The sequence below is a fragment of the Agelaius tricolor genome, unplaced genomic scaffold (assembly GCF_023055355.1).
Source record: "Agelaius tricolor isolate 1412-34295 unplaced genomic scaffold, bAgeTri1.0.p SCAF_4, whole genome shotgun sequence".
In the NCBI taxonomy this organism is placed as follows: Eukaryota; Metazoa; Chordata; class Aves; order Passeriformes; family Icteridae; genus Agelaius; species Agelaius tricolor.
Window position 1 is genome coordinate 49,899,818 of NW_027269264.1, and position 483,238 is coordinate 50,383,055.

Here is a 483,238-nt window from a genome sequence, read left to right on the forward strand (position 1 = left end):
TCCCCCTGAAGAGAGGGACCCTCATCACACTTCATGAGCTCACAAAGCAAGGAAATACCTCACCCCACAGGAGGAGTGCCTCCCAGACACACAGCCCAAAAAAACCCAAAAAACACCTTCTGGCACACATCCAGTTCAGCTGCTAGCACGGCTGGCGGCCTCAGGAGAGCCTTGGCCAGAGCTGCTCCCAGGTGTCCAGGGGGGCATTGATGGCTTCCTGGGGACAAAGGCTGGACCCAGCAGGGATGTCAGGAGCAGTGGAGAAGGATGGAATGCCAAGGCTTTTCCCAGGGAGAGAGCTAGAAGGAGAAGCAGACGATTGACAAGGGACAACTGCATCCCTCCTGCAGCAGGTATTTAGTGCTCCTGCTCTGCAATAACCCATAATTTGAGCTGTAAAGGGATCCCTGGCACTAACTCAGATCCAATAAACGCCTGGGGGTGATCTGAGGTTCATCAGGCCCAAGAGAGCAGCACGGTGAGGAAACACCGTGAGGAATCACCGCTCAGATCCCTGCCCTACTCCCAGGCACAGAGACCCCATCCCAGTGCTGGGGGGTGCCAGGGGTCCCCAGAACACAGCACAGGGAAGCTCCCACCCCAGCCAGGGGTTGCCTGTTGCTAACTTTGTGATTGTGTGTGTGCTGGGAGTTATTATGCCAGAGCTTTGGCTGCTCACTTGCGTCTCACTCTTTTCAATTACCGCCTGCACGCTGCCTTCCCAATTGCCTGGCGGGCCTTGACTCACCTGCCTGCTGAACATAATTTGTTTTTAATATATGGCTCTGGCAAATTTTCTCTTCTTCCCCCCGCCTTTTTTTTTATTATTATTAAACAGAATTATATTTTTTTGTAACTCATGTTTGTAATTAATTCCTAAACACACAATGTCTCACCACAGCAAGGAGGGCTGAACTGGGTATCCTCAGGGGAGCAGATACTCAGTGCCTACAATTAACCTTGTGTGCACACCCATCCCCAGAGACCAGTGAAACATCCAAGGATGAGCCTCTCCTCAGGATGCTTTCAGCCCTACTATGGCAGAAATACCTGCTGTGGCTGCATAAAGCAGTTCAGCCTGGCTCCAGTAGTCCAGGGCTGCCAAATCTCTGCAGGCAGAGAGAGCTGTCATTCCATCTATGATGGGTTCCTCTAAATACTGCTTCACTCTTCCTTGCCTGGGGCTTGCAGCCCAGCAGGATCTGGGTGCCAGTTTGCTGAACCTTCCTGAACCCTTTCAGCTACTGCAGCAGGTCCCTGTCTCCATCTGTACAGTGGGAACCTGCTCCGGAGGGGCCACTGAGGGTTGGGTTCAGGTCCCAAGAAGGACAGGGAAAGGAAGCATCAGGTGGGCTGGAACACATCCTGGAGTTTGTCACCAACTCCCAAATTTCTGGCAGCAGCAGCTCAGCTCCTTCAGGGCATGAGGGTATTTGTGGGCCCCCATATTTACACTCTTGCATTGGTGGGTGGTAGTTACAGCCACTTCTCTGTCCTCGGGGGCTGAAGTCTCATCTGGAAAATCACAGCTCCTCACTGAGGAAGGAACCTGATCTGGCACAGTGTCCCACCAGGGTTTGACCAAGCAGGATGGGGCTGCCTCACTGCCTCCCAAGCAGCCCCTCACCCCCAAATCCCCAGGTGATGCTCACAGCTGGGCCAGCGCAGAGGAGCCCTTCACACCTTCAGCCCACCCAGCTAAGCAGGCAAAGCTTGGCAACACAAACCCTGCCTTGGAAACTGCCTCTAAATCCCTCAGCACCACGCCTGTGCCTCTGCCCCCACCAGGGGGTCTGTGATGATAAAGATGCTCCATTTGCAGCCAGAACTATTTGAGCACCGGCAGGATCAGCAGCTGATTGATGCAGAAATTACTGCTCAAACCCACTGCTGTGCATGCCAGCCGGGACACAGCGGGGCTATGCTGACCTCCCCCCTTACACCCACCAAAACTTTTATGTTTTCAAGTGGGTGTGATAGCCAGAGACCCCCAAAATACCTTCACACAGTTTCCCAGAGGGGCAGGAGAAAAAATGTCAACACAAATTCCCTTCAAAAAGCAAGTCAAGGAGGGAAACAGCTGCTCCTAATGACCTGATCCATCAAGCGAGCACTGGCCCCCGTCATTTGCTTCCTAAAAGCTCCTGATCATCAGCGATTATCAACGCTGGCCATGTGCATTTTGATCAGGCACAATCAAAGCTGAGTGCAGCTGAAAGAGCCATAAAAGCCTGTGCAGAGCAATTGGTATGGAGCCCTGGCTGGAGGTCAGGCTGAGAGCTGGCTGCCCATGGGCTGAGTTCCTGCACTTACCAGCCAGCTTGCTTTGGAGCTGAATGTAAAAGAGGAGAAATTATGTGGGTATCCGTGGTGTTTCATTGAAAAGACACTTAGAAGAGTCTTGGGAAATGGCCTCGGGCACCAGGCTTCCCTAAAGCACTGGGATATGTGACCTGCAGGAGGGGATAAAATGCATCCCCCAGGTGACAGGACAGACCCCACATTACACACACAAACTGTGGCAGGAGAGGCTCAGAAATGCTTTCTCATAAGCCATCACCACACTGCAGGCAGTCCCATTTTGCCTGGCCTGAACTGCAGTGTTTTTCTTCCAGTTGTTCTCTTTCTGGTGAAAATGTTTAGTTTTCCAGTCAGAAAGTTTTGGCTGCAGAAATGTGGGTCCAACTTTTACTCTAAATTTGCTGGTGCTTTTTGTGAGTGCTAGAGTTGGTGCACCTGTGGGGAGATCCCCAGGGCAGCCGCTGAGAAAATATCCCACCCTCTCAATTGCAGTTGCTGCCAGGAGAGTATGGGCTGGAAAACAGTCCATGAAACATGGCCTGTTTTGGTCACTGGATTATTTGAGGCTAATGAGTTAATTTGTTCCATGTTTAAAGCCTTGTCTGTAAAGCCAAGTTAATGCAAGGAATAAAATTCGCTTGGAAAAGGAGATCTGCATCCACAGCTCAGTAAGAGACCTGGCAAGTAATGTGGCAGAACGAGCCTGATGCTGCCTGGGCATCTATTCAGTGCAAACACAAATAAGATCATAGTAATTATAGATTCATAAAGAGATGAATATTGGGCAATTAAATAGGTAGTTTGAGGCGTGCTGGTTGAAATGAGGTCTGCGTGGTGATTGTGGATTAGAGGCTGCCCAGGAGGTGGGTGTCTGGCTGCAGCAAGGAGACACCCGGGCACAGTTGCTGCTTTGAAGCACAATTTGCTATTCCTGGTTTTGTGCCCTCAGTTTTGAGAGCCAGATTAGCCCTGCTTCTGCTGAGAGAAAGGTTGGGTTTGAAATGGAAACCTGCACTGGTACTGATGCAGGACTGAGACCATGTAAGAAAATTGACATAGATTTGCTGCTTCTTAGGGAGGGCTCCCTGCATTTCAGGAGGTGTTTGGTGCAGCTCAGAGGTCTGATTTCCAGCATTCAATCTCCTCTTGTTAGAGCTTCCAGTTGTGCTAAAGACTGTCCTGTTATTTCAAGATTCTCCACATCTGCTGCATTGCTGAGTGCTGAGAGGAGACAAGCAGAGCTGAAATGGGCAGGCAGAAGAGAAATGCCAGCAGGATTGGAGCTTTTCGTGCATTTTCACCGCATGGACACGCAGTGCCATGTTGGATCAGAGCACTGCAGCTCTGGCTCTCAGCCTCCCCTCTGCCCCATGCCAGGCTTTGGCCGAGCACTGTCCTCCCTGCAAGGAGGAAAATAATTGTCGCCCAAGGTCATGGAATGAGTCAACAGGGAGGTTATTTCAGGAATATTAACACATCCTTTAATTAGTGCACTGTGCATGTGCCCAGGAAGCTGCGAGTTCCCTCGAGTGAGGAAGAAGAGAGGTGCTGGCGATGGGAGGTGAGGCCAGCAGGTCCTGCCCGGGGCTGTCACATCCCCTTCACAGTGCCAGGCTCCCTGTCTTGGTGCCGAGCCCGGTGATGGGGGCACGGAGTGCCTGCGGGGTTAGCAGCGCCTGTAATTAGCAGTTAATGCGTTTGACTTTCCTCCTCCGGGCTTGATTATTTCAGTGTGATTAACAGGACCTGTAGGATGCCACTGCAGACACAACATCAGCTTTTCCCTGCCTGCTCCGAGGCGTGGATACCGAGGCAGGGCTGTCTCCTCTGTGTTTTGTGGAGGTCACCACGCTGTGAGTGGTCGTGGGCAGCCACAGCCCCACGCTCCTGCCTGAGCTGAGCCCAGCACTGCCCAACAAGGTACGGGGCTGGTGAGACCTGCTGCCTTCTGCTGGCACCTGATTCCTGTGCCGTGATGCCCATATAACTGGGAAATGTCCCCCAATGTCTTACCTAAACCTTCCCTGCTGAGAGCCTGCAGTTGGTTTTGCCTGTGCTCAGTGGAGCTGATCTCTGCTTATTCCAGTCCCCTCTGCAGCTCCTCTCTGTGTGTCTGGACACATTTATCCTCTCCCCTCTGCCTCCTCCTGGAGGCTCTGGATTAAGCTGTCTTTATTTTTGCAAATTTTGCTTGAGTCGTGGATCCCCAAATAAGACTTCTGCTCGATGCAAAGAGCTGTAACAGGAAATGTGCAGGAGGGGGCTGAGAAGATGACTTCCAGCCAGGACAATCTCTCCATCTCTTCAGATGTCCCCAGGATGCTGTGCTGAGCAGAAAGGGTGCCAGGACACCTAAGAGTGGAGTCTAACTTTTGGAATCCTCTTATTTGCAGTAAATGCTCAGAGCTCAGCTGTTGATCCAGAGCCATTGTGAAATGTTAGAACTGTCATTAACATGATTACAGCTCTAACAAAATGAGACAGAATGAGTGGATCTGGTCAGCATGTTGCCCGAGGCACCTGGTGATATGTAAAGAGCTTTACACCTCTTCTGAAAGAAACAAATCTTTTCCTTTCTCTATACATAGATCTGGCCCCAGGAGGAAGCTGGAACAAACTGAAATTTCAATCCTAGATGCATTTACCTCCACTTAGAGCTTCCCAAAGAACCTGTGTCTTATTGGATAATGGCTGCATTTTTCATGTTGGGTTCCTGTTTTTATCTGTGGAGATAGGTTATCTCCTGTCCAATGATATTAAAGTCACAGCAGCACAGTAACATCCCCATAGGGGTCTCTAATGTGCCTTGTCTGGCTCCCACCATTGCTCCTTGACTCGATGTGTTGGTGATGACTTAAAGGGCAGGTGAATGTGGGCAGCCATTCGTGTCATATGGCCCAAAGCTGTGGTGCCACTCCTCTGTGGTGCTTCAAACTTTTCATGGGGAAATGTAGGTCAGTATTTTTCCTGCGTGTTTTCCTGTTGAGAAACATAAGGGCAGCTTGAGGGACCCACAGGAGCAGCCATGGCAATGGTCAGTGGGTTTTAATGCACCAGAAATCTGATGGAAAATCTGCTAGAAAATTTGTAAAGGTCCCCAGAATAAACTGGTTCGAAATGCGGGGTTTTTTCAGGCTGTGTGGGAAATAAATGATTTGAATCTGGCCAGGCTGGCTAACAGCAGCAGCAGGACGTGAGCCGCAAGCTTAGAGAGACAAGCCCTGGGAGGGCAATTCCAGCAGAACCTGGTGCTCCCAGGGGTACCCAGGCCCTGGTTGGCCTGCTGTCCCATCTCCTCTGCCCAGCACCCACCACACAGGCTTGGAAATGGTGGATCCATGGATGCTGCAGAGCAGCTGGATGTGGGCAGTGCCTGCGGCCGTGCAGGGCAGCGATTCCTCCCGCGGGGCAGAGGCTGTGGGGAGAAACGTGCTCTGTGTGCTGCACCACCACCAGAGCCCTGGCCCAGCTGCCCAACAGCCTGTCCTGGTGCACACAGCCTCGCAAACACCCACGGACTCCTGCCAGCACGAGCCAAAATTAAATTTGGCTTTAAGGAAATTTGTCTGTTGGCATGGCTTGAGCTAGTCCCAGCAGTGGCACAGAGGAGAGGTGAGCTCTGGTACAGGCTAATAAGACCTCCAGAGAGACAAGACCTCTGCCTCTGCAAGCTGGGATATCCACTGGTGTCCCCAGCCAGGGGATGTCTGGCTGGAGAGTCCCAAACACACCTGACCTGTGAGGAGAGAAAAGAGCCCATGACCCCACACCCCCTCTTCTATGCCTACACAGAGCAATCTGGGGCAGACCATCTCCAGTACATTTCCATCCATCTCCAATACATTTCCATTCATTTTGTGCTCCTTGGAAGTGAGCTGGATGTTCCCAAAGCCCACAGCTTAGCAACACATCCCTGTCACTGAAGCTTTAATGCTGCCCTGCTTAAGGGCTGACACTCCAAAAAGATGTGGCCACAGAGTGCCAGGCTTTGCAGTTTGACAAGCTGCCATACCTAATTGCTAATTAATTAAGATTTGCATATGCAGTTTAATTCAGCTGGCTGCAGCCCCTCCCTGACAGGACCCAGAGAGCTGAAAAACATCCCTGATGCACAACCAAAACATCTTGGCTCCTCTGCTCAATCAGGTGAAGTTATTTTAGTTCAGCCATTAGCAGGAGGTATTTCAGAAGCACCATGAAACACTGTAAATAAGTAATAAAACTTTGAAAAATCTAATCCATGGAAATATTTGAGATTTCAGGACTATTTTCTGACTTGTGCTGAGACAAAAATTTGAGCTCTTTTGCCTTCTTACTGGTAGTGAGAAGCTGGTAATTCCAAGGAAGAAGGAAGGGAAGAACAGTAGATTGGTTTGATAACTTCCAGTAGTTTCATGCTAGTCTCAATTTACTTGTTTGTCTGTCTAAATTTATTCCAGTGTTGAAATGGGACCATTTGGATTCATCTGCAGCTCTCTGGTTTGGAAATACTTTGGCAGGCAGTTTCATTTTAATAGCCATTGTTGCTTTTGCCCCCAGAAATTTCTGAGCTGGGAAAGTTGGGTTTTTGTGACTGACTTTGTTCTGCAAATAGTTTTGGTTTTGCTGAAGCAGCATTCTGGGCAAATGAAACATTTGAAACTCCAGATATGTGGCGTGTAAGTGTATTTCTGTCTGTGAATACAGACATATTTTTATGTGTTTGCTCAATTGTGTTTATTTTAGGCAAGAAATTGAGGATTTAATATCAACTAGTTGCACATAGCAAGCTGGGAAGTTTCCGTTTTGGATGCTATGGTCTGATGGTGCTGCTAGCATTCCACACTCCCACCACTGTGGCTTAGCCTCTCCCCTGGCTTGCAGTGGTGGCCTGGGAGATGCTGGGGTCCCTGAGCACCTCCAAGGGCTCAGAAGGAGCCCCTTTTCACCAGATGCAGGCCAGTGCCCTGGTCACTTCACCCAAAACATGTCACAACCAGCTTGGGACTCCTGAAGAACAAGCTACTGGGTTGGTCCAAAAAAAAAAAAGGCAAAACAAATGCAGGAAAAGGGCAGGCATCCATACATGATGCAGAGCAACACCTCAGCAGACCCAGAGGGTGGCTGGGCCCTGGAACAGCTCCCCAGGGAAGGGGGCACAGTACCAAGTCTGACAGAGCTAAAGAAGTGTCTGGACAACACTCTCAGGCACGTGGTGGAGTTACTGGGGTTGTCCTGTGCAGGGCTAGGAGTTCTGTTTCAGTGATTCCTTTTGGGTCCCTTCCAACTCAACATATTTTATCATTCTAAACCCACCTGGAGATATTCTTCATCCTGTAGGGGTGTATGGGTGGGAGGTGGCCTGTGGCTACAGAAAAGCATGGTCCACCCCATGTGTCCCATCTGGGTGGTTTGCGCTGCCATACTGACTCTGGTTGTCCCTTGCCTGTGAAGCCCAAGCCTAAATCCAGTTTGATTTCCAGGGCAGTCATGATTTTTGGGAGCTCTGAATTTTACCTCCTTCAGCAGGAACACCCCAAAGGTGACATGCACTCAAAAATGTGTTTTTGCCTGGATGGCTGCCTCTGCCCAGGGAGCAGGTTGCTGCAGCTCGGAGAACATGCTCAGTGATCAGTGTTTGTTCCTGGGCTGGGTGAGCACAGTGGGAAAGGGAACAGCTGGAGGGAATTGCTGCTCCATCTGAGGATTTTGAAATCCTCACAGATTTATGAAATGCAGCAGAGAGCTGAGCTGAGGCTGGGGTCCTTTCTACAGCCTGCTCAGAGTGTTTGGTGAGCTTGGGGCTTGTTGTCTGCTTGGCTTTGCTCTTGTGTTGCAAGACTAAACCACCCAAAAATTCAGCCTGGTGGGGAGAGTCACAGGCTTGACACACAACTACTAGGGAAAATAAAGGCCCCCAGACTTAAGTGTAGAGCACCTCAAGATTTTTACAGTGCTGAGGCAGAAATTTATCTGGATACTGACCTTTCTGCAAAGGCCATTGTGGAGATAAAAGTGAGCTGGGGAAAGGAGGGGAGAACCAAGGTGCAGAGAAAGAGACAGTGATGGCTGAGGCTGGGGTTTGATCTCATCAGGCTGTCCTGGGCTGCAGTCAGTCCTGGGACCAAATGCAGCCCCTGGAGCTGGATGCAGGACTGGCCCTTTCCTCCTTTGTGACACCGCACAGGCAATTCTGTGATGCCCCCAGCCTGCATGACCAAGAGGCAAATAAAACTCTGAAAAAAAACAAAAGCCTTTTATTTTTCTATCATGCTCCATTTCCAGCCTAAAAAGTGGGGAAAAAAAAAAAAAGTGCCTTTTCTCTGGGAATTTTCTGACCGGCTCTAGCTGCCTCCCCCATTCGGCTGCAGCCAGCAACAGGGTTAGAAATACCAGGTTTAATTAAAACAATCTTTTATGTTCTGATGCAAGCCTTATTTTCTCTACCTGGTGAGAAATGGCTCTTGCCTCAATCAGCAATTGAAGTCTGAGATTGCTGTGCTGAGCAGAACAGCAGCCACTTTCTGTTAATTAAAGCTCAGCTTGGGCGCTGCTGCCCGGTCCCAAGAACAGCTCCCAAAGTTTGTCTCCAGCCTCACAGGACCAGCAAAGGGACACAGGTGTCAGCAGGATGCATGAGGAAACCTGCTGGCATCTGTCCCATTCTAGTGATTTACAAACCAAAATATATTTAATTTATTTGGTTGGGGGTTTTCCTCTGATAAGAGAGCTGTTTGGAAAGGCTCTGTGAAAGGGATGGTATTTCTAACTGCTCACTCTGATTTAGCATTGTCAAGTTTTGCTCTCAAGCTGTATTTCTATGCCCCCCAGGACTTCTCCCTGCCCAATTTCTGGTTTCCCACTGGATGCCAGACACTTCTCCTCACTGTGGTGTCTGGGAGGTCCATCTGCTCCAGATGGTTCCTGTGCTGCCCCCAGCTATGTGGGAGCTGTATTTGAGGGAGCAGGGCATTCCCCAGTGTTTGGTACAAGGAGGGGAAGGTAAGAATTTCTTCTGGCTGGCAGATGGCTCCACCATGCCAGCTAGAATTAAGGCTGAAATGATGGGATCACTAAAATGAGATTTACAATAGTGGAATAAAGTTACTGAAACATGAGTACAACTCTATGCATTATTAAGAGTGATTAACAATAAAGATCCTCACTGCATCAGCACCTCATTTAGCTTCTTTCTTCTTCTCACATAAGGCTGCAATCTCTCTCTTTCAATGTAAGACCCAGTTTCTTTCTATAAAACAACTGTTTCTCTTCACCAGTCTCCAGCATGGGAAATTGCAGATGGAAAGAGTCCTTTTGTCTGTGTTGCCCCAGGTGAAAATATCCTTGTCCTACTCTTTTCCCCCAGGAATTTGGCTGCCCGTGCAATGACAGGAGGGTCAACCCTGCTCTCCTGCTCTTCCCAAAGGTCTTTTGCACCCATCTGTGCCAGGTGCCCTTGACAAGGGGCCCTGGCTCCAGCTCATACCCTGCTGCAGCCCCCTGAAAACACTGTTCATTATCACTAGTGATCCAGCTGTGAGGACAACTGAGAGCTTTCAGACCTATTGGTCATCTGCTAACAGGCCCAAGGACCTTCAGCTGAGGAGAGACGGGAGTGCTTATGCAGGCAAACCAAGCAGTATTTCCCTCCAGGTGGTGGGAACCTGGATCAGCATTCATGACACCACTGGCATTTTGGGAGGATTGCAGAAGACTGCAGGGAAACTCTAGTTCAGCACTGAATTTGCTGGGTGGTGGATTTGCCCCTTGGAGGTTAAATCAGACCCAGAGCTGCTCATGCCAGGTAGCTGTGAGTGTTGGTGTGAGTGAGGTGTGAGCACACACCTCATTTTTTAATGACCTCAGGACCTCCTCAGGGGCTCCATTTCCAGTTTCCAGCCCCAGATCAGGGGCTCTGTGCGAGAGAGGTCCAAGGAGATGGGCCAGTGTCCATGGGCACACAAATAACCCAAGCCCAGGTGGTGAGGACTGGCAGAGCTGAGGTCAGTGCTGGCCACAGGGGTCACATCCGTGTGGAGTGCTCTGGTGTCACACTGAGGCCAGAGTTCTCTCTCCTCACAGCCTCATCTATTCTTACTACAAGTGAGCAGGCCATGAAAACTGCAGGAGAAGGGGTGAGGAGCTGTTTTCTAGAAATATTTACAGCATGTGGGATGTCACTCCCCTCCAGCATGAGCAGGGAGCAGCTTCTCCAGTGGACACCCCACCAGCAGGCTTGGATCAGCTGGAGTTTTCCACAGCTGAGGAGCCAACAGGATCCCACATCACCCTCCCAACAGCTCTTTCTGCCCTCTCACCTTTTCCCTCTCCAGCCATGGGTTTGGCAGCTTCATTCTGTTTTCTCCACCCCCAGTGCCCATGTCCAGGTGTGGCTCTGCAAAGCCACTGTCACTGCCTGAGCTCCCCACTTCATCCTGCAAGGCACAGGGCTCCAATAAGCTCCCAGGTGATGCCATCCCACCTTCCTGCTCTCAGGAGAGGGGGGATGACCATGCAGAGTTCTGGGCATGATCTTGCAAGGTCATTCCACCTCAGGGAGCCCCAGCTCTACCGGGATGCTGGATAAGGCAGCACATCCTGCATTTGTCTACCCTGCTCTCTCCCAGAAGAATGGGGAAATTCTCAAGGCTTCTGGTTTTTGTTTCTGAAGAAGGTACACTCATTCAGGGTGTGTTTGGGAAAAGCAGGCAGGAGCAAAGCTTTGCAGCTGCAGAGAGGGAAAGGATTTCGTGCCATGTGCAAGGGCAGGCAGCCCTGTCTCCACTACACAGCCGCCTGTCACTCCTTCAAACCTCCATAATTCACCTTTGGGCTGAATTTGTTTGCTGACCAATTTTTGACCAGCTGGGCCACACTGTTATCCACTCCTCAGCTGTGGTAGTCTCTCAAGTTCCCAAGTGTGTCAGAGTGCAGACACACCTCCATGAAACAGGGGGTAACTCAAGATGCCTCTCTGGTCCTCCACCTCTTCAAGGGTTAGCAGAAGCTTTTTTCCCTTGACAGACCTTTCTCAGCAGAACTTTCCCCACCAGTTTTTCCCAAGCAGAGCCCTGGCAGCAGCAGCAGACACATCCCATTCCCTGGAGCACCTGGGCAGCTCTGCAGTGCAGACCCTGCAGGGAGCCTCAGGGTGGCTCTTCCCAAACCAACTCCATCTGCTCCAGGAGAGCCTGCAGCAGCACCCAGCTGCTGTGCTCCCCCCGCTGCTGCACAACCCAGAACACAGGTACCTCAGGCATATCTGCAAGAAAGGCAACTGCAGAGGCACCTTCCAGCCCCAAATACACCTGGGAGGTTCATGTTTGCCTCTGCATTCTCTGGGAAGTCATTGAAGGGCTTCTCTGTCCCTAAATGTCCCTCAGAGGGCCCCTTGCCGAGCACAGGCCAGGTCTACCCTACTTAGAGAGCTGGAGCTGCTGTCAGAGTTGACACTGAGCAAGATTTACTCCATCTTGCGTGAAAGGAAAGACCAAACCCTCACATCTGAGTTAATGAAACAGTCTGAGGAGACAATAGTTCCTAGCACTGCGAGAGCTTGCATTAGTGAGCTGGGGTTATGGAGAGCTCTGATCAATAAATATGTTGCCACAGCTTTTTGGAGCATCCATCACTTGTCAGGAAATGCATTTAGGCTAATACCTGCAGAGGGCATAAACCAGCCATAGGAATTAAAACCTGCCACATGCCAAATGATAATGCACAATTTAATGATCACAGGATCTGATAAATAAGCAAAACTGTGAAATGAATAAATACACTCTGGCATCAACATCTGCAACCCAACCTGACCACATTTAGAGGCTCAAGATTAACCTGCAAGGTGCTTCTCTGGGCTCATCTGTTTTCAGTACGTAGGCAGAAAAGGCAGCAGCCTGAAACCCTTTCCCAGGAGAGCACAAAGGACTTTCAGAACCAGTGTTTCTTGTCACCTCAAGCAGTGGTGTGAGTAGGAGATGAGCAGGATTCCAGTGGAGGAAAAGCTGTGACAAAAGTCACAGCAATGACCTCTACTCCATGGCTGTGCTGGGCAAAGCCATACAGGAGGGACAAGCTGCAGCAAAGAAAGTTTAAGCTGGACAGCAGGAAAAATAGAGAAACTGCTCATTCCTGTGTCAGAGGTGAGAAGTGAGGGGGATTTTAGGAAGAGGGCAAACTAAGGAGAGGTGATCATGGGACCAAAGGCTTCAGAGAGCCTTTCCAGCTCATCTGCCTCCCTTTGAGGTTTATCCTGTGCCTCTTCCAGCACTACCAGCACAGCCCAAGGCTCTCATGGCATAACCTTGGAGCAGGCAGAATGAGACAGGAGGAAAGGAACAAGTCCTAAGTGAGAAATAACCCTTAAGAGAGCAGACTGAGAGAAAGATATGCTGCTCCTGTCCTGGTTCAGAGACTTTCCAGGGGAGGGCTCAGCAAGGGAAAGGGAGGATAAGCAGCATGAAATTAAGAAAGGGAAATTCTCAGGTCTGTAGCAAGAAAAAAAAAAAACCATCCTGACAGGAAGATTTATGAGGCTGAGGAGAAGCTTTTTCCAAGGAAAGCCTGGGGCATTTGAAACTAGATTAAACGGTGGATCCAGAGATGCAAACAGGGAAAACATTTGTGCTGCAGGAGAGTTGGACTAGAGGGAGCTGAGTAAGGCAGTGCCCATTGCTGATTTATTCCTGATTCTTGCTATCTGTGCACGCTCTCCCACAACACCCATTGTCAGATTCTCCCTGGTCCTTGAGAACATGGAAGGTGGCCTCCCTGGCCAGCATGGATCAGGGATCTTTAAATATCCCTTTCTGCCAGCTTGAAGAGCAGCTCAAGCGTCTCCTTGGGGCATCTTCAATCAGCTCAAGCACAGCCCTGCAATTCCCCTGACAAGGCATGGCATGTGCTGCCATGCCAAGCCCCCTGAGATGGCCAGCAGCATTTCAGCATCTCTTCAACCAGAGCTGTTATGGTGCAAGGAGATGTTGGGAGTAGATTTAGAATAGATATTAGGAAAAAGAAATCTTCACCATGAGGTTGGTAAGGCACTGAAAACTTGCCCAGGGAAGTTGTGGATGCTCCATCCCTGGAAATGCTCAAGGCCAGGTTGGATAGGGCTCTGGGCAATCTGGTGTAGTGGAAAGAGTTCCTGCCCATGGCAGGGGGGTTGGAACAAGATGATCTGCAGGGTCCCTTGCCAACTAAAACCATTCTCTGATCCTATGATTTTATGAGACCACGTCAGCTGCATTTTAGGCAACCCCAGGTCTCTAGGCCAGAGTCAGTGGCAGCAAAGGGCTACAGCAACACACAAACTTCACAGGGAAAAAGGGAAAGGCCACACACCCTTTGGGGCTAGGGCTGGGCACCTGTTCCTCAAAACTGGGCTGAAGTCACCACTTTAGTACAAGCCCCTGGATAGACACTGGAGGCTGTCACCATGATCTGTACCACGTCTTTCTCCTGGGACTCCCCATGTCAGGATCTGTCCTGCAGCTGCCCTGGGCATAGCAGGGGTGGACAAGGCCAGCACATGTGCCAGAGACCTTTTCTGAGCATTTCTCAGCCCACTGCAGGCCCTCACAGGCAGCTCTCACCACAGTCCCACAGCCAGCCTCCGTTCCAGGCTCAGTCAGGAAAGCCCAAGCCCAAGATGTGGGGTGGGGAATCCAAGCCCACATGAGCACGGATGCTTGAGCCACTGGGGACAGTGTAACAGCAGGCTGGGCAGCTCAGGCTCTCTAATACTTGTGCTGCTGCTGGTAACAGCTCCCTCTCAGAGAGAGAGCTCTGGGGGAGCTCCTGGCCTGACTGAGAGCAGCAGCAGCAGCAGGTTTCAGCTTTGGCGCTATTCCCACCCAGTCCTTTCCTGCACCCTTCATCCCCCTCTGCTTGACCCCACGAGTCACACCATGGCACAGTGAGCTGATCCATCTGAAATGAAGCTGGCATGCCCCACACCACCCAAAATAGGTTTTTTGCCAGGTCAGTGCCACTTCTTGGCTTGCCATGCAGTCACAAGAGCACTGGTGATGAAGTATGCAATGGAGTAGAATTGGTTTTGGCAGAAGGGCAGTACCTCACAATCCTTTCTCAGTCTGTGACATTGTCCCATTGCTTCCAACAGCCACAACCCACATGGTCATTCAACAAACCCGTGCCCCCTCACTGTCTCTGTAGGGCACAAAGGAACACAAACCTGCCTTCCCTAAAGAGCCCATGAAAACTAAGGCAGAAAAAATTGGAAGAAACGTCTCAATCCCTGTCCATGGCACATATTTGAGCTGGGTTCTGTTAGCCAGACTCACTGTTACTCCTTGGCCACCTGCTTGCCTTCCCTCAGTGATCACGGGCCATTTTGCAAACAGCCCCCAACACACACACACACACACACACTTTGCAATGTCACCTCCAATTCTCACAGCAGCCTCTCCCTGATTTGATTATATCACTGGCAGTTTGCTCCCTGATTAGCCCTCCTGCTGCCATCCCCAGAACAATCCCGCTGCACAGTTGTGGGTGGTGAGCAGCATCCCAGCCTGATCCCCATCAGGATGCCAGTGTGCTCCATAACAATCCCTACCCAGCCTGGGAGGGCAGGGCAGGAGCAGGCCCTGCCAAGGGACAGTGCCATCAGGATGACAGCCACACTCAGATTTCCGAGGGAGATTTGCTTTTTTCCTTCCAGTTCAACCTAAAATCAATTTTTGGCTCCTGAGGGTGGCCATCTACCTGAGAGATCAGGATGTCCACCCCTTGGCCTCCTCAGCACAGCTGGCTGAGCTGCAAAGACTGCAGCCCCTGTGCATGCCTTACTACCAAGTCCCCTTCCAGACTGTTCCACCTATGTGGAATAATTTGTGAAAGCCTCTTCTGACACCATGTAATCAAGCAGTGATATGTAAGAGGGAGCTCTCATTCCTCACTCCTGTGTCATGACAGGTGACGAATTAGGAAAAATTATAACCCAGCACAGAATCAAATGAGAAAATTGCACCCTGTCTTTCCAGGACCCTCATCACTGCAAACACAGGAATGCTGCCTCCCCTCCCAGCCTCAGCCTGGATCAGCAGAAGGGAAGTGGGTCTGGAAACACCTTCACCAGGCACCGAGGCACATGTACCTGCCACGAGATACAAAGTGGACACTGACCTCGTGCATGCCCAAAGCACATGGCACAGCCACCCCTGATGTGTAGCAGTGAGAGGGGAAGGCAGCAGCCCCAGTTCTCCTGTGGAGCATGAGATGGAAGCAGCCATTCTGCTGCTGTGTTTGTCCTCTGTCAAGCCCACCCTGCTGAGTTACAAGGGTGTGGTGGTGTGTGCACCCTCTCACTGTGCAACCCCCGCGTCCCAGCAGCACAGGAATGAACGAATCTAGGGATGCTAACGTTGTGCACAAATTCAGAACAGATGTTCCAGCAAGAACCAAAAAAAAAAAAAATACATAATTAAGAAATAGATAGAGAAATCCTGTTCCTTTTTACTTTGGGTTTTTTTTTTCCCTGGAAAGTGCTCTCATGAGCCTGAAGGCCACGCCAGTGGCTTCCTGCAATGTCTCATCATGGAACGGGTGAAATATCCCCTTTTGGGATGAGTTATTCAAAACCCGGACTCTTTTACTTGACATCTGCTGCAAGAGAAGCCAATGCAAGGAAAGGAAGAGATCTTCTGTTTCACCATCTTGCAATAATTCAGGACAATTGGAGGGACAAAAACCAGAAAACAACCCCAGAACCCGAAGGAATGAGGGAAGAGAGAGCAACTCACAAGAAGAAAAAGAATCAGCCATTCCTAAACACAGAGCAGTAATGCAGCCAAACCAAACAGTAATGATTCATGGACCTGTCTTCACCCTTCATTTTTCCTATAATGAGCAAAGAAACCACAGAAATGTGAAGCCAAGGTCTCTCTCCACTCCCAAGGAATGGGGATCCATGAGACTACGCTGCCCTTTGAGGGGTTTCATCGTGGCCCAGCTCCTGTGTGCTCAGCCCAGCCCCACCACCAGCCTCTTTGGCCATCTCACCTCATCTCAATTCATCCCTTGTCCTTGCTGGGCTGGGTTTGCTCTCCCCCTGCACCAGGGAGCTGGAAACAGGTACCACAGCCAGGTCTCTGCTCCTGCCTTTGGTGGGGACAGCTGGACAACAAACACATGTTGCTGTATCATCCCCAGCCAGCTCAGCCTGATGTCACTGAAGCCAGCAGGAGCCATCTCCTCTCCAGGCTAGAGCAGGGTTGGCTTGGCAGCTGATGCACACCCCATCTGGGAGCCCCAGCTGTGCACAGACAGGCAGCACCCTCGCCCCAAGGCTAAAGAGACACAGCTGGGGGTCCCCAGGGAGGGATGAGACCAAAGACCCCAGCTCAGCATTTGAACATCACAGAGATCCTGAAAACTATGGACGGACTTGTTCTGTGCAAATAGCTGCAAGAGCTCACAACACTTCTTCCCCCATCCCAAAGGTGCAGGAGCCCTTGTGCTTCCTGCCTGCAGCTCCGCCAGGGAACAGGGGCTGCATCCTCACTCCCTGAGCTGCACCACACTGAGCGTCCTGGGTCTGGCTGAACAGCTTTGAAGGGGCAGCAGAGCACACCCTGAAAAGTAGGATGACTCCTCTGCCAGTCCTTCCTTAACAATGGACAGTGCAGAGCAGCAGCATTTTCATCCTCATCTTCTCCACCCCAGCACAGCCTTGCATTTCCATATGAGCTCCTCCAGTCACCACAGTGGCCACCTACAGCCCAGGGCTTTCAGGAGAGGAGCACCCCCACAGGCTCTGAAATTTTGAAATTTTGCCTTCCTCATTTCACCACTGTGTGGTGGCAGGGGCTGTCTACCATATCCCCACACTGTACTCTGCAGAGGAAGGATGATGCAGATGCCTCTGGGTCCATGCTCACTCTCTGATTTGCTTTGGGAGTGGCTCAGAGCCCTCTTTGAAGCCATGAGGTGCTCCTCTCTTCCTCTCCAAAAGGCCGGCAGCACTCCAGGGCTTACCAGCAGGTGAGCAGCTCAGAGCTGAGTCAAATTCCAGGGCATCCTAAGATAGACATTCAATCCAGGGACAGGAAGGTCTGTCTCCCAACACAGTTTAATCCCAGGGGTGTTACCTGCAGCCCATCAACCCCCACTAGGAGGAATTGCAGCAATGGGGCAGCAGAGAGCTCCTCTCCACAGACACATGTCAGGATATGACTATTCTCTGAGTGTGTTACCAAGGCAGGTTTGCTTTCAGCCTCTATCCTTGCTTCAAATATCTGCTGCAGTCTCCACACAGCAACAGAGAGGTGGCCTTGCCACCCCTTCATTCAGCACTCAGGGCCAGACGCTGCCTGGGTCTCACGAGGACTGGTCCTGCCAACTGGCTAACCATGTCCTCTCCTACTCAAAGCTGCACTCCAGTCACTGTGGCCCTTCAGGGATGCGAAAAAAAATTCAATCAGATCCAGCAGCTCAATAACACTTTGCCTTGGACTTCAGCAGATGAGCGGCAGGGACCGGAGGGAGCAGTAAGAGATGCAGGAGAGCTGAAATGGAGTTTTCCTCCTGGTTATATTTCATTTTCATGCTGTCTCTGCAGCTTCTCATTCAAGTCAGGGAGCAAAGAGACAAATCGCTGAAGACAAGCCACTTTACAAGGGTTTCTATTCCCATTTTGTGGCCCCTGGGGATTCTTCTTGCACTGCCCCCAAGCCTCCTAGAGAACGGCTTGACGTTGTCAAAGATTGCTCACCTCCTCTGAGTGGAAATGCAAGTGTTTGTTCAGCTTCTCAGGGGGCTGGTTATCTTGTTAGATTTGTAAGAGCATTTAACAGGTTGCTTAGCTGCACGCCCTTGAAATATCTAAGGCAGCATTTTTCAAAAGTACCATCAGCGCCACGCTGGGCTCCAGCTAATTAGCCCCATCTCCCAGCTGGGCAATTGGCTCAGTCCAGCACACAGTGCTGACCCAGCCGCAGGACTGCCTCCACAGGCACATCTGGGCCTGCCTGTCTCAAACCTGGGCAGGCACCAGCTGGGCATTCCTGCTCCCCTCCCATTCCTTGCTGTGCCCAGATGTGGGGGTAGCAAGACAACCACTGTGGAGATGGACACCTGTCCAGACCAAGACTTCATGTCTCCTGGTGTTGAGGCTGTAACCCCCCAGGAATAGCCCCACAACATCCCAGGTTTCCAAGGATGTTCCTGGTGTCTCCATGCCATTCCCTCTGCCTAGGACAGAACTGGCATGTCAGAGTCCCTCAGGACCACAAGGGAGCTCAGACTTCCTTGTCTGGCAAGTTCCATCCCACAGGTTTCCCTCGGGCCATCCCACAAAAGTTTTCCTTCCCCTCTTTCCTCCTTTGTGCCCAACTTGGTGCTATCTGCCCCTTCCCCTTAATATCATCCACTGTGGTACTTTCTTACTCCTCATTACATTGATTTTTTTTGTCTGCAAAAGCCACCTCCCTGTACCTGGTATGTATCCTGCCAGGCCTCCTCATCCTTTCCATGCTGAGTTCCCCGTCCCCTAACATCCAACCCTGCTGCTGGTCAAGCAGACCAGAGGATGGCAGAGTGGTCTTGCCAGGCTGGCCACGATAGTCCAGGAGGTGCAAGGAGCCATTGCCAAGCTGGGCTCTGTGCCTTCCCTCCCCACAGGGGACAAGGCCAGCAGACAGCTCTGGCAGGGCCCTCACAGCAGCAGGAGAATCCAGGAGACATTACAACCATGCAGGACAGGAGCAGGTAATGTCCCCGGTGCAAGTCACACATCATTGCACCCTTGTTAGCAAGATCCAGCTCGCTGCACCTCCCGTGCAATTCACAATCACTTAACAAAGCCTCTGATGTCAAATTAGCCAAACATCAGGAAGCAGGGAATGGTCTTCACATTCATCCTCTTAACTGGTGGCTAATTATCTCACTGTGCCTCCCATGTGCTAATTGCAAACTGTTTCCTATGGCCCACCAGTACCATTTAAGCTTTAGGAAGGATCAAGGCAGCAGTTCCTCCAGTGCTTGTCATGCTTCTGTACCTACCCTTGGAGTTCCAGTTGCAGTATCAAGGAGGTGGCTCTTCTCCATTTTTGCTAATGGCACTAGATGTTCAGAGAGGAGTTTGCAGCTATTTAGCTCCATCAGGGGATCAGGGGATGGTGTCAGCACCCCTTTGGACAATTTAGGGGTCTGATGCAAAGCCAGGCTCCAGGGGCTGGTGGCCGAGCTAAGGGGCTCCAGGCTGCAAGCAGCTGCCGAGCAGTGAGTGCAAGCAGCAAGGACCACTTTGCCCAGTGGATTGCAGGTTACTGTGTTTACAGGGCATCTGAACACCCTGCCCTGGGCACAGCTGCTAATCACAAAAACACAGAATGGCCTCAACTGGAAGGACCTTAAAGACCATCTCATTCCTGCCATCCTGCCACAGGCAGGGACATTTTCACTAGACTAGGTTGCTCAGAGCCCCATCCAACCTCATCTTGAACACTCCCAGGGATGGAAATGGCATCCACAGCTTCTCTGGGCAACCTGTGCCAGGGCCTCACCACCCTCACAGCAGCCTGGGGCACAGGGCTGGAAATTAATCTCAGCTCTATTCTGGGTCTGGGAGGTGCTGCAAGGCAAACCCTGAGGGTATTTCACAGGCTGTGCCAAACACCAGGGACAAAGCACTGCAAACACTGCTGGTAGCCAGAGATGTGAAACTTGCCTTCAGGACACTCCAAAATGCAGCTTCAGGCAATGCAGCACAGACCCACAAGAAGGACAATGCTCCACAGCCTGACTTTTCTGCCCCATCTTGCCCTCCCCACCACCTTGTGGTGCCCGTATTGTATCTGATGACTGATGGACACTCCTGGGCTCTTAAAGTCTGGAAGAGTAATTTCCCCACCTGGGCCAAGAGTGAGGGTCTCTCCAGGGTGACACACTGGAAGGAAGAAGCTCTGAGAGAAGGCAAAAAGGGAAGGACTCCTGAGAGCATCCTTGATCACCAAGGATAATTAAGTGGGCTTCCTGCCAGATTCTCCAGATGTCTAATTAATACAGTAAGACCGCTGCTCATCAGGCTGATCCCAGTGCAGAAGGCTCCCCAGCTCAGCCTCAGCTTGCTTTTGTGATGGGATGAAGGCAGCCACGGAGCTGCTGGGCCCACAGCTCTTTCTGCTGGCCTTTCTGCCCTCGCCTGATCTGGGTATCCAGCTGAGGAAGAGTGGGATACAAACCTCACCATGCAGGCCCCAAGGGAGCCACAGCAGAGCCAAACCCAGTCCTTGGGAGGCTCTACCCTCACCTGCTCACTGCACTCACTCTGGTTTCCAAAGGAGCCCTGAGGACCAGCAGCATGCAGGAAACACTGCTGTGAGCAAACCAGTGCTGTCTCACGGAGAAATCTGGTAAATCCTGACAGTCAGCACAGAGCTTGCCATGAAAACATCTCACCTCTCTGCTCTGGGTCTGCTGCAAGTGCACGAGAGCACGAGCAGCGCTGGGGGAAAATCCCTGGCACAGCAGGCTGGTCATGGGGGACTGCCCAGGGCAGGAAAACAGGCTCAAATATTGCAAGCTGCAAAGCTCCTAGAGAAGAAAACTTGGCTGCTGCACAAGCTAAGAGTGTAACAAGAAAATTAAAAGAAGGTCCAATGCACATTTCCTCCACAGGTACCCAGCAATTTCTGCCACCTGGAGTGCCACTTCCCTCCAAAAGATGACGGAGACCTCAGGGATCCAGCTGGATATGATATTCCTGACATTCCTCTTCTGACAGAGCAGCATTGCAAGGCTGATAGGGGTGTCTGCTGCACCCTGCTGCAGTGCAGGACCAGCCAACCCTCACTGCTGTGGGTCCAGGGAGAAAAACAGACCTCTCCTGAGGGAGGCAGTGAGGAATCACAGAATCTTTTAGGTCAGGAATGACCTCCAAGGTCAATGAGTGCAACCTTTGACCAATCCCCACCGTGTCAACTAGAGCACAGCATAAGCACCATGTCCATTGGTTTCTCAGACACCTCCAAGGATGGTAACTCCACCACTTCCCTGGGCAGTCTGTTCAAAGGATTGACAACACTTTCCATGAATAAATTAATGAAAACAACTCTGTTGTCAATTTCTAGAAGAACAGCTCCAGGCTCCCTTCTTACTATGGCTTCAGGAGGTCTCTGAAACCAAATTAGCATTTCTCGACCATTTTCCTGTGTGATGCTGATATGATATTTTTGTTTCTAGGGAGGATTTTGCACAAAGCACTTGGTCTCTGAGCTCACCAAAGAAGCCATGAAACTGCTCTGTCCTCCGAGCCAGCAGTGCCCACAACCCACACGTGAGGTGCCCATCACATACATGTATGGATGGCAAAATCCCCCTTGTCAGTCTTTCCTTGGGAAAAGGGAATGACATTGCCATGAGGACACTCATTAAAAGGAATCAAAACTAGAAAAAGAACCAAGGAGATGAATCCTGTGCAGGAAACATAGGGACTGGATAAAAATAGCCTTTTGGAGGCTCAGCATGGGCACATTCCTCCTCACAGAAAAAGCCTTTTGAAAGGCCAACTGGGTAAAACTGCAGAGCAAGGAAGGAAAGGGGGCAGATTTCACATATTGAAGGCTTGTTCAACTAAGGAATTTTTAAAAAGCACAGCCTCCGGCAGGTTAAATGTAAATACACAATAAGACAGCCAGAAAAGAGTATGAAGATCAATTTGCCATTACCATAAAAATGAACAATCCCTCCTTCAAGGGTGCCTCAGGGTCCCTGTTTCAGGTGCAGCAGAGTCTGCAGGACCATGAGCTCACAGAATCACAGAATTCCGGAATGCTGGAAGGTAGAACAGAGGGGCCACCTGGTCCCACCACCCTGACCATCCTAGAGCACGTGGCACAGGAATGCATCCAGACAGCTCAAGAGTGCCACCAGTGAGGGAGACTCCACATCCTCTCTGGAAAATCTGTTCCAGTGTGTGGTCACCTGCACAGTAAAGAAATTCCTCCTCATGCTCAGATGGAACTTCCTGTGGATCAGTTTCTGCCCGGTACCTCGTGCTCTATTGTGCAAAACCACTGAGCAGAGCCTGGTCCATCCTCTGCCACCCTTCAGACACTTTATGCACTGATGAGGACCCCTCTCAGTCATCTCTCCTCCAGGCTGAACAGGCCCAGCTCCCTCAGCCTTTCCCCATAAGAGAGATGCTCCACATTCCCTCACCGCCCTCTGCTGGGTCCACTCCAGGAGCAGCCTCTCCTCTCCTAAGAAGCCCAGATCTGGACACAGCACTCCAGATGAGTAGAGGGGCAGATTCACCTCCCCAGCCTGCTGCAATTCTCCTCCTAATGCACCCCAGGACACCTTTGGCCCTCCTGGCCACTGCTGGCCCATGGACAGCTTGTTGCCTAGTATGTGGCCCAGGTTCCTTGTCCTTCTGCTTTCCAGCTGGTCAGCCCCCATTCTGTGCTGGTGCAAGGGGTTATTCCTCCCCAGATGCAGGAGATGATGAGCTGAGGACAATCTCACAGCAGAACAAAGCAGAGGACCATTATTATTCAAACACACTGCAAGCAGGTTTGGAAGCGTTCCCATCCCACAAGGTTTTTTATGGCTGATCTCCAAACAAACCTGAAGGCAAGCAGCAAAACAACCCCTAAAGGTGGCAGAAGAGCAGGGAGGTTTTCTCACAGTTAGAAATGGACAAACAGGCTGGGATGCATGGGCAGTCTCTCAGCAGAGGGCACAGCCCTTGAGGCAGGGCGCACAGGCACCTGCCCTGCTCAGTCTGTGCATGAATGAATTAGGGAAGGGTGTGGACACTGAGGTGACATCTTCTGCTAGCACCACGTGTTCAGGGTAATCTGATTTCTAAAAGATGCCAAAAGACCTGCCAAAACTGCTTATCAACGAGATGACAAATGAGATACGGGGTTGATTTACACAATGGAAATAAACTGTTTGGGGCACTGCCAAGCTCATGAGCTAGGTGCTGCTGTGCCAGAGCATGGTACCAGTTGTCAGGAAATAATAGCAAAATACCAACATCACCATGGAACAATGTACATCTGTATACATGGACAGTGTCGGTGCTCCTGCTCACCCAGATCCCCAGATGGAGACAATCCAAGGTCAGGGAAAGCTTCTGGAGGAATTGGTCAAGTGGGACACTGTTGCCTGGAAAAGTGATTTTGTACAGCCAGGGAAAACAGAAGCGCTTTAAAGGCATGGAGAAGGTGCAGAGGGATTACTTAAATTCTTCACTGTCTCTTGGTACAAGAGTGGCCAGCAACTGAAGTTGCCATGCTCCAGCAATCCCAGAGCTTGTGGTAGGCTGAAATATTATTTGGGAGAAGGAGCAGGCTTTACTGGGCATGTGCTAGGCATGTGCTACTGGAGGAGCCCAGGCAGTGTGTTTGTCTTCCCTCCCAGATGGATCTGTGGTCCAGCTTGGCTCTGACGTGTTCAAAAAGGGCCACACTTTAAAAGTGCCTCTCCTTAGCAAAAATAAGTGTACCCTGGAGGGCAGGGCAGGAGGAGTTTGGAGCAGAACTCCAGCAGTCATATCCCTGCCTTCAAAGGAAAGGGATGCCTGATTTTCTCAGAGCTCACAATCCCCCTGCTCGCCCTGGGGCAGACAGAGTGATAATGTGCTGAAAACCCAGAATTCATACCCTTCTCTCCAGGGATTTTACTCCACACATCCCATGGGCATTCAAGAGGCTGCACAAACACCTCCCTGGCTTCATCCCAGCCAAACTGGGATCCCAGCATCCCCGTCCCAGCATCTCCTCTACATCACCCAACACAGTGCAGATGAGACCTGCTGCAGGCACCTGGCAGGTGCCCCATTTTTCCACCCCTGTGAGGTAGGCAAGGCTTTGGATTTTGGAGGCAATGAGCTCACGGTGACAAGCTGAAGCAAGATTTCTGGCTGGTGTAGCTAGCCCAAACACTCAATTAAAATGAATCCACTCTCAGTTCCAGTGCTGGGCAGCTCACAGCAGCATGGTTGGTCATGCCTGTGAAGGAACTTGTGCCAGTTTTGCCTGGACAGTAATGTCTGGATCAAAGGAGCTTGTGAAAGAAATTAAATGCAGTGTAGATAGGTTCTCTGTGCCTGCCTGTTATAAATACACACCAAAAATGTTAGCTTTTAGGCTAAAATTCCACCTTCTAAATGAGCTATTATTTCAGCACAGCCAAGCAGTCAGACTGGATTCTTGCTTTTGTATTTTCATGATTAAAGACAATCTGACATTTTAGATGCTTCTGATGCAGTCCAGAGCTATTTTCTGTACCTAACCAGCCACAGCCCCCATACCTCAGCCCTAATGTGGAGCAGTGAGAGTCCTCAGCTATTGATCAGGGAGCCCATAACCTTTTCTGAAAAGTGGCCACTGTCCTCAGAGAGCAGCTGGGGCTTTGTCAGGACATCTCTGGTGCTGGAGGCATGGAGACCATTCTTCGCAGTGTAGCCAGGAATAGTGCTCATGCACTTTCCAGGCCAGCACATCTCTCTCAAATTAGGGTTCTTCTCTTTCAGATTAGATGTTTAAATTGGTGGAAATGCAGCAGGGACCCCTGAGATGCTGCTTCTCAAAGAAGCAGGGTGATCATGAAGTTTACTCTCTTGGGTCCAGGATGAGGCATTTCTGGGGTGGACCCCACTCTCCTTCCAGGGCAGGGAGCCCTGAGGAGACAGGACTGACAAACTGTCCCCTCCACCAGGCATCATCTGTCCATGCACTGCAGCTCCTGGCCCTGCTGTGCCCCATTGCCAATCTGACGGTGAGGATGATGATGGTGAGGTTCAGCACTGTGCATTGCTGAGCTCCTTCCTGAGTCTCTGCTCAAATACCCTGCGAGCAGATGCCAACTATGACCTGTAGAGAATCACCTGTTTTGGGGAAGGCAATGACAAAATTCAGCCCTGAGGATCCAACCTTGCACATCACTTGAGCTCCAGCTTTCTCATCTTTTTTACCAGGAGCTAAATCCTGCTGTGACACAGACCAGAGATGCAGAATCAGACCCTGACAGCAGGCCATGTCCAAGCAGGGTGTGCAGGAGGATTCATCTGGACACAAGCCCCTGGCCCTGTGCTTCAAGGTCATTGGCAGGGCAAATGTTACTCACCACATCTTTTGGAGTAGAAACACAAGAAGGGTCAGGACAGGTGACAACGGCCCAACTGCTGCAGAAAAACATCCTACAAGCCAGGCCCTGCACACAAGGTGCTGCAGGAGGCTGGTCTGCACCTGCCAACACTGACAGAAAGGGTAAGGTTGAGCAGGGCTCTGGGATCCCACTGGGAAATGGTTTTCCCCAGGAAATTCTGGAGATGAGCTGCACTGGTCCACCCTGGGTCTCTTTGAGTGGCAGCCACTGAAAAGCACCACTGAAAGAAAAGTTGAGCCAAAGGCACACGGGGAGGCTGCAGAAAAACTAAACCTGCCCTGTTTTGAGGTAGACAAAAGAGCAATCAGGAAGGAGAAATATTCCCAGAGCTATTCCAAAGGTGGCAGGCTGTGAATGCATCTGTTACTAATTCATCAAGAGCAAGGTGCCACAAAAAGGGGAAAGCCCCTTTCCTAAAATTTCCAGGGGTCAGGCACTGCAAATAAGTACCTCTCTCCAACTGGAGGGACTGCTGCTTCACTCCAGATACACAGTCCTGGAAACAACAGCAGGATCCAGCCCTGCAGCCCATTTAATATCAAAAAGAAACATCTGTTCCTTTGATTTAAAAAAAAAGGAAAAAAAAAAAGCCAACCAAAAAAACCCCCAAACCAACAAAAAAAGAAACAAGCCTCAGATAACAGCCTGAGTGGCTTCTTGAAGATTTGGATTTCTTTCCCCTTTTTACAAATGGTAATTTCAGGCTGATGAAAGGAGAGTAACGACACATTGACTACACAAGCTGTCTGCACAGAGGGAAAACAGCTGATGCCCAGAAATGTGGGGTGCTGCTCCAAGCCTTCCCCACTTATTGATACCACACCATTGTCCTGGGCCTCAGTTTGCCCCTGTGAAAAAGGATTTTCTTTTCTGAAAAAAACAGCATCACGCAAGAAGGTGGTTTGGCAGCTACTTTTTAATGTCCCTTCAGCTCTCAGAGGACATTTCACAAGGCAAAGCTTCCTTCTTGGCACTTTCTTAGCTTCAGGAAAAGCCTCTAGCCTCACCCCTTGGCAGGGAGATTTCTCCTTTATCCTGCCCTTCAAGTCAGGGAGATGATTTTAGCAGAGACTCTGATCTTTAGGAGTCAGAGTGCAGCCCACCAATTCACTCTGACCACCCCATGGTGCAGGGATTGCCAACAGCCCTCCATCCCCATGTCCCTGTCCTGCTCCCAAGAGACATCCACCCTCTCCTACCAAAACTGAACATCAGAAACGCTGCAGCTTGTTTTCATGTCCTTGGGCTGGTTTGTTTTTCCATGGGATATTTTTATTCTTGCCCTGATCCCAGTCATACTGGGGATTTAAAGTTTCAGCCAAAGCAATAAGAAGTAAACAGCAAAGAAAGTGAATTGAGATCCAGAGCATTTCAATAAACTAAAAGGGAAAAAAAATTAAAGGATAAAAAAAAAAAAGAAGACATAGCCCAGCACAGAGGAAGCAAAGCAATCAGAGCAAAAGCTGTCAGCTTTGCCAGTTCCCCTTTGTTCGCAGATCAAATTCACTGCCTCTCTCGTCCAAAACCAACAACTCCTAAGTCTCCCTCATGCTCCCTGGGGAGGTGTTTTCTATATTGGAAACAAATCTATTTTGACACTCCTGATGCTGTTTTACCCAAATTGCCCTCTGTCAAGCTGCTTCTCTCGTTTCCCATTTGTACCACACCATGCTCCTGGTTCAAGCCCAGTGCCAGGCAGCGCTGGCATCAGTCTGGGCTTGCACTGACCCAGACAGAGGCTACTGCAAGGCTCCCTACCACCAGCTCCCTCTCCTACCCACCTCTCTGCCCTTGGGGAAAATCTGGCCCAAGCCAAAGCTTATTTGGCAACTGAGTCCTGGATTGTGCACAGGGAAGGGTCTTGGTGCTGAATTCCAGCCAGCAATGTCTGCTCAAATGTCCTTTCCCTGCAGCACCCCAGGATTCAGGGAAACCTGACTCTTTCCTGATGGGGATGACCAGACAAAGGAAAGAAATTAAAAGGCTTTACAAGCAAAAGGATGGAATAAATCCTGAAAATTCATGTTGGCTGCAAACACCCTTAGGACAATTTCACAATTAAGTGTCTGACTAATTTTTACAGGAGCCTTCCAGGAGGGAATTTCAGTCCTGCCCTGTGTACCTGAAAGGAATGATCTCCACCCTGGAGGAAAGTCTTGAAGCATCCCTGCTGCAGGAGTGACCTCCCTGTGTCGAGACAAGAGGTTTGCAGGTCATCAGTAGGAATGGTCATGTAGGATTGTCCTCTGCATGCAGTTCAGGGATTTCAGAGATGTTCCTCATGTACTTGAGGTGCCAGTGGTACTGAATTATGCATGCTCTGGGGGCTCAGGTAGGATCATGCCTGGCTAGGCTGTGAGAATTGAGCAAGATAAAGTTTGGCAGATTTTCCTGGCCCAGCTGAGGACACAACAGCAAGAACCCTTGTGATGGAGGCTCCCATCACCACCAGGCACTGACCAACCAACCTGTCCAGCAGACTGATTTCCCCACGCAATGTTTATCCTGTGCCAACCCACATAAATTAATTTGTTGGCTGTTTTTCAGCTGAGTTGCTGTGCAATTTTTGATACACACACCAACAAAGCTTTTCTCCTGCACACAGACCCCCCTACCTCCCCCAGATGGTTGTCTTTCTCAGGTGCTGAACTCATCTCCCAGAACCTTTCAGAAGAATTAGGATTCTTCTGACTTGTTGCAGGCCCAGCCTTGCTGACCCACTGCCCAGCCTGGTTTTCACTGTGTCCCAAAGCTATGGGGTTTTGACCTGGTTCCCCCTGGGCACAGTTTGCATCTGATCTGGTTTCACCAGTGTCCTGCAAGGTGGGGATCACCCCCACCACCTCCTGCGGTCTTCTGTAGGGATCTGCTCAGCGCCAGTAAGGCTGAGGCAGAGACTGTAATGAGGAGAAAATTAAATCATGAAACACTAATAATTATCAGCATCCCAATTAGCTGACAGTGATGGCAGCCAGCCATCAGGAGCTGGGGAAGGAGGGCCAGCATCCCTGCAGCTTCTGTGCCTCAATGGCCACAGAGCTCATCTTCACCCTGCACAGACCCATTCCTCTCTGAGGGCAGCCGTGGGGGCACATGTGAGGATGACTTTCTCTCCTTTTCCTTGCTTTGAGACAGCATTTCGCAGCTGCAATTGCTGGACTGGAGTTTGGAGACCTGCAACGCTTTGTCTGCTTGAGAGCTGTACTCTCCTGGTGAGTTGCTAACAGCTAAGGGATAAGGAGGAGGCAGAGGAGCCAGTTTAATATCATTTTCCTTGTTATTATCTCTCAGCTTTTCCCCAGCAATTTGCTCAAACTTGTGTAAAACTCCTTGCCAAACAAGCCCCTGCCCAAATAGACCTTCATGTCTGCAGGACTCTATTTATAACCGAGATCCCATTTAGCAGATAAGCCAAGGGAATTCAAGCAGGATTTAAGCTAAGCAGTTATCTGTGACCAGCGGCCACAGTGTGCATAGCGTCAGATTTACTGGGGATGTGAAGGGTGGAGGTGCAGGAGAGCAAACAGCCTCTGGAGCAGCCAGGCAGAACCCCCAGGGATGCAATCGCTGCTGGCACGGACACTGCTCACAGAGACTTTGTGAGCAGCCAAAAAACAGTGAGCAAACCCCTTTCCCAGCATCTGGAGAGATTTCTGCACACCCCAGGATCCTGCAGGTATCAGCACCACTTCTCCTCTCCTTCCCCAGCTTCACACCACCTTCCCAGGCGTGTATTGCTGGCAAGGGTTTCACTTGTCTTCCCAGATACATATTACAGCCTAAGATGATGCACTTAACAGGGTTGTGAAATCTGCCATAAAGTTTACTGCCCTACATCAATATAATGCCCTGCAAAGTTAATATGGAGGTACCTATTTTATAACAAGGACAAATAAAAACATATCCCATTAGCCCACGGCATTAGGAGCTGCATTTCTGATGGCCAGATGCTGCAATGAAATGGGTGGAGAATATTAATACGAGTATTATGGAGCTATGCACATGTACATACACACACATATATATACACCTATATAAAAATGAGAAACTATTGAATTTGCTCAGATGTTCTGTAGTATTTGGAGGGCTTCATTTCTGCGCTGCAGGAGAGATTGGCTGCAGATCCAAAGCCATTTCTCTGCTATTACACCATGTCAATTTTTCACCATCTCAGAGGCCCTTGATCATAGAAAAAATGGATAAGTTTAAATTGATCCAAGATCGGAGTTAAACACCTGGACATAAATGTGGCAGAGAGTAAAAAGCAGAGAGGAACCAGTTACTTCCCACGCAAAGCAGTGGCATTGGGGTCAGACATTCAAGGTGGAGAATCTGAGAACACCTCTGGCCTCTCCAGGAAAGTAGGTGGCTCCTAGAATTAAAAATTCCCTCGGTACCTGTGGGTATTTCCATGCAGAAGGGCAGTGAGATGGAGCACTGTGCCCCTTGGCTGTTCTGTACTGATGCCCATGGGGTTCAGCTGGCAGACTGAGCATCCCTGGGATGAAATGGGGCTGCAAACCCAGCAGTGCCAAGCTGGGCCCAGCCCTTGCAGCCCCAGCCCTTGCAGCCCCAGCCCTTCACTGATACCCAGACAGGCTGCAGCCCAGCACAACCAATCTGCACACCCTCAGCTCCCCTCTGCCCCTCCCCTGGCCAAAGATTTTGACAGGCATATTCCTGAATTCTCCACTTCCAGCCCCAGCACGTTCCTCTGGTTCAGCTTGGTTGCAGCTCTTGGGAGAGCATGTGAGTTTTTCCAGGATCTGTCCCAGTGCCTTCCCCAGAGGACAACAGCTGTCCCAACAGCCACCAGGAAGGGACTGAGTGACAACCATGGCACTGTTTCTCACCCCCAGAGAGTGGACAAGAGCACCCCACCTTCCCAGCCCATCAATGTTTCTCTCTGCCCAGGTACACCCACAGCATCATCCCTATCCCAGGCCAATCAGTTCTCTCCCTCCAGACACCATCCCTTCAAATTGTTACAGGTATTATATTGGTTCTAATGTAAAGTGCTGAAAGATGTGAAATAAAAGGTATTAAATGCAGTCAAAGAGTGGAAAGACTGTGTCAACTAGACTTGCAGGAGTGATAAGAGGTTTTGCTTGTTTTCCATCCACATGAAAGTCTGCACATGATGCAGTCTGGAGAGCACAAAAAGGGGAACAAGAACCAAATCCTGACTGTGTCCACCCTGGCAAATATGAAAAGAAAGTCTCATGATGTGGTCAGCCCCCACTGGAAGCCCAAGAGATGGATAACATCAACATGAACCTGAATAAAACATTAAAATCCTCCGATAAGAAAACACTGTGAGGAATTACTTATACATCACCACCACCTGCTGGGTACCTCAGGAAGGAACCTCAGACACTGCCACCCCCCAGGCAAGGTCACCCCAAAAAGTATGAGGGACTCCACAAAAGCAGCTGCTTGCCTCTCTGGCAGGGATCTCAATGCAAGTAGAGCAGTCTCACACTGGCAGTCTGTGAGCACCAGGGGTTTAAAAGCATTTGTGAAGCCAATCTCTTTTGTCAATGCACAAATCGCAGGCAAAATAACAGGCAGCTGGTGGAGGATGGGATTAATAAAGAGTTAAAAAAAGGTAAAATAATTAGGGTCCTGCTCGTGGGGCATATGGAGAATGGGGCTTGTCAGAGCAGCTTGCTCTAATTTTTCATGGAGATTACAAATTTTAGTGGAGAGAGATAATAGCATTGCTGTAACGTACTTAGGCTCTTGTAAGCCATTTGATCTGCCCCTGCCTGACACTCTGATTAATAAACCAGAGCGACAGCGAATCGACATACCGCACAAGATGTGCAGGAAAGCAGCAAATGAGGACAGCCAAAAGGGATTAAAGGAGGGAAACAGCCTCCAAGAGAGTGTCTCCTGGGGCATCCCCAACTGCCATCCCTCTCACATGCACATGGAATGCAGGAGAGGAGACGTAGCCCTCCTGGGAGTGGGCTGCACTGACCATGTGGGTCCCTGGTTGGGGGCAGCAGCTCTGCAGAGTATGTGGGTGCTGCCCCATGGGATGTCCAGCTCATGCAACCCTGCTCAGCTTTTGCATCCCTGGATGTAAGGTAGGACCGTGCCAGCACAGAGGCACGCTGTGTTTCTCCAGCCCCAGGGAATGTGCATTGCCAGGATCTGGGTCTGGGGAACCTGCCAAGGGAGACTCTTCCAGGAAGAGAACTGTGGATCACACCCAGCAGATCCCCATCCCTGCTGTGCCCTCACAAATCCAAATCCTCCTGCCTCGAAACATAACTAGAAGTGGTTGCTAATTGAAGGTTTACACTAAGGCCTCACCAGTGGGCTGCCCTCCTTCCTCGGGAAGTTACACAGAGCATGATAAAAGCATGAGAGATGCTAAAGGGGTGATAAGGACAAACTGGGGAGTGCTGTGCTGGAGGTCTGGGCTGTCCCATCTAAGTTTCCCTTCCCTGCTGCCTTGCACCACTGGAGTCTTCTCACCAGCAGCCCCAGAGAGCCACAACACCACAGCTACCCCCACCACCTCGGTCTTTATGCCCCAGGTTCTGGCACCAAATTTGCCACACCAGTCCAAGCATCCTCCCCAGAACACTGGAGAAATCCCAAAACCAAGCCCTGTCCTTCTGCAGCTCACATGGCCCCTCTGCTCCTGCCCTTTCTTTTGGGAAGGGCCAGGCACTTTGGGCAGAAATGCTTTTTCATCCAGAAAATGCCAGTTCATCAAAACACTTCCTAAGAAAAGGTCACTTCAAACAAATTTCTCTTTCCAAAAACCTTCTGGGGAAAAAAAAAAAAAAAGACATGTAACATTTCAGCTATCCTGTTTCAACAGCTTTAAATGAAAAATAAATATTTTCTCCCTCACCCCACTCAGGTGCCAAATGATTTCATTTGGAAATGCAAGATCATTATCCTCCTTCAAAAAAATCAAATAGAAAAGGGTGAAATCAAAAGAAAACCTCTGGAAAAAGTTAAAATGAAACACTCCACTGAGTCCAATGCAGCAAGTGGGAGTTGGGCTGCATTCTGCCAGGTTCCCTGGTGTGGCTTTCATCCCAGTTCGGGGCAGGACAGCATTCCCAAGCCTTAACAAGAATCCCAGGACAGTGCAGCTGGTTCCCATGACCCACACTAGCACAAGCTTTGCAGGGCACGGTGACACAGCCAAACATCTTCCAACCCACAAGGTTGCCAGGAGCAGAGACCCCACACCTCGTGACACCCCAGAGCAGCAGAGTTCCGGGGGCAAAAATGGCAATGGGGCTGAGGGACCCCAAGGGGCCAGGTGTCTGTGGGATGCAGCACAGCCCCAGTACTGGAATGGGAAGCAGGAGGCTGGTGCTTCCCTTACAGCCTCCCCACACGTGCTTGCAGTGCCCCAACAGCATCCCCAGCCCTCAGCTGTTACAGTTTAGGCTGCATGGGGAGCGGGAATGCCAGCAATCAGGCATCCAGAAGGGAATCCAGGCCCAGTTCAATATTGAAAGAGGAAGGGCTTTGAAAGGAGTACGCTCATTTCCCTGTTTCGTCCTTTGCCAAGAAAACCGGGGGATGGAGGAAGGGGCGAAGGGGTGGGGGGAACAGTGGAAAAAATGTCTTGGCTTGGCCCTCTCTGCCTTTTATCTCATGGGCAGCCTGCCGAGACAGGGTCTTCCCCCTGCTGAGCCCTCTGGCAGATCAAATGATAGGAGAGAAGAGTTATAACCCCCCTGACTGTGGCCTCCTCCCTTCAAGGAAAAGGAGAGGAGGAAAAAGCAAATGGCCCCATGATGCCAACAGTTCACACCCCAGCTGGATGGGAAACATCATGAAAAGTCAGCTCCCCAGCATCCATGGGGGGCCGGGAGACAGTCTCCCCAGCCAGCAAAGGGGAGTCCAGAGAGATCCAGATATGGTTGGAGGGTGGGCCAGATCCCCATGGAGGGGACAGCACTGCTCCATGGCCTGGAACCAAAGGGGAAGGTCACCAGTGGTCCTGACAAGTGTATCCCACAAGGTTCCCACTGTGCCTGTTCCTCCATCATGCCAGACCTTTCAGAGCCAGCTTCAAGCAAATAGCCTAATTAAATGCCTTTATTCCAAGGACTCCCTCTGTGTGTTTGTGTATTTGTGGATTAGCAGTTAATACAGTAAGAGGCTTTATTGTAACTAAATTGATTTCATCTTTTTTTTTTTTCCCCTTCCTTCTGGGGGCTTTTGTCCCCTCTTCCCACTCCCTAGAGTGTTCTCCCTCATCACAGGGTTTCCCATGCTGATCCTCACCTGCACTTCCAGATGGCACTGACAAGGAAGGGTGTGGTGGTGAGGAGATCACAGCAAGAACCCCTCTATCAGGATCTGAGGGACTAATGACATGGAAGGCATTCTTTTTTAGGGTAGACATGTAAGTAAGGGAGCATTGGCTGTGTTATTGTATAGGGCAGAAGGGACCCCTGCTGTTAATGGGGTGTTTGCCTTGACAGCAGGATGGACACAGGCATGATGAACACAGGAAAAAAATCTCCAGCCATCCCCAAACCAAGACCACCACATTTCCCAAGGTAAGGTGGTCACAGATCCCCAGAGGGAAACCTCAACTCCAGCCCCACCTGTAGACCCCTAAGGATTGCTTGACAGGGTCTGTGCAATCCCACCATCTTCTCCTTCCCAGTGCAATTCAACTTCCCTACATTATCATTAAATCATTGACTCCTGTAGCATGTTGGCCCCGTGCATGACTGCAACATACCCATGTGGAATTAGGATCAAGGAATTCCAGACTTTGATAGCCCATCACCCAGTATGTCCAGACTACTCCAAAAGCTCACAGTGTTCACAGATTCTTGCTGTGGTTAATTATAAACACAGTCATTATGCAGTCTGGGACCTGGAGACCCTTCTCAGCTTTCCAGGATGGGCACACACCTAGGGTCCACTTTCCTTCCTTTTTTCCCTTTGCCTCTTCCTCTTCTTTCTTTACAGCCTGTCTGCTCCTTCCTGCTTTCCCTCCTTCTCACTTTCCTCCTTCCCTCCTTTTCTCTACTTTCCCTCCCTCCTTCTTGTCCCACGTTCCCTGTCCTTGCACACACCAGCAGAGCTGCCCTCTTCCCTTCCCCTCCCTGGGCAGCAGGAAGCGAAGCCATACTTAAACTTGGCTGAGAGGAATGTGAATCAAAAGTCTGTTAAAAAAGAAAAGAAGAGAGGGTACCTGTGGGATTACGTGAGCCAGAAAAATGCAAAGCCGGCTTCCAGCCGCCCATAAAATAGATGCCGTCTCCTTTCCCATTGGCAGGGTTTGGCTGAACACAAAAGGCTAAGAAGAGGATTTTTATGGGAGTTATTTATAGCCTGGATGAATAGTGGTGTGTCTGTCAGAGTGTTTCTGCCTCTCAGCATGAGCCCAGGGTGCCAGCCTCGCCCGGTGAAGCCAGTGGGCTTTGGGATGGCACCTGCAAACGGGACACCCCGGCAAACCTTCTTCCAGGGACAGAGGTGACGGCAAAAGAGGATAAACCAGGACAAGAAAGGATGGGAAGCAGAATCTGAGGGCAGATGTTGCTTACCCCCAGCAGCTTCACCTCGGCCAATGTCACATGCACCTGCCTGGTGACAAGCAATGGGCTGTTCCAGCCCACAAGCCACTACTCCAGGTGGATATCCCTGGGACATCCATTGTTCCCCCCTCTCTAACCTCTTCACTTCTAGCCTGGCTGCTTTTCCTCTCCCCTGGTTTGATGGAGATATCTGACAAGCCTTCCCCCCCATTTGCACCAGGTGCCAGCTGAAAGATTCATCTCTTTGTGAACGAGATCAGTTTAAAATCATCCCCAAACTCCATGAAAAGCTCAAAAGTTGGCAGTTCAAGAAGTACATTCATTAAATAAAGAGGGGGAGAATAAGAACAGGCAGAGAGGAGGGGGAAGAAAAAAAAGATTACCTTGCTGAATTAATCAGGCTTCTCTGTAATGTTCAGCCTCAGATTTTATTTCCTGTAATAAGCCCATTAATACGGGTGTCTATAGCAGGGGGCTTTTAGCAGCAGGCACCATTAGTGTAACGAGGAAGGGCTAATAGAGTTTTATTGGAATTTTTACTCCGACATCACAGCCTTTTAAAACAGCTGTCTCAATAGGCATTATTATTCTGATTAACATTTAGACAGCACAAATCATAGTGATGCCCTTGGTGTCCCACAGGTTTTATCATAATCATTCTGAGTTCCTGATGTGTCGGCTAGTCCTTTCCAGGGCGGAGGGAATTTCAGACCCCAGCAGAGGCTGGGGGTCATTCCTTTTCTCCTGTGCCAATGGATCTGCTACTTCTGAAGTGACCTGACGGGCTGTGATGGAGCAGGGTCCTGCTGCTACTGAAGCACATTGGAAGCAGCTGGAACCAGATAGACACTTTTTGAGCATCTCTGATCCCAAGAGGAATTTGAAAGCGGGATGGGAAGGGTTAAAAAGCAAGCTGGCATCCTGGGGACCCATCCTAGCTTTGCTCTCACTCTGTTTCTTTCCCATGTGAGAATTAAGAATTTTATTTAAAAAATTAAATTAAAACTAGGTATTTTTATTGTCTGAAATTAAATATTGAGCCAGCAGTCCGGGTGTGCTAACCCAGGGGTTCGTTGCACAGCGCTGTTTTGGGGCAGCAGCCAGTCCCAGGAATGGGAAACCTTTTTCCTCATATCTGTGCCAGAGGGGACAGAGCCATCCAAGCCAGAGGAACTCAAGGGTGTCACACTGAGGATGTCCCAAGGATCCTACAAAAGCCCCTGCAGGGCTGTCACAGGGGCTCCCACTGCCTGCTCAGCCGATGGGGTCTGGCCTGTGTGCAATTGATCCTGTTTGAGCCATGGTGAAACTGAGGCACAAGAGGGGGAGCAGTGCCTTTTCCACAGGGACAGCACAGGCACCCAGGAGTCCTGTCTCCCTGCCCAAGCACAAAGGCATGAAGGAGTGGAGGACCTGCCCTGATATTGAGATAAATGCAGGCAAAATAAGTGAGGGATTAAACACTAAAAGCTAACAGGCTGCAAATGGACTTTCAGCTTTTATTTGTCGAGCTTTGTTTCACAAGGGCAATTTATGAGGCTATTTTGTGAGATTGAGCCTGTCGTTATGTGTGGGGAGCAGCAGCTGGTTCATCCCTGCTCCAGCCATATCCTGTGGGGCTCAAACCACCTTAGGTACGTTGAAGCAGGTGGTTTGGCTTGGAGCTGGGCAAGGGAGCCCCAGGGGCACCAAGGATTAATTACTCACTTATTAGCATCTAATTATTATCTCTCCACTTCCTCTTCTCTCCCAAGGGCTCTGCTTCTGGCAGGAGTCACCTCATGCCCAGGCACACCCCAGGGGATGATTTTCCACCTCGGATCCATCCTGGCATTGCAATGTCTTGCTGCTCCTGGGGCTTTGTAGCAGATTTTTCAGTATCACTCATGATAATTAGCAAATATATAGAGATTTCTTCTCTGGAACATCAGGATGAAGGCAGATCCCTCCCCACGGGGCAGGCACAGATGTCTGTGAGCTTTCACAGCTGGCTCCAGCAGCAGTGGGTGCCCAATCCCAGCCATGCCAGATCCTGGGTGCTGCAAGGGCTCCAGCCTTCTCCCAGCAGCTGCACTGCTGGTGGATAACTCCCTTTTGCAAAGATCACCTTCCCTTTGGCTGCCCCTATCCCAGAGCAGTCCCCTGCTCTCCCACCCACACCTGCTCCCCTCTGTCCCCAGACAGTTTTGTTTGGGTTGAATCCAGCTGGAATGCTGGATGCTCCTGGTGTTTCTCTTGCTCCAAACAGAGGCTGCTGATTCTGGGATGGGGTCCCAGGATGGGAAAGGCTCAAACCTCATGCAATGACAGGACTCCACTGCCAAAAGCTGAAGCCCCAAGGTACCTCCCCAACACCAGGCATGCAAGAAATTTGGGGGGCCAGTGCTTACTGACCACATGGATGTTGTAATGTGACAGTATTAAATTACCTGTATTATCAGATGATTAACCAACTAAATTCCAGCCTTGGGGCTGCCATCCTGAAGTCCATGCAGAGCTTGCTAGGCAGCATCCAGACATCCCACTGTGTCCACCTGGGACCAACAGCCATCCCACAACTCATGGTGCCCAAGGGCTCTGAAAATGGCTTCCAGGAAGAACTCAGGGACCATCAGCAGAGGAAAACTGCCAGCTGTCTGAAACAGGGGCAAAACACCTCCAAAATTGTTTCCTGCTAGTCTGAACTCCTGCCAAGGGAGCTGCCAAACCCAGGGAAGGTGCACCACGTGGCCCAGGAAAAGTGAGTGCTCTTTGCTGCCCCAGCTGCTCTTGCGTGGCCAGCTAAGACAAGATCTAAAAGGAGTCTGGGTTTTGATTTGCATTCTCCTGGCACACAAAATCTCCCCCCTGCACGGAGCCTGCCTGCTTCAGGGCACCAGAGTGTTTAGCATCTGCTTAAAATTATTAATTGTTTTCATGGTAAGTGCCTGATGATGTCTTTTAAATGGAAATGTGAGGGAGTTAGCTTTCTCTCCCTCCCTGTTTCCCACCCTCCTCTCCTTCCTTTCTCTCTCTTTTCCTCCATTTCTTCCCTTCATCCTTCCTCTCTTCCTCCCTAAAATTTTACTAATTTCTTCTAATTCCATTGCCAAAACCCCCAATCAGTGACAGCAGGAATCCTTGCAACTCAAGTTCTTCTGGAAGTGGGGTTGCAGGCAGCAGCAGACAAGAAGAAACTCAACAATAAGGGCAAATCCAATAGTAAAACTGGAATGAAATGACAGCCATTAACCTGGTATCAGGAAGGACAGTAAAACTGCAGCATGGCAGGAGCCAGCAGGCCTCAACTCGTAACCTTTCCTTCTGATTAAAACACACTGGTCACAGATTACCTTCCTTTGCTCAACATTTTATTGTCTCACCTGCACTGGAAGGCAGGGGGAAGAGATGGAGGGGTGGGTAGGACTCAGGATCTGCAGCTTGTCTGCAGCTCTGCAGCCTCTGGCAGGTGCCAAGGACATGGACACTCAACGAAAGGGCATAAACCCGTCCCCAGCAGTTGCCCTTCACCATGAAGTGCTCGTGCCAAATGGTGTCTGTCCACCAGGTGCCTCCCAGAATGGCACCCCAGGGCTCAACCATGGCCACAGACGGAGTCAGTGTCAGAGCTGGGGGTGCTCTGGGTCTCCCAAACTTGCACAGTGTGGGACACAGCCACTGCTACAACCTGGGCAAGGACATTGGCTCATTTCCGTAGAGACAAAGCTCCAGGAGCTTTGGGGAAGCCACATCCCTTGGCAGATTGACCAATTTCTTTCAGTGACATCCGAAAATTTGACAAAAATGAAAATAAATTCCTGGCCACACCCCGTCAAGTGCCTCTGTATATCTGGATCCCACACTGGGTGTATCCCTTTCTCCTGGCAGAGCACAGCTTGTGCCAGCCTGGCACAGCAGCATTTTGTCCTTTTCCTAATCCCTCACAGGCCCATTAGTGCACCACAGAGGGTGCAAATACCCCTATGGGACCCCAGGGGATTTTAACCCATTAATTCCATGCTTGAGTTCCTCTCACTCTCCCCACCACCTGCCCTGTTCATCCTTTCAGAGCAGCTCAGGGCAGTGATTGCAGAGGACATTTCTGCCCTCATGCTGAGAGATGGAGACTCAGGACAAGGATGACCCAGCCACAGAGATACTTCTCCCAGGATTTCCAGCAGCTCCCCTGGAGAAATGAAACAGCATCAAGGAACATCCTTATGGGGAATCCCAATGGGCCTCAGCTCCCCTTTGATGCTCCTGGGTCAAGAACAACAGCTGGGTACCCCGCAGGCCCTCCACTCCCTCATCCCTCACCAGCTGGACTTTTTTAATCTCCTGCAATAAATCACTTTTTAATTACAAGTGGACTGCAACTACCAAAATATAAAAGGCCTGGGGCTTTACAGCACACCAGCGATAGTTCCTATGAATTGCAATGCCTTTGCACCCCCAGCAGCTCCATTTGCACCACCCCGATGCCTCCCTGTGCCACCGGAAAGGCTCATTGCTCCCTTCCAGCCTTACACACCCCCGTGCACAAGCCAAAAGTATGAGGGCAAGAGGAGGTTGGAGCTGTTGTGAGGAAGTGAGGAGCTCAGCATAACCAGGGTCAAGCTCTCACCCCTGGGTGTACCCCCTCCTCTTCCTCCTCTAACTGCTGCTTTCAGCCTGTTTCAGATTTCAGAGGGGGGGACTTCGTCTTAACTAATAAAACCCCCAAACTAATTCTCAGGCCACCTCTGAGATTTTTTAGCAGCAGATAAACTTGAGCAGCTGGTACCTGCAGCAGAGGGCACCGTGGCACGGGCACCAGCCCCCCTGAGCACACACTGCCTCCCCAGCCTCCATCCTAAATCACAACACAACAAACAGGCTGTTCATTAGGTGCTGTTTAATTAAGCAATATGGATCCTGCCTCGATATTTACAATCCCACTTGCCCTGATTTATTGGAGAGAGTCCCGTTTTCAGAGACGGCGACTGTAAAGTTTAATACTGCTTGACTTAACTGCGAGTTTCATTTACGGCCGCGGGCCGAGGCGCGGCAGCCCGGGGCTGGGAGCCGCCGGGCCATTAAATCACAGCTAACTGCCCGTGCCGGGAGATGACTAGCTTCGTTACAACCGGTTCAGCGGCTAATTACCCCGAGCTGGATTGCCACACTTAAGGCAATTTGTTGCCACTTCCCCAGGACCCTGGAGAATAAGCGGGGAAGTTGGGAAGTTGGAGCAGAGGCACTTGTTGCAATGGAAAAGGCTCATGGTCGAGATGGTGGTGGAGAAAAAACGGACTCTGTTTGTCCCAGGAGGGGAGAAATCAGTTTTGCAAGAGGCCAGACTCCCAGCTGGGCAGCCCTGATGCCCTGGATGCTGCGTACAACGACAGCTCCAAGCTCAAGGGTCAGCCACCAGCTCCTCCCCATAGCCCCGGAGCACCTGGGCACTGCTGAGGTCAGGTGAGGGCATTTGTGGGCTCTGGGATGAGGCAATCTGACACAAAGATAGGACCAGCATGTAGGAGGGCGTCCAGCATCACACAGGCAGGAGGCCCTTCCATCTGTCCTAGCTCCATGGGGAGCAACACATGGATGGGGCACAGGGAACACAGCCCTCCCCATGGACTGTTATCTTGGAGGCAGGAGGAGAACATTTCTCTCTTTGCAAGGTATTTCTAGACCCCAGGAGCACACTCACAGACTGGACAAGGAAAGGGGTTTCATTAGAGAGCTGTGAGAATGGCTCATTAGTGACAAATAAAAACTATTTGTGAAGGTGTGAGGGTTCATAGTGCTTGGCATCCCCCCACATCAGCTGTGGTGGCATCACTGTCTATCACCTACCCCTGAAGAGTCCCAGGGCCTTCCTGGAGGGAAAGGGAAGGGAGCAAAGAGAGAGGTGAATAGAATATCCCCCAGCTCGGCCCAGGGTCCAGGCTGCCACTATCCCGCCCCATGGGTGGGCACAGTGAAGGGGGGAGCAGTACCAGGAAGAGAGCTGGGCTCCCTGGCAGCCCCCAGGTGAGTGATGAACCATCCCCTGGCTGCATCCCAGCAGCCCCTGTACCTGCAGCAGGCAGCATGAGGGCTGCCACCCAGCAGTCCCAGCCAGAGAGGATGAGGAGGAACAGCTCCAGGGCTGAGCTTCTCAGCCAGCAGCCTCCATGCAGCAAGTCTGCCAGGGCTCAGCCCTCTCCCAGCAGCTATCTAGGCCTTGGGCTGCATCCATTCTTCCTCTGTTTCCCACTCCTCCACAAGCCTGCAGCGCTCAGAGACAGACTCAGAGCTCCCCCCAGGGAGGAAGAGGAGGCAGCGCAGAGGCAGGGACACAAGCAACAAGTATTGGGCTGCCAGCACAACCCCTGAGCCCCGTGTTACCCCCCAGCAGCAGCTGGGGTCTTCACCAGAGACCCCAAACCTCCCACCTAGGACTGAGAGCCACGAAAGCACAGGCAGAGTTACTTTGCTTCCAGGTTTTATTGTCCAGGGGGGTTGTGCCCCTCCACGGGGCAGAAGAAATTCCAGCCCCACCAGTGAGACCAGACTGGTAAGGAGGGTAAGTCCTTTAGTGGTGGAAGGAGCATGGGGGCAGACACAGAGCCTGGGATGGTGAAAGAGACAAGAAACACCACCTACACAAGAATGCCACAGGATTAGACCCTGAGTCCCCAAACAGGCAAAACCAGTCCCAAAAACCAGCCAAGCCATGACAGAATCTGGGAGTTCAGAGGGCTCACAACCGACATGAATTCCCAGACTTCAGTTGTCACCACTCCCAGCTGACTCGTGGCCTCACTGAGCACACCAAATGATAAAATCTGAAACCTCTACTCTTAGTGCAGCACTGTGAAGCCCACCACTAAACCATGTCCCTAAGTGCCACATTTACACGTTTGGGTTTTTTTTAATACTTCCAGGCAACAGTGATTCCACCACTTCTGTGGGCAGCCTGTTCCCATGTCTGACCACCCTTTCGGTGAAGAAATATTCCCCAACATCCAATCTAAACCTCCCCTAGCACAACTTCAGGCTGCTCCCTCTGGTCCTATCACTAGTTATCTGGGAGAAAAGACCAACCCCCACATGGCTATGACCTCCTTTCAGGTAGTGATGGGAAGCAATAAGACCCCCTCTCACACTCACATCCAAGGACTGGATGTTCTGCTGCTCCCATCACATCTCCTCAGCCCTCTTCTTGTAGTGCACCTCAGGGAGGCTCCTCAGGCGTTCGGCTGCCTGCAGGGCACAGCACAAGGGACAGCCAGGGGCTGCTTGCAGGAACAGTCCTGGCACACAGCGTCCTGGGTGCCCCAGTCCCCCTGAGCTGCACTCACCTGCTCCGGGGTGAGGTCCCTCTGCGCCTGGGCCAGCATCTCGTACCCCACCATGAACTTGCGGACGGTGGCGGAGCGCAGCAGAGGGGGGTAGTAGTGGGCATGGAGCTGCCAGTGCCTGCAATCCTCCTCCAGGTAGGAGCCTGTGGGGGCTCCTGCAGGGGGTAGATGTTGGAATTCAGGACATCCCTCTGGCTGTCCTGGATTGCCAGGACCCCTGCTAGGGGGCTCAGAGACCCCTCAGAGAGCCCAAGACCTTGATTATGATCCATGGAAAAAGTCAACAACTTTATAGGAGGATCTGCAAGCCACAAAAGTGTAAGTAGAATAATAATCAGTTTGTCACAGGGTGAAAAATAGATTTTTTGGGGTTTTTAGAATGGAAGTTCAGGGGGCAAGATGGAGGAATCTGGGTGTGTCCAGCCTTTCTCCTTTTTCTTCTTGGCCTCCATCTTCTGCTGTGATGTTGGCACTTTTAGATTGGTTTAGAGTAGAAGTTCACTGTCTAACACAGGTGATAGGTATTGGAAAGTAATTGTAAATATTGTACACGTGGTTTTTAGTATAAAAAGATAACACCACCCCGGGGGGAGGCAGAGTGACTCTGACTGTCTTGCTGAGCGGACCTTGGCAGGCCAGAGAAAGAATTTTATAGATAAGAAACAATAAACAACTTTGCGACCTAGAACTGAAGAGTTCTGACTCCTTCTTTGACTGCCTGGCTGGGAAAAGAGACTTTCTAACACATCTTGAGGTCACTCTGACCAGCAGAGGTTCTGAGAGGTAGAGGCACCACATGACCACAGGGAGGAGACAGGGATGTGGATGAGAGGATTGCAGAGCCACGCCACTCACCATGCCAGCCCATGGAGTAGGGGAAGGAGACTTCAAAGAGGTTGTCGTACTTGATGAGCAGCCTCTGCATGATGGAGGCCAGGCCTGCAGGAAAGTGACAGTGATTCACACCCTGAGCTGGCCAGCAGCTTGCCAGGTGTGCAGTGGGGTCACCCGCAGCACCTGTCCCTGGGTGGACATCAGGGACAGGCAGGAGGGATGCACTTGGGAATTCTCACCCCTCCCCACTCACACAGGGAGCCAGAGCAACGCAGCAGGAGAAGCCTCCCACCAAAACAGGGAGCACCACGTGCTTCACCACCCCAAAAAGACACAAGTGCCACAAGAAGTGCTAGTTCTTATCCTAACAACTAGTTCTTATCCTAACATAACAGAGGTGCCATTCCCCTCCCCAGCTACACTCAGCAGCTCCCACCCCAAGGACACAAGCCCTCCAGCACCAGCACGGCTGCCTCATAAAAAAGGTCAAGCCCAAAGGATGTGGGATGGGGTACAACAAAGCTCAGGGCCACTCACTGTCCCTCTCACTGTCACTGAGGTCCTGGAGGCGACAGACATGGCGGCGGGGCAGCAGCAGGGTCTCGTAGGGCCAGGTGGCCCAGTATGGCACCACGACCAGCCAGTCTGCATTATCCACCACCAGCCGTTCCTGCAGGGCACAGAATCACAGAATCAGCCAGGTTGGAAAAGACTTCTGGGATCACCAAGTCCAACCTATGATCTAACACGACCTTATCAATTAAACCATAGCCCTGAATGCCACACCCAGTCTTTTTGACTCCACCACCTCCCTGGGCAGCCCATTCTGACACCCAAACACTCTTTCAGTGAAGAATTTTTTCCTAATGTCTAGCCTAAACTTCCCTGGCACAGATTAAGACTGTGTCATCTTGTCCTGTCACTGCTTGCCTGGCAGAAGACACCAACTCCCACTGACTAAAACCTCCTTTCAGGGAGTAGCAGAGAGTGATAAGGTCTCCCCTAAGCCTCCTTTTATTCCAAGTTAAACATCCAGCTTGCTCAGCTTCTTCATAGGGCTTGTTCCAGATCTTTCACCAGCCTTGCTGCCTTTGACCAGATGAATTTGAGCATCAAAACATCCTTCCTAAACTGGGGACCCAAAACTAGACACAGCATTTAAGGTGGAGCCTCACCAGAGCCAAGTACAGGGAAAGAATTCCAGCTTCCCTTGTCCTGCTGGCCACACTATTCCTGATATGGGCCAGGAGCCATTGGCCTTCTTGGCCACCTGGCACACTACAGGCTCATGTTTAGTCAGCTGCCAACCAGCACCCCCACATCCCCTTCTGCCTGGCCACTGTCCAGCCACTCTGTCCCCAGCCTGGGGGGTGTTACACGCGGTGCTTGATGGGGACACACAAAATCCCACCTCCCTAGGGCACTCCTAGGGTCCATCTCCTGAGGGCTGGGGAGCCCAGCCCAGCACACAGCCAGCTCCCAGGGAGGGGATACAGAAAACATCCATGCCTTCACCTTTCGGCGAGCCTCCTGCTCAGCATACTCCAGCAGCATGGGCACGCCGTGCTGGCTCAGATGCTGGCGCTGGCTCCGGTCCTCCAGGCTCGCCTCGTTTGGAAGGAAGCTGCTGGCCCACACCTGGGAGAGACATTGGGGCACAGGACTGAGGTGCTCCTACTCCTCATTTGCAGGGGTATCCCCAGTCATGCTGCTCATCTGGAGGTCCCTACTGCCACCAGGTGGAGAGTCTGGCATGCGACAGCCACAGGGGACAGTCCCCAGAGGGAGGGTGACAGGACAGACACAGGGGTATCCTCACTGTAAAAAGCTTCGGGACCAGGGCAGAGCGACTGCCGTTCATATGTGCCCTCAGGGTTTGTTGTAGGGTCACCACAGGGACTTGTAGTTTAGCCAGGCCAGAGGTGGGACAGCCTCACCTGGCAGTGGGGATGCGGGTTGGAGCAGCCCATCATGGCTCCCTTGTTCTCGAAGATCTGTGAGAAGAGGAAGAGGTACAGCCAGCAGGCCCCAGCCACAGGGCCCCCGCTGCAGGCTGTCGTGGTGTCCCCAGCACAGCAGGGAAGCAACCTGCAGGAGGACAGAGCCTCACACTCAAGGGTGTGGAAAGGCTCAGCAGGACTCAAAGGGCACAAAGGACACAAAGCACAACTAGGATGCTCCCAACCCCAAGTACTGCCAGAGTACCCAGTGCTGGCCTCCCACCTTCACCCACAAAAGAGCAGCCCCCGGCAGCCCCACACCTGCACCCAGGGGTAGGAAGCACCCAGCTCCGTCGCCAGCTCTGCCCACGCATCGATGACAGCCCGGATCTCTGGCAGGGACATGAGGGGCAGCGTCAGGTCCGACCAGGGGTGGAAACACATCACCTTGCTGTAGGGGAAACACGCTTAGCTGTGACTGCAGGTGTCTCCAGAGACCCTCACAGCTTTGCTGGGTGCAGTGGGATGTGGGACAAGGGACAGGGCCAAAACCCCCAGAATGACCCCAAAACTGAGCAGGTGCGTACAGTACAGGCACTTCATGAGGGGAGCAGACCCAGCCCAGCACCATTCCACAGGTTTTTGACAAATTGTGTCCCAAACCCGCTGGAGCCATGTAGGTACTTACCACACACCCTGGGCTGGGGCAGCTCGAAACAAGGGGTGATCATTGTCATCTGGGGAAGGACAGAGAGGGGACAGGGAGAAGGCACTGAGGCAGAACCCAAGCCTCTCCAGGCCGCCTTGCAGCAGCCCTAGGCCCCAAGTCGGGGGGTCCCCAGCAGCCTGCTCTGCTCCCCAAAGTTACCAGGCTCTGGAGCATCGGGCTGCAGTGCAGGGAAGTCATTTGGGAAGACAAAAGTACCCTCGTACTTGGGGTTCACCTGCCGGGGTGAGAGATGGCATGAAGGCAGGAGGGGGTGGCAGGGGCAGCCCGGGTCCCTGTGCCCCTGGTGGTACCTCGCCGTTGGCCCGGGTGGCCCCAGGGCAGAGGGGGTTCTTGGGGTCCCAGCGGGGCACATCCTCGGGGGGCGGCTTCTCAAGCTGACCCTGCCAAGGGCGCTTTACCCGGTGGGCCGATACCAGCACCCAGTCGTCCCGCAGCGGGTTGTACCGAACGTGCTGGTGCTCTGTGGGCAGGGAGAGCAGTGGCAGACCCCCTGCAATGGGGGTACACGCACCCCACCCGCCAGGCCCCCTCACGGGGCAAGCAGGACGTTCTGCCTTATACACGCCACTTGATGCCCTCCCTCAGCTTCACCCCTCCCTCAGCTTCACCCCTTCCTCCCAGCCCGGGAGCCCCGCGGCTCTGGGCAGGGAAGGTCCCCGCAGCTCCTGCTTCCCGGGGTCGTGCTGGGCCCCGCTGGGGGTCTGAGGGGAAGGACGGAGGAAGGCAACCCCATCCGTACCGCTGGCGCGGAAGCGGTCGCCCTCCTCCACCGCCCCTGCCAGCGATGGCTCCATGCCTCCCCACTCCCGGAAACTCGGCGGGCTCGGCCCCCTCAGGCTCCCGCCCCGCCCCGCCGCGCCGGCGCAGCCGCCCGGGCCGTGCGTGGCGTGGCCGCGGCCGGGGGCGGTCCCGGCCCGGGTCCCGCTCCCGGTGCCGGGGGCGGCGGAGCGCGGCATGGGCGCGGTGTGGGGGCGGCGGGCGCTGCGGGCCGGGCTGGCGCTGGGCGCGCTGGCGCTGGTGCTGCAGGGGCTGCGCGGGTGGCTGGCGGCCAAGCGGTACGAGTTCAGCTCCGCCGAGATCGCACAGCTCGCCCGGCACCACGCGGGTACGCGCCGCCCGTGGGGACGCGGAGGGGCGGCGGGGAGCGGGGCCGAGGAGGGATGGCGGTGGGGATGGGGACAGGCAAGGGGTTGGGGATGGAGAGAGGAGCCGGGGACGTAGCAGGGAGCGGCGGCCTGGGCTGGAGGGGGGAGGCGTAGCGGGGACGAAGGACCGAGGAAAATTCGGTACAGGGGGGCCGGGATCATGGGGGGAATGGGGCTAGGGTCAGGGAGAGGCAGGGAGCTGGACCTGGGCAGGGAGACTCGGAGAGGGAAGGGATCGGTACCGGGGAATAGCAATAGGGAACGCGGGGAAAGCGGGGTGGAAAATGGGATTGGAGCAAAGGGGACCGGGGTAGCGGCATCATCCAACCTGATTGGGGCTGAAGCCCCAGGTGGGTCAGGCCCGGAGCTTCAGAAGAGGGCTGTCCCCATAGGGCACAGGGAGTTTGGTCAGGGCTGCATTTCACCAGGACAGGGGCACTGTCAAGTTATTTAGATCTTCCATATTGCCCAGCACCTGGGATGGGCTGTAGGACTGGAGCACTCGGCGCTGCTTATCCTCCATCACCATCCAGGCAGGCGGTGGAGCTGGGTCAGCGGGAGCTGAGGGCTGGAGAGAGGAGATATCTTCCCTAGGCAGACCTCTCCAAGGGTGCACTGAAACCCTGTGGCTATGCAGGGGATTCGGGGGGGTTGGTTGGCTGAGCTTTTTCTGTGCCAGGGACTTACAGTGACCGTGGGTGCTGCAGGGCTGGACCATGAGCTGGCTTTCTCCAAGATCATTGTGGAGCTGCGAAAGAAGCACCCAGGCCACATCCTGCCAGACGAGGACCTGCAGTGGGTGTTTGTGAATGCAGGCGGGTGGATGGGCTCCATGTGCCTGCTCCATGCCTCGCTCACCGAGTATGTGCTGCTCTTCGGGACAGCTGTTGACACCGGGGGACACTCAGGTGAGCAGGGGGACCAGGCTGCTGGTAGAGGAGTTCTCCAAGCTATTTCTACTCCATTCTTCAGGTGCAGCTGGCCATGATGTGCCCAGCTCAGGGAGCCCACTGCTTCACTACTTGTATGGGGTGAATGATGCTGGCCAAACCCTCCCTGCAAGGGGACCAGCCCCCATGGTGTCCTGCAGCATTTGCCCGTGCCACATGCTGTGTGGCCAGGACTCTCTGCATCCAGCTGGCAGGCGACAGCAGACATCTCATCTCCCAGTGCTTCAGGAGGCAGCAAATGCCAAAGAAGTTTGAAATAATGGGGCTTAAGGATACTGAGCAGCCCTGGCTGGTGGTATATGGCTCTTCATACAGACAGTGAGGGTACCAGAGCTATTGGCACTTCTTGGTGTATTGAGGCAGTGGGGTTGCCATGCTGACCCTCCTGCTCCACGATTCAGACCTGGGCTCCTGTGCTGTCCCTGGCAGGGAGACACTGAGGCAGTGTTGTCTGTCCTCCCACAGGTCGCTACTGGGCAGATATTTCTGACACTGTCATCTCGGGGACATTCCGGCAATGGAAGGAGGGGACCACCAGAAGTGAGATCTACTATCCAGGTAAGTGCAGCACTATGGTGACCTGTGGGCTGCATCCACCTGTGCTGCTGTCTTTGGGGCACAGCCGCTTGCTGTCACAGAGCTGACAGAAGCCAGGAGCTCAGGGGAGAGCAGTTTGGGTCCCCAGTAGCACGTCCCAGCATCTCCGTGGGTGGCAGTAAGAGAAAAGGGAGCAAGGCTTGGGTGGGTTTGGAAGGCTCAACCCTGCAGGCCCTAATCCCATGTCTCCCATTTGGGTGTGATGTGGGGCAGCACCTGGGAGCTGTGCTGGTTGTGTGTTTTGGCAGGCGACACCATCGTGCACCAGGCGGGAGAGGCCACGTCAGTGCAGTGGAGTGCAGGCACCTGGATGGTGGAGTACGGCCGGGGCTTCATCCCCTCCACACTCGCCTTCGCCCTGGCTGACACCCTCTTCAGCACTCAGGACTTCGTCACCCTCTTCTACACCCTGCGTGTCTACGCAAAGGGGCTGCTCCTGGAAGCAAATGCCTTCTTCAGCACCTTTGGGTGCTGAGCCCGTCTCACCAGGGCACCCTGCTGAGCCCAGTTGGCTCCTTTCCTCCCAGCCATTCTCTCTTCCTCCCCAGGTTCTAGCAGAGGCAGCAGGAGATCCCCCCTGTGCCTTCCCCAAATTGTTCTGTCCTTTCCCCACAGGCTAGCAGGGTGCCAGGACAGAGGGACCTTGGCAGTCACAGCAACACAGAACGTCAGTTCTCTTTACTACCTGCCTGTCCCTCCTTTCTATCGGAGTCACATCCTGCTTTTCCATCCCTCGGGGCTGGAGTGGCCTTGCAGTGTACAAACACCCCTGCGTGCCCTCAGCATGCAGCAGGAGAGAAGCTGGAGCTGGCTGTCCCCGGGCCCCAAAAGATTTCCTCAGCTCCTGAGACATCAGGGGAACGATGCTGCCCTCGGGGCAGGGTGCACAGGGTAGACCAGACCAGAGCACCCATTGCAGAGGTCGGCCAGTGAGTCCCCCCTGTCTCTGGCAGCCTGCCGGACTGCGGGCAGCGCAAAGCGCTGTGTCCAGCTGGCAGCATCTCCCATGGCTCCATCCCTGCTGATGAGGGTTGGCAGCACACAGTGTCACCCTGGCACAGGGCAGGATCTGCACTGAGACCCCCAGCAGTGGGGGGATGCCCAGCTTCTGTGCTGGAGGGCCCCTGCTCCCCTGTGTGTCACTTGCCCTCAGGGGTGGCTGGGGCTGGAAGAGGGTCACTTCCCCACAGCCCAGCTTCTGTGCTGGAGGGCCCCCTGCTCCCCTGTGTGTCACCTGCCCTCGGGGGTGGCTGGGGCTGGAAAAGGGTCACTTCCCCCCAGTGCTCTCCAGGCAGTGCCCCCCAAGGGGGAAACCCACCGTCTGTCGCCTTAATGGAGACCCCATTCTGCGTGGCCTCTCGGCTATGCACACACCTAGTGTCCTCGAGTGCCCAAATGTCTGTACTAGCTCAGGATGGGATCTCGCCCCTCAAAACGCTTCCCCTGGCTGTGAGACCCCCTGGGGACAGCCACTCTGCTCGGCTCCCGGCATGGGATCCCGGCTGCCAAGAGAGTGCTGTAATCCTCCAGCCAAACCCAGATGTGCACCCTGCTTGCACCCCTGTGGTCAGATCCGTGTGAGCTCACTGCTTGGTGGAGGGCTTTCACCTCCATTCTGCTGCCAAACACCTGAGCGTGTTCCTGGCCACCTAGGTCTGTAGCATGTTGATTCTCCTGCTCCCCGGACTGTCCCTGTTCTGCTGACCAGCAGCCCTCCACATGGGCTAGTTCTTAATTTGCTACCTGAAAAGAGATAACAGTAATAAAGTTGTTCATCCCACATACTTGGGTTTCTGGGTGAGTCTCTGCTGAGCCCTGGCACAGTTGCAGCAGGGCAGCTGCAGGCCAGCTGCAGCCTCCACAGCAGTACTGCTGACAGCTGGGTGTCCCCGGGGAAGCTGGTATCATCCCACTCAAGGTCCTGGGAGCTGGGAATATGTCGCTGGGCAGGATCAGCCCTGCCTCAGCTCCCGGGATTGGCAGAAGATGGTGCTGTTACTCCTCTCGCCACTGCAGTCACTGGTGACCAAAGGCCTGGGCTGGTGCCAGGTCCCTGCTTCCATAGGCAATCCCGGAGCTCAGGGAGCTCCATCCTTTTGAGGGATAGTGCTGAGTGGCAGTGCTGAGTGTGGCCCCCTGAGAATGGTTGGACCCACGCACAGCGGGTGGTTTTGAGAGGTTTGCACACATACACACACACACACACAGGTGCACACGTATGCTGTCAGACACATCAGGCATGTGTGTGTTCACAGATTGTGTGTGCATATAGGTAGAACAGTTTTCAGGTGGGGCTGGCACACATTTAAAAATGGCATCACATTTATAAACAGGCATTTATCACACATTTATAAACAGGCATCTGTCCGTACAGAGCAACTGCAGGTGTGTGAGTGCTGGGGCACATGTGGGTAGGACATGTGTGTGCGTGGGTGTAGCCAGAAGAGTTTTGCTCCTCTGTGTGTGCATGCCCATGCCGGTGACACACGTGTGTCACACCTGTGCGTGTGCACAGCCTGCAGTGCACATGGCAGCAGGTGTGCAGCCCTGTGTGCTCATGGACAGGCGGGCTGCGTTTGTGTGTGTGTGTGCACGCATGGGCAGGCTCTCTGTGTAGACATACGTGTGTTCCTGTGGCTACCAGGCTCTCTGGCCCCCACCAGGCTGTTCCCCGGGGTTTGGCAGGGCCCCGTTGGGGCACACGAGCAGTCCCACCCGAGCTGGCCCGCGCGGCAAGGCGCTAACTCAGCAGCTCGTATCAATACCGCTCCACTTACAGCGAAGGCCGCGTAATGAAAATCCAATGGGCACGCTGGTGGGAGTAAATAAGTATGCCATTAAAATAAGAAAATCAAAGCTCTGGACAGGTCTTTTCTCTTGCCCATTGATTTCTTTTATTACGGAAATATTGCTGCTAAATAACATTAGTGTGAACAATCTCAGCAGTGTTTTCTGTAGCGCCCGTGTCAATAACTCCACACTGGGCGGGGGATCCCCCCCAGCCTGGCTGCAGGGCCAGCAGCCCTGTCCATGCAAAAGGCTGCTCTGGGGGTTCCTTCCTCAGCATTCCCAGCTCAGCCAGCATGAAGAAAGAAACCATGACAAGCAGAGAAACCACGTAGCATGGGGTAGCTCAGGCAAATGCCAGCAGGGTGGAGCTGGGCTTAGACCCAGGCACCCTGGCTGCTCTGCTGCAGCAGGAGGAGTTGTCCCCACCCCAGCACGAAGCACTGAGTGCCAGGCATTCATTAAAGGGTCACAGAAAGCATCCCTTTCGTAGTTGCAACCTCTTAATCAGGTAAGTGTCTCCAATGACCAGCAGAGAAGAGATGAGTTCTGGACACATCAAGTTCTGCAGGCAGCTGGTACCTCTGCTTCTTCTTCCTGAGCCTCCTCCAAATCCATGCTGGCCTGACCCAGCTGCCTGCAGCATTTGGTTCTCACGGAGAAATTGAGGAACAGGTTGGAAACTCATCTTCAATCACCCAGCTGCAGCACAGGGCCAGGGCTTGCCCCTTTCCCCCTTAGCTGCCCAGGGACACAGCATCCTTCAAAACGCCCAAAGGCAGCAGGTAGTCCTTGGAGAGACAGATGTGACCAGGACACACAGGAAATACACACCCTCTGGTGTCCAGAGGCCACATGGGACCCCAGGACACCTCAAAGGGCACCAAACCCTTATTGAGTGGCTGGAGATGGGCAAGGAGAGTCAGCCACGGGCACCTGCACCCCAGGTCTGACTCTACCCCTGTCCCAGCTGAAGCAACCATGAGGGGGCATCTCCCCAGAGCTGTCACCAGGACAAATGCAGATCACTGCCCTCCTAACACCTTCCCCCTGCAACTTGCTTTATCTTGCTGTCCCTCCACATGCAGTGGGTATTGATCAGCCCTCAGGATCTATCTCTTGATTCTTCCTGCGGTATCTCTCTGCTCCAAGTATCTCTCACTCTGCTCTGCTGTCTGCTGTGCCCATCTATACCCCCACTATCCATCTGTGCTGCCTCAGCTGCAGCTGTCAATAGCCATTTGGGGAATTTCTCTCCAGCTGGAAGCATCACCCGACCCCATGGGTGCGAAATGCTGAGCAGTGGGGCAAAGAGAACATGGTCCTGCTTGCTTGCCCCAAGGAGAGCCTGACATACTTCATGACACACGTGCAGAACCCCAGAGCTGCTATCACTGTGGAGGTTCTAGAGAGGAGCTGAGTAGGACAGGTGTCTTGGTGGCCATGCCCAAGGCAATGGGACACGCTGCACCCTCTGGAGACCTTGTGCTGCCACTAGCTGGCCTGGGTGCTAAACTGACCCAAGCACCCCAACCCCTCTGCCTTGCAGAGGGGGAGCTTCCCCAAACACTTGGGTTCCTGTTGGGCCATGGAGAAGTCACCATGTCTGTCTCACCCCACCCAGCCCAGCTTTCAGTGTGCAGGGGATAAGGCACAGCCCAGAGCAGAGGGTGCACCACAGTGGGGTGCAAGGCAGCAGCACTGGGAGGGGAAGCTGGAACCATGGGGTCCTGTGCAATGAGTCCTGAGGGTCATCTGGCCCCGTGGATCTGTCTGAAATAGGGCCAGGTCTCATCTTCCCAGTGGCAAGTCAACAAGAGTGCCACACTGACTAGCACTCAGAGGGGCTGGCAAGCACCAGGAGGTCCCTGCCTCTGCCGCAGCGGGATGGGATGGGCCAGTGCAAGCTACAGCTGTCCAGCCCTGAAATAGGATGGCCGACAGCTAATTTATCTCCTGTGCAAAGATAAACAGTGCCTGGGGGCCCTGCAGGGTCGGGAGCTGCCCTGTGCTCCCAGGGAATGGTCTGATTTTTCCAGGACAGCCTCCCTGGTGAGCATGGCGCACTGTGTCACATGCACTGAGGTGCCAGGAGCTGAAGGAGCCCTGAGAATCACCAGAGCCATGGCAGGACATGGGGTAGCTTCTCAGGAGATGTTCATAGGGAAACTGGAGAGCACAGAAGCAGCAGCTTTTCCCCACTGAGGGAAGTGGTGAAAAGGAGAGAGCTGGGTCATGGAGCCTGAGAGCGAAGTCAGCTCCTGCCATCAGCATGGCCACTGGCTGTTTTTCCTCAAGATGCTTCAAGGAAAAGGGAGGATTTGGCTCATGCTGGCTGCCCCTGGCCCCTGGAGCACACAGATGGCCATGGAGGGGACAGAGCCACCAGCCCTTGCCACCCAGCCTCCTGTCATCCCATGCCACCAAAACCCAGTGCAGCAGTGGGAAGTCTCAGTGGCAAACTGCTCTGGCTGTGGGATGGAATCAAAGCCACTGTCCCTTGTGTCCCAGTGTTGTGGGGCAATGCTGCTCCCCAGGCATCCATGTAAATCCTAAGCTGCCCTGGCCAAAAAAAGCCCAAGGAAGAGCGGGTGCTTCCTTTGCCCCCTGGCAAAGCTTCCTCCATAAAGGAGTCAGGAAAATCTGGCAGACAGGCAGGTGGAGGAAACAGTCAGGGGATGCTGCCAGTGGGCAGCAGCCAAGGCAGAGAGGCGCCGTGCTCTCACCTCGTCTTACATCCTTGGCTGGCATCTGCAGACACACTTGATGATACCCTAGTGCCACAGTTTACCCCACTGCAAGCAGGGACACAGGGCAAGCCAGGAGCATTGAGCCACTCCAATGACAGAGACATATGGCCTTGTTCTACCTGTGCCAGAAAGCCTCTTTGGGCATCCAGGCCACATTACAATCTGACCCCTCCAGCCAGGGGCCAGGCACCCACAGCACCTGCCACAAAGATCCCTTCGAAGTCCCAGGCTGGGGGTCATGGATCACACTGCTGTGATACCCCAGCCCTTGAGGATGGAGCTCAGGATTCAGCGTTTGGAGCTTGCCCCAGACACCCCTTTGTGCCTGCACATGGATTGGTAGCATGAGCACACACACCCACCTCCCCCAAAAAGGCACATGTGTGCACTCCTGCCCCTCCTGCCCCTCCCAACAGAGATTGCACACACCAACTGGTGAACACATGAAACACACACCCCCAAGTTCCCCACAAACACATAGAGGGCTTTTATTATTGTCCTATAAGAGCAAACACACGTGTGTGCACACTGCAGGCACTCAGCCCCTCTGACAGTGCACGCTGCTTCTCACATGGGTGTGCATGGTCACTGCTCCAGGTGATGGACACACATCTTCCACACGCACCACCAGGGTGTTCACACCCCTTAAACCGCGGACACACTCCCGTTGGTGTGTGGGGGCTCCCACACGTTTAATGCACTCACTTCTCCCACTGTGCAGAGGCACAGGGGTGCTCGACACCCTGCTTACACACGTGTGGGGGAGGCTCATCCATCCCACTGCAGGCAGGCAATGAGCACACACACACACACACCTTTTCCCAGCACACACAGCTATCCACACACACAGACAGACGCTCTAAAAGGTGCGCGATGGATGCAGCACCCTCCTACACACGTGTGCACAGACCCCTCACACACCCTCCCTCCTTCACACTCCCTTCTCCTCACAAGTCTGTGTGTGCACAGCCTGCACACACCCCCACGCACTCCCCTCGTCCAGCACATGGACACAGACTGGGGGTCTCCCAGCCCGCCGCGCCCCCGGCCCGGGTCCCGCTGCCTCCCGCGGCCGCGGGCCGGCTCTCGGCGGGCCGGTGCGGGGCGATCCCGCGGGGCTGCCGTAAGCCCAGCCCTCCCCGGGTGACTCCCTAGACGTGCGCTAGCAAATGGGAGAGGGGAGGGGTGTTGCTGTCTGACTGCCACTTGTTGCAAAAAAAAAAAAAAAAAAAAAAAAAAAAAAAAAAAAAGAAGAAAGAGAGAAAGAAAGAAAAGAGGGAAAAATCCCACCCACCCTCATCTGCTGCGGAATAAAAGAAATATCGGCGGGCGCGGCGCCATGTGAGCGCCGGGCCGGGGCCGGGACCGGGCGGAGCAGCCGGCCGTGCCCCCCGGGACGGCGGGGCGAGCCCCGGGCGGCGCTCGGAGCCGGCGGCATGGTGGAAAACCCCAGCCTGGCGGCCAAACCCGCCCTGGTGAGGGACGGAGCGGCCGGAGGGGGTCCGGCGACGCGGGGGTGCATGGCGGGAGCGGGGTAGGGACACCGCGTTGGACAGGGAGCGGGATCGGGATCGGCGATCCCGGTGGGAGCGGGAGGAGCGTCCCGAGAGGACAGGGCGCCCGGCGAGACCTTCCGGCGGGATCGGGACAGGGTCCCCGGCGGGGACGGGGCGGTGGGGGTTCTGCAGGAGAGGGTTCCCCGTCGGGGCGGATGTCTCCGTTGGGACCGGGGAGGAAAGGGGTCCTCGGTAGGACGCGGTTCGCAGTGGAACTGGGGCGGGAGTCCCAGCACGACACGGGTGGGATGGAGGAAGGAGACTCCTGGGGTCGGACCCGTGTCCGGCAGGAGCGGGGACGGCGTCGCCCGGAGGAGCGGGGATGTGGCACCGGAGGGCCGGGTCCCCCGCGGGGCAGGGTGCCGGGGGTCCCGGCGGGGGACGAAGTCCCTCCGGCGGCGGGAGCCGCGCCCGGCGCGGCGACGGCTCCGCGGGCAACTTTTGGGCAAGGCCCCCGGGAGTGGCGGGGAGAGCGGGTGGGGTGGGGGATGCTTCCTCCCTTCCCTCCTCCTCCTCCGGCTCCGGAGGCAGCGCTGAGGCCGTGCCCTGTGCCCGCAGCCGGCCGCCCCGCCGCGGGGGCCGGGGCCGGCGGGGGGGCTGCGCTTGGCGGCGGTGATGGAGAGCCTGCAGCGGCAGCAGGCGGCCCGCCTGGCCCGCGGCCCCGACGGCGCTCCCCGACGGCCCCCGGTGGAGCTCGGCCCCGGCCCCGGGCCGCCGCCCGCCGCTCCCCGCCGCCGCCCGGCCTCCGGCCCGCGCCCGCCGCTCGCCGCTGCGGGGGAGGAGGAGGAGGACGAGGAGGAGGAGGAGGAAGAGGAGGAAGAAGGGGAGCCCCGCGACCCACCGCCGCCACCGCACCACGAATGGACCTACGAGGAGCAGTTCAAGCAGGTAAGGAGGCATCGCTGCCCCGGCACCGGCTGCTCCCGGCAGGCATCCCCGGTGTCCCCCCAAACTCGGGTTCAGCTTTCCCTGAGAGGACAACCCTTATGGCCCCCACTGCTCCCAAACCTTGTCTGTATCCCACCCTAAATGAGCAACACCACGCCCCAGCCCAGACCCACCCTGAGTGGACATCCCCCATATTCCCATTAACCCCCAGACATTATTGCAATCCCGCTCCAAATGAAACCCCACCAGTATTCGCCCACTGCCCCCAAACCTCATCCTTTCCTAAATGGGTACCCCCTGAATGCTCCTCACTTCTCCTATCCCTAAGCCCTGTCCCACCCTATAGGCATTGTCATCATCCTATGTGCTCCCCATCTCACTGCTACTAAACCCCATTTCAGCCCTGCTTCATGACCCCACTTCGGTGTCCCCTGTGCCTGTCCTCAGGCCCTGCATCATGATAGGGTGTCCAGTGTCCAGGCATCTCCCTGTGCCCACCCTGATCTGTGCTCCATCCTGCTGCCTTCTATAACGAGTAAAACAGGCTGACCCCTGTCCGCAGGGTTTTGCAGAGATGAAAAAGGGCAAGGGCTCTGGTGTGTGGTCACCCCAAGGAGCTGGCGAGCCATGGAGCTGAGTTCTTGTGTCTCTGCAAGGGCCAGGGTGTATTACAGATGGAGGAAGTAGCACATACACCCTGTCCCCTCATTCCTGGTGGGCGTAGGGGAGACCCTTCTGCAGCTGAGGACATGCGGAAAGGGCTTCAGGAGCTTTAGTAAAGGATGGAAGAAAAGTCCCCCTGTATTTAATGCGTGTGGATCTCATCTGAGCCGTGTTGTGCAAGCTCTGGTTTGCACACAGCATGCAGGGTGCCTCTGCATGCAAGGGTGTGGGCAGAGCGTGCACAGCGCCAGGGCAGGTTTGTGCTCCCCGTGCGCTCAGCTTCCTTGTGGGGGAGAGAGAGGCACAGTGGGTGACAGGGAAGATGTGGTGAGGGGATAGAACAGACAGAAATGTTGTCATACAACTGTTGTGTGGCTTTTTAGGACGGTGCTGCTCAGGAACAGGAGGACGAGGGCACTTTGGTCTCATCCGGTTCTGGCAGGAGAGCAAGGGAACAGCAGCAGGGACCCAACTTTTGGCTGCTTTGGGGGCGTGCTGCTGCCTTTTCTGTTTCAAATTGCTCAACACCTTGTTATTTTGGGGGACCGGGGCTCATCCCCTGCCTACAAGGCAGCAGGCAGAGGTGCAGACAGGGCACGGGCAGCACATTCCCCCCGGCTGTGCCCGGGGATGCTGCCAGAGCCTGGCGCTGCCTTGGAGCCGCCCGGGGAGGGCCGGGGTGGGTGAGCTGCACAGGCCAAACAGCTCGTCCGGGAAGTGTTACATTACACCCCGCTGCACAGAAAAAGGCTGACTGTCCGGTTCCCGGGGTCAGCCGGGAGGTGGGAAGCAGCTCCTCCCTCCCAGGGAGGCTAGGAAAGCATCCCCGGCATTTCTCGTCCTTCAGCCTCCCGCCCTGCCCCTGTCTGGGGCTGCCCGCGCTCCTTGTGCAGGGCAGGAATGTTGTGAACAGTGGGAGAGGGATGACAGGAGAGGTTGGGGTGCAGGATAAATCCTGCCACAGCTTCCCAGGGTGAGACCTGGCTCGTTCCTTGTTTACTCTCTTTGGGTTTTTTCAACCCTGATTGGAAAAGTGATGGACCCCTCATCCAGAGACCCACGCCTGTGTTTCCCACCTTGTGGCATGTCCCAGCCAGCCCAGGGAACAACGGGATGTCCTTCTGCAGTTAGGAGCAGGCTGCGGTGCCAGCTTGCTTTGGGGTCTGCAGGGTGGCTGTCACTCCTGTCCCTCCCCTGGGATCATGCAGGAGGGGACATACCCCTGCCAGGGAGGGACATGTCCCTGCTGGGTCTTCCCCAGGCTGCAGGGCTGTGCCTCACCCAGCCTGGGGAACAGGTTCTCCACTCTCTGCAGGGACTCAGTAGGGAGGGTGGCTGTGCTTCAGCTTTTGGAGGTTTCCCAGGGGTTGGGCTGTGATGCTGTGGGGGAGGTGAGGGGGCAGTGTGTGTCTGTCTGCTGGAAAGCTCTGGGGTAGTGGCAGTGTGGTTGTGAGGGTCCTGCAGGTGGAGAGAGACCCTTGTAGTGGCCAGAACTGTATTTCCCACCAGGACTCTCTGCTTCAAACTGCCCAAACCATCATGCTGTCACCCAGGGTGGGATTCAGGGCTTGTCCCTGCTCTCATCCTCCTGGATGGGGGCACAGCTAAGTGAACAGAGACCACCAAATCCAGGCTGTTTGGCAGAAGGTGGGCAGAGAGACTTCCCCCATCTCTCTGCAGTGGGGCGGATGCCTTGATGGGGATGGGGTGGGAGGTTGGTGCAGGACCAGCCAGGGAAGGGTTTCCACACAGCACAGTGGTGCTAAAAATGGGAGCAGAGGACGAGGTGGTTATGGCAAAACCCACCGGGTTAACAGGCAAATGCTGCTTTGCGCAGAGGAGCTTTTTGGGGAAATATCCCACATGTATGCTGTAGTTTTATGAGCTTCCTGAGGTGCTGGTTTGGGGAGGGGGGGCTGGTGAGACCTTTGCTCTGACTGGGAGGGCTGCTGCAGTGTTAGGAGGCTGAGAGACCCCCTCACCCCTGCCTCTTGCATCAGCCCCCGGCGCCGGTTTATGTACATTGATAAGGACAACATAGGTAGAGACCTGGGCAAAGGTCTGGGAGGTCTCCACACCCAGGGCTGTCAGGCAGACCCAGCCCTGAGGTCGGGGGTACCAAGTGGGGTGTGATTATGCATTAGCCACGAACCCCAGCTTCCCCAAGGGCTGGGGTGCCTCCGGGTTTTGATTCTGTGGTGCTGCATTATGTTTGACTTGGAGGGCACGGGTAAGAGCCTGGTATTTCAGGTGCCAAGTTCAGCTCCATGAATTCAGCTTTCCCCCTAGGGAAACCATGCATATAGACAGGGATGGGTGTGCTGGTTTCCTCCAGTGATAGAAGAACAGCACCAGAACCCAGGGCTTTCTTCTCCATTCCCTGGGGTGGGAGGGACTCAAACATCTGGGCTTTGCATCCAGCTCTCTGTTAGCAGAGTGTTTGCTGGCAGGAGGATGCCCTCCCTGCCAGGGCCCCTCTGGCATGTTCACACCCATCTGTGAGTGGGGGGATCAGGATCCTCTGAAGCTCCTTCCTCCCTTCCCAGGAGCAGCTGCAGGGGTGAGCCCCAGCCAGCCCTTTAGGAACTCCGGAGTGTCTGGTAGCCTCAGTGGTTAATTTGGGGGTGGCTGGTTTTGCCAGCAGCTGTTTGCCATTATCCTCAGCCTAACCCTGGAGTGGCTGTTCCTCCTGCCTTGCCTGTCCCTGATGCCAGGAGTTGCCTCTTGCACCCACCCACCTGTCCTTAACATGCATTTAGGGAAGGCTTGCCAGCTGTGATGTGCACACTCGCATCTCAGAGCATGGAGGTGTGTGTGCCCCTGTAGGCAAAGACCTCCTCGTGACACAGAGGGTCATCCCAAAATGAATGGTGTGCTCCCTCCTATCTCTGTCCCTATTGCTTTCTCCCGTGGTGTTGTCCCTGGGGATGGAGGAAATAGAGTCAGGAATGTTCAGGGAATGGAGGTGGCTGAAGAGGGGGACATTGAGGAGAGGGTAGTGGTCTCCATGCCACAGTCCCCTCCTCACCGTCAGTGCATCTTCAACCTAAGGGCAGGACCAAGGGCTCCCAGGGCTAAATTAGAGGGTCTCTGGTTACACTGCAGAATCAGGGAGGGAAAAGTGGACACATTGCCCCATCCATGTCTGCCTGGAGGCTTTTCTCCAGCAAACCTGTGAGCAGAGCTGTGCCCCTAATCTGGGATCACCTGCAGCGAGGAGGTGGCATCAGCAGCAAGGGTCAGTGTGCCAATCCCTGGAACTCCAACAGCTCTGGCAACCCAGCAGCAGTGGAGGGCATAGGACAGGACAAGGGTGCTGCTGGGGTGTGGCTGGAAGGGCAAACAGAGGTGTTCTGGGGGTTTGTGTGCCCACAGACCAAACTGAGTGTATGCAGCTGTGTAAGTCCACATGTAAGCATGGAGGTACGTGTGTGTATGTGGACCCACCTGCGTGCCCCTGTGTGTAGCAATCCTTGGGAGGCCCAGTGTGTCTGTGTGGATGCACAGGAGCATGCAGAGCTTGTGTGAACCCATGGAAGTGCTGGAATGTGTTTATGGGTCCATATGAGCATGCAGGTGTGCATGGATCCATATGGCTGTGGGGGTGTGTGTGGGTGTGTGTGTGTGTGTGTGTGTGTGTGTGTGTGTGCCCACATGAGTCTGAACACACCCATGTACACCATGTACAGGCACACATGGGGTGTCCCAGTGTGTTTAGGCATCTGCATGCCCGTACCAGTGTCACAATCTTGGAATTGCATGGACCCTTGAGGCAGGGTTTGAGGGCTAAGCCCCCTCCAAGGCCACCTCTTGCCCAGCCCACAGTGCTGAGCAGTGGTGGTGGTGCCAGGCACCTGCTCCCATTGCTGCCCCCCAGGGCACTTCCTGGCCCCACTGGAGCCTATGGTATGCTCAGAGCCTCAGAAGCTGTCACAACACTATCTTCCAGAGGGAGGTCCAAAGGGTTTGGGAATGGGGCTCCAAGGAGGAGGTGTAAAAACTAGCTGAGTGTGTGAGAATACCCTCACTGTATTCTCAGGAGGGGAGAGGAGCACCATCAGGAGCTCACACTGAGGCTACTTCCAGCTCCCTCCCCAGCTGCCTCCCTGTAAGCAGATACCAGTTGAGTCTTTGGGGAGGATGCACGCCCTTATCAACTTGGGCCTCCAATAATCCACTAATTGGGTTAATAATGGAGGTAAATCTCCTGTGCTGCCAGCCGGCTGGGCAGGTCTGCAGCGGGGAGGTCGGATCTCAGGTGGTGGAGTGTGGCCTCAAGGGGATGGATGGATGGATGGATGGATGGATGGATGGATGGATGGATGGATGGATGTGCACAAGGATTGTGTGTGTGAAGAGTGTGTAGGGATGCATAAGCATGGACAGGGTCTGTGCAGAGGGGGAGCACATACAGGGGCTGTGTGAGTGTGCTTGCTGGGGCTGTTTGTCCAGGGTGAGGGTGCACAAGGAGAGCATGCACACGCGTGTGCATCTGCAGAGCAAGCTGCAGTGTGCATGAATGTGCAGAGGCTGAGCAGACTCTATGTGGGGGCTCTGGAAGCCTGTCCCCTGGGCACCCACTGAAGTTGCCTCTGTTGGTGAGGCTGTGTTCTCCATCATGCCTACAGAGCTCCATCATGCTCCAGAGCTTACATCCCATGTCTGTGGGAGGGCATGAGGGAGAACCAGGCCCAGATGCTCTTTCTGCTCAGGCACACAGCTCTTACATAGCTGAGGTGGGGGCTGGTGTTGCTTTCACAAGGTGTGGTTTGAGGTGGGCACCAGCCTTTCCTTCTCCATTGCCCCGTCAAAGAAGTTGCAGGAAGGGGCTGGGACCAGAGGTGCATGGTGGGGAGAGGGATTGAACAGCCCATGCACATCCCAGGCATGCACACAGCCCCCCGTGGGTGCGCCCCATACTCAGACAGCCCCACAGCAGCTGTGTGCGTGCACAGACCTGGTGCTAGAGCATGCCCTATGTGCTCATCCATACAAGTACTATGGGGGTGCCTGTGTGTGTCCCCTGGGGACACCTGGGGTGGTGCTGGTCATGGACAGGGTGCCATGGCTCCAGTCATCTAGTAAGGGATTGAAGGGATTGTAGGGTGAATCATGACTTCAGTCACCCATGGAGGGATCAGGGGTGGGGAGGGGGACAAGAATGGAGGGGGAGGCAGACATGGAGAGGAAAGCAAGGATGGAGGGGGAGGCAGTGGCGGAGCAAGTGCCGATGGGTCAGGGAGGTTAACCCGAACAAATCCGCTCATTGACTCCCTGCCTGCTCAGCCATGAACGAGTAACAAGGGGCTGACCGTGGGGGACAGCCGGGAGCCGGGAGCGGATGGGGCAAGGGGCAGCCCCGGATGGGACAAGGGGCCTTGAACGGTGCCCATGGTGGCTCCACACAACCGTGTGCGTCCTCTGGCTCCAGCCTGTGGGGGAGCCATGCCAGCGCCCCCTGCCTCAGTTTCCCCTCCTGCAGCGTGTGTTAAGCAGAAGGCTTACACAGAGTGCCCCACATCACGCCAGGGCCAGGCTGTGGGTGGGGGGCTCTGTCCCAAGGCCAGCGCTTGCCAGCCGAGCTTGCACGGGGCTGGGTTAATGTTTGCAGCAGGCAGGCAGCCCTCCCGGGAGCGGCTGCAGCGGCGGGAAGGGGGGTTCTAATGACCTGCCGGATCCGCCGCATTATCAGCGCTGATTAAACCTGCCTGCTCTATAAAGCGCCGTTAAATATTAAGCGTGATGACAGGCTTTGAGGGGAGCCACAGTGCTGGGAGAGGTCTCTACACAGAGGTGTCCAGCCACGCTAGTGGGGTGGCTGCTGAGGTTGGTGGGATGTTGGGATGAGTGAGCACCCCGCACTCCTCGGGGCTGTGGCGTCAGGGGAGCAGCGTGCCCCCACGAGCCAGCGCTGCCTGCGAATGCAGCCGGCCGTCCCGGCACAGCCGTCCCGTAACCATTAACTTATTAACAACCGGTGGAAGAGGCGAGTGGTGGCTTGCAAGGTCAGGGGGTGGTTTGTGCCTGGCGGGGAGTGAATTGCCCCCCAGCTCTGGCTATGGGGATGGGGGGAGGGAGCCACAAACCCTTAGTTTGTTGTGTGTGCCCTATGGCAGGGAAGACTCCAACTGTGGATACTGTTGGGATCCCTGAACCCCGGTGTGCTCAGGGCTGTGCCTTGACTGGGAATGATTATCTGCAGGGTAAACTGAGGCATACCAGCAGGGCACAGGGGAGGACACACCAGTGTCTGGGTGCTTAGTTCTGCACCAACCATCCTCCTCGGGAAGGATCTCAGAGGCAGCAGTCGAGCTCTGGAGAGGTGCAGTGACTCCAAAACAGTGCATCAGCAGTCAGCCACCCGTGGTGTGTGGCTGGGGGGTGCAGGGAGGTGAGCATTACCTGGGTGTGCTGCGTGAACAGTGGCCAGATGGAAAAATTAGCAGTGTGGCTAATCAATGTGGTAGATATTAAGCAGCTCAGGGTTGGGGGGTTTGCATGGTGGGGGGGAGCTGAGCAGGGTCTAGGATCGATACAGCTCATATTAAGTGGATTAAATCCTGGCTGCTGATCTGAGCCCTCGCTGCCAGCAGGAGGTGGCAGCTGGGCAGGGACTGTGGGGGTCTCACTGAGATCATTTCTCTTGCCAGCAGGGCCCAGGGTGGGGGGGACTCACCAGGGCAAGCTGAAGTGCTTGGCAGGTGTGTGGGGACTCACACAGGGAAAGCTGAAGTGCCTGGCAGGTGGCTTAGCACCTCATCACATCCTGATGTGATGGTGGATCCTGATCCTCTTGTCTAGTGTGTCAGATAGGCTAAGGGGTCTCAGGGACCCAAGCTTCATCTCTAGAAGCCCTCCTGGCTCCAGGAAAGTCATGTCCTGGGTGAATGAGTGGTGTTAACAATGTTACTTAATCGTGGGGAGGAGGAGGAGGAGGAAGCACAAGGCCTATTCACATCCTGTTAATAAACCATGTTCGACCCACTGACCTTTAACCTGCCTGACAAGCCCCGTTATCCCCATCCCTTAAGGAATATAGATGTCGCCATGGCAATGGGATGACAGGAGGGAGCAGGTCCCAGAGCTACACCCAGCATGGGGTGTGGGATGAGGACACACTGAGCTAGTCCTGCACCAGCGCCCAGGCCAGCAGGGCCAGGTGGAGCTGGGGTGCGGGTGGGGTCCCAAGGCCAGTGGGGTGGCCAAGCATGGATGGGTCCCCGAGGCTGGCAGAGCCTGGCTGCGCTGCACACCGGCGGCATATTGATCCCAGGGCTTGACAGTTTAATACTTCCGTTTATAGAGGAATATAGTTACATCGATGGCGTTAAATGAGTTACTAATTATATCAATACAAACACGATTAAAAGGGTCCTTGCTCATAGGTCACCACAAGCAGGAGCCGCTGCTTGTGTTGCACAACTGCCCCTGGGCAAGGCTCAGACCACTGCTCCAAGGCATGTGGCAGGGGGATGCTCTGGGGCAGCGTGTGCCTTGCAGGGTCAGGGGTGCCCATCCATGTGGAGTGCCTGTCTGGGGTTGTGCAGGCATGTGTGGGACTGTAAATCCCCTTCTGGGGTTCTGTGTTCCTGTTTGGGGCTCCGTGTGCCCATCTGGGGTTGTGGATGCACGTACAGGGTTTGTGTGTGCATATATGGGGTTGTGTGTGTCTGTTTGGGGTTGTGCACGCATGTATGGGGCTCTGTTTGCCCATTTGGGGCTGTGCATGCCCAGCTGGGATTTGTGTGTGCTGTCAGGGTTGTGCATGCCTGTCTAGAGTTGTGTGTTCCGTTCTGGGGTTGTACATTCCCCTCCGGGGTTGTGAGTGCCTGTCCAGAATTGTGCATGTATACATGGGGTTGTGAATGCCTGTCTGGTGTTGTGTGTTCCAGTCTTGGGTTGTGGGTGCACGTACAGCAACGTGCATGTTCCATCTGGGCTGTGCGTGCACATTTGGATTGCGTGCCCATGATGTGTGTATGGGGTTGTGGATGCTCCTGCAGTCTGGAGTGTGCCCATGGAAGTCTGGGCACACACCAGACTGCTGCACCTGCCCGTGGGAGGCTGTGCACTTCCAGACGTGGCTGTGTGTGCCTGTGTAGGGATTTTTGCCCCTGTGGGTTGTGTGTGCATGTGCACCACAGGCTTTTGCACTCTCCTGTGATGTTCTGTGTGTCCCTGAAGGGCTGTGCACACCAATGCAAGGTTGTGCAGGATTGTACATACCCATTCCACCTTCTGTGTGGCACTAGAGGGATCTGTGTCCCTGTAAAGGGTTGTGCTTTTGCTTATGTGGAGCTGTGCAATGCCCACAAGGGGCTGTGCACACTCCTGTGGCATTGTGTGGACCCACACAAGGCTGTGCACACCTGTGGGGTTGTGCAAGCTCAGGTGTTGTTGTGTAGGGTTGTCTATGCTCACATGGGCTTGTGCACCCTCGTGGGATTGTGGCAGCCCATATGGGGTTATGCACACCCAGGTGAGGCATGTGTCCCTGCACAGCAACTGTATGTGACCCAGGAGACCTCTTCTCTAGCCTGGGCATCCCCAAACCCCATGGAACACCCCGTGCATCCCAGGCGTACCCAGGGGCCATGCCAGCTTGTCCCCAGTTACTCAGCTCTGCTCTCATCTCCACTTAAAAGCTGACCTTTGCTCCCCGTTTGATGTAATGTGTTTTTGCATCTCAGTGTCCCACAGATAAAAGGTTAGAGGTTAATAAACAGTGGAAAAATAGAACCTGGCCCTTGGTGGTCACACCTGTTTTGGGGGCTGGAGTCAGTAGCAGCCCGCTCTAGGGGGGATCCCGCCTGCATCCATGGGAGGAAAAACATGAGTGGCACCCAGGGAAGAGGTGTGTGGGTGCTGAAGCCCATGCACTAGGCGACCCTCAGGAAGGCCATGGCTTCACCTTGCAGTGGGATGAGTGGTAGTTGCCAATTCTGGGGGTTTGCCCCTGCCTTGACAAGCCAGATGTCAGGGGATGTCAAAGCACTTGGTGTGGAGGCCTTCCAGAGGCAGGGACAGGCAGAAAAATGCTGGCAAAGCTTGGCTGACACAGCCTTCCTGGGGCAGAAATCAAAGCAGCCTCCTGGAGCTCTGCTCAGAGCCTGACCTAGTTAGTGCAATCAATGGTTCAGGGACCTCCTGGAAAAGAGCAGGCGATAGGGAGTGAGGAAGGGAAGACTGCGGTGAAGAGGGACACAGTACTGGGGTCAGGGCACTCCAAGAGCACCCAGCTGCAAGGAGGGGATAGGTAAGTGGGATCCAGAGAGTGGGGAAGCAGTGCAGAAGGAGCTCCATGGAGCCAGGCAGTCAGCACCTGTGAGCAGGGTGAGAGTCTGGGAGTTGTACCCCTAGACAAGTTAGGGACAGTCAGTTAACACCGCTCTGTCTGACAAGGGACAGGCACCTGAGTTAGACTAGGGACTGAGTTAGGTGTGTCTATTCAGTGGTGGGAACCATGGGGTCTGTAGAAGCATCCTCACGTCCCTGTAGGTCCCCACATTCCCCCATCCCTATATCCTACATCTCCATGTCCTCAAAGTCTCTACACCCCACATCCCTACATTCTCATATCCCCGTATTCATGTTTTCTGATTCCATCCCTGCATCACCCCATCCCCGTGTCCCCTGAATCCCTGCAGATCCACATCCGTACATTCCTGTATCTCTGAATTCATGTGTCCCCGTGGCATCCACCCCCATCCCCACATCCCCGTGTGCCTGCAGCCTGACGACCCTTAAGCGCAGCTCCCTTTATCTGTCTGGTGAATGATGTTCTGTGTGGAGCGGGGGTGTGCTCCCTTTCTATTGTTTTTTAACGGCCTTTCCCAGCACAATTGTTTTTTAAACGACTCTATTTTGTGCCTGACTTTGTTTTCCAGCTTGCATTTCTTTGTATACGTTTTGGAAATCCATTCTGGACTGCTGAGTTTTGTTTCTTTTCAATGGCTTTAAATTCTTGCCGGGCTTGCTGGGAGGAATTGGTGTCTATAGTGTCTTCGATTGGTGCTAATTTTTCCTTCATGTGCTCTGACTTTTACTGCTGGGCCATCGATCTGGCAGGCTCCAATTTGTCATGGTCACTCAGGCGCTGTGCTGGAATCAGGCGAGCCCGGACTTTCACAGGGAGCCAGCACTTGGTGTCCCTGATGTAGGGGCTCCACTCACCTTCCCAGTGCTGTCCCTCAGCTCAGGCTGTGTCCGTGTGTCCAGACCATCCACCATAGTGTCCTCACAGCCACATGTTTGTGTCTGTGCAATCCTGGGCACATGGCGGCCCCGGCACTTGCACCTCTCTTGATTGTACCCAGTGGTATGGTCAAGCCAACTTTTCCTTCCCCAGGATGGGATCATCCCCCACTGTTCAGGTGGGCCTGTGTCCCTGTGGGGAATGAGGATGCTGATCCCATGCTGGGACTTGGGGAACACCAACACTTGGCAGTGCCAGAGCAGAGCTGAGCATCCTGATCCCGGGCTCCTCTCTGGGGCTTGGGGTTTGCTGATGCCTATGGGCTGTGATTCTTGCATGTAAGAGGGTGAGGGGCAGGACAAACTGAGGCACAGACCCAGCATCTCTGCAGCAAAGATTCAGAATAGTCATTGGTCTGTGGGGAGCCCGTGCCAGACCCGAGGCACAGGGAGAGCCCACACCCAGGAAGAGGATGTGTCAGGGGATTCTGTTAGGGGTGCACAGAGAGCCTCTTGTTGCTGGCAGGGCAGGCAGGTGGGGCCAGGGGTGATGCCAGGTTCTGGCACAGGCAGTGCTCAGCCCCAGGCACTGCTCCCCTCTCCATTCTCACCTGCATGTGCTGGAAGCACTGACCCCTCTCTCTCTCCTGCCTCCAGCTCTATGAACTGGATGAGGACCCGAAACGCAAGGAATTCTTGGATGACCTCTTTGGCTTCATGCAGAAGAGAGGTAAAGGTGGGTGGCTGGGGTGGGTGCCACTGCCACCCCTGCCTCGGCTGCTGGTGGGGGGTCATGGTGTGTTGCTCTCTGGCTCTGAGCTGCTCCAGGTCTCTGCAAATCCCTCAGGCAGGTGTTGTGGTGCTCCCCCTGGGCCTCCCCCCGAACCCCAAGCTGGGGCAGCTGTCCCAGATATCCCATTATCGATGCCCAGCAGGGATGCCCGCTGGAAACACCTGGTGGGGGACGTACCCCCTTGGTGACAAGCATTAGCAACACCACTTAATGAAGCCCATTAGCAGTTTTCAGGACGTTTTAGGGATGCCCGGTGGGAATGCCCTTGGCAGTGCCTTTAGGGCTCCCTGTTAGCAGCGCCTGGTGAGGATGCCCACCATCAGCATCTCTCAGCGATGCCTGTGATTTGCCGGTGTGGGGCCGGCACTCCGGGCAGCGCCGGGCACCCAGGGGTTAAGGGCTCGCCAGCCAACCCATCCTCATCGGAAATCTTTGCTATCGGCATGGGGAGCCGAGCCGGCTCCTGGGGACTCGATAAATGCTTTAACCTTCGCCCTCCCTGGCCGGGGCCTGCGACAATTAAAAGTTGCCGAGCGCGGGCGTGTGGCCGGCCGTATTAATTAGAGCCTTTTGCTGGTGTGTGGATTAATGAACAAGCCGCTCGATAGCCAGTAAACCCCAGGCAGAGGTTAATGCCGAGCTAATTAACAGGGAAAGGCTGAGGGGGGTGCAGGAGCTTTGGGGCTGGCTGTGCATGGGGCGAGAGAGGGCAGAGGGGGCAGTCGCCTGCATGCCCTGACCATTGGAAGAGTGGTGAGGGTCCCCACCTGGCTGTGGGGCTGCAGAGATTGACTTCTGGGTTGGGCTGGGACACCACATACTTGTTGCAGTCACGGGTGTGTGGTGAGTGGCTGGCACGGCTGGAGGGCTGCAGCCCCCCAGCCTATGCTGGGGCCTGCTGTAGGCTGTGGGTGGGCTGGGTACTGCCCCATGGGTGCCCCCTGGCCCTGGTGCACAGCTGTGGGGAGTGAGTGGGAGCATCCGCACTACCTCGGCCCTCCAGCATCCATCAGCTACAAGATTCATGGGCTGTTCTGCAGCTTCATTATCTCTCTCTCCAGAGCTAATTAACTCCCTCGCTATTGGGGCCGGGGCTAATTAAGTAAGTGCCTGCTGGTGTGGGGATGAGGGAGGGAGCCTAATGCTTCCCTGACAGTGCTGCTCCACATCCCTCTGCGTCTGGATGTCCCACTCCTGTGCCCTCCATCCCTTCTGTCCTGCCTCCCCCTGAGTGGGTGCCATCCACTCGGAGGGGAGGCAGGGTGTGGGTGCATAGGTGCAGGTGTGCAGGGATTGGTGTCCATGAACCTTTTGGAAGAGACAGGGATTTTGGACTGGGATACCCAAGAGAAAGGGGACAGAAGACTGAGGGGCAAGGACAGCATCCCAGGGGTCATCAAGAGCTGGGTAAGAAGCAGCACCTGAGAACCACTGCAGGTGCAGGTGCAGCTGGGGCACCCAGAGGTGCATGGGCAGGGGACTGTGACACCCAGGCTGTGTCTGCAAGGTCTCCAGGAGGGATTGATGTTCACAGAGTGAGCCCTGCTGAAAGAGACTGCATCCCACCAGCTGTCTGTCAGGACAATATCAGCACTGACATTTGTCAGCAGAGTGGGAGATTTGTAGGGCTGAAGAATGGGTTGGGGGGCAGACCTTCTGAGGCCACCTCATGGCACAAGGGCACAGCTGGCCCTGGTGGCTCATGGAGGCCGTGCCACCACCACCATCAGACACAGGCAGTGGGGCAGCTCATGGCCATGCCCCAATTTCTATGGCATCTCAAAGGCAGTAATCAGGGACAGAAGGGGGCTATTTCTGCATTTGCTTACTGGGGTCTGCCAGCCGCCCCCCATTTCACCACCAAGCTGAGTGCCCTTCTGATAATACGGGGCTATTAATCAGTCAAGGTGCTAATTGCAGCCCCACAATTGCTGCAACACCTCCCTAGGCTTTTGTGCCCTTTGCCCTGGCTGTGGCTAGGGCCATCACTCTGTGGGGATGCAGACAGGTGCCTTTGTCAGTGGGACAGGCATTGGCCGCACGCCCCACACATCCCTGAGATTAATGGTGAGGCACGTTCATAAGCCGCCAAGGCTGGAGATGGGAGAAGAGAGATCTATAGGCCATTGGCTAGGGGCTGAGACCCTGAAAACTCACTGTTTGGGGGTGAGGAAGAGCCCTCAAACTGGCCCCCCGAGGTGATGGGTCTTGTGCCAGCAGCCCCGAGCAGAGCTGGCGAGCTGCTGACAGCAGATGTCAAGTCAATATCTCTGCCTTTCTCCCAAGAGGATAAACTCCTCTCCCCCTTCCCGACCTGGTGAACAACACAGACACACACAAAAAAAAAGTTAAATGAACTCAGTAAAAGAATAAAAAGAGCTCATTTTTCAGGCTTATGTGAAGAAGCCAAGCCAATATCAGGGCCATAAATTAGGGATGCTGGAGGATGGCGGTGAATGACGGCTTCGTTTGAGGGGCAAAGCGCAGTCCTGACAGCCTCCCTCGGCCAAATGGATGGCTTTCCAATACTGCCTGTGCCCCGCCACCTCACAGGAGGAATAAATAGAGGCTGGAATGGCACAGGATGGGACAGGGTGGAACAGGATGTGATGTTTGTCCCTCCTCTGCCCAGCTTCCAGCAAATACCCAGACCATCCTCTGCCCAGCTTCCAGCAAATGCCCAGACCGTCATCCCAAGGAGGCATGGAGCACAGCAAGGCTGTGAGGTTTTCTGGGGGTGCTGAGAAGGTGGGGAGGGGATTTTAGGCAGACTTGGTGGCTGTGGAGACCATGCGGATCTATACTGGGCTCACAGAACCCTGGTGCACCCACGTTCCCTTGCCCCATTGCCTTGTAAAGGAGGGTGATGGTGGTGCACCAGGGGTCAGGGTCTCTGCTGAGAGCAGTTGAAGAGGATTTGGGGTCAGGTTTCTTGAAGCAGGGCACTAAAGTCCTTTAAGCAGAGGAAACTTCTGGGGCAATCTGTAGGGTTAAGAGGTTTTTCAGGAACTCTTTGAAAGAGTCTGGAGCTGGAAGAGAAAACCTCTCCTTAGAGAAATAGTAGGGTGAGTCCTCCCAGAAGGGTTGTGAGGGTCATCCCTCTACAGAAAGGTTACAGGATGGGTCTCTTTTTAAAGTGTAGATGGAGTCTCTCTTTATGGAGCTCTGAAAGAGCATTACAGAGTGAATCATTCTAGGATGCTCTGAGAGATTTCATAGATTGGTGCTGTACAGATAGCTCTGAGAATTGTAGGGAGACAACCTTATCTAAGGGTATCTGGAGGGGGTACTTTGCCCATCCCACTGAGGATCCATATCCCAGAGAGCATACCCAGCTGCACTGACAGCTCCATCAAAGGTGACCCTGTGCCAGCATGCTGGGGTGCCACTCTCCCAGGCACCCTGGAGTCCTACCTGCACCCCAGGTGCCCATGGGTGCTCACCTGGGCATGGAGAGATGCGCTTCCCATTGTGGATACCTGCAGTGGCAGTGGGGAGAGGGTGGGGGCTGTGATCCCAGGTGCAAAGGGCCTTGTGGGCAGCCCCCCACACCCTCTTGTGTCCCCTGTGTGCCTCTGGAAGGAACACCAGTGAACCGCATCCCCATCATGGCCAAGCAAGTGCTGGACCTGTACACACTGTACCAGCTGGTGACAGACAAGGGTGGCCTGGTCGAAGTCATCAACAAGAAGATCTGGCGGGAGATCACCAAGGGTCTCAACCTACCTACCTCCATCACCAGTGCTGCCTTCACCCTCCGCACACAGTGAGTGCCTGGCGGCATGGCAGGTGGGGAACATTGCTCCTGGGACACCTGCTCAGATGTCCCAGAGCCCTGGATGGGGTCGGACATGGAGTACCACAAAGGTGGTTGGAGGGCTCTGCTCTTTCCCAAGGGCTCTTTGCTCAGCACGGGGCTGGCTGGGAGGTGCACAGCTGTGGATCTCCCCCTGGCTCTCTCCCTGTGCAGATACATGAAGTACCTGTATCCCTACGAATGTGAGAAGCGGGCGCTCAGCTCTCCCGGAGAGCTCCAAGCTGCCATCGACAGCAACCGTAGGGAGGGGCGCAGGCAGACTTTTGGCACAGCACTCTTCAACTACTCGCCAGCCAGCACCCCAACCCTGCTGGGCGCCCCCAAAATGCCTCTGCCAGCTCTTAGCATCTCCACTCACAGCTGTGGCCAGCTCAGCCAAGTGCACAGCGTTAAGAAAGGTGGGTGAGGATCCCATCTTCCCAGAGATGGACACTGCTGCAGCAGCAGGGATGTTTCCCTGTCTGCTCTTGACCTTTTTTTGCTGAGGGAAAATAGGAACAATGTTGTTCTTTTAGTCCCTTTCAGAGAGTTGAAACCAGTGTATTTTCCCTGGCTTTGGAGAAGGAGCAAGCTCAGATGTTGGGAGGGGTGGCCTGCCCTGCCCCATTGCTGGTGGGGTGGAGTTGGCACCGCTGGGGATGGTGAGGTGGGGTGGTGATGAGGGACCCACTAAGCTCTCTTGGTCATTGCAGAGGATGGAATGCTGGCAGCATCAGTGCCGGGGCGCATCGCTATCCCGGTGGGACTGGCCAGCCACCATCTCACAGCAGCCCAAGCAGCAGCTGCCTCACAGGCAGTGGTGCTGGAGCAGCTGCGGGAGAAGCTGGAGACAGGGGAGCCCCCAGAGAAGAGAGTGGCCCTGACAGCAGAGGAGCAGCAGCGGCTGGTGCAACATGCACTTCAGCACAACCTCCTGGCCATGGCCTCCCAGTTCCCCATGAACATCAAGATCTCCAACCGAGGTAAAGAGATGCAACAACCCAAGGTGGCAGCAGCAGCATCCACTGGAGAGGAGTGTGGATGCCCATAGGGACTGCGTCCTGGCTTATCTGTCTCGGACAGGTTCTTGTTTCTGTTTCGCTTAACTCTCATATTGGTATTTCCTTTCCCCAGATGACAGACAGGAGACCGCATTGAACCTGTCCACCAACAGCATTAGCAGTATCAACATGTCAATAGAAATAAATGGAGTTGTCTACACAGGTAAATAGAAGGGCCGCTTGGCCCGTGTAATTGCGGCCGGGAAATCCAATAACTTATAGCCACTGCCTGGCCAGCAAGTCCTTCCTTCAATCTGATGTCTTTACTATAAAATCCATCGTAATGAAGTGGCAGGGCTTGGGGAGAGGGGGCAGGAGGAGGAGGGGGTTGACAAGGATGGAAATTGGCCCAAAGCAGGTGCTAGTGATGAAGGGCTAAAGTGGGGGGGTGAATAGATGGACAGATGGACAGACTCTGGCTGAGAAGTGACCCCGCACCTAAGGTCATTCCACACCCCAGGGTCCCAAAGGCAGGGCTTGGATTTGTGGTCAGCCCAAAGCTTTTGTGCCCAGAGGGTCTCTGGCTGGGTGTGGGACTTGGCTGATTGCAGAACATGGTGCAGGGAAAGATGTTGGGGTGTTTTGGTGGAGCAGAGGATCCTTTGTGGTGCACCCCAGATCCCCATCCCATGCTCCCCAGATCCATGCCTGTCCTGCTGAGACACCCCACAATTAAAATCAATGGCTTTGCCTTCAGAACTTAAATATTTAATGAGCAGGAAAGGTCAGGGCTAAGCCTCATGAGGGGCTGCCAGCCAAATGGGCCCTGGGCCATCCCACAGGCTGTCCCACACAGGCAAGGATGACTGGGTTGGGGGAGACACCACAAGTGATGAAAGGGGGCTGAAGCCCCTATGAGTCTTCATCCCGCTCTCCCCAGCCTGGGTGCGTGGAGCCAGGTGAGTCGATTCTCCAACCCTGGGCTGCCCTAACATGCTTGTTCTTGTCCCCCAGGTGTCCTGTTTGCTCGCCGGCCCTCAGCCACCCTGGCACCTGGTGGAGGGAGCACCCAGACCCGTCCAAATCCCATGCCAGCCCCAAACCCCCTGCTCCCAGCCTCCTCTCAAAGCCACACTCCCACTAGCACCTCGCTGTAAGGCAGATGTGCCCCCACCCTGAAAACAGCTGGGAGTGCCCAGAGTCCGGGGGGCTGAGCTGTGGGACCCAGCTGGACCACCAGTGTGGGATGGGGGACCCAAAGGTGTCTCTTGCTGCAATACTGAGCTGTGTCCATGCAAGGCTGTGAACACCCACGCGGACCCTTTCATCCCTTATCCCCACGCGTGCCCTCTGACACACACACACACACACACACACCCCCAGACACCCACCCATATTCCTTCCCAAGGCACCACCCCCAGGTGACCCTCCCATACATCTCCTGCTGCCCTGATGCCTGGGGGACCCCCGGGACCTGCATGCTGCATCCCCTACATCCTGCAGCCCCTAACCCACCTCGCTGCACGCACTGCTGCCCCTGTACACCCCTCAATGCATACACTGTATCCCCTGCACACACCCTTGGTGCCCACGCTGCCTCTCCATACACACCCTCTGTGCAAACACTGCAGGCACGATATGCCCCTATAAATTGTAGCCCCTATACGCTGCAGCCCCGATACACATACTGCACCCCCTACCCACTGCAGACGCCCCTACCCAGTCCTCCTGCGCTGCCTGGGCTTGCTGTCCCTGCCCTGAGACACCCCCAGGGTGGTGGCATCTCAGCCCCCCAGGTCCTCAGCTCAGGGGGATCACCGTGGGGGGGGCAAATAATGGGGATATTGGTGGGAATGGTGGGGGTGAAGCTTATTGGGGTGTGGCTGGGGTTGGGGGTTTATGTCGGGGAGGGCAGGGTTGCCCAGCAGAGCCCCCTCACCACCAAAGAGACTGCCTGGGTGCCAGGGTCCCCGGATGGGTGACAGGGGGAGAAGAGGGCACTCCGAACTACCTCGTTGGGGCTGGGCAGGCGCCTCCTCCTCCTCGTGTGTGCCCCACGGTGCCAAAGCAGGGGAGCGTGGAGTGGTGCTCTCCTCTACCTCAGCACGGGGGCTCGGCGGCGCCGGCTGCTCTCTGTGCTCCCACTGTGGCCGTGACTCCGTCTGTCTATTAAAGGAAACAAACTCCTGAACCAAACCGGTGCTGAGGATTATGTGCAGGGCATGGTGCCACCCACCGAGCTCCAGGGCCCAATTTGGAGGTGCAGGACACCCCAACAGGCTGGGGTAACACCTGTGGTGCCTGAGGTTTCACAGCCCACCTCATGCTTGCCTCCAGCTCAGCTTCTGGGAACTCTCAAGTTGCAAACGGGTGCCCTATGCCCACCAGAGCTCACAGACATGGGCTGGATCAGACAGGGCACCAGCTCCTGGTGTGCCAGCCAGGCTGTGGGGCTTGCCCCCATGAGCCTCCAGTGGCAGCTCACCCATGGGTGGGGATCCTGTTAGGCTGCCCTGTGCCAGGGAAGGAAACATGACACTGGAGCTGCTGAGACCATGTCCATGGGGCTGTCAGGTTGGACCTGGTGAGATGCCAGCAGTAATGCACCAGCCTGGCACCTAAGCAATGCCCACAGAGGACACAGGTGACCATGGTGGAGCTGGGAGGCGCACATACACGTGGGTGGTGGCTTGTGCTCCCTTGTACAAACTCAGTGGCATGTACACTCAGACCGTCACACTCAGGCTCGCACATGGGCTTCCACACGTGTGCAGCCACCTGTACATTTGAAGAGGCACAGGGGACTCCCGTGGGGACAGAAACTCCTGTCTGAGTCCCCCATCACTGAGGCCAGACTCGGACCCCTGGGGACACACAGCTTCCCCGGGGACAGCCGCAGTTCCTCAGGTACAGCCCCAGCTCAGCCCTTCGAGGACAGCCCCCATTCCTCCAGGAACAGCCCCAGCCCCTCAGGAGCACCCACAACCCAGAGTCCCGCCGACATTCCCAGGGCAAGGGGGCACCCCAGCCCGGACCCCGAGCCCACCCGGGGGAGCGGTGTCGCTGTCCAGGGTGCTGCAGCAACGCTGCGCGCCCCGGACCCAGCCTCGGGACACGGGGGTGACGCGGAGGGTGGGGGTGTCACGCTGGGAGGGCATGGGGGTGACACAGAACCCCTGCAGAGGACTGGTGGTCTGGCGGGTCCACCCCTGTCTTCTGGCCACAGGGGATGGAGAAAGGTTCATGAACAACAAGGGGTGTGTGCATGTGTGTGGGGGTTGTTTGTGAGTGTACCAAGCAGAGCTGGAGTGGGATTGATGCAGCCTTAATTGGGGTCTGTTGTCCCTTTGCACTGCTGTGAAATGCTGACCGCGGCTCATTGAGCAGCGCAGCCCCAGGGAGCCGGCAAGGGCACATGCGGGCCCGCGTCCCCACTCATTACCGGGCTCGGAGGGTGATGTGTGCATCCGTGCTCCCTGGGGAGCTCGGGGACACAGCTGCTGTCACCTGAGTAACCAGCCGTGATTGATGCCTGCTTCCCCATGTCCCGCAGGGACTGTAATTGAGCAGGAGAGAGAAGGTGGAGGATGAGGGGACAATCCAGCCCAGCCGATGGAACATTGAATCCAGCTGCAGCACTGGGCCGGGGCCAAGTGGTTGAACCAGTGTGCCCCTGCAGGCTCCAGGGATGGGGATGTGGCCAAAGGCCTGCTCTCATTCCCAAGGAGCAGGGAGCAGGCTCCATGTGCTGGGCTGTGGGCAACCAGTGCTGCAGCTGCAGCCCCCTTCTGTAGCTATGATGTTTTCTGAAAAATCCTCTCCTTAGGATTTCTTTCTCCTGAGAAACTGAGAAGCCTCAAGAACAAAATGTAAACAATGATTATCAGCTGCTGTGGAACGCAACAGGTGCATCTGTGATTGGTCTCATGTAGTCGTTTCTAGTTAACGGCCAATCACAGTCAGCTGGCTCTGACTCTCTGTCCAAGACATAAGCTTTTGTTATCATTCCATTCTTTTTCTATTCTTAGCTGGCCTTCTGATTAAATCCTTTCTTCTATTCCTTTAGTATAGTTTTAATATAATATATACCATAAAATAATAAATCAAGCCTTCTGAAACATAGAGTCATCATTCTTGTCTCTTCCCTCATCCTAAGACCCCTGCAAACACCGTCACACCCTTCCAAGGCTTGCAAACTGGATGGAACTCTGAAGGGTGGATGGGGACAGTCCCAAAGCCCACCTCAGTGCTGTCTGAGTTCCTCAGCTCAGGGTACTGGGTGGTCTGGGACCCTCTAGTAGAGGCATTTGTGTGTTTGGGGCATTGCCCATCACGCTGGGCCCAGTCCATGGTAGGGCTGGTTCATTCTGAGCACAGGCCATGGCTTAGAGAAGCAGAGGCCATGGCTGTGTGCCCAGCCCTGCCCCCCTGCAGCCCCCGGCCCCTGCTGCAGCCCCCGGGCACTCCTGCTAATGAAGCTGTTTCTATTTGTTGCCTTTGTGGAACAAAGCTCAGCTCTTCGCCCTCTGAAGATCCCAGGTATCGATCCCTGGGAAGAAAAGGCAGCGCACACGAAGCCTCAGCCTTCTCCTGCTGCCTGAGTGCTCTGCACAGCTCCTGCAGGGGATCTGGGGGGGCATGAGGGCTGCTGGGGCACTGGGCCACCCCACAGCTCCCTCCTGCATCCTGTACGATGCTCAGTTGGAATGTACCTGTAAGGACAATGATTTTTCAGGGCACAGTGGGTTTAGCTTTCAGCAGAGGGCAATGGGAGGGTTCCCCAAAGCCATGCAGCCCACATTATCAGTGATGTTAGCAAATACCTGCTGTAAGCAGATCGTTTTTATCTAAAGAGTGGCCTGGAACCTTGACGTGGTGTTCCCTGGTGCCTGGGCTATGGCAGTGCAATACCCAGGCCCATGTTCATCCTGGCAATTCTGAGGAAATTTGTACATGATGGGGCTGAGGCCTGGGATACAGAGAATGACAGAACGTGCTTTGAAAATTCATGGAATCACAGAATCATCAGGCCTGGAAGGGACCCCTGGAGATCACCCCCCTGCCAAGGCAGGGTCACCTGGAGCAGGTGACAAAGGAACAAATCCAGATGGTGTTGGAATGTCTCCAGAGAGGAAAACTCTACAACCTCCCTAGGCAGCCATTCCAGTGCCCTAACACCCTCAGGATAATGAAGTCCTTCCTTCTGTTTTAGCTTATGGCCATTGCTCCTCATCCTGTCACAGAGCACCACTGAGAGAGCCTGGCACCATCCCCTCTGACACCAGCCTTTGATATATTTATATGCACTTATGAAATCCCCTCAGTCTTTTCTCCAGACTGAACAGGACCAGCTCCCACAGTCTCTCCTCAGAAGAGAGATGCTCCAGACCCCAAATCATCCTTGTGGCCTCTGCTGGATGCTCTCTGGTATCTCCTTGTTTTCCCTGTCCTGAGAAGCTCAGAAGGGGACAGAGCACTCCCAATGTGCCCCCTTACCAGGGCTGAGTAGAGGGCAGGATCACCTCCCTTGACCTGCTGCCCACAGTCTTCCCTAGGATACTTCTTGCTCTGTGGTTGGGAAAGCCTCTGGACTTTTTCTGTGGCAGATGCTGCTACTATGAATTAGTCTCATCCCTGTCAGAAATCCGTGTAATTGTGAGTGCCAGCTGAAGGCAGTGGCGCGGCTGGGGTTGGCTGCACCATTCATTAGTGCTTCTCTTCTTCGCGAGTGTCACCTGTGGCAGTCGATAAGAGAAAGGTGAACGCGGGCAGACAGAGGCCTGGGGGAAAGCTGGCGGCAGCCTCCCGGATTTCAAAGGGCCCGCATCCACACGGATCGCTACATCAATTCCTTTTAATACATCCCAGCGCCTCTTTCCTGGAGGACCATGCAGGAATGAAGCGGCCATCGACTGCCCTCCCAGGCGGCGGGAGGGCTGCACGCCTCCCTCTGCAGTGCAAATCGCCATCGACCGCGCCGCGTCCTCTGAGAGAGGCTCGCTCCGCCAGACGCGGCCTCCCCTCCCGTCTCCATGGCAACCGCGTTCCTTAGCAACGCGCCGCCATGGCAACCGCCGGGCGCGCCGGAAGTGAGGCGCGGCCGCTTCCGCCCGACACGAAGATGGCGGCGGGCGCTGCGGAGCTGCGGAGGCTGCAGTGGCGGCTGGAGGAGCTGGAGCAGCGCGTCGGCCTCAGCGGCGGGGGCTGCGCGCCGCGAAAGGTGCCAGGGGGAGCTGCGGAGGGCGGCCTGGGGCCGTTTGGTGCGGGTCGGCGCGGCCTGGGGTGCCGCTGCCCGGGGGGGCCTGACACCGTCGTGCCCTCCTCCCTCTGTGCCTCTGCAGGTGGCGGACGAGCTGGTGAAGGTGCAGGTGGCGCTGAACAATATCGCTGGCAAGAGGGAGAGGATCAAAATCCTGTTTAAGAAAAGTGAGCGGCTCTTGCGGAACGGGAAGGATCGCAGAGGGCGGGAGGGGGGAGCTCCAAAGCTTTTCGCTGCTCTAAACAAAAGTACCATCCGCCCATCTGTTTGTTTTGGGCCTTTATCTCAGTTTGTTTGGCACAGAAATAAGTAATTGGGAGAGGTTTTTGTGCTCGCGATCCTGCAGGTCAGCAGTCGGAGGTGGGAAACGGGCGGCTGGTGCCTGTTATTTGGTCAATTTCCATCTGCCCGTGTCAGTGCCAGGATGTGCTCTGCCTGAAGTGCAGCCCCTGAAGGCTCTTGGAGCATGAGCTTTTTAAATGAATTCCTGCACACTTGGAGTTCTTGGGCATGCTGAAGTAGCTCTGCCTTCTGTGTGTCGTGGGAGCAATAAAGTTCACACTCAGTGGGCAGAACTGGGGAGCTGCCTCCAAACTGGGGGGTGCTTTATCCAACATGCAGAGCTGCATGTTGGCCAGGTTTTGCCCTGTTTTGTCACAGGAGGGGCAGAGAGGGTCATTGTGGTCCAAGTCTGCAGTGGCTACTCAGTATGAAAGAATAAACCATGTATTTATGGATGATTTTAAGGACCAAGATGGGGGGCTGTTGGCTGGTTTTGTCCTGAGGGTGGGAGAAAGCAGATTTCACTCACCTTTGATAACTGTTATCCAGACAAAAAGCAAGATTTCCAGTTGTCCCTGAAGCAGTGTTTCTTGGCTTAAGCCATTTGTCATTCTTCATACAGAGCTCCAAAGTCACATAGAAATTAATTAATTTGGGGAAAAAAAAAAAAAAGGTGGTTATGTAAGCAGTGTTTGCAAAGTTATCTGAGGGGAAGCTGCTCTTGTGAATGCCATAACATTTCCCCTACTTTTTGTCTCCAAACCTGTTTATCCCTCCAGTTGAAGATGTAATAAAATACCTTGACCCCCAGTACATTGACAGGATGGCTGTTCCAGACACTATGAAGCTGCAGTTCATCTTGGCAGGTATGGCATGAAACAATGAGGGGAAACAGGAGGCTTTTGTAGCACTGCAAAAAAAGTGTTCTTTACCTAAGATGGGTCAGGATGGATTTCTTTTCTTCAGTTGTAAAGATGTGGCACGGCATGCCCCATGGAGGTGTCAGAGAGAGGTTTGTACAGGGATGTCTGCCACCCTCAGTGCTCCCTTGTGCACAGCCATGTTGTACTTTTATCAGCTCTGATCTCTCCCGTATTGGTCACTCACTGTAGCCCCAAATTAATCAAAGGCCGGTAAGAAAAGCTGGAGCTAGAATGGTTTCCTGACCCCACTTCCAATATTGTCCAGGCTGGGACAAAAACAGAAGACATTTGGGTGTATTCTGACATCCCCTAGCCTTGTCCTCTCTTGACCCAAGGAATTTGATCAATCTGCAATGGTATAATCCGTAAATGGAATTCCATTAGAGTCATGGAATACTTAAGGACCATCCAGTCCCAACCCACCCTGCTGTAGACAGGGACACCTCCCCAGCTATCCCAGGTTGCTCAGGGCCCCATCCAGCCTGGCCCTGAGCACTGCCAGGGATGGAGCATCCACAGCTTCCTGAGCAACTGTGCCAGTGTCTCACCACCCTCACAGTAAAGAATTTCTTCCTAATATCTAGCCTAAATTTCTTCTGTTTCAATTTGTACCCATACTCCTTGTCCTCTCATTAAAACTTGGTGGAGATTCTCCAGCATGAAATTGGTGTGAATCAATACCCAGGGATGAGCAGCAAAAAAGTGTAAATAAAATCATGAACTAGCTCCTTTCTGTAAAGACAGATCAGCTGGAAAAATTACCATTATTTGTGAAAAGCCAGAGCAGTGTTTTGTGTTTACTGATGTTGCTCCTTGTCCCCCCCATCCAGAGGAACAGGCCATTCCTGCCCGTGCAGCCCTTCTGGAGCAGGTGAAGAACCTCCAGCCCATCTTGGACAGCACCAGTATCCAAGGTATGCATGTTTCTCTGCAAACTGGAGCTGCAAATGCCACCTGCTGAGCTGTGGCCTGTCCTGCTTTGTTTCTTTTGTCTTCAACCTGGGACTGGAGAAGAGGACAGCTTAGTGGTGTGAGAGTAAACTGAGTACAAACTTGGTCTGCTCCTGCCTCATGCTGCTCCAGCCTCCCTTGCAGGGTCAAGGAGGTGATAGAGTTTGTGAAGCAGGCTAGGGAGAGCACCATGGCAGAGAGAGTGGAGCCTGGCAGGTCATTCCTTCCCGTGAGCTCTATCACATCCAGCACATCTCTGTTCCTGGCAGGTGGTTTACTCTGATGTAGCTCTTGAGTAGCCGTCACTTTGGCAATCCCTGAGCTCGTGCCATGTGCAGAGTAATTAACTTTTTTTTTTTAAATCCTGTGTGAGTTTTATCTATAGTGTGTGACACTTGCACTCAGTGAGTGGAGTTCTGCCACGCTGTGCTCATGGCGGAGGACTGGGCTGTACTTTGGGAGCTGTTCCCATGTGCTGTAAAACAACCCAAAGTAAATTCTCCTTTGTGTTTCCAGCGGTTCCTGACCATGCAGCCAAACTGCAGCGGCTCTCACAGATCCACATACAGCAGCAGGTACCATCAATATTCCTATCAGTACTGACTAGAAGGGCCTAGGAACCTTTTGCCAGTGCCTGTACTGATACCCCCTGCGTTTGTAATTGCTTGAGTTGCTCATTTATGGAAGTTTTTTGCAATTTGAATTTTCATACCATGGTCTTAAAGAAGTTTAAGTACTCTAAGGGGAAAAGGATTTCTGTGAATTGAGTCCAAGTTGGAAATTTGCCCACCATAACCCCGCTCAAAACAGCTTTCACATAGTAAGTGACACGTAGTAAGTGACAGTGGGTTCAACCATCTTGAATTCCCCCTTTTACAGAGACACTGAGGTGAGGCATTGCTCTCCTCCAGTGTCCTACTCTCTAGAATGTTGTTGACACTGTCACCCTGTCCCTTCACCCTTTCCCTCCCTGTATGAGCACTCTTGGAGCTGGCAGTGAGTAGCCTGGGCAGTTCCTAATGGTCTCTTTCAGCATTTTGCTGTGAGTTTCTGTTCTGGGGCAAGCAAAGCCTGGATACTGAGGAGAGGCAGGCAGCAGTGCAAGCCTGGGGGCTTTGCTGCTTCATGGGACCAGTGTTTGTCACCTCTCTCTTGATTCTGGAAACCTGTCCAGCTGCAGTGAGCACCCACAGTCAGGGCCTGAGCACTGATCTCGGTGCTGGCCTTGGATGAGTCTCCTGCCCTGCTGTCATGGACTGGGAAGGGAGAAATGTCCTTCATGTTATTTATTGCTCATGCACCATGTCTCCCCTCTTCACAGGAGAAGCGTCACGATCTCACTGACAGTGTCAAGACACTCCTTGAGGATTACAACAAAATGGTATCCTTTGAACTCTGGGCTTGGAACACCTGAACTGACCCCTTCCCCTGGCTGATCCTGTTGCATCTCCAGCCTGGGGTTTAACAGCCCTTCTGATGTGGTGACACCTGTGTCCCTGTTCTGGCTGCCTAGGATCCCAGTGCTGAGGCACATCCCAAAGCCACAGTGGGTAGGGAAACTGTGTAGAAAGCCCTTGCATGGCAGTGGTATGTGGTGTTCACAAGTGCCTCCTGGACCTTCTGTGGGTGTTTGGTGCTGTGCAGGTGCTGTGCAGTGAATCCATGTAGGCTTTCAACAGCCTGGTGCCCTGGGCTCTCTGAAGGAATCAGGACTGTAGTGGTGCTGTCAGAATGCTCTGACCTGGGTTTCTTCCTCTCAGTTTCCACATTACTTTCCTTAAGTGTCATGTCCAGACCCTGCTTCTCTCCAAGCAGTTTGTGCAATGGAATGAAATCCTGACACGTCTGGAAGTGGCCAAGCAAGCAAAACCTGTGGCAGAGTGATGGCAGAGCTGGGAGCGCAGAGTGATGGCAGAGCTGGGAGCGCAGCGTGCCCAGGGCTCCTGTGGCACTGCTTGCATCCTGCTGGTCCCAGCTCCTTCCCGCTTGGCACGAGCATGCTGAAGTGACAAGGAAGGATCCTTCCAGCTCCGTACAGAGCCTTGCCAGCCCCCAGTTGAAGCCACACTGCTCCTTAATCTGCCACTGTTTGCAAATCTTGCACTTCTCTGAAATGCATCTCAGTTTTAACATATTTAAAAACCGAAGCTTCCTCCGATTTCTGTGCTTCCTGTGGGCCATAGTAAAGTTCTGAAATGCTAACTGGGTTGTCTGTCTCTCCCTGGATGTGAGGACTATTCCTGGCACAGACTGGGGATTTTTCCCCAGGCAGTGATCTCTTGGCAGCCTCCAGGAGATGGCCAGTGGTTCCTTTCAGCCTTGGGCCAGGGGTGGGTAAATTCCTTCCAGTCCCACACTTTTGTAGACTGTGCCCCACACTCCTTCTGTTCCTGTGAGTTGCCTGTGCCCAGGGGAGTCTGGTCTTATGGAACTTTTCTGCCTTGCTGTTCTCCCATCTCTGTGCCGAGAGAAGGCAGCAGCTTTTGCCTTTATCCTGCCTCTGCTTTCTGAGGCTGCTGCAAGCCAAGGCCCGTGCTGGCTCTTTCCATAGAGGCACAAGCCATGCCTTGCTTGGTCTGGCTTAACATGGAGTTTCTAAGGCCATGCTTTTGCAAGGGTCTCAAACGCTTCAGGTTGGTGAGTGAGACCTAGGAGTCCTGCAGGACCGGGGCAGAATCCCCATAGGAATCCTAGAAGAGCTCGCTGGTCCCTGAACTGTCCCTGATCAGCAACCTTGCTGGTTGTCAAACCACAGTGGGGCTGCAGGCCTGTGGAAAACCCCCGCTCCCTGCAGCTGCCTGGGGAGCTCAGGTAAGGCTGGGAGCTGACACTCGGCCTTCCGTGGGCGCGCACAGGGACACCCGTGTCCGTGCCCGGTGCCGGGAGAGCGGGACGCGCCCGTGGGAGCGGGGATGCCCGGGGACCGCCCAGTGGGCGGGGCCGCCTTTCGCCCCGCCCACTACCGACACACCCCGTCGTGCGACTGGTGGGCGTGGCCCCGATACCGAGCCCCGCCCATCCGCCTCGCGCTTGCGCGCTCCCGGCGTCGGCCGCCATCTTGTGTCGAAGGGCGCGCTGAGGCGGCCGCAGGTGAGCGGGGGTTCCGCACGCCACACCGGGGCATCCCTCACTCCCACCCCGGCATTCCCGCATCCCGCCGCGGCGGCCCGGCTCCCCCCGGGCCCCCCGGCACCGATGGCGGGGGTGGCCGTGTGGGAGTGAGGGCCTCGTGTGCTCCCAGGGTTCGGAGCGGGGTCTCCGCGCTGCCGTGTCCCTGAGGATGGGGTGCGGGTGCAGGGTCTGGGTGCAGTGGGACTCAGGAGCCTGCTGGTAACAAAGTACTGCGACCTTCTGCACCTTGAGCTGTGCTGTGGGGACGTGGAGTGCCTTGCACAGGGTCAAGCAGGCTTAGGTCAGGATGGCATCTGCCTTGGCAGAGACGGCAGCTGTGAGACCTGGCCTTTCTGTCTTGTACTCGAGGAAAGCTTTTTTTATTCCTGCAATCCTTGGCTTGCCATCTCCCTTGTGACATGTAGTGTTTTCCCCTGAGCTGGGCCGGCCAGGTCCCCATGAGCCTGTACACGAGGTGCTGCACGTAAACTGTGCTTGAATTCATCCTGTGCATGTTCTGATGCAGCTGTGGCCAGCACCCCCGAGTTCTTTTCTTAGTCACCCCATCTCACTTGTTTGTTCTGTCTTCTCTTGAGATACAGCAGTGTTTTTCACGTCACCCTGCTTAGCCCACAACACTAGAGCTGTCTTTTTCACAGCCTGCCTGCCAAGGCTCAGGCTGCCCTGTGGTAACATTCGTACTGTAGGTATGTCCTTATGAGGACTGGGACTGGGCTAATCTTTTGGTTGTGCCTTTCCAGGATTCCCAACCCTGACAGTTCAGAGTGCCCTTCAGAGGAAAGGTTGTAGCTAACTGTGGTGAGAGTTTCTTTGTGCAGCAATTACCGTGGGCTGGGTGTTCATGGGTCTCTTTTCCTTTTCAGCATTGCAGAATGGAGAACTATAAGAAGACCAAAATTGTGGAGAAACCTTGTCCTCTTCCTTTCACTGACCTGCCCACTGATATTATTGAAATGAAGGTGAAGGACGGGAGCAAAATTAGGAATCTGATGGGCTATGCCATGAGCAAGATGGAGCAGGACTCTGTGAGGCAGATTCTTTTCACTGGCTCAGGCAAGGCCGTCAGCAAGACCATCACCTGTGTGGAAATCATGAAACGAAGGCTGAAGGAGCTGCACCAGATCACCAAAGTGCTCTTCAGACAGATCGAAGAAATCTGGGAGCCCATTGTGCCTGAGGCAGGCCTCGATGCCTTGACAGTGAAGAGGAACATTCCTGCCATTTGTGTCCTGCTGAGCAAAGATGCCCTGGATCCTCAGGAGCCGGGATACCAGGCCCCGGGATCTTTCGATGCCTTCTGGACTGAGACACTGAAAGCAGAATCGCAGGGCCAGATGAAGAGGAAGCAGGGCGGAGGCCGGGGAGCTGCCAGCACGGGGAAGCACCCTCGCTCCACCGGGGGAGTGCCAGGCGGGCCCTGAGGCGGCAGCTCCGCGCGTGGTTCAGGGGAGCTGCAGAAACCAGCCTGGGGCTGTGGCTGCACAGCTGCCGCTGAACACGGGGCTCACAGAGGTGTGAGGGGAGGGCAGGAGGAGCGGACTGTTACAACTGGGTGTGATCTTGGCTATCTGAAAATGGGTTTTGACAAGTTCCCGTGCCAGAGGCTGCCGGGCTGTACTCCTTAGGGGATCACAGAAGATGGGAATTGCCACTTCTTGAGCAAGAACTGTTGGTGTGCTGCCAGCCCCAGCGAAGGGCTGCTAGCCCTGTGAGGTTTCAGATGCCTGGGCGTGCAGCAGCCCGGGCAGTGGGACAGACACCTGTCTGTGTGCCAGGTGCAGGTTGCTCTGACTAGTGCAAAGGGGAGACAGAACCTGGGGAAGCTGCCAGCGTCACCGCTCATGAGTGTACAGACAGCAGGGCACAGGGCTGGGCCAGCCATTTCTGTGCCTGAAGAGTCCTTCTGCTGAGCCTGTGGGGGGGGTGGAATGTAGGACTGCCAGGATGCAGCTCTGTCTGGCATCATGTGCACGTAGCTCCTTGGTTCAGCAGAACTGGCGGTCATGGTTCTCTCTCCAAACAGGCAGCAGTCGACTCATGTTGTAACCAGCCTGAAATCCTGTGGCTCTGCAGCTGTCCTGGGGTGGTGGTAATGGGAAGCTCCAAAGGATCCTGTTCTTTCCCCTTTCTGCTCCTTGATAATGCACAAAGATGGCTTTAAAATAAAGATTTAACTTCATGTAACTTCAAAATTTGTCATGTCTTACTCATCCCACTGGAGGTCACCCTGTAAGCATTGGTGGTGGGGTTGCGGCTGCTGGCTGAAACTCTGCTCTTCCAGCTCTCCTGCTGCTGTTTCTTCCTTTTGTAGCTGTAAATGGACCCTGATCCAAGAGGACGTTATTATCCAAATGCTAACCTCCTTTCACATCCAAAATAGATCAAGGTTCTGTTTCTTTTCTGTGAATTTTTTTGCTAATTTTTTTTCCCTCCTTTAATAAACTGGCTGGAACTGCAGCCTCAAAAAGACTCATCCTGAACTCTGCTGATTGAGGCAAAGGATGGATCGTCTTCTCTTGTGCAGTAGTTTCTCTCCTGGAGCAGGTCTGATCTCTCTGGGCCGGAGAGAAGGGCTGTTCTGTGACAGGCTGAGCTCTCGCATCGTGAGCTCACACGTGTCCTGAGCACTCCCTGTCCCGGGCCCTTCCTGTGTCGCTGCTTGTGCAGTGATCTCCAGCTGGACCTAGCGCTCTGCACTGTCAGTTTAAGGGTAACAGCACAAGCATCAAAAGAAGAGATTTTACCCAAGTGAGGGGAGCAGGAGAGGTGCAGTGTGTTGCCCGTGCAACCAGACAAGACTCCAGCAGCCTGCCTGGCGCACAGACACCTGCCTCGCATCCAAACGAGCGCCCAGGAGCCAGGACTGTGCCAGGCTTGCACACCTCCTCCCCCCTCTGGAGGGCTCACTGCTTCCTGCCCCACCACCTGCAGGGAGTCAGGGAAACGCTTGGACCTGTCTGCTGTGCTGGCAGATGTGAGTCCCACGGATGGGGCAGAGTTAATCTGTTTTATCTTTGTGCTGTTCCCAGCTGCTGCTCCCTTACTGCTCCTCTGAGGAGGAGACCGCTTTTCTCGACTAATTAGCAGATTAGCCATAAATGCCAAGGAAGATGCTCAAGTGTCTGATCAGATGGCTTCTGACATTTCAACTGGCAATGTGTCTATGTTTACTAAAAACACCCCCTTAGTAGAGAGCCGAGAGCCAGATCCTCAGGCAGCCTGTGTAACCCTCCCTCATGGCTGTGGCACGTTTAAAGCCACCTCATCAAAGCTGCAGTGATTATTGTTTCACTGGAAGTTATCTTCAGCTGACTTGGTGGCTCTCCCTTCAGGACTGAGCTTTACCCAACCGTCAAGCCCGTGGGTTCGGGTCAGCAGAGAGATGTCCCAGCTCCCTTCCAGCTCTGCCCTTCACCCATCCTTTATCCAGCTGCCTCTTCTCCCACAGAGCCGCACCATGTGACACCATGCCTGGCTGCCACAGACCCCGGTGTCACTGCTGTGCATCTGTGTCACCAGGCCTATGTGGTGCTTGGATGTGGTTTTTCAGAGCATTTGCAGGTGCTGATCCCTGCGGGTCTCCAGGGAGCTTCCCAAGGGCCCCTCCAGCCCCTCCTCCTGTCTCCCAGCCATCTCCTTTGGGTGCCATACCTGTGCCCTTCAGGAGGAGTGCCCCCCCTTTGGGGGAAGCCCCACACGAAGGCTTCTTTGGCTCCAATGCCCATGTGAAAGCTGGCAGCTGTGCATGGGGTCAGGCTTCCCTGTACCTCAGTTTCCCCACTGACAGGACAGGGGGAAGCCGGCTGTGCTGGTGAGGCTGATCTTGCTCATATTCCCAGGTAGTGATTTTCCCTTAATGTCTTGTTCCTTCCTCTCCCTGGGCTATTGTGGGGTCTAAGCCCACCCCTGCCTGCCTGTAGCCCCTTGCGACCCAGGAAGGACCCCCAGCCCTGCCCTGGCAAGTCCATCCTCAGCACCCTCAAGCCCCGATGTGTGTGGGACCAGGTGCGTGCGTGCGTGCGTGTGTGTGTGTGTGTGTTTGTATGTTTGTGTCTGCGTGTGTGTGTGTGTTCGTGTGTGTGTGTGTGTGTGCAGGGGCAGGCAGCGGCGCGGAGAGCCAGCCGGTGGCCCCGGGCACGGAGAGCAGGGCAGGCAGGCAGCACATGAGGGCAGTGCAGCGGGACAGAGGCAGGGCTGCGCCAGCAGCTGCGGGAGGGCAGCACCGGTGGCACTAGCGGGGACAGTTGTGCTCTCAGTACTGGGGCAGTACCGCTGGCAGTACCGCTGGCAGTACCGGGGCAGTACTGGGGGCAGGACTGGGGCAGTACTGGGGGCAGTACCGTTAGCAGTACTGGGACAGTACTGGGTTGTACCGCCGGCAGTACCGGGGGCAGTACCACGGACAGTAGTACCGGGGCAGTACTGCTGGCAGTAGCGTTGGCAGTACTGGGGCAGTACCGGGGGCAGGACCGGGACAGTAGCGGGTTGTACCGTCGGCAGTACCCTTGGCAGTACCCGGGCAGTACCGTTGGCAGTACCGGGGCAGTAATGGGGCAGTACCGCTGGTAGTACCGGGTTGTACTGCTGGCAGTACCAGGGCAGTACCGCTGTCAGTACCGGGGCAGTACCGGGTTGTACAGCTGGCAGTACCGGGTTGTACTGCTGGCAGTACCGGGGCAGTACCGGGGCAGTACCGCTGGCAGTAGCGGGGCAGTAGCGGGTTGTACAGCTGTCAGTACCGGGGCAGTAGCGGGGCAGTACCGCGTTGTACAGCTGGCAGTAGCGGGGCAGTAGCGGGGCAGTACCAGGGCAGTACCGCGCCGGGTCCCGGGCCGGGCCGGCAGAGCGCGCGCTACCCGGCGTTCTCCCCCCGCCGCTCACGTGGGAGCCGGGCGAGGGGGCGTGTCCCGAGGGAGGCGTTCGGCCAATGATAGGCGGCGGGCAGAGGAGCTGACCAATGGCAGAGAGGGGGCGGGGCGGCAGCAGGACCCGCCCCCGGTGCCGGCGGGAGGGCGCGGGCGGCGCGCGGGGCTGCGGCACCCACGGGCGGCCGCGGCGGGACCGCGCCGCTCCGAGCGCTCCCGGGGCCGCGCCGGGGCCGCTCCGCGCCGGCACCCCGCGCCGCCAGCCCGCTCCCAGCGGGGCCCCGGCCCCGGCAGCGCCGCCCGCCCTCCCGCCGGCACCGGGGTCCGACCCCGGGGGAGAAGCGGAGGCAGGTGGGTAATGCCGGGGCTCCGCGGCGGGAGGGCGGAGTTGGTGGGACCTGTTGCTGTCCGGTTCCAGGGGCTCTGTGGTTGTCCCGCTCCGCGGCGGGCGGGAGTCAGAGGTCCCAGGGGTCAGAGGCGCAGCCGGGGCTCTGCCCGACCCCGGTAAAGAGCACAACGGGGCTGCCCTGTCCCCCTACCTGCTGCGACCCGGCCCCGGTCTGGATGCGGGACCTGGCAGCGGCGTCCCGCCGGCAGGAAAAGGAGTTGATGGAGGAAAAGGAGGATGGAGAGGGGATCGGAGCGGGGCCAGGGCTGTCCGGAGTTACCCAGGAGTGCGCGGGAAGGAGCGTCTGGGCCGGGATGAGGGCGAAGGATCTCCCGCTGGGGACACCTCCAGCTTGGTGGCCCGTGCGGGGGATGAGGGGCAGAGCCAGGGCTGGAATGGGGTGCTGGAAATGTCCCTCAAAGAGCATCTGACCTGGGAGCCGCTGCAGGTCTCGAACTCCAGCGGAGCCCTGTGGGCCCTGGGGCAGCTGTCCCCTGGCACGCCCCAGCCCAGCCCGAGGGGGTCACAGAGCCTGTCCCTTCCTGACACGGTGACTGTGACTTTCTCTCTTCCAGGTGCTGGAGGCAGAACAGTGATCCCTGTGTCCTCACTGCCCTGCCGGAGGAGGGGAAGCCGAGAGAAAGCTTCCCGGTGGTGTGGTGCAGCCCGGGACACAGCTGTGAGCGGCCGAAGTGACCGGGTGACACTGTCCTGCTGCCGGCCTGGCCCCATCCCCGTCCCACCGCCAGCACCACGGCCGTCCCCCTTGTCCCCTGCCAATGCCAGCAGGTGGAGGCTGCACGCTCCATCACTGCCCTGGCATCCCGAGCGTGAGACCGGGCTGTGGGCGCTGCCGATCCCCGCGGGACCGTGGCCATGGCGGCTGCTCTCTCCACCGGAGCCATCGTGGCAATTTCTTTTAACTGTGTCATTGCGCTGCTCATCCTCATCCTCTTCCTCATCCTCTGCAAAGCCTGCAGGACACCCTCATGTCCCAAGAAGACCCCGGCTTCTGATGTGGACGAGTCAAGGAATGAAGAGAAGTACCTGCTGCAGCCCTGATCTGCTTGGGGACTGGGGTATCCGGCTGGGGTGCCGAAGGAGCTGTGCCAGACTGGATGCCTGTGCTGGGACTTGAGTGCTGGACCAGGCACGATGAAAGCTGAGGGGACACCCAGCTGCTTGCAGGGGCTGTGACAGGGGGCACAGTCCTTTGCCTTTGTGGTTTTGGTGTGTGAAGTTCCTGCGAGTGCCCACAGTGATGATGGGGATAGAGAGACAACTGATGGGGATATGCTGCAGGGACAGCCATGCCTGTCCCAGCAGCCAGTGAGCACACCAGGAGCTCTGCCTTCAAGTGCACCCCTCGTTTGGGAAGAGCTTGTGGGCTCTTCTCTGGTGCTCATGGCCTGGGACAGTGGCAACAACATCACAGACCTGAGCAAAGCGGGCTGGGGGCCTGGAGAGGGGAGGCAGCAGGGCTGGCACAAGTGCAGGCTGGCAGGGTGTGCCCAGGGAAACCTGAGCAGCCCCAGCCCTGCTGGCAGAGCAGGGTGTTACCAGCCCAGATGCTTGGGGGTGGCCCTGGGTGCCATGTGCCCTCAGCCTCAGGTGGGCATTTGGCAGATGTCTGCCCGAGCAGCGGGTTTAATGAGGCACAAGAGGGCCTGCACGCTCTGCCTGATCATCCCCGGCCTGTCTGTCAGTTCCCTCCAGCATCAGCACCAACGCTGCTAGGCAAACCACCCTCCTCCTCCTCGCTGGGTGCGTGTCCCTGCCCTCCCCCTGCCTGCTCCCAGCCGAGGTCAGCCGTGGTACTCACCCTGCCCATGGGCAGCAGACGTGCCCCTGCAGGCATCCCTGATCCCGCTGAGAGCAGCCTGGTGTGGCTTTTTCCTGGGGAGATGAGGGTGCCTGGACAAATAGCTCTGAAGGTTCTTTGACCCTGCCTGTTCCCTGGGGATCACAGTGGCTCTGTGGGGAGGGATGCTGTCATCTGGCTTGTCTGCAAGCCTGACAGCTGCATCCCCCGCCCTGCCAGTGGGTGCTGTGGGTTTTGGAGGGCTCTGCCTTGCCTTTCCTAGAGCCGAGCAATAGCCACAGTCACCGTTGGCATGGCCACTGCAATAAGGGGACAGAAGGGTGGGGTGGGAGGGATGCCAGCCCAGGGTCATGCAGAGGCTTGGCCGGGCCTGGCAGGGCCTGCGGCTCCTCCCTGTGTCAGGTGTAGCAAACACATCCCTTTGCAGCCTTGTTTTTACTAGACTAATAAACCGATTGTAGGACCCACCTTGTGTCTCTGAGCTCTACCCAGTGCCTGGAAAATTTGGGGGGAGGTGGAACATCCTGGAGGGCTGATGAGTGGCTGTCCCAGGGCTGGGGACTGATGTGTCCAGAGGACTGTGGGTGGTTTGCTCAGGGATGGTGATAAGGAAGGGCTCCCATCCACATCAGTCTGTGGCTTTTTAATGCTGGGTGAAACCTGACTGGCTATTTCCTGCCTGGGGCATGTGGGAGCCAGCAGAGAGCATTCCCCAACCTTTGTGCCAGAGGCACGCAGAGTTTCCAAGCTGTGGCCTCACTTTCCAAGGATGTTTGTGGGAGACGGGCCAGCTGAGCATATGGAGGACACCTGCTACCACACCTGTCTGGTGGCTTTGCTCCCCAGGCCTGGGAGCTGTGCACAGAGATCTGGTGGTGACAGCCACTGCTCATCAGCATGCTGTGAGGCCACTGCTGCTCCTGCTGCCACTGCAGCAGCTGATCCTCTGCTGCACACAGAGTGGTGGCAGGCTCTGCAAACCCTACTGCCCAGCAGTTCCATGGGCACCAGCTGGGCAGAGGCACCCCAGCCCCACGCTGAGGCCCCGGGGGAGAGGGGGGCTGTGAGCCTCCCGCAGCTGGGGACTGGCAGTTGCTGCAATGTGCTGTCCGGAGGCATGGAATGTCTCTCCCACAGTCCTGGGGCACCAGGCCCGGTTTCCAGGCACCCTCTGGCTTAGGTTGCCACGCCCCACCCCAAAATCCAGGAGTGCCATTCCATTTGACTTGCACAAATGCCTGGGGGGGGGGGGGGGGGGGGTTTACAGCTCAGAGCTCAGTCTCTCTGGCCACCACTCACACAGTGGGACTGGTTCCCATGAAGCTGCAGCCCTGAAGTTTTCCTAGGCCCCCTCCTGCCCTCCATAGGGCTCTCATCTGGTGCAAGCCCAGTCAAGGCTTGGGAAAGCCAAGGGCCTTGTGGCTCTGAAGGGCCAAGTATGGTGAGATTTGCCCAACCCAGACATGACTGCATACCACAGCTCTCCCAGCACCTCGGTTTATTTGTCCGGGCATAGAGGAAAAGTGTTCCTGCTTTGCAAAAAGTGGGCAGCAGGGGCCCGTGGCTTGCATGCCAAGCAGCCACTGATCAAAGCCGAGCTTGTTTGGTGAGAGGCTGCCCACAGAGTCATCATTCCCCCCTCTCACTGCTCTTCTTTTTTCCCTGGCTGTCTCACCAGGCTAAGCAGCTTCTCCAGTTTTGCTATTTCCTCCTCGGGACCTTTCTTCACCTCCTGGCCTTTCTTCTCCTGCAAAGAGACCAAGCAGGATAGAACTGTGAGCAGGGAGGAAAGCAGGGATGAGGAGGGGGTGTCCAAAGCAGGGAGGGCTGGTGGAGTGCTGTGTGTGAGCTCTCACCCCTCACTGGAGGCTGATCCACAAGGGGATGCACCTGCTTATCCTCATTTTTCAAGCCCAAGGTGCCATGAGATGTGTGAAAGCTCCTATGAGCTGGGAAAGGACAGTAATGAAGTGTTTGGATGGGAATGATAGTGAATCTATTGATCCACAGTGACTCAAAGCCTTTTCTGCCTCTCTCTTCCTAGACCTTCTTAGCCCCACGGGACTGGACCACCCTCCAAGCTGTGCCCCCAAGAGGTGCCAGGTATGCAGGACTGCTACAGCAGTGACAGCAGTGCAGGTTTCCAGATGTCCCAAAACAGCCCCACCATGCCCATCCTGTGCAGGTGCTCCTGGGCAGAGGGAGCCAGAGGAGCAGGGATCATCCCTTTTGCACCCAAATGGCTTCTCCCAGAAGAGCAGCTGGGTGTTGAGAGCCCCTAACCTGGTGGGGAGAAGTGCGTCAGAGCTCCCAGGTGTGCTGTAAACTCCTCACTGAGGCTCTCCTGTGACTGGACACAATTCTGTGCCAACTCTGATGCACACCTCAGGATGGGCAAGGAGGACAAGCACTTCCCACATTCCCCCAGCACCTTTCCCAAGCATCCCAGGGGCTCCCTGCCTGTGTGCTAAAGCAAACTACCAGCATCTTGAGAAAAATCACATAGCACAAGGGAAAGAGCTTGCCCAGTTCAGCCCTCGCTTGTTTGGGTGCAGCAGGAGCTTTCCAGGCCTGGCAGAGGATGATGTCCCTGCTGAAGGCACAAATTCCACTCAGTGCTTTGGGCAGAACATGTTTCTGCTGTGCTGTGGGCTGCAGCATTGCTCTCAACAGAGTTCTGGCACTTTAGGAAAGTGATTAACAGGGCTTAGGCTCTCCGGGTTCACATCACGTAAGACAAAGCTGCAGCAGAGGAATTTTCCAAGCTACACTGAGCCGACCCAGCCCTCCTGCGGCTGAGAATCTATGCCATGGGATTTCTCCAAAACAGCATCTCCACAGTCACCACTTCCATCATGTAGTACTGCCTTTCAGTCACAGCCTTCCCCTTTGCCAGCCTGCTGGATCTTGCCTTGCCTCTGGATTTGGTGGGACACCCCTGCTTTGGGGCTGGGGAGCTCCTCTGTGTGCAGCATGGCTCTGGGCACCCCAGGAGGCAGTTGCCTAGCACAGGTCAGCAGGAGGGCTGGCACAGCCTGGCAGCTGGGCTCAGGAGAGGTGGCAATGGGCCCCAGCACTGCAGCAGAGCAAAGCCAAGGGAACGTCCCTGACCACGCTTGGAGGCAGCCTGCAGGAAGCTGCTGTTCTGGCTCTTCTTGGCATCCCCAAAGCACAGCCTCTGCTCTCCGCGCTCTCACAAGGCCAGAGGGGCAGCACTCAGCACCGGAGGAAGGAGACTGCCGGCTTTCCTCTCTCTCCACTTAAAGCAGATCGATTCTCCAGCCCCGCTAATGGCCGCGGGCGCAGCAATTACAAACACACACCCTCCCTTCAGCGCACAGCACCGGGAAAGTTGTTATCCCGCATGGATCTCACTGCGTGTCTCCAGCAAACGCAGGCACTGCTGAGTGATGACAACGGGGAATGTCCCCGGGGAATCCCTCCCTGTGTCCTCCCTCCTCCCAGCCCAGCGCAACCTCGGTGGAGCAGAGGTTTCCTAAGCTGCCAGAGGACACTGCTGAGATGAAAGCAGTCCTGGGAGGAGGATGGGGACAGGGATATTTGGAAACCCCTCTGCCCCCAAGAAGAGAGCCCCACTGCTGTTCTGAGCACTGGGATGAGCCCAGCTTCTTTTAGTTACAGAGTCCATTGTCTGCATGGTGGGACAGTGCTGGTTTGTGTTAATGCCAACAGGTGAGCAGCACCCTTTGGGGCTCTGGTGTGGGCACTGCGAGAGATGTTTGTAATAATGGCCCACACCACAGCAGAGCATCTCTCTGAGTGAGAGCCTTGGCATAAACACAGCTTCTCGAGGTATTTCAGGACCTAGATATTTCTGCAGAAAAACTGTTTTGCTGTCTGACAGCATTCAAACTCCTCCCTTTGGCACTCTGTCACATACAGCACCACACAAAGGCCCTTGGGACAGGCAAAAGAGGCACCTGCTTTGCTCAAACAGGAAGAGAAGATGCTGAAGCCACTGGCCACCAATCCATCTCCAGCCCAAGCCCTTTGACCTCTCTACTGGCAGGGTCAGGAAGAGACCCTGCCTGACGTCCTGCAGGCCCATGGGAACTGTGTCTAAGCCTTGCTGAATTCACCTGCCTCAGGCAAGGCACAGCTCCTGGTCACCAAACTGTCCCTAAAACTTTGACTTTCACACTGGCTCAGCTCCTTTGGTGCTTGTGAGCACGCTGTAACAAAGCCACACGCAGGCCTGTAATGAGCCGTAACTGAACCAGAGCCCTAATTTAACGCCACATAACCAAGCAAGCAAGATGACACAGGGAATGGAAATTACAATGTCCTTTTGGGGGCACTGGAATGGAAAGTTTCCCTTTATTCTGTCATCTGCTTCTCCCAGGGCACTTGTGCTTGTGAGCTGGCTAGGCCGCTGATGGCACCAGCACAGCACGGTGGGATCTGCTTGGATGCACGTGGCAGCTTCCTGCAAATCCAGGGACTCTGGCTGCATCAGACCTCTGAGGAGCAGTCCTTGGAGCAGAGCTATTGTGATGTCCCAGGGCACACACAAGGTGGGGAAGCGTCACTTCCACGCATGGCTGCCAAGAGGCTCTGCCTCCAGCATCTGCCACAACCAGGTGTGGAGAGGGCACTCGTGGGGCTCTGCCACCATGTGTGCAGCTGAGCCTGTCCTCCACCTACATCCCTGCTTACATCACATCCAGAGGGCTCCTCAGGAGCTGGCAGTGAGCCAGGGCATATCTTCCCCATGAAGCTGCTGGATGCAGAGATTACATGGGAGGTCTGTCCCTGAGCAGCTCATGGGGTGGGTATTGGAGCTGCTCAGAGCAGCATTTGCATTGACTTTACTGTTAACTGCTTCCAACTGGAGAGCAAAGTGTTCCTGTTGAAATGGTGATGAGGGACATGGCAAGAAAGCTCAGGGCAGGGCCAGGAAAGGTGCTGTGTGGGGATGGACTCTGCCCTGCTTACAGAACATGACCTCAGGGAGGAGAGATGGGGAAGAGACCCCCTGTTTGTGTCCATGCTGCTGTATTTGTTGCCAGGTTTCTCATGGCCCTTATGCTCCCTTTACCTCTTGTCTGGGGTCGTCCCTGGCTTGTCAAGCAGGGAAACTGAGGCACAGAGCTCAGACTTACAGGCAGTGTGCAGGACCCTTGATGGTCCTCTCTCAACCCCAGAGTGAGCACTGGCACTGGAAGTGAAGCAGGAGGTGACAGATGACTGAGGTGAAGCCTCAAGGGGAAGGGTGGAATGAGAACTAGGACAAAGATGAGGATGAGGCCTGGCTGCTTGAAGATCCCTTGACCCTTGGGAACCTCAGCCCCACCCATGCCCACACTGGCACATGCTGAACTCTGCATTCCGGTTAAGGGACTCGTTTGAACTGGAGTCTTGGCTAATGCCTTCATTCCCTAGTTGAACAGTATGCCACTGAGTTAATAAAACTCTCATAAAAGCTGTGATGCTGGAACTTCTCAGCTTCCATGTCTTTTTCCCATTGGTGGAATAATCATGAAACATCTGCTCCAAAGTTTTGATTAAACAAGGCCAAACATGTTTATGTTTTAAAGCGGCAAGGAAGTCAACCATGCTGACATGAGCACAGTCAGGAAAGTCTCCACAACTTCCTTGGAAGCAGAGGTGACCCTTTACCCTGCTGAGCTTGGCCAAGGGGCACAGGCCTGTCCCTGCCCTGCTGCTGTCATGACATTGATGTCATTCCTTACACCATGGGACTTCCGGATACAGTTGTGCTGGAACAGGATCTAAACATTTTATAAAGCAGACCAGAGCTAAGAACTGGCCTCCTGTGCACGAGGGTGGTGAGAAGCCTCAAGAAGATACCTAAAACTGGTTATTCTTATTATCCTCAGTGGAAAGGGGCACACAGACTGCCAGCTGTTCAGAGGAGTATTTCTTTGAGAGAAGATCTTTTCTTGTTCCTTCTGCTCAGGTTAAGGTGACAGTTTCAGGGTAAGGGCTCCTCCACTACCAAAACACACTAGTGACTGGCCTGGTGAACTCAACAAATGAAAGCAAAGGTGAAGCTTCCCTGGAGCATTTCTGTCAGGAAGGCCAAGGAAAGCCAAACTCCTTCATGAACACAGAAAAATTTTCCTCATCATCTCCCTGGCCACTAACCAGACATTAATAAGATCAACAGGAATATGATAAGAGCTTCAGCCCTGAAACCTCCCAGATCTACCTCATCATGGTCCTATTGCAACCCAGTGCTGCAAATGAAGCTGGAGTTATGCTGAGCTGGGGATGATGTCTGTGCCAGGACCACTTCTGGGCTCTCCAGAAGTCCATTTACATGAACAGCAACATGCTTTTCAACCACAGAAAGCCTTGAGGTACACTCACAGCCTGATCTGACAGCATCGCTCCTGGCCCATGGAAGGATTAGCTGACAGACTGGAGATAAGGATTTAGGCTTATTCCACTACTGTTTGGAAATAAATGACACAGTAAACATTTTTTGCAGGGAATGAAACCAGCAGAAAAGCCCAGGGGATGGCTGGGTCATTCAGGTGACAGCAGCCACACAGGATCACTGGCCTCAAGGATGCTCTTACCTCCAGCTTCAGGTACAACCTGTGCAGCTCAGGGCAAGCACCTCCACCTTGCTCAAACTCACATCCTAACTCAGAGACTTTCCCTGGAATCTGCACTGGCCCACACCAAAGCACAGCAGGGCACACAGGTCTCAGGGCCCCAGCTGCCTGCCTTTGCTTGTTGGAAGTCACCATTTAAATTAGGTCACAGTGCTGGGACCAGCCTGTGGCTCAGCAGCACACATCTGCCAGGAAAGGCATGGGAGCAAAGGTCAGGACATCCAGCAGGCAGGAAGTGCAAACAAAATTGGATCAGACCTGGAAGCGGATGGGATTGTCACTGGAAATAAACCAGAAGGAATTGGGCAGGGCATGTGGGCTGGGGTCACTTGTCCCCAAATAGTGGGTAGCTTCCCACAGCACACCACAGAGCTGGCCTGTCCACAAACATTCATGGGAAAGGGGAGGCAATGCCTGATGGAATGGATGGGCTCTGCAGCAGCAGCAGCAGGGAGCTAACAGCCTGCTCAGATCCATGGCCATCGGGGAGCACAGCCTGTGCATCCTCACTGCTCTGTGTCTGCCCTGCCAGGGGCTGGCTGGGACTCCACCTCCCTGCTCACCCTCCCTGCAGTGTCCTCTGGCCAAGCAGAAGTTGTGCATACAGCAGGAGCTGTTCCCTGAAGAATGTTCCTTATTCTTGCTAACTCCAGAGCCTCGAGCAATGTCTCTTACAGACCACTAATTTAGGCACCTAAATTTAGCCATAAAAAGACCACATTTAGCATGAAAACTTCAGTGAACAAGGCCAAGCTGAGTGCAGATTTGTCTCATGGCAGTCCCCACAGCTCCTCTGAACTGGGCATTACAATGATTTGTTGCCTCCTTCCGAATTTATCCCTGTACCAGCTGCAGAAACCCACCAAAACCATTTTAAACTCTCTGTCTTCTGTCTTTTCCATTGTCTGACAGAAGTTCAAAAGAGGGATGTTGTCATGACCCACAGTTCATTAATCACCAAATAAATAGCTTTAAAGAGAAAGATAAGTTTTAAAGTCATCTTAATACATTATGGGTCTGAAATGAGCCAATACCATGAACTCTACCCTGCACAGATGCTGTGACTAGGAAACATCAGCAACAGGGTCCCAGGAGGTCACACTGTGTTTTGTCAGCCTTGAGGACAATTTAGCTAAACTCTGACTGTGAGCTCTGGGTGTGTGAGATGAACAACAGCTTTCTTTTGGGTGTCATCAGCCTTAGTCACTGAGATGAGCCAACATCTATAGACTCTACTCAAACAGAGCAGCCTGGTGAGAAAAAAAACTCTTCACAAGGTACATGGAAAAGATTTTCAGTCCTATCACTTAAGTGACTTGTACTAAGCACTGAGAAAAACCATTGTGTGCTCATTGTGCAAGGCAATTATCCTGTCCTGGCACACTGAGACCTCCTGAAGGAGTCAGAGTGGAATAAAACCCCTAAAAGCTTTTTCCTCAAGCCCAGGGAGTCCTGGTGGTGCAAACCATCACTGGGATAAGGACAGAGGGAATGGGATGCCCTTTCCTTCACCTCACTGTGGGGACAGGCAGTGCATCACCCACTCAAACCCTGGATCCAGCCCTACTGGATTCAGATTTTCTGCCGTGCCATTTGGCTCATAAGGATGGGATAAATTATTTCAAGTAGCTTTGAACATTTTGGGAAGCCCCAATACTCAAAGCCTGTCTACATGTCAGGTGTTATAAAGGCATGGGATGCAAAGGCTGGGGGGGCATTAGTGCACAGTGTTTTAGCTGTGGGATCTCTCAGACCCACAGCTGAGAAAGGAAGGGAAGGAGAAGTGGATTTTAATTGATATTGTCCACAAAACCCACTAGACAGGCAATACCTAGTGTTCTAGCTTGACTTCAATTATTGCTGGAATTCCAGTGACACCCGACACCAAACCTCAGTGTAACCTAGACAATCCAAAAGCTCAGCAGGCTTCCCTAACTCCTGCACCTGCCATGAGGGGCCACATCTGCAGCACCTCTTCACTTGGGTTGGCAAACCTGATATGAAAGGCTCGGGCACACAGCACCCACAGGCACGTACAGCAAACCCATCCAGAGGGAAAAAATCAAGGATATGCCCTGCAGAGTGCAGTGACCCCAGCATTCTTAAGCTGCAGCCCTTGATTCCTGCCAGGCAGCACAGTCAGCCACCCAGCAACATTTCCTTATCACTCAGCATCTCCTTTTTTTTTTTTTTTTTTTTTTATTACTTCAGCTTTACTTTAGCATTTTGGCATGCCAGCTCAGTAAGCTGTTATGGATTAGAGTTTAATAAAAGCAATCAAACACAAATGTGAATATGCAGCTCCTGCAACTCTTGGGTGCTGCTTTTATATCATAAAGCACAGCATCTCATGAGACAACATTTGCAGTTGTATGAATAGTATATTTCAAAAAGCTGGAGCTTTTCCAATGCCTTTTTATCTGGCCACAATTGTTAACATATACACATCCACCTTGATCACCTTTTAATTGCCTTAAGAAAGCCCAGTTGCTGTTTTTCTTTTAACACAGCACCCTCTTTAATTTTTTTTAATACAGTTCATAAAAGTATTTGTATAGGAAATATATTCTTGGTTGCTACTTACATGGGAGCATGTGAATATACTTCATTTTGGATAAATACAAGTACACCGGAAACTGGATTTTGTTATTATTAGAAGTAAAAATAAATGTCCTTGCTCAAAGAAGTCTCATATGTAATAACATTAAATGCCAATGGCATGAAAGATGTATTATGACTGATACTCTTCTGCTTATGAAAAAACTCAGTCTGCAATATAATGTCAAGCCACATTCCTCTTTCTCTTTCCCACTCTCCATGACTGAACTCAGGGATGCTTCAGAAATTGCACTAGGTATTTCAGGCATGTGAACAATTTTGTCATCTCAACAATGCATTCTCCTAGTGTATTTTTAATTTAAATCACAGAGTCACCTGGGGCAGAGCTAGGAGGGGCTAGTTCACTAGTGCACTCTTGTCCGTGGTGGGAGCAGCTCCTCTTAAACTGCTTCAGACAGATGCTTGTCCAGTCCTTGGGGTGCCCAGCACAAGAGGCCCCACTCAGTGGATTGTCCCACTCGGCTCCCAACACCTGCACAGCCATTTCTTTGAAAACCCCCCAGGAATGGTGCTGCCAACCCATCTTTTGGAGATGTCTGCCAGCATGTCCCTCTTACCCGCACTGAAACCTTCTCCCTCAGTCTTTTCCTGCTGTCTTGTTACCTCAGAGCACTGCCTTCCTTACCCTGCCAGCCCAGGATCTCTTTGGCAGTGCTCACCTCTCTCATCTCCCTTTTTTCAGCCTCTCAGCTGCTGCTGAACCAGTCCTGGGTTGACTATATGATGCTTTTATCCCCAATCATCTGTTCTGTTTATGTTGAATAATAAGTTTTGCACCTTTAAAACGTGTTCCAGAGAGTGAAGGGGGGAGAGAAGAAGGAGCAGTTTGTTTTCAGGCACTGCACTCACTCCTCCACATTCCTGCTCCTGACTGTGTTGTCTGTGGATGGACAGACAGTGGGACCGAGCTCTCCTTTGCTTTTAGTTAGTTCTAGCTAGCTGATGCAAAGAAGTTCCCTGGACTGTGGTTTTTTCCTTTTTTTTCCCTTTTCTTTGGACCTGTTCAAACCTGCTCTGGCCTGAACACCCAGGGGAGCACCAGCAGCTCCACCTGTGGCCTCCAGGCCGGGCCGGGCCTGGCCTGCGACATTTCCAGCCCTGAGGGACTGACCAGCGACTGAGTGAGCTCAGCTGCAGCCCAGGGAGGGGTTTTCTCAGTTTGTCATCTCTTTTGGAGCAGCAAGGGGTTTTGTTGTTTAATATTGTTTAGGTTTTATTATTAATAAACAGTTTTTTTCCACTTTTCTCCAAGGAGGTATTTTCTCCCGGACTGGTTGAGGGGAGGGGCCGATTGAATCTGCTTTCCTAGAGGAGCCCTTTGGAGGTTCTCTCCCAAATTTGCTCTGAACCAGGACAACTGTCTTTGCTGCTCTCCTGCTCCTCATGTCCCTCAACCCCAGTACTCAGAACTGGAGCAGAGGCCTTTGCAGTGCAAAGCAGTGCAGCAGGATCAGATCATGTTTCCTGCTCACTCCCCTGCTGCCTGTGCTCTCTGCTCAGGCAAGTGAGACCTTTCTCTGTTCACCTTCTCAGCCAGTTATTCCAACCTCCTTTCCCTCTGCTTCCCTCCATCCTCACCGAAGTGCATCCTGTTTACTTCAGACTGAGTCTCCCCATTTGCCTCAGATTAAATGACTTGCACAGCTTCTCTCCACCTGCTGCACAGGAAACCGCCAGGCAAATGATGAATGCCACACAAACACTCCCAGGCCTGGGAAGCAGATACACTGTTAGCCTGGGCAGCGTGGGACGTCACACTAAATCACATCAGCCACGACTGAGTTACACTGCAGCATGCAAATCAGGGCTTAAAAGAGGTCAGCGAGGAGCTGGACGCAGGACAAGCACAGGAAATCCTGCAGCTAGAGCTGTTGTTCTTCCCTGGGATTTCACACAGTTATGGCAGCTGAGAAATCCCTCCCTGCCCCACAGACAGACAGACAGACAAACAGCTGTATCCCACCACAGGGAGCTCCTGAGGGATGCAGGTGTCAGTCCTCTCCTGGAGTGGGCTTGGCATACTGCTGGTCCATGTTTTCTGCTGCCTGTTGAGACATCTGCCCTCTGAGCCCACATATCCTGCAGTGATGCTGGGGTTGTGTTACACACTCCCCATCCATGCTCACTGACCCAGCTGCATTGGACTGTCCATGAGGGTCTGAGCAAGGGCTATGCAGGGAACAGCATTCCTGCTCATCTGACTGGAAGTGCAGGGCCCAAGCACTGCGTATCAGGCAGAAGCAGACAGGATGAAACAGGGCAGGAGAATTCCAGCAACATGCTGGGAAGCAGCTCAGGGAGTGCTCCCCTGGGGCACAGGCACACACAGAAGCACTCATTTCCTTCTGGGAGATACTGCCAGCTGATATGGCCTGACCTGGCCAAAAGCTGCTCGCCAAAAGCTGCTCTGCAGGAAGGAGCCCAGGACAGACCTGGGTTTGGGCTCCCTGGCACACAGTGATGGGGATGGCAGCAGGGCTGGAGGTGGGGATGCATCTGTCCCACCAGCAGACACAGATTACCACATGCACTGGTGATGTGTCCTTGCCCATGCCTCACCCTGACCCTGCCACCCAGCAACAGGGGGTCTTCTGGGTCCTGTCTGGAGACAAAGATGAGGTACACTCTGAATAAAAAGCAAATCTGGATTCTGTGTTCGTGTAAGCTGTTAAAGCAGGAGACAGCCAGTTTTAACCACAATCCAGTCTTAAGACGCTGATCTGGCTCCAGCCCAAGTCTTTGTACTAAGCTCCTTGACATCCTGTTTAGAAAAGCATTATTAAAATCTAATTGCTTCATGCATATATTGCTGTTTTAATTATAACAGAAGGAGGAGAGAGTGATGGGAGCAGTAATCCATCTCTCTGATACTAATACATTTTTGAAGAAGGAACTGGCCATGGGAAAAGCAAATCCAAGATCAGCTGTGGAAACCAGAGGGAGATATTCCTAGTGATTGTCCACACTGCCAACAGCACAATCTCAGCACGGCCAGGAGTGGCCTCCTTAAAGTCCTCTTTGCTTTGAGACACTGACTGGGATGCTGCACCTGAATTAATTTTACATGTTTGCTGCTGTGTCTCTGTTGTACCAAAATGTAATTACTTCAGAGCCATAGACCAGTTAAACCCATCTGCTCAGCTGGCTGCTGAAACTAATGGATATTCTTTGAAACAAAGTATTGCAAAATAGAGGCACGCTGGAAAGAAAATTACGTGGAAGTCATCAAGGTCCTTAAGGCAAGCACTTCCCAAAGTAATCGCTCCACTGCCAAGCGAGTCCTTCAAGTACCAAAGACGGAACAAGGTTAACCAGCAGCTGGCAGTTTCAGCAAAACAGTGGCAAAATAAACTATCTGACAAATAATTTCAGATGTAAGGACTAGAGGGGACCTGTTGACAAAGGCTCACCGACATTGATGCACATCCTTAACACTGAGTGGATAGGTGCACTACAGAAAAATCCTTCACCAAAAAGGCTTGTCAAGCACTGGAGGAGGCTGCCCAGGGAATTTGTGGTGTCACCAGTGCTGGAGGTATTTAAAAGATACACTGACACTCAGGGACATGGTTTAGTGATGGGCTTGGCAGTGCTGGGTGAACAGCTGGAACTATGACACAAAGCTGGTCACCACAGTGTCAGTGAAAGCCTCAAAACACCAGCAAACACGGCCTGATCCTTGCCTCACTCTTTGTATTGCTGGAGCTGGGACAGATGGACATGGCTGGGGCAGTGCTGCCAGGCAAACAGCCACCATTCCTCCTGGGGGCCCATAAAGGGGGGATCCTTAAAGGAGGTATCCTCCTTAAGGGAGGGATCTCCTTGATGGAGATGGCAAAGATCTTGGTACATCTGGGTACCACTTCTGGCTGCAGATTCCAATGGCATAGTCAGATCATCATCTCAGGAGGGGTCACTTCTCCCCAGGCTCTCTGTTTCCATTCTGATCTGAGCCCAGGCACTGACTCTTGGTACCACCCTGGTGTGAGGAAATCCCTGAAAGTCAGATGTGTTGTCAGGCTGCAGGTCTGGGAGGAGCTGGTAAGGACTGAACAAGAACCTGGTGATGTTTTCAGAGTGCTTCAAGGTGACAACCAGAGTTGTTCCTCTCCATAGGCACAAAGGAGATGCCTAAACTTGCTTAGAGGAGTGGTGGAAGCAATTGGTTTGCAGAATAATGTTGCCTCAACCCTCTATATCCCACAGCTTCTCCCACAAAACAGTTAATCCTGTGGATCCTGCATGTAAAGTGCTGGGAGATGCAGGCAGAAATGCCAAGGCATGGTGGTTTCTCCTGGCCCTTTGCTGATCCAACTCTTCCCTCCTCTGTGAGGGAAGAGTCACCATCACTTGAGAGCTGGGTGAGACACAGCCCAGCAGGGGATGAGCCCATTACACTGCTGCATGCCTGGCATCAAGAACAATCCTGGAAAGAGATGTTTTCACAGCTGGCAACCAAGCAGGAAATAAAAGGAAGACAGAAAGGAGGCACTTGTGCTCAGAAAATGAAATCCAAATTACAGTAATTATACTTGCATTAACGGCCTCTTTGCCATAAAGATGCATAACATCCTTAGGTGAGAGCTGTAACTGTCCTGAAGGTGAGAAGAAGGTAACTGGAGAAAGAGTGCCAGCTTCTCCCTAGCTTGTAAAATCCGTAAGAAGTCTGGATCATCATGAATGGTTGTTTGCAATTTAAATTCCCCAGCAACCACCTGTAAATGAGTCAGCAATCCAGCAACAGCAACAGAGAACCTGCAACAGAGCTGATTTATTCCAGCAATCCGTGATTTAACCATAAAGGAAGGCATTGTTTTCTATATGACAATCTGGGGTTTGTATTCTATTGTGGTGTACATAATATGAGACAAATTCTCACCTCACTCCATGAAGTGTCATCCTGTTGGAGGCATGGGATTACTGACTAAACAGGGCTCATTAGCATAATTCTGAGTCTTTGGATCACAGAAACTTGATTCATGTTCTGTACCTATGCAGAATCAAGCACAGTGGAGACCAGCCCTGGCAGATGTTGTTGGTACTTTGGTCTTCACTGAAACCACTTCCTCAATTTCAGTCCATATCCCCATGTGCAGATCTGGTATACCGAGCCTTTCAAAGTCCTTGTGACCTCCATGCTGCCAGGTCCTCCCAAGACTTTATAAGTGAACTCTGCTAGATCAGCTGAGGAATGACTAAGAAGTTTGAAATGCCAGTGAGGACACCAATCCATCCTCCCAAATAAACCTGAGATTTCATCCCAGTTTTTTCATTGAAAACTGCTCTTTTGTGGTGATTTTTCAGCTGGTTACTCTTCCTGTTTCTGGCTTAACTTCTGCACTCTTTGCACTCTCCTGGTTTAGCTCAGACATGCGCTTGCCATTTGGCTTGGCACCAGAACCACAGAAGGCTCCCTCAGGAGGGACAGGTAAAGCCAAGGATGGCTACAGAGGCTGAGGGTGAGAACAACACTCAGCCCCTGTGTAATCCATGGTGTAAGAGCAGCTGTCAGTCTATCAAACAGCCCAAATGTTTGATATTTCCTGTCACACAACAGACAAGAGCTTGTGTGGATTTTCTGCAACACAGGCAGGCAGTTCCAAGCCAGAAGGTGTTAATTAAGAAACGCTAGGTGAGTGTTAATGAAAGAAATTTTGAGAGATGAGAGAAAGCAAAGAAGATGAACCCTTCTCACCTCCTGTCCCTGGTCCTGTGTGCCATGTTCTTAGTCACTGAAAAAAAAGGGAAAGAAGCTTTCTAGGAAGGAAAGAAATAAGGAGATGACAACTGTGCTGGATTGGTGTGTCTGTTCCTTGCCCTGGTGATGAAAAACAGGCTCTGAAAGGTCTTCATTTTCAGGTAATGGTTTCACCTACAGAAAGAGAGGCAGAAGGTAGTTTAAGGGGTGAACAGAGTTGTTGATATTCCAGACTGAGCCCAACAGAGACTACCAAGACTGTTGATGGCTGGAGGATTTGCACTGACCAGATTCTAAGAGTGCTGGGCTTGCTCAGCCCATAGCAGATGTAGTTCTGGGTGACCTAACAGGCACCTGCCTGCACCCAAGTGGAGGATATTAAGAAGACAGAAATGGACTATCTGTAGGAGTGCACAGCAGGAGAATGAGTCACAACAGCCATAAACTGAAACAGGGAAAGATTCAACATGACATAAGAAAGTTTTTCTCCACTCTGACACTTAGTCATTGGAACAAGACTCCAGAGTGGCTGTGAGATCTCCAGCCCTGGATTTTTTCAAGAGAAGTCTAAGCCCTGAGCAACCTTGTCTGATCTCAGGGCTGTATTTGCTCTGAGCTGGAGGCTGGACTAGAGATATCCCAACACCACCTCCAGCTGACAGTGCCTGTGGCTTTGCAATCCCAGGATGTTCTTCATCACCAAATGTGAACTGGAAGATGCTATTATCATTATGTTCTTCATCACCAAGTGTAAAGTGGAAGACGAGTCTTTCAGCTCCACCCTACTCTGCTATCTTATTGCAGACAGCATTTCTAAGCAAATATCCTCTTAAACCTTGTATAGCTCATAATGTCAGGAGCAGTGCAGACCAACACAGCCCTCAATTCCCAGCTCCTGGAGAACACTGACACAGAGGGAACCAGTTCCCCAGCACCCTGCTCCCAGAGTATCTAGATGCTGTGGAAGCTACACACACCAATTTGAATGTTGGTGTCAAAGGGGTAAAGAGAAGAAAAAAGTCCTTCAGTGAAAAATGACAACCAGGAAGCTCTGGAGAAAACCCATGGAGAGCAGAAGCCTGAGGCAGATAGTGACAGGACCAAGGAGGAAGCTGGACTAGGAGTCTGTGAGAGCTGGCACGACAGGGATGACATTGTTTCCCCATGCCTACCCACAAGTTGAAAAGCTGACATAAGACTGGAGTTTATATAATCGCAGACATGTAGGACAGGCATATGTTATCCCATAATGCTTAAACCAGTGGCAGAAAAAATTATAACATGGGTTTAGTGTCAATAAATTCCCACTGTTACTGTAGCACCTTGTTGTTTCTGAGTGCTTGCAGTTTGATTGCTTAACACACAGGCTAAGAACCAAGCCATAATCAACAAAAGTGAGGAGTTCAGGAGTCTGTAAATGCAGCTCTGTGGCCTCTTCTAAGCTGTCATTACCCCTTTGTAAAAGCTGTGAATCTCTCTCTGTAATGCTGCCTGACAATTCCCCTCTCATGTCAGTTAAGATCAAAAAGTGGAAGTAGATTTTATATCTTTTTAAACCCAGAAATAATGATTACAATTCACACAGCTTCAGCCAGTAACCTGAACACAACAATGACGCTTCCTGGAGCTAAAACAGAGCTTTCACTAAAAGACAAGGTGTTTTGACCTGAAGGAGTTTGAGGGATGCAGACAAGCTAGTGCCATGCTAAATAGGTGTGCTCAAGCCCTTGTTTAATTTGGTCAGCTGCCAAATCCCATTATATCTCTGTCTGCTGATTTTAAAGAGCTTTCCCTCATTGCAAATCCTTCCCCATGTAGGTGCCTTTAGGATGAAATCAAATTATATTTTGTTAAAATATATTTAGATATTATATGGTATTGCACTACATACTATATATTACATAATATTTGATACGTGCATACAATATAGAATACAATTGTATTACATGTACAATCTTAAAGTACACATTTTAAGTGATAAGTTATAAAGCTTAATTTACTGGCAATGTCCTCAAAACCTCCTTGAAATTATGTGTCCTAGGCCTTAGGTCAACCATCTTGGTCTTTCAAGACTTATTTTCCATTTCTACTTCCCATCAATCAGTCAATCAATGGGTCAATCAATCAATCAGACAATCCCCTCCACTACAGAGTCAACCCTGGATGTGTGCAGAGACCCCTTCCTAGTTACATTTAAAGTTCTGCTGCTCCCAGCTCTCTTTAACAGAATCCACACAGGTGTTTTGTAGTGCTTCTTATTTTAAGCAGGGTGATTATTTCCAGAGAAAGTCCATGTTCAACCATTCTTTGAGGCACAAGTAGTATCTTGACAAGGGTTTACCACAGGTCTGAGCCAAACACTAATTGTAAGTAAGGCTGAAAGCCCATGGGGTACCATGTGTAAAAGGGAGCGTGGTGGTGTTTAAGAGATCTCATGTTGATAGACAAGTGATTCTTTCTGAAGCAGGGGAAACAGGTCAATTGCAATGTTTAAAGTTTCCCCTGAGTCCTTCACATAATGTGTGGCATTTCTGTAGCTCTTCCCAGCCCAATCCACACAAGCTTTTCAAAAACCTGGGCTTACTCACTCAGGGAGCGGCAGGGGCAAGGTGCACTCAGGGGTTTCACTAAAGCCTGCAGAAAGCCAAAAGCACAGGCTGTGAAGCACAGGCACAAAGGCTGTACCTCTCCAGTGAACCCCTAGAGAGAAGATACGGATTGGAAATACCAATTGCCTTGTCTTGTTAACCCCTGCTCAGCCTGCCACCACCACTGAGGATTTCAGAGATAAGGAAACTGAGGACTGGAGCTCCCTCTGCCAAGCCATATCTCCTTCTTCCATTCCAGGCAGTAGTGCTGTCCCATTTTCTTGCTGCTTTTCTAAGTCAGAGCTCAGACTAACCTTGACTTGAAATGCAGGTCTGATTGCAGAAGGCTTTGCCTATCACACAGGCATCTGAAAAATCATGGCTGGCAGCACATCCCTGGCTATGAGCAGGGTAAAAGCACTCTCAAAAATGAAATTTCCCCACACAGCAAGGCACAAGCAACTTGGAGTTTTCCCTGTCACTGCAGAAGGGATGGCAGATCCTTCTGCAAGTCTTTACACCCCACAGCCAGTCAGGATTTCCATCCCAAGGCACTGCACTTCAGGTCCAAGCTACCCCAGGCTCTCCCGGTTGCAGAAGCAGGACTCACATCCCTCTCTTTTGCTGGTGCTTTAAGCTGGAAAACCCCATGAGGTTGAGCTGAGTGAGACAGCACCTCCACAGCTCTGCCTTTAGCCTCATAGCAGCAGACAAGAAGAGGTTTGTCAGGGTGGGCTTCCATTTCACTTGTGCAGCCTAACTTTCTCAGCCCTCAGGATGCAGGAGTCATTTGGGCTGCAGTGTTTTTACAGCACAGGTTTTAAAGCACAGCTTTTCTTCTTGAGCAGGAAGTTCTAATTGAAACCAAATCCATCAGCTTTTTGCTCAGCTCTGTTATGAACTCAAACCAAGAGGCAAACCCTTGCATGCTCTTGTTGTTGTTGTTGTTATTGACATGAAATAAACAAAACCAATAATTTCCTGCACTCCCACTGAATATCCATTGGTTGGCCAGGCCAGATAAAAGGAGAGCCTTTGAGTTCATTGCCCTGGCTTAGCATGTTGCTTCAATGCAGATCAAAGCAGGAAAACTAATCCTGGAGAGGGATGAGCATCCTCCAGTCTCACAGCTGCATTTGCAAAGTTGTTTCTGGTCAGTCTGGTGTCTAACTGTTTTGGCATCTTACTTCTGACAGCAAGTCTATATAATCATCAAAAAGTCAGATGAGGCAAAAAAATAAGAAAGCAGTAACTGAGCAGTGCTGATATTCATGCCCCCTCCTGTGCTTCTGGGAAGGATCCTTTCCCCTCTCCTCAGGATATAAGAAACAACACCAGTAACCACGTGGGGAGATTTCTGGTCTAGTTGAGCAAGGTTAGCATGTACCCAGACAGCACAGGCTTGCAGGGAAAGGCAATGACTTTTATTAACTCAAATAATACATATCTGGAGAATTAAATACCAGCTTTAGGGCAAAAGCACTTCTCCTTCCTTCCCAGGAATAATTATTTGTGTAATGGAAAGTGCTATCTGTACCCACATACTTAGTTTTGATTACTGTGTTTGAGAGCATCCTGACCACAACAGCCCCAGTCCCCTGGGAAGGGCAGCAGTTACTACACCTGATCAACCTAACAGCCTTAATCTGATGCATTTCCTGGGGGAATTTCAGGAGATGATAGGGATCAGGAAGCTGAAAAAGGTAAATGCAGCAACTATCCAGAAAAGAAAATCATTCCGTTTAATCTCACTTTTCAGAAGGTGAATGGAACAAGTCAACAACCTATAAGTGACTGAAATGCATCATTCCTAATGTGAATTTACCAAAGAAGTCATACTGCACCAATCTGATTTCTTTTTGCAACAGTAGAACGCACCTTGTGGACTGGAAAGGTATGGAAGTCATTAACCATGACCTCGGGAAGACTTTGCTATTGTCTCCCTTGATATTCTGATCCTGAAGTGAGACAATAGATCTACATAAAGTGAGTAGAAACTGGTAAGACCCAGCTGAATATTTGTACCCAGAGCTGTCAGCACTGAGATGTGTGTAACTCTCACAGCTCTGGTGGGGATCTGGTTAGAGTTTCTCTAAGTGCTTGGATAATGGGACAGACGGGAAGGCTGCAGGTGTCCAGGAAGGCAGGACTGGAATTTGAAATTACTTTGCTGGACCAGAAATACGATCTGGAAAACCTGCATGTGAATTAGCAAGGACAGACACAAGATACATGAAGAGAGCAGGGACAATCCCCAGCACAAATACAGTACTGTGGGGATGGAGTGTTCTGCCATCAGGGTTGGAGTTAGAGGGATAATCACCTGGATGGGACCTGGCACTCCTGTGAAACAGTAAAACAGCCAGCTCAGCCACTGCAGAGGAATGGGAGCATCATGGGCAGGCACGTGAAGGGATCTCTTTGTGCTGGGGAGGGCAGCACCCACAGGACATGGTGCAGCAAGGGCACAGCTCATGGAAGGTGCTCTGGGGGATAACAAGATTTCAGCCCAACAAGTGGGAGATTGGAAAACATGACATTATCCTGGCAGAAGAGATCTCTGCACTGACCAGACCCCATGAGGGGGGAGGAGGTCAGGCACACCTTAGATTGAGAGCAGTGGGATTACTGGCAGCTCCCTGGTGAGATATGGGAGTAGAGGTGACCAGGGAATGTTTGCCCTAAGACGGCCTCACATAGTCCTGGCATCCCTTCTCACAAAATCAGTCAGTGAATTGGAGCATAACAGTTTCCCTCCAGGAGAACCTCAGAGCTGCTTTGATTGTAGCCATCACTGCATCTCACACAGCCAGCAGGACTGTAAGTCAGACCCTCTTCTCCTCTGCTTCACAGGACTCTTCCTTTTCTCCACAGGATAAAAATAATCCTCCTGCGTCAGTTCCATCTCTGTGAGCAGTGAGACATTTTATTCATCGGCGATCCCTTCCCTTCTCTCATTTAAACATTTCTGCATTGACCCCATCAAATCAATTTGTGCAAGGGACGTTTATTTGCCCTGCCTGCAGGTGTAGGTGTCTCCGTTTCTTTTCTTTTGGAGAAGGCTGGGAGGTGGCCCAAGCATGAGCTGGGGAGAGGCTCAGGAAGGGCTGGAAGCAGCGCGATGGTTTCGATCAGGGCATGCAGGGGCAGGAAGGGCTTCAGATGGATCCACCCAGAGTCACAAAACCCACAGGTGAAGTCTGCAAGCAAAGGGCTTTTTACAGCAATGCATTTGGGGTGTGTTTTACAATGGCACAGACACAATCTCCCAGGCAGGGAGCTGCCCTCTGTGTCTCCACAGGCAGCCTCAGCCCTTTCCAGCCCAGGCTGGCTGTTTGGGGAAGGCTGTGTCAGGCTCTGGCACAGGCTCAGAAGGAGTTGAAGGAATGTGCCAGATATCAAGCTGTTCCTTTGGCCCTCATAGCTGCATTTCTTCCTATTCCATGTCATGACAAATTTCCTGCATTTGTCACTGTAGCAAATACCACCAGGCTGTGCAAAGAGGAATGCTGTCCCAGAGCTCCCAGTCAATGCCCAGGGACAAGGTATCAGAATCACAGAACCTTAAGGGGTTGGAAAGGACCTCAAAGACCATCCAGTCTCAACCCCCACCCTTCCATGGGCAAGCACACATCCCACTAGATGGGGCTGCTCAAGGCGTTATCCAACCTGGCTTTGAACACTGCCTGGGTTGTGGTACCCACACCCCCCTTGAGCAACCTGTCCTGTGGTCTAACCAATCTCACAGGAAAAGAATTCTTCCTAATTTCCCCTCTCAATTTTATTTATTCTCCTTGTAGAGCTCCAAGAAGAGTAAAAGCCCACCTTCTCCAAGCTCTGGGGCATTACTGGATTCTGTAAGGAAAGGCAAAAACACGATGGGAAAGGGTCTTACAAATGAAGACCAGTGTCCTGTTCTTCATCCCTGCTGAGTGAGTTCCTAGGTGCTCAAAACACTACACAACCATGAGCTGGAGGGAATCAGTTACATTTCTCCACCTTAACTGCATGACCAGTGGACACCACGGTAAACAGAGGCCAAGCCTACACTGTGGAGGTAGAGAGCCAACAAGGAGCTGCTGACCTACATTCCAGGATTTTGTGTGCTTTTTTGGCCAGGTCCCCCATGGGGTGCCTGCTCCTTCCCACTTGTACTATGATCCAGCTTCTCATCCCTTTGCTCATACCACTGCCATCTCTTCCCTCTGCCCCTGGCTCCACTTCCTAATTTTCTTCAGTTTTTCAGTGACCTGGCTGGCTCAGCTTGGAACCTCGGGCTCAACAATCTGTGACATTGTGCAGGAAGATGGCAGGAGAGCCTTCCAGGATCTGGGCCCTGGTGGGACAGGGCTGTCCATCACTGCACCCCAACTGCAGCTCCATTCCTCAGGTATGACTGTATTGGATGTGTCAGCAGGAGGGAAGAGGCTGTAGGAGAGTAGATCCATGGTACCTATGGACAAATGTCACTTGGCTGCTGTGGCTCCAAGGGAGATGGCTGTCCTCATCCTACTCAACATGGAGAGGAGCTGTATCTCATCCAAGGACATACAGAGTCCAGGACCATGGCTGGGTCTCCGAGGCCCCAGGCATTGCTTTGCACCTTGTTCTCATGACAAGCCATCACCTTGTCCTTCAAACACACCCTGGGGCTTAGGGGCTGAGCTAACAAGCTTTCCTCCTTCATTCCCCTGTGCAGAGCCAGTACTCAGGAATAGCTGCACTCCTGAGAGTGGCTTGGGGATCTCTGGCATAAAATCAGATCACCCTCAGATGACCTGGAGGATAAGCACCCGTGTTATATCCTTCATCAGGCCACTCTAATCAGTTCTGGCAGGGGGGCTGAACACTGAACTGTCTCTGCAGAGCAGGTTGATGGCTGGCAGTCCTACACTCACACCCAGCCATTGCTGGAAGAATGAGAGCCTCCCAAAAAGCCTCCACTGCTGGCTCTGCCAAAGCCATGCTTTGAAAACAGCTTGTTCCCCTGGGGGTCCCTCTGCCCTTGTACTGGGGCTGTTATCCAGGCAAAGAACTGGTGATTTCTCAGGATACCCCAATTTCCAGGATGGGATTTAAGTCATCTGCAGAGAAACAAATGCACAGAGGACAAATAAAGAAACAAGAAGAACAGGTGAGCCAAGCAGCTGCTGTGAGGTTGAGCAGTGCCTCACTTGCCATAATATTGGCCTGTGCTTTCTGCCAAGGCACTGAAGAAAGCTGAGGCTCCGGCTCAAAGAGGAACTGTGCAAGCTGAACAGACATATTCAGGCAATTTCAGATCTAACCAAAATGAAAGTCCTTTGAAAACATACGGCAAGGCTCCTTCTCATGCATTAGGCATTTCCCAGGACAGGCAGCATTGGGCTCTTCAGGCGGCAGAGGAGCAAAGTCCAGACTGGTGGGACTTGGGGAGCTCTAGGATGGCAGACACCAAAGAACAGACACAATCTGTGCACAAAGGAAAGGGATACAAAGCCTGCAGATAAAACAGTGCTTGTAGCAACACAACAGCACCAATGGGGAAGGAAATGAAAGGGAAGGTGTAAACAAGGCACAACTAGAAACCAATTTTGCTCAGCCAAATTGAGATCTCAGTTACTAAGGGCAGCAAATCCAAGGACACACACCAGATTTATGCCCAGGCAGTCTTGACTATTACTGATCACAATACCAAATCCCCCTAGTATTTTTCTCCAAACCACTAGTATTGCAAAATGGAGCAGTCTCACATCACTTTCAAACAGGCAACTCTTTTTACTATACAGACCTTCAAAGAAAAAAACTAAAAAGTCAAAGTCAGTCTTCTTGTCTTTGTCAGTATCCCCTTGACAGCACACAGCACCTCACAGAATGAGACTTGCACTTTAGAAATTATTCATAAGTACTATGGATTTTTTGTAAAATGGGACCTTTTCTTGCTTCAGTTGCCAGTGTTTCCATTTAACGTACTAAACACATTTCACCCTGACCACTGGGAATTGACTTAAAATAACTTGTAAATATGCTGATGTTCTCTCTCCAACAACTGCCAAACACAGCAGCCACAGAAAGGGACATTACATAACAAAAAAAGGTTGAAGATGTGGCCAGCAACAGCAAAAGCAAGAAAAATTCCAGCTCTTGACCTTGGGGTTCAACAATGCTTCTGCTACATGGAGCTGTCTTCCCCCTTCACATACATTGATACAATCCAAAAGTTATTGCACCAAAAGCAAAGAAAACAAATTTAATGGGAGTATTCAAGTCCTGTTGAACTACCCCTGCTTGTTTGGGTTAGCTCTCCAAACATGCTGAGTATCTGAGGCTGCCAAACCTCTGTTCAGGATCCAGAACCCTTTGCAACTGTGAGGCAACACTCTTGGACACCTGGATTTGTGCACAGTGACTATGCCCAGGGTGTCCAGGTAAATATCCAAAGGCTTCCATTTTGCCCAGGAGCTGTAGCCTGCTGGCACATGGACCATCTCATTTCCCAAGTAACAGCTTCCCAGGCTTAGACAGTCCCTTCATTTTATCTCAGGCTATGCTAGACTGGGAGGAACCTGATGTGGGACAGTGGAGGGAGAAGAGATCCTATGGGGATGCAAAGGTCCTCCTGCTAATGGCTTTCCTAGCACAGTGTCAGGGCAGGAACTCATGGAGGGCAAGGAGAAGGCAGAAGGGGCACAGGAGCTGTGTTTGCTGTGCTCCCTTTGGAGGCTGCTGATTTACACTTATGAGTCATAGGTCCATGCAGCAAAACAGCCTCAGGCCACAAGCAATGCTGCTCACACCCTGGTGAGCTCCACACCAGTGGCACAGCCTCCTGCTGGGACCTGTAGGCCCCAAATCCAGGGACTGCCACAGCAGCCACCTCCAGACCTTCCTGCTCCAAGGCAGCCTCAGAGCCACCTGTCTGCAGACGTCTCCAACCTCCTCTTCTTGAAGGCCTCAGCACTGGGTTTCCTTCCCACACCAAAGAATAAACACCTGTGCATATATCCCTACATGGCCTACAAAAGTGGCACAGAAAGCTGTGAGCAGTCAGACACAGGGTTTCACAAGTCTCTGGATGCACCCCATGTTCCTCAGCTCTCCCCCTAACAGTACAGAGAGCAGCTACCTGCAACTAGACTAAATAACAGGGGAGGGACTGAAAAGAAACCAAAAAGCATTTTCAAATTTCAGAGTAAGCCATCAAGCTGCAGGTCAGTTTTTATGAGACCCAAGCTCATTTGTAATGCGCTTCCTTATCCGGAGGCCAAACTGGCTCGGGAGGAGGCAATCCTCATGAAGGCAGGGCACAGCAGCACACCAAATTCCTCCAGCACTGCTTGTGCTTTGTGCTTCTGGGTCACTGAGCAATTAGCCAGTTCTGAAGAGACACTGAGAAAATTGGCCATGGCTTGAGCAGCACAGAAGGCATTGAGAGAGAAGTATTTGCATGAAAACAGAGGGACTAAGAATTACACTGCTAGGAGAGCAAAACTTGACCTGTTTGGAGAGGAGAGACAAGTGCTTTTCTCTCAGACAGAATGAGAACTGCTGGGATAGGAAATTTAGGGACAAAAAAATCTTCCCTCAGTACTAAACAGCTCCCCAATCCAGGACTGACGTGACCTTGGAGAATGGATCTAATCCATAGCTTCCTTCCTTAAACACAGTCAGATGTGCAGACAGACTGCACATGTTGCGACAGAAGGAGGGAGCTCAAGTTTGTATTTCTGTATTTACATGCTGGTTGGTTGATCCCTTACACCTCCCACAGCTACAGAAAAACACTAAGGACAGAAAAAATCTCCTGATCCTTTACTCCTTCAAGTTACTCCCTGTCACCCTAGGTAATATAAACAAAAGGCTACAAAGCAGTTCATGATGAAGCACCCCACTCTCTGTTCACAGTGTTCCAGGCTAGAACCTGCTCTGGACATCAGTGGCATCTCAGTGAAACTGGAAACAGGCATGAACCCAGGGTCCCTTCCTGAGACCACTTGTGTGCAGTGGGTGCTTCTGGGGAGTGTGAAGGAGGAAGAAACCTCAGGCCCCAGGAGATTTCTGTGCTGGGATACAGTGCTGGGGAGGGGGACTGAAGAGGTTGAGGAGGAGATTTCAATCACTCTCCTCTTGTCTCCTTTAAAACTTGTGTAAAGACACTTACACTAACTTTCTCCAAATCCCCTTCCCTCTTTCATCTCCTTAAAACCCCAACATCCTCCCATGGTCCATCACAGTTCCCAAATCCCTCCCAGACCCTGCTATCAGCTATGGCCAAAAAGCCACTGTGCTTCAGGAAGCAAAACTCAATGCTCCTTCCTTGGCTGAACAGCCTAGGGCTGGATCTGGCTGAGGGCAAAATTGTCAGGGCTGCAAAGATGCAACAAGTGAGAGTCCAGAGGTGACACTGGCTGGTGTGATAAGGCACAGAGAGAGCAGAGCAGCTGCCCAGCACGTGCACATGGATGTGAAGGCCATCCCCACATTACAAGCTGGTCACAGCCACACAGCATCAGACCCACAGGTGTGTGCCTGCAGCTCCTGAACATGCATAGTCCTGGCACTGTGTCTTGGTGTGGGCAAGCAGCTGTGTTCCCCTTCCCACTCCACTCCCGCCCAGCTAGACCCAGTCAATTAGGATTTACTGCCTGGGAAGAAATTCAGTTGTTACCAAGAAACAGAAAAAGAGATGCTTTGCATGTGAAGAAACCAGTAGCAAGAACAGAGATTAACATCCTAAATAATCCAAGATAAATATCCAAGACAAGCATCAGGCCAAGAAGTTGTCTGCCTCCCTGGCATTCATCCTGGGTACTGGCCAAGAAATTTGCCTTAGCCTCAGCAAATTCTGTATTGCAACTTTTATTTGATCTGCTTTCTCTTCTATTCCTACTCTGCTGTGCCCTCCTAAAATTTCTAAAAAACATTGCACACTGTTTTTTCACTATATTCCGTTTACTTTTGGCATTGGCAGAGGTTAAGCCAGGCTACTTTAGCAGTTTTAAAAAATAAACCAAAGCCTATGAGCATACATTCTTCTGACTGTGATGACAAAATGCTTTAATTTCTTCCAATCCTCGAACGAAACCCGGAAGGCTCACTAATTAAACAGCTCTGCCCCAAACTGATTCTTCTTACAGCAATGCTTCCCTCGGGTGAACTCAACCACCAAGGTCGTTACAAATTAGAAATGATACTTTATTAGTTAAACAATTCCTGCCTGACATCCGCTGCAATATTTAAAGAGCGCTCGGAGTCTAAAAGTGGCTTGGATGACAGCAGAGAGTCACTTGCTCCTACTGCTGCATCTCAAAATACTGCAGGCATTTCTGTCCCCCCACTTCTGAGCAGAAACACCCAAACTAGTTTCACCTCATGGAAATAAATACAGCTTGGGGCAAGGGGATCTCTCTGTCCTGCCCCAGAGACTTCAGTCTGTGGGGATAGGGCGATATCCAGGACTCAGTTCCCCATGGCACAGACACATGGACACCCACGCTGTTTGACATCTCTTGTACACAGGACCCCTGTGCTCGCTGTGTGCCCTTGACACAAATGCCTGATGGGTGGCACAGACTCTGTCCCCAGCTTCCTCTCAACAAGAAATGCACCTTTTCTCATGAACCATTATGAGTTTAGGATGCCAAAACTCACAAGGAATTTTAGACCTTTTTTTAAGATTTTACTATGTGTCTTGATGAAAGTTACTTCTGAAAACACCACCTGAGTGCTTTCGAGAAGTTCCCCCCTTGGCATATTTGTTCTGCCAAGTGTTCATAAATGAGACTGTGCCAATATAGCTGACAGCAAAACTCAGACTATTAAATAACACTTCTTAAAGATCCCCAAGTGTTTTACAAACATGAATTAATTAAGCTGCAGGCCAACCCTGCAAATTATTTAAAGAGATCTTGAACCTTCCTTCCTTGCTCAAGGACATGAAGAGAGGAAGGGACCAAGTTCTGATGAGAACCAAAGCATCCTTATCATTCCCATTTCCACTTATCCACCACATCAGCTTTAACTAACAACCAAAACCCAATAAACTCAGAATGGCTGAAATTTCACCAGGATGACATTAATTCAGTCCCTTTTGTAAGCTCTATCTTGCAATAGCTAAGGAATATGCAGAACATGAAGCAGACTGTGTCTATTTTTAGGGGAAGTTTGGGGTTTGGAATGATGTGGCTAATTAGAGTTCTCCCAAAACAGGTTGATTTGTCTGAGAGTTTTACTTGTCAAAATCAATTGTCCCAGCTGTTTGAGAAGGCAACCCTTGTGGCCTCAGTGTGAAACAGAGGGGTAGTGGGACCTGGATGGGCCCCTGACTGCCCTGTCCCTTTGGCATCCTGGGTTCTGCCAGAACAGCCTGGGACACCCAGGTACTGAGCCAGGCATGGACAAGTTTTTCTATCTGCAAGGAGGCAGCTGGGATGTCAGGACTCCTCTGCACAGTTTTGGACCCTCTTAACTTACAAAAAGCTCTGGAAGTTCTGTGACTGTCAACTCCAGCCTGGGGAATCCCAGAAAAGAGGGAAAAGTTGAGTCATTTTACAGAGGAAAGCTGGTTGCACAGGATAAGGGTGTAAAGAGCACACTGAGCTAATCTTTGGAGGAACCTGGATCAATACTCTGGGAATGTATCTGACTTCCTACCATGAGATTATATTCTTGCAAACACAGCTGAAGGCTTACTGCTAAGGACACAAAGGCTGGTGCTGGCAAAGGAAGGAGATAGGAGCACACACTGGATGGTACAGCCTGTTCTGACAGGGCTTGATGTCCCTCTGCTAAAACATTCTCTTCCATATCTTTCAGGGTGGCTGCAGTCAAGAAACCCCCACACACAACCAGTCATGCCTGAACATCCCTCCTTCCTCTCCACATGTGTGGGGAAGTTTTAGTTCAGTGTTCACTCTATCTCCAAACCTAACCAGGCCAGCAGAAGACAGATGGTTTAATAACATCAGAGCAGCAGAGTCCATTTCCATCCCATTTATACCTTGTGTGGGATGTAGTTACATGTTGGTTTATGGTCAGCAGTAAGCACTGGAGTTACTCCTAAACTCACAGTTTAGATTGCTCTGTCAACAACATGCAATTTGCCTTTAAAGAAGGTCAGCAAAGAGAAATGACAACATCCATAACTGCATGGAGGGCAGCTGCTGGCCACCAGGAGCAGAAGCAGACATTTGAATTCACACCTGAAGGACAGGATGCCATCCAGAGGGACCCAGACAAGCCCAAGAGGTGGCCAATGGGAACAATATAAAGTTCCAGGCCATGTGGAAGCTGCTGCATTTGGGTCAGGGCAGCCCCTGGTACCAGCACAGGCTGGGCATGAACAGCCCCAGAGCAGCCCTGCCCAGAAGGGCTTGGGGGTGCTGGGGGTGAGAGGCTGCACATGGCCCAGCCATGGTACTCACAGCCCAGAGAGCCAAACGTGTCCTGGGCTGCATCCAGAGCCCTGTGGGCAGCAGGGCAGGGAGGGGATTCTGCCCCTCTGCTCTGCTCTGCTGAGAGTTCTCAGAAGTTCTGAGCAACCTGGTCTAGGGGAAGGTATCCCTGCCCAGGGCAGGGGTTTGGAACTAGAGGGTCTTCTAGGTCTCTCCCAGACCAAACCCTTCTGTGACTCTGGCCCACAGTGCAGTGTTGCTGGGGACTGATCAGTCCACAGCTGGGGTGAAGAGGAGAGCAGCCACATTTATGTGTGTGTGACTCCTCTCCTCTGCTCAAGTCCTGTGTGGGCAGGGTCCATGGCAGACACTCTGTTCATCCATGCCCAGGAAGGACTCATAAATCACCAAGGAAACTTATCCTGAGTCAACCTGACGACAAGCCAGAGAGCTTCGACAGTCTCAGTCTGAAGTTTTGCAGGAAATAGAAAAGTGTGAAGCATATGAGAGATTCTTCTCCCCAGCTTCCACACCTCAGCCCCAAACAAAGCGCCATGTTTTCTATGCCCTCTCTGCACAGGGAAGATTCACATTTCCAGCAGCAGCCAGCTGAAGGAACCTTTTAAAAATAATTTTGAAGACTCTGGAGTGACACTAGTGTGATTAGTTCCTGGCCAAAGACCCTGCCTAATACAGCAGACTAGTAGAGTATATAAAACATTTGGGAGTACATAAATAAAAGATGATCATCTTGAGAGATTGCTTTCTTGGATCAGTTCTAAAAAGCCTGAAACTGAAAGACTTCACTTAACACAAGACAACTGGATATGAGAATTGCAAGGGCGTAAAAGGACATTGCATTTACAGCCATTCAACTCATAGCTGGATGAAGACCAGAAAGAAAATCCAGTAATAGATCCATGTAAGAGATGCTATCATCCTTCACAATTGGCCCTCATGGATGGGTGAAAAAACACTTCACCAACCCAGAGAGGCAAATGTATCTCCTTGCTGTCACTTGAGACAAAGACTCCAAGTCTCCTTACATGTTAGATATGCTTGCTCATTTACAGGAAAGTTGACAGGGTGGTCAGGGACAGGCTCTGATGCAGGAGCACAAGAAAACAGGCAGCATGGTTTGTGTGGGAGGACTTGGGCAAGAGTTAGGTTCTCCTTTACTTGATTTCAAGGAGTTTTGCAAATAAAGCCCAAAACTCAGAAAATGTGTGAACTTTGGGAAACAAATGAACATCTGCAGAGCTTCTGGACCAGAGCTTGTCTGGACCATAGTGATGACTGGGGGCAGGAAACCCCCTTCCCACCAGTCCCCACTCCTTACCAGAAGCAAACTGAGTCTTCTTGCTCAAACAGGAACAGACACAAGGATTTAACATCTCAGACATCCTACACAAAAGGCTTGAGGTAATTGTGAGTACCTTGCTAGAGAGAGAAGCTTTGCCAACACCCTTGCACGGAAGGAGAGGGGACAGTGACAAGGCCTGAAGAGACCTTCTGTGGCTGGGGGAATGCAGCTCATCCTTACCTTGGGCTTCTTGCGCAGGTTGGGAGAGAGCTTCAAGCAGGTGATGAGGCCTCGTTCATCTCCAACAATGATTACAGGGTCAGCAGGATTAAACTGCACATGTGTTGTTTTATTTTTCTTCTGGGTCACCACTAGCTGGGAGCAGAGAGGCTCAAGCTTATTAACGTTCAGATCAAACACATGGGCCTGGGGAAAAAAAAGAAACAAAGACCGCAAAAGGGATTAATTAGGCAAGAGCATCTCTCGGTGACAGAATGATGGCTGGAGAAATCAGAAAGAAAAGGTCCTGTTGATAAAACGTCCCAGCCGCAGCACACAATTACCATCTGTGCTCAGGGTCTTCTTTTAAGTAACCAGTGTGCAGAAGTCAGCTGCTGCTTGTGAGAAGTGCCCCTCTCCTGCAGGGGCTCACAGACAAGGACCACTTCCCTGCTGTGGGTGCAAGCCTTGGCAAGTTTCCAGCTGATCTGGGCTGGAGAAGGCTCAGAGCCAGCACTGCTAACCCCACAGACCCTAATCTCCCTTCTCAGTGTGAGTAATGAGACAAACAGGCATTAAATCAGAGTCTAACACAGACTGATGCTCAAAATGGGGAATGCTGTCAGAAATTCTCATTACTGCTTATTACAGAACTCTCTAACATTTTCAGCTCAATAATAACAATGATAAAGACACAAACCAGTAAGTTATGGGGAAGTGATGGGGACAGACAGCCATAGTATGATTAGAGTGTACCCTGGGGTAATGCCAGAGAAGAACAGGACAGCTTGGCAGCTCACTCTAGCCCAGATACTACACCTGCACATATGTCCTTCTCCCACAGCATTAGGAAAAGTGCCAGGAAATTAGCAAACAGGGAAGATGAGGATGGAGGGAGAGAGGCCCCAGGACCCACTCAGGCAGGAGTCCCACTGGCAGGGACTTCAGACCTCTGGCCCAGTGACACAGACCTGCCACATCCCCAGCTGCACAATAATGCATATTTCATTGCGCAGAGGAAAGAGGGGCAGTTACTTGAGAGAATGAATTAACTTTACATTATCTCCCAATAATTGCAATTAGCTCCACTTACTGATACAGGCTGCAGAGGCTAATAAAACATGATGTGCCTCTCTCACCCAGGGCTGAGGTGAGCCATTTCCAGCATCCTGAATTTCCACCTGGTATCCACCATGAAGACTTTCAGCCTTATGCTTTTCTTCCCTTTTCTGTCTTCAGAAAAATTAGGACGAGAATGGTTTATGCTAACAAGTACAGTGGGAATATAGAGGAAATTAGAACTGAACTACTTGAAAACCTCCTTCCAGCTGTGTCTTGTTTACCAGCACTTAAGAGACAAAGGAAACATGTAATTTCAACAGTATGCCATGCTGACAATTTGAATCTAGGAATTATCTGAAATCAGACAATGCTGCTCTATAAAAGCTTATTCCAAAGAGTGTGGAAGGTATCAAATCACTACATGTACTTTCCCATTATGCACCAATGAGTCAGTGAATTTTATCTGAATCCATTTATAGCATAGAGCTGGGCCAAGTGCAAGCACATGTCCCAGGCAGTCTCATGAGCTGCTGTGTCTTCATAGGAGTAAAGTCTAGGAATTTGTGATGTCCTTGGTCTGAGTAGGAGAACAAAAGTCTTACAGATGCAAAAAATAAGAAAAGGAACACTGCTTCCAGACTGAAGTAAAATAAAATGGGAAAGAGCTTGTGTCAAGACATATTTTGAAGAAATCCATGACAGTAGAAGGGAATAAAAAGCATCAGCCACAGACAAGGATTTGCAGTTTGGAGAGCCCTTCCCTAGTCAGCAGAAGCATAGGTGAAAGCACAGCAGCATTTTTATCTGTTCAAATTACTAGATGCCAGCATTACATTGTGAATTTTGACCTGACACTTGAGGTCTCAAAGTCCAGCAAAGGTAACTTCAATTTCCTGCCTCTCAACACAAATCAAGGTGGCTCTTCTGGCTTGTATTTTACACCTGCTGTCTTACTTTCTCAGAAAATAAACAAGCACTCTTTCAAGCATATCAGTATCCCACAAGCCACACTCATTAAAGATCTGATTTCTTGCCTTCATAGAATACATTCTTATTAATTTAGTAATCTAAGAGCCTGGGAAATGCTCACTGATTGAGTAGCACCATTTAATCTAGGGGGGGAAAAAAAAAAAGTGGCAGGGAATTGTGGCTAGGTTTCTTCTTGGCAGCCAGGTCTGCACTGCTCTCTGTAAGGCTGTCAATGTACCCCCCTCACACATCCTGCCCAGCCCTGCACTGGAGAAAGATGGCATGGCCAAAGGCTCAGTGCTGGAGTGCTGAGCAATTTAAATTACTCTGGGTGAGGCTGTTTCTCAAAAATGTCACGAACAGCCCAGACAAGCACAATGCCTGGGACAAGAACTTGAAACCATCAGCAATGTGGAGAAGGTCAAAAGCAAACAAGTTTATGAATGTTCCTACTATAAAGCTCCTCTTTTATGAGCTTCTAAACAAATGGGCTTGTTTTCCTTTGCCAAGGGAATAGTGGAAAAGAACAAACTATTTCAGTTCTTCAGCTGGAAACATCAGCCTCCTATCAGTTGTCAGACACACCAGATGGAGGGGTGGGCCACGGGCACTGAGGAGGACTTCAGAGGCTCTGACTTAAACACTCACAGCTACTCTTAGGAGAAAGGGAAATGGGGTCAGAGCAACACTGCTTTTGACTCTTTGGGAGTAGCCTAAAAGGAGTACAGGGCTTCCCACAGTACTTGAGGCAGGTTAATAGTGCTGCAAAGCAGCAGAGCTGCATGTGGCCAGCACCATCTGTAGAGCTGCCTTTTTGCTCAAAGAATGGAGACTGAAAACCTGCAGCTCTCCCTGAGACTCAGTCCCCTAGCCACAGAGTCCCTAGATCCCTGCTCTGCTGGCTCAGAGATTAAGGACTATGGAGTGGGATCCAGCTGGATCTCCCATCACAGAGAATCACTAACAACACACAGTTTTCTCTCCATCCCACTGCTAGGGTGGCCCCAGCCCCAAGACCACTGCCTGCACACACACAAGGCCTCTCAGCTCTTGCCAGATGAGCCCTCTCAGAGTCTGTGACCCAGAGAAGAGCAACCATGACCCACACAAGTGCTACCAACCCCCGGTGTGACTCAAGTACCAAATTCATGGGGAGCCAGGATGACCAGAGCCAGAACAACATCCAAACCCTCCCTCATGGAGCACAGGTTCCAGGGCAGGTACCCATCCAGCAGCACCCAGACAAGAACTGATACTCAGACACTGTCAGGCAGCCGGTACAAAAGGGCATTTTTATAAAATGTTACTTGTGTCATTATCCTTTCAGAGTTTACAAACCAGTGAGAGTCCTTTTCTGCCAGCTGTGCACGCCTCTTCTCATACTGTTGAGGCTGGTCCCTCACTGCAGGTGCTGAGACCTGGGGCCATCACATTTGCTCACCCACATTTGTTCATCCAGGAGCAATTTAGAAACTAAAGAGTGAAGGTTTCAAACCTCTGGTTTTCAGACCTCAATAATGTTTCCATTTTGGTGTACATCAGCAGGGAAGGAGGCAAAAGCCTCCTGACAAGCTCATTTCAATACCTTCTGCAGACTCTGTAAAACAAGTGAGGAATCTGGAGCACCTGCTGCTTGCAGACCACAGCAGACACCTTATTTTTTTCTGCTAATGAGCTAAAAAAACAGTGAGTAAGGGCATTTCAGTTCTTTTTAACAGATTACTTAGGAACAATATGTGGTCACTTGCTTAAAGGAGCATAAATCAGACTCCAAGAACAAGAAACATGGAAAAAGGCACAAAGAGAGATGTAAAAAAAATCTGAAAATGTCTGAAATAGGAAAGTGCAAGAATTCCCTTCTGTTTCACCCATAACTACAGGAGAATAAAACTCTGGACAGTAACCAATTGCTCTGACAGCAATTTTATTTATGATCCTCGTAAACCTCTGTGCCTGTTCCAGGAAAGCAGAGGAGAAGATGTAGCATCTTCCAAATGAAGCCCAAGCTGCTGAGTTAAGCAGCTCCTTGCAGCATGGGGATTTATGAGCTGGTATCAACCACAATCAAAAGAAACCTAGACCCACAGTACTGAAGTGCTGGACAGGCTGGTAGTAGATAAGCCAGGCAGATGTTCAAAGCAAATTTCTTGATGGAAGGGCAGCAATTCTGCTAATTCCCTGAAAAAAAGCACTGAGCCCATTTTCCTCTGAGGTGGGACCAAGTGAATTCTGCAGTTTCTGATGCTTTTTATCCAATTAGAACAATTTTAAACTGCTATCACAGTAACAACAGAGTTCCTCTTCATGCTTGATGTACAGGCAATAATGGATCTAAGTCTATTGTGTCACTGTTGCAGAAAATGTTTGACATAAACGAGCTGCTTTGATGCTTGACTTCCCAACAGCCAGAGAAGAAATCCAGCTCAGTCTTATCCAGACCAACAGCTCCTCTGTCTATAACTCACGCTAATGAATTCCACTTCCTAAAATCCAGCTGTTCCCCACTGCAACTCCACACAGCTCCTCTGCAAGCATGGCACAGTGCATGTCCAAGGCAAGTACCACAGCTCCAGCACCAAACCATATTCGGAGTTTTGGACTTATTTTCCCCCACCTGCTCTACCAACTGCACTTATAGCTTGAAAGCCAGCCTTGGCTCTCATCTGCTTGGTGCCTCTGGGGTGACTTGGGCCCCTCTGTCCTTACACCCTTTTGCTCCCTGCCCTGAGGCAACAGGAAGGGAAATGCAAGGGGATGTGGGGGGAAGAAGAACCCTTGGCAGAACTTCTCTACCAGCAAAACAAATACTTAATTTTTGTGGCTCATGAAGAAGAGAGCTGAAGGGCTACTTTGACTGACACTGTCTTTATTTTGTCCTCAAACCACTACTGAATCTGCCATGGCTGGAGCCTTTCCTGTATTTTTATTCCAGTCTGTGGTGGTTTGACAGGAAATGTGTTTTTTGGGATGCTGTGTTTTTGGCCAATGGATATTCAGACTTTAATGGGGGCACTGGCATTGTGCCAGTGTTAAACCATGACACAGTCTTACAAGCCTTCCTTCCCCAGCAGTGGGCTAGCATGTTCAAAAACACCCTGATGGCATCCAGAAACAAGACTGGGGGGAAATATATATATATATATATATATGTGTGTGTAAGAACAAGGCAGATATGCCTGGTAACTTGGCAACAAAGAATAAAATCAGTGTAAGAGCAAAAGGTGGGGGATAATTTAATACCATGCTGCCCTTTACCAGTTGACATCTCTTTCAGAGCTTGGCTTTCACTGTCCTTTTGATCGATTTACCTCATTTTCTTGACTGAATCATGATCCCTCATCCATTCGCAAGCTCCACAGATGATTTGTTTCAAACTCTCAGGTAATACATTTAACAAGTGGGCAGGCCACCTCCAGACTCTGTCTAGCACCATGGCAGCTACTGGAGCATGCCAAAGGCACGGGGCAGGCAGGGCAGCCCAGCCTGCTCTGCACTGGAGACCTTAGTTTGCTTGATTTCTATAATGCCACTGTAGCAAGAACAGGTTGCAATACAGTTAATTTTCCCAAACAGGACATTTTTCATTTACAAATGAATGTTGCAAGACAGTTCTTGGTCCCTCTGACACACAGGGCAGTCTGGGTCCTGGCAGGAGTAAAGGAGACCTGACTCAGAAAACATTCGTTGCCTTCTGCAATGACAACACAGGAATCCTGAACCTCAGTGGTCCTGATCATAAAATTCATGAAATTCATAAATTTCACAGCACTTTCATGCTACTGGTGAAAGATCAGGCTCCAGCTCTGTTACAGGTATGTTCAGAGGCAGCTTTCTGCTTGGAGGATGGGCAGGCATGTGTGAAATCCACTTCTTGGGCTGAGCCAGCTGCATGTTCTGAGGTATGGGAGAGGGCTAAGCACATCTCTCTGTCCTGCAGCATCCCAGCCTCATGTGCTTCAGGGCACATGACACAGCATGGAAAAGAATGCCTGTCACCTGACCTAACTGTAGGGCTGCATCTCTTATCTTTTCCTCATTCAGTAAGAACTGGGTCATTCCCAATTTGACATGGTAGGAAAACAGCATCAGCCTTAGGTGATTTGACTCAGCTCCCACAAATCAGTAAGAAATCAAAGCCTCAGCATGTAGAAGAGCTGCTATTCATTCAGACAAGCTGAGGACCATTTGGCCTCTTCTGGAAACCCCAAGACATTGTTTTGCAAGAAAGAGCTTGTTTATCCAAGCTGAATTCCTTGTCAGTCACCAGTTCTGCCAGCCTGGCTCTCCCCTGAATGCCTCAGTGATTAGGATAAAGCAGTGTTCCTGAAGTTAACCTGTAAGCATGGCCTACATCCCCTTCCTCTGACCTACCAGCCCTGTTTCTCTTAAGAACAGCATTTGATTGGTTTTATGTGATACAGCCTTAGTGAAACCTTACTAGACTGCCTGCTCCTTGATCTACCAGCGCTCACAAACAGAACAACCAATGATTTGTCCCAGATCTTTCTGGGTACCTTGTTTAGGCTGGCTAATCTCTTCTGCACTGTCACAGTACTGAATACTGGGCAAAGAGTCTTTCTTTCCACTCCCCTGACACTTCCCTATTCTTACATCCACCACAAATACCTGATAAAGAACAGGGAGATGGTTTCAACCAGTCCTTTAAGTGCCCCAGGGCACATCTCCCAAGGCTGAGCTGCCTGAATACACACCCCAGCCGTGCCAGTCCTCCTGTGCTCTCCCTGCTGTGACCCACAGTCATTCAGTCCCTGATGCCAGGCTGAAGCTTCATCGTTTCTCATGCTGGCAGGGTCCTGGCCATGCCAGAGAGAGTCAGCACTGCAGCCTGGGGCAAGGGCAGGCAGAGGCACAAGAAAGGGCAGCACCACATCTGATGGGAGAGGCACTCACTGGTCTCTGCCACCTGCACCCCATGGCAGGCCAGCAAAGCTGCTCTCAGGGCAGACACTGAACTGCCACGGTTTGGAGACTGGCATTTAAAGTGAACCTGCACAGATTGCAGGTCATTACAAAATGCCAAGGAATAAAGATCAAGGTTCAGGAGCTGCTGTCTCTGTACAGAAGGATTTGACAGACAGCTGGAGGCTCTCAGTGGCCAAAACAACAGAAGTCCAAACTTGCAAATTCAAACCTAAGTGAGGAGCCATTCCTAGCAGTGAATTAATTAATTAATTAAGAGCAGAGAGGGGCAGATTTATAAACTCTTGCAGATTCTCCTGATGGACTCTGAGCCCCCAGTAGGTCTTTATGCAAAGTCTAACAGATTAATCAATACACAAAATCTTTTGAGATGCTGTCGAAGTAATTTTTTTGATTTACACACCCATGAAGCAGAAAAAGGCAAACTTGGATCCTGTGTGCCTGAGTGAACTAGTTAATCTCAGCAGATCAGTTTTGTCAAAATGCCATATTTCATAATCTGAAAGAGCAATGGCTTTAGTAATGAAAAATTGGCCTGTGAGCCTCTCTGCAAAAAAACAATTCCTGTAAAGCCATCAACAAAAGGGGCTTAAATTTGACTTTGTGCTGAAACCAACTACAATGCTGATAAAGTCACCTCACCTGCAATCAGCAGCTAATGGATGTGAGTGAGCAGTAGTGTCCTGAGATGCCTGATGCTCATTTTGAGGCTTGGAGACCACTAGAGCATGCTATGATGGGAGGGGGGCTGCATCAGTATAGAGGTGAGGGCTCAGAGCCTGCCAGAGTAAACCAAAGTCTTCCAGGCCAGTTTTATTCCCTAAAAATAGCTGCTAGTGGAGAGAAATGCTGATGTACAAAGAGTCTGGTGGCAGAGGGAGGAGAATGGGGAACAGTCTAATTGGCACAAAGTGAAGGCAGCATTAATTTTGGGACTCTGACCATCTATCTCATTGAGCACTGACATGCCACCAGCCCTTGTTCTAAAGCTGACTCTCCAGCAGTCCACATCAATCTCAAAGATTCAGCAGGGAATAAAAATGAGCCTTTTAGGTTTTGCAGCAGAAGAAAATGAACAGTTTTACAAGAAACAGCCACTTATGCTGCAAATACAATTTCAAGGCCATTTTAAGAAAGCTCCCACCTGCTTCAGCCTGCTCAAAGGTCCTTTTGGGTGATGGCAAAGAGACTTATGCACATTCAGTGTCTTTACACCCCTGCAATTGCCCTGGTCACGGTGCCAAGAGCCAGGAAAGACCCTGTCCCAGCCCTGCAGAGCTAGTGGTAGCCCCACAAGGTAAGGATAATCCCCCTGGGCTACTGCAGAAGCGGAGGAGGAAAGATTCAAATGCAGCAAGGGCATTTGTAGTTGTGTTCACTGCCCTGACATCTCTGGGCAAAAGTATAAGCAGATGAGAGGCCTGCTGGCACCCCTGATTCATGTCCCACAAGGAGAGGCAGGACTAAGTCAACAATGCCCAGGGAAATATTTGCAAGCCTGAAAGGTTTAACAACCCTCTTGTCTGCAAACCATTCATGCTTTAAAGATAAAGTTTGGCTTTTGCTTCAAGTCCATGTTAAATGGGCAGCAAGTTTCTGCAAATTGCTCTGTGTACACTCACACATGTGCCAGCACTAACAAATGCTTCTCTCTTCACTGAGAAAGGATGGCATCAAGACCAGCTGGCAGAATAACATTGGCATGTTATCCTGCGAGTTAGATTCAACAGAAAGCTGGTCTTCAAGGCTCCACATTCAAAACAGTCGTACAAACAGTATAATAGGTTTATATAAGCAGGAAAGAGCACACTTGCTTCCTGAGCAGCAGCACAAACCATTAACTAACTTCCTGAAGGTTTGGGTTGTTTAAAGTATTTCACATCTTGAAAGGTCAACAGTTTCACTAATGGGGAAAATGGAGCAAATGTCTGACCAGTTTTCTCTGCAGAGTGAACATTGGGAATGGCATTTATCTTGAGGCTATCAATATTTACTACAGATGGTTATAACAGGACCCTCCTCTTGCTGCACTAGTAATGAATAACACAGCCTACAAAAACATGAGAGAGAATGCACTTGTACTGTGTACAAGCCTGTGGTAAAACCCCTGGGATCCTCCTTTTCACACAGGACATTTCATAGGGTCATAGGATTAGAAGGCAATTCAGGTTGAAAGAGACTCACAGAAGTCCCTAACCTTCTGCTTAACGAAGAGTCAAGCCTGAGGACAGATGTGGTTTTAAGGGCTCTGTCCAATCTGATCTTGAAGCCTTCCACAGGCAGAAACAGCACAGCCTCTCTGAGCAAGCTATTTCACTACCTGACTGCCTTGAGAGCTAAAGTTTTTTCCATATATCCAGCCCAAACCCCTCATTTCAACTCACTTGAGCTGTTGTGTGTCATCATCGGTTCATGTGCTGCTGTGAAGATCTTGGCTCAAACATCTCAGTGACCTCCTTGAAAGTACTGGCAGGGCTCCTTCTCCAGGCTGAAAAAGCCCAGCTTGACCACACCATCACACCCATTGCTTAGGGCAGCTATGGCCCACAGCCTGGGATCCAGCCTGGGATCCAGCCAGGGGCACACTTGTGATATGAGTCTTTGGCTTTTTTAAGAGGTGTGACAATTCATGCATGAATTCTGCACACACAGAAGCAGAGGAAATGTCAACATCATTTCCTTCTTTAATGAAAGTAAAGTAAAAGAAGACCAAGACGAGATTTCAGGAATGAATCCCAGTTTTACATGTTTCAATTTTTTTTTTATACTTTAAATGTAAGTTTAAGATGGACCTACAGCAAACTCCCAAAAGCAAATACTTCTAAATGCTGCAGGATTGAATTAAATCCCTTCCATTTCTCTGCCCTCTGTCCTTACAATAAGATGACCAATATCTCCACATTTCCTGTACCCTAAATGGAAATGTCCAGGTATTCAAATCCACCTCCATTTTTTTTATTTCCAAAGTGGGTCTCTCATCCCAGCATTTCTTCCTGACAGGCATTTTAACATCTACAACACAAGGTGCTCTCTTTTATGAATCTCTGTTAATGATCTTTCTGAAATAAAATGATCAGCAAGCAGAGCAGGAAACTAAGGAAATTAACCAGAACATGATGGAGAGCAATAGTAGCAGCTATTATCCACTGCACCAGCAGTGGAATGTGCACACTTGGGTTATTTATGAAGAGCAGTGCTGTCCAAAGCAGATGCCCAGCTGCCAACAAACACATTTTATCATAATGACCCTGATATTTACAGCTTTTATTAAATCCCTACCTCCTGGATTCATGAGGATTAAGAGATTTTTATATACTAAAATGCCCCAATTTCCAAGTCAATCTTAAGGGGCTCATACACGTTTTGGACATACAGTATCAGCTCGAATAAGGAAAAGTGTATTACAAAATGTGCCAGGTATCTCTTGAAGACTGCAATTAGGCCCTGATTTTAAAACCACCTCCAGGCAACCTTCAAATTTTGCAGGCATGATTATGTGCAGATGCCAAGACAGAGGCTGTTCACAAACAGGAGGCCTTTAATGTTTTATTTTCTGGCTTCATGTTCTGTATTTTTCTGTTCTGGAGAATCATAGAACATCCTGTTAATGCAGATTTTTTCCCCGGCATTAATGGAGCCTGCCCTTTGCAAAGCACTGAGTTATTCACAAGTGCACTCTGCTACAAAGTGGAATATGTCCAGAATAGAAAAGGCTGTAAACAACTATTTATTCCACTTCCACTGCAGATCTAGAAGTTTCTGTTCAATCATAGCAACTAAGCTATGTCTCAGACACACCCTCCTGCAGTCAGCATGGTTGGCAGCTAATACAGAGACCCAAGATTCCTGACAGCATCAGCCCTGGCCAGCCTACTGCAGTAGGAAAGCAGCTCCTGCCTGGACCTGTCCTGCTAGCCAGCCCAGTTTTGGGCTGATCCTGGTTGCTGGCCACTCTCCTCAGAGTTTGGGATAGAAGGCATGAAGCAGAATTAGATCCTGTTAAATTAGGTTCTGTTTAGGATTACTGAATTAGATCCAAGGATAGCCAAGTGAGATGCCCTAGTGCAGTGCTGCCAACTCAAACAGGCTTTTGCCTTATCAGCAGCCTCATAGAGACTCCAGGTCCATGGAAGCTATGGCTAATATGGCTAAGACAAGCTGAGAGTGGGATGGGAGGACCCCACAGTGCCAACTCTTGCCAGGACGACAACAGTGTCTCTGCAGTAGGTAAAGCTCTGAGAAAGAGCACAAGTGGCATGAGGCATCTCTAGAGATGAACTCACTGCCAAAACTTGACCACGTAACTATGAGATCCAAGTACACACAGTGTTTACCCTCCATCTGTTCATGCTGCCCAGCATATATCTCTGCCTGCAGACATCTCCATCCTTTTCCCCACAGGCACCAGGACTCAGCTGGGGTACCCACAGCTCTCAGCTCTGCTTACCCTAGCACTCAACCAAAGCTGTGACCGCCAGCAGAACCCCTGCACACACAATGTCACTTGTGGAAAACAAGTCTGAGGATGTGACTGATGCACTGAACACACTCATTGCCTTCATGCAGGCCCTTCATTTGGTGTATGGGAGACTGGGGACAGACAGACTCACAAAAGAAGGACCCAATCCTGACCCTGACTGGGAAGGAAGAGCATCAACATTCCCTAGGCTGTGGCATCCTGAGCTTTCCAGGGAGAACAGGTGACCCAGTGAAGAGATTTCTATTGCTTAGGAAAGACAAATTCACAGCCTGAGCCGGCGTATCAGTGAAATTATTTTCTTGCTATAACATAAAGGTTAAACTACAATAAAGTAGCCAAGGCATCAATTCAATGATAGGGATTCATAAAGGCTATCCTTTTGCTAGAGCAATTCTGGCCAAACTGCACAGTCTTTCTAATTTATAGCAGCTAAACATAAAGCTCATGGTATTAGAGCAATGCACTCTTACAGTATTCAACAAGTATTGATGGATAGCTACATGTCCTGGCTACTTGCCAAGCCCAAATTAACCATCTGAGCTACTGCAAGACATGGCTAGAGGCAAAAATATAACTGCCATCATGCCAGCATTAGGACTGATCTACAGAGTTCATTACCAAACTATTACTCTTAGAGACAGCCTCACATGGTGGAAAAATGCTGATTTTATCTAACTGGAACAAAGTTCTATGGGCTGACCCTGGGCATATTACTATAAATGATTTTTAAATATCAGTGTAAGTATATAACCACTTTATTCTATTGTTGCTCTACACCTTTAAAGCTCAGAATCAATGCCTTGATGTCAGCCTGTATAGGGGAGCTCTGATCTGGAACATTATCTCTCCATCCCCAGGGATGTACTGGGGATTTAATATTGAGGAAATTCAGTGTTTTAGTCATGCATAACCATGTGCAAGCTGCACACCTGCACTCACATGGTTAACAGGAGAGCAGGGAAAGACTTGTATTTGAAAGAATTTGCAACACCCACTTTGAGAAGGACTGAGAGATTAATGCCCAGGGATGTGTGTGCCAAAAGCAGGAAAGCGTAGGAAAGGGTGGGTTTCTGCTGGTGGCTCCCTGATACGCCTGGCCAGGACTGGGCTGGCCCCATCCCATGCTCAGCCCTAATCTCCTTTGACTTCCTCTCAGCTCGAATCAGAGCAGTGCTGCTCCCAGCCTCTCACCTGGCCGTCAATGGTGACTGCAGCAAACACCGTGGAGGAGTAAGGAGACCACGCAACATCCCCTACAGCAGTAGCCAAGTCATAAACAAACAGTGGAGTCCTATAAAAAAAGACACAGAGAGAAGAATTAATATAAACACATGCTACTCTGGAAGTGTAACACTGAGCCATGAACACCCGGCTGTTGCAGAAGCGGGAGATGGGGTATTTCTCTATGTCAGATAAGAGCCAGGGTCTGAGCCAAAGGCAAAGCTGAGCACCAATACAAATGGGTCTGGATTTGACCTGCTGCAATGAGAAGAGAGGTAGCATCTGTAGCATTCTTTCTTTCTTTCTTTCTTTCTTTCTTTCTTTCTTTCTTTCTTTCTTTCTTTCTTTCTTTCTTTCTTTCTTCCTTCCTTCCTTCCTTCCTTCCTTCCTTCCTTCCTTCCTTCCTTCCTTCCTTCCTTCCTTCCTTCCTTTTTCTTTCTTTCTTTCTTTCTTTCTTTCTTTCTTTCTTTCTTTCTTTCTTTCTTTCTTTCTTTCTTTCTTTCTTTCTTTCTTTTTTTCTTTCTTTCTTTCTTTCTTTCTTTCTTTCTTTCTTTCTTTCTTTCTTTCTTTTTCTTTCTTTCTTTCTTTCTTTCTTTCTTTCTTTCTTTCTTTCTTTCTTTCTTTCTTTCTTTCTTTCTTTCTTTCTTTCTTTCTTTCTTTCTTTCTTTCTTTCTTTCTTTCTTTCTTTCTCTTTCTTTCTTTCTTTCTTTCTTTCTTTCTTTCTTTCTTTCTTTCTTTCTTTCTTTCTTTCTTTCTTTCTTTCTCTCTCTCTCTCTCTCTTTCTCTCTTTTTGAAAGCATTTTGAAAATTTCTTCCCAACACACACAGCAAGATGGAGTCTGTCTGGTTAATATTAATAATCATATGGGAAAAAATTATCTGGACTTCGGACAACAACATTGAATATTAGAGGAGTATTGGCAACAGGAAATATGTGACTCTGACTGATTTACAACAAAATCAATTTCCTGATTGAAACCAGACATTCCTTAACCACTAACCCTGAACTTCATTCCATATTTCAAAATGTTCCAAATTTGGTGTTTTTCTTCTCTGGCTCTTAGGAGGTTTCTGGTCCCTGAAGCTAGAAACCACTCCCTGACATTTCTCTGTAGCATTTTTCTGCCACAGTAGGTCCTGCCTGAAGGAAGCCAGATCTGAAGTAAAGCAGTCAGGCTCTGGGTTGACCATGCTGCTTGGCAAGTTACTGGAGCAGCCAATGCTGTATCTTATATCTCATACCTGGGGGGTACAAATCTGAGTACAAAAAATAAAAAAGCAATTAGCATTATCAACACCTGGGAAGGAAACTGAGACTAAAGTATGGACAGAGTCAACGTGTGCTGCTGGCATGTCAGGCTGGACCTCCTCACCCACACCAGGACCCAGCAGGACCTACTTGATGGTGTGATCCCAGATCTTGACTGTCCAGTCAGAGCTGCAGGAAATGAAGACTTTCAGATGGAAGGGATTCCAGCTGACTGTGTCCACAGCCATGTGATGGGCTTCAAACACATCCAGAAACTGGCTTGAATAACTTTTTGAACACTGCAATGGAAAGAACTACTCAGTAATCAGAGCTAGACCTCCTGAAGCTTAAATTCATGTAGGAAGATGCCTCTGATTATTTGTATGGCCTCTCAGGATCTTCTGGGCTGGCTGGGAAGAGGCAGCTGGTACCCAGAGGTGCTACAGAAAATCAATAATTTAGCACATGCTGTTTCACCCCACTTGCAGGCAACATCCTGCTCCCCCCTGCAACACACAGAGATAGGCACTGAAGTTGTCTGTTTGGATTTAAACAGCCAGGCCCCTGAGACCATTCTCCACTGTGGGAGCTATATTGCCTTCCTGCCAGCCTGGGCTCCTGCTGTGCTTCTCCTGCATAGAAGGTTCACAAGAAAGGCAGGGGAGAATGTCCCTGTGCTGCTCAGGAGCACTGTGTGCTCACAGTACTGTGTTCTGCTCAGAAGCACAAATGCCCACAGCGTTGTGTGCATCTGAAGTGTCACAGTTAAAGCCTCCAGGAACAATGCTCTCAGCACAAGAATGTCTTACCAGTCCCTTTGACTCTAAATACTTTGGAAAGATGCTCCAAGTCCTCTCCTGTCACCACCCTGGACAGCCTGCTCAGAGAGCCTGCCCCATTGTACGACTCTGCAGCTCTTTCTGTTGTGCCACTTGAGACTTCCCAGAGCAGTGTGAGAACCACAGAGGCTGTCCAGGACTCAGGCATGTCCCTGACAGGCCAGGGGGCCCCACTGAATAGCAGCCAACAGCAGCCTGTGAGCTGGACAATGCCTACACAGACATGCAAGGGTCAGACCAGCAGCATCACAGCTGTGGGTGCTGCTGAACTGCAAAATGAAGGATGTCTTTAAGAGATGGAAAAGGAAAACATTTGGGACCCTTGGAAAAGTCACTTTGCGTGTGAGCTTATGAAGCAGGGAGAAGTTACAATCTAATTGGCTGCAAGGGGACTTGATCCAGATCCTGTCAGTTCTGTGTACATGGAAATTTTAGGTTATCCTCCCCAAACCTCCTTCCCTCCAAGCACGTTAGAGGCTTCCTTTACTAGCAACAGAGACTCCATCTCAAATGAAATGTCCTTTTGCTTGTGTTCTCACACAAGCTGTATTCATAAAGCAGCTTGGCGTTAGTTTCAGGATTTTCTGTTGGTTTCCCTCACTACTGTCACAGCAATGACTTTTCTTTACTCCCTACTGAATGCAGCACCACATCATCTGCACAAGCAGCAGGATTGCTGAAGTGTTACATGACTTTAACCCTTGCAAAGCAAAGATCTAACTAATCTTAAGGCTAAACTGTTTATCACAAGTGACACTTACTGTCTGGGTACTGTTCACTGATGCAGGCACTGGAATAAGGCTGCTAAACGGTTCCACAGTAGCAGCTCCTACATCCCTGAGAGGCTTGTTGTGAAAGGAAATGGAAACAAGAAAGTGGCTCCTGTCCCATTGAGATTTACTGACAGTATCTATAGCTTGCTAATAGTTTATTGCACTGTGTTGCTTCCCCTGCATTTAATCGTGGGACAGAAATCTCCTTTAATGCCATGTTTCATAACATTACTTCAAAATTCCTAATGTTCAGCCACCAGGAAAATCAGTACTTGGCTTGTTTTGAAAGTCACTTTGCTGGAAACAGACAGGATGGGTCACAAGTAATTAACACAAGAGAGAAGCTGCTTTGTCCATCTGTCCTTTCAAGTGTGTGGATTGAATGTCCCTAATACCTGAGAACTTTGAAGAGTGAGATGTTAACCAGATTTGTCTGCCTCCAACAGAACTGTAATGCTCAGTGCCTTGTTTTCAAAGGCTTGTGGGAGCTAAGCCCTTGATCAGTGCAGCTCTCTGGGCACTGGTGCAGGAGATCCATCATGCTCTGGGATGTGCGGATCTACAGAACTGCCTTTGCAATCTCCATGATATGAAAGGGATCTGAATTTTTTTCTATGAAATCAGCAGCAAAAAGATTTGTGTAGGGCAGACTCCCACCTGTGTCCCTTGTGAGAAATGAACCTTGCATGTGTGCTTTAGCCTAAAGGCATCCACGGTGCTCTGGCAGTGCCTGCGAGCCCCACACCACATTAACCACAACCCTTCTCTGAGTGCAAGACTGGGCTGCTTTCTTCCCAAGATGCATTTTGAAGAAACACCACAAACTCGAGAAAAAGCTCAGAAAAGAAATATGACTTTAACAAATAAAAACAGTTTCTGAGCTAACTAGAACTGCTGGGGAAGTCTTTCCCTACTATTCAGTTAAAGAACCTACAATTATTAGATATGTCAGTATGAAAACAGAGCCATTGGAATATGTGACACCTCAGTCCTGACAGGAGAGCTCTAAAGAGGATGACTAGATTCAGAGAGAAGGAATTTGTGCAGCCTCTCTGATCTTCTAGAGCACTGCTCAAATTTGCTGGGAGTGTTTTTCTCCTACTTAAATGATGGTAGATGTGTTTGAATGGTAAACAGTATTTTTATGATGAGACAGAAATGCAAAAATACGTCTATGGGAATACAGGAAACCAGTCGAAGATGACTCTTGACAAGGCTACAAAACATGGGGGAGGAATACTGTGAGAAAAGGAGAACTCTGAGGACACAAAACTTATGAATAATCTTCATCAACAGCACTTCAGTTTACGCTAGACGTTAGTCTGACACAAAACTCTCCCACATACCTGGTGAATTGGTGGTTATTACTGTCCTTATAAGGCAGAGAGTTTCTTCAGTTCACTAACAGGAACACAGAGAATCTACGCAATGCAGAAATCCAAGAGCAATGTTTTTTCAGAGAAGGTTTGTAGATGGCAAGAGAAAGGCAGTACTGCCCAACACTGGCACTTTCTCAGGACACCCAGATGGTCGTTAGAAACCAGACACAAATGTGTCCCATGTTGTGGTGGACAGGCTGTCACAAGCTACACCAGATGCTCTCCTGGTTTTAGCTCAGTGACTGCTTGTACAGATCTGTAACAGAAATGCTGAGATTTGCAGAAAGTCTCACAAGTAGAAACCAAGGCACATGAACACATAGGGAAGAACAGTAGGAAATGATAAGAGAAATAACCTCTGGTAATTGATGAAAAATTCAGCCAGTCCAGGGACCAGACAACCAGACAAAACACAGACAGAAGCCCCAAAGATAAGGTGGTGAGAAGATGAAGAATAGAAAGAACAGAACTCAAACCATAAAATATTCAGACAATGAAAACAAGTTTGCCTAATACAAAGCAAGGCTGAACACTGAGGCAAATGATCTCTCTATTACTAAAGGGTCACTGGAAGTCAGAGCCTGTCCAGAAAACAGTTTGTCATCCTGTTTTAGGGAAATCTCAAGTGATGTGATAAGGATTCAACAACCACCATCCTTTGTCATCTGTAATAATAATAATAATAATAATAATAATAATAATAATAATAATAATAATAATAATAATCCTGTCCCAAACAGAAAGATACAAATGTTCTGGTACATAGTATAAGAGAATAAGTATGAGTGAAATTAGTTTTCTTTAAAATTAGAATAACCTTTTCTTCTAGTCAGTCTTGCACTAGGTTTTATTATATTCATTTGTTACTCTCAAGAAAACTGCCTAACACTGAAAAAAACCCAAAGCCTTTCTTACATGAGTGTATTCAAATTTCTTCACAATTTTTCTATTGAAGGTCTGTTTATTGGAAGTTATTCTGACCAGAGACTTAGAGTCACAATGTTTCAACACGAATCTCAGAGACCATACTTTTTGATGTCAAGCCGAACAATTCCTAAACAGCAAGAAAGATATGCAAAAAAGCATTCAGAATTGCTTTACAGAATCATATTAATTCAGAAACAGTTTCTCCTCTACAAAAAAGGGCAATAGATTAGTCTGTGTGTAATTTAGATAATGATTTCTTGGCTTCAGAAACACTATTAACGAAGCCTTTTTCAGAACTTCATCATAATTGTTCTGCAGCTAAAGAATTAACATATTATCACACTATTTGTGGGCATGCCTGCTTTCTGGGGAAATAAAAAAAAAGTTTCTCTGGAATTCACTTTCCAATTTATTTAATAAATAATCTAAAATTTAGCCCGTGGGGAGAGCACCCCGTGTTTGATCCCTGACTCAGACAGCACGGGAGCAGTCTGTCCATCTCACTCAAGATGCAAGAGCAGCACAGAGATCTGAGCAGCTCACTCCTGCTCAGTGCAGCCACAGGACCTGAGAGCTGCTCAGGCTGCTGTGGGACTGTCCCTGTTCCCAGTATCCAGGTGGAGCAAGGCTGCAGGAGACAGTCCATGGGCAGCTCCAGTAAGGGGTTCAGATGTGCAGTATTTCAGTAAAGTATGTGATGAAGGTGCGTGGTATTCCTTGAAAAATGTCTGGAGCAGCAGCTGACCCCAAAGCTTTTGAAACTGCTTGTAGCAAGCTCTTGGGGGATGCTAAGGGTGAACTTTCCCCATGTTTTTTGTAGATACTGTGAAAGCCTGTTCATGCTACACACAAGATTTCTCTTCCCTGTGTTGACCCTGACTGTCAGATTGAAGGTAGGCTCTTCCTGCCTGTGGGAACAGCAAGGTTTTATAGGGATGGGTTGCACGATGTGAGAATGGTCACTTTTCACTGAGCTTCACCAATGCAAGAATGTTGCTTAGCAATAACCCTGACAATGAAAGGGAGATGCTATGTATCAGTATCTCTCCACATTTGTCCACACAAGAATGCTAAAATATCTGCATGGCTTCATGGCTGGGATCGCTTCTTATGTTAAAACCCCATGCTAGTTCTAGTTTCACTGAAAATTATCTAAGGCAGAAACACCTACAGCTTTTTCAATGCCAAACTGTCTCCTGACCAGTGCTCCTCCATGAAGAGTTTCCTTTCCTGTGTAAGTCAGCCAGGACACAATTCTGAATATTTCTCCTGATGGCTCTCACACTGACACCCACTGCCACACTGACCTACATCCATCACTCACCCAAACACAGATGAATTTAAAACCTGTGGTTCCTTACTGCCTTTTGATCAGACTAAACACAACAGTACCCATCAATTTAGAGTTCAATACCCAGGGTACCAACTCTTGTGGGTGACCAGACAAGCCAGAACATCTGCCCATGACTGTATGGACATTTTGTGCTATGAAACCAACAAAAAAACAGTGCACCTACCCACTGCCCACTGCCAACAGCTCAGCTGCCCACTCCTCCCACCTCCCTTCTGTACCTATCTTGTCCAAAGCAAGTGAGCACTACTCAGAAATCCTCCCTAGATACTGCCTGGCAGAGGGAGAGATTTCAATCTCCCTCTGCAAGGGATACATATTTGTTAGCATATCTTGCCTAAATGATCAATACTGATTTCAGGATATGATTTCCTTTGGGTCATTATTCTGTTTCAGGTTCATTATGCAGGTGGGATATGTGGGAAGGAGTTCAGATCATCCTCGAGGGATGGCTGGATGCATCTGCTCTGCAGGTCAGCCTCCTGATTGTCCATCCCCCATGATGAGGGCTGGGGCTACAGGCTTAACAGAGCCCCAGAGCCAGCTCAGAGGAATGCTGTACAAATAACACTTGTATTGGAAGGCACTACTGGCTTTATTTTCAAGGCTAAATACAGCAGAACTCAAAACTTCCTATTTTTAACTCAATTTCTCAAGAAAACATGATGCCTGTGTCCTTCTGTGTGCTCATCTCTCTTCACAAACAACTTTTGCCCTCACTGGCATTTTCAGCCAAAGCTGGCAGCATGTGGGATGTGGTAACATTAAGATCTAACACATTCTGTGAAAAGCAATGGCCAGAGAGGACAAAACATCTGGGCAGCGTCCCCAGAGTGGGAAGGGCAAGCCCAGTGTGGCTGCTGCACTCAGCACACGGCTGGAGCTGGCTGGCTGACAGCTCCTGCCTGGCACTGGGAACCAAGGCACCAGGAGGGCACTGCAGGGGAGGTGGCCAGCACTGCCTGCAGGAAACAAGGGTTATAGCTGGAGGTGGGATCACTGAGCTGGGAACAGCGTGGGGCGATCAGGAGGAAGGTTTGGGTACGTAGCAATGGACTGGAGGTTCCTACCAGGAAGAAAGCAAGAAGAAAGTGGGACTGGGAAAGGATCTAGAAAGATCTTAGATGTCTTTTCCATCCTAAATGATTCTATGACTCTATGTGATTGTGGAAGGGAAGGGCTGCAGGATGCTACTCCGTAGGAAATACATCTTCATTAGCCTGACTGCTCACAGGATAACAAGTCTAAAAAGGAAAAGAGCTGATATTTTTCCTGCCATTTCCCCACAGTCATGGGGACAGAGGATCAACGCCTTTTAACTTCTGCTCTGATCCTACTTAGCACTTCACTTGCACAGCTGCAGTCTGCCAAGCATTTTCTGGGATGCAGTTTGCATGAAAAAAATAGGGTCTTAATTGGGTCTGTGCAGAGAGCTCCCTGTGACCCTCTGCAGTGCTGCTCTGGTCTCAGGCTCACCACAGGCATCCCAGGGCAGGACCAGGCTCTGAAGCTGTACTTTGCTGCCACCTGAGCAAACAGTTCAGATGATGAGCCTGAAAGACACACATGGGTCAGGGGATGTAAAACAAAGGATAAAGAAATATTTTTTACCTTATAGATCTTGCCCTCTTCAGTACCAACGAGAAACAAATAGTCTATCTTTTTGTGAAAATCAAAGGATATCCCACTGCCTGTTAACAAAAAAAAAAAAGGTCTGTCACATAGAGAATTGGTTCAGCTGGCCAAAACATGCTTCCTGCCTATGGTAAACACACACTGCCTGTGTTTTCAGAAGTGATTTCTTAGCCAGAAGCTCCCAAAATAAATCAGACACCCCCTCTGCTAAACTTTCCAAGCTGTCCATGTCCCCAAGACCTGCAATTTGAACAGCCACCCCAGAGACATGTAAAAGGGTACTGAAAGAACCAAAAGGTAACCAGAAACCACTTTAGCCTAGGATTCATTTTACTAAGAGTCAAAAATACCTGGTGCAAACATAAATATTGTAAGGATCTGGCCACCTCCTCTTGGGGCAGAACAGATCTTTTCTGTTTGTTTAGTATCCACAAAAATGTAAGTGGTTTCCTATGCATAAAAGAGCCCAGTGAGAAAATACCCAACCATACCTTCCAGTGCTCTTTTTTCCCTTAATTCAGAATCCATTTAGCAGGCTCACTTCAGTAGAGCCAATAACAAAGAATGTGATTTGGGAAGAAATTCTTTGCTAGGGACAGAAGGATCCTGTTAATGTCAAAAGCCCTGAATTGTGCAACATTGTGAACTATGTTTAAAACAGGTGTCAACCACAAACAGGATGTGACTCATTGAAATTTTGTGGCTTCTGCTCCTGAGGCAGATGCATCACCATCCAAGAAAGCCATTTCACATGCTGGTGAAAGAAAATTTCAGCAGGGTTCTTGAATAGAAGATGGGATGTCTGTTGAGGCTGTCCCTACCAGCAGGGATACCCACAGCAACCATCAGATGAGAAACAGGAACGAGCAGACAAGGCTCAGAGGCACACAGTTACAGAAACTTTCTGCACAGGCAGTTGTCTCAAGCATTATGTCTTTAACATTAACAAAATGTAGTTCTCAAAGGAATTGTTAGGGTAATTTCAACTCTCTAATACCATCTGCATTTTTAACATTCAAATAGATTGTTTAATATTCAAGACAAGTCTTTGAAAATCCATTTCCCAGTAACAGTAACAGTAACAAATAATCCCAAAGCCCTGAGAGTTCTGCAGTGTGCTGCTTTAGCTGGTTTCTTGCAACCTATTGTGGCACCGCAAAGCTTCCCACAGCCTGTTCAGCAGTTACTAGCCTAGAAACACAGCAATCCTTAAAAGCAGAGCAAGGCTCTCCTCCAAACAGAGGTCCCATCTTCTCAGCCAAAAGCAGGTGTAGAAGGATGATAAGAGGATTCCTCAAGGACTTGGGCTTAGGACCTCCAGAGCTGACTCATCCCATCCTGTCTCAAGCGCAGGATGATCAGGATGAGAGGATTCAGCCTAGAAGGACTGCACTGACTCCACTTTGTATGGAGGGAGCCTAACATAGTAGCTCAGAATAGACACTGTGTTTTTACAGAGCCCAAACACAATGAGACACATCCCAAAGCTGGCTGGGTGAACTGTGCACCCAGGAAAGGGCAGAGGTTGCTTTTCACCTTGATTTTGCCAGTCCAGATCAATGTCTGACAATAAGAACAAAACTGAGTTTTGACATAAACAGGTATGTGCTTTATCCACAAAGAGATAGCCCAGTAAAATGGACATTTCTTGAATTAATGTTCAATTCATCTTTTTATGTAAGTAAAGGCAAAATGTAACCAGCAAAACTTGACTCAGTGGCCATTGCTCCAGACAGACTTTGCCCTACTGCATGATGAAAGCAAGGAGGCGTAACCCTCCTTTAGCTCCTTTCCATCTCAACACCCTGTTCCAAATTTAATTTCCCAGAATGACTGATTAGAGGCTTTGTGTCAGTAATTAATCAGCATGGCAAGGACTTGGGCTCTTACCAAGCGTTTGCAGCTGCAGCCCCTCTGGCCCCTGCATCGTTGTTTCATCTGCTGACAGCTTGATGACATCCATGTGAACCAGCTCATTCTGCAGGCAGAGGAGATTCCACATGAATAGCATGCTTTGCAGCAACAATACAGAGACATTCAGTACTTTGAAATGGCAAATTTTATGGAGGAATTTTAAAAAGCTGCCCAGAAGTTGCTTAATGTTTCACATTTGGCAGCTTGCCAACATGGTGTTTTCCACAAAACCATCAGGAAACTGATGCTTTGGTGCACTGGAACTGAGAGCCACTGGTACATTACCTTGACATTTGCACTTGACCTGGAAAATTTTGGGTTTCAGGGCCAGTGTTTTTTAGTGAAAGTTGGCACAGTCAGCATAAATGATAGTGTTTAGTTAAATCACCCTGTGTGATTTAAGATGGATATTTCATATTCTCAGGGAGCTAACTAAAGCCCCACATTAATGAATAGTAACTTCTCATCTTTCCAGTTCTGGCTTCTTAACATCTTGTTATCCCCAGAGCAGCCTCAGTTCAAAATACTCTCAATTTCATGGGCTCTGAGATGCCAGCAACATCTAGCAAGCAGTTTGCTCCAAGAGAAAACTGCCCCATGTTTCTGTTCTCAGCAGAGTTTTAAAGAACTATCATGACACTGCTGTGCAAGGTGGTGAACACAGGGCCAAAAGGTTGGGTCCCAAAGAGTTTACAGTCAAGGTGGGAGACAAAAGACAGATGTAAATAGACATAATGTAGGTAAATATAAAGAAACTACCGGAGGGAAAGTTACATTCTCAGACTGGCTTTGGGAGTTGGAATACCACTGCAGAATGGAGTTAGTTGTGACTGTAAGAACACCCTGGGGCTCCAGAGGTCTCTGCAAACCCCCACCATTCTGTGATTCTCTGATTATGTGATAAAAAGAACAAACTACTAATGATTAGTGAGCAGTATGGGCTGTGGACTGGATGGTATAATATGCAAATATCCCACTGAAGCACCACTACTAAGCTCAGTGAATTAAACTGTAGTTGAAGCTTCTCTTAGCCCAGAGCAGAGCTCAGGTGGAAAAAGAATTCTGCCTGGCAGAGTCAACCCCAGGAATTTCCATGTTGGGGAATGTGGCAGAAGATCTTGTTCAGTACTGCAGTTGAGAGAGGACCATGTTCTAGAGGGCATTTCTATCATACTCTGGGGGTACAAAGTTACAGAAGAGTCAGCAAAGGTCAAAACTCCAAAATGTTCTTCCTTCTCACTAATTCTCACTGCTGCACACCCACATGCGCCGGCCTATTGATGGCAGTAAATTTTCCTCCAAGAAAGCAGCAAGAAGCAGGACAGACTCCTGCAGAGTTCCACCTTAGCAGCTCCTACAGCACGTTGGGTTACAAGTCTGATTCAATGGGTAAAGGCAGGAGAGATGCTGAGAGAGAGGCCACACGTGCTGGTGTACATGTGCATGAACTGGAAAGAGCAGTGCCCAGAGGGATCAGGAGCAGAGCATGTTCCACTGCACGCCCAAATAGGAGTGCTGGTGGGTTGTTGGGAGTGCAGATAGGACAAGCTAAGCAGGCACTTGCCTCTGCTCAGGCTCCCAGGTCTGCCTGTTCTCCAGAAAGCATGTGTCCTGTCCTAGACATGAGCCTGGTCTGAAGTGCAGCTTTGGAGCTGCCTGCAGCAGGTCACGTTGATACACCCAGTGCAACAGCTGTGTGATTTGTGCAGGCCCAGAGATGTGCTAGCACACTATCTCTGTGTTCTGGTAGAAGGGCAAACCTCAAGAGACCTTCTTTCTAATCACACAATTTTCTGCAGCCTTCCTCTGAAGGTTTCTCCCAGTACCTTCACCTGGCAGAGGCCCCTGTGGACAATTTCTGCAGCCCCTCTCCTTCACAAAGGACCCTGCTTGTGCAGACTTCCCTGCTGTGCTGGTTTTATCTTGCAGCCAGCTTCACAGCATAAAAAACACTTCTGTTCCTGGGGCTTTTTGTCACCAGAGCCATTCACATATACCTCTGGGTAAACAGCCTGCTGACAATTTGGCCTTCCAGGAATACCAAGCAATAATACGTTGCTTCTGCCTAATAATTGCAGAGCACTTTGTAAGCATTAGTGAATCAGGCCTTACAGCTGCTGCTTTCCCCTTACTTCTTATTAGCCTTAAGTGATGAAGCAGGCCCAGAGCTGTTCAGTAATTTAGCTGTAGGTCACACAGGAGGGGGTGAACTACAACCACTAATCAAACATGGGATTGCTGAGCATCAGACTGAGAAGCAGTACCATGCTGCATCCCAAACAATTCTTTGAAATGGCTGAGACATTTCTCCCTTTTGACAGGCAATGTGTACACCCCAAGGGGGGGCAGAGAATCATCCAGCAGCAGAAGTCCTGCATCCTTCCTTGATGTTTTACACCTTTATGAGGACCCAAAGTCAAGACAGTCTAAGTACACAGAACTCATGTGCTTTTTAATGAAATTTGTCCAAAGTGATGGTGCCCATTTCTAACAGAGACAACCACTATGGTCAAGGCAGATCAACTGTCCCTGGCTAACATTTGACAACTCTTCTATCCAAATCTTGAGTGTGGTTTGCCAAATATTTGTCTGGAAGAAATAAAGAAATTATTCACTTTGTGCTCTCAGCTTTGGAAGTGTCAAACAGCTAACAGTGTTTGAAGGAGCTTTATTTCTGGACTGCCCTCTCAAAAAGATTAACGAAGCACTCTTTCATTTATTCCCTGTTCGCACCATGGTTTTGTAGAATAGAAAACCTCTGGAGTATTTTCAGTTTTACTCCAAATGAAACCCAGAAAAAGCTCTTATGAAACTGGAATTCAAGCAGATTTACCATTTCTCTTTTCTGTATAAAAACCCCACAAATTATAAAAAACCATTATTTTCATCCTGGTTTTTGTTTTCTCTATTGAATATCTGTCCCCCCCAAAAATGTCCAAAGCAGACAGCACCTAAGACATTGCTGTTTTCCACCCCTGCCTACTAAGTAAATACTAGTTCTGGCAATTTCAGAAGTAATTTCATCTAAAAAAACCCAAAACCCCAAGACTTTTCACATGGGTAAGGCAAAGTTCATTACAGTAATGTAAGGAATAAGTAGAAATTACAGTGGGCTAAGTGGATGCATATCTTAGAAGTCATACTAAGGATACAAAGAAGGAAATATCTATGTGCTCAAGGGACAGCAAAACCACAGATTATTATGTGGAAACAGCTATGCACTGGTGAAAAAGACCTTCTGCTGGGTGAGCTGCTATCAGAGTCCGTCTGCAAACACTTAGGTTGTCCCAGTTGTGGCATTTCTATTAAGAGACTTCAGCCAGTGTTCCGTGCCTCCTAAGGGGGCCATGCTGAGCACACTCAGTTACTGGGGCTCAGTTGCTAAGTGTATCCTGCCAGATCACCTCGTCTGGATGTGCCTGTATTGCCCACTTCCACGCAAATCTTTTGGGCATTCCTATTCAGGGGATAACACAGGAGCCGAGTGCTGAGACACTCTTGGTATGTCCCTGTCTAGGGAGCTCTTTTGGGAGAAGGACTTGGGATACATTCGCAGAAGGGATTTTTGATTCTGAAGCTGCATGTATGAACATGGAAAAGTCTATAAAAAATAACTTCATAACCTGCGCCATCTGCCTGTGCTTACACTGTTCATTAGGAGATGGTCCTGTTCCTGAACTGGACATGAGGTTAAGATTTACATGTAATACTAGAAATTAATCCCTGCCATGGCAGCAAGGCCTAAAAATTTCAAAACTGGAAAGCTTTGGTAAAACAGATTGAAAAATGAGCATCCTAGGATGTAAAGAAATTTCTTGTTTTGTTGGGGAATAATGGGACAGCTGCTTCAAACTCATATTTAGGGCAATGCAATTATTTTTTAGCAAGAGATTTGAAATCTTTAAATGTAAAATGAAATAGCCAACAGAAATACCCACACATTGGGATTCAGAGACATGAATCTAAGGGTCATTTGGGGACATTAATTCTAGGTTTCTATCAACATATTTCAACATACTCCAAAAAGAAAAGCCAACAAAGGCAGGGCATGCAAACTAGTTTTAAAAAGTTTTATTGGATGTGTATTGGAGTAGGCAATGTCATGGCAGGGAGAAGCCCTCTGCCTGTCTGATACCATGCTGCCATCCCACTGCAAACGCAAACTTTGTACTACTGACTCTGTCCCACATGGGGAGAAATTTAAATTGACCGTCTCCCAATTCAAATTGCAATCTGTAGGGGAGCATTTGGGGGATGAGAATCTGGAAGCTGTGAAAAAAAGCAGATTATTCTGTTCTGTGTCTAGTTGACCCTTCTGGGACAAAGATAGTGTGAGAACAAAGACCAGGGTTGAATCCCTGCTGCTGCCAAGCAGGAAAATGAGCTCTCATTTTCAGGCCCATGGGGTGCTACAGGTGCAGGCAGGATGAAGGTTAGGTCCTGACAATGAGTAGGCTGACCCTGCTTCATTTCAGTTTAATGTGCAGCCCCAGGTCCAGCTGTGACTGCACCAGCTGCTATTGCGAACATTTCTTTTCAAGCTCATTAGAAATAAAAATAATACTAATGAATCACTGAACTTTTGAGGCAATTTGTTATAATTTCACTGGGAAAAGAAATTGCCACCTACTGTTTACCTTAACTAAAGTCCATGAAACAACCCGCCCATCCGAGGAGACAGAGAAGAAGTTGCGATTGCTGTCCATGTCATCCTTCTGCCACTTGACCTTAAAACAAGAAGAAAGAAGAAGACAGTCCCAGTCAGCACAAGGCATTCAGCATTAGCAGGACAGAGTCCCATGGCCTCAGCAAAGTCTTCTGAAATCCTTCCTAAAGAGCAGCTGGTTTGCACCCTGGAGGCTTGCTGGTGTGAACACTTATCTCCACCAGCAGGTTTAGAACTGTCCTGAGCACTCTGGTCAGTCCCTTTCCTGCAGGATGCTCCTGCACAGGACTAAAGCCCCTTGCTTGTAAGCTCTGCACCCACCCACAGCCACTGGAGCATTGCCATCAAGGACAGGCCTTATGAGGTGTCTGAGCTGTGCAGCAGACCTCTACACCCTGGCACAGCACCATCCCAGAGACCCCTGAGATATCTCCAAACACCACCACTGGTGCCACACCAAGGTCCCCAAGCATTAGCCTTGCCTTTCACATTTGACTAATTACATTACTCATTACATTACTGCAGAGCCATATGGCTGCCCTTTAGCCAGACAACCTCAAACTAGCTTTTTGCCCCTGTGTGGGGTGCAGGCAAGACCTTGCAAGCAACATGTGACAAAGGTCCTTGGGGCACTTCTGTTTCAGGGAGATGAAAACTTCTCCATTAAATCTGAAATCCTCCCTACACCTTCAGAGCATCTGTCTGCCTCGTAAGGAGATTTGCCTTTCGACTGTGACAGCTCAGCAGGAGAGATTAGAACTCAGATAAATGGCTTACAGTTTAGAAGAGACATTTCAGTTAGACCAAAAGCATTAAGAACACTCGATTTTCAGATCTGGGAATTCAATCAGACTGAAGGGAAAAGAATGACTTGTCACTGGGTCTGTCAGCACACACTCCTGTTGGCATCTGTCAGATCAGGATGGGGACAAGCACTTTAGAAGGTTCTGAGAAGCTTTTCAAAGGTGTATCTGTTCCTGTCCAAGCAGTGGAGCAGATAATGTTCCCTAAACATCATCCCATAAACATGATAAATGAGTTTGATCATCCCAGAACTTAACAAATACTCTATCCATGACCACTTATGTAACTCATACCTAGCTCAGAAAACAAACAGCCTTCTCAATACTTTAATTACACAGATTGGGTATTCCTGTGACAGGTCCTTGCGAAAAACTGTTAATTCTCTTTTGTAAAATTGTTTATACTGTGAAGTTCTGTGGAGCATGAAAATTAAGCAAGAGACTCAGCAGAGAGTAGTTAACCCTCCACTGAACGCTTTCTTCCTTTTCTGAGGAAAGAAAAATAGAATGTAAAAGGAATCCATCTGAGAATACCTCAAAAAGCCAGTTTCATACCTATAAGACACAACTGAAGAGCTTTGAGTGGCATACACTTTTGAGTATCCCTGCACAGGTGAAATTGTAAGTCTCTGTGTGGAACTACTTCTGTTATATGGTATTAAAGGAATACCATAATTCAATATGACCCAGAATAAAATGATTAATGATTAAAAAGCAGGTTCAACAGGACAATGATTGCTAAGGCTGACCCATTGTGGACAAAATGTGCTGGGTATATCTATTCCAAGAACATCTCCCTGTGAGCATGAGCTACTGCTGACAGTGATAGTCACCAGCAGCTGCTTCAGATGAAGGAGCTGGTGTAGTGAGAAGTTTTAATTCAAGGTGAGAAATGCAGAACTCAGGGACATTGGTTACAAAGACGTCCAATCTGCCTCACACAGAGCACAGAAAAAAGGTCATATTTTGAATCAAAAGTTTTTTAAATGTCACTCTAAAATGGTCTGACAGTAAGATGTTTTATGTGTATGTCCAACATAGTTCTCCTCTAACTCATGTTCTTTCTGTCCAGCTTGCTGTCCCAAATATTTGGGGAAAACTTTGCAGACCACCAGACCACTGGTAAATGCATGGATGAAGGTTCAGCGGCTGCAGTCCATCCCCACCATTCTGTGCAGACACAACTTCTGAGTCCTGATGTCTACACTAACACAGAGTGTTGCAAGAACCTTGTCCAGAGGTGACCAAACAGCATAAGAGCTGTCATGAGCTCATGGGGGATTTTCCCAAGCTAATTCCTTTCAGCATTCCCAAAGCAAAGAGTTTTTACCCCAGGGTTTGCCTACTCCAAATAACCTCTCTCTGATGGACATCTATTCAAGTTTTCTCCTATTAGTTAGGTGCCACAGCTCTTAATCCATTACCCGGGTAGGTGGGACCACCAGCCCCAAAAATCAAGTAGGCTGAATTGCTTGGGGTACTCTTGCTTCTCTATTCAAAGCAGTCAACAGTACTTGAGTTGGTTCTCTTTGTAGGCAGCTTGAAAAACAGCCTCTCAGGGACACCAGGCTCTGCCCTCAGATGACTATTAGCTGCTTTCAGTGATGGTAGCTTGAATTTCAGAAAACAGAAATTGGCACTTAATCCTTTCAATTTTCATTCAACACCTCTGACACCTTAATCGTGTTTGTGATCCTTTTCCTCCTGATCTCTGAATCCCACAAATGCTTATTAGAGTAATTAGCCCTCATGATACTGCAATCAAATCAGGCATCTGCTCAGAACTGGCCTTTTCCTTGCTCCCAGAGGCTTGTCAACATGGCACAACCTCCCACCATTAGCAGTATCCATGCTGTGAGGGGTGGAGCATTTGAGGAGAAAACCAAGCAACTGTCTGCACGGTGGCTTGAAGTTAATTTTTCCCCTGAAGCATGTGATAATCAGCCAAGGATTTTGGCTGTGTGAAACTATTTAGATCAAAAGTTCAACTATGATACAGTCAGAGTAAAGAAGCACATGAGAAAGAAAAGTGTGTGTAAACAGCAAAGAGGAGACAAGCAAGCAAAAAGCAGCAAGCACTTTCTGTCCCTGATCATGATGAGAACTGTAACAAAAACAAGCAATTTTTTCAGTGATCTTTAACCTGACTATTACTGCAGTGCAAAATTAGTGTGTGAAACTCATTGCTGTAAGAACAGCTTACCACTTTTTCTTTTGATTTCTTCAAGTTCGTTTATTTATAAAGAAGTTGAGACAATTCAAAACCTTATTTAATACACAGAAATATAAATATTAAGAACTCATGTTCATTACTATGTACAGCAGGTTAGCAGGGTGATAATCCATTAATTCTAGCAAGAGAATACTATCATTTTTATCTGTGGCAGCTGGTAATGGCTCCTGTCCAGCAGGAGATTAGACCATTTATCCAATCTGATTTGAAAACGCTCATGTTTCTGATGTCATTCCTATGAAATAAATAATGCTTGATCCGTTTTCATGGGACACAGGCTGTAAGTCACTTGCACTGACACAATACAATTGGTCAAAACCACCCTGGCCCGGAGTCTGGAGTGTGGTGCAGACACCAGCTACTACAAACACAGATCTGGCTAGCTCTTGGCTTGCCAAAACTCAAGAATGGGGTGCCACATCCAACACATGCACATTAACTGATGAGCAATTCTTTCCCTTTCCTTCCCTATAATTATCCTTCAAGGAGGCCTTTGTCAGCATTGCAGTACCACAGCCCTGCTGATACCTGCCTTAAGTGAAATAAGGCAGATTTTTTGTCATTTAGGGCCTGAAAAAAACTAATAAAATCTGCCTCAGCTAGAGAAGAGGAAAGACAAGGGCATTATCAATCCCCCCTGTCCCCCGATTCACCCTTACATGAACTGGCCAAGTAAGACACTCAAATGACTTTGGCATGCAAACATCTCCTTGGGCTGCTGAGGAAAGTTCATGCTATTTTGACCTGAGGAGAAATTCATTCCAGTGCCAACCTGGCTATCAGTAGACTCCTAGGCAAAGCCATCATGGCAATGCAGGGTTTGGAGGGACCCAAAAAGCATATTTATTCTCTTCTGAGGTGAAATCAGACACTCCCCTGACACTGGTAACAATTCACATAGGTTGCTCTCACAAGTCTTCAACAACAGAAACTCAACAACCTCCCTGTAGATACAACTGTGCTTAATTGCCCTTATACAGAAGATTCCCTTCACCATGAGTCAAGCCAATTACCCCTTACCATCTCCCCAGTGGATGCAAAGAACAACAGTTTGTTCCCCTTTCTGTAACAGTCTTCAAAAGGGCAAGAAAAGTTTGTGCCACTGTTCCCTTCCCTTTTAACCTCTCTCCAAATCAAAGCAACTGCCTCAACTGTTGCTTCCAGGTCCTGTCTTCAGGACCCAAGCTTTCACCATTCTTGTTCTTCCTCTTCAGCCTGGCTCTGCTGCTGCAAACACATGGCACAGGACTACCCTGAGTTACAAACCCCTCTCTCTTACATTCTTGCTAATTAATTAGAATGACACATATCTTTATACAAGAGTATTCCATTGCTGATCACTGGTGGTGATCTGCCATGCTTCCCCTTGGGTACCCTGCTGCCTAACCAGCCATCTCCTATTTCGTATCTGTGCATTTAATTTCCCCTCTCTAAATGCAGCATTTGCTCTTGTCTTTATTGAATTTCATCACATTGATTTTGGGCCTTTCTTCCAATTTATCAAGATCATTTTGAACATAATCATGTCCTGCAAAGTACCTTGTCCTCCCAGGGGGGCTTCCCTATTCTGTAATTTGAGTTGTTAATGAAAGTATTGATCAAAAAAAGACCAGAAGTGACAGCTGGAGAGTCTCACTTGTAGCACTTTCAGAGTCTGACAGTGAGCTCTGTATAACTGCTCTTTGAGCACACTGCCTGAGCCACCTGAGCAGCCTCTTTATGGCCATTTTACCTAATTCACATTTCTTTGCTTTGGTTATATGTATGTCACTGTGTAAGCCTGGATCAAAAGCTTTAGTCAGGTCAAGATGGATTGAGATGATAACCTTGATTGCCTCTGCCTTATTCATGAGGCCCATTTCTGTGGAAAAAAAGGAAAAGAAATTGGCTTGATAATCTATTCTGGACAAATCCATGTCAGCTTCTCTAAATCACCTTATTAGCCAGACATTTAACAGTAGTGTTGCCATTTATTCAAGTGCTTTTCCAGTCTTTGAAATTGGTCTGACTGGCCAGTAATTCCCTGGGTCCAATCCTATCATTTTCCTCCAGACATTTTTCCACTCCTTCCGGCCCTTTGAGCACTTTCCTCCTTTCCCTGGCCATGCTGGTGCTACAGGGCACCAGCATGCAGCCTGATGCACTGCTGTGCTATTACCCACACTTTTCAACCCCCTGTGGCTGCCCATGGATGCCTCTAGCTGGGTGAATTGTCCAGACACTGTTTTCTGGGCTCTGGTACTCTGTCTGTGCCACTTCCCCTCCTGCATTTAAGGACAGGCCCTTTGAAGAAAGAACCTGCAGATACCTTTCAGCCAAATATTGGTTCTAGAGCATCACTGAAAAGTGTGTGGGGACTGATGACAGTAGGTTATCGTACTTCAGTCTGCCCATGTCACAGGTACACAAATGAGTGTGAGTCCATATGGGACAGCAGAGACATGCTTCCCCTCATCCATGCTGCAGAGCACATGCCAACCCTGCCTCTGAGTCAAGGTATTCACTCAGCTCACGTGCTGTAAGTGGGCTTGCACATAAACTCCAGCCTCTGCCTAAAATGCAGGACAGATGTAGCCCAAAAACTCTCTGAAATGCATATAATGGCAAGAAATTGGTCTGGTTATTTCTTTAAGTGCTCCAGGGTATGTTTAATCTGATTTTGCTGATGAGCAAGAACTTATCTAAATACTCTTTAATATGCTCTTTCTTTATTCTGACCTGTGCTTTTATCCTCTTGTTACATTAAGCAGACAATCTCAGACACTCACTGTAAGATTAAACAATACGGCATCAAATATTTCATCCTTATTCATAACACTCAGTAGTAGCTGAAAGCCTGCATTAGTAATAAGTCTATTTCTTCATTCCTTTAACTACTTAGATGCTTTCCAAATGCTTCCCTTTTCCTTTTATGACCCAGGATAAAAACAGCTAACTTAACACATTCACTTCTTTTTATTAATTCATGTTTGTGCTTTTCCCCAATACTCAGCTTTAGACATGTCTTTGTTTCTGTGCCTCGAGCATTTCTTTGTAAGTCACTGTTGTGTTGTAGATGCAGATGTAAAGGCCCCTCTCATTCTGCCCAGCCCAGCAGCTCAGGGATTTCACTCATCTGCCTCCTTAGCTGAAGAGAGACACAGACTTGCAGAAGTCCATGTGAGCACCAGAGAAGCACAAGTGCTTCCCAGCCCTGCTGTGCTCTTCCAGCCACCCTCTTTTGCCCACACCTTGGTCACACAAGGTAAGCAGTGGGATAGGACACTTCTCCTTATATTCACACAGGCTAAAGACTTTTACTCCAGGCTTCCCACTGGCAAACATCTGCTCCTTGAGCAAGGGAACCAGCCTCAGTTCTCTCTTGCTGTGCCTGACCTGGCAGCCAAGCACAAACACAAACCCGCTGTCCAAACCACATTTCCTGTGTCAGAATGCACAAGCCTGGGCCAAAGCAAAGTGCCAAAAGAGCTCTGGGGCTCTCTCGAGGTGGACAAGCTGAACATGTGCTGGGATTTAGCAAGAGCACAAACTCTCATGGATGCAGTTTGGCTGCATCTATTTCACAATGGCCCAGCTCACCAGCTGGCAGATGAAAACCTGATGGATTCTTGCAGAGAGAGTCAGACAGACCAAACTCCAACTGGGAATACCCATCTGAACCTGGGCATGCTAGTCCAGTGGGCACCTTTGATCTGTGTAGTGGACACTTTATCCATTTTGGAGCTAGCCTGCCTTTTATTCTGCCTCAGCATCATGCTGAGGGCTCATGCTGAAGTGAGGATCTACAATAAATTGCTCCACAGACCACATCTTCCGAAGTCAGTTTCATTTGCCCTGTGCTCTAGCGCAAATATTCTCCTGGACTACCTTACAGGAGTTTTTGATTTGAACTTAGAAGCAGTTCTATTTCTTCTTGCTGTCACCCTCAAATGTGTTTCTTGTTGGTTCCTGACAGCAACTTTCAGCAAAACAGCTGAAACATCAAGTCATTACCAGCAGAGAAGAAATCTTTCACTTTCTTTTCCTGCCAATGACAAATCACAATTTTTTTGTTTATTCTCCTCTCTGGGTCACTTATCTGTGCTGTTTGCCAAGGGATCTGCTGGTGTGAAAGTCTGCTTCTACACTCAGCTTATCCAGAGTCCACCGACTTTTTGTTTTGCTAAAGCAAATAATTTGTCCTTCCTTGCTGCTGAGACAAAGCAGTGCATCTACAACAAAGTTCCCAAATGTCCTCCATCAAGGACATTGCCAGCTATTCTGCATTTGTCGCTTATCATGTCTGACACAATAAGTGGACCTTAACACGTCCAAGAGGATCCTCTTCCAGTAACCACAAGCAAAGCCAAGGCCAGGCACCCTGAGGAGTGTAAGCAAAATGCAAGGCTGCTCTCCTGCAATCAGTCACAAGAGACACCCCAAAATTAATCACTTGGCCATCTAGAAAGTAGAGTACTTAACTCACAAGCAAAGTAACTCCATCATCAGTTTTTACATATCAAGGCTTAGAGGTGAGGAACAGTGCAGTGTCCAGAGTCCTTCCACAGTGCCAACTTAGACAGCACTATAAGTTATCCTATGTAGAGGTGGGAGGAAGGAAGACAGAAAACTTCATTCCTCACCATGGTTATTTGAGGTAAAAGCAAAAACTGAGCTTAGTCCAGATGACTCATTTTGACTCAAGGCAGTAATGAAGATTTTAAAGGGCTGTGATAACTGAGTGCAGCCTGGTCAAAGGTCAAAGCAGCCCAGTCAGACTCTTTGGCTAAGCCTATATTTGGTGAAGAAAGAGCTCCTGGGTCCTGCTTGCATTTGGAGCATATAATATGACTGTGGAGAAGATTTAGCTGTGCTCTGGTTATCTGTTGGTGTGGAGCTCCTGCCAAAGGTAAATGTGGGCAGGCAGGCAGGAACCTTAGTATGGTTCCAGCTGGTCCTTCATTGAGGGGCACCATGGAATCACCTGCATGCCCATGCTGGAGCCAGCATGTCAGTGTACAGGATAAAGGGCTCCTGTCCTGTGATGCACCCTGAGCAAAAGAGATTGCTGGTCTCTATCTGCACTTCTTGCATTCCTGTCTATTACCTGGGAAACAGACAGCATTTCTGCTGTGGAATGTCTAGTAAAAATGAAAGATCTCAAAAATTTTTTTAAAAAGGTGTGCTTTGGTCAACAATGTCGTAGAAGGTACTACTGCTTGATTTTTTTTTTCCTCAGAAACCCTGCTGTGAAAGCACAGTCCCTGTCCACACCTGCATCCTTGGGCTCTAGAAAAATACTGGTATAAACACAGTGAATCAAGCCACAACAAAAGAGGAGAAACCATCCCAGAGGTGAAGAATCAGGCTTGCCATATGGTGAGAGCTGGGCTGCCACTGTCACACTCAGGAGTCTTTGCACATCCAGGAACTTCACGGTAAAAAGAGTCCCTAAGTTGGGGTCACCCCTCTGCCACTGCCTGAGATATCTCCATGGGGAGGATGCTGGAGACTGTTTTGTGGCAAAAATGACTTTTTAGGCCAGGAGGCTAATGCCTGCATGAGAACAAAATCAGATATCCCAGAAAGGCTCATCTGAGCCTCTCCCTCCTAGAATCCATTCATTGTTTAAAGGAAGGTAGGTCCCACATCGAACTACAGGTAAAACAGAAGGCTGTAAAACTAACTCTAAGGAGCACAGGCAGGTATATCTGACTCTGTAAGGCCTGATGAAATTCCATCTAGGGTACTTAAGGGAGCAGCTGAAGCAATCTCTGAATTTCATAGCAATTAGCTACAAAAACTAGAAGAGAGAAGTCCTGGGGGACAGGAACAGAAAAAAATGCCCCCAGGAAACACAAAACAAACCTGTCTTGAAAGATAGGTTAAAGGACAGTGGATGAGTCAGCCTAATGCTGAACTTTGAGACCTGGAACAATTATTAAGTCATCTGTACATATGTACAGGATAAGAAAATGAGAATCAGTGAATATGGTCTCCTCAAAAAAAGACCTGTCAAAGAGAATTTATTTCCTTCTTTATCAGGGTAACAAGTCTAAAAGAAAGAGTAGATTTGTTATCTTTAATTTTATAAGGCTTTTGGCATACTCCCTGTGATGTCTTCACAGGGAAGAAAGATAAGAAATTACTGCAAAGTGGCTGAGTGCTTGAAAATGAATTCCCAAGAATTTAGACAGCAATGTCTTGACCAGATGGGAGAACGTCTCTAGATGGTTCCCATGAGGGACGATCCTTGTTCCTTTTAACTTTTTTAGCTTTATTCTTTAAACTTTGTCTAGACTCTGTTCTAGAAAACCTCTCCAAGGCATCAGGCTCAGTTTTATACAATATTTTCATTAGTAAGTTGCATACTGAATTGCAAAATACACAGAACATTTACAGATGATGCAGTTGAAAGACAATGAATTCCATTAGGATAAGGACTCCAAGTTATCTTGAAAAGCTGGAGACATAATCTGAATATAATAAGGTGATAAAGACAAGGGCAGAGGGACGCTGACAGGAATAAGAAAGCATTAAAATTGTAGAAATTAGAGAATTTCTGGATAAGCAACTGTAGTGCAGGAAAGCATTAGTGGCTGGTGAGGGAATCAGCAAAGTGATATTGCTGGAGTGGCACAGAAATATTTTCACTTGTATTAAGAAGTATGTACCATGTAAGACACAGGAGGCAATGACTCCAGTCTGTTAGTACTGGTGAAGACAGCTAGACTGCCCTGTGTCATTTTGAAGAAAATACTTCAAGAATGATAACACAATGTCTGTGAAGCCATGACGGGAAGAGGACACTCAAGGCCTCTGCCACTTCTCATTTCTGTCGTTCACAGTTTCCCAGTTCCAGAAAGTTCAGTTTTATTTTAAATTCAGACTCACCTCTCACATGTTTACTGTGTGTCATGTTCAATCACATTGTGACTGTTTTGTTCCCTGCAAAAGATGAGACTGCTTTGTATAGTAAACAAGTCTTTCCAGTGTGAGTAAAAGCTGATGGGGAGAGATAAATGAAAATTACTTGTTACTTAAAAATAAATCCATTGAAAAATGTTTCTATCTTAAAATCTGGGTTTTCTTTTAAATGCAAATGTTTCAGCTATGACAGGAATCTGCAGATAAGGGAGCTGCTAAGCAAAGAAGGGTTTTCAGTGCTGTTTAGTCATTTGTAGAAAAATTTGTTGACATTTTACCATTAAATCATGCAACAAGACAAAATGGATCAGTTCAATTTGCTGAGGAAGTAAACGTGCCTCCATGACAGAAACCATTGAAGAGGTAAGGTCTATAAGGAATAACTCCTTCTGAGGTGAGTCAGTAATATTTAAATATTTGGCTATAGTGTTTGCCTTAGAGAGGAAATGGTTTAGACATCTGATGAATATCAAAGTGTTCAAAGATTCCAGTGTCTCTCAGTCAGTTTGGGCTTTCTGCATTTCTCTTACATCTTTAATGAGCAGCTCTGACCTACAGGACTCCCTGCCATCCTATCTGTAGCAGAGGCAGGGATTTACTCAGATGTCTCCTTACTTTACCCACTGTACGTTTGTGATGATGAACACAGCAGTTAGGAGAGTCAGAGTGGCTGACAGGCTTGGTAACAGTAAATAGGTATTGAAACAAAGTCAGGTGCTTCATCTACAAAGAAATCAGGCAGCAACCAAGGCAGCCAGCTTGGCAGGATCATATGTCACCAAGCAAAGATGCAGGAGGAAGAATTCTTTCAGAATGCCTATGATAATGAAAAGCATCTCAAAACACCCTGGAATAGAAGACACAGCCCAGCACTGCCTCGATGCTCCAGGAGCAGCCGTGGAGCTGCTCCAGCTGTCAGGCCCCCTTGTCATGGGCATGAGGCTGGATGATGACTTTATTTATGGGTACCACCAAATACTGGGCCAATCTGGTGGAATATAGCTGTTCTGGCTACAGGCAATACCAGGAACTTCCCATCTAATAATTTTGCAAATTATTTCTCTCTTTCTAGCAGCATATGGCTTCTTACAAGTTTTACTACAAGCATTCTCAGGGTTTTCTCCTCCAAAGTCCTAGAAAGCTTCCTGATAGCTGAGGGAAAACAACTAGATGAGCTCAACAGCAATGAGGAAACGTCTAAGATAAACTCTCATATCACATTTTGTCCCATAAAAACTGCTCTTTAGAAAAACACTCCTCTCCTACACCTAGATCAAGTGCCCTCCACCTTGATGAGATCTTCCTGGGGTTCAGAGGACCAGGCTCCATCTCTTCAGCACAAGTGAACTCAAGGGTGCAAGGTCAGCCAAGAGGAGCAAGGAATTAGGCCTACTGCATCAGACCATCCACAAATCTGGGGTACAGAAAAAGGGTAGCAAAACCTTTCCTACTAAAGAGCATATGTGGTGGTGGTGGTGGAAGGGACTCAGCAGTAAGCAGAGAGCATGGACATAGGAGTGCCACTGAAGCAGGGCAAAAGCCCAGCCCGAGGCTGAGCATTACTCATGCTTCAGAGACTCAGATTTATCTGAAGGAAGCAGAGCTCAGTTATAAATAGCACTGGATAAGGCTGGCCCTACTTTCAGTTTGTTTTCTTCCTGCTGGGATTTGGATGCTGTGTTTTGTACAGTGTTTCACCAGGAATCTATGTGCTTGTTCCCCTCACAGCACCACCCAGTGAATTTATTAGGCTGGTATGTTAACAGAGGAGGGAGGAACCAGACATTAGACTGTCACCTGTTTGTCCTGTCAGTGGCTGTGTTCCCATGTCAGACACAGCATGCAGCTGAGCAATGCATGCCAGCATGCCAGAGGCCAACAAAGCTCCAGGGCATTTCACCAGCTGCAATTCACAGCTCTTGGTTTCAATTCTGACTGTGCTAATGGTGCAAGATTCCCAGTTTACAAAAGACAAAATATAACGTTTCCCACTCCGTGTGCAGGAAAAGCAGACACACAGGGCTGGCAGATTCACACCCAAACCCCAAGCTGCCTGACGTTGCTACATCAGAGAGAGTGACTGCAATATGCCTGACAGACAGTTCCCATCACCACAGGATCAAGTGGATTGCAGCAGGGATGGGGAGAGACCCTCCTGGGGCCTGCTGGATGCTGAGAGCCCTGACATGACATCAAGCTGTGGCTATCAAGGTGAGAGCAGGGTGGGATTCATGGCCAGCCCCAGCTCCCTGTATCTCACTCTGTATCAATGTGACCTTGCCTGCAGCATCCCTGCCCAACTTGCCTCTTCTAACTCTGCCATTATCATTCCCTTGCTTTTATTTCATCCTTTTCAGAGCAGCATTCTGTTGTTTCACAGGCTGTATAAGAGCCATTAAGACCCATCAGTGTATTTATATCTACACTATAAAGCAGCAGAGCAGAATGCAAAGACCCAAGCAACCAAACAAATGCATTACTACCTCTCTGGTATTTTAAACCTCAGGCTAACATTTTCCAACATCCCAAGGCTTAAAGGGACCTCTAAATTTTATAAGTGAAATTTTATCTACAAATTAGTCCCAGTGCAACTAACAGGCAAAGAAAGTTTCTTGTATGTTGCTTGGAGAGACCAGAAAAGAAATAATCAGCCTGAAAACCTACAGAAGGATGGTTTTGGATCTTAAGTAAAGGGAAGAGGGTAAGAGTAAGAATCTATTTAGCAAGAAACAATGAGAGTAGAAGGTAGAAAATAAGTTCAGCATCTGAATGAAGTACAGAGGGAAATGCAGCATCAAAGCAAAAAGAGCTCATTTTTAGCCAAACATTACATGATCTGCAATGGACACTTTGCTAGACAATTTCTAATCCAAAAGAATCCATGCCCAAGGCGCAATTTAAAAATAACCATGAATAATTTCTGAATCTCCAGAAGACACAGATACCATCTCAAAAAGTACAATGCTAAGTTAAACTATCAGAGATTTTGTTCCTTATTGTCAAAGACATGTAGGAATAAGCATTTGGATGTTTACCTCTCCTAACCTATAGTGACTTAAAAAATGTCCAACAGTTTTGGACAAGGTATAAGCACACAGCAAAAATTTTATCCAGCATTTCTCCCACAGGACTATCTTGCAATTTCCACCACTTCTACCGCACATAAATGACCCCAAAGCTTCCAGATGAATTTCTGTGGCTCAGCACAGCCTTTCCAAAAAGTGGTAGAAGTTAAGTCTGTGGGAGACAGGATTTCCTCCATTAGGGCTGTGCCTATAGTGAGCTCTCACAGCAACTGAGGACAACCAGAAAGCTGCTGATCTTGACCCTGATTTCTACAGCAAGCATATGGCAACAAGCACAGCCCTTCCCCTCCAGCTCCCTCCAGGAGAGGACAGGGACACAACTGATGCTAGTCAGTCACTAAATGCCTCACGGTGCTGCAGTGAGGAGCCCAGTGTCAGGTACTCAGCAGACAGGACAGCTGCTGCTGCAACAGCCTGTTACTGGACACAGAATTCAGTGTAGGCAGCAGGACTGCAGCTAAGGACTGCAGGAGGAGTGAAAATGACTTTCAGCAAGGAAGCCTCGGACAGACTGAGATCTCTGGACCCCAAATGCATGTTCTCTGGTCCATGGATGTTCCTCCTACTGCTTCCTACTTCTGTGCAAGAGCAGAATGAGTGACTTCTCTGGTCTCTTTTACTTCTGGGATGTCAGAAGTTAATCCAACTTTCTGTCATGTTTGCACTGGGCCAGGTATGCAAGGAACAGATGGTGGCACAAAAAATGTAGTAGGAAGCTGGAGCTGAGGAGGAAGGTCCTCAGTGCAAACACTGAACTGACCCAACATGAGAAACACAGTTGTCTTGCATTACTGAAGAGGTTTGATGCTAAATGACCCTCACAATTAGGTTTGTGCTCCATTTTGCTTTCAGGCTACATTCTTCACCCTCTCTTGGGTTCAGATTCCTTGGCTTCAGGTCTCTGTTGCTTTCCTTTCTTCAGATTTCTGTTTCTCCTCTAGAGTTATCCCCTAGCACTATCATCACAGAATTGAATGAGATTTTTTTTCACTGAACTCTCCTCAGGAAACATCTATTTTTTGCTTCTTAGTGAAGGCAACAGGAGGGGTGTTGAGGCTGTTCTGATACAGCTGATCTTTATTCTAAACTTGATAGCAACCCTCTGTCTTATATTTTTCTTGTATTTCCTTTGCATTAAAAAATTTGTGTGCCTGAAGCCAAAGGAACAAAATATTATGTGAAGCAGTAACATCTCAGAGGCAATGCGAGCAGCAAAATCTGTTTGTCTGACTGCCGATGACAGATTTAGGAGAATGCTCACCATCAGAATGAAACAATGTGCTGGTGTGACAGTGGATTATGAACAAAATCCTTTCTTTTTTTTTCTCCTAAGTGCAGAAAGTATGGTCAGCTTCTCATAAAGACCTTTCTTTGTGGAGCTGTGTTTGGAAGCACTGAATGGGATAAAGAACAGCAGGCTATGCTTACTTTAAAGGGATTTTCATTTACTTCTATCAACAAAACAAGAATTCAGTGATGGCTTCACAAACTGCAGAAGTTCAGTGTAGATTTATTTAAGAACTTAGATTGGAACACAGAAAATAGACAAATAGAAGGGATCACACAATTATGTGACAAACTCCAGTGAGCAATTTCAGGTGTGTTTTGTCAGGTTGACACTTGAGATGGGACTTCCACAAGTTCTCCTGGAAAACTATTCTGCAAGCTGACACTCCTTTTAGTTTCCTTTGGCAGTTTGCAGGCTATTACCATCTTGCCTTGACTTCTTTGTCCAAACCATGAGCACCACATCTAACCTGACTGGGATTTGGTGAAGAATTAGCCTGCAATAACCAGCCCTTTCTCTTCCCATGTACAAATATAGGGCAGATAATAATTCCCTCAGGATGCCATCTGAAGCTCCATGGTATCAGCTCCTCAGGGAGGCCAGATCAGCTTCAGTAAATCAACACTGAACAAAGCTGTGTTTCTAACCAGTGAGGTCTCCACAGCAATTCCAAACCACATTGTCCAGACGGGCATGCTTGTGACAGCCAAGATTTGCTTGAAGCACAACTAAAAGAAATGTTCCATTTGCAGATCCTAGGGTCAACACTCTGCAACGGGAATTTCATCAGTAACTCTGATAGTGAGCAAGGAAAATAAAAAATTATTTTCAACCCTCTGCAGCAGGATTGGCTCTGCACTAATCCCAGCAGAAATAACATCCTTTTGGCTTTTTGTGAAAGTAAAATAGAAGCTCACAGTGAAAACAAATCTGTCAAGTAAGATGTGTTTTAGGAAGGAGATTGAACAACAGAAACAAACCCTGACACAGTTTCAGTTTTCAATTCCTGATTCTGAACTACTCGAGCTTCCAAATAGTTGAAACCTAAAATATTTGGTCTATCCCAGTGAAAAAGGTAAGAGAAAAATCACTCTTGTCAGCTGTAAATAAACCCTAAGCATAAACTTTTTAAAAGAAAGGAGAAAGGAAAAAAATTAAAGCTAGAAAAAGGAGAGGCTCTATACTGAGCCCCCCTTCCCAGCCAGGTGTCCCTTCTTCCCAGAGAGCACAGCTCCTGTGGCTGCCAAAGTCTAGCCCAGTAGTTCCACATGGGCCAACCTCATTAGCCTCCAGAGCCAAGCCCTGGGACTGAGCCATTGGTTCAAAAACATACACACTGCTCAGGGACTTGCTTTGTAGGCCTACTCAGAGATGATGGGAGTGTGAGGATTTTGCTGACTGACTGAGAATTGTTTTTATTAAAGAGGAGTTCAGGTTAATGCCACACAGGTTTTTTTCCCCAGCAGAACATGACAGGTTTGACACAGTTTTTTAGGAGGTGACTCCTTTTAAGCTGGTGTTTACATTCAAAGCTAGAGGCCTGAATTCACTGACATGGGAGATAATTTCTAGTTCTATGATCCTGTGACACCTGAGTTTTGATGGTAGTAGCTACAATGCACTGCATGCATATCCATTCGTATGTCTATGTACATGTTTATTCCTCTCTGCTTATTCCCCTCTGAGGATTTGGATTCTCACCAATTAGTAATAAGCAATCAGAAATGTGTAATTTAAAACAGGCTAGAATTTTCCATTATTTACAATGCAGTAGCACTTAATACATGGGAGATAATTGCTAGATCTATAAGAAACCATGGCTATGCTTTTTTTTAAAAATAGGGAGTGGTATAAGGTAGACAAACTCTTTCTTAGGTAACAGAAGTAGAAAATTTGTATTATTTTATTTTGCTCTTAACAATGGGAACATTACATCAGCTTTGTTTTATGAAAACGTACTGAGACATTACTAAGTCAAGGAAAATGAAACAGCACAAGAAAAGATCTGTCAGTCTGCTTTACCCACTTCCCATTTTGTTTCCATTGTGAAAGGGCTGCATTGTTTTAAAAGAAAAAAGCCAGGCAGTCCAGAGAACAAAGGCTCTTAATTGTTCAGGATAACATTGTTACTTTTCTGCTTTGTTCACTTTTCCTACAAAAAGGGGGGATTTTTTTGAGGTCTAGTATCTAGACAAAGACTGGCCCTCAGACTAGTGGGGTGGTGGTGGGGGAGAATAGGGAATCTTTGAGCAAAATATGAGAAAAAAGGCATCACTTTCTAGAATCATTTAATGCTGAATGAGGAATAACAATCCAATGTCTCAACCTAACAGATAGTCCATGCTGCTTTTCATCACACTGAATGGAGTACAAATCTTTTCTAAACCTTTTGGCTGATATTGACAAATTCTTACACTTCAGATCTTTCCAACAGAGGCACAAGCTCTTTGGATTGCTATACAATCACTTAACTACTAACTTTGCTTGCTAGTTTTGTAGAAGTTAAAATTTCTAAAGTTTAGTAAAAATATTGTTACTTTAATCACAGAAGCACAGAATGGTTTGGGATGGAAAGTTGGAACATTGTGTTCCAGCCTCTTTGCCATGGACAGGGACACCTTCCACTAGAACAGGTTGCTCAGAGAAATTTTCTTATTGCCAAAGAAAAGTAACAATTATGATTCTCAGCACTCAACCTGTGGAAATAAAGAAGCAGATACTTCTTTATACATCTATTCATATCCATGGAGTAGTTTCTTTCCTTTTCAGAGCTATCTTCCTAGAGTGTCTAATGATTGTTACCACTGCTGCCAAGTGGTACACGTAAACCTACCCCTACAAACCCCATACCGAATGCCTCCACTGCTGTATGTACCTGCTCCTGGTCTGGGAACAGGCTGCTAATAACACCCCTTCAGCACACAGTCCTTCCCAACATCATCTGGGGCACAAGGGATCTGGGATTTTTGTGTCTCTAATGTAACAGCTGCAACTTCCCATAGCATGCTGCAGCAAGACCATAAAGAAACTTCACATAGGACTTATTATTTTGCCAGGCTTTTTTACTAGAAGCCTAAATGGCAATGGGAAAAGCTCAGAAGTTTTCTTTGTGGGTGTGTGTGGGTGTGTGTGGGTGTGTGTGTGGGTGTGTGTGTGGGTGTGTGTGGGTGTGTGTGTGTGAGTGTGGGTGTGTGGGTGTGGGTGTGTGTGGGTGTGTGTGTGCACGCCCAGGCTACTCTGTTAACCTCTTATAGAAGAGCTATAAATATCTGCTACAGGAAAAGCTTTGGGCAGAGAGGCAGGAAATATAAAATTCATGTCTTCTCTGAAATGTTACATTTGCACAAACTCTCTGTTTCTAGCAAGCAGAGGTCTTGCTCTTTGGCATATTCCACATTCATCTGTAGTCCCATTGGGTTCCCTTGATCTCCTGGAATTTACTGGAAGATGGAGCCATGGCTGGGGGACAATCCATGCAAGGCATGTGCCAAAGTTCAAGGAACACTGGCGTGAGACTAAGTCAGGTGCCAGCCATAGTCACTGCAGCAGCATCTTTAGCCCAGGCCAGCAAACCACAGACATTCCTCTGTCTCAAACAGACCATGCTGAAATTTGTGCTGCCACACTTCCACTGCTAAGGACAAGATCAAAAGCACATGTGCCAGCACTTCAATCTGAGCTCAGCTTACCTTGCAGACACAGATGGTTAGCTGGATGTAGCAACCTATTTACCCTTCACAGCACCACCCATCTGGTGGCTCTTTGTGACAGATGCCAGAGTGGCAGTAGTTTAAGAACATTACCTGCACATCACAGTTCTGAATTCACTAGAGTACTTCAAGGTCAACTAAAAATCAGCTACAAGGTAGCATGTCTTGAATGCTGGTGGCAGCCAGTTCCACAGGCAGCTGCCCCTGAACCTACTGCATCCAACAGAGCTCTCTTTTAGGCTGATATACTTGTTTTACTTGTTTTACTTGTTTTATGCACTGCTCATCCTGTGATGTTCTGTTTGGAACATAAATAGTGTTACATGCTGGTACATACAGAAGATACCAGTTCTTCTCCAAAGAGAAGTCAATTATTATAATGAAAACTAAGGAGAAATAATTGTTTACAGCAAACTTCTGCTCACACGTTCAGTGGGAGGACCAAGGACTCATGCAGTCGCTATGCCTTTGTGCATATTTAAAAATTGAAATACAACTTGAATATTGAAATACAAGCTTGAAATACAACTTAATCAATCACAGGTACTAAAACAGCACCTTTCCCCATGCAGGACTTTTCCTGCTGTGCCCAAGCTCCATGCAACTCAAAGCCCAGTTACAGGACAGGAAAAGCACCCTTACCTGCCACACTGGCTCTGTGTGCTTTCCTGACTTAGCACTGCTCTTGTAGCTGGGCTGGGGGCTTGCCCTCTTCAGGTTGTAGATGGCCACGTTGCCGTCGTAGAAGCCCACTGCCAGGAGGTGGGGGTGGTCACCGTGGAAGTCCAGGCACATGACACCGCTCTCACTGCTGAAGGAGTACTCTGGGAAGGAGGGGTTCTTCAGCGTGTAGAGCACGAGCATCCCGTGGCCCTGCTTCATGAAGTCATCTAAATAAGGAGATGCCAGATCAGTTTCCAGGACCCTCAGAAATGTAGAAACAGACATCTCTCACCTGTGCCTGACACCTACCTGAATGCAAAGTTACCAGCCACAGGACCAAATGGTCATTTTGGTATGCCCACATCTGAACATCCTTGCCACCTCCAGGACATAGGCACAATGTATTTATACAGAAGAGCTACTATTTTTGTGCGCTTTTTCTCCTAGGAGAGAGAGCTGTGAAGCCTTGGAGGAGAAGTGTGGAGGAAAGGAAGAATTTTGTGGACACTTCTTTCCTTGGGCTAGGATTACACTTCTTTCTGTGGGCCAAGACTTCACTACACTGCAGACATAAAGGCTGAACCAAGGATAGCACCATTTCAATTTCTGTATTGGCAATATTTGATATTTCAGTCTCCACTACTTTTTCCAAAAAAACCATTTCATTAATGTATCTGTAAAGCATTTTATCAATTGCCATTACTCATGAATGTAAAAGTCACTACAGCTTTATTTTCTATTTATGTTCAACATCTCCCTGCTTGGCACAGAAGCTCTTTTTTTGCCTAGACTTTCCAATCTTTTTTTCTATTTACTTTCACCTTTTCTTTGTGCTGCCTGAAATTAGTTCTCCCTTTTCTCAGTAGAATCATCTTTCTTTTGTGTTTTTTTGTTATCATGCCCTGACTGTCTCTGCAATTCTTAGGGTATTTCGATCATGTAAAAAAACAATTTCCAAATTCTCTGAAAGGGAAAGAAAAGCTGTTGATGTAGATAAGCTCTCCAGAAACAAAGAAGGAACTTTGCTAATCTATGAAGACAATGCTGCCTCTGAGAGCTTTCTAGCCATCCAGTGCTTTTTATTACTGCCAATGCCTTCAGGCACACAGTATATGGGAAATAAATTTACTGCTTTCTGTGCTTCAAGTACTCACTACACATTCTGTTTCCAGAACAGTCTTCTCCTTTCAAAACTGCCACCTACCTTTCTTAACATTTTGTCCAACCTGCAGGATCAGGTCTTGGTAAATGTGTACTCCAGTGATAACACTAACTTTAGAGAGTTTGTAGCAAACTGATTCCAAGTCAGCATGCAGGTACAGACATTGTGTACTCCATGTTTAGCAGGGCCACATAAAAGCATTCAAAGAACCAGTAAAGAAACACACATTAACAAAACTATTACTGCTGCTTTGTACTAGATTATCAAAATAGAATATTTTCACAGGTCTCTCTGTACTGGGGGTAGAAGAGGAAAATGGCTTCTTTATTTTGCAGAAAGGCGAGATTCCAAAAACTAGCATGAAACATATCTGACCCCAAATAATATTTCTTAATATTTTTAACTTTTTTTTTTTTTTTTTTTTTTTTTTTTTTTTTTTTTATGAAGGGGAACCTTATTCTTAGAATTCTTGCTGAAAAGGAAGTGAACTTATTTTCTCCAGTCGAGATTTTCCAGTTCTTTTAATTCACAGAATTGTCTTTGTTCTTGGCCAAATAATGTCATTGAACTGATATTTAGTTGAGGTCCATGCATGATAAGGATGAATCTGTGCTCTCCTCAGAAGCAAAAACACTTGGGAAGGCTGTGGAAACGACCACCAGGAGTGACTCAGAGCAGAATGAAGTCAAATTGGTTGGATAGCCTTTGAATTTAACCTATTTCATGCTCTTATTTCTCCTGGAGGGGGCTGACCAGCCAGGCATATTCCCAAAAGGTCTGTGGGGTACATTAATTTTCTATGTGTTAGCACTGTGCTGAGGAGCCTCAGAGAGCTGCCCCCATGCTCCTTGCACAGACAGCACAGGAGACACCTCTACATGGGATGATTCAGCCAGAGATCTAAGTGGGGTTTTGGAGGTAGTTCTCTTCCCAGTGACCCGACAGGAACAGTCCACCCACATTCCCCAGTGAGAGGTGATAGGGCAGGCCTTCATCAGGTGAAATGGCTCAGCAGCCTCAGCAATTCCACCTGAGGGTTAGTCTGGCAGGAGGAAAGCAAAGCCTTGGGAAGAAGCTCTGGCAGAGTGAAATGCAGAGTCCAGTTTCCAGCTCATGACACCCAAATGTAGGTCTGTGAATGCTGGCTGTGCTCTTAGAGTCCAAGCTCTGCTACCATCAGTACCAGCAGCACCTTAAAGGGGAGTTTTCTGTGAGTGCTGCTTTAGTCTCTAGGCTCCACTGACTGCAGTGGCTGCTACAGAATGTTAAACCCAGCTTAATCTAAGAGCTGAACCCTACTCATATTGTCTCCTTTATGTTATCAAATACCAGGAATGTGGGTTAAATCACAGATGTGTGAATACTACACGTAAGGCTGAATAATATGATTGCTAAAGTACAGCCTATTCTTGATGAAAGGTAATGTGATGAGAATAACCCACAATTAACACTGAAGCATGACACATAAACCTCAGCAAAACACTAACCTGCTGAGCATAGGCATATCAATCCATTTTAATGTACGGTGAATTCTCATTCAGAGGACTAACCTGGGACATACCAACATATTCTTCAATGAATAGTTTTTTAAAAGGGCTTATTTCATTAGTGATATTCAGTGTTCCAGAATGGCAAGCACAGCACATACCCACAGCAACGCATCTGTGCTATAGCTTTGAAGAGCAGCATTTTCAAGGAAAAGGTTTTTAGGTTTTCAGTAAAAACGAGCAGAGTACTGCACTTTGCTCCAAAACACTGGGGAAACAGGCTCTCAGGATGCAGGGTGAATCAATGCTAGAAGATCACAGAGCACAGCCAAAAGGTGCAAAAGGCACAGACCAAGATCTGGCAATGGTGAACTATTGTTGGAAGTGAAGGCAGCAGCTTCAGACCTGAGACAGATGCTCTGCACCTCATGGATGCAGCAGTATGGAGTGGAAGAATAAAGAATATCTGCCCCATGCGGATCCACTAAGTGCAACGTGGTGGTTTTTGGGTTTTTTTCCTGAGATACAAGGGCTGGAGATATTAGAGATATTGGACAGTTTTTCTGATAATCAGTGCCAGCAGAACTTGTTCTTTACAGGAAGACACAAGGCAGCACACAAGAAGCAGAGAATGAACAGATTCTTGCTGCCATGAGGAGCCCTCAGTGTTCACCTGAGCAGAGGCTAAATTTTAGACCCTGACATGTAACAAGTGTATGTAGGAAGACAAGTTTTGCTAAGGAAAGATGCAGATAGCATGATTACTGGTCTCAACATGGAGAACTGAGCCTGTAAACATCACATGCAAACAGAAATATGTTTCAAACCAACTATGACCACTGTCTAAAATATGCCTCTGAATATGCCTTTAAAGCTGAACAGATTCACCCCAAATCCTTTTCAGAAAAATACTGTAGTGGTAGAAAAGTAACCCAGAATATCATTGTGATATCACCAAATAGCTTATGCAAAGTAATAATCTTAAAAGCATCTGCATCTTTTATTCTGATGCTTACTAAGTATCTGGTTTAACAGATTTTTCACTTATATTATTCCTTAGCTGAATTTAAAAGAATCAGCAAATGTCCAATGTCAGGTCAAAGTCTTTTGCTTGCTGGACAGATTAAAAAAGAAAATATTATTGGTATCTCTCCCTCTTTATTCATGAACAAAGCCATGAGACATACATGGTTTTCTTCCATTTCCTCCAAAATGCTTAGGGCTGAACAACTATGCTCAAAGCAACATCATCCTCAAGGTAGAAAGCACAATGCTTCAGGTAAATCCTGCAGCCACATAATAAACATCAATGTGGGGACCCTCCACAGGCATGAATTAAAGCTGGTATTTTTACTACAGAAGGACCCAGTGCTACAGCTTCTTGTGTGATAAACTGGCAAATTACTTTCTCTTTAAAGGATTTGAAACCCAAAAAAACGTAGCCTTATGTCTTAGATCCTGTGATCCTGTGATGGTTTTCTAAAAATCAAATCTGCAAGCTGTCTCACTGACATGGCTTGGGCCAAGATATCATCATGCTAAAAAGAACTACTGGTACCTAAAATCTGTCTTGTGTCCTCTAAGAACCCATCTGGGAAAGAAAAAAAAAAAGCAAAATTAAGTACATTTGTGAATAGATGATTGTTTCTGAGCATCACAGCTACCCAAGCACTTCTACTCTCCCAGATACACTCATGCTTTGAGCTGGCTAGCTAGGGCTCTATCCTTTAGGGCTGGTTTACTAAGAAGCCAAGGGAAGGGGCTGGCTGTGCTCTGCACTTGGTGAGGTAATCTCCTCTTTGGAGGAGATATCGGTTTCACAAAATTGTTGGTAGCCAAAGATATATCTCAGCTATTTATTTGTCTTTCCAATATTTAAAGTGTAGAGGACAAAAAAAATAAACCAGCAAATTTTCTCTAGGAAACTGGAAATCTTCAAAACCCTGAGCACAATCTAAGAATATTCCTGTGCTTCCATCTGCATGGCATAGACATGATGACTGAGCAAGTCACAAATTACTGAATTTTCAATACAATTTATTTTTTATCACTGAGCAAATCCTGTGCAGCAGAGCACTGAGCACAGGCTAATCTAACCCGCTGTGAAACAAGTTGAATGACCTTGCACTGCTCCAGCAAGACTCTCTCCTGGCTTATTTTAAAAAGCTGTGCCAATTCCACACTTTGCTGCAGTCGCAGAACTGGTGTGCTGTAAGAAAGGAAACAGCTGGCACTTCAGGCTAAACTGTATGCCAGTAGTTCCAAAAAATTGGGAAAGAACAAATCTTTCCAAGAGCTCAGAGAGTTTGGGAATGGGCCGAATGTGTTTTCAAAGCTCTTCAGGAATAACAATAACATCTCAAAGTTTTATAGCACTTGAGAGTGCTTTAAGCTTGTATATGCAGCATTCCTTTTTACAGAATGAGAAAGGGCAGCAGAGGGGACTGCCAAAGACACTACAGCAAGCTAGAACAGGGAACAGAGCTGGGACTTCAGAGGGCTCTGCTCAAGCAGCTGATCATCCCAGGATCCCTGAGAAATTTAAACTAGGATCACTGGTGCTCAATCTGCTCCTATTCCTTCAAATGCTCAGAGCACTTGGGTACACTGTACTTGTGTACAACACAATGCTGTGTTGATATATCCCACATCACTATGCATCAGGCTGTGAACCATATTGCGGGCAATGAAAATATGAGTATTGGACTTTCAAAACAGTCCCTTCCCAGAAAAGAAAATGTTTTGAGAACTCATTACTTTGTAACTCAAGGCCAGAAAGCCTGGCCTCCTCTTTTTCACAGATCCAAAAATGTTACTGGCATATCCTGTTTTGAGCCTGATAACTTGGTTTTGGCAAGTAAATGCATACTTCATATTAAGATCTCAAAAAACAGAGAAACCACTGTTTCCTTTTGCAGTTTGCTTCAACATTTAATCACTTTGAGTGATTAAAAAGCTGCATCTAATTCCTTACTTGACTTACCTGGCTTGCCACTGCTAATTCTTATTATGCCTACCTTGACTGGATAAAGGACTTCTTTCATATCTGGTGCTTCTCTTAATTAAGATACTTTAAAAACTGAACACTAGTCACATTTTAGCATACTTCTGATAACCATCACAGCCTGAACTCAAAAAATCCCATTTATTTATTTGCACAGTGCTGCTTAGCAAAAAGCCAGGAACCAACATTAACTTTGCCACCTCCGGTGAAGGGCACTGCCTCCACAGCTGCAAAGAGAGCCACTTCTCAGCAGACATGGAGAGCAGTAGAATATTAAGAAATTTTCTAGAGACAAGTGGAGGATATCACATGGATAGGATTTGTGCGAGGGCCAGACATAATTCATTTTGAGTCCAAATTTCAACTGGATATTGTTCTCTCTCCATATTTGGGGCATGCTCTCCAACTCTTGAATCAACCTGGGGCTCCTTCTGAACTACCTACAATTTTTCTGCATGCTTTGAAAAATGTTGGCTCTGGAATCAAACATAATATTCCAGTATTAGTCTCACTAATGTTTAAATAATATCTCTACTGCTACTCAGGATTCCCTGTTTGCACACCAGAATCATGTTCAGCCTCCTTGCCAAGCTACCACACTGGGGACTCAAATTTCTCACTTGTACACAGAAGTGGGGTTTTTCTCCTTTTTTTTTTATAAGAGTTGCTGCCTTCCAAAATACAACACTCCTTTTTGTCTAGAGAGGTATTATATTATATTTGATTGCACTAAAATGCATTTGCTTTGAATAATTCTGGTTTACCACAACATTAATCACTCTGTGTGACAGCTCGGTTCCCAGCATGATTTACAACTTCACCTGCTTTCTCAACAGTCACACATTTCATCTGCTGTGAGTTTATATTCCCACCCACAGGACCAATGAAAACAATGCCTAGATCCAGGGCTACTACAGCACCCCCTCTGAGACACTACCTCAGATGATAATTCCACCAGCATTTATTTTCTGAGATTCATCAGTGGAAGTTGGACACTCCTGTTGAGACCACCTGCATTGGCCTGAACTCTGTGAGCACTGCATTTCCTATCACAGGGAAATATGTACCTTCCAATTAGCAGTGTTGGTACTGCAAGATCTGCAAATGCTGAGCAAGTCCACCAGAGCAGAGGAGGCAAGTGATAGATCATTTTGGCTTATGCTGATTTAGATGCTTCAATGTCAAATTTAACATTCTGCTTGACACCTTTCACCAGCTGCTTGACTAATCCCTATTACTCCTGATCCAGTTAACATTTTTAGCTGGGGCTCTTAGGAACTTGCAGTTTGGATAAGAGAGGTACAAAACCAGAATTTCAAAGTCTTCTGGATATTTTAGAGAAGACAAAATTGACAGATGACGAAGCAAGTTGTAATTTATACGTGGCCCAAGGCCTTGTTGCAGTCCTAATATGTGCTGTGGGCTCTGCACATGTCAGAGGCAAGACACACCTCAGAAGCAGAGATGGATAGATAGAGATAGCCTTTCTTACTCTAAAATACAGTCTGGCAGAGTAATACAAGAGAAAACACAGTCAGCCAGGCCAACAAAAATGAGTACTTAGGAACTACTGGAACCATGCACTATTTGTCAGAGCCTGTGAAAGCACAGGCTCAAAAGCAAACAAAAACAGGGGAGAAGGGGATGAAAAGATGTAACAGTTTTCCTGAAAAAAGCAGATCTGGCTTTCATCTGAGCTCCCCTGAGAGTGAGGTGAGCAGGTGAGCAGTGCAAAAAGAGGAATATGTAACTTGGCTGAGTTTGCAATGCTCTATATAAAACCAGAGTTTTCTCATTCTGATCAGACAGGCTTTTTCATCATGGGTCTAGCACACCCTATAATTCTTCCTTAAATTTTCTTTTTTAAATAAATGCTCATAAGGGCATGATTTTACAATGGAAACAATAATGGTGCAGCTGCCTGTATGTTATGAAAGCTAACATCAGGTTGCGGATTCTGGCCCTCTGCTCTGCTGCCATGAGACCCCACCTGGAGTGCTGCATCTAGCGCTGCTGTCCTCAGCACATCAGACCTCAGCCTCTTGGAGCAAGTCCAGAGAAGGCCACCAAGATGATCAAAAGCAGGGAGCACCTCTCCTATGAGGAAAGGCTGAGGCAGCTCTTGTCTCTGCAGAGCACCCTGGAGCTGGGAAGCCAGATGGGTGCTAATCCTCTCCTTACACACCAGGCAGAATTTGCCACCATCACCTCAACTTTTGCTCCTGCCTCTCCTGTTTTCATTGATATAAGCTCCAATTTTTATTGCATTTAACTCTTTAATACCTGAGGCTCTGTTTCCTCTATCCCTGTCCTACGAAACCGGCACATTTGAGAACATTTGCAACCAATTAAATATTTAAGAGTGCCATCAAGTGGCCAAGAGAGGGGCTTCCAGGTGGCACGCAATGATTAGAAATCCCCAGGATCGTGCCACAAATGGATATCTACAAATGTGCTGCCTCTGGATAATCACACCAGCCTGCAAACAAGCTAGGCTGACAGCACTTTAGTATTCCTGACCATAACAGCTCTGAGGGGGATGCATACACTGCAGGAGATGCTTATGTATTCCATAATTAAGAGACAGGAAAGTTACTGTTTTATGGCAGTGCTGTGGTCTCTTGGAAGCAGACAGATGATGCCTGATGAGATGGACATGTGCAGCTCAGGCCATTGAGGAGACAATGAGAAATGATACAGCAGCTCTGAGAACATTTTTGAAGACATTTGGCGGAAGACCCAGATTTGATAGAGGAGCAAGGAAGAAGCAGAGTCATACATATGGGCATGCAGTCAATTTTGCACTAGCATGCACCATGAAAATTAAGAGTAGTCATTACAAATCCAACACCTGCCCCTAACCCATTTTCAGCAGTGGTTAACATCAAATGTTTAGGGAAAAGTATAAAAACAGGACATAAAACCAGTGATATTTCTTCTAGAGGACTGCCTAGGCCCCTACTAATTTGTAGTTAAGCATCTCCCAGGTCCCTAATGGATCTCTTCCCATTTTTCAGTGCAGCCAGCTACTGAACATTAAATTTGGACAATATTTTTCAGCATTCCTCTTTGTATAAGGCTGAGATATAAACCAGATATTCACTTCTTTGACAGAAATTGTGGGGGGTTTTGCTTGCTTTTCTTTTTAGTACATGAAATATTATGTATCTTAGCAGGTATGTTAAGTGTATAATTGGGGGTTAGTATAAAAGAGCTACTAAAAGTAGATTCCAGAGGAAAAAAATAGTAAAAAAAAAAAAAAAGAAAAAAGAAAGAAAACAGAAATACCTAAACATTTGTTAGTCTCAAACAAAATCACAGAATCATGAAATGGCCTGAGTTGGAAGGGACCTAAAAGATCATCTTGTTCCAACTCCCCTGACACAGGCAGGGGCACCTTCCACTAGACCAGCTTCCTTCAAGCCCCATCCAACCTGGCCTAGAACACTTACAAGGACAGGGCATCCACAGCCTCTCTGGTCAACCTGTGTCAGTGCCTCAGCACCTTCAGAGTAAAGAATCTCTTCCCAATATTTATTCTACATCTACGCTCTTTCAGTTTAAAATCATCCACCCTTGTCCTGTCATAATATGTTCTTGTAAATAGTCCTTGTAGGCTCCCTTCAGATACTGGAAGGCCAGAAAAAACTCTGAAGCTCTCTCCTTTCCAGGCTGAACAACCCAAATTATCTCAGCCTTTTTTCATAGGAGAGATCTTCCATCTCCTCTGATTATCTTGGTGGCTCCTCTGGGCTCTCTCCAGCAGGTCCCTGTCCCTCCTGTGCTGGGAGCCCAGGGCTGGATGCAGTGCTCCAGGTGGGTCTCAGCAGAGCAGAGCAGAGGGGCAGAATCCCCTCCCTGCCCTGCTGCCCACGGGGCTCTGGATGCAGCCCAGGACACGTTTGGCTCTCTGGGCTGTGAGTGCCATGGCTGGGCCATGTGCAGCCTCTCACCCACAGCACCCCCAAGCCCTTCTGGGCAGGGCTGCTCTGGGGCTGTTCATGCCCAGCCTGTGCTGGCACCAGGGCTTGTCCCAGCCCAGGTGCAGCACCTGCACTTGGCCTTGAACTTTATGATGTTCCCATGGACCCACTCCTCAAGCTTGTCTCTGGATGGCATCCCATCCTTCAGGTGTGTCAAAGCACCACTCAGCTTGGTGCTGCCATCAAACTTGCTGAGAGTGCACTGGATCCCTCTTCTATGCCCTTAATGAAGATATTAAAGAACTGGGCCCAGTACGGATCCGTGAAGGACTCCACTCGTCCCACCAACCAACCACCTCTGGATGTGATTATCCAACCAACGCCTCACCACCCAACAGTCCGTCCATCAAATCCATCTCCCTCCAATTTAAACAGAAGGATGTTGTGGGGGACCATGTCAAAGGCTGTACTAAAGTCCAGATAAATGACATCTGTAACCCTTTCCTTGTCCACTCCTGCCATCACTGCATCACAGAAGGCCTCTGGTTTGTCAGGTAGGATTTACCCTTGGTAAAGCCATGCTGGTTGCCTCAATTCACCCCCTGTCCTCCACGTGCCTTAGCAGAGTTTCTAGGAGGTAACTAGATCCCATGATCTTCTCAGGCACAGAGGGGAGGCTGGCAGGTCAGTAGTTCCTGGAGTCCTCCTTTCTACCACTTCTCCAGACAGATACAATGGCTTCCCTTTTCCAGTCACCTGGGACTTCATCTAGCTACGATGACTTTTCAAATACCATGGAGAGTGCTTGGCAACCACATAATTTCATTGGCTCCCAAGACTTATGTACATTAAGATCCCTCAGGTGGGGAATCTGACCTTCTCTTTAAGTGGAAAGGACTTTACTCCCCTAGTCCCTATCCTGATGTTTGTCCACTTGAGAGGTGTAGGAAGAGAGGTTGCCATTGAAGACTGAGGGAAAAAAGTTATGGAGTACCTCAGCCTTTTCCTCATTTGTTGTTACCAGTTTTCCACATTTCTTTTATGGGGGGGGGGGGGGGGTTGCACCTCATTTGACCTTCCTTTTCTGGTAATGTATCTATAGAAGCTTTTTTGTGTCCCTTGCCAGGTTTAGTTCCAGATTCACCTTGTCCTTCCTCATCCCCACTTGCCTAAATAACATCAGTTTGCACTGTATACTGCAACAAAGCAATAGCTTTCAATCCTTTGACCAAGTACCAAGGCTGAGGGAAAAATATAGTTGAGGTAAAAGGACAGAGGGTCCTTCAGAGTGAAATTTCCAAAGAACAACAAGCTGCTACTAGGGAATGGAACAGATCCAAAAGTTTCATATAAAGCATCAAGTATCTATGCAAAACACGGGACAAATTTTGGCTTACGCTTATATATGATGGATAAAGGATGAAAAAGAAAGAAAAAAAACCCACAGAACCACAAGATAGCTGAGATTTTAAGGTACCTCTTGTCCAATTCTGCCTTTTTAAAGCAGTGTCAGTCAGAGCACAGTGTCCAGGACTATGCTGTCAGATTTTTTAAATCAGCCTCTCTAGAATGTGGAAATACTGCTCTTCTGCTCAACCACTCCCACAGTAAAAAAGTTCTATTTTACATTTTAAAGGACTTTTTTTCTATCTCATTTCACTTCAATTGACTTTGGCCTTTCATTTGATACCACTGAGAAGAGTCCGTCTCTGTCTTTGTCATTTCCCTCCACCAGGTGTTTATCCACATTAGAAACTTCCACCTTTCTCTAGGGACAGCCAACTTGGTAGAGCTGTAGCTGTGAGAAGTCAACCACTACCTAAACCAGGCTCTGGCCAACACATGGATCTGCTGTGGAAGTTAAAGGGGAAGTTATGTCCCCATTATCTCCCATCTCCACCAGCCAGGCTGCTGTTGGACAATCAGCATCTCTGCAGCATCGGAAGAAGCCTGGGACTCCATAGCATCTAGAAAGCATGTTCTGCTCCATGAAATTCCTCTCCTGTTCAGCAGGAGCCAAGGTGGGGACCAGTATGAACATCTTGAGAATCTGCTGTGCTGGCTACTCTTTTGAGGACTCACCAAACAATACAAGAGCCAATGCAACTGTCTCTCTACGAAGATCTTTTATACAGTAGTGGAAACCACTTCATCACACACTATTTGATGGGAGAAGCTGGAGAATGCCAGTGAATCCCAGCCAGTTCTCTCATACCTGGAGGAATCTGATAAGAATAACTCAGAACTGAAAGATTTTGCAATAGCTCTTGGAGCAATACCTGCTGTCGCCTTTCTTTTATTGCAGGTGAACCTTTTTCCCAGGGGATGCCACTTGCTAAATATCATCAATTATTTAAATCCAGCATTATAATGTTGAAAAATTAAGGATGCATAGATTGTACAGTCAAAGCCTCAAATTCTTCACACAGCAAAGTTGTGTTCTGCTTGTCTCATAGCCAGAAAAACAGAAGTGTAAGGATCAAACAACTCAAATCTACTTACATGATTCACCACTTTGATCCCTCACCGATACAGTTAAGCATCTGTGAATACCTTTTCTTTCTACCTTCCCTAGTTGACTTCATTTTACCCTAAAAAATATTCAGTTTTATCATTTCTCACATACACTACAGCAAAGTGATACCCATGAGAACACAAAATGCAAAATAATTTTTTAAAAAAAACACACACACAAAATTAGTTGTTTTTCACATTGTTCTGATGGTAAGAGATTCCAAAAAAATGCAAATTTGATCTGCCCTTATTTTTCAATGGCCAGAATTTTCAAAGTATTCCTGATAGAATCTTATCCTATTGTACGAATCAGTGGAGGTTAGCATCCAAATATTTCTGGTTATATTCTACACTTTGGCAGATTCATAAGTATTACCAAGCATGAAGAGAAGAACTGAAAAAGTATCATTGAGTTCCCTAAGCATGGACAAACAGAGGAAGATTTTACATTGCAAAAAATGTGGTTTTGCTTTACAGCAGCAAGAAACCAAAGGCAAGCTAAGAAGAGTCTGAACATCTTACAAGTTTCAACTAGTGAAAACATTAAATTAGATAGATTTCCTTCAGGTTTTTACTAATGCATTTTGCTGAAAAATGATCCACACTCATCCTCAGGACAAAAGACAGAAAAGTCTTTGGAGAAAAAGTCTTTAATGGGGCCTTTTACATTTTCTTTGTACCATTCTGCCCTAGGAATAATGACAAGCCATCTAACTTCAGGAGCTTACAAAGTAACTTACATATTGCTAGAATTAATGATGGAATGTGTTCAATGCAGATTTGTAAATTCCAAGACTAAAGAAGATAGTTGTGATGAATAAATCCTTTATTTGTTCCTATGCTTAATCACTTCCACCATTAAAAATTCATTTCCAGCTTTCTGAGATCTCTGAATTCTACTTCCAGTTGCTAGATTCTGTCCTAGATGAAAAAGTAAGATGAAAGAGTTCTTTTCTATAAGATATCTCCTTCCTTTCCCTTCAAGTAATTAATGGACAGCAATCAAATCACTACTTAATCTTCTCCTTAACAAGCCAAGTTGAATTGTTTAAGAATTTAACTGTAAGGCAGAGTTTTCAAACGTAAGTCATAATGTGCTTCATCTCTGAACCTTTTTCAATTTTAACACCCATTTTGAAGACTGAACTAATAATAGCTGGATACAACCTTCCAGGGAAGATCTCATCAGCATCATACACAGAAGTAGCACCTCTTCTCCCTGCTACTCTCAAGTAAGAGAATGCATAGGATATTCCATGTCAGACGCCCTTACACATATTTCTGCAACTGCTTTTCCAGGTATAGCTGGGAGTTTTCTTTCTCAGAGTGGACATCAAGATAGGAAAATATTTTTAAGTCCAGTTTCATGACTGACACAAACCAATCTAACGATGGGCAGCTGCTAAAAATGCTGATCTCTCTTTCCCTCTGCCATTTTTGATTTCCCTCCTCTGTTCTCACCCCAGTGGCCCTGTGGTTGTTGACATGATTGAAAAACAATAATTTTAAATGACACTGCCATCTTCGGGTACTGATAGCGACATTACACTTATGTAACACTCAATCTATATAACTAGCAATTCCTAAAATACATCTAAGAAGTACTAGGTCTTTAAAGCTGCCTGGTGACCCAGCTGTCAGATTGAATGCTAGCCAGCAAAGACAGCTGAGTTGGAAAGCTTCCTGCTCTTCACATGGGATGGTTGGGAAAAGTTAGGGGCTGTCCAGAACAGAATCACAGTGTGATGGCACAGGTCCGGGGAAGTGGCAATCAGGGTTGAATAACATATTTGAAAAAAAGTGCCTCTAGAGTCACTTCCCTTCTATGGGAATTGCTGGAATAGAGCCTGCTGCTCTAGGACTGCTCTACAGGATGTGAGATGAATGCTAATCTGGGTATTTGCTCTTTGCTGTGAGCCCCTTGGCATAGTTTTTTCATCATTAAGAAGTAAAGCAGCATTGCATGACCTCATCTGGAAAGACACAAACTCTCAAGGCAGAAAGGAACCTCAGACATGACAGCAATGAAGACCATGTAAGTAACTAAAACAGACAGGCAGAGATCCTGCCCACTCTGCAATCCCAGGTCACCGTGAAGGAGCTGTCACATCCATTGGCTCCAAAGTCAGTCTAAACAGCAAACAGACAACTGCATCTCCTGGATGGAAGAGAAAGCCAATTAGAAAATAGCTCTGCTGGGAGAAGTGCGATACAAGTTACCCAACACATAAGTATTTCTAGCTTAACCATTCCTGTAAACTATGTTTCCTCTAGAGGAGGGCTGGAGCTTCTCGTTGCTTTCCTTATATCGTGTAACAGCTAGATGCCATAGCTAGAGCAGAAAGGGCTTCATATTAACAGTAGAAAGCTGACCCCTGGTGTTGGGAACAGGGATACTGATAGAAGACAGCAAGGAAGGGAGGCTGCTGTGCTCCTGAGCGCTGCCTCACAGTCTGTGTAGCTCTCCAATAAGATTCATTCACTAGCATTCCTTCAGATGAATGAATAAAACTGGCTGATGAATGAAAGCAACAGGCTACAGTGCTTGGCAGGAGTGTTGCTGTTTTCATTTCTACGCTTTCATATCTGTTCCTCCTCCTCAAAGCATCTAATCAACCAATGCTGTACAGCAGAAAATTAATGGTTTCCTTTAGGGAGCTGCCTCACGATGCCAGAGAGTACAATGGAATTGTTTGTAAATATTTGGTTAGAAAAAGCAAGTAAAAATGGTATGAACACATGCAAGAATTAACACTGTGTGACTATCCAGTGGGATATTTACAGTACAGAGGTGATGCCAGCAACCATTAACACAGGTAGTACTACACCAAACACCTCATGAGTGACTCTGCTCATACAATATCAGGATTCAGACAGATCCAATCTGTAGACAGCTGATCGACAGCAGCTACCACAGTTTTCAAAGGATACACTGGGTGTATCCTTTCTTCTATTCCATCTCTGCACAGCACACAAAAGGGAGAGTGCTGAAGCATCTTCAGAGTCTTTATGTAAACCCTCAGCCCTAATTTTTCCAGTGAAAACAGGGGATAGTTCTCAAGGTCAGAAAGAATCCTCCTTTCTCAATACTCAGCGTCCTTTGAAAATTTCCCAAGGAGTAGCAAAATACTCGATGGGTCATTATCCCACGCATGCTCCTCTGTGGTTATTTTAATGCAACAGAACCCTATTTTGAAGAGGTGTTCCCTTCCAGGACTCTCTCTCCTAATAGAGAGGCATCAGTAGGGCTGTGATGAGCTTCAAGCTGCTGTACATGCACATCCACACAAGGAATTAAAATAACTCTGCAGAAGAGCCACCGGGAAGGAGGTTGTTCTCTAGGAAAATGCATCCTTACTTGCCTTCCTGGCTGGAGTGGGAAATCCCTCATCCAATTCCCAGTCCAGTGTCTGTCCCTGTACTTCTGAATGTCAGCTTTGGAGCTGTAACAAGCCCTCAGGGAAGGTGTGCCAGGTGCACTTGTGCAGGTTTTTGCTCCAGCAAGTGAGTCTGAGAATGCTGAGACAAGTTGCTTAAGAGGAGATGAGGCCCTATCCTCTTAAGCTTTAAGACACCGATTTTAAAAGTGTCACACATTTATCAGAAGCCATTAAGCAGAATTAAGCCTCTCCAGATATAATTAGAGCCCCATATCAGCCTGATCTTATATAATTCTTAAAATTCACATTTACTGTATGAAACCAACACTGCAATAGCCAAAGGCTAAAATCAAACCAACATGCTAATAAAAAGTTATTTTCAACAAACAAGGAGAAATTTTATCTTGTAATGCAGAAGACAGACACCATCAAACACCTTCCAAATGAACAGAAATTAGATACAATTTCATAGCCAGACATTCTAGTAAACCTAGGCATGAAATCAGAATACAATCCGGCAGTATTTTATAAACATTGTCCAAATGACCGCTCCTACTCCAACACAGAAAATGCCAGTAAGAAGTGGTATTACCCTCATCATCCCCTCTGACAGAAAGCTTTCACTGCCCAGTTGTCTCAGACATGTGGTTTTCAGAATTCCTGACCTGCAGCTGTTTGCTGAAACTTCTTTCCACTGCCAAACTTTTTTCCACTTCATCTGGAAGACACATTCTGCCTTTTCTCTTAATCTTGCAGTTATGTAAATATGTGTGCTAAGTAAAAGTCAAACTGCATGATTAATCATGCAAATACCACCCAGTGCATCTTGGAGAAAAGCTGATGATTCAAGAAATTATAGAATTTAAATTGGGAAAACAATAGCTTGTTAAAATATGAATCAACTGCTGCTCAACATAGAACAAGGTTCCAACTGACTGTCATTAGTAAATTAATTGAGATTTCATTTTAGTGGCACCCACCTTGGAAGTCCAGTTGAATGAATTTATACACTGCACCACATATCAAGAAATAGAATTACAGTCTTAATATTCAGGCTGAGACTTCATGCTGTCAGCTGTAACACCATATGCAAGAAATGATAAGAATTTGTTTCGAAGAAGAAAAGGAAATTGCAATTTTCAGAGCATGCTGTGAAGCCTGGAAGGATTAGAGGCTGTCAGAGATCCTGCAGTACAAGGGGTGTTTAGGAAGAAGCTAAACTCTGATGCCTTTAAAATATGGAAGATCTCACTGGGGCTTGGGGTTTCAGTGGAAATCTTGAAAACTCTTCTGCAAATCTGAAATGTATTTCAAACTTGCCTTTGCAAAACTTAATTAACTTTTCTCAGTGGGAATACAAATTTGGAAAATTACATTAAAAGCCATAAATAATTCAGCCACAAGAGCAATTTAATCTCATTACAGACAAACTGAGGTGCTTTAAAAGAAGCAAATGAAAAGCAAGGAGCAACAAAATAGCAAAGGTAGACCAGACCCATGACTTATGGGGGATTTCCTTTTGTACTCTAGGGATCAAAGAGGAGCTGTGAGCTGGTCTCTCAAGATACATGAAATATAAAAGTTGCAAGTTCCCAGCCCACTGGGATTTGCAAAGACCCAAGCCCACTGGGATTTTACTAAGGTCACAGAACCCCATTTTTTTGAGAATCACTGCCTCTACTTTCATGAAGCAACACTGCTTAGAGGGTCACACAAGGAGAGACACAAAAGTTGCAACAGGGCTGCCAATTTCCTGAAATCCAGCATGCTGCAATAGCAGGAAGTTTTCTTTTGAAGTCTCAGCTTTATTATTTAAACAAAGTTCTGCTTCTGCTTTGTTTCAGACCAAAGCACTGCTAGCCCTCATGGCAATAAAGGAAGGTTTTAAAACAAACAGATTCCACCCTGAAGTTATAGAGGGCAAATAAAAGAAATAAAGTCTTTCAATTAATCACTAATCTCATAATGCCATGTCATCTCTGAATGATCAGACCTGGCAATATCATGCCACACTCAGGGAAAAATTTCCTAGCTACCAAACAAAATTTACCTACTCCCTGAGAGACAAACTCCCAATGCTTTTCAGTATTACCTTTTCCACTTGTAGTTCTTCCTGTTTTCTCACTTTCATATGTTAAATAACTCTGCTGAAGACATCATAAATCCTTATGTCATTTGCAAAACAATCTTAAATATATTATTTTTATCATAGACAAGAAGATAGCATTCCATCACTCCCCGTGTCTTTAATTTCTGTCCCAGTGACTGTTTTAAGGGCATCTATGAAAAGAAACAACTAGTAGTTAATTACTTGTAAAGTTACTACATAAAAATATAGAGATATTTTGCCTATAGTGGTTTGTAACAAAAGCTATTTACATACACAGTCTTGCTTTTAAGGGTAGCTAATGTGTCCTGTTTAGCAAGGGGCAGATCAAGGCATATAGAGAAGATGCACAGGGGATATTTTGCATGCTTTATTATATGCGTTCTTATTGATTATTTTCTGCACTATAGCATGACACTGGAGTGTAACTGGCAAAAGTCTTGCTGAAGTCGAGGTAGACAATATTCACTACTCTTCCCTCATCTATTCAGGTAGCTATTTCATCACAAAAGGCAATCAGGTTGATCAAGCATTATTTATCCTTTGTCAATCCATGCTGACCACTTGTGACCACCTTCCTGTCACCCATGTGGTAAGAGATGGCCTCCAGAACGAGGAGCTCCATCATCTTTCCAAGGATTGAGGTGAGACTGACTGGCTGGTAGTTCCCTGGGTCCTCCTTCTTGCCCCTCCTGAAAACTGAGGTGACATTCTAATCCCCAGGCACCTTTCATGATTGCCATGACCTGCCAAAGATGAGGATGAGCAGCCTCACCACAGTGTCCCTCAGTTCCCTCAGTGCTGATGCATTCCATCAGGGCCCAGGGACTTGTGCATGTCAAGGTCACCTAAATGTTCTCTAACATGATCAAAGGAAAGTCTTACTTCCAGCATTCCTTTACACTGATTTTTTGGGTCAGAAATCCCTGAGGGTTCTTCTAGCCAACGAAGACCAATGCGAGAAGGTGTTCAGTAACTTTACCTTGCCTGAATTCTCTCTTACCAACTTCCCCCTCAATTAAATAACAGGCCCATATTATCCTTTGTTTTCCTTTTGTTATTGATGTATTTGAAGAAGACCTTCTTGTTCTTGATATCCTTGGCTAAAATTAATTCCAGATTGGCTTTGACCCTCCTTGTCTCATTTTTACTTGTTCTGTTAACATTTCTATATTCAGTCCAAGTGGCCCATCCCCACTTCCATCTCCTGTGTGTTTCCTTCTTATGCCTGATTAATGGAGCTCTTTAATGATCCACACAGGGCCTCTCATCTGCTTTGCCTGATTTCTTGCTCATCGGGACACACTGTTCCTAAGCCTGAGAAGAAGTGATCTTTGAATATTAACCAACTCTCTCAGACTCATCTTCCCTGCAGGACCTGTTTCCATGTAATTCTTCTAAGAAGACTCCTGAAATCCCCATCCTACTCCCAGAGAACCACTTGCCAAATTGCAGCCACCAAACAGGGATTCACCACTGAAGTACATCCTTAGCTTGAAAGACTCTGAATGCAACTGAACAATGCAGATCACCCAGTCGTATCTAAGCCTGCAACAATAACCTTTTAAAAAATCATAACAGAATTCTGTACAAATTATTTATTTTCAACAGCAATGCTTCACTACAGAGGCTGCACTCCTGTAGTCATGACAGATTAACAATAGTTCTATCTTCTTAACAAGGATTTAAAAACTTTTGAGCTTTAATAGCTGATTAATCACAAGAAAGTATGCATTCACTGATAAATAAACCTTACAGAGCCAACGGCATTTCTTATCTGTGTGGCTGATTTCACAAGCATGGTTGCATCTGACAAACAGAGAAAATGGAGAAGCCTCTCAAGGTCACTGGATCCAGAGCCTTTTCTTGGGAGGCAACCAGAACAAATCCGTAGTGTACCAAACTCTCCCTTAAACTAATGCATCTGCCTACACAAGCCCTAAATAGATCTTATGCCTCCTGGCATTCATCAGCCCTGATTCACTTACGGAGCATTATGGAGGCCAAACTAATCAATTAATTTTGTTTTCCCTTACATGGACTCTCTGAAATTCTTCTGAAGAAAGTGACATACAAATCTGAACTATTGTAAGGAAAAAAAAAATTTAATTATTATTTTTTGTGAATCTACCCAAGTTACCAAACCTCATCCTCAAAGTTCTAATGCAAAGAGTAAAATGAAGGCTGAACCTTTGGTCTTACTACTGTTATCTCTCAGATACAAGTCAAAGCACTCAGATTAAGAAATCTACTTTGTACCTCTATCAAGGTTTCAACTATGAAATATAGAGCAAACAGAAGGAAACCAAGCCCTTTAAAATACAAAGTGAAATGGAAGAATAGTTAAATATCTGGCAGGAGTAAATACATTACAGTTAAGTAACACTGGCTTGTGTTTTATCCAGATTTTGCTTTGCTATTTATTGACCTAAGCATTGGACTATCAGGAAAACAGGTCATGTGTCAGGGTTCCATGCAGGTAAGAGATAGGGAGCTGATACCCAAGCACAATAACACAGCCAGCAGTAGAGGGGCTCTGTGGGAAGTCAGGATTCATCCCACTGTCCTTGAGAAGATATGATAGTGAAGATGGTCAGGACCACTATAGCATCAGGGCCTGGCAAATTTTTTGCTACTTAGACTAGAGTGTGAGAAATAGAATTGATTCAAGAACTTTTGCTACAGAAAAGTCAAGCCGTGGTGAAAATGTAACCTTAGTATTTGGAGGGAATGCAAAATAAAAGCATATAGTTTTATGTGATGGAACACAGACATAACACCACCTGTGTGTGGGGAAACTAATATTTAAAATAAAGAAAACACTGATCCTTTTAAGAAAGAGTGTTTAGAACTGTTTTGCCTGTCCTCAATACCTGTAGATTGTCTTCTCCTAGCGAGTCAAGGGTTGTCTCAATATGGATGGTTAGAAAATCTTTTGGCAGATTTTCATCACAAGACCCTCCCCTTGACATTGACGACAAAGAGAGCTAACCTGTCTATCCTTGAATACTGCTGTCCAAATGCTAAGAAAAGAATTCCCACAATAGCTTAAGTGGAGCCATTTCCAGAGACAAAGCTAAGAAAGGAAAGGGGTCAGACTAGTTTTATTGAACAGATTAAGACTCTACAGTACACAAATTAGTGCATTTTTATCCTGTGAATAAAAATGCACTTATCAAACTAACTAGTCTACACAGAGAGGTAGGTGGGTGGAATTTAATGGCCTGCAATGCACTGGAGACACAACAGGATGTCTCAGCAGCTCCTTTGATCCCCAGGCTCTAGAAAATTTGTTAATATATTTTTTCCCAAACATGCCAATGGAGCTCTTTACCATCTCTAGCATAACAAAATGCTACACCAAAAGTTAATATTGTGAGTTAATTGAAAATTACATGTATTAAAAGGTTAAGGCTCAGGAAAACCAGGCAAAGCTCACAGAAGTTATATTACAAATCAGTAATTAAGTCTCCAAATTAAATTCATCTTTCATATGATACACTTGATGTATTATGGTTATATTTATTAACAGAGTTGATAGTTTAATAGGTCCTTTCTCTCCCTAAATATGTGGTAAACGATATTCAGTATTTGGAAAACAGATTCTAAAGTGTTATTTTCAGTGCAATTATGTTTAATTGACCACAATTGGTTATCTCAATAAACCGGATGTATGATGGCTTAAATTTCTAACACTGATTCCACTAGGGAGATTTTTCAAAGACTGTCAGACCACGGGGGAGGATATAGATGTTTTGCAAATGAACTTTGAAGTTTCAAACGGCAGACAGTACAGAAAGAAGCCCATAAAAGGTTAGAAGAGTGAATAAATCAGACTCCTGAAAAATATAAGATATCAGGGACACAAGATTTCACTACTTTAAATCTTTAAATGAAGAAATCGTATCTTCAACAGACCAAAACTTCAGAGAACAAATATCAAATCTTTAAAATTTCCACATTTTACATTTTCCAGAAGATGGTAATTTACCACGTGCCAAAATTAATTGTTCTCAATTGCTCATCTGCTATTAAGAGCCACACATTGTCTGGCCTGATTCATGCAGCTCCAGCTTTTCTTTGATCTTGTTACATCATTTGTCTGCCAGATTAAAGATCCCTTTGTTACATGATCTCCTTTCCCAATACAGGGAGTTAACAGACCACAATCCAATGACTTAATAAGCTTTTCTCTGACAAGCTGAACAAACCCAATTCCTTAAATTTGTTTCCCAGGTCAGTTGCCCTGCTCTTAGATCATTCTTTCTTTTTTGAACCCTTCCCAATTTGTCACCCTTCTCCTTGGCATGTCACCAGTGATGAGCATGCCTTTCCAGGGTAGTCATTTCAGCATTAAATTAAAGACTGCACTTAAAATTTCTCTCAGCTCCTCAATTCCTTTGCAACTCTTCCTCTCCATAGATCCAAGGAACTCTGATGAAGTTCAGCATGGAGTTTCTACACAAAACTTTTTAAAAATGATTGCCCCTGAAAATACAGCTTCTCTCTGTATGTGTACACAGCTTGAATTTTTTTGAACACCGTAACACAGACTGATGCCTTGTATTCTGCTACAAATGGGATGTATATTGCTCCTTGAATGGTTGTTCCATTTCTTGACACCTCACAGATATTAGTCTCATCAAAACTTTTTGTCAGCAGTGATTTCATGGATAAAATAATAGATTAGCATTAGACCTAGTTACTAATGGCTTTTGATATGCTTGCCTAAGAGGCACCTGATTGCTACATTTTATTTCCTATTTCATTCCCCAGCAGCCTCTTCTAATTAATACAATGTATTAATGGAAAATTCCTTTCAGCTTTTAAAAATCACATAGTACAAACAGCACTCTTAAATTAGTACACAGCAAGCCCAAGTCCTCCAGGGTGTTCCTGTTTGATTGTGGGTATACTCAGTGCCCATACAAATGTTCTACAGCAATTCACAAATAAAACTTACAAATTCCCTCTTAATTCTTCTCTCTCCTTATTCTTTTGATGCTTTTTTTCTGTATTGTAATATACCCCTACAGTAGCAACTTAAATATAGTCAGTTAAAATCACTGGTGACTATACAATCACTATGTTTTATTTCTGTGATTGTATTCTTTTTTTCCTCAACATAATTTCACTGCTGATATTTTGATACCACTAACTCTTGTACCAACTACCATTAATAACTGGCATCACAAGCATTTGAAAAAGGGGACAGTCTTTCAATTTACAGTACAAATACCAAAATATCAATAAAAAATACATTCATAACTGAAAGGAAACTCAGACTCTATGGTGGTACAATGCAGTTCTCAATCCTGTAACCAAAACAGAGAGTGAGCCTCATGGATCTTTTACCACTGAAGATGCATTTATCAACTTGCATGCTGGGAACGTGACTGAATGAAAAAAATTCCAGTTTTTCCAAAGGCTGGAATCTGTTACAGCATACAAATGTATGCCAAAGAGCAAAGAGAATCCAGACTGCAACATGAACTTCTCTCTGAGTGAGATGTGTGGGCCACATGAATCTCTATCAGCCTCTTGTAGCATTTGACTCAGAAAACTTCAATAGCTTCACTGTGGGGTCTAAAAGTCTGACAGTCAGTGCTGTACCTGGTCCAGCACACAGGCCATAATGTGACTGGGGACATGCCAGCCCCTCCTCTCCAGAGCACTCCCCTCATATGAATTGCATGTACACACAGCCTCATACTAGGCAAAGAACTTTATCACAGCAATATAAAATGTTTTTTCTCTGTCTGGCAAGGTCTTAAATCTCTATTCCCAATATGAAAACAAACTATGTAGCTTAGAGAAAGATTAGTAGGGATTTCTGCTCCCAGGAGTCTTCTCTGCCTGTTCTGGGAACATAATTTAAATACATAAACATATTGGAAGAGACTTTCTGAGAGCTGCTTCAAAGATGTGAATTTTTTAGGCAGTATTCAATCCACTTGGTGCTTTTAGTTGAAGCTCTTCGGTCATTCATCAGAAAATACCAAATTTAACTGCAGCTTGTTATGTAAATCCATTCCAGATTCTGCTCCACATTTTGCATCACAACCTTTAAATCTACCACCGCAGAGAAGAAAACACAAGCAAACATCTGGCACATTTTGTAACACTGAGCCTTCTTAAGCCCACAGCCTACACTGTTAAATCAAAGTTTTCAGGCTTTCTAATGTTCTGCTTCTCAAACATACATTTCTGTCCTTGTCACAAGGCTTGCCTGTCATCTACAGGGGTATGCTGTCAATGATGACAGGAATTATAGGGCATACAACCATCATTAGGTGGACTAAGTTGAGACCTCAAACCATGTTTTAAATAAAGTATTATCTTGCATGGAGATAATATATCTAATAACTTTCTAAAATTATTTTCAGTTCTATTTTTTTATGATTTTCTAATGTATCAATGAGCTGGACTCCCTAAATATCCTTTTTGGACAAAATGTCCAGTCTGCAGATAGATAATTACATCATGCAGTAGGTAAACACTGGGTGATGCATAGAACACAAAGGGTTATGGTAAATGGGATTACCTCAGGCTGACAGCTGGTCTGTGGTGGGGTTCTTCATCTTGGGCCCAGTGCTCTTCAGCATCTGCACAAACAACTTATACATAGGTCTCAAAGGACTGTTAAGCAAGTTTGTCCATGATACTAAATTGGAAGGAGCTGATGTTTCCCTCAAAGGCAGAGAGGCTGTGCTGAGAGACCTTGACATATTAGAGAAATGTGCAATCAGCAACTGTATGAAGTTTAACAGAGACAAGTGATGGATTCTGTTACTGGGATGGGGCAACCCTGGTTGTACAGACAGACAGGACAATGAGAGGTGGAAAGCAGTGCCAGGGAAAGGGACCCTGGGGATCCTGGCTGATGAGAAGCTGAGCATGAGTCAGCAGTGCCCTGGCAGCCAGAAGGGACATCCCTGTCCTGGGGACATCGGGCCAGCTGGGCAAGGGAGCAAATTGTCCTGCTCTGCTCTGGGTGCAGTTTTGGGTGCCACAATAAAAGAAGGATATAAAGCTACCAGAGAGCATCCAAAGGAGGGCAACAAGGATGATGAAGGGCCTTGAGAGGAAGCCAAGTGAGGAGGGGCTGAGGTCACCTGGTCTGCTCAGCCTGGAGGAGACTGAGGGCAGACCTCATTGTAGTTACAACTTCCTCATGGGGGGAGAGGAGGGACAGGCACTGATCTCTGCTCTGTGACCAGTGACAGGACCTGAGAGAATGGCCTGAAGTTGTGCCAGGGAGGTTTAGGTTGGATATCAGCAAAAGGTTCTTCCCCCAGAGAGTGGCTGGGCACTGGAATAGGTCACAGCACCAAGCCTGACAGAGTTCAAGAAGGGTTTGGAAACACTCACAAGCACATGGTGGTGTTCTTGGGGATCATCCTGTGTAGACATGAGTTGGGCTGCCATGATCCTTGTGGGTCCCTTCTGTTTCAGGACATTTTATGATTCTGTGGTTCTCAATTTTTATTTCCATAATTTGACTGAGATCTCCTTGAAAACTTGAAGGATTTATCTATATTTCAGGAACAGCTAACAAGTAGTTAACATTAATTAATGATCACAGACCTTATTTGTATGCAGTGGGCTTCTTTCAGTGTAAGACTCCAATCCTGCTGAATTATCTCACCTATTATCTGGATCCCTAGACCTAAGGAGAGGGTAAATGTCTTGTCAAAACTACCATCCCTCTTGTCAGGATGACTGACAGGATAACTGTACTAGCAAAAGTATGAATGCAATCATTCAGCATCCAGTTAAGTATATAATAAGATTTGATTTTAACTTATATGGCATTGAATCAGCAGAGCATACACTAACTGGATTAAAAAGTATCTCACTGCCAGAGCCTAAATCTTGGCTGTTTAAAGCATTAGCATGTGCCACCCTTTGGGAAAAGACTCTCAGAGATCAAGGAGTGAATAAGAGCTGGGAGACATGTAGATACATTTTTCTTAGGGTGCAAGAGCTCTCAATCCTGATACTCAAGAATTTGGGTAAGGGAGCCAAGGCTTAGCCATCATCATCACAATAATCTCTTCAGCCCTTGTCTCCTCAATGTTTAGCACTTTCCATCCCATTTTACACTGCCTGATGATCAACTCTGGAGGCCAAGGAAGACATGGACCTGTTGGAGTGAGTTCAGAGGAGATCACAGGCATGATCAGAGGGCTGGAGCACCCCCACTATGAAGACAGGCTGAGAGAGTTGGGGTTGCTCAACCTGGAGAAAAGAAGGCTCTGGGAAAATCTCACTGTGGCCCTCCAGTACTTAAAGCAGGCTTATAAAAGAGATGGAGATACCTTTTTACATAGGCAGATAGTGACAGAACAAGGGATAACCTCCTTAAACTGAGAGTTTAGATTTGATATTGGGAATAAATTCTTTACTATGAAGAAGGTGAGACAGGGACAGGCTGGAACAGGTTGTCCAGGGAAGCTGTGGATGTCCCATCCCTGGAAGTGTTCAAGGACTGGTTTGATATCCTAAGCAACATGATCTAGTGAGTGGGATTTCTGCCAGTGGCAGGGGGATTTGAATTGAACAATCTTTAATGTTCCTTCCAATCCAAACCACACTATGATTCTATGACACCTTACTTGTGTCCCTCAAATTTGTATTTGGCTGAAAGATATTTTGCTAGAGAACAAAATATTTGGCCTAGAATAAATCTCTGGGGCTTGAAACAGGCTGTGTAGAAACCTAAGTGGTGTAACATGAAGCTCATTTTTGTTTTTATTCAATCTTTTGAGTGAGTAGTGGATTGGGAATTCACTCCTATTTTTTTTTCCACTATTTGTTTTCTAGATAGAGGGAAATGAGGCATCGTGAAGAAAAAGAGGAGGCAAATAGCATATCTCTATGCATATCTCCTCTCAGTCCCTGCAGAATGACTTTTCCCTCTGTGAGTGCACCAGTTTTACTTTTCATTTTCTTGATTCTAATCTCTAATTAAAGTGCCTGATTCTGAAAATGGCTATAAAGGAGAGAGGCAAACAGGAAGAGGCAGTACCTTGCTGTAAAAGCCACTTGATTCATTTTCTCCTCTCGCTATTTCTTCTGAAGCATCCTAAGTATGTCCTATTTGGGAATACCCTTATTGCAGTGACCAACCATTCATCAGCCTCACTCAGTGCAAGGCAGTAAATAAAATAATATCCATGGTCATTGGGCAGTTCATTTGAGAAATGGGAAAATACAAGACTGCCCTACCTCCCTGTATTTACCTGTCTCTATGTTTTAGGAGAGTGCAACCAGAGCTGCTCCATCTTCTGTGTTCCACGATTACTCTTCAGCTTTAGGGAGCCTCAGGACATCTACTAAGAGACAGCTCACCTCCATGAAAGCTCTGGTCTGGATTTGACACCAATTTAGTTTGATCACAAAGTTGCAGCAACTCTTACTTTGGATGCAGTCACATCAGTGCAGAGACCCTGTGCCAGCACTGCTTATGCTGATTTTACACTAGAAAGTTAGAACAGTATATGTATCTTTATGTGCTTTTCTTCTGCCTACATAAAGCCCTACTTCAGACTGAGAAGAACTGAGTAGACATCTTTGCCAAATACCTCAGGTTGCCAGTGGTATTTGAGTCTGTACTCTTCAAACATCCTTGAGTGGAAAGTTACGTCCCTTAAATCCAAAGAAACTGTGGGATAAAATACATTGGCCATGGAGAAAATGTTTTTCCCTACTCAGCTCATGTGCTGACAGTTGGAGCTGCACATAAAAAGCCACCTCTAAAGCCTGTCAGAGGCACAATTGCTTTTGGAACATGAACTGAGGTGATGGCAAAGACCTGAGCTTGTATTCGTAGTGTTCCCATCAGAAAGGCAGAACACAAGCCCAACACCCACTAGTGGCTCTGAACCCTGCACTGCAAGCTGTCAGGGTACCCAGAAACCCAGCAATCCCATTTATACAAAAATAAAAACAGAAAGACAGCACCTCCTCACCGGAATAAAAATTAGTTCCAGCCAGGCAGCATAAACTCTGAATTGCAAATTACGATGACAATATTTCCTTGTTCAGAAGAGCCTGTCTCATGCCAAAGAAACACCGTTAGCATCAGAAACCCCATCCAAATAAATCACTGGAGAAGACTGCAGAAATAGGGTACAAAAGCAAGGGAGAGGATAGGGCCCTCTCTGTAAAGAAAGCACTCACCACTCTGGAGTACTTTTTGAAACTAAAGATCCCATAGTAAACAAGGGATCTTTAGTTTCAAAAAGTACATTTTAGGCAGCAGGACAAATGTGTTACTTGTATTTTGGCAGCGCTCCCAAATGCCTGCTGCTCAGAAGACTGTTGATGTAATTATGGCCACAGCAGACCCAAAGATATCCCAGTCGTTGTATGACTATAGGATCATTTCCTCTGGGCTGGATTTATCTCACCTCACTTTAGTCGTTTAAGAGACAACTAAAGTGGTGAGATGAATCCAGCTAGGTGCTCTGCCTCAGCTCACTCGTCAGGAGGGATCACTCCTTCCAGAGAGCCACTTAGCTCCTCCCTTGAGCATCAGGATGGATGGCCTCTGGATGTGCTGACCTCTCCATGCTGACTAAAGGGGGAGTCGAGAGCAGAAACTCAGCTGTTAGTTGCCTTCAGCAGGTAGAGACAAGCTATGCCCTCTGTCCTCTATAAAAATGGGGTAAGAAGATTTCTGGCTCTCTTGTCACCTACATGGCAAACCACTGAGTTAGAGTCTCCCTCCCTTCACATCTCTGTATTGCCTTTGGCACAGTGGGCCCTGGTAGAACCAACTAACACTTTTGCACAACCCAGAAAGCATACTGGTCTTGCCTAGTGTACAAAGTGTATGAAATTAAACCAATTAAATGAACAGGTTATGGAAGAGGTTAAACAGGGAGATGACCTTCTTTGAGCTTGTATCCCTCCTCTGCCACCTGGCTGGCAGGGCAGTGGGAAGGCATTGCTAAATTCCTGCACTCTCTCAGCACAGAGATTTAAGAACAATAAGATTTTGCTGTGCTGTACAAGGCAAGGACATCCTGAGCACTTCACACCATGCTTTTTTTTCCAAAAGCTGATTTTAATCTGCTTTTCAGAATAGCTGCTGCCTGCTGAATTAAAAAGAGTGTCAGGCCAATTTAAGCATCTTGGCAAACTAACAAGAACATTTCCAGACTCAGATGGAGTGAAAGTCAAAAGAAAAATGTAAATTTAAAAGGAAAATGAAATTTTACAATATTGCAAGCAGAGCACAGTCCTTACCAGTATAAATGAAGACAACCCACCTGGTTCCATTGTCAGAGCACAGAAAAAGACATAAGAATAAAGACATATTTGGGATGATACCAACGGTTCCTGTTGCTAATCTAGTCAAGTATCTTACACCAACATGTAGCAATTGTTTAAATTGAGAAGGTCAGCAAATACAGGTCTGTCCCCTTGTATGTACTCAGCTCCCTGCAACTCACAGCTATCAACTTACTGAATCAGGTGATTTATCCCTCCAACATCAAACTGGTCCTCCATGAATCTATCTAAACTCTTTTGAAATCATGTATATTTCTGTTCTCCAGACCACAAAGGAAAAAAGAATAGTTCAGCAATTCCATTATGTATCACATTATCCTGTTTTAAATTTGGTATAGTCCTACAGTAATTGCTGTCTATGCCTATGTATTTCTGAATGTTCATGTCATGGAATGGAAAGGCCTAATCCCTGTATTGAGTCAAATCTCAATTTATTGCTATGAAATTGAGTTCTTGCTATGAGATGCAATCCATGCCTCAGAGGATTGTCTGAATTGATCTCAGAGCACTTGTTAAATATTTTAAATCTCTCAGTGATTCTTTTGCATTTAATACTTACAAGAACCATACCCCACTGCAAATAGGTCCTTGTACTTTGGATTCCTGTAATGAGAAAACATATATAAGATGGCATTTATTATTAACCATGTAGTTCCACAGCAATACACAGTGTTTCACACATTAACTTCAGAGTTCATTCTCACAGGACTCCACTCAGTCTGAGGGTTCTGCCCTTTGACCATATGCACCAATAAAGTTTGTGAGTAACTCATCCAAACTCATGATGCACAAAAAAGCAGAATGTTAGAAGATCAAAACAGTAGATGAAAAGGATAAAAAGACAGACACGTCAATCTCCAGCATTTCTTGGCCTATCCATTTCATAATCGCAGGAAGTTTACTTTTAAAAATTAGATCTTTGAGGAAAGCAAAAAGGCAGGAATATATAGGTTTCCATCTTTCAGTGGAAAGAATTAAAGGATTTCTAAATCAATAAACTCACTTTCCCTGCCTGTTATTAAATTATGAAAGATGCTTCCAGAGACAGCTATCAGTTCATAAATTCATGATCACAACCACAAATCAGGAAGGGAAATTCCCTTCTGACCCAGCTGGTGAACATCGTATTTCCTGTGGTAAATACTGGCAATGAGCAATTAGCCATCTACTATGTCTTCAAAAGTCCCTTTACTTGAAAAACATCAACTCTCTCTACAACCTCTGCTGTGGGTGGTAGATTGCTGCAGGTAGGATTTCCATGGGACAAAGATCAGTACTGTTGTTTATCCCTGAGCTCACACAGCACAACCAGTGGGGAACAATTCCATGAAATGAACATATGTGGAAATTATCTATGAGTATTTTCTCTGAATTGCTACTGTGAATTGATAAAATAAACCCACTTCTCTTTTAATTTCTCCTTTTTCATTTGGGCTAGTACCTAGGCATCCTAATGCTCTTGTTCTTTTCACTAAATGCATCATCACAGCTAAAAATGAGAGAATAAAAATTGAATTAGAAAAGCTTATTCCATAAAGCAATTTGGAGTAATTTTTCCAATTTCAGAGTCATCTTTCTCTTATCATTTTCTGGAGGCAAATTTAATAGCAGTATAAACTACCTATTAAAGATGCCTTTTCTCCCAATTTTGCTTCCCATTTTTACTGTTATCCGTAATTCTCACACAACTGCATGCGTGATACTCTCTTACATAATACCACAGTGGCTTGAAAGGCAGAAGATGGCAATCCTGCTCTGTCTCTCCACAGATTCTCCTTATCAAGGCACAAACATGCTCACACAAACAAGTAAGAAGAGGCCTAACTGCAGGGGAGCACAGGGCAGGGTCTGACTAGGTATGTCTCATGCTCAGTGCATGAACCAAGCCAGTTCTGAGGAGCATCAGGCGTGTTAAAAAGTGAAAGGACTCATTTGTGCTGGTGATAAGTGGGGTTTTTTTCACAGTAATAACCATAGCAATAATATCACAGAACAAAAGAGAGTAGATTTGCAAGTATCAGTGATCATTTTTGGATTGATCAAAATATGTGAAAGTGGACTGCAGGGCAAATGCCTACTGCAGTGAACTGTGCAAGATCCCAGTACAAAAATACCTGTCTTGTCTGGAGGGGAAGCCCTTGCTTGGGGTGTGGCTCAGGTCACTTGGTCTGCTCAGCCTGGAGAACCCGAGACTGAGGGGAGACCTCACTGCACTCAAAATGTCATTGTGAGGAGGAGGGGCAGACACTGATCTCTTCTCCATGATGAGCAGTGACAGAAGCCAAGGGAATGGCATCAAAAACTGCATCAGGAGAGAGCTACATTCAATCTTATAAAAAGGTTCTTCACCCAGAGGGTGGATGGGCACAAGAACAGGCTCCCCACGGAAGTGGTCACAGCACCAAGTCTGACAGAGCTCAAGAAGTGTTTGGTCAGCACTCAAGTACATAGCTGGATTTTTGGGGCTGTCCTATGCAGGGCGGATTCCTACAGCATACTGTTCAAAGATATGACACATCTATCCCAGCTTTTCCAAGAAAGGACTTTTCTTTGCCCTGTCAACCATGCTCACTTTTCCCCAATGATGCACAGAGTCTCCTCTGCCTTCAGTTTCTGCTGAAGGGCACAAGCCAGTCACATTCAGCCTTACACAATCTTCTCTGCAACCAGAAGCACCGGGCATGTTTCAGTGCTGCCCAAGTAGCTGACTGTAACAAATCAAACCCATGTTCCCAGAGAAATCAGCCCTGCCTCATAAGATCCCTTTACATTCCATTCCACTCCACTCCCCAGTGCAACAGTCGAGATTAAGTTTGGAATGAAGAGACTTACCAGGAGAGGGCAGTAACTGCAAGTTTCTTGGTTTTTTGATACTGGAACTTCCAGAGTGGGAGGAGGGTTCCTTTCTGGCCTCTGTATTCATCTGATGCATCCTCAAAATATTTAAAATCTAAACAAAAAAAATCAAGGAAAGGTCCCAGTACATAAATCAGAAATAAATCAGCACAGTTCAATGTCAGGGAAGCTTTAAAAGACAATCTGTTATCCTCACAGCCTCTGCACAACCAAATTGTCAGTGTAAAATCTGTCTCAGTTCTTAAGTCCTGACTCCAAACCAGCAACTCAGCCCTTTAAAGGCATTTTAACAAGCCCTCTCACACATAGGAAAAATAAAAATCAAACTGATAATCAGCAGACAAAAATTAACAAGAAAATAGAAGCTCTGAGCAAGGTGTGACCTCAGGCCACTCCCAGAGCTGGGCATGGCTCTTCAGGAGGAAGCTGAGCGGATGCAGCAAAATTACTTTTGTAAAATGACATCAAGACTGAGCACATTGCCATGGCTGGTATGTGAGCAGGGATCAGCTCTGCTGTGGCTGCTGTCATAGCACCTGCATCCAGGAGTGAAGTACCTGCTGAGGGAGGGAAGTGCTGCAGGGAGGGCAGTGCTCACCAGACCTGCTGTCCCCAGCCAGCTCAGAGCAGGGCTAATGTGCCATGGTCTTTGCTTGCCCATGGTCTGATGTGCTATTTGCCTTGTGTGAGTCAGCAGGTTCCTAGACCTGCTCGTTTTACTTCTGTTTTTCTACTCTGTTCTGTCCTGTCCGGTCCTTGCTGTGGCTGTAGGTACTTGTCTGCAGGACTGACACTTGAGACTTGAGTTAGAAGCACCTCTCAGTGGGCCATACCTTGTGCAATGTCATCATATGTGTTCAGGTTCACCATCCGTTCCGCTATTTTAGCAGCCTTTGCAACCATGCTTAGAGAATCGATGTGCTGAAGAGAAAAGAAAGGAAAACATATTTCCTGTCTGTTTACAGGTGCCTCAGACCTCATGTGACTGAAAAACCTGAATCCTTTGATCTTGAATACAGATTAATTTGAAATATGTCATACAATAACCTAATGATACAAGCACTTGAAAAAATGTAATTGCTTTATTATAAATTTAGCAAGATACCATCCACAGCTGAGCTGCAGTAACTTCAGTGTTTGTTCCTGATTTAGCTCAATACAGGTAATTACCTCTAAAGGTAGATAAGAGTCTTGTCTTTCAATGTAACTCCTGACAGGATGACCTAAAAGGACACAGATGATTCCTACCCCATCTCACTGTGTAACAGTTCATCAGATTTGGCGATGAAATCAGAGGGGTTTGGCCATGCATGAGCACTCTCTCATCTCTACCTGGAGAGCTCTAAGGTCTCATGCATTAAGGAAATGTCACAGGATTTAGGAGTCCTTCAGTCAATCATAGGGTGATTCCAACCTGATCCATTCACACATCCATGGACAAGTAGAGAAAAGAGAGCCCAGCAGGGGCTGTTTGTCTGTCAGTAGGTGGGTGGTTCATATGCTTATCTCATAGAGCCCTCTGGCTGATCAGCATACCTTACTGAACTCCATTCTCAACTATTTTTTGTGAGTGTGCTCTCTATACTCTGTGTGTATGTGTGACCACTAGTGAAATCCAAACTGGACTAACTAAAAACAAGGACAAGAAGCCTGGGTGCTAGCAGTGGGAAGGACAAAGCTTGGAAGTCCACAGTGCTGAACTATATAACTAAGTCATCACAGCTCTGTGCAATGCCAAGGCATATACAAAGTGCTCTGAGAGCTTGCTGCTCCAAGTACCTGAATCCCCATCCACTACTGCTGCCCCAAAGCCCCACCAGAGTTTCAAAGCCTTTAATCTTCAAGCCCCTGCTATGAAGTGATGGCAGCCAGAACAGTAAGATTTCCTTCATAGTGACAACATTGGGAAGAAACATGCCATCCTTGACACAGCTCAGAGAGTGCCCTGAATATGAAAAGAAAAAGTGAAATGGGTTGGCCAAACTACACCACACAGTCACAGTCAGAACCAGGAACGTGACTTCAGATTTTGCCTGTCCCTCTGCTTCTTTCCTGGGCTCTACAGAGACTCAAGGGAGATTGAGTCTCATTCAAACAGCACAAAATTAATAGGGATACACAGAGATGAGAGGACAAAAGAGAAAAAAGAATTCTATAAACTGTTACATTTTTTATAAATCCATGGTTTGCTTACACCTCCAGTAATGTGTGCAGTCCTCTTTTCCTAGAAAAAAATTAAGTAGAACTTGAAACCAAGTTCAGAGAAAGGCAGCAGATCAAGGCAGGAGATTCTTCCCCTCAGCTCCACTCTGGTGAGACCCACCTGGAGCATCCAGCTCTGGGTTCCCAGCACAGGAATGACATGGAACTGCTGGAGTGAGTCCAGAAGAGGCCATGAATTTGATCAGGGCCTGGAGCCCCACTTCTATGGAGATGGGCTGAGAGAATTGGTGTTGTTCAGCCTGGAGAAGAGAAGGCTCTGGGGAGACCCTAAAGTACCTTCCAGTCCCTAAAAAGAACCTACAGAAAATACAGGGAAGGACTATTCATCAGGAAGTATAGTGACAGGGTGAGGAACACCTGTTTTAAAATGAAAGAGGGTAGATTTGGATCAAATATTAGGAAAAAAATCTCTACTGTGAGTGTGTTGAGGCACTGGCACAGGTTGTCCAGAGAAGCTGTGGATGTCCCAGCCCTGGAAGTGTTCAAGGCCAGATTGGACAGGGCTTTGTGCAACCTGGTCTAGAGGAAGGTGTTCCTGACAGTGGTACAGTGCTCAGAATGAGATGATCTTTAAAGTCCCTTCCAACCCCAAATAATTCTATTAATTTATTATGATTCCACAAATTTTATTTTTGGGGAGTGTCAGCGGAAAGCAGACTAAAAATTAAAAAGAAATAAAACAAAAAACAAAACAACCTTGTAAATGCAGAAACAATATATTATTCAACTGGTTTTTTTTTCTGCAAAGCAGGAAACTCTCATGAAACTCTCAGGAAACTCATGAATCCAAAAAGTTTTAAGTCAGCTTTTCTGTCAGGTAGCTATCCTGTTAACAACACATCTATGACTACATTTTTGACATTATAAGTGGATAAGAGTAAGTTATTTTCTCTTTGTATCCTGTCCTGTTTCAGATTTTATTTATTCTGTATGCTGCTGAAATAAATCTTCAGAGGAAGTCCTAGGCCTAATTTCTCCTTCTTTAAAAAAAAATTCTTTTTGAAACACACTTTTCCACCTTAGGCCAATTCTGAGCTAACTAGCCAAATGCAAGGAGAGCTCATAGGATACCAGGTTTGCTTTGTTTATTTCTGTGCATAACTTATTTTTAGAACAGCAATAATGTTAATTGAATCATATGTAAAATGGATAATGGGCTAATACTTCAGAAAAAAATGTCTGGGTCTTGCTCTGTAATTCCTTATCATAACTGCCTCATACTTGCCTCTCAGCCGCTGGCCAGTTGCAATGTGTGACTCCCATAAACTGAAGCATGAAAAAAAGCTTCTACTGGTGTGTAACTGCATATCCAGGAGGCAAACCTCACCCTGAAATCAGTGCAATATCCACTCATACCTCTAGCAATGTATGTGCTATGACTAGAAGAGCCCCTTGTTTGCAAAGAAAGAAGCACAGTACAGGGCTACTGTCATTGTTGCCCAGCCAACACCTGAATACAAACACCAACTGTAAATCCCAAATAAAGGGCCCCAGCTCAAATCATGTCAAGCAATTATTAATTCCATAAGTGTACTCATCTCTTCATTTTCACTCTTTGCTTTTAATTCTGATAAACTGCAAACAGAAAATTGAAGACAGGGGAGTCGGTAACAACTCTTGCACTCTTCAGGATGACCAGGAACAGGTGAACAATAATGTGAAAGTCAATTGCATTCTAAATTCACCTGTTACATGAAAAATGATAGTAGCCATCATCCAAGAGCTTCCAAGTGATATTTGTGACCCTGTGGGCTGTCTCACCAGGCACATCTCAGACAGGTATAATGCTATTATGAGATAAACAAGTGAGACAGAACCTCACATGATTCAGAAATGCATGTTTCTCCGTTAAATATAAATTTTGTTTGGACTTCTTATGACAATGATCAACCACCTCTCACTGCAGAAAATTCCTGCTTTGATTTCCTATTTTAATTAATTTAATTTATATTTTAATTTTTATTTTTCTAATTGGTTGACATCATCAGTATTTCTGTTGACACTCTCCTCTTCCTTAGTAACCCTCTTTCTCTCTCTGTTATCCAAATCAGAGTCCCTACCTACCTTTGCATTAACAGATAAATATGCTAAAATTTTCTAGTGTTGTGAATTCAAGCTTTCGATTTCTTATGATATTTTACATATCTATGTAGTTTTACAATCATTGAAAAGTGATGATCAAAATCTCATATCCCTGCCTGAAAAGGTATCAGCTCACCTTACATAACATAAATATCTTCTCTACTATTCATCACAGGGTAAATTCTAACAGTGGACTTGTCTCTCATAGACACATTACAGCTCCCCAACCAACATGGAGTTGCTGGAGAAACACACTCCTGTTTGTCTCTGTCATTACAGACTATAAACCTGCTCCTTACCAAAGATTGTTTTGATACTCCAATATGAAGTCTTCCACTCCACCAGTCCCTCTCACAACCTATCTGGTCTATCTAATAATTGCCTAATGGCACTATAGCAATAGTTATGCTATTGCTAAACAGAATTCCAGCTAGATTACCTTTCCTCTACTTTGCATGTTCAAGGAAAACACAACTTGCTTTTCATTAAAGAAAGAGATGAAATTATTTTGACACAGCCTGCCTTTAGTAAATATGTGCTATTTTATTCCATTTCATATTTAATCCCTGTTCTGTATTTTTTTCCTCCTCATTAACTCTGTTGCCTTGTGTGCTGGTAAAGGTCAGACTGATGGTATTGTTTTTACCTCTCTTGCATACATGTCCTTGTTATGGTCTAATCACATTGCTCCACCACTCTTTGCATAGATACATTCAAAATCCTTAATGCCAGACTTGTGTTTTCATACCTTGCCATTTAAGGGTGAGAGGAGCAAGCCTGCACTAATTGCATCAAGCTCTTTGCATTTTGCTTCTCCCTCAAATACTGTCATTTCTAAGTTCATTCAAGAACATAAGGAGGGTTATGGATCGGACCAAGCATCTCTGAGTCAGAACTGTGGAATCACAGAATCATTTGGGTTGAAAAAGACTTTTAAGATCGAGTATCCTCCCTGTAATCAGAGCCATAAACAGATGGTACAGGAACAGAAAGAGCAGGACAGGCAGATACAACACTTCTGTCTAGTTATCTCTGCTTCCAGATATTTTCAGCTCAGAAAATTTAATATCATTCCACTTTGGTATTCTGTGTTATCCATGGAATGTGTACTGCCTTGATTAAATACTGAGGAAAAGTTCCAAAAGTTGTATCACTGCTATTAGAGGTAGCACACCCTTTCCCCTATAGTTCCATTTGAGTGAGAGGCACATGGAGAGATTTCTAGGAGTTCCTCATTACAGCCTCCAGTCAAATATTTTCTATTATTCCAACTTCTATTCCCCCACACATCTTTATAAAATTCTCACCCTCCCTTCTGTTGAAATTCTTGGTTATCTCCCTTCCTTTCCTGTTGGCTGCCTCTATTGTCTGTTTTGCTAAACCATGTCTTTCTTGCTTTTCCTAGCAAGAAAGCTGCAATGCTTAGCTTCATTTTACTTCTCTTCCCCCAGCAAGAAACTTCTGTCAAGAACTGCCAAGGTTCTCCTCTCTTTCCTTCCCCTCCCCTCTTTTCTTCTCTGCTTTTCCAGTCATGCACTCCTTTGACCTCTTATTCAGTACCAGTACTATTTTCTCTCTCTTTTCATTCACTACATTTTTAAATCCTCATCTAACTCCTACCATCATCTCCAGCTGTGGCTCTAGTTCTTGGATCTTCTCTTTCATGGCCTCCTACCATAGCAACAGCTTCCATGAGAGACCCACCTGTGGTAATAGCCAATTTCATCTTCTTCTTTCCCTTGGGTTAAATCTGGTGCTATCTCAGTAGCTATCTGGTTTTTTCTTGCTAATACTTAGCCTGACCAAAACAATGTTAGAAATTAATTGTGGCTTCTAGCCATTGCAGCTTGATCCAGATCAGCCATGTCTCCTGCTTGATGTTCCACAGTTCCCTTCAGCAATGACCAAGCACAGTTTGGCCTTAAAAAGCACTCAGCTGGAAAAGCCCTGCTTTAATTAGCATAGTGTAACATATGTAATGTGTGAGTTAGCAGCTCCACAAATCCTACTTCTCCATTTGCTGACTTGAGGCCAGAAATACAGATTCTGATGCCATCAGCCTTTAATTTCCATACACCTACATCTGAACAGACATATTAACTGGTTTAAGTCTGATTTGAGCCTTGGGAGTTCTTCAGGTTGCATTTTTCCCAGTTAATGAGTGAAGAATTCATCAGGTTTTTCATACACTTCAGGTTGATTGATCAGCCTTACAGAGGACCTCAGTTTGGGTCTGAGGTGCCTTTAGCTCTGCATAAAGAAGCATTTCCTTTCACTTATTCAGTGCATCAACTTTTTGGTTTCCCTTCAAGTCCCCTGGAATGTGTTAAGCGTGAAAAGCAAAACACCAAAGGGACAGATAGCATGAGTGACTGGATTTCAATTTCCCGCTGTTGTCAGCAGAGTGGGCAGCAGGTGCTTTACAATATGGTTTCACTTTATTTTCATTTAGCTTTTAGCAGTCCACCCTTTAAGCCTGTAATTGCAATGTTGACTTGAGGCTTAATTCTCCAAAACATACACAGGTGAAAGGTTTACTGGTTTTCAAAAGGACTGTGAATTTCCAAGGCACAATTCACAGGAAGAAGCCTATCAGAACATGTTCCTGGTCTGTTTATACTGTAAGGTTTATGCTGGCACAGTGCTGCCTTGTGGCTAAACCAGCCAAATCCTCTGCAGTTGTATTGGCCATATGGTAGGAAAGAGCTAAAGCCAGTTTCAGGAGTCAGCTCTTATTAAACACACACACACACACACACACACACACACACACACACACACACACACATATCTATCTATCTATCTATCTATCTATCTATCTATCTATCTATCTATCTATCTATCTATATCTTTATCTTATGTTGATATGTCAACACCTATTCTAGGAGAAAGTTATGAACTGATTTCCATGATTCTGTATTATAATTCTCAGGGTATCTTGCTCCAGTCATTAAAGAAATTATTTCTGTTTGCCTTCTAAATTGTTTACCTTAGACTGGGGAAGAAAGAACCAGCCAATTAAACCATAATAGAAACTTCCTGAACTCCTTGAAAACATTTTGGAACATGAAGAAGATCTTTCAGGGTTGCCATATTGTCCTATACATTGTACACTTGGTGTTTGAAGTGGGATAATATTTTTAAGACAGGGATACTGTCACTTTGATAGAATGAACTGTCGTTCCCACAAGGTACTCCTAGGTTACTCCTGAATCTGGATTAGGAGTCAGTATCACTCTCACAGCAAGGTCACAGCATCAGGTCAGGGCATGGCATGTGTTAGGACACCTGATATTCTGAGAAGCATGCCACTTAGGTATCTATAATTAGAAAATGTATAAATTGTAATTCAATAAAATCATTCAAAATTAAAATTAAAAAAATAGTGAGAAGTGTTTTACTACAGTGCTGTATTTTGAAATATTCATAAATTTCAGTGCCTTTCAGATTGAAACATTGTATGTAAAACCATCATCCCTTACAACTCTTTGAAAAATCACAGGGTGTTTCTACCTATTTCATTCTTTTATCTCTCACATAATAATCAAAAATGTGAAACAAACACAGTGCACAAAAATCAAGGGCTATATATCTCACTTGGAAATCTGGTTTGAAAATAAGATTATGCAAAATCAAAATCCTGTTTTATACAGCACAACAGAAATCCTGTTTTGGGAATTCAATTTCTAGCAAAAACTAACTTTTGCATTTCCTAAAGGTGTTTTTTGCCTCCTAAGACAATAAGCTACATAGCCAACATGATTTACTTTGACCTGACTTGCTCTACAGATGCACCCACCAGCACTTTGAACAACCTTTTCCCCCACATTGTGAAACATACCGGTGGCTCCACAACGGATAACTTTCTTCCAGTTTTCTGATCTTCTTTCTTTACTGCCACAGGTTTTGCTTTTTCTTTCTCTTTTGCCTTTTCCATTCTCTCAAGTTCCTCCATATAGGAATCATAGATAAACCACTGAGGGACAGACAGAGGCAGGATTTACCAAGACCTGATCATATTCCTGAGAACAGCCAACTACACCAACACAAAAAATATGATAGTCATCACAACAGTTCAACTGCTCCTGGAATTAGCTGAACATCTGTCTTCTTACACAAAAAGTGAAGACTGAAGGTCCAGGATTTTTCAAGAATGATGGAGCATGTCTTATTTTAAGAACATTACATCATTCTTAATAATTTTTTTCCTCCAACACTCTACTTGCTTATTTGACTCTGTCTGTACCTTTATTTTTGCAGGACTTTGTGTTTGGCTAATTCACCACTGTTTAACAGGAAACATGCATTAAACATTTGCTTTATGACATTTCTCATGTGGTGTTGGAAAATTAAATCGTAGAAGCTTAACACAATTTAAATTTGGACTCCAACTCTGCAGCATATGATCAAATGGAAACTGAGAGCAGTTTTACATCTTCTGCTATGCCACATGCCACACATGTCTTACTTGAGTAATCCAAAAGTAACTTCTCTTAAGAATTATTCAGTAGTATTGAAATCCTAGTATTGTATCTGAGGCCAGTATTTTTCTTTCAGGACAAAACAAAAGGCAATCTGACATATTAGCTTAGGATAGGGAGTATGATTCAAATATAGACTACAGACTAGAACATTGAAATAAAGATAGCAGAACTCTTTAGGAAAAAAAAAAAAACAAAAACCTGTATTGTGTTGTAAATTTGCAGAAATAAAATGGAAAGATGTTCCAAACATCGGGGAAAGGACAAAGAAGATGAGACAAGTATGAGAAGGGGTAGAACAGAAAAGTTTGGAATATGAGATTGTGAACATAAGGAAGAACATAAAGGAAAAAGAGCTGAGGGGAAAAAAGAGTTTCTATAAAAACACTATTTTAGACCCACTGAAAATTTCAACAATACAAAAAGAAATCAAAGGAAAACCTTTCCTCTAAGCTTTCAAACATTTAATGCAAAATCTTAGTCAGGGGCTAATTATCTTAAAGATCTGTGTTCTAAGTCTCGGGGCATCTCACTATAAGGAAAAAATTGGAAGAAAACTCCAGCTGGAGGGAAGGAAGATCTCAAACCAATTACTCTGTAATTTCAGGCTCAGGAATAGAATAGATTACAGTTTTTAACCTGACAGAGATACTTCCACTCCCTTCCTATCATTTTCCTATACCAGCATTTTTTAAATTGCTGCCATTATGTTACAGTGTCTTCTCCCGTTCCTCTACTCACTGGTACCCAAATGGTGTTTTCAATACCAGTTTGATACACTAGTTTGAAACAATGTTTATATCTGTGACAAACACAATCACATTTCACAAATATCTGAGAATTAATCAGCAGACTTGGCTGATTCCCTTTCCACTGAAAGACACAACATATTTCTTGTGTGAAATTTCATCCAAAATAGTTTATTTTACATTTTTAAGTGATGCAGAAAAAGCTACAGAGCCTTTCATCATGAATAGATAGGCACATTTCTGCTACATAAAGCAGAGTTAAGTCTCTTGCAACAGTCCCTTTTGCTGTAGTTCTCACTTGGTTCAGCTTCAGGCTTTAGAAACCTGCTTTTGCATACGGCTAAACTTAGAGTAAAAACCCAAGTGCTGCATATGCCAAATTCCTAACAATACTCCAAGAGAGAGCTATATCCCTAGAGGAGCCAGCACCCTGCAGGCTGCAGCCCACCTCTTCTTGAATCCAAAACTCTTCTCACCCTGTGGTTTCCTCATTCCCACTCACTTAAGACTGTCTAAAGCAGACAGGTCAGGGTGGCTGGCAAAAAATAAACCAGTGAAAAGCATCTAAACTGAGACATTTAACCTTAGAAATATAAACCATGAGCAAGTTCACCCATTAAGGCAGAAGAGAGCGTCATACTAGTTTGCTGTCAGAGTCAATGGGAGACCAAAGCCACAGTAAAGGAATTCATTCCACTGCAAGGAATGTAAACACAATAATTCAGTTTTAACTGTCTCACACCTCAATTTCCAAAATATAGTCTAAAATAACTTTAAAGATAAAAAGGAGATAGATATAGATATACATTTACCTGGTTAACATTTTCTGAGAAAGTTTCAAAAGGTGCAGGGTCAGTTTGCAATCCTTTTTCCTGAAAAAAGAAAAAGCTTGAAGAAGCATAATCTCAGCATTGAAGCCCTCTGCAGTACCACGGTCTAGTTGTGGAAACAGTCTGTATGAATAACTTGATATCCAAATGACTCCTAGGGCAATGTACAACATTGTTGGTGATTGTGCAACTATAAAAAGATTTTGTTGTGAGCCAATAGAATGTTCACAAGAGCTTTTGATTTTTTCCCACATACTTCAAATATTTCAGCAGTTAATTTTTTAGGAATTCAAATGGGTTTTTTTCACCTCTATAATTTGAAATGTTCTGGTACCAATTCTGGTATCAGTTATGACATCCTACCAAATTTGAGAAGTTTTGTTCTATATATTAAAAAGCCAGTTGGATACAACAATCAGAACAAAAGAATTGAACACAGTCAATTCATCTGATGCTACTGAAATAATATTTTTACCATTCTTACATCAACATTCTGAAATAAATCAATATATTTCTGTGAAACGTTCCATTAAAAGAACAGCATCTTCTTTCAAAAAACTGTTGTATCAGAAAAATTTTAAGAAGCTGCCTGTAGCATTTCAATGACCTCCGAAATTAAGACATCTCAGAGGTGGAAACTGCACATCTAGTACAGCACATACAAGTATTATGCAGCTATTTAAGGTCTATATTCTGCTTTCAAAGCAGAATCCTACAGAGACACACAAGCTTCTTCCAATAAAATCATTGGGAAGAAGAGAATATTCAGATCTGGGAAAAAGAAATAAGAAATTCCACAGCTTCCACTGGGATTTTTGAAAGATGCAGAATCTAAGCTCAAACTTCATAGCAAGCGCCCCACTGCTGGACAAGCTCTCCTGAGATCTGTCTCCAGCAGCACAGTAACTCATATATCTCTCTGAGTCCTTCATATGTAAAGACATCTAACCCTAGGTGTAATGGCTGTAAGACAACAGACAGGCTCTTTGGGGAAATATACACTCCAATTGTAGCAAGGAAAACAAAATAATTTTATCTCTGAAACTTGTATACCTGGTGTAGGAAACTCCTTTTTGAGCACTCTGTCAGGAGCCAACATCACCAGGATTGGCCAGTCAGAAGGCCCCATGAAAACATGCTCACAGGGAATGGCTGTAGGTTCAGCAAAAAGCTTAGGGAAGGAACATAAGGATTTGGGTCTCTACTTATTGGAAAGTGCATGCAGAGTGGGAGGGAGATGTACCATGTACAAAAAGTACAGATTTGTCACACTTACATAAGTTTGTTACTCTAGTACCCATGCTTAATACAAGCCCAAACACATTTGTCCTTGAGATTATATCTTATCTATTATATCTCTGCTCCATTAACAAGAATTAAAGTACAAAACTATACAATATACAGTGACAAACAGAAATTGCTTTCACACATTCCAAGTACTCAGCTGCTACCCTAACATTGCTCCGTACATTTTCAGATGAGAAAATAGACTTGAGAAATATATCCAAGTAGAGGCTTAAGGTTTTACAGTAGCATCAAAACTTTTTGTAGGCTGTTCAAGAGTTCATGAGGCAAGAAATTTTCTGTCACCATTGTCACTACACCAAACGTTTTACAACAGTACAACCACTATACCTTTTTTCCTAATAGTATCGATAGATCACAGGATATGATACAAACACAGGTGATCTACATGCCCTCTCAAAGGAAAGATCCTGCAAGTCACTGAAGGAAACAGCAACATACCCGCAGAGGATAGTGGTATGTAGTTGAACCTCTCTCAATGAAGTTGAACTGGTTTGCAAGCTTTCTTTCTGGTGGTTTTTGGGGAGGAGGCTCTTCCTCTGCTGCCTCAGCTGTTTCAGCTTCTTGTTCCCCTTCTCCCCCTCCTTCTCCTCCTCCCTCTCCCTCTCCCTCTCCTTTAGCCTGCAAGAAAAAACAGCAGTGACTTCACCCTGAGAGAATCAGTCATCTCCTTCCTTCTCAGACTGCTGGTTTCTGCTGCCTAGTGAAGGAGACTGTAACTGAAGATTAAATATTTAAGATGCAAATTAGGAGACTTCCAGCACTCAGATCAATGAGATTCTGAAATTATATCTGAATGGGAAAATATACATTCAGGGACTGAAATTACTTTAAAACCTGACATAAGAGAGATACCTGACATGAGAGAGATAATATAGCACAGTTGCCTTTGGTAAAATGGACTCAGGGACCCCAAGATTTTGTTAGAGTCCCATTACCCTGTGTTTTCACTTCCTTGCTAGACAATGAGTTTCACCTGAAACTCTGACACTGTGGGTTCTGACACCATGTGGATAAGAACAGACATTCACAGGCTACTCCTTTCCTATCAGCCTTTAAATCGAGCCACTACTTCATTCATTCAGTTAAGTCTTAATCACTCTCCAGATTTTTGTTTTTCACCAATGGACATACTGTCCAGGAAGATTCTAGATCCCAGCAGATTATACTTTATTTTTATATAATATCTGGATAAAGACAGATATCTGGTATCATCTCCTTGTTCACCTTCTATATCTGAAAAATGGCAGCAGGACCACAGCGGCCTAGAAGAACATGGAAGTTCTCACCTACAGTACTGACATCTCAGACATAAAATAATCAATCACAGAAGCAAACCCATTTTATAGTAATGTAATTTAAAAGCTAATGCTAAAAATAAAATGGACAGCTCTTAGCTGGCTATAGAGAATTACCTCAGCTTCTTCTGTGGGTTCCTCATCTTTAGTCTCTGCCTCTTCAGTTGGCTCAGCAGCAGCCTCCACAGGAGCCTTTTCCTCCTCAGCAGGAATCTCTTCTGATGACAGAAAGGATAAATGAATGAGCCCAGAATAACAGGACATCTTATCCAATATTCTACAGATCCTCTGTCTTCTGGAGCATAGATGTACGTATGTACCCTTTCCTAATTCTGTATCACTAGACAACACAGTAACAAATCCCCACTTTGGAGAACAATTGTTTGCTCAAAGCCCCAGAAGGTCACAAGGGTATTTCTAGAATTCATCTGCAGTACTCCTGGATTAACTGGAATAAAAAAATAAATGTTTTAACTCAGAGCAAATTTCTGTAACCCTTCTGATCTGAGTAACTCTGTTTCTGGGTATCACTTCAGCACCAGACCTTTCTATCATCCAGAATTTTCTGCAGTTTGTACAACTACTAAGAATGTTTTCAAGGCACACAGAAGTTATAACATCGTTGTTCTTATTTATATGGATAAAAATTAATATACTAGTCTTGTTTGACAACGATGGATATCTACATTCCAATCTTAGCCTTGACTGTGTAGCCATGCTAGCATAGAGCCACTTGAAACTAATTGGTTTGGAATCTATGAAAAGCACTGCCAAAAATCCATGATTTCATGGCATTGAAGATCCCATTAAACACTTTGCCCTACTTCAAATCATCATACATAGTTTGTTAAGTGTAAAATAAAGGAGGCACAGACCTTCAGAAACTCCAAGCAAAAACTATTCTCAGGAGTTTACCCAGTGTTATCATTGTGCCTGCAGTTACCATTTTGACAGAACACTCATTGTGACAGAAATTCTCCCATCACAAACAGCAGAAATACAACAAAATCACTAGCCAGTACATCATTCCCTGCTGAAAATTCAAACCTAGAACTCTTTACTAACAACAGAGCTTTCAGTATCTGGTTAACGCATCTTTTTGTCTGAACACTAAGAGTGTTGATAGTAGCTCAGATCAAAGGTCCAAGTAGTTCAGGGTTTTGTATATCACATTGTCTGAAAGTATATGTCTTGGTGAGAATTGAAGAATTGGTCATGCATGTGATAGTTTCCTGAAAAATCACCCAGATTCCAAACATTTCTGCTTTAATACTTTAAATCATGTCTGAAACTTTCAAAATAGGCTAGGTAGTTTAGACATGTATGTCCAGCTAGTGGTAGTGAAAGATGTTTAAAAGGCACTAAATAACTTGGAAAATTTCAGTGTTAGCATTCAAATGGCTCAAAAAACACACGCTATTTTCTAGACTGCAGCAAACATCTGGCTGATTATTTTTCTAATTTTGATTGCCAACAGGCAGGCAAGCCCAAGTAGGAGCAGTTTAATTCTGTGCTAATGCAGCATGATCATTCCATCGTGTTGAATAAGAGGAACTAGTGCCTATCTGAAAATTATCGTGGTATCAGACAATAAAGCTACCTGCTTCAGTGCATGATCTGATACTCTGGCGTCTGCCTTCATCTGAATCTTTGTGTATCAAATATCCATTCAAAGTGAAGTGAACGGCTGTATGATCCATATCGTCCACTAGCTTGTATGCTCGTTCCTACAAAAGTAAAACCCAACAAAATCATAGAATCATAGAATCCTGGAATGGAATGGAATGGTTTAGGCTGGAAGGAATCTTAAAGAACATCTTGTTGAAACCTCCCTGCCTTGGGAAAGGACACCTTCCCCTAGCCCAGGTTGCTTAAAGCCCCATCCAACCTGGCTTTGAACACTCTCAGGGTTGCAGAATCCATAATTTTTCTGGACAACCTGTTCCAGTGCCTCACTATCTTCACAGTAAAGAACAGCTTAATCTGTATAATTTAGTTTTTAGCTGCACCTAAAAGCAAACAGAAGCCACCAAAGAACACAGATGTTTCAACAGTTCACTTACTTTGATTTGCTTACCATGTGAATCACAGCATACCACTGAGCTCACTTCAGTCATTGTGGAGAATTTGAAGATACGGATTACTGATCACCTGTCTATATACCATAAATAAGGAAAGCTTCAGCTCCAAATGGAAGAGAAGGGCTTTTTTTTATTATTCCACAAGACTGATTTCCTTTCTCTGGAATCTTGCGATGGTTGGTCGAACAAGTACAGTAGCACAGAAGTGAGACAGACATGGGAATATTTTACTTGGTTTTCTCTTCTCTTAGGTGTTGGTTTTGACAGGGATAATATTCTTTACAGTAGCTACTGTACTTTGGGACTGTATTTTGGATTTGTGCTGAAAACAGTGCTGATAACACAGGGATGTTTTGGTTATTGCTAAGCAGCATTTGCACAGTTCTGTTCCCCACCCCATCTCATCACTAACTCACCCATCTGACTCCAAGGATATTCCATACCATATGGAATGCTTAGCATATAAATCTGGGGGAAAAAGAATGCTGGGTGGAAGAATAAGAATGAGGGGAGGGAATGTTTGGATTGACGGTGTGTACCTTACCAAGTAACCATTAAGTGACATGGAGCCCTGCTTTCCTAGAGATTGCTGAACATCTGCTTCAAGTGGTGAACTAATTCCTTGTTTAGCTTTGTACAGCTTTTGCTTTCCCTATTAAACTGTCTCCAACTCAACCCATGAGTTTTCTCACTTCTACTCCTCTGATTCTCTTCTCTGTCCTACCATGGGAGACTGAGTGAATGGTGGGGCTTAGTAGCCAGCTGGGATTAAACCACGACACCCCTCTAAATCTGGGAATAATTCAATGCCAGAGTTAGAGGAGCTGTCTCCATGCCTTTTCATTCTGGGCAAAGCCATCACCCACCCTCCCTATGTCCCTACTGTGTTGGTGGCTGTATATGGTAGCAGCAGAAGGCTGCTACATAGTAACACAGTGTGTGCCCTGCACCTATAAAAGTGAAGGTGAGAGTCTTGGATATTTTCTGGCTGTCTGTTGCTCACTCCTACTCATCATGAATAAAGCTGGTCATTGATTTCACAAAACAAATTTCTGAGCTCTCCTACAATTCAATCTTCAAGTGTGGATACTGAGACATAATTTGTACAGACTGAGAAAAACTTTGCCTTTTGTCCTTTAACCACCAAAGAATGGGAAAAGTAACTACATGAGATTAGGTACAATTATTACCTTTACTGACAGATCTTGTACCGTAATTATGAAATCCTACTTCTAAATAAATGAATCAATGTTTTTAGACTTTTACGCTCTACAAAAACCCTTTAAGAACCATTGGCAGTAAATATGTAATAAGATGTAACTGCATTAAAAGAAAATTTATCTGGTTATAAACCAAAGGAAAACACAAAACCAATTAATTGTGAAAAATTCCGGTTTTATACGTCATGTCACACTTACTTTAAAGTTGAATCTGACAATATCACGTGGAACATGGGGATTATCAGCTGTCAAGGTACGTATAATTTCCTGTTTTAATTCCTTTGGAATGAAACAAAATAGTACTGTAAATAAAACTTCACTACTAATACAATGTACAGCAATAAAATCACCATGTTTATGCTCAGTTCACTGCAGATAACGCATATACAGCTAATGCCATCAAAAGAACAGTGCTTGGGGACAACCTGGCTCACAGTGGAATCCAGAACAGTCATCCTGCTTCCTACTACAGTATTTCAATGGGCTTTCTTGATTTTAATTCTTATCTAAGATACGGTATCACTTGAAAAATGCTAACTACATTCTATAGGGTGAGACAGACAACTCATGTCTTTAAAATTTACATTGTCCAAAAATAAACAATAAGCTCAGTAGCAGTACTTTTAGGATTGACCACTCTGAACAAACAAAAAAAAATATTGCTAACTATTTTTAGTGCCTGAGTTGGAGGACATACATAAAGCTTCCCTGTCACAGTGGTAGTTTAAGGACAGGGAACAATGCTAGAGTTTTATAAGGCAGTGAGCAGAGAGAAACAACTGTAGTTGGAAGGGTGACCAATTACAATACTACTGAACCAACAGAAGAAATAGCAATAAAATTGTAGGACACTTCCCTGTCCTGTGTATTGCACACAGGCACCTGAAAAGCTCAGGGCTGGCTCTGGGTCCTCCTTAACTGAGCAAAGCCCCAGCCCCCTTTTTGTTTTTGGATTACCTCCAGGCAGTTACAGTGCTTTAAGCCCAGAACTGGGTTTCATAGCACATTCTCCCTGTTTTCTTGTTGAAGCCATTTCATATGTTACTGCAGACACTGTACTTCATCAAGTACTGAAGTTTCACTCTTGCAGAATTTCCTCCAAAACTGACGGGTAGGCTTCTGCTTATGGAGTTTCATACACACTTCATGACAAGACAGGCACTGCTTTACTCACAGCTTCAGTCAGCTCCAGCTGATCCGGGGATCTGACTGCAGCCCTTGCTGTCGACCCGTCCTCTCCCGTTTCAGGAAAGTCATCTTCATCCTAGAACAGGAATGACAAGCTCAGAAATGCAACAAGACTCTGACAGTTTTGCTTCTTGCCAAAGCAGCACCTCTTGAAGCACAGAGCAGAGAGATAAAAAGAATATTCTCACACCCATCTTTGCTTTGAGCAGAGCAGAAGAACACAAATGGCAGGCCAAAATCTGAAGATTTTCATATGGCTACACTTGCCAGCAGGAGTTCAGTGAGTTGGAGGAGCTGCACTCTGAAGATAATTCCTGCCCTGGCACAAAACTGGATTAACTCCAATAACAAAACTCAAGTGATTCCACTTCAATCTCGGTTTAAAAGTTGGCAATTCTGTTTCCCTTGCCACATAATACCCATTGGTATTATAGGACTTAAGGACTACTCAAGGGCACAAGACAAGAACCTGCAATTACTCCTGACTTATTATTCTATAGGCTACTCTTAGAATTTAGTTTGAAATACAAAGCTGCAGGGATGTGGCTCCTGAAGGAATGTTAACCAATTTCTTGCAAAGGCCAGCATGTCTCCATTCTCCAAACAACAGACTGCTGCTCTCCCTGGGCTAGCACTGGACTCATGTCATGATATAAGGTCATTAAAAAGAAAATGAATCACTGCAGGAATGAATTTCAATTAATTGTCCTTACAGAAAAAACTGTCAGAACACAAAACTGCTGATTAAAGTGCTTAACTGCTCCAGGCAAAATTTCTCCCTCAGTTCAAATTGTGTAATGAGTTGATTTAAAATAAATCAATCATTCTTGTAAATAAAGTTCTCTCAGGCCTGCTGACTTTACAGCCATACAAAGCTGAGGATGAGTCCAAGGTGTAAGTACAGCTTATGGCTGAAGCTATAGAGGCTGGATCCAGCAATGCTTTGCTACCTGCAGAGTACCACAAAGGTAAAAAGCACAACGCTGTGTTAAAATGTGCACTGGCTGAAAGTAACTGAGAATTTTGCATATTTCAAGAGCCCAGGGAAAGTCACAGTCTGCAGCCTTATTTCTTTCCCCAAAGGGAGCTGAAATGAGGCAAGCTGTAAGGAAGGTCAGGCGCTCTGATGCACAGGAGACTGGCTGCAGAACAGTTGTTTGTGATTTAATGCTCCCCACATGAACACCTGCTTGTAGGACATTTATCATACACAATTGATGCCAGTTAGTTCAGTGGCTGTTTTCCCAAGTGATTCAGATAAGAAGTATTATGGTTTTAACATTTTTATATGTAATTTTAATTTTAACAGCAAATAACTTTCCATTTTTAAATGGTGAAAAGAGGAACATTCAATGAGACTGTGATTTGTCCCAAGAAAGTGAAAAGCTGTTTATCAATATGTCTATTTAAAGGCATGTAGACTGTTCTTCCATCCCTGTCGTGGATCCTCCACCCTTCCAGTGGAGCTAAGTAAGAGGAAGGCAGATTAAATCAAGGTATTCAAATAATTTATTTTCCCAATAGTAAAAACATTATCATGAGTTATTATCAGCTTGTACTTCTTTGTTAAGTGAATATGGACTATACTTTGAATTTTCTAAACTGAGCAGGCAGATTTCTCACTGTCTGAGTCAGCTAGTGTTTTGGAATTCATATCCCAAACATCTTAATTTAAATAAACCTTTTCATATTGCATTTTACCCAAATTATCACTTAACACCAAAAGTATCACCTTTGTTCCAGGTGATACTTTTGTCCTAACTTGCTGGTGTATTTCCCTTCTCAGTGGAAACCTACAGCAACCTCTTACTGCTAAATCAATTGATATTTTACCAACTTCATAAAAAAACACCCCATTGTTCAGACTAAATCTTGTTTGCATGTCATAGCTGAAAAAAGGAAAAAACATTTTTTAAGACTTGAGAATCTTACCCTTTTTTTACCTTTACCAGCTTTTCCTGCCTTTCCTCCTGAAGGTCCACCTTGGCCCTAAAGTAAGAACACATCCAATGTAAACTTTCAAAGAACTTTCTTTCTGGATTTAACAAAATCAGAATAAAAGTTTGATGCTTGCTCCAATGGTATGTTTTAAAAGTTGAGTATGCCAGCAGTCTGTGTATAAATCATTTGAAGGAAAAACAGTCACTTTCACAACACAAGACAGTGATTTTTCAGCATGAAAAAATGCCAGGCTCTGTCCTAGTACAACACTACCAGTCTGTCCTAGTCTGTGATGCACTCCAAATGTCATACACACATTTTAGTGCCTTGGTCAAACACACTAAAAGGCTGACCCTGTTTTAAGTGCTTGCATGGCACAGGGAGCCCAAAGACAATAGATCCACACCCACAAAATCATGAGCATTGAGAAAACATGGAAAACACTGATGAACAGCTGGGAAATGAACCACGGTCAACCCCCCTGCACACATGAAAGCACAGAAAAATTATTATGATAGGCTTTAAGGAAAACAATTAAACAGTTGTTTATAGAGTGCCTTACAGAGGGACACTACCCTACCGAGAGTCAAGGGAAAACAGAAGGGCACCACTGACCAAGATTTGTGAAAATTTAACAGAAAGTAGGAGGGGAAATGAAGAGGATCCTTCTGAGGAGATGCTGAGCAACAGACAGGACCTTGAACTGTGAAGGAAGAGAGAGCACTGGTAAATCAAGCAAAGGAAACAACATTAGAAACCTTGGCAAGAACAGATTCAGGTAGGATCACAACATTTGATGGTATGGATGAAAAAAGCAGAGGAGTTACTCAGAAAAAAAATGTTTGACTTTGTGACAGAAAAGAAGGGGGTACGAGACAAGAGGGAAGGAAAACGAAGGGGTGGGAGAGCAAGCTCCCAAGGGCTGATTGATTTTCTTCAGAAGAACATCAGAGTGTTCCTTTCAACTCAGATCAAAGGTCCACCTAGCTAAGTATCTCTCACCAACACTGTTCAAAAGAAAGTATCTATTCTGTTCTCTCCAGGATGACCTCTTAGCTTGCCACAGGGACTTGAACCAGAAATGCTATCCTTTTTATTCCATATCAGTGAATCTTTTTCTCCACAAATTTATTCTCTGATTTTGGAATCCATGCACATTTTTAGCATGCACAAGTTCCACAGCAAGGACTCCCACAGTACAACTACATGGTAATGCAAAGAACCACAGCTTGCTTTTTAAGTCTGCCATTGTTTCTCTCACCTGGTTTTCCTCCTTCTTCTTCTGGAAAGCCCCACTTTATCACAACATCTATTCTTCCTCTTGTCTTCCATACGTCTTAAGAACATTTTCAGGAACACAAGCCTCCACAGAGATTCGTACACTCCCCTCATGATTCCTCCTCATTATGAAAACTGAATATTCATTTCCACCACCTACTTTCTAGGTATTAAACAATTAAGAAGCCAGAAAGACTTTGACCCAGAATCCCAAAGCATTGCTCATCAAGCCCCATCACTTGTTAAGTCTTGACAATAAGAACTCAGAAAAGAAATATTTTCAGAGGAGAACAAAGTTCAACAAAAATGAGACAGTGTCTCTGTGTTATTTCTCTTTGTACAAGCTAAGACACATAAAACTGCTGTTACTAATGAGGCATTAGGGATTATCTTTATTCCAGAAGATACATATTAAAAGCCATGAAAAATGAGCAGAACAACACATTTCTATGCTTAGAAAATATGCCTCACTTCAAAATACAAATTTTTGTGATGCAGGTGGAGAAGATAAAAGTTATAACATTTCCTTATAGTCCCCCCATGATTGCAGAGCAGAGGCTAAGAGATCCTGTGTCACAACCACTACTGAGATGACTGGATCATGCAGCTGGCCTGTCTCCCCCATGTGATTGCTTGGCAATGGGCAAAAAAGGGCTCTCTCTAACAAGGACCTTGTTATGTGTGAATTGATGTGACTTAAACAGATTTTCAGAGCAGAGTTTTATTCAGATCCAAATCAAAATCAGATTCTTAATTTTAAACATGAAACGAAGTCTACTTACTATTATCCTTTGTAAGTGGGTCTACAAAAACATTTATCCATTAGCAAAGGCATTGCCAAGGCGATCTCTGGATAATTGGTTTTAGCAGTTGCACAGATTTCAATTAACATAACTCAAAGAGCCACCTGTGTATAAATATCTGCAGCAGTATTGAAATCTCAAAGTGAGACTAAAAAAAAGCTACAGCTATGAGTGCATTCTAAGGAAGCAATACAAACCCTGCCCTGCTTCCCCTACCATAAAGAGTTTGTAGAGTAGAACATGAACAGTTTTTCTAATCAACCAGGGACCGGTGGCTAATTGGCTCTATTTCCCTTGTCTTTGTAAACAACTACTATGGTTTTACAACTGGAATTTAATGATGCAGTACAGGCCTGGTATGATAGAGAGACTCTGAGGAGACTCAGGGTACGGCACAGAGGAGTACAGGCAGGGCATAATAAGACATGGAGCACATACTTGGCATCACAGACCCCACAGCTGCAAGCATCTAACCACTGGCCAGTTAGAGAATTGCAGGTCTGCAAACAGGGGAACTGAAGAAAAACTGGTTTAGGTGTAGCAAAGAAGGAAAAAAAAATAGTATCTAGCACACTGAAAAAGCACCATATGTAGTAATATCAGGTGTAATTTGGAGCACCAGACCAATGGAAAAAGGGAAATATATTAGCTAGCATATAAAAGAAACTCCAGCTAAAGAAGAAACTATCAAAATGGACATCTCAATCCTCCCCAAAGAAGGTCTCCAGCTGCTGACAATTTATCATAACATCCCCAACAACACCACCACCAACAGCAAAATCAAAAAAATCAAACTGAACTTTAGGAATCAGAGCACTGGAAGAGCAAATACAAGAAAAGAGGTAGAAACTGGGAAGCTGTTTTTTTTTCCTCAACAACTTCAACAGCAGTATCACAATTAATGATTTATTTTTTGTTTTGCACAGAAGTATTTCTTATTTTCCTTAATGAATACATCTGGACAGACAATAATGTTTAGACTAAAATTTCAGTCACACTGACATGAAATTTTTAGTTTTATAAGTTGTGGCTTCTCTTTGCCCATAAAGAAGATTTCGAGTGCAACAAAGTTTACAAACAATTGCAAAATACAGAACCAGGCTCTGAAAGTCTTAGCTTTGACCCTATGAATGTTTTTAACCTTTATCAAAGCATGGCTGTTTGTGTATGACTGGGAGAGGGTACTCTAGGAGGAGGTTTCAGTGCATCTGTCAGTGAGATATACCAGCCTTCTCCATGCTTCATGCCTGCTTTCCTACCAGCCTCTACTTGCTGACTGTGACAGCTTGCTTTGGGGCTCCCTGGAACTAAGCCAAGTAGTTCCCTACAGCAGGGACCAAACACATGACTGACATGACATAAAATTATTACGTCTGGTATTTTGAACTGAAGAAACTCCAACCACTCCATCCAACCTGAACAGTTATGCTTTAGAACTACTTTGTTATGACACAGATCCTTGGTCAAATGCTGCACTGTATGGACATAGCCCATGCCAAAGACACGATAAACCTGAAGTGGGAGGATGGGAGCCAGAAGACAGAGATCAGTGTGGGTCTGGGGCTTTCTTCCCTGTGTGCTCCACAAAGGTAGGAGAGCCATACCTGGAGCTGTCTAAGAAGGAGTTGGTCCTTAGCTTATTCTGGGGTTGTTCAGCAAAACTCTTGTCTCCTGCCCAGATAAAACATCCCTCACAATGCAGAGGCCTACTTCAACAACAAAAGTTGAATGACTTTTTTGTTGGATATTCTGTACTCTCACAAGTGAAGGCACAGACTCTAGCTCCACTTGACTCAGTACTCTATTGAAGTCAGTATAAAAAGCAAAGACATACTTTGCTCTGCAAGCATCATTCCTGTTACTGCCAGCTATGCTGCAGAAGGTTCATCCCAAAGTATCTCAAACTTTTGGAACCCAGCTGGAAGGTGGCACAAAGATTAAAAAATAAGACGAGGAAAGATGAGTTCCTAGTATTTTGGCAGTATTAGCAGTACGTGAAGGTCATCAAAACTAGTAGATCTGTTTAAAACTATTACAAGAAGCTGGCAAGCAAACACAAGTAAGTCAAAAATACACAATCTTTTACTGTTTCCTAATTCAGATAATAGCACAGACAATACTGCTGTGCTGCTTGATGAAAAGGGCAGTCCTGACATTCCTTTTTATTGGTTATTCGTGTATCTGTGCTTTGTTCTTTTGCTGGCTTTTTTTGCAAGCTCCTGCTCTCTGTAAATCTTTCCAAAGCCAGAACACTTTCCTTTTTAATACCTTTTCTTAAAAGTTCTCTCTGCCACATTGGTTATAAAGAATCCTTAATATCACCTAGGTAGTTTGTGTCCTGTAACCATGGCTTCCCCATTTTTCTTTTTACTGTAACAATGCATTACCCATAAACTATGATTAAAAATGTAATCCTTTTGCTCTGACAGCTACCTAAATATATCACACAGTGTTCATACAATAGGGAAGAATTCACAACCGCATCTGCAATACAAATAAAAAATAAATTATAACTATGAATCAACATAATGATTGTATATTCAATATTCACTAGTAAGATGTTTACTTGCCTTCATATGCATGTTTAAAATTCAGCCACATTTTTGTGTCTCACATTAGCTATAGGGGAAAAAAAAAGTTAGCTATTATTAACATCTCAAAGAGAAGCATTCAGAACTTAGAAAATGTGAGAATTAAGGTTGCTGGGGAAACATTCATTTCATTCCATTGGGCACAGGCATTATGATACACAGCTTAATTCCACAGTCACACACTTTGTTTTTTGTAGGTTTCCTGCCTCACTTCAGTCCTCCCAGGTTATGTTGCTACAGATTATTGGTTCATATTGTTCAGCATCTAGAGTGGTGGGGGGGTTTTGCAATCCAAAGCCTAAATCAGACATCCAAAAAAGAACTAATCAATCCAAATAGTTACATTTTAGCAAATTCTAGATAAACTAAAGATGGTTTTGCTACAGGAAAAAAAAATCAATTGTCTTCCTAAATCTTCCTAATAAATGTGCTCCTATCCCTGCCTTTAATAATAATATTAATTAACGAGAATAAGAGGAGTGTGAATAATCATGAGGAATTTATATTAGGGAAAAAAGAACAGATATGGTTGCTAGGGAACTAAGGAACAGGCAGGAGGCATTAAGGAGTTTCTCACCTCCAGGTCACCATTGTGACTCTGACCACTCCAGGAGATGCTCAAGCGCTCCAGAGAAAAATGCCAGAGTCAGAATTAATGGAGGCTAATAATGTTTACTCTGACGACTATCTTACATTAAATAAATTAACAGATTGCCACACTTCCAACAGCAAAAAGATATTAGAAGCCTGCGACAGTCACCATACTTAGATAAAGACTGCAGAAGACCCAAGTTACTGTTTCTTTCTGGATCTTTCTTCCAGGGCGTATATGATATCAGCACATAGGAATTCTTCCCTCGGCCAGATGTCTACTGCTACAAGACGAATTGACTATAGAATACAGCAAAGATACCATAATCCAGCAGGATAATAAAAATGAAAAGAGGAAACAGATGACAAGTGATGTTTTAAATGCCATTTAATATTCCTTTCCCTTCTCACAGTTCCCTCGATCACAGAGAAGCCACCAAGAGGTACAAATAGCTGCAAAATCCAGTCTTTCAGCAGGGAGTCTTTCTGCTGCTCAGCTATTCAACAAGAACTTCCAATTGTATTTTGGGTAGGATGTCTGGATAATATATATTTAATTTTCTGTAGTCATAAAACAGGAAAACAAAAATGAGAAGAAACTACTGGTGACTTTCTAAAGACCATTGCTGTAAATGAGAAAGTTTTAAAAGAAAGCCCTACCAGGCTGGCATTTCATAAGAGGCATCATATTTCTGCATCCTAAAAGAAAAAGATAGTGAGGGGAACCATCAAAGATGGTTGCAATGTTTAATAGAAGTTTTGCCCTCAACTCCCTAGTAATATTACCTGATTACCCTGCAATGAAGAAAATAAAAAAATCGCACTCAACCACACATTCAGGTCTTGTTCTTCTTGTTTACTGTATCTACATTTTTTTTCACATTGCTCTCCATTTTGCTGGTGACATGACAATCACTAATTGCTGATCTGAGAATCATTAACCGAATTTATACAAAAGAGACAGGACTACCAGTACCTATTGCTATTCTTGACTGAATATCAAAAGCTCTGAAGTTTTTTCAAGTCTGTTTCCTTCTGACTGCTTTTCCTAGAGCCTTGCTTTTCAACTGTTTTATCATCTGCTGCACAAATCCTCTGACTTGTCAGTGGCAATTCTGGTGGTAACTAAATCATCCTGGTGACCTAGGAAGCAGAGATTCACTCTCAAGAGCCAGTGTTCATTTAAAACCAGATTGAATCCTGAATTGGTGAGCATAGAAATCCTCCTGGAAAAATGTGTCTATTCCTCAGGTTCAGTCCCAAGGCCAGCCCTGTCTATCCAAACAGGAGATGCAATGATCGTTCCCACATGTGCTGTGCTGCCATCCAGGATAAGGGTTGTCACTGCAGCCTTTGCTGACTGGTACATATCGCTGGCCAGGGGTCTATGTACAAATCACAAACAGGACAGGACTGCTAGGAACACATCTTGAGCTGTTTTGGTTTCCAGCATCAGTCTCATTACATGGTTATGACAATGGGAAGATGCCATCAGCTCACATCCCAGGCAGCAGACCAAGAACTTTACGTTACCACTTTAAAAGTTTTTTGACCAATCACACAGAGCAAAAGCACATTGACAGTAATTCTATCCACCCACCATAAGTACACATACCTTTGGTTAAAACAAAGCTTGCTTATTTTGAATACAATACCTGCTTGTAAGCTTTAAAACACAATGCACAGAGCTCCATTATTAAGCTTAGAACTTCCTAATGTCTCACTAGAAATACTTTTCTGCAGCTTAGGGAGTTATTCTAGACAAGCATTAACACACAGACCATTGTTCTACTTGTCCTTACTTTTCTACTTCTTACATAACTTTTCTGCTGACTTATCTTATGGCTACTGCTCAGCTCTAATCACAGTTCTGCTGTCTCTGAGGCCTGCCTTTTGCAGCTCTCCCAAAACCCTCTGATTTTAAGGATTCCCACAGTACATCTTTCTCCCATACTGCCAGACTGAACTGCCCCTTTCAGACTAGATCTTGTAATGGGTCACTGTATGGTGAGGAGCCAGACACCACTATTCAGTGACTCCTTGAGGAATGTAAAATTTGTCCTTATGCTTAAAGCATAAGGGTGGACAAGCAGACCTGGACTCACAGATCCAGCCTAAAATACCAGAGAGCTCAGTAGCAGTGATGATGCATGTTGGTCACTCTGACAAGATGAAGTGTCAGTTCATATTAAGGTAATTTTCCAAGAGCTGAAAATTGATTACATATTAATGAAACACTTATTAGGGCAAATGACAAACCTAGACTATATTTTTTAAATATAATTAAAGAGACATTCCTGCAGCCCTTCTGCTCCCCATGCTACTGTCACCATAATACAATCAGGCTACAAGGCTGAGCAATCACAGAACACTCCTGTTAAGTTTAGTTCATCTTCCTGAGCAGAGACAGTAATTTCCACTTCCTCTACAGCACAGCACAGAGATTAACTAGAATTGTGGGGAAAATGTAATGTACTTGTAAGGTAAAATGTAATGCACTTGTTGGATTCTAAAAGAAAGAGGTAGAGACATTATGAGAGCTAAGCCTCGCACTTCTGTAAAACAATTTTGTAAGTTTTATTTATTAGCTTTAGTTAATAAATATTAGCTATTAGTTTTAGCTTTTTATTCCTGTTTTGAATATTAACAAACTCCTTAGTAAACCACCAGCTGGCACAAGGAGCAAGAAATCACAGCATGGAAACAAAGTCACTTGAAGCCTGCCCTGTACCAGATATTTATTTGCACACACTAGGGATGCCAATTTAAGAGCTATTTGCCAATACATTCTCTAATGCTTTCTGAGCAACACTAAATGGAATGTTTGCTTTATACTCCATGGATATTTTAATGCATGTGTAAGAACAAGTAAGCACCTTTAAAAGCCTTCTCAGGGGAAGAAAAAAATATAGAAAATAAGAAAATACAAAAAAGTAAACTGTGTCTCATTGTTTTCTGTATTTGGGGAAGAGGTCTATTTGTTTCTTTTGTGACTTGCTGAACAGCAAAGAAGCTATTTCAATGTCAGTGGGTGGAAGACCACAAGGGTAAAAAGAAATGCCTCTCTGTCCTAATTCAGACCCTTTCTTAGCACTGCTTAAGTGATCTGTTCCTGCAGTGGGGTTAACCCTAACTGGTAAGATTGAACAGTCTGATTTTGTATTTTAAATGCTAAATGTATGCAAGATCTGCTATGGAGCCATAACAAGATCTTGCTTCTCCTTGAGGTGGGTGCAGGCACTGAGGTACACACTAGCACAGGGTGCTCAACACAGCTGACTCAAGGATTTTCCTTGAGCTACACAGCAAAGGCACGGAAATCTGAAACAAACACTTCCAACCTGTCAAACATGTTCAAAATAACATTCTCAAAATCACTGCCCACTTTCTCTCCTCACCCAGGACCACACACAGGACTGACACAAGACCAACAGGGTGCTGTTCCATGCCCTAACACTTTTGGCAAGCCCATGCACATGCCACACATCTCTGCTCTAAGTACCACACCTCTGAGTGTCCTGCTTGCCATGCTCAAGACCTAATTTTTCAGGAAAGCTGAGAATCTGATGCACTCATTCCCTTCAGTCTGATGCAGGAAAGTTGGCTTATGCCTTTCCATAATTCCACATCCCTACAAAAATTGTTGAGCTCAATTGTGCATAACATATTTCATATGAAAGGAATGGTGTTATTGAAGTACAGAACATACATATATGTTATTTCCAAAGCTGTGCATTGGAAGCACAAAGATCCAGACATACAGCACTATTTTAAGACTTTGAACATTGAAAACTAAAGTTTCTCAATAATGTACAGAAATACATGAAAGCCTACAGGCATTTATAAATAAGGCTTGGTCAACTCAAATAATTCATCCAGAACACCACGGACGTTAATTCTTATGATCAGCTCAGCTTTGACATATTTTCACCCATCAGGGGGATGGAGACTGAGCTGGAGGTAGAAATCATCTGGATAAAGAAAAAAAAAGAGTGAAACAAAGCAAGAAACTGATGTTAGAGGAGAATGCAGATCCAAGACAGGCACAGAAGAGCAGACAACCCCGACATATGGAGAAGAAGAAACAAAACAAGAATTTATCACTAAGTATGTGAAGAACATAGAGTCATGAAAGCAGAGGAGGAGCTGGAAGTGATATATGGTAAAAGGGAACATGTGTACAGGTAAGTATCCTAGCTTTGAGAACAATCTCAGGAAGAAAATTTTCAAAGTGAAAGCAGTCAGCAGTGAAAAACTTATAAAGAATAAAGCAATATACAAAAAACAGAGAAAAAAAAGCAGAGGGACAGGGGGAAAGAGCATACTACTACAGAAGAATTCTTGTCAAGAATTGGAATCTAAACCTTGACCCACCAATTAGTTTTACAGTGGCCACTATTGCCAAGTAGATATCAAACATTCATGCTTGTGAATGCACAAAGGCATTCACTCCCCACACTCCCAAAGCCTCTGAGATGTCATCTGTACTCTGAGTCAGGGAAAATGAGGCAAAATTGTGTGGTTGGCTACCTCTGGACTCAGAGGTAGTCAACCACACAATTCCTCCACTGCAAGAATATTCTAGCAGATAAAAGGATGTGAAACAGCAATCAAATTTAACAAGCTCAAGGCAAATATAGGAAATGTAATATAGGACAAGTTAAAATTATGCCTTTTAGGTTATTGTGATGAAAATTATGTGAAAAGCCAAACATCCTCAGAGTTTAAACAGTTTATGATGTTTCAAGAGCTTTAAAAGAAAAGCAATGCCTTTACAGCATACTAAGTTTTTCAAACATGCCAATCAAAGCCTCTCCATTTCAGAGTATTGTGATAATGGCTACTGAAAATTATTGAAAATATTTATGTGGAAATTCTGACAATAAAAGAAACTGAAATTCAGACCAAGAATTTCATTCCCAGTTTAGTTCACATCATGATTAATGGGTTTTTTGCAATTTTAGCATAAACATCTTTATTGTCTAGGACTGGATGTGGTTTTGATTCTGAGTTTGTGCCCTTTGAAAACTTTATAAAGCCCTTTGTATCTTGATACTCATTAGTACTTACTAGGGGACTAGGAATATCAGAGTGATCCTCTCACTCTTGCTTCCATGCCTGCTAACCTTCCTCCCACCAACCCTAACATCAAGTGTGTTGGGATTGATCTAAAAATGTTAACAAAAGGGTTTTATCAGCCAGGCCACCATCCACTTTTAAATTGAACACTTTAATACTCCAGTAGCAGACAAGACCCAGGAATTACTCAAATTAACCTGAGATTTTTATCCTAAAAGAGAATGCATGCAGACATGTCTGCACAGAGACCAAAGGATTACAGTGAGTTCTCACAAACAGGGATCCCACAGCAGTCTAGGTTTAGGGCCAGGAAGGGTAGCAAATGACTCCTCTTCATTGTTGGAGCTGAGCAAAGACCAAATAGCAAAGCAAAAGGAAAGAGACAAAACTCACAGCTGTGTATAACTAAAATAATTTTTTAAAATTTTGTAAGAAAAAGGATTTTATCTTGCCTGCTCAGTGTCTCTGGGAGATCCGTGGGCAGGCTGGAGACACCTTGAGCGCATTAGGACCTGCCTTGGAAGGGGTGCTGCATACTGGAAGTGTGATGAAATTGCCTGACAATCTCTGAGGACTTTGTAGTCTCACAGGGCTGAACAGCAAGGTGACAGAGTGAGGAGTGCTGCAGCTTTGGGACAGGCTGGTTTGAAGAGCTGTGTAATGCCACAGAACTCTCAGGGTGTCACGGGCAGCTGAAGGGACAGCATGACACAGCATGACACAATATGATGCAGCCAGGACTCAAGAAGGCCAAGAGAGGCTGTGCTGATTCCACTGCCACAGCTCTGCGGGGCAACCTAAGCTGTCACTTCAGCCCCTCAGCTCTGCTTAGTAGCACCTGGGTGCATTGGCAGATGATGAGGTGACCATGAGCCCACAGTGTGCCCCTGCTGCCTGTGATATCCTGTGGTACCTCAGGTGGGCAGCAGGTCAAGGGAGGTGACCCTGCCCCCCTACTCAGCCCTGGTGAGGGCACATCGGGAGTGCTCTGTCCCCTTCTGGGCTCGTCAGCACAAGGAACACAAGGAGCTACTGGAGAGGATCCAGCAGAGGCCACAAAGATGATCCGGGGTCTGAAACATCTCTTTTACAAGGAGAGACTGCATGTCCTCATGCACTGCTGGCCCTGTTCAGTCTGGAGAAGACTGAGAGGGGATTTTATTAATGCAAATAAATATATTAAAGGTGGGTGACAAGGGGATGGTGCCAGACTCTTTTCAGTGGTAGCCAGTGACAAGACAAGGAACAGTGTCCATAAACTAAAACACAAGAAGCTCTACCTCAACCTGAGGAAGAACTTCTTTATGCTGAGGGTGGCAGAGCACTGGAACAGCTGTGCAGGGAGGTCACGGAGTCTCCTCTCTGGAGACATCCAAACCCCACCTGATGTGTTCCTGTGTCACCAGCTCCAGGTGGCCCTGCCTTGGCACGAGGGTTGGACTGGGTGATCTCCGGGGGTCCCTTCCAGCCCTGATGGTTCTGTGAACCCGGAGGGAAAGATCTGTGCTGCACGCAGTGACGTCACGGGTGGCGGTTTGGAGAACGGTGACGTCACTGCTGGTGTCACACCACTGATAGAGCTCAGAGGAGGAACCGAGGGCAACAGGGTCACACCGGGGCTACACATCGACCTTCCCGCTGCTGGGCTGCCGCCTCCCGCGAGGCGCCGCTGTGACGCCATGTGGGTGTGACGTCACGGCGCATGGGGTGACGCCACCACGGCGCTGCCACCACATGAGTGCGGCAAGCCCTTACCTGCCGGCGCTTGTCGGCCGCCTTGGGGGGCATGGCTGTCCCTCAGTGCAGCGGACAGCCCTCGCCGCAATCCCGCGCCCGCCGGGCACGCCGGAAGTTGATGGCGGCAGCCATGGCAACGCGCCGGAAGCGGCGGCTGGACCCGGCCATTCCCCCAACTCCCCCCGCTCTCCTCTCGAGGGAGGAAATGGTACATCCCAGCTGCCGCTGCAAACAGCGCCGCGGCCCAGAGAGACTGACAGCAGGCCCCGCCCCTTGATGAATATTCAAATAAGGGCGGTGCCACGGGAAACGGAGCAGCTGGGCCACGACCTGGTGACCGAGCCCCTCCCGCTTTATGAATATTCAATGAGGGGGGCAGGCCTCGGGGAACGGAGTGACCGGGCACAAAACTGGTTATAGTGGTCGCGCCCTCGAATGACTATTCAAAAGAAGGCGGGGCCGCAAGGAGACCACCGTTCGGTCACCAATGACAGCGCTCCCGCCCGTCATGAATATTCATATATGGCGGGGCACTGAAGCCCAGCATCCGGGCCCCGAGCGCGGGACAGTGGCCCCGCCCTTTATGAATATTCAGAAGGGGCGGGGCGGCGGCCGGACCCGGAAGCGGCGCGGCTGAGTCACGGCGGCGGCGGCGGGGATGAGGCAGCCGCAGCCGCGGGCGGTGTCGTTGTCATTGTCGCTGTCGCTGTCCCCTCTCGGCGCCTGAGGAGCCGCCCGCGCCCGCCCGCCCTGCTCCCCGTGCTCCGCCCGCCGCGCTCGGCGCCGCCGCCAAGATGATGGAGGAGATAGACCGGTTCCAGGTGCCCGCCGTGCGCGCCGAGATGCAGCCGCTGGTGAGGGGCGGGCGGGCGGGGCCGCGCTGTGCCCGGGTTGAAATGACCCCGGTGCCGAGGGGGTCGCGCACACGCCCCCGGGTGTCGGCGCTGCGGGCGCGGCCGTGCCGCCGTTATATAACGGGGTGTCCTGGGCGCTGCCGCCATCCTCGCCGGCCCGGGGCCGCTGCTGTGTCATCCCGGGCCATCCTCTTATCCTGCCCCCCGCCCCGTCCTCTTCTTCTCCTCCTCCTCCTCGTCGTCCTCCTCCTCCCCCGGTGTGTCCCCGAGCGCCGCCGGTAGCAGTAGCGGGCGGGGGCAGGCGGGCGGCTCCGCTCCTACCGCGATGGAAACGCCGCTCCTCCCGGGGCATCCCGGGGTATTCTCCCGCCGCCGGGCACGGGAATGGCCCGGGGACGAGGGGGAAGGACCGGGGAGCCCGGTTGTAGGCGCTGAGGACGGTTGGGCTTTTAATTGACTTCTACAAGCTAGGTGAGGTCTGTGGAGAAATCGGGCGGTGTTTGTGCCCAGCCCGGGCTGGGAGCTGCGCGGAGCGATGCTCCCCGGGGATAGCGGAGCTGTACGGGGTCGGTCTGAAGTTACACGCGCTGTGAAGCCGCAGGACCTTCTCCGAGGATGGTTTTACAGCCTGCTCTCGACACCAAGCTGCAGCGAGGAGATGCTCATCTTGTGTAAAGTCCAGGTGTTCTGCAAAGAAACATCAGCTTCTCTGGGCCAACCCAGTTGTTTCGGGATATGATGGTGGATTGGGCAGCAGTGATAGTAAGCTTAGGAAACAGTTTCCTTCAACATGGAACAATTAGAAAGAAACATCGCCGTCAAATTAGCTTTGCTCACATTAAATGATTTGTATAAGGAAAGCAGTCTGTGAGGGTTTGATGCCGTGCCACCGCATGTGTTTTTCATACCAGGATGTTTTTTCACGTCATAGACACAATTATATTCAATTAATGAGCTCTGAAGAGCCTGACATAATGGTTACAATACTACATGGGACCCTGGGGAATCTTTCAGAGAAGGAAGTCTGCAGGCTCAGAGGACTTTGCAGATGTGTAAGTGGGCAGGTAGAGTGGTCCTGGGCTTTTGATAGCTTTTGAAATGGGTTATGAAGGAAGGCCAGCTGGCTGGCAGCCAGGGGAGATGCCAGACCATCATCAAGTAATGCAAGACTTCTATGAGCTTGTAGCTGCATTGCTCCAATGCCACGGGCTTGTTTGTGTATGTGTTGTGCCCCATCTGCCTGCCACAGAACTCTTGAATATGTTTGCCCATTTCTGTTTTCTACCTGGAAAAGGTTCTCTTGTGTGTTCCCCTCCCCTTACTCTCCCATCTTCCTCAGTCTCTGCCATATGAATTGTTGGGAAGGTGGAAAGTAGTTCAATGAAATACTTGCACTGTTCCTTTTGGCAGCAGGTGAGGATAGGTTGTTGCTAGGTTTGTGCCAGCACTGAAGCACTTTTGAGATTTCTAATATATCAAACCATATGTTATTTAGAGTTGGTGTAAACACAACCTCGGTTCCTTGTTGCAGTTAGTGTTTGTAAGAACTTGAGAGCACCATAAGTGTCTTGTGAACAGAAAAGCTCTTCAAGGTCTACAGACTCAAATTATCTCTCAGTGGCAAGAAATACATTTCTCTTATTGTGGGAGTGTTGATAAATTCTGAAAATATGCTTAGTTTGGGTTGCATTCTGGGTTTGGTTGTTTTTGTTTTGTTTTGTTTTTTGTTGCTTGTTTCTTTGGCTTCAAACCTTTGTGGTGGACAAAGAACTGTCCGTACAAGCTGATACAGGCTTGTTGCCTTCCCTACTTATTGTTGGTGTTTTTATATACGAGACTCAACAAATGTGACAAGAGTGACCATCTTTATTTGTTTAATTGAAGACATAGTAGTCAAAGTAGCAAGTGTGAAAAAGCTGTTGCCAGACAAAACAATAAATGTTTTCTGGAAAGTCTGTGATAATAGTGGAAGAGTGGAATTTGCAGATACATGTATGTTTGCATGGACATGAACCAGGCAGAATCCAAACAGCTTCTCTGGTCCAACCCATTTGTCTCAGAATATGATGGTGGATTGGGCAGCAGTGATAGTAAGCTTAGGAGACAGTTTCCTTCAACTTTAAAATTAGAAAAAATTCACAAAGAGCTTTAACACTTGCATTAAAAATACTCTGAATCTGTGCTTCAGGTCTTCAGTTCTTTTCTAACTACTGGAGCTCATAGTGAAACCTTGTGGTTTTGGGGGTCTTGAGTGTTCAGGTGTCTACACACACAGTTGTTGTGATTGGGTGTATAGGATTTTTCCACAGGCATGGAAATGATGACAGTGGTCTCAGAAGTAGGATGTAGCAAGTCTGGTACAGCATTTCTAGTGGTTTCTTCTGCTTTGTAGTTCCTGGTCTGTACTTTGCAGATAGGGACTGGATACTTGCAAGAATCCTTGCCAGTCTGGGATTTCTCATATTAGCTTGTTTGGGTGATGCAGTTCTGGCCAATGCTACTGCTTTGTGCCATTACAATTACTGTGTGTCTGTCACTCTCCCTCCCATTCTGTACTTTTAAGGTTGCGGTTTAAACGCAGTTAACAAATAAAAATAAATAAATCACTCACAGCCACTTGCTCACTTCCCTCCCACATCAGGATGGGGGAGAGAATCAGACAAGTAAAAGTGAGAAAACTTGTGGGTTGAGATGAAGACAGTTTAATAAGTAAAGCTAAAGCCATGCACACAAGCAGAGCAAAACAAGGAATCTATCCACCATTTCCTTTGGGCAGGCAGGTGTTCAGCCATGCGCAAAGAAGGGAGGGCTCCATTACACCTGATGAATACTTGGGAGGACAAATGCCTCCAAAATATCATCCCCAAACATCCCCCCTTGTCCTTCTTCCTAGCTTTGTATGCTGAGCATACGGTATGGAGTATCCCTGTGGTCAGTTGGGGTCAGCTGTCCCATCTGTGTACCTGCCCAACCTCTTGTGCACCCCCAGACTCTTGGCTGGTGGGGTGGGGTGAGAAACAGAAAAGGCCTTGATTCTGAAAGTGCTGCCCAGCAATAACCAAAACATCCCTGTGTTATCAATTCTGTTTTCAGCACAAACCCAAAACACAGCCCCACAGTAGCCACTGTGAAGAAAATGAACTTTATCCCTGTCAAAATCAGTACAAAAGTACAGAATAACCTTATAATCTCTGGACTTACTGTCTGCTTCCCAGTTAAAAGATTTCATTTCCAATGGTCTCAGGGAGAGATGCATCTGTCACTCTTTTCCACATCCAGAAAGCTGAAGTAAAAGTTTGTTTTTCACGTGCCACCTAAAAGTCACCATGGCTTGCCACTGAATCTGTGTATAAAAATAAATGTTTTTAAACGTTATTCCCTGCTAAAAGCAAACAAAGAAGGTCCCTTGCTTGATTTATAGAGTAAACACTAGATGAAATATTTTTTCATCCTGTTCCAACGGGAACAGGGTGTCCCAGGAAAGCGCTGTTCCCTCTGAGTGCTGGCCAGTGTGTGACAGGTCCTGAAATGAGGTTTGTGAAGGTAGGGTTTGCTCAAAATCCTGAACTTTGTGTTGTTGACCTGCATGCATGCTTTTGAATGTCTGTTCATCTGCATGGATAAAGTGTCATCTTAGCCTTTGATGTCTTTATACTGAACTCCAGGACAGCTGCTGCTGGTCTGCCTGGAAACCGTCTGACAGGCCTCCTGGTCTGCCCATCTTCAAAATTAAAAGATTGGCTTCTCTTTGGCATTTAGCAGCTATATCTTTCTTAGAACACAGTCTGAAACCTTTCTGAACCCTTCCGCCCTCCAGACCTGCCACTGCCACTTGCACTATTTATTGATCAGCTGTCTGTCAGGGGTGATAGTACACTAATGTCTGGTGTCTGCTGGCAGCACATCCTGACAGTAACCAGTGCTTTATTTACAGAGCAGGGACAGAGAACCTGACATGACTTCTTGCAAAACTAAGTTCTTTAAAGCTAAAATATGTCTGGTTGGGGAACATTGTCTCTTTGACAGCCTTGTCCCACCAAGGTCTGTGTTGGCTTCCCATTGCAAGGCTAAGGGCAGCACCCAACTAGTACAGGCTGGACAAAGCCTACCAAGATCTCTGGTTGCTGCAAGTTTCTCTCTGCTGATAACAAGTCAGGTAGGGATTATGTTGCAGGGCTGAGAGGCATTTGGCCTGCAGGTTGCATGTTGGCCAGGTCTGTCATATGTGCCCTCCAACACTTCACATTGGATGCAGTGATGTGAAATTAATGAGGTGGGTAGTCATTTTCTTCCTCTTTTCAGCTTGTTTGGATAAGCATTGTGAAGTCAGGCAAGCTGGCTTGACTCTGTGTGACCTCTGCAAATGTGTTTTGAGAACTGCTGGGTAACTGATGTGCACCCAAAGGGGAGGTTCAGCACAAGACTTAATGAGACAGAGTTGCTATGTGCAGATGGAGAAGATGGCATACAGTACCTGGTAACCTGGATAAACCTGGTTAAATATCATCCAGTTGTCAGATGGGATGAGGCCCAGTGTTTCAAATCTTGGAGAGACACGTTACACTGCATATTTTGATGTTGTGGTACAATTCTGTACATTTTCATTCTGGAAAAGAAGACAGACTGGTAACTGGCACTTGGTCACATTCATGTCATGCCTGTCCATGAAAATTGAACTATTTGTTCTGATCCACATTTCTGTTCCTGTATATTGGTCACATTTGGCTTCTGTTCTAAAAGTGTCTGCCTTTTCAAATTAATTAATCAAAATCAAATTAAAAATCAACTAATTTACAGGGTGTTCTGTTTACTCCTAATGTTTTGTGTCACGTCATCCTTATAAACATAATGCAAGCTCAACTGCAGGAATTCTGTTCTGCTAAGATTCTGTTCATTTCCAACTCGATCTGTTGTGATCCTTCTGCACTCACAGAAAGGTCTCTCTGCTGTAGCTGTTGGGTAGACGGTTATTTCCAGATAAAATCAATTCAGGGTTTGCAGGGATGTGATGAGGCCTGAAATTCATTATTTCTGGGACACTTACACTTGGTAGATAGCTTTCTTGGCTGATGGAGTTGGTATTTGATGTCTTAACTTCCAACTAGTCCATTTTTCCTGGTCTGTTGGTGGTGATGCATTTGTTATGATAATTTGTTTTCTAGCAAGTTTTTTGCTGGGAATGTTTCCTAACATAAAATTCTTATTACAGTGGTAGATATTAAAGGGAGAGATAGATGAAGGGAAACTTGCACAGTGAGCATGCTGCAGACAAAAAAGAAGTAAAATTTCCTTTGAAATAAGAATGACTGGCCCTGTAGTTGTGTGTAGAGACATCTTTTCTTCAGCACTGGTGTCTCACTGCACACTCTCCCTGTGATTTTTAAATCTGTGTTTTGGACTGTTACCGAAACTCTTGCCAAACCCTTAGAATTTTTGTTAAAATGAAACATACTGAGCACAGTGCAGTGGGGTTGTATCTTGAGTCTGTTGGAACATGGATGCCTCCCAAGCCTGTGTCTCTTGCATGCACCAAGCCCTGGATGGCATGTGATGGCAGAGTGACAGGTGACAGTGTTGGATCACACGTTGCTCCTATAGATCAACACAGGCAGTTTCTGTTCTTAGCACTAAAATGAAAGTAGAGTAAAAGAGCTTTTGCTTACATGGCATCAGTACCACTTTTCCCAAGAACGCATCTGTCGAAGTGCAGCAGCTTCAGTGGAGCTTTGACACAAACTTCTAAGACTTTGGCTCACTTTCTGAAAACAGCAGGAATGCAGTATTTCAGTTTCCTGGTTTTCAGCCCACATGAAAAATGGGAGCTCTTTCCAGAGAAATTGGGCTGGTGGTTCCTATATCTCAATCTGAATCATTGTGCCTGGCCTGGTTCCTTGCCAGCAGGGGCCTCAGGCTTGTAGCTCTAGTTATGATGATGACAGCCAAAGTAAGGGTTTTGTTCAGCCAAATCCTACAGTGATACTGCTGGCTCTTCAGCTGAGATGCCAAATCTGCACCAGTTCTGAAAGTGTAAAATTTTCAGAAATTTTGAAGGTACAGAAGATGCATTTATGTACAGCTTTGTTTTTTAACATCAAAAGAGAATAAAAATAAATTACATTATCTACCAGATAGTTCGTTTTTTTAAAAAATTGTAATTTTAGTCAGCAGTGTGTATGAGTGCTTGGCATGCTTATAAAATCTGCATTCTTTATTTCTGCAAAATACTGCCTATCTCACCTTAAGAAAGTTGTGCTGCATACTAAGATCTCTCTGTAAAATGAGGAAAATGAAGAACAGAAAACCAAAAGTAACTAAAGCAAAATGAAATGCTCTACCTGTAGGGCTTATAAATAGCATGTTAATATAACATTAGTTCTATAGTGCAGGTACAGAAATCCCTCATTTTTCTAGAAGGAAAAAGCTCTAAAATGAAAACGTCATCCTTATATATATTCATTATAACGTAGCCCAGGGGTTACACAGCTACTATTTTGTAAATGCTTACAGTACATGAGATTTGTAATGTTGCAGGTCTATGGGTCCTGAAAAAATTGATTTCAGATAATGCTGCTTTTAGTTATACAGCTTTTTTTGATGTGCTGTCATGTCATCTGTAACAGTGGCCTAAAGATGGCCTCCCTGAATACTGCAGTTAGTTGGGATTCTGTCCTATGTCAGGCCTGAGGTGCAGAGGTACAGGAACATTTTTGTTACCATCCCAGGCCAGGCTAAAACTCCAGCAGTAATCCAGCACATGCTCCCAAAGGAAGGCAGTGAGGGATGTGCTGTTGTGTCTGGAGGATGACCTGGCAGGATATGGGAGTGTGTTCTGGCTGGCACTGTCTCTGCAGGAACATTGCTCCTTCTTCTCTACTTCTTTGTATAAGTTCTGACTACAGTTGTTCTGTCAGTCATATTTGGAAATCTTCTTCTGAGTGAAGAAAGGTATTTAATAGGGGGCAGTGAACTCTATGAACAATTAAATCTGCACAGTCCACTCTTGGGATTCTACCATCATTCCCAAGAGCTTGTTATCTGTGGCGTGATGTTAATACCTACTCAGACTGCAATTTTTGCTCCTGATATAGCTGTGTCCTTTCTCTGCCAGTAGGTAGTGGCAGGTCTGTAAAGAGACAAGATGAGGAAAATTCCAGGGTGAGAGAGAAGAACAAGGCATGCTTTAATTTCTGCAGGACTTCATTCCAGGAAAGCCCTCAGCTTACCAACAGGGCTGTGACCTGTCTGGAGGTACATTTTACTTTTGGTGAAATTGAAGCCTGAACTTAATAAGGATAGAGAAGGAGACCCAATACCAGTTTGGTCTGTGGGCTAGATGATTAAAAGTTGGCTAACAGCAGGACTTCTAGTCAGTAAGTGACAGTGGTGTACCTGTTTTTTAAGACATTTTAAGATCTTGGCTGGAGTAGTTGCCTTTCAGCTTCTACGTAGATCAGTTATTTGTCACTTTCTATAGGCAGTCTGTAGAAATGTGTTTCTCCTCACACTCACACATGCCATACATCTTCAGTGAGGTCTTGTGCGGTTTTGAGTATAAGGTTCCTCCAAGGTTATTCTGTATCTGGCACTATAAAATTGACATTGTAGTGATGCAGCCAGTTGCCACTTCTAAATCCATCAGTTCAGCTCAAAGCCTTTGTAGTCTGAACCATTATTCTTTGAATTTTAGTGCCATCTTGTGCAATGGATTAGTGTCCATTTTGTGGTAAGCAGTCAGACGCAAACATTTGTTTCATTGGTTTGTCTCTGAGTATTACTGAGTCAAGAGTGAGTGAAATTGTAGGTGGAAATTTGCTTGATTTTGAAGAGTAACTGCTAGCAAATCTGCTGAACTTTTGGACACATCCATCACCAATTCACAGGATAGCAAGGTTTTATCACAGCAGGAAATTTCTTTACAAAGAAGTGCTCTCCTAAATATGTGCAGAGTATTCAGGCTGCATCCCAACTGCTTTTACTGGGCGAGTTGCAGTCATCTTAGTTGGGGACTGAGAAAAGTGTAGTTTTAGTAAAGTTCAAGGTAGCACATATTGATTTTGTTGAGAAGAGCCCTGGCTCTCTAAAGATGGATAAGACCTTATTTCCTATACAGAAGGGAAAAGGGAGGGTACTGTTTGTTTCATCTTAAAAAGGTATTCCAGCTGTAGTGGCAAGCTCTCTACTGGGGATGCAGCCTCTGCTGTGAATAAGTTACATTGTTAGAACATATTTAAATTCTTCCTGAGCCAGCTAATTTCTACTGCGTAGAACAAAGTCTTTGGCTATCAAATAACTGGCCACCAAGTGACTCCTGTAACCCAGCACCATCTGCCTACCAGAGTACATTGTTTAGACTCTGTGTGCAGTGCTGAAGCAGGTAGAACAAACATACCTCAGCTCTCTCCTCAGCACGCTTCCAGAATAGTCTGTGTTAGAGCTTATCTGAGGAGCTGCTATTTTGTTCAGCATCCAGAACCATCAGACATGGATTGTTCCTCTTTGGACATGGTATGGTGTCTTGACTCCTGCTTGTCTGACACTGCTTTTTCTTAGTTTCTTTTCAGTTTCCTTTCTGAGCCAAGTCCCATTTGTACAAGCACCTGTCTTTTGGGCTCTGCAGCGTTCAGTCTAATAATCCTTCTCCTAAGCCAGGCAGAGCAGCAATATTCTAATGATCATTTCTCTCTTGCGTGCTTTACTGATCGCATGGGAATGTCAGTTAGTGATTTACTACACCCATACCCAAGCAAAATGTTTACCTAGGTTATTTCTTGTTTCATGTTTTTGTTTGTATGTGGCCCTGGGTGAAAACCAATCTTGGCTCTTGCATCAATGTCAGAGTTGCTTATGCTGATCTAATTATTGTTTCCTTCCCTATTCCCTACTGAATTTGGGGCATGGTGGTTTCTGTTTTTTCAGCAAGTTTGCCAGAGGCATTGGAGGTGCTTTTTAGCTGGCATGAGATAGCCTGCTTTGGTGGTGGACCCTCATGCTCCTTTCTTTCAAACAGATGTCTTACAGCTGGCCAGTAGATCTTTTTTACCTGGTTGACCAAGCATTTTTAGCTCCCTTAAATGCAATTAAATCTGTGTCTTCATCAGTTCATCATTTCACTTTTTTTGCATTATTAACTATGGTGATTTGACATTTTTTGAGTTTCTGTGCTCACTTCTGTGATGGTGTCTCAGACTTAAGAAACTGTTGCTTTTTCCCTTTAAGTGAGGAAGTAACTGTAGTCCCTGCAGAAGGGCACACTGGCAGTGTATTGCAGTATTGAAAAGGACCTGTTGGTTAAACCCACATTTGTAAATTCAGAAGAGTCAATTTGTTTACACTTGCCTAAGCTCTTCTGGCTTAGGCCATGTCCCCAGACAGTGAACTGTTCATGTTTCACTCTTTGGCTGATGTACCAGCCTTACAGCAGATTAATGATAGGGCAAAGGAGGCAGATGGGACTTCCCATGTTCTGAGCCAGCTAGTTCTAGGAAAGCAGTTTCTTGGGGTTGAAGCAGAAGGTCTAATATCTGTTAGAGAAGAGAAGGTAAGGGGATTCAAATCAAATAATGAAGTTCAACAAAGCACAAAGCTAAGTGTAGAGTCTTGCACCTAGTGAGGAATATGCACCAATACAGGTTAAGGGTTGAACTTCAGGAAAGTGCCTGGGGGGACTTGGTTAGAAATCTCTGATTTAAAAGGCTTTTACTTGTGGTGTTTAATATAGTAGAGGAAAGTACTTATAATTTTAATACTTATGGATCTTATCCTCATTGGTAGTGACTCAATTGTAGGGCCTGATTTCTAATATCAAACTTGTTTTGTTGTCATTTGTTGTAAGTAGCTTAATGTGTAATAAAAGACAAATTTTAAAATTTCTGAGGTTTGCAGAACCTAAACATGCAAGGAGCTGTTTGAGCAGACTGACCTGAAAAATGAGAGAGGGAGGCAAGGAGGTATGCATTGCTTGGGGTGCATGTTGTTAATTGAAATGAAAAAATGAATAGGAATGTTCCTAACTAGAGATGGCATTGCAAAGCTTTTGTCTGGCAGAATCTTGTGATTTGCATGTCTAAAAACAATATACTTCTTTGTATGAAAACATGACTTTTTTTCCCAGCAACATGCATGTGATGCAAATGAAAAATACACTGTCTGTGATGGCCGGAGCAGACTCTCCAGCTGAACACCACATACAGATTGTGCAGTCGCTGCTTCGTCAGTCAGTGCATGGAAAGGGGCACTCATGGTGATGGAGCAGAACTAGTGAAGGTTCAACCTTCCAGACTTCACTAGTTTGGAGCAAGGGCCTGAGGTGTGCAGAGGAATGTGCAGTGCTCCAGTGTCAGTGCAGGAACCAGCTCTTACTGCACAGCCTCCCCTCTGCAGCAGCACTTCCACTAATGCTGCTGTGGGACATCTTTGTTCCAGAGGCAAAACAGATTAGCATAAGTACAGCCTGCATCATCAAAATTATCTGGTGCCTTCTAGTTGTGGCATTGAGCCCTAGTGGTAGTGAATGTGGAATTATTTTGAAAGCACAAGGCAATGCACGATACCTGAACCTTGTTTCTCACAGCATCTGTCTCTGGAATATATGTGGAACAAGAGAAAGCCTAGCATGGTATCCCTTGAGAAAAGCTAGGATCCCCTATATGTGGATATATATGGGAATGGAATATATGTGGATAAGATGGGAATGGAAGTGTGTAATAGGTCTTTCACAGGATCCATGTGATATGAAAACAGCAGAAAAAGCTTTCTTTTCTAAGCCTAGAATTCTAAAACTTCAAAAGATCTTGCAGGAAAATTGTGTTGTGGGCCAGGGAAAGACTTAACCATTCCTCTCTGCTCCTACCAATCTCTTTTGGGCCTGTGGGTCTTTCTAGATCTCTAATCTTAATTTCCCTTTATTTAAGGGGGAAAAAAGGGAATTGCAGTTCTGAGAATAGTAACAGGAGCAGCATGTTCTCAGGCTCTGAGGATGGAGGTCACCCAGCCCACTGGAGCGTGTAAAAGCTGCACTTCACGTTGGCTTCTTGGCAGTTGATAAGCCAAGGAGAAACTGCTGGGTTGTGATTCCATTTCTGTTAATGTGCGTGTCAAAAGTCAGATCAGCTTCCAGTTTTGATCACTGCAATTAGGGGGAAACGGGTGTTGTTAAAGGAGTTAGAGCATGTCCAGCTCTTCTTGAAAATATGTTGTGACACATCTGTACTGAGATTTAAGCAGCAGGAGGTGCCACTTACAGCATTCAGGATGCTAATATAAAACCTGAAGAAATAGTCTAGAATTCTGCAAAACATTAGCCATTCCTCTGCTGCTCTGATGAAATAGAATGTCATACTGCTCCTCGTTTTCATCATTTCCAGCAGAGCCAAACCCTTTGGTGGATGTACCTTAGAAAGCATATCACAAAAGCAGTTCTGTGAAAAGAATTTCTTGTACTTCTTGCAAAAATTAGGGCAAAGTGATTGTGAAAATAGCTGAGATGATCCATGCTGTGCATGTAAGAATTATTATAAAGCGATTATCTGGTTATGGAGGAATGTTTTATTTGGATTATGTAGCTACATAGAATTTATAATTCATGCTTTCTGCAGAAAAGAAGTTCCCCTGTGCTGCAATGGGAAATGTCAGATATGAGCTTTTATTAACTCTAAGGTTCTGTATTTGCAACACTGAATTCTAAAGATAAATCACTGAATTTTGGGAAAAAATTATTTCACATTGAGTCCAACCCAGTAAGAGAAGAACCTTTGTCCCACAAGGTTAACCGCTAGCACTTACAAGATTAGAGGTGCTTCTGTACTGACTTTTAGAGGAGCAGTGCTTTCTGCTTAGTTTGTGACCATAAGTTGTGCTCGATTCAACAAATGGGTGAATTAGGTGCACACACTTCGACTCTTTTCAGTGAGTGGGACCCTGGTTGTTGGATCCGCACATGAGATGGAGAACGTATTTGCCATCTCTCTCTTCAGCGATGATCTGGAAACCAGTATTTCATGATATCAACTCCAGTAGTCCCAAAGTTTCCCCTTGCTTATCCAAATGATTTACCCTTGAATCCACATTTAGTGGAATGTGCACAGCAGTGCTGGTTTTCAGGAAGCACGGTAGCTAATGTCCAAGGACCTTGCTGAGGGAGCACAAGGTTCTTTTACTGGCATAAGAGGTGTGTGTTTGATGCTGGCTCACTTAATTTCCTCCTTCTTATTAAGCCATGGATATTTGACAGTGGCTGTGATTCTGAATGACCGTGGATAATTCTGTAAAAAAGCTGTGACGTTCTTCTGTCATTGCAGATTTACTTGATTGCACAAGGTCCTAACAGCATTTTGCAAATCCTAATTGCTTTGAGGATCAAACATTTTATTTCTGGCTTCTGATTTGTCTTTTGTGAAAGATTCATCAGATTATAGGAATATGTCATAATTTTTTCAATAGATATGTAGGACCTCAAAACAGCGTTGTGATGCATCTTTGTCAACTCTTTTTTCCTAGGCCAGTCAATTATGTGTTTTGAAAGATTTCAAATGGCCACTGAAGTCTGGTTTGCTATATTAATTAATAACTGGGAGAAAGCTAGATGCTTCTACCACAGGTATCCTGCCTTGGCATCTCTCTGTTGCTAGATTTTGCGGAAGCACCAACTGGGAGACTGCATAAATTCAGAACTCATTAACATCACAGGGAATTGCCAGCAGTCAGTTGCAACAGTGATAACGTGTTCATGCTGACAAACAGAGAGCCAGGAGGCGTGGATGAAGCAGGTCTGCTAAATACCACTCCAAGCTTGACATTCTGAAGTGTATTAGACCCTTGCTGAGTTTTTATCCCCTTGATATTGCAAACTTGTTCTTTTGGTGTAGCAGGACTGAAGAACTTTCTCTTAGTAGTCTGAAGGTGTACTTCAGGCTGTGGTCTTAATTGATAAACTTGACAAATCCTTTAATTTTTCAGGGCTGAAGTCAGTTCGTTCTTTTTATTATGCAAAAATAGAAGCACTCTTCCTGGGGCATTACTAGGGCATGGGATTTAATTCTGCTGATTGCCAGTGATAATAAAAGCATAACATTCAGCTTAACTGGTAAATTGTATAAAATTTAATGGTGGCCACTTCCAAATGAGTACCTTGGAAATTTCAGCAGTCCTCATTCAGCCTTTTATTTTCTGGGTTAAAAAACATGATGTGTCTAATCAGTTTTTAGATGGATCTATGCCTGTTCTTCAAAGATGGGGCTGATTCCCTGGCACATTGTAGTGCTGCCCATCGTGTATTGCAGTGCATAGTGAATGTCCTTATGGATCTGTCATTGTCACCAGAATCAACTTCAAAATATTTTTACGCATGTGAAAATACTATCCTTTACTCAATCCATCCTCCATTAGTTCTGTCAGTTGCCATTTTGTATTGCTGGGTCAGATTTTTCAAAATCTATTGTCATCCTTCCCTGAGTTTCCAAGTTTTGCTGTATTTGTCAGCATGACCTCAAGTGTTTGCCCACAGCCAAAATCTATTGTAAGCAAACACTGCCTGAACTAGAGTCTCACTGTGCATCAGATGGTGCAGGCAGTGCTTGGATGGGGAGCACACACAGCACTAAACCAGAGCTGCTTGGTTAATTTTGGAAGGTTCCTGTCTGAAAGATGGGACTGTGCCATGGTCACTAGAGTCCTGGTGGAATGTATAATGACCTTCAGAGGGCAGGGGCCACCTAACAGACATAGACTTGATGGGGTAGAAACTGTGTGTGGATTGGACCTCTCCTAAATGGTGTCAACAGTTCACGTTAGACACTTCTTAAAGGCTGGAAGGACAAGATGGATATCTCCTGAAGTTATTTTAAAACTACTTGCTTTTGTCTTGCAGAAACTTTTTTAAAAAGTAAACCTGGAAGTATAAAAGTTTAAAAAGAGGAATTGTTGCATCTCTCATACAAAAACAGACTATGAGGATTGGTATTGTTCAGCCTGGAGAGGAGAAGGCTTTGAGGTGACCTAATTGTAGCCTTCCAGTACCTAAAGGGAGCTGTCAAGGAAGATGGAGAGGAACTTCTTACAAGGGGCATGTGGTGACAGGACAAGGATGAATGGCTTCAAACTGAAAGAGTAGGTTTAGATTAGATACTAAGAAGAAATTCTTTGCTGTGAAGGTGGTGAGATACTAGAACAGGTTGTCTGGAGAAATTGTGAATGTCCCATCCCTGAAGTGTTCAAGACCAGGCTGGATGGGGCTCTGAGCAGCCTGGTCTTGTGGAAGGTTTCCCTGCCCAGGGCAGGGGGAACAAGATGGAACAAGATGATCTTTAAGGTCCCTTTCAACCTAGGCCATTCTATGATCCTATGATGACTCTGTGATTTAGCAGTTCCTGAGTATGTCCAGTTTCTACTTGTTAATATTTACACATATCTTGGTAATTCCTCTAAATTAGGATGGGGAAAGGATTTAAAAGCCAGTGAGGCTTATTTAAAAATTCTTCTACTGCTTGCTGGAGTGAAATAAGTGGCTCTGTAAACCTGGCCCTCCTTCAGTTTGGCAGATCACCTGGAAAACCACCAGCTATGTCTAGCTATTTCAGCCTAATTAATGTTTTCTGATTAGAGTTTCTGCTCTGAAGCTCAACTGGATTTGTATCAAAAAAGAGCAGAAACTTTATTTAGGGCAGAGAGGTGTGCTAAGCGATGAATGCACATCAAAAAGCTCTAAATTGAGAATAGAGGTATTATCTGGGATAGAAGGATTGGTGCCTGAAATCTCAGGATCAGTGATGGAGGGGAGGAGAGAGAAAAACATCTTAAGGATTCTTAACGAGCTGGTACCTCCAGGTCATTGGATGTCTCGGTGTTGCTTTACTCAGCCACAGGTGCAGATCTTTCTTCAGACCTGGCAGAAATACAGCATGATTTCAGTTTCACAAAGCTAGTGAGCTGCTGATAAACCTGCACATCCCCCAGTACACTGAAGATCTGTATCAGTCTCTATATACCTTGAAAAACCCAAACCAAACAGCCTAAATCCCAAGCCATTTCATACCTTTGAATAAGGAGGTGGAAGGCATTTTACTTGTTATTGAGATTGGTCTCTGTCCTGTCTTGCATCACTAAGTTGTGCTCTGTGAAGGGATAAAAAATATGATTAACCAACTCTCCTAGCCTTGGTATTGTTTTATGTTACTCTGAGTAACTCCTGCCTTTATCACTGTTTTTTAACAGAGGTCTCTCCTCTATGGTGTCGATAGAATTCTACCACCAGCTAGGATGTTTTGATGTTGAATAGATGTTTTTCTTTCAACTTTTGTCTCTGGTTTTCTTTCCCTCATGCATCTGAAGCCAAGAAATAAAAAATAAATGAGAAGCCTTTACCTTTTTGTTTTGTTCCAAACCTCAGCTGGTTTGAAGTTAGGTTTATGAGGAAAGCAATACCTTTCCTTGAAATCTGCCTTGTTATTATTATCAGGTTGGTATGATGGAATGATTGAGATTCTTACAGTTGCCAGTGCAGAGAAAATTAATCTTTTATGTTGCTTTGAGTTATTGCAATAACTTCTTCTGGTTAGAAGGATATATTTAGTCCTACTTGAGATGCTGGTCATCACTCTGGTTTTTCCTCAGATGGTGGCTTTGGTACTGCAACAAGCTTTTGTTGGCTACTAGATGTTTCTCTTCCACAAGTACTTGTAGCGAGTGAAATATTAGAGCTCCAAGTGTTAATGAAAGTATCTAAAAGTAATGCTGTATGACATTGCTCTGGTGAAACAGAAAGGGTTTCGCAGTGCATTGGCTGGCAGTAATTACACCCAGACATTTCAATTTAAGGAAAACCAGTTTGTATGTGTACACTACAGTGGCTGGTTTGTAACATCTTCAGCATGTGTTTAAGCTCAGTTTACACAAATATGTAAACTTAGCTGCCTTGCCCCTGTTGCAGCATTGCTGTGTGCTTCTGTCACTTGTTCCACACCAAGTTGTATGGTCACAGTCTTGAATGTTACAGTTAGAGGTGACTTTGTGAACATACATGCCAGGAAACATCACAGGACAGGGCACCAACCAGCCACAACATCAGCTGAATTAATGCTGCACATTGTGGGACTCTTGAGCTAAAGCTTTTGATAACAAACCTGTTTAAAGCTGGGTTAAAAGTTGCTGGTGAAGCAACTGGCAAGGAGTCCTTCTATTTGCCAGGGGAGTTGCTCTTAAAAGTCCTTATCTCCATCTCATAACCTGGACAAGGATTTCTATAGATTTAGCAATGTTTATGGTGCTGAGCTTGGACTTTTCTCACTAGAACTCGGCCACAGGGCAGCCTTTACTGTGCTGAATGACCCTTGAATTACAGAAGTAGCAAGAACAACACCAGTCTTGTTTAGCGTGCTTTCTTAAAAATACTTCCCCTGGATTTTATAGAATGTGCCAGTGGCTTGATGTGACACATCCTATTTTTAATGCAAACAGCTCCCTTCTGGATACCTAATGTTAACTAGAAAATGGGCTAGAGATACAGCAGCTTTCAGGGCTTGGTATTTAGATTGGAGAAATTAAGCTGCATTACAAGGTTCAGTGAACAGGAACATGGACTGCCTCATGGTGGCTTTGTTGCAGGCTTGCCATCTGGCTCATTATCCAGCGGATGGTGGGAGGCCTGTGTGGTGGTTCCTTTGCTGCCTGCAGGCCTCTGACAAGTTTGGGTACGCTGGAGTACTTCAAGTACTTGAGGGCATGCAAGGCAGAGCCTTCCTGCAAGCTGTTGTTCTGCTGTTTTGGCATAGCAGGTACACACATAGCAGTTAGAGTCGGACTAAATGATCCCTATAGGTTCCTTCCAACGCAGAATATTCTGGTGTTCCCTACTTAAGCTAAAAATTTTGCCAAAGCTCCATCCACTATGGTCTGCTGAAGGGATGAGTTATAAAATCAGTGCAAAAATCCTTATTCTCCAAATTGTTTGAGTCTGTTCTATCTGTGAACCTGTCTCTACTAAAGAGCTACTGAAAAAAGGATCAACCTGGACAGCTGGTGCTGAAGGGGTTCAGTTCTGTCTCAAAATGTGCGGAATGTGGGTAAGAGTCACAGAAACATCCTGATGAGCCAAAATCAGTAAAAATTCTGGTCAAGACAAGAGACTTTTTGCCCAGACTTCCAGGAAAGAGTCTCCTGCTCCTCTAGATTGTTCTTTGTAAGGTTTAAACTTTCTATATGCAGTGTTGGTTAAGAACAGAATAATTTTGTGGTGCTGTACCACTGTATCTTTAAGTATTCTCAGGTTTGGATGTTAGAAAATAGCTTTTGAATCTGATAGTTGTACATAAATGTCAGCTCTGTATCAAGAATAAACATCTGCTTGGATGTGCACTTGGTTAATATTTATTAAAATGGCAGTCTCATTTAAGCAGAGTCTGGCAATACTGCCCTTTTATTGCTATGGGCAACCAACATGTTATAAACTCACTGAATATTAGATCTGTATTTAATGTATCCATTGTCTTTCTCATATAAACAAGGTTTCTTCCCATAGATGAAGAGAGTTCTGACAGCCCTTTGAGGACACTGAAGCAATGCTAACAAGATCAGGGATTTTGATGTCTGTTCTCAATTGATTATTTTTTAAATGTCTTTCCATTGTGGAGGAAGTTTTCTGTTTGAGTCTGTCTTTTCTTTGCTTCCTGGGGTGGTCAGCGACAAACACATTGGAATCACAAAATGCCCATCTTCTGTTTTTAAGGGTGAAACATGGATTTGGGTTTCACATTTCAGCAGCTTCTCTGAGGTTCTGGCAGGTCTCCCTGTGGAGGTATTGGTCATCTCCTAAGAAATTAATGCAGATGAGGGCAAAATAAGACTAAATTAATAAACTGTTCATGTGAACTTGCCACTGGAGCTGGGCAGCTGATGACTCTCCTAGAAGCAGTGGGAATTCTCCAATGAAAACAACTCAAAGAAAAATTATTTCTATCCTGACAATGAAATAGCGTAGGCAGCCTTACAGCTCTCGAGAGGTAGACACTTGTGTTCCAGAGGTGATCTCTAATGTAATCATGCAGCATTGATTTTTATCTTTCTAGCCTCTGGTTGTTCTTGCTGAAATCATGGTGGGCAGCAGCCAGCATGGGCTAGAAAGATCCCTTTGCAAGTGTGAAGTCCACATCCTCTGTTCTCCCTGAGCAGCAGTCCTCTTGTTCCTCCTGACGGGGTGTTGTTACAAGCTAGCTTGTTACAGGACCTACAGTTCTGAAATTCTTTAACCTTTATATAGGCAAGAAGTAAATGAATATGCCTTCATCAGAAACGAAAATTATTTCTATAACAATTTCTCTCTTAAAATTGAATTATTTGTCCATGTCCTTTAGCTAGCTAGGATGGAACTTTTTCTTTCATTATGAGCTATGTATCATTTTATTGTAGTGAATTTCCTTCCTAGAAGGAACCTCCTACCCAGTATGCAGTATGAGGTGATCTGTTGGTTTCTGGTGGTGGCTGTTACAACCACATGAGAAAGTGAATGGGGATATGATGCTCTTCTCCACTTCCGGAATATCTGAGTGCATCCGTCCTGTCACCACAAGAAGACTCCAGCATCAAGTAGAGATGCCTGAATTAATGTTAAGCTGAGCATCTCAGTCCAGACATGCCAGCATGAAGCCTTCCAGAACTGCATTTACCACCCCAAAAGTTGGGTCATTTAGCTTTCGGTGAGCTTTGTGCTTTTTTTGATGAAAATATACCTCAGGTAACTTGTTTAAAGCTAAGTGGACTTGTCTTTCAGTTGCACTACACTAACTCAGATAGTACCTTCAGAGCACTGAAAATGTTTTAACCACTTGAAAGAGATTTGCCTCTAAGCTGTGCAAGAGTTGCATGCTGGTCATGAAGAGGTTGTATTGCCTCTTGGACTTGTGTCTTCATTTTCTAACAAATTCCAGCTGCTTCTGTACAGGTTACTTGTGGAGAGAGAGCCAGGAGGGAGATTACTTGATGTTCACTTATCTGGCTGCAGTTTTATGTGTCCTAAAGGATGTGTTTTGTAGGTAACTATGGGGGTTGCAGCATGGAAACCTGACCACAAGTGGCTTTGCTTAAGAAATAGGGGAGAAGATGTGATTTCCCTTTACAGTTACTTGCTGAACTAAACTGTAATTAGATTTTCAAGCAAATTCTAAGTGCTACTGAATATTGTATAGAGTTGTGCATCTTTCTTACTTGTTTATGGCAGTGATTACAGGGGGCAGTCTGTAGATTTTTTGCAGATTAGCAGGATTGCTAGCTATGCTGCCATGTTTCCTCTTAAAAACTATCTGAAAGGTGTTTTGGGAGAAGGATTTTTTGCATCCTGCAGCTGTAGAGAAAATGAGCTATGTGGATTGGCCTCTGGTATTTGTCCTATTTTTTTCTTGAAATAATTTTACTCAATAAACATTTTTCAGATAACTTTGGTGTTTTCTATGGCTCCTGTGCAGCCATGGTGCTTTGGGCTCTGAAAAAAACTGAAAACCATGGAAGAGTTCAGCAAGGCCCCCATGAAAGTATTACCTATATGCCTTGACTGTGCCTATAAAATAAGTAAGTCGGTGGGAAGGCAAACAGTGATCTAAGATTTTGCCAGATGATTGTGGAGGACTAGGTTCACAGGAGAAACTACATGGGTCCTTTTTTCTAATAAGTATTTGTTTCAGGACAGAAATATCAAATGTAGTAAATATGTGAGCTAAAATACAAGTCTCTACCAGACCATTGCTGTGTCAGCATGTTATATGGAAAAAAAGTATCTGAAAAGTTGGTGCCAATTCATTGTAGTGTAGATGTGCCTTAGTGGTGGTTTAGAGCTGCAATGCAGGGTTTTGTTTCTCAGGACAAGTAGCCCCAAAGGACTGAACATGCAGTGTCATTTCCTGGCCAGTCTGTAAGGCTCTTCTCCATGACGCAGCCTTTTTATTCCTGGACATCCATGCAACTGTGCTCAGCAGTTGAGATTTTCCTGCCCTGGGAGTGGGTTTGGTTGAGATTAAGATTGATTAAGATGCCACTATTTTGCATGATGGTTCTGCAGATCAGCTAGTTTGCTTTCAAGTGTATCACCAAAGATGCCTGTCCTAAGCTGCCTTCTTGCTTGCCAGTCCTTCTGCTGCTGTTCCCCTACATTACTTCAGGTTGCCATGGGGCTTGATCATACTTCAAATACTGGGATAAATCCAGGTGTGCTTGTGTGCAATCCTAGGCTTTTGTCCTTGGCCACCAGGCCTTGTGTGTGTCTGCAAAAGACTGGAGATGAAGCAGCTCAGGCAAGATTGCAGTTTCCCAGCAGAGGCTTGTGAGGGTGTTTTTGTGTGACAGGGTGTACCTGGTGACAGCAGGTCCTGGCACAGAGGCCATGGGACTACCTGAGATGTGACACAGGCTACTTGTGCAGCAGAGCAGAGGGAAAGGGACCCTGGAGAACTGCGAATCAACAACCCATCCATCAGGCACACACAGAAGAGGGAGCCACAGGCTTCTTGGGTGTTCAGTGGGATGGGAAACAGCAATTAGGCTGTAATTAGGCAGCAGTAGCACTGATAAAGAAGTGCCAGAGGCCATTGACTTCTAACAAGGCTTCTGATAGAAAGCCACAGCCCATAAAAGTCAAACCTTTCCAAGGTCAGAGTTTCTGAAACCTTGGTAGACATAAATCTGCCACTAAAATCTGGTGAAATGGAGTGAGCATTTTAGGGAATAATAAATACAACACTTCAGATGGTCCTCTCAGCACGAAATTCTTTTTCTATACAAATTAACATAAATTCACCTCCCTTTTCAGAATTTTCAGAGAGAGGCCTCTGCATTCTGCTATGATTTTCCTGTCCCTGTAAGCTGGGTTACACAGTCCAGGCTGGCCCCTTCACAGTACAGGTATAGAAATCAACACATTAGATAACAAAAGCCATTGCACCATAAAAAAATGCCTTCGAATTTGAGCAACTTCCAGCTTTATTGGCTACCTTATTTTAAATTACACTTTGAGAAATTCTTGTTGACACATTCATGGGGAGAAAAGTCTCTCATTCAATCACTTAAAGCATTAAAGACTTTGGTTTCCCGAGTCTTGCCTGTTCTGCAGTGCATTTCCAAACACCTGGTTGTCAGCAAAACAGAATTCAAAAGCAGAAAGTGTTGGTTTTTGTACAAACACTGAAGACTGCAAATTGTTTTTCCCTCTTCTTTGAATAAACAGTATTACTTCTGCTTCTTGAGAAAAGCAGGATCTGGTTAGTTGTATATAGAAGTGTCCTCTACCAGTCTGAACACACACTTCTGCTCCCTGGAAACAAAGAGAGAGGCTTCAAAAGTGTCTGATTAGTTGCTAGCCTGTTTTCTTGACAGTTTCCGACTTTTCTTTTTTGTTAAACCAGCCACTTCTGGAGTTCTTGTGTGAAAGACAGTTGAGCAGAGAAACACTTTGATATCAAAGTGCAGAGAAGGTTTCTGGGAATACTGCTACAAAATTGGGGAATGTAGTGGTTTCTGCACACGCTTTTTAAGAGAGAGAGAGAGAGAGAGATGCTTGAATTTGAAATTTGGATTATGATATTGTTGCTCATTGCTGCAGTCTCTGCCCAGTGATGTCTGTCAGGTAACAGGTAATTACATGGAACTTGCCAGGAAAATCACATGGAACAACAGCCAATTTGCTGGCTAACATAATTGAATTCCATTTTAAATATGTGATCAGCTACTTTAAAGATTTGAGACAAATATTTCAACCTGTGTGAAAAAAACTTTCTGTTGTATAAAAAAAGAGTCCAGAGAACCAGGGATATCCACACTTCATGGTCCAACTAGCAAACTGCATAAATCACTAGCTGAATGCATGGTGCCTAGATTGGACATGCAAAACCCCAGCTTTTTTGGTAATTCACTTCAGGGGCATGAGAAAGATTTTCAGTTTATTAATAATAATTTCACAGTTGGGAAGTTGAGAGAAGGGAAGAAAGCTTTTTTTTTTTAGCTCAACCCATGAAAGAGGACTGAGACAGAGACCTGTTTCTGACATCTTGTTGATTTGTGGTCAGAAATTGGATCAATTTTGCAACACATTGCTTCAAAATGGATTTATAATCTTACATGTGCAGGATTTTTAAGGCTTGTTTTTTATTGCTTTTTAAAAGCTGTATTTGTTGCACTATACCTCCAATTTCTGTTCCACAGTTTCAGTAGCAGAGTAGGAATTATGGGGGCAGGATATCATATTCATGTTATTGTGACACCAGAGTCTGAAAAACATAACAATGGATGATTACTTTCCTTTGCAGACTGGTACCAGTAGCAGAAATAGTAACTATAAGTCTAGATTTAGTGGAAAAGTGAAAGTTAACCTTGTCTGAAAAATGACGAAAGGCCAGTTATCAGAGTAAAAACTAATGCATAAATGGAACATTAATGACTTAAATTTATGTTCTATCCTTTCTGATTTTATTTTTAAGCCACTGATGTTAATAGGGATATAAATCACTTAAACTCATCCTTCTATCTTTACCTTGCAATTCAAAGCAATGAAAACCAGTGCTGCAAAGAATATACTAGAGGGAGCAGAGATGTGTTTTCCCTTGCCATTTCTGTGTAACAGGTCATTTACCCTGGTGAAGCCTTGTGCCGTCATGCTCTTCTGATCAGTACAGTACAGCTTAGTCTCCAGTCTATTGTTCTGTAAAGCTTATGGAGCATTCTATTTCATCATGTTCTCTTGATTGAGTTTGTGTTGTTCTCATTAATAAATGTGTATTTGCACTACTTGCTGTTTCATAAAGCTCTTTGCTAAAGACTCAACTGTTCCAACATGGCTGTGTTTTTTCTCACCATAAAATAATGTCTGTTCATGAAATCACTATAAAAAGGAGAATAAATTTTCCTTCTAGAATTAGCTGCCCATGGACCAACAATCATTGTATTGTTGTAGTAGTGTCTACATTGTATTCTAGTGTCTTCATTCAATAGTTTTGATCCTAATCTTGAGCCATCAAGTTTTTCAGTCCTGGCTTACTGCAGTGCTAGTAGGAGAGGCTGAAATTTGGGGGGGATCTGAGGCCTGAAAATCCTTCCCTTAGCATCACCATAGACACAGTACAGTGTCCTGCGTGAAACTGGGGGGAAAGGGTCACAGTTGTGCATAGGGCAGGCATGTTTTTCCAAGGAGCCTCTCTTGTGGAGTCAGCAAATTTCTACCAGTAACACATCTATGATTCAAAGGCCAACTGATCTGAGGAAGTGAAGCCTTTCTGGATTTTCTCTGTAAGAATTAAATACTTTGAGTGGGTAGTACAGAGCAAATAAGGAAGAGAGCTGGGTGTAAAGAGCTGGAATTCCAAACTGCCAAGAGTGAGTTTGCCTTCCCAAAATTCCAAGCAGAGAATGGTCCTGACTCATGGTAGTGGTATTCTTGCAGTTTTCTGACTGGATTAGCTTTCACCTGCTGTGGTGGGAAGCTGCTCTTTTTATAAGAGCAGCTCAGCCCAGGCCTGGATGGTCATCGTCCTGCTTCATATAGCATGACTTTTAGTTGAAGTGGTGCAGGTCAAATCACGCAGTCTCTGACACTGCCAGTTCCCTGTTTGCCACAATGTGGCTGCAGGTCTTTAAAAGCACTCAACAGTTCAGTTCTGGGTGTGGGAAAGGATTCTGCCACAGGGCTACATTGCACACTGCTCACCAGGAAGATGTTCCTAAAGGACTTAAGTGGAGTGTGTTTGATCTAGGCCATTAAGAATTGTGGATTCTGCAATAATATTTTTAGAACCAATTTCCAAATGTAGAGCCATGCTTTAATTTCTATGGAGTACTGGTCAGATGACCCTTGTAAATGCATGATTGGGCTTGAAAGAAGCACATCTGTATCTAATGAGTCTAATTAGAAATTAAAAACCTGCATTTTAATAGCTTCGGGTGAGTAGAACATGACTTTAATACAGAGGCTGTGTCTTGATGTATGTGTGGTGGGGAAGGAGAGAGAAAACGTGGCCCTGGCAAACCTCTCACTAACATCTTCCAGTTTTTTAGGCATGTGCGCAAAAACCCATGAAATTTCAATTGTTTAGTATTGTTCAGATTTCTAGAGATAAATGCTCTTACACTCTTCCCTCATCTTGATTGGAATGCAGGTAAATGCCCAGAATGCCACTGGTTTGTCCCACTTAGCTGTGGGGTAAGTACTGCTTTGAAGCACCTCATTTTCCTGTGTGTCAGGAAAATGACAGCATTTTTTCAGCAGCATGTGGAAACATGGAAGTGTGTCATGAGGTAATGATTGGAGTGCAGATTCTCCCTCCATGACACAGTTTGGTTGCAGAGGGACAGGAGGGTTGTGTGACAGTGAATGTCTCCATTTCCCCTTGACATAAGTTTTTGTTTTCTGATACAAGCCAATTTTAGAGCTCTTTTTGAAAGATAACTAGGATGCCATATTTTAGGGTTCACTAAAAAACACAGCATTAAAGTAGAAAAAACCCAAATGTGTGTCCCACTGTAGAAAGGATGAGCAGAATTCAGGCAAGCTGGGGTTTGCATGGCAGCTGCTTGCAAACTGGACCATGCACTCTGGGTCTGAGCAATGCTTTCTCCTTCCTGACAGTGGTGTCCTAGGATGGGTATTGAGGGGCAAGTAAACAAATCGTTATGTAACCAAGTTTTCTTTAGTTTTCCTAGTCAGGCAACAGCCTGTTACATTTTAGAAGGAAATAAGGAGATGTTGATCTTAAGAGAAAAAATCGGGCTATGAATTGGTGTCATCAAACAACCACCAGATAACAACTTGCAAGGCACAAAGCATGTTAACAAAGGGGGAAGTTTGACCACAGGGTAGCTCAGCACTTAGAGTCAGAATGGTATGAAATGGTTCAGAAAAGGCCTCTGTGAGAGCATCACGTGTTGTTAACTTTCATCTTGTTTTTGAGGCTGTAAGCTTATCCCTTTCACCCTGTGGTTCAGTTCCTTTGCCCCCGGCTCTGATGCATCTCCTGTTGTCCCCAGTAGCCCAATGTTCCTCCATATAATGGTTGTCAAGGTTCTTCTAGTGTGTCTTTTTGGGGGTTGGTTTGTTTCTTTTTTTAATTAGAGGTTGTAATTTCTTTCAGGTGGAAGGTGAGCCAAAAAAAAAAATCTAAGCAACAGAGTAAATTGCCCAGTTACAATAGTGCTGGCTCTTCCCTCTCTCACACAGACTTGGATGGAATGGAAAATCTGTTTAGGAGAAGAACAGTATTGGAGAAGCCTGCACTAGTGTTTCAGACCCTTTAAATGAGTCAGCTACCACTACATCATAACAGAATACAGCCCCTTGGGTCCTGCTGTGCTCCATTGTCATTAGCAGAGTTCCTTCTTTTCATTGTATGAATTAATTTCAAAATCTAAATCAAAATAAAAGTTCATTCACCTCTGCAGCTCTGATGTTCTGTTACAAAGGTCAGTGACTGTGCCCGTGCCCACAGATCTGTCATCTGTCCTTGCTTGTGTCTGTCCCTTCCATGGAAGAGCAGTGCCATGGCAGCCTGGCTTTGTGAGCAGTCCCTCCTCAGGCCCCTCACCTGGCATGGGCAGGGAAGGGTGTGACTAGCAGCCTACCAGCCAGATTCAGTGCAAACCATCTGCCTCTCACAGCAGGGCTGGGTAATGATCTCAGCGTGTTTCACGCCCTGGGAACTTGGTGCAAACATGTTCTCGTATGGTGGATGACAAGGAAGTCCTAAACATTTCCAGCCTGTGGAGAGACTCTGAAAGCAGGAGCCAAATCAGGGGTGGGACAGATGCTGACAGTCAGCAGAGAGGGCGATGCTGCGGACTAAAAAGGGTCATTCCACCACACAGCACTTACAGATTGAGCCCTGGCACACTGAGCTTTGTTGGCTTGGCCACCTCAGGGAAGGCAGTTCACTGTGCTCTGCTTATCCCTGTGGAGACAAGCTGTTCTCTCTGCACAGCCCAGGGCACCTCTCCTATTTCTGTCACCAGCCTGCAGTTCTGGGGGTGGTTGTGCTAACCACTAATTGCTTGTTTCATTCAAACAGGGAAGGAAGGGTCTTGGTGGATGTGGCTTTTATTCCATTATCTTTAATTTCAGAGCTACCCTCTGTAACACTGCAGTGCAGGGGAAGCTCATCTCATTCTGGTCAGATGGAGCTATGAAATGTAAGTTATTGTAATCTGTAAACCTTCATCCTCCTGGGGTCCTTCTTACTGACTGTTCATAGCCAGGATGAAGCAGCATTTTCTGAGCTGGCTGAGGATGGTGGGAAGTGGAGAGGAGAGGAGGTACAGCGATTGAGGCCAACAGAGCATGTTCATTCTCTCTGAAGTCTATTTCTTCCCTTTCTCCAATATTGCACACCTGTCTGACTTTGGGAAAAAATCACAAGACGACTCAGACACAGGCTTTGTGTGTGGCAGAGTTATGGAGAGGTGGAGCAGCAAAGGAATTTTGGAGTTCATATAAAGCTCATGAAACATACTTATGCATCTGATATCTCAGAGTTGGAGCTCTGATACTAAAGAGTAGGGGAGAGATGTTTCATTGTCTGCTATGGGTCATGCTGGAATTAAAATATGTCACAATTCCTGCTGAAGTGATCTTGCTCTTTAGTATGCTGGAACTCCATTTAGTCAGTGTCTACAGAAAATAAGACATCTGAGTTGGATCTTCTAGCTGGTTTTATTCCTGGACAGAAGGAGCATTGTGTCTTTGAAGCCATGCTGTCTGGGTTGTGAACAAGAGAGAATTTCCATTGTCTTTTTCGCTGGCCATCTTTTAGATGTGTCTTTTTCAAGAGCTGATAGCTGCTATTCAGACTGTTCCAAAATCAGCAGAGTAAAGAAGAGCTGGTGTTATTTATTTTTACTGCCCACAGTTCTTGTCTTCACTCTAACAGAAGTACCCAGAACATCTGTTCTCACTGTGCTTGCTGGTGGGCAGAGCTCAAGATGCTATGAAAGTCCTGTCTGTCTGCAGAGGGAGAACAGCACTGCATTACCTCATGTGTGGAAGCAAAGGGGTCAGCCCTTCATTGCTTTCACATGAAAAATTTGCTTTTCTGGTAGATGTGGTCATCTCTCTGTTAGGGACTGAGTTCTGGCCTGTTCTTTCTGTTTGTGTTGGCTTACATAAGCAACAGCTCATAAAATCTACAATTTAAACCACGGGACACCAAGGTAAAAAGATGCATTGTACTTCATCCATGCCTTGCAATTGACAGATTGACAAGTCCAATTTTTTAATCCAGTTGCTCTTTCTTTTTGATGATCAAATAAAGCCACTGATCCTTAAATGAGTCAAAACCTTCAAATCATTGTCTTGGACAGTAAGTACCTTGTCATAGTTTCCAAAACCAATTATAAACTACAGCTTTAAAAGATCTTTTCAGTATTTTTTTTTAAAAAACCTTCAGATAAATAAACTTTCAGCAGGTTAGATGCTTCCTTCTGAAACTTGCTGTATATGAACTGAGACAAATACAAAAGGAAAATCTGTTGGCTCCCATATGGTGTTTCAGGCTATTTTCTGGTTGGCAAGCTGAGTATACCAGTCCTAAAAATGTTAAGAAGCCTTTTGTAAATGAATTTTAACTTGTTAATTAAGAATTTCTAGCTATGGTTATGACCTGCAGGGAAATGTTTAATTGGCTGTTTTCCCTAGCTGGTTCAGTGTCTTCTTATTACAAAGAAGGAAGGGTGTATACTTATGGGACTTGAATGCCTCAGACCTAGCATAAGCCAAAGTTCCTGTGTTCAACACTGCTGCAGGAATTTTCACTGGTGACCTCTTTAAGGAAAGTCTGTACATTTTAGGGCAGCAGAGCATTGCTTGCCTGCCACAAATTGCCCTTGGAGATGAATACAGGTAGTGCTGGAGCATGGTCCAGATTTCCCACACAGGCATTATCCATACCTGAGGATATTCAAAAACCATCTCATCATGGTCCTGGGCATCCAGCTCTAGGTGGTCTTTTTTCAGCAGGGGAAATCAGACCAGGTGACCTCATGAGGTCTCTGCAAACCTGAGCCAGCTGGTGATCCTTCTTAGCCAGCAAAAGGAAGGAAGGGATGCTCCCCTCTCTGTGAGTCAGGAGCTGGCACAGGTGTAGCAGGACAGGGAGGAGTGGGCCATTTGCAACCACCAGCCTGTTCTTGGAGGAGGTGTACCCAAGGTATGGAAGATGACACTTGATGTTCCCAAATGAGATGAAGAGTTTGTGCTTGCAACCAAAACATGGGCCTGGGTCCATTGTCAAGCAGAAATGTTTTCATGTGACTTGGACTGGCATTCCGGCATCCAAATGATGGATGCTGTGCTAAATTTCACTTGTTTCTTTGTAGTTAAGTACATACAGAACTCATTCAGCACTTCTTACAGTGATACCTGCTTTCCCTGCTGCAGAAATGCAGCCACTCTCGGAGACAGCAGCATGACGTGGGTGTGGGGGCAAAGCAGGGAGAAGGCGCTGCGTGGGCAGGATCATTGCCATCACTTCCAGTTAGATGGGATTGGACTTTTCTAGTCAAGTGGAGAACACTTTGCTACCTCACACAGACAGGCTTTCTGCAGTACAGAAAACAACCAGAAGAATATTTCTATAAAATTAATTTAAGACCTCCTTCCAGTTATATATTAAAGACACTGATTTGTCACTGTGCTGCGGCTTCCTTTTTAAATGCTTGGTTGTAGCTGAAAGCATATTTTAGCAAGTTGCAGTCAAAATCTGGAAATCCAGTCACGTCTGTGTACAGGCATTACTGAGTTTAATGAGAACTGTATGTCTGCAACGAATGGCACCCCATTTGTCTTCATCTAATCGTACATTAAATCCTTCATTGCTGAAATAATCTCAGAAAATTTGGGGTGAATCCCTGATTAAAAGTAACTGCCTCTTAGCAGTGACCATCTGGAAATGCCTGTTGCAGAATGGCTGTGAAGGGTGAAGGATCCCTCCTCCATTCCCATTTAAAACTTTCTGAGTGGATTTTTTGAGAGAACAGCCACATGGTTGTTACCACTGTTGCAAACCACTTCACTGATTCAAATGCACTGAGATGAGCAGACAGTGTGAAGAAGTGCACAGAAAATGACTGAGGTCTATATGTGCAAGAAAGCCTTTAAAGTAAACACTCTTCTAAGAGTGAACAATATTCTGCTTATTAATGGAGATTGGAATTTCCTGCTAGCTGAGAATAATGCAAAGGTCACTCACCAGCTGCAAGCAAACAGCATGTGGTTCGTTCTAAAATTAGTTAATCTCTAGCATTTCCATCTCTTTTCCCTGCATTTCTTGTTCTCTACCTTAAGCCTGGGAATCCAATTAAAGATACTGGAAGCTTGAAAGAATTTTTTTTTTTTATTTGTTCTCTGTAAACTTCTGTTAACTGCTGCAGTTGAGATAACTAGCTGTCTGTTGCCTATCATTATGGCCAGGGTATTATTATGTCCCTAAAACTTTCCAGAGGTTCAGTTACCCGATCTTTGCTGTTCAAAGTTATCTGCTGGAGTCTGCTAGCAACAATGTTATCTGCAAGTATTTTACAGTGACTAAAAATTCAGGCTCAAAGATAATTCAGGAAGAACCAGAATAATGGCCTCATAAAAGCCTCACTTTCTTTTTGCTGATTAGCTGTAAGCCAGTGGTGTTAGGATGCAGCACCACGGCCAGTCTGGATGGAGCCTTGGATGAAAAGGAGGACGCAGTGTTTCCTGACATGCTGACCTAACAGCTATATAAAATAAACAACTTCAGAGCAGACGTACCTATCCTAGGCCATGTGGCTGATTCTTTGCCTGCAGAGGTAATTTGTGTGGCAGAGATGGTGATCCTTAGAAATGTCATAGCTAGGAAATTACACAGAAGAAACATGTTAGGTTCAAGTGAGTTTAAGCACTGAGAGCCAGCATTGTGCTGTCTGGTTGCAATAAACCAAGTCTTCTCTGCAAAATATTACTGGGGAGATGCTAATTAGTCATTTATATGCCACAGATGATGGATGAATACTCACTCCGTTGCTGTTGTGTGTATGACTGTTGTGTAGTGATAGCCTAAGGTGAGCTTTAGGGTCCTCTGTTCTGCAGGTGGATTTCAGTGCTCTGCTGAGTAGTGAGCAGAGCAAAGCTAAGCTAGAGCAGGTATGAGAACAGCAAGGCATCATTTCATCACACAGCCAGTTCATGTTATAACAAGTGAGTATTTTATCACAGATAAAAGACTAATTTCTAAAAGCCGTGGTGAGTGTGCTCTGGAATGCCCTGCATCCAGGGAGCACTGTGGACATGGACACCACAGGAGGGAGAGCTGACAGCACTGCTCCATGCAGAATATCTGGCCATCTTTGCTTTTTCTCCAGTCTCTCCATCTGCTGTGGCCTGTTTAGTGGCGCAGGCACTAATATGTTTGATAGTTTCTCTTAATTCCCTTGCTTATGGTGAAGCGTGTAAGAATTTTAATCTCTTGTAAAATTTTCCTCATTAACAGTGACAGAATTTATGAAATTGTTCAACTCCTAGCTTGATTTATTAGGCTATAGCCAGTATTTTATCAGGTTGCAAAGTCAGAATTTTTCTTTCTTCTTTTTAGTAAATGTTTTCGGTACAGTTTTAGATTCAGAATTTCTCACTTTTTTAGTGTAGTCAAGATAGCTGGTTTCCATGATCTCTGCAATATTCTGTTGGTTTAAACAGGCAACCTAATGGGAATAATACAAAAGATGTTAAATGCAAACATATATTTTAAATGTTGATAGTATAGAGTTGTTCATATTGTTATTTATGGAAGGAGAAGAGCTTAAACTTAGGTATTACATTCTCTTCTTACTTGATGTTTTGGCAGGGTGAGAGCCCTCAACAAGGCTATGTGGGCTGCAGAAGTGCATTAAATGTAAAGTTTGAGCAATACCACTGAAAGAAAAGGTTTTTCTTCAGGTTTCTCTAGTGCCCTGCAAGCAGAGAATGGTCTGCATTCTTGTTCTTAAGCGTGGAAGCTCTGTACTGATAAAATCACAATATAGAAAAAACAGCCATCAGCAATGTATCTACTTGTACAGAATGCCAAAAAATAGCATGAAAAGGGAAGGAAAGTCTCCCCTTCCCCAAGCCGTGTCTTCATGCTGACTGAGCCTGTATACAGCATTACCAGGATGTCCCATGCAGTCAGTGCTGGCATGCAGAGCTGCATTTGTGGTGGACAGGAACTCAGGGTTTACAGCATTGCAGCAGGAGGATTCAGCAACCACACACAGAACTACTTGGAAGAGGTGGTGTCTGGTCCTGTGCTTATATCCAGCTCTGCTTTCTTTTTTTAAGTAGACTCCTGACCTCCTTTTTTTGACTGTTCACAGGGTATTTGTGACCAATGTCCTTAAAGAGAGTTTATCTGTATCATCCATGTCATTAGGATGATTGAAGCAACATCCAGACATGCTAGAAAGAGGGAAAGAGGGAGAGTCTTTAGAACACTTGATATTTGGTGTTTACTTGTATATTCTGCAATGGCAGTTATAACCTTGTATGTTTTACAGAAAAAATTTTCTGCCCATTTTTCTGCAATGAAGATGGGCAGAAAATAAAGCAATCAGAAATATTTGCTGCTCAGCATTGCTCTTTAATATCCACTTTAGGGATAACAGTAGGAAAGGGTTAACTCTTAAATTCCTGGAAGGAAGAGAAAATTCATCTTTTTAGTCAAGTATTTATTTACACCATTCCACTAACCTTGGAACAACTGACTCTGGGCCTTTTAAATTTAAGGTGCTGTTTTCTGTGTCTAACATCATTTTCATATTTCTCTTACACAGCGACAAATTAGGGAGTTGAAGGAACTTGTGAGACAGTAGAAAATGTTTGTTTCTGGTTCAGTGAAGATAATAGACAAGAGTCATTAGAATACTTTTTGGACAGAAAACCACAGATTTTCATAAAGACTGAATTCTGCCATACCAGAGCTCATATAAAAAAATAGGTTATGAAACGTGCCTTCTACTAATTTTGCTCTTTATCTCACCAAACTAGCTGGAAAGGAACAGTGTTGGCTGTCCCCCATCATGGTGAAATTCTTGTTCCACTTGCTGGTGTAACTTGGAGGGTCTGCAGGATGGCCTGCCTTGTCCCCATCGCTGCAGACTGCTCCCAGTGACTGCCAGAGGAGGTTGGGTTGCTGCCAGCAGCAGTGGAGGGTCTGGAGTGTCAGTGTTAACTGGGGTCATGGAGGGTTGGAGAAGCATCTCTAGCTGTTCCAGTGGGTAGTAGCTACCAGGTTACACTGGGAGGGTGGCTGCCAAGGCACAGCATTTCTATGATATGGACAGATAAACTATTCTCATCTCATGTGTGGGGAAATGGGGACCAATTGCCATTGTTGCCTTGTGTTTAATGGGCCTTCTGGGAATCAAGTGCAGATATCCCTTGTCTATCTTTATTTCTACTAGAAGGTGCTTTGCTTATGAACATTCAGATTTCCTATGAACACTCAGATTTCTCCAGAACCCTCTCCCCTTTTTCTTATTGTATCTATGAGTCACTCTGTGGTTGTCATAATTTATTTTTACAACATGCTGAAAGGTATATCGGGAAACTTATAAACATGCTAGGGAGAAGCCACCTGAAATAGCAAATGTTTCTAATTATAAAGTTAAAGCTGCCTTTCTAAGCTATTTGGTTCTTTATTATACCTTGAACAACCCGAAAATGTACTTGGCTACAATTAGACTTCCAGATACAATAAGTGAATTGTAAATGAAAACCACCCTGTGGAAAATTACACCATTAGCCTGGAGCAGTAACCCTGATCTTTCCAGTTTATGGTGCTGCACAGCCAGTACATCCAGTAACTTTCTGTGAGTCCATGAAGTTGAGAGGACAATTTCTTAAAAGCAGAGCAGTTCAGGAGGTTTTTTTTAATTAAAGTAATTATTACATGCTTTCATGTTTATTATTTTTTAACATTTCCAGACTTTTCCACATTAGTCTGGTTTCGAGGGAAAGTAATTTATCTATGCTTTACCAATATCTACAATATCTATTAGGCAGTGTTCTTGAAAGGGTTTAATTAGTCTTGGCCATGCTTTTGGTATCTTCAAGGCAAAAAAAAAAAAAAAAGGCATTAGATTTCTGTACAGGATAGGAAAATAGTTATTATAATTTAGAATTCTTGCATTTTAAGGCCTTTCCTTATGCAGAGCAGCATCCTTATGGTCCAGGTTTGCTGCTTTATGAAAATTCTTTGCCGACTGTGCTAGTTAAAGACTGTGGGGCACACCTGCAGTCATCAGTGGTTCATCACAATGTTCATGCAGAAACAAGAGTGGCAAAGTCATGGCTGACACAGGAGAAAAGGAGCAGGTAGGAGTCAGGGCCACGTGCATCCAGGCAAATAAGCAGAAAATGTCTCTTAGAGTCTCTTTAGATTCACTGTCTAAATCTGTCATGTCATGGCTGCTGTAAAGAAGTCATCACACTGGCTGAGGTTGACATCTGGTGCCAGCAGTCTGAATGCAAACTCTTCATCTGCTCGCTGCACTGGGAGCCAGGGGCATTTCAGATGCCAGTGGAGATGGTTTGAGTGGGGTCTTCAGGACATTACATTAGTTGGCTTGAGCACAGGACAATTTTAAAACTGACATCTTGTCCTCATACAAGATTTGAATGGATGCAAGTTTGCATGAGGCTTGTCCTAGTCATTAAAATAAACAAAGACAGTAGAGGAACTTTCACTTGGCTAAAAGAAGATCTCTAGGCCAGCACTTCTTTTACTGGGAGGAGATTGAAGAACCTTATGACCTTATGCTTTGTTTTGCTTATGTCCATCTCTGTTGGCAGGGTGCTTAGTACCAAATGGATTTGTAGTTTGTTTGGGAGGTATACTTAGCACACAGGGACCAATGCCCTAATACAGGTCTCAAATTATCTGTTACTGGATAGAATGTGTATGAACTGAAATTCCTTGGGTTATGAAATTTAGAAAACCAATGGTGAGGTTTGGGTTAAAGTCATGTGCTTTCCTTTTTTCTCCAAAAAAAAAGCAGGAGTTTGCCAGTGGCATCTCCCTCCTTGTATCATTTTGAAATGCAATAAAAAGGAAGAGAGTCTCTTTAACTGTCTTCTGAAAGACACAATTCTTTTAGATTTGGCTTTCTTTTTAATTCATGGAGAACAGCTGTGGCATTGTTACGCCAACAACGTAAGTGAATCTCTTAACAGATGGTTCTCACACTGGCTGGGATGAAAGCCGCTTCCTCCATCCTGGTGGGGCTTTTTTGCTGTTCTTAGATCCTGGTATCTTGAGAGGGTTTAAATAAGACTGCTGTTTTCATTCCCATGTAAGTATAGTGTCACTCCAGTAATTCTGCAGTGAAGTGTAGTGTTGCCCCTCCCCTCTTAAAATTTTTTCTTCTGAAAACAAGGAGAGCAGTAGTAATGACTTGCATTTCTTAATTTTCAGTGCTGGTGCAACACTCTCAGCTAGAAAGATCTGAATTGAAATATGAAGTTCCTCCATCTAGAAACAATTGTACAAGGGACCTACTGAGTGCATTTGTGTGAAAAACACTTGGTCTAGACCTTGAAATTTTCTTCCCTCCATTTCCCCAAGTGAGGAGGGTTTATCAGAAAGAAGAGCAGATGTTTGGACCATGTAATTGTTTGCATATAAAATACAAAGCTTGCTCAGATAACATTGAAACTCCTGCTTCTGAAGCAGGGATGAGTCTGCACATGGCAGAGCCATGTAGCCTCTTACCTCACAGACTTAAACAGATGTAGGAGTCTTGTGCTTACAATGTCTATTTTTTTCACCAGTGGTGTTTTTGTGACAGTCATCTTGAATATGACGTGAGATTCTCCAGCTCCCTCCCTTTGCTGTGCCCAGCAGCATCTGTGAATCAGCACAGCCCAGCTGCAGTGGCTTCACAAAGCTGGGTGCTGGATTTAAGGGCCAGTCAATGCAGTTGTGGTCACAGCAGCAAGCATTGAGATGCTTGTGTGTGCAAGGAGTAGTGTGATCTCAACTTTATTCTTTCCTTCCAGGGAGTGCAGCTGCTGCTCAGACTTTCTGGGCAGGTGAGCACCATGGCTTTGAGAAGGTAATCAGATGGTAAAGCAGCCTATGCTTCCAGAAAAGCCATATCCCTCCTATTTCAAGAAAAAGCAGCATGCCAGCTGAACTACGCTGTTGATGGAAGAAATGCAAAAACATTATGCAAGCAAATGTCACAATTTGTGGGTGAATGTCTGACTTGTCAGCCTGGCAGTTGGTTGTGGTGGAAGGGGGAATGCTTTGTATTAGCAGCAGTAGTCTCACCTGAATAGCTGAGGTCTTGACTCAAGTCACTGTTGTAGACTATGTTCACCTGCCTCTATTAGTTCATACTCTCTGTGGGGATGTGACTGAAAAATTCTTTTCCAAACTCTTCTTTTTGTCCATCACCTGCAGTTTGGAGTCTCAAGGGGTCACACTGACAGAAGGAGCAGGGGTTCCTCCTGACAGGGGCTCAGTAAGAAGCCCTGATTGTTGGTTGTTAGTGAGCTGCATTCTTCTCCCTTCACTGTGATAATTGCCTCCTGAAAACTGTATTGCTGGTGTAAGACCTAAGGCTAGTTCTGGAAGCCTTTGGGAAATGATATTAATTTCCGAAGAAATGTACAGCCTCAGGAAAAGCTGTGCAGTAGTTGCTGGATATATCAGGGAGTAGAGACAGTGAGGAGTTAAACTAAAGTGAAGGAAGGATGCAACTTCAGCATCTATGCTCTCCACACAGCCGTGCTTTTGTGAGATACATCTTGGCTCTGCACAAACCACAATACAAGCTCCTGTTCTACTTGGTGTACTTTTTGTGTCTGGAGTTAAAACATGGTGTGGTAATGCAGCTGGCTACCTGTGCAATGGTAATACAGAATGATAACCAAAAGGTTTATGTGAGTGCTGGGTTACAAGGTGCTGGGCATGGTTGTAAATGAAGATGTTTGGCATTAAATAATGTGTAATTAAGATGCCACACATTGTTTCTTTGTGCAGAGGTCACTGTCAGCAGCTCAGGGTTATTATAGGCATAGACACAGCTTTGTAATTTGCCTTATGTAAAAGATGGACCTGAGAACTAGCAGCTCAAACTAGAGTTCAGCCATACAGGTGGTTTTGGAAGCTTCAAAAGCTGTCAGTCACAAATTCCCTGAACCCTGCCCCGTTAAATAATGTTGGGGGAGTAGTATCTGAAAAGCCCTTGAAAGAGTTGAGGCAAATGGCTCTAAACTGTACTGTTTGTGCTATTTAATATTTATTTCTGATCAAATAAATTCTGCTGGGATTTTACATACTGTGGGAGTCGTACAACTCTAAAATTAGTGAAGTGGGAAATGTGAGTGAATTACATGTCTCTGTGTAAACACAGGTGTCTGCTCAGTGCTGCCTGTTGCTCTGCTTCCAAATTTTTGCAACTACTGCAGAAGTGGAAGCATAAAAAACAGAGAAAGGGTAGATGCACACCGCTATCCTGTGATTAAACATAACACAATCTCAGTGTCATTCTTCTCATCTGTTATTTATTCTAGTGGCTGTACAAACTGAATCATAGAATAAGCTGAGTTGGAAGAAAACCGGAAGCATCATTGAATCCAACTCCTGCCATTCACAGGACATCCCAAAAGTCACACCATGTGCCTTAGAACACTGTCCAAACACTTCTTGAACTCAGGCTTGGGGCCATGACCACTTCCCTGGGGAGCCTTTTCCAGTGCTCAGCCACCCTCTGGGTGAAAATTTTTTTCCTGATATCCAACCTAAACCTCCCATGACACAGCTTCAGGCCATTGGCTCAGGTCTTGTCCCTGAGCACAACAGAGAAGAGACCAGTGTCTGCCCTCTGCTTCCCCTCATGAGGAAGTTGTAGACTACGATGAGTTCTTCTCCTTCAATCTCCTCCAGGCTGAACAGACCAAGTGACCTCAGCCACTGCTTATAAAGCTTTCCCCGCCAGACTTTCACCATCCTCATGGCCCTCCTTTGGGTGCTTTCTGATAGTTAAATTCCTTTCCTATATGGAGCACATATTACAATTAAACTGTTGATCTCTCTGGTATAGCTGAGCCAGTTGAGTTGTTTTTGGTGTTTCCTGGCCATGACCCTGTTTCATTTTCTGTGACCCTGTCCTGTTGGGCTCAGGCTCCCTGTGTGCTGTCTCAGGATCACCCCATATCACACCACTCAATTAAAAGCAGTGGTTCTGTAGGCATCACAAGACCTGGTGATGGTCTTGTGATGATGCCCAATTTTGAGTTACCATAGATGGCCCTATAGATTGAACTTAGATTGAAAACATTGCTTTGGAGGTAAAGTAGATACAAGATGGATTTTTACTTCAACAATTGTAGAGGCAGAGAAAAGTTTAAGTGGAAGTGTATCCACTTTAAAGTAAATTGAAAGCCCTCACGTTTTATCAGGTTAGAGCATGTTAGAGGTAGAAGCTGGCTGCTTCATGGGAAGTACGGTGTCTCATTTAGGAACTATTATCTTCACAGGAGATCCTCTTCAACACTAACAGGCTCCCATTAGTGAGTGAAAATAAAAGGTTTGGAAATAAGGAGAGAAAGATGGTAAGAGCAAAAGAAGGTATGTGGAAGAGCAGTAAAGAGCAAGCAAACCTAAAATCATGCCCTGAGGTAACTGCTCTCAGCATTTACAAGCTGATCATTACGATGCGTAGCGTTGGCACATTGTGTGATTGTACATCACAATGGGCCAGGACTCTGCTGCTCTTCTGAGTGTCATTACAATGCACTTAGGTATGTTGTGTTTCTACAACATGAGCAGCAGCTTAGATAGGTCTGTATGCAGTTAAGTATGCTGAAGATGTGCCCAGGGGTTAGGCTGTATGTAGATGAGCTGTTTCAAATGTGAATTTCATCTAAAGCATCAGAAGCTCTCTCTGAGCTGTGGTGCTGGAGGCGGGGTCCTAATGAGACTGCTTTATAATACAGCTCTAACATACACATTAGGTAGTGGTTGGAAAGACAGTCAATCTTTCAAGGCTTAAGCAGCACTTTCTAAAAGTGCCTTCAATTAACAGCTAATGACAAACTTTCTTTAGTGATTCTCTGGTTGTGTTGTATAGAGAATGATCATCCAGAGATACTTTTATTTATTTACCATTTTTCATTTCATTGGGAGGCTGATGAATATTTGATCCAGTAATGTTCCTATTTATGCCCCATAAGTCAAGTGCCTGAGTTCAGCTTCAATCCATCATTGCTCTGAAGATTTACATTTCAGATAGATTTTTCCAGCAGCACAGATATTGCAAACCTTAAATTAATGCACAAAGCTGCTTCTACCCTGCAGAAGATAAAACTATTAGTAAGGAAAACAATATCTCTTTTGGATGCCTGTCTTCCTAATGATAATGGAATTTAAAAGATCTACAAAGGGCTGTTTCAGCTAAATATCTTATGTCCACCACTATTTGAAAAGAGGATAATGAGCTGAAAGTGTTTCTATGCCTACCTGCAGTGTTAATTGAAAACTGCAATGACACGCAGATAGAACCAGGCTCAGGGGACCTTTCTTATAGAAATTTTATGTGAACCATCTTTCCTGTATCTGAATGTGTTGTCTAAGCTGTCCTTATTAAGCTAAAAAGCTTCATTGATAGTGAAAGGTCTTCCTAATGCTTTCACTTCTATTAATTCTACTGGCAGCTTAGAAACCGAATTGAAGCCCCAGAAGTTCCCATTCTTATGTTTCTTATTTCTTTCTCTAGTCTCTGTTTTTCTGTATGTCCTGGGGGAACATATAGACAGGACACTATACATGCTGTGCGCAGCTCCAAACTTAAAACTGAGAGCATACCTCAAGAGAAAAGATGCACATTTTTAATTTGCTTTTTAGGATCACTTGTTGCTCTTCCCCTTTTTAGTTCCAAGTTCCTTATATGAGTGAGACTCATCAGGAGAAGAAATTGTCAGAAGTGACAGATTGGTAGCAAGGTGGCTCTTCACATTGATCAGGGACATGTGACATAATTGGAACATCAGCTCTCTCTGTGAGTTACAGTGGTTTGGATGATAATAGGAGAGGGTAAGTTCCTGAGAAAATTACTAAGCAAAGAGTATGAAGACATTCACAAGCTAATCTGGAAAAACAATTTGCTGGAAAAGGGAGATAATGGGATGAACATGCAAGCCTGTATACTGACACCAACATTTAAAAATTCTGATGAACAGTCTGACATGTGAGACTGGTGATTTATGTAACTCTTCTTCATTTAAAATGCTTCAAGACTGTAATATAGTGCTGGAACTGCAACCCCTGACCACTTTTTTTTCTCCTGCGGTGTACTTTGGGGTGTAATATTGGTCCTCACTGCTTTCTGGTGCATCCTCTGTAATGTGTTTGGTAGAACTGCCTATATGAAGATGCTTTTCTTGCAGGGGACAGAACTCTGGAGAAGGACCCAATTCTCCTGCTCTTATCTTTAGCAGCTTCACTTATCTGAATCTCAGTTTTCCCAAATACAAAGAGGGGAAAATGATTCAGACTTCTGCTGCAAAAACACTATGGAAGATTAAAAGGAAGGTAGAAAAGCTGTGACACAGGGAAAAAAACTCAGCACCACTGCAGGGAACAGGAATGAAGCCATGAAGCCAGCTGTGCAGTGTGGTGATAGCAACATAAAGGCAAACAAAAGTCAAGGAGATTAAAATGCAGGCAAAAAACTATAAAGTCATCCTAAATCAGTAGTACGTTGCCTGGAACATGGTGTGTGTTTCTGCTCAGCCATGCTAAAAACAGTATTTTAGAATCATAAAGAGTTTGAGTATCTCTAACAAGGAAGAAAGAAATGGTGAAAATACTGAGATTGTTTCTTCTTGAAGCAGCACATTGGTGGCATGCTGTGAGGAAGAAAGCAATCAAAGAGGTGAGAGAAAAAGGTAAATGATTAATAGATACTTGAACTCCTGCTTCAAAACACAACGTATTAAGGACTTAGTGAGTCTGAATGACACTGATCCCAAAGCTGAGTCAGTGGGGTGAGGGGCAAGAGGCTGAGTTGCAAATCCATCCCTACAGCTTGTGGACCCACTGGTACAAGACTCACCTTACTGGATGCAGGGATCTATAATAAAGTAGAAATAAACAGTGTGAGAATGAATGGGCATTCTTTTTTCATCACCTCTGGCCGGCCTCTAAATACTGGGTCTGGAAAGGGAACTTCCCCGAGTGCCAGGTCATCCCAGGGCATGCACCCTTGTTTGGGATGAGGGCAAGTCTTTGGTAAGATCAAGGTAAGGGTTGGGGCTGCTGCTCTCATTTCTTATAATAGTTCCTTACTTCAATAGCTCTTACTTCACTGAGGTTTTCCACTCTCCTAGGTTTTGGTGGAGGATGGCTGCACCAGGCAGCAGGGTGATGCCAGCAGGGAAGCTTGCAAATAGGCTTTCAAGACAGAGGAAAGGACAGATTGGTAGAGATATGACTCTTTACACTGACCAGGGATGTGTGACATAATTGAATACTGTCTCTTTCCCTGAATTGCAGTAGTTTGAATGATAATGGGAAAAGAGTAAGTTCGTGAGAAAATTAACTGAGCGAAGAGCATGAAGACATTAACAGCTAATTCTGGAAAAACAGTTCAGGTACAGAATGATGTGTTAGAGCCACACACACACAAGGTGAAGAAAGGGCAGAAGAGCAAAACTCCCCTAATGGCCTAGAAAGACATTTTATGGACTGTTCTGTGGCATTTAGCATGACAGAAGACATCTGAGCACTTCACAGGGTCCTTGTTTATCTCTGCAGCCCTACTGCTAGGTGAAGGGATGTATTAGAAATTCCAGAAATTACCAAATGCCCCTAGATTTTTCAAAATACCTTCCCTGTCTCATGATCTTGTGACTGCACAGGTAGGGGCTTGAGACGGACAGAGTAAGGCCAGAAATTCATTTGGGGTTTTCAGTGTAGGATACCTATTGCCTGAGTCTTTCCCGCTCCCCCGCTTCTAATTCACATATTTTCACCTGCAGCAAGTACAACTCCCACTCAATTTTGGTAGCATTTGTAAGCACCCATCATATCACACTGCAGAGCTCTGATCCAGTGTTCCGGCAAAGAAGGGAGACCTTATTAGTGACCCATTGGGAAATCTGTTTTAGAGACTTGGCACATTTCTTGTAAGAGCACACAAGTCCCAATTCTCTAGGAGAGCTCCGCAATGTGTAATCACAAAATCGTCTCTCCCCTTTTCCCTACATCACTTGCAGCATCTGCAAGAAACCACAGACTTGGGCTTCTGTTCTTTTGTTGTGTAACGCTGTTTTATCTCCAGCACAGGTCCATGCTGCACTACCAAGGGAAAGGGTTTACATGGATATGTCATTACAGGCTGTGTTGTAGCACATAGGCTGCAGGGCCTCAAATTAGGCTGCAGTAGCTGTATTTGAGTGCTTGGAAAATTATCCCTGCTATTTTCTTTGAATGTCAGTTCCCTGCAGTTTTAGAACAGAAGAATGTACTATAAGAAAACCCCAACGTGGCCTGTCACAGCATCATCAGCATGTCTCTGGGCACCAGCATGTCTCTGGGCTGAACACATTGCTACATGCCACCAGCCTTAGCTGTATTCAGGTCACAGTCAGGTTCCTAAATCTGTTCATTGCCAGAAGGCTTCTGGAGCTTCACTCAAACGTAGCCTAGGATCACCTAGAGAAGTAACAGCAATGGTCAGATGTTGTGCTTCAGGTCTGTGAGCCTTGGCAGAGCACTGCCTGGGAGGGTACATCATATCACTGATGTCTGACAGCTGTGTCCTCCAGTGCTTTTAACCATGGGTACCTTATGCTGTCCCTGTTGTGTGTCTTCCTTCTCTTCTTGGACCTGTTCTTCTAGGAACATAACTCAACTGGCTATCCCCTCCTGGCTATCTGGCTATCCATCCAGTCTCTTTCTTCCATCACCTTCTCCAGACAGCTCTAGTCCTACTGCCAGATCCTGCTTTTCCTCCCTGCTCACCTCCTGCCCTCATCAGCCTCAGCCTCAGGCTGTACCTGCAGAGAGGGATATCACTTGGAGGGGGGGGCTCAGGTGACCAAATGTGTTCCCAGTACCCCACCTCAACAAAATAAAAAGAAAAAGAAAAATGTTGGGTTTTTTTTAAGAATTATATACAAATATGGAATATATTTCAAATTAGACTAAGAGAAATGTCCAAAGTGCAAAATTTCACCCCAAAGAGTAGACATTTGGCATCTGAAAAAAACCTCTCAAAATCCAAATATTTGGGCAGTCACACTTAAAAAGCAAAGAAGGCAAACCCCTGTCACTGTTCACAGCAGTCTGCCTTCCAGCAAAGCCTTTGGGAGCACCAGCACAAGGCCTTGGGGCTGGTCCATGTATCAGCAGCAGAAGGAGCAGCAGCCCAGAGGGACCTGAATAAAGACCAGGAGTCTGTGCACATGCCTGAGCCTGTCCCAGGGAGCACTGATGGTGTGTTCACCTTTTTGTCTCCATTCCCAGCTCAAACAGGGATCTGGTTGGGATTTTTGTGCATGCCATGAGCTCCCTCGACCTCCTGTTCCCACATCATGCAGTGCATCCTCCCATGCTCCACAATCTGCTGCGGCTCCTCAAAGGGTGCCGGGGACAGATGGCGTGATTTCAGCTGATAAAGGGGCTGCCTTGAAAGAGGCGAGGCGGAAGCTGTCTGGCCTGGTATCTCTTTCTGGTGCTGTCAACGGGAGGTGAAGGAGACAAGCTGGAGCTGGATGGACACCAGCTCCATTCCAGGGAGCATGGAAGGGAAACAAATTCCTTTAAAAAGCTCTTCTGCTATTGCCAAATGGTGTCTGCTTGTCTTTATTTCAGAGATCTTCTGCCAAGTGCAGATTACCTCAATACGCTCTGGTTTTCACTCAGCCCGCTGTGCTACATGAAAGATGTAGCTAAAATATCTTCAGACCATCTCAAGGGATGGCTGGTGATGTGGCTGACTTTTCATGTGCTGCTGACTTTTAAACTCAGCGTGGTAAACTGCTAACCAGCCTTGTCACTTGCTGTCCACAGTGTCAGGCAGCACTGCAGCTGTCAGACACCTTGCTGAGCCCAGCCCGTGTGCAGCACAGGGCTGGCAGGCTCTCCAGAACCTTTGCAGTGCACTGACTGCAACCCTGCAGTAACCAAGGGAAATGGGAGCAAGCTCAGTAAATAGTGGGAATGATAAAAGCCACTTCTGGTAATAAAAATGTATTTTTTTCTTCAGGAACCTCAATTTTCCATTTTTTTCAGCACTGGGAGGGGAGGAAATCTACCTGCCCTTTGGAGACAGAATAATTTATAAGCAGCTTCTATAAAAATCAGTGATTTCCCTTTAAGTCATCTTCTGTGCCTTTGTCTCAGCTTCCCTGATTAGTCACATAATGAGGATATTTCTAATACAAATGTGTCAGGGGAGAAGGGAGCAAAACATTGCTTTATCAGAAGAGAATCTGTATCCCTCCGGATGCTAATTAGTCACGGAGATACAGGAGTGTGGGGCGGGGGCGAGGCAAGCTCTTATTTTAGAAGCCAAAATGATTTGTGCCCTCAGAATTTCTCAGGCAGGGCTGAAAAGCCATGCCAAGGTAGGGAGTGCCGTGAGATCTCCCCTGGCTTTCACATCCCTGCCCCTCAGATTTGTTTGCCATGCTGCTGCTCCTGCTGCTGTTTGCAGGGTTATTTCTGTCGCAAGCTTGGCTAAACAGAAGCTCTCTCCTTATAAATATGGAAATCTGATGGTTGAGCTTTCTGTCTCTGGAGACAAGTTGAAAGCGTGGTGCTAAAGAGAAAAGGGCTGCTGAACTCTGAGCTTAGTGGCTTTGTTTTCTCTACTAGTGGAGAGAAACTGGCAATTTTTTATGGCTGGGATCCACCTTTGCAGTATGGACAAGTGAACTCTCAGGACTTTGTCCTGGGAAAGCTCTGAGCCCAGCAACAGCATGGGCTGTGTCAGAGTCTCTGCTCTGTCCAGGCTAAGCTGGTGTCCACCACTGAGACCCTCACCTTTCTTCAGTGTGGCAGATATGCTTGGGGCAGGAGCCCTGGGCAGCTGCGCATCTTTGGAGCTGTGTTGAAAGAGTGTGTGATTTTTATATTTATTACAGGCTTTAAATGCCAGTGGGTATCCATTATGGTTCCTGATAAATCTCTTGAATCATAGAATATTCTGAGTTGGTAGGGACCCACAGGGACCATGGAGTCGCAACTCCTGGATTTGCTCAAAACAACCCCAGAAGTTACACCATGTGCCTGAGAGCATTGTCCACATCCTTCTTGAACTCTCAAAGGCTTGGCGCTGTACTTGCTTCCATGCAGAGCCTCCATTCCAGAGTGGTGCGGCCCCACAGTGCTTCTTCAGGGATTTGTTTGTGTCCTGTTACACCCTATCTCCTTTCCTGGGTTGAGACCACAGTCAGAGAGCCTGGAGAACCAGACACTCTTGCTGTCTGGAAGATGGGAGGTTTACTAAGTGCAGGAAACAGGCAGATGAAAAATAATTCTTGGAGAAGGAGTGAACAGAAGAAGCAATCAAATAGCTCAGAAAGGGATCTGAGGGATTAAAGATGCCAGGGGTATTCCAGAAGTGAAAAGCAAGACCTCATTCATCACACTTGTACAGAAATTGAACATGTAAAAATCAGCTGCCTTTCAAATACAAAAGCCAAACCAACTGGAAAAGAACAGGTGAGCCCAGATTTATGCTTGTAATAGCTGTGACATTGAACCACTGATTAGAGCCCTTGGTCTGTTGAAAGGGGTGGATGTGGAGCTGTCCCAGCTTTTCCAGCTATTGTTCTTACAGCCAGAGACTGTAAAAGCTTAATAATATCGTGTTTGCCATGCTGGATCCAATCAATGGCCTGTGGCAGCAATTATCCGGTCTCCAGGACATTGGTGGGAACTAACGTCACTGCAACAGGGCTCTCCTGGTGTCATTTGTATTGCACCAGGTCTTTTTTTGTCAGAATATGTCACTTCTGCAGTATCTGCTAGAACCAACCCAAATTTCTAGTGTTTTCAGCCAAACTTAGATTTTATGTTTTGTGTACAGCTGGGGCAGCCTACCTGTGCATGGAGGGGATCCATAAACCACTCTGTATATGCTGACAATAATGGTCTTTCAGTACTAGGCTCCACTTGTCCTGCACTTCCTCAGCCAGTTTCTCTAGGTGTTAGGCTTGTCCATGGGAAGGAAGCATAGTTCCCTGGAGCTGTCCATGGGAAGGAAACACAGTTCCCCTTCACTATGCAGGAGACTTTTCATTTGAGGTGGAAAACAGCTCTCCCTTTGAAAATAGGCTGTTCCTCTTGGTGAGGCTCTGTTAAAGACTTGAAGAAGTAAAGATGGGTTACAGACCTGAAATAAGCTCTTGACAATAACTGATGGGCACAAATTCAGTCACTACAAGAACCTGCCATGGTCCCTTGCAGACTGCACTGGGACTGTGCAGTTTTCCATAGCATTCAACTGCAACATACAGCCAAGGACCTGGGCTCCTGTTCCTGTGTCTGTTCTCCAAACACACTGTGACCTTGGCTCTGACACATGGCTCAATTTTTTAATAATTTTAAGGGTATCTCCCCTCAAGAGTTGAGGTTTAAAAAGTAGTTGTAAAGTTGTATGGGGTTTTTTATGATCCTGGTTTGGCCAGATGCCAGTGCTAAACTGACTTACAATAGCTACCAAAGAATCTGTGAAGCTTTTGCACCTTGAATACTCATGTTGCACCTCAGAGCTGTGGCTGTATAATCAGAGGCACAAAAGGAAAGGTGTTATATCTTCATGTATATATTCTTTACAAGGAAGGAATTATTTTGATACTGAATCACCCTGAAAATATACCTCAATTAATAGCTGGTTTTAAATAGCTATTGCATGCCACTTGGTAAGTGCTGCAGGCAGTGTGGAGTGCAGTGTGGCATTTCTCTAATTTGCAATGTTAATGATCCAATTTAAGTCATGTAAAGCTAGCACAAGATACCAAACTTATAAACGCATGTGATAATAGAGATGGCTTATGTGTATGAAAGAGCCTGGAGGGAAATACAGTGTTAAATATATTCTATCATGATTGAAAGGAAAGGGCTGGGGGCTGCTTGTGCTGCTGGTTTCTCAGAGGGAAATCTAACAGAAATCATGTAATTACTCCCATTTTTCTTGTTTGTCCCTCAAATGCTTTCCCAAAGTATTTAGTCTAGTTACTGCATTGGTGCTTCCTCTGCTACTGTAGACTCCCAGGATTAGTCATACACCATCATCTAAAAAAAAGTTTCTTCCCTGTGCTGCAAATGTCATTTTTGATTAGGAAAATAGATCACTGAAACATCTTGTTCCCTTTCCACAGCTTATGCCTTTCTGTTTGCTGCATTTTGTTCAGCCTGAATGTGGCAGTCGGGCAGACCCATTGTGGCCAGGGTTCCAGGGCAGCATTTCAGCACCGGCACTGCAGCACCCACAGGGAGACTGGCACTTCCCTTCTGACCCCATTTGAAGCGAAGCAATGGTCTGAACTCCTGGCTACCTGTCAGTGAGCTGAGCTACCCCGACTGCAGGTGTACACAGCAAAAAGTCATTTTAGTGACATGCTGGTTCAGTGTAATTAATAAGACTAAAGGTTTTAATCTTGCAGCAATATTAATACTGCTGGCTTCTCAGATGCTGATATAAAATGGTTTCAAACACCAGCTTGTCTTACAATTATAAACTAATCAGGTTCAAAATCTGGATCTTGTAGTGGATATTGCAGGCCTAATTTGTTAAATAAGATCTGTTCAGTAGTTGCTCAGAAAAGAAAAACAGCAATGTTGTAAGTGGTGCATTGGCAGAGCTAGTAGAAAGTCAATAAACAATTGTTGTTTATTGCTTTGTTGAAATGGAGTCAGTAGCTATCAGAATGTTTTTCAGTACATCAGTCACTGTGTTGCCAAAATGTCATTTATTTTGACTTTGGTACAGGGAGGGTGGGGATGCTGAGATGAACAGTTACTGCTCTGGATCTGGCAGAGTGCACATGTTGATGAAGAGTGACAATCATGTCTTCCCAAGAGCCTTCTGCTCTGGACCCCTTGTGATTCTGGAGATCCTTCAACATGTGAGACTTAGGGAAAAGACTGTTTTCTTCAGCTCTCCCAGAGAGAAGGTGGAGGTCAGCCATGGTCCTTGGCAGTGGGTAGGGGAACTTGGAGAACGTCTCTTCCAGGGTTAAGTGGTGTTCTAAGTCTGGTCTATAAGGAAGCTCTTCTTCTGTTAAGACAGATGGGGAAAGGGACCTAAAAAGACCAGGGATCTTCACAGTTTGCACCAGATCAGGATCAGTCAGCCTGAAAACCAGATCAGCTCTGTTGAATTTCTGTGTGACATCAGTTTCTAACCTGGGTTTGCAGCAACATGCCACAACTTCATCTAGCAAATGTACATCTCCTTAGCCTTAACTCTGTAGTTTTTTTATGATACTTCCTTGCAATCCTGCTGCAATTTAAGATAATAATTTCTTTTTCTCATGATGAGAAACGTGAAAAAAAAATAATCCTCTTTTTCACCCTCGTGGCCATTTCTCTAACTGAAGACAGCTATAATATCCTTCCTTAGTCTTCCCCTTTCTTCTCTGAGCAATCCTATTCTTCTAGTGTTCCGGGGTGGTTGTAGCTTCTAGTTTTTTACCATAGGACTGATGGGGGGATTACATCTACCTTGAAAAAATGGGCTCCAAAACTGAAGTACATTAAGTGAGCTGAAGCCCACTGAAGAAATCAGTTAAGCTGAGGCCTGAGGAAGAAATCATGAGAGTTTTTTGTGAGGCTTTCTGGTTACATTCCTGCTGCTCATTGCCCTGTGACTCTTTCCTTTCTCTTGCCAAACATGCCATTATTACTGACCATTGTTTGTCTATACATTGTGTTTGATTCATCCTCTATATAAATCTGACCCCCTGTAAATTTGAGCCTTTCCTTTATGCTGTTTGTTGCGTAGATACCAAACTCTGCACGTCTTGGTTTTCAATCTTTTTGTTCCTGGTGGGATTTTTTGGCACTTTATGTTCATAGATACTTTATGCCTATATTGTAGTGATATGTAGAGGCTACAGAGGTCTGCTGTCCAACACAATGTGATATTTTACATACCTACCTGTGCACATTAGCGTCCCCTTCCCAGAAGCATTCTATAGCCAGATTTCTCAGGAATACCTGGCATGGTAGAGCTTGAGGCAGAGGGAATCTGCCAACAGCACAGCACTTTCTGTTCCCCAGGGCATAGACTGAAGGTATAAATATTTATTAGCAGCACAATGTTCTAGCCCAAGAGTCTGAATGACAGCACTGGAATTACAGAAACTTCTCGTTGACCCAAATGTAACACCTGTATTCAGGGTGTGTGGTTTCTCACTTGTTTTTCTGCTCACTAAGTCAGTCCCCCATGCACAGAACATCTATCCATTTTTCAGACTCAATGTTTGATGTAGGAAAGAAACAAAACATTTGGACTTGTCCTTTCCTGTTAGCATTTGTGTGCAGTATGCAATCCACATGGGCAGCTCCAGAAAACAGATGTCTGCTGAGCCGCAAGCCCTCACTGTAAGCTGTCACACATGTGTTGGTATTGAGACTTCCAGCATCTTTTAAGTAGGACAGAAGACAAGGACATCATCGATGGGTACTGCAGAGAGAAAAGTTAGCTGGATGATATTCTTGATCAGTTGGCTCATACTGATACAACTAATGGTGGTCAGATAGAAGCCTGTGTACTATGGACAGAAGTGATGGTCAGGCCCTTTATACCGGGTGTTTCCTTGAGATTAGAGGATGAGGGCAGTTCTGCCCCTCTGCTTTTATTGAAAAAAATCAGCAGAGCTGCGTTGGTGATCAATTTCCCACAGACAGCAAAGTGGAGAACATTTTCATAAGAGGTGTAAATATGACTGATTTTGAGAAGGAGGGGCAGATAAAGACTTCTCAAGTTACACATATGTTTTTGAGGTGCAGCTGAAGACCAAAGAAATTGTGTGTGCCCATTCCCTTCCACGTGCACTGGGGTCCCTGAGGATTTGCAGAGTGGAAAGTGGGGCCTTGTTAAGCTTGCAAGGGGTTGGAAGTGTTGACTGTGAAGGAAGACAGAAAGCTCTGTTTTCCCAGGTGCTACCAGGGTGAGTTTGTACCAAGCACCCAACTCCATCATTTGGGGCTATTCCCTCTCCCACAGTTGGTGTGGGTTATTGGGAGGGGTAGGTAATAAGAGTAAAAGGCTATTGAGCTGATGCTTTCTTAAGTACTGCAAAATGGAAAGTTATTTAAAAGAGAAAAAATAAAAAAGCCTGCTAAGCATGCCATCTTCCTTAAACCCCAGATTTCAGTTTAAAGTGTTTTCACCTTCTCTCTGTGCTCCTGCATACTGATGATTCACAGCACTCCTGCTCCACAAAGGTTCACTGGAACTAATTTCTGATGTTCAGAAATGGCACATGGTACACACACTGTGGGACATGGCTGCTCTTAGCAGGAGGGCAGTTTTCAAGATCCTTTGTGTCGAGCCTATAGAAACAAACAATCTAGTAAGAAAACTCCCCACCGTTCAAATGCTGTGTTTGTGCATGCCCAATTAAGCTGTGAGCATGTGGGGAGAAAACTTTGATTAAACTCTGGCCCCAGCCGAATGTTCGTGCAGTGCCCTGATTGAATATATATTTTCCTTAGGAATGAAGACATACAGAAGCCTCAGGAACAAAAAAAAAAAAAAAAAAAATTCCTTAAATATATTAAATATCTTTAGCCATCTACAGTCCCTGCAGGCACTTCTCAGCACTTGCCTTTTGTTTGGGAGCATTGTGTTGTCCTCAGTGAGCAAAAAGACGTAACATCATCTGTCCTGGGACCAGTCACACCATGTAACTGAGATTTTGATGTTGAAGGCGGAGCTGTGTGTATTGCTGTAGGGAGGCTTGTGAAAAAGAAAAAAATTGCCAAGTGAATTCCAATAGCAAAAGCCTGTGTTGAATCTCAGTGTGCTCTTAGGCATTCACTAGCCAAAGGCTAATCAGTCAAGTAAACGTTTCTCTGGACAGTTGAGCTGTAGAGAGAGAACTGCATCCATTCAGTATGCACAGAAGCAGAGTGTGTTTGTGCAGAGACAGCTCCAGCCGAGCTGGCGTGGGAATGCTGCTGTTTTCACAGTGGGCATTGTTACTATGGAGTCCTGTGAGCTGCTGCAGAATGTCTGTGAAGTGATTGATGGGAAATATGATAGTGTCTTGCCACTCCTGGGCCAGGGATAGATAGCTACTGGAGCTAGGGACACTGTCCCTGGCCCAGCTGGGTTTCCTCTCAAATCAGTTTTACTCTCTGGGGGGAGTGGGCCTGGCCCATGCATGCAGTGGTGGTCAGCCACAGTAATGGTGTTTGTGATCCCTCTGCTCAAGCTGTGGATCTCTTGTGCAGCTGTAATGTGCTGCTGGGGCTGAAAACTGTCATGCCAAACCTTTGGGAAGAATTCCTAGGGCTGACTCTGCTACCATGTTCTGCATCATTTCCACCTCCAGTGTCAGAAGCTCTACCAGCTGCCAGGCCTTCTCTCTAGACTGGGGGGAGAGGGAAACACTTCTCCAAGCACAGATTTGTGTCCTTTTAAGATGAGTGTCTTAGACAGAATGGGAATAATCACTCTTTGAAAATAATCTTGGTTTCCTCTGGAGGCCTAGGAAGCCTTTACTGTGTGTTTGGGCTAAAGCCCATTTTTGAGATTTCTCCAGCTGAGTTCACTGGTCCAGGCTCAGAGTTCAAATCTTCAAAGGCACCTCAGAACATTTCTCCCCTCCTTCTGTTGATGCAAATGGATGTCTCATGTCATGGTCAAGTTGACTACAAAGGTAATGTTACTGTGGGCACATCAGTTTGCCACAAAAGGGAAGGGCTGGTTTGGATTTAGAGTTTTAGCATGATTTTAACAATGTGAACCTGGGCTAGTCCTAGGAATGGCCAGACCCCTTCTCTGCTATGTGGACTTCTGGCTTTAAACTCAGTGTACTCTCTGCTGGACTGCACCAGCACAGGAGACAGTGTCATCACACTATGTCAGTTCCCATAATAAATATGTCTACTCCTGTGCCTTCCTGCAGCCAGCAGACTGGGGCTCACAGGACTTCCTTATTGTGTTCAGTAGCAACTAGGAAGCATGCAGGTCTTGGAGTCATGTTCCTTAGAAATTGCTGTGTCCTGCCTTTTCCCAGATTGGCAGAGAAAAGGTATTCATCCAGGAAGCCTGGACTCAAATGGTGCCACTTAGCACCATTTGGACATCCCTCTTGGAGAGATTCTAGCATGTCTGACAGACAGACGTGTCCTTTGTGCTATCTAGATGTTCCCATGTGTAGAAGCTCAAAGATAAGGGAGCTCATGTGAATGTCTCAAACACTGATAGCTGGATGGCTTTGAAGCCGACCAAGGATTGTTGGTAGTAACAGCTAAGGATTGTTAGTAATAGAACACTGAATAGAATAGGGTGGAGAAGGGGCCACATGGAGGTAGAGCAGCACTTCTCTGGGACAAACATCCTTATCCTGGCTCCTGGAGATTAGCACAACACAACACAGCACTGGTGTAGGAATGAGGTCAAGTAGCAGACATGTAGGAGGATATGGAGACCACCAAATACCCTGAAGCCTCCAGCCCATTTCCACAGTAACTAAATTACACAGAAAGGGAGAAACTTAGCTCCAGTGCAGGGAAACTTATCTATAAAAAGGTACCCCCACAAAGCCCTGTGTGTGCACCCCACCACCCTGAACACCCCATCATCTGCATCAGCAATGGAGTCAGGACTGCTGATCTCTCTCTCTCTCTCTTTTTCTTCCTTTCTTTCTTTCTACCCCTCTTTAATTCATCTCTTTCTCCCTTTCCTTTCACCTCCCTCCTTTATCCTAAAGCCACTGGTGGGTGTTTAATAGGAGGCTAAGAACTAATGTACCAATTTTCATGACAAGTGTGTCATTTACTAACAGAAATTTGTAAGATTTTGTGGACCCTCTAACTTTCAACATTCCTTTTGTCCACAAGCATCTACAAATCTTGGGTGTTCCCTTCCCCTGGAGGGTGAGAGGCTACACCCTGAGATTCTTTCTTGCAGCTTGGATTCTGATCTATTCCCTTCTGGGCATGTTTGAGACCAGATTCATGTTCCAAGGATACCATGAACTGGTCTATGATTTATGCCTAAATGTTCTCCTGGAGGCTGGTTTTTTGGTTTGCAACCTGCTCTTACCTTTTTACCCAGTCACTAAACTGCTACATTAGAGGAAAACTGCAGCAGTGACTGCATTAGAGGAAAGCAGAAGAAATTGTCTTTTGTTCAGCATTGTCCTTGAATGTGAGATCTTGTACCCACCATCCATTTTAAGTACTGTCAAAGTCTACTAGGTAGTGCAAAGGAGCAGGATTTTCATAAAATGTTATAGCATTACATATGTTATTTAACTAGTTTCCACCAAGCTAGAGCCTAATTCAAAAATTACATTTTATCTCCTAAGCACAGTGTATTAAAAGAGCTAATGTGCACTGAGTAGCTCAACAAGTGATTGTTTTTTTTACTGAGAGTGAAGAGTGATGTAACCTTGCTTTGAAACTCAGTGACTCTGCTTTGCGTACAGGTGTCAGTGCCAAATGATGAGTTGCATTTTACATGTAATTGTGTACAAATAAAAACTCCAGAAACTGAGAGAGAGACAATATCAATTCAATAGTTTGAAATAGTATTCTAGTATTTAATTTATGATGCCTTGTATGATTTCTCACAAGTGATGGTTTGTTCAGGTATTGGACCTAATGCTGAATGTTTGCTTTGCCTGTGCATCTCTAACTGTGATATGCCCAAATTTAATACACATCTATCTATCTGCATGTTCAATTTGATTTCTGTCTTCTAGGTGGAAGTAAGAACATGTTTGAAAACTAGTTTTAATTTGCACTATGGTGCTAAGTGAGAGTGTTCAACAGGTTTGCAGTTTGCTGTGAAAGAACTTCAGTTATTTATATCAGTAGTAGAACTGTCTGAGTTGGTAGTTTGTTTCTCTCTCAAGTTCTTTGATGTGCTGTACCATAGAGTTCAATACATGTTGTCTGCCAGTAGGCTGGAGCAGAAAGTGTTTGGGGAGATTGGTTTTCCAGGGGGGAAATTTTAGTGACAGTGAAAGGTACTGTGCTGACAGATCTTTCCTGTCAGCCATGAAATTTGAAGTTGAGTGGTCTACTTGGAATTCATCTGAAACTGTAAACATGTTTCATACAACACCCCAAGGAGTCATCATGTGAAAATTATTTGGGACAACTGCCAGCCCAGGCTGAATTTGAACTAGTGACCCACCATCTACATTATATTCCTGGTATCATCCATCATATAAGCCTGATGTTGAAATTTGGCATTTCCAGAGGTACTTTTAACATAATAAATGTGCTTCCAAAGTTCTGCGTTTTGCCCCTGGGTATAAGTGTTCAAAACACTGGCATGTTCTTTGCTCGCTCTGAATGTGAAGGGAGTGGAGTCACCTAATAGCCACTCAGAGAAGAAGCTGCAGAACTATCAGCTAAACCTTTCTGTTTTGTTTCTGTTCTTTCTTAACAGGATCCAGCAGCTGCAGCTATTTCGGACAGAGATTGTGATACGAGAGAGGGGGAGACTGTAGCCATGAACTATAAGCCATCTCCACTTCAAGTGAAATTAGGTGAGTCTGTGCTGATGGAGAGTGAAAAGGCTGAATCCAAGGCCTGAAAGACAGGATCATATGCAGATCTCTGTGCATGTGGCTGAGCAGGCCATCAAGGCTCAAGCAGTTCACAGAGCAGTTTTATCATTGTAATTCCGCTGCTGTGATTCAGGGAACTGACCTACAAACATGTAAAGCCCCTGTATCCATGGATGTGGTAAAGAAAGGAAGCAATGCCTTAAAAGCAAGGGATGGTTCTTTTAAACCTACAGGTTTTCTATTAAGCTGAGATCAAGGCTTGGCCAAATAAAGAATGAAGATAATATGGAGGGACTGTAAGAAGAAGAGAAGACAGAATAGTTGCAACAAAAGGGAAAGGATCAGGGAGTTGAGACACTACCAGAAAAAGAGCTGCTTTACTGCGAGATGCAGGCCTTTAAGTCCATAAAGGTTCCCACACAAATACTCACCTATTTCTGAGCAATATTTTTTAATTCTGGAAGCAGAATCGTCCTGTTACTACAAGACCCTGCTTCCTTTCAAGGCTAATGCTTACAAGAGCAATCCACACATGCCTGTCTGCCTCCAAAACCTGAGCAGCTATTTAGCCACACAGCTTCAAGAACCTGATGACAGACAAGCCAAAGGAACAGTGTGCTTTTTGCTAAAAAAAAATGGAAAGCTAAATGTGGAAAATTTCCCAGTAGGAGCAGGAAGGAGTCCCCTGGCTGTCCTTCACATCAGAGCAAGTAACGTTGAGAGGATGCTGCTGATTGAGGGTGGTTATGCAAGTCATGAATACTCTGAAACGGTGGCTGCTTTTCAGGAAAAGGCAGGGAGCAGCAGTGTGTGTTAATGACAGCGCAATTCATAGTTTGGTAAAAGATTATTACTGCCAGCATGCCATATGCCACCAGGATCCTTTTTTGCTGTCAAGATAGTTCTTTAATGTTACTAGACAGATAATTACTACTGCAGTAGTTGTTTTGGATAATTTAACACCAGGGAACAGGTTAGAGAGCAATTGATGCTATTATTGGTAAGTCTGCAATATTTTTGACTTTCTACGCAATGAAATATCCTCCTGAGGTTCACTAATCTGACAGGAAATGGTGCTTTTTTAGACTTGGCTTTGGTAAGTCATGACACCATTCTAGGATCATCGAAAATAGATTTGGATTCAAGGTAAAGAAGTTCAATTCATACAAATTAAATGGAAGAGTAATTTGAGGTAGATCTTTAACCAATCTCAGTATTATAAATAAAGCTGTTAGAATGAGAAACTTGAGGAGTCAATACGCATCAGGTAGTGTTGAAGGAGAAAGTATCAGAAGAAAGGACATTACTAATGAAGTTCTCCAACAGTAATTTTGTGTATATGTTCATTAATGACTTTTACATAAAAAGCAGGAGTCGGCAGAGAAAATTTAGTGGAGCATATTTGGGAGGAATAAGTATGATAAAGACTCCGAAATAGCATAGAGGAAAAAAACATGAAAACTGGAATAATAGAAATGAGAAGAACAGGACAGGAGAAACTCACTGTCCTGTAAGCTGACATTTATCAACTGGGGATGACTACATCAGTTGATTGTAAGGTTACTATTATTGAAATGGACTAGTACATGAAAACAGGTCACAGCCACACTTCTGCAGAACTTACCAGCTTTTTTTCCAGGAATCAGATAGAGGAGAATTATTAGCTCTTTCTGCCAGAACTTCTGCTTTCCCACATAGGAAGTATTCTTTTTCATTTAGCCAGTGCTGAGTGGCAAGAAGAGTCAAAGGGAGGTACTGAAAGTGTTTGAGCAGTTTTTGTAGTAGAGGCACACTGTTGCCAGGACCTCCTTTCCCCTTGGTGCTTCTGCCAAGTGAACTCAGTGCTGACCACAGTATGCTTATGAAGATAACGGGGTGAAACCTACCTGCTGAAGAGGAATTGCCCTGAAGGCTGACAAGCATCTTCCTGCCTTTTCTCCAGAGAGAAGTCTGTCCCAACACATGTCTGTGAAAACAGTGTTCCTCTTTAATGAAGTGAACACATACCTAGTGGCACTTGGACCAGCTCTCTACTCTTAGCCATACTCAGATGAGCTCTAGGTTATCTGAGGCAAAATGAGACTAACAGTATTGTCTATGGCCAGTGTAACATGCCTTTAATCCACATCAGTTCCTGCTGCTCTTATTCTAAAAATCTGCCCAGCCTCTTCGATTTTTTAGAAGCTTAATCAGTGCATCTCCCAGCTCTGGCCCCCATTCCTCTGACTAGATTTTTTTGTTCCTTCTGGATTGAACTTGTCAGAGTTGTTTTTAAGCTCTTTAAGGCTAGAAAAAGTTAAGGTAGTACATAAATTTTTAATAGCTTATCTGGCAAAGCCATTGTTGGGGATGGTAGCAACTAGGGGCTTAATCCTATTGCAGGTTTTCCATATGGATGGTGGCATTTTTCACTGTTAAATCAGAATCAATTGTTCAAATGTCAAATGTTCTGATGGAAGGTTGATAAATGTCATTTTTCAGTTTGCAAAGATTCGTGTGTAAATCTGTCGTATGTGCTTGCTGGAAGCTTGGCTCAAGTGAGCTCAATTAAATACCAACCCAGCATGAATACAACTTTTGCTTCCAGACGCTGCAGTGATTGAAGTGTGACAGAAAGAGCATGAAAACTGCACATACTGCACGCAGATTTAACCTGCTGCTTGAGTGGTCTTTTCCTTGGTTGTTTCTTCCCCTCTAAATAAATATGTTTGGCTACATGTTTGATTGATGGGGGTCAGTTAGATACAGGAAAAACTTCACGGATGTTTTGTATTTCTGGTGACTTCCTAAAGGTTGCACCTGCTTCATAAATGGAATAGTGCTTGATGCTAGGGCCACATCAAGGAAAGAACCTCACAGCAAGGGGAAATAAGATCTCTGAGTTCACACAGGTCATCCTTTTCAACCTTTATTGATACTGTATCCATATTAATTATGTATTTGTCACTTTTCTAGCACTCCCACTTTGTCTTTCTATCCGGAGCTGCTATGCTCAGCCTTGCTTCTTTCTTTCTTTCAGATCATTGATAAGGAGACTCCTGACAGCAAGGGTTGGGGGCTGGGTGTACATTAGTGCTTAGGAGATGTCTCCAGCACATCCTTATTAGGAGCCATATCCAGATGGAGCACATACCACAAGCCTTTTGAAAGCAGAGGAGAGTTATGATAAGGAGAGAGAGAGGAATAGAATAATTCCCAAGTGTAAATCTCAGGGCACCACATCCACTGGAAGGCAACAGATCCTCCTAGCATTCCCAGGAGATGAGATATTATTTTAATGAAGCTTATGCCATCTGCTTTTCTATTTTGCATTTTTAATTTCCCTTTTCTGGTCTGAAATCCCTACCCAGACAGTCTGTGTCTGTCTTTCCTAGCAGTCATGGCATTAGTTTGTGTTAAAACAGAATGGGCAGTGTGGAAATTGGTTGGAGTGCTGTAAAACAGGCAACAGGTGGATGAGGGATTGTGGCAGAGGCATCTTCACCAGCACATCCACCACGCTGGGAGCCTGGCAGTAAATGTCCTGCATGCCTGTCTGCAGATGAACATGTAGGAGAGAGGCAGAGACACTGACAGCAGCCTTCAACCCTCCAAGGTGCCTATGGCCTTAGGTGTAAGCACCTCCCCTCCTTGGATTAGATAGGGAATAAGGCACCGTTTTTGGAAGGTTCCTCAAAGGGCCCATAAAAGTTTGTGAAAATTGAATGTCTATGCTAAAGAAACTGAGTCACACCTCAAGGATGTTACTGGAATGCTGTTCACTTAGACCAAGCAGAGCTGATAGGGTTAAAAAGCAGCAGAAACACTGTCACAAGGACATAGAAAATGGTGTTCCCTGGTGTGTCTGACTTGGACAAAACTAATTCGTGACTGAGCCCCATCTTGGTGGAGATTTAAGTGAACAGAGGATATAATCTATCAGGGGACAGAGGCTGATGGCATGTCTGTATTGTTAGCTCCTGCCTTCCAGCCTGCTGCAGTGTATTCATGACAGATATTGAATTGCTCTGTGGTCAGAGAGGAATAGTACCAGGAGTATCAGTCAGAACTACAAAGCCCTCAGGGTTCAACTTAACAAAATTGGTGCATTTCCGGCTGAAATTTTACAGAAGGTCTCTGATCCTAGTAAACAACAGACTGCCCCATGTGGCTTCTGAGATTAATCTTTCAATTGGTGTAGGTGTTTTACCCCTTCCCCTGGGGTGGGGTGTGTGTTCAGAGCTTGTCTTAAAACTCTCCATCGAAGAGCCACAATGCACACAGCAGAGCAACCTCTCCTAGTGCTGCCCAAAAGGATGCAGTGCTCAGAGATCCCCTTCTAGGACTACTTTTGCCTCAGGTCAAGATGCAGAGCTGGGAAGTGCAGTCACAGACAGAGCCAGCAGTGAGCATCTTATGTAGGCTAAAAGGCTCTGTATCTGCCTCCATCTGTGGCTCCTTTTCTGCATCATCACTTCCCAGTCTGCTCCAAAACTTGTGACTTCTGAAGCTTTTCATACAGAAAATAGAATAATAAAGGGGAAGTTGAAGTAGACTGGACAGATCAATGCCATTAGTGTATCATTTTGTCAGTATTTCAAGTACTGTACTATTCCCTGTTGCTCTTCTGTAACAAGGTGATTAATGCTAATTAGGTACAGCAGCTGTTGTTTCTGGGAAGATGCTCTGTAGGTAAATTAGGGAAACATTTTATAAAAAGGCTCCAACTGTAAAGCTAGGTCCCTAGGTTCCAGCTCTGTTGACAGAACTGCAGATTTTCATATCCATAACTGTTTGCATGGCGACCTCAAGTGACATCATTACCTTAAGTGCAAAAAGCCATTTTGCTCCCCTGGGAGCACCCATTTCCTTGAACACAGTCTGTGCAGTGTGCAGGGGGAAGGGCGAGGTGGAAGCCAGAGAGCAGGAGCAATGCAGCACTGCTATTGATTTTCTCCATGAGGACAGTAGTGCAGCCCACTACTCAGAAGTCTCATGGAGCTTGGGAGGAATTTAAATAAACATTTTTTCATCTCTTATTACTCTTTCCATTTATAAGAGAAATACACAGATTTATGGTAGCATCCTTCCTGTAGGATATTTCCAGGCTCTTTCTGGAAAGGATGAGAGAGTGAGCAGCTGCATCACATTAAGGCTAGTAGGGCTGTCTACCGACAGAGCTGCAAAGATGAGGGCAGAAAACCCGTTCTGACAGGCATATTATTGCAGATTAGTTAGAAAAGAAGTAGAGGGGCAGAAAGGAAGAGGTGCCTGAGACGAGCTTGGGTAAGGAGTAAAGCCATTCTGACAAACTGTAACAAAGCAATCACTGGATTTCAGCTGAGACATCCAGGCAGGAGGGAATGTGTGAGAGAGTGAGACAGAGGGAAGAGAGGTTCCAGACAGCAAACCCCAGGAGCATAGCACGAGCATATGCATATGGGAATGATGTGGCATGAGATTCACCAAATGACCTGGCTTTTTGTATCACTGTAATTTTGCTTGATTTGTTATGCCACTGCACCAGGGCTTGGCTGGCCTTGCCTAGCCCTCCACAGTATGTGCACCTCTCCCATGACACATTCCTGGGTACCAACACACATCACGAGCCAAGAGACTCACACCCACTCACATCTTGTGTTGCACAGACCACGCTTGGCTAATATTCCTTCAGGTAGAAAGTCATGAAGAAGGAAGCTGTAATGTAAGTGGATAATTTTGGGGTGTTACCTGGCTATTCTTTAGCCAGTCCATATTTTTATGCTACTTGCAGTCTGATCGTATAGGAAGGAGAGCTAATCCTGAAGATATTATTTTATTTTGTATTGAGAATGGGCCAAAACATCCAAAGTCTGAATGGGGGTTTTATGCCTGAAGGGGAAACCCAGAACTGCAAATTACAGGTTCTCTTCTATGTCTGACCCACCACAGTCAAATCACCTCAATATGAGAAGCAGCTCAGAAGGTTGTGAAGAAAACCAAACTGAGCAAATTATTGAGATTCTCTGATGGACATGAGAAAAAAAATCAGTTAAAGAAGTAAGTAGTGATGACAGTAAAAAGTACCTGGTCTAGCAAAGCCTAACCCCAGCAGGCAGCACCACACAGTGGTCTGTTCAGAGGTCTCATTACACAAGTACATGTTACTCTCATCACTGTTTCCTGTGAAGCATGTAGAGAACTGGTTTAAAAGAAAGAGGTCCCCAGAGGTGATTTACAGCTTGTTCCTGACATTAAAAAGATGAACAGCAGTTGAGATGATAAGGCTGCCTGCTCAGATGTTGGTATCTTCAAAAAAATCAACTCAGAAAAGGGCAGTAATACTATATTCTGGCTCCTCAAAGTCCTGTGTCCTTAAATGTAGGTTCCACCTGTTCCACCACAGTGTAACATTTCCCCAGTTCTGAATTACACAGGTCTTACTATTTCTGTAGTTCCTTCTGATGTCTCCAAAAGTAGATGAGTTCCTGCCTAGCAGTTGAGAGAAGCAAGTATAGCCCAGTGTAATTAATGTAAATTGGCTCCAGAAGAGACCACAGCATCTACAGACAGTGCCGGGTGATGCATTTATTTAATGTGTTTGATTGATTAATGATGAGCCTTAAACTGTGCTTGATGGTTAATTGAATTTGTTCTGATTTTCATGTGATGTGGGCTCCCATTTTGTCTTCTCTGTGCTGCACTCTCAGCTCTTAACAGGGAAAGGTTACTGTCTGCTTATTGAATGTGGGGACTAAAATGCTCCATCAGCAGATCCAGCTCTACGAAACAGAGATAACATACACTTCTCAAAGGAGAGGAGCATGTCCTGGTACAGTAAGTTCACTGCAATTCTTGGTTTTTAGCTGCTATCCTTATGGACAAAGGATATGTTCATAGCAACCTGAAAACTTCATGTTGCTTCTCTGAGATATTAAAGGATTCTTTGGAGACTCAGAATTCATAAAAACACAGAAACCTTGGTGTGCCACAGCAGGAGAGCAGAAAAGACAAGGATGTCATCCATATCATGTGTCCTGTCAGTAGTAGAATCCTTGTTAGGTGAGGGTACCCTGGTGGTCCTGGATGCAGACCTCACCTGAGCATGAGCAGAGGTACACCCAAGGAACCCTTCTTCTGACCCCAGGCTTTGTTCCAGGCAGAGCAGACAGTGTTACATCCAGCAGTGCACAGCAGAGCCCCATTTTTCCAGACCCAGCCGTGGTGCAGCAAAAGCACCACCTGAAAGGCCCAGCTCTAACGTGGCAGGCAGGGAGATGTGCCACAAGAAATGTTTGTTGCAGCAGCAACGAAGGACAGTTGTTGGGCAGTCAGCAACAGCCACATTTCATTATGTCCATCAGTTTTGGTCTAGAGGTCTAGGGAGGAGTAATTCCCAAAGGCAGGAGGCAGCACAGAAGAAACCACTCTGTATTTCTTCATGGAAGGAGAGCTGGTTGAAGACATGGAGCAGTAGGGGCCTGTGCTAGACACATGTTTTCTAGGTTAGATTGGTAGAAGCAACTCAACAGCTTCAGCTGTTGTCAGTGTCTCAGCCTCTTACACCAACCAACACCACTGCTTTATGGAGAATCTTTAGGAGTGATAATTAAGCTGTAGTGAGGATAGCAGGACTAATTGTGCAGAAAGGCCTCTGAACCTTCAGAGTCCTGACAATCACTTCACTCCTGACAGGAATAGGGCAGTGACCTCTCCAGGAATGACCACAGCCTTCCTGCTCTGCCATGTGTAGAAAGTCATTTGGCATCTGTCTGTTTCTTTCAGACCTCAGTCTTTTCGCACAGCTCTTTCCTTGTTCCGCTTGGCAGTCATGCTCTATAAAGCAGGACCACTGAAGAAAAATAAACCTATTTTTACAGATGCCATATATTTACTATGATAAAATTTTATTTAAGAAAAAAGTCACAGCAGTAATTGGACAGTCTGATCCCATTTCTCTAGTTGTTAAACACAACTATCATTCAAAAAGCTTTAAGTGGTGCCTGCATCATGGCTGAGTAGCTTGTGCTGAGGGTATGCTTTTCTGCATCACTCATGGAAATGAGACTTTGCAACCTGGTACTGTGCAAAATAGCTGTGGTATCCTTTTTGAAACATCTTCCAGAAGGAAAAGCAGGAATTGTTGATCAAATTTTAAAATGTTTGAGCGTTGTCCAAACCCTCTTTCTAAACTGACTTTTAGGAAAACATGCCCCATAGACAAAATGCTTTTTCCAGGTCCAGTTACAAGTGGAAAGGAGGGGTAATACATACATTCTTGGCAGATGGATCCAAGTCTTTGTCAAATAATCATCTCCAACCTGTGTAATAATTGTGATCTGTTTGTGTCTACCTCCTACTAGTAGTAGACTCCTGTTGTCTCCACACTACTTTGCAAACTGTTCCTCTCCCAGGCTTCCTCCCACTTTCTGCATCAGTGAAATCATACATCTCACTTTTAGAGACTGCACAGCTGAGCCATTTTTCTCAGTGACTCCTGCCTGCCTTCCTCTTCATGTCCCTTTCATCTATGAACTCTGACCAAATTTTATTTTCCTTAGCTCTCTGCCTTTTTTATCCCTCTTGCTGCTTACCATGACAGGAACTTGAATTGATTCAGCCTAAGTCTTTGTGAGTGTTCCAACCCTTTGTCTCATAAAGTAACACTGTTTATAGCACAATAAAATAAATCCTTTACAGGGCTTTAAGACAACTCTACTGTAAACCCAAAACCATCTCGTTTTTTGATATAACGTTGATTTCTTTTCTGCATTCTGCACTAAATGGAAGGCAATCCCTGCTTTTTCCACAGAACCCACATACCCTCTTTTTTTGATCACAGTGCGAAATCGGTACAATCAAGTCAGCAGTTGCTAATGTGTTCTGGAGGAATGATGCAGTTCTGTCTAGCTCACTAGTCTGAAGCTCATGAGTTTTAAACTGCTTTCTGCCATGAGTAAACTGTGAGCTGGCTGTGAGAAGAAGGTTTAATCACACCAGGTGTTTCAGAGCTGTGGGCTGCTGGCAGCCCCTTGGCTGCAACTCAGCTCCCAAGTCTCACAGGTGCCAGAAAACAGCCCCTCTCTGTGCCCAATCACTTACCCTGCCTGAAAGTAAGAGCTGTTTTTCAAAAAAAAGCAAAATATTTTCTATTAATTACTTTAAATACTGGTTCTAGAACTAGAAAATTGAGAGAACAGATGAAAAGTACACGTGAGACAATTGTACTTTGTATAAGTTCATCCGAGAAACCGTGTTTGACATAATAAATTACACTGCTAAAAGTGTGTCTTGAACAGGGCAAGCATACTAAATATTTAAAGTGATGCTGTCAAGCATGGGTAGTTTGAGTCCGTGATGGAGGCTGCCTTTAAAATTTGGATTTTCAGGTTTGCTTTCATTTTTTAAAAGAAAAATATCCTGGACTTAAGACTCCCTAGTAAATCATAGCGCTTTTTTTTTTTTTTAAGTTGACTAAAAGAACTTATAACTGATGACTCCAGAATTCTTCACAAATTCATGTCTAAGTCACAAGGTGGTTTTGACTGTAAAAAGTCTGGGAGACTCATGTCACAAAGCACCTATGCCTTTTTTAGCTACTGATTTTCAGCCAGAACAGGAAAGACTCAAGTTCAGTTTCTTTTTCTGCCTGAATGCTTCAGCTCCCAGGTTGAAGAGTGGCTTTATGCAGCCTCTGATCTGTAGGGCAGGGGTTGAAGGAAAATGTGAAAGCAAAACTTTGACATAGTTATTTCTGTGCAGGCAGATGTCGTGTTTCCTCCAAGCTCACATAGCTGACTCACATTTACCTGTGTGCAGAAAAGCTACAATACACCACAGTCCTTGAATTTGACTTTGGGTCCTTTGGGTTTCCTGTGCTTCATTGGAACGGGTAGATCAACGAAAGGAGATGATCTTAGCTCCTTTGTTGGCACTGTGCTTTTTTCCATCTGCAGTTAAACAGTCCTGGGTACTGGGGAGTTCCCATCTCCCTGGAAATTGGGGTCATGATTAGAGAAGGCTGTGACTGCTCTGAGTCTTGACCAAATGAATTGAACCCTCTACAGCACATTCATCTGACCTAGAACTAGGCTGTAATCTCTGCTTCAAAGCAGGGCAGATAGAGAACAGGAAAAGGGCAGGGCTAAAGAGAGCAAAGCACCGTGCCAGTTGTCTGCATTTACCTGGTTATGACCATCCAATGGGACATGACCAGGACTTCAGAGTTCTGAGGAAAAGCTCCATGTGAAACATCCTCTGTGCTATTGAGGAATGATAGCATCATGCCTGAGCTGGCAGTAAATTGTCTGGAGCATCAGTGGGTACTTCATTCCCAGCCTGTTACTTTTCTCACCTTACAGAAATCCTTTTTCACCATGAGGACAGTCAAGCATGAAAAATGTATCCTGGGGAGATCGTGCCATCTTCAACCCTGAAGGTTTTGAAAATCTGACTGAATAAAGCTCTGAGCAGCCCAGTCTGATCCCATAGCTGATGCTGCTTTGAGCAGGACTAGAAAATGGTGATCCTGCTTCTGGTTAGGACTCCAGGTTGTTTTTTTAAGATGTCATATACTTTCTATTCATTACCAAAATGAACAAACAAAACAAACAAACAAACAAAAAAACCAAAAACATTTTGTCTAGTTAGACCTTTGGATTCCTAGCATAACCACGGCTGGATTTGCAGAGGTAGATTTAGGTGACTTGCATGAACTGGCATAAAGCAGTCCTCTGATATGTCCCCTGGTAAACAAGCAAAACACAACTGCTGCTTGATTTTCACTTCATTATGAATGTTCTTTTTAAGTTTTAATTACTGCTTTTTCTTTCTCTTTAATTCACCAAACTTTCTTGATTGATTTTAAAAAGATGTTAAAACTAATTTTCTCTTTTGCTTGTATCTCTTACTGATTCCAGTGCAGAGACAAGGAGATTGGTTCTTTTACAGATATGTTTCCTAACTTGCATTCCTTAGTGCTGAATGATTTTGTAATATGAGCAAGCAGCTGATTTCTTCTACCTACTGTGTCCTAGCAAAACATTGGGGCATTAGCACAGGGCACTAACAGAGTGTACAAAGCAGAACCAAATTAAAGTGTTTGTGCATGTGCTTGTGTGAGGTGACAGTCAAGCAGCTACCAAGGTGGCTGTGCAACATCTCCATTTTTTAGACCAATTTGAGCTCTTCTTGGTGTTGGTCATGTCTCAACTAGCCTGTGGGAAAGACACTTTTATCTTAGATTGGCAGAAGGATTCTTTTCATCTGTAGTTTGGATTTTTAAGAGGATTTGCAGAAAGAGATCATGACCCAGAGGCTGGTTGTCACACACAGATCCCTACCTGCTGCATACCACAAATAATGGAAGACACAGAATAAAACAAAAGCAAATGAGTCATCCCATCCCACATTTCTTCCTTTATGAATTCCATGTTTTTTTCCCTGTAGAATGAGGGAATGGATTTGAATCAAAGAAGATTAAAATCCATCCTGGAGGGCGAGGTTGACTATTTTAATGTGAAAAGCACTATTTTGATCTTCTTGAGAAGATTTTAGGGCAGGAGTGGAGGCAGTGGGCAGGTGTTCAAGACTGTTAAATGTATGGAGGTTGCCTTGGGAAAAAGTGAATGTTGGTCTGCAGCAAACTGATGTCCAGAAAAAATAAATACTCCCTCATGGTCCAAGAGTTCAGAACAAAGTTGATTGTTCAAACAAAACATTACCAAGGTTACAGAACAATACTAAAACTTTTCAAAGGCAGGATGCTACAAAAGAACAACTTGCCAGACCTCACAGACCAGCACTATAATTCAGAGGCAGGATCACAGAATTGTGAAAAATTAAACAGAGAATATTTGAGGTCCTAAAAACTAAAACTCAGGAGTACATGATTTGTAAACTAATATTACTTAAAAAAATAAGATTATTCAGGACAGTCCTTCAAAGCCTCTGGGGTCTGCTACATACAGGTCCCTCTGCCAGTCCAGCAGTGTTGAAGTTACCCAATTGTTTTCAAGTGGTCCCCAGAGACTTCCAGAAAGTGCCCCCTGGGCACTATCTACCACTGACGTGTGCTATTTTCTTTGACTTTTCCCTCACATCCCCAGATCCTTGCACTGTTGTTAGATGTTGGTTGATCTTCATGAGGTTTGTTCCATATGATCAGGTTATGAAGTCAGCAGTAAATCCTAAGTACTATTTTTCTCAAGGTCAGCCAAAGTTAGCAGAGTGCACTTAACACTGCAAGTTAAGTACAAAAACCACAGTCACTTTCCTTACCACTGAGGCCTTTCCAGTGAGCAAAGTGTGTTAGATTTAACCCCCAAATTTACCTCTCCATGTTACTGGAATTTGCCACTACAAAGCACCCTCTCCAGAACAGACAAAGCAGGGACACTTTGTTGGAGGTCTTGTTTATTCCAATTCACTGCTTTTAAGCATGAAATAAATTAAATTCACTGAAGAAAATACTTTCTGGCTCCGGTTTCCAGTACAGTTCTCTCCAGAGGACTGTAGAAGAGCAATGGCTCTCTGTGGCTTTTTCACCAGACATTGCTGCAGGCGTGATGCTGTCAGAGCTGTTCTGACAGCTTTGTCATAGTGTGGTCAGGGGAGGAGATGCAGCTTGCTTTCCTTTATATTTTAGTGGACCCTGGAGACCTGGCAGGAAGAAACCTTGTTTCTGTCATCAGGCTGAGTCAATATGACTTCAGGCGCCCAGGGAACAGATGCAGGAGATAGAAAATTGCTACTTTGAGTTCCTTTTCTGTTTGTTCTCATTTTTATCCCTATGAGTTCCAAGTCAGGACGTGTCTCCTCAATCAGATGGCTTTGCTGGATTGTTTATTGAGTGATCAGAAAATTATGATCCTTACTCTCCTTCTCCCAGTGCACGTACTGCCCAAGGAGAAGCTCTGTTTAAGCCAGTTCCTCAGATCCCAGTGCCCTCAGATTTTGGCTTAAGTGCCTTCCCTGGGAAGGATAAGGCTGTCAGTCCCTGGGCTTCCTTCATACCTCTACTGAAGAGGAGTTAAAGGTTTTTTATTCCCTGAAGCCTGGTATTACCCCTCCATTCACCTAACAAATGCAGCTGTTAGAAGCCTCAAAGAAAGCAGAGAATATTTTCTGCCCTGCTTTCTCTCTGCTCACAGCTTTTCCTTTTTCAGCACTGACTGTGCCAGCATCAGTGGGGTGGAGAGGCTGTCCGGAAAGCTGAGTGTTAACGCTGTTTCTGTCTGGGTCTTGGCATAAACCAGGCTCCTTCCAGCACAGTGTGAGAGAAAGAGGTTCCAAACTTGAGTCACTGAACATGCATGTGTCTGTGTGTAGAGACCACAGCTCCTCCATCCTCCCTGCACTTGAACTTCTTCCCTCAGGGGACTCAGTGTCTCAGTCCCACTTTCTGCAGACACCTCTCCTGCAGACATTCCAATTCAGAGTTTCTGATGTCACTTCACAAGTGAAGTTGTCTTAAGGACAGATAAACCTGACACCTTTGTTTTCTGTCCCCAGGGTAATTTGAGATACAGTATGACCTAAAAGTTCCTGATGCTTGTGTGGAGAGAAATAATGAGGCAAAAAAATACAACAGTTGATGGTGTTAACCTGCATACAGTTGATTGGCAATGGAAACCTGTGTTCTTGATTCAAATCAGATTATGAATGGAAAATTAGATTCTTTTATGAGAATGCATAGCAAAAAGAAACACAGAGCAAGCTTGTATCTTTGCAAAGAGTCTCTAAAATCTCAGGAGGCCTTGAGGTTATACCTCCCTGCTGTCATGTCTTTTGCTTTACATTGGAGTCTGCAGGATTTTGTTCCTTGCACATTCTGCCTGCTCCATCAACAACCAGCCAGCATCTTCCCACCATCATCTCTTCTTCATCTGTCTGTCCACCCAGTGGCACAATCTGACTGAAGAGAAGGCAAGTAATTTCTTATAAAGCCCCTAATAAGGTCCCTGACCCTTAAAAAGTCCTTCTTATATCTTGACCCTCTTTACTTCCCTTTTTCATCATTAAATTAAATCCACTTTCACTGTGCTTAGGTCTCTGTATATACAAAAGTTTAAAGCCTGTTGTATATCTTAATTATTGAAAGATAATTCAAACTGAAATTGTAATTAAAAGGAACTCTGCATCACTGAAATACCCACCATTCTAGGTGCGCCTGTAGTCCTTATGCACAGTATCTCTTTTGTCTTAATTTCCTCAGGCAAGCAACTGTGTCTTCTATGCACACTCCTTAGTCCCTTAGCTCTACTGCAATAAAGCCTTGTTTGCTGACACCCTCAGGCTGTTTCTCTACTCTTTTCTTCTACTCTCACAACTCTGTTGTTCCTTTCATCTTACCGCAGCTCCAGTCAGGCAGCCAAATAGATAGCTGTACAACAATAAACCTTATGTTTGTGTGCCAAGTGAAGCTGAACATGTGCTCACTGTGGCCCAACATATACCTGACCCAGGCATGCAAGGAGTACAAAAATTATGATAATTCTTGTATTGCTTTTGCATGTCTCCTTCCTTTTCTTTTAGAAATGCTTTAGAAAGTCCTTAGCTAATGGTCTTTTGATAAGCAAATCCAAGCTGGGATTTTTTTCCTTCCTTCAGTGCATACAGCTGGCCTTTCAAGAGGCAGGTAAAAATGTCCAGAATTTCTGCCTCAGTGGTTCATTTAGGAGAGAGGGTCAGATAGCAGGGACGTGGCAGCTGCAGCATTGCCAGCAGTCTCATTTAGTGCCACAGTGTTGAGAGCAGGCAGCTGGGAGGCAGAATCAGGAACCTCCCCTGCCAGCTGTTTGAAGGAGGTGGGCCCATTTGCCAATCAAAAGGCATGAGTCTTTGCAAGATCAGTAGTGTGTGGCATGACAGAAGGGGGCTCACATTCAGTCTTGCTAACACCTGCCTCCCCTTTGCCTAAATTCCCACTTACAGGCCCCCAAAAGCAATGTTAAACCTTGCTCAAGCCAGCAGTGCTTTAGCACCCATCCTTTCTGCTTTGAGGCTGCCTGTGGTGAGCAGGGCTGGGGTAGCAGTGCCATAACCTCAGGCCTGAAGGGACATGCCAGCAGCTGGAAGCCTGTGGTAACAAACCTCTTCTGAGCACTACTGTCCCACCAAAAAAGGGCAACAAAAGCATGAAATACATCAGCATTAAAATACTAAACCATGACATAAACTTGTCATGTTGCAGATCTGTGTTAAAAATTGTCATCATCTTTCCCAGCACATTATTGCTTTCTTCAGCATGAGTCAGGCTTTCCCTGAGCCCCTTTGAGCTCTCCAAGCCACTTTGACTGAGGCTGCAGCTCAGCAGTGCACATGTCTGATTTCCAGCTGCAGGGCTCCGCAGTAGGGGTGGCATCTGTCATCCCCCACCCCTGCTCTGCTTCCTCTCCTGCAGCTCTTAAAGCTGCTACAGCCAGAATTTTGTCTTTCATCTTGTCTTTCAAGACTCTTTCTCAGGGATTTCAGCAGGGACATGAGTTTTCTCTGGCCAGTCCTGTTTCCCTCTGCCACTTAGAAGCATGGCTGTGTTTTGTCACCAGTCCTTTTGAGTGGTGTAAGGAGAAAGCAGCTGCCAAACCCTCAGCCTTGCACCTGTAACATGAGGACATTAAGGAACATGAAACAGTTGATTGCCATCCCCTTTGCCATCCTCTGCTAACACCAACAGATACCAGCTCTGCCTAAGAAAGAAGACAAAGCATCCCTTGCGGATGGGAAAAGATGTAATAATTTATGATAGTTTGGGATAATCCCTGAGCCCAGTCCTGTTTTCTCTACCAAAGCAGGAGCCAGCCTGGAGAAGGAAGGTGGCAGCACCCTGCCCTCTCAGCCAAGGCACCCTACAGGGAGCAGGTTGCAGCATCTACTGAGCCCCATCCATCACAGCATAGACCACAGAACAAAGCCAGAGATGAAGCCATGAGCTTTCTCTAAACTCTCTCTAAAGAAAGAGAAAGAGGAAAGGGTTCCGACTCCTCTCTGAAGTGAACCACCCACCCCAATCAAAATACCAAAATGACAGACCAGGCCCTTTGAAACTGTACTTGTAAGGTCTCCAGCTGCCCTAGATAAACCCTACCTGCCTCCTTACATCTGCAAGACTTCAGAAGAGAGGAGAAGAGAGGAGCAGGAGCCTTTGAACCGCTCCAGGTGTAACAACCAGGCCACAATACTGAGCTGTCCCCAAGGGTCACCATGCCCCAGTGATCTGGCAGCAGGCCCAGGTGCCACCCAAGTCCCCTTCTGGGCAGCAGAGTAATTGGAGGTGACATGCCCTGCCAATATTCTGCTAACTATTGGCTCTCTTTACCTTTTTCCAGGGAAGAAAACAGTCGTGTTAACCAGCCTAGTTACTCGTCTCCATCTGCTTTTGCAGTTATTTCTGGAGCAGTAAAGAGATATGTCAGGGCATGAAAAACACAAGGGCTCTCCAACCCTGCTCCGAGACAATAGAGTCCACCATCCCTCTGAAACAGAATTCCCACCAACCTAATTAATGAAAGCTTAATCAGCAGATTGGTTAATCATAAACTTATTAAATAACTAATTGAGCTCTGAGGCCGTGTGTCAAATTTCCAGACTGTGGCCGTCCCTCGGAGGAGGGATCAGGTCAGTAATCCTGTTAGGGGAGCAGGCTGCTGTGTGGGACAGCTCCAGCTGAGCCAAGTACCCAGGACTGCAGTTCACTAATTGAATAGCAGGAAGAGGCACCCTGAGCTGTGCATATCCTGTTATCCTGTAGAGTTTCATAGTAAACAGACAATTCTTCCAGTGAAACAATGCCTGAAAGTCCCTTCTGGGGAGCAGAGTAATTGGAGGGTGACATGCCCTGCCAATACTCTGCTCACTATTGACTCTCTTTCTTTACCTTTTCCAGGGAAGAAAACAGTCATGTTAACCAGCCTAGCTACCTGTCTCCATCTACTTTCATCTTACTAGACAGAAAATACAGAATTTTGTTTGAAGTACATAGGTTCATGGAAACCAAATGCCGCAGACAATAAAGCAGAATGGATCAAATACACAACATTTTTGCTGCTAAATAAAGCCAGAAACATGGCTTGTACTGTCAGCTGCAGTTCAGTCCTGGTAAAAGAAAGGACCAAGAGTCCTTTCCAAGCACAATGCTGGAATCAGCAGGCTGTGAGTCCCTTCTAAGCTCCTGTGCTACCTGTGGCATTGTCACTTAGGGCTTTATTTGTTTTGCCTACTGATGGAATTCAAGAAGTCATTCCAAGCAGGGCTATCTGCCAGTCAGTGAAAGCTTTCACAGTGACAACATATAAAATATTTTAATTATTTTTTTAAATTATTATTTTAAATCTGTGGTTTATGTAGGCAGTATAACACATGTGCTCTCCCATAGACCAATCTTTGGCATGAAAGGGTGGACATTTGACTAAGTATCTATGCAGTTCAAGCCTACTGATGTCAGACTCTATTAAAAGTGTGTTTTAATACAAACAGACACTGTGTGATGACATCCTGTGTAACCAAATGCTGTGAATATTCAGCTAAGCAAGTTTATACTACTACTCTTCTGAATACACATCACATTTAGTACATGCACCAGTAACCTTAATGCTTCTTCACAGAACATCAGAACTCATAATAAATGTGATGTAGGCACTAATATTACCTCTGTGTGTCTGTAGATTGTGCCTATAGCATAAGTGATGTTTTAAATGAATTGAATTATTTAAATGAAGAGTGCTAAATTGCTCTTAATAGTGTCCCTTTTTTGGTTTTTTTCCCCTTTTGTTTTTGTCTGTCATGCCATTTAGCAAGGTCAAGCAAATGGCTTTGACTTAAACATGTGTTCAGTTGAGTAAAAATAATGAGGGGGCATTTGTAGAAGTTCTCCCCAGGTGAAGTAAATTAATTCTCTTTGTCCCTTTGAAATACCTCAAAAGAGAGCATAGCTCAGTTTTATGGATTAGGTCTTTTAGAGATCAGTTTGTAAACAGAAAATTTTTAGCTGTGCTTGTCAGGATGCAAATGCTTCCCCAGATGTCTAACTTTGTTCTTCTGGCTGGCAGGTAAAATATTCTTTGAAAAGTAAATGAAAATACCATATAAGTCTCTCTCTGAAGGTAAATGTGGAAAATGGGGAAAAAAAATACATTTAAATATCGCCAGTGCTGTTCATATATTCCAGTTTTGACAGTGATAAATGAAATCCTTCTATCCAATATTTTGCAGCCATTAAGAATAAAAATCTCAATCCTTTAAAATTAAGTGAAAAGGCACATGCTGAATGAGAACAAAATAAATGCCCTTGTGAGGTAGGAGCTGCGACAATAGATGCCTTAGAAATCAGTACAGAAAGGTGTTGAAAGATGAAGAGATATTAATTGCTGCCTGCTGCTACGCACTCGCAACCTGTCTGCATAAAATGGCTGCAGAGACAGCTCGAGCAGAGGGCTGGGAGCAGGAATCCTGGTTCTGTGCTCCCCTGCTGCCACAGATCCTCTACATGGCTTTAAGCTAAATCAGTTATGTCGTTTCTACCAGCAGTAAAACACAATTTACTATTTTACAAAGATTATTCACTATTGTATTAAGCCATGAAGAGGTAAAATGCTCTGTGTGTTCAAAATAGCATTGGTTTGTTTTGTTTTGTTTTTACAAAGTGTACAGCCAAGAGGTTTTCCTTGCAGGAAATTACCTGCTCTCTTCTGGGGCTAAGCCAGAAGAAAGCAGGTGGGTAGAAGCAGAGAAGCCATTCCTTCCCATAATCAGAGTCAGAAACATGAGATGTGGGGCTGGGATAACATGGCTAGGGAATGAGGACATGCTGCTGGGAACATAAAGCCACTTTTGGAGATGTGTGGTTTACATAGATGATAGCTTTGGCTGGGACTGGAGCACTCCTTTATATGTTCTCCTCTGTGCTAAAGAATAGTGTGACGTTTTGGTGCATGTTTTCTGAAGGGAAGCACAAAATAACATCACCCAGGCCCTCGGAAACCTCTCAGTAACTTGCACAGGGAGCATTATCCTGAGCATTACCTCAGAATGAGCTCTGCCTGCTGTGCATGCAGTGCACTGGCTGCTGCTGATAGTAGCTCCCATGCAGGAAGTTAAGGGCTGCATCCTTCAACAGCAGATACAGACATTAGCTTTGTAGTCCCTAGGTCCTTTACCAGTTCTAGATCAGGCCTTCTTGGGAGCTCAAGGGAGCTTAGAACCACTCCCACCCCACTGCTGTTTGTGCCAGTTCTCAGCCATGCCAAAGGCAGAGAGCAGCAGCCAGATAAACAGAACATATGGAAATGCTGCTATTTGATCTTTAAAACCTGGTCCTAGAGGGACCTTGGAAGACAGATTGATACACTAGTTCTTTCTAACCAGTTCACACAGCTGAAGTTAGAAACTAGAAAATAGTTCACTATTTTCCCCAAGTTTGTCTGGGTCAGAAAAATAATATGCTTCAGCTAAGAATACCATGTCTGACCCCGGTTGGAAGTTGGGTGACATAGCTGTCTGACCCTTGCTATCTGAACAGTCTTTTCTGAAACCAGTGAAACAATATCCTTATTCAGATGCCTTGTCCTGAGTAATCAGTGCTGATGCCTGGCCTGTATCAGCTTGAAACTTTAGTCCCCATGTTCACCATAGGGGGCTGGCCACAGATAGGTCCTTTTTGTTTCTGCTACACCTGTTTAGTAAAAATCACTTTTCTTTTGCCTTTTTTTTTCAGTGCAGGTAGGCACAGCCATCAGCTGCACTAACGCTGATGGTTATGGCCACATGGTCATACTTACACCCCAGGGAGCACTGGGATCAGCATGGTCTTAGCACACAACTTCCTTACACCTTCCTTTCCGTGCAGCCTGCAGGCAAAGCCCAAATTTATGTGTGTACCCTGAAATCCTCTCCATGCAGTGACACAGTCCTCACTGACAAATACTGTCTGTCAGAGGTGAAAGATAGAGAAGATTTCTGTGTTACCTAGATTCATGCTAATGTCCCTCAGCTAAGTGATGCAAGTGAACTGAAATCAAGACTTGGGCTTGAAGAAGCTGTAGACAGCATTTCATTCTTTCTCCTTTAATTTGCTCATGAATCTGTTCATCATTCAGCAGAATTTGAGCAGACGTATTAATTTCATTTAGTGTGTAATTTAAATTCTCAGCTTACTTGAGAAATTAGAATTCATCAGGGAATCAGAGTCCTCAGCCTCAGAAACAATTTAGCTGACTGTGGGGGACAGAGAAAGAAATACATCGCAAAATCCCATCTCATCAACCTTGAAAATGAAAAAATACAGTTCTGTCACACTGGATTAATTTCTCTTTGTCTTGCCACTTCAGCAAATCCCATGGGTCCACACTGCACTGTCCCCATAGCTCCATCTTCTCCTAGTCAGGCAGGTTCACAAGCAGTTGAGTTACTGACGTCCAGCCAGCAGCTCTCAGCAAAGAGACTGGAGCAGTCAGCATCTGCTTGTTCCACCCCGCAGTGCAAAAGAGGCAAATCAGACTCATCTGCCATAAAAGAGTGTTTGTGCCAGTCAGGCTGCCTCAGCTGAGGGGGCTGCAGGTAGTCAAGCACAGTGACAGTGTGACAATGGCATCCTAAACCACTCTCCACCCACCATGTCTGATCATAGCCAGACTCACCCACTATCTTGGGACAAATGGAAAATGCGGATTTGGGGTGTCTGATTCTTCAAATATCTCTTCAGCATAGTACAGTGTGATGTTCACCAGATTCCTGCATTGTCTGCTTTGCCTCATGTCACAAAAGGAGCAGTTCTGCAGGAGACTCAAGCATATGACTACTTTTGGCATTTCTCGTTTGGGGAAGACAGTAGGCAAAACCAACGCCACCCCTACAAAGCAACATGCTCCAAACAAACTGTTCAGCATTTAATTTATTAAAAAACCTTTGAAGTATTATTAAAACTGATTATGATTTTGTTTAAATGCTGAAACCAGAGAAATAATTTTAAGGATTCATTCAAGTCTGATTTTTAGTTTAGACACATTCATGTTAAGTTCATTCTGCTTCCCATGCTCCATTACTATTTTCTCTCATCATAAACCAGCTAGACACACCCTGCCAGTTGAACAGGTAACCATTTTAGATTGCACTAAATCATCTCAAGCAGTGCTTGAAATCATTCATTAGGGAAGTAGGTGTTCCCATGATAAGGGGAAAATTCAGCCCCCTCTTGACTCTCCCTAAAGAGGCTCTCTGTGTGAATGTGTGTCACTTGTGAGCATGCAGGTGTCTGTCCATCCACCTTCTGACATATCCTGGATCAGGTGAGTGAATACTGGGACAGGGACAGTTTGCTGAGTGTTTGGCATGCTGAGGCACCTTCTTATTAATTTTGCAGGCAACTATAATAGGAGACCACTGCCAGGCAGGACACAAGGCTGGGCCACTTGTGGTGCTGATTGTGTCTGCAGCATGCATTTCCTTTGCTACTTTTTACTTAGGTGTTATCCCTGCCTCACTGAATGCTCCATAGTCTGCTTGGCTGTTGTCTTGTCACCAGCAGAGCTTACTTTGAAGCAGCACTTGGAGCAGATGCTGAATGACACAGATGGAGTCAACGAGCAGCACAGGCTAGTGTGGGGCTAGCAGGAAAGCAATGGTTTATTCTTTAAGCAGATGCATCTTCTCTTAAATGATTTTTATGTCATAAGGGACAGAGTGTCTCAAAGATAAGTGACAAGGTGAACAGTAAAGGAGGAGCAAGATGTGATGTGGTTGGCAGATGCAGACAAAAGGCTGTTCCTCATGCTGTTCAGAGCAGTATAGGGGTGTCAGAAGGATCCTGGACCCCTTCCTCACGTACACACACACACACACTCACACACACACTCACGTGCTCCATGTGTTCTTCTTCTGACACAACATCCAGGATTAGCTGAAGTGGAACCAGTGCAGCCAAATTCCCCTGTGAGTCAGACTGACAGCACAGCTGTCTGTATTCTCCAAGTTCTCCACTGAAACAGAAAACTGCTGCTTTGCTTCACTCAAGCATGGAGATGAGTAGATTATCTGTGGTTGGGTGATCCTGGCTGGACAGCAGGAGCCAATCAAAGCTTTTCTATTACTCATCTGGACAGAGGAATGAAAACACAGAAACAACGTGGTCTTTCCACAGGGTCACAGCCTCTTTCAGGCACCCACCTGCTCCCTTATGGACCTCCATGGGCTCCAGGGGTTCCTCACCATGGGCTGCAGGGGAATCTGTTCTGGTACCTGGAGCAGCTCCTCTTCCTGCTTCTGTACTGACCTGGGTATCTGCAGGGTTATTTCTGACACACCCTCACTCTTCTGTCTGGCTGCAGTTTGCAGGATTTTCCCCCCTTTCCTAATTGTGTTATCCCAGACTCTCTACCACTGTTGCTAATGAGCCCAGCCATGCTCAGCAGCAGGTCTGTCTTGGAGCCTGGTAGCACTGGCTCTGTTAGACACAGGGAAACATCTAGAATCTTCTCACAGAACTAGGTCACCTGTTCAACTCTCCATTACCAAAAATTTGCACATCAACTAAATACATCACCCAACACAGTGATCCTGCTAATCATCAGACAGGATCTTCAGACTCTTAATTGAAAATGTTTTGTAATGTCAAAGGCAAACACAAACTGCTTCATGCCTTCCCAACCTTCTCTGCTCTATCCTGCTTCTTGAAGGAACCTTCTGTCTGGAAAATTAGTGAAATGCCAGAAGGTTTCAGCCCTGCTGATGATTGCCCCTAAGCCATCACACCTGCACTCACAGTGTATTCAGCCCCCTGTAACCATTTCATCAGCATCATAAAGCATTGGCAGCTTGTCTCAGTGCTGTGTCTTTGTGGTCAGCACTGGAGCTTCTGATGGAGATGAGTGGAAATCAGGTTCTATTTCGTGTTGTAGGTATTTGCCTTCATAGTCTTGCTTTTTCTCTCTCTGAACAGCAAAATTCATGTGCAAAATATCAGCCTTTTATTCTGGAGACAGAGGTAAACAATGCATTTCCAAGTTCCATACTGAGAAATTACTCTGATTTAAGGTTTTGATTTCAATCCTGAACCAGACTCTCAAGTTGCTCAAGCCAGAGTGAGTTATTAATCCAATCCTTTTCCTGCCAAGTTCCAAGTGCATTTATTCACCTCTGCTGTCAGCAGGAGCAAGCTGGGTATGGTTTGCAGGTGTATGTATTCTTGTCTCCATGTTCCCCATCATAACAACCTCTATCCCTGCTGTTTATTTCTCCCTCAAGAAAGAGAGCCTTGGATGTGTGTCCCCCTGCTCTGACTTGTGAGGAAGGGAAAGTGTTGGCTCACCTTGAACTTGCACACTATAGAAGCATGCTGTTTTTCCACAACAAGTGAGAAAAGCTGCTCTTCTCTCCAAGTGGAAATAAAATCTGCAGAAAAAAAACACAACCCAACAACAGAATTCACATTGCAGGAGATGTCGAAGCAAAACAAATTCACTATTCAGATTCTTCAGGAAGCAGTCTGGTACACCTGTTATTCAGGCATGCCACAAAAGTAGTTTCCAGCATTTTCTCACACACTGGAGAATTTTTTTTAGCTGTTCTCATTCCTGCCTTACTGGCCCCATGCTCAGCTTTTCCTACAAGCCTTGCCTGCTATTGCACAATGAGGCTGGGGCAGTTAGCTCAACTTTTGTGACTAGCTGGTAACTCAACACTGTCGCAGACATCCTTTTATGAAAATCTTTTTCTTGGGATTTTTTCTTCCTGAGAAGCTGGCAGGCCTCAGGGACAGAATGTAAACAATGATTATCTGCTGCTGTGGAATGCAACAGGCGGGTCTGTGATTGGTCTCATGTGGATGTTTGGAGTTGATGGCCAATCACAGCCCAGCTGGCTTGGACATGGTGTCCAAGCCACAAACCTTTGTTATCATTCTTGCTTTTCTATTCTTAGCCTAGCCTTCTGATGAGAACTTTTTCTTCTATTCTTTTAGTATAGTTTTAATGTAGTATATATAATAAAATATTAAATCAAGCCTTCTGAAACATGGAGTCAAATCCTCATCTCTCCCTCATCTGAAAACCCCTGTGAACACTGTCACACAACACAACACAACTGATCTTCCACAAGAAACAAGGAAGGACTTTCAATCAGAAAATTTAATATCAGTTTATATACATGCCTGGGTTCCCATCCCTGCTAGAAGCAGAGTCTTATTAGTACAGCATGGTATTGGGGTCCATGCAGCAACTAGCTGCAGACAGGCAAAAGATCTGTGCCTGTTGTCTGCCTCAGCTGGGTTTCATCCAGAAGCTCCAAGACCTTATGGGTCTTGGAGACCGAGATTTTAGTGTGTTCCTGTCAAAAGGCTGATGTGATTGAAGGTAGATTAGTTTTAGTCCCTGGTGACCTTGGAGAAAGTGGGACACGGTTCATCTGGCCTTTGCAGCATCCCTTCATAAGAGGTGGCGAGCTCATGTCCTTTGCTGTTAATTCTGCTGTGCCTTTTGCCACTACCAGATCTGGGTTTCTTCTTATGCTGGCCAGCTAGGCTGCTACTCTAATTTTGCTTTTCCCATTCCTATCTCCTGTGCAGAGAAGCAGAGGGAGCTGGCTCGGAAGGGGTCCCTGAAGAATGGCAACATGGGAAGCCCAGTTAATCAGCAGCCCAAGAAGAACAATGTGATGGCACGAACAAGGTAAAGGACTGGAAGAGTACTCACAGTTGTGCTCTGAGCTGCAGTCCCTAATGGTCCTGGGGTGGTCAGGGACAGTGTTCATTGCATTTGCCTGCTGCCAGCCACACTGCAAGAGCAGTGATGGCCCTTCCTGGAGCTGGCAGGCCCAAATGCTCTGTGCTGTGTTGCATCCCAGCCCCTGGGAAGATGCAAGGACACTTGAGCCCAGGACCAGGGGTAGTGCAGCCTGTAGAAGGCAGAGGCAGCCCAGCCAGGTTAAAATCAGGGGATTGATAGAGCCATCCTGCAGGATCTGAGTAGTCTCAGGTAACACCTAATCCTGCCAGTGGGAGAGGAGCTGTGCTCCTTCATGAAACACAGACTAGTTTAGTGCTTAATTCTGCCTTGGTTGCCTTTGTCACTGTAAGTTCCACTGCTCCTTTTTGATGGTGACCTGTTCTGCTACTGACAGATAATGAAGGCTTGTAAATAATCAGTCTCTGTGTGATTTTCTATACACCTTCTCCACCCTTGGAACAGCACAGTCACACTTTGCTGGAGATGCTTTGGAAGAGCTCTGTCAGAGAGCATTAGGCAGTACTACAATGTGCTGTAAACAAAGACATTTATACTTATGAGCTAAATATTTTCTTTTAGAGTATTTTTATTTTTTGTCCATGCAGACTTCAGTACACCAATGTATTACTTACCTATGTTCAGAAGGGAGGAAACCCCACGAGCCCACAGGATTGCATGCTTTGCATGCTGCTAGAAAGGTGGCAGGTTTTAGTGGAGGACCTCACTTAAAATGATGGAGGAATCTGGGGAATGCTGGATGTTTACTGGTGAATGGGAAAGTTGCCTGGATTACCACATATTAAGTAGAATAGGATCTGCAGGTCAGAGCCTCTCTATATGAAATGCATCTGAAAGATGAGATTTCTTGTTCACACTAATTCCCCAGACCCAAAATATTAGTCATAAATCCTGACAAGGACCTTGCCAACTTTTAGTTGTAAGCCCCTGAAATACATATGGGGAATATGCTGCATTGCTTCCTCTCTGTGTTCAGGTGTTGAAGCCATATAAAAGAGCCAGATCCTTCATGGCAGCAAAAAATTCAGGAACTGTGCTCAGCTGGGTTTTCCATGCCCACTGGTCCTCCTTATCTTCCAAATACATTCTGGAAAAACTTGTTTTCTTTTGGCAGTAGGCTGCAAGCTAGCATTTTGAGAGGAATGGTAGCAGATTTGCTGCTTGAAAGGTTTAGAAACACTGAAATTAGTGGAGGAAGATAATAAAACAGAGAAGGTGGGATAAATAGAGGTATCTACCTGTAACATGAGCAAATTTTCCAGGGAGAGATTGTTGTTTCCAAGCTGCCGATGGAAGGAGCGGAGCAGTGACACCTATTGACAAAAGATTTCAAACTGCCAGCTCAGTTTTATTTCACTTAAGACATCTGGGCACCTCTGAATGCTTCAGTCTGTCTCGCCACTGACAGGGCAACACCAGCAAGGCAGAAATGCCACAAGCTTGTTCAAGCAGGTTTTCACAGGGTAACAGTATAGTGGATATATTCCAGGAGAACACACTGCAAAATTTCCAGATTATTTTTTAAGTCTGAACTGTTGACTTCCTCAGGTCTCTGCAGGAGAATTAAGCTAAAACCATTTCCCCCTTTTTGACAGTTCTGCTCTTCTCATCAAATATGTTTTCCTTTGTGCTTTGCCTCTCCTACTCTCTACTCCACCTTCTCCTTTCTTCCCCAAAGCCTCTGTTATTTTGTATTATCCCTGTGGATTTCTGACATCCAGCCTCTAGTACAAGGTTGCCTTCACCATTCAGTCCTCTTCTGGGACAAGGGTGCAGCCAGCCTTACAGATGAGAGTAATTGGATCCATAACACTCTCAGTCTCCCTAAAATCAAATTAAATGTGAAACGAGGTAGGGGTGATGCTCTTCCTATGAGTGTAGGACAGAGCCCACAACACCATCCACACCACTTGAATACAGCTGGGTGTTACAGTCCACTCAGGGTAACCTAAGCTTGGACATTATGGTCCAACCTGTGTGGCTTCAAGTGAGCAAAAACACAAAGACAAAGAAGCTTATACCAGGGCAGCTGCAGACAAAAGCAGCTACCACCACTACCTGACTTTATTCCAAGGACAGTGGGAAGTGAAGATAAGGAAAATCAGGATGTGAGGGAAATACTTAAATCAGGGGCAGAGACACTATAACAATTTTTGTCTGGGCAGTTAAATTAAAGTTTTTTATTATTAAGAAAAAAAGACACTTCTCAAGAAGAAGATGTAGTGGGGGTTTTTTCATCAAGTAAATATCACCACAGTGTTCTCCTCCTAGATCACCTGAGAGTGCTTTGTTCACTGATGATTTAATAATAACTGTCAGTGAGTATATATGGAGCAGGGACTGGAAAACTGGAGAGTGAAAATGGGAGTCAGTACTTCTGATATCTGTATGGGCAAACTTGTGCTGCCAAATCTCAGCTTCAGTTCCAGACATCTTTGTTTCTTGACTTCCTGTCTTCATACCTCAGGAGCAGGACAGTCCTACTTCTGTGAGAAGGGCTACTGAATTTTGCAAGTGGATCCCATTTTCTCCAGTCCCCCTGGTGCAGCAGTTTGGAAATTCTGTGTCAGGTTTTAAATTAATTTATTTAATTTATGTGTCAGTGAACACAGTAAGAAAATATAACTAATTGTGAACCTATATATCTGCTTTGTTATAGGATTTGATGTATTACTTAGTCTTACTCTTCCTGAGCCTGACCACTGACTGTGCTTGCCAGGACTTCTTATTTCTAAAATTGTTAATGGCTTGCTGCAATTATCTGTGCAGAAGCAGAAAAACATTTCAGGTAGTTAGAGAGTAGCTGGAGCATGGATGAGATGGATTATCATATTTAGATTTATATTTCTTAAACTCTTAGTGGAGCATCATTGTGTATCATGTTGTTAAAGACCACTTCGGAGAAAACCTGACTTAACTTATCAAAAAAGATTTTTGTCTCACTCCTATGGTTCTTACTTGCTGAACAAAGAATTCTACTCCATTTGCTGGGTTTAGTTAATCTTCTTTTAATTGTGAACCAAATTATTTTTGCATTTTTTTGGATGAAAGGACTCCATTGTGAACAAGATATCATTGTATTAACACATTTTCCTTATCCTAGAAGTTCTGAAGCCTGCACTCCATTTCACAAACTCTCCCAGACAGTTAAAGGTGCAGAGTCATCCTCAGCCTTCGTAAAATTTCTGATTAACTGAAAGTCATTGCAAAAAAATGGAATTTAAAAAGTGCTGGTCTGACTGGTTTCTTATGCTGGGCACACCAGCTTGGGTTTCTAATATTACTAAATTTAGTACTGAGACCTCAGAAGTGTTGTGTTGCCAGAGGCCTGGATAGGGATTCAGAAAGAGGCACCAGATAATATCCCTGATGTCCAACGGCAGAATAGTGGGATCACTCTGGCCTCTGGCTTCCCCTAGCCTCCTTCTCCTATGTACTTACTGCTGGTGTCAGGTACCCTTGCCAGGAAAAAAACAAGCAACAAAAAAATGAGCAATCTGATATGACAGGCAGTGCTAGCCAAACAGGTTTACCAGAATGAAGTACAGAATGTCCCAATGTTTTTTTTTTCCTTCCAGGAAAGGGTATGTTCCTAGGGCATGCCCAGTGTTAATCCCTGTGAAACCACTGTAGGCTACCCAGAGACGCATCTTGCTCCCTCTGAATTGCACCCATTTAAACATCTTCACCAATGAGTGGGGGCTTGCAAAGAAGTGGAATGGGGAAAGGCAGCTATCATACAGCTTTACCCTAGGCAGTGTGTGGTTCTGAGGTTTACTGTGTGGTTAATGGACAACATTTAATTATTTCAGGCTCGTCGTTCCCAACAAGGGCTACTCGTCGCTAGACCAGAGTCCAGATGAAAAGCCCCTGGTAGCCCTGGATACAGACAGGTATGCAAGAGGTTAAAAACATGATATACATGACAGCTTAAGTGGGTTTTCATGCCAGAGGGCAGCACTCACATTCTTCCCTCCACTGTTCCCTCTGACCTGTGCCATGGTGGGTCTCTGTGTAAGAACAAGGGAGAAGAGCTGTGAGAAAAGAGCACTGTGATGGAGAGATCTGAGGGTCACAGATGAAAGCTGCTCTACAGGCTCCCTTGATGTAACTTCTCTGTGCCTCAAGAACAGTTTCATGGCACAAGAAAGATAGAACTAAGTGGGGAATACAGGTCTCATCTGACTAATTCCTTCTTCGCTGTACTTGTACTTCCCTGCAGTGATGATGACTTCGATATGTCCAGATATTCCTCCTCGGGATACTCATCAGCTGAGGTGAGTTATACTCTCTCCTGCCATCCTTGCCATGAATACAAGTAACAGAGCAGCCAGAAATGGCTTATAGAGTCCTTGCACAGGCAGAAATGGCCACACAACAAATTTAGTAGTGGTATAGACTCTGTGAGTCTGGAAGGGGCCATGGCAGAAACTGTGTCATGTTGCTTTATTCCTTGGTGATGACACAGAGATCTGCCCATCAGCAGTTTTCACAGCTACCTTTGGTTTCACTCAAACTTTCCTTCATTCTGCCTGGTGCTGCAGTGACCCATGAGGTGCAAAAGCATCATCTTGACTGCCATGGCAGCTCAGCAACTGTATGCATGCCAAGGACACAAATACAGGATCTGAGGGTGTGCTGTGATTTCCAGTTACTGGAGTAGTCAGGGTCACCCAGTGTGTGTTTACTTGGAGCAAGCAGAAATTCCAGGGAGGACTTGCAGATATGAACTCTTGCCCTTTCAAAGAAAAAAGGCAGGAAGCTCAGGCTTGTTAGTCCCTCTGCATTGTTTCTGAGTAAATTCTTGTACTCTCTCATTAATTTGTTGCTCAGCCTCTTGTAAGAAGCCTCTGGCTACTGCTTCTGCAGAATTTTGTATCCAAGGGCTGAGCAGCCATTCTGCCCACAAACTGCTCAGAACTCTTGCCCCTTGTGTCTCTTCCTTGGATAAAATACCTCTGAAACCCTGGGAAACAGCCAAGAGCAGTGACCATGTCAGATGATCTGAGCTCTTTCTGTGCCCTAAGTGTTGTTTATATAGATCCAGTTAGACAGCACTTGAACCTGATATCACAGAGCCAAACTTTACCATCTTTTCACTGCTATAGTGTGCCCCAGACTGAGAGGGGGGACTGCCCATCTGCTAGTAAATAATATTATTGTATTACTTTAACTGAGGGCTTGTCCTTAGGGAAAAATTATTCCATTACAAAATAGCGTATCTCACTCTAGATATTCCTACTCTGGAGAAGCTAGTACCCTCCCCTCACTGAGGTCAAATCTAGGACTGTAGGGCAGTTGTTAATGATGGGGAAATACATTCCCAAATAAGGGAATGATGGATGAATCCTTCATCTTCTGACCACCAGAAGTAAGAACTCCCAAGTGTTTGACTGTTTGTCTCTTTGTCTGTAGCAGATCAACCAAGACTTGAACATCCAGCTGCTAAAGGATGGGTACCGGTTAGATGAGATCCCGGATGACGAGGACCTCGACCTAATCCCCCCTAAATCTGTCAACCCCACCTGCATGTGTTGCCAAGCCACCTCCTCCACTGCCTGTCACATCCAGTAGTGAGGCCGGCAGGCTGTGATCAGTGCTTTCCACTATAACTGTAAAACTTAACAGCCATTGCTTCCTCCTATGGTAGGACGTGCACCTCTTTGTGTTCATGGAGCCAGGAGAAACCAAAAAATTCATTTTATGATTGGTTGATAACTTATTTTAAACTATGGTAAAACAAAAGAGAAGTTGCTCAATGTGCCAGGCAGTGCCTGGCAGAGCTGACTGGTCTGGAGAGCGAATGCAGAGGGGTCCAGAGATACCTCCTTGGTTTGTTTAGGCACTGGGGATATTTTGTAAAGTGTCTTTTTCCAGAATGGGAAAGGTCAGATGGGACTTCAGGTAATCCTGCCCACTGAAACCAATCCATCTGAAAGATTAGGGCAAGTTGGAGGTATCAAAGTGTTTTACCAATGAGAGGAAGTCAGTTCTTAATTCATTCACTAAACCTGTTTCATTTGCATAACCAAAACAATATTATAACTGGGGCACAGGAATGGGGACGGACCAGGGCATCCTTTCTTATGGCAAGGCTAGCCAGGACTAGCATGACACAATTCATTCACTTGCAAAAGGGACAAGTAGCTGACATCTCACTGTGAGTCAGTACTAGCTAGAGCTGTTGTGTCACATAGCCAATGCAATCTACCCTTAGCGCCACATTAAATTACCACCAAACACATCAGGTTCGATCTGCAATCCACTCATGCACTTCAAGGACTTGCTCATTGCCCAGGAATACCAACCATACTTGTGACTTCAGTTCAGTCACGTATTCTGACTTCAGCCTGTATTTAATCCCTGTGCAAACCATCTCTTTCCAAAAATCTTAAACTTTGTTCAGCTGAGAAGAAATGAATCCTGCATGAGTCAGGACTAGAGACATACTGAACAACAGTGCTGGAAAAGCTAGTTGAAGACAGCACATTTTAAGAGTGCTTGACTCTTGATATTCTCTTGACTCTGTGTCTCTGGGTGCTTGTGGGAGAAACTCATTAATGCTGAAGTTATCAGTGTGGTAGGGTCAGACTTGAGAGGAATTTTCAGCAACAGCAGAGTTATGAACAGCTTCAGCTGAAAGATGCCCATGAGAGGAAACTACTGTTCACCCCCTATCTGCCCAGTTTGAGCCAGACATGGTCCCAGGTCAGGAGCAGATGGTGCTGCAAAAGTTAGGAAACCTGTTACATTAGGTTGCTGGTCTGAGCTCCCAGCTCACCAGCAGATTGATTTGTTATTTTTTTGAATGCAGAATCACTTCTGGAATTAGGAAACATGTCCTCTCACTCACTGCAGCATATGCAAGGGATGGGCTGGCATTTTTCTTGGTGTTGAAATCTTTTGCCACAGGCACAATTCTTGTGTTTTCCTGGCCTTTCAGGAGGAAGGACCACCTGCTTGGGGTCATCACCCACTTTGTAGCCTAGGAATGGAAAAAATGAGGGCAGTTCTGAGCTTCCCGTGAGAATTCCTGAGTCACAAAGCAGAGCCTGAGCTGCACCACAACAGACGGATCCCCTATCTGAAATCTATGTGAAGCGAGCGGAGTCTTTAAGAAGTCTTAATTAGCAGGAGATTTCTTTAACATCCTGGAGATTTACTTTGTGCAGTGCAAAACTTGATACCAGCCACAGTGTGAGTGAAAGAGCAGGCACACAAGATTCCCAGGCTTATTTACTTGATGGTGTTGACAACTTTTAAAGCTGTGCTTGTCCCCTCTGCCTAAAAAACATGCTGCCACTCTGGTTCTAGGCCATAGAAAGAGAACTTGAATGGTGCTGTTTACTGAGCATCCCTGCCTCTTCATACAGAAGTGATGGTTAACTTGCCAACTCTTGTGGGGATGGTGTTCCTCAAGTGAATTCATCTCCTTTTCTCACTACCTGGTAGTGCTGAGGGGGAATATTTCCAAAATACAACTCAGGTATGAGGTTGTCCAGAGGTGAGGGAAGTAGAGAGTACAGAAATGATTAAAGGGAAAAACATTCCTTAAGGAGTCTTTTTTAATGGGGAATGTAGTCAAAACCTAATAGAAATACCATGGTCAAACCAAATCCTATAGGACATGACCAACGCTCTTTAAATCTTCACTCTTCTGGAGAGGGACTTTGCAGTTCAGCACTGGTATCATGGAACGTCTTCATCACATTCATCCTCCTGGGTCAGTCTCTGTGCCTTCCAGCCAGGCTGCACACCTCAGCCTTTCCCACGGCCCTTGCTCAGGAGCTTGGAGCATTTCAGAGTTTCTGCTAGAGCAACAAGCCATCTCTTCACCTGGGCCAGCCTCTGAGGGCTGAACGCCCCACAGGTCTCCATCATGCTGCCATCATAGAATCATGCCATCATCTAGGTTCAAAAACACCCTTAAGATCACTGAGTCCAGCTATAGCCAAGCACTGTCCTGTTCAGTCTAGGATAGAATGAGGCTTGCTGTTACTCTTATCTCTCAGGGTTAACACCTCTCCTCTGAGGGACAGACTTAGTGGCCTTGGCAGTGCTGGATTAACAGTTGGATTCTATGATCTTAAAGGTTTTTTCCAACCTGAGGGGTTCTGTGACACCCACTGTCCCATGGCACCATTATCAAGTCCTTTTATTGCCCCTGTTGCTAGTTTTTGCCTGCCATGTGCCCTGAGACATTCCCCAACCCTGCAACTGCCTTCACCACTTCGTATTTTGTGATGTGCATCTGCTTCTAGCACAGCCCTTTTAGGGAGGGAGGGAGATTAATTCAGATATTCTTCCACTTGGTGCTTCCTCCAAATACAAACCGAAGCACAACTCAAGCATTTTTGCCTGTGCACAGAAGGAGTTGGTGGCAGAAATAGTTGGTTTGGCATGACAGTACTGGACCATAAAATGGCAATTTTTTGGCTTCTCCTCTCTATGCTTTGTGTTCATATATTTTATTAGGGGAATAATGTAGAAAGGGTCGGGAAAAGTAGTTACCTGTGTAGGGTCGTTACCAGAAAGGCTGAGTGGCTTAAGGCAATGCACATGTGGCTGTCATAGAAAACTGAACACTAACCCTTCTGAACTGCAGCCCCTTCAGCAGATTATGACCGTGCAGCATGTTTGTTGGCTCATTGTGGAATATTGAGGACTGCCCATTGGTATGTATCAACGACAGATGAGGCTGGTTCCCCCTGTCTGGTCTCATGTTCAGACCTTTGCTTTACCCAGCAGGTTTTCTGTATTCCCTCAGAGTCAGAGAATGGGTAAGGCTGGAAGGGGCCACAGTGGGGTCATCTGATCCAGCCTCTCTGCTCAAGCAAACCTTGTTGGAGTTTATGCTGAGGTGATTTCCTGGGAAGGTGTGAAGATAGATGGTTATCCTGTCACTGCTCTCCTTAGACCAGTCTCTGCCACCAGGGCCAGAAAAGCAGAAGGCAAGAGCACAGACTCTGACTCTGTCACAACATTTCTACAAATCTGCAGAGCTGCTGGGTGCTCTCTAAATGCAGATGGCATGCAAGAAAGAAAATTGTTCCTTCCTCCAGTCTTTGCACCAAACAAGATGGCCCTCTCAGGCCACATTTTCAATCCAAAGTTGTACAGAAAACCAAGGGGAGGAACACCATGGAATATGAAATGCTGCGCTGCTGTCTACCTAAATTACCGTGCAAACAGGATATAAGGATATTGATGCTGGTGCCTCCAAAAAGGAATTTGCATTTGGTGTCTCCTAAAGCCAGACTGGGTTTTTGTTAGGATTTTATGTAATGTCAGTCACCAAATTATGTGAGTTTCAGCAAATCCTTTTCTTTTATCAGATGTTAATCTGATAAAATATCAGCTAGTATCCTTGAATGTGAGCTGGATTTGAACTCTAGGGTCTCAGCGCTCTGTTCCGTCTCTCTTGTCAGCAAAAGCCACATATCCAGATGTCTTTGGGAGGAGGAACATCCTCCTAGTCTTGAGGAAGGTCTATAGATAGTGTGTTCATGTGTTTGTATATAAACCTCAGCTGAAAGGAGGCTGATGCCCATTCTGAAGGCTCATTTGATATCTTACCAGACACATCTTGAAGTGTACCCTTGGAAGAGCCACTGGGGGATATCTGACATTGCTGCATGTCTGTCCCTAACATGTGTGCTTGGCCATTGGATCTGCTGTGCTCTCCTGGCTGTCCTGCCTGCAGATGCCTTGCAACTGCAAAACCGGGTGACCATTCCTGCTGCATGGACTTTGAGAGGAACTTAGGACAACTTCTCCCACAGACAAGAGGGACTCAGCTCCTTCTGGTTTGTTTCATCAGCTCTTGTCCCAAAAGGAGGCACCCACTGTGTTCAGTGGTTCACTGGCTGACACACAGGTCTGCAATCCTGAGCAGGATCCTTCCCTTTCCATGCACAGTCTGATCCTGGGCTGGCCTGCAGGCTGTGCAGGAGAATGCAGGAGGCGTGAAAAATGCAGCGCCCTGTGTGTGATTCAACAGAAACATGAAGATGCTTTTGAAGAAAGGAAGGACCCAGCTGGGCAACAGATGGAAAACAGGAAAAGGAAAACAAGCAATAACTGGAAAGATTGCCAAGTGCTGTCATGGCCTCAGGCAGATCCCAGTTGTCCGAGTTGATCTGTCTCAGTGCAGTGCTGATGCCAGCAGGGAGCAAAGCTTGCTTTCAGATGTACACACCAGAAACATCCTGTCCCTGAGCTGGCACTGCAGCCAGCTACAGCCCTGGTGTGTCTGCTGGACTGTTAGAGCACAGAAAAATGAGATCTGGGGTCCTTGCTGCTGTAGGTATTTGCTCTAACCTCAGGCAAGTCACATCAGGTCTTGATGTCAATTCCTTTCTGGGGCACATGGGAGAAACCTGCCTTCCCAAAGTGCTGCCACCATCCTGCATGGATACTGTCAAGTGAGAGGCACCATGGATAGGACAGTTCTGCAAGAAGGATGTAAATATAATGCTTTAGAAGTTTAATTCCTATTTTCAAAGTACTATTCTGCTTTCCCTCTCTTTACCATCTCCTGATGTTCCTCACACATGCCAGAATGCAGCAGGGTGGAGGTTAGTGCAGAGGTTAAGCATCTTTGGAGAAAGATGTTTGTCAAGGATGTGTAAACCAGTTACTTGGCAGCTGACTCTTCACAGCTGGCTTCTGAGTTTGCCTGCTCCCAGAGGGAACATGTACAAAGATTTGATGACCCAACAGCACCATCCACTGATAGCAGAATTAAGGAATTTAGGAGTGAAGCTTGGGATGGCACGAAGGGGAACAGAGGATTGAAAGGCTCGTTTTTGGGATATTCCCATGGCAGTTTCATGCTCTTGCTTTTAGCAACCATATGATCATCTTAGCCTTTAGGCTGGTGGTTCTGCCTGGGCTCCTCCTTTGCTGTTCCATTCTCACTTCACACCCACCTGGGGTACTGCCACTCTTACCTAGAATGCCGTAGGCTTTGGCACCTGGCTGCTGCTTGGCTCAGCAAGCTTGGGCTGCATGATCAAAAGCAACATTTGCATAGAGGAGCAGTGCCACAGGGCTAGCTGGGAAGGCATGGAAAGGTCTTCATTTTAAGCTGCTTTTCACCTCTAGGCATACTTGTCTATTCCTTTCAAGGCTCAGCTGTGAGAGGGATTGCTCCAAACTGCACCTCATCAGACAAACCCACCTTTGTTACAGAACCACACAAGACTTGAAGCAGAAGGGCCAGGAATTTAGCATAAAGAGAGATTTTGTGGCTGGGATTATCTGCAGGAGGTCAGTGGAGGTTTCTAATAGGGGTTGTGGTCCATATTTTAACTTCCTGTATTATGCAGCTGAGCTGCTGCATTGCTTCCCAAAAATTACAGCTACATCCCTTCCTTTGCCCCACTTGACATTGCTGGCAGTCCCAGAACGACAGCAGCTGAACACTGCCTGTCTGAGCACATCTTTGACAGCTTGCTGAGGAGGCAGAGGCTGGGACTGACTGAGATCACACAAAGCACAGCCCCATGGCCCACACAAGCATGCAGCACACCATGTCACAGAGCAGCACAGACACCAGCAGGACAGGTTGCAGCTTTCCCTGGTGCCTACTTGAAAGCAGTAGGCACCAGGAAAAGGCCACTGAAAGGCCATCCTAAGTCTCATAGCTGCTAAGATATTTACCCTCCCAGAGCAGCATTTCTCCCCTAGCTGCCCATGCAGCTGTCCCAGGTGAGCTCCCTGGGAAGCACTGCTCTTCACCCAGGCTGCCTTTCTGCTTTTGCAATCTAAATAAGCTGCAACTCCATTTGGTACCCACCTTCCTCAAGCCTCCATGATCTGGGAGACACAGTTTGTTGAGAGATATAATATAGACAAATGGAAAGAGCTGAAAAACTTTGGCAAGCACTCTTCATGACAGACCTTCATATCCACCCCCAGTTCACAGATTTGTTTGTTCCATTTCTTTGCATGGAGAAGCTGCAGTAGCAGCTGTGTTCAACTTGTGGCTGCCTCTGTCCCAAGACAAACCCCAAGCAAAAGTCAGGCCAGCTGCAGGTCAGTGAACAGATGGGGTGAGAATCAGACAGGAGGCTGGGATTTCTCTTCACCCACATGAAGGCTGTGGGGCTGAGGATTCACCAGGTTTGTGCAAAACCTGGTGAGATGCAGCCCACCAAGCCGGATGCCTTCGCCCTCCTGGCCTTAGTGCTGTGGGTCCAGGTCTGCAGACCAGGTCCCAGACCTGCCAACCCACGTGCTCCTGGTGTGGGCTGGAGTCCTGCAGCAGAGGCCTTAGTGGGGAGCCTGTTGGCTCTGCTTTTGCTGCACTGGGGAAGGGTGCTGTGAGATACTGGTGGGGCTGTAGTTCCGCCAGGAGAAAGACTCTGGTGGAGGATGAAGTCTTTGCAGGGGAGACAATTCAGAAAGTTGGGTTTTTCCCCTCCCCTTTTTGCACTTTTTAAACCCTTTTTACTCCTTCCACAGAGGTTATTGAACCTTCAGTTTAATAAGGGAGATGAGCTGCCATTAAATAAGTTTCTGAAGGGTCTGAAAGCAGGTGCTGGCTGGCTTGCAGAGCCAGTCTGTGCCTGACATTATTTCCAGGCCTCATTGTCCAACCTGTAGCAGAGTCACCCCATGAGCTGGGCAAGGACTGGGGTGGTAGGGTCAGCACTGGCCATCATGCCAAACAGCCATGGCTTCCCAAACTGAAGAAGAATCAGACCAGAAAATGGGGGAAGGAGCAACCGCAGTAGAAGGATAGCTAGTTGTCACAAGTAATCTTCGGTATCCGTGTCCAGTGGTTAGTCCTAGAATTGCAAGCCTTGTTATATTGCACACACGTCCTCCTTCCACTCCCCTTTTCTCAAAGCAGCCGTCGCCTTTCTTCCCCCTGCCCCATGCACTAATGATGAGCATCAGAGGCAGTTGCACCAAAGTGATTCTCAGCCCAGTTCTGCATCCCCCCCTTCTCACCCGAACCCAAGGCAACCCAGACTGTTGTTGGCCTTCACGAGTCTAGTAATTCCAGTTGGGTTTCTTTCCTTGTGTTTCATGGCTTCCTTCCCATGCACTCTAGCAGGGCAGTACAGGAGGCTCTGACCATGTCCCAGGAAGTTTCTTTGCCCCCAGCAGCACCTTGCAGACATGCACCTTACTGGGAATGTACTGGGTCAATGCTGGTGAGATCTGGCACTGCCGATCTTGAATGGGTGGCAGCTGATGGGGATCCACCCAAGGAAGTTGGCAGAAAGTGGCTACTGTCCCTTTTCTTTTCTTTTTTGAGGGAAAGAGGGATTTTTTTGGCATTACAATTATTGTCCATCTTCCAGTGGCCAAGTTCTGGGCTGCATTAATAATTGGGGTTCAGTGGCTGTCCAGGCAGGTGTGGAGCTCTGCACCAACCTTAATAGCAAATGTCATGGCTGTAGCCAGAGCCTGTGTACAGGATGGGTTTCTTCCATGCTGGCAAAGTACTTTCAGCAGGCTCCAGATGGACACTTCTGGCAGACAGAAAAACAGCACTCTTCCAAGTCCAGATCAAATCTGCACTTCCATTTTGTGTCCTCAGCATGGGAAAAAAAATCAGCCTAAGCAAATGCCTTCCTGGTCTCCATTCCCTGTGTGGTGCCTGGTGCCCCAGGGGAAGGGGTGGTGGGAGGTATTTCAAGGTCACCAAAAGCAAGATCCTTTTTGGATTTATTTAATGGAAATACATTTCAGGACGGGAGACCTCCCGACCATTGTGTTAATCTCAAGAGCAGATGAATTTCTGGCTGTCCTTGCATATAGTGAAATATAGCTGAAACAGCTAATCACAAATAGAGTTAAATGTAGGGTTTGACCTGAATAACCTTTTAATTAGGAAGATAAATTTGTTGTAGCTTGACCTTAGTCCTTGTTAGGAACCTGCTAATCATTTGACATGCAGAGTGTATTAATGCTGCACTTAACTTGGCCATTGTTTTTTTTATCTGGTTTTGGGAGTTTTCTCACTTCCAAAGCATCAGTCTGCATCCTGTAGGGGTTTTCTTTTGTTCCCTTTTTTCCCATTCAGATCATGTAGCACACTGTTGTACTTTTGTTCCCGTCTGTGTAGAGTATTGCCTTAAACAGATCAGTTGTGTTATGGTTTGTTTTGGGTTTTCTCTTTTCTACCATCAGTTTTATGCATTAATTTATTTTAAAATGTGGGGGTTTTTTTCAAAAACATGAAAAACGTGTATAGTATTTTTTTTTAACATTTCCATTGCAGTATTTATCATTGTTACTGGTTGTGTGTAGTGTAACGGAATTAATGATATTAAAAAGCATACATATGAAAACCAGCCTGACAGCCTTTTATTTCATTGGAGCAAACCAGGGCAAGGGAGTGTGGACTGCACCAGCTCCTCTGAGCCCCCAGCAGTTGCAGATACTGAAACCAGGGGTGCAGCCTTCACTCCATGGCCTGCTTGGTCCCAGAAACAGCAGCTGCTGTGACCTGTGTGAATGGCAGAGGTAAATATTCCAGGACTGGCCACCAACGTTTGGGAAAATGAGTCCCCAGGGCAGCAGGAAGGCACACAAGGCTGGACCCAGCTCCTGCATCTGGTCAGCAAGAAGCAGAAAGAACTGCTGCATCTGTATGACATCAATGGGTGAAGTAACCTTTTCTCCAGCCCTGCAGCTGTTCTGCCCTTCTAAGCTGTTGGCACATGAGCCAAGCCCTGATTTTAAAGTCCAATACCAGCAGCTGGAAAACCTGTGGACCACCAGGAACAGAGGACAGCCATGGAGGCCAGTGGATCATGCTGGCAACAAATCTGGTGCAGGATTAGTACCCCCACAGCTGAGAGGCTTGGATTCCACCTTTGCACAGTGGTGCTCCCCAGACCTGTGACCTGGGTTGCTCCAAGACCAGGGAGCTGAGGCAGGGGTAGGCACGGCAGTGTCCACCTTCCCCTCCCAGCCTCCCACTGACTCCCTGCAGGGAATGGGGCTGATGGAGAGCCTAAACCTGGCTCAACAGAGACCAGTAGAGTGTGAAAATCAAGGGCAGCTTGTTTTCTTCTTCTCTAAGGACACAAAATTCACTTTTGCTGGAACCCACTCAGGTGTTCCAGGTTGTCCAGCAGCAAACCAGGCAGGGCTCTGCAGCCCTTCAGGGGCACAGGTTGGCATCTCCCCTGCCAAGATGAGTGTGGGTCTGCTCCCATGAATCTGCCAAACTGAAGCAGCAGAGGGGGTGGAACAGAGCACAGCAGGGCTCTGAGTGGGCACAGTGTCATAGGCCAGAGCAGAGCAAGGCTTGCCTTGTCCGTATCCCTGCAGGGGCATCTCTGCTCAACTCCCCAGCTCTGGAGAAAGCAAACTCAGTTCATGCCACTCCCACCCTGGCATGACCCAGCTGCCTCTGCACTGAGATGGGTGAGGATTGCTCACTCTGATTGCAGAGACCATTTCTTGGATGGAACAGCAAACAAGGCTCAACACAGGATCACCCAAATCCAGCTTTTAATTAAAAAGGGGAGACAGAGCAGGCAATAATTTCCCTGGCTACCCCATGAGGCTGGGGCAGCTGTGCTGGTGCTGTGACACAGTCATTGGTGGCAGTGGTGTGGAGGGGTCTCTGTCTGCAGCTGGATTGCTGTAGGATTTCCAAGGCAATACAGGAGAAAGGGGCTTGAAAAGCCACAATTACTGCTCTTGCAGCTCCCAAAATAAAATTATCTTGACTAGGACCAGCTGAAACTATTTCCTACCATTGTAAGGTAGCTGCTGGCAGGAGGGGAGGGAGCTGGGAGCCAAGACAAAACAAGGAGGGTATGGCCCGAGAGGGATGTAGGCAGGAACTGCAGTCAGGGAGCATGGCTATGGGACTGAGAAAGCCACCAAATCCCAGTGCTCCCATTCTATGGCGTCACTGATCCCATGAACATCACCCTGGGCTGCCAACCCACACCAGTCCCAGCAGGCTGCATGTTCCTCTTTAAAAAACACAGGACCCTCAACAGCACTTGCGCCAACTCCTACTGCTCGCTCTGCTCTGTCAAAGACCATCCAAGAGTGGGTTCCACAGGAGCTCTGGAAACAGAAAAAGTTTGTAACACAGGTAAGTGCTGCAGGAGGAGGAAACTTTGGGGTTTCTACACCTACCCAGTTGTAGATGCCCCACACGTCAGTTGCAGATGCAGGAGGGTGGCACTCAGAGGCCACCTCACTGTGTCTCTGTAGCGAGGCATTGTCATATGCTCCCTGATCAGGAGAGTGTTTGACACCCCATGGCATGTGCTTGCTGACTTGTCCGCTGGAGCTGCATCCTGCAGTGGCTTTGGTCTTTTAGAGCTGGCAGAGCAGAAGGTCTGACATGTCAGCCCTGTCCATGGGGAGGTTTCAGAGAGCGCCAGGCGCAGGATCTGCTGAATTAGGGAAACTGAGGCAGTGACAGGGCTCATGCCAGGCTGCATGAGTGTGACCTGGTGATGATGGGGTGACCTGGTGATGATGGGGTTGCTTTGAGAGCTGCTGTAACACAATTCCCAGACTCAGATGAGTTCCAGCTGGTGGGTCTTCCATCCCAGGGGACCATGTGAAGGGCTGGGGAGAGTTCTGAGCACTGAAAAATCCCTTCCAGCCCTGGTCCTGCAGGAGGAGAGATCCCTGAGCTGAGGCCCCACTCATGGGGGCATCTGTGGGACACAGCTTTCCCTTCACGGGCTAAGAAGGTCAGCAGCACTGAGGCAAAGCTCACTGCAAACCAGCTCATCTCCTGCAGCCTCGTTACCATGTGCATTGTAATGAGGGAGCAAGCAGAGGGCATGGACAGGGACGTCACCACTGTGCAGGACAGAAATAGTGCATGCTACCAACCAGGGCACCCCTCTCCTCCATGAAACACAGCCCTCTCAGGCTTGCCAGCTGTAGGACATTGGTACAGTCCTGTAACTCCCTTCCCAGCCTCTGCTTGCCCCATTCCTGGCAGCCCCAGTGCACTCACCCCATCTCCCATTAGGCAAAGTGCTCGAATGTCTGTGGACACCCTGGATGCAGGGGCAGAGGAGCCAGTGATTCCATCCTCTCTCCCATGGTTCTGGGTGAGGGAGGAACTTGGGGAGAGAATCACAGCGCTGCTACAACCCCCAAGGGAGGCTTGATGCTCAGATCTCCAGCTGCATTTCCAGCACTAGATCCTGCCTAGTAGCCCGTTTCACCGTGTGTCCCAGCAGCTGTGAAGGCAGATGCTGCCACAGGGAATGGGTGTCTCTTCCCACTCCCTACTATCTGTAGGGATTAACAATGCCCCCATTACAAAATCCATTGGGCCAAGGTCAGCCCAAGCAGCTGACTGAGGAGATGGGGATTCCCTGTAGTTTCCCTGGCAATGCAGGGGAGCTACAGGCACACCATCAGCCATCAATCCCGCTGCCTATTGGCCTGAGATGAACTGGTTGTCCAGCTCCAAAAGTTCTGCCAGGGTGCTAGCTGTCCTTCTGTGTCACAGAGAGCACGTGTCCATGGGGTCTGGGGTCTGATGGTGCTGCCACTGGGTCTGTTCAGCCCCTCTTTGCATCTTGTGTCCTCCTGACAGTGCCAAAGGGATGCTCTCTCAGTATATGTGCTTGTGGCTTTGCCATGGCCATCCATCTCTTTCCCTGGACTGAGACCATCCCTATCACAGGGATGTCTGCACATCCTGAGGGTTCTGACTTCCCCTGGTAGTAAGTGCTGCCTGGGGAGTACTCTCCTGGTGCCCCATAGTCCCGAGGGACCTCTATGAGAGATCCTTAAGGAAGCCAGATTTAAACCCTGGACAATTGTTTGTATGCATGGTCTCCTCCAGCCATGCTTGGGACTGTACAACACCTAAAATCCTGCTGGCATCCCTGAGCCTGACTGCACATACCTTAGCATCTCCCAGATTTTGGGGCCACATCAGTGTGTTTCTTGTGCTGCTTGTATTTTCTGTTATCATTGTGTGCTCTACTTACCAAGAATATGTTCCCTGGCCACACTGTATGTTATGCAGTAATCAGCCCTGTCCTTCACCCACTGCAGGTCTGGCAGCACATTTTTAATCCCCACATGTTTACCTTTAGGATGTCCCTGTTGCTGAAGCAGCTTTTTTCATCCCTGGGCAGAGGGCAGAAAAGATGCTGTTCAACCAGCACAGTCATCATTCTGCTACTGCATCAAATCCCCATGGGCCAAAATTAGGTGTGAGACTTTGCAGAAAACATGTGATTTGCTTCAAATTACTGAGTTTAGAAACTAAAACCAAGCAACAAGAATAAACAGTGAACACTGGATTCCCCATATATGTCCCTATGCCTGAGCCTCAGAGAGAATTTTCTCAAGGTCTTCTCTACTGAGAAACAGGAATATTTTCCTCAATTGGCATGGGTCCGGTAATGAGAATTTTAGGGAATTGACCATGCAAAAGAGAGTGGTGTTTGTCAGCAGGAAGACCCACTGGAAATGGCCTACTGAGATGGCAATGCCAGGGTACATTAATTTATCTCAGAGGCTTACCTTGCCCCATGGCACCGGTGAAGGGCAAAGGTGGTCTTCCATCAAAACTGGCTTGGGCAATTGTTCCCCTCAAGACCCCCTGCCACAGTCTGGGGAAGTTCCTGGGAAGGGTGGAGAAACTTTACTGACTGCTGGCTTGGTGGGCACTTTAACAGCCCTTGCAGGCTGCTGCTCTCCCACCACACACAAGCTGGAGACCAAGAAAGCGTGCAAGGGAAAGCTCTTGGAGCATAGTAACACAGCCAAAAATAGAAGCTGTCATTGACACCCGTGTTTGTCAGCTTCATGCTGGGCTGCTGAGGACGTGCTTGCTTTTGGCAAGTTGTCCAGGAAGAGCTGCCATCCATCTGGGATGCTGAGCACTGACACAGGCTAAATAAGGAGGGGTACTTTGAAAGCAGCACATCATTAATGAGGGTGTGAAATGCCCTTGTCTGACTACGATCTGAGAGCACAGTGCCAGGGGCAACGCCACCCGGGCCCCTCCATGTGTGCTGCTGATCATAAATCCATGGCGCTGTGGTACTCACAGTGGGGGATCCTTCAGCACAGAGCTCTCTGGGGACCCCCGCTCCAGTGTGGCAGCAGCCTGCCGTGCTGTGCCCACACCAAGCAGTACCCCAATCCTCCTGGGAGCAGGGAAACCCCCTGAAACCCCATCCCAGACTAAAACCATCCCGTGAAAAGCACGCCCCGGCCTAAAAGCATCCCATTGAAAAACCTGGCCCGGCCCCAAATCATTCCATGAAAAGCACATCCCAGTCCCAAAGCATCTCATGAAAAGCCCATCCCGACCCGAAAGCATCCCGGCACAGCCCTGCCAGCTCCAAACCCCGATCCATCCCAGTCCCGGGGGCACCCCCATTCCCACGCAGCCCCGGACACCCGCAGCAGGTCCAGCCCCGCCGCCCCAGAGCTGCCCTTCCCGGGCCGAACTACATCTCCCATCGGGGAGCGCCGGCCCGTGGGCCGGTCCGGGGCGGGAGCCGGGGCGGGGCGGGCAGCGCCCAACCCCGGAACCGCGCTCAGCCCCGAGCCCGGAGCCCCCGGACCGGCAGACCCGGCCATGGCCCGGCGGTGCCGGTGAGTGAGCGGCTCCCGGGGCTGCGCTCGGGGCGGGGGGCACAAGCGCGGCTCGGGGGGTGCGGGCGGAGGTGGGCGAGGGGTCCCCCGAGCGCAGACCCCGGGCTGCGGCATCGGCGATGGCTCGGGAAGGCCCGCGGGGAGCGGGGTGCAGGTGCTGAGCTTTGCCCGGACCGGGGGAGCGAGCCCTGCGTAGCTCGCCGTGCCGGGACCGCGCGGGCTCCGTGATGGGTGGGAGCCAGAGAAGGTGAGCGGAGCCGGGAGACGCGTCCCCGGCACCACTTACAAAGTGTAGCTTCAACTTTTGCCGCTTGATAAGATGTTGGCAGTGAAAACTTTGCAGATGGGTATAGGCAGCTCATTGTGCTCTATGCTGGGTTGGGTTTGGAGTGGGTTTTGGGACAGCTCCACTGTCACTGGCCATGGCAAGGAGCAGCCAAAGCTGTCAGAAAGCACAAAAGCTTCTTCTCCTTTTCCTCCCTTACCACCTTGGGATACTCTTGATGTCCAAGGGGCAAATGCCTGGCAAGCAGACACCTACATCCCAGTGGAGAGTGACGCTTGTGGGGTTGTGTCTGCGTGGCTGGATCTGCACATGGAAGAGCTGCGAGGGAGCACTTAAAGAGATTGGTGACTGTGTTTGGGCCAAGGCTGTCCAGCGTCACCAACTGTTGGATGCGGATGCAAATTCCGGGGCTTGCATAAACAGCCCATCATCGTCAGCCATCCACAGCTCTCTGGCGCTGCCAGTGCCTGGAGTTTGATGGTGGCTCGATGGCTGGAAAATCGGCAGGGCTGTGCCAGAGGGATGTACTTAGGTTTCCATTTCTCCCCCATATCGTGTTGTAGCGATTGGATGTTGGGTGGGCTCAGGTTTCAGCCTGCATCAGCATCCGAAACGCTGAGTGCTCCCAAAGGGCTGAGTCAGCTCTTTGAAGAAAGAATCTGTGTGACCAAATGGGGCACTAAGTCCCACTTGTGGGGTGGGAGGACAGAGATGAGCAGTGAGATTGACATGCATTTTGGGGAGAGGCTGTTGGAGTGATGGTGTGGTAGATGGCACACGTCTGGTACCAGCCAGAGATGGGCTGGGGGCAACAGAGAGTGGCAAAGACACCAAAATCTTTGTGGCAGTGTATCTCACATGGCAAAAGTGGCAAATGAAATAAGCTAATAGCACCAGTATTTGGTGTTCTGCTTTTGCCACTGTTGGACACAAGATCTGATGGCCCTGCAGGTGCCGAGGAGCTGATTGCTGGGCTCAGGGTTACTCCATAGGCCACAATTTCAGAGCCAGGCTCCCTCCCTCCAGCTCCCCCAGAGCCTGTGGGACTTCTCCAAAGTGGACAAGGACATGTTCTTAAAGGGAGAGCCCTGGAGCTTTCTCTCTCTCGTGCCCAATGTTCTTTGATACAAGTGGGCCAGAAGGACTAATTTTATTTTAAAGTCTCCACAAATTTTTGTGGCTCAGATAAATTCAGGCTCCCTGATGTGCCTCCAGGCAGGGAAAAGCAAAAGCCTCTGGTCATGATTTAGTCATGAGACAAAATCACCATGAGCTGTGTGCAGGGTTAAAGTGAAAACCCATCCTCTTAAACTTCATCTTGGTAATTAGCACGGGGTGAAGAACAAAGAAAGAGGATTTTGTAAAGGGGGAATTGTCAGGGGTGTTAAATATTAAGTTGTCTGCTGCCAGAATTGGATCCCAGTGACTGCTTTGTATTCATGGTTGAACACTGGATGAGGTGACTAAATGGGTTTGGAGCATCACTTGACACTGAAACTTTAAAGGACAAAACTGGGCTGCGAAGTCACGATTCCTGTAATAAAGGTGAATGTATTAAAGGCTGGGCAGGGCTGATGCCACAGCTTCAACTCCTCTTGCAGACAGAGCGAGGTGCTGGCAGCCTGTCTGCACTTTGCAGATGAGCTCTTTATTCATTCACATGGCCACCTTGGATTTGGGGTTTATCCTCCAAGTGCCCAGTGCTGTTTAATCCTATCTTACAAACCAGCCAGTAGCAGTGGGCCACAGCTTGTTTCTTTTCACAAATCAGCCTCATTACTCTCCTCTGGATCATGACTCTGCTTAAAATCGCAAGATTTGGGGGAGAGAGCAAAAACCACCCCAAACCCTCTATTGGATTTGGGTTTTTTTTCGTTTTGCTTTCTGACTGTGGCGCTCCTGCGAGTGCAGGGAGGGGATGCGCCTTTGCCGGCCCTTCCCGCTCACCTGGCAGGGAGGTGAGATGCCAGCCTGGTCCCGGCGCTCCGGGAGCCGGAGCTGGTGGAAGCAGCGCCCGTGTGCGGCCGCCCCTCCCGGCCGGGCTCCGCTCGCCTTGGCACACCCCGGCCGGAGGGTTGGCTGGTCACGCATCCGTCACGGAGCTGAGAAAACACGGCGGTGACGGTGACGTGCTGGTCCCCTCCTCCTGCCCGCGGGCACCCGCTGCTCCCGGAGCGCCCGGCTCCGAGCACCGGAACGCCCCGCGCCATGGAGAGGATGGAGCTGCCGGGGACGCGGAGAGGTAGCGCTGCTCCTTTCTTATGTGCTTAAAAAGACATCTGTGGTGGAGCCAGGCGGCAGGCGGGGATCCCCAGGAAGCCATGGCCAGGTAAGCACTGGGGCACCGTGCCCCGGAGGGATGAGGTGCCTCCTGCATGGGCCTGGCTGTGTCCAGCAGCTGAGTCAGGGGGGGAATTTGCAGCAGCCCTTGACAGCAAGGGTCTGTCACTTTGCAGGAGGTGCAGAGAGTCCCCCCAACACCGCATGTGCAGGAGCCCCTCAGGCCAGGCAGTGTGTTGTCCATCCCTGCTCTGCCCACAGCAAGGACAGTGAAGGTGAGGGGTCCTCTGGGGCACTGTGTTCTCCTGGCTGTCCCTGCAAAGGCAGAGCTGCTGCCCTGGCTCATGGGCTGGGTGTCTGTGTCACACACATGCCCCCCGAGGTAGCTTGAGTACTGGATTAAGGGGGAATCAGTGCCTCTGATCCATGTGGAATCGGGGTGTGTGAGGAGCAGCCCTGTGCCCTGTGCCAGTGTTGTCACCAAGGTGCCCCACTCGTCCCACCTGCTCCCATCAGCACCAAGCAGGAGGAGCAGTGATTTCACCCAATTTGACTCCAAAAAGCCCTCCAGAGAACTCTAGTGCTCTGCTGCAGAGCCCTCCAAGGGAAATTAAACCCCCAGGACGGGCTTGTTTGTCCCCTGTGTCGGGTGTGCAAAGTCCCTTTGTCAGGGCAGGTTCCCTGCCGGCAGTTCCAGACGGGGCACGTGGAGGCTCTTTTTGCTCCCACAGCTTTTTTGCAGAGAAGGCGTTTCTCCCTTAACTCGCTGTCCTCATTCCCTGCACTTGTGTGGGGTTGGAGATGCCTCCTGGTAAAATCTGCAGTGTTTCTGTACTATTTCCTGAGCTCAACTCTTGCCAAGATGTTTGGGGAGGAGGCGGCAGCACCTTGCAGTGGAAGAGGGAGGGTTTCCTGGCATCCCAGCGTGGGAAGTGGGTGTGTGTCCCCAGCAGGAGCTTGGCCCCTAGCATGGTTCAGACCTGACCCTGCCAGGGCAATAGAGACCAGTTGTATGTTATTGACCCTCTTTAAATGAATGTCCTAATTGCAAAGTGGCTGGGGTTAGTGGTGCTGTGGGTCTCGCAGCCCGCGGTTAGCAGTGGTGTTGGTAAAAATAGAAGCGGTCAAAAAATGGATTTTTATTTTTACTCCATAAAGTGTGTCCTGCTCAGATGTTTTGCTTTCATCTCGAGTTGAGGCAAGGCGACTCACTGCTTCCACAGAACACAGAGAAAAAGCTTTGTTTTGGGTCAGCTGGGAAGCTGCGGCGCAGCAAGCTACAAACATGCTGTTTGACTTTGACACTCTCCCTTCTCGCTTTCTTTTTTTTGTTTGGTTTTTTTTTGAGGAGTTAAAGGTCGCCACAATGTCATCTTGGAGCAAAATAACAAGTTAGCATTACACAAAAAGAAAAAATATTTGTTGAAACAGGCAGTGCATGAGCAGGCACCTCTGCAGGCTGCAGCTTGTGAGTGAGAGGCAGAAGGCATCTCCAGGGATCCTGGGAGACATAGCTCTCACCTGGGACGGAGCAAATCTCCCACTGGAGGATGTACACTCTGTTAACAAGGCAAAAAAAACACAGGGCAGAGACCAAGATTGTTTTTGGAGACCTCCTGGGCCCATCACTGTGCTGAGTGATGCCTGCAAACACTGTTCTCAGCATCTTTGTTGAAATGGTGTCCAAGTGGGCAGTGTCCATCAGCAGCCACGGGGTTTGACCCTGGCCCAGCCACAGCAGTCAGTGCAGAATTAAATCCACCAGCTCAATCATCCAGCTTCCACATCTCTCTGAGGCAAGTCGGTGTCCAAGGGACTCAAGAGGCTGCAAAACCTTTCTTAAAAATCACTATTTCTCTACTGACAGTGGCAGTGATGGCTCCCTCATGTGTGCCATGAGCTCCAGTCCATGGGAGGGGGGAGGGAAAGAAAGAAACAGCCAAAAATAGAGCAGCTTCGAAGAAGTTCATAAATAATAAACCAGCTTCCTGAAAGGGAGATAAAAATCCAGAAACTCCTTGAAGTCCTCGGAGCTGCTGTCAATTTTAGATGGAGCCACAGCAGCAGTATCAGATATTTCTTGGGCTTAAAACCCTGAATGAGAATTGGCAAAGAAAACACTATTTTACCCTCTTTTTTTGTAAAGAAGATGTGAAAACTTCAAAAAAATATATTTTCCAAAATAATTTGCAAGTCCTGCTTGGTGGAGGATGCATTTTATTTTTTCCCACCTTGAGCTCTGCAGTCCCTAGATAAGGCACGAGTGAGACACAGGCGTGCCTCCAGAGTCACAGGTATTTGTTTCCATCTCTCTCTCTCTCTCTGGCATCCCCAAACCTGCTAATGTTGAGGGTGAGGCCTTGTTTGGGCTCAGCATACCTGTCTGTATTTCCAGAAGCATCCTGCTGCTTTGTGGCTTCACTCAGCTTTGCTAGTTTTGGCCCAGTCCTTCTGCTTCACCTTAAAGCCAAGGAAGAATTGAGGCAGGGATGAAGGTTTATCCCAAACACAGCCTCATTCCACCATCACCTCCTCCCTACCTTTATTGCCCAATTTTGGCTGGGCTCAGCTGGCCTTGCATCACAAATACTGTGTGGGTGAGAGCCCCATTGCCCTCGTGGGAGGCAGGATCCAGCACTGGGTGACACAGTTGGAGTGGCTGGAGCTGTCCCCATCCCGTGACTGAGCTCCCTGCTGGCAAGTGAGGGCTCTGTGGGAGTTGGCTGTGGGACAAGTTGTTTAACTAAACCTATCGCCTGTTCAGGCTAATCACTTCCTAATGCCTCTATAATCCCATTTAAAGCAACTGGCTGTCTAGAAAGTTACTGGCTCCCCGGGGAAGGTTAGAATGACCCATCTGGCCACACAAAAAGTTCCCCTAACTGCAAGGTCGTGTCCAATATGTGCTTCAAGATGGATATAAACACAGAATGTTTTGTTGAGTGTGTGCACAGATGCTGCTGTGGGTTTACACGTAGCCATCACTGTAGTGGAGCAACAAAGCTTAGGTGGCATTCAGGACCTCTTTCTGCTTTACTTTTCCTTTCTTGGGGAGAAAGATCTGTTGAGGCACAGGATCCACTTTTTCTGGATTGCCATGCCTGTGGCAGGGAGATGATTTTGTAATTAATTTTGGATCTTTTTCTTCCTTTTTGTTAAGGAAAAAACCAACCTTATTAGAGGGATTCTCTGCAACTGGTTTCATTTGTGCCCCAAAAGAGTTTTTTCCCCTCTGGTTTGCCCACAGCCAGCAGGTTTACAGCCCCAGAACTTGGGGAGGAGGTGGCTGTGTTTGCTGGCACCAGGCAGATACCAGGCAGCTGCTCTCCAGCTTTGCAGCTCCTCTCCCTCCCCTGCTCCTCCTGCAGCTGTGTTTGTTTCTCGCTCTCCCATGTCCTTACTTTACTTTTCCCCCCTGGATCCCGGCGTTATGCTTGGCGGAGCCCAGCCAGGCCCTGGCCAAGGAAAAGCCATTAGGCTCTTGGCACAGCCCACTTCCCGGGGGCCGGGCAGGGGGGAGTGGGATGGAGCTGAAACACTGGAGCTGGAGCCTTGCTGGATGGAGGGAGGGCCCTCTGGGCCCACTGCTCACTTCCTACAAGGTTAGTTTTTCTTCCAGAAAAGCTGGAAGTTCTTTTCCACCCAGATCTGCTGTAAAGCTCTGAGCACATGGCAGGAGCCAGCCATTCTGTGCTACTTACTGCATCCCCTACGTGCCCCCCAAAACCAGACATGAGCCACTTGTACCCCAACCCCATTTGGCTCTCTGTGAGCTGTGGAGAAGCAGGGATTGCCTCACCTTCAGTGCAAAGCATCACCCAAGTGAAGCAGTTGGGACACGCTTGGGATAAGAAAGGGATGTTGCTGCAGATGAATTAAATCTGCCAGGGAGGCAATATGATTAAAATTAGGATTGGCTGCATGGAATTCATTACGTGGTGTCTTTTATAGCTCTCAGTTATGCCTTTCTCTTAAAGACGCTCTCAGTGGGCTCCTGATTTGGCTCCTGTTCAGCCTCCTACTGCCACTCAGTCTCCACTCTTGACTCACTGAAGGTGTTCCCAACAACAAAAAGCCATTAAATATGGGAATGATTTGGTCCTTGTTGCCCTAGGGTTGTTCCCCATGTCGGGCTCAGGCTGTTCCCTGCATGTGTTGTCTTGCCCAGAGTAATTGGAGATGATGCCTGGTACTTGGAACACAGCTCCTGGCAAGTCACAGATGGGCAGAGGAGGCCGGGGGGAGCAAGTGCATGACACGCTGTCCCTTGATTCAGAGGTTCTCTCAGACTAATTATATCCTCTCCTTTTTCAGAGATGGGTGTTCTGGGACGTGGTGGAGGTGGGAGCTCTCCTAACAATCCGGTGTCTTCTCCTGGTAACCCCAGGCGTTCTTCCTTCCCACTCTGCTGAAGAAAGCTCTAGGGAAAGCGCAGCACCATGTACACCTTCCTGCCAGAGAACTTCACGCCAGTGAAGCAGAAGCCCTCCAAGGAGCTGAGGCCGATGCTGGGTGCCATCCTGCTGGGCCTCATCCTGTTCATTGCAGCGGTGGTGGCCTGGTGCTACTACACGGTGTCCCTGAGGAAGGCGGAGCGGCTCAAGACGGAGCTGATGGACCTGCGGGCGGACGGCTTTGTCATCCGCAACCAGCACGGCGAGGTGGTGTTCCGGCTGGCCTTCCGCTCGGGCAGCCTGGACCTGGAGTCGTGCTCCAAGGAGGGCGAGATCCTGAGCTGCTCGCGCTCGAGCCGGGGCCCGCTCAACTTCTTCATCCAGACGGTGAAGCCCAAGGACACGGTGATGTGCTACCGCGTGCGCTGGGAGGAGCTGGCGGCCGGCCCGGCCGTGGAGCACACCATGTTCTGGGAGGACGCCCACTGGTACGGGGGCTCGGAGATGAGCATCCAGCACTGGCCCATCCGCCTGGCCGGCTACCAGGAGCCCGTGCCCTACGTGACCAGCGATGTCTACTCCTTCCGCGACAGCTTTGGCGGCATCCTCGAGCGCTACTGGCTCTCCTCCAAGGCGGCGGCCATCAAGATCAACGACTCCGTGCCCTTCCACCTGGGCTTCAACGCCACCGAGCGCGCCCTCTTCTTCCAGGCCCGCTACAAGGACTCGCCCTACAAGCCCCCACCAGGCCAGCAGCCCTTCCCCGAGCTCAGCTACCGCGTCTGCGTGGGCTCCGACATCACCTCCATCCACAAGTACATGGTGCGCAGGTACTTCAACAAGCCCTCCAAGATCCCTGCTGAGAACGCCTTCCGGTACCCCATATGGTCCACATGGGCCCTCTACAAGAATGATATCGACCAGGATAAACTCTTGCGGTTTGCTGAAAAGATCAAGAAGTACCATTTTAACTGCAGCCACATAGAAATTGATGACATGTACACCCAGGCCTATGGAGATTTTGACTTTGACCCTGTCAAGTTCCCCAACGTAACAGAGATGTTTGCAAAGCTGAGAGAAGATGGCTTTAAGGTCACTCTGTGGACTCATCCTTTCATAAACTACAATTCCTCCAATTTTGGTGTGGGGATTGAGCGTCAGCTGTTCATCAAGGAGCCCTCGGGGCGGCTGCCGGCCATGGTGGAGTGGTGGAACGGCATCGGGGCCATCCTGGACTTCACCAACCCAGCAGCCCGTGACTGGTTCCAGAGCCACCTGCGCCAGCTGCGGCACAAGTACGGCATCTCGTCCTTCAAGTTTGACGCGGGCGAGACCAGCTACCTGCCCAAGCAGTTCAGCACCTTCCGCCCGCTGTCTGACCCCAGCATCTGGTCCCGGCGCTACACGGAGATGGCCATCCCCTTCTACGAGCTGGCCGAGGTGCGCGTGGGCTACCAGTCACAGAACATCTCCTGCTTCTTCCGCATCATTGACCGCGACTCTGTCTGGGGCTACGAGCTTGGCCTCAAGTCCCTCATCCCCACTGTCCTCACCATCAGCATGCTGGGCTACCCCTTCATATCTGCAGACATGATAGGAGGCAATTTCTTCCCCAATAAAACTAATGGGGCAGTGGAGATCCCCAACCGGGAGCTGTACGTGCGCTGGCTGGAGCTGTCGGCCTTCATGCCCTCCATGCAGTTCTCCATCCCACCCTGGCTCTATGACAAGGAGGTGGTGGAGATCGCCCAGAAGTTCACGCAGCTCCATGAGTCCCTGGTGGCCCCGCTGCTGCTGGAGCTGGCAGGGGAGGTCACCGACACGGGCGACCCCATCATCCGTCCCATCTGGTGGATCTCGCCCCGCGACGAGGCCACTCACCGCATCGACTCCCAGTTCCTCATTGGGGACACCCTGATGGTGGCTCCTGTGCTGGAGATGGGCAAGCAGGAGCGCGATGTCTACCTGCCAGCGGGCAAGTGGCGCAGCTACAAGGGGGAGCTGTTTGAGAAGACCCCAGTGCTGCTCACCGACTATCCTGTTGATCTGGACGAAGTTGCCTATTTCCTCTGGGTTTCCTAACAGGCTTTTTAATCAGCTTTGGAATAACCATGCCTTACCTAGGACTTTCTAACAAATAATAACTCTAATTGCACATTTCATTTGAGACTGGGTTGGAGGAAGGGAACTAAATCAACTTCACTGTTCTTGGGGATAATTTTTTTTTTTTTATTTGGGGATTGGTCTTCATTTTTTAAATTTGGGTCCTGTGGTAGGCTCTGATTGGATTACAGTAGGCAGCAATTTATCTGTATAGGTCAGAAAGGAGTTGTCAGTTTGTCTGCAGACACATGGTAAACCCAGTACCTTTTCAATTCTCAAGGATTTCAAGTGTTGGAAGTCGCTTAGTGCCAGTGGGGAGCATTCCTAGTCTTGTGGGAGCACCTGGCACTGGGTATGGGGGTGTGTGCTGTGGGAGGATTGCTACAGCACAGCCTGCCATAAGTGTTTTAATATGGAAAATATATTCAAATGGATATTTTTAAGATCATAAAGCAAATAGAGTTACATATATATAAATATATATATACACACCTATTTTTTCCCCTTTTTGCCTGGCATGGTGCTGGACTAACAGTTGCCCCATGCTCCCGCTTTCCTGGGTGCCAGGCAGGCCAGGTCACTCAAGTGATGTCCATGTGTTTTAACTGAATGGGTCGCTTATTTCCTGCTGGGACAGCTGCATCCCACCTGCTCACCCATTTGACTTCCTCTACAAGGCTCTTGCCCGTGTGTTTTGCCCGGGGCATCAACATTGCCTTTCCTGGAGCAGCACCGCCTCTACCAGCATGTCCCATTTTTTAAAGCACTTATGACCCCACTTGGTTACATGATTATCCCGCTGATTCCATCCTTTTTGGTTTTTAAGGACAGATGAGGTTTGTTGCTGGCAGAAGGGCTGCCTGGAGCAAAGCTGTCCCCAGACACTGCGTGGGAGCAGCTGGTTCCCACAAGCAGCACGTGTCGTGGACTGACAGCACCGTTTGCCGATAGCCTGTGGGTGGAAAACACCAGCTCTGCTAACTGATGGGTCCGTGCCAGCGCCTGTTCTCACTGCACCCACGGAAATGTTCTCATCTAACGCAGAGTTAATCTAATACCCATCTCAGGTCGCCGTTAGAGGTGATGATTTTGTTGAGGCTTTTCCTCAGTCAGCCCTCGTCTCTCCCTGGGAGAGTCCTGGGGAGCTTTCTCAGGCAGTGTTGGTGTTGCTGGAGGTGGGATTGCTGTCAGAGGCTCCTGGAGTGCATGTGGGATGATGTCATCCTGTACCCCAAGTCCCCAGCATCTGCATCTTCAGCAGATTTCCCATTTGGTTTTGTATGGGAAAACGCATTTACAGAGACCCGAGGCAGGGCCAACAGGTTTGAAGTCTTCCCAATGGCAAGAATTCCCAGCTCTGTCTCAGTTGGAACATGTGTCAACCCCTGAATTTTTAATGAGCTTCTGCAGAATTGAATTGTGATGGCTGGGAAGGTTGGGCACCTTGCCCAGGCTACAGCCAGCCAGGGACAGCTCAGCATCTGTGGGGCTTCTCCTGGAATTGTGTCTGGGCTGGGCATGGGTCTGGCAGGAGTCGGCCATGCAGGGAGATGGTGCATGTTTTGGGTAGGGTTGGGTATCATGAGGATCTTTCTCAAAGCCCATCTCCAGCCACAGAGCTTTTCAGGAGGCAGAAAAGGAGATGCACTAAGCTTGAGGGTTGTGATGGGGTGCAGGAGGAGAAATTTTGGTGTTAGGGGTAAAATCTGAAGTGCTTTTGTAGCTAGGAAGTGAGGAAGTCTGGTTTCATGGACTCCCTGAAGACCTGAATCTCCTCTGTATAATTTAATCCCAAGGTGAGATGTAGGGGATCCTTACAGGTCCCTGGCCAGCTGGAGCACAAGCGTTTCCTGAAGCTTGTTTGTTTCTCAGGCTTTTAATTCTGAAGGACTCAAGTTTCTTCTCTGCCACTGGTGCAGAAAATGGTGATGTTACAAGTTACAGACACCCTCTGGCAAGGAATTAATCCTGGAACCTCAGTGTCACTCATCAGGGCACTGGCAGGACTTGGCCCTGGCTTGCAGGTGAGGAGATGAGTCTGGCCAAAGCCTTTAAGAATGGCCAAGTGTGGAGGGAGCTTCTGCAGCCCTAGCAATGCATGAAGACCAAGCTTTGAGGGGCTACAGCTCTTCCCTTTCAACCTTTGCTCATTAAATAAATACTTGTCATCCCTTGGCAAGGGAGTCATTATGATGCCTTAATAGACTACCTAGAACAGAGGCTAGACAGTATTAAAGGAATAGTTATTTATTAGAAAGGCCTTCAAAGGATACACTTTGGGCAGTACAAGGGCCTGTCTGTGGCTCCAGCCAAGATGGACGACAGGTCACGAGTTTTCACACTTTTATAAGTTTTGATCCATTTCCATATTGGGGTTAATTGTCCCATTACAGCTTCAGGTTGTGAAGTCCCATCCTCCCAGTTTGTTCTCCTCAATTCGCTGTTTATACTTTTTGGGCCTGAAGCTGCAATGGTGTCCTTGGTTCTCAGGCTGGAAAAGGATTGTTTTGTCTGCCTAAACTGTGAGGAGGACTTGCTAACACTTTATATGGAGTTCAGAGTTATATACTAATGCAGTACAGAATCTGGAAAATATGAAAGATAAAACTTAAGGCGTCAGTTAGGTGGAGGAAATGTTGCACAGCTCAGCTGCCAGTGCAGAATTGGGATTCTTGGCACAGGACTTCATGGGAAGGATCCTGGCATGACCATGAGACACTGTCTTCTCTTTCCCTGGTTCTGTGCCACTCACCGTGTGCATCACTCATGAGGGATGAGGCTGTGTGAAGAGAAACACAGCATCTCTGTTAGTATCCTCCTACTGTTAAAATGATGGTTGCAGCCAGATTGAGTGCCTTCAATCTCCTTGCAGTGGTTTCAGGCACTGTCAGGAAGGTCATGGAGGAAATTCTCCATTAGACACACTGTCTTCTTTCCCCTCCCCTGAAAAAGAAAGGATTTTATTAACAAAGTTATCATTTTCTTTTATTTAACTATATCAATGAATGGGTAAGATTACAGAATATCCTTATTTTTCTAAATGCTGTAATTAGGGCACAAGTGGACATGGCTGTTCAGTGGTCCAGCAAGGAAAAAGGTAAAGCTGCTGAGAGGACTATGAGCTGATGTTGGGGACAGCCTCAGCAGTGCTGCCTTAAGCTGTCTCACAGGCTTCTAGATGGCCTTTCCAACTTTTTTACCAAAACCACTATTTCTAACACTATGCTGTAGCATTTGAGGATCTTTCGGACCTTGCAGACCAGAAGCTCTGCATGGATACCTTGGGAACTGCTGCTAGGGGTATTCCTCTTATTTATGCCATGGGTCACAGGCCAAAGCTGGGTTTAGCTTGTCTCAGCCAAGAAAAAGCCCCAGGCAAGGTTTGGGAGTTGGATTCAGCCTTTTCACACATGATGCTTATGTGATTGAATTTTGAAGCTTGCACTGTTGTGAATCAGGTTTTCTGGATGCTTGTGTTTGTACATGCTGTCCTCTGTCAGACTGTAATGCTGGTGGGTCTGTTTTTAACCACTTTTCTAACTGCTAATTGGTATGAACTGTAACATGAATCACCTTGATTGAGATAAAATTTTGGAAAACAAAAAGAAGTTTAACTATGTCTATCTGTACCAAGTTGGTGGGTCGGCTGGTTCAGGGAGATCTGGGGCTTTTCTTACCCTAGTCTTCACTGAAATCAGGGTGAAGATTGTTGTTTTATTTAAAGCTTGCAGCTTTTATGTATATTTTAAAAGAAAAAATTGGCAGTAACCTCACTCTTGTGTCTGCAGCGGTGGCAGACAATCCCACTGGATTGAGGATTGTCCTCCCTTAGGTCCTGGCAGCAGAGACTAGCTGTGCCTTAGGGCTGGCCATGTCCAGGTGGACCCCAATGTTGTGTCAGCCCCCAGGAGTGGGGACCACACCCACCTTTAGGGTCGTGGCCCTATTTCTACTGACATTCACCCCAAAAAAGATTTATCAACACTGAGTCTGGGGATTTGCTGGTCCATGCTGCTCTCAAAGGACACACACCAAGACTGTAGGGGATGAGCAAGAAGAGCCTCTTCTTAGCTTCCCTTTGGCTCTCCAGAAGGTCCTTCTCACTGTTCCCACTGTCCCCATGGTTCCCTTTTCCAGATGGCATTGACAGCAAGTACGTGGATGGAGTAGATGTTTGTGGCTATGGGAGGACCAGGAATGGAGCATGTGAGACTCATTTAGGAGCCTGCCTTGCCCCACATCAGCCCCTTTGCCCCAAACAGTGTTTTCCTTCCCTTTCCATTGTCACCACACAAACCATAGCTGCCTTATGCCATTGGGCATCACTAGCAGTGGCCAACCCATACAGCATGGCTTGAGGGTTGAGAGAGACTTCACTCCTTTTGCAATAAAAGACATTTTCCCAATGCTTTTCCTTTGACTTCTTCCTTGGGTATAAGTGCCATCCATACACTTGGCTGATGATCACATGGGGGATGAAGCTGGAGCTGCTGAAGACCTTTGGGCAAGTTGACAACTTAGGGCCCTCACAGCCTTGCAGGAGATCCTCAGTGATACAGAGGTCCTCCTAGAATTGGTGCTTTGGGTTTGAGTTTGGTTTACATCCTCACAAAACCTGGTGCAGTGTGTAGACAGCGTGTCTGAGGCTCACCATGGACATGGGGGCAGTGAGTGGGATCAGCTCCATGCTGGGTCTCAGCTACATGGCAGTGCTTGAAAACACATCCACAGCTGTGCACTGCACAGGGAGGAGTGTTAATGGCAAAATCCAAACCCCAGAGGAGCTACAGCAGAAGCCCAATTTGTTGCAAACTGGATTTCAAGGAGGTGCCTATGGGTGATAGCAGAGCAGTGGCTGCTGGCCCAGGAGACCCGAGCTGTGAGCGTGTCCACGCCTGCCTGAAATCACAGCTTTGATTAAAAGTAAGAAAAAGCCAACAGGCAGGCAGAGCCCGAGGCTGGGGGTGACTGTGGTGAAAGGACAAACTGACAGCAGCAGAGCTCCTTTGGGCACATGGCCAGGCTGGTAGCCTCAGGAAAAAGCACAGCCTCCTCAATCCAGGCAGGAGCTGCCAGCCTGCAGATCACTTGTGCCAGGAGAGCCATGAATATGGTTTGTGCTGACACAAAACCCCAGAGGCCAAGTAGAGAAAAACAGATTTTTATTTGTTTGGGTTTTTTATTTTGCCTGTAGGGCTGGGTGTTTTTCAGCTCAGCAGTCATCAAAGAAGGCAGTAAACTTCCCCTGCCAAAAAACAGGCAGCCTGTGGTGAGCCAGGTTCTGTAGGAGAGTCTCATGTCACCAGCACCTCCAGCAAAGAGCACATGCACAGCACTGGGAGTGTAAAAAATCAACCAGGACTGAAGCTTAGCAAGGCAAACAAGATGTCCCTCCAACAGGATGCAGCCCCTGTGTGGCAGGGGTGTGGAGAGGTGTCTGTGGAACCACCTGCTCACAGGATACCTCCAGCACCTGTCCCCTGTGGCTTCCTGTGGCTCAGCTGGGCAGCAGGGAAAGACACTGAGGGACAGATTGGAAGGGGATGGGGGGATTTTTGCAGCCATGGGACCAGGCATCCCGTATCACCCCCAGGGTTTGCAGGAAGGCTCAGTGTTGCCTATTTTTCTCCCCATCAGCCTGGGGTGCAGGTGGGTGGCAGAGCTGTGCGCATGCAGAGCACCTGGATCACAGGGGCAGAGGTACTGTATGAGGGTGATAGAGTCTGGCTCTCTCCTCTCTCAGCACTGTGGGCATGAGCTTTGCAGAAAAGTTTTTTAAAGTGCAGGAACAACATCCAGAGGAATTTTGCTGGGCCGCCCTGGGATCCTCTGGTTCCCCCAAGACCAATATGGGGAACCATTTGGAGCTTCGAAGCAGCAAATGTAGAAACACTTTCTCAGACTTGAGGGAGAGGCCTCATTGGAAACTACCATCCTAGCATGGGAGAAAGCCCGTGGTAAGGATTCAGTGCTGTCCTGTTAACCCTGAGCTGAACTGCCAGACTGAACATTGCTTTCCCTTTCACATCCCTGCATTAAGGCTGGTTTTCCCTCTCCACTGCCACACCAGCGATAGCATTACTGCAATTCCAGCTGCTTTCAGGGGCATCTAGAAGATGTTCTGGCTCATCCCACTTGGCACTGCTGTTGTGTCCATGCAGGGTCCTCATGGAACAATGGACCTACTGATGGATAACAGGTCTGAGCCAGTTTTGGATCTGCTTCCTCTGGGCACCAGACAAGCTCTCGACTGAGTACAATGTTCCCCAGACCCATTTTGTTTACTTTTTGTATGGAGCAGCCCATGGGCAAACCCCTAAAAACCAAAGCTTTTTCTTGCCCCGGGGCTACAAACAGCTTTACCTCCCAAGTGCCCACTGGAAGTGTGCTGGAGCCAGCAAAGTAATCTGTCTCCCACTTTGGGAAGGCACATTGCAGCCCAGAGATCCTTAGACTCTCTTAAACTGCTTAGTCATGTCAACCTAAAATTTCTTTTTGCTTAAAAAGAGCAGGAAACATTAGACCAAGAGTGGAAAGTGGTTCACAGCCAGCCTGGTCACCCCAAGCCTTCAGGAGCTGCTGGGACACCATTCTGGAGAGATCACCTCTGTGGGCCAAAGGATACAGAAGGATCCACCTGTCATGGACAGGATCTCCATTAACACAGGCTGGGAAAACATACTCAGTGGGGAAATTGAGGCAGCCTGGTACTCAGGCTGGTTTGTTAATTGTCTGAACTCTCTGAGGAGGCCATATTCTGTCCTGACACCTGACAGATTACACCTTTGTCCTTTGTCCTAAACATGGTCCTAAAACACACATGGAGCCTACTAAGTATAAACTTCTGCATGACTTGCTACTAGCATTTAATATTGACTGCCATGAGATATCACCACATTTTATAGGCTTACCTGAATGCAGACCATGGACATGGTTCTCAGTAATTTATAAAAGGGAGAAAACAGCTGCCACAGCACTAGCAAGTGCTGTAGCTTTCTTGCTGCTTGGATAGCTCAGGCCATGGGAAATGCAAACTCCTAACTCCTGCATCAGCTCCCATCTCATATGCAGGCTGCAAATTTGGTGCTTTCCTCTTCAAGATAACTACAGACTGCTATCTGTAAAAAAAAAGTACTTTGCTGCAGCTGCCTCTTTCACTAAGCACATGAAATTTTCAATGTCCATGGGGATCATCTGTGAAACTGGGTAACAAAGAAGACCATGTAATTGCCTTTAGACAGAAGAAGCGTGCATGGCAATTCTGGGTGGGAAAAGATTATGAGCAGAGACTGTGTTCATGTCCATTACACTTGTCTCAATGCAGTAACAAAGACACCCATCCAATACATTTTAATAAATTATTTGTAGAACAATTGCCACACAGAAGAGAAGCCTCAGTGTTTCCTTCAAATTGCACTCTGAAATATTGCTGCATTAAAAATAAGGAAAATTCCCAGGTTATTAAAGCCACTAGTAAACTAATCACCAGTTGCACAGCTGAAGAGGAGCATGTTAGGAAACCCAGAGGAAATAGGCAACTTCGTCCAGATCAACGGGATAGTCGGTGAGCAGCACCGGGGTCTTCTCAAACAGCTCCCCCTTGTAGCTGCGCCACTTGCCCGCTGGCAGGTAGACATCGCGCTCCTGCTTGCCCATCTCCAGCACAGGAGCCACCATCAGGGTGTCCCCAATGAGGAACTGGGAGTCGATGCGGTGAGTGGCCTCGTCGCGGGGCGAGATCCACCAGATGGGACGGATGATGGGGTCGCCCGTGTCGGTGACCTCCCCTGCCAGCTCCAGCAGCAGCGGGGCCACCAGGGACTCGTGGAGCTGCGTGAACTTCTGGGCGATCTCCACCACCTCCTTGTCATAGAGCCAGGGTGGGATGGAGAACTGCATGGAGGGCATGAAGGCCGACAGCTCCAGCCAGCGCACGTACAGCTCCCGGTTGGGGATCTCAGCCGCCCCCTCCGTCTTGTTGGGGAGGAAGTTTCCTCCAATCATATCTGGCAGTACAAAGGGGTAGCCCAGCATGCTGATGGTGAGGACAGTGGGGATGAGGGACTTGAGGCCGAGCTCGTAGCCCCAGACAGAGTCGCGGTCAATGATGCGGAAGAAGCAGGAGATGTTCTGTGACTGGTAGCCCACGCGCACCTCGGCCAGCTCGTAGAAGGGGATGGCCATCTCCGTGTAGCGCCGGGACCAGATGCTGGGGTCAGACAGCGGGCGGAAGGTGCTGAACTGCTTGGGCAGGTAGCTGGTCTCGCCCGCGTCAAACTTGAAGGACGAGATGCCGTACTTGTGCCGCAGCTGGCGCAGGTGGCTCTGGAACCAGTCACGGGCTGCTGGGTTGGTGAAGTCCAGGATGGCCCCGATGCCGTTCCACCACTCCACCATGGCCGGCAGCCGCCCCGAGGGCTCCTTGATGAACAGCTGACGCTCAATCCCCACACCAAAATTGGGCGAATCTATGTGTATAAAAGGATGAATCCACAGAGTGACCTTAAAGCCATCTTCTTTCAGCTTTGCAAACATCTCTGTTACGTTGGGGAACTTGACAGGGTCAAAGTCAAAATCTCCATAGGCCTGGGTGTACATGTCATCAATTTCTATGTGGCTGCAGTTAAAATGGTATTTCTTAATGTCTCTTGCAAAATTCAGAACTTTATCCTGGTCGATATCATTCTTGTAGAGGGCCCATGTGGACCATATGGGGTACCGGAAGGCGTTCTCAGCAGGGATCTTGGAGGGCTTGTTGAAGTACCTGCGCACCATGTACTTGTGGATGGAGGTGATGTCGGAGCCCACGCAGACGCGGTAGCTGAGCTCGGGGAAGGGCTGCTGGCCTGGTGGGGGCTTGTAGGGCGAGTCCTTGTAGCGGGCCTGGAAGAAGAGGGCGCGCTCGGTGGCGTTGAAGCCCAGGTGGAAGGGCACGGAGTCGTTGATCTTGATGGCCGCCGCCTTGGAGGAGAGCCAGTAGCGCTCGAGGATGCCGCCAAAGCTGTCGCGGAAGGAGTAGACATCGCTGGTCACGTAGGGCACGGGCTCCTGGTAGCCGGCCAGGCGGATGGGCCAGTGCTGGATGCTCATCTCCGAGCCCCCGTACCAGTGGGCGTCCTCCCAGAACATGGTGTGCTCCACGGCCGGGCCGGCCGCCAGCTCCTCCCAGCGCACGCGGTAGCACATCACCGTGTCCTTGGGCTTCACCGTCTGGATGAAGAAGTTGAGCGGGCCCCGGCTCGAGCGCGAGCAGCTCAGGATCTCGCCCTCCTTGGAGCACGACTCCAGGTCCAGGCTGCCCGAGCGGAAGGCCAGCCGGAACACCACCTCGCCGTGCTGGTTGCGGATGACAAAGCCGTCCGCCCGCAGGTCCATCAGCTCCGTCTTGAGCCGCTCCGCCTTCCTCAGGGACACCGTGTAGTAGCACCAGGCCACCACCGCTGCAATGAACAGGATGAGGCCCAGCAGGATGGCACCCAGCATCGGCCTCAGCTCCTTGGAGGGCTTCACTGGTGCTACAACTTCAGTCAAGTGCCCTTCTTTGGCACCGTCCTTTGGAAAGTTTCCATGTTTTCCCGAGCGGTGGGTAATCCGAGTGTCCATTATCCCTTTGCAGCCTCAACACCTGGTTAGCAACTTTGCTGCTGAATTCTTTTACTCCAGCTGGTGAAGAGAAAATCCAAGATGCTGCATGAAGCTTTGTCACAATGTCCTTTTCAAAGCTTGTCTGCTCACACCTGCAATGGTTTTTCATAAAACCGAGAGTCATAAACACCAAAACAAGCCAATTAAATCTTGCTGAAGGCTGCAGCTCCTCTGCTCCGTCTGCAGCCCAGCCTCCCTGCCCTCTGTCTCTGGCTCACTTCGCTCTGCAGTGGCAGCCTGCTCACTGGCAGCTGCGTTGAGCTTTTTTGGAGCATGTCTGTGCCAGGATTCCTATGACCCTCTCTTGGCTGCAGCCTTGCTCTGTCCCACAGAGCAAGGATGAAGGGATAAAAGTCAGACTAGAGCCTGGAGGAGAATGGGGCCAGGGCAAGGGGCTGCTGCCTGAGCATACAAACTGGACATCACAGGCTGATCTGTGTTTACATTAATTATGAGCCCTGCTGGATTTCCTCTCCTGCCCACAACCTCCCTGCATTAAACAAAGGCAGAGAAATGCTGCGCTGAAGTTTCCAGCCCCCACCTGCTGCTCCCCACCACACTCCCAGGGATGCAGCTGGCAACAGATGTTTTATCTCCCTATGCACTTTGCTCCTTCCTGAACTGCATGGGGATGTGGGGGTGTGTTTGTGGGGATGTGTTTTTCTTTCCTTTCAACTGCCTGCCCTGCTACCTATTCCAAAGCCATCACCCCAGGAAAGCCCCTCTGGCCCTTGCAGGGGGAAAAGGGAATCTTCCACTACATCTCTGTCTCTGTATTTTTATTATCATTCAGTTCTCCTAATTTATTACCACTCGTTAGCTGCTGGGCATATGCCAGGCAAGATGCTACACTGCAGTGGAGCTGGAAGATGTTTTGGTTCACAGTATAAGGATAGGTGTATTAAATTGAAGTTGTTGCAAGACCAGGACTACATCAAAACCTTGTTTTGCTGAGAAATGCACAGAAGGTGACGTGTTCCAGCTGCATCAAGCATCACCAAGCCAGCTAATGCAGCACAGCTGAGTATCTACTGCCAACAAAAACACAGGCAGGAGAAACTGAGGCTGGAGGCTTGAGGCAATGCATTCTGTGCAACCATGTTTGTGGCTCCCCTGGCCCCTTCCTGGGGTCTGTATGATCTGACAGGATGAAAACTTGCAGGAGCAGCCTATATGGAGAGAGGGAAAAGGAGCCAGCTTGCTCATCTGATCTGTGCCCAGCAATAAATGGCTGGGTGTATTTACCCGTGTCACTATGACATCGGCGTCTAAATATACAGAGATGATAAGGCACCCAGGGAGCCATTAAAAATGCCAGAGGTCAACACATTTTGGATCGATCACAGCAGATCCCAAACCACCCAAATTAACTGCCTGGTTAGTTTTTGAAGTGCATTCTTGGGATGAGAGAGACTTAGCTGAGAAAAAGAGCTGGAGTGGATAAAAGTGTTCTCAGGCAAACCCTGGCCAGGGCAGGAGGGTAAGAAAAGGAAGGTTATTGCTGCCCCAAAGAGATGGTGATCCAGGACATGGGTGGTTTTGGGGAGCAGGTTGGATTACACATGCTCAGGGCACTCTGCCAGCCCCAAAGGGCTCAGAGCTGGCAGCCTCCCAGTGCTGGCCTGGCTCCTGACACAGCTTTGCAGCTCCGGCCCGGGTGGTTTCCAGCAAAACCCTCGTGTTTTTGCAAAACAACATTTTCATTTTGAAGGTGTTATTGTGTGCTGGGTCAGTCCTCAGTTGCTGACTGAGGAGCTTTCTTCCTCTTCCTTCCTCCTTTCACCGTCCCAGCAGCCTGGGGACAGGACTTCCCTTTAAGACAAGTTGCACCATTTTCCAGGGTGAAAAAATAAGAAATGGAAAGAGAAGGTTTTCTTCTTTCTTTTTTCTTTCTTTTTTTTTTTTTTTTTTTTTTTTTTTTTTTTTTTTTTTTAATATTAAGCAACACATTAAAAACCCCAGAACACATGGACATCATGACTCAAAAATCTGTCGAAGAATAAAGGATGTGAGGGAAGTTTGCAAGCTTTCTATGCAGTGATTTGACTCCCAGAGAGTTGCTTTAAATCCCTTGATTTCCCCAGGAGCAGAAGATCAGGGCCAGAAAAATCATATACAAGCAAACTGGAATTCCTGAGCCAAGCCATCCAGTCTCCAGGGATTTTTGGGTTTTCCTCACTCCTATGATGTTGTGGGATGCCATATATATACCCCAGCCCTTCCCCTCACAGAGAAGAGGAGAGATGTGAGTGGTCCGTGGAGACAGCAGGCACTGGTACTTCTGGAGGCAGCAGAGGATGAAATTGGGATTCCTAGCATAGATTCCACCAGGGTAGAAGAGCTTCTGAAGCTGCACTCCCATCCTTTAAAGCTTATGTCTCCAGAAAGCATTAAACATCTGCTGGCCTAGCTGTCAGCCTGAGTGATGCCCAGGGATGATGAGAAGGACTTTTGCTAAGGGGTGCACAGAAGTGATCCGGAGCCCAGATCCAGCCCTATCCTTGCTCCATCCATGGGTTTATGGCATCACAGAGACCCTTGTCTGGGAATACTTAACTGGTCCTTGCAGAGCCTCTGTGCTCTGGTGAGTGCTTTGTTAACCCCCCCCAAGAGTGCAACCCAAGGCAGGTTGTGCTGAATTCTCCCACAGTGCCCTGGAAGCCAGATGTACCCTGGACACCAGCACTGCTGTGTTATATTTGGGCTGCTTTATCAGGTGCTAATCAGGTATGGATCTGGGCCTGTCTGTCGCCCAGGCTGAAAGAAGCCAGGAGTCCTCACCCCAAGGATCTTAGCAGCACTTAGCATGCACAGATTAAACATTGACATAGCTGTGATAAGCCGAAAATGAGCCAGGACTTTAGACCCTCTTATAGCCGAACGGGAGCTTCAAGGGTTTCAAGTGACGAAACACAAATCAGCCAGCTCAAAGGGCAACTACACCCCTAAACCCCTTATGCACCTACCCTCAGAGTCTCCTTCCCCCAGACCAAATTTATCCCTAGAACCTCCCCCAGTCTCCTGGTACTTGTGTCACGAAGTTTGTCAGGCCTCTATTCAGGAATCACAGCTATGTGATTCCTGAATCCTCAGATTATCAGCATTCTAAAACTCTGAGGCTGCCTCAGTTGCTGCTAAGAGCACCAAGGTCAAGATTTTGATCCCTGGATGGGCCACTCACTTAAGAATTGGACTAAAGGATGATCCCTGAGAGTCACCTCCAACTCAGAATATTCTGTGATTCTGCATATGTTTACCTTCCTGGTGGTTCAGGGAGAGCATCACTCTTTAAAGAACCCATCAGGAAACAATTCTTCCTTTAAACAGAATGGCAGTTTTCTATATTGAAGTTCCCTTTATAGGTTATCAAACACTTAGTCACTATCAGGTGCTTTTAGCGAGATTATACAACATGTCCTAGCAGAAAGACCCATAGGTAGCTAAACATAATAAGCCATAAACAAACTGCTGCCCTGTCAAATGCTGCAAGAACTGATTAATCATTTACCAAGCCCTTTTAGACTGTTTAAAATGGACCTTTTTAGCAGAAAAGCCATGCAAAGTGGAAAGCAGTTCCCATTAGCTCTCATTTCCTGCAGCAGCTTGACAAATATGGGTAGTGTATGGGGGATTTATTGACAATAAAGGGACTCAGGGGAGGTTTGCTCACCATTTTTTCCTGTGCATATAGATGGTGTGAGGAAAGAGGCATCTGCTGCCTCTGCAGCTGAGGAGGGAGAGCCAAGGTTATTGCATGAGCTGCTACAGATTAGCTGCAAGCCCGACAAGGCTTAACACAAGGTGGAAGTGGCTGGGGGGTGGCTGCATAGGGTAAAATGACATTGCTCTGCAGTCCATGTGGTGCAGGTAGGGACAACAAAATCTCTGCCAGCAGCACACGGTGCTTACAGAACACCTGCAGCAGCACGAGCAGGTGGAGAGAAAGGACACAGTCAGAGCCTGTCCCTCAGAGTGGTGCAGGATCCTGCTCCACCTGCAAATACACTCATTTGTGTCCTGGAGCAGGGAGGATACCAGCCCTAATGCTGAGTGCACCCCTCACCCTAGGTCTGGGCTTTTAGAAGTGCCCAATAGCTCCAGGGATGGATGGGATGACTGTCCTCACTGCTTCAACCCTTGGCCTGTGAGGATCTCACCCAGCACCTTGGGTTGGAGCAGCAGTTTGGTTCATATTAACCCCATGCCAGCCACAGAGCCCGACCAGCTGGGAGGCCTTTGGCTGTACCCTGCACATGGAGAGACCTTCACCAGCTCACACCACCAGACAACTCTGAGCAGGCCTATTTCTGGAAGCCATCCTGATTTTGGGGACTCTGCCCTGCTCCCCATGGTTCCTGATGCCTGGGGGGTTTTTGTCTCACCTCAGCATGAAGGTGGCTGCACAGACATTGCTGGTTTCTGCCTGTACAGAGTGCTGCTGCAAAGCTGATTACCCTGTGCAAGCCTGACAGTGTCATAAACCCCCTGGAACCTTGCAAAGCCAGCTCAGATCTGGAGCAGTAACATTACCTGAGGTTTTTCCTAATCCAGAGGATTCCAGTCCCTCAGTACTGGGAAAAAAAAGTAGAGTTTACTGCACAGGTCTTTCATTCCTAATTGCTATAGGAACAGGATCTGGAACATCCATTCCTGTTTTCTTGTTCAAACTCCTCCTCTGAAGCTGGCAGAAAAAAAGCCTTGCAAAATCAACTTTTTTCCCTGTTTCAGGTCTCTCTCTGACTCCTCAAGATGCACACAGTGTCCTTGCACTGCTCCAAGCTGCCAGTAGTGGCCACAGCATCCCACGGCAGTCTGGGAGCTGCTCTGCCCATATCCTTGGGAAGGAGCTCCATCTGCCGAGCCAGTGACCCAGGCTGAAACCCAGGGACCATTGCCAGACCTGTCCCAGGCTGTGGGGTGACTGGTCATCAGGCATCCCCTGGGTACACCGAGCTCGTCAGACCCTATTTACCAGGATCAATGCTTGTGAGGAGCTCCAGGGGGATTTTGAGGTGCTTTCCCCTCAAACAAACCAGAGAAGGAGGGGTTAGCAAAGCACAGGTGAGGGCAGAAAAGGTCCTTGTGTGCCACAGCTGCAACCATGTGAGCAGTCTGGGGGACTGTGGGAAATACAGTGAAATGGGGGAAAAAAAGGGTGCTGTCATCTCAGTCTGCTTTGAATGAAGTCAGAAGGCTGAGCTCATGCCAGGTGAAGGAATGAGCCAGGTACTCACCTGGGGCCCAGCTGGGCTTTCTCCCACTTAGGCAGAAAGGCTCCCACCCAGGCTCAGCTGGCAGCTCCTCTGAGAGACAAAGCTCCTGGGAGCTGCAATAGAAAAGAGATAAAGAGGCTCAATTCTTGAAGGCTTTTCTTGGAGGGGAACTGCTCTTACTTGCTATTTTCTTGTGACAATGAGTCAGACCTGCCATGAGGGCAGGACAACGTGGGTCCTTGAGGGATGCTTCAGGTTCTGCATGGGTTAAGCCAAGTGCCTGCCAGGGTGAGGGGTCCTGGGCAATGCAGCTCCTGCCTGCACCTGTGGGACTTCTTGTGGCACTTATGCACCCACAGTGGGAGATGAGGGAGACAGGCTGAGTGCATCTGCTCTGGGCTCCCCACAGACTCAGTCTGCTGCTCACAGTCTGCTTTACTTTATCCCAGACTAGCTCCACTTCCCAGCCATGGGAGTATTTTGGCATGTAAAAATTTCTTTTTCCTCCTGCACTCCTTCTTGGAGATACAGGATCTTTACTGTAGTTATTTTCCTAAACATCTGATGCCATTTGATCTCTATGATCAAAGGTTCCAATGCAGGGAAAACCTGCCAAAGGCCAGAGAGCTGAAAAGAAAGCCAAGGAGCATCTCCACCTTGCCCAAAGTATGTTACCTTTGAAGAGTGGAAGATTTCACCTCTAAAATACTGAAAAAACTCCCCAGAACCCCAGTGCTCCTCACTCCGTATTCACACAGATACAGAGTGAATTTTGCCATCTCTTTCCTGGGATAACCCTAAAGGTGAAGAATTGAGCTGAGATTTTAAGCCTCTTCCTGATGTCTCCAGTGTCAAAAAACACTGTTCAGGCTACAAGGCTGGGGTGAAAGTGTAACAGGCTGGGCAGTCCCTGAGCACCCCACAGGTTCAGAGCTAGCAAAAATATTTGTCTCCACTACCTCTGCCAGCTGTTGTGTGCTGGAAAGCAATGCCTGTCCCACTCCAGACAGGGCTGCAGTTGGTGTGTGGTGCGTGAGTGACCCCTGTGCATGAAGGTGTGGTGGCCAGCACCACACCACAATCTGGAGATTAAGTTTCACTTGATCATTACTTCACTCTGATTAAATTCACCATGAGCTGCAACATGATGAGAAAAAACAATGCACCCATCAAACTGACGATGGAGACAAGAACAAGGCTCCTCCATGGGACTTGGGCTGGCAAGGACTAACTGATGTGGGAATTACGTGACCGAAGGTCAGCGATTACAGGACTCTCCTGCTCCACATGGGAGAGGCCACAGCTGGAAAATAGTTTGCTCTCTCCTAGGGACATCCCAGAAAAAGCTGTGAAAACAATTTGAAGAAAGCCTCTGCATGTGTGAGGCTAGGCCATTCCCTAAGAAAGCCAGTGTAGGGGGGAAGAATGGACTCTAAGGCTACAGAGCAATTTTATATGCAAGTACTTTCTTGCACATATAAGAATCCAGGCCAAATTGGTGTCTTGAAACCCTAAAAATCTCAGTGGCTAATGTTCAACTGATTCTTTTTTGGTTTGTGCTGATAGGTTGCTCTTGGACTGACCACTCTTCTCCAGGGCCTAAATATGGCACTGGTTTCTGGTGTGGGCTCTCCTCAGTCTGGTGCCAAGGAAATGCAGTGAAGAGTGTTTGCATTTTCAGACCCAGTCAAGTAGAGGAGAATTTACATCTGCATTTTTTAAATTAAATTGCCTATAATTTACCACAATTTGACCTGTTCCCGTGGGGGAAAAACCCACAGTAATCACAAAGAAACCAGCTGGTATTTTTCTTATGCACAGTGCTACAGTCAGACAAGACCAACCTCACCACAGCAAGAATTTACCCCAGCCTTCCCCTTTGTTTGGTTGTAGAATATCCTTTACTATATCCACATCTTATTTGAAGCCAGGTTACCCCTCTGATAGTGGGAAAGCTGGGAGCCATCCTCCCAGGGCTGCACAAAGAGGGAGCTGCACCATTGCAAGGCCCTGACCTGAGACCATGCCCTTGCATGGATGCCAGTACTGCACTGCTTTCATTTGACAGCTTGGCCACTAAAGGAAGCAACTCCCAGCCCTCCAGCTGACTCCTGGTCTCATGGGCAGAGCTGGGAGGTGTGACATTGACACCATTTAGGACTGGACCCCAAAAGTGAAAGTGAAGCCACCATTTTTTAAGTGTCTTTGTGCACAAGGCTTAATGGTTTATTAAAGTGAGAATGACCTCAGTAAACATATGAGACAGACAAGAGCTGAGAGGATGTGGCTGAATGGGAACATCTTGCTAGCAAAATTGTAACTCTCACTTGCCCTGCCACTGTTCACCTGTCAGCCTTTGCTGCTTCTCCTTTGGAAGGGATGTGAGGTTTCCTCCCTATGCAGAGCCCAAAGTGATGCATGAAAAGTCAAATTCAACCCAAGCAACCCTCAGGATGATGATCGGGGGTAAACCCAGAGCAGGAGCCTGCTCCCCCATCCAGGAGCTCAACTCCCCCTTCCATCACTCTCTGGCTCTAGGACAGCCACAGCTGGTTTGTGAGGCTTAATCTCTGCCATGAGCTATAACTCTGCCCAAAATCCTCTTGGCAGGAACCATTCTCTCTAAAGAGAGAACAACCCTGTGACAGCAGGGCCAAGTTCAGGGTTTCAGCAGACACATCCCACGCCCCTCCGAGCACTCCTGCTGAAATTTACTTTTTTTTGCCAGGCCAGCCCTGCATCCCCCTCTGCTCCCAGCCCTGGCAAAGGCAGGGCCAGCCTGCTTGGCATGCATCTGTCACTGCTGGGAGCAATCCCTGCTGCTAGGCAGCCGAGCCTGGCAGCCGCGAGCATCCCGGTCCAGCGTCCCCCCCATCCTGGCTCGCCGTCATATGATTGCTCCCAAGGGACGACCGCTGAGCAGGACTGTGTCTCCGAGCTGATCCTTTGCTGATAAGCCAGCTGCCAAGCCTCCACTGCTGAGACAAAAGAGTTTTTCTCTTCCCAGCAGGGCTTTTCTGCTGTGAATGACAGAGAAAAGGGTAAAAGTGAGCTGCCTGGCACTTCTCGTGGGCAAGAGGCTTTGGGGGCTCCTTGTCCCCTGCTGTGCCGGCAGATCATGGAGCTTTTCAGGCTGAGCCTGGGCTGCATTTGCCTCCTTCCCTGGCTTGAGGGTAAGTTTCTCCTCTTTTGGGGTAGCTGTAAAGCGGGAAGATAACAGCCTCCTGGGTTTTAACCTGCTTTCCTGCTGAACTGTTGCTTGGGCTGCAAAGCTCAAGAACCCACCAGCTGTAGAACAAGTGCCAACAGGCACATTTCAGGGCAGCGTTTAAATGGCATTAAACACAGGGGTACAGAAGAGTGAGGGACAGGCTGGCAAGGTGCTGGGATGGCTGGGCCAGGGACACTGTGGCATCATGCCAGCAGCTTTTATAAAGTGCTTTTAAGCTGCTGAGAGTAGTGGATGAATAAACCTGCTCAGGGAGGGAGACAGCCACTAAGTGACCTCCTAAGCACTAATGTTCCTCCCGGTCCCAGCTGCTCCTTCCCAGAAGAAGTGAATGAGCTCAGAGCATGCTAGCAGCATGGGAGAGGGTAGTGGGAAGTGCAGAAGTATTAGTCCCGCTCCTGTGGTGGTTGGCTGGGAGCGGGATGTGCTGGGGAGCTGCAGAATCTGCATTGCTCACCTCCACGGAGCAAACTTGGTAGCATCTCATGTTGATACTCAGCTGCTTTCTGGGGTTGCTCCAGTCCTGTATCCTGCCCATGCACAGAAGTATTTTGAATCCAAGCAGCCCTGGTTTGATGTGCATGGGTAGATGCAAAAAGCAGAAGTCCCTGCTGAGCATGATCCCAGAGATCTGGGGCAGTGCTACCCAGGAACAGTTTCCCAGGAGTGGTGCTACCGTGGTCTCACTAATCTCATCATGGACATCAGGAGGAACCAATTTTCTTTAAAAATGGGAAAACTCCCTGAGCTAATAAGCCTTTTTATTTTGCTGCTATGACTGAGATGTCAGGTTGAAAGCAACTCATTGATATAAATCACTGAAGTTCTTCAAGGCTCCTTCAGTCCCTGAAGCAGCAAGGAGAACAGCCCTGCAGTTTTACAGGTTACATGCTCAGAGCTGTTCAAAATCCCTCGACCAGAGGACCACAACTATTTGGGCTGCCCGGCAGGGATGTTTATTCTTTAAAGACAAACCTCAGACTGACACCTCTGACCAGCTACTTTCCATTCCTTGCTGCACAAGTGAGTGTTCCCTGGGATGCTTTGAGAAGTTACCTTCTCAATTTGCTCTGCTGCTGGGTAATAGGAGAGGTTTGTGCTCCTACAGGTTTGACTTCTGCTCCATCTACTGCTGTTTTCTGCACCTCAAAAGTTGCCAATTAAAGTGAATTGAATCTCTCACTTTGTTAAGCCCCAGGCTGAGGCTATGTCCCTGTAGTGGTAAGGGGTGTTGATGCACATGCATCTTTTAAAAGTTAGAGGAGATTTGGTTAGGATCTGGAGATTATACCACGATGGCATGCAAAGAGAGCAGAACAGCCTTCAGGGCGCTGCTCTTCCTTTGCCTCTAAGGTAGGATTTTGTCTGGTGTTAGAATAAAGTGCTTTTTTACTGCTGCCATACAACACAATCCACATGGTTTTGTTTTATTAGTAAAGTATGGAGGATCACAGGGTATTTAATTTCCTTTCTAGTGTAATGCTTTTGGTGCAAACATGATCAGCCACTGCATTTCAGCCAGACCAGCAATAAAACAATAAAACCACCACTGTTTTGCAGAAAGGAATTCATCTTCCCAATGCCTGGCAATGCCCAATGAAGCTCAAAGCACAGAGCACAAACATGTTCATGCTTGGGGCTGAAATTCCCCTGTGGCAACTTTTCCCCATCTCCTCCTGCCTGGAGCTGCTGAGTTTTAAGGCTGCTGGCAGGACAGAGATGCTTGCTCTTAACAGACCTCTGAGGGGTTGGTTTCCTGCTGAAAACTGGAAATCCTGGAATTTCCTAAGCTGGTCCTGACAGTTGTTCCTTTGGAAAGTACCTGCAAACAGAGAGGAGGCAAAAATTAGTTAATGTCAGAAAAAAATTCTTCACGGAAAGAGTGATTGGGCAATGGAATGGGCTGCCCAGGAAGGTGGTGGAGCCACCATCCCTGGAGGTGTTTAGAAAAAGACTGGATGTGGCACCCAGTGCCATGGTTTAGTTGATAAGGAAGTGTTAGGTTAGGTCACAGGTTGGACTTGATGGTCTCAAAGGTCTTTTCCAACCTGGTTCACCCTGTGATTCTGTAAAAAGTTTTGTTAAAAAGCCAGACCCAATGGTGACCCCGTGAGGTGCACTGGGCAGTGGGAAGTCAGGCACCAGCAAGATCTGTGCCTACATGTACAGAAAGAAAACTGCTGAAATAAAACTGCATTTAACACTGACTCTGGACCCCCATGCACTGGGTGTGAGGCTGTGGTGTCTGTGTTTGGCATCTTGGCCTGATCCCATATCTTGGGAGCCACTCTCCTCTCCCTCAGATCCATGGTAATGCTTGCCCTGATCCCTGACGCCCTGACCTCAAAAGGCAGCCCTAAGCATTTTGCACTGAGGAGGCAGAAAGGCCAAGCTTGTACAATTCTTCTGCTCCCACATTGACTTTTCAGCCTCCAACTATTTTTCACTTGGGGGATTTCCTGTCTGTGATGCATTTAACTCTTCAGTAGCTACCAGACCTTCTCCCTTGGCTTGTGCAGGTTCTCCCCAGCAGCAGCAAACAATGCCTCGGTGCAGAAGCACTTCCTGCCCACTGCAAGCCTTCCCTTGGCATCCCTTGTCCCATCCAGGATCAGTCCTTGGCCAGTCAGCCCCTCTCCATCTCCTCCAGACCTCTCTGGCTTTTGTAGACACCCACCATATCCCCACCCCAGGGACTTGTTTTCCCCACTTGCATCAGCTTTGTGGTGACTTCACTAACCTCCCCTGCTTCCTATAATTTATAGATTTTTTTTTCCATTCAAAACCTTCCTTCTTTTCCTATGGCTGCTTTGCTCCCTTGGAGACCTTTGCTGAGCTACTTGGTCAAAAGTGGACCTTGCAGTGATGTGGAAAGATATGAAACCCTGTTGGTAAACCAAAATCAAGATATTCTTAAGAAAACAGCAGTGTTTGGGAAAAAATATGGGCCAAGCCATCCCAAACTATTTGCAAATGTCTTTGATCAAGACATCACAGGCAGTGCTTAGAAACAGCAGAAACTTTCCCAGTCACACTGGGATTACTGGTAACCAAGGCTTTCTCAGTGGCATTACCTTAATTAGGAACATTGCATGGATTTTGCCCCTAATCCTACATGGAACAGCATGTCCCCAGGGTGGTCATGCTGCAGAAAAGCAGGGGCCTGTATTTGCTTGCTTTTCTATCTTGTAACCAGACAGAGTGTCAGTATCATAGGACAAATGAGCTGGCATCAAGAAGCCTTACTAGAAATTGTTTATTTTGTTCCTAAAAATATGAAGAGGCCAAAGTGTTCAAGTATGAGCAGCCCAAAGCAGGCATCTACTTGGACTCTGTGGGTAAGGCTGGCATTTTCCAGAAACGCTAAATCCCATCCTCAGGGAGTACACTGGATGCTCTGGTTCCTCCAGGTTAACATTCTTTAAAATGCTAGAGCTCATGGCCTTATTTGTAGGACTACCGGGCAGCAGGACTTGGGATGTCATTTTGTCTCCTGAGTAAAGATTCTTGGTGCCTGATGTGTGTCTCAAAGTAAACATCCTCCAGGTTTAGTTGTGGGGCACGAGCAATGGCTGCTGGCAGCCACATGTAACTGCAATGTTTGCAGGTAGCAAACATGGTGATTGTTTAGAGGGGAACATAAAACATCAGGCACTCCACAGAGAGCAAAACACGTATTTCCTGCTGGGTCAAACAGCAGCACTCTTCAAAGTGTAGTGAAAATACCCAAAATTTTCAAATGGAGAGTCATTGCCAAGAAAGGAAAAGAAAATACAGCAAAGATTGTGGCATGCTTAATAATAAAACCTGTAATAAAACATATGAGAAAAAGACCTGGATGAGCAGCCTAGAGAGAGAATACAAAAAACTGCCAGCAGAAATTTTCAAACATTATCTGAAGCAGGAAGTTGGTGGGGGTCAGGAGGTCAGTAAATGACTGGCACAAATGCAAGAAGGGTGACCAAAAGTAGGGCAGTGTAGAAAGGCTGAATGGATTGCTGGCCGTAGTGCTCCCTTCAGACATGGTCAGGGAGGACGTGGCAGTCACTCCCTCTGCAGTTTGAAGTGTTATCAAACAGAATTGGGAACAGAGGAAGTTTAAGGAGGGGGAAAAAAAAAGGATAAATAAACTATGGCAAAGGACCAGCCCAAATATCTTTTGAGTTACAGAAAACTAAAGATGACATTAAAAATGTTTAAGGAGTGTATTAAATTCTTATTTAATGCAATCTTGACACCAAAGGGCTGCATTGAAATAATGCCCTTCTTAAGAGGGATCCTTGCATAGCCTAGGGAGACACAGGTCCTTAGGCTCCATTTCAGCATGGGCAAGTCAGTGGAAGAAAAGAAGAGTATTTACAGACAGATAAACATGAGCAAAGTCAATGCAGCTTTTGTAATGGGAATGCCTGACATCCATGATGGTATCAGTAAGAACATAAATGTGCTGAGCAGATCAAGGTCTTGTGCCAGTGTTTGCAAAAGGCTTTTGATAAGAATCTTCCACCAAGGCCCTTAAGAAACTCCATTCTCATGGAGTAGGAGACAGACGTAGCCCACAGGCTGGAACAAAGACTGGAATAAGTTGACATGATCACAGCAGTGATAGTATCAGAAGGTGCTCAGAAAGATGAGAAGGGATCTGATCTTGCAGCTTCCTGTGGCAGCTTCCTGATGCCACAAAGTAATTAAGAATAATCAAAACTTAAGCTGACATAGTGAAACTGGAGAAGGAGCTCTGCTACTGATGGAGCAACAAAATTATATTTTTCTTTGAACTTCAGAGCTGAAAAATGTAGTGGGCAAAACCATTTTACCCATAAATACCCATTGATACTCTCTGAGTTAGTTCATACAGAGCACTGGAATGGCTGCCCAGAGAGGCTGTGGAATCTCCCTGTCTGGAGATGTTCAAACCCCACGTGGATGTGATTCTGTGTCACCTGCTCCACGTGATCCTGTGTTGGCTGGATTTGACTGTTTGATCTCAGTGGTCCCTTCCAACCCCAACAAATCTGTGATTCTGTGAATTTTGGAAGGAGGCACTGGCATCTTGTTGTCTTGAGTGAGCTATTTACTTGTCTGATTCTTGCCCTCTTCCTCTATTGGCAGATGTTAATGGCCCAGCGCTGCAGACAGGATCCTGGGCTCAGCAGTTTTATCTGACCCAGCACAGTTGTCATATTCCCCTGTTACATTCTAATGCACGTCTCAAATTATTACTTTGGAAGTGGGTTTCTCACAGTTAACCCAAAGCAAAGATGTGAGAATCCTGAATTCCACATCCTAGGGAAAAGTGGCGAGGGTGGGGTGGGGCTGGGGGGACTTGTATTAATCAATTTCAATTTCCTAAAGTTTAAGGGAAATTACTTATGAGACATTTCTCCTGCCTTTAGAGGCTGGCAGAAACTCAAGTCCAAAATGCATTGAATGTCTTAGCTCCACCCAGCCCTCAGTAAGGGTTAAAGAGAACAGGACTCACAAGTTGCCCACAAATAGCTCAGGAATTTAATTCCATTTAGGCACATTAGCTTGGCAGGAATTGTCTGGATTGGTGGCTATCACAGGTCCATGCAAGTCAATATCCCAGCACAGACACATTGATCAGACAATCCCAGAGCTGGTGGAGAAGCACTGTGGTTACTGGCTCCTCTCCTCAGGCATTCAGGCTGAGCAGGAAGCCCTGAGCTGTTTCTGCTTTACACAGCCCCAAGGCATTATTAATCTAGCAGAACCCTAGAATTTCCTGAGACAAAAACATGAGAGCTCCTTTAAACTATTGTTTATACCATTGTTATTGTGTACCAGCTTCTGTTTATATTGTCACAAATCTCTTCAGGTACTGAGCCAAATACTTATATTGGCTCAGTATTGTTTTGGTTTGCTGTGGTGGTTTTTTCATTTGGGAGGGGAAACTCTGCAGAAATAGTTTAGATAAAAATCAGTGTTCTTGCCTAACATCACTTTTCTGTGTCCTCTTTATGCTTGCTCAGTACTGTATGCCCATGGGGCTTTTATAATTCTGTCTCCTGGGGAAAAGAGAGAAAAAAAAGTCACTGTAAAATCTGGGAGTTGCAAGGTGTTGTTATTAAAAGATTTCTCAGAATGTCCAGAAATTTGAAACTTCTATTTCTCTCCATCTTAGGCATAAAATATACAGCAGAAAGTTCACCTGAAACACTGGTGGATGGTTTAGCACTTAACATTTTGCTCAGGATATTCACAGGCCACACCTGATGAAGTTATACTGAAAACAGTGGCAATCCTTCAGCTAATGTGATATTCATCCTAAATCCTCTGAGATGTTGGGACCTGTTGCTCTTAAAAGCAACAAGCAATTACAGAAATTGCTTCAAATTGTGTGTTTGTTGTGGGACAGCTGCAATGTCTCCCTCTTACTAAAGGATTCTTACAAGTGGTACTTTTGTTCCTAAGGTGCACAGACCAATGTCAGGTGTGCTAAATCCAAGATAATTTCAATACTTACATGAGCTGCCTCAGCCAAATACTTACACATTTCTGGTGGGATATGGTTTTATCCCTGCACTGTTTTAATACCTCCAGAAGCCACTTAATAGAAAGTGTAGCCCAAGGTAGCCTCATTGGCCCCAGATGAACAGCGCAAGGGGGATTTAAACTGCTCTTTTATGAGAAAGATTTGACCTGGATAGGGGCAAAAGATCCCTCAAACTAATTTGTTTGGAGGGAGGGAAGGATGGCTACCTAGTTAAAACAATTGAAGTACTGAATTAAATACATATATATATATATATATATATATACAGGCAGATATTTGATATAATCATTCAAGTTGGAAGGATGTTTTTCCTCATTAGTTACATAACTGCTATTTTCCTCTAGTGCTGCTCATGGCTATATGCACGCTCCTGCTTTTCAAAGAAATGTCATTCCAGGAAATTAGGAAGCTGTGGGAACAGTTTATCTGGGCATGCCCTTCCAGGAAAGGACTGGTGGGTTACCTTTTGCCTCCCCCAGGGTATTTACAAAGGGATGTGTTAGTGCACAGTACTGAACCCTGCTCTGATTGTACCGCAGTAGCAGAGGGACAAGGCTTCCTCATAAAGAACACCCGGCTGGAAAAGTGCATCCGTGCCTCCCAGGAGACCAACAGCATCAGCCTGGCCAGCTGCAAGGAGCACTCCCAGCAGCAGAGGTGGGGCTGGGACCCTGACACGGGCACCATCGTCAGCCTGCACACGGGGCGCTGCCTGTCGGCACACAGGATGCGCCAGAACGCCCTGGTCAAGCTGGAGCCCTGCGGGGACTGGGAACGCCAGGCATGGCTCTGCAGCAGGAAGGGACACTTGACTCTGCAGAGCTTGGGCTTCCACCTTGGCACCAAGGAGGGAGGCCACAAGGTCTTTGTCTCGAGGGAGAAGGACAAGTTCAGCAGGTGGAAGACGCTGGCGGATGAAACCGTCTGTGCTGCTGCCCGGACAGCAGCTGGGAGGCCCAGCAAACCAACACAACAAGCTCTAGACACACAAGTGTGGATCTATGAAAGTAAGAGGAGGTAGCTTTAGTGTCAGATAACATCTAACTTTCATGTCATCCAAGCCATCTAACACCAGGCTTGCACATGTCATTCTAACTCATGTTCACTTTGGCCCCACCTGGAGAAACACCAAATGGCTCCACTGGTCCCACTGGTTTCCAGTGGTGGCTGTACAGTGTTTTCCAGAAGCATGCAAAACCTTACATGATCAGGTCTCCAAAGCCCAGGTGCATTTCTGAGGACGGGCAAATATTTTGGTAAAATATTTCTGAATTGGTGCCCACAGCTAAGAATAGTGGAAATTGCTTTCCCAAGCACAAAACACCCAAGGAAGTCTCCCAAAGTCAGGCACTTTAGACTTCAAAAGAGCTTTTGGTACTTTGGAATGTCTCTTTTTGGTAAAACAACTGGAGGCAGCTGAAAACTTCTTTTAAACTTATACATATTATTGAGAAGCAGTTGTATCAGAAATTCTTGCTTCAGTTTCTGAAATTAAAGTTCTCTTCTGTCACACTCCAACAGTGCACCTTTCACTAATGAAATCTAGTTGTAACCTTCATTCAATGCTCTCATTAGCCTCAGTGAACCTTGCTGCTGGTGCCCAGTGAAGCCATAAAGACACTGGTGAACACAGTAAGTAGTGGGAGGGAGCTTAAGTGTTGCCCTCCCTTTGCATTAGGAAATCCCAGATGACATCAAAAGTCATTAGAAATGGGGTTTATAGGGACCAATTATGGCCTTGGCCTTTGCTGAAGAGATTCCAAACTGCTTTCACCAGTATTCACTGGCCTTTGTCTTAGACTGGACACAGAAAGGGCAAAAACCCTGGTCTTGTCACAATTTTAGGAGTTTGACATAAGGCTACCAAACTCCAGGCATGATCATTTTACCAAGATGTGGCTGTGATCATTTGTTGTGTGCCCAGTGAAGCCCACTGCTAATCACTGATAGTTCATGGTCCAGTCTGTTTCCCACTTTCATTTAAGTCCTTTCTGCGGGTTTAATAATAAATGTGGTTTTTGGTACTTTTCTTGTAAAGTTGTGCACAGAACTGAGACCTGAAAATCACATTCCATTCCTCCTCTCCTCCTCCCCTCCCCTCCTTTCTCCCACTCCAGAGACCCAAAACCACCTGGTGTTTGTAATGATTTTTTATGTATTTGTCCACTCTGTAGGTGATGAAGTTCCCAACATTCCTCAGGGAAAATTATTTCCCTGAGAGGAGGCTATTCCTTACCTTAAGGTTGATGGACCCAATGAGATTTTGAGCTCTGTAGAAATGAGTAAAGAGAAAATGTGATGTATCTGCTTGGCGTAAGCAGATGGATTATAAATATAACCTTTTGACACAGAGACACTGTATCTAATTTGAAATAAAAAGAGATACATCAGCTGCTTTGGCTGTCATGTGTAGAGAAGGTGGCCTTTTTCCCCCTCAAGGTTTTTAATTAGCCAACTAGAAGGTCATCATGTAATTATCACAACAGTTACAAGTGTACTGTTTGTTTAACATTAAGTTAAATATGGACCACACAAATTAGATACCATAATAGGCTAGTTAAATATAGGCTAGGAAATTCGTGGAACATTTAAGATATGGGAAAAAGGCATGTGAAAAGAGCGTTTTCATTCCCCAAGGCAATGCTCCTGGCAGCCCAGGGCTGCCTTGGAGCCAGGATCCCTAAATAAGGCTGTGAGGGTAAACACAGAGCAGCTTTTGAATCAGGCTGTGCCACTCAGCGTGTCTCACACAAAGTCAAAATTTTCCTATCAATCCCATGGTTCAGTCTACTGTAGGGAACTTCTGACTACTCACTAACACCACCAAAATTCTATATATTTGTTCAGGCATTTCTTATCTAACTTCCACCTGAGCTCAACAGACAACTTATACTTTGGTGGATTATCTGCTCAGTAAATTACACCTGTGTAGCTGTGCTGTGGATGCTCATTCCACAGGATGGGATGGGGTCTGGATAGGCAGCAGGGAGCCCTGAAGTCACAGTGTTCTTGGTCTTGGCATGTGCATCATTGCAGCAGAGGGGTGAATTGCTGACACCAAACTTCACACAGCCTCCCCTCTAGCAGTAGGTGCTTGCCCACACACCCTACTCTGCAGCAGGACTGGAGGGCAAAGGAAGGTACTGAGCCTTGCAGGAGGTATGGCCTACTTAAAACCCTTTGGATCCCAATTTTACATCTGCAGTGTTGTTAACAGCTATGATTCTTCCACTTGCCTCTTCCTCACACATCATCCTTTAACAGCTGGTGTTGCACTCATACTGTTAAAACCCATGACCACATCTACCACCAGAAAACAGGCTCTGCTTTGATTGTTGATTCCATCTTGAGACATTCATTTCACCTTTAAAATCTGTGACAGCTGAAAGCCCCTGATGCACAGGAGGGGGTGATTGCTACTGCACTACATCCTTCTCACCCTGCAGGCCAGAGAACCAAACCAGCAGGGTTGGGCTCCTTTTCCTTGCTGGGCAATGAGCATATCCAGGTTCCTGTACAAAAAGTAAATGATAATCACACAGATCTTTGCTTTATTTCCTTCCAAGCTAAAACCATTGATTCATCGAAGATCAATGCTGTGGACAGAGAGTCTTCTGTGAGTTTGACTGACCCCCCTCTGGCTAACAAGTTCAACAGCACAGTGTCTCCAGCAAAGACCAAACAGGCACAGCTCCCAGCAAATGAGGGTGAGCACATTTCTGAATGCACACATAAGAACAGCAGGAAGGAAAGTGTGGGCAGCACTTTGAGGTTACTCAGCTATTTTCGGTGGTGGAAGAGTACCTGAGGATTTCTGAAGAACTTCCATGTGTACTACTGAATGCTTTCACCCAACATGCTGAGGAGTTTCCCTTGGAAAGCAGAGCAGTGATACAGGCTTAACCTGGAGGCATAGCCACCCACTGTTTTAGGAGCAAAAATTATCTGTGGTTGGGGAACACTGAGTGACAGTAAAGTTTCCTTTTCCTTTCTGGGTCGCATACAAAAGGGATTTTGTGGTTACAGTGAAGCCTCATGAGAAATCTGGACTCCTGGTCCAACTGGAAGCTGCTAATCAGAGTCTTTCTGCTTCTTCCACTAGACCCATCCCACAACCACTCCAAGAAACATGGAAATCGGGGGAAAAACACTGGGGCCAGGCTTGCAGGTAGGTTCAGAGATCAGCCAGAGGAGGAAGGGACCAGGCAGATGAAGGTTCATCAGTGCCTCTCTCCTTCCCATTGTGACAGAGATACATTTCCCTGGGGTACTGCTGAGGATGCTCAGTAGGGAATGAGGGCACAAAATTACCTGTCAGAAAGACTCTTTTTAAATCTCCACAGGCCTGCGATAAAAAAAAAATAGTAAAAACATGAAAGTCAGACAGCTGCTAGCACTACTGCTTTATCCCAGCCCTTCTTCTTTTGTATCAGAAAGATGCAGAGTGGAGAAGGATGAGATATTCCTGTCTTCATCGCTAGAAAGAAAAACTTTTGTGGCCACTTTCAATAGAAGGATGCTATGCAGTGTAAAAACAGCTCTAAATGTTGATCTTGTAGACAATGCACTTTTCCTGTTATCTGGCATTTTCCAGGGACATTACAGGCAATTTTTTGTGGTAGTTGTGGCTATTGCTAGGAACAGTTTGCATAAGTACAGCAAACTAGTGATGCTTTCTCTGATACCCTTTCAGGCACGAACTGGAAGACAGCCATGCTGGTCCTCAGCCCCCTGGCTTTCATACTGGGATTAATAATACTGACACTCAATGTTCACTACAACAAGTAAGTGAGAGTCAGGTTCATTGGCTTTGCCATGAACAGCATCTTAAAGAAAATCTCCAACGTCTCAAAACAAAAGTCTTGGTCTTGGCACCCTTCCCCATTCCACACCTGATGTCACTGGCTCTCAGCAGATGGCTCTGGTCACCAATGTGTCACCCTTGGGGATTTCTCGTCTCTGCCACCCAGTTTATCCATTCCACTCACTGACCCACCCAAATGCAGCCACTACTGTTGGCTCCTCCTCCCCTACACGTCTTGTGCCATCCCTGAAGGAAGTGCCATTACAGTTGCTGACATGGAGAAGCAACCAAGTGACAGACAGGTGCAGTTACTCTCTTCTCTCTTCACTTAGGAAGAAGAAAATCCTCTCTGCTCTGAAGAGCTCTCCCGCCCACAGCAGCAGAGTCGATTTACAGGAGCCGACCCCGCTGCGAAGAGGGGTCCACCCCCAGCCATACCTGCCACCATCCCGCTCCCCTTCCCTGAGGCGGGGAGAGATCCTCATCGAGTGGAAAGATGGGACTGTCACTCCTCTTTTTGACAACGTCAATTACCAAGTGGACTAGCTCCAGAATGACAGAGCTTTTGTTCCCTCCCGTGTCACTGTTCCCACCAGGAAGGCTGCCACCACAGCTATCTCCTCCCTGCCCTTGCTGTTTTGACAGGAAGCACAGTTTGGGGTTTTTTTCTAAACACTTGAGTACAATCCTCTTGCACAGGACAAGGGCTGAAGCAAGCAGAGTAGATTGTTTGGTTTGTATAGGCACATGCTGCTTAGCAATTTCAGAACTGCTTTAACCCACAAGAAACCCCAGGTTTCCCTAAATGAAGCTGAGACTTCTGCCAGCTGCAACTGCCCATTGAATCAAAATTAGAGTTACTGAGCATATGAAAAAGTGAATCTTTGAAGACAATGCAAAAGGTAAAAAGCAAAAGTCCTGATGATCCTTAAATTCTTTTTAAGATAAAACTAGCTGCCAAGAGACACAGAAGGCCATCAGTTACATTGTCAGTGTGAGAATGTAATTAATAAGCACTGCCTTCTATAAAATCTCTTCCAGGTATCTGCCAAAATATTCATTCCCACTAAGTTGTCAGTTAAGTAACAGCATTAAAAGGTAGCACTCCACTGTCCTTTCTGCATCACTGCAAGAGCCCTGCTGAGAGAGCATGTGTCTCTCAAAACTTTTCCGTATTTAAGATGTACTAAACCTTATTATAACACACATCCTCTTTTATTATATAGACTGGCAAGAAATGTCAGTCATGCTTGTTGGGGATATTGCATATAGAGCCACTTTATTCCAGCTTCAGTCTCTGATTTCCTATAATCATATGGAATAGACAATGAATAGATACACTGCTCCACCAGAGCAGTAATGCAGTTCTTTTTCTTTTAGATAGAAGTAAGACATTGTTTTCAGCCTTTACACTTCTTGTTTAAGCAAAATTACCTGCGGCTATCACACTCAGTCCTGATCTTTTCTCAGTGAAATCTGCAATGTCTTAGTGCTTTCCTAATATTCATGAATGTATGCTTTCTTTTTCTCTGATTCTGAGATGATGTAAGCATGGCTATAAGTCAAGAGTTATGTGGAGAAAGAAACAATAACACCAGGAAATTACAAGTATGAGCCGTGTCAGTGCATTTGTTCAGTAGAGCAAGGGAAACAGTATCCTCACATCTCTTACTTGAGCAACGCCTTTCACTTGACCTAAATTAAGCTGTTCTGCTATTTCAGTGTAGGTTAGATTTCTCTTGAGTTTGGTTTTATTTAACCTACAGCAGAAGTAAGGTCTCTCCAGGGAATTTAAAATCTCTGGGGTTTTTTAATCATCTTAAAATCTCTGGTTGTTTGTTTTTGAGGGATTTTTTTATTATTTTTCTTTTTAAATGGTAAAAAGTTTACTGTCATAAGATATTATTATAACAAAAAACTTTAATGGTCTTAAAAAAAACCCAAAACAACCAAGCCCTATTGGTTTAGGGCATAAATATCATAGAGGTTGGAAACAAATATCTTTGCCAGGCAGATTATTCCATATTTATTTACTGGAGGGTTTCCCAGGTGCTCCTTGGGAAAATATTTTACTATTAGACATAGGCAGAGGAAGAACTCTTTCTTCACCAGTGAGCAGCAAGAATCACAGTTAAATTCTGACTTTCCAACATTTCTACTTTAAATGAAACTCAAAGACTCTGGGATCAAAATATGTTTAAGAATCATTTTACTCACAAAATTTGTGGGAATACATTCTGTACATAAATCACTTAAAATGCACACACAGTGCCTTACCCATTATCACAGTTACACCCCTTGGAATTTTTCCAAGGAGCACATCACCCGACAGTGCACAACACTGGTCACTCTCCGAAACCTTGACAGGCTTTGGGAGCACTATGTGAGCAGTGCCATTAAAAAGGAAATACTGGCTTGGAGCTGAGCTAATGTGTTTTCCAAAGCATCAAGTGCCCGCGTCCATTATTGCTGAACGGGCAGAACCGATGACTTGCTAATGACTCTCTAACTCCAGCTTAATATGCTAATCTTGCTCATAAACAGGAAGGCAGCAACACCATTGTTTACACAGCACTGATTAAATGGTACCTCAAACAATAATGAAAAACCAAGACTGAGGCTGCACAGGCTTTTAACTCTTCTCTCCCACTTTCACTGGTTGTTACACTCTCTGCCACCTCCTGAGTGGAACACTTCTGAGGAAGTGTTCATAATCAAAATAAAGCCTGATGTAATGTGGACGAGCACTGAAGTTTTTTATGTGTATAGATACATACATATTTACATATAAAAGCCTCCTTATAGTGCATCCCCTTTTTTGAAAATATAAATATATGCTATTTTAAATAACTCCACTGGAAGATAATGGAGTGACATGCAAGAGATTCTTGTCACACCAGTACCAACATTAGTAATGTCTGCTACCCCAAAAGATGAGTGGGTGCAGCCATAGAAGTACTGATAATATGAAACAGACATAGACTGCACACAAGCTTGGATATCCTATGCAGAAAGTGGATTAAATACCCTTTCCCAGCCCCCTGGAAAATCTATGGCTAAGGTGTCTCTTAAAGATCAAAAAACTAAAAGAAAGAGGCAAAAGAACTTCAATTTACCACTTAAATACTGTACCTCAACCATTTACTAAGACTGTCTGGGTGGAAAATCTTCTCACAACAGTACATTATGGATGTACATAAATTCATGATACAAAAAAAAAAGACCTGAAATGATCTGACAAGTTATCACTGCATATCACTGGAAGAGTTGGGAATAGAACTACTGCTTCTTCATTTGAAATTCAAGGTATGACTTCTGCAGTAAGCGTTTTGTTATTAAAAATCCCCATATGCTCATTTTCTCAACTCTCTGGCTTTACATCAGCAAGTCAAGATGTATTAAGTGTTTGATTTTTCAAAAAGACCTGTGGTTGTTCAGCACTTCAAGGAAGAAAAAAAAGGGAAAAAAAAAAAAGAAAAAGAAAAGGAGACAGAGACAGAGGAACTCTTTTGTTAGCTCTGGGTTCAATTCAGACATCTCTGGCTTAGGGTTCAATCAGACTATGCTTTTTTGTGCTAGCTAGGAGAGACAAAAGCACATTCTCTTTAAAAGCTCCTTGTATCCTCACTAAATTTCTACAGATTAAAAACAAAAAAGGAAATCTACATTTCTGCAGCCATATAATTCTTCCTCCAGTTTAAAACATAAGAAGCACACCTGTCTCCTCAAGAAATCCCCTTATGCTTCACAAAACCACTTATTCTCTGGAGCACAGAAACTGATGCACTTCTTTCAGCATTGCTTGCATGTCCTCATATTCTGCAAATTTGCAGGCATCCTCCAGCTTCAGCCACTGGAAAGCTTGGTGCTCCTCTGACAGCTTGATTTCTGTGTTGCAGTCCTTCATTTCTGCCAGCCAGTACACGACGGTCTTGGGCTTGCCATGGACAGGGTAGTGCAGCTCCTTCTTGTAGCCCTCGATGAGGGTGAGCTGGCTGGCCTGCAGACCTGCCTCCTCCTGTGTTTCCCGGAAGGCTGTCTGCAGGTCATCCTCCCCAGGGTCCACGTGGCCTGCCAAGAGGGTGGAAAAGTAAATCTCCGGGAAGGAAACTCACATTCCGCTTTAATCGGGAAACACTGGGAGGCAGAGATGAGAGCACATGGTAGCTGACACAGGATGAAATGGAAATTGGAGAAGAGAGATTGCTTTTCCAGATCTTATGTCTTGATTTGTCTTTGTCTTGTGGATTTTAGGATCACTGTTTATCCCTCACCTCCTGAAACTTCCATCAGCCTCTCAGCATCAGACATCTTTTCTTCCCACTCCTCCCCTCCACTTCTGGAGTACCCTACACCCATAAAGCTCCACCTTGGATTATACTGAGGGCTGAGTCCCTCATTTTTCCTTCATCCAGTTAGAGCAGAGACAGGTCATCTGAGAGTCTCAGTCCTCTCTCAAACATGTCCTCTCACATAAGCTTAAGGCTCAATTCTGCAAAACTCTTACTTGGGCCAACAGTCCAGAAACAATGGGACCAGGTACAGATGTGTACCATTTAAAAGATGCATTTCATTTTTAGGCAGACAGGGATTTTTTTCTCTTCTATACTCCCCTCTGAAACAAGCAACAAGTCTAAAAGCCAGTCCTTTCAACAGCTGGGTAGTTCTTCTAGGACACACCATCTATTTCACATTGCTCAGAATGAGAGGTGCCACTACAAACAAAGGATAAATATAACACATCCCCAGCCATTTGTACTTTTGTTGAGAAATGTCAGATTTGGTTTTCTCATGAAAGCTCCAGAATATAAATAGAACAAGCGAAGCAAGACCTCAAAAAAGCAACATAGCAGGAGCTGGAACATTTTGGGAGGTAAAAAAGTTTAAGCTCTGTTTTGTCCCTGGTGTCACTCTATTTTCTATGTAGTTGGCTCCAAATAGCTATAATTTAATTGTAGAGATGAATTGTTCCTCAGGTCTGAGATACTCAAAGTGCCCTTTTAGTACCACAACTGGGGTATATGGAAAGCTTGTTTTGCCTTTGCAAGAGGTCCTACTCACTTCCCTGCCTGTGTATCAAAAGTGTGAACACCTCTTACAACAAGACATCACCTCAGATATAAAATACACTTTTCTTTCAAGCAGTCACTGTGCAGAAAATAGCATCTGATGTCAACACCTGTTGATAACCTCAGGTCTAAGCTCAGTAAGTTGCCAGGTTTGTGCAGTACAGCCTACCTGCAGAGCAGGAAAAAGGACTGCAGGCAGCACCTCATACAACACAGCTTTCAGATCCTTTCAGATCCTCCCATCTGTTCTCACTGGTGCAGTTCTAATAGACTGAGAAGGAAAAAGAACTCTACATCCCCTTCCCATCAGCCTCAGCTAGTGCAAAGTCACAGTCCTAGGGGCAGAGATAAGGCTGATGAGGTTCATGTGAGGGGATCCAAGCAAGTCCAGTTTAATCCCGTAAGAGTTGCAGCAGCTTAGAGAACTTTTAAAATAACAAAGTACAGCTGTAGCTGTAAACTGCCTTTTGTGTGTGCTTTGAGACACTATTACAACTTCTCCTTCTGGCTCCAGCCCCATGGAATCTGTGTAAACATCACATACATGTTACCACACTGCACCTCCCAGGGTTACCTTGGAAGATCCCTCCTATCACAGATATTATAAAATGGAATAGCTTCTCCTCAATAAATTCCCCCAAATCAATACCAAGCTTCAATTACAGGCCACCATCAGATTGTGGTTTTTGATCTCTAAAATCTGAAGTGGTGTGTTGAGGGAGGTGATTCTCCCCCTCTGCTCTGGTGTGACCCCACCTGCAAAGCTGCTTCAATCTGGAGTCCTCAGCAAGGGAAGGACATTCACCTGCTGGATTGAGTTCAGAGGAAGCCATGAATACAATCAGGGAGTGGAGCACCTCTGGATAAGAGAGTTGGGGCTGCTCAGTCTGGAGAAGAGAAGGCTCTGGGGAGACCTCAGAGCCCCTTCCAGTGCCTAAAGAGTGGTGGTTTATGAGAAAATTTGGGACAGACTTTTGGAAAGGGCCTGGAATGACAGGAGAAGGGCTCCTGCTTTTTATCTAGGAGAGGGCAGATGCAGACTACAGACAAGGAAGACTTGTTTTTACTATGAGGGTGGTGAAATACTGGCACAAGTTTCCCAGAGAAGCAGTGAGTGCCTCATCCCTGGAAACATCCAGGTTGGATGGGACTCCAAGCAACTTGCTCTAGTTGAGGATGCTCCTGCCCGCTGGTGGGGGCTTGGACTAGACAACCTTTAAGAGTCCCTCCCAACCTACACTATTAGGTGTGTGAGATGTATGCTTATGAGACAATTAGCTCCCTACCAAAACTCCTACAAGTAATTTAAATCACTTGTCCAGAATTACTGTGTTCCCAGGGAGCCTTCCACAAGGATTTCTTCTCACAACAATCAATCATGTCCCAGCAGATGTTTTTTTAGCTTTCCACTAGGCTGCAAACTCAATTCCCTTAGGCTCTTGGTGGAGTAGACAAAGGGGGAGGTTTGGAAAGTTTTGTTCTTTCCCTCTATAGGAGAGCCTAACTGACACTGTAAAAAGATTTTTTCCCTCCAATCTGCAAGTTCTTGTTTATAAACTGCTGCATCATGCTTTGAAGGTGACACATTTTACAAAATAGAAGCAAAAACTATTGGGGAAAAAAATCTCAGGTGGGAAAAAACAGCAAGAAGATCTCCAGGGAACCTGAAGTACCTTTGTGCTGCCCTTTTCCTGGTACCAGGGCTGTGACTGTGGCTCTGTGACATGCCTTTATGGAGGAGGTGCTGCTCTGTCCTGGGACACAGGGCTTGTTTTCTCCTCTGAGGCCTCACTGATGACCAAGAATGGCTGGTAAGGTTAATTCTCATATCTGTCCCTCTCATCTCTATTGCATTAGGCAAGTGATCTTCATTAATGATCTCCTGCATCTCCTAAGAAAGGTGTATTAAAGTGTTCAATTACAGATTTCAGTTTGCCTTCCTGCTGACTGTGACCACAGCCCTGCAGACTCTGACCACACATGGGTCAAACAATCCTGCACTGGCCACACTGCAGGTGCCTGGCAAAGGGTGAGACCCGAGACAAGAAGGCAGAACATCCCCTCATTGCCTCACTTCAGTCGTGTGCACACCTTGCCAGAAACATCAGACACCTGAGGAGATGGGCTGGGTGACAGTCCCTGCCCCAACCCAACTCAGTCATGCCCAACACTTGGTACAGCCACAACTGTCAGGGGGTTTCAGCCTCAGAACTGCCCCCTCAGCTGTGCCAGGGGCACCATCACACAAACAGCACAGCCAGCAGCTTCTCCCAGGTGGTGATTGCCCCTCTAAACTGACCTCAGCCAAAATCCTCTCAGCAGCCTGACACCAGTGACTGCCAGGAGTGTCACCAGAACAGAAATCACCTTTGGGCGGGGTCCAGTGGTGGCTCCCGTAGGATGTCTGCAGCAGGAGGTACTCAATGCTGTCAGTGACCTTAGAGGACGGTGCTGGCTGCAGCCTCCTGAAGATGATCAAGCCACAAGCTCTCACAGCCATTCCCCTCTGCCAGCTGCACCAGGAGCTGCGGAACAGCACAAAACATGGGGCTTGAACAGACCAGCTCTATTTAGCCAGCAAGCAGATCTCAGCACAGCAAAAAAGTTGTCCACCCCTTCGAAGTTACTACAGAATTAAATTGTATATTATTAGCTACCTTTGAATTGTAAAAAAATTTCCTTTGTTATTGAGAAACATGAAAAATGACCTGCATGTCATGTCTTTGCAGCTGATAAATTACAAACCACATTGCAGGGAGGGGAAAAAATTACAAAGCAAGAGGAAAGCCACAGATTAACACTCTGAAACTTTTCCACTGCAAAACTGCAAAGGCCCTGCACAGAGGTAATACCTCACCATTACTGGAACTGGCATATGGAAATAATTGCTCTGGACAGTTTCCTGGAGCACAGGACTCCTCAGGATATCGGGGCAAAGCTGAGAAAATGAGTGACAAAGGACAGGCTCTCTGCTGTCCCACCTAGACAGAAGGCTGTCGTACAAAACTAAAAGTTTCTTAGCATGCCTGTTAAGCACTGGTTTGATGTAAACAATAAGGAACACACCTCTTAAGTAATAAATATTGTCAGCAATAAACTACGCAGCCAGCATGAGTGGTCCTATAGAGAAAAAGAAGCAACGGAGATGAGTAAGCCATGCTACAAATCTGACCGATTCCCAGTTCCGGGAAAAGCTTTACATTCCGACAGAGAAGCACAAATCAGTAAATAATTTTACAGAGCACTGGATTTTCCTGGGACGCCAAGAGCGGCATTGTGAGACCTCCAGCTCCCAACACGGGAAACCAGAGCACGGAGTCCTTCGCCACCAGCCCCGCCCCGGCACGACGCTCATCTCCTTTGGTCAGCCACTTCAACCGCTTCCTTTAGCTCCTGCCTACTTCCTTCGGTTCAGCCACCACAAGGACAACACCCCTCTGCGGCCCCCGCGGCACCAGCACCACCTCCCGTGCGCGCCTGGAAGGACAAGGACAAATCCCCGCGGGGCCCCTCCGCCGGCGCCTGGCCCCGCTGCCCTGCCCCCTCCTCGCCGCCCGCAGAGGGTCCCCCCCCGTGCCCAGGGATGGGGACACCGGGGGATGGGGACCCCGGGGATGGGGACACCGGGACCGGGGACACGTGTCACCCCCACAGCGGCCACCATGGACCCCGCCCTCACCTCTGCTTCTGGGTCCGGCAGTGGGCGGGAACCAGCGCCTGATTTGCGTCAGCATTAGCCAATCGCAGCGGCAGCGCCTCAGCCGGTAGCCACTCCCTTCTCGTCCCGCCCTCCAGCCTTCACTTAGATCCCACCCCCATACCCTAGAAGGCCTCGGATTGGCCTCTCGCGGCCGGGAGGTGCCCTACCCGCCTCTCTCCCCTCTCGCTATTGGCTGGCTGTGCGCGCGAGGCTGCGCGCGGGCGTTTGAAGCGGGAAAAGCGTTGTTGCCATGGAGACGCGGCTTAATGGCCGCCGCCGAGCGGCGCCGCGGCCGGTGAGTGAGGGGAGACCCCAGCCCTGAGGGGACGGGGACAGCTGGGTCAGGGAGGGCTCTAGGGACATCACCCTGACCGGCCTCACCGGGCTCTAGACAGGGGAAAAGCTGTGGTGGGACAGCTCCTGGAAGGATGAGACTTGTCCCCCCTTCAGACGCGCGGTGCAAGTCGGGACGCGTGGCGGTTTGTTTAGCTACATTTTTATAATTACAAAATATTTTTCATTTATGTATTTTATATATTTTACAGATAGCACATGGTTTATATACCACGTAAAAATATGTAAGTGCAATTAAAATTACATATTTTTATACATTATGTAAAATATATAAAATACTTAATTACTACCTAAAATATATTTTAATATATTTTGTATAAGATCTATGAAATATATTTTTTATGTTTGTATGTTTTAAACTTTGGAATTATAAAAGAAACCGTGAGGGGCATTTGGCGGACCCTGCTGGGAGGATGAGCTCAGGCACGGTTTTCAAATAATTGGCACCCTGCCATAACTCGTGGGTTATTTTCTCGGCACGTGGTTGAATATTGGACGCTTCCAATAGTCAGTATCCCAATATTGGACGCTTCCCCTTCCCCATGCAGCTGTGCCTGGCAGCTGTTGGGATTAGCTGCAGGATGGGGCCTCTTCTGCTGAGGTCACCAGGCTATAAATAGTATGGAGAGGGGAATAAAATACTCTGACATGCTTTGTGGGGAAGCAAAAAAATCTCCAATATTTGGTTTTTTGTCAGCCAGTTCTATTGACATTAATTAGTATGGATAGAGCACCACAACACTCTGAAGTGCTTTCTGCAGAAACAAAATAATCCCTGGTATTTAATTGTTTGTAAGGGTGTTTTAATGACATTAATTGTTTTATTAACTTCCTCAAGGTATGTCAGTGGCAAAGGAAACCCCTGTTTCTTACTTGTTCCTGCAAGCAGCAGACCTGTGTCAAGCTCCAGCTGTAAAATAGCTTTTAAAAAATTTAGCATTAAAACCATTCCCTCCTCTCCAGTTATTTTTGCTGTACTGAAGCTGTAAGTGGTCATCTATTGTCAGTGTCCAGCTTCAAAACAGCTGAACGCTTGTTCCAAGGAGCAGTGGAGTGTTTAATGCCCTGTTGTTTACGTGCAGGGTGGAGTAATCCTATGATCTTCCAAAGGGATCTGCTGCAACGTCAACCACGGGCTTCACAGATCCCCACCTGATGCATTAAACTAAAATTTTTGGCTCATTTTACAAAACAGATTATCTCTTGTTGTTGAGCTTGTCTTAAAAAAGTGCAGCTCCCTGTTCTTCGCAGGAATGCCCTAATGCCCAGGGAAAGGGGTCAGAATGATTAATGGTAAAGCATTTTGTGTGGTGCTCTGGGAAAGCAAATTAGCCATTCACTTCTGGAGGGTTAAATCAGATTTGGCTTTGGATCACCTTAAAAAAAAGAGCTTAATGTTCAAATGAATAAGGAATGAAGATGGATAGGTAGTGACAAGAATTAATACCTTTCCCTTTTCCCTATTCATTCTTTGCTTCTGTATTTCAAGAAACCTGCAAATTCTTTGGCATGAGCAGAACCTGTGATGAAGTGCTGAAGGCTTTTTTGGGGTAAAATGGTTGCAAGTAGTGAGTACAGTGTGCTGCTGTACCTGCTATCAGGGGAAAACACCCACCTGCTATACACATTTACAAACTTTTAAAGCTCTTAAGTTCTATTTTTATAAGGTACTTGTAGAGGACAATGGTTTACACAGAAAACAAGGTGGTTTTTATGGTTTGTATGCTTATTAACAATTTCTATGTTTATCAAATACCCTTGAAAATCTTGACTAATAAAATTATTTCATAATCAGGCCAGGTTTTATGATTCAGAGTGATTACCTTAGCCTATATGCAGGACAAAATGTGTAATTTGCATTTGTAGGAGTGTCATGTAAGATTTCTTCACTTTATTTCCCTAATTTAAAGAACAGATATAATGACATTTGTGTTCTCTCTCAGTGGTGACACTCAGGAAAACATCTTAATCTAAACTTGTCACTCTAAATCATCTAAAACTGTCAGGTCAATATGAATGGGATTACAGGACATGTGAGGGTTACTCAAATGAATGGGGTGCTGAGATCTTTAATAAATCAGAAGTTAATAATGATCAAGGTATAGTGGTTCTAGGCTGCTTTATTCTTAAAATAATTTCTATGGGGCTTTAACATCATTTATTTTATACACAGTGATTGACACTCACCAAGCACCATTGAAGACCTTTCCTCCACCTTGAAAAGTGCATTGAGAAGGAAAAGATCTTGTGAAAGAGGTAATTAATAATTAATAGCATTTTAAAATGGAGAGTCAGCTCCTAGAGCATAATTTTGTTGTAAGTTAATTTCCTACAGGACAGAAAAATGTAACCACTCCTTTTTATTATTTACACCTGACTTTTCTGTTTTTCATCAGCTTTATGACCATTGAAAATCCTCTAATACTGAAGCTGAGGAAGAGTTCTCTTATGACAGACTGCAATCTAATTCTGTAGCTAAGCTGGTCCCTTTTATATATAATTCTAATGCTTTTTTACAATAAGCACTCACACATTATCAGCATCTGGAAGCCTTTTAAGATCTTTTTAAAACATCTTGGCATATGAAACAAGTTGTAGAGAACTCATGTTTGCCACGTAGAGGTGTCAGGCTGGGTGCATGTGGAGAATTATACCTCCACACTCACCTCTTTCTCAAAATATATTATATTCAACTATTTCAAGAAGTCCCAGTCTTTCATCTCAACCCTGTTTTCAGTGAGGCTGCCCATATCTTTGTGGGGAACAAGGCCTAGGTTTTGATATGAAGATACCACCCTGAAGAATGGTATGTTTTTCTGCCCCATGATATGTTATGGGTGAGCAAACAAATAACTGAGGAAATGCTGGCTGTTGCAAGACTGAGAGTCTTCTGCCTTTTTTTTGCCAGAAGATGGCATTAACAATTTAGGATTCTTGAAAACCTCCTCTTAGTTTTCACAAAGCCAGTTTATTTTGATGAATTGTTTATCTGTTACAAAAAGCATCCTCAGACACAAAGATCTCTCATCTAGGGTTGGATGAATTAAAGTGTTCTTTCAATAAGGAGAAAGATATCCCTTTTTTTTGAGCATCAGTGATCGAAAGGTGAGAAGAGTTTCACTGGCAATTGCAGTTTTCCCTGAGTTCTGTCATGTTTGAACCACACAAAATCTTTTAGCAATTGTCTACTCTTGAGTTTTAACGTGATCAAAAATGCTGATTTTCTCATTATGCCAACGCCTAATTTTTTTCCTGTGGTTAATTAATTTATTCCTCCTTTATTAGTGAATGGGGTTTTTTTTCCCTAGCTTGTGAAATTCCTGTCCTGTCAAAAAGGAGTTGGTGGAGTTATCCCTGAAACCACTTAGATCCAGTAAGATTTATTCTATCTGGAAAGGCAGATCTCAAGTCTCATTAAGAGGCCAGGTCTCATTAAGAAACCATTTAGTTGCTTTCACATGGCACAGAGCTTTAGCTAATTAGCCACAGAAGCTGCTTACATTGCTCTTTTAGGTTCTGCAGTACCTACATTACTTGGATTTTCCTAATGCCAAGAATTCTTCTGATTTGTCATTCCATATAATGACAACCTGTTATTTCTAGCTGTTTAAGTATATTTTGTTTCATTTTTAATTAGAACCTTGACCTTCAAATTTGTAATTCTCTTCCCTTGTCTGCTGTTCTTTTTTTAGAAAGTGTCTCCATTGTTTCCCTTTCTATTCTTTTTTCTCTTTCCTGTGTTCACCATTATAATTTGAACAGAGGTTGTGACTGAATTAGTGTCTTTGGACACTCTGTATTTAATATAAGGATATATGAAGATGTAGGTGTAATCTAGGATACAGATAGAGAGTAGACAAAGTAATTTTTTTTGATTATTTTTGCCTTTAACAGATTTTCAACATTTTTGAGATTAGTATCTTGGCCTTGAGTTCTAGTTGCTCCTTTCATCAAACAGAAGCTTCTCATGGCAGTGCATACAGAGAGTTGCACTTCTGTATGTAAAACCACCTGTACTGGTTTTACATCTAAAGCTACCTTATGTAAGAAAGGGAATTTTTCCAAAATGTATTTAATTTAAGTCTCAGGTTCCTGTGTGTTTTTATATGTTAGAGAAGTTGGCAAGTGGAGAATACTTGTGAAACCCTTGCACACATGTGGTATTTAGTCTCCCTGATCTCTGTGTTTGCTGTCCTCTCTGTCAGTTTTGATTTCCACCTTCCAGGATCTATCAGCCTCAGCAGTGACTCTAACTTTACCTCAGGATTCAGAATCACATTATCTACAGATTAAATAAATTCACTTATTTGTGAATTTTTTGGTCATGTAGTTCATTGTTGTTGAATCTCATAATTTTACCTAAAGCATGGACTGTAAGTAATTTTAAATGTTCTCTACTGTACATTCTGACCTCTGTAGTATCTTACACAGTCAGCACTTTATATAGTAATCCATATGATTTTATTGTTATTATTACTACAACATAATGTATTAATTAATGACATGGACTCAAATTTGGGGATGACCTTATTTTCTTCTATAATGTCATTGTAGAGAGCCTTGAAAATCCTCACAAAGACTCTACCCTGAACTACAGGGAGGAAAACTTAAATGACTTGTTTTTGTTGAGTCTTACTGTGACCTCCAAACATGAGTAAGAGCAGTATTTGCTAAGGTCCTAGACTGAACAAAGATATGAGAAGGCAGTGGTGAGCAAACACTTGAAGTGCTATCATTTTTGTGTTTTATGGAAGAAGTAAAAATATCTGCAGATATTAGTCCGTTGGGATACAGACAGCTGCACCATGCATTGCCAGTAAGACATAAGTGAAGAAGTTGGGGGATTTGGGGTATACTTTTCAGTGATTCATGTTTCTTTTTTGGGGTTCCCAGGAATGCAAGTATGGCATTCCAGTGGCATATATAGATTTAGAGAAATGCTGTCTTTCAGATTTTGCAGAATTGTTTTTTTGGTTTTTCTGTCAAGGAGACTCAGAAATGCTCAGAGGATTCATGACATAAAAGAGAAAGGTACACAACAAAACTGCAGCTTTGCTATAGTTCATCTGTAAGATGAATGGTCGTAATTAGGCAGCTTGAGGTGAGGACAAGTGCAATTTTTTTTCTTCTGTGGTTAGTTAACCAGGGGTAGCTGAACCACGTTAGACCATGTGCCTTGATATTAAATTGACTGTCTAAAATTAGGCATTTTACATTCTATAGCTTGAGGACAGGGTTTCAGTAGCTGTGGCATTCATCAAGTAGACATCAGGCGTGTAGGAACTCTGTGGCAGTGAGTAATATTGCCTTGTGCATTTCTTACATGTTGTATATTGTATATAATTTTAAAATACAGTTTCATGGATAAAAGATGTGTTTCATGTTCTACTTTATTGTTGTTATGGCTATTTTTTTTCGTGTTTGTCAGTCTAGTGTATGGTAAACTTGGAGTTAAACAAGCTTCTAGCCTATGACCATTGAAAAGTAATGGCAAGTAAACGTGCAAGTTTCTTCATTAGTAACTTTGTTTCATATTATTCTAATGTTTATTTTGTTTGATTTCTTGCAGGCTCTAGGTTGAAGATGGCATCATGCCTTTACGAATGCCTTTGTGAAGCAGGACTTGAAAAATACTATCCCCACTTCGCTGCCTTTGGTGTTCAGACAATTGATGAGCTTGCCGAGGTTTCCATGGAAGATTTTTCCAAACTGGGGGTCCATGACATAAATGACCGCAAACATCTTTTCCACCTCATTAGAATAATCAAATTTACACAACAAGAAGGCACTGCAAACTTAAGCAAGCAGGATTTTCAACCACATGGCCTTTTCATTCAGCCTCAGGTGACCAAGTCAGGACCCCGTAGACAGCTGCGTTTCGAGTCCTTTTGTGGAGAAAATGATGGAACAGTTAAAGACTCTGAACCGGAGTTGTATCAGTCATCTGATTTCAGTGCCGATGAAGAGAAGGACAATGTAGGGGAAATGCTGGGACACATGCCACCACACAATCCAGAACCGATCAGATTAACTAGAAGAGACCTAAATATTGCTGGAATAGGTTCAAAAAATGACCTGAGCTGTCCAACAGTTTCTGATGATATTGCTCCTCTCCTGGGTGATTCTGAAGTTCCTCCTGTACAAAGAGTAACTCATATTTCAGGGTATAATTATGGACTACCTCATTCCTGTATCAGGTAATAATCACTCACCTTTATTTTGCTAATACTTCAGGTTAGTCATAATTGATTCTTTCTTAATTGTGGAGCAGAATCTGTATTCCTCACCTCCAAATAAGCAATCCAAGCACTACAGAGCAATGCAGTCTTACAGACAAGAGAGATATTAATAGGCATTTCCAACTCTCCGAGTCTTATAGAAGGAATCATCTGAATTTGACCAGCTGCTACTCACCAAGGTTGTCTAAGAATAGTCTTTATTGTCTTTCAGGATTTAAGGCTTTCTTTTCTTGGTATTTGAGCCAATCTTTGTCTTTCCATGGGACTATTTTTTAAAACATTACTTTTCCAAAATACAGCATTGCCTATTGTTAAATTTGTCAAGCTTTTCTTGGTAAAAAGGATACAAGCTGTGATGGCTATATTTGTTTATAAAGAAATCTGTGAACTGAAGCTTTAAAAGGAAGCAAAATGAATGCAGCTGGGAAGGGTTACAGACCTGGTGGTGAGAGGGATGCCTTGCAGCCGCTCCCTAGGCATGTGATCTGTAACTTCCATACTTTTCCCAGTGTTTGGTACTGGAGGGGCTGGGGTTATCATGAACCACTGGTAAATCTACCCTGGCAACATTTTTAAAGCACTAAATATTTTTTCCTGATTCACCAGCAGAGCATGTACGCCTCTGCCCACGTAATACCAGTATCTAGCTTTTGCAATGCAGTCATGGTAGTTAATATGCAATGAAAAGAGGTAGTTTTATGAAGTTAGGTGTGGTCTGGGAAGGTTGTGGAGAAAGATTTGGTACAGGGAAAGATCCATGGAGTTGAGGTGTCAGTTACAGCTCCCCCCTGGAGTGCATGTAGCCTGGAGGGATAGATGCTGCTGCCACGGTGGAAAAGTACTAAGGTGACATAATAAGTAGAGCACTTAAACTGTGAAAGGCAAGACAGGTTTATAACTCTCCTTGGCTGGAAAAAAAATCATTCCCACCTTCTGGAGAAATGTACTAACTTCCAATATATATTGATATCTGGGTGTATTCTCTGTCTCTTCAGGAAGATGAGCCAATGTGCGGCTAAAAGGACAGGATTTATAATGTTGGCAAATTAAAAAATGATACATTATTAAACCTAATGCCTTAAGTAAAGGAGTTAAAGATTTTTAATCCTGCAATAGAGACATGTTCTTCATTGTTCTCTCTTTCCTTGTTCTCTTCTTTTGCAAGCACATTCTTCTGTACTAAGTATTAATGGCTCATCTTGTGGGCTTTCTGCATCCTCCTCCTGAAATGCCTCCACTTAATTTTCTCGTGTTTGGAGAGTTGTGCATTTCAGGCAGGCTTGGAGCAGCATGCTTACCCTCAGGTTTGATTCCTGTTTTGCAAGTGCTTAACTGCTTTGCTGAATCCATCCATTCCCATGGCACCTTGTGATTTTACCATCGTGAAGGCTCACCTAGTCTCATCTATGAGAAATATTGGAAAACAGACACAATTTCAGATAGCAGAAGGACAAAGAGCTCTTTTAATGTGTTCAAATTTATTTTGAACTTGCCCACAGCAAATAACTTCATTATGCAAAGACATAATTGTCCTTCTGACCTATTATTCAGTTAGATTTCTGATGATCTGTGTCATGACTGTTGTTTGACTTTTTTGCCTAGTAATGAAAAATTATTTTATTGTAAAATACAATTTATATTTTAAAAGAGTTAGTAAGAAATACAAACTTTGGGTTCAGCATATAGAATTAATGTGCATTCTATTCCCATACAAAATATACTCAACAAAAATGTTCCTCTGTACTAGAAAAAATAGTCCTTTTTTCTCATTAACAGTCTCTAAATTTTCAGGTTTTTTTTTTTTTCTCCAAATACTGCAATCCTTTCTGCTTCAAGCTCTTAGAGCACAACAGGCTCTTGCTGCAGGTCACCAATTACACCCTCTGGCACAAGAATTAAACTTCAGAGCTTCTGATCATTTGTTGGACAACATTTGGTGCCTAGTGATATGCATAAGCTCACACCAGCTTACGAAGCATCTTATTTCAAGTGTCATTGCCTTTCTTTTCCAACAAAAGAATTTTCCATCTAAATGCACAGCCTGATCCTGGACTGCACGGGAAAGCTGTACTAAAATTAAAGGGAGTCTAGTGACAAATGAAGATTGCTCATGTGTGGTCTTCAAAGACATATCTTGAGATTTAAATGTTCATCTCATGTGCTTCTGGGGAATCATGGAGCACAACAGCAATGATACCACAAGCATATGGATGTTAATGAGATGTTGAGTTACTTGTGTGGTTACAATTTGTTAGACAACTGGTATATATGAGTTTTCAGTTGCTATGCTAAGAGGTTTTGGCACCTGGACAGTGTGGCAGAAACACTGCTTTTGGGCAAGTTGGGGCTTGATTATTTGAAATGCAAATCCAGGCTGAAAATTGTTACTGATTTGGCTGAAGACAGCTTGAAGAAGGGGGAGATATAGTGAATACACTTTGGTTAATTCAAGCCTATTCTATTCACAAAATGCTGTACACAGCAGGTTAATCAATGAAACATGAAATTACCTCCTGTTTCTGAGATGTCTGGAAGGGGACTGAAGTAAAATTGCTGAAACATAAGAGCACAACTTTGTTTATGGTCTAAAACCACATAACCCTTTTATGAAAAAAGACCAAAGGGGAGACAAGGATGAGATCAGTTGTTTTTTTTTTTTTGAGCTGAATAGGAGCATGGTGATACTATCTGATTTGCCAGTTTGAATCATTTACTTGTAACCAGTTGGAACAATCTATAATGGGAAGAAAAAAGTCCATCATGAGAGGAAAAGCAGCTAAGTATTGTATATTTTCCTTTTCAAGATCTATTCATATTTTCATTGTACATGATTAAGTGACTAATCGTAAGTGCAAATAATTGCACAAGAATAAATTTCATTACATTAACTTGGATATTATGTCAGCTTCCATCTCATGTTTGTGTACAACTGAAAATATGTCAGTCCAGCAGCAAGTTCAGGAGTGTAGCTGTACAAACATAACTATTCCTTTATCAGAAGCGTACAGGAAGCATCAGTCTGTTTAGGAAAAATCATTAGATACTGCATCATGTAAAAATGAGGTGTGTTATGGAGTTTTTTGATAGGCATTAAGAGCAGAAATATTCTGTGGTAAATGTAACAAATTCAGGCGTATTCTAGATTCTGTTGTAACTTAATTTTAAAATGTGGACCTCCATTATTGTTGTAGATCCAATACTTTCGACAAAGAGACTCCATGGACAGAGAGTGAAAAAATCAGAGTGTGTGTCCGAAAACGTCCTCTCTGCGTGAGGGAGGAGAGACGTGGGGAGGCAAATATAATCACAGTGAAAGATCAGGAAACCCTACTTCTCCACGAGAAGAAGGAGGCAGTTGATCTTACACAATACATTTTACAGGTAACGTCCTGCATTGAAGGTTGTGTTTATGGGCCAGTCACTTGCATGGAAGGGTAAAGCTGGAGTTTCCATGAGGAAAAACAGAAAAGGACTATTAGTATTTCTTATACTGAAATAGGTGGTGGGCTTTTGATTTAGCTCAGAGTTGTCTATATCTGAGTTCTTCTGTTTTATGCCAGACTGTGCCAGCAAACCTGACCCCAGAATTTTAAGGTCTAGAAGTATGTCTCTTGGAACTTTGTATGTGGCAAAATAAGCCCTCTGCTACATGCCATTGCTGCAGGAGAAGTGCCTGCTGATGGCTTTCCAGGGTACTTCAGTGAGGAGTTCCCTTTCCACTGTTTAAGCATTGTAGTAGGTCTGTTTCAATGAATCATACATACCCTCGTCCTGTCCCTTCCATTTTTCTCAAATGCTTTTGAAAATTAAGTTCCCGTTTGTCTTTGTCTCTTAATCCCAAATATTTTGTGCTGTCATAGTTCAAATTCTCACTTGTGACTGACAACACCAGGAACAGAACTGATTTGTAGAGGCAGCAAGCTATTCTTGCTCTCCTGACTGTTATTTTTACAATCTGGGCCCTGGTAACAACTGTTTAAAGTATCTGGTAAAATTTCAGATCTCTCTCAGGCCCTGTTCTTGTGCCACCTTTTACAGTGGGACACATGCTGAATCATTTCCACAGACCCTGCTTCTTTGGGTCTGATCTGGAGTGTGGGAAGTTTTGATTTTCTTGCCCCCTTTTGAGTTCAGACAATGTAGCTTTGCTTAGGAGCAGCTTCTTTCTTCTCTGGCACAAAACTTTTTAAGAACAGAGGCAATTAATCACAACTAAGTCACAAGTGAGAACTAATTTTGAGAGAGTCAAGAGTTGACTCTCAGTTCTTTTTTCTGTTACAGTCTGACAGTACATCTGTAGACTGATTAATTTCATGAATAGGTTTTCTTTAATTAGCTTTTTTTTGTTTCTTGTTAAAAGGCTCTGGCATGTTATGCTTCAGAGTGATGGGAAATTGAGGCATTTTTGTTTTCTTTTTTTTTCCCCTACCCTGAATCTCTTGACTGGTGTGTTCCTACATGAGTTGTGCTGCATAGTAAGTGTGCTAGATCACTCTCTACCTAATCCAAAGCCATATGAAGTCACTCGAAAGACTTTCATTATTTCATTTTACCTTTGACTGGAGTTGGAGGGGATGTGAAACATATTCATGCTCATGTAAAGATTATCTTTGTTTTTTAGCATGTTTTTTGTTTTGATGAAGTCTTCGAGGAGTCATGTACCAATCAGGATGTGTACATGAAGACAGCTTATCCTCTCATTCAGCATATTTTTAACGGGTAGGGCATCAGTGCTTACATTGGTTATTTTATGTTTTCTTGTTTTCCAGTTTTATGTGTATGCCTGAATTTTGCTTTATGCTTTTCACCTTTTGACACGTACCTTGATTTCACGTTTGCCACATGCCTTCCCCCTTTCAGAATATCTTTGATTGCAATTTTGACAAAAGTAAATCAAGGAAAACTTTCTTCACACTAAGTGACAAATCTCAATTACAGAAGAAGGTTAAATTGAACTCAGTTGCACCAAAGTGACAGCATGGTCAGCCTAGAATAAAAACATGTGTCCCAGGATTTCTGAGCTCTCATCTTCACTCTACAAAGGCTCCTGTGTGGAAGAGCACACTCATCTGTAGAGAAATAATGTTTCTCTACAGATAATAATGTCTCAGGAAAGAGTAGTCTCTTTTTTGAGACTACTGAGAGATATTTTTATATGTATTTGTACAGTTCACAAGGTAATAGAAATTATGAATAACCTTGTGATTTATTTCTATTGATTTATATTTGCTTAGAGTTTTAATTGTAATTACATCCTGATTAATAGGAAATTTATGGTGGTTTTACATGAGGCATCTTATTGCTATGCAAGGTTATATATATATATATATATATATATATGGAATATATACTTGAATATAATTACTTTGAGTCTTTGAAGGAAAATATGACATATCCATACTGAAAATTAACAAAATGGAGCATTCTGTTACTGAAAATCTCCAAGTGTCATCAACAGAGACAGAGTATCATGCTCTTGAGGAAAGGAAAGTGAGAACAGAGAATGAGGCTTGTACCTTGCTGTGTAATAATCACTAAAGCCAAATTCTGCTAGTCCAGTAATGCCACCAGAAGAAATTATGCTATTTTTTTCCCAGCTTCCCCCTTACTTTTCCATCCCTCCTGCCAGCATTCATTTAATCTGACACCATGGTGAGGCCAGTCTGCAATCTAAACTGGCAAGAAATTCTTTGCAGCCAGTGATTATTGCAGCCCTACATTTTTACCCATTCCTCTGCCAGGAGTACTGAGGTACAGGTACAAAGTCTTTTCTTTAAAAGGGGCAGGGAAAGGAAAGGAAGAGAGCCAGCACCTTGTGCCACATCAGATCTCCATAGGGTATACCTGGAAATCATTGTTAAGCATCCTGCATTTTCCCAGAGAGGGTAGCAGACCAAACCTCATTGCTAAGGGGTCACTATAGATAGATACCAGCATTGCAGAATATTATTTAATAGATATGAATGAATCAGATGTGTCACTAAACACATATGCTGTCTTCACAGAGGCAATGCAACTTGCTTTGCATACGGGCAGACTGGTGCTGGCAAGACTTACACCATGATAGGGAATCACCGGAACCCAGGACTCTATGCCCTGGCTGCCCAGGACATCTTTAGGTACCTGGAAGCATCACCATCCAGGAAAGAGCTAGTGGTTCTGATCAGTTTTTATGAGATCTACTGTGGACACCTTTATGACCTGCTAAATGGAAGGCAAAGGTATGATTTCCTACAAGCCTGTGGTTGTGAATCAGTTGGTTACTGTTTGGAAATCAATTACTGTTTTCATGTGATTACATTTAACATACTAGCATTTATAGTAAATGTTATATATTTAATTAGGGTTGTTCACAGGAGATACTTAAGGAGGATAGCAAGATCTGACAGTAGATACTGTGACATTGATAGGGACTCCTGGTTTGTTTGGGGGAAAAATAAGGACTTAAGTTTGAGATACAAGCTCAGGCTCTTGCCTTACACTGTAATAAGATAATAGCTGGACATCCATAGGAAGAGAAACAAGCTTCTTGTGGCCAGAAGTTCCTGTCTTAAAATCATAGAACATTTTGAGAAGGAACCTTAAAGATCATCTTGTTCCACTCCTGCTGCCCTGGTCAGGGACAACTTCCACTAGACCAGGTTGCTCCAAGCCCCATCCAGCCTGGCCTTGAACATTTTTGGGCATGGGACATCCACAACTTGTTTGGACAGCCTGTTGTGTGTCAGCCATTGGGGAGTAACTCTGGCTGTCCCTCCTGCTGTGCCAGTGGGGATTTGGCTCTTGCCAGTCCAGTCTCTGAAGATCCTGTTGATCTCCTAAGTGCTGGACTCTGCAGAGCCTGCTCACCTTCTCCCTGGGCACCTTTGCCTGGCAGCCCAGTGACTCAGCCCAGCAAGCCTCTGGAGGTGATGCTGAAATAGGACTCTAAGGCTGTAGGAGCTGCTTTAAAATCCTGTGCAAAAAACATTAGAATATGAATAGAACAAAATTTACAGATTGATGAGGACTTAGAGGAGCCTGAGATGTAGTTTAAAGGGAGACAGGAACTCTTAACATGTAAATGTGGTAATTTACTTCCCTGCTTTATTATATTCTTGAACTAGCAGAAGTGCACTAGTAATGTCTCTTGAGCAGTGAAATGTCAGTGGTACTTGTTATAAATTAAGTATCTCTTCAGCTCTGAAAATAAATTAATGACAGCAGGGCCTCTCCCTTGTCAGTAGCCTTGATTGCTTTTTCTCAGTGTCACAGCACGGACGTGTGTTTTCATTGCTGCTTTCTAAGATTTCAGAGATCTTCTTTTTTACACTGTTCTCTTGTCAGACTTTTTGCAAGAGAAGATGGCAAGCATGTCGTTCAGATAGTTGGACTGCGGGAGGTTCAGGTGGATTCTGTAGATGAGCTGTTGGAGGTAATGTTTGGGATTTGTTCTTTGTCTTCTGCAGCCCAATTTGCTTATTTGTGAGGTGTGTCACTTACAGAGATTATTTACTGTGTAGCACAAGTGTATGTTCCTGTTTAAGGCCCTGAAATTGACAATCCCAGCAAGGCACCAAGGGGCTCTATTAAAAGTGCTTTTATTGCTGTTTCTTGTGTTAGCCACATGCTAACAGCTGTCACTTCTGCTGCCATTCCATAGGGAAAGATTCCAGAAGTTAAATATTATCCCAGTAAGGGACCTTGAAAGCTGGATATGTATTTTCTATTTTCTCTCAGTGTGGTGTCTTGTGGGTCTATGAACTTAGATTTTTGTATATAAAAGATATGTGGTTTTTGCACAGAATATATAAATTTGAAAATTATTAGAAACAGACATTAGAAAATACTTAAGATTGACATATTTTTTCTGAATTAGGATTAAAATACTGCTTATGTGTGTGCATGATAACAGCCAAGTAAAATGAAGATCTTTAAACAGTAGCTAACATTCACCAAGAACAAGGCTTCAGTTTTCTTCCCTACCTGGCTGAGCCCTAAAAGGACACTGGCAAATTTTCTGTATTGTCCTGCAGCAAGCAAGCTGATTAAATCAACTTTCTATTTAGTCTGACTTTGCATAGTTTAATTTTTCTTTTTTTTTTTGGTAAGGAAGTGTCAATGCAAGTGCCTGATACTGTAACTGGCTCATTAAAATTGTCATAATGTTGTCCACTGATATTGCACTTAATTTAGTTGTTTATCTTCCCATTAACTCCAAGCTTCAGGACAAGCTGATGATGCTTCTGTGAGTTAGAGTGCAAATTTGCTACATGGTTGATTTGCAATTCCTTGGTATTATCACATTCCACACACAGAAGAGCTATTAAATTACTTAATTTTTACCGATATCCTGGGGGGAAAAAATACACTGTTCACAAGCCCTTTTGAAAACAGAAATGTCACTGGCTTGACTCAGAACTTCTGGGTATTCTGCAACAGCTATATGGAAATATATCCTATGGAGCTTTGAACACATCCCTGGTTAGTTACTACTCATTGATGTTGGCTTTGATTCAGAAATTGTCTTCACTTAGCACTGATATAAAGCTCAGAAGCTGTAGTGGGTGGTTATGTTACTCATTGAGAACTGGCCACTGAAAAGCATGAATAATTCACATCTATCAGCTGAGAATGTATTGATTTTGCTAGGCAGTATTTTGATTTGTTCTTGAAGCCAGAAGCAAAATTAATGGCTTTTCTATGAATGTCCTGCTGCAGTCAACGTTAGACTTTCTGCAACAGTCCATTAAAGTTTTCAAAAAAGAATTATCCAGATTTTTATCTTGAAGGAGCCTTTATCCTTCTGCCTTGCCTTCCTTCCTTGTTTTCTTATTTTAATGTTTTATTGAGTATAATTAATCTTTTAAATTTGTTCCTTACTCTGGCATAATTTTCTTTTTTTTAGTTTTGGAAATTTAGAAAGGTTTTGGCAGTTCATGAATTTGTGTGTGACTTTCTGGATAACTGTACTCATCTTCTACAAGAGAAAGTAAAATTTTAAAAGAACACAAAAAATGGTCAATCTCATAAGGGTCTTAGATTGTATCTGTAGTACTAGAAAAGTATGCCAGAAATATAAGAAAGAATTTAATTTTATAAGTTGAATATTTTGCAAATATGAGTGAGTGTGTGATGCAACAGATTGTTACTAGCAGTGTAACTCTTTAAGCAGTGTAGCTCTTTAAGCTCTGTAGTGTCACTACAAGCAAGTCCATGCACTAAGCTCTGAAAGAAATATTGGAAGGGATCCAGTCTACCTCTACTGCCTTGCACCAAATCTTAAGGCTGTAATGCACCTTTCCTCACAATGTTTCCTCGCCTTTTGAGGACAAGATATCTTTCTGAGATATTGTAGTTTTATTTGCAATTCATTTGGATTTTGTCCCCTTATTTTGCAGGTGATTTTGAAGGGGGGAAAAGAACGTAGCACAGGAGTTACTGCTGTCAACTCCGATTCCTCTCGGTCTCATGCTATCATCCAAATTCAAATTAAAGACACAAGCAACAGGGCATTTGGGAGGTAAGACCAGAAGCAGAGGTGCTCAGTGCTGATGTCAAGCCCAGGGACATCCAAGAGACAAAGAGGAGGTGTTAGTGCATAGGTGTCAGTTAAATTAGAAGACAGGGTTAAAAAGGACTACGAAAAGTTCCACAGTCCTTTCTCTGTTTCCAAGGAGAATGTTTTAGGCACATCTGCAAGAGCTTTGTCAAAATTGTTCATACAAATTTCCAGTGAAGGAGTTTGACAATCAAATCCATCCCCTCATCTTCAGTGTTTAATTTGGCTAAAGATAGACACCTTCAGTGTACTTATCCACATGTGACCTCACCACCTTTGAAGTAATAGAATGAAATTGCCACTTCTGGGATCCTTGCAGTAAATTATGTCAGGTGCATTTGCCCCTCAAAGCATTTCTGTCCTGTAATTGACTACAAAAGGAGTGTGGGTTGACCAGCCCAGGTGGAGATGATTCCACAACAAATGTTTGCCTTTGGCCAGAAGAATCAGAGTACCTCACATAAACCTCCATGGTAATTTGAGTGTGTGACTCTGATGCTATCTGCAGCAGACAGAAAGAGCAGTTTACTTACACTTGTGGCATCCACTTTATGTATTCAAAATGAATTGTATCTCTTTCAGTCATCTTTTCTCCAGAGTAAACAACCTCAAGAAATAGGTCTGAGGAAGAATGTCTGTGCATCTGCATTACTGCCAAGTATCACAAAATCCTGCTAACGCCTCCTTCCATTACTACCACACTGTCTTCTTTCCCAGGATCTAATTTTGAACACAAGGCAAAATGGGAGGGCCACAAACACTGAAGAGAGCAAAAGACAGAACAGGCAGGCTTAGAAATAAAAGTAGAGAGGTTTATGTAGGTGTGGCATTTGAACTGGGGGGGTTTTGTGTGTCTGAAAGGGAGGTGGATCTGAACTGAGGGAAGGGTGCCAAGATGTGCCAATAAAAAAAGTCGGGGTGTTGCAGAAAAAGAGGAAGGACAAAGACAAAGATACAGTGCCACAGTCAGTACAGCAGCTGGCACCCAGAGCTAGGGAGTGTGAAAGGGAGTACTGGAGTTCTGTGGAAAGAAACAGCAGGGATTACTGAAAGCTCAGTGTATTACTTGCTACACTGGAAATTTCTGTTCCTGTTGTCCTGATTTTCCATTTGACATGGCAGTTGTCTGTTTTACCTGGAAGGAGAAAACAAAACATTTACAATTTCTTTTAGCCCTCTTCTTAGGAAACTAAAAACGCAGTGATTATCTGGAAAGATGAATGTGTTGTACTTTACACAGCTTATCCATTAAACTGTGGAGCACTGTCATCGCATGTAACTACACTTTCTATTATTTAATGTTAAGATGCTCTGACACGGTTCCTGCTCCTATGCTTATTTTGGTATCTCAGATATTTCCAATGGATGCTTCTTGTTGTTCAAAAGTAGTTATTTCTAATCACTCTTCTAATGCTATGTGTTGCAGCCTGCTGGTTTAATAAAGAAAAAAAGAAGAGGGGACAAAAGCCCCTAAGATAAATGCAACTTTGTTTTTTCTAGGATATCATTCATTGACTTGGCTGGCAGTGAAAGAGCAGCTGATGCCAAAGAAAAGGATCGACAAACAAAAATGGAAGGAGCAGAAATAAACCAAAGTCTTTTGGCAGTAAGCTACTGTTATGTCTGGGGAAAGTTTTGTATTTAATTACTAGCATGTGTTTTAGAATAAAAATGAACCACAGAATAATGTATGCATGTATTCCATGGAGAGGAAAAACTAACCAAGGTACTAAGTGTGTTCAGTTTAATATGTTGCATGACCAAAAAACAATTTAAGAAGGAAGAGATATCCCTATAAAAATTAAATATTTTTAATCCATTCTTACTGCCAGACTGGTAAGATAGCATGGACAATGTTAGGTGTAGTATAAGTGTCCCACATTTAATATAGAATGTTTTGTCCCTTCTAAAGAATACTGGCTTGGAATTGCGATGTTTGTTTCATGAAAGCACATCTGTTCCTGCCAGTTATTTTTGCCACTTAGGCTTCTCTTTCAAATCAAGAATAAAGGACTTAAGAGCACAAAAACGATCAATTTATGTGTGGGGAGAAAAGAACAGGAAGAAATGCACTCCTGAGGCAAACTGTCTTTTTAAGTGTCCTTAGTCAGGCAAAGAGGGGCAAAGGAGCAGAAAAAATGCCATCTAAGATAAAGCAGAAGTGCCTGTAAGTGTAAATGCTGCAGAAAGGTTTGCACCTCCTCTAATGCAAACAAGCAGGGCTCAGTGGTGACTGGGGGCTTCTCTGAGCCAGGCTGAAGGTGATTCAGGTTCCAGGGTAGGAGCCAGCAGTGCAGAAGTTTGTACCTCTTAGTGTGTTGTAAATAGGAGGTAGCTTGCTCTGCTTTGGGAATGTAGATGCTCTTTTGCACAGAGGCTCTTCCTGTACTGGAGTATTAGTATTTGTGTTGGGGAGGTGGCCTGTGAAGTGAATGTGTTTCTGTACTTCATGCTTTCTTGAGTATTTGCTGGTGAATAACTGAGTGTCATGGGGAGTTGGTAGCTCTATAGAAAGAAGTCTGATCTTGAAGGTCTGCTCCAGCCTAAACAATTCTGTGATTCCCCAGAATCCTAAGCCCATGAAATTCTTTTAAAAGAAACGGTAAAATCAGAGTCTGTACATTTTTGGTATTGTGTGAAACTAAGAAGATACCTGGAAATCTACAAGTTGTGACTGAATTAAATATAAAAAGCAGCTTTGGGTAAATCTTTGTAACCTGCAGCCTGTAAAACCTAGCTCTGGCCTCAATGATCATAACACTCTCTTCAGACCTTTTAACCCATGAAATCTCAAGTCTGCTGCTGGTTTGAATATTCATGTTGTTTTCAAGTGGAAAACTTTCAGACACTGCAGCTATGAGAGCACAATAACGAATTTCAATAGTTTAATCTCTTACTTGTTACAGGTGCAGTTTTTGATAAAACACGGGGAAAGTGAGAATAAGTGTCATTTTCAGTGGGAGTTTGTAAAATGTAGAAAGGCTGTAAATGCTTCATGGCAGTGTCACCATGACAATACTGTAATCTGCTATCTTGAGAAGAAAGAAAATAAGAGAGGTAGCTCAAAAAGCTCTGTCCTTTGGGTACACCTGCTCTGCAAGCTGCAGCATAGTCTAGGCTACACCCAGTCTGGCTTCAGACTAGCTAGATGTAGTGCAGGCAGCAGCTCTGTGTAGCTCCATGTGTGCTCAATGTGTGTGCTTGCCCCTTGCATCTGGTGCTGCCCATGGAGCCATCAGGCAGGGCACAAATTGACCTTGCAAGGGACAGCACATAGTAAGAGACAAAGTGACACAGGATCTGGGTATGCTTGGTTTGATGTTGTTCAGATCCTTGCCAGTGCACGACTGATCTGTTTTCCCCTTCTGCTTTTTCTTTCTTTTGGTAGCTAAAGGAATGCATTCGGGCGTTGGATCAGGAACAAGTGCATACTCCTTTCCGGCAAAGCAAATTAACTCTGGTAAGATGAGCAGAAAGGCAAGAGGAGAGGTTTCCCTGCTGAGGACAAAAATAAACAAAAAATCAAATAAATAAATAAATAGATGGCATAGTTCAGTAGCTACTTCCTCTCTTGAGGAAGAGAGGAAATGCATAGCTTTTGTAAATTTTAAATTTAAAGGTAATCACAGAATTAAAGTTAACTGCAAATTTCCTCCAGCCAACAATGGGGACTGGCATGGGAAAAAAAGAAACAAGCCAAGAGCTGAAACCAAACAAAACCCCATACACCACCATCCAGACTCATACAGAGTTACCATCCATCTCCCCATAGTCTGAAAACAATTTTGCATCTTCTATTCAGTTACTGTCCTGGGTGCTTTCATCAACAGTTCTTTACTTCAGCTGTATCTTTTGCTTTATTCCTCAAACCATATTAGCACCCTTGCAGCATCTGGAACAAGGGCTTGTTTAGAGCCCTAATTAATACTTGCATTCATTTTAAACTATAAACAAATAAAGGCAAGAAAAACTGAGACAAGAGGACTACATTTATCAAAAAAATTAAAAAGCCACTACAAAAATTCAACTCATGTTGAATTTCTTCTGTAGATGTTAATTTACAGGATGTGCAGGAGGCATGAACTGCTAAGAACCCAATTTCTTTTTCCTTCAAACCTTAGGTGCTGAAAGACTCTTTCATTGGCAATTCCAAGACATGTATGATAGCCAATGTTTCACCGAGCAACCTAGCTGCAGAGCACACCCTGAACACTCTGCGATATGCTGACAGGTAGGAGGTGAAACTCAGTTCTTGCCAGGGTGAAAATCACAAAGTAAAAAGCAATGTGTGATGTCTGCCATTACATTTTGTTATAGTTGAATTGAAAATGTCAATTTAGGCAAGAAACAGAATCTTTAAAAAGCTAATAAAATCGTTACTTATTCCAACTCTTATATTTTGTCTTAAATTCTTTTGGGTCTTGTATGTACTTTCTGATGGCCACTTTCAGTGATGAAAACATCACTGTGTGCCCTGTAACTGCAGGATTACTGACCTTAGCAATCAAAAGTTTTAGTTTAGTTTTGTATTTTGATTCTACTTAGAATGTGTGCAAGGCCTTCACCCTCCCTCCTACAGAGCAGGAAGTAAATTACAAGCTGTGCAGTGCTGGTCTTAAAAGGACAAGGGACAACTTGAGGGGCAAGAGGAGTAGAGGGAGCAGCTGAGGGTCAGGGTGGTAGGGGGAAGGGTGATACCAGTCAATCATCTCTTCCAGCTGTACTGCTGAGTCTGATCCAGGAGCAGTGCAGCCCTGTGCACATCACCTGAGCTATGAAGCCCCACTGCAACTACTTCAAAAGTCCTGCTTTGAGCCTTGCGGGACTCTGTGATGTGCTGTGGAGAACACCAGCTGGTTCTGCTGCATTATAATGTGTGGAAATGCACTTGCACTGAAACTGAGGCCATTTCCATTCACTTGACCCATTATGCACTGCTCAAGGAACAGCTTAAAAAGACTGCTATAGATTTTTCGAAAAGTCCAGGAATTTTAGCAGAAGAGTTTTGATACCTGTGAAGATCACAGACAGAAAACAAACCACAATGTTGAATTCAATATTTAGTCTTAGTATGTGAAAGCATTAATTTGTTTTGAAGATACTGTTATTTATCTGAAAGCATGACATCTTCTAAATCCAGCCTCTTTTTTACAGGGTCAAAGAGCTGAAGAAAGGGATTAGATACCCTGCCCCTGTCACAAAAAGGCGACGCAAAGCTGGAACTGTATCTCCAAGGCATATCCCAGGCTCTCCCTTTTTGCCACCTGGGGAAAAGAGCTCTCCAAAGAAAGTGAAGCTAGGCCTACAGCATCCCTCAAGTGCTGCAAAACCAAAGGCATATCCTGCAACACTCCAGCCACCTGGTGTCCCTCTTACCTCTACCCCCAAGGGAACTGGCAAAGGACATGCCTACATAGAAGAAACCAGCACTCCCTGCTTCCACCACACCACCCCAGTTAAGGGAGTCCTAGAAATAACACATCCCCTGAAGAAAAGTTATCTATCCCCCCTCCCTGAAAAGAGCTCCTCGGTGGAGGATTTCATTTCCACAGAAGAGAGTGGCCAGCAAGACAAGTATATGCAAAACAGAACACCTGTCCAGTGCCTGAAAGTTCAGACAGTGCAACCTCTTCAGAAACAATTTGTTCCTAATGACAATAATTCCTCTGGAGATGGCAATCTCCAAAGCGAACAGGAATGGGGAAATACTTTTCCTAAACAGTCTGTTGAAGCGTGGACATATCTGCCTCCCTATCAGAAGGAAAGGGAAGAGCATTTACGTCTTTATCACCAGCAGTTTCAGCAACCCCCTATTCTAAAGCAAAAGTTGAACTATCAACCCCTTGAGAGGTTTTTAATGCAGTACAAGCCCGAGGAGATTCAATTGAAGCAGGAGCTGAGCCTACCTCCAACTGAAGGGCAGAGCAAAGAGTGGATACAGCAGGAAGATCTGGATGACAGTGATTTCAGTGAAGATTCTTTCTCACCTGTCTGTAGTCAAAAGAGTGTGAAAAGAGGAAATAGCAGCAAATCCAGTCAACATTCATTTTTCCTTCATGAAAGAGAGCAAGGAACCGAAGAAGAGCAAAAAGGCCAAAAGCGGCAGGATTTATTTTTTAAATATTCAATAGCCACGGAAGAGCGTGGATTAGATGACAGCTGGGATTGTAGTGAGGGTCGCTCAGCAGTAGAGGAACCCATTAAAAATGCAGGCTGCAGCAAAACTCCTGCAGACTGGAACTATGACTTAGCTGAATTCCCTCCAAGCAATACTGCAGAAAAACCCTACTGCCTGCAGGAAGATCCTGCTTGCACCTGGAGAAATGGCAAGGATTTCCTAGCTGATCACAAAGAGTTCAAGTCCAAACACAGACGTATTGTTTACTCCAGTGAAGCCACCTTAACTCCAGAAACGGATGCTTCAACTCCGTGTGTATCTCCTGTACTGAAATCAGGAACTCCAGAGTGCAAAGAATTTGATCCTCAGCATGAGGAGAAGGAAGAATCCACTTTGGCTAAAAAGGCTACCCTTGTAGGAGGAGGCGTAAATTGGAAAGCTCAAAAAAATGGAGTCAGCCACTCCGTTTCATCCAGTTCCTCAGACTTCACCTCCGAGCTCATGACCCCACTCCGGGTGTCACCTCTTGATGGTGAGGACACAACTGAAACAGAGAAAGCGACTTCCAACCAAGAGCAGCCCCACGGCGAGAAGCAGGTGCCGGACAGTGACGCCCAGAGCAGGTTTGAGGAGGAGGACTGGCAGTGCACCAGGAGCAGATCCATGACCGACAGCATGCTGGAGCTGGCAGAGCAGCCCGGCCATGGGGAAAGGCTCTGTGCCCTGCTGGGCTCCTCTCAAGCCACAAACAAGAAGCTCCCACCCACCTGTGGTCGTGTGAAGCCGTGCTGCTGCCACCTGCGATCAGTTTTATCCAAGCAGGGAGTCCGGCGCAGTTTGTTTGTTGAACGTGACCTGGCAGAAACATCCACAGCTGGATCCACAGCTGGATCTGCCGTTCCCGGGCCAGAGACCCCCTCTCGGGAGAGCAGCCGGCTGCAGCAGCCCAAGCCAGGACTGAGGAATGAGGATCTCACCCATTTTGAAGACCCTGCCAAGTCATCGTTCGGCAGTGAGGAGACAGGGTTGCTAAAAAACAAGCCAAAGCAGAGTATTTTTACACAGGAGACTTTTGCTGCAGATGCAGGATTTGCAACCAAAGATAATAAGCCAATAGCAAATGCAAAATGCCCCTCACAGGTGTCCAGCAGCTGTTCTCCAAGTGCTGCATCAGAGATGGGGAAGTGGCAGAAGGAAGCCCTAGAAAAGGCACAGTAAGTCTTGCTCATCATGAAGTTTGTAGTGAAGCTTAGAAAATCTGGACATGTGATACATTGGCCTTTTTTTTGTATGTCATACTTCTATGTACTTAAAAAAACAATGGTTAATCATTCTATTAAATAATTATAAGATTCATCATAATTTATAGTAATTATCTTAAAAATATATGGTTGCTTTTATTTAGTGATATTTTAAAATCTCACAGGAAGCCAATTATTATATTGTTCTAGGATAATGCTAGACAAATAAATACTATAATACAAACTGCAGTTCTCAGTAATTAAATGGCTTACTGTAAGCTGTAAAGTACCTAAAACATATCAAAACCTTCCATCAAGAATCAGGTTATAGCTGTTCCATCAATGAAAAGAAAAGCTGCTAGGGCAGCTGAACAGTCACTGAAGATGTAGATGCAAAGCTTCTGAGTACTCTGAGCTGCCATTGTCAGCTCCCAGGGACTGGGCTGCATTCCCTTGACTGAAAATACCTTGTTGGTCAGTGAAACTTGCTCAGAGGAATCAACAGCAGCACTGTCTTCCTGCTCAGCCTGTTTCTCACTGGAATTACAGACTCATGGCCATAAGCCATTTCACCTATTAATTAGACAATTGTTGTGCTCCTTGATTCTCCTACAGTGAAAAGCAGTTGTGTGCTGCCTGTGCTAAAGAAGGGCTGTGGTCACTCCTCTGTGAGCAGCCCTCAGTCACCCAGCTCATCCTGAAGCCCACACCAGTGCAGTCCACTGCACTTCATGGAGCACTGATGTGCCCTTCCTGAGTGCCAGGGACACAGGACAGCAAGGCTTCCTCTGGGGTATTCCTCTTTCTTGAGGCCAGCTGTGATTACAAGCAATGATTACACTACAGGCTGTGTAACCAGTAACAGGCTGTGTTTTTTGTTAAACAGAAAGACTCTAATTCGTGCTCATCAGCAGCAGCTGGATGAACTGGCACACCTGTGCTTCAAAGAGGAGTGCTTGATAAATCAGATGTCAGCAATGGTAAGTGTTTCAAATGATGGTTTTGGTGGCTGTTGAGCCTGCATAAATTAATCTTAGACATGATTGACTTGAATTGGTGATGGGCTGTTCCTTTTCAGTTCAAGCCCTTCTCCAAGGCCTGTCTTAGTCCTGGGAGAGCCTCTCATTTTCAGTGCCTGCTGTGTTTGCCAGTCTCCACTCTCACAGGACCTTGGGGAGCAGGAGATGGATGGCCAACCCTGAAGCCCTTGTCTCTGATAAGAGAGCCTTCCCTTATCTCACATCAAGGGGCAGACTGTACCAGACAGGCCATCTGTCCCTGTGATGTTTTAGTTCTTACAGGCTGGGACAAGTAAGCAATCCCACAGAACAGAGCACACCCCTAGGGCAGGACATTGGTGGGATTTGGCTCTTCCCTCTGGGAGCCTCTTTGCCTCTCACACTGCAGGTGTGCCAACAGCCTGGGCCTCGCTTACTCCAGTGTTCTGACCACTGTGGCTTGTGCCTCACATGCTCTTGGCTTTGATTACTCAAGTGTTTCTTGGCTTGTCTTTGCCTCAGATGACAGTGGTGTACTCTAGACCTAAAAACTGGCACCTGCATGGCCCCACTGCTAGCTAGGCAATCCCAGTTCTCTGCTTCTCCCGTACCCCAACAGATGCCTGTCACACCTATGTGAAAATCCAGACTATGAACATTTTCCAGTGAGAACTCCTGCCTTCCCAGTTCCCTCAGCTTCTCAGTAAAGCCAAGTTCCATTGGTGCATTGCATTATCAAACCATTTCAATTCCTGTCACAGTTCAGATCTGAAGTACAGGGACTCTTCCCTCAGGGACTTTGGAGTGAGGCAACCATGTGGCTTATTCTCTGTGATTTCAAACTGCATATGCTGTTTTACAGATAACATACAGTTCACCAAGCAGCACAGGAGACATAAACTGTATTAGTTTTGTGGCAGACAATGCAGTGAAACAAAGCTATCTTTCTTAATTTTTTTTAATCTTCTGAGATTGTTCTTCTTAAATCTGTTAGTCACTGGACACCAGCTCTCCCCCTGCATTTATTTGCCCCTTGCAGCAAGCAGTAATTTTCTGGCTAGCAGAATTTTTACAAGCTTGCCAGGCCTTCCCAGCAGTGTGTGAATAACATACCCTGTAGTTTTATTTCACAGCATGACCTTTTTTGGGTAATGAAATGTGCTTGGGCTTCATGCATCAGCTTCTCTCCTTCCATTTGCAGATGGTTTCAACTTCTCCAGCCATGAAACTTTGGCTGCAGGAGAAACTCCTGCCAAGATCAGACACACACTGAACAAAGCAATATTTAAAGTGCTTAAGAAAAATATGCCACAGCAGCTGGGCTAGTCTTCATCGCTGTCCTGATTTCCCTGCAGGACAGAGATGCAGTGCAGGAGATACAGCTGGAGTACTGCCAAATAAGCTTTTGCGTGATTGATTTTCATACACAGCAGCTGAATTTCCCAGCCCTGGGGAACCTGACACCTCCCAGCTTCTCAGGCACAGACCTATGAACAAAGGCACCAAACTACTCTCAGCTGGAGAGCAGAGCACGTCCAAGTGCCCCCTTACTAATACAAGCCCTACTTAAAAAAGGATGAAAACTACAGTTTTTGTCATGGTCCCATAATGGTTTTTATCCATGTGGCTATGAAAGGTAGAGTTCCCTGGGCTGAGGCTGGGTGTGGTGCTAGTATTGCTCTGGCAGACCTGCAGCCATGGCCCCATGACCTGATGGGACATAAATCCCTTGCATCTCTCAATATTGGGCTATAATGTCTGATCCATAGTGGCCTAACTCACCATTTATTTTCATAATTGACAAATCCAACATAAGAGGTGTCAGGAACAGAGTTCAGTACATGGTAAAACCAGATGACCAGTCCTGGTACCAAACCTTTGAAAAGCTAACCAGAGTAGAAGACAGACAGCAGCTGCTTTATTTTTATTTTTAAGCAACACATGAGCTGTAATTTCACTAACAGATAAAACTACCAGAGTCAGTGAACCTTGGTATTTAGAGGCACTGACCTTTGTCTGTGAAGGCTGTGACTTAATAAGGAAATGCTGATTTAATCTACTAATATGCAGAACGCTTTTATATTCTGCTGCGGTGTAAAAAATACTCTGATTTTTTCAACCTACTGATACTGTTCCCTACTGTTTCCTTGTGCCTTCCTTGCCAGGATTTTCAGAATTTCATGGCCATGCTGGATGAAATCTTGGTGCTGAAGTCAAAGTGTGTCCAAACAATGCGAGCCCAGCTTCAGCTCTGTTCAGCCTCCCCTGGCACTGACAAATCACTGCAAACACGTCCACCCGTTTAGACCTTCTTTGCCTGCACATGCACTGGAGCAGCTACAGGAAACGCCAGCCAGCACTTTGCTACACCTGGTGCTGCAGAGCGTGGGTGGTAGGGGATAGTTTTTGGTTTGATGTTTGTGACTAGCATGTGTTTTATATAAGAGTGGAGCGAATTCTGAGTAAATGAGAGATGACTAATTGGCACCATAAGCTTTGTATTTCATTAATACCAGTAAGCCACATTCTGAACAGTAACAATTCAGCAGCCTTTAAATATCTCACCAAGTAGCAGTCAAGTCGTGTTAATGTATCATAGCAGCGTCTCACATCTTAAAGGCAATCCTGTGATGCCAAGTAAGGGAAACAACTTTGAAGCCAGAAACAGGTCAGAACAGAAATGCTCAAAAGCTACCCAGAAAAGTCTTTGCAAACAAAAGCCAGGAAAGACAGAGGAGCCAGGGGTTGTTACACTAAGGTGTCTAGACCTTAAGTATTTGGAAGTCAAGGCAGGATGTGAAGTGCTGTCAGTTTCAGAAGAAGGAAACCTATCGTTGACTTAATGCTTGGGATGAACCCTCCAGAGCTCCTGAAAGAGGTGGCTTTAACTTATGGGTAACGAGTGGTTTAGCAGGGACTTCCTACCAAAGATTCCATCTGGCATGTTAATAAGCACATGGGTTTCATGCTGCTGCCCAGAGGAAGATGCCAGCAGCTGTACCTGCAGCACACCACATCCAGTGCCTGCTCTGAGCAGAGCTGAACAGATTTCTCACATGAAAACAGGGTCTGCTTGGAGGCACTGGCCTTCCAGAAGCTGCTGACAGCACTGTCATGTGAAACTGGTATTTGAATCAAGGGCTATGGAGCCATCAGCTGGAGCCCTGCAGAAGCCCTGGTGCTGCAAGCATTGCTTCTGAACCACAAAGCCAGTCCACTTGCTTTGAAGGCACAAGTGACCTTGAGACATACTTGCTGTGTGTGCACTCCCACTCCAAAATTAGGGCTGTCGCAGCACATTCACCCATCTCTGTGTCTCCTCAGTAATGCCTGTAGTAGCTCATTCAAAGCCTGCTCAGTAGCCAGAAATGCCAAGGGGAATGGAACACTGCTGTTTGACCAGCTGTGGGTTTTGCTGCCTGCCTGCACAGCCTCCCTGAGGAGCCCGGGTTGGGCTGAGCAGCAGGACAGTAATCACAGTGACGCTCTGGGATGCATATTTGGTGCAAACACTCCCAGGAATGTCACCCAGCGTAGGCCTGGGGAACAGAAGCAAATCCCTGATCACTGCCCTAGCTGTTGAGTTGTTTTTAGCACTGGTTAGTCTCCATCTTGCAGCTGAGACTGGATTCCTCTGTGGAGAAGAGAGCAGAGTTTCTCTGGGGTCTGAGGTTATGCCTCTCAAAACAGTTCCTGTGTCCTGGTCACAGACCAGCAGCAAGGCACCTGAACCTGGGTCAGAAGCCTCCCTCACTCACCCAGGGCTGTGAGGCATCCAGGAGCAAAACTCTTGGTATTTCTGCATGGCACAGAGCAGTGGTGCCTGACAGCCACCAGAGAGCTGTAGAGCAGTGGGAGATCAGCACTCTGCTAAAACCACTCAGGGAGGAACAAGTGTTTAAAACCACCAATACCCTCCACTTCCTGGGGTCAAGGAGAGCTTTCCTGTGAGTAAGGTGAGGGGAATACAGGGCAGCTGGGCAGTCCTCCTGATAGCATAAAATAAATGTGGGCACTTAGTTTCCCCGGCATGTTCTCAGCAAGCATGCAGCAAACACTGCTGTCAGGGAGCAGCTGAGGAGTTTGGCGAGTCTATTTGAAACCAAAGAAGAGGTCAGACTGTAGGATGTGTGCACAGGTCACAGGCAAATGTGATGCCCAGTCAGAAACAGTGCAAGGGAGGAAAATTTTCCCTCCACGTATTCTGACATTTGGGAAATGAGTGTTGGTTGATCACTCTTTCAGGTTTTTAAAAAGCAGCTGAGCAAAGTATATTCACAGGCATTTAGTGTGTCTTACAGAAGCTGGCTATTCCTAAGCAACACACAAGAATCATTTGCACAACCCACAGTGCCATGTCCTAACCTCGGAATCTGCAGGCACAGTTGTGACAAGACAGATGAGTGGCCAAAAATTTCTGTGAGTAGAGGAGATGTGAGTTAAGTCAGCAGCCAGATTGGAGCCACCTGTGAATCCCATCTAATCTACTGTGAAAAAAGCAAATCTGGCAGATCTGAGCCCCAGCAGCAATTCCCAGAGCAGGAACTATCTGCTCCCTCGAGGAACAGCCAGGGACGCTGAGAAACAACAAATAATCAAAACAACAACCACACACAATTTTCCAATGTCTGATACAATCTTTTTTTCTTAAATGTGTTATCCAGCCAATCCACATGACTATACCTTCTTAAATATTTTATTATGTCTGTTCTCCAAATTTTATTTTCTCTACTGAAGGTGAGATTTGACAAAAATAAAATAAAGCATCTGGCTGTGAAAAGCAGCCCATCCTTGGCAATAACAGGGACATTGCTGCACGCCCCAAAGATACCAACAATGGGTTCCTCATGTGCAACAGAAACTATCCAGCTGTTGTCAGAAATGGTAACATTTTTCTCTCCCCTTTGAGGTTTATTACCTAGTTGCTGCTTTAATTCTTGTGTGAAAATGTGCTAAATGAACATTTTAAGTGTCATCCCCTTCCTACTGTTTATATTTCACTGACAACTGCTACAAAAGGTTTTCACTTCAACTTGAACATGCATTCAAGTGTCATAAAAGCAATCTGAGATTTAGAGAGCTTGGCCATGTACCATCAAATAAACACGGAACTAAAATGGATTCACTTTTATATTCAGATGCAACAATGACTATTAATGCTTATTAGCAAAGGCTTGATACTTTATTTCAATAATTGACAGAATTTAAAATAAAATTCAGTTTGCTACAGAACTCTGGTGAAAATCATTTTAGGTAAACATCATCAAAATGTCCATTCGATTGACTGCAAAAGATTAAGTGGGGCTGGAAATCTGTACAGGGATTTTCACAGGGCCTGTTGGTGTGGAAAGTTTCGGGTGCCCTGACCCACAGCTGGACTGACCGTTCCTGGCCTGGAGAGCAGCCACAGAACGCTGTTGACACGGGCTCTGTGCTCCAGCAGATCCACGGCAGGAGCCACGATGCCGGGCAAGAAAAGCCCTGGGGCAGCCCGACTGCAGGATGAGGAGCCCTCGGCTGCCATGGGGGTGAAGGGTGGCTCTGCAGTACCAGAGCCATCTCCAGGCTGCTGCTGTCCAGAACCAGGAGGAGGCAGCTCAAAGATGCTCTCCTTGAAAGCACAACCACCAGCTTAGGCACTGTCTCTACACTTCTTACCAGCCTTCCCGCCCAGGCACACAGATCTCAGACGGAACTCTGACAAAGGCACAGCAGGGACATAAATCAGTGTGACCTGACAGCCTAAGGAAAAGCTCCAAAGTCGTGTGACTGGGGATGCAGCCAACCTTCTCAGCAGCCAGCAGCAGGGCAGAGCCCAGCCTTGCTCCAGTCAGCAGGACCTCCCCCAGCCACAATGAACTGTGCCTGGACAGTACCAGATTAACAAGTGCTGCACAGCACCCTGAACATTCAACTCTGGTCACACAGGGGCTCTTGTTACACATTCATTCAGCAGTTCCTCTTGTCTAAGCCACCCCCTTAACCCCTCACTCTGGTATTTTCTTCTCTGAGATGCCAACATAGCAATACCCTTCATGCCTTCAGCCACCCAAGGATTTAAACCCAGAAACATCACTGCCAAAGCAAGAGTAGCATGACCAGGGTAGACTTGGGTGGGCATGGGTCTCTGAAATAAGACCTTGCATCTTCACAGCTGCCACCTCCTGTATTCACCTCCCCAAGAGCTCAGACAGCCGAGTGATTATTCTGTGGGGTTAAGAGCCAGACCTTGGAGGGGAACTGTGAAAAAAAAAAAAAAACAAACCCACACACTAATACAATCAGAGATAATTTTATTCAGAGGTTTGGTCTAAATAGCTGTTTCTTTGCTGGCAAAGACTTCTTGCCCCTTCCAGACTGTCTGGTACCAGATGGGGATCGCTGGGGTAGCAATTCTGAGAAACCCAGAACGAGCAACACAACCAAATGCTCTCAGCAGTGATGGCAAAGCAGTTTGAATTTTGTTTTCAAGGTTTTTCAAATAATCAGGAACCCCATTTCCTCACTTCACTGTTGCATTTCTCGCCTGGGAAGGAAGAAAAGCTGTGCATTACCTGCACTCACAGAGGCAGCAGCTGCTGTCCCACCAGCTGCTCAATGTCCTTCTTAGACAATCTTTATTTCAGCTCCACCACCAGAAAATGGTGAAGGTCAACACTACGAGGTATGTGCAAGGCAACCTGCCCTGCTCCTCCTCATCATCCCTCTCCACATCTCCTAGATACTTGCCAGCAGATCCCCGTCTTGCATCATTTTAAGTAAACATTTAATTCACACAGTTGCGCACCCCACAGAGAATTCCATGAGTGCACACTGGGCCTAAATTGGATGTTTTGGTCATAGAGAGTTAACAACATAATGGAGACAAATGCCATCCCCTTTGGAGTCCTGGTGAGGTGAAACCTCCTACTGAAAAACCTACACTGGTGCAATGGGCTGAGACATTTTGCCCTCCAGCAGGCTGATGCTCCAGTTCCAGGCTCTAACGTGAGTTTGGATCCCTAGGCTGAGGTTTTGCCACAAAACAGAAATAAGCCACAGAGAAGCAAAGCACCTTCTACCACTGCAGCTGCAGCCCAGAGACCTCTGGTTGTTCACTCAACAATGTTCACACATGCCCACAGGAGCTGGCAGCACCTGGGTGGGGAGGATCCAGCAAGGTCCCCGTTTGCTGAAGCCAAAGAGCATGAGAGATGGGAACCATGACACTGGGAGTTATATTTCAGGGTTTTATTAGTTGTTCTTCTGCAGAATCAAAATATTTAGCAAATTAGAGATTCCTCAAGACTGCTGATATTTCATGTATTTAGGACTTGATCAATGTACAACGTAATACTTTGAACTAACAAAAACAACCCCAAACCTGATTTGTAGTACTAGATATTATTATGTAATTCTATAGCAGTGTGAAAAATGGAACTAATGCAGTGAGTATATTTGTTTTAAAGAAAGTGCTTGAAAGAAATCTCCTGCATCACACTGTGTATTATTTAAAACAAAAAGATTAACTGACTTTCTAGGAGGGCATTGTCTTAAATATCCTACAAGCCTGGGGGATTTACAATACTGAGCCCCAGCTCTCTGCCTTCAGGTTCAAGAACCAACACAAGTTGCAGGTCTGGGTTGAGTTCACAGCTTACCTGCTTCAAGGGAACCTACCACTCAGCACTGGACACTCATGTCTGGCAAAAGTGTTGGATGCATGGGTAAAAACCAAAAACCAAGAGGACAAAAAAAACCCAAGGTTCTCTCTTTATGCATAGTGACAGTTTCTGAACCAGTGTTTTACTAAGTTACAGACTAACTTTCAACCAAAAAATAAAATTCCATTGCACTAAAGGTCAAATTTAACCAGGTAATCTGGACTGTGACACAGTCAAGTAATTCCGTACAAGCAGACAAGACACCATGAAAGCAGCTTCAAAGAACCAAAGCATCCTAATTTCAGAACCAACTTAATATTCTTCTGTCCAACTCCAGTGCAACAATGAGGGGGGAACCACTCCATCTCTACCTATGTACAATTCCAGTCGAGGCTGGGCAGTCTCAACTTTCCGTGGCCAAGCTGGAAAAAGGAAACTTAGGAAAGGACACTTTAAAATTTAATTTAAGAATGAAAGTTGGCCCTCAGTGGAAAGAGAAATGCTGGAGTGATGCACGCAGGCAGGCTTGCTCAGACACTCTCCCTTGTATGCAAAAAGCTGGACTCCTTCCGCTGAGAGCAAGTCACACTGGATGTGAAGGTGGCGGGGCTTGTCCTGCTCCATTGCACGCCAAGAATCCAGGAATGTGTCTTCAGCTGGCTCCTGCACGGGCCATTAGATCTTCCAAAGCATTGTGTTGGTCGTTGTTGTGTAATAATAAGACCTCCTTAATGTCTTTGAGTTCAAAGCCCATTTCTTTAAATTGACTCATTAATTGGAGAAGTTCTGTGATCTGAAAGACAGACAGCCTGTTATTTGCAAGAGAAAAGCAGATGGCTCAGTGCTTGGTGGAGGTGTAGCACAGAGCCTGTCTTCAGCAGCTGAGCATGCCATGATTGTGGATTCCTCCTCCCCAAGCACAGCCCATTCCAGCTCTGTGGGGGAGAAAGTCTGCTCACACCTGAGCCACCAGAGATCCAGGCACAGCAGCCCACAGGGACCTTCAGTCCCCTGTTTGCTGTCCTTAACTTCCAAACCCCTCTTCAACCAGGGCGCCAAAGCTCAGCCTGCCATGGTGCGTCTCTGTCTCTCTTAGAAGTTAATTTATCAACCTGGCCCAATGTGGGATCCCAAAAATGCTGATTAATGGCACCCAGCTGCCCCATCCAGCAGCTCCTGCTGCACCTGATTTTTTTTAAAGTTACTTGGACTTCAGGAACAGTGCCGTAGCCCTTGCCATCAATTGGCTTCTAAGATCTAGGGCAAAGCTGGGGGATTAGCACACTCTACTGTGTGCATACAATATTTACAACACTAACTGTGAATCCTCCCTGAGCTTTGAAGAATAAGATGGCAAGTAGTGAGTCAGCTGATCACTTTCATGAACCCTCTGCCATTTACAGTGCATCTGAGCCACTCCATGAGAAGGAAATATCCCAAACAAGCAAGCAGTTTGAAATGGGCAATCAGAAGATTAGCAATTTCCAATTCTGGGGCTGAGCCAATAGCAAATGGGTTTCTCAAACTCAGTTACTTTCCATCCTTGCACTGCTATTGCTCTGTTTATAAGATTATCACTTGTCCAAGGAAGGCAGGAAGGCATATATCTAGGTTTGAGGGGGTTGGGTTGCACCTCTAAAGACTTCATGTAATAACTTGTCACACAATAGGATGGCAGACTTTAAAAGATCCTCCTGTCCTCTGCCCTTGCTACTTGCTCCTGCTGTACCTTTGGTGCTGGTAAAGCAGCCAGACAATGAACCAGACCCCAACACATCCATTTTCTAGCTCCAGAGCAAGCCCTAACCCAATTTGCTAAGCAGCTGGGCAGATGCAGTTGCACAACAGAGAAAATTTATGGCCAGGGCAGGCTGGCAAGGTTTGAAAGGCAATTTGCTGCTGCTGAAGTTAACTGTATCTGTACCAAGCACCTGGCCCACAAGATAACTCTGGGTATTCAAAACAATACGACCACAATAAGCAGGGTCTTAAAAAAATCCTGTACCCATAAAAATGGATGCAAATGAGACTAATGGAATGGCACAGACAAATTCTAATGCTTTAACAATTTTTAGCTTATCAACACAAAGATGTCCTTTGACAGTCAGTTTTGGAAACAAGGCAGCATTACCATGAAAACCAGAATTCATCAGCCAGAGGAACTGCTGCTGGAATTCCCTGTCACAGCATATTTTTCTATTCCTGCACACGTCGCACCCTCACCTTCTCCTCTGAACACTGGTGCATTTCCAAAGCTGCTTCAACAAGAAGTGGATCAAAGCCCTTCTCACAAAGCTGTCCATGTGCAAACAGGTAATCTAAAACCTGTGGGGAATGAAGAAAACAAACTGTGTTTGCAGAGAGGCACTTGCAGCAGGCAGCTGAATGTCACCTTGGTACTTGCGGAGGGGTTGAGCATGATTCTACCCAGCACTTCACCAGGGACAGAGATACAGTCCTTCCTAGCAGAGTTGAGACACTCCTTAGAGAAGAGCTTGTGCAGAGAAAGCAAGACAAACCCTTCTGTCCTACTGTGCTCTCTGACCATCCCCTCAGTTCTAGTCAGAGCAGCCTCAGAAGTGTATCTTTAGCCCTCTGATGGCAGAGCAGAAGTTTCATTTTGTTTTTTATACTACAAGTTTTAAAAATGAAACTGTAGGTCCAGCAGCCAGGACATGTCTACTTTTAGCTTCCTCTCAGCCAGCCACAAAAGCTGATGCAATCTGAGAGCAGTCAGCCTTTGAAGATCAGCTCAGCATATCAGCAAGTGAGCTGCAAATCCCAGGTCATGCACACAGAAACTGCTGCCAAATTTCTTATGCATCATCAGCTTTAAGGGGAAGGGTCAGGTAGGCAATGCTAGGTATGTGAAAGAACCAGCGCTTGCAAGCAGAGCAGGATTTAAAATCGCCCTCCTAAGGGACCTTTTTTTTCCACTTGATAGCTCAGTTCACTCCAGCGCACAGCTTAAGCCACTCTCTGTGTGTAGGGAAAGGGCCAGCAGATCAGTCCCACAAGCAGGAGTCCCTGGGACATGCTCTGTGCAGCACACAGCCTGCTGAGGGCCAGCACAGGAGGCTGGGCCATGTTCTCCCACTTTGAAGTGTTTGTTTGAAGCAGATCCAAGAGCCACGCTTTGCCCAGCAGCGCTTTGTGCCCAGTGACCTGGTTTGAGCAGGCGTTGGAGGCAGCGCTCAAGCAGGAAGGAGCAGCACCAGGACACACAAGTCGGTCAGTGGGGCCCTGCAGGAGCCTGTCAGAGCTGTCTTAGCCCTGCAGGGGCCAATCCCTCCACAAGGAGAGATGTCAGCATTGTAAACCCTCATGCTCAGAACAAAGGAAGGTGGCTGGACTTCTGTCACATGGCTCTTAACATAGTACAGAGCCATGCTAAGCTTCCTTTGGATGTGTTTGTGGCTCTTGGGGAGACACAGAAACTCCCCCCCAGTTTCACATAGAGCAAAGGGCCCATCCCAAACACAGCATGGCTCCAACCCAGCACACAGAGGTGGGGCTGACTCTAGCAATCTCTCACCAGAAATAAGCACAAGCTCTAGGTTGCAACCCCCTATTGGGGTAACAGTATTTACCCCACCCATTCTGCAAACCCAAGACAGCTTCCCAGGAGAACCAGCATGCAATCAAGCATTTCTTTGCACTGCACGAGCTCTTACCTGATCTATGTTCTGTCCCTTCTTCTTCATGGCTTTCAGGACGTTCTCAGGCGAGTAGCCCATGTTGACCACAGTCTCCACACAGTGCCTCTCGCTGGGGGAGAGGCCCTGCTGCAGCTCAGCCGCGAGACCGCCCGGCCACTTCATGCAGCTGCTATTATTGGGCACTTTAGACACTGCAAAGTTTTGGTGTGTTACCTAAGGGAGAAAACCCAGAGGCTGAGGTGATGGTTGTCTTCTGCATCCCCACATCCTGTTTCTGCCTAATGCTGGAACCAGGATACCCCATGTAATTAATTCAAAAGGTTTTCTAGAGTGCCCTTAGGAAGTTACACACTGTGAGGATGAAACCAAGTAGCCTGATTCCCACCATACTCTTAACCCTCAAAGCAACAATCAACAACCCAGATTCTCCACAATGAACCCCCTCCTACTGGTGTGACCAAAGCCTTTGAACACCCAAGCCCGGCAAGTGAAGGCTGGGATATAGCCAATCCCTGCACCTCAAAGGAAGCACACATTGCTTCCTTCTCCTCAGGTTTACTCATGACCTATGGTTTTCTGTACTCAAAGGAACACCACTTACCAAGATTACCATAAACATGATCCAATGCAAGCAAGCACACAGGTGTATTTGGAAACTTACCACAGGGTTTTCTGTTTCCTGGTAGTCTGGGTGTACCTGCTGGACAACACACAAATAAAACAAGGATAAACATCATGTACCGGTCAGCAGAATTTGCCAGAGCTGGGCAAGGAAGGTTTTATAGACGATTCTACCACAGGATGGGAGATTTTAGGGTCTGATCAGGCTTCCACATACAAGATGCTGACATTACCCATTGCCTGCAACTATAGAATCATCCTCATCATAATGATCATTCCTCCTCTCAGCACTCTATACTTGGATTATACTCCAAGAAGGATGTGTGTACCCCCACAATAATTACAAAACTGTTTATTCTGTCACTGTAACAGCTGCTTGTTCACACAGCCCCAGTTCAGCTCCTCACCAAGTCTGCACTGCCTGCATAACAGTGATAATTTAGAAGTCATTGCCTAAAAATTTCTCTGGACTTTTTGACTATGTGAAGGGGTCAGAGAAAAATACACCTCTTTTCTATTCCCAAAGCACAGAACTCTATACACCACACAGGAGCAACATGCCACACTGGCTCAAAAAAACATGTGAGTTTTCTGCCTAGCACTTGTCCCACTCCCAGCACACCAGCAGGGCTGGGTCATGTTCCCTGCTGTGCACCTGCTCTGCTTCTGCAGAACCACCCCACCACTTTGTACAGCCTTGCCCAAGTTAACAGCAGTGCAAAGCCAGGCCTTGGCCCCACCAAAGCTACACATTTCAGTTCAATACATTCAGAACTCCTGCGTTTTAAACAGAGTTAGAATAGACTGCAAGAAATCACTGTGGGCCAAGAAATGCAGCTTTTAGCATTTCTTAATACTTATTATGCCAGCACAGATTGCTTGAAAGGTTGTCCACATCCTTCAGAAAGGCCTTCTTAGTGCCCAAACTGAACAACAAAAAACTCTCTGCAGAAGACCAATTCTGAAAAGATCCACTAGGATTTTGACAATTTCCATTTATTTATTCCAAAAGACCCCAAAGCACCACCAAGGAGGTTTTGCTCTGCATTCCCAAACATCTTCCAGGGTAAGGATTTCTCTTCTAGAAAACCAACCCTGAGACATCATATTCATTCTGATGCATTAGGGTATCCAAGAACCTATTCTCATGGTGTGTTCTTCAGACACATCCTCTCTCCAGACACTTTTTCAAGGGCAGTACTGGAATATAGGTTACACTGAAATAGGGAAAAGAGCCCTGAAGTCAGCCAGGATGAAGGGATCATCAATGGAAGGATGATGCTTTGTTATTGACACTGCAGCCAGGAAAACCAAAACTGTTTCTGACACCAGAGATTCAACAGTCTGGGAAAGCCAACTCCTCCTACACAATCTTCTTAATTGCAATCGCCTGTCTTCATTAGTCATTTCTACCTCTGCTAAAGCTGCAAAAATCAACATGCTGAGATTCAAGAAAAAGTGAAAATGAGGGGACCACCACAGAACCTATGCAGTCCCAAATTTATTTCCATCCAAAGATTCCTAGATCCAATTCAGTGGTAAAGCAAAAACTCCCATGGTAACTGCAAATTCAAAAAGTTAAAATTTCTAATCTTGTGAGGGTAAAAAAAAAATCACTATGGAATACATTTAGATATAAGCCTTCTGCTCCCAGTCACAGAGATGACTGTGATTTTGTTGTACTGTTTTCATACTCTGAGGATTTTTGTTACATTTATTTCAATTCTTTTGTTGCATTTACTTAAATTTCTTGCATATCAGCCATCATTTTTCAGTGGAATTATACTGTGGAAACATAAAGCAAGTATAATCTGAAGTCTTGGAATTTAAACATGAAGAACTAAATTCCGTCACCATAATTATTTCTTGGTTCACTACTTCCAAAGCATAAATAGTTTCAAATTAATGAATTAATCTTATTAGTTCTCCTAATAAGTCTATTTTCTCTTCCCATTTTGCATCTTCCCTTACAACACTGTCAAGAATACACTCTCCCTCTTGGTCTTTAAAAAAATTTAATTCAGCAGAGAGATTTTAATTGTTTGAGTGTAAATTCAGGCATCTTAATGCCAGTGTATCCAGTTGTAAGTGATCTTTCATCCCCAGAGATGCCATGTGTTCCATAACTGAGGCATACAGGCCCCTCTCACACCTGTGACCTCCAGCAGTGAGCAGGTGCTCAGCACACTGCTGCTCCTGCCAAAGTTAACAGCATTGAATTTGTTCCAGTCATCAACAATCAGCTGTTCTGCTCTGCTCTCTCAGGTACGCTGCTTCCCAGAATACTGTACTTCACAATTATGAGTGCATTTATTTAACCCCAAAAACAGCTGGGAGGACAAAAGGGAGAAGCAGCATCACTTGTTTCACAGCACATGGTGTCACACAAAAACCTACAGCACGACACTAAAACCACGGAATCACTGAAACACTGCCTCTATTGGACAGAGAAAAAACCCAGATTATTTTAGAACAAGCAAGAGGATTTGACTACACAGCTTTCACTAGGCTTCACGAGTACTGGTGTCCAGATCTGCGGTTCTTCGTAAAAACCCCCACAAGCTTAATCTAATCTCTGTTCTTAGTCACAAAGAGACAGAAACAACACCTGATGTGAAGTTACTGTCCTCAAATTTTAGAACTTGCAACAAGATTGACTCTTCATTTCCTTAATCTCGCATCTCAGAGCTGTATGGTGAATAACTGTAACATTAAAAATACAAGATTATCTTCACACTGGTTTTGGTCTCCACCAAGCAATGACTACCCTCCTTCACAAGAAAGGGCAAATACAAGGTTTCACATCACTATAATCTTTTTTTTCCTCTTAAAGATTACATTTTTAAAGGATGTCAGGAAGAAAATTGAAGCTTGAAGCTAAAAAAAAAAACAGGCTTACTTCACTGCAGGTCAACTGCAAGCACTTTTTTCTTCCCTGAATGATGCAGCATATCTGGGTGTTTTAACCTACTACTACTTCTATTCCTTGAGAAGCCTGCATTTCCCATTGTTTCCAGCAAATAAGCAAACTAAGGAAGAAAACCAGAAGAGATTTGATTCAAAGCCTAACAGCAGTTCAGAATCTGATATATCTCATCTGGATAGGACAGAATGCAGGACTGTACACAGAAGATGCCTTTTATGCTTAGCTCAAATGTGTGCAATTATCAACAACAAATGAGAGCTGAATAGCTAAAAAAAAACAATCACTGGATTTGGTCTAAAACTGTCAAATATGAGGCAAAATGCAGGGTAATAATCTCAGGTTTAGAACTACCGCCACAGAGACCTGTTGGACTGATCAATTTACCACGTACATTAAGAGGATCTACAATTCACTCCTAGCAAATGAAATTATAACCGAAGTAACAGGGCAATTTAGAGGCAAGAGCTGCCTCTGCATCTCCACCTCTCACCCCAGTTCCACTCCACTCCGTGTTTACCGTAGTCGATGGGCTTTGAGATGATTCTTCTTCTGTACAAACAGTCGAAACAGCCAGGGATGACAGCCTGGATGAAGAGGATAATGTCTCCCTGCCACTGTCCTCATTTAGAGCGGAAAGACCAAGCATATGGTGTCCATTCAGTTCACTGGCTTTGCTCTGAGCACAGGTCTGCAAGGAGCTAAGCAAAGTGCCGTTGCGGAGACAGGTAGTGCTGTGGAAAGTGCTCGTGAGCTTTGATGATTTCTGATCCCCCTCATCGGAGTCAAGCTTAGGGAATGACAAGGATTTGATATTGCTCACTGAAGTGATGGGGGAAAGGGACACTTTGGAAGACAAGGACATCTTTTCACAGTTTCCCAACTGTGGTAAAGTGATAAAGCCATTGGGTTTGTGAAGGGGTTTGAAGTCCAACGTGGCCTTTTCTATGGATGCCAAAACTTCCTCATCTTGCAACACAGACTCAGACCCTCCTTTAGGCAAGGTATTATCTAACAGCTGGGCAACAATCGGCCCAGTAGTACCAACATGAATTTCAAGGATATTTTTTAATTCCTCCTTATCATCGATAGTTTTTAATTCCAGTTTGTCAAACGGGTCTTCTTCACATTCAAAATCAGCTGGGTTGAAATCTGCCTTTGGACGAGGTGGACTGAGGACCTTTTGCTTCACAGAGCTGGTGTTGGCTGGAGTAGGAGTCAGAATATTATTGTGCTGCAGGCTAGCAAGGATGGGGTTAATAGGAGGAGGCATGGCTTCAGGGCAAGGTCCCTCTGAGAACCCCATCTTGGTGCTGTCCTCTGGAGCTGCTTTTGGGTTTGCTAGAGCTTCTTCTGCCTTGCGTTCAGCTTCTCTCTGGGCAGCCTGAATTTTTTTAATGTCTTCAGCCCACTCGATTGTTTTCTTTTCCAGCGAGAAGTCATACTGAATGGACGTGGAGGGGAAAGGAGAGAAGGGGAAGTAAAAAACCAAAAAAAGTTATAAGGATCATAGCTGTTACTTCTAACAGCAATATAAATTAATGCAAAGAGAATAAGAGCTACATGAATTACTAGGAACAGCAACATTTTTAAACAGCCTGCAGATTGACAAAGCTGGTAGACACCAGAAGTACTTAATTTTACCTCTAACAGTAAAATTTGGCTGCAACCTGGATTAGAGAACTGTATTTTGCCTCCTTCCTACATTTAGCTTTGCTTTAGAACTACTCATCATCCCAAGATCAGTTTCACAGCCCTCCCACCTTCTTCCCCCAGGACAAGGAAGGTAGCAAGGGGAAATCTAATGAGTTATTAGATGAACAATGACACTCTGATCTGGCACCACTGAACTATCCCCAGTCCACAAGTTCTACAAGTCATTCAGCAGAGTATTTGTGCATCCAAAGGCCAATACAGTATTACTCAGATTCCCCTAAAAGATTCCTAAGGGACTTAATATTAGAGTGTTACACCCATTGGTTTAAGGCAGTATTTTCATTCTCACTCCAGTGCAGTGCCTCACCAGCCAAAGGGGATACAGTGGCTACACCAATGACAACACATACAGCCAGCAGCAGATTTTGCTGCAGTTATGTGACAGGATCTCAAAAGCTTTTCCCATTTGACATCAGGTCTTTTAAGGCCAGATCAGCACAGGGAGGCATCTACTCACTACCACTGTACTGACCACAGAGTGGCTTAGCTGTAAAGGGCATAATTCTGAGGAGCCTAACTCCATCTTAAAATATCCACATATTTTTTTTATACTAAAAATATGGGTGGGAAGCTAAGTTTCCTGCATTTTTTTTAAACAGTGCTCTTAACAGCTATAACAAGAGTAAAATTCCACTGTGAGATGCACAGTCCACACTGTGCAGGGTGAACAGGCACACTATGCTGGATGAGCCCCAGCTTGGCAGAAAAATGGAGACACAGCACAATCAAGCCAGCAACAGGACATCAGTATCTCCTTTGGCTCTCCCACACCAGCTTAACTGAGTGGAAACGTGGGTACTAGGAAAATCAGGTAATTGTTCAATGGTTATGAGGGAGAAGCCATGAAGTAGAATAACAGGGTAATATGTAGGGCAGGGAGAGAACAAAAACAGCAAGAAAAAAGCAGAACCATCTATGGCAATATGTCACAGACAAGGTAAAAAGAATCGTCAATTGGGATTGGTCAAGGAAAATCATGGATCCAAATGAGAAAGCATAACTCAATCAGACCTCCTGTATCACAATCTGCATTTGCAGATTAGATTTCAAACAGCTGCACTAAAGGAATTGATTTTATGCTACTAGCAATTTATTTTAGCAGAATACTAGCAGAAACATGCTCCTCAGGACAGGGAAGCCATCCATGTACCCAGCTGTAACCTGTGTGCCCCACAGCTTGGAAAGAACTCTCACTCAGAACTACCCAGAAAATAAGAATGGAAAATTATGTCATTGTCTGGGTGTATCAGTTCTTAGGATTTATCCTATTAAAAACTATATTCATATTTTGTCAAGGTAACATTCAGAACTAACTAAAAGCACACAAAACCGCTGTGCTTCTTTGAAACAGATAGACTAAAACAAATGCTTAAAAATAAGGGCCTAATGGTTTTCAAGGCAATAAAAATTAGAAGCTTTCTGCATGACCCATCATATTTTACTTTTCTATGTAGCCCAACAGATCTTCTAGAAATACAAGACTGTCTGTGTGCAAACTGTGACAGCTTGGAATGTACAGTGCCACAGGTTGAGGCCAGGGTGAGGGGAGAGAGCGCAGGAAGGGAAAATATCACTTACCTGGGCTTCTCTGACAAGCTGAGAAGAATCAGACAGACAGAAACCAATGGGTAATCCAACCTTTGCTGGGGTTTTGAACTTGTCTCCTATCTTAAATGGGACATCATCAAGGTAACTGAAAGGCCCTGAAATCAGAAGCAGGAATTGTATTAAGAAAAACCCTCACAACTCACGAATTTCACGCTTTCAGTTCAGGCTCACATTGCTGTGTTTGGGAGCTATTTTATCTCCACTGCAGCATCTATACCAGATATGATATATGTAGATATATGTATGATATATGTAGATATGATATACAACACAATTGGAGTTTGAAACTGTTTGGACCTCAGTGTCTCTTAGTTTAGGGAGCTGGGTCAGAGTTTGTTTAATTCCTAAATTCTAGCCCATAACTGTTAAGAAAAGAAAAAGAAAAAAAATAAAGGCAAACCCCCTCACAACCACAATCCACCAGATTTTGACATCAATGCAACCAGTATCTTAGTTTCCTTTGTGACAACACTATCCCTCCACAATTGGATGCTGAAGCTCTCCCGAACACTGTATTCTATCTCTATAAAAAGATCTATCATTTTTTTGTCATATTCAAAGCAGATTTTAAAATTACTCAGCTTTAGAACAACTAAGACAAACTACAATCCAGGTTTTGACATACAAGTAGTATGTAGCATTTAGACAGAAAGTGGTCACAAATGCAAAGCAATGAAGCAAAGCCATTCCACTTTAAACAAAACACAGTGAAATACTAAGGCTATTAACACAGCAACTCTAATTTTTGAAATAAGGCAATCTAACTTTATAAGGCCCTACATCTGTTGTTTTTTTCTAGGATGACATTTCTCCAGCAAATTCCCAAGGAAAAAGCACTTAGAGCTCTACCACCTCCAAACAGCCAGAGTATTTGTGTGCTTTACTTGAGCAACTGTGAAAAAGTATGAGAAAGCCCAAAATATAAACAAAACAGCTTTTCCATTAACTGAAAGTGGTCTCTTGGATCACTCATCTAATCACTTTGGAATCACAGGCAAGGTTTCTGGCACGTGTAACAATCTGAAGAGTGACTCTAGGCCTCACTTGTAGCTTCTCCCTGAGTGACACAGGTACAGAAAGACATTAAAGGCAACATCTAAGATGGTGTTCAGTGACCAAGCCCTCCTCACTCAGTGAACTGTGACTTGCTGCTTTTATCTGACCCATTTTCATACTCAGATGGCAGTATAAGTACTGTTTGTGTTCCCTCATGTTGATTCATCTACAAGGCAGCCACAGACTCCCAGAGGCTGAGCAGCTTTCATAAACAAGAACATCCTGTCAATTTGCAGTTAAAGGCTTATATGCTCTCATTACTTGAGCTCTCATACTATGCACACACTGGGTGGTCACAGAGTTCTGGTAGGACACTTTGAAATTATCAAGATGAACGACCTACATCCCTCCTGCACCTCCAGGATGAAAAAAAATACTCCAGGTAGAACACGACAGTGTTTTCAGTGATCCTTACTGAGAATCACATATTCAAGCATTGCACAGCATGGCATCCAGACAGCACCTCACCTGGCCAACACTACCACTCTTTGCAACACAGGATTCAAGTTGTGCTTGAGCTGCCAACTTGAGAGCCTGATATGCCAAAGCATTTGCTTATACAGAAATAACTGTGGCAGCCTCTGCAGCCAGGTCAGAGACAATCAGATCTGCCAACTGCTGCTACCACAGCCTGTTAGTCCCACTGGCACAAGTCCTGCTCTATACCAGATGATCCAAGTGCAGCAAGATTACTTCTCCATATGGATTTCGCAGCTCAAATTGTTCAGCATGCAAATCCTTGTCTTATTAGACCCACTGACAATATGTAGTAGTCACTTCCCCTTGCACAACTACACCTGAAGCAAATACCAGCCACAGAGGGTACAAGCACAAACTTTGCTGTTTTAATACCAGTAATACTGTTTTGCACAGCAAATAAAAAATACTAAACACATTCAACTAGCATTATTAAGCTGCCAGCTTAACCCCAGAAGCTTGACTAAGGAATAAAAACTTCCTACTTTCTTCCCCAGTATACTGATTTTTTTTAATAACAACCCTTGCTAACAACCCCATCCTGAATATGAGAAAAAGCCAATAAGCGCATATTAAAAACACTTCAAATGGTTTAGGACATTTGATGGCAAAAAGTCTGAGGCAAAATACCTATGCACATAAAATTCAGCCCAATCAGAACAGTACTAGCTTCGTGAAGCTAAACTCTTATCCAGAGAGCCAAGAATCCTTTTCTTTCTGTAAGCAGATCAAGTACACACACTGAGGAGTAAAGGGTGCAAATTGTTTTAAATTCCACATTCTAGAGCAGTAAGAAAAACCTATATAAAAAAGGTATCATGAAAGACATTGTTACCACAGTCACAGGTTTAAGTGAAACAAGTCTTTACCAAACTGTTATTTAGTAAGTCTGTTAGCCACTTCATCCTTGTATCAGTTAAAAACATACTGAGTAATTTCTGAGAATAGGCCTGGCCAAAGTGTACTTGTCAGCCCGACCTCTGTACTACATTCCTGGCACAACAAACTACTGTAGGAGTAGGATTTCTCTCCACTTCAGTGTAACTCATAGAAGTGTCCAGTTTGGCACTAAAGTGGAAACACTTCAGAAAAAAAAACAACCAACAACAACAAAACAACCAAAACAGGCGTGAATGAGGAACAGTTTTGAAACCATGTGAAAGAAACTTAGTTGCTGTGGTCACACAAACCACTTACTTAATTGTTGGAAATCAGAGTTTAAAAGCTTTGAAATTGTATAGCAACAGCAAAAATACAACTGAAATATTGAAGCATCACACTTGGCATAATCCACGTAGGAAAAGGGATTCCTTTCCCTCCACTCATACCTTGTGTTCCCATCTTCATCTCCGTCTGAACATGGTCCTGAACAACCTGCTTTAGGTGACCCTGCCAAGGGTTTGGACATGACAATCTGCAGATGTCCCTGCCAGCCTCAAGCATTCTGTGATTCAGTGACAGCCCTCTGACCTCTAATAAGCAGTTCAACAATAATCACAAGAGATACATCAACAATATTGACTGATTTAATCAGCCTGCCAGAGACACTGAGCTGAAGGCAGCCATGGGGATGGATGCTCTACAGTAAACCAGAATTCACTCAGTGAGATAACCCTGGAGTAGACTTAAACAACTGCCCTGCTGATCTCTTAAGACATAATTAAGACAAGGAAGTTGGTCCACTGCTCCTCAGAAACAGGACTGTGACAGTGTGATTAGGAACAGAGGGTACACAAAGGAGCACACAAGTCAACCAGGCAGCTCATAGCACCATTTGTTTGGACCTTGTTATTTTGAAGCCAGCAGCATCTTCCACCACACCATACTTTTCTGGGAAATATTTAAGACAGGTTGAATTCTGGCCCTGAGCAGCCTTTATTAGTCTGGTTAGGTGAGGAGAAAAATCAAAACAGACATAAAAGACCAGCAGATCAGAGTGTTCATAGAAACTGTTTTCAGACACAGGAGCAACTGCTGAATAGCTGTCAAGTACCAAATGAAAGAATCAGTTGTCTTGCAGCAAAGTCACTGGGCCACAACAAAGAAGGAGACCATCAAAAAAAGAAGTTTTGATACACCATTTCTATTTATCCTTAACCCAGTATTTAAGTGAGACATTTCTTATTTTGTACTATTCTTACTTCAACTTCACACTTTCAAGACTAAATAAAAAGCTCCAGGAAAAACTGAATTCCCCAGGACCCCTTTATTGCAAAAATTATCCAGAAGGACAAGGTTGAATTTCTAAAAGCATTAGTTCTGATAGCCTGAAAAGTCATGATTACTGATTTGAGGAATCCATATTGCATACAACAAACTGAACTTTAATGTTCCACAGCAACATTAATTACACTGAAATTACACCCCATTTTCTTAAAAATAAGGACATTACAGGCAAATAACTTTCATGATACCAATCACCTGCATGACTTTATGCATCTCATATGCAGAAGACAGAAAAATAGTCTTTTCTTCATCTGTCTTCTGAATCAAGTTTGTCCAATTTAGGAGAGAAATTCATGGTTGAGCAAAAATGAAGCATAATTCAATGTTGTATTAAAAGCTTCACTTTCAATTCAACTTCTCATGTGACTTCCATAGGAAGATGCTCCAGATCTAGAGCCCACTTAAGCAAGCACCAGAGCAGTTCAGCTTTAATTTTGAAGGGGAATTTGTTGGGGAAGGAGAACGTGTTATTCTACCATGAAGGAACAGGGAACAGCCAGAGACTGATTTTCAGTTTAATCAGAGAACAGGCAAACACAGCATCAGCAAGCAACTATGCATGAAGAAAGCCAAGGCACTTCATTCCTAACAAAAAACTACTCAGAGGCTGAACAGATTAGTCTCTATGGACTGTCTAGGCTAGGACATTAGTCAGCAGCAATAGCAGGATTCATCCTATTGAAAAGACAAGGATGCTAAATCTCACTTACCATGAGAGTCGGATCCCAACTTCTTAGAAGCCATCTAGAACCTGAAAAACATTTTAAAACAGCTTGAACAATTTTGAATATGTAGCACAGATTGTGTCTATGCAGTTCCAAAGTCTTATCTCTAGGTTATGGAATACATAGCAGACACCTCATGTGCCTGCTCCTAAGACAGATAAGCAAACATATTTTTTAGCCTTGAAACGAATTGAGCAGAGAAATAACTTAGACCAGGGTCTGCCAATTGAAACAGCAAAATAAAGAAAAAAAAATCCTCAACCAGAAAACCAAAATGGCCAACAGGCAAGACACAACCAGGGTGAACAGGAAGACAGAGTTACAGATCACAGCACACAGAGGCCACTCTGTCCCAGCCTCATGAAGTACACCCTGCCTCCCTTGGCATTAAGAATAGCTCTTCCTACTGGAAATACCACGCTGATCCTCTTCAGTTTAATCCCTGCTGCTCTAAAAAAGGCATACTACTGCACTGGGTATGCAGCCAGTTAGCAGCATGGCACTCATCTAGACACACTGGGAAATGCATAAAACAGGTGTAAAATAAATGGTACCATGAGAAAGACACCTTGGATACACACAAGAAACCAATGAGAACAGGCCCCATTCACTGCCTACAACAGTTAGCAACAACTTTAAAAATGTGGATGTGAATCATTCATGGCCAAGATGTTAAATACAGAAGTGGCTAGCCAGCTTTTAACGGAGACTAGGCCTGGCTCACCAAAAGAGTTGATCAAGACAGAATTAGCTGTCAGCTAAAACTCTGCTCCAGGATGCTTATGGTATACTAAATAACATGGGGTTTTTTGCTAGATTAGAAGTACATCACAAAGTACTACAGCATAATTTCTAGAATAACTCAATTTATCTTTAAGTGTTCCTTGTAGCATGACAAAGACAGAGTTGCCCTTTGTCTCTGAAGTTCTCCATCTCGGACTGAAATGCCCAGTAGCTGTTCTTCAAAACCATGGAGACCTCTGGTACATCCCCACAGGCAGCAGAGCACAACAACATGGGACAGATCTAACATTCATGCCCATCATTCCTCTTGTCAAGGACTCTTGTGAGCACTGTTCCCATTGCAGATTCCAACTGCCAACATTACATATTAAAGGAAGGTGAGGATTACACAGCTTAGCTATTGCTGCTGCTGACAGGACTGGGGACAAGAAGAGCCAGTTTCAAGTACTTTAGGAAAATACCTTTTGCAGTGCAAAGATCCCTTCCAACATTATATTGAAATCAACAAGTGAACCAGCCCTGGCTAATGGGAAACCTACACAAAGCTAAAGCCAAAGCTGTACGAACATCACCCACGTGCAACCAGACTTTGTGAAACACAGCGGGCAGATGCTGGGCCATGGGGAAGTGAGTCATGCTGGGCAAGTCCAGGTGCATGATGCACATAAAAACTGTGTGTCATCCTGCTTAATGTTTGTCAGGTTCTTTTAGGAACTCAACAACCTCTGTCAGCAGTGCTATTACGTCTGAAACTATTCCACTAAGCCAGAAACTGGTCCTGGCACCTTGTTCTCAGAAACAAACAAAACATTAGGTCTTCCAAGACAGAAAGAAAAGAAGGTGAAACAGTGCCAAGCCTGCCATCCAAGGAAGGATGTCAAGGGCAAAGCCACCAGACTACCCAGAAAAGCTGCATGTCAACCACTGGAGCTGAACAAGCCTTACAGGTCCCAGTGCCCAGACTGCAGACAACACCACAAAAAATAGTTACATTTTCAGACCCAGGTTTTGCTGCCAGACAAGCTGTTGAGTTTGGTAGTTCCTCTGTGTGAGAGTAGCAATTAGGCATTGTTTTTAGTGAAAAAGCCAGGTGACATGTAGAATCATACAGCCTTCACATCCTCACCAGTCCCCTGTTTGTCACTGGAGACTGTGTGCAAACACTGCCTACTCTCCACTTAACTTGGGACCTCCAACACTTCTTTTGATTTCTCAAAGTTTTTTTTCTAGTTACTACCTCAGACTTTTTCAGAGGATTCCAAAAAATTCTGATTAGAGAAAGTAACTTCCTCACTTTGCCAGCTTCAGTTAATAAGGGTGTTTGCTCAAAGCAGCACCAGTTACTACAGGTTACTGCCCCAGGGACACAACTGGCAATGCGTATAAACCCCAACAAGCCAAAACTGCACATGCAGCTTCCAAGGAGTTCTGCAGTAGCCTATCACTCTGGATAGGCATAATGTCTCAGTGTCATCCCACATAACATACATGTATCTTGCTTTCGCTGAGCCTGAAGTATCTTAACACTGACCTAGTGTCTGCATTACCTTCAAGATGCAACAGAAAAATAATCCCTCTGCCATATGCAACACCTTAATTAACCACAGAACTAGCTAAGGCACATCAGCAGCAAGCTAGTCATGAAATTGATCATTTCAAGAGCCAGTCACTTTAGATTCACATAGCATTTGAGTTTATATCACACAGGTCTTGCTGATGCACTGTGAGTGTGCACTTATTAAGACAACGTTACTTCAGAAGGCACTCGCCAGCAAACAAAACCGTTAAGCACTATACACTGTAACACAAGAACAGGCTGCCAGCCACATTTCATCACCACCTTCCCAAAGGAGGTTTAATTAAAATAGTGTCTTATGACTGATTGGATTTGACAGGCTAGTCAGGGACCACTGTTACAAGCATATTGCTGCTGCTCTGTTGTCCAAGCTGGGAAAACAGTATCTGCATGCACTTAGGCAGTTACTCATTTGTTACTATGATTCTGGGCACTATCTTAACATTAATTACACAGTGCAGTAAAGGTTTGCTGATTTTTGTTTCCACTAATTTTGAACTTTAATTTGATATTTGGACTTCCAAATCAGATGATCGACAAGTGCAGCTCTACCACGGTTTCCTTTGGTCTCCAGACTCCAGGACAAGATGCTGAAGGGCACTGCCACAACAGCACATGGTGGCATAGATTTGGCCTGATACCTTACTGCACATTGTAAACTGACAGAGGACAGAAAAAACTTTTTCACCACTTTTCCTGCTCTAGAAGAACCAGTGAGTTGCGTAGTACTACAGGGTGCTCTTACAGCCACCTACAAGCTCTCTTTTATAAATGTAGACCTCCCCAGCTTCACTCCCGCATTCCTGGCTTTGGACAACTCTTCATGGAGAGGATCAGGGCTGCAAGAGCCTAAAAGTTATAAGGAACTGAAGCAACCTGATGGGAACTCTTCCCTACTCATCTGTATAATTTTTTACTTAGTAACACTGAGGCAGCAGGTCAGGATTCATAAAACCAGCCAGTCAGAGTAACAAAGCACAGCAAGAGTGAGGATGAGGGCAGAGGACCTCAGAGTGATCATGACAGAAGGGGACGGGGGACAGGGAAACAACCACAACAACAAACAACAACACAAAGATGCAGAAACAGAAGTGGCAAGGCAAAACTGATGACAGCGACAACTGGCACAGAGAGGTGATGAGTTGGAATGGCTTGAAGAGACAGAGGTGACCAAGGCAATTCACTGGGCACATCATCACTTAAACCTGAATGGCATTTAGTTGTGCTGCCAGACAAGGAGAACAGAGAAAAGCATGACTTGGTGCAAGAGGCAATGCCAAAGGGAGAGACTCATCAATAGAAGAGAACAAAAAAATTATTACAAAGAGCGACTCATTAAGAGCTTCTGGGAAGTAGGGGAGGTTTATCACTATATTTCAATGTTTCTTCATTCCTTTTCTTCTGAAGGAGTTCTGACTAGGCAAGTTGGAAGTACCCTACCACTAATAATACCTGTAATTGCTTTATTCATGATAGCTTAAACCAATTTAACTATTTGACAATAAGAACTGGACTCCTGCTGCTATATTTCTGAGTATAGGGTGCAAACATGTCTACATTCCAGGCATGTGTATTCTCTGAAGTCATTTCCACCTAAAATTTGATAAATGAAAAATTAATAACTTATGGGTGATAGAAAACTTAAAATGCTTCAAGTTATCAACCATAATCAAATCAGCACATCTATGATTTTCAGAGAAAGAGACCTGATCTTGCAACTCCCATTTCACCTGCTAATAGATATTGTGTAGCCTACACACTTCAAAGGATGCACCATTCAGTCTGAAAACTACAAATACATGGCTGAAAATGTAAAAAGAAATTTCCTGCCTATGTTAGTTTAATGAACTACTGGGTTTACAGTAAAGAAAAAAGCAAAAATCACTTTGTTTCAAGAGATTGATTTCTAATGATCACAGGTGTTCAAAATTTAGACACTGTTCAGTTTTCACTGTACCTACTTGTTTCAGTGCAAGTGAAGGGCTATAACCAACATCAGGCTTCTGTACCTATAGCTTCAAACAGCAAAAACAGAAGTCAACAGTGCGTGTTGCTAAGACAAAACAAAAGTTCTCATCAAAGCTTCCTGTCTATGTAAGTGTTCAACCACTGCTACACAGCTCAGATCTCTTATGACCTCTCTCAGCAAAAAGCTGCTAAGTTCACTTCAGTACAAAACAGATTCCATGCTTTTACTGCAGTATCCAAAGAGATGGCATCACCCCAAAACCTGCAGCAATCACTTCTGCTTTGTACCTCTAAGAGTTCCGCAAACAAGAGCACATGGAGGTACTCCCCTTGCAAAAACATCCGTTTTCGCAAGGGGATGTTAAATGATGTTAAACCACTGGTAACAGCTCTCTGGATAAAGCTGTAAAACTACATGTCATGTACTGCAACATGGCCAAAACACTCCCTCCCAGCTCCCCCACCAAAAAAATAACCCAAATCAAGCAAAACTACAATAAAAAACAAACCAAAAACTACAGCCAAAAAAACCCCAAGACCCCCAAAACAAGAACCCACAAAAAGAGAGAAGAAAAACCATCTCTTTCACTAGTCTTAACAGAAAAGTAACTTCTAACTTGATCTACAGTAATTCCTCTTAAGTGCTACCACAAGAAGAAATAAAGAAATAAAAAGAAAAGAAATTAAATTTCTTGGTCAATTTTAAGATGGACATAAACAAACCAAACCCTCCTTGAAGACAACACTCATAAAGTTGCTATCCAACTTTCAAGGGACACCAGTTAAAACAAATCTAATGATATCTTTATCTTATGGGATACAAATACAAGTGACCATCATCCTACATTTAACCATTCAGAGTAGGGCTCACACAGACAAAAGGGGGCTTGAGGGAGGAAAGTGTGAGGTGTCCCTGCTGCATACATATCCCATGGATCAGCAGTCCAAGCAGCTGTGATGAGAGACCTAAATCTGAAGAGCAGCCTACATCAAACTAATGCAGCTTGCTATTAACTAGTGCAATGATTGAGGGGCAGAGGGACAGGAACAAATAAAATGGCACTTTCTAAAGCATTTTTCATTTTTCAAATACATGAGTAGGAAAGAAAGGGAGAAAAGACCCTGGCAAACAGGACTGTGCAGATCACAGTACTGGATTACAAGACAACACTAGCGATGGTCACAACATCCATTATGGAGTCTTTCATGGGGATGTTTGATTGCATCTTCCTAGCAGTGATAAACATCAGGAGACATTGATTCTTCAAATTATGCCACTGCTTAATGTGACACAATTTGAAGTCACAAAGTGGGTAATCAGCCTTTTGCTCCAGGACCTCTCTGCTGGGAGCTCCGCACGCTCTCAGAGAGGCATGGCAGCTCTCTGTCATTCCATATGGATTCATGGCACTGACATCAGACACCTGCAGTTCCAGTTACCTCGTATCATGTCCCACTTTGTTCATTAAAGACACTGGACCTGTTACAAGCACATAGTGGTTGGCTGGTTAAGGATTTAAGGTTCATAACTGGTAACAGACAGCTCCATTCCTGTAAGATCCCGACTATGTGTTTGAAACATAAGGTAATTTGCCATACACTTCACCCAGAAATCAGGGACAACCCTACAATGGCTGTGCAAATGAAGCACACTAATATACCAATTTTTTAGTCACTTTGTGACTTATCAGCCATACAGGTTCCCAACACAGTTGAAGTTTATACACCACACAAACCTCTACAAATACAAGTTTCACAGGCAACAGCACAAGGAAACAGAAAAGTAATTACAGGCAGCCCTGAGGTCAAAGCAGATCAAGGTAAGCTTTTCCTTTGGCCAGACATTGACATGCCAAACAACAGCATGGAAAATGCACCTATTATAAATGCACCTATCATATTTAACTGTGGCAGCAAATGAGTTACCTTTTTAAAAAGGACTCTTTCCAGAAAACTCAATCCTGTCACAAGAGAAAACCATCGGTAACAAACATCTAAGGCTGGACTGATTTCCAGACTCCAGAAAATTGGGCAGTAGCGGAGGTTCTGTTCATCCAAGAACAGATATGGACTTCAGAATGCAGTTTAGTGATTTTTACCCAAATCATTTAAAGATCACATAAACAGAACAGCTGAGAGAAAAGATAGGTCTTCTTTTTTTTTTACAAGGTCAGCTTCACTAATCTACAAACTACAATATCACTGAGGAAAAGAATGGTAAACTAGAAATAGAGGACTAACTTCCCCTCCCTGAGGCACAAAAGAAGCAAGACAGAAATTCAAGAGATAAAAATATAAATGTGCTATGCAATTCCTACATTCTAGGGAAAAAAAATGAAAAAGATGACCCAGGACTCATACCAGCAATGAGGGCTGCAATAATCTCAACACAGTAATGAAACAAGTCCCAAATTTGATGAGCAGAGCAACTGTTTTTAACTGCTATTTTCCTATATCTAAAGTTTGGATAGCAAATACCTACCAGTTTTGAGAGTTTGAAACTGTCAGATGGTAAGCATCTGGTAACTATCAACAAATGTAGCTACTTCAGCTTAATTATCATAAGATTTCATACTACTACAAAAGAGTCAATTTTTTCTAAGCCATCTTAGCACTAGCTAGAGCCAAGAATGTGCATTAACTTCCCTCGTTAATCACAGCACTTTAGAAGAAAGTTAATATTTCAATATAACCCTTCTTGAGGGAAACTGCTGATTACTAGTTTCAACAACAAAATAGCCAACTTACTGTTCTTTTGGTAACGATGCATGGAAAAGCATGGAATATCCTGAACATTTAGAATGTATGCCTGCAACCCAGAATATCCTAAACTAATTAAAATGCTGCTCTGTTTGTTGCAGTGGTACTTCAATATGTAACAAGCTGATTCTGAAGTACTTGAGTATTATTAATATTTCAGACTTGTCCCACTTATGAATGAGAGCTAGACAGACACTCTCAAAATGCACAACAGAGTAAAACAGCTTTTAATCCATTAATCACAACATATACTATTTTTAATTCAAAAATAACAATCTCTGCAGTTTCGAGCTTTTTGTTCTTATACTCTGTAACCAAGGGAGGTAACAGGTAGCTGGCCTGGTAATACTTAGAAATAAATTCAACTCTGTTGGCCATACCAGGACCTAATCAAAAACTCAAATACCAATACCAACACAAATACTCAAACTATTTTGGTACATAAGGCAATTTATAGTCATTCATTTTCAATATTTATTTATTAACCAGAACTTAACTCATTTAAACAATTCATTACAACAATTAAACTGCTATGTAAAAAGTCCATTCCAAAGAAAGCCATAAGGTTGTCATCTTCTCCCTGTAAAAGCTCAGAAGAGAAATTTTAACATTTGTTCATAATTACGGTATTGGTTATAAATTTGGTGAAATATTAACACTTATGGAATTGATTTAACGAAGCAGACAAAAATCTATCAAGAAATGCAGTTGGCCAAAGTTTTTAAATGGAAAAATAAAATCTGCCAGCAGGTCAAACATCACTTGCAATTTCATGTATTGGATCTCAGCCAAAATATGTGCCTCTTGTACTGTACAAGAATAATGAGAACAGTGTTATACTACTATAGATGCGTTAATTTTTCCTTTTATACTTGGGTCACATGCACTACCCACTCTTACCACACATTTAACATTTTCCCAGCAAAATTCGGCATGGTACTGAGGGAAAAAATAACCTGTAACATTAACTATTCCACCTCCAAACAACCCTGCCCGTCCTGCAGCAAGCAGGCTGAAACATTGATACTCAGCATGGGAGCCACTGTTTCAGACCCTGATTGCACACTCGGCCCAAGCAATTTCAACAAACATCAGGCCAACAACAGCCTTTTCCCATTCCTGAAAGGATCTCTCCCATCACGTGGTTAAAACTGTTAAACTATTTCTGCCATCTGATGTCCCTGTTTCACAGTGACACATCTTATTTCTCTCAACTAAAAGAGGCACATTCTAAGAATATAAATTCCCTGCAAACTCACTTGATTCAATCATGGAACATTTCAGTTTGGAATGGATGTTCAAAGATCACCAAGTCCACACACTCTGTACAGGCAAGGGTATCTCTTCTTCAATCAGACTGCTCAAAGCCCCATCCAACCTGTCCGGGAACAGCTCCAGGGATGAGTTATCCGCAGCTCCCCAGGGCAACCTGTTAAGTTCCTCATCACCTTCATTTCTTCCTTATGTTCAATCTCAATCTTCCCTCTTTTCAGTTTCATATTTCAGTGTTGCCATTTTCCAGGAAACATCCCAATTCACCATAATTTAATCTTTCTCCAAATACACACTTTGAGATACATGGAAGGAAAAATCCTAAACACTTCATACTCCTGAAGCAACTAAGAGCTGGTCATAGGACCCCTGGAAAAGTGTGGTCTCCAAAACACTCATTTGTGAAGTGACAATATAAGCTCATAGCATCTTAAATCTCACTGATTTTCAAAACATGCCTCATGAGACTTGGTTTGCCTTTGCCATGACAGTGCTGTTGTGAGAAACCTGAACTGCATCCTAGGTGCCACAGGTGTGACATTCCTCACAAGCTTATTTGACATTTTCTGGGGTTTATGCATTTCTCCAACACATCATCACTAGTAACGTCTTAGCTTTCAATGCAAACTCATTTTGTCCTTAATTCATGTGTCACTCCTGTTTAGCCAACAGGCATCTGTCTTCATCTAACCCATCTTACCAAGACTGAGGCAAGAAAACAAGCATAGACAGAATTACATATCACATGCCAGGTTTTGTGGCACTGAAGGATGAAACTAAAAGACCAGGAAGAAAACAAACCCTTATCACTCACTGTTCATGAATACTCACTTCAGCTACTGGCACGTGTTTGCTGAGCTGAGGCCTCATCAGGGACATACTCCTTACCTAACCAACTCAAAAGAACAAAGGAGTCAAACTGAAATTCAAAAAAAATGTATCAAGCAAGTGAAAAGATGGTCCCATTGCAGTAATGCCTAAAACCAATCTTTTTTCATCTCCAGGCATACTATCAGTCAATCCTGCTTTCAAGTTTTCCCACTCAGTCCAAACAGGACTGAATGACTGCATTAAAAAGATGAGCTAGATGGGAAATACTATGGGTAGATAGCACCAAATTAAATTTCACTACCAGAAGTCATGTTTTCAAATGAAAAAAAAAATTCACTTGTTTTAATTAACAAGGAACTGGTGCACAATAGCATTAAGAGCAGGAAACTGATTTAAAATCAAGAGTAATTTCTTCATTATTTCTTGCAATGGCTTGTAAACTCTGGAGCGGCTGGAACTGGTATAAAGATGATGTTCTGCCCTTTAAAAACACACAGCAACCGAAGTATCATTATCAGCTATCAAAAAAATAAATGTTCGGTACATGAAAACAGCAGCAGACACTTGAACAGCTCAGCAAACTGGCAGTACCCACACTGAGTATACTTCTGAAACAATTAATTTGGAACACAGGAAGCTAAGTTGCCTTGCGCAAGCTTGTCTAGTGTAGAAAAATAAAAATTTGCCTCTGAATAGTGAAGTGAAACTGAGATTGCCCTCAGCTATAGCGGATTTATTACAAAACAAGAGCATCATAAGTAAAGGAACTGCTTGTTGTGTTTTATATCAGAAAACTTCATGGGCCTACACTACCTGAGGGCAACATACTCAGTCCTGAGCACAAACATCTTCCTTGCAATCTCTTCATTTTGTACTTCTTGAATAGCAAATGCCCCTCTATTAGGGGCTGCTTAAATTGAAATATGGTTCAGCCTGTAAACCAACTACAGATTGAAAAATTCAGGAATGGAAGCCAGAAGCAAGGAAAAACCAAAGAGACTGCAGATCTGTTAAACATGGTTTACTCTGTGTGTGCAACTGCTACAGCTGAGGTTACCAGCAGTGAAGATACACAAACATGCAGACCAACAACCCCCACCCTCCAAGAGGGAAAGCAAAGCAACTACTCAATCCTTGAGATGTACTTTTCAAGGATGCTCCAGCTGCTATAGTCACCTTCACATAATGCTTCAGAAAGCCTTTCTGTACCACAGGTGTCATTCCGCCCTCCCTGCCACATTCACACAAGGTACTTGGTAGATCCCCAAGCTTCATAAAATAATCTCCTTGCCCACCTATCTTAATTCCTACTGTTTCCACTTAAAATGAGCTTTAAGATTTAAATTTCCTCACTTAAAACAAACTGAAGGGGTGTGCTTTCGCCCTGTGTAAGACAACAAGTCTGCCCTCCCAGCACTGCAACCCTACTTGCAAACCCTGCCAATGTTTCAGCAGGTAAGTTTAAGGAGTAGTGTAAAAGTCTGCACTTATAGAGTGAACTTTCTATCACAAATGCACAGAACAAAATCCACAGACTTGTAAGGTAGTAGGAGAGACGGACAGACACACAATTACAAGCCTCCCAACAGGGCATATGGATACTGAACTTCCAGCGCTCAAGTGGAATGGAAAAGAGAAAAGAAACCAAAGACAAGGAAAGACACTGCTTTCAGATGAAATCTATATACCTACAGGATATTTATAATGCCAGGAAGTACACACTTCTCATTCTGTTTTTTTTCCCCTGAGGGCAAAGTAGTTTTGCTGACATTCCCTTACACCCTCTGCACCACATAGCTCTTACAGGAGACTCCAGAATACCTGTCAAGGCACTTAACCAGCAGACAAACTGTCCCTGCTTTGCAGGTTTGAGGAATAATGCACAAAGCTGAAGCAGTTTCCTCACAGTCATCCAGCTCAGCCCACAGCAAAGTCAGAACACAACTGCATTTCCCAAATCCCAAACCCACAGCTACCCCAGGAATCTCACTGCAGTCTCTCAAGTTTGGTACAGTATCTATTCCCTACCAAATTACTCCTATTCAGTCTTTTTCATCTCACTATAAAAGCCCCAAGGATACACTTCAGATTTGCATATGAAGTTTGGTGTAGTCCAAACTTAAATTAATTGGAAATGGTAACTTAAAAATAAAGTCTGTAATTTTGTTATATACTATATAGCCTGTCTCACTTAGTAGTACAAACTTTTCCCCTGCACATCACAAAGTTCTTCAGCAGATACAGCAATGAATGCAAGTCCCAGAACACTTAAAGCAATGAATAACTAAACAGAAATGGCTCATTTTATGTGCAAAAAGAAACCTTCAGAGATGCATTAGCTTAATTTTCTCAGGACATTTCGACAGATCTGACTCAGTTTCAGCAATCTAGCCTTACTTTATTTTATAACTAGACAGACTAGGTTGCTGAATGAAGCTGCCCCATGACCACCAAAGTCATCCCACAGATTCTCCTCTCCAAACATTTAAGGCTGGCAAGAACACAGGACTGCTGACAGCACAGAGACCTCTCTCAGTGGACCACCATAATAACCATGACACAGCAGTAAGATGATTTTTTTTTTAAGAAGTGGCAATACTGTGGGCTGACCATTCCTCCTCTGAGCTATCAGATTTTCTACTGTCACCTGAGAATCAGTCCCAGCCTGCTCTTCTCATAACCCATATGTCTGGTTCAATCCAGCTTACTTTAGGAAATTAATCCAGTGCTGCCTAACAACAGAACATGAGTATCATATTCAGATTCCTGCAAGAACATCAAATTACAGGAGAAATTTGCTTTCAGTGAAGACCAGCATAAAATGGATACACAGCTTCTCTCCCAGCATGAATGGAAAGTGAGAAATCCTTTCCATTACTTGGTATAACTGATTTACCCAGAGTACAGCCAGATTCTCTGCACTAAACACGGTCACATTTCAAGTGTTCATTTCCAATATCGGAACACATACAGAACATCCCCAGAGACAGACAGGCTTTCAGAACTGTACAATAACCTTGTATGCAATATGGGAGCTCAGTATGAACAGGGTGACATTACTGTGTCACAAAAACAGCCATCACAGCCATTTTGCCAACAGAGTTCCCAGAGTCCACCTCCAACTTCAAAAGCAGCTCAGACCACCTCACCATTTGTTCCAAAACCAACTTCTTCACCTTTGCCTTCCTTCACTTATTTTTCATCTTATAATACAACTGTGGATTCTTTAAGGTACATTTATTAAGGCTTTTCCAGTTGAAGACCTTCATATAGATGAGATTACAGACTGTAACAGTATTACTTTCATATTCACACTTGAATTTGATAGCTCTCTATTTGCATACAAATTCAGAAATATTCAACAGTGTTAGTTAAAAGCAACAAGCCATCTTACTGTCTTTTCTTGGGTTTTCTTTGCAAAAGAGACATTAAATTACTAAGCACTCACTTCCAGGTAAGTAAACAGAAAACAGCAGGCTGTTTTAGGCTCCCTCCCACAAGCAAGAATAAAAATACCTCTAACTACAGGTACTTTTTTTTCCCCACCTCTTCTTAGTAAGGAATATCAAGGTACTTGCTGGAAACAGTTATTTTGTATATTGTTACAAACACAGCAAGCAAAATGAAACTCAATAATCCTTCACCTGTTTTCTACCAAGAAGTCAGACTGTCAACAAACTGCTTGTGGTGACATAATACTTAATTAAAAGATTAAGAACACATTTTTTTCTCGGAGGCTATGCAGCATAAAGCTTTTCCGGCCTTTTTCACCAAGCACAGTTTTATTCCAGATGATTAATAGTGACTTTATTCAAGAGTCCCTTCCGTGCTACATGTGCCTATATTTCTACGTCAAATTATGACACAGTACTATGCAAGGACACCACATGAGGGTATTAGTCATTAGGGTGGAACCCAGAGTGGCTTTGCTGTATCACAGAAGGAAACACTTAAAAGTTTAAGCAAGTACTTTGGAGAGTGTTAATAAACTAGGAATCTAGTTTTATTTTAGTGCTCACAATTGATGAAGTGTACTAAACTGAATACACAAGCACTTCCCTGTGTCTGAATTAGGCACAGGGCTAAAACATGACACAGCACAACTGGTAACAGGCACACCTTTGAAACACACCTTCCTGAAATTCAGGGAATAAATCTCATCAGTCATTTCAGTCACAGCTTCCTCTGCTGCTAGCCTAGAGATGACAAATGGAGCAAGCACAAACGTATGCATAAGGAAGGGGCTTAAAAATAAAATCTTTCACATAATCTAGTATATAATTACCAAAAACACCGAGTTCCAGTAACAGAGACCAGACAAGAGCTCACAACTCTTTACTACTAATTTCCCCTATACCCACCAGCAAAATACATTAATTGTACTCATATGCAGATAGTCCTCCAGATGAAGAGCTGACTACATCTTGGATAGAACTCACCTTCTTCTGATTTAAAACGTTACTCTTGTGTAAGAGTTTCTGACACAAAATGCAGCTGAGAATAAATAAACTCAGTCAGTTACAAACTGTAATACTACTATTGCAGCATGGCATTTTGAACCAATCTGCTTTCCTTCTAGAAGGGAAGATTTAAGTCTAAATTAGAGCAATGATACTGTGTTCCCTTTCTGATATAATTCTGTATATTCTGAACCACTGTGTTCCCTTTCTGATATAATTCTGTATATTCTGAACCAAGTACATTACAAGCTTAAGAGATTCTGGAAAGATCTTGTAGCTTTCAAAAAAAAAATCCAAACCAAACCGAGACTGGGCATACAATCAGTCCTTTAAAAGTTCCCCATCCACAGGAAAGACAGCATTTCTTAACAGTTAAGAAAAAAAGCCTTTGCACGAAAGGATTTTAAATAAATCTAAGACTTGAGAGAGGGAAAGCCCCCAGTGCTCAGGTTCTGATGGAGACCTCAGCACAAGACTACATTGACTGCAAAAGGTCATTAGGGACACAGAACATGAGCTTATTCAAACCAAGTCAGAGGGTCAAAGCATTAAGCAACGCACTTGCATACCAGAGAGGATTACCTACCTAAGTAGTTAACACACAACAACTGTGAGCTCAGGCTTGTATCGATCAGTGCACTAATCCCAAGAGTCGATTGCAGAGTGGTGTGTGCTGCGAGATCAATAGCCTTGCCTTCCCAGTTAGCAGCGTCAGCACACACAATGCAGGGATGAGAAACCAACCTTTGATGCATCCTACAAGACCTACTTTTTCAAACAAGAAAACTATTTATAAATTGTAAACAACCCTTCTTTGCCTTTCCTTCAAAGAACTGTTTTCACAAACAGCTTCAGAGCTTTCCAATTATGGCTCCACTAGATCTTCCTTACGCTGACATTGATCTGAATTGCACTGATCAATTTTAAATAGAGAATCATGCCTTTAGGAAGAGATCCCTGTAAAATGACAGCTGAAACTCTGGAATTCATGATTGAAGAGACTGGGAGTGATTATGCTAGACAAAATACCAGAGAAGGTTGGAAAGAAGTAATAAGGAAAACTAAATTTCTCACAGATAATTTATCAAAATATTCAACCCAGCATCAACTGTAAAATGCAGGAACAGACTGCTGTTAAAAACTCATGATGCAGAGACTGGATATGGACAACAATTATCAATTAACTAAACTGGACAAGAAAATTATCAATCCCTAGAGTTTATGAAAGCAACAAGAAACCATAAGCTTACACAAATTAAAAAGGAGGATGAGTAAGGTGACACCTTCTGTGTCATTACAGCACTTCTGCCCCCAGCACCAGCCAAAGCAGCTCCAGCTGTCACAGTGTGACAGATGAGGCTGGATTGGTCCAGAAACCTGACTCCATTCTGTCAGTTACAGGTTTTTGTCTCCAGGATAACAAAACATCATAATGGAATAATGGAGATGGAGCTCTTCCACGTGTTTTTGATGATCTTTCGCCATTGCGATTTTTCTATCCATCAACATAAACTATACAGTAAATCTCCCACCTGACCAGTATACTCATTCCTTCAATATTCTGAAATTTTAAATTCTCGTCATTTAAGAGAAACTAACACCTATTGATTCACATATGTTAAATATGAGAGATTTTTGGTTTTCCCTTTTAGCGTTTCATGTCTGTTTCTTTCAGCTCACACTTGATTAGCACTTTAGTAGCAGCAACTTCTTCCCTGACTCCTTTATGTCACAGGGCATGCACAGGAAAAAAAAAATTTAAAAAAAAAAAAAAAAAAAAAAAAAAAAAAAAAAAAAGGAGGTATCAGATCAAGTACAGATGGTGAGGCAAGGAAAGGACCATCACTTTCAGTTTTTTTTCTGAGACTAAACCCATAAACTTGCAAAAGCTGTTTAAAAATTACACACTTTTTTGTTTCCCTGCCCTTAGAATTAAGGTTTTTCCCTAAAAGGTTTAAGCCACGCAGTGGAAACAGTAACCTTAAGAACCACTGACACTTCTGAATTGTAGCTCTCTGTGTACAGGAAACTGAAGTCATTGAGCAGCAGTTCTGCGTGGTGCTGTAACCCAACACCACCCCGCACACGCCCCAAAACGCTCCTCGTGCTGCTGCCACGGGCAGCACCTCAACCCACCCTACTGCCCGTGCCTGCTGACAGCTACACAGATCTTCCTGTGCAGAAAAGGGAAGGAGGCCAAAACAGGCTTTCCCCACTCTTGCCTGAAAAATGCCAGAAAACCAGGAGTGCCTGCACAGGAGCAGATGGTCCCATGCTCCAAGGCTGATAAGGGAAGGTGATGAAGAGATCTGGCTAGCTGCAGCACCTCCTCTTTTTCCTCAACACCCTGGATCCCAGCTGGAGCAGGAACAAGATCCTTCTCACCAAGCTCCCACAAAAACCTCTTAGCCCCTTAACAGGCTGTGGGATGCAGCAAGCCTTGCATCAGCAGCACAGCCACTGAAGTTACACCATCAAGCACAACCCAGTTGCCCCTGAGTTTGGCAACACTCAATTGCCAAAGTGAGTCACGTAGGAATATCGACCTCAAAGTGCTTAAATCCAACACAAATTCATTTTACTGGGTCTGGGATGGCAGCTATAATAGTTCCACAGCCAAGTGCCAGAGTCCGTCTGCTTATCTCCACTCTAATGAGTGTCGTAACATTTCTATATGTTTTTCACTTCTTTGGATTTTTTAATGATGTGGGGAATAAAAACAGTGAACAGGGCAGCTATTCATTTCCATCTATTGTCATTTATTTTACTAATTAAAAAAAAAACAACAGAACAAATGTATCCCTTCAGTAGGATAAATTTTGAGCTGTCAAAACCCAGAAAGACAGCCCTTGAATTATAGTAAACATAAATAAATGCACTGAATCTCTTATTTCTAGTAAGCACCGAACTAAAGGGATCACAAAGCATTATGAGGAAGTTGAATCAACTAAACTGAAATATTCTTACACCAAAGTATACATCCATGGGATGTCTTATACTCTGAGAAAGATGTAGTCAAAAGCAGAATAGCTAACTGGAAAAGATCCAGAAACTGGTGATTAGCATAAAAAGAGAAGTGTAGGGCTACAACCCACGAAATAAAGATCTTTAGCCTACAAGGAGACGCAGCCAAAGAGTGAATGCCCCGTGATTTAGCAGAAGTCTAAAGTCACAAGTAGTATAGGAAAGATGAGCACCGTGATTTGCACAGCACAAGACGCAGAAATTAACAAGTTACCTGAAGGCAGACTCGACACACACCACACCCCCAAAGAAAATCAGATGTTTGTTTTGGCTCTTCACCGATTTAGTTACTGCGAGGAAGCACTTCCGAACATCACGGACACCAACAGCTTACTCGGATTTTAACAGCCACTGAGCAAACTCATCAAGGGCAAACTCATCAGGGGTTACTCGGCAGAAAGACATTGCCTGAACTCCGGCGGTCCCGGAAACTGCTGGAAAGCAGAAGCCTGTGGGGCAGGAGCGTCACCCCGCCTTGCTCCGCGAGCCCAGCCCTGGGCCGAGTGCCGGCACCCCAGGGCGGCTTTACCGAGCGAGAGCGGAGGGGCCCTGTCCCCGGAGAGGAAGAAGGGGCGCGGTCCGTCCCCAGCTACCCCCGCCCGGTACCTGCGGCCCCCGTGGTTCCCGCCCGTACCTGCGGCGCTCCAGACTCGCTGCCCCACCCAGTACCTGCGCGCCCCCACTCTAGCTCGGTACCTGCGGCCCTCGGCCCCGCTGTCCCGCCGTGCCGCGGTCACCGCCCGTCGTCCCTACGGGCCCCGCTCGGCGCCGCCGGACCCGGGCGACGCCATTTTGTCTGGGCCCCGCCGGCGGGATGGCGTCACGCTGTGGCGTCACCTGCGCCCGCCGGGCCAATCGGGAGCGGTGGACGGTGACGTCACCGCCACAGGGAGGGGCGGGGCGAAGTCAGAGCCACGCCTCCCCTGGGGGCGGGGGTGGGAGTGTCCGTGTCCGTGTCCGTATCCCCATCCCCGTTCCTGTCGCTGTCGCCTGCCTTTGCCAGCCGTGACCCTGTCCCTGTCCCATCCCTGCCCCTGTTCCATCCCCTTACCAGCCGCTGTCCGTGTTGCATCCCTCACTCTGCCCTGTTCCATCACTGTCCCAGCCCCTGTCGCTGCCCTTGTCCCTGTCCGTGCCTGTTCCATCCCCGCCCCTGTCCTGTCCTCTCCCTGCCCCTGTTGCTGCTCCTGTCCCCATCCCTGTCCCTATCCCTATCTCTATCCCTGTCCCCGTCCCTACCCCTATCTGTATCCCTATCCCTATCCCTGCCCCCGTCCCTATCCCTGTCCCTATCCATATCCCTGTCCCTGTCCTTATCCCTACCCCTTTTCCTGCCCCTGCCCCGTTCCCTGTGCCATCTCTGTCCCTGCCTTTGTCCCTGTCACTGTTAATTTACCTGTTCCGGTCCCTGCTTCTGTTCCCAGCTCCTGCCGTGCCCGGGAGCTCCTGCAGTGCCTCCTGCCCCTCTCCCAGCTGTGCCAGGGCTCCCCAAGGGGCTGGATGAGGCTGGTGAGTGGGACACAGAGAAGCCATTTCATCCTACACCCTTCAGCCCCTTCCCTCAGCTGCCACGGCCACCTCACCCTCCCCAGGGGCTCAGGGACATTCCTGCTGGGTTTTCAGGTTTTTGAGCGGTCCTTGTTCTGAAATGGAGGGGTTTTGTCCAAAATGGGTGTAGTAGTTGTCTGTGTGAGGGTGGATAGGGAGAGGGGAGTTAGTCATGGTAAATCACGACTGAAAACAGCCAAACTAGAATTATTGCTTGTACACTCAGAGGAAGCTGGAAAGCCTGAGGGGTTCTTTTATGGTTTCTTTTTCAGTTTGGCTTTTCACAGCACCCTTGCCATGGGGTTAGTTGGATGAAAACACAGAATAAAGGTCATAAAACCAATGTTGTACACATCAGGAAAATATGTACTGATTCCATGTGACTTGAGGCACCACCAGATATCAGGTGGTCAGAAGCTGGCTTTTCCTTAAAGCCAGTCTACATATCACATGTTTTCCTTGTTTCTCTACCCAGCAATACCACTGGCAAGCAGTGATTGCTGGGTTTGGATCATATGAAGCTTTGCCTCTGAAATCACAGAAAAAGAGTGTATGAGCCATGTAGACATCAGAAAAAGCACTCATCCTTCCACATGGATCTCAATGGGGTACAATGAAATGCAAATACATACAAATGTTGTCTCCTTAATTCCCCAGCAGTAAGTGATTTCTCAGGAGGAATGTGTGAGAAAATGTGGGAGATTCAGAACTCCTGAACAACTAACCAATATGATCAAGCAGAGGCCATTTATTGTTTACATTATGGACATATTTATAGATTCTACAAACTACTAAGTACACACATCGTGATTGGTGCCTTTGTCTTGTTCTCCTGTTTTCTGCCTGCACTTCTCAGAGTGTGTGATTGGTTACAGTTCAGGTGTTTCACAGTCCTGTTATCTAGTCCTTATGGTCTTGATATTAGGTTTCTCAGCCTCTTCTTTCTTAATTTATCACAGTTTATGTCTCAGTAGCCTTGATGAATTCCTGAGGCTTTGATAACAAACTTAGGAGCAGGCTGGCTGGTGCACACCATGGCCTAACCCTTGCAAAAACATTGCAACAGGAAAATGACTGGGGGTAAAATTAGAGAAAACCGGGGCGTTACATTCACATTCCAGCAGAATTATAACAGTACAGAAAACAGAGGGTGAAGCACAGTCACGACTCCCTGGGTGGGATGTGGTCAGCATGCCCAACTTCCCACACACAATCCATGCTAAAGGGGACTGAAGGAAGGTGGAGCAGAGTGGAGACACCAGGCCCACTCTGGCGGAGTGGAGACACCAGGCCCAGGCTCTGTTGAAATCCTGGCAAGAGGGGGAACTCAGTGGTGCAGATAAACTGTATAGCAGCTGAAAAATGAGGAGGAAAAGGGGATGCCTTGCTTCTGAACCAGCTACTGTGGCGAGGTCACAAATGCCCACCTCCACCCCAGAGGCTGCCTCAGGTGTGACGCTGACATTAACCACCTCCAAGGTACAACCCTGGACATGATGCATGACTAGAGATACTCTACTAAAAATAGAGTAACTAGTGCAAAACCAGTATAAAAGTAAGTTAAAAATGGGGACAAGTTAGGGAAGATTCCACTGTAACTTCTGGGATTGACTGACTGATCAGGCTGAACCTGTCAAAACTATATGTATGGTGATTGTTTATCACAATTGCTCTGAATAAGTTTTTGCAGCCAGATCCTATCACCAGCAATCTTTGCACATTAACCTGTCACAGTTGTCTATTACAATAATAAAAGATTATTGTTCTGTAAACTGTCCTTCAAAATGTAAGTCCTTCAGGAGCATTAACAGTGTGTAAATTACTTGAGAGTGCAGCCCCGGGAGAGGGTCTCTCTAATGCTTTTAGTGTGCATTTCTGGATCTTTCCTGAGGTGCCAAGAGACCACATTAAGGTGTAGAAACCCTCAAAGGGGTTTTTGTGTTTCCGTGTGACCCTGAAAGAGTCAGCTGAACTACCTTCTGATCCAGTGGACTATTCACTATTCAGTGAAGAGTTGGATATTAGGAAGAATTTCTTCACAGAATGGGTGATTAAACTTTGGGAATGAGGTGCTTAGGGAGGTGGAGGAGTCACCATTCTGGAGATCTTTAGGGAAAGACTGGACATGGCACTCAGTGCCATGGTCTGGTTGACAGGGTGGTCACTCATAGGTTGGACTGGGTGACCTTAGAGGTCTTTTCCAACCTAATTGATTCTTTTATTCCGTCCTCATAGCGGGACCCTGACAGACTGGTCGGGCACGAGTGTCTCGGCTTTCCTGGGGCGCTGGCAGTCTGATCAAACACGCAGGGTTTGGGAAAATCTCCATTTCCTGGGAGGAATTCCCGGACGCCCACCTTGTACTGAGCCCGCCTCGCCGCTAGGGGGCGCCACACCATCACCACGCTGGCTCCGCAGCCATGGCAACGGCAGAGGGGGCGTGACCAGTTTGCTGGCCGGTTGCTAGGCAACAGGGTGCCGGGGCGGGGCGGAACCGCCGCCGCAAAGCTGTGACTTCATTGTCGTAAAAAGAGAAAAAAACCGAAACCCCGTGGTGCTGTAAAATGCCGTGAGGCGCGGCCGGCGGGGCCTGAGGGACAGAGCCCGGGCCCGGTCCCGCTCCATATGCCCCGAACCGCCCCGTCCCGCTCCATGTGGGGCCGCTCCTCGTCCACATCCTCCTCATCCTTCTACTATGGCCCGGAAAACAGTTAGCAGGAAGCGTAAAGCGGCGGTGGCTGCCGCCGCGGGGACCGGGGGACTCCAGGGGGAGCAGGTAAGGGGTGAGGCGGGGGGGTAGGGGAGAAGCGCTGGTTCCCGGTGGTGGGAAGGGAGAGAAGCGCTGGTTCCCACGGCACGGCGGACGTGCCGGTCCCCGGGAGGAAGGGGGTGACCCTGTTGTCCGACGGATGGGGAAGGAAGGTGTCCTGGGGGGTTGGGGCTCCTGGGCAGGGGCAGCCAGGGTCCCGGTGGTAGCCAGGGATGAGGAGCCCCCGGTCTCGGTGTCACCTGGGAGGGACAGCCCCGGTCCTGGTGTCATCCCAAGAGGGGCGGCCCCCAAGTGCCAGGGTCACCGGGAGGAGGAGCCCCTGGTCCCAGGGTCAGTGCCCCGCTCTGTGCCCGCGCCTCGGTGCTCGCGGTGCCCCGTTGGGCTCGGCCGTTGTTCGGTCGCTGCCGCGGAGCGATGATGGCCGGATGGCTCTGGCCCGGCCGGAGGAGGCCGAGCGCCGCTGTCGGTATCGGGGAGTCACCTGGATGTCACCCCTGCACTTGCCAGGCTGAGGGGGAGGGCAGTGTGCGCTGCCCCTCTCCCGTTCCAAGCGCTCCGCTTCTTCCCGTGAGCATTTGGCGTACCAACGGTGCCGAACCGCCACCGACTGTCGTTATATTGTCGCCATGTTACTCCTTTAGCAGATATTTATGTTTAATTCGCGCTGCTAAAGGCTTGTCAGCATTCCCGAGTTAATTTCCGTGCGCTGTGTTCCAAAGGCTTCAGGGTTTTGCCGGGGATATCGTTGAATTTGAAAGAGTGGTGTCTTAAAGTTTGTTTTAGTTGCTTTATCCAGTGTCTAACTTTATTATCCACAGTACGGGTGGGATCACTCTGTTCACAAAAGGAAAAGGCTCCCGCCGGTGAAAAGGTCTCTAGTGTACTACGTGAAAGGGAGAGAGGTTCGGATGCAGAATGAGTCCAGCTACCACCGCTTGTTGCATGGATACGCAGCCCAGCAGCTCCCAAGCCTCCTGAAGGAGAGGGAATTTCACCTCGGAACACTCAATAAAGTGTTTGCCTCCCAGTGGCTAAACCACCGACAAGTGGTGTGCGGGACAAAATGCAACACGGTGAGTGCCACCTCTCGCTGTTTTGTTTCTCTCTCCTCTATAATTATTTCATCTCCACCCTCAAACGATGCTTACCATAATCAAAGTGCATGGATGACCAGGGAAAACATTAGGAATTAGGAGTGGAGTCAAAATCGCGCCCGATTAACTTTCAATGAAAGCAGTGCTTAAGGATGATCTATTCTCATCTGAATATGTGGCATTGTAAGCCCCAGCGAGGCATCTCTGGAAGCATCTGTGTGACCTTACAGAGCGATTTTCACCTGGTTGTGGGATGAAGAGCCAACAGTGGGATTGGATCTTTCCTTTTGTCCTGCAGATGAGAAGCTAATGGACAGATATTAGTCTCTAATGGTGGCTGTCAGTGCTTGGCCAGACTTGCTGTTAAGGTTCCTTTTTTCTGTTACTCTCAATCTTAGACAGTTTGGTTTTACATCTGGTTCTGTGCTGATGGCTTTTAAAAGTTGTTCTAAAACTGTGGTTAAACTCGAGGTATTTGTCAGAGCAGCCAGAAATGTTCTGAGCTAAAAAAAAAAAAAAAAGAATTTCAGATCTTCTGTGTTGCTTCTTGACTTCATAATTATTCACTCTAAAACTGTTTCCAGTGTTTGAATAGCTTCTGTGGTTTATGTATCTTTACGTGCTTCTACAAAAACTGACAACTCCTCAGGTTCTTGAAGTGATGCTTTGAAGCATTTCAGGGGAATATTAAAATGGTGTCTAATCCTGTGGGATTAGTAAATGGAGGAGACCATATTTCATAGGTAGTATTCGCCACCAGAGTTAGTAGCCCAAGTTCATTCGCTAAGGTTGCAATTTTATGCCAGGAGTTGTGATTGAATTAGTGCAAAATCCTAAACTGCAGGTTAGTTGGTGCCACAGATGGGAATTGAGGGTTACAAGGAGTGATTGCATAGATGCAGCAGCTCTTAAATCTCAGAGCGTATCAGGTGCTGCAATTGCTTCTTTGCCTCAAGATCCTTCTGTGCCAAAGCCATGCTCAGTGGTCTGACCAGCAAGGGTTAGTGGGCTGTTGTTTTCCATTTCTGATGAAACATTCTGAGATGTTCTGTTATTATTCACAGTTGCACAGGGGGAGGCTTTTATGCAGTAGCTCTGAAGAAGCAGGGTCGAACTGTATAAACAAAGCAATCTTTTAATAGCAATAAGCTCAAAATATAATCTCTCTGCCTACTTTCTCCACATACGTTCATCTCCTCAGCCAGTCAGCAGCCAGCATTGCTTGTGGTTGTAGAGCTGCTTACGGGAGAGAAACTCCTGCTGAAACACAAGCTCCCAAAAATCTTGCTTACTCTAGCGAGTTGACTGTGTGTTTTATAGCGTTGCCATGATTTTCCTGTGTTCTGTAACTTTTGTAGCTTGGGCGCATCTGCAGCGAAGATAAATGGGCAAGTGGGTTGTTAACGCAACCTTGCAGAAAATTGTTTGGAACCAAACAATCATGAAGCTGAAGAGGGATTCAGTAGTATTGTTGTTCCCTTTGCACATGCTGCAACCTAGAGTGTTTGTCCACAGCCAGACTTAATGTTAGAGACAGACCTCCTCTGTCATTGAGCAAAATAGTGATTGCAAAAGAAGTTCCTGAAGCATTGTGAAAGATCATATATGAATTATGACTGCTGTAATAGCTGTACCTTGTTTGTGTTGTGCTCACATTTGAACAAGTAAAGCATTAAACTCTACACTCTAATTACAAGATTTTTCTCTCTCATCTCCTTAGTGAGTGACCTATTAAAGAAAAATGCCTTTGCTGATTCTCATATGCTGAAGTTGTGGCATTCAAGTTGGGAGTAAATTGAAAACACCTTGGTTGACTTCAGCGAGGTTTGCTGCATTGGAGTTGCATTTAATTAAAGTTAATGCAAGAGAAAAATATAAACTACAGCAGTTATTTTAATCAGGGCTTGACTGTGGCTCTGACTGCTTTTAGCATTTAATTTATAAATTACCCTTCACTGTGCAGTGCCAGCAGGATTCAGTATTCTTAATGACAAAACAAAAATACGCTCTTGTCATAGAGAAAGACGTTTGGGTTTAGTCACTCGGCAGTTACTAGTTACTATAAAAGTACTGAAGAGAATATGGAGTTTTCTGTCAATTACTCTTTTTTTTTTATGACAATTATAATTTGTTCAGTTATATGGAATAACTTTTTATCTTTAAAACTAATCAAGGGAGTGAAATAACTTTATTCTTCTCCATGGTGCTCAAGTTGAGCAGTAAATCAAACATTTCAGATATTTGTGTTCTGTAAAGGTGCATGCTTTTTCTGGTTGATTTAAAATTATGGGAACTATTGTAAGCATTCAAGCACCTAAAATTTCAAATGAAATCACCCAGACTTTTCACGTGGGCTTTGCAGAGCCAGGATTCCTGTTTGCAAGAATTTCCTAGACCTTGCACACAATGGGCTCCTTAATGTTTTTCCAATTCAAATGAATGAGCAGGGAACTTCGTGGGGGTGCAGACATTTAGGGTGTGTTCTGATAGGTATCTAAATTACCAAAAACTGATGCTGTGAAGATACATAGAAGAAACTGTCTCAGAAGAAGATATGGTATGTAATCTGCAGTCTTCTGTTCAGGCTTCATAGAGAAACTTATGAGACTTAGGTAGGAGACAGGCTTATGGCAGACAAAAACATAGAACACAAAGTTCCTGTGTTTTGGTTTGGTTTTTTTTTTCCTCTTTTCTATTTCAGGAAATTATGAAGGATAAAGTAACATCTAAAAAGTAGTTTCTGTAATAATTTTTCAGCTTCTTTTGCTCTGTTAGTTACATGTACATGTTCAAGATATAATCCTTTCGCTAATTGCAAAGTTAAAGATGAAAAACTGATAATAACTGTAACTCATTTCCTAAATACAAGAAGCTAATTAGTTTCCAGTTGCTTGAGAATATATTTGCTTGCAATCTAGTTTGTTTTTTTTTTCTTTTTCCAGGCAAGCTCTATAGGTGTATTTGTGTTGAAAAACTTCCTTTCTGAATGCTCTGAATTGGTTTCTAAGGCAGCTTTTCCCAGGCATGCTTGGGTTGGTTTCTGAATGCTGGCTGAAACCTTTTCTCTCTTTAGCAGATTGCTGTGTTTCCTTGGCTGACCTGTTGTAGGTCACTAGCTCTCATTTCCTATTAGAGACTTTAAACTTGTCTGTTCTATGCATCTCATACAATTACAGCCCGGTCTTGTAGTCCTGGGATTGTGGTGAGAGTACAATGGGAAGTTTCTCTTCTGTCTGTGAATGTGAACTGTCTATGAGGAAAATTATTTCCACTTGCTTTGCAAGTTAATGTGTCTTCTGGCTTTGCATATGTGAGGAAGCATTGAGATGACAGCTCATTTCTGATCACATGCAGGAAATGAGAAGTCCCCTCCAGTTTGTAGCTCTACTCGAAGTCCAGTGAACAGTGACTGAAACTCGGTGTAAATAAACCTTTGGTGCCTGTAGTTGATATCTCCATTCACATGTATTTCAGTGGCTCGTGACCAAATAGCCTGGTGTTGGTTTCTTGTCTGAAGAGTATTTGCTTTTCTGTCAACAGCATGTGATACTGTGTCTGTCTGGCAGTTTCTGTTCCCAGGTATGGTGTGAGTTGTAGGGATGCCCTTTAGCAGACAATGTCTGTCACTTCTCCATCCTTTGCCATCTGTCAGCATGTACTAACTGTTTCCCAGCCCCCTGAAATTAAACACAGAGGGCCAAATGCAAGTAAAAAATTATAAATGTGAATTTGGCACTGCACAAATGCAGTAACATCAAAGTCTGTGGCTATTAGCTGGTAGTGCTTAAGAGTTCGACAGAAAGGTGGACCCTGCCTCATTTCAGGGTCTTGTCTCTGGAAATGTTAATTCGAAGTCAACCAACTTGCTGGCTGCTTTTATCTTTCCTCACTTCTCAGGTGGTTTCTTTATATTGTGGATTGTTTTGCTTGAGACCCTTTCAAGGAGGATGTGCAAGGCCATTACACACTTGAGTTGCCTCTACTGCATAACCTGTTAGTAAGTTTTGTGCTAAGATCAGTGCATGTTAGCGTGGCTGGAGTAGTTGCCATTCCCTGTGATGTTCGAAAAGTCATATCAGGAAGATGAAGTCCCAGGTGACTGGAAAAGGGAAGCCATTGTATCTGTCTGGAGAAGTGGTAGAAAGGAGGACTCCAGGAACTACTGATCTGCCAGCCTCCCCTCTGTGCCTGAGAAGATCATGGGATCTAGTTTCCTCCTAGAAACTCTGCTAAGGCACGTGGAGGACAGGGGGTGAATTGAGGCAACCAGCATGGCTTTACCAAGGGTAAATCCTACCTGACAAACCAGAGGCCTTCTGTGATGCAGTGATGGCAGGAGTGGACAAGGAAAGGGTTACAGATGTCATTTATCTGGACTTTTGTACAGCCTTTGACATGGTCCCCCACAACATCCTTCTAAATTGGAGGGAGATGGATTTGATGGACGGACTGTTGGGTGGTGAGGCGTTGGTTGGATAATCACATCCAGAGGTGGTTGGTTGGTGGGACAAGTGGAGTCCTTCATGGATCCGTACTGGGCCCAGTTCTTTAATATCTTCATTAAGGGCATAGAAGAGGGATCCAGTGCACTCTCAGCAAGTTTGATGGCAGCACCAAGCTGAGTGGTGCTTTGACACACCTGAAGGATGGGATGCCATCCAGAGACAAGCTTGAGGAGTGGGTCCATGGGAACATCATAAAGTTCAAGGCCAAGTGCTGGTGCTGCACCTGGGCTGGGACAAGCCCTGGTACCAGCACAGGCTGGGCATGAACAGCCCCAGAGCAGCCCTGCCCAGAAGGGCTTGGGGGTGCTGTGGGTGAGAGGCTGCACATGGCCCAGCCATGGCACTCACAGCCCAGAGAGCCAAACGTGTCCTGGGCTGCATCCAGAGCCCCGTGGGCAGCAGGGCAGGGAGGGGATTCTGCCCCTCTGCTCTGCTCTGCTGAGACCCACCTGGAGCACTGCATCCAGCCCTGGGCTCCCAGCACAGGAGGGACAGGGACCTGCTGGAGCCAGCCCAGAGGAGCCACCAAGATAATCAGAGGGATGGAGCAGCTCTTCTACAAGGAAAGGCTGAGGGAGTTTGAGTTGTTCAGCCTGGAGGAGAGGAGGCTCTGAGAAGACCTTATCATGTCCTTCCAGTACCCAAAGGGAACTTATAAAAAAGATGGGGACAGACGAATTGAACAGGGCTTGTTGTGACTGGAGAAGAGGTAATGGTTTTCAATTAAAGGAGTCACGCTAGATAAAAGGAAGATTCTTAAGCTTTACTATCAGGGTAGTGACGCACCAGCCTGGGTTGCTCACACAGCTGCTGAGTGCTCAATCCATGGAAGCATTCAAGGACAGGTTGGACAGAGTTCTGAGTAATCTGGTCTAGCTGATGTCCCTGCTTGCTGCTGGGCACTTGGACAAGACAACCTTTAAGAGCTCCTTGCAACCCAAACCATTCTATGCTGCTTTATTTTGATCTTCAGCAGAAAGTGGACATACCATGCCCATTTAGTAAAGTGTCCATGTTTCTTTGGGGCTTGGCATATATTAGTAAATCTGTATTGCTACAGAAAAAAGAAGCTGATGCCAAGTGTTTTTCCACCTGCACATTTTGGCTAGCATTGGCTATGGAGCTTGCCTAGTGCATGTGGCTAGGGAGTCATCTGGATCAGCTTGCTGCTTTGTGTGCAGACAGGTTTTCTTGTAGGGTTAATTTCACCAAGGCAGATACAGTGGACCTTGCAGCTACTTGAGCACTAGTTATTGTCACAAGGGTGATGAGACTGTTTAGGTAAGGTGAGGTGGAGGTGGGTGGTGAGGAGGAGGCATGTAGATTCTCAAAAGATAGGCTTAAGTCAGTTGTGAAACTTGAACGTGATTGAGTCTCTCTTAGTGGCTGTTTTTAGCAGCGCAGTGTATTTATGTTGGGTTTCTTTCAAAAGTTACTATGAATGACAAGAATGTGCCCATGATTTCTGAGAGCACTGTGAAGAGCTGGTGCACAGAGCATGTTGTGAGCTCTTGCATGAAGAATGAGCAGTCTCTTTCATGCATATTATTTGTGCCTTTTAGATCTCCATCCATCCTGCTTGTGTAATAAAAACAGGATGGCACCCTTTAGTTTTGTTTTGATTGATTTGTGCAACCAACTAAAAGATAGGGTAGGATTTGGAACTTTTCATCTGCTGTTTTTTGTGCAGGGGTAGCAGCTGAAGACATGAGTCTGTGCTGCCTTGAAATGGCATTCATAGACCTCTCTTTTAATCTTGCTGTTTGAAGTGAATGCTTTCAGTTGAAGATACATGGGAAGGGAATTTATCTGTATTGGATTGTTAGCTTTCTGGGTGTTTCTTCCCCCTAAATTATTGTGTCCTGAAAGGCAGGCCAAAAAATGAAAAAACCTGCTAAACCATTCTGCTCTCAGTATTGCATATAAGAGTATGATGGGTTTTGCAGTTCATACTCTCATCCTTGGATACTCTGGATACATCCTTGGATAAAGACTGCCACAGTCTTTACTTTTGGCAGGTTGATTAATGAACTTCCCTCATCAGTGAAGCGAGGTAGTTCCTTAATTAACTTGATCCTAAGCAGGTTGGACAGCCAAGAGGACAGCCATATAGTAATTGCAGGGAAGCCATTTGCTAAAATGACTTCTCACCACTTCTGCAGGCTGAAAGAAAAATAAGTGTACAGCTATCAGTCTCTGCAAATGTGCAAAGATCATGAAGTTTTATGGCTATAAAACCATAGTTTTATAAACTATAATTTTAAAACTAAGACTTAAAACTAAGTCAGCTGTAGTACCTAACCATGCTTGTCTGCCTTGATCATAGCACTGTTGCAAGCTGTGCATCCAAACTGCTTTAAAAAAAATAGGGGAAATGGATTTCTCTCTTCTGTGTCATCCAGGCTGTTTCCTTGTTAGAACACAGTTGTCTGGCATAGAGCATGGCAGCTGAGTCTGCTGTGTTTCTCACAGATGAATTGTGGTCCTTGCACTTCTGCCAGATGGCTGAAGCAATCCAGATATCAAGGTAGATCCTTGATGTTAAGTTGTTTGGCATAGTAAAGATTGACATGCATGTTTTATTAGAAGGAAGAACCAAATTTGTGCAAAGCTTAAAATCAAGAGACAAATACATGCAATTCAGTGTTTGGAGACTGGTGGAGTTTTTTTTATGTCCAGTGAAAACATTGTGGGCTGGGTTTTAGTTTTTATATAATGAGTAGCTGGGGAAAAAATTCTTATTTCTCTTTGAGATAACTGAACCATACAGTAATTTTCTCTGTTATCAGGACTTCGTCAAGACTTTTAATGTCTACACTGCTTTGAAGTTGTTGGCAGATGTACTCATTTCAACAGCTGAAAATATTTTGTATTTTATTTACGCTGGTATCTTTAAAATTCCTGAAATGGTATTGAAATTTTCTGCACTCTTAGCTGGGTTCTTCTCTTGTTTCTTAACATTTCTCCCTTTTTGGCTTTAAAAATGTCTGTCGACTGTGGCTTATCTTGGCTTCTGTTTGCTGGATTTATAGGGATGATTTCTGGGCAGCCAGAGGTGCAGCTTTCAAGTGTGAGGTTTTGCTTCCTGTTATGCCCCAGGTGGTGTAAGAATCTCTGTGTGTAGGCAGTGGTTGCTTATTTTACTCAAGGGAGGTGATGGTTGTTTTTAAACTACTCAGTGGCCAAGTTCCTTACCAGGCAAGTGGAGAAGTTACTGCTCTGACCTTTACATCCAAAACAACATAGCAAGTCCCTTACATGTGCAAAGTTTAAGTTCTTTATCTTTTTAGTCCAATTAGTTTAGAGTTTAGGTAAAAGTAGTTTGCATTAGAGTAAGTTTTTATTAACCAACACAGGTGTATGATGAGGGTGTCAGACTGGAGAATGCAAAGGGGTTTTAATTTCATTCATCCTACCAGTTGACTTGCACTTCCAGTTGTGAATCTGTTACAGCTGAAGCACAATTCTTCTTAGTCCATGAACATCCTTAGGTGTGGATGTGTTTTCCTAATTAGTACAACATTAGGACCTGCAGTTTAATCCTAACTAATAAACAGTTAACTTTTTTAAGGTTTTGGATATTTTTCAGTAGTTTAAGGAGGATTGGGGAGGGAATTGGGCATTTCTGCTGGAAAGAAATACTGGAGATGAAGGGAGATACGCACTCACGTGGAGAGGACAGGGAAGGTGAGAGGAGAGGAAATGACTGATCCTGATTCTTTAGTGCAGGTGTTTATTTTCAGGTGGTTAGGGCAGAAAGACTGCTGTGTGCATTGTGTTCTTACCAGCTGTATCCAGCAGTGAAGGCTTTGTAAGGCTTGGGAAGAGTGAGGAGTGCCTCCCTCCTCCTCAGCTACACCACAGCTGTTGCCATACACCACATGTTTGTGCAAAATAAAAAAGTAAACATGAAAATGTAGTCTCTGTAGGAATCATCTGTTTGTGCAAAACTGCTACCTACAATCAATTGCAGAATGAAGTTGATGCATAATTCTAGACACAACACACAAATAGCAACGAGTGGATTTCATCTTTTCTGTGGAATATGTGTAACATACCATACTTTATTAGGTTTTGATAGGATGTTAGTATTCTGCTAGTTCAGTACATCAAGTAATAGATATGCTGCTAAATTATCTTATTATGTTATTTTTCCTATGCTTTTATTAAAGAACAGAACCCTGTAAGAGTTCACCAAAAGCAGCTTGTATGTATAACTTCTCTCTAAGAACCTCTAGATTTTCTTCTGGTTTTCTAGAAATGTCTGACAAAGGATTTTAGAACAATTTCCTTAAGGTGTGTATTTTAAAAATTTGTTTTGAGGGTTTTTGTTGTTACTGTTATCATCTTTGGTTCACTTCCAGAGGTTTTGAAACAACATTCTTGGTTATAGAAGTAACAGACTAAAGATGATGTTGAATTTAAGTATAATCCTGGGCTATGAATTCTAGATCACTTGCCTTAGTGCTAAGTCAGCTTCAGATCCTCCATTTTCTTGCTTCACTCATGTTCCCTCACAGGGCTTTGTCTCCTCTGTTAGACCAATTTGACTGTCAGTGCAGCTGCCCTCTGAGCACCATCTGTGAAATGACCCAGCCCATGAGCCTCCCAAATGAAAGTGCACTTTGGCAGGCAATGTAAACCTTTGTTCTGGTTTAAACTGTAACCTCGTGGTTGCATATGTCTGAACTGACATAACGCTGGGCATAGGGTCTGTTTGAAGAGTTGTAAGGCTTTATAACATTTTTCTGACAAGGTGTCAGTGACATACTGCTCTAATTTCTTGTCTTTTTGTGGGATGAGTTATATAGCTAAATATCTTTCTTTCAGATGTTCACACAGGCTGTACTGTATTTAGTTACTATTCTCTGTTTATCACCAGAAAATAAATTCCACTTGCATAAACTGTCAGTCTGCCCAAGCCAAAACTTTATGGTGTGTTACTTGGGAGGCAGGAAGAATCATGCTAAGTTCCATGGGGCTTAATGGCTCTTTTGAGGTGGGTTTTTTCCCTCACTGTGGTAGGTGGAAATTGAAAAACAATATTGTTTTGTCGTACTGAACAGGGAAAAGAGTTTTATATTCAAGGTCTTTTTATTCAAGTGGGAAACCTCCCATGACAGATTTCTCTCCTCTCCCTTCCATTACTGTGAAAATGAAATTGGATGATTGATATAAACCCACTATAATTGTTACTTAAACTGTTTTGAGAAGGAATCTATGCATTTTTCAGCAATCCTTGAAGCATTTGTGGATTTCAATTCAAAAAGAATGTCAGTTCAAAATAGGGAGGATATTTGACCATCTTGTTTTTCTTACCTGTTTTTTTTTTTTTTTTTTTCCCCAGTTATTTGTAGTAGATGTCCAGACTGGTCAAATTACCAAGATTCCTATCCTGAAGGATCGTGAGCCTGGCATGGTGAACCAGCAGGGATGTGGCATTCATGCCATTGAGATCAACCCCTCGAGGACCCTCCTGGCCACAGGTGGAGACAACCCCAACAGTCTTGCAATTTATCGTCTGCCTACACTTGATCCTGTCTGTGTGGGAGATGTAAGTGAGAGTATCTGGGGAAAATTTATTCTCTCACTTAAAAAGTAACCATTTTGAAGTGTGTTTGATCAGAGCAAGGTTAATATTTAGGAGCCTTGTAAGGAAGTAAAGTTCTGAAAACATTTCTGATTGAGTTGTCATTTCTGTTGTGGTATCTTAAATATAATTGAGTACTCAAACATGTGAGTGGATTTTCAGGGCTTTGGGTCAGATTTCTTCATCACCTTCATTCAGGTCTACTTTAGCTTACTTTTCAGCACGAAAAATGTAACAAAATCCTAAGTATTAAAGTCTAACTGTGGTGATGAGCTCTGAAACTATTTATAGTGAAAAAGCTCTTTTGAGAAACGAAAAATATGTTGCAAGTTTTTAATTTTTTCCCCTTACCCCAGTGCAGCTTCTGGATGTATTATTCCAGAGATGGAACTTGGTGTTGAAGATTAGTTCTGACCTTGTGGCAGTTTGATATAAACTGGTATTGGTTTTATTTCTGAAACATCCTGAGGCCTTTTTAAAACAACCAGTCTTTAAAAAAACAGGCTGGAGGATATAGTGGTGTCCTGTGAGTGCTTCTCTCTCATTTCTCCTTTTTATTCAGAATTTCATGTAGTGTTAACTGCAACAGCAGAGGTCAGGTCAGAGTTTCTGCAGCAGCAGATAACCAGCTGGAGCAAGACTTGACTGAAAATTTGCATGACTTGCTCTTAATTTTTGTCACTTTTTAGCTTTTTAAACAAAACTAGTCTTATGGTCCTTTTTTCCCCCCACAGGTTTCTCACACACTAAAGAAAAGAGTCTTGAAACATTAATCTTAGGTCATGCATTGTAAACATAAGATTTTGGTTACTTTTTATAGTAGGATATGTGTTAGAAGAAAAAAATCCTAACAAATAGATACTTTACAGAAGAATGCTGCTTTCAGAATAGAAAATGTGAGAATTCTGGAAATTCTTAGAATTTAGATGAATTTTTTCTTGGTCAGAGGCCTGTTTTTCCAAGACCTGTTTTTTCTTTATTAATTGCACACTTCAAAACCCGAAAAGGTAAAATTACTGCTAGGTACTTGAAGTGTTCCAGCTTGATACTGGAATCTTATCTGTATACTTTTAATGTAGGTCTGTCCTTCTGAGCTTGTACTAAAAATTGAAGTGAAGAATACTTGTCTGCTTTGAGACTGCTCTTGAGTAAAATGGCACAGAAAAATCTGTCTTTCTTCTTTTAGGATGGACACAAGGACTGGATTTTTTCAATTGCATGGATCAGTGATACTATGGCTGTTTCTGGTAAAATCATGTTTTTTCTCTTGAGTTTTTTTTTTGTTTACTTGTGTTTTAAGCTTTCCTTCTCTCTGAATGTTCTAGTGATGCACAGTATTTGAGAAGTGTTAGGAAAGTATCTCTGTGGGGGCATTTAAATGCTTCCGGGACTTAGTACAGTGCTTAATTTTATTTTGTTGTTGGGCCTTAGTCTAGATCTGATTTTCCTAGTATTAGAATATTATTGTGTTTCTAGTGAAGGGGATGTTTGAACACAATGAGTTACAGGAAAAGATTCCACATAAGAGGAGTAATTTCAAGAAGGATGTTGGTTATTGGTTAATAACTTCAGAACACTTGAGATCAATATCAGTTTCCTGAAGTCATGTGAAAGAGTAATTAATGAGAACTCGGATTGTTTCATCAAGCTCTCAGTACAGTTCTTTGTGTATGTGTATATGTATATATGCACTTACACTATGGCAGTCAATACAGAAGGCTGTAATAGAGAAACTCAGTTAATGACTTTTTGGTGACTAGTTGGATAATCAATGTAACTTCATTAAGAATTGCTTAGGTAAAGACAAAAATAGTAAAGTTTTGTTGCATTAATTCAGCAGTTTACTGCCTTTCTGTGCTGAAAAGATGTACTGTTCTGTACTCAGAGTTGTCAAACTGCAGGTGAGAGAAAATCATAATAGTCTTACATAAAAGTCACATGTTTGAATTGGTTTAGTTTAGTAGGATTTTTCTTCCAAATCCAAAAAGCTAATTCTGGAATTTCATTTTTGAATTTAATATAAAACTTGATCCTGCAAGTCTCTACCCTAAATATGTACAGCAGTTCCCTCACATTCAAGCTAGTAAGCTTGAAGAGAACAGCACAGATGATTACAGGTGTCCAGGGGAAAGATAAGGGCCTGATAGATTGCATAGCATGTGAGATGGAACTGATGGAAAGGTCAGGGGTGGATGTGTGAGTGGAAGTGTTCTCTACTGCCATATTCTCTGCTGTGGTGCTTATAGCAGGCTGGATGTAGGTTCCAGTCTGCACATCTCAGACACCAGGGAAAACTCATTGAAAGCAATTAGCAAGACTGGTTTCTAAACTGAATTCTTTAGAACTCACTGACAACCCTAATTAAGAATGAAAAAAAGACAACTAACTTCTGACATGGCTTTAATTGTACAGATTTCAATTACATCTGTATCTGAAAGTGTTAAGCAGAAATACTTGAACTCCACTCCAGACATTGAGTATATAGCAAGTATTTTTATGGCAAAAGGCTTCAGATGAGATGAATAATTCCCAGGATGGCATGAGCTTACGGTAGCAAATGATACTCTGCTTGGCTTCAGGACTAACCAGTTGAACAACATACATGGACTTTTTCCCCTGCCAGGGCTATTAAAAGGGACAGCTTCCTCCGAAAGTATGTCAAGATGTTTAGAAATTTTACTGATGAGTATTCAGCCTCCATAACAAACAAGATTAGGTGCAATTAAAACCAACGGCATGTGATGGAGTGGCAAGATGTTGTGCTGCTGGATGCAAGTGCCATTAGGATGCTCCTTTTTTGTATTTTTCTCTAGTAGGTGATAGTGGCAGATGCCTGAATCTGTCTGTGAGGGGGCAAAGCCACCTCTGCTGTGCTGGACCACTCCTGTTGCAACAAGATGTTTTGCTTTACTGTCTTTGCAGCTTTTCCCCTATGAGATAGCAAAGCTGATAAGTTTAAGAGCCTCATATAGATATATAGCTTTTCTGGCATCTTCATTATGAATTTCTTTTGACAGAATTTTTCACTTTATGTAAAGAAATTGAGGTACCTGTCAAATCTGTCAGAGCTGACTTAGATGGAAGTGAGTTGTCTGAACGCCAGAAGAGATGTGTATAAGGTCTTGGATTAAGTCTGTATTGATCGGTGAACCAGAGGCATTCAGCTTTCTTGATCCAATGTTCTTAACATTAGTGATTCATATCTTAGATGAATGTCTTCCAATTTAGTAGAAAAATAAAATGAGTTATTGTCTGTTTAAGCTAAGTTACATTCTTTAAGAAAGAAGTGGCACAGGTTTTAGTGAAATAATTTTTCTGATAGATTTAATCCAAAGTGGTACAACTGTGATTAGAAATAAATGTTTGTGTTCAGCTCACAAATTACTGTGTACTCAGCCGTAAGCATACTGACAGAAATCAAGTAAACCCAAATTGGCATAAACCCAGCTGAGGTTTTTGTGGAGATATTTTGCATTGGTTTAACAGACTGGTTTACCAAGGCTGAGAGTGACAGGCTCAGGCTGAAGCTATGTTGTTCAGTCACTTCTGAGTTCATTCTGTATATGAGATGATGATTGTTGCACAGGGTTGTGGGTTTTGATGCATCCTAATTAGTTTAAAAATATATGAGATGGTCTGGCTGCTTGGAAACCATAGAGACAGCTGACAGTGAGTTCATAACATTCTGAACTTTACAGCTCAGTAAAATCATCCTTTTGTTAATATATGGGCACTAACAGCATGTTCTGTTAGATTAAACTAAGAGTATCCTTTTTTTCAGACCCTATTGATTAATACTTTTCTTAGAAAAGAGGAGTTCTGTATATGTGGAATGGACTATTCATGTGTGGACTATTCATCAGGTTCCCGGGATGGTTCGATGGGTCTCTGGGAAGTCACAGAGGATGTGTTATCCAAAAGTGATGCCAGGCACAATCTCTCTCAAGTTCCTGTCTATGCCCACATAACACACAGCGCTCTGAAGGATATCCCCAAGGAGAACACCAATCCTGACAATTGCAAAGTCCGAGCATTGGCTTTCAACAATAAGAACAAGGTCAGTAAGACAAGGAAAACAGTTGAGAAGTCCTAAAACTGTCCCTGTGTATAGGAAAAACTAAAAAGTTAGCTAAATAGAATATGCCAGAGTAGCAAGTTAATATGTTTTTCTCTGATTATTTTGCATCCTTGTCTTTTGAGGCAGTGGTTTTAATCTGCAACGTCTGCTTCTGCCCCAAGTGAATGGAGGAGTCCAGAAGGGAAAAAAAACCAACTCCAGACATTTTAGAAGGCCAAGTTTTCCTGTGGGTTTGATTTTAGATTTGCATCCTAAGCAGGGGAGTAAAGAAATATTTACAAGAAGCCAAGAAAGCACCAAAACATCTCTTGCAGTTTGAATCCCATTCTTTAGTGCTCTTTCTGCTTTCCTTCACATTCTGTGAAGACCAGCTAACATTTAACAGTTCCTGTTTCAATGGCTGAATCCTTTCTGTATTGCTCAGCAGATGAGGTGACTGACTCACAGGGCAGGCACTAGCGCATGCTTTGGGGTTATTTTGGTTGGCTGGTATTTGACAAACAGTAAAGGTCAATCTCCCCCATCCTGATCTCCTGTTATTACTAGTGGGTGTAGCAATTCATCCTTTACCACTTTTTTTTCCCCCTCCTGCACTCAAAGAACAGAAGAGGTCTGAAGCAAAGGTGGGAGTGGTGTCTGAAGCACAGTGATCCTGTAGGCTTTATTTTTCACAATAGCTGTTAGCTACTCCTCCATGATTGAAACTTGATGTAACTTTTTCAGTAGAGTAGTGCCTGAAACTTCCTTGAGGGTTAGAATCAGTGTGAGACCTGCTGAAGAGAATTGTCAACTCTAGATTGTACTGTCTCATAATTCATTATTTGATTGCCTAGCAAAATTTATAGTTTTGAAAGTTATTATTTACTCTTTTGCTAATTTAGATTCTACTTGACACCTGAAGTACTGTATACCATTCTATGAAGATCAGTATAAAATAAAAATTATCTTGATAGAGCCTTTCCAGGATTATGGATGAATTCAATCCAGACTCTGCAGCCTGCCTAGATTAGAGTATGAGTTTGTAAGGATAACTATAATACAGAAACTAACTCTCTTCTTTTTATTTTCCTTCTAATAGGAGTTGGGAGCTGTGTCCCTGGATGGGTATTTTCATCTTTGGAAAGCAGAGCACACGCTGTCAAAGGTGCTTTTCTGTTTGTTGGAGTTAAACTTCAAAAACTGCAAGCAGTTAAGGCTGTTCACTCTTCTTGATTTCCTTCGAATACTTGAAGCGCAGCAGTGTTTGTAAAACACTTTAAAGTTCTATGTAAAATGAAATGTCCTGAAATTTGAAGCTTGAAGAGGAGAGAAGCTCCACACTTCCCTTAATTGAGAGGACAGGAAGCATTCTTAACTTTCTGCTAGTTTTGGGTTAGCTGAAGTGAAATGTTGCATGGAGTACGGTGGATACTTGATCAGTAGAATTCATAAAGGAAGTTGCACTTATTTAAGTGTAATGGCAAATCACACCCAGTGAATGTGATATGCTTTTTCAGCTGAGAGCTGAAGTTGCTGTGCACCTGCTAAAGATATAGCAGCAGCTTAGAAGGATCTAAAACAATTTATTGAAATGTCTATTTTTCTTGGCGTTGGCCTTTATTGTCTCAGTTTGCTTCAGATAAGGCATGCCATTGCTTTCAGGTTTTTTCCTTCTGGGTCTTATTTTTCACCTGCATTTTGTGTTTTATTTCCTTGCAGCTTCCTAGAACATAGTTTACAAAACTGTTTTGTTAAGACCTTCATCTTTTCTTGTAACAGGTTGATTTTTATTTTTTCTCTTTCCAGTTACTTTCCACAAAGTTGCCATACTGCAGGGAGAATGTGTGTTTGGCTTATGGTCAGGAGTGGTCAGTGTATGCAGTAGGATCACAGGCACATGTCTCTTTTCTGGATCCAAGGCAGCCTTCTCACAATGTTAAATCCGTCTGTTCCAAAGAACGAGGCAGCGGTAAGAAACCTGTGAAAGGTGCTTCAAATGGTTTGCTTGCAGAAGTAGCTGTTAAAACTGTAGTCAGTCAAGCTTCTAATGCACAGGAAGCACTTTTTAGTGATTGGCTAAATAATTAGCAGTGTATGTATAGATTTGGGTTTGTGACAGTATACCTGGAGCAACCAACAAACCAAATGTGACCAGCTCTGAAATCTAATGAAGGGCAACATCACTGCCATTAGGAGCAACTCAATCGTAAACCATCCAGATATTACTGAACTTTTAAAAGTGTGCATTTTTACTTCTGTGTATTTTTTACTGGCTCTTATTCTATTTTTTATCATCTCAAAGCAAATGTAGTCTTCTAACCACTATCTATACTGTTCTTGCATTCTTCTCTATAAATTAGAAAAAAGGTATGTTTTCTGCTTTGTGCTACCTTATTGGGAGTATGTGCTGTGAGGGAAAGCTTGCTTTGTAATTTTAAAGCCATGACTGAGGCTCCTGATTTTCTGTGTGATTTGAATGCTATTTCCTTTTCTCATGCATGCAGTATGTCCAGTTGAACCTTATACCAGGGCCAGGCCTGAGGGCTTGCAGAGTGCATGGCCCCATAAAGGTCTCTCCCTATTTTTTTACTATCAGGCATGAGAAGGCACAGTGAGTGCTATATTAATCCCAGACCAGTAAGTTGCAGTCCTTACTTAGCTTGTCTCTGGGCTTCCATCTCTTCTTCAAGCAGATTACCAGAGGAGGACGTATGTCGGCAAAGATTGGAAAGTTTTATTTATGCAGTTACTGAGCAGTGTTGGCCAGATCAGTGTCAGGGTCTGCTGCTTTCAGTTATGGGAGAAGTATGTATAATGTCAGGAGAAATCACCTGAAAATCTTACCAGCAAGACTGCTTGTCCTCACTTGCTGTTAGTGAGGATTCTGTCCAGGTCCTCACCCAGACACTGCAGTGTGGTGCCCAGTGGTGGCTGCTGCCTGAAACCTGCCTCAAGATGTGATCTTTCATATTGGGGAATAATATGTGTAGGGAATACTTCGAGGGGTTTCTCCAGTTCATGTCTGGAGAAAGCCTTTGTTCAGGGCTGTTTTCTCTTCTGCAGAGTAGGTGCATCTTTTTATTTGGCATGGTGGTGGAGGCACATAAATAAAAGTAATTTCCAAGATACTGAGTGTTTCCACTTTATATTGATCTCCCTGGGACTTGGAGTGGTGTAGCACCTTTAGAAAACAGGGTCTTTATTGATCTGTGGACTAAAATCTGATTTCAAGTGCTTTGCAGTGGTACCTGAATGTGCTTTAAGTTTCCAAATGCACCTGCTGAATGTGGTGAGTCCATGTTAACTTCAGTTCACTTGTGTTGTATACAGAAGCAGGTCACAGAGAGGTGGTGGCTCAGTAAGGCTGGAGCTGGGGCTGGCTTTCCTCTGCTGTGACCCTGTTTACACAGGAAAGCAATGAACGCTTTTTCGTACATCTTGTAAGTGTTGCTTTTCATAGCAGCGGTAAAGGGAAATGCGCACTTTGGACAGTAGCACTTGATCCACAGAAGCAATTGCTCTCTGCTTGAGTGGCCTGCAGAGCCATGTTATGTGCCCTGTCCTTTGTGTCCTGAAGGCAGCAGACAGAGCTTGTACGGCACAGACTCTGTGATTTCTTGTTTAGGACATTACACTACATCTTCATTTCTTTCTGGGATCTGTAGACCATTCCTGCAGCATGGGAGTGAGGTTCAATATACTTACCTAAATTACCTAGGTCCACAGGTGGTAGTGGGCTGGGAGTATAGAACTTACTGTGATAGGTTCTAGGCACGGGCTGTAGTTTTAGCTTGATGGGAATGATTAATCTGAGGTACTTCAGCCCCTTAGAAGACAATCTGAAATGCTGTTTTTGAAAGCCTATTCTAAATACCTTCTCAGTAGTGGGTACATCATGGATTTCTTCAGTAAATTTCTTTGGTTAGAGAAAGATCCACAGTTCTTCTGCATTTTATAGCTTTCTGTGAATACATTTAATTGAAAAGTAAATGCCATCTGCCTTGATACTCCATCACCTGTTTGTGAAGTAAGTGTTCTCCTGATGGCTTGTCCAGATCACTTCTTGGAGCAAAAATAAGAGTAGGTCCATTCTTGTGCCTTCCTTCTCTTATCCAAGTGACTGCTCTTGCTGACTGCAGAGGGCTTAAAGCTTTCTGTGTGTCTTTGCCAGAGCCAGATCTGCGTGATAGAGGTGGGGGGAAGGTCTTCTGCTGTCTTAAGTGCATTTGTAGCTCTCTGAATTAAAGTGGAGATTGTTATATGAATCTCATCATCTACTTCAGTAGAGAGGCAGTGGTTTCCCACCTATTAAGCTGACAGCCAAGACTTCACCCCATATCTGGAGCAGGACAATGTGGCCTTGCCTTGTTCTAAGTCATCACGAATGCTGGTGGCTGTGGATGTCACATCCAGTGGCAGAGGCGGAAGGATGAGGACATATTTCTTGTTAGGACTTGATACAGAGGGGAAGAGGAAACTCCCTGATTGCATCCGCAGCTCCCGGTTGTCAGCTGTCACATGTGCTGCTGGGAATAGTCCAAGATGATACAAGTTCTGTGGCATTCAGCCCTGCTTGGTGTGGTGACAACACTTGGCATGTGAATGTAGCTGACATAACTCATGTATTTCCTTTCCTGTTTGAATGCTTGTTTAGGCTGTAATTCAGTGGTACTCTAAAGAGAGCCTAAAAAGCCCTAGGGTTTATAACCTGGCATTCTGTCAAGAAGGAAGGAGAAGTGTAGATGTGGTGGAGTTTAACCTGCGTGGAAGAGTTGTTTGGAGTAGAGTGGCTACACAGAACAGTATTTGCACAATAAATGGAGATAACAGGATGTTTTGCAGGTTGAAAATTCTTGCATTCAGAATTCTCCCCTAGTTCCAAGGGATCCTTGATTAGCTGAGACTTCAAATTTAGATTTTGTGAGAACAAAATGTACATTCTGTTCAATGTAATGGAATAACTGAATTGTGCTAATGTTTAGTTTGAACTGTACCTTCCCGTGTACTGGTGGAACATAGTGTTGTTTAGATGGCAAGAGTCCTGTTCTGTTTTCTTTCCTGGCTAAAGTGCTAAAAATGCCAGCTGCTAAAAATCAGGTGTGCTTTGAGAATATTTGAGTGGAGACAGATCAGGCTCATTAATAGTTCTGAAGGTATCTTATCAGCAAAGTGACTGGTGATTATTATGGTTACACTTGCTTACAGCTAGCCTGTTGATCAGCACAATGCACTTGGTGGCAGCTGGGACTTTCTTTTCTCAGATGGTAATTTACTGCAGGTTAGCAGGTAGTTAGGGTGTGAACTCGTGGAGGAAAACAGCATGATGTTCTTCCCTCTGTCTGCTGCTAAGTACTCACTCTTGGTGTGTTCACTTAAGGGCTTGTGCAGACAGAGCAAAGGTTCTCTGGACCCTAACTGGCTGGCAGACCTGAGGACTGGTGAGGATGATGCTTCTTATTATGAACCATTGGTGTAGCTGATGGTCTCAAGGAAGTAGGGTAGTCACGTATGCTATCAAAGCTGTGGTTTCAATAGCATCAGTGGGATTTGTCTGCACTGCTCTGTAGCGGTGGGAAAACTTGTGTGTTTTGGAGAATACTAGTAGTTAATATTAGACATGAAGCAACAGCACTACAGAGCCAAAGCATCCCTGTTCCTTACTGCACTGTCCATCTCTTCTCTGTTTGACAGGTATCCGCTCGGTGAGCTTCTACGAGCACATCATCACTGTGGGGACAGGGCAAGGGTCCTTGTTGTTCTATGATATCAGAGCCCAGAGGTTCCTGGAAGAAAAGCCCCCCCGTGCCTGCTATGGACAGAAGCAGAAATTAGGAGGAAGTGAAATTTTGAAGTTGACTACTGGGAAAGGCTGGCTGGTAGGTAGTTTGTAGCTGTGATAGAGGTGGGGGAAGTAGACCCATTATATAGGAGTGGCACAGAGCATCAGCCAGTTCTCTTTGGACCCATTGTGTGAAATGTGTCTCAGTCAAACAGTATTCATGTAACCGGTAACTAAAACTGAAGAGCAAGAAGTGCTGCAGAATTGCTTTCTACGAAAGCTTTATGAAAAGGTACTGAAGATTATTTGCTTGAGTGTAAGGCATGGTGATTACAGTTCTTATGCACTGATTCATAAATGAACTAGATTTTATATCTTTGGATTTTCGAGTGTAATCTAACTTGTAGTTTTCAAAACCTCAAACAGAAAATAAATTGTCTTTCTTTAAAGCCATGGTAATCTAATGTGGTACTTTTAATTGTTCGCAGTTTTAGAAACTGTGGCTTCCTGAGGTAATGCCTTGGCGGGTGCTTGAGTTTGGTTTCCTGTATGTTATCAAAAAGCAGTTAATGACTTTGTTTAACTTAGCTCTATTACCTTTTGTTGTATCAGTGCATGTCCCCTCACCTCCCTGTTCTAATGTTTGACCTAAATGTTCTCAGAAAAAGGTTCAGGACAACTCAGGTATCTTTTAGTTGACTTTTATGAAGCTTCAGGATTGTTAAGAGAAAATACCCCTTTTTAGGCTCTGGAAGCTACCTAATGCTTTTGTGAAACAGGGTTTTGGGTTTTTTTGGCAACAATAACAATCTAAACTTTCCCTTAACAGAATCATGATGAAACCTGGAGGAATTATTTTTCTGACATAAATTACTTCCCAAATGCTGTTTACACCCACTGCTACGACTCGTCTGGAATGAAACTGTTTGTGGCAGGAGGCCCTCTTCCATCAGGACTTCATGGGAATTATGCCGGTCTCTGGAGCTAATGATAACTCTTCATTCTGATGCTGATCTTAACACAGATTTCCACTTTTCATTTTTTAAACAACAAAATTGTGTGATGCCATTGATTCCTGATTTAAACACGTTATTTTTTGGCAGAGTTTTCTGTTGGTCTCCAACAGTTTTGTACATCTTTTTGAACTAGTTTTTTGCTTTAACCTCCTTGATCCTTTATATGGAGGGGTTTTGAAATCCTTTTTTATTGTATTTACTCCAAATGACTCTTCCCTCCATTTAGGCTGGCTTGGCCATGTGTCCCCTCCTCTACTTTGCTGTGAGGTAGGATTTCTTTCTTATAGAGTGGTTGCTCCTGAGCTTTCTGTGAAAGTCTTGGGGCTGCATGTGTGCAGGTACTTTGTGTCAGTTACATTACCTGGAGTGAGGACTACTTGTAATTAAAAGCTATGAAAAATATTTATAAGAGATAAGCTACTACTTTATCTGGAGAGCCTGGCCCTGGCCTGGGCTGGTCATATTTTTTAAAAGTACAAGTCTAATGACACTGTTTTTACATAGAGGGATATGGTAATTTTAAGCTGTACTAACTGGAGCCCAGGGATGGATTCCTTAGGGGTATTGCCCATCAAATCCAAAGTGCAGGAGTTTTTAAAAATGCATTTGTGTTTGAATGGTAGTTTTCAGCAGTGCTCAGAGCAAATATTGGTCTGTTTCTTCACTGCCTGTCCCAGGTATTGGCTTGCACAACTGGAGTTTGTATAGGCGGTTCTGCAGCATGGCTGTTGCAGGGTGACATTACACTGAGGGCTGCAGAGATGCTGAGAGGAAATGGAGGCTAGTTATTCAAAATGAACTAAATCTATCTGTTCTCCAGATGAAATATGGTTTCTAAGTATGCTTGTTAGGGTAGCTTATAATCTCTTCATAAACTGCCTAAAACCTCGGACCTTTTTTATCCCAGGTTGTGGAAATTTTTCCCCTTTTTGCTGTTCTGGTTGGCCATCTGCTCAAAGAAGCCAATGGAATAAATAAACTATTTTTTTCACCCAGACTAAAGAGTGCATCTCAGACTTTACTAATGCAAGCGAGCAGCTTTCTGGATAGGAGGGTATCTTGGTGTTCCCTCACTTTGTGCTAGCATATGCTGTAGGAGAGGCTCAGGCTTTTCCAGAATCCCCTGCTGCCTTCTGTGTTCAGACTCCCTCCAACTTCACCTGGCACTGGGAGGGGAGAACAGGTCCAGTGCCCTTCAGGTCCAGCTGTGAAGTGTGTGCCTCCCAGGGTGATGGTCTTACACAATACTCAGCTAAAATGCAAGACTCCAAGGTGTTCCTCCTTTTGGCAGGCACCAGACTCTCAGCTTATTAGTGATGCCTCTGTTCTCTGCTGGAATTAATGCCTTTCCCCTGCCATTGGTGGAGCAAAGTGTGCCTGTGTCTCAGAGCTTTGGTGCCACATGAACAGTTGATTGGAACTGAGAGGAAAGACGAGGCCGGGACATGCTCTGTTCTCCCATCTCTGTGAGAGATCATAGCTACCACTGCAGTTCCTGCCCACAGTCCAGAGCTAATCTGCATTTATCTTTACAGTCTCTCTCATCTTCAAACTAGTATCTTCATCAGTAACACCAAGCAGTCAGCATCAGGCTTAAGTTCCAGCTGGTATGGAGACCTGGATGGAAATTCTACAAGGAGTGTGCAGGTCCCTCTCATTGGGGTGGAAATCCTGGCAAGAGAAGAACTCTCTCCCAGGTGTGCACCTATCCCAGAAGTATAACTAGCACTGAGCATTAACACAGGTGCTTCACAAGCAGATCTTCCAGTGTTTGATAATACCATTGTGGCCTGGTTGCATAAACAGCATCAGTTCAAGGTACTGTGTGTATGGCTAGACAGGCTTTTCTCTGAAAAGGTAAAATTATATACCATGAGGTAGCTGCTTTGGCTATTTTAGGGGCTTAGAAAAGTGGAAATATATGAAGAAAAACAAGTCTTGGAGAAGAATGGCAGGATTTGTGTCCTTACAGCTACTGGGTAAGATAATTCTGTCACAAGAAATACGTTCTGCTTTGGTTTGTTTGCTTGTTTTTTAAATTTGGTTTGGTTTGAAGTTTTTTGCTTTGTATTTTTAAAGAACTTACACACTTGAGTCTACCTGAGTGTCCTCCAGTTCTGCTGAAGCAACAGGTAATATCTGGGCATTTAGTATCAGCAGTACCAAAGGGAGACTCCTGGTCTGGAAATTCTAGCCCTGGTGGTGGTCTGTTAATTGAAGCATATTTTAGGCCATGATAGCAGGAAAAAGAGTATGTGTATGGCCTTCAAACACAAAGGCTGATTTTTCTACAGTCCCTAGGTTACTGAAGAGGCACCACTGGAAATTGTCCCTCCCTACTGACTGTGATCTCCACAAGTACCTCAATATGTGCTCCTAAAGCCTGGTAATGTGAGTGCCCTTTTTCTCCTGCTTTTTCTTCATAGAAGGCTTTGCACAATTCTCAGATTAATCTGGAAAATGATGTAAAATGTCTCAAGTCTCACATGTTTTTGTGTATTCTGTTTTCAGGGTGCTTTCTTGCAAAAATAACTTCTCATATTAAGCCATCCTTGTTCTGTATGAAAATCCCCACAAAAAAGCTAGGAACCAAACCAGATAGTGCTGCAAGCACACAAACAATTTGGACCAGAGATAACTTAATTTTTAGCTAGTTTCAGTGGTTTTAAATGCTTACAGTGATATAAAGTTTCAAAATATTTTTGTGGTTTGTCATACAAAACTTCTGTTCCAATCACTGTTAGAAAAGGAGGCATAGAAAGATGATGATGATATGCCAGTTGTCCAAAGATAAATAATAGGAGAAAAACTGAATTTTTTTTTACTTTGATTTTGTTGCCCTGTTAGGTTAGGTATCTGCTGATCATGGTTAGAAGTGAGTGGGTTTCCCATCCAAGCACAGGAATGGCTGCAGAACGGGGAGCTTCCAGGCTCTGCAGAGAGGCAAGTTGAGTACCTTACTGTTCAAAAGCCAGATACACCTCTGCAATGGAGTGAGCTCAGTCTGGTGACTGCACTTCAGTAGCTTCTTGAACAGCTTGCTGTGCGCTGCTGAGACCCATTGACATGCATATAATCAGACCATCTTATCTTTTCCACTGTTTCTTCAAGGTTTCCCTCCCTTGGTCTTTCCTGCTGAATGGTTTGTTTGAGGTTGCCTCCTCCAACCCAAATCACACCAGTCTTTGCTGTAGCAATATTGTCCTTGCAGAGGTGACCTCTATTGAGGAGGAACAGGCTTGCTGGCATTTTGTCAGCCTGTGCTCAAGACTTTCAATTTGCTTTAGTTTAACTCAGTATAAGTTAAAGGCTGGCTCAGACTGTTGAACAGGGCAATAGCCCTTGTACATGCTGGACTGAAATGATTACAGAGTAGCAGTCTATTCCACGTGGGCAACATACTCTGGTTTATCTCTCTTGAAGGAAAGAACTTCTGGCATAACACGCCTTCAGACTGCTTGTTATTGACTTCTCAGTCATGTGCAATCTTGTGTGCTACCAGTAAGTTTAGGAGACTACCATGTTAATTTAGGTATTTTTGGGTATTACATTTTCAGTATTCATGATAGGAAGTCAAACTAGTGACTCAGTGATGGGTTTCTTAATACATAGCTTGTAAATACTGAGCAGCAACTCCTCAGTAAGCAACTCCTCAGTAACAGCTGGATGGTATGTCATGGGACATTACTGAGGAACCAGAAGCTACTTTGCAGTATTGGCTCGAGCACAGTAACAAGGATTATGCTCACCCTCTTCACTAAACACCTTATTCCTGTAATTCCTCCAGGTTTCTCCCTTGTTCAGTCAAGACTTGTAGGGAGGATTGCTAGTGCTCTCCTCTGGTGCTATCTGGGATTGCAGTAAAGAAGCGAGTCTATTTGTTTGATTTCCTCATCAGTGCTGCTGGTGTTAGTTTGAGGTGAGTAAATTACCAAAGAAGAGTTGATAGTAGGTTTATGTTCCTAGTCTTAATTGTTCATTCTCCTCACAGATGCATTTTTAAGAACATTGCAAGAGTACCCAGTGATCTTGCTGTACTTAGTCTGTTCACAAAAGGTACACTCATATTGTGGGTGTCTCTTGTGACTGTCTTCATGAGAGAAACTCCTGAATTGCAATAAGGGGTTTATATTTGCTGCCTCCATTTTAGGTCTTTGGCAGCTTTTTGTATCTTAAGGATTAAGATACTTGGGGATCATTCTCTTCCAGAATTTCATCCTATTCCTTCACCTGAGCACTTGCTTTGTCTATAGCTTGCAGATGAAAAATTAACAGATTAAATATATGATCCAGCTATGTCGAGTGGTGCTTTGCTGTCTTAATTTGTGCCACTTAGCTGAGAGGCATTTACAGGCCTTTTGAACTGCTGTGCCCTCACCTGGTGCAGGCATGAAACAAAGCAGGCTTGCCTAGACCCTTCATGAGGTCACTTGTTTGCTTAGTTTGCAAGAAACCAAGGACAGGTGGGCTGTCAGTTACTGCATGTGGGAAAGCAGCAGCATCTTTCAGCAACCAGGTGAGAGGTCTGTTTTTAGTGGTCTGTTACCCTTATTTTCAATAAATGCACTTTTCCAAGGTCTCTGATATCTTTTTACATAGCTACTTTTGCAATTGCTGCTATGACTGAATTACTGGACTGGGGTATAGCTTGTTCCTAAGGAAGTCTGTTGCAGAGCTGTGTATTATGCTGGTGGAGTTGATCCTCTGGCCAGCCCATGCTGAGCCAGGAACTCTTGAGCTACCAGGCACAAATTTTTTAGCCAAGTGAAAATCCCTGTATGCCCTGCTGGCCATGCCTCAGTCTGAGCCCATGGTATGATCTCAACTTAAAATGCATTTCTGAGTGTTACGGTGCCCTCATAACTTATTTAAAATTCTCAAGCAGACACCCCAGGACAAGGGAGAGTAGAAGAGAGAACACAGCCACATCTTGTGTGAGGTGCTCTCCTTTGTGCAAGAGCACTTTTTGTGGTGAGGATGGGCAAGGAACACCAGTAAAACAGTAAAAGGCAAACAGTGTTTGGTATGGCTCTTGGGACTCCTGAAGAATTTAAAAACTAGAGGGGATATGTAAATGCCTAATCAGAAACATCTCTGAGAGATTAAGTATATATCCCTAACATTCCTGTGTTATTTTAGCAACTCTGTTTTTATTACAATAACTGTGTGTTATTTTTCAAGGATAAAATTAGGAAGTATGTTTTTGCTTGTGATGTTGGATTTTTTAATGAAAACCATGTGGTACTTCGCTAATTAAAAGAATGGTCTTGCAAAAAGGAATCTTCCCATTTTCTAACAGCCTGTCCCACTAATACCCTGCTGGGAGCAGTATGGTCTAAGAAAGTGCACACAGATTTAAAATGGAGTTGGCAGAGTTGGGAAAATGGGCTGTCTTGACTGTTTCTATACCCAAAAAACTACCAACACGTGATTGTATACAAATTGCGGTTGCTGTACTGAAACTGAGAGGGTGTATAAAACCCCTTGCAACATACTGCAATGTCTTTAGTCCAAGATTCTTTTGAATTGATTCTTTTGCCTTCAGGACAAAAGATTTAAGAGTAAATACAGTGTTTTCTTAGGAACTGCTTTTCCAGATTCCCTTACTAAAAGGGAAAATTCAGGTGCTGAATCTTACAATCACATTAAACTTGTACTTTTTATTTGCCCATTCACCTGGTCTCTTTTCATTTTCAAGGCCTCCCACAGTCTCAGGGTATAAATCACTATGACTCATCCAAATAGTACCGAAATGGACCAACCAGAGGTTAATGTGCCTTCCTCTTCTGGTACCTTGATCTTTATAAAGTTATTAAACTTGTCACTGTCTTAGGGCTGGGTACATGCATTGTCTTTTTCTAAGATGTATGTGTTGAAATTGCAACAGGTTTGTACTGTTATTTGTGACTTGTTCCATTTGTGTTAGGTTGTGGTGTAGACAAATCAATGCGCTGGTTGGTCTTGGTATCAGTCTTGCCAGTGACGCCTGTCAGTCCTTGCTTTTATGTTCATGTGTAGATAAATGCTGGATCTTCCCCACTGCCTGTGGTGCATAAGATGCACAAAATACAAAAGGTGTTTTAAAATGTGCAGTGATCATAACTTGTTGCCTGAAGGTAGGATGTTCTACAGTGAACTGTTTTTAATATTTTTTCCCAAACATTTTTAATAAGATCCAAAGCCTTGAGGAAAAAAAAAATCAGGACTTTCTGATACTTGATGGCTTTTGTTCTGAATCCAGGGTCTGATGTTTCTTAACAACTCCTCCAAATCCACTCATCTAACAGAGGCTTTCTCAGCTTGTTTCTGTCATGAGCTGTATCAGAAACAGCACTGAATCCTGAACTATCACAGAAGCTGTCAAACAAAGCAGTAACAGTTCTTTTCAAATATTACAGTGCACATTTTTTAACTGTAAGATAAACCTGTTCCAAGTTATTGATGCAACTTGCAAATGGAACACTGTAAAATTGCAGATAGTATGTGAAACCAGCCTGTCTGCACATGGGGCTCAGTGTTCTGTTACCTTGCAAATTGTTTCTCCTCTCTGAAAGGGTGTTTTTTGTTGTTGTTTTTTTCAACACAAAGACATTACATTTGGTTTAGTTTTCTAAAGATATATTTGTTTACAAACCTCAAACTGACATCTGGTATTTGGCCTGATTTCTAACTCTTATTAATTTAGAAAATACAGTACAATTGATACATTGTCTCATAAGAGCATGGAAAGAGGAACATATATAGCTTCACTTGCTGTGGCCTTCCATGGACATGCCTATGCATAATTCACTGAATTACAGTACTGCACTCTGTTGATGCATGAGGTTACCTTTGTATTTAGAATCAGCACAATTAGTCATCAGTGTATTGACATTAATACATGGTGATGGAGCTCTAAGGTCTGTGTGATTTCTGTGCTAACAGTATCTGTTCTCTCTGTACTGCAGTGCAGACTTACTGTGGAGTTCTTTTTGCTTCATGCTAATTTCAGAGTTCCTTTAAATTCAGTGAGGTGCTGTTTTTAAGACAGTCACTTTTCTGAGTAGAACAAATGGATTTAACTTAGTTTTCTACTTTTAGCATCTTCCTCTTCTCCCATTTCTTCCTAGTTCACCTGTAGTGATGAGTTCAAAACTGTCTGCCTACTCTGAAAATCATCGAGTCATAATAAAAGAAAACCTGTAGCCCAGGGTGGCAAGAGCACTCTGTGCTTTTACTGTAAACTTCTGTGGCTGGATGCCTGTCTTGCAAGTGGAGAGTCTGCCCCGCACAGTCTGAGAAGCTGAAAGCCTCTTGCACCCATATTGTTTGGTGGGTATCAGCAGACCAGGAAGTGGAGGTGCCCTGTGCCTTCACCCAGTGTGTTTATCAAAGTGATCTGTAGTGGTGTAGCCAGAGAACTGGCATCTTCAACTGCTACTCAAAGTCTTGATGAAATGTTTCATTCAGGGCAATACCAGGAGGGTGAGTTGCTGACTTGATCCCAGGTAAAGGCTTCCTCCAGAGATTTATTTTTGGGGGGGTGGAATTATAAAAGAGGAGGGATATGAGCAAAACAATAATCCTGTGCTCAAAAGAAAAAAGTTATTCTGATGTACTTTGGCCAGGAAGAATGACAAAGAGGTGAGCTGGCAATGGAATATTTGAAGGGTAGGCTTTGAGGGTTTTTGCCATCATGCCTTAGATCACTGCAAATTAGTTGCTCCCAGAGCTTTCAAAACTAGTGGTAATCCCTCTTCAGATGAGATGTGAAGATGGCATGCAGAAAAACCAGTTTCCCCAGTGGTCACTCAGTCTTCCCCTCAAACATTCAAGGTTACCAGTGCACTTGTCTCTGTTTTCATGAGTGACTATGACTAATGTGCTTCACAGCTGCCACCAGCACCCTCCACCTGCTTTGTGCAGGGATGATGGAGTGAAAGGGCCTTGTCTGCATTGTCCTCCACTTGGCTGGCTGTTGACAGTGCAGGGATGTAACAGGCCAGTTGTGATTTACAGCTTCAGCTGGTTGCTCTAGGCTTCTCTCCCATTGCAGGTGTGATAGTGGGGCTCTTACAGAAAGAACTGGTTAAGTAACTTCTGGTGGGCTTTGTCCCTCTTGTTCAAATTGCTGTCTCCAGTGTCAGTCTCTTGTCCCAGCCTCACTCACATCATGTCACACTGCTGCTTGGGATTGAGCAAGTTCCCTGTTCTCTCATGGTGTACTAGTTCAGGTACCAAGTTCTGCAAAGCCTGGGGGCACCTGTTAGAGCCCTACAACACTTCTGCTGGCTTAGGCAGTGGTTTGCTGAACTAGGATCTTCCTCAGAGAGTCCTTTTTCTTTTTACTCAGCTCTAGGTATCTTCTTGGACTGCCATATCCCTTTCAGTCCAAAAAGGTTTGCTCCAAAGTCACTCCTGTTCCATGGAATTGATTCCCGTACTGCTGGTTATTGCAATTCTGTGGCTTTTGTTTTTCTTGTTTTTATTCTGGGGTTCACTGCAAATGTACAAAACCATACTGACTTTCTCAACTCCTGAAAATAGTACAGGGGCCCATCCTGAGGCATCAGAATTACTTGTCTACTCTCAAGGTGCACAGAAATAAGGATCTCTTAGACAAACAAGGAAGAAACCAGCTGCATATACACAAGTAGAAAGGTATCTCTGAGTAGCTTAGGTGAGGGAGCAGCTAATGAATTTTAAATATAAAAGCAGTAATTGAGGGGGCTTTTTGTTTCTTCTAAAAAATTTCTTTAACAGAAAGTTAGGTGGTATTTTAAGCCAGTTGCTGGCTTAAGAAAGTAGCAAAGTAAACAGATTTTCTGTCCATCAGTGCAGAAAACTCCCAACTATAATGCAAAGTCAATCTCTGTTGCTCTTTTATTGCAATGGACAAAGATTATCTGAAGACTGATTAAATGTGTTTCTTGCTCTTAATATGTAATCACCCACACAACAGTCCTTGCTGGTCTTTCCCAAGCACTATTCAACACTATCCCTATTTAAAAACAAAACAGGGACTGCATTGAGTAGTGGAACTTAATGAATTTCCTTGGTTTGAGAGAGACCCTGGAGATAAGAGTCCAGGTTCCATGTGTTTTAAATATAACTTAAAACCAATGCAGCTATTCTCTCAGACCAGTGCAGCTTCCTACCTTTCCTTCCATTTACATGGGAATTTAAAAATAAACCAAGCAATACATGAGCCATTTGATGTCCTTGCAGGTGGAACGTTTTTTTTTTTTTTTAATTTGAAGATTGAGATTTCTCTTGTGGAAGAACTCATTCTGGATGCAAAAGTGTGGAGCTCAGATTACAGCTTTTCCCCCAGCTTGATTAAATGCAATTAAGTATTCTGGACTATTTTGAAGAAGACTGTGTAAAAGCTGTGAAGGCATAGACTGGAACTGATAATTTTAAATTTTAGGTCATGTGTGTGTTGCTTGACTACATGGACAATGTAACAGTGATTTTTATAGATTGGTTTCCATGTGTCAGTCACAAATAATTTGCTGTTTGGAGGAAAACTTTTAGTAGATACATTTCCAGATCAAATTATGAGCCTCTTTTCCCTCTTGCATTAACTGGGTTACTGTGTTCACATGCCAGAAAGATATTGCTCTTTGAAGAAGCATGTCAGTGTATGTGGCAATGCCCCATGCACTTTTTAAATACCTAGACCTGTACATTCTCATCTGAGTATACCATGCTGTATAACCATGCTGTAGTCTGACAAATGAATCTTTTACTACTGCCCTGTTACATAGATAATTGTAATTAACTGCAGTTTGTTTTTTTCCACTACTTGAAGTTGTGTGATCTGAAAATTGGTGAACAAAAAGTATTTGTGCATCTTACTATGGGTATCTCAAATAAAATGTATTTGTATAGTGTGTTGGTGTGGCTGATATTTTCCCTTATTTGCTAATACCCGATTGCAAGTAAATCCAGGGCAGTTTAAAAGCAAGTGGGCTTGGGTTTCTTACCACAGCAGTCCAGCCTCTGTGTGGACATGACTGATTCAGTGAAAACAAAGTGAACTGTTCTTTTTCCTCCGCCAGTGAGTGGATTGATAACCTGAGAGCAGAATCTCAGCTTGTTTTTGGTTTTTCATAGCTTAAACATTAGTCCTGGTTCTCTGTATAGCTGTAGCAATACTCATTACTTCCACAGGAGATTTATCTATTGGCAGAGTTGGGACTGTTACAACTTCAAAGCATCTCCTTCCTGTTCTCATCATTTGATACCTCATTTGCTCTGAGGCAAGAGTTTCCTTTCAACCACTTTATTTTTCTAAGAAGGACCTACCTCTTAGAAGTGTTGAACAGCACAGATAAATGTAGCTGGACAGTCAGATATAGGACTACAGGTTTTAGGGAGATCTTGCATCCCAAAACTGCATCTGTAGCATTTCCACATATTTTCATTGCACAGGAGAGTGAGGCCTTCACACAGCTGTCCTATTTCACTGTCTATACCTGGTAAAGTTATTTTTTCAGAAGAGGAATGTCTGAGACGTCTAAGTTTTATGCTGGAGGTTAAAATTCTGTGCCTAAAATCAGCTTCTGCCTCCCTGTCTGCACCCTTGGCCTCATCCTGAGAGATGTTTCTCCTAGGTTCCATGATCCTATGTTCTCAGGTTCCATGATCATGGACAAGCTCAAGCTTTGTAAGTTAAGGTTTTTAAGCTAGGTGGGAGACCACATCTCCAGCTGTATCATCTCTGCTCCCCATAGTAGGTATTACTGATACTTGTGAATGCTCGAAGGGCAGACTTTAAGAAGATATAGGAACACTAAAATAGTCATTCTACTGAGCCTTCTAATCAAACTGTTTGAGAGATGCAAAGGAAAACCAAAACCTCTGGCCCTGGAGACATACAGGAAATGATGGGTTAGAGAGGGCTCTGGCAAGCAGGATTACTAACTCCCCACCAGCCTCAGATGCTCCATTGAGTATAGCATTCAGATGGTGTGGGGCCTGTTAGCTCACTTACAGGACCAAAGATAAGCTCACAAATTCCAAAGCTGTTGGTATTAATTGAGCTCCTCTTAAATGCATGTCCAGCTTAAATCTCAGCAATAAAAAGTCTAAATTGTCCCCAAGCAGCTAATTTTAGCATTAATCTCTTTTGTCCCATCACCTGTCTTGCAGGTTCCCGTGCTCTCCTATTCACAGTGCAGATGAATCAGTTTGTTTCCCTATGTAAGGCAGCTCACCATTTTTGGGGGAAGAGATTTTTATCTGTTTCACGGTCAGTCTTCACACCTGCCAAAAGGTCTAGGTTGCCTCGGTGCTTTCTCACTGGCCATGCCATGCATGTGCATGTATGGCCATTGTCATTCCTGTCCCTGGAACCAAAATGAGACCCACTGCACTCCTTGGCCTGGAGTCTGCAGCTGGTCTGTGGTGTTATCAACTGTGCCTTCACTGTATGCTACAAACATGTGGCAGTCGACATTACCCCTTTCAACACTCAATCTGCTGCCTGCCTCCAGCTTCAGCCCAGCTGCTGCAGGTTTCCTTGGCTGTCATCACTTCCCTTCTTGGATGTATTTTGTTTCTGATCTCTGTGACTTGGGGCCTCAGCTCTTGCCAGCTGGTTGGCACTGCTGTTGCTCAAGGAGGAAGCCAAACCAGGATAGGACTCAGAATAGTTTCACACTATTCTGTTAGTTTTTCCTAGCCATTGCTGTACTCATCCTGTCTGTTTCTGAATGAAAGATCAGGATAGTCTTTCAAATGCGAGGTGCTTTCAAGGTCCAGTAAATGGTCCAATAAATAAAGAGATGCCAGGACATAGCGCTTGCAATGTTTTTTGGACAAGAGGTGGCCGATTTTTGAGATATTGAAAGTGAGAAAGTTCATAGTGTATTAGAAAACAAGAATCTCTGTGCTTTGTCTCCCAGCTTCCTCAGTCCCTCTCAAGCCTCCTCTGAAAGAACAGATGTCAGGAGGGCTTCAGCCCCCTAAAAGGCTCAAGGGACCATGTGGCCAACATGGCTTTTGGGAGGTATGGGTCAGCTGCTCTGCCCTGCACAGAGGGTCTTACTCTTCCCTCTTCACTGAGCTGTACCATGAGCTGGCAGAGGTGAGAGAGAAGCTACAGGCCGCAAGTGCAGAGCTGTGATCAAAAGGTCAGCTAGACATTGCTTGTACTATTTGTGCCAAAGACACAAACAGAGGGAGGGTCATGTTCCACAGATGCTGAAGTGTCAGCAAAAAGATCTGCAACCCCTGTAATCAGTGCCTGTGGGTTTTCTTCCCCTGTGCTGTCAAAAGTATTCCTGTCCTGGGGGTTTCCTCTCTTCTACAAACCCACTGCAGTGCCTGATGCATGTTGAGTGTGAAGCACACAGACTCAGTTACAACAGAAATTTTACAGATTCTAGACAACTGGAAAAAATGTGACTAAAGGTTGTCTTTGGGGAGACAGACTGACACTGTTGCTGCAAAACTCCATCCCAATAACTGCAGTGTTCTAGGCAAGTATTCACCTAGGAAGAAATTCTGGCTAATTTCTCCATGTGTCTGAGCCCCAAGAAAGGCCTTGGAGCCAAAAGCATGAGGAAAGGTTGGTCAGTACTAAAATAATAAGATTCACTTCCTCATGTGCTATGGTGGCAGCCTGTGTACTGCTGCTGAGGGCTGCTGGACACCACACTGCAGCCAGCCAGTGAGGATGCCAGTAGAACAATATTAACCTATAACAATTAATGATCTTGCCACTTGGTACAACCACTTCATGGAGATATTTTTCCTTCCTGGAAATAAATTCTAGGAGTCTTGGGATGTGGAGACTTGCCATGTATATTTATAGAAGTATTTTTCCTATTAATTGCAGAAAGCCAACTTTAGCTTTTTACCAGTAAAAATATGCTTTGACTCCCAAAAAGCCCCACGGTCCCTGTTACCTTGTAGGCTGTTGCTGTTGCACTTGGCATTTATTTGGTTTTGCAGAAAGCTTTTAGTCCTGTGCTCTGGGCTACTCAACTTGCTACTTAAAGAGAAGGGAAACATCTGAAGCTTGAATGTGTGTTGGTCCCAGGACCTAGGTCACAACACCAGTGACTAGACTCAAGCTGGACTTTGTTCCAGTGATCACAACCCCTTGAACCCAACAGCTCTGCAGTTCTCAGTGCAACTTCAGTGTCCACAAACCCAGTCTGTAGTCCATCAGTTTGTCTGTGAGATTCTTTTAGCAAACACCACTGAAAGCTTTCTCAAACTGAGCAACATCCCTCTCCTCTCCCCTCATTTATCAAGGCAGTCATTTCATCAACCAGGGTGATCAGGTCAGCCCGACATGACTTCCCCAGTGTAAATCCATCCTGAATACTAGTGCCAGTCACCTTCTTGTCCTCAATGTTTGAGGCTTTCAGTATTATCATCTTTGCAGGGCTGGGTGGAGGCTCACCAGCCTGCAGTTCCCTGGGGTCTCCCGAGCTCACTGCTTTGTTCTTGCCATTGCCAGTTACTGCATCTACAAACAGCCCTTTTAAAACTGAAAACAGATGGCTGACATTTAACCAGAGTTGGCAAATATCCTTGGACACACTATTCAAAACATTCTCCTAAAATCACAGGATAAAAATGCTTGTAATTTATCCTAAGATGAAGTTTGGGAAAAAACAGCAAATGGTGCACATCCAGCTTCCACTTTACAATACTATTAGTTTGTTACCATTCATTACAGGAACCTTTATATTACCTGGAGTAAGGGAGGGCTGGGATTCCACTAGGCTTGTTAAAATCCAACTGATAAAGACAGATGGTCTGTAAGTGCTGCAAGAGGCAGTGTGCAACACTGTACAAGGATGTTTAAAAGGCCTTCAGTGATTATCTACTGCAACTCTGCCCCACCAAGTTATTTAAGAGCTGGCCAAGGAAACATCTGGCTTCTTGGAGATAATTTAATCTTGGGGAGTTTTAAGAGGTAGGAAGCATGACATTGTTAGAGCAGTGACCAAGCATATGTAGACTACTTTTTCTGATGTCACAGACAAAATAATGGAAAGCTGATAAAGGACTAAATAGATAATTCAAGGCTAGATACACAGCTAATGTCAAACAACAGTGTTGTATGGAAAACAAGTCTGTTAACAATAGCCTGTTTCATTCTTAGATACAGTTGCCTGGTAGAGGTAACAGTGGGTAGGCACATCAGAGAATGAAATCAAGGAACAGGACAGAACAAACTCAGCACTCACCATTAGAACGGCATGCACTAGACAAGTAACCCCCACTAGCATCCTTCTTAGATAGGGATTTTAGCAGGGCTCTGTAGCATCAGTATCAGCCTCAGACATGTGGAACTGTCTTCACAAGCTGGAAATAAATACAGATTCAGATAAAATGTTTTCTGGGAAAGGTTGAAAGAATGGAAAATAACAGTAGAGTTAAGGTGGTTGTGCAGAACAATTTCAGATTCTGGTCACATGAAAATATATCACCTTTTTCATACAGTCAAACTACACAGAAAGAAAACTTGGACCAAGGTCTGCAGGGTCCACCTGGAGAAAAGGGTCATTTCCAGGGACACACTGTCTCTAAAGAATGATCAACCTGCCCAACACAAATTCCAACAACGATGCTGAGACATGATGGACTAAAGCAACCTGGATGTTAGGAATTGAATCCCACTCTTCAGGAGAAGGGAGCACCTAAAATTCGCAAATGCTTGTGGACAAAAGAAACAGCAAAAGTCAGAGGGTCTACAAAATCTTACAAAGTTCTCTTGGTAGATTACACACTCTGCATAGAAACTGTTATGTTAGTCTCTGACATCCTATAAGCACAAGGCAGTGGGTTTAAAATAAAGGAGGGAGGTCAAAGGGAACAGAGAAAGAGAGCAAGCTATATTAAAGAGGAGGAGAAAACAAGGGAAAAAGAGAGAGAGATCAGCAGTCCTGGCTCCATTGCTGATGCAGATGATGGGGTGTTCAGGGTGGTGGGGTGCACACACAGGGCTTTGTGGGGGTACCTTTTTATAGATAAATTTCCCTGCACTGGAGGTAAGTTTCTCCCTTTCTGTGTAATTTAGTTACTGTGGAAATGGGCTGGAGGCTTCAGGGTATTTGGTGGTCTCCATATCCTCCTACATGTCTGCTACTTGACCTCATTCCTACACCAGTGCTGTGTTGTGTTGTGCTAATCTCCAGGAGCCAGGATAAGGATGTTTGTCCCAGAAAAGTGCTGCTCTACCTCCATGTGGCCCCTTCTCCAGCCACATTCTGTTCATTCTCCCAGTGTGTTATTGCTAACAATCCCTGGCTGTTAGTACCAACAATCCTTGGCTGGCTCCGCAGCCACCTGGCTATCAGTGTTTGAGATTAGCCCCATTATTTTCTGAGCTTCTACACAGGTTCCCTGCAAACTCAAAGCTCAAAGTCAAGACTGGTTTCTTTATACTGAGCCTCTCCCTTGCAGAGCTTGTGTTCCTGGATTATGTTGACTTTCTGAGGCTAGTGCAATGTATTTTGGAAAAGGGTAGTGCTGTTGAAGAGGTGTCATGAGGGTCAGGGCTGTGAGACCAGTTTGCATCAAAGAGTAATATTTTATTAGACCAAGTGATGTAAAAGAAGAAAAAAAAAAAAAACAGGGCACAAAGAAAATAAAACCTTCAGAATAAATAGCAAAAAACTGCTTTGAACTTCAGTCAGACCAATTGTCCAAGGAGCCTGAGGGGGAAGGGTTGGTAGTGTGGAAAGTGGAAGAGAGCATTAGCAACAGGGAAGATAGTACTGCCTGAGCTTGTCAAGAAGAGATGGTTTTATTGCAACACAGAAGTAGAACAGACTCCTG

General features: G+C 45.8%; 14 protein-coding genes across 34 annotated transcripts; 9 read left to right on the forward strand and 5 right to left on the reverse strand.

Moving 5' to 3' along the window:
- Positions 1 to 41,392: 41,392 nt before the first annotated feature.
- Positions 41,393 to 46,728, reverse strand: GALT (galactose-1-phosphate uridylyltransferase). 2 transcript variants are annotated; one of them, XM_071425698.1, is made up of 12 exons: positions 46,512 to 46,728; positions 46,063 to 46,232; positions 45,911 to 45,986; positions 45,731 to 45,779; positions 45,364 to 45,493; positions 45,040 to 45,096; positions 44,618 to 44,740; positions 43,640 to 43,772; positions 43,124 to 43,207; positions 42,269 to 42,423; positions 42,078 to 42,170; positions 41,393 to 41,535 (listed from the first exon to the last, which is right to left on the reverse strand). In XM_071425698.1, exons 1-11 carry the CDS (start codon positions 46,726 to 46,728, stop codon positions 42,108 to 42,110), a joined length of 1,257 nt encoding a protein of 418 aa, XP_071281799.1. In that variant the 3' UTR covers positions 41,393 to 41,535; positions 42,078 to 42,107. The 2 variants fall into 2 exon arrangements, with proteins under 2 accessions (XP_071281799.1, XP_071281797.1); XM_071425696.1 differs by having other exon boundaries at positions 41,393 to 41,566.
- On the forward strand, positions 46,727 to 49,087 carry SIGMAR1 (sigma non-opioid intracellular receptor 1). The gene is made up of 4 exons (XM_071425699.1): positions 46,727 to 46,877; positions 47,625 to 47,825; positions 48,333 to 48,425; positions 48,713 to 49,087. Exons 1-4 carry the CDS (start codon positions 46,727 to 46,729, stop codon positions 48,937 to 48,939), a joined length of 672 nt encoding a protein of 223 aa, XP_071281800.1. The 3' UTR covers positions 48,940 to 49,087.
- Positions 49,088 to 55,437: 6,350 nt separating this feature from the next.
- ARID3C (AT-rich interaction domain 3C) lies at positions 55,438 to 74,598 on the forward strand. The gene is made up of 8 exons (XM_071425973.1): positions 55,438 to 55,476; positions 56,116 to 56,445; positions 67,960 to 68,038; positions 71,678 to 71,861; positions 72,066 to 72,310; positions 72,605 to 72,874; positions 73,026 to 73,115; positions 73,907 to 74,598. The coding sequence occupies exons 1-8, from the start codon at positions 55,438 to 55,440 to the stop codon at positions 74,047 to 74,049; spliced, it is 1,380 nt and encodes a 459-aa protein (XP_071282074.1). The 3' UTR covers positions 74,050 to 74,598.
- Positions 74,599 to 78,956: 4,358 nt separating this feature from the next.
- DCTN3 (dynactin subunit 3) lies at positions 78,957 to 83,509 on the forward strand. The gene is made up of 7 exons (XM_071425702.1): positions 78,957 to 79,112; positions 79,234 to 79,318; positions 80,213 to 80,299; positions 81,187 to 81,270; positions 81,824 to 81,882; positions 82,629 to 82,688; positions 83,102 to 83,509. Exons 1-7 carry the CDS (start codon positions 78,957 to 78,959, stop codon positions 83,189 to 83,191), a joined length of 621 nt encoding a protein of 206 aa, XP_071281803.1. The 3' UTR covers positions 83,192 to 83,509.
- A 761-nt stretch (positions 83,510 to 84,270) lies between these two features.
- On the forward strand, positions 84,271 to 86,631 carry RPP25L (ribonuclease P/MRP subunit p25 like). Its single transcript, XM_071425700.1, has 2 exons — positions 84,271 to 84,397; positions 85,303 to 86,631. The coding sequence occupies exon 2, from the start codon at positions 85,312 to 85,314 to the stop codon at positions 85,858 to 85,860; it is 549 nt and encodes a 182-aa protein (XP_071281801.1). The 5' UTR covers positions 84,271 to 84,397; positions 85,303 to 85,311; the 3' UTR covers positions 85,861 to 86,631.
- A 6,366-nt stretch (positions 86,632 to 92,997) lies between these two features.
- DNAI1 (dynein axonemal intermediate chain 1) lies at positions 92,998 to 231,394 on the reverse strand. The gene is made up of 20 exons (XM_071425701.1): positions 231,243 to 231,394; positions 219,137 to 219,193; positions 217,191 to 217,280; positions 216,215 to 216,295; positions 214,316 to 214,442; positions 212,833 to 212,933; positions 211,859 to 212,038; positions 210,095 to 210,154; positions 207,894 to 208,028; positions 200,581 to 200,668; positions 199,724 to 199,841; positions 197,451 to 197,494; positions 167,993 to 168,240; positions 149,296 to 149,385; positions 144,635 to 144,722; positions 142,721 to 142,800; positions 135,991 to 136,139; positions 134,562 to 134,661; positions 121,940 to 122,125; positions 92,998 to 93,261 (listed from the first exon to the last, which is right to left on the reverse strand). The coding sequence occupies exons 1-20, from the start codon at positions 231,273 to 231,275 to the stop codon at positions 93,157 to 93,159; spliced, it is 2,160 nt and encodes a 719-aa protein (XP_071281802.1). The 5' UTR covers positions 231,276 to 231,394; the 3' UTR covers positions 92,998 to 93,156.
- A 417-nt stretch (positions 231,395 to 231,811) lies between these two features.
- FAM219A (family with sequence similarity 219 member A) lies at positions 231,812 to 324,807 on the forward strand. Of its 3 annotated transcripts, none has more exons than XM_071425704.1 (6): positions 231,812 to 232,078; positions 285,686 to 285,785; positions 310,318 to 310,420; positions 314,308 to 314,388; positions 314,718 to 314,772; positions 315,914 to 324,807. In XM_071425704.1, the coding sequence occupies exons 1-6, from the start codon at positions 232,019 to 232,021 to the stop codon at positions 316,067 to 316,069; spliced, it is 555 nt and encodes a 184-aa protein (XP_071281805.1). In that variant the 5' UTR covers positions 231,812 to 232,018; the 3' UTR covers positions 316,070 to 324,807. The 3 variants fall into 3 exon arrangements, with proteins under 3 accessions (XP_071281805.1, XP_071281806.1, XP_071281804.1); XM_071425705.1 differs by having other exon boundaries at positions 231,812 to 232,045; positions 315,911 to 324,807; XM_071425703.1 differs by having other exon boundaries at positions 231,813 to 232,078; positions 315,911 to 324,807.
- A 5,166-nt stretch (positions 324,808 to 329,973) lies between these two features.
- MYORG (myogenesis regulating glycosidase) lies at positions 329,974 to 342,909 on the forward strand. Of its 2 annotated transcripts, none has more exons than XM_071425707.1 (2): positions 329,974 to 330,073; positions 336,954 to 342,909. In XM_071425707.1, the coding sequence occupies exon 2, from the start codon at positions 337,079 to 337,081 to the stop codon at positions 339,113 to 339,115; it is 2,037 nt and encodes a 678-aa protein (XP_071281808.1). In that variant the 5' UTR covers positions 329,974 to 330,073; positions 336,954 to 337,078; the 3' UTR covers positions 339,116 to 342,909. The 2 variants fall into 2 exon arrangements, with proteins under 2 accessions (XP_071281808.1, XP_071281809.1); XM_071425708.1 differs by lacking the exon at positions 329,974 to 330,073 and adding an exon at positions 332,378 to 332,688.
- A 3,546-nt stretch (positions 342,910 to 346,455) lies between these two features.
- LOC139589343 (myogenesis-regulating glycosidase-like) lies at positions 346,456 to 376,116 on the reverse strand. Its single transcript, XM_071425709.1, has 3 exons — positions 375,981 to 376,116; positions 358,962 to 359,045; positions 346,456 to 348,873 (listed from the first exon to the last, which is right to left on the reverse strand). Exon 3 carries the CDS (start codon positions 348,737 to 348,739, stop codon positions 346,649 to 346,651), a length of 2,091 nt encoding a protein of 696 aa, XP_071281810.1. The 5' UTR covers positions 348,740 to 348,873; positions 358,962 to 359,045; positions 375,981 to 376,116; the 3' UTR covers positions 346,456 to 346,648.
- On the forward strand, positions 356,840 to 370,155 carry LOC139589344 (uncharacterized). Of its 3 annotated transcripts, none has more exons than XM_071425710.1 (6): positions 356,840 to 357,167; positions 364,220 to 364,747; positions 367,307 to 367,447; positions 367,843 to 367,908; positions 368,434 to 368,524; positions 368,877 to 370,155. In XM_071425710.1, exons 1-6 carry the CDS (start codon positions 357,113 to 357,115, stop codon positions 369,088 to 369,090), a joined length of 1,095 nt encoding a protein of 364 aa, XP_071281811.1. In that variant the 5' UTR covers positions 356,840 to 357,112; the 3' UTR covers positions 369,091 to 370,155. The 3 variants fall into 3 exon arrangements, with proteins under 3 accessions (XP_071281811.1, XP_071281813.1, XP_071281812.1); XM_071425712.1 differs by having other exon boundaries at positions 356,841 to 357,167; positions 364,283 to 364,747; XM_071425711.1 differs by having other exon boundaries at positions 356,842 to 357,167; positions 364,280 to 364,747.
- Positions 370,737 to 377,383, reverse strand: NUDT2 (nudix hydrolase 2). Of its 4 annotated transcripts, none has more exons than XM_071425713.1 (4): positions 377,293 to 377,367; positions 376,680 to 376,733; positions 375,981 to 376,138; positions 370,737 to 372,615 (listed from the first exon to the last, which is right to left on the reverse strand). In XM_071425713.1, the coding sequence occupies exons 3-4, from the start codon at positions 376,111 to 376,113 to the stop codon at positions 372,302 to 372,304; spliced, it is 447 nt and encodes a 148-aa protein (XP_071281814.1). In that variant the 5' UTR covers positions 376,114 to 376,138; positions 376,680 to 376,733; positions 377,293 to 377,367; the 3' UTR covers positions 370,737 to 372,301. The 4 variants fall into 4 exon arrangements, with proteins under 4 accessions (XP_071281814.1, XP_071281815.1, XP_071281817.1 ...); XM_071425714.1 differs by lacking the exon at positions 377,293 to 377,367 and adding an exon at positions 377,015 to 377,277; XM_071425716.1 differs by lacking the exon at positions 377,293 to 377,367 and adding an exon at positions 376,852 to 377,004.
- A 157-nt stretch (positions 377,384 to 377,540) lies between these two features.
- On the forward strand, positions 377,541 to 406,994 carry KIF24 (kinesin family member 24). Its single transcript, XM_071425718.1, has 14 exons — positions 377,541 to 377,608; positions 379,841 to 379,923; positions 383,237 to 383,864; positions 387,098 to 387,287; positions 388,528 to 388,625; positions 389,912 to 390,127; positions 391,233 to 391,320; positions 393,287 to 393,408; positions 394,948 to 395,053; positions 396,836 to 396,907; positions 397,569 to 397,678; positions 398,602 to 400,779; positions 401,693 to 401,786; positions 403,970 to 406,994. Exons 3-14 carry the CDS (start codon positions 383,251 to 383,253, stop codon positions 404,108 to 404,110), a joined length of 4,029 nt encoding a protein of 1,342 aa, XP_071281819.1. The 5' UTR covers positions 377,541 to 377,608; positions 379,841 to 379,923; positions 383,237 to 383,250; the 3' UTR covers positions 404,111 to 406,994.
- Positions 406,995 to 408,080: 1,086 nt separating this feature from the next.
- On the reverse strand, positions 408,081 to 441,944 carry UBAP1 (ubiquitin associated protein 1). Of its 5 annotated transcripts, none has more exons than XM_071425723.1 (8): positions 441,790 to 441,944; positions 424,444 to 424,484; positions 419,945 to 420,069; positions 417,171 to 418,094; positions 413,768 to 413,803; positions 413,122 to 413,319; positions 411,671 to 411,772; positions 408,081 to 410,240 (listed from the first exon to the last, which is right to left on the reverse strand). In XM_071425723.1, exons 2-8 carry the CDS (start codon positions 424,475 to 424,477, stop codon positions 410,100 to 410,102), a joined length of 1,560 nt encoding a protein of 519 aa, XP_071281824.1. In that variant the 5' UTR covers positions 424,478 to 424,484; positions 441,790 to 441,944; the 3' UTR covers positions 408,081 to 410,099. The 5 variants fall into 5 exon arrangements, with proteins under 5 accessions (XP_071281824.1, XP_071281823.1, XP_071281822.1 ...); XM_071425722.1 differs by having other exon boundaries at positions 413,768 to 413,806; XM_071425721.1 differs by having other exon boundaries at positions 417,144 to 418,094.
- Positions 441,945 to 445,166: 3,222 nt separating this feature from the next.
- DCAF12 (DDB1 and CUL4 associated factor 12) lies at positions 445,167 to 477,327 on the forward strand. Of its 8 annotated transcripts, none has more exons than XM_071425729.1 (12): positions 445,167 to 445,417; positions 446,230 to 446,484; positions 456,358 to 456,564; positions 457,787 to 457,847; positions 460,464 to 460,657; positions 461,757 to 461,822; positions 462,464 to 462,626; positions 466,349 to 466,533; positions 467,266 to 469,843; positions 470,300 to 470,395; positions 471,240 to 471,371; positions 476,692 to 477,327. In XM_071425729.1, exons 1-9 carry the CDS (start codon positions 445,337 to 445,339, stop codon positions 467,422 to 467,424), a joined length of 1,371 nt encoding a protein of 456 aa, XP_071281830.1. In that variant the 5' UTR covers positions 445,167 to 445,336; the 3' UTR covers positions 467,425 to 469,843; positions 470,300 to 470,395; positions 471,240 to 471,371; positions 476,692 to 477,327. The 8 variants fall into 8 exon arrangements, with proteins under 8 accessions (XP_071281830.1, XP_071281832.1, XP_071281833.1 ...); XM_071425731.1 differs by having other exon boundaries at positions 467,266 to 467,719; positions 469,747 to 469,843; positions 470,300 to 471,371; XM_071425732.1 differs by lacking the exon at positions 470,300 to 470,395 and having other exon boundaries at positions 467,266 to 467,719; positions 469,747 to 469,843.
- The last annotated feature ends 5,911 nt before the right edge of the window (positions 477,328 to 483,238 follow it).

Coding starts and splice junctions, on each gene's coding strand:
- SIGMAR1 (XM_071425699.1), top strand. CDS start 46,727: ATGGGCGCGGTGTGGGGGCGGCGGGCGCTGCGGGCCGGGCTGGCGCTG. Junction 46,878..47,624: donor GCTCGCCCGGCACCACGCGG/GTACGCGCCGCC, acceptor TGGGTGCTGCAG/GGCTGGACCATGAGCTGGCT. Junction 47,826..48,332: donor TGACACCGGGGGACACTCAG/GTGAGCAGGGGG, acceptor GTCCTCCCACAG/GTCGCTACTGGGCAGATATT.
- GALT (XM_071425698.1), bottom strand. CDS start 46,728: ATGCCGCGCTCCGCCGCCCCCGGCACCGGGAGCGGGACCCGGGCCGGG. Junction 45,494..45,730: donor GCCCCAGCCCAGGGTGTGTG/GTAAGTACCTAC, acceptor TTTCCCCTACAG/CAAGGTGATGTGTTTCCACC. Junction 42,171..42,268: donor GGGACCTCACCCCGGAGCAG/GTGAGTGCAGCT, acceptor TGTGCCCTGCAG/GCAGCCGAACGCCTGAGGAG.
- ARID3C (XM_071425973.1), top strand. CDS start 55,438: ATGGTGGAAAACCCCAGCCTGGCGGCCAAACCCGCCCTG. Junction 56,446..67,959: donor ACGAGGAGCAGTTCAAGCAG/GTAAGGAGGCAT, acceptor TCCTGCCTCCAG/CTCTATGAACTGGATGAGGA. Junction 68,039..71,677: donor CATGCAGAAGAGAGGTAAAG/GTGGGTGGCTGG, acceptor TGCCTCTGGAAG/GAACACCAGTGAACCGCATC.
- DCTN3 (XM_071425702.1), top strand. CDS start 78,957: ATGGCAACCGCCGGGCGCGCCGGAAGTGAGGCGCGGCCGCTTCCGCCC. Junction 81,271..81,823: donor GGACAGCACCAGTATCCAAG/GTATGCATGTTT, acceptor TTGTGTTTCCAG/CGGTTCCTGACCATGCAGCC. Junction 82,689..83,101: donor TTGAGGATTACAACAAAATG/GTATCCTTTGAA, acceptor TGTCATGTCCAG/ACCCTGCTTCTCTCCAAGCA.
- RPP25L (XM_071425700.1), top strand. CDS start 85,312: ATGGAGAACTATAAGAAGACCAAAATTGTGGAGAAACCTTGTCCTCTT.
- DNAI1 (XM_071425701.1), bottom strand. CDS start 231,275: ATGCCCCCCAAGGCGGCCGACAAGCGCCGGCAG. Junction 208,029..210,094: donor TCTCAGAAAATGTTAACCAG/GTAAATGTATAT, acceptor TCTGTCCCTCAG/TGGTTTATCTATGATTCCTA. Junction 200,669..207,893: donor TATCCGTTGTGGAGCCACCG/GTATGTTTCACA, acceptor TTTTCTCTTCAG/CACATCGATTCTCTAAGCAT.
- FAM219A (XM_071425703.1), top strand. CDS start 232,019: ATGATGGAGGAGATAGACCGGTTCCAGGTGCCCGCCGTGCGCGCCGAG. Junction 232,079..285,685: donor GCGCCGAGATGCAGCCGCTG/GTGAGGGGCGGG, acceptor CTTTCTTAACAG/GATCCAGCAGCTGCAGCTAT. Junction 285,786..310,317: donor TCCACTTCAAGTGAAATTAG/GTGAGTCTGTGC, acceptor TCTCCTGTGCAG/AGAAGCAGAGGGAGCTGGCT.
- MYORG (XM_071425707.1), top strand. CDS start 337,079: ATGTACACCTTCCTGCCAGAGAACTTCACGCCAGTGAAGCAGAAGCCC.
- LOC139589343 (XM_071425709.1), bottom strand. CDS start 348,739: ATGGACACTCGGATTACCCACCGCTCGGGAAAACATGGAAACTTTCCA.
- LOC139589344 (XM_071425710.1), top strand. CDS start 357,113: ATGGAGCTTTTCAGGCTGAGCCTGGGCTGCATTTGCCTCCTTCCCTGG. Junction 364,748..367,306: donor ACAAGTGTGGATCTATGAAA/GTAAGAGGAGGT, acceptor TTTCCTTCCAAG/CTAAAACCATTGATTCATCG. Junction 367,448..367,842: donor ACAGCTCCCAGCAAATGAGG/GTGAGCACATTT, acceptor TTCTTCCACTAG/ACCCATCCCACAACCACTCC.
- NUDT2 (XM_071425717.1), bottom strand. CDS start 376,113: ATGGCTGTGAGAGCTTGTGGCTTGATCATCTTCAGGAGGCTGCAGCCA. Junction 372,616..375,980: donor CCACTGGACCCCGCCCAAAG/GTGATTTCTGTT, acceptor CCCTCTTGGCAG/GCCACGTGGACCCTGGGGAG.
- KIF24 (XM_071425718.1), top strand. CDS start 383,251: ATGGCATCATGCCTTTACGAATGCCTTTGTGAAGCAGGACTTGAAAAA. Junction 390,128..391,232: donor CTGCTAAATGGAAGGCAAAG/GTATGATTTCCT, acceptor TTCTCTTGTCAG/ACTTTTTGCAAGAGAAGATG. Junction 395,054..396,835: donor TAAACCAAAGTCTTTTGGCA/GTAAGCTACTGT, acceptor TTCTTTTGGTAG/CTAAAGGAATGCATTCGGGC.
- UBAP1 (XM_071425719.1), bottom strand. CDS start 424,477: ATGGCTTCTAAGAAGTTGGGATCCGACTCTCATG. Junction 420,070..424,443: donor GTTGGGATCCGACTCTCATG/GTAAGTGAGATT, acceptor TTCTGATTTCAG/GGCCTTTCAGTTACCTTGAT. Junction 411,773..413,121: donor AGGGACAGAACATAGATCAG/GTAAGAGCTCGT, acceptor CATTCCCCACAG/GTTTTAGATTACCTGTTTGC.
- DCAF12 (XM_071425725.1), top strand. CDS start 445,337: ATGGCCCGGAAAACAGTTAGCAGGAAGCGTAAAGCGGCGGTGGCTGCC. Junction 445,418..446,229: donor GGGGACTCCAGGGGGAGCAG/GTAAGGGGTGAG, acceptor TATTATCCACAG/TACGGGTGGGATCACTCTGT. Junction 460,658..461,756: donor CTTTCAACAATAAGAACAAG/GTCAGTAAGACA, acceptor TCCTTCTAATAG/GAGTTGGGAGCTGTGTCCCT.